Genomic DNA, 421,334 nt, shown 5'->3' with positions numbered 1-421,334 from the left:
ATATAACCAGAAAAAACTATTAGTATCCAGAATTTATAGATATCAGATACTGATAAGAAAAAGAAACAAGCCATTTAGAGAAGAGGAAACTCAAGGGGCCAAAAATATATAAAAAGTTGTACCTTCCCACTAGCAATTGGGGAAATGCAAATTAAAACTACAGTGAGGGCTTCCTTGGTGGCACAGTGGTTAAGAGTCTGCTTGCCAATGCAGGGGACATGGGTTCAAGCCCTGGTTCAGGAAGATCCCACATGCTGCAGAGCAACTAAGCCTGTGCTCCACAACTACTGAGCCCACATGCCACAACTACTGAAGCCTGCATGCCTAGAGCCCGTGCTCCACAAGAGAACCTACCGCAATGAGAAGCCCATGCACCGCAACGAAGAGTAGCTCCCACTCGCCACAACTAGAGAAAGCCCGCATGCAGCAACAAAGACCCAGTGCAGCCAAAAACAGAAAAATAAAATCAATAAATTTTTAAAAAATAAATGAAACTACAGCAAGGTACCATCCATAACCATCAGATGTGGCATTCTCTCCAATACGTAACATCGTCAGGCTGTTAAAATGTTGGCAATATTTATTAAGGATGAAGATGCACATACCCTTTGACCCAGCAGTTCCACTCAATACCAAGAGAAAACCTCCTACATAAATCTTGAGAAGTTTGTAGAAGAATGTTGCAGCCTTGTTTGTAACAGTGAAAAACAAAGCAACCTGCAAGTCCAGTGACAAGAAAATGAGTAGGTTACTGTCTTATATTGGGTTTCCCCCAGAGCAGATCCTGAGACTAGAATTTGAATGAAGCGGTTTATTTGATAGATGACACCAGAAAGCACCAGTTGGTATGTGGAAAAGTAAAACCGGGAAGGTAAGAAGGCCAGTTCAAGGTCAGTGAGCAGATTCCCATTGGGTAACAAACTCAATAGTGCTGAGATATCTGGGAAATGAAGGGGAGGAAATCCGGAGTATTTATCCCCAGCTCGTTGATTTGGGGTTGCTCCCAGGTTTGTCAGCTCCCTGACCTGTGTATGGCTGAACACACTCCAGCTGCTAGAGTCCCAGGTGTTTGCGATAAGAGGCTGCTGGCATGCATAGGAACAGCGAATGCTAAACACTTAAAGCAATTCCATATGTTTATGATTGTGTATGTAAGATTTTCATACTTTTTAATATAGTAAAAAGTATAAAGCCACGCATAGTTTGTTTGAAATATTTTACAATTTTAAAATATACAGAATCAGGAAAATCAGAAGTTCAGGAGAGGAATGATGGTAATTCAGACTAGAGGATTGGGCATAGCAAAAATATTTGACTTAGGATAGATTTAAAAGTTGGAAGTAGGGACTTCCCTGGTGACACAGTGGTTAAGAATCCACCTGCCAACGCAGGGGACATGGGTTCGATCCCTGGTCCAGGAAGATCCCACATGCTATGGAGCAACTAAGCCCATGTGCCACAACTACTGAGCCTGCACCCTAGATCCTGCGTGCCACAACTACTGAGACCATGCACAGCAACTACTGAAGCCCATGCACTCTAGGGTCCATGTGCCACAACTACTGAATGCGTGTCTTGCAACTACTGAAGCCCACATGCCTAGAGCCCGTGCTCTGCAACAAGAGAAGCCACCACAATGAGAAGCCCGTGCACAGCAACAGAGTATCCTCTGCTCGTCACAACTAGAGAAAGCCTTCACACAGCAACAAAGACCCAATGCAGCCAAAAATAAGTAAAATTAAATTCTTTAAAAAAGTTGGAGGTAACGGGATTTTCTGGTGGAGTTTGATTTTGGCTTTGGACCCACTGAATTTGAGATACCTTGAAGGAAAGAAGGAAGGAAAGAAGGAAGGAGAGAGGGAATAAAAAAAAAACTGAAATAATAGAACCATGCCTTCAAAATTGAGAGAAGTTATTTTCAACTGATAAATCTATACTCAGCCAAATAATCAGGGGTGATGCACACCTGAACAGTTGATCTGATAAATGAGTTGGCTACTAAGTCCTAACAGGCAGGACAAAGGGATGATTCATGTCCTGGGAGGGACAAAGTGGGCCACTGTGTGAGAGTTCATCACACTACTCAGAACGGTGTGAGGTTTAAAACTTTAGGGCTTCTCTGGTGGCGCAGTGTTTGAGAGTCCGCCTGCCGATGCAGGGGACACAGGTTCGTGCCCCAGTCCGAGAGGATCCCACATGCCGCGGAGCGGGTAGGCCCGTGAGCATGGCCGCTAAGCCTGCGCGTCCGGAGCCTGTGCTCCACAACGGGAGAGGCCACAACAGTGAGAGGCCCGCGTACCGCAAAAAAAAAAAAAAAAAAAAAAAAAATTTCCACGCCATGAAGGCTTAACACACCAACACAGCTCTTGGAGGGTGGAGGGAATTGCAATCTAGAATTAAAAAGTCATATTTAATTTCTATCATATATTCAATCTCATTTTAATAAATTCTATGTGGCATCCACATTTGGGGCTGATTTGGCATTTCATTATATCAGCCACATTGCTATAAATGACATTCCCAATCAATAGATTAAAATAAACTTGTGTGCTTTCCCTGCAGTACATTAAAGGTGACAGCAATGCTGTTCACTCACTGTGTTGATTAAGAATTCACTGCCTTGGGCCTCCCTCGTGGCGCAAGTGGTTGAGAGTCCGCCTGCCGATGCAGGGGATACGGGTTCGTGCCCCGGTCTGGGAGGATCCCATATGCCGCGGAGCGGCTGGGCCCGTGAGCCATGGCCGCTGAGCCTGCGCGTCCGGAGCCTGCGCGTCCGGAGCCTGTGCTCCGCAACGGGGGAGGCCACAACAGTGAGAGGCCCGCATACCGCAAAAAAAAAAAAAAAAAAAAGAATTCACTGCCTGGGCTTCCCTGGTGGCGCAGTGGTTGAGAGTCCGCCTGCCGATGCAGGGGACACGGGTTCGTGCCCCAGTCTGGGAGGATCCCACATGCCGCGGAGTGGCTGGGCCCGTGAGCCATGGCCGCTGAGCCTGCGCGTCCGGAGCCTGCGCGTCCGGAGCCTGTGCTCCGCAACGGGGGAGGCCACAACAGTGAGAGGCCCGCATACCGCAAAAAAAAAAAAAAAAAAAAAAGAATTCACTGCCTGGGCTTCCCTGGTGGCGCAGTGGTTGAGAGTCCGCCTGCCGATGCAGGGGACACGGGTTCGTGCCCCAGTCTGGGAGGATCCCACATGCCGCGGAGTGGCTGGGCCCGTGAGCCATGGCCGTTGAGCCTGCGCGTCCGGAGCCTGTGCTCCTCAACGGGAGAGGCCACAACAGTGAGAGGCCCACATACCGCAAAAAAAAAAAAAAAAAAAAAAAGAATTCACCGCCTTAGCAGATAAACCCCTAATCACAGTGCCTTAACACAATGGAAGTTTATTTCTTGCTCAGATGAAGTCCAACACAGGTGTTTCTGATCAGCAGGCAGCTCTCAGGGATCAAGGGTCATTCCATCCTGTGGCTTCTAGCTTCAGCTAGGGATTTCCAAGATTGTTGCCAAAAAGTAAAGAGCATGGAGGATCATATGTGGGAGGTCTGACGGGGAGGGCAGGCTGCAAAGTGGCACACAGGACTTTCCTTCACATTCCACTGACCAAAACTTTGTCATAACCACACCCAACTGCAGGGAGGCTGTAGTCTAGCTGTGGACCAGGAGATAAAGGAAACAGATTTGGTGAACAGCTAGGTAGAAAGGAAAAGAGAAAGATCCAGGATTATAACTTCACCTCTGCTTCTCCATTTTTCTATTTTTGCATCTTTGTTCTGGGGTTAAGAGATTTGGGTGAATAGTATGGAAATGCCTCTTGCTTCTAGTAAGGGTCCTTGAAGTTTTTGAAAATAGAAGGCTAGAAGGAGTTAATGCTAATTGTTCTTTAATGTTTGTGAGAAATATAAGCAGAGTTCAGGTCTTCTTAGGAAAGAACTCCATATTTTAGGAAAGTGACTCATTCATGGGCAGAGACTAGATCTCTTGTAAAGAATGGAAAGAGTAATACCAGTCTGCACATGGAAATAACTTTGTCATTTAGAGCCTTTTATTAACATTACAGATTGGGCTTGTATTTTAGTTCCAGACCACCTATATTCTCATTGCCTATGTCATTATATTTGGTAAAAAGTGTTCTTCTGTTGTGGAATATATTCTTGTTTCACTCTTCCATCTAGACTAGGAAGCCTGTCCTTCCCCAACAGGCCATTAGTAGCACAGACTTCTCCACATTCTGTCCTCAAAACTTACACCTGGAAGGAGTAAGATTTCAGGTTGTGAGTGGAAATCGTGTCTGAACTCTGTGGGTCTCATTTGGTGAATGCTCCCTGCTGGTCCTCTCACTCCCTAGAGTTCTCTTGTATCTCCAGGCAGCCTGACATCCAGACATCTTTCTCACTTCCCTCAGACAGGACTTTGTAGCATCTGAATTGAAATTAAGAATGTTGTCAATTCATTTAGTACAAACTCAGAGGGGCAAGAAGAAAGTTCATCCAGATTGAATGGTTCTGAATTTCCATCTTAAAAACTCCAGCTATTACTCAGGTACACAAATGCGATTGATTTGGTCTGAGTTTTCCATAGAATGTGAAATATATATGTCAATTCATATATATATATATATATATATATATATATACACACACACACACACACACACACACACATATATATATAGAGAGAGAAATTTATTTTAAGTAATTGACTCATGTAATTGTGAGCACTGACAAGCCTGAAGTCTGCAGAGCAGGCCAGCAGGCTGGAAATCCAGCCAAGGAGTTGACATTGCAATCTTGAGGCAAAATTTCTTCTCAAAAAACCCTGCTTTTGATGAAAACTGTAATTAAAAAAGATACATGCACCCCAATGTTCATAGCAACACTATTTACAATAGCCAAGACATCGAAGCAACCTAAGTGTCCATCGACAGATAAATGGATAAAGAAGATGTGGAACATATATACAATGCAATATTACTCAGCCATAAAAAAGAATGAAATGGGCTTCCCTGGTGGCGCAGTGGATAAGAATCTGCCTGCCAGTGCAGGGTACACGGGTTTAATCCCTGGTCCAGGAATATCCCACATGCCGCGGAGCAATTAAGCCCGTGCACCACAACTACTGAACCTGCGCTCTAGAGCCCGCGAGCCACAACTACTGAAGCCCATGTGCCACAACTACTGAAGCCTGCGTGCCTGGAGTCCATGCTCTGCAACAAGAGAAGCCACTGCAATGAGAAGCCTGCGCACTGCAACAAAGAGTAGCCCGCGCTCATCGCAACTAGAGAAAGCCCGCGTGCAGCAACGAAGACCCAACACAGCCAAAAGTAAAAAAATAAATAAAAATTAAATTAAATTTTTTAAAAAAAGCAAAAAAAAAAAAAGAATGAAATAATTCCATTTGCATCAACATGGATGGACCTAGAGATTATCACATTAAGTGAAGTTAGTCAGGCAGAGAAAGACAAATATAATATATCACTTATATGTGGAATCTTAAAAAAAATGATACAAATGAACTTATTTACAAAACAGAAACAGACTCACAGACATAGAAAACAAACTTATTGTTACCAAAGGGGAAAGGACTGAGGGGGATAAATTAGGAGTTTGGGATTAACAGACACAGTACTATATATAAAATAGATAAACATCAAGGACGTACTGTGCAGCACAGGGAACTGTATTCAATAGCTTGTAATAACCAAAATGGAAAAGAATCTGAAAAAGAATATGTATATATCTGAATCACTTTGCTTTACACCTGAAAAAACATTGTAAATCAACTATGTTTCAATTTTAAAAAATCATCAGGGCAGAAAAAAAAACCCAAAAAACTGCTTTTCCTCTAAAGCCTTCGACTGATTAGATCCGGCCCACCCATGTTGTTAACGGTCATCTCCTTTACTTAAGGTCTACTGATTGTGGGTGTTAACTATATCTACAAAACACCTTTATGGCAATACCTAGATTCATGTTTGATTAACTTACCAAGTACTACAGCCTGGCCAAGTTAACCCAGAAAACTTACAATCAAAGTAATCAAAAATGTGATTGTGCCATATGCCTCCTTGCAGTTATTTCCTTTTCACTTCAGGAAGCTTTTTGAAATAAAGGCAACAGGCTCTTAAGCACTAATGTCACACTTCTTGGTCTATCAGGATGCTTTTTCTTAAAGTTTGTGGTTCAGTCTAAATGGAATGTCAACCAGATTGGAGGTTTTTGATTTATGATTGGGTCTTAATTGTCACCTCCTTCATAGTTCAGTGATGCTTCAAGCTTAGATTAAAAATAAAAAGTGAACTCTAACTTTTCAGATTGTCTCCCCTCGCCCGTGAAAATCCAACTCCAACACAACATCTCACTCTTGCTTTTTATCAACGCCTCTAGGTATCTGTAGCTTCAGAAAAACATTCCTTTGGAAAATCAAATCTGAAAACATTCAAAGGGCTGGCCTTCAGGTCTGAAAACTTTTGACAATAATGTACATTGAATGAAGTTTGCCAAAATCTGTTTCTTTTCATAGCCTGTGGCTTGTGAGTGATTTCTGGGAAATGTTGATTATGAAATAAGCTCTCTTCAGTCGGTTTCAAAAGATGATCCCCAGGTAGGTAATCGTCAAGTAGAGGCATCTTTTCAGAGAAACGCAGGGGTGAGCAAACCCCTCTGGGCCTGTGTTGTCACTGCCCAGAGTCGTGAACCTGTGCGTGGGGGTGCTTCAGCATTTTGTACTGTAACTTTTCAACACAAATTCTAAAGCCGGGCAAGAGGGCAGGAAAACAACCAGGCTTCAATACGAGCCAGCCATCAGATCCATCCTTGAGTCACTCTGTTAAGTGGAACCAGTAATTGTCTCGTTGGAGACCTGCAGAAATAGCTCATGGGAGAGAACGATCTGTACCTGGAATATATTCATTAGCTTGTGTGTCAAAAGGCCACACGTGGATAGAAACCATAATCTTGGTATTTCTTTGCACTCTGCAGCCTTGAGACTTCAAGGGCAGAAGCCCACGTGCCCTGGTGACCACCTATCAACCTCTCCTACCGGCCTGCCTGGCAAGCCGGGTAGCATGTGGAAGTGGTGGGAGGGGGCAGCTGGAAACCCAGGGATTTAGGTCCAAAGAGAGCAGAGAAGATGGATGTGTTGTACAAACAAGCACTCTGATAAAGGCCTGTTTCTGGTTTCTTGGGACCCTCCTACTGGTCTAGCTTATATATATATATATATATATATATATATATATATATTTATTTATTTATTTATTTATTTATTTTTATTATTATTTTTTTTTGGCTGCGTTGGGTCTTTCTGGCTGTGCACTGGCTTTCTCTACTTGTGGTGAGCAGGGGCTACTCTTCATTGCAGTGCATGGGCTTCTCATTACAGTGGCTTCTCTTGTTGCAGAGCACGGGCTCTAGGCACATGGGCTTCACTAGTTGTGGCACATGGGCTCAGTAGTTGTGGCTCACGGGCTCTAGAGTGCAGGCTCAATAGCTGTGGCACATGGGCTTAGTTACTCTGCTGCACGTGGGATCTTCCCAGACCAGGGCTCGAACCCGTGTCTCCTGCATTGGCAGGTGGATTCTTAACCATTGCACCACCATGGAAGTCCTAATGGTCTAGCTTAAACTGAGAGAGGATTTGGTGCTCCTCACTGGCTGTTTCCTCCCATTCATAGTCAGTTACAGCTCTTTTCATTTTCATTAAATACATTTAATATGCACCATTTTTGCATGGCCCTCTGCTAAAATCTGCACAAAGGCAACATCCCTAGCCCTGAAATTGTGAAAAGAGCACTGGACTCAGGGAAAGAAGGCCTGGGTTACAATCTGGAATGTTCATTAAAAACCTAGTTGCAAGGAACAGATCCTCACTGGAATCACCTCATGTGATTGGGTGGGACAGGGTATTGACTGTAAAGATACACACAGATTCACATGGGAAGGTAAAGGCCATCTGGAAGCTGAAGCAGGGTAGGGAAGGGGGTGGGGGGATGGAGCTGTGCTGATTGTCAGTTGTGTTTTTTTTCCTGCTGTCTGATTTCCTCTGTGTGCCCTTTGTAACTCCAGCCTACCATCCCCAAAGGCTTTTTTTGGGATCCCACTACTAACTAACTCCTCAATTTCCACGTTTCTTAATTCAAATTCCCAAGCAATAATATGATAATTCCAGCTTTTAAAGTCAGGCCTCACAATAGCCCGGTAAGGATTGGCTGCTTTGGGACAAGGGTCCTCCCCTGGTCAATCGGCTGCCTTGAGCAGCTCACTTCCTTCCTTCTCTAAAGAGATGTGGCGGGCCAGGCATTCTGAGGCTTGGCTTGTCCAACACACTTAAGCAGGTTATTTAACCTCTCCCAGACCACCATTCCTCAACTGTATTAGGATGCTAGCACCTGCACAGCCAACAGAGTTATCACTCATGCATTCAAAATCATGTATTAATGCAAAGCAAAACTACAATGAGGTACCACCTCACACCAGTCAGAATGGCCATCATTAAGAAGTCTACAGGGCTTCCCTGGTGGCACAGTTGTTAAGAGTCCACCTGCCAATGCAGGGAACACAGGTTCAGTCCCTGGTCTGGGAGGATCCCACATGCCGCAAAGCAACTAAGCCCGTGCACCACAACTACTGAGCCTGCGCACCTAGAGCCCGTGCTCCACAACAAGAGAAGCCACTGCAATGAGAAGCCGGAGCACTGCAACGAAGAGCAGCCCCCGCTGGTGGCAACTAGAGAAAGACCACGTGCAGCAACGAAGACCCAATGCAGCCAAAAATAAATAAATAAATAAAATAAATTTTTTTTTTAAGTCTACAAATAATAAATGCTGGAAAGGATGTGCAGAAAAGGGAACCCTCCTACACTGTTGGTGGGAATGTAGATTGGTGCAGTCATTATGGAAAACAGTATGGAGGTTCCTCAAAAAACTAAAAATATAGTTGCCATATGATCCAGCAATCCCACTCTTGGGCGTATATCCAGACAAAACTATAATTAGAAAAGATACATGCACCCACGTTCATAACAGCACTATTTATAGCCAAGACATGGAAAAAACCTAAATGTCCATAGACAGATGAATGGATAAAGAAGATGTGGTATACATATACAGTGGAATATTACTCAGCCATAAAAAAGAATGAAATAATGCCATTTGCAGCAACATGGATGGACCACGGACCTAGACATGAACCTAGAGATTACCATGCTAAGCGAAGTAAGTCAGAAAGAGAAAGACAAATAACATATGATATCACTTATATGTGGAGTCTAAAATACAATACAAATCAACATATCTATGAAACAAAAACAGACTCACAGATATAGTAAACAGACTTGTGTTTGCCAAGGGGGAGGTGAGGTAGGGGAGGGAAGGAATGGGAGTTTGGGATTAGCAGAGGCAAACTATCATATATAGCATGGATAAACAACAAGGTCCTACTGTATAGTACAGGGAACTATATTCAATACCCTGTGACAGGAACTTCCCTGGTGGTCCAGTGGCTAAGACTCCATGCTCCCAATGCAGGGGGCCTGGGTTCAATCCCTGGTGGGGAAACTAGATCCCACATGCCACAACTAAGAGTTCGCATGCTGCAACTAAAGATCCCACATGCTGCAACTAAAGATCATGAATGCCACGACAAAGATCCCGTGTGCCGCAACTAAGACCCGGCACAGCCAAACGAATAAATAAATATTAAAAAATATATATCCTGTGACAAATCATAATGGAAAGGAATATGAAAAAGAATATATATATTTACATATATTTGCATATATGTATAACTGAATCACTTTGTTGTGCAGAAGAACTTAACACAAAATTGTAAATCAACTATACTTCAATAAAATTTTTTAAAAAAAGCATTTACTGAGCTTCTGTATGAAGCACTTTGAGTGCTTTCCAGGCATTGTGCTTAGCAATGGGGTTACAAGAGTGAATAAAACTGATGTATATCTGCCCTCATGGAGTTGACCATCCAGGATCAAACAAGATCGTATCTGTGAAAGCAGCCCCAACCGTCCCACCTACAGCCCCACTGCAGACTTAGTGTTAAGATGCCTTCCTTCAGTCTTTTTCATAAGCATGTACTGTAAGTCATAGCAGCACTAGGGATCCAAAGATAAATAAGACATGGTTTCTGATCTCAAGGAGCTCACAGTCTATTTGAGAAACAAACATGCAAGAAAACAGTGATGGTGCCAAAGCACAAGTTAGCAGGTAGCAGATGAGGTAGGGAAAAAGGAACCTCAGCTTGGCTAAGTAAGTCAGAGGAGGCTTCTCAGAGAAGGTGACACCTGAGCTGAGATATAAAGGACGAGGAGACATTTGTCAGACGTTCAAGAAGTGGAGGGGGGTAGGGTGAGGAAGGACTATGGACATTCCAAGCAAAGAAAATAACATGCAAAGCACAGTGGTTGTAGAGATTATGGGGAGTTCCAAAAACAGAAACACTCTAGGATTGCCGGAACCTGAAGTTTAAGAAATATGGCCCAAAATGAAGCTAGAACAGTAGCAAAGGCCAAATAATCATGTAGAATTTTGGATGCCTCGCTAAGTTGTTTGAGTTTTATCCCATACCCTTTGGGGAGTCATGAAAGAATTTAGATAAGTGGATCAATCTCGGTCATTAATCGGAGTCATTTCAGATTTACTTTTTACAATGAGCAAGCTGGGGGACAGAGCAAGACTGGATTGGAGAGGGGCAAGAACAGAGGCAGAGATGTGGTAAAGAAGAGATACAGGAGTCTCAAGGAGAGACAATGAGGACCTGATCTGATGAGGGAAGAGTGGGTAGGAGAGGACGTAAGCATCTCCAGAGAGTTTTAGAAGGTAGAATTTGCAGAACTCGGTGATCGTTTGGAAAGTAGGGAAGAGAAGGGATGAGAAGATGACTCCCAGGGTTCTAGCTTGAGGGTGTAGGGAGGAGAGGAGTGCTGAGCCCCAGAGAAGGAGTTCAGAAAGGAAGCAAGCAGGGAGGCGCTACCTCCGTTGGGACAGATGGAGTTTGAGGTGCCTCTGGAACAGGCAGAGATGTTGAGGGGCTCTGCAGCTGGGTGTGCCAGCCTGTTGCTCATTATAGGAGGCTGCGATGGAGGTCTAGATGTGGAGACATCAAAATGTGAAAGCACCTGAGACGATGGGTCCAGAGAAGGTAGAGTGTGAGAGGGATGGTCCATGGTAGGGACCTTGGGCAGACACCTGTCTGCAGGGGTGAGGGAGACTCATTAATTGGAAGAGAACCCCACCGTCCCTAAGACTAGCTGCTCACTCCCATCCTGCCACTCAGGAGTATGCTCTGGACAGAGACAGAACAAATCATTATTCTCTGACAAAGATTAGAGGTGTTTGCCTTAACTAAGAATTTGATCTGGACCAACATAAGGATAAGCTGTAGTTTCAAAGTTTTAGCCGTGTGTGTGTGTGTGTGTGTGTGTGTGTGTGTGTGTGTTTACGTAGCACTGGGGGTATGTTCTCTGAAAGGCTCAGTAATGTGCTGTTTTTCTTATGCTCCCTGAGTCTCTAGCCCAGTCCAGAACTCTCAGTGCTCTGCCTAGTAATATACTTGGCTATCCCCATTGTGAACACAAGAAACTGTCCTGGCAAACATGTTCTAGAGAAGGATTTAAGATGGAGGTGGGGGGAACATGTATTTTAGATTAGCTGAAAGGAAAGATGTCAATGAAGCCGAGTATGAAGGTAGATAAAAGTGAGAGAGGGAAGTGATGGAGAGGGAGGACGCCCCTGAGGGCTTCAGAGCAGAGGTGAGGGGGCTGATCCTGAAGAGCAGGTGGCAAGGAGGAAGGAGTCAGAAGGGGGGTCCAGCTTGCAGGGTAAGTGAAGGAAAGGAAGTCATATGTGTAATTGAAGATAATTCATATGCAGAGCTTAAATCCCTGTGAATATGGAGAGATGGAGCAAGCCTCTCTGAGAAGAAAGAGCACATGCTTATGCCATGTGGGCTCCAGAACAGGCAGCAATGTGACATGGAGCTGACGAGGGGTCATAGATATATAAAGAACAAGCCAGTCTATATTTGCAGTAGTGTATGCAGCATCTGTCAAGGTCATGTATAGTTGGGGATGAAAGTAGACATCTCATATATTCCAGTTTTTCAGTAGAAAAGGATGCAGGGAAAGTCATCATTTCTCCTTTAATAAACCCAGAATAAATCATAGAGAATACTAAAAGAAAACACAAGGATTGATTGAGCTTTGGGCAATCACGTACCTTTTTAAAAAAAGTTTCAGTCTCCATAATATATAAAAAGTACTGAAGAATAAAGAAGAAAAGGAGCAAAGCACTGATAGAAAAATGGCAACAGATAAGAACAGAAAGGTCACAGAAAAAAAACAAATGAACCTTACATATGTGAAAAGCTGCACACATCACTAAAAATAAGAAAAATGCCAATTAAAATTGCACGATAAAACTGAAAAGCTTGACAGCATACTCTGGTACAACTCCCATGGAGGGAAATTTGGCAGAGTCAAGTAAACAGCACTACGTATGTAGTCTTTTGCCAAAAAACTTAATCTGAATTGAATCAAGCCTCCAGACCCAAATTCTAATTTATTAGAATGCAGAGGTTAAAGGAACAAGTCAAATCGCACCATCATAAAACCAGAGTGTTGAATATTTTTTAAGAAAACTAGATTGGACTCTAAAAAACATCAATACCATAAACTAGAAATGACCCAAATACCCATCAACAGTGGCATGGATAAATTTTGGTACAATCCTATATTGTAATGCTATACAGCAAGAATGAATGAACTTCAACTGCACACAAGAGGATAGATAAATTTCACAAATATAATGATGAGTAAAAGAAACAGAAACAGAAGAATCATTAAGCTACAGTTCAGTTTACATAAAGTTCATAAACAGGCAAAACTAATCTATGGTGTTTTAAGTCAGGATCCTGGTTACACTGAGGAGGATTGTGATGGGAAGAGATCAGGGCTGTTCAGTTTGTGAAAATTCAGTCATAAACTTCTGTCTATTTTTCTTTCTTTTAAAACTTTTTTTTAAAAAATTGTGGTGTACACATACAGTGAAGGGCATAGAGTAATAATCTTAATACATACTGTTAGATGGATTTTTTACAATTATATGCAACTTGTAACCACCACCCACATCAAGATATAGAACATTTTCAACACCCCAGAAAGTTCCGTGATGCCCATTTCCCATCTAAATATCACACACTCACCCACTATTCTGACTCCTATCATATTGGATTAGTTTTTCATGTGCTGAACTTCATCCGACTTCTGTGTCTGATCTTTTTTTGCTCAGCATAACACCTGTGAAGTTCATCCTGACTGCTGCATGTGTCAATAGTTTTTTATAAGTTGTATAATAGTCCATTGTCTGAATACAGCACATTATGTTTCTTGATTCTCCTGTTGGTTGATATTTGAGTTGTTTCTAGTGTTGAATTAGGAATAATTCCTGTACATATCTTTGGCAGACACAGGCACTCATTTCTCTTTGGTTATAAATCTAAGAGTGGACTTGCTGAGTCATCGAGGGGACCTATGTTTAGCTTTAGTAGATACTGCCAAACAATTTCAGAAGTAATCGTACCAGCCTTACTCTTACCAGCAATATATGACATATTTGAGATATTCTAATATTTCCATAACCTCTTCAACTCTTGGATTTGTCATCTTTTTAATTTTAGCTATTTTGATGAATGGATAATCGTATCTCACTGTGGTTTTAATTTGCATTTCTCTTATGACTAATGATGTCTAACACCTTTACATATGTTTATTAGTCACTTGGATATCTTTTTTGTAAGGTACTTGTTAATGCTTTTGTCCATTTTTTTAAAGCTTGGGTTTTGTTTTGTTTAGTTATTTGTAGTTGTTCTGTATATTCTGAAACTCAGAAAGTTGTCAAATACAAGCACTGAAGCTGTCTTCTCATCTGTGGCTTTCTTTATTGTGTCTTCTGATGAACAGTCTTTATTTTAATGAGGTCCAATTTATCAGGTTTTCTTTTTCTTTTAAGGTTAATGCTTTTGTTTAATATTTTAGATATATTTATCTTCCTAAGGACAGAAAGACATTTTTCTTTGTTTTCTTTTAGAAACTTTATTGTTTCATTTGACACACCTAGGTCTATGATCCACCTTAAATTAATTTTTGTATGTCGTGTGAGGTAGGGGTCAATTTTATTTTATTTTCTATATAAATACCCCATTGCTCCAAGGCTATCTATTAAAAAGGTAATACTTTCCCCCACATGACTGCAGTAGTGCTTTTATCATATATCAAGGGACAATATGTGTTTGCATACATTTCTGGACTCCCTGTTTTATGCCATTGATCCATTTGTCTTTCCTTGAGCTAATATCACACTATCTTGATTATTCTTCCTTTAATGAAAATCTTGAAATCTTATAGTACACATCCTCCAAATTTGTTTCTTATTCAAATTGCCTTGACTATTCTAGGTGCTTTGCAGTATCACATAAATTTTAGAATCACCATGTCAATTTCCATTTTAATTGGAATTATTGTGACTCTAAAGATTAACTATGTAGATTTAACATCTTTCCATTTATTTAGGTCTTCTTTAATTCTCTCATCAACATTTTATACTTCTTAGTGTAGAGGAGAGGTCTTTTACATCTTTTGTTAGGTTTGCTTGCGGGAATTTGGTGTTTTTTGATTGTGTTATAATTAAATTTTTTACTTTCATTTTCATTTTTTGTTGCTAGTATATAGAAATGATATTTTAATATAAATTTATTTTATTTATTTATTTTTGGCTGCATTGGGTCTTCATTGTGCACACGGGCTTTCTCTAGTTGTGGTGAGCAGGGGCTACTCTTTGTTGCAGTGCACAGGCTTCTCACTGCAGTGGCTTCTCTTGTTAAGGGCTCTAGGTGCTCAGGCTCAGTAGTTGTGGCTTGTGGGCTTTAGAGCGCAGGCTCAGTAGTTGTGGTGCACCGGCTTAGTTGCTCCACAGCATGTGGGATCTTCCTGGACCAGGGATCAAACCTGTGTCCCCTGCATTGGCAGGTGGATTCTTAGCCACTGCACTACCAGGGAGGTCCCTAGAAATTATTTTTGAATAATGACCTTATATCAAGAGACCTTGATGAATTTGTTTAATCTAATAGTTTATAGATTATTTGGGGTTTTCTTTGTATATATTCATACCATCTGTAAGTAAAGATAGTTTTCTTTCTTCCTTTCCAAACTTTACACCTATTTATTTATTTTTCTAGCTTATAATGCAGGCTACAACTTCCAATGATTTTTTTACTTTTCTATATGTACAGTATAATTCAAAAATTTTTTAATTTAGTGGCATAACTGAGCTAGACTAACAGAGACTAAAATGACATAACCAAATGTAATGCATAAAAACTTATTGAATCTTGGTTTTAAAATATTTACAAAAGACCTGTTTTACAATTGGCAAATCTGAACATGACCTGAATATTAAATGATTAAATGAAATTATTAATTTTTTTGAAAACAGTTTGATAATAGTGTTGTAGTTATGTAAAAATGTACTACTCTGAGGAGATAAATGTTTATTTAGAGAGTAATGTTAATCATGACAAGTATTTTTAAACAGTTCAACAAAAATGTATGCATGTGTATGTGTTTGTATGTATATATGTATGGAGAGAGAGACAGAGAGAAAGCAGATGTGGCAAAATGTTAACAATTCTTGAATCTAAATAGAGAATTGTGGTGCACAGTTGGAGTGGCTCCCATGATCCCCACCTCCTGGAGTTCATGCTCTTTTGTGATGCCTTGTCCTTGACTGTGAGCAGGACCTGTGACTTGCTTGTAGACAATAAAATATGGCAAAGATGTAGGGTGCACATATTTATGTGTACATGATTATGTGATTAAGTTACATAAGACTCCAGTTTCTGTCTTAGTGGAGTCTCTCTCTCCCTTGCTAGCTTTGAGGAAGCAAGTGGCCATGTTGGGAGCCCCACATGGCAAGGAACTGTGGTAGCCTCTAGGATCTGAAGATGACTTCCAGCTGACAGCCAGAAAGAAACTGAACCCCTCAACGAACTGAATTCTGCCAACAACTTGAGTGAGCTTAGAAGCAGATCCTTCCCCAGTTGAGCCTCAGATGAGGCCATGGCCCTGGTCACCACCTTGTGCAGCCTTGAGAGATGCTAAGAACAGGACCCAGCTAAGCCATGCTAAGATCCTGAATCACAAAAACTGTGAGATAACAGATATGTGTTGTTTTAAGGTGTTAAATTTGTGATGATATTTTTGTTAGTAATAGAAAACTAACACAGGTGTGATGGTTAATTATGTCAACTTAACTGAGCCATAGGGTCCCCAGATATTTGGTCAAACTTTATTCTGGATATTTCTGTGAGGGTGTTTTTGGGTGAGATTAACATTTAAATAGGTATACCTAGTAAAGCAGATTGCTCTCCCTAATGTGGGTGGGTCTCATCCAATCAGTTGAAGACCTGAATAGAACAGAAAAGCTGACCTTTCCCCAAGTAAGAGAATTCTTTCTGCCTGACTGTCTTTGAACTGGGACATTATGTTTTTTTTCCTGTTTTTAGACTCAAACTGAAACATCCATTCTTCCTGGGTCTCAAGGCTGCTGGCCTTTGAAGAAGAACTACACCATCAGCTCTCCTGATTTTCAGGCCTTCAGGATACATAAGGATATACAGATATCACTGCAATATTCTTTCAACTTTTCCACATGTTTGAAAATATTCAAAATAAAAATGGGGGAAAATGCTCTGAAGTCAGAAGTGTCAGGAGACAGTTCAAAGAAGGCTCCTATGAAGATTCACTAGGTTTTTTCCCTCTTATTCTCAACCTCTCTCCTTTCCTTTTTTTCTCAGTGAATCTATTTTATTTAATATGAGATTTTTTAAAATTTATTTTATTGAAGTATAGTTGATTTACAATGTGTTAATTTCTACTGTGCAGCAAAATGATTCAGTTATACATATATATACATTCTTTTTCATATTCTTTTACATTATGGTTTATCACAGGATATTGAGTATAGTTCCCTGTGATATACAACAGGACCTTGTTGTTTATCCATTCCATATAATAGCTTGTATCTGCTAATCCCAAACTCCCAATCCATCCTTCTACCACCCTCCCCCGCTTAGCAGCCACAAGTCTGTTCTCTATGTCTGTGAGTCTATTTGTATTTTGTAGATAAGTTCATTTTTGTCATATTTTAGATTCCACATAATATGAGATTTTTAAACACACAATAGCCACTGTAGTTAAACATAAATAATAAATCTACCCTTTTTTGTGGAGATTTATCCTCTATAAACATTATACTGAGAAAGTTTGGCCTTAACCTTTGTTCTGCAAATGTTTCAGAATTTTTTCTACTGCCACATTACAAGATAAATGTCAGTCTAAATGAAGGCTTTTCTGTAAAACTCAGCAGCTTCACAGATGGCCTCTAATCCACACTCATAAAAGACAACACTACAGTTTTTTGGTTGAAAATAATTTCAAAAGCTCTTCTTAAGTTCCCACCAGAACATAATGATACTTTTGAGGTCAGTTAAATAAACTCAGGCAGTGTTCTCCAGGAGTTATCAAACAAACTGAGAAAATTACATAAAAATTATGGTTTTACCTAGGATTAATATAAACATTTTTCCCAGAAACCTCAATAATTACATATGGCCAAATCACTGCTTTGCCCCAGGTTGTTTCCTCTGATGTGACTTGATGAATAATCCTTCACAGAAAGTGAACAAGGATAGACGAAGGCAAACAATGGAGATATGCCTCAAATTCATTTTCTTAAAAGCATACCTTAAAGAAACCTCTAACCATTGAGAGCATATTTTTAAGGAGGTCCGTCACATAGTAAAGCAGTTTCTGGCTTGGGCTACACATTAGACTCACCTGGGGATCTTAACAAAACACTGGTGCTATGGGCCTTCCCTGCTGGTCCAGTGGCTAACACTCCGTGCTCCCAATGCAGGGGACCTGGGTTCGATCCGTGGTTGGGGAACTAGATCCCATATGCATGCTCCAACATGAGTCCTCATGCCGCAACTAAGAAGTCTGCACGCCGCAACAAAGATCCCTCATGCCACAACTAAGACCCAGCACAGCCAAAACAAATAGATGATAGGTAGATAGATAGATAGATAGAAAATCTCAGCAGAGAACTGGAAATTATTATTTAAAAAAAAAAACACTGGTGCAAGAATTTCCATCCCCCATCCCAGAAAGTCCAATGTTGGTCTGGTATCAGGATTTTTAAGTTTCTTTTATGCAACAAAGGTTTAGGAATTATTGTAATAGAAGCACCATATATGTAAACTCTTTACATATTCTTAGATTACATGCAGAAACTAATTTGAATCAACTGTACTAAATGGTGGATACTCATAATCTAGGCTACTCATGCTATACCAAAATGCACAAACCTAGAGGAAGAAAGAAAGGATCTAAGATGGAGAAAGGATTCAAAATGCTGTCAGATTAGGAATTGCTATAGCAACAGGTGATGTTGATTCCAAAAAGAAAGACCTGGAACCCAAGAGCTGCCTTCACATAATTCAAGGGTACACCAAAGGGCAGAGCTAGAGTCACGAATGTCAGCTAAAGGAAGCTATATTTTGGTGCAATATAAGACTTTCTTAAAAAGCAGTGTATCTGTGGAACATCCTTTGACATAAATCATAGCAATAATTTTTTTTGGATTTGTCTCCTAAAGCAAAGGAAATAAAAGCAAAAATAAACAAATGGCACCTAATTAAACTTAAAAGCTTTTGCACAGCAAAAGAAACCATCAACAAAATGAAAAAACAACCTATAACAACCTATATTCTCTCCTATGGGAGAGAATATTTGCAAATGATGTGATCAATGAGGGGTTACTCTCCAAAATATATAAACAGCTCATACAACTCAATATCAAAAAAACAAACAACCTGATTTAAAAATGAGCAGAAGACCTGAATAGACATTTTCCCAAAAAAGACATACAGATGGCCAACAGGCACATGAAAAGATGCTCAACATCATTAATCATTAGAGAAATGAAAATTAAAACCACAATGAGATATCACCTCTCACCTGTCAGAATGGCTATCATGAAAAAGAACAGAAATAACAAATGTTAGCAAGTATGTGGAGAAAAGGGAACCCTCATACATTACTGGTAGGGATATAAATTGGCGCAGTCACTGTGGAAAACAGTATGGAGGTTTCTCAAAAAACTAAAAATAGAACTACAATATGACCCCAGCAATTCCACTCCTGGGCATATATTCAAAGAAAATGAAAACACTAATTCAAAAAGATACATGCACCCCAATGTTCATAGCAGCATTATTTACAATTGCCAATATATGGAAGCAACCTAAGTGTCCATCTAAGCAACCTAAGGAATGGAGATACACACACACACACACACACACACACACAATGGAATACTATTCAGCCATAAAGAAAAATGAATTTTTGCCATTTTTAACAACATGAATGGACTTGGGAGGGCATTATGCCAAGTGAAAAAAGTCAGACAGAGAAAGACAATTATTATATGATGTCACTTGTATGTGGAATCTAAAAAATAAAACAAACCAGTGAATATAACAAAAAAGAAACAGACTCACAGATATAGAGAACAAACTAGTGGTTACCAGTAGGGAGAGGGGAGTGGCGAGGGGCAAGACAGGGCTAGAGGATAAAGAGGTACTAACAACTATGTATAAAATGAATAAGCTACAAGGATATAGTGTACAACACAGGAAATATAGCCAATATTTTATAATAACTATAAATGGAATATAACCTTTAAAAATTGTGAATCACTATGTTGTACACCTGAAACCTATATAATATTGTATATCAACTATACCTCAGTTCTTAAAAAAGCAATATTATCTGGGAATAGACTGGGTTGCCTTGAAATTGTGAGTAGCTGGTCACTGCAGGAATTCTGACACTAGCTTTTTTTTAAAAAATAAATTTATTTTATTTATTTATTTTTGGCTGTGTTGGGTCTTCATTGCTGCATGGGGGCTTTCTGTAGTTGCAACGAGCGGGGGCTATTCTTTGTTGCGGTGCACGGCCTTCTCACTGCGGTAGCCTCTCCTGCTGCGGAGCACAGGCTCCAGGTGCGTGGGCCTCAGCAGTTGTGACACGCAGGCTCAGCAGTTGTGGCTCGTGGGCTCCAGAGCACAGGCCCAGTAGTCGTGGCACATGGGCCCAGCCGCTCCGCGGCATGTGGGATCCTCCCAGACCAGGGCTCGATCCCATGCCCACTGCGTTGGCAGGTGGATTCTCAATCACTGCACCACCAGGGAAGCCCCTGACACTAACTTTTGAGCTCTAGGCCAGGTTGTTACAGAAGAAACCCCTGTACCAGGTGCTGTGTTAAGCATATTTGCTATTTTTGTGACCATCCAATATCCCTTTGTTCTTTTCCTAGTAACAGCCCCCTAGTTTTCTTTGAAGGCCTACGTCTATCTTACTCTCAGTTCTGATAGAGCCAACTCTCTGTCTAGCTCTAGGAAAGAACATCGATCCACTCCCAATCAAATGGAAAACTGTGATTGCCCTACACAGTGACTGGTTCGAGAATAAGCAAATAACCCGACTTGAGCCAATCAGAGGTAATGAGATTAAACTCTGGGAATATTCCTTACATTTTTGAAGACTCTCTCCCATTAGATTCAAAATTGTGACAATGTGATGTGGAAAATATGAACTTGGAAATAACAAAAAAAAATTTCAAAATTATCTTATTAATAGCCTTAGAGATTAAATAAGATAATATAGCTGTGAAACAAGAGGATGATGCTATAGAAAAAGAATATTCAGATGCCAAAAAAGAGTTCTTGGAAATTAAAAGATATGATGATAGTACACACACACACACACACACAACACAAATGTACTATGGCTATGCTCAAGCATCCTTAGCAGCATCCCCCTTCAAAAGACTTCTGGATAAACCACCTTTTATTATACTGCTGAGCTGCCTGGGTTCTGCTGACAACTGTGTGTATGAAGTACTTTCATTTGATATTTTCAGTAAACCTCAGTTGTTAAAAACAAACTAATAAAAATTTAAAATATGACATTAGTAATGAAAACAACCACTTATGAAGTGAAAGATAAATATGAGTAAATCCTACCAAAAGTAGAAAAAGACAAAGGGATGAATAATAGGAGAGAAATTATATATATGATTAATCCAATATTAACATGCTAAAAATAGGAGACCCAGACAAATAGAACAGAGAAGAGGAAACAAATAAATTCTCAAAGAAATAATGAAAGAAAAATTCCTAGAATTGAAGGATGGGAGTGTTCATAGTAAAAGGTCCTACCACTGAAAGCACAGCAAAAATAAATTTTAAAGACACACAGTTAGGCACATCATTGTCTCTGATGATAAGTTATCATCATAGGATTTGGAAGAAAGTAAAAATCAAAGTGTAGCAGTAAAGAAGGGTCTTGCCCAGACTCTGAAATGCAAATCCAAACAATGTCCTGCTTTCATAATACGTATTTCTCTTCAACAAAACTAAAAAAATATTTAAACATTTTGAAAGCTTTTTACTTTGAGGCATTCTATAGTGACCTCTTTCATAAATATGAAAACCAAGATTCCCTGATCTAAGCGAGACTATAAAACAGATTAGGTGATTCAAGAAAGGTTATCAGGAAAATAGCCTTGATGATGAAGGACTGCTGACTATATATAATCCCAGGAAACTACATGTGACTAGCAAATCTATCAAGATGACTTCTTAATGCTCCAAAATTCTCTCGATAAAGGACTGAATACAAAATTTTATGAATGTTACAATTGTGTAAAAGATACATCTGTATCATGGCCAAGCACAAAAATCTATAAAATTAAAATAACAAGTTTAGTATGTTTTCTCTATTGATGATGTTTTTATTCATCAAATTGTTCTTAATATTGTTATATTGGTTTGGCAACAAAAAATTAAATTCCTTTTCTTTTTCCTTTAAAACAATTGCTCCCAAGTACAAAATAATAACTTCAATTCATTTTGATTACTCCCATGACATGTTCCAAGATAATTTTATGAAGACCTAAGTGTTCCATTTAGTATTAGGAAAAGGAAAATGTTAAGGGATGTTTAAGCTCTGTAAAGTTGAATAGAATAGCATTTGAATGGCAGGATATAATTACAGATCACTAAGGATACAGTTCAAAATGTACCCAATTCTACCTCTTAATACTTTGCTAAGAACAGAGTGCTTCAGTGATATATGAAATTAATAAAATATCAAAAGAAATAATAGTTCTGGAAGAACCAAATCTTCCTGGTTAGAGTTATCAGAGCTGTAAGAATTACTACTAAAATTTAATAAAATCTATATCAACTATAAAGGACTAGACCCTGTACTACTTGTGTGTCATTGAATTGAAGTCGGCCTTTTATTTTCATTTTACTGTTTCCAACAATGTGTGTCCAAATACTCCATCTAAACTTATAAGATGTCTATGGGCAAATATCATATCCTATATATTTATTTGTCTTAGTTCAAATTCCCCCTCGACAAGGTCTGGAAACAGGTGGAATGCAATCCTAGGAAGAAGAAGTGAGAGAATAAAGCAAGAAAGGACAGAAGTATTTAAAGGGCACACTCCTAAGGTCACTATTAGGTAATGGAGACCTGGCTGAAATTAGAGGTGATCCAAGGGAATGTGACATGGGGCACCAAAAGCATCTGCTATACTCATACCTAAAATCTTGCCCCACACTCAAAAGACTCTCAGGAAAAGCTTTCCAAGTCATTTAATCTATTCCAGGACCCCCCAAAGCTTCCTGCTCCCAACAGTGATATTGTCAAAGATTATCTGAGGGGCTTCCCTGTTGGTGAAGGGGTTAAGAATCCACCTGCCAAAGCAGGGAACACAGGTTCGAGCCCTGGTCCGGGAAGATCCCACATGCCACAGAGCAACTAAGCCCATGCGCCACAACTACTGAGCCTGCATTCTAGAGCCTGTGTTCTAGAGCCCGCGAGCCACAACTACTGAAGCCCGTGGGCCTAGAGCCCATGCTCCGCAGCAAGAGAAGCCACCACAGTGAGAAGCCTGCACACCGGAAGGAAGAGCAGCCCCGACTTGATGCAACTAGAGAAAACCTGTGCACAGCAACGAAGACCCAACACAGCCCAAAATAAATAAATAAAATAAATAAATTTATATTAAAAAAAAGATTAGCTGAGAAGTTGTACATTGCCTTTTACAATTACATTCCAGGACCTAATTTAATTTTGTCAGTTCCATGTGTCTTTGAAGCAAATAGCAGAAACATTCTCATATTAGCTTAAGCTAAGGGGGTAGTTATTATGTGGGGATATCTCAGGAATTCCAACATGACTTTTAGGCTGAGTCTGGATTTGGAAATCTGAAGGCAGCTCTCCCCACTGCATGCTGGTTTCTTCTCTCTGCAGAGTTTAAAATGAACCATCATGCTGAATGGAGTTGTTGATCAGTCATCCAGTGCTCATTGCCTGTATTGAGGTGGCACCAGCAGTGATTCAGAGATCTAAGATATGACTCTGGACCTTAAAGAGCTTAGAATTTTGCTAAGAAGGTAAGGCACATAAAGAATAATCTACATACAAACTAAAGACCAAATGACTGTTACCATGTAAGTATCATAGGAATTCTAAAAAGGGATACACCATGGTGGTTGGGATGGCTGGCCAAGGCTCCATGGAGGAGGTGAGCTAGGTTTCCAAAGATATGTAAGATTTAGAAAAGTAGAGAGGAAAAGAGGGGGCAGAAAGGACAAAATGAGCAAGCAAAGGACCAGAGGAAGGAACATGTCCGGTCCATTTCCAAGAAATGACTTAACCAGTGGCGATGGTGACTCCATCCATACTCATTAACTAACTCCTTACTGAATGCTGCTCATGATGGTAAACCAGAACCAGTTAGTATGTTGGAAACATCTTCCTGTTCCTTTCAAACTACAATTCAGTCATTGCCTTACTTTGCATAAGATCCTGAAAACTGTCTGCAGAGAATACCCTGGGTGAACTCTCTTACCTAAGCATAATCAGTTTTAAGTGGGATCAAGGAACGCTTAAAATTCAGCCACCAGAAAATCACAGAAAAGGTTGTTTTCTTTTCCAAGAAGCATTGACAGGTTCTGTGTATTTTCCCACAGAACTTAGAGACATGGACTGTATTATATTAGTATGAAGGCCTCATAATCCATTTTAACATTTCATGCTTAAAATGATTTCCTTGAATTAGAAACAAAACTGAAAGCAACATTAATTATTAATATTCTAGTTATTAAACTCCCCATTGCTTAAGAAATAGCACATCCTTGACTTAAATCCATGAACTATCGAAGTATCATATTCCTCAATGATTATTATCACCTAAACATTACTTTAATACAGAATATAACAGCTATTTTCATCACACTGCGATGTAAAAACACTCACCAAATATTTTCAAAGTTTAAAAATATTTTAAAATATTGTATCTTAATCAGGTGATCATTTCTTAGTTTTCTTTCTTCCTTCTACATATTTGTTAAGTAGGAGGTAAAACATCAGCAGGAATGGTTCTTCTTTGAACTCTCGTTTTTCCTGTCGTAACATATTGCTGGACTTTTCCCACTAAAGTTTGTCCTAGTTTTGCCAGGATTCTCTAGTCTTCTCTGTACTAGGCTACCACCATCCCCTACATAGTCACCAGCTTGGTTTGGAAAGAGGTATTTTTTTCCCACTGCAGATCGCTTGCTCATCCAGCAATGTAACTTTAAAAAATAGTAAGAAGATCTATATTGGACATAAACCAAATGATAAACAAAAAGAAACTCTAAATGGCAAGAGCATGCAGAAGAGATGAGTTATCCTGAAGCACATCAGTGATTTCTACACACCCCATCTGTCAATAACGTAACATTAAAGCATGCTGGAGTTTGGTCCTGTGCCAGCCTCCCGGGCTTCCTCCCTGCACAGCCTGGGAGTGACAGCCCTTCCCTTGCTCCTGACTGGGACTTTGGGGTGAAGAGGTGCTGCACGTAAGGAAATCTGAGGCACACAGAAGTTAACTACCTGGTCCAAGATCACAGAACTAAGCTGTGAGACTTGAGTTGGATTCCTTCATGCATCACATCTTCCCCATCACTTAAGAAGCCATTGAGATACTTGCATATTTAGCTGTCTCCCACCTGCCGTGTGGCTGAAAGGGTCTTGGTGCCCTGGCCTGGTGTCAGGCCTGAGCCTCTGAGGTGGGAGAGCCGAGTTCAGGACATTGGACAACCAGAGACCTCCTGGCCCCATGTAATATCAATCAGCGAAAGCTTTCCCAGAGATCTCTGTCTCAATGCTAAGACCCAACTCCATGCAATGACGAGCAAACTCCAATGCTGGACGCCTCATGCCAATCAACTAGCAAGATAGGAACACAACCCTACCCATTAGCAGAGAGTCTCCCTAAAGTCATAGTAGGTTCACAGACACCCCAAAACACACAACTGGATGCAGACTTCCCCACCAAAAAGAGAAGATCCAGCCCCACCCACCAGAACACAGGCACCAGTCCCCTCCACCAGAAAACCTACACAACCCACTGAACCAACCACACCTACTGAGAGCAGACACCAAAAACAACGGGAACTATGAACCTGCAGCCTGTGAAAAGGACACCCCAAACACAGTAAGTTAAACAAAATGAGAAAACAAGGAAACACACAGCAGATGAAGGAGCAAGGTAAAAACCCACAAAACCAAACAAATGAAGAGTAAATAGGCAGTCTACCTGAAAAAGAATTGAGTAATGATAGTAAAGATGATCCAAAATCTTGGAAATAGAATGGAAAAGATACAAGAAATGTTTAACAAGCACCTAGAAGAACTAAAGAGCAAACAAACAGTGATGAACAACACAATAAGTGAAATTAAAAATTCTCTAGAAGGAATCGATAGCAGAATAACTGAGGCAGCAGAACGGATAAGTGACCTGGAAGATAAAACAGTGGAAATAACTACTGCAGAGCAGAATAAAGAAAAAAATGAAAAGAAATGAGGACAGTCTCAGAGACCTCTGGGACAACATTAAACGGACCAACATTCGAATTATAGGGGTCCCAGAAGAAGAAGAGAAAAAGAAAGGGTCGGAGAAAATATTGGAAGAGATTATAGTCGAAAACTTCCCTAACATGGGAAAGAAATAGTCAATCAAGTCCAGGAAGCACAGAGAGTCCCATACAGGATAAATCCAAGGAGAAACACACCGAGTCACATATTAATCAAACTATCAAAAATTAAATACAAAGAAAGAATATTAAAAGCAGCAAGAGAAAAGCAACAAATAACATACAAGAGAATCCCCATAAGGTTAACAGCTGATCTTTCAGCAGAAACTGCAAGCCAGAAGGGAGTGGCAGGACATATTTAAAGTGATGAAAGGGAAAAACCTACAACCAAGAATACTCTACCCAGCAAGGATCTCATTCAGATTTGACGGAAAAATTAAAACCTTTACAGACAAGCAAAAGTTAAGAGAAGTCAGCACCACCAAACCCGCTTTACAACAAATGCTAAAGGAACTTCTCTAGGCAGGAAACACAAGAGAAGGAAAAGACCTACAATAACAAACCCAAAACAATTAAGAAAATAGTAATAGGAACATACATATCAATAATTACCTTACATGTAAATGGATTACAAGCTCCAACCAAAAGACACAGACTGACTGAACGGATACAAAAACAAGACCCGTACATATGCTGTCTACAAGAGACCCACTTCAGACGTAGGGACACAAACAGACTGAAAGTGAGGGGATGGAAAAAGATATTCCATCCAAATGACAATCAAAAACAAGCTGGAGTAACAGTTCTCATATCAGACAAAATGGACTTTAAAATAAAGAATATTACAAGAGACAAAGAAGGACACTACATTATGATCAACGGGTCAATCCAAGGAGAAGATATAACAATTGTAAATATTTATGCACCCAACATAGGAACACCTCAATACCTAAGGCAAATGCTAACAGCCGTAAAAGGGGAAATTAACAGTAACAGAATCATAGTAGGGGACTTTAACACCCTACTTTCACCAATGGACAGATGATCCAAAATGAAAATAAATAAGGAAACACAAGCTTTAAATGACACATTAAACAAGATGGACTTAATTGATATTTATAGGACATTTCATCCAAAAACAACAGAATACACTTTCTTACCAAGTGCTTGTGGAACATTCTCCAGGATAGATCATATCTTGGGTTGCAAATCAAGCCTTGGTAATTTAAGTAAATTGAAATCATATCAAGTATCTTTTCTGACCACAACACTATGAGACTGGATATCAGTTACAGGGAAAAAAATGTAAAAAATACAAACACATGGAGGCTAAACGATACGCTACTAAATAACCAAGAGATAGATCACTGAAGAAATCAAAGAGGAAATCAAAAAATACCAAGAAAAAAATGACAATCAAAACACGACAACCCAAAACTTATGGGATGCAGCAAAAGCAGTCTTAAGAGGGAGGATTATAGCAATACAATCCCACTTCAAGAAATAAGAAAAATCTCAAATAAAAAACCTAACCTTACACCTAAAGCAATTAGATAAAGAAGAACAAAAACAACCCCAAAGTTAGCAGAAGGAGAGAAAGCATAAAGATCAGATCAGAAATAAATGAAAAATAAATGAAGGAAACAATAGCAAAGATCAATAAAACTAAAAGCTAGATTTTTGAGAAGATAAACAAAATTGATAAACCATTAGCCAGACTCATCAAGAAAAAAAGGAGGAAGACTCAAATCAACAGAAATGAAAAAGGAGAAGTAACAATTGACACTGCAGAAATACAAAGGATCATGAGAGTTTACTACAAGCAACAATATGCCAATAAAATGGACAACCGGGAAGAAATGGAGAAATCCTTAGAAAAGCACAACCTTCCGACACTGAACCAGGAAGAAATAGAAAGTATAAACAGACCAATCACAAGCACTGACATTGAAACTGTGATTAAAAATCTTCCAACAGGGCTTCCCCGGTGGCGCAGTGGTTGAGAGTCCACCTGCCGATGCAGGGGACACGGATTTGTGCCCTGGTCTGGGAAGATCCCACATGCCACGGAGCGGCTGGGCCCGTGAGCCATGGCCGCTGAGCCTGCGCGTCCAGAACCTGTGCTCCGCAACGGGAAAGGCCACACAGTGAGAGGCCCGTGTACCACAAAAAAAAAAAAAAAATCTTCCAACAGACAAAAGCCTAGGACCAGATGGCTTCACAGGTGAATTCTATCAAACATTTAGAGAAGTGCTAACACCTGTCCTTCTCAAACTCTTCCAATATAGCAGAGGGAGGAACACTCCCAAACTCTTTCTATGAGGCCACCATCACTCTGATACCAAAACCAGACAAAGACATCACAAAAAAAGAAAACTACAGGCCAGTACCACTGATAAACACAGATGCAAAAATCCTCAACAAAATACTTGCAAACAGAATCCAATAGCACATTAAAAGGATCATACACCCTGATCAAGTGGGGATTATCCCAGCAATGCAAGGATTCTTCAATATGCACAAATAAATCAATGTGATAAACCATATTAACAAAGTGAAGGATAAAAATCATATGATGATCTCAATAGATGCAGAAAAACTTTCGACAAAATTCAACACCCATTTTTGATAAAAACTCTCCAGAAACTGGGCAGAGAGGGAGTCTACCTCAACATACCAAAGGCTATATATGACAAACCCACAGTGAACATCGTTCTCAATGGTGAAAAACTGAAACCATTTCCTCTAAGATCAGGAACAAGACAAGGCTGCCCGCTCTCACCACTATTATTCAACATAGTTTGGAATTTTTAGCTACAGAAATCAGAGCAGAAAAAGAAATAAAAGGAATCCAAATCAGAAAAGAAGAAGTAAAACTGTCACTGTTTGCAGATGATACTATACATAGAGAATGATACTATACATATAGAATCCTAAAGATGCTACCAGAAAACTACTAGAGCTAATCAGCGAATTTGGTAAAGTAGCAGGATACTAAATTAATGCACGGAAATCTCTTACATTCCTATACACTAACGACAAAAAATCTGAAAGAGAAATTAAGGAAACACTTCCATTTACCGTGCAACAAAAAGAATAAAATACCTAGGAATAAACCCACCTAAGGAGACAAATGACCTGTATCAGAAAAAACTATAAGACACTCATGAAAGAAATTAAAGACTATACAAACAGATGGAGAGATATACCATGTTCTTGCATTGGAAGAATCAACATTGTGAAAATGACTATACTACCCAAAGCAATCTACAGATTCAGTGCAATCCCTATCAAACTACCAATGGCATTTTTCACAGAACTAGAAAAAAATTTTTTACAATTTGTATGGAAACACAAAAGACCCCGGATAGCCAAAGCAATCTTGAGAAAGAAAAATGGAACTGGAGGAATCAGGCTCCCTGACTGCAGACTATACTACAAAGCTACAGTAATCAAGACAGTATGGTACTGGCTCAAAAACAGAAATATAGATCAATGGAACAGGATAGAAAGCCCAGAGATAAACCCACACACATATGGTCACCTTATCTTTGATAAAGGGGGCAAGAATATACAACAAGAAAAGACAGCCTCTTCAATAAGTGGTGCAGGGAAAACTGGACAGCTACATGTAAAAGAATGAAATTAGAACACTCCTTAACACCATACACAAAAATAAACTCAAACTAGATTAAAGACCTAAATGTAAAGCCAGACACTATAAAACTCTTAGAGGAAAACATAGGCAGAACACTCTTTAACATAAATCACAGCAAGATCCTTTTTGACCCACCTCCTAGAGAAATGGAAATAAAACAAAAAATAAACAAATGGGATGTAATGAAACTTAAAAGCTTTTGCACAGCAAAGGAAACCATAAACAAAACGAAAAGACAACCCTCAGAATCGGAGAAAATATTTGCAAACGAAGCAACTGACAAAGGATTAATCTCCAAAATATACAAGCAGCCTATGCAGCTCAATATCAAAACAACAAACAACCCAATCCAAAAATGGGCAGAAGACCTAAATAGACATTTCTCCAAAGAAGATATACAGATTGCCAACAAACACATGAAAGGATGCTCAATCAACATCACTAATCATTGAGAAATGCAAATCAAAACTACAGTGAGGTATCACCTCACACCAGTCAGAATGGCCATCATCAAAAAATCTACAAACAATAAATGCTGGAGAGGGTGTGGGGAAAAGGGAACCCTCTTGCACTGTTGGTGGGAATGTAAATTTATACAGCCACTATGGAGAACAGTATAGAGGTTTCTTAAAAATCTAAAAATAGAACTACCATATGACCCAGCAATCCCACTACTGGGCATATACCCTGAGAAAACCATAATTCAAAAAGAGACATGTACCAAAATGTTCACCACAGCACTATTTACCATAGCCAGGACATGGAAGCAACCTAAGTGTCCGTCGACAGATGAATGGATAAAGAAGATGTGGCACATATATACAATGGAATACTACTCAGCCATAAAAAGAAACGAAATTGAACTATCTGTAGTGAGGTGGATGGACCTAGAGTCTGTCATACAGAGTGAGGTAAATCAGAAAGAGAAAAACAAATACCGTAGGCTAACACATATATATGAAATCTGAAAAAAAAAAAAAGGTTCTGACGAACCTAGGGACAGGACAGGAATAAAGATGCAGACGTAGAGAATGGACTTGAAAACATGGAGAGGGGTAAGGGTAAGCTGGGACGAAGTGAGAGAGTAGCATTTACATATATACACTACCAAATATAAAATAGATAGCTAGTGGGGAGCAGCCACATAGCACAGGGAGATCAGCTCGGTGCTTTGTGACCACCTAGAGGGGTGGGATAGGGACGGTGGGAGGGAGGCACAAGAGGTAGGAGATATGGGGATATATGTATATGTATAGCTGATTCACTTTGTTATACAGCAGAAACTAACACACCATTGTAAGGCAATTATTCTCCAATGAAGATGTTAAAAGAAAAACAAAAAACAATTCTTGGAAGTCTATCAGTTAGAAAGAAATACAATTTCCTGAACTGGCAGTCTCTCCCAATTACCTCTGTAATTGCCCTTTCCTATTATTTTGTACCCTTGTAATACAATACCCTCTTAACTGGTGTGTCTAACTTTTGTGTCTCCCTTCCCTAGTCTTTATTCCACATAGCAAATAAAAAATTATATTTGTGAAGCACACAAAAAAAAGCATGCTGCATGGTAGTAATGCCTGAGAAAGCAGTTTTATTTTAATTACCAATTTTCAAGCCTGAATGAGACAAATTCTGTCCTTTGGAGTGATCTATTCTTTCTTCTTTTTTTTTTCTTTTTGGCGGGGGGGAGCATATAACTAGTATCTGCCCAACATGTAAAGCAAATACCTCAAACTGAAGGAATAATTCTCCCTAATGGCCAGATGGTGTCACCGACTGGTGACAAGTCCAATTGCAATGAAATTCTACTAGGCATTTCAACATCATGACCAAAAGAAGGGACCAAAGTTCCAGAAGTGCAGCTGGATTCATGAGAGTTTTAGAAAGGTGACAAGTTCCCACAGGGTTGAAAAAGAAAAGTGTTTAAACACTTAGGCTCCTTGTCCACACATGTTTGGGAAAAGAGGAAAAATTCAGGTATTACCCTGGCTCTGAGCCTACCCTGTTTTAGCCAACCCTGCATTCCAGCAGCAACTGAACACCTACTCAACTTTTCTGTGTGGCAATTCTCTGACCTTGTGACCTGATTCTGTGACTTCCCTGGCCTCGTAACCAAACACACACTTTTAGATCTCAGTTCTGCAAACTGGATACCTGTCTTTGCCTCTCCCTACCCCACCTGCCCCATCTTTTCTCCAGGAGTGGTATCTGATTATAACCCCTGCTCTTTCACGGAGTGGCTATACAATTTGGGTAAATCATTTAGCCAGCCTGAATCTCAATTTTCTTATTTGCGAAATGAGGGGTTTGGCTGAGAGTTTCAAAGATCCTTTTGAATTCTAAAATACCACTGCCTTTCTGTCAGGCTCTTGGAGACTTGTGGCCTGTCCCTGATTAGTCATTTGTCTGTTAAAAGGGTGAGTAGCAATTAAGTACACTGAACAAACATTAGAATGCAACATCTTTTGTAAAATACATGCTTTCTTGTCAGTTGTTTTAAAATTAATTCTTCCTGATCTAGAATTGGACCAGGTACAGAATAATACCCTGTATCTTACTCTCACATAGAGTGTATATCAGCCAGTGTTTCTCCAGATAATAAAACCAACACAGGCTAACTTATACAGAAAAGAAATTTATTTGAAAGATATCTGATATTTCAAAGAATTTCAGGAAGACTGGAGAATCAGCCTTGGAAACAGGAACTCAGGGGTGTATGACACAGTCAAGATCCCACCAGAGGTTCCGTAAGTGTAGGGTTCTGGCCCTGGCATCTCTGCCCTGGATGCTTGTCACCATCCACCGAAGTCTCAAGTCCATCCAGCCACTCTGAGTGATCTCTAGCTGTCTCTAGCCTTGTTATCATTCCCTGAAGACTCAGAGTCTCAGTAAAGAGCTTCTGATTGGCTGAACCTTGCTCAAATGTCCACACACAGGTCTAAGGAGTCCAAAGGGGAATTATCTGCTCCAGTCCATGTTCCAGAGTGGGAAGTCAGATCCTGGCCTCCACTCATCTTGGATTTGCCAAAATAGAAAAGGTGTTTGGATGCTGGACAATGCAAAATGACACATAGTTTTCTCACTTATGATTATAAACTTAACACATCTTGAAGGCGTATCTAAGAGGTTAATCATGTTATTGAGAGGTTTACATCTGATCAATTATTCCAGCATTACTTCATCTCTTCATTGATTTACATGAATCAGTAGTTGGTCCAGTAAATGAAAGCATATTCATCAGTATGCTGACTTATTGAGCTGGCTTTTCATATTTACCTGGCTCATATTTAGATGTCATGTCATCTGCATGACAAAATGAGTATTTGGAATGAATAATGAATCATCAGAAGAAAAAGCACATCTTCCTTCTGAACATAGGTTGTCACTGAGTTTTAAAGTAAAAATAATACTATTTGGTATTTCGTTCTGGTCTAAAGTTCTTCACAGAGCTGATGTTAGTTTCCTTAAGTCGTTGCACTGTCCTGGTTTTATAGATCAGTTGGGATTTCTGAGGTATCTGGAGTTTAGGTGACAGATGTCAGAAGAGACACTAGAGCTAAGTTTCTCAGCCTCTTTCTAGAACAAATCCTCTAAGTCTAAGAAACAGTTCTTCTACCCTGAGAACAGAAGGCAGGAAGGTTCCCACCGGATTGCTGCCATTAAGGGGGACCTCTCCCAAGGCCAATGTAATAGAAGAGAGTTTTGTCAACAAGCTCAAGGACTGAGACAGTCTTCCAGAATATGCAGTAAGCTCAGAGAACTTGTCTGAGGAACTGCAGGGGTATCAGTGAGTAAGAGGCCTTTAGTTTTTGTTATGTTTTTAAGATATTCAGGGGACAACCAAAGAAAACCTCCCTAAAGAGAAGCAGCTAGCAACCCAGAGTCCTTTATCCTGGCACACAAAGTGCCTCCCTGCACTGGTCCACCCTTTGTTCTGGTACAAAGAATATATTCATCATGAAATAGATATGGATGAATGTAACAGAGATCCTCCAATGACAATGGCTTAAATAGATGAGAAGTTTGTTTCTCTCCATGTAAAAGCCCCTCTACTCTTCACTGATATGATACCTATTGTCCTTCAGGTCTCACTGGATATGTTACCTCATTTGAGAAGCCTTCCCTGATGCTACCTAGACAAGTTAAACTTTTTTTTAAATAAATTTATTTATTTATTCATTTATTTATGTTTGGCTGTGTTGGGTCTTCATTGCTGTGCACAGGCTTTCTTTAGCTGCGGTGAGCCGGGGCTGCTCTTTGTTGTGGTGTGTGGGCTTCAGTAGTTGTGGCTCGCCGGCTCTAGAGCACAGGCTCATTAGTTGTGGCGCACGGGCTTCGTTGCTCCGTGGTATGTGGGATCCTCTTGGACCAGGGCTCGAACCCGTGTCCCCTGCATTGGCAGGTGGATTCTTAACCACTGTGCCACCAGGGAAGCCCCTCCTCTCTGTCTTGAGATCAGAATTAAATAGATAGAAAATGAATTCTAGTATAACCACAATTTTTAAGAGAGCTGGAGGGGTTCCACCAGTAAACCAAAGTGTTCAGCTTATTTCTGGAAGGCAGAAAGTAGATGGATGGATTTCAGATCAAGATGCTTATCAAACACATGCATCAACTTTTACTTGTTCCTAAAACCCCACCAAAACATATTGTTAATGGTATAAAACCATGAGGACAGCATGTTTCATATTCCAGATCATCCCACTTTATCACCCACAAAGTAGGATGTGTTTAATTGGGTTTGCACACCTTGGGTCAGTCCTGCCTCTCAGCTCCCCGTCACCTTGCGTCTCAGTGTATCTCACACAGTAGGGAGGGGAGCAGCGCCAAGGACAACAGGAAGAGCTGCAAATCTCATTCTGTTCTTGGTTCCATTCCTGAGGCTCCTCGAGTAAATCTGATGGCCTCTTGGAGCCCTGCTGGTCTCATAGGTAAAGTGGAGATAATAACATCTGTCCTGTTTCTTTCAAGGTGTGTTTGCTGGACTAAAATGAGACCAGAAGTAGGTAGAAACAATATGTCCTCATCCTCAAGCCCTGACTGTTAGAGTCATCTCCCTTCAACATTCAAGTTACGATGAAGTCAGGGCACGCCTGCCTAGATTAACAGGCTCTTCCATCTCACCTCACCCTCACCTCACCTCACCTATGTGGGAAGTCAGTCCCCACAGTTCCACCATCAGCCCCGAAACAGGTCAGTCCCCAGGGCCTGGAGGATGGACAGGGACATGACATGGGCTGGGGGTACTGTCCACTGAGAGGACCTTGCCCACAGTGCAAAATCTGATCCGTTCTCCATTGTTTTCTTGTTGTTCCCAACTCCCACAAAGGAGAGTCTGCCTTCCCTAACGTTTCACTCAGCGAGGTTCCCAGGCCCAAACTGACCTGCACTCTCATTCCCTATATGAAAGCCTCTTGCCTCAGATGTGTTGGTGGTGCCAGGATTGTGATGTTCCAGCATCAGCCTCCCTCTCCTGCCTATGAGCCCTGTCACAGCACCCAAGTCAACAGCACTAATCCTCCAGGTGAACTGTATCCCAGGGCTTCATTGTCCTTTTTTCCCCCAGTCCAGCCTCTCTCCATCCATCCAACATGTTCCAATACCCCGATGACAGGTGTGGTAGGCTGAATAATGCCCTCCCCAAAGAGGTTCACATCCTAATCCCTGGAATCTATGGATATGTTACAAAAGGAACTTTGCAAGATGTGATTAAACTAAGGATCTTGCCATAGGAGATTATTCTGGATTATCTGAGTGGGCCCAGTATAATCACAAAGGTCCTTATGAGAGTGAAGCAAGAGGATAGAAGGAAGCAGAGAGAGACAAAGACATGTGACAACAGAAGCAGAGTTGAGAGAGAGAGAGACCCTGAGATATGAAGGGAATAAGGGGCTACCAGCCAAGGAATGGAGGCAGCCTCTAGAAACTGCAAAAGGCAATGAAATGGATTATCCTTTAGAACCTCCAGAAGTAACTCAGCCCTGCCAACACTTTTAGTCATGTAAAACCCAGTTTAGATATGACCTCCAGAACTGTAAGAGAATAAACTTGTGTTGTTTTAAGCTAAGCTTGTGGTAAATTGTTACAAGCAGCAATAAGAAACTAATGAAATAGGAGTGAAAAGTAGATCATTTACTTCGAAAAACTGGCAATATCTGCAGAAGCTGAACATATGCCTGCTTCATGACTCACAATTCCACTCCTAGGTACGTACCCAACAGAAATGTGTGTATATGTTCACCAAAGACATCTGCTATAATGTTCCTAGCAGCATTATTTGTAATGTCCCAAACCTGAGAATTACCCCAATGCATATCAGTAATAAAATGAGTAAATCCAGGTACATTCACACAGTGGGATACTATACAGCAAAAAGAATGAACAAGCTAAATCCATAGACAGTACGCACCTCTTCAACATAATGTTGAGTGAAAGAAGCCAGAAACAGAGTATATTCTGTAGATTCAATTGCTGTAAAGTGCAAATACAAGCCAAAGTAATCTAAGCTAGTTGCAGCCACTACTCTGCCCCATGGAAGGAAGAAATATGAAACAGTCTTCTGGAGAGCTGGTAATATTCTGTCTCTTGATCTTAACGATGCTTCTAGTTTGAGCAAAATCATTGAAATCGTGAAATGTGCACCTATTAAACATCTACTATACATTATTAAAAACTTTTTTAATGGGGGAAAGGAGACCGGTGCCTTCATGCAAATTTGCCCAATCCCCTCCTTTGAATCTCCGACCTTCCCAAACAAACGGATGTGGGCAAGGGTCAACCCAGATCTAAGATTCCAGCTCTGTAGAGACCAACTCCGGGTTAAAATGACCTGTGAGGGCTTCCCTGGTGGTGCAGTGGTTGAGAGTCCGCCTGCCGATACAGGGGACACGGGTTCGTGCCCCGGTCTGGGAGGATCCCACATGCTGAGGAGTGGCTGGGCCCGTGAGCCATGGCCACTGAGCCTGCGCGTCCAGAGCCTGTGCTCCGCAATGGGAGAGGCCACGGCAGTGAGAGGCCCGCGTACCGCAAAAAAAAAACAAAACAAAACAAAAAAAATGACCTGTGAACTTGCTTAACATATACTTACTAAAGGGCCAAATTTAACGGATTATTTTCCTAAATAAAGGAAACCTGCTCAGAGATAAGTGTACTTTCCCCCTTGGAGAAGTCAAAACTACAAATTATTTTAAATTGACATCATCTGAACAACAACAACAAAAGGTCACAGTCTTTTCTCCACCAGATGATCCCTTATAAATGAGTTAAAATCATTGCTGCTTCTTAATTTCATCTCTCTTTAATTCCACAGTGGAGTTTAATACATGAAATATACGTTGTGGAATTTTAATATGTATTAATGTTTTTTTTGTTTTTTTTTTTTTGCGTTACGCAGGCCTCTCACTGTTGTGGCCTCTCCCGTTGCGGAGCACAGGCTCCGGATGCGCAGGCTCAGCGGCCATGGCTCACGGGCCCAGCCGCTCCACGGCATGTGGGATCTTCCCAGACCGGGGCACGAACCCGTGTCCCCTGCATCGGCAGGCGGACTCTCAACCATTGCGCCACCAGGGAAGCCCTGTATTAATATTTTAATAATAGTATAATGAAGTTATAAACTCATCAAAACAAAAGAAGAACGGCTGCTCCCACGAATGCCTCAAACTGAAGTGAGGCTCTGGCTTCACCAAAAGAGGGAACAGGGACGGGAAGGGGGAAGAGAGACCCGTAGGGGACAGACACACTGACCAGCCGGGTGGATATGAACTGCGGGGCAGGGATGCAAATGTAGACGGGCTGAGGGACCAAGGGCCGTTATAGAGGGGTGGCCGACGCCCTGCTGTAGGAAAGACGCTGCCGCCCTTGCTCTGGGCCAAGTCGCTCAGGCCAAAGCGCGGTGGCCTGGTTGGGGTGTGGGAATGGGGGGAGGGCGGATACTCGTGGGGACAGAAGGCGGGGCTTCAGAGGCCACACTTTGGCCCCCGGGGCCGCCGCCCACACCTGCAGCACAGCCGCGAACCGGCGCGTCACTCCCAACGGAAACGCCGTGCAGCCCGGGCGTCTGGCGAGGTGCGCGCCTCCTGGTCCCCGCTACGACGCTTCGCCGCTCGGGGTCAGACGCCCGCATCTCTCCGCCGAGTAGGGGCGGGGATACGGCGGCACCTACCGGGATCTGCGACTCGAGCCGCCGAGGAGCCGCCGAAGACCACATCCCAGCCCGGACGGCGCCCCGGGGCCACAGGCACGGAGGGTCCAAGCGGAACCGGGGAGGCAGGAGGCGCCCCGCCGATTCGACAGCGCGTCCCAGGTCAGTGTGAGGCCCTGGCTGTGCGAGCTGCACTTAGGGAAACTTTGGTTTCCGTGTTGGCTGCCGGGAGGAGGGCGAGGAGAGCGCAGCCCGGGCCCAGCGGCCTCCGTGCGCCCCGCCCGGTACGCTCAGGCCCTGGGAGTCGGCACCTCCCGCGCACCCTGACTCTGCAGAGACCTGGCGCCCACTGAAGGCCTTCGGGGTGCAGGGCCCTGTCCAGAGACTCTGCCCCACCATTCCGGGCGCGCTCCACGGAGCCAATTCTCGCGCCTCCCTCAATCCCCGCCGGTTCTTGGCTCGGGCTTTACGGCGGCGCGGGCTTGGACCCCGCCGGCATGCGGGTTTCGCCTCCTTCTCGGCCTTGCAGCGCTGGGGACGTGATGAGGGTAGCCGGCGGCCGCGGGATATCTGAGAGGATCCGGGGCAGGGGCCTCGCGGGCGCGGGTCCGCGCCGCAGCGGGAGCGGCGCGCGCTCGGCCGCAAGAGCGCGCGGGTCAGAGGGGCGGACTTGGACGTGTCTCCGCAGGTGTCTCCGGCCGCCTGGCGGCGGCAGGCGCAGGCTGGGCGCGGGGGCGGGCCAGAGGGGGCTACGGAGCCGTTTGCAGCCACTGTCTCCACAAATGAGAGCTACACAGGTGCGGGCAGCCGGGTCCCCGGAGTTGTTGGGGGCGCACAGCTTTGGCACCAGGACCCCAGTCCCCTTGTCGGAGAACTGGGGTCCGGAGCTGCGCCTGCCCCAGCATGGGGGCAATGGCTGCTCCCATCGGGCGTGCCATTTCCCAAAGGAGGGCCGTGTCCTCTGGGCGAGCGGTGCGGGGACCGCTCCGCAGCGGCTCTGGGCAGAACCCCTTCTCGTGGATGGCGATCGCCTCAGCCCTCCAGCTGTGCCTTGGCTCCGAGACGAGGCGACGAAACGCGCACCCCGCCCCTATCGGTGTCCCGACGCTGTCTCCCCAGTCACCTTCCTTTGCCCTTCTCCGACAGCACCTCGGGCTCGCTCCCTCCCCGCTCTCAGGAAAAGCTGAGCCAGCGAGGACTGTGAAGACGCTGCCAGAATCCTCAGCAGGCTAGAAATCCCATCACCTTGGTTCCCTGAGACTTGGAGGTATAGGTTGGCGTGTCTTTATGTGTGTGCGCTGGGAAGGGGGTGTGTGTCTCAGAGACATGTGGGAGTGCAGCTCCCCCAGGGCCCAGCCCCAGGGCCCTGGGGGACAGCTGAAGTAAGTAGAAGTAACCAGCCCTTTTGGGTACGTGTGGGAAAGACAGCAAACCTCACCAGCTACTCCTCCCTCTTGGGCAGTTTCTAAATATTTCTTTCAAGCTGGTGCCAGAGAACACTTTTCCTGGCAACTCACTATGTTTCCTGGGACAGTCGCAGCTGCATCTTTTGTTCTGGCCCCGACCCTTTCCTTGCATGGGGAGAAGACATATATTTTGCTTGTGGCAGGCAGGCTTGCCTCGTTCCAGGTGCAGCTGGCCTCCGCATCCTGGCCTGGGCTGCCCACTACAACTCTGGACTTTCTCAGACCTGTCTGGGAAGGGTAGGACAGCAGACCTCCAGTACCTGGCCTGTTCTAACTCAAGGCTGTACTCTTCTCTGAGCCCGTGGGCCCCCTTTGCCCCTCTCTAGGCGTGGCAGGCGTCTCTGCCCTTCACTCGTGTGCGGGAGAGTTGAGCATCAGGTGGCCTGGAGGTGATGATGGAGACAGCTTGGTGGGAGCCTGAGGCAGGGATTGATAGCTAATAGGTAGTGGGACTGGGGTGAAGAATGAAGAGTTTGTCACAGATTCTTTCCGAGCGTGCACGGGAAGCACCCCCTATTGGGAGTGGAGCCTGGAATCTTATTAACAAACTCTCCATGTGATCTTATGCCCACAGAAGGTGGAGAACCTGTTGGTATAGGCACCTTAGCCCCCATTCTCAGACCCCATTAGCCCAGAGCATTCACGTTTAGTGATAATATGTTTAGAACCTGACATTATTGAATTCCTAGGTGGCAAATATATTAGGATCTTCTAAAATCCTCACAGTCATCTTCAGTAAAGTAGGTATTATCCCCACTTTAAGAATGAGGAAACAGAGGCTCAAAGGAACAGCTTCTCAAGAGCCGGTAACTTGGGAGGAGACAGTGCCCCAGGCTTTGATACAGTCTGTTGCCTCCTCTGGTCCCCTTGTGGGCAGCACAAAGACAGGGCATCCTGGGGCAAAGGTGAGCGGCTGAATTTTGAACTTGAAACCCGTTTGTTGATTTCCACCCCCTTGCTGCCCTCCCCCACCATGGCCAGATAAGTAACTTTTGGGGAGGGAGCATACATCCTATCTGGAGGTGGAGTAAGAGGCTCAGAGGAAAATAAAATTTCTTTCTGAATGACAGGAAAACTGGGGATGGCTTGGGGAGAAAAAGTCACAGAAAACACCAAGCCTATCATCTCCAAGATAGCTTTTTAAAGCACCTCGGCCCATGTGGCACTGCCATGTTAGATACCACACAAATTAGGTACTCAAAACAGAACCCTACTTTGTAAGAAGCAAGGAGACGTAAGAGAAGGGACACAGGAACATCTAGTTAAGTCCTGGCAAGCAGGTGAGTAAGAAAAAGAGTACCTTTCCCTCCTCAGCCACCTCATCTGCACAGAATGGGGCAGACCAGGTGAGTGCTGCAGCCTTTCCAACCGCAGCAGTCCTTGCAGGGTAGACTGCTTCCTGAACACACACACACACACACACACACCCCCCACTGGGTTGCCGTGCACAGAATCCACTCCAGACAATTTACAGAGTCATAATCAGTGAAATATGATTAACTGCACAAACACTGTGGGGATGTCTTTCTCAACAAGGAATTAAAAAACTAGACTCCAAATGGGAGAGATGTGTGGAACAAATTATAGGTATTTATGTAGCTCTGAATAGATTTGATTTCCTTCACTAGGAACTGACAGCTGGCTGACAGAAAACTCGTCCAGGGAGAGAAAAGACATAAGTGAAGTATGAAATTTTGAATAATGTTTTCAGGTAACTTTCTATTTCCATGTAGAGTGGGTGTCTGGAGGGGTGAATGTAGTTATGGTTTGAATTGCTTCATTTATCGACAGATATTTTTAATAGGGCTCATAATTCTAAGATCCAGTGCTTTTTACTTCTTTTTCCTGCCTTCCAGTCCCATGGTAGCTGGGAATTTCACCAGTCAGCCTGTAGACTCAGTTTCTCTTGTTTTCAGCACACGGCTTCCAAGGTTGGAGCCTACCTGATCAATCTGTTCAGAGAATGAATCTTTGTTTTCTTGCCTAATAGGGTGGTTGTCTACTTGGGGTGGGGTAAAGTTCTGGGGGTCTGGTTGTTCTATCCAACCATCCTGTCATGTTCAGCCCTGTGCCTCATTGCCACTTTCGGTGTCGTTTGGAACCTCCATGTCCTAAGCTTCCAGGGTCCTGTGGGTAAGCTGGCTTCCTTCTCATGGGGGCCACCTCCCGGGGGCTTTATGTTGTAGCCTCTGCTATGCTAAGGCAGTTTACCGCGCCACCACCCGCCTCTGTCTCCACAGCTTGTTTGAAATTGGTCATCTGATGATAACTCTCTTCCAGTTTTCTGTGTTCTTCAGAATAGATATCTTTTAAAAAATTTTGTATTTGTATATGAAAAATGCTAAAAGAAGGTTTCTTTTGTGAGCACTGTCTCATGTGAGCTCTTTGCAGATGTTTTGCATTCAGAATAAACCTCTGAGTTGGGACCCAATCTGTCAACCAACCCTAAATTCCTAGGTTGCTGAGTTGCAGGTATGTCTGGCTCTGGAATAGCTTTTTTAGAGCGTTGCACGGGGGACAAAAGTCATGTATTTCATGTGTTAACTTTTATTATATTTATGGATGTATATATCTAGTGGTTGTTCTTTGCTTAACATCATGAATGAAACTAAAGTGGAAACGAATAAGTATATTCTTTTGAATACAGCTTATCAGGAGCTGACTAGCTGAAATTCCTTGAAAGTCTAGGCGTAAATACTATTGATAACACCACAAAAAGTGATTTATGTTGTGAAAACTAAGACTTACTATGGCTCTTTATAAATTTTAATTATGAAACATTCTTACATAAATGCTATGTTCTTTTCTGTGTACATGTCCCATTTTACAAAAGAGAATAGTAATATCATACAGGTGAGTACTTGAAATATATACTGTTTGAAGAATAATAATAAAATGGACACCTATATACACACCACCCAGGTTGAGAAACAGAACATTACCTGAACCTTAAAAGCCTCTGTGTGTCCCTCCCAAATTGCATTGTTCTCCTTAACCCTCACCAAGAGGTAACTTAGTCTTGACTATTGTGTAAATCGTTCCTTTGCTTTTTTGTTTTCTGAGTTTCCCACTTGCATGTGATCCTTAAGTAAATTAATTGTTTATTTTTGGAAAACTGGGTAGAAAGCACAAAATTAGATGAATAAAGAAAGATCTATATTAACAATATATGGCAAAAGTTCTCAGGAGAACATAAGTTAAACAGTCTCTGGATCTGAGTTCAGCTCAGCATTCCTGAACATTTACCAGAGCCCCTCTGGGCAAGGTCATGAGTGAGTCCTGGGAAACATGGGGCTTACCATGATAGGGCTTCTGGCGGGCTGCATTGTAGAGCAGATAGTGGATAGGCAAAGGCAATGGGTTTTGAGTCTTTCTCCTCCTAAGCTCACCATGACTTATCCCCAGATCGCAGAGCAGGTCAAAGTAGAACATTTGAGTAGGGCTGAAACGAGTGCCAGTGGCTGCCCCAGAAAGCAGGGTATGGAGGGGAGAGCAGAGATGTGGTCAGGACAAAGCAAGTCAGTTAAAGAACTGAGATCAGGCTTACCTGGGCATTTGGTCCTCAGTTAACAAGATGGTAAAATGGCAGTATGATCTCAGAGAGGATGTCTGTGCACATCCATTATCCTGGCATCTCCTCTCACCATCTTCTTGGGGATTTTCAGTGCCTTTCCTCTATGGTGATCTCCAGATCTCGTTTCTTCTTTCTTGTTCCACCATTTCATCTTGATAGATTATATTCTTCAGTAGATTCTTGAGAGTGTATCCCAATTCTTGACTGATGGTTTGGCTGGATAAAGAATTCTAAGCTGGGAATAATTTTTCCTTCAGATTTTAAAAAATATTCCTCCATTGCCTAAATCTTCTCTGTTCTCAGTGTTCTGGAAATTTACAACCATGTGCCATGGTCAGGGTCTGTCTTCATCCATTGTGCTGTGTTCTCTTTGGGCCCTTTCAATTTGGGAACTCATGTCCCTCATGTCTAAAAAATTTTCTTGATCTTATTCATCATTTCCTCTCCTGCTCACCCCTTTCTCCACCCCCCACTATTTTCTCTTGCAAGAACTTCTATCAGTTGGATCTTGGATTTCCTGATCTAGTCTTCTAATTTTCTTGGTTTTTTTTTCTCTCTATTCTTTTTGCTTGACTGTGTTAGAGATTTTTGTCAATGTTATTATTCAACCCTTCTATTGAGTTTTGCAGTTTGTATCATGTTTTTATCTTTTGAGAGCTTTTTATGATCTCTGAATATTCTTTTTAATAGACTCTTATCCCTGTTTCATGGTTACAACATCTTCTTATCCCTTTGAGGATAATGAGTTTTTGAAGTTTTCATTTTTCGGACTAATATCTGTCTTCTCCAAGTTGATTTTTCTATTTGTTCTGCTCTCTGTCTTTAATGTAAGAGGCTTTTTTGTTTTCATGCTCATGATTAAAGGGCTTGGATTAAAAACCTAATGTGAAGCTTTTTCACATGAGTGACCTTTAAGCCACACTCTGGGATGATCTGGGTGGCATGTTGGGGCATCCCTGTGATCAGTACTCTTAGGTATTTTCTCCTTGGTAGGTCAGATTCTTGAGAGAAGAGTATAGCAGTTTTCTTCTAAAGGATAAAGATATGGCTGCCATCATTCTTGGAGCTGAGTTGGGGTAGAAGGCTGTGAGTCCCTTCACTCAGTGGTCAGTAAACATACCATCACTTATTCTCCTATTTTCTTGTCCTCAAACATGCCTAGTGTCTCTCAGTCCAGAGACTCTCTGTTTCACCATTTCTGGAGAATAAACCACTGGACATCTTTTGAGGTGGGAGAGGGGCAGTCTTCTACCTCCTAGTGGCTTGGAGTGGAGGAGCACTTCTCAAACTTCAATGCGCAGATCACCTGGGGATCTAGTTGGACTGTAGGCTCTGACTCAATAGATCTGGGATGGAGCCTGAGATTTTTGCATATTTAACAAGTTTCAGGTAGTGCTGCTTCTGCTGGTCCAAGGTAGGACCACGGCACTTCCCGGAGCAAGACCTAGGGATCCGACTGCCTCTCTAACAGCTTTTCTCCTAGCCCTCCTTATTTAGCTGTACTCTCCACCCCCTAGTTATAGAGCCTCCTACTGCGGCCTCTTTCGAGGATTCTGTAGTGTACACGGGCTTAGTTCTCAACTCTGCCACCAATGACTCGAGGCACAGCCTTTTCAGGTTGGCTCAGTCAGTTACCACTGGCCCATCTGCTTTCCGGCTTCCAAAATGTTGTTTGTCATCTTCTCTCCTTTTCCTGCTATCTTTTTTTTTTTTTAATCTTTACTTTTAGGGGGTTTCAGGAAGGGACAAAATTAGATGTACGTGTTTTGCCACATCATCGAAGTATAATCATCTGCTAAAATATTTTCCTAAAGTTTGGTTGTAGTATGGTGTAGAGCCTGATTTATGATAAATAACTGTGCTATTTTAAGCCTCTAGGTCTTTGCACAAGGAGTGTTCTCTACTTTTCCTTTCCTCCTTTTTCTGCCTGCCAAACTCTTTCGCAGTCTTCAAGGTTTAGCTCAAATGGCTGGCCTCTGTGAAGCCCCTTCCATCCTCAAACCATTAAAGTCTGTGTGTTCTCATGACTTTAACTCATAACCAGCTGCTTATACAGTAACTTCCAAACAGCTATGTAACCTCTTCAGGGCTAAGGCCTATACCTTTGTAGCTCAGTGCCCAGCACATATTAGGAGCTGATAGATAGCTGTTTAACAATTGAATTAATTTCTATGTGCATGTCTATCTTTCCCTTTTTTCTTCACTTTCTTTCTGCTCTCTTTATCTCTTCTTTCCTTTAAGAAGTCATTATATTTATTATCTATTCCAGCGGTTCCCAACCTTTTTGGCACCAGGGACCAGTTTCGTGGAAGACAATTTTTCCACGGACCCTGGTAGGCAGGGAATGGTTTCAGGATGATTCACGTGCATTACATTTATTGTGCACTTTATTTCTATTATTATTACATTGTAATATATAATGAAATAATTATACAACTCACCATAATGCGGAATCAGTGGGAGCCCTGAGCTTGTTTTCCTGCAACTAGATGGTCCCGTCTGGGGGTGATGGGCGACAGTGACACCCGAGGTGTGTTGCTTATGTCCAGTCTCCTCTGTCATCTCGTTTTGGTCGCTGTCACTGCAGAAAACCCTGCTTCACAAAGATAGGATGTTGGAAACGGAAGCAGGCTTTTCAGTGCTTTTGTGGCAATCTCAGGATATTCCACCTTGACTTTAATCCAGAACGTATGGAGATTTGAAGTTGTTTCAAACATACTTTTACGGCCACCATCATTTGCGATCTCAAGCAGTAGATCCTCTTGTAGCTTGGACAAAGTTGATTCACCTGGCTTATTCACAGTATGGGTCACGGATCCATTCCTTCCCAGTTCTGGGGTCTTTGTGGTTGGGAAGTAATGCTCAAACTCTTTTGAAAGCTGAGATGGGTGATCATGCACCAGCTGGGAGAAAGAAGGCCCTGGCTCAGTCTCTTTCAAAATCTCTGCTAATGTTTGAAACATGTCAAAAATCCCAACATTCCCTCGTCACCCCCATAATTCCAGTTTGGCTTTGAATGTAGCTACTTTATCTGCCAGCTTGAACACAGTTGTCATTCTCCCCTGAAGTGACAGATTGAGTTCGTTGAGCGGGTTGAATACGTCACACAAGTAAGCAAGTTTTTTTTTTTTTTTAATAAATTTATTTATTTATTTTTTGGCTGTGCTGGGTCTTCGTTGCTGTGCATGGGCTTTCTCTAGTTGCGGCGAGCGAGGGCTACTCTTTGTTGCGGTGCGCGGGCTTCTCATCACGGTGGCTTCTCTTTGTTTTAGAGCATGGGCTCTAGGCATGCTGACTTCAGTAGTTGTGGCTCACGGGCTCTAGAGAGCAGGCTCAGTAGTTGTGGTGCACGGGCTTAGTTGCTCTGCAGCATATGGGATCTTCCCGGACCAGGGCTCGAACCCGTGTCCCCTGCACTGGAAGGTGGATTCCCAACTACTGTGCCACTAGGGAAGCCCAAGTAAGCAAGTTTAGTGACCCATTCTGTGTCACTGAAATGTGCTGCCAGTGGTAACTGTTTTTCTAACAGAAATCTCTGGAGCGGCTCTCATAACTCAAAAACTCTGGCCAGTGATCTACCTTTAGAAAGCCATCTCACTTCTGTGTATAAGAAAAGACTTCTGTACTCTGCGTCCATCTCCTCACAGAACTGTGCGAACAGACATGAGTTAAGGGCATGTACTTTAATGTGGTTGATAATTTTAATCACATCCTGCGAAATGTTGTTAAGTTCAGGTGACATTTTTTGGCTAGCCGGCATTTCCCTATGGATGATACAGTGCATAGACTCACATTCAGAAGCAACCTCTTTGACCCGGGTAGTGAAACCAGAAAGCCGTCCAGTCATGGCAGCCACTCTGTCTGTGCCTATGCCAACACAAAATGATATGCAATCATTCAAAGAGTTGAATAGTTCTGCAGCTGTGGTGTTGGTTGGCAAAAAAAAGTGCACATAACATCTCATGCACATCCTCCTGAAAAATATATCACACAAAAACAAGCATTGTTGCCTTGTTGTCAACATCGATAGACTTGTCAACCTGGACTGCGTACTACGGTGACTCATTAAGCCTAACAATTGTGCCTCAGTATCCTCTGCTATTTCATCAATTCGTCTAGTTATGGTGCTAGCCGAAAGAGGAACACATGCCACCTTTTGAACTGCATGCAGCCTCTCCTAAAAGTTCATGACACATGTCCTTAGCAGCAGGCAGGATCAACTCTTCACTAGTAGTAAAGGGCTTCTTAGCTTTAGCAATGCCATTAACCACTAAGAATGATGCTTTCAGTGCAGACAAATTTGATGAAGTGGTGGCCTTCAATAATTGCTTCTGTTTTTCATGTTCACGTTTTTTTCTGTTTTGAAAAAGTCCAGAGGCTTGTCTTTTAATGCAGGGTGCTTGGTCTCCATGTGGCAAAGCAGTTTTGAAGGTTTCATGGCTTCCTTGGATAGCCTGTCGCCACATATTATACAGAGAGGGCTTGGAGAACGTGAATCACCTGTTGCAGTGAACCTGTAATTTAAGTAGGACTCTTGGTATTTTCTTTTAAACGCAGCTTTCTTCTTGCTGGCAGTCTTAGAGTCTTCTGCTGTCTCATCACTGGGTCTTTCCCCCTTTTCAAAGAAGCTCTCCAGCAACGTTTGGTTTTTACTCATTTTGGCTAGGGTTAGCTTGCAGGCTTACCAAAACTGTGACTCAGATAAGTGTGCAGTGCAGGAAAGAGGCGTGGACGGAAGTGGTAAATAAAATAATGGGTGGGCCACACATGGACTGAAATAAGTATCAGATTCTGACTTAAAGCCTGCCACCAGATGCAGCCGTACAATTGAAGTACATCAACTCACTTGCCACTATAAAGCCTGCCACCAGATGCAGCTTGTCACTTGCCACTCACTGATGGGGTTTTGATATGAGTCTGCAAGCAATTGATTTATTATGGTCTCTGTGCAGTCAAACCTCTCTGTTAATGATAATCTGTATTTGCAGCCACTTCCCTGTGCCAGCATCACTGCCTCAGCTCCCCCTCAGATCATCAGGCATTAGATTCTCATAAGGAGTGCAACCTAGATCCCTCGCATGCACAGTTCAGAGTAGGGTTCACACTCCTATGAGAATCTAAAGCCACCGCTCATCTGACAGGAGGCGGAGCTCAGGCGGTAATGAGAGTGATGGGGAGCTGCTGTAAACACAGATGAAGCTTCGCCTGCTTACCTGCCACGCACCTCCTGCTGTGCGACCTGCTTCCTAACAGGCCACAGCACAGACTGGTACTGGTCCGTGGCCCGGGGATTGGGGACCCCTTATCTATTCTACTGTACAGTAGAAATTCATATCCCATATTCTTTATTTTAAAAGTAAATGAGTAGAGTAAATAATACTTCTTTTTTTTTTTTTTTTTTTTTTCTTTTTGCGGTATGCGGGCCTCTCACTGTTGTGGCCTCTCCCGTTGCGGAGCGCAGGCTCAGCGGCCATGGCTCACGGGCCCAGCCGCTCCGCGGCATATGGGATCCTCCCAGACCGGGGCACGAACCCGTATCCCCTGCATCGGCAGGCGGACTCTCAACCACTGCGCCACCAGGGAGGCCCAATAATACTTCTTGATTTCTCAAAGCTACACAATTCAATGAAATAGATTTAAATATTATACAAACTTTTATTTGATTTTTCTCCCCAGCTCTAAGGACTGTTACAAGACTAACATTTCCTTGGCTCTCGATAAAGACATAATTCTTATCACCTAATGAAATTATCTGTTGAATAAGTTTAAATCTAAATTTTTATGTATGTATGTATGTATTTATTTATTGGCCATGCCGCATGACTTGTGGGATATTAGTTCCCCGACCAGGGATTGAACCCAGGCCCTCAGCAGTGAGAGCACAGAGCCCTAACCATTGGACCGCCAGGGAAATCCTGAATCTAAATTATTTAAATAAACATAAATAATTTTCAGTTTTAATGATAATAAAATGTTTTTAAAGTCTATATGTCTTCACTTGTCTCTAGCCTAGAAAACTTTTTTGGAGCAACTGTCAAAATTTTTTTTTTTTTTCTTTTTGCGGTATGCGGGCCTCTCACTGTTGTGGCCTCTCCCGTTGCGGAGCACAGGCTCCGGATGCGCAGGCCCAGCGGCCATGGCTCACGGGCCCAGCCGCTCCGCGGCATATGGGATCCTCCCAGACCGGGGCACGAACCTATATCCCCTGCATCGGCAGGCGGACTCTCAACCACTGCGCCACCAGGGAGGCCCATCAACTGTCAAAATTTAACTCAATAGTATGTTGCTAACCCCGTAACCTTAGTCAGTGTACAATTTAAGTAATGGAATCAAGAAAACTGCATAATCTCATGCTCACCATTCCTATCTCAGTGTGAATTCCAGACATTATATCAGTTATTTTAACATCTTGTAGTCCAAATATTTTTCATCCTTTAAAAGAAACATCGAATGCCCCTCAAATTGAAAATTTAGATCTTAATTGCATTATTTAACTGAAAAGCATGTTTAAGTAATTAATACTAAGAAGTTTTTTGTATTAAGCTATCATAAACATGCTCTATTTTAGTTGCTTCAGTTGCAGTTACACAGAATTTTGGCTTTTTTGCTTAAATTTGCATTTTAATATTATTTAAAAAATATTTTTGACAGGTGGAAACTAAGTGGATTATTGTTTAATTGATGTGGGATTTAGAGAAGTACTAGGCTAGTGTTATGTCATAAATATTCAATGAAGATTTGGGGAAAGTAAATTTTAGTTCGAACTTCCCTAAAGGTTGTTACTAGTCTAAATTTTTCAAATTTTGCTCTATATTTATTAATAACATAATCTTATTTGTCTTCTTTATCTATTTCAGAAATTAATTGTGAATAACAACATGAATATAAATTGGGACATTGATTCAGGCTAATCTTTTGTTCTTCATCTTCTTTGCTAACCAGGTATTGATTCTGACTTTTGAAGATGGATGAAGGTATAGAAATTTCCAGTGATGGAAATTCCCTGATCAAAGCGGTCCATCAGAGCCGGCTTCGCCTTACAAGACTCTTGCTGGAAGGCGGTGCCTACATTAATGAGAGCAATGACCGAGGGGAAACACCTTTAATGATTGCTTGTAAGACCAAACATGTTGATCACCAGAGTGTCAGTAAAGCCAAAATGGTTAAATACCTATTAGAAAACAATGCTGATCCCAATATACAGGACAAATCTGGAAAAACTGCTTTGATGCATGCTTGCTTAGAAAAAGCTGGTTCTGAAGTTGTTTCTTTGCTCCTAGAGAGTGGGGCTGACCTCAGCTTGCAAGACCACTCTAGTTACTCGGCCCTCGTTTATGCTATAAATTCAGAAGACAGAGAGACCCTGAAAGTCCTACTTAGTGCCTGCAAGGCAAAAGGGAAAGAGGTCATTATCATAACGACAGCAAAATCGCCCTCTGGCAGGCACACTACCAAACAGTACTTAAATATGCCTCCTGTGGATATGGATGAGTGTTATTCCCCAGCCACCTGTGCCACTCCTTCAGAAATAGACTTAAAAACAGCCTCATTGCCACTATCACATTCTTCTGAAACTGAAATGACACTTTTTGCCTTTAAAGATCTGGAACCCACAGGAAGCAGTGATGATATGGGGGACCCAAGCTCCCCCTTGAGGAAGCCTTGCATGGCCCCTAATGGGCCCAAGCTACCTCAGGCTCCACACTGGATCAAGAGTCCCCCCTCATTAATGCACCAGAACAGAGTGGCCTCCTTACAAGAGGAGCTCCAGGATATTACTCCAGAGGAAGAATTATCCTACAAAACCAATGGGCTGGCACTTTCCAAGCGATTCATCACTAGGCACCAAAGTATTGATATAAAAGACACTGCACATTTGTTAAGAGCCTTTGATCAGGCCAGCTCAAGAAAGATGTCATATGAGGAGATAAATTATCAATCATTTTTTTCAGAAGGAAATCAGCAATGCATTGACATCCCAGTTGACCAGTACCCAGACTCTAACCAGACAATATTTACTTCCACCTTAAGAAGTATAGTTCAAAAAAGAAACTCAGGAGCAAATCACTATAGCTCTGATTCCCAGCTCTCAGCTGGTCTCATCCCTGCAACTTCAGATGATGGCAAAACACTTATAGGAAAGAAAAAGATCCTCTCACCATCTTCTTCTTTGTTGTCAGGATCCAAAGAATTGTTGGAGAATATCCCACCAGGACCCCTGAGCAGGAGAAATCATGCCCTTTTAGAAAGGCGTGGTTCAGGAGCTTTCCCTTTAGATCACAGCATTACACAAACCAGACCAGGATTTCTGCCACCCTTAAATGTGAATCCTCACCCTCCCATCTCAGATATCAATGTCAGCAACAAGACTTCCAGCCTTCTTTCTTGTGGTCAAAAAATGCTTATGCCAACAGTTCCTATTTTCCCCAAAGAATTCAAAAGTAAAAAAATGTTGTTAAGGAGACAATCATTGCAAACAGAACAAATTAAGCAATTAGTTAATTTTTAAGAGACGGCTAGAAAATACATTTTGTTCACATGTCTATACCAGAGAAATATGGAACTAGAGAAGAAAATTCAAACGTTCATCCTTTTAAATCTTTTAAGTGGTTAGTCCATAATAGGGGTATCAAAATGTACTGTGTATCATCATATTAGGCACTGTGGATATACAAATAATAGATAGCTTTTGCTAAGGGAATTCTCTCAAACAAAATTAAAACTTTTTTTCAAAACCTTCAATATTTAACAACTTTCATGTGGTCCAAGTTTTCAATTTAAACAAAAATAAGCAAAGAAAGAAGGTCACATATGTTGGAGATAACTTTAAAAATTTCAGATTTGCCAAATATTTTATTAGGAAACATTGTGTTCAAATGAATTTTTAAAAAGCATTTCATGGAACTTCCGGGTAAGATGGCGGAAGAGTAAGACGCGGAGATCACCGTCCTCCCCACGGATACACCAGAAATACAGCTACACGTCGAACAACTCCTACAGAACACCTACTGAACGCTGGCAGAAGACCCCAGACCTCCGAAAAGGCAAGAAACTCCCCACATACCTGGGTAGGGCAAAGCGGAGAGATTCCCGCACAGAGGATCGATGCCGAGCGGCACTCACCAGCACGAGAGGCTTGTCTGCTCGCCCCGGCGGCGCTGGAAGCTGAGGCTCGGGCTTCGGTCAGAGCGCAGGGAGAGGACTGGGGCTGGCGGCGAGAACTCAGCCGGAAGGGGGCTAATGAGCCACAGCTAGCCGGCAAGGAGTCCGGGAAAACTCTGGAGCTGCCGAAGAGGCAAGAGACTTTTTCTTCCCTCTTGGTTTCCTGGTGTGCAAGGAGAGGGGATTAAGAGCGCTGCTTAAAGGGGCTCCACAGACGGGCGCGAGTCACGACTGAAAGCGCGGAGCCCAGTGACGGGCGTGGGACGCTGGGGCTGCTGCTGCCGCCGCCAAGAAGCCTGTGTGCAAGCTCAGGTCATTGTCCACACCGCCCTTCCGGGAGCCTGTGCAGCCCGCCACTGCCGGGGTCCCGGGATCCAGGGGCGCCTTCCCTGGGAGAACGCACGGCGCGCCTCGGGCTGGTGCAACGTCACGCCGACTTCTGCCGCTGCAGGCTCGCCCCGCACTCCGTGCCCCTCCCTCCCGCCCGGCCTGAGTGAGCCAGAGTCCCCGAAGAGGCTGCTCCTTTAACCCTGTCCTGTCTGAGCGAAGAACAGATGCCCTCCAGCGACCTACATGCAGAGGCGGGGCCAAATCCAAAGCTGAGACCCAGGAGCTGTGAGAACAAAGAAGAGAAAGGGAAACCTCTCCCAGCAGCCTCAGAAGCAGCGGATTAAAGCTCCACAATCAACTTGATGTACCCTGCATCTGTGGAATACATGAATAGACAACAAATCATCCCAAATTGAGGAGCCAGGAGTCAGTGCTGTGCCTCTGAGGTGGGAGAGCCAACTTCAGGACACTGGTCCACAAGAGACCTCCCAGCTCCACATAATATCAAACGGCGAAAATCTAACAGAGATCTCCATCTCAACACCAGCACCCAGCTTCACTCAACGACCAGCAAGCTACAGTGCTGGACACCCTATGCCAAACAACTAGCAAGACAGGAACACAACGCCACCCATTAGCAGAGAGGCTGACTAAAATCATAAAAAGTCCGCAGACACCCCAAATCACACCACCAGACGTGGACCTGCCCACCAGAAAGACAAGATCCAGCCTCACCCACCAGAATACAGGCACTAGTCTCCTCCACCAGGAAGCCTACACAACCCACTAAACAAACCTTAGCCACTGGGGACAGACACCAAAAACAACGGGAACTACGAACCTGCAGCCTGCAAAAAGGAGACCCCAAACACAGTAACATAAGCAAAATGAGAAGACAGAAAAACACACAGCAGGAGAAGGAGCAAGATAAAAACCCACCAGACCTAACAAATGAAGAGGTAATAGGCAGTCTACCTTAAAAAGAATTCAGAATAATGATGGTAAAGATGATCCAAGATTCTATTTCCCAGATCCAAAATCTTGGTAATAAAATAGACAAAATGCAAGAAACAGTTAACAAGGACCTAGAAGAACTAAAGATGAATCAAGCATCGATTAAAAACACAATAAATGAAATAAAAAATACTCTAGATGGGATCAATAGCAGAATAACTGAGGCAGAGGAACGGATAAGTGAGGTGGAAGATAAAATAGTGGAAATAACTGCTGCAGAGCAAAATAAAGAAAAAAGAATGAAAAGAACAGAGGACAGTCTCAGAGACCTCTGGGACAACATTAAACGCAACAACATTCGAATTATAGGGGTTCCAGAAGAAGAAGAGAAAAAGAAAGGGACTGAGAAAATATTTGAAGAGATTATAGTTGAAAACTTCCCTAATATGGGAAAGGAAATAGTTAATCAAGTCCAGGAGGCACAGAGAGTCCCATACAGAATAAATCCAAGGAGAAATACGCCAAGACACATACTAATCAAACTGTCAAAAATTAAACACACAGAAATCATATTAAAAGCAGCAAGGCAAAAACAACAAATAACACACAAGGGAATCCCCATCAGGATAACAGCTGATCTCTCAGCAGAAACTCTACAAGCCAGAAGGGAGTGGCAGGACATAATTAAAGTGATGAAGGAGAAAAACCTGCAACCAAGATTACTCTAACCAGCAAGAATCTCATTCAGATTTGATGGAGAAATTAAAACGTTTACAGACAAGCAAAAGCTGAGAGAGTTCAGCACCACCAAACCAGCTTTACAACAAATGCTAAAGGAACTTCTCTAGGCAAGAAACCCAACAGAAGGAAAACACCTACAATAACGAACCCAAAACAATTAAGAAAATGGGAATAGGAACATACATATCGATAATTACCTTAAATGTAAATGGACTAAATGCTCCCACCAAAAGACACAGACTGGCTGAATGGATACAAAAACAAGACCCATATATATGCTGTCTACAAGAGACCCACTTCAGACCTAGAGACACATACAGACTGAAAGTAAGGGGATGGAAAAAGATATTCCATGCAAATGGAAACCAAAAGAAAGCTGGAGTAGCAATTCTCATATCAGACAAAATAGACTTTAAAATAAAGACTACTAGAAGAGACAAAGAAGGACACTACATAATGATCAAGGGATCGATCCAAGAAGAAGATATAACAATTTTAAATATTTATGCACCCAACATAGGAGCACCTCAATACATAAGGCAAATACTAACAGCCATAAAAGGGGAAATCGACAGTAACACAATCATAGTAGGGGACTTTAACACCCCACTTTCACCAATGGACAGATCATCCAAAATGAAAATAAATAAGGAAACACAAGCTTTAAATGATACATTAAACAAGATGGACTTAATTGATATTTATAGGAGACTCCATCCAAAAACAACAGAATACACATTTTTCTCAAGTGCTCATGGAACATTCTCCAGGATAGATCATATCTTGGGTCACAAATCAAGCCTTGGTAAATTTAAGAAAATTGAAATTGTATCAAGTATCTTTTCTGACCACAATGCTATGAGACTAGATATCAATTACAGGAAAAGAGCTGTAAAACATACAAACATATGGAGGCTAAACAATACACTACTTAATAACAAAGTGATCACTGAAGAAATCAAAAAGGAAATTTAAAAATACCTAGAAAAAAATGACAGTGGAGACACGATGACCCAAAACCTATGGGATGCAGCAAAAGCAGTTCTAAGAGGGAAGTTTATAGCAATACAATCCTACCTTAAGAAACAGGAAACATCTCGAATAAACAACCTAACCTTGCACCTAAAGCAATTAGAGAAAGAAGAACAAAAACATCCCAAAATTAGCAGAAGGAAAGAAATCATAAAAATCAGATCAGAAATCAATGAAAAAGAAATGAAGGAAACGATAGCAAAGGTCAATAAAACTAAAATCTGGTTCTTCGAGAAGATAAACAAAATTGATAAACCATTAGCCAGACTCATCAAGAAAAAAAGGGAGAAGACTCAAATCAACAGAATTAGAAATGAAAAAGGAGAAGTAACAACTGACACTGCAGAAATACAAAAGATCATGAGAGATTACTACAAGCAACTCTATGCCAATAAAATGGACAACCTGGAAGAAATGGACAAATTCTTAGAAATGCACAACCTGCCAAGACTGAATCAGGAAGAAATAGAAAATATGAACAGACCAATCACAAGCACTGAAATTGAAACTGTGATCAAAAATCTTCCAACAAACAAAAGCCCAGGACCAGATGGCTTCACAGGCTAATTCTATCAAGCATTTAGAGAAGAGCTAACACCTATCCTTCTGAAACTCTTCCAAAATATAGCAGAGGGAGGAACACTCCCAAACTCATTCTACGAGGCCACCATCACCTTGATACCAAAACCAGACAAGGATGTCACAAAGAAAGAAAACTACAGGCCAATATCACTGATGAAGATAGATGCAAAAATCCTCAACAAAATACTAGCAAACAGAATCCAACAGCACATTAAAAGGATCATACACCATGATCAAGTGGGGTTTTATCCCAGGAATGCAAGGATTCTTCAATATACGCAAATCAATCAACGTGATACACCATATTAACAAGTTGAAGGAGAAAAACCATATGATCATCTCAATAGATGCAGAGAAAGCTTTTGACAAAATTCAACACCCATTTATGATAAAAACCCTGCAGAAAGTAGGCATAGAGGGAACTTTCCTCAACATAATAAAGGCCATATATGACAAACCCACAGCCAGCATCGTTCTCAATGGTGAAAAACTAAAACCATTTCCACTAAGATCAGGAACAAGACAAGGTTGCCCACTCTCACCACTCTTATTCAACATAGTTTTGGAAGTTTTAGCCACAGCAATCAGAGAAGAAAAGGAAATAAAAGGAATCCAAATGGGAAAAGAAGAAGCAAAGCTGTCACTGTTTGCAGATGACATGATACTATCCATAGAGAATCCTAAAGATGCTACCAGAACACTAATAGAGCTAATCAATGAATTTGGTAAAGTTGCAGGATACAAAATTAATGCACAGAAATCTCTGGCATTCCTATATACTAATGATGAAAAATCTGAAAGTGAAATCAAGAAAACACTCCCATTTACCATTGCAATAAAAAGAATAAAATATCTAGGAATAGGGCTTCCCTGGTGGCGCAGTGGTTGAGAGTCCGCCTGCCGATGCAGGGGACACGGGTTCGTGCCCCGATCCCGGAAGATCCCACATGCCGCGGAGCGGTTGGGCCCGCGAGCCATGGCCGCGGAGCCTGTGTGTCCGGAGCCTGTGCTCCGCAACGGGAGAGGCCACAGCAGTGAGAGGCCCGCGTACAGAAAAAAAAAAAAAAAAAAAAAAAAAAAAAAAAAAAAAAAATATCTAGGAATAAACCTACCTAAGGAGACAAAAGACCTGTATGCAGAAAATTATAAGACACTGATGAAAGAAATTAAAGACGATACAAATAGATGGAGAGATATACCATGTTCTTGGATTGGAAGAATCAACATTGTGAAAATGATTCTACTACCCAAAGCAATCTACAGATTCAATGCAATCCCTATCAAACTACCAATGGCATTTTTCACAGAACTAGAGCAAAAAATTTCACAATTTGTATGTAAACACAAAAGACCCCGAATAGCCAAAGCAATCTTGAGAACGAAAAATGGAGCTGGAGGAATCAGGCTCCCTGACTTCAGACTATACTACAAAGCTACAGTAATCAAGACAGTATGGTACTGGCACAAAAACAGAAAGATAGATCAATGGAACAGGATAGGAAGCCCAGATATAAACCCACAGACATATGGTCACCTTATTTTTGATAAAGGAGGCAGGAATGTACAGTGGAGAAAGGACAGTCTCTTCAATAAGTGGTGCTGGGAAAACTGGATAGGGACATGTAAAAGTATGAGATTAGATCACTCCCTAACACCATACACAAAAATAAGCTCAAAATGGATTAAAGACCTAAATGTAAGGCCAGAAACTATCAAACTCTTAGAGGAAAACATAGGCAGAACACTCTATGACATAAATCACAGCAAGATCCTTTTTGACCCACCTCCTAGAGAAATGGAAATAAAGACAAAAATAAACACATGGGACCTAATGAAACTTAAAAGCTTTTGCACAGCAAAGGAAACCATAAACAAGACCAAAAGACAACCCTCAGAATGGGAGAAAATATTTGTAAATGAAGCAACTGACAAAGGATTAATCTCCAAAATTTATAAGCAGCTCATGCAGCTCAATAGCAAAAAAACAAACAACCCAATCCAAAAATGGGCAGAAGACCTAAATAGACATTTCTCCACAGAAGATATACAGACTGCCAACAAACACATGAAAGGATGCTCAACATCTTTGCTCATTAGAGAAATGCAAATCAAAACTACAATGAGCTATCATCTCACACCAGTCAGAATGGCCATCATCAAAAAATCTAGAAACAATAAATGCTGGAGAGGGTGTGGAAAAAAAGGAACACTCTTGCACTGCTGGTGGGAATGTGAATTGGTACAGCCACTATGGAGAACGGTATGGAGGTTCCTTAAAAAACTACAAATAGAACTACCATATGACCCAGCAATCCCACTACTGGGCATATACCCTGAGAAAACCATAATTCAAAAAGAGACATGTACCAAAATGTTCATAGCAGCCCTATTTACAATAGCCCGGAGATGGAAACAACCTAAGTGTCCATCATCAGATGAATGGGTAAAGAAGATGTGGCACCTATATACAATGGAATATTACTCAGCCATAAAAAGAAATGAAATTGAGCTATTTGTAATGAGGTGGATGGACCTACAGTCTGTCATACAGAGTGAAGTAAGTCAGAAAGAGAAAGACAAATACGGTATGCTGACACATATATATGGAATTTAAGAAAAAAAAATGTCTTGAAGAACATAGGGGTAAGACAGGAATAAAGACACAGACCTACTAGAGAATGGACTTGAGGATATGGGGAGGCGAAGGGTAAGCTGTGACAAAGTGAAAGAGCGGCATGGACATATATACACTACCAAACGTAAGGTAGATAGCTAGTGGGAAGCAGCCGCATAGCACAGGGAGATCAGCTCGGTGCTTTGTGACCACCTGGAGGGGTGGGATAGGGAGGGTGGGAGGGAGACGCAAAAGGGAGGGGATATGGGAACATATGTATATGTATAACTGATGAAATTTGTTATAAAGCAAAAAATAAAAAAATAAAAAAGATAAAAAGTTTTGGGAAGATGGAATTATGAAGTTGCCTGGAAAATGGCTGAAAGTAGTGGAACAAAAGGGTGAATGTGTTGTTCAATAAACTTCTTGGTGAAAATGGAAAAAAAAAAAAAGCATTTCATGATTGTGATTTTCCATGATGCCAACAGCATAAAAGAAAACATAAACAGCTATAAAGTGTTCTATGATCAATAAGCCTAAGCTACAAAGAAATAATGAACTAATTCTTGAAAAATGTTGACTGCAGGTAGGTGACAACCTAATTAACATTTTAAAAGGTCAACCATTATAGTAGATGAGGCAGCTATATGTGTTGTCAGCTTAATAAGTGTCAAAAATGGCAGATCCGAGTTTTATAAGCTAGTAATAATCTGTGCCAAGAGTTTGTGTGCTGTTTTTTGCTTTGCTTTGTTTTTTAATGTTATTTTATGGAATTCTTCCTTCTCCATATCTTTTAATTCCTGTTATTGTTTTTTTAAGCTTATTCATAGGTTCCCAATAACAAGATAATACAAAATTTAAAAAGCATCTCTCGTTTTCTTATTATCAAAGTGTTCTTGTCTTTTTAAAGACAACCAAAAAAAAAAAAGTTTGGAATTTATCACAAATAGAAACTAAATGCTTGCTTTGGCTGTAAAAAAGAAAAATTGATTATTAGATTATTTTAGGTTAGCTAAAATTAAGAAAGCCAGTAGAAATTTAATTACAAAATGTATTAAATATTCGGTCAATATTAAACAATATCTTTTTTTCTGATATATAATTATTAGACATTTATATATTTAGAATAATTAGGATAATTTCCTTGTGTGACATTCCAATCATCTAGAATTTAGGACCTGTAAATAACTTCTAACAAAGTAAATGAATACCATGTTAGAACCATAAAATATTATAAAATGACTATATTATCTATATGATTTCAAAGCATAGTGTTTATAGAGAGACCTTATTTCAATCTAGCAGTTTTACAACAAAGAATAAATCAAACTGTACAAAACCTGAGTGTATTAATTTGAGATCCTAGGAACTGGCATTATGCTTTTCTTCACAATTGGATATAAGCAAGTTGTTAGGTACATAGTAATTATTTAATTTCTTGTGGCTTTTATTTGAAAAAGTAACTAAGTTTTCCATTTAATGTTTTGAAAAATATTAATATTAATTGCACTAGAAGTATTTTCTGATTCAGAACTCTGAATTGTACCTGATGTTTATAGGTAACCTTAACCCATTTCGCAAGTTTTAATATTGAGAAAAGTTCTTGGCTTTATGTTGTAAGGGTACAGTTTGGAAGAATATGTAGCTAGATTAGTTCATAAACAAAATGGAATCAATAAAGATTTAAATGCCATTTGGAGTATCAGTGCTTTTTACTTACCTCAAATACTAATGATAAATATTTCAACATAATCTGAAGAGAAATTGTGCCACGTATGTTACTTTGAGTAAACAGAAAACTAAGAAAGAATAACATTTGTTGCTATTCTCATCCCAACATGAAAAGAATATTTAATAGGATTAAAACTTTGTTGGCCATATTTGGAAGAATTTTTAGTCTTGTGTCAATCCTAGGAACATTTTAGGGGCTGTGGTTGTTTGAGCCTAGTTGTAAAGTCATCCTGTGGGTCTCAATTGAGATTAGACAGCTGACCTTAAGTACTGAAAGGACTGATGACTGACTTAGTCTGAATCCTCCAGATTAAGAAAAACTAGAACCAGAAATTTGAAGTTACAGAAATATTTCAACTCTTTTACCTACTAGAGCTGTCCCTCTATGGAAAAGTCTATCCTAGGAAGATATGAACCACTTTTGGAAATAGGCTGAGGATAGATGTTGATCAGAGATTTAACAAAAGATATTCTTTTTATTGAATAATCTTTAAAGTCTTTTCAATTTTGAAGGTTGTTTGAGACAGGCTTTACTTATTAACAATTCTAGATTCATTGGGACAAGTTGAAAACTAATGATTGAAATTGCATTTTTTAAACATCTTTATTGGAGTGTAATTGCTTTACAATGTTGTGTTAGTTTCTGCTGTATAACAAAGTGAATCAGCTATACATATACATATATCCCCATATCCCCTCCCTCTTGCACCTTCCTCCCACTCACCAAATCCCACCCCTCTAGGCGGTCACAAAGCACCGAGCTGATCTCCCTGTAATATGCAGCTGCTTCCCACTAGCTATCTGTTTTATTTGGTAGTGTATATATGTCAGTGCTACTCTCTCACTTCGTGCCAGCTTACCCTTCTCCCTCCCTGTGTCCTCAAGTCCATTTTCTATGTCTGCATCTTTATTCCTGTCCTGTCCCTAGGTTCATCAGAACCAATTGTTTTCTTTAGATTCCATATATATGTTAGCATACGGTATTCGTTTTTCTGACTTAACTTCACTCCATATGACAGACTCTAGGTCCATCCACCGCACTACAAATAGTTAATTTCATTTCTTTTTATGGCTGAGTAATATTCCATTGTATATATGTGCCACATGTTCTTTATCCATCCGTCAGTGGACACTTAGGTTGCTTCCATGTCCTGGCTATTGTAAATAGTGCTGCAATGAACATTGTGGTACATGTCTCTTTTTGAATTATGGTTTTCTCAGGGTATATACCCAGCAGTGGGATTGCTAGGTCATATGGTAGTTCTATTTTTAGATTTTTAAGGAACTTCCATACTGTTCTCCATAGTGGCTGTATCAATTTACATTCCTACCAACAGTGCAAGAGGGTTCCCTTTTCTCCACACTCTCTCCAACATTTATTGTTTGTAGATTTGTTGATGATGGCCATTCTGACTGGTGTGAGATGATACCTCATTGTAGTTTTGATTTGCATTTCTCTAATGATTAGTGATGTTGAGCATCCTTTCATGTGTTTGTTGACAATCTGTATATCTTCTTTGGAGAAACGTCTATTCAGGTCTTCTGCCCATTTTTGGATTGGGTTGTTTTTTTGATATTGAGCTGCATGAGATGCTTGTATATTTTGGAGATTAATCCTTTGTCCGTTGCTTCATTTGCAAATATTTTCTCCCATTCTGAGGGTTGTTTTTTTGTCTTGTTTATGGTTTCCTTTGCTGTGCAAAAGCTTTTAAGTTTCACTAGGTCCCATTTGTTTATTTTTGGTTTTATTTTCATTTCTCTAGGAGGTGGGTCAACAAGGATCTTGCTGTGATTTATGTCATAGAGTGTTCTGCCTATGTTTTCCTCTAAGAGTTTTATAGTGTCTGGCTTACATTTAGGTCTTTAATCCAGTTTGAGTTTATTTTTGTGTATGGTGTTAGGGAGTGTTCTAATTTCATTCTTTTACATGTCACTGTCCAGTTTTCCCAGTACAACTTATTGAAAAGGCTGTCTTTTCTCTATTGTATATTCTTGCCTCCTTTATCAAAGATAAGGTGACCATATGTCTGTGGGTTTATCTCTGGGCTTTCTTTCCTGTTGCATTGATCTATATTTCTGTTTTTGTGTCAGTACCATACTGTCTTGATTACTGTAGCTTTGTAGTATAGTCTGAAGTCAGGGAGCCTGATTCCTCCAGCTCCATTTTTCATTCTCAAGATTGCTTTGGCTATTGGGGTCTTTTGTGTTGCCATACAAATTGTGAAATTTTTTTTTCTAGTTCTGTGAACAATGCCCTTGGTAGTTTGATAGGGATTGCACCAACTCTGTAGATTGCTTTGGGTAGTATGGTTATTTTCACAATGTTGATTCTTCCAATCCAAGAACATGGTATATCTCTCCATCTGTTTGTATTATCTTTAATTTCTTTCATCAGTGTCTTACAGTTTTCTGAATACAGGTCTTTTGTCTCCTTAGGTGGGTTTATTCCTGGGTATTTTATTCTTTTTGTTGCAGTGGTAAATGGGAGTGTTTCCTTAATTTCTCTTTCAGATTTTTCATCATTAGTGTATAGGAATGCAAGAGATTTCTGTGCATTAATTTTGTATCCTGCTACTTTACCAGATTCATTGACTAGTAGTTTTCTGGTAGCTTCTTTAGGATTCTCTATGTATCATATCATGTCATCTGCAAACAGTGACAGTTTTACTTCTTGTTTTCTGATTTGGATTCCTTTTATTTCTTTTTCTTCTCTGATTGCTGTGGCTATAAATTCCAAAACTATGTTGAATACTAGTGGTGAGAGTGGGCAGCCTTGTCTTGTTCCTGATCCTAGAGGAAATGGTTTCAGTTTTTCACCATTGAGAACGATGTTGGCTGTGGGTTTGTCATGTATGGCCTTTATTATTTTGAGGTAAGTTCCCTTGATGCCTACTTTCTGGAGGGTTTTTATCATAAATTGGTGTTGAATTTTTGTCAAAAGATTTTTCTGCATATTTTATCATATGGTTTTTATCCTTCAATTTGTTAATATGGTGTATCACATTGGAAATTACATTTTTGAATTTCAGTCATCCACATGACTTCTTAGCTTTATTTTCACAATTATTAAGTGTTAGTTTTAGTGGCACAAGTTTAAATTTTGATTGTCAGTTAACACATTTCAAAAAGGATCTTCTCCATTTCCAAAAAATAAAAAATTGCTATATTATCCCTGCAGCTTTGGGTCCTATAAATATGAAGAATCTGACATCCAAGGGAAGAACAGTTTCACCAAGGGATTCTATCACTGTCTTCTGAAATGGAAACTGTGATAACCATCTAGTCATCCCAGACTCCTTCATAAGAGAAAAAGGAGTTATGACGTTTGTTGAAATAATTCTCAGTACTACAAATAGGAGCTAGAAGGAATATGGGTGGAATTTGACCAATTCACTGGGGACTCCCTTCTATTATCATAGCCAGTGGTAAATATAGGTTATCACAATCCCACACAGGCAGAAGCATCAATGCCTCAGAATTCTCAAGAATGAAGAGATGGGGGTACACCACCAGGTACATTCTTGACATTTCTGCCCACAGCTGTTGGAAGGGACAGCCTAAGGTGTCATATGACCCCACCGGTTCCCTTCCTCCCCAACAGTAAAGTGGACCAAGGATGGACAAGTTACTGAAAGGAACAAACTGGGATGAACCAATGGGGCTTTCTCTCAGTAATCTAAATTTGTTCTGTGGAGCACTGGAGTCCATGACCTCCCACTGCTGAGGACCCTGTCTTAGTTCTTGCCTAGGACAGTGGTCTTAGTTCTTAGCCTTCCTGCAGTCTAGGTGTTCAGCTTTTCCCTAAATTTTCTGGATATGTCTCCTTATGGTAACTTCCTCCCTAGCCTCAGTTATTGGAGTTAATTTGAGTAGGATTCTATTATTGCATCTGAAATGTTTCTGACCAAGACAGTACCTAAAGAAAGCAGTATCAATTGGATCAAAATGGAAAATATGGTCCAGAAATAAGATAATCATTATCAGAACTAGGACTGCATGGCTCATGCAATGACCAACTCATAGGGCAGCTTTGGCACCTAAGGATTCAGCTTTGAAGAGTATCAGGAGACCATGTCTTCATCAGTGACCATAGCATGCCACATAGGCTCTTTAGAACAACGCCTGGCATATAGTATGCACTCCAAATTTTTGTTGCTTCTTATCATCATAAATATGAGGATAAGGAATTTTGAAAAACTAGAAAACTTTGATAAATTGGTGAGACAATGGTTATAATTATTCTCTTTCCCCTACAAAGTTCCAAATAGGTCATTTATTTAATATACCCCTTTTAACTAAAAAACAACTTAAATATACTTTTCCACTGTTTGAATTTTTAAAAACCACCTGCATATATATTTTTTCAATTTAAAGACTAATAGGGAATTCCCTGGCAGTCCAGTGGTTAGGACTCTGAGCTTTCACTGCTGAGGGCCTGGGTTCGATCCCTGGTCAGGGAACTAAGATCCCACAAGCCGTGCAGTGCGTCCAAGATGAAAAAATGTTTTAAAAAAAAAGGGACTAATAAAACTTTTTCAACAACTGAATACATAGAGATGCAGAATATATTTAAATGTGCTACACACATTTTATACCTTAAACAATGCTAGAATGATTAAAGCAGAAATGGCATTAACCTCTTATCCATATATGCTGAACACCTAAAACATTTTGAGACATTCACACTTTTTGGTCTTAGAACTCCTTACAGTCTTTGGGCTTCCCTGGTGGTACAGTGGTTAAGACTCCACGCTCCCAATGCAGAGGGCTCGAGTTCGACCTCTGGTAAGGGAACTAAAGATCCTGCATGCCGCAACTAAAGATTCCACACGCTGCAATGAATATCCTTGCAACAAAGATCCCGCGTGTGGCAACTAAGACCCGGCACAGCCAAAAAAAAAAAAAAAAAAAAAAAAAAGTCCTTAACAGTCTTAAAAATCAGGACCTCAAAGGGTTTTTGTTGTTGTTGTTTGCTTTTTTTTAAAATCTAGGTTATGTGTATCAATGTTTACTACATTAAAATTTAAAACTGAGAAATTTTTAAAATAGTTTTAAAGTGACAAACCCATTACGTTAGCATAAGTATTTTATGAAAAATAACTACATTTTCCAAAATATATTTAGTGAGAAGCGTGGCAGTGTTTTATGTTTTTGCAAATCTCTTCAATGTTTGGCTTAATAGAAAACAGCTGGATTCTCTTCTGTGTTTCTGCTTCAATCTGTTGTAATGTTCAGTTGAAGCATATGAAGAAAATGTGGCTTCACACAGATATGCAGTTGAAAAAGGAAGAAGTAACTTAATATGTTTTTCAGATAATTGTAGATAGTCTTCCTTGATACTATACTCAAACTTGGTAAGTGGTAGTTTCTTAGAAGGTTAGTTGTAATGTAGAATCTGAAACCACACCAAGGAACTTCCATTTTCTGTTACACTAAATTTCACTGCCCTGTCTCACACTTTGAATGGATTCCTTACCCAAACAAGACCTTATAATATTGTGCATGAGTCATTTGGAAAATATTGATTCCTTGAGTTATGCAGACCTTCCAAGTGTAGACACATTTCACTATATACCATAAAGAAATAGTATTCATTAATATCACCACTGATATCAAAGTCTTTTAAGTATTGGGAATTGTCAAGCTCACAATGATGGGTTCAAGTTTAGTCAAATTCTAATTTTTCATGTAAAAACTCAGGTTTCATCATTGGCAGCAGATACTGTCACTTGTTTTCCTTCAAGCGACAAGCTTGCTTTGTTCATTTTTGAGAAAGTATCTGCCAAATACCCAAGACTAAGTAACTGGTCTGTCAGTTGTTCTTTCAAGTATAAATGTTCTTTCCATGAAAAAAATGGCTAGTTCAGTTTGCAACAAGGACTTTTAATACAGCCACTGAACTTCAGTATACAGCAGAATTGTACTATGCTTAACTCACATTCTGTCACATGAAATATTAAAAAGATGTGTACTCCGGGTCAAGATTTACTAAAATTAATAATTTTTGCTGAATCATTGATGATATTCCTATGTCTTTTTTGTTTTGTTTCTAGTGTGTGGGGCAGTGAAGAATATGACTGATAGTTGATGCCATGAATTTGATTCATACTAAGGCATCCACAATTTAACCCAACATTCCTTTTTCCACCATCACTGCAAATGTCAACACAGTGAAATAGGCAATTTCACAAGTGGCTTTGACCTCATCCATCTTATGAAAGCATCTCAGGGGAACTGAGGGGTTTGTGGACCACACTATAAGAACAATTGGCCTAAGAGAATTATTGAGGTTTTGTGTCATCCATCCATCCATCATTTGTTAAAGGCCTATTCTGACCAGGTATCATATAAAAATGAGTAATTTCTTCCCCCCAAAACAGCACAGTTGAGGGCAAAATACAAACGCGTAAAATAATTATAATCTAGCAGAGGATGTATATCAGGAGAAAGCCCTGGGGAAGTCTTGAAAGACTCTTTATAGGAACCTTGACTTAGGGGCAGAGCTCAACAGGCTCTGTGAAGAGGTCATGCCCTTCAACTTTAATTCAGAATTTTTTGATTAGCTCTTGAATTCACAAAGTGGCAACAGACTCTCACAGCAAATATTTCAATTGAATTTTCTGAATTATTACTACATTATGTGACCCCAAGAAAGGGATAGAGAAGAAAGGGACAATGACCAGCCTTTATGAAGATTCTTTAGCAACAACCAAACCTGGAACTCAGCTGCCAGATTTAGTCAGACTGGTCCCTTTCACAAGCAGAAGCATAGAAACAAAAGAGCCTCCCTAGAGGACAGGAGGCTGGGTGAGCCCCTTTCAAGGCCTGCCTGTTTGCTGTCTACTCTGATGGTTAGACTAGGGAGTGGGGGTGGGTAGCCTTCATTGTTTAAAATTATGACATAATTAAAAATATGTAAGAGGGAAGAGATATGGGAACATATGTATAACTGATTCACTTTGTTATAAAGCAGAAACTAACACACCATTGTAAAGCAATTATACTCCAATAAAGATGTAAAAAAATTAAAAAAAAATAAAGATAGTACTCTCAAAGGAAAAAAAATGTAGTAAAGTAGCAATTACGGGGGCGGGGGGCTGTAGTTCTTTAAGAAACTGATAGAATTAAAGAGCATCCTTTCTTAAGTCAGAGTGGGAGGTGAGTTCAGAGGCAGGAAGATGGGGTTTTCATTTTTCTTTCCAAATTGGTATAAAGTAGCAATGTCAACACATCACTGAGAAATATCGCTACACCTGGCCTCTGTTCTATCCTGTTTGGGTCAGTAGCACCACCTGACTGACGCTCTGTTACCCAAGCCCAAAATATGTATATTGGACTCGTCCTTCTCCCCCATACTTCCCATTCAAATAGTTTACAAACGCTTACAAGCTCTTCCTTTTTAACCTTTCCTCTATTTCTTGAGCCTTCCCACCACCTTAATTCAGGGCGTCATCTCCTTTCACTTCAAGAATTCTAAGGCTCCTTCTCATGCCACTGGAATCACCTTTGTAACACTCAAAACTGGTAACGCTCCCCTGCTTAAAATGGTGGTATGATTCCCACAGCCTGAGAGAAAAGGAACAAACTCCTTAGCTTGGAAAGTGGATCTGGTCCCTGCCTAAATGTTCAGCTTCAAAATACAGGGCCTCCACAAACTTTTTTGAACAAGTGAGATCAGGCTCTTTCCCACTTAGAGTTCCTTTGCTCACATGCCTCTGTCTGAAAGGCCCTTCGCTCTACCTGGTGAATCTTACTTAACACAACCTAAGTATTCTCTCCCAATTAGAAAATACTGCTGTCTCTCACCACAACCTGGTATATAGTTTCATCACAGGAGTTACAGCAAATATCCAACTTACTGTTAACAAGTCTCTCTCCCCCTACTAGATGGTAAGATCCTTGAGGTAGGAATCATTTCTGAATTATTTGCACAACCTCAGCTTATCAGACATTAATTAGATGTCCCTTTCCCTCACCCCCAGAGTTCCTATTGAGCCCTGAAGTCCTGTTACATGTCTCCCTCATGAAAGACACAAGTGACTGGACAAATTAAGGTCCCTGGACAAATTAAGGTCCCTGGACCAAAGACACAAGTGACTGGACAAATTAAGGTCCCTGAGGAGACTTGTGTCTCCCTCATGAAAGACACAAGTGACTGTACAAATTAAGGTCCTGTTACATGTCTCCCTCATGAAAGACACAAGTGACTGGACAAATTAAGTTCCCTGGACCAAAGGATGGCAGTCCAAAGGTATGAAGGAGAGAGAGAAGCAATCACAGTGAAGAGTAAGAGTGACACTCATAGGGGACACTGGAACAAAGACCCTGAGTTCCTGCTGCTGGAGTGCCAAGAGCTCCTGGATCCCGCCCCACTTCTTCCAAGAGCTGCTTATCAGCTCTTCTTGGTTTCACTAATTCATTATACTCCCATTTTCTAGATTAAAAAGTACTTCAGCGCTACAATTCTCATCTCTCTTTTTAACACACAACTATTTTCCTTGCATTGATTCATGAATTTATAATTGTAAGATAGTAAGCTCATATTAGGTAGGCTCCCATCTTAAATTTCAAGATGAGGGATAGAGCATTTTTCTATATAGTCACTAGGTATTTAGTTTTTTGTTTTTTAATTTTATTTATTTGGTTGCGTTAGGTCTCCGTTGCTGTGCGCGGGCTCCCGCTAGCTGAGGCGTGCGGGGGCTACTCCTCGCTGCGGTGCGTGGGCCTCCCATTGCGGTGGCCTCTCCCATTGCGGAGCACGGGCTCCAGGCACACAGGCTCAGTAGTTGTGACGCACGGGCTTAGTTGCCCCGTGGCATGTAGGATCTTAGTTCCCTGACCAGGGATCGAACCCATGTCCCCTGCATTGGCAGGAGGATTCTTAACCACTGTGCCACCAGGGAAGCCCAGTTTTTTTTAATTACAAGGAAAAATCCAAGACCCTAGCTCCAACAAACAAGCAAATAAACAACCTGTTCTGAATAACTTGCAAGTTTTCAACTGGATAAATGAGTATGTATCTGGTTGATTAGCAATCACATCACTCTTACAGGGCCATAAGCTACTGCACCTTTAAAAGCTCTGATTTTTTGAAAAATTGGGTGTTGTACAAAAGTATCTTCTAGGACTAGGATTGCTCTGCAGGCTTGGGAAACAGCAATTGGATGCTATGGGGTTTTAACATCAATACATTAGACCTAAGAACCTGGAGAGAAAAAAATAGGTGGTACTAAAACATTTACTTATTTTCTGTCTGTGAACTTCTTCCCAAGTATTTAATAATATCTTACAATTTTAGATGTCAATTATATCTCAATAAAGCTGAAATTTAAAAAAGGAAAGAGGGCTTCCCTGGTGGCGCAGTGGTTGAGAGTCCGCCTGCCGATGCAGGGGACACGGGTTCGTGCCCCGTTCCGGGCAGATCCTGCATGCCGCGGAGCGGCTGGGCCCGTGAGTCATGGCCGCTGAGCCTGCGGGTCCGGAGCCTGTGCTCCACAACGGGAGAGGCCACAACAGTGAGAGGCCCACATACCGCAAAAAATAAAAAATAAAAATAAAAAAATAAAAAAAAAATAAAAAAAAAAGGAAAGAAATAATTGCCTATTCCAAAGTCATGAACATTCTCCTTTATTCTCTTCTAAATGCTTTATAGTTTTAGAGCTTTCACTTTTAGGCCTAAGATTCAACTCTAATTAATTATTTTTTGTATATGGTGTGAAGCAGGGATCAATGTTTTCCTTTTTCCATAGGGACCAAAATCCATTAAAATTTTACTTTTTGGGACTTCCCTGGTGGTCCAGTGGTTAAGAATCCACCTTCCAATTCAGGGGACATGGGTTCGATCCCTGGTCAGGGAACTAAGATCCTACATGCCACGGGGCAACTAAGCCCATGCACTGCAACTACTGAGCCCACGCGCCACAACGAGAGAGCCTGTTTGCCACAACTACTGAGCCTGTGTGCTCTGGAGCCTGCACGCCACAACTGAAGAAGCCTGCGTGCTGCAACAGAGCCCACGCACCGTAACGAAAGATCCTGCATGCTGCAATGAAGATCCCGTGTGCCGTAATGTAACTAAGACCTGATGCAGCCAAATAAATTAAATATTTTTTAAAAAATTTACTTTTCGGGCTTCCCTGGTGGCGCAGTGGTTGAGAGCCCACCTGCAATGCAGGGGACGCGGGTTTGTGCCCCAGTCCGGGAAGATCCCACATGCCGCGGAGCAGCTGGGCCCGTGAGCCATGGCCGCTGAGCCTGTGCGTCCGGAGCCTGTGCTCCGCAACGGGAGAGGCCACAACACTGAGAGGCCCACGTACCGCAAAAAAAAAAAAAAAAAAAAAAAAAAAAATTTACTTTTCAACAGAATACATTTTATAATTCTCTTATGTAATTTTTATTCCTGAGAACACTTTAAAATATAGCTTTAAATCTTAATCTAAATGACACTTAGTTGATAAATTTCTCAATATAAAGGCATTTTGCCTTAACACTAATACTTTAAAAAATATTATGAAGGATAAAGTAGTAAAGTTAATCTTCGGGACAAACGAATTTGATTTCAAACTTAATTAAAATGCAATTCATTTATAAATTCAACTCTCTTTGTAAAAGCAAAGCATGGTCATTTTAGAACATTTATAATGTAAACATTACTTTTTACTATAATTTTAAGAGTTATTTGTTGCAATTATTAACATTTTATAATTATGAAATTGCATCTTTTGCTATTGGTAAACAACCAGAGAAAGTGAAGTTTTAGGTGTTATTTGACAAATAGCACCACATTGTTGTAGCTAAAACTTAAAGGGGAAATATGATCATTTTCTTGAAGTATTTATATGTATACAATGTTCATGTTATATGTCTTACTGCTATCTATCTATCTACAATGGATCACATGATAAGTCTAAAAGAAGGGAACTATCTGTTGAGCACTTGCTATGTGATGAGCGTTGAGCTACAAGCTTCCATTGCATGAATCTCCCTTAACCTTCACAACAACCCTACAAGAGAATCCTCATCCTCTGCGCCCCTCCCCCATTTTATAGATGAAGAAATCAAGACTCAATGAGGTTAAACATTTCCCCAAATCTATGGCTATTAAGGGACAGAGGTGGTGCTGTAAGGGAAGTCTATCTGAATTCAAAACCCAAGTTCTTTTCTCTACATCGCACTACTTTATTCACTGGGAGAAAATGGTTGATAAAAGATAAATTACATATCTTAGGACATTCATTGGTAAATTACTTTTCAATAAATCAAAGAAGCAACATGTTTTTCTGAATACCTTGCTCAGGACTATGCCAGGCACTGTAAATACAATTAAGAATGCTCTTTTACCATAAAGGACTTTATAATCTAGCTGAGGAGACATAACTACTTTGTATGACACAACTAGTGAAAACTATTAGTTGAAATTAACTGTTAAAGTAAGATCTGGAGACTACAGATGGTGTAGCTGTTTTTGAAATGAAGTACTGTGTTGAGGACACTGAATTAACTTTTAGAGTGGGACCACATTAGGAAGGGTCTTGAAAGAGTAAAATTCAATAAAGTTGAATTTAAGAATCCCCTAGAGATTTTTGATTTGGCATAAAGAAAGAGGTGTTTTTTAAAAGTTTTTTTTTTCCAGCAGAAATATTCAGGGTATCTTTGAGTAGAGTATGAGGAATGAAGTCATGAGGAACTAGTTTTTGAAATTCTAGTAGTAGAACAAGGGCCTGAACCAAGGTGATGTTGGTGAGAAACTTGAAAATCAAATGATATATTACCAGGATTAAAATTCTGCTCTCCAATAGTATTTTGCTTACTCTAGATATTATTATCAAAACAAAGAATACAAAAAACATATACGGCTGTCGGCATACTCCCAAAAATATGGAAGTTCTAGATACATCTAATTTAATCCGTATTGTTTTCGGTAAATAGACTTGATCTTGTTATAAGAAAGCTGCTCATCCCTGTGAAAGTTAAAAACATTTTTAAAGGCCTCTTACTCTTCTGTAGTCTCTGAATAACTAGTTCTGCAGGAAAGAGGAAAGAGGATGGCATATTTTTATGAAATCTGTATAATGCTAGTGCCAACAAAATGTGATTTAATAGCTGTACGACGTGGATTCTTTCAATTATCTTCAGTATACCAAAATTTTTTTATAAAGAGTTTTAAAGATTCATCTTCCTAAATTACTGTTATACTAGCCCAATGAAATCTCTTCTTTCCAAATCTTTTAGGTAAGTACAGTATTATAAGGACATAAGCCTAACAGAGTAAGCACTCAGTAAGTGTTTTTTGATTGGATAAACTGAAACATAAATCAATCATCATAATTTATATGGTAACCAATTCAGACCAAAGCAAAGAAGGATTATGAAACCAAAACATGAAATAATTTAGCAGAATTTTCATCTTAGAGATTAATTTTGATTCCAATGGCTTGTTTAAATTCATGGTTTTGTGGTTCCAAGATGTCATAGAAAACTCTTTTTTTGTCAAAATGGCCTCTAATAAAAAGTAAATCTTCAGTGGAATAGCTATCGTTTTTTCCAGTCCAAACAGTCAGGCTGTACCTGCATTAAAATAAAACAGAATTATATAGTTAAAAGAGAAAGATAAGAAACAGTGATGAAGAATTCCAATAACCCTAAAAACAGTTACTCTCATTTGTTTCTAACCCAAATTCACACAGAAGAAAAAATTAATTAGCACTGGTGGAACTATATTTTCCTGTTTCATTCCTTCATCAACATCAAAGGGACTAGAGAGAATAAAATTCACACTGCTGTTGCCTAAATTAGGTCTCACAGTATCTGAATTAATGTTAAATGGCTTTAGAAACCCAAACCGGTAGCACTGGAAATGGGCCCAATTTTGGACAAAAGAACTGAGGAGACTGTGTTGCTGATCAAGGAATCTGTTCCCTACACAAAAACCACAGCTCTAACCTGGTTTCTTCAGTAGCCAGGCCACAGTCAAAAGCACGACTGGAAGGGACAGTGAAGAGACACAAATGTCACTGACGTTCCCAACATTCATATTCACTTAAAGTGGCCCCGCTATCCCTTCCGGGGGTTTTCTGTATGAGATACAAGAATGCCAAGAGATGTCACTAAGAATGCCAAACAGAATAAACCTAGATCTATTTCTGGAGTTAAAAAACAATAATAATATATGCAGATTTATTATGGATATAAGAATATGCTCAGAATTGTAATGTTACTTAAATCGTATATTTTCATTTCTCCTGTGACATTACTATTACATTACTCTTAGTAGAGTTTAGAGAAATGTGAAGCTGTTAAGTATTTTCATATTTATTTTCCTCATAAACTTGTCAGAATCCAGGGAAAATCTCCAAAGCAGTTCTTCTGCTAATGATAAGAAACAGTCTAACCAATGTATATATTCTTGTTATACTGACACATTACTGTCCTTAAGGATGATGACACCATTCTGGAAATGTAACAAAGGAAAGTACTTCGGATTTTGTTCTATAGTGGTATTATGTGACAAACCAAAAAGAATTTTAAACTACAGTAGGGAACACAGAAAAAAAAATGAGAATTACTTTAAAAACTTATATTTTTGCTAAAATGGCATTTTTATTACTTTATTGAGCACCATGGTGACAAACGTTATAAAAAGACAGATGTGGGGCTTCCCTGGTGACGCAGTGGTTGGGAGTCCGCCTGCCGCTGCGGGGGGCGCAGGTTCGTGCCCAGGTCCGGGAGGATCCCGCGTGCCGCGGAGCGGCTGGGCCCGTGAGCCGTGGCCGCTGGGCCTGCACGTCCGGAGCCTGTGCTCCGCGGCGGGGGAGGCCCTGGCAGTGAGAGGCCCGCGTACCGCAAAAAAAAAAAAAAAAAAAAACACATATGAATTTAGGTTAAAAGAAGTTATTCATTTTATTTCCAGTGTTATTTTGCCTCTTTTAATCTTCCTGCTACTGTATTTAAACTAAAAGTAGGAAAAATAAAATTGCCTAAGGGTATTTTAAATGCACCCATTCAAATCAATTCTCAGGTTTCATTTTTAAAGCTCTTTTCATTGTGATGTAACATGTATAGGAAAAGATGCATAAAACATAAATGTTTTAACAAATTATTATAAAATGCACTCCAGTGTAACAAAACACAAATCAAGAAAAAACACTGCCAGCGCCTCAGGAGACACCTGTATATCACTGCCCCATCACAACCTCGCCTTTCCCCCAGAGTCCTCACAACCTTGTCTTTTGGGTTGCCATCTTCTTGCTTTATTTACCACCTATATATCCATCCTAGACAATACAGTTTAATTTTTGCCTGTTAATGAATTTTATATAAATGGAATCATACCGGATATAACTTTTTTGGTCTTGCTTCTTTTGCTGAATATTGTTTGTGACATTTATCCAACTTAAAACAGGTAGCTACAGTTTATGCATTTTCTTTGGGAAACAGTTTAGCAGTATCTACTAAAGCTGAAAGTATGAATACCCTATGACCTAGAAATTCTATTTCTAGAAATTCCTTTCTGATATAACCTTTATAAATGCAGGCACATTTGCACCAGGATGTGTGTGTGTTCACATTTATATATATGAATGTTCACAGCAGCAATCTTTGCAATAGCCAAAACCATGAAATAATCCAAATGTCATTCAATAATAGAATAAACTCTGAATGATGTTGAATGTTTTGCCTGTGTTCTCTTCTAGGAGTTTTATGGTGTTATGTTTTATATTTAAGTCTTTAAGCCATTTTGAGTTTATTTTTGTGTATGGTGTGAGGGTGTATTCTAACTTCATTGATTTGCATGTGGCTGTCCAACTTTCCCAACACCGCTTGCTGAAGAGACTGTATTTTCCCTATTGTATATTCTTGCTTCCTTTGTCGAGGATTAACTGACTGTAGGCATGTGGGTTTATTTCTGGGCTCTCTATTCTGTCCCATTGATCTGTATGTCTGTTTTTGTGCTAATACCACGCTATTAGGATTACTGTAGCTTTGTAGTGTTGTCTGAAGCCTGGGAGTGTTATTCCTCCTGCTTTGTTCTTTTTCCTCAGGATTGCTTTGGCAATTCTGGGTCTTTTAATTGTTCTAGTTCTGTGAAAAATGCCATGGGTAATTTGATAGGGATTGCATTAAATCTGTAGATTGCTTTAGGTAGTATGGCCGTTTTAATAATGTTAATCCTTCCAATCCAAGAGCACGGGATATCTTTCCATTTCTTTGAATCATCTTCAATTTCCTTTATTAATGGTAAATAACAAAGCTTTAATGTAATATATTACTAGAGAAATTTTCATAACATTGGGGATGGGAAAGAATTCTTAAACAAGACACAAAAATCACTAGCCATGAAGGATATGTTCGAGTAATTTGAACACATTAAAATTCAGAAATTCCTTCCATCAAAAGATACCATGAAGAACATGAACAGGTTAGGCACAGAGTTGTGGAAGATTTTTGTAAATCAAAAGGGCTCTAATACAGAATTTATAATGAACTTACCTATGAAATAGAAACAGACTCACTGATATAGAGAACAGACTTGGCAGTTGCTAAGGGGGAGGGAGCCTGGAAGAGGGATGGATTGGGAGTTTGGGATTAGCAGATGCAAACTATTATATACAGAATGGATAAACAACAAGGTCCTACTGTATAGCACAGGGAATTATATTCAATCTCCTGTGATAAACCATAATGTTAAAGAATATGAAAAAGAATGTATATATATATGTATATATATATATGCATAAGTGAATCACTTTGCTGTACAGTAGAAATTAACACATTGTAAATCAACTATACTTCAATAAATTTTTTTAAAAAGCTTTGTTGTTTACCTTTCATATTTAATAAAAGACTCTGAAAGAGATGAAGTTAAGAGAAACTCAAAATTAGGGACAGAGTTCCAAAACAAATCAACAATAACAAAAACAGGACCCCCCCCAAAAAAAAATAATCTAGACAGAGAAGTAGAAGAATCCACTTAGTGCAATGCCATGGAGCCAAAGGACAAGGGAGTTTCAAACTGAAGAGGGGGACCAGCAGTACTCAAATGTTGCAGAGGTTCAGAATTTGGCTTGAACAAAGTATGATCTTCAAATGAGAAATTTCAGGAGAGTAATTGACTACACAGAAGTGGAAGGTGAGGAAACGGAGGCAGTAAGTAATGAAAGAAATGGGATGGCAGGATCATCCTATTTGAACGTGGCAGCCTAAAGTCAGCACTGCCTCCTTTTTCTCCTATAATCACCTGAAAGTAACAAAAACAAAAGAATGAAAATAGAAACCCCATCTTCAATGAAATTAAGAAAGAGCTGAAAGTGCAAATTACAAAACAGGTGAGAAGGTTTCTAACAGCAACAGAAATTAAGGCCACATGTTAAGGAGGTAGAGAGAGTTTGCTCATGTATGCAGATTACAGAGAAAGCCTATAAGAGACTCTTCTGGATGAGAAGCATATCCCACCGAAACACTTCGCACAGTGGGAATGGTGTCCTTGAACTACAAGTGGGAGCTTTCCTGGATTAGATTTGGTCTCAAAAAGCAGTGGAGACAAAGAAATAGAACAGGAAAGCCATAGTTGTAGGAATCAGACTGTTCCTGTGAAAACCCAAAAGTTTAAATTTATGAGACACGTGAAAGATCTTACCTAGAGACACCACAACTGCTTATCTCCATTGACTGGGGAGAAGTTAAAGGCTAAACAAGTCACACGTAAGACTCTCTGGGTCATAAGGAGCATAGTCCTAATCCCTCTCCACTATGAACTTTAGGCAAGTAGCTGGTCTAAAAAACACCTCACTTTCTTTAAAGCAGATAATCAAAATAAATTTGGCAGAGATTTTATACAAGAGAGTACAAGAAAATATAAGGAAAAACACATGGCAGATGGAGAAATAAAAACCTCATCATTAGAAAAAAACTATCAGATAGCTGAAACAGATATAAAGCTATTTTTTTAAAAAAGCCACAAAACAGATGAAAGCCATAACCCACACATTTTTTAAATGATGCAGTTGCCTCTTTGAAGAGCACAAAGCAGATAGATATACAAATTCATGGAAGAAGTTTCAAGACAACAGAAAAGAGATGATAAAATATTAATTGGCAGATCTTAGGAAAGAAGTGGAAAATTAATACTATTACAGAAATATGGTGAAATCTGAAGGTATACTAGACTAGAGAGAACAGACATTGTTGAAAATATTGTAAGGGTCAGAGAAGACAAATTATAAAATAAAGTAAAATAAAATGCAAACAAATAAAATGGAAAGAAAGACTAAAGAGAAAACAATAGATACCAAAGACAGGCAAAGGAGATCTACATATTCATAACTGGAGCTTCTGAAAGAGAAAACATAGTGGTACAAAGGCAACAGAACACATATTTAAAAATACAATTCAGAGAAATATTACAGAAGAGCATTTAAATCTATATATTGAAAAAAACTCCATATTGCTGAAAAAACTGGTATAGAATGGTCCATAATGAGATATATTCTAGTAAAATTACTAGGCCTCAAAGATAAAGAACCCTTTCTACATTCAGTTTCCCCCATTTTCCCCCTCCAAAATCACGTCGCTTATAAGGGCAAACAAATAATCAGGCTGGCTTCACACTTTGCCACATCAACAGTCACATTAGAAAGCAGAAGAGGTGGTGGTGGTGCAGTGGTTAAGAATCTGCCTGCCAATTCAGGGGACACGGGTTCAAGCCCTACTCCGGGAAGATCCCACATGCCACGGAGCAACTAAGCCCATGCGCCACAACTACTGAGCCTGAGCTCTAGAGCCTGTGAGCCACAACTACTGAGCCCACGTGCCACAACTACTGAAGCCTGCTGCCTAGAGCCCATGCTCTGCAACAAGACAAGCCACTGCAATGAGAAGCCCGTGCACCACAATGAAGAGTAGCCCCTGCTTGCCACAACTAGAGAAAGCCTGCACACAGCAACGAAGACCCAATGCAGCCAAAAATAAATAAATAAATTAATAAATAAATAAAAAAGAAAGCAGAAGAGCAGGGCTTCCTTGGTGGCACAGTGGTTAAGAATCTGCCTGCCAATGCAGGGGACATGGGTTCGAGCCCTGGTCTGGGAAGATCCCACATGCTGTGGAGCAACTAAGCCAGTGCGCCGCAACTACTGAGTCTGCACTCTAGAGCCCACGAGCCACGACTACTGAGCCTGTGTGCCACAACTACTGAAGCCTGCACACCTAGAGCCTGTGCTTCACAACAAGAGAAACCACCGTAATGAGAAGCCCAAGCACCGCAACAGAGAGTAGCCCCTGCTCGCCGCAATTAGAGAAAGCCCACGCACAGCAATGAAGACCCAACGTAGCCAAAAACATAAATAAATTTATATATAAAAACAAAAAGAAAGGAGAAGGGCAATGCCTTCAAAATCCAAAAGGCATTGTGAGCCAAGAATTTTACAGCCAGCCAATCTATCATTCAATATGAAGGACAAAGTTGGACATTAAGAAAGAGAGTACAGTCAACTCAAATTAGGTGAGAGGGGGGTGAAGAAATACACTAATTTTATTATTGCTCATGGAAGTTAACGGGCACTTGTAAAGTAGATTAAGCATATTTTATAAAGTAGCAGTAAGAAATAACCAATAGGAAAAAAAACCAACCAAATATTCAGAATTAAAAATACAGAAGAAAGAAAACAGCTAGAGTGAAATGCTTTTTAAAGCTACAGAAATAGTAAATATGCTAGTTTTTCTTTTAAATGACAGAAACAAGACCAAACATATCTGTGTTATAAATAAATGTAAATAAGTTAAACTCTTCTTTTAAAAGAAAGACTGTTAGATTAGATTAATGAGAGCTAGGTATCTAGGCATCTGATAAGGAATTTAACAACATGGAAAGAAAGCAGGCTAGAAAGAACCTTCAGGGGTCGGGTTGAAATTGGAAATATCAGTATGAACTCATGGGTTGGTTAAACACACACAGATACAGAAATGTTTATAGACGTATATGTAGGGGTGTGTATATGTATGTAGGTCTATATAGGTGTGTTTTTATATACATACATATATACATACACAGACCATAACTACACATATACATACACATATATTTTCCAGCTCTGTCCATTAAGAGGTCCTGGAAGCATTGACACCCTAGGAGCAATGATTATACTAAAATCCCAGATTTTGCTTTCTAAATACCACCTGCTGCTATAATCAAGCAGGGATCCTTGAAGAAGTGACTGATTTGAGAACTGGGACAAGTACGTGATGAGCTTGCCAAGAATGCAAGACCTGAGGTTTGTCATGAGGAAATATTGAACTGACCGAGATTGAGGACTTTTTTCATAATAAAAGGCCTGTAGTCTTGAAGACTGTCATGTGTACGACAGGAAGGGAAAAACTGAGGAACTAACTATTTTGAAGGAGACTGATGCAAACTAAATGCAATGCATGTTCCTGGAGAGTTTCTTGGACCACAAGAAAATAAGGATTGCTGGAATGGTTGATAAATTTGAATGGGGTCTGCAGACTGCACGGCAGTGCTGCCTCAATGCTGATTTCCTGGTTGGAAGGTTGCATACTAGTAATACAGGAGTGCATCCTCGTGTGGGGAAGTGCACTGCAGTACTTAAGGATATGAGGCATCATGATAGAAAAAAAAAACATAGAAAAAAAGAGAGAAAGAGAGGTGGGGGGAGAGAGAGGGACGGAGGGAGAGAGAATGGTTAAACAATTTGGGAATCTGGGTAAAGGAGATGTAGTAGTTTTATGCAACTTTTCTGTATGTTTAAAATTATTTTTTTAATGACAATAAATCAGTCTTAAAACAGTCAATGAAAAATAAAACTTTATAAATTTATTTTTCAAAGAAAAGATAAAGCAAAGCTATTCAAGCCAAACAAAAAGAAAGACAATGTGAATTTAAGTAAAAAATGTCATTAAACAAGACCAGGAAGGAGAACTTTTAATAATAAGGTATAATCCTTCATGAAGATAATAAAACCTATATGAATATGCCCCAAATAACATATCATGAGCATTTAATAAGCAAAAATTATGAAGGCAGAAGAGGAAGCAGACAAAAACACTTTAATAGTTGGAGACTTTAACTCTCTTAGTCCGTAAGAGAGCAAGTAGCCAAAAAATTAAAGATGCCAAATATTTGCACACATGCAAAATGGCACACTCATAAGGTTATTCATTATAGCATTGTTTGTAATATCAAAGATTAAAAACATCCTTTATGTTCATCAATAGGGAGGCTGGTTAAATAAATTATAGTACATACATAAATACGATGCACCTAGAAAAGGAAAATGAGGAACCTTGAAAAAAGCTCCAAGATGTATTGCTAAGTTAAAAAAAAAAAAAAAAGCAAAGAAGAGAACAGAAGCAAGGTATATAATATGATACCTTTTGTTTTAAAAAGGAGGGGAAAATAAGAATCTATACTTGTATTCATTTTTTTTTTTTTGCAGTACACGGGCCTCTCACTGTTGTGGCCTCTCCCGCTGTGGAGCACAGGCTCTGGACGCGCAGGCTCAGCGGCCATGGCTCATGGGCCCAGCCGCTCTGCAGCACGCGGGATCCTCCCAGACCGGGGCACAAACCCGCGTCCCCTGCATCGGCAGGCGGACTCTCAACCACTGCACCACCAGGGAAGCCCCTGTATTCACTTTTATATGCATAAAGAAACTACTAATGTGGTTGAACAAGAAACTGACAACTGTGGTTAGTGAGGTTGGGCAGGACTGGGTGAATGGGAGAAAGGCTTTTCACAGTATAACTCTGTTCACTGGTTTTTAAACCTTGTGATTATATTACTTATTCAAAGAATTACATTAAAATATTTTTAAAAGCAAACAGTTAGGCATGAAAGAAATAACGTAACTAATAATGTATGTTATTAACCTGTCACAGAAACTAGTAGTTTTATTCTAATATCCAGTCTCCTTTCTGTCTTATAGCAATCCCCTGAATTCTAACTAGGCATAAGACTGTAGAGAATAATAGCTACGTATCCCAGCTTCCCCTGCAGCTAGGTATAGGCATACGACTAAGTTAAAGCCAATGAGTGTGTGCAAGCCAGTGAGTGTGTCCAATGCCCCTGAAGAACAGGGACAGGCCCTGAGCCTCTTTTTCCCTCCATCCTACCAACTGAAACTCAGACATGGCAGTAATCAATCTGACCATATGATGAGGTCAAAATCCTAAGGAAAGCAAGGAAAACAAGACAGAAGGATTTTGGGTCCCCAACACTGTGAAGGCATCAAATCTGCCCTGGCCTATTTATGCTTTTCCAGTTATGTGAGACAGAAACAAACTTAAGTTTAAGCTATTGTTAATTTAGGTTTCTGTTATAACAGCCAAACTATATCCTCATAAAATACATGAACTCATACAAATATCCATATATCAAACCATTAATAAAACCTTAATAAAGTCTACGAAGTAGAAATAATACAGACATTATCTGATTACTATACAATAAACCTAGAAAACTATTAACCAATCCAAAATAAAATAATTCTACTATCTCAGTGACTAAAAAGTTTTCTCTTAAAACAACTTTTGAGACAAAGGAGAAAAAAACCACAATTGCAGAATATTTATAAATTAACAGTGATGAAAACCTACACATAAGAAACAAAAAGATACAGCTACAGCAGTGGTCAGAGAAAAAAGTATAGTCTTAAATATTTATGTTAATAAATATAAATATAAAAAATGAAAATAAGCATCTAACTCAAGAAATTAGAACTACATGAAAAGAATTTTAAAAGATAAAAGCAGAAATTAGTAAATCATAAACCAGAAAAATAAATAAGAGTTCATTTTCAAAAAAAAGAGAGATAAATCATTTTCTAGTTTAATCAAGACACAAGGGAGAAAATTCAGATAAACAAAATAAGGAAATTATTTTAGAGACACAGAAGAAACCAAAAGAAAACTATTTTAATCATCTGTCTGTAAATAAATCTTAAAACTTGGGTGAGATAAACAATTTTCTAGGAAAATACAATACATCAAAATTGGCTACCATACAGAAAATCAACCATTTACCATGTAAGAAACAGAAAAGACTGTATAAGTTAAGCTTTCCCCAAAGCACCAGGTTTAGATGGTTTCAATGTTGAGTTTATGAAAACTCAGGTACAGGCCTCATTTGAATGTTACTTTTAACATCCCAGAAAATGTAAAAAGAAAGAAAGGTCCCTAGTTTTTTAATGAAATATCCATGCTATTGATACCTAAAACCGAGAAAGAAAAAGAACTACAGATTTTCAAATGCTGAGATCCTAACTAAAATATTAGCTATAAAATTCAGCAGTACATTAAAAGAATCATGAATTCTGATCAAGTGGGGTTTATTCTGTAAATGTGTGGATGGTTCAATATATAAGAGATTAATAAAATTTATTTTATTAATAGATAAAGGGAGAAAATACTGTTATTTTCATAGAAACTGAAAAAAGCATTTAGTAAAAACTCAATACCCACAGGAATGTGGATACTTCTTTAATGTTTGAGTATATGCTTCCTTACTCTCTACAATATAGTGAATTATCAAACAGGGTCTTTTTCTGGATGATTTGTGATCATTCTTTATTTGTTAGAATTCTTTACAACTATTTGACATATGTGTTGAGGATGGTTTTACCAGAACCTATTTTTATGTATTCAAATGTATCAAACTTTCCTTTTATAGCCTCTGGGTTTTGTGCCTTACTAAGAAGGGTCTTCTCCATTCTGAAACTATGTAAAAAAAGAATCATCACTTGTGGGTTTTTCATGCATTTAATGTCTGTTGTTCAAGTCTTTAATTCACCTGGAATTTATTTTGGAGGAAGGATTAAGGAAAGATGTTAACTTTGTTTTTCCTACAATGTTGGCCTGTTGTCCCAACACAAGTTATTGAACTTTTGCTCCAATGATCTGAAATACCAGCTTTTTCCTGTTCTAAGTTCCATGATAGAGTTGGGTTTATTTCTGGACAATCCCTGCTGTTCTATTGACTAGTCTACTGAAAAGACAGTATCAAAACTATTTCAATATCTGTAGCTTTATAATATTTAATATATGGTCCAACCAATTTTTATTACATATTAAAATAATAAAATTTTGGGAATTCCCTGGCGGTCCAGTGGTAAGGGCTTGGTGCTTTCACTGCCGAGGGTCCAGGTTTAATCCCTGGTCAGGGAACTAAGATCCCACAAGCTGCAAGGCCAAAAAAATAAAATAAATAAATAAATAAATAAATAAATAAATAAATAAATAAAAATTTTATATGGGAAAGACTTCTGGAATTATGACAGAATTCAAAGGGAAATTATTTTACCCACTTATAACTTTTTGTGAATGTATAACATAATGAAAAAAATGACAAACATTTACTGGGCACCTACTATGTGCAAAAGCTTTTGTGAGGAATAGAGGTGAAAGACACAATGTTAAGGTTCATCAAGGATCTTCATTACAGTGAGGAAGTCCGAGCACTTACAGAATCAGTGTTCATTCTCTGTCTCTTTCTCTCACACACGTTGTCTTTACATAATCAGTTTTCATCTTCTTTCTGTCCCTCACACACACTCACATGCACACACTATATTGTAAAACTTACACGTACCTGTTTGATTGCTTTAACAGCCAAAGTAACTGAGAACAAGACTGCCTGACTAATGCTGCTCTGACAGGAAATGTTACAAGCTGGTTTAGTTCATTACATATATATTCCATCTCTTTCACCATTATCCAACTGTAACCTGAAATGAAAAGAAAGATATTTAACTTTTCTAACCAAAGTCCTACAAGTCAATTAAGTAAAAAACTCAATTACATATGAATAGGTAAATTCATAGGTAATTCATAAACATTTCCATTTGGATTCAGAGAAATTAAAATACCACTTAATGCAAGAAAACATTTTTTGAGTGGAAAATGTAGATTAAAAATTAACTCTAGGGGCCTCCCTGGTGGCGCAAGTGGTTGAGAGTCCGCCTGCCGATGCAGGGGATGCGGGTTCGTGCCCCGGTCTGGGAGGATCCCATGTGCCGCGGAGCGGCTGGGCCCGTGGGCCATGGCCGCTGAGCCTGCGCGTCCGGAGCCTGCGCGTCCGGAGCCTGTGCTCCGCAACGGGGGAGGCCACAGCAGTGAGAGGCCCGCATACCGCAAAAAAAAAAAAAAAAAACAAAAAAAAACCTCTAAAGTCATGTCACAAGTGACCTAGAGCAATAAATCAAAAATTAAAACATTAGAAAGGAATTTATTAATCTCTCAAATACAAAAAAGGAAATTCTAACATTATATTTACTTTAAAGATTCTAAGGCTCTGCATCATTAATATTCTCAATAAACTTAGATCTTCTGCTTGTTGTTAAGTTTTCTTTTCCAAGAGAGAGAAAGAGTATTTACTAGCTGTTTAAGTAATAATTAACTTCAATTTTTTTGGGGGGTGGGGGTCTAGTCCAAATTACTTACACATTTTATCTAAAATAGAAATAGTGTTAAAATTGACTTTTATATATGTGTTTTATGTTTTAAATCATGTTTAGCCATTGTGGAAAACATATCTGCCTGTTTATAAACAGCTTCAGAAAAAAATCTATATTTTAAAAATAGCCCCTACACTCTATCAAAAGCATCCATAGGTTGTAAAAGTACTGGTCAGTAAAGGAACAATTTACAAAAAGCCTATGTGAATACATTAGTTTAGCAGCTAAATGCCTCATGAAAGAAGGGAAAGGTCTGCTTTCCTTTAAAATCTGGAAAATTATATCTTTTTAATTAGAAAAAGGGGTTGCTAACAGAAGCTATACTTACATTACTTAAAAACTTATAAACTCTCTTTTCTAAATTTTGCAGCAGAAGAAGTAAGGGAGGATAAAACACATGTTGGTAACGACCAGAGGCCAGTTGGGGAAAAGCAGCCTGGAAACATTCAACACCAACATTAACTTAAAGACCCAGATATGGTTTAACTCGGCTCAAGCCTGAGATTAAAGCCAGAGTTAGACTAAACCGTGACTAAAAGATTAGAATCAGTATGGAGGCTATTAAATTGTTTCTAGTTTACCTTCTTTAAACACTCTGAATTATATGCTACATTCTTTACTGAAACTAATAAAAATTAAAATGATTAGAAAATTAAAATGGAACAAATTTAAAGCATATTATTTTTTTCTCAATCATATCAGTTGTTAGTCCAGGGGGTTATAACCTAAATGTCACTACTCATCAGATAGCAGTTACTCTAATCTCATGTTAGATTTTAAAACTTTACATCTAAAAACAATAGTAGCAAATAAGTAAAAAGAATGCCCTGAACGCAAGATAAAGGCTAACATCTCCACTGGCTCTAAATAACTTCTTGGTTAATTATTTTTACCATGTGTTCAGGTGTCCCAGAGCATCTGTTTGCTTAATAGCTGTTTACTGGAAAATCACTACCTAGGAATGTATGAATAAATAGAAAGATGAATCCAAATAGCGTAATAAGTTTCAGCCAGGAGAAAGAAGCTGAATATCAGGTCCATCTGTAAGAGTACATAAAGGGAAAGAAGAAATCCAGCCTAGAGGAGAGTCTCATGGCCTCACATACCCCCTGTCTAGCCAAAGAGAGCTTAAGGGCACCAAGGTTCCAGCAGCCTACATTTGGAGCTCCTTCTAATGTCTAGGGAACAGAATCTGTGCTGTTCAACTGTACACCCACCGACTTCTGGCCTCACATTACTTGAAAAGTTTTAATTACCACTTCTCTATCTTTCATCTGACATAGGGAGTTTGCTCCAAAGTAAAAGGAAAGAAGAAAAGAGTATAGAATGTTCTACAAGTTCAAAGAGACCAATTCAGGATTCACTTGTGTATATAAAGAGGCAGCTTTGGTTATTCTAGACCTTGCAAATAAATATTTTCCATGGAAGCTTGGTGAGAGAATGTCACCAATGAATGAGTATCTATCTGAAATAACAGAAGGAAGAGTCATACACACATCTTTAGGGCCAGGCCTTTCTCTCCATTAGGCTCTTAGATTTTGTAGAATGTGTTTTTGGTTTTGTATTAAAGGTATTATTTTTATATTTGAGTATATTTTAATTTGACCAAAAAGGAATACATTCAAAAAATTATCACCTTCATTGACTTTCTCAGGATGCCATCCTGTTGTCCAACCTAGGGAAAATGTCACATCTGGAAAGAAGGATGTCACAGTGTCTATAAAAGGTTTTGCATCCACTACTCTGCTATTTCCATTTGGACCAGGAAGAATATCAGCATTAATCCACACTGGACGCTTCAGATGCCTCTTCACATTTTCCAAGAGCATCATGGATGGTTCTACAGCTGCCAGACTAAAAACAATTTGTTGTCAATGAGATATATTCCTAAAGTAAAAGTTAAAAGTTCTTTTAGACTGGTGGCTTTAATGTTGTCAAATTCATAATAAAAGTATAATACCATAATGCCTGAATTAAACAAAATCAAAGAGCAGATAGCACTAGAGGGGAAAGCTAACATGTCCCATATCTTAAAATGTTGATTTATACTTACTATTCATGAAGGTACCTAAAAGGGTCTATAAATGTATGAATAAGGATACTACATGTAGACAGAGGTTTCAAAACTCTGTATTAGGATCACTCAGTATAAAAACAATTTGTGAAAAGACACAAACATTCACTCATCAGAGAATGTATAAATAAGATTTAAAAATTAAATACACGCATAACCTGCAAATTCAAGTTTATGAAAATACCCAAAGTGCACTCAGGCCCCATGTCTCTAATAGCGGCTCATGACCTTGGAGAAAAGGGCTTCTTTTCCTTCATGCATACTTGTGTGAGTCTGGACACATAAACACATTTCTAAAAATGATTGTCAAGTGTAAAATTATAACATTTCCTTAAAGCTTTTATAAACTTCATTTTTTCCTTTATTGTAAACACCTTTCCTGGAAACAAGAGACAACTATATTTTAGTTACTTTTAAACTAAAAAGCAGCTTCAGTCTTTTTACTTCCCTACATCTTTTCTAACAGACACATATATCTTGAAACAATAAGATTTTAATCAGCCTACATAATTTTTACTGATTAAAAATACATACACAAACTTTATTGGAAAGCTACACTACTTATAATTCTGAATGTCTTCTGAACCTTTAAGGCTTATGTTCATTTCTAAGAAAATTAGCTTTTAGTGAATACAGTGATGGGAGGCTAAGAATCTGGGAGACGGATACTGGAAGCGAGAACATTCAGCACCTCTCCTCAAATTTCCATTTTTCTTCTTAATGGATTGGAGTCCTTCTGCCTATGCTTCTACCACTCTTCACCTCACTCCTTTTGGGCCTCCTACTTTAAGAGCAGAAACTGATAACTTCATTATTTATAGGGTCATATTTATTAGTGAGCAAGGATACTGTTCGCTAAAACCAGAGGAAACCAGCCTCTCTTTCACTCTGCTCCCATGTAATAAACTGCTTTTTTCTCACTCTTATGCCCCTGAAATGGAGGCCCTAGATTTTAGTGGATTGATAAACTCTAATGCTAGACCTTACAGACTCTAATTTAGATGCTGTCATTTCTCTGTCTCAAATGCTTTCTGCCTTGAATGGTATCAATGCCGTGTTAAAAACCACAATTCTGAGATCTGGCCAGCTGTACTTCCTACAAAATCCCCCCATTTTTAGTAGCAAACAACTTGTATTTATTACTCTAAAGCTTGCTTATCTGCAAGTCCCACAGCAGCAGCCAAATCCTTGTGGGGCTCTGCTCTCCATGGGTGGAGTGGGAGGTAACCTTGAACTAATCCACGCATGTCTCCTCTCGTTTTCCAGAAAGGATTCTTATTTCTTAAGAAATCTGGTGTCTGTGGAGGTTGGGTTAAACACTAATTTCCAGTTTACGTTTAGGAGGAAGCTTCTTATGCTTTCTCAATTTAGTAAGCTGACATCAGGCTGTTTAACAATGGTTCGCCATCTGATAATATCTAGTCTCAGCATATTCTCTCCCAAACTGAAATTCCACCAGCATATATTAAGTGTCTACTACATGCAAAACACTGCACAGTTAGACCTACAGAGCTAAGACACAGAACGTAATGAAATAAGAATTTAATGTACATATTCTGTTCTATATGTAAATATTTTAATTATCACTAATATAGACTATAGTAATGTCATTTTCTCTTACCAGAAACTTAAATAAGAAAAACAAAACCTATATTAAGAAAAACACAAAACTTTACTAAGAAAAAAACAACTTTTTGTGGTAGTTTTAATTTTCAAGAGCTTTACAAAATAATTAATAAAATTCCTCTGGAAGAGTAAATGTGGAGGAAAAGCCATAACATTTTTGGAAAAAAAAAAAAAAAAGACTAAGGATGAACTTTGCCCAAGAGCAAGACACAATGTTTACTACAAAGAATAAAATACTATGTTCCTAGCCTGGAAGACTCAATATTATAAATATTGCAAAATTATACCTCGTTCCCAACTAATCTATAAATTCCATGTAATTCTAATTAAAAATATCAGTGGATAACATTCTCAATCCTTACATGTATTAGTATTAAGTTTCCCATAAAGAACTGACAAAAGGTTTGCCAAAATGATCATTTGAAGAGGAGGGTCCTGATCAGTATACTACCTAAAATTTCTTTCTGGTAGTACTTATTTAGGAAATTCCAAGGAAGAATATAAACTTAGCTCTTATAGAATAGATTTTTTTTCTAAAAAGTTACTTGGTAAGTCAAACTTCTCAGTACCTATTTTCCTATTAACTTCGTTTAGAAATTGGGGCTAACAAAATAAAAATCATACTTAAAATGATAATAAACCATTTAAAATTACTTTCTAAGGTAAAATTCCAGATAAAAATTTTAAATCATCATACATTACTTAGTTATTACGTGTATACAAACAAAATAACTTAGAGGCACAAAACAAGAACTATTAAAATTTGACTATTAGGTCATTGAGCTACTCTTACAGACGTAGTGCAGAGTTCCGGTTCAGAGTGTGAACTCTTCAGCCAGGCTGGCAGCTCTCCTACTGATTACGTGACCACAAGCAGGCTACTTACCCCTCTCTGCCTCTGTTCCTTCATCTGGAAAATGAGAACAGGAATAACCTACTTCTTAGGATTGTTATGAAGACTAAATGAATTTACACATTTAATGCTCTTAGAACAGTGTCTGACACACAGTAAGTGCTTATATAATTGTTAGTTAAATTCATTCCCCTTTGGGCTTCCCTGGTGGCGCAGTGGTTGAGAGTCTGCCTGCCGATGCAGGGGACACGAGTTCGTGCCCCGGTCCAGGAGAATCCCACATGCCGCGGAGCAGCTGGGCCCATGAGCCATGGCCGCTGGGCCTGCGCGTCCAGAGGCTGTGCTCCGCAACGGGAGAGGCCACAGCAGTGAGAGGCCCGCGTACCGCAAAAAAAAAATTCATTCCCCTTCAAATATGTTATGACCAAAACACTTTTTTTAATGGCACAGCCTTTCAGTGGTAGCTGCTAGCGTTTAGGAATGAAGGAGCTGGTCTGACTGGTGAGGAGCCAAAGAATATATTACAGGGGCTTCCCTGGTGGTGCAGTGGTTGGGAATCCATCTGCCAATGCAGGGGACATGGGTTCGAGCCCTGGTCTGGGAAGATCCCACATGCCGCGGAGCAACTAAGCCCATGCACCACAACTATTGAGCCCGCGTGCTGCAACTATTGAGGCCCGTGTACCTAGAGCCAATGATCCGCAACAAGAGAAGCCACTGCAATGAGAAGCCCGTGCACTGCAGGGAAGAGTGGCCCCCGCTCGCCACTAGAGAAAGTCTGTGTGCAGCAACGAAGGCCCAACACAGCCAAAAATAAAAATAAATTTAAAAAAAAACAATATATTACAGAGAGCAGGTCTACGGGCAATAGTAAACATCAAAAAAAAAAAAAACTGAGCACATGAAAATGCAAGGAGCTCTAAACTTCAGCTCACCAAGCATTAATGGTTAAATGCTTTATTTCACAGTACAGAGAACACTGGACTGGCTCCAGGAAACCTGGGATCTGGTCCTAGCTCAGCTCTCAAGCTTAGCTATTGTCACTTAACCTCTCTAGTACTAAGTTTCTTTGTCAAGAAAATGGAGTTGGACCGTTCACCACTCTAAAAGCTTTAAGATCTTGAAACAGCTTTTATTCACCAACAGTGTAAAGAGGTTGACTGGTACACTCAGGCCCACAACAACTGATTAGAGTAATCTTAAAAACCCTGTGAGTAAGAGCTCCAAATCCTTATTAATTTCTTGAGATAATTCAATTTTAAAATATTGTTCAAAGATAAGGCAGGATTACCACACATCCTAGATTTTCATAGCAGTTGCCTTCATGGGCCTTATGGTGTCACAATAAATTCCTGGCTTTCCCTATAATTTTTATACTACCAAAATACCACAGAAGTAAAATTTTCCATGATAGCCACAGGGAAGGAAACAACACTTAATCTTGCTCTCTTCATTATCAATGTTTCCAAAATATTATTTTTAAGAAACTCTTCAGTTATTAAAGAATTCTAGATAATTCCCCTTCCACAAGTATAGTAACACAAATCAAGTAGGAAATGCATTAACTACCCCAACTACTGCCAAATCTCTCTCGAACTACTTTTTAATGAAAGTATTTTAAATTTACCATTCTACTATTACAATGGTCACTTATGATAACTTCCTTTATAAAAATTAACTTAATTTTAGCCTTAAAGGGTTCCCAAGAAACAATTTTAGCAAACAACTCAGTGTGTCTTTGGTCCATTCCTGAAACATATTAGTTTGCAATTCCATTTTCAGTTTAGATAAAGTATAAAGTTATTTAGTCAGGCACAGATATAGTTACTGATTTTTTTTCCATTTTTCCATATTGTTATTCTATAACAACTAGGAGACTGAACATGTTTGTACAAATACCTCTTAAAATCCAGTTTGATGCCTTTATTGCTTTTTATAACTTCAGCCAGCCATTCCTGTAAAGTATTATCACTGTTTGTTTCAGGAGGATGAGCCATGATTGGCTGGCCATGCTCTGATCCATCACTTGGAAAAATGACATCAGCCTCTATCATATGAGCAGTACCTGTCCAAATAAAAGAACTTACATTAATGCTAATAAAATAGAGACTGTAGGAGATGGCACATTCAGTATCCTTTTGAGGAAGATAAAAGGAAGGAAAGAAAAGAAACTTTACTCAGTAAAGACTAAGTGCCAGGTACTATGTCAAGCCTTACATGTTGCACTTATTTGTTACATGTGAGCAAATAGGCAGTGAGGAGTTCAATACCTTTGCCTAGGTCACACTCAAGCTGTTGTCCTAATATTTAATTTCTTCCCAGTATATGGCAAAGTGAGAATACAAAGGGAGGCTTAATAAGTATTTGTTGACGCTTCTGAGAACAAAAATAGTACTTTTATCTTCTCACTCCTCAAATTAGAAACTACAGATGTTTATTGTTTATGTTTGAAATTGTATGTTATAGATTCAGTTCCTTGACCTAAAGCTTGGCTACTATTTAAAAGCACACATCCCTGGAATGGGTAAAGAGCTTCACCAGTCACTTGAGTGTGCTTAGCAGGCTCTGATAGACTAACTCCAAAGACGGCTGACAACAATTCCTCCCATATGTACGTGCCTCTCTCCTCATCTCTTTCTCCTCTCCTTGAGCCTGGGCTGGTTTTGTGACTTGCTTTGACCAGTGGAAGGTAGTGGAAGTAAAACTCTCAGTTCTAAGCCAAGCCCTTAAAAGGCCTGGCAGCTTCTGCTTTCATCCTCTTGAAAGCCGGCTACCATGTAAAGAAGTTCAGGTAAGACTACTGAAGACTCAGAAACCACATGGAGAGAGAGAAGCCTCATGGAAGAAAACTAAGACTTCCTGCCCAACAGACAGCATTAAGGTCTCTGACACGTGAGTGAGGCCATTTTAGAATTTCTAGGCCCAGCTGAGCTCCCAGCCAAATGCAGCAACATGAGTGCTCCCAATCTATACCACATGGAACAGAAGAACCACTAGCTGACCCACAAAACCATGAAAAATGATAAATCAATGTCATTTTAAGCCACAAAGTTTTGGGGGTAGTTTATTACACAGCAACAGAAAACAAACAGAAATAGCTACCTGGAAGTGGGGCCCTGCCATAACAAAAACCTGAAACCTGTGACACTGGTTTCGGGATCCAGCAGATTCTAGAAAGGCACTGTTAAAGCAAGTTAGAAGAGCAGTGAGGAAATTCTTTTCACGTAGTGGTGAAACTTTTGATAACGTTGGCACTTGTAGCAACTGGTGGAAGATAGATAAGCTTATTTTCCAATAAGCGTATGAAGAGATGCTCAACATCATTAACCTTCAGGGAAATGCAAATCTAAACTACAATGAGATACCAGTTCACAAGTACTAGGAAGACTATAATGAAAAAGACAGTAACAAACGTTGACAAGGACATGGGGAGATTAGAAACCTCATCCACTCTGTTGGTGGGAATGTAAGAAGGTGCAGCTGCTTCAGAAAAGCTTGCAGTTTCTCAAAAAAAGTTAAACAGAGTTATATTTGAGATGCAATAGGTCAAGCTTTTGTCTAATTGCATAAAAATTAAGCAAACATGACTTCTCAATAAAGTGGTACTTAGCACAATATATGTAGGCATTCCAACTTCTCTATCAATGCAGTTGTAAAGGAGCATATAGGCCTTGGAATTCCTTAACAGTAATAGTCCGTGTCTCCATTTATTAACTCCATTCATTTCCCATGAATAGAAAAAAAAAATCACTAAGTGGCAGTGACAAGGAGTCTCAGGTCCCATGTAAATTATGTTCCTGAAGGTCTCTTTTAAGAATAAGAATGGAGGGCCTCCCTGGTGGCGCAGTGGTTGAGAGTCCGCCTGCCGATGCAGGGGATACGGGTTCGTGCCCCGGTCTGGGAGGATCCCATATGCCGCGGAGCGGCTGGGCCCGTGAGCCATGGCCGCTGGGCCTGCGCATCCGGAGCCTGTGCTCCGCAACGGGAGAGGCCACAACAGTGAGAGGCCCGCATACCACAAAAAGAAAAAACAAAACAAAACAAAAAAAAAAGAATAAGAATGGAAGCTAAGCAGTAGGGGCAAGAGAGCACGGTGGCTTGAACTAGGATGATGACAACAGAGATGGACAGATGTAGACTAATTCAAAATATATTTTGGAATAGAATTATAATGTCTGGATAATAGAGCAGATGCAAGAAATAAAGAAAACAAAGAATAGATGATTCCCAGATTTCTGGCTTAAGAATACATGGGGAATTCCCTGGCATTCCAGTGGTTAGAACTTGGCACTTTCACTGCCGTGGGCCCTGGCCAAGGAACTAAGATCCTGCGAGATGCATTGTATGGTCAAAAACAAACAAACAAACAAACAAACAAAAGAATCTATGTGGATTATGCTGCCATTTACTGAGATAGCAAAGATCATAGGAAGTACAAGTTAGTAGACATAATTAAGAATTTCATTTTGAATAATTTAAATTTGTGATGCATGAGAACTCTCTAAGTGAAAACACCAAATAAGCAGTTGGATAGACTAATACAGAAGAGAGGGAGGCCTGGCCTGGAGACATGTTTGTGAGCTGTCCAGCTTCTCTCCCTATTCTCCCACCCTTGGTCCTTGGGTAGAAGCCTTTTGAAGGTCAGGGAATGCTTCTACTTTGGGAGACTGCCTGGTCACCATATTTCCCAACTCAGGGAGAGTCAGATGAGGAAGTCTGCACATCAAGATTATCACTCCAACCACAGGAGCCCCAGCTTGTGACAAGAGCCAGACAGTAGAAAACAGCTTTGTTTTTTCTGATTTTCTGCACAAGAAAATCCCAAATAGTTGCTACTCACACTCAAAACAAAACTCAAAGAAATATGTTTATAGAAATGAAGTTAAACTTATCTATCTTGCCTATACTGTTTACATGCTCTAATGCAGCAATTTATTATATTTTTTAATACATTTAGTTGATGACTATAGTCACACTTTTCCTAAATATGTTACAAAGCCTTTTTTAAAAAACTACATTTTTTATTCTCAAAAAGACTTGATGATTCCAATTTTTTAACCAGCGTTTCTTTTAATATATATTTTAAAAATCTACATGCAGAAATGTTATGACAAAAAAATTACATTATATGTAATAACTTTTTAAAACAATTTTGACTATTCTGAGGTCGGATGTGTTGACAATGCAACACCAAATGACACTCTTACATTGTTCTTCCTGTACTTTGTTTTTTTAAAACATAGACATTGTTGAAAATCCAGTATCACATGTTAATCAAAATAGAAACAGCTTCATTAATAACAGTTGTACTAAATTTAAATATTCTGGGAGAAATAAGATAAACCAATGAAATACATGTTTCCAGGAATCTGTTTTCTTTCCTTTGGACTAGAAAGAAATTGCAAGACTAGCCAGAGCTGAGAAAAGGCACTGGATGAAAAACATCCCCCAAACTATAAAACTTGGGGCTCTTGTTGCCTAAGAGAAGGTAAAGAGGATATTATCTGAAAAGTAACCTATAAAAAATTCCCAGATCAACACCAGACTTCCAGCAACTGGAAATGACTTCCATTAGTCATTTTTAAAACTTGGCTAAAAGTAAATGATCCATAGTTAATTAAATTATTTCTAGGTATGAGGCTTCTGCATTTACTATTACAAATTGTAAATTTTTAAGATTTTTTCCAAATTTTTAGTTGTTATATAGAAATAAAATTTATTTTCTGTTCTGATTTTGTACTGTCAAAAAAGACAGATTGTCTAAATTAACCTATGAATTATAATCATTTATCTGTAGAATCTTTTTGATTTACTATATATGCAACCATATTGTCTGTACGTAACAGTTGTATTATTCCTATCTTTTTTCCATTAAAAAAATTGATATATAATTCACATACTATAACATCATCCTTTTAAAGTGTACCATTCAGGGCTTCCCTGGTGGCTCAGTGGTTAAGAATCTGCCTGCCAATGCAGTGGACATGGGTTCGAGCCCTGGTCCGGGAAGACCCCACATGCCGTGAAGCAACTAAGCCCATGCGCCACAACTACTGAGCCTGCACTCTAGAGCCCGCGAGCCACAAGTACTGAAGCCCACGTGCTTAGAGCCCGTGATCCGCAACAAGAGAAGCCACCATAATGAGAAAGTCTGCAACTAGAGAAAGCTCATGCGCAGCAATTAAGACCCAACGCAGCCAAATAAATAAATAAACAAAGTGTACCATTCAATGGTTTGCAGAATATTCAGAAAGTTGTGCAACCATCACCACCACCACCTAATTCCAGAAAAAATTTGTCACCCCAGAAAGAAACGCTGTACCCATTAGCATTTACTCTCTAGTCCCTACTCCTATCAGCTCCAGGCAGCCACTAATCAACATCTTCCTGAAGCATTGCTTTTGCTAAAATTTATTTATTAAATAATCACTGTTTGGTTACTACGTGCTAGGCACTGTTTTAGGTATTAGGGATATTAGAAGACAAGGTTCTTCCCTTTGAGGAACAAAGAAAAGCAATTTAAAAGGGTATCTTTACAATAAAAGAAATACATATTTAGATACATTATCCAGATACATAACTAAGATGCAAAAAATGTGTAAATTTTACAATAAAACACAAAGTTACAAGGAATTCTTCCTGTTGGAACAGGGCACTTCAAGCTGTGCCCTACCCCTCTGGTGACATGCTTTCGTTCTCCTGAGCTGCTGAAGCCAACAGGGGTACTTCAGAGCAAAAGGCTAACTAAACTGCTTTAGTAATCATCTGATTACAGATGGAGTTAGTAAACCAAAAGGCTTGGTTTCTAGCCTAGGCATAGATATTGCCCAAGGCATTATAAATTAGTATTCAATGACTTCATTCAACAACTATTTATTGAGCTTCTCCTTAGTACACTGTGAAAGACACAAAAATATGTATGTACGACATACAACCTGATCTTAAAAATTTTACCTAAATCACTACAATATATAAGCAAATGTAATAACATATGAGAGTTTTAAATAAGGCATAGAAACGGTAAATCACTTCTGGAAAATGAGAAAATTCTTCCATTATGGAAACTTGTTCATTTTGTAAATAAAATGAGATCTTTTACAAAAATGTTTATGTTAGCCAAGAATTTACACTTGAATCATCTAAGTCTCTGGCACCTGCAAATATGACTAGATTTTTTTTTTAAAAAGAGTTGACTTCATCTATAATCTAATGTAAATACAAGTAACTAATGACTTACTTCTCAGTGCCTCATTCACTTGCACCTTGTGGTTAGCCGCATGATACCAGATGATCTGGGCGCCATCTTCTGTTGTGATCTGGTTATTTCTGAGAAAATATTCCAGTATGTTTTCACTCCAAGATCCTAAAATAACAGCATTTATATTAAAAAGAAGTTTTTATAGGGTAAATTTTTTTAATAAAAAAGGGCACAGCATATATTGATAGAGAAAAATAAAGTAATAAAACTAGGAAAATATAAGATTTTTAAAAATTAAGAACAAGTATTAAGATGTGGCAAGTATAAAAATATATATTTATATATAAATATGCTATTTATGATGTAAGTAATAATTAGTAAACATATAGGATAGTCTGAACCTCAGAACTGTGACGAAATATGTAGGAAGAAAAAAAAACTGGTAAGAAGCAGATATTTTAAAGCAGGAATTTTCACATGGTATCTTCTCCAATCCTGGCCCCATAAATAAGTAAAATGTATATAAAGCCAATGTTACGTTAAAAAACTTCTAAATTTTGTAGAACTTAATTGCCTTCTCCACCTGAGGCTCCATTCTATATTTATATTAACCATTTAGAATCTTAAATTACACACTTAAGCATATTCACCTTCAAATTATAAATGTCAACAACACTTACATGAGTGACTAAGTAAATCCTGAGTTAGTATTTATAGATTTATCTAGCATGTACAAATATACGTAATTCCTATAACTATCGACTAGTTTTTGGCAGACCAGATTTTTTTCTTAATTAGGCATTAAAATGTGTGAGTTAACCAAGACTAAAATACTTGAATCAGTTCTACTCCATATCATGCCATATCGCAATATAAGAAGGATAAAAGACTGAAAAACAGTGAAAGAGGTATCTATAATCTTACCTCGCCAATTCTTGTTCATTGGTTTAAACATTTAAGTGGCTACCAAATGGCTGCAAATTCCCTATGCATGAGATTATGTCTTCCGTTTAATTATTTGTTTATTAATTCCACCTAACAACAGTTAAGAACCTAAAAATGGCCATCATAAACTGATGATAAGACATTGAGAGAAAGTAAAATTTGATAAGAGAATGGAGGGGCATATAAAAATAACTTCTAAGTAACATGCATGGAACTCAGTAACCACTCTGCATATTGGGCTACAGAATAAAGAAACTAAACAGTTAGCTGTAGCATCCACTATCCAAGCAGTCTCCTATACAAAACACATGCCCCTTTTTAGCATAGGCAAGAGAGTCACAGACCTTTCAGATTCAGATGAAAATACATGGGCATCATTTTTTTAAATGTTTAACTTAGGCATCTTAAAAAGGTACAGTAACTACTGGCTAAAACAGAAATGTCCAACAATGGGAAAAATTAAATCACAGTATATCCTCATGATAAAATATGTAATTGATGTGGCTGTTAAAAATGAAGTTTTTGAGATATGCCAAAAATCTCACAGAAATGGTAATCATGCATGTTACCATAAAAAAACTAAATGTTAGTTAATAGTGCATGCTAGATGTATCCTTGACACCTTCCAACTAAACACACTGAATTCAAAATTTTTATAAGGGTAACTTGCAGATTAATAATAAAATACCATGATTCCAGAAATTAAAAACATTTGAAGCAAAAAGTTCTCCTTGCCCAGTTAATGGGTGAAACTGTACCTTACACTTAGCCACAACTGTATATATCTTTCCATATACACAGAATTTCAGACTCTACTTACCTATAATCTAGGGTATTATCACTATTTTAAGTAAACTGTTATTCTGAAAATAGGGCCAGGAGAAAGGCAAAATTACTTGTAATTTTTAAAAATTAAGACTTTTGGGCTTCCCTCGTGGCGCAGTGGTTGAGAATCTGCCTGCCAATGCAGGGGACACGGGTTCGAGCCCTGGTCTGGGAAGATCCCACATGCCGTGGAGCAACTGGGCCCGTGAGCCACAATTACTGAGCCTGCGCATCTGGAGCCTGTGCTCCGCAACAAGAGAGGCCGCGATAGTGAGAGGCCCGCACACCGTGATGAAGAGTGGCCCCTGCTTGCCACAACTAGAGAAAGCCCTCGCACAGAAACAAAGACCCAACACAGCCGTAAATAAATAAATAAATAAATTGAAAAAAAAAAATTAAGACTTTTAGTGGGAGCAGTTTCAGGTTTATAGAAAAAACTGAGCAAAAAGTAGAGAGTTCCTATACGTGACCTCCCCTAATTTTTACATCTTTCTGTGGTGATGAAATTGCTCTGAAATTGATTGTGGTGATGGTTACACAACTCTGAATATACTAAAAACCAATGAATTCTATGCCTTAAATGAGTGAATTGTATGGTATACAAATTATATCTTGATAAAGATTTTTTTTAAGTTTTAAAAAAAGAAAATGTAAAAAAAAAAGAAAAAAAGGAAAAATACATCTACCCTTTGACCCAGAAATTCCACTTTCATAAACTTATCCCATTGACAGATATGCTTGTAATATGTAGGAAATGACACATTTGATATAAGGATATTTATTGCAGCATTGTTTGTAACAGCAAAAGAGTGAAAATAACCTAAATATTCAGCAACAGTGAATTCACTAAACAAATTATGGTATATCCATGCAATGGAACACAATGCAGCCATTAGTAAGAATGAGGCAGATCCATATGTGTAATATAGAATAATCTCAAAGATATGTTAAGCGAGAAAAAAGCAAGGTGGAGAACAATATGTATAGGTACTGCAGTAGGAAGAATAATGATCCCCCCACCCCACCCCCACCCCCCGCTCCACGATGTCTATATCCTAATCTGTGAACTGTGAATACGTTGTTACACAGCAAGGGCGAATTAAAGTTACATGTGCAATTAAAGTTGCTAATCAGTTGACTCTGAGCTTGGATTATCCAAGTGAGCCTAATTTAATCACATTAAGCATCTTATAAGATCCTTGTAAGTGAAAGGGAAGGCAGGAGAGTTAGTGTTGGTGTGATGCAATGTGAGAAAGACTTGACCAGCAACTGCTGGCTTTGAAAATGGAGAATGAGACCATGAGCCAAGGAATTCAAGCAGTCTCTAGAGGATAGTAAAAGGCAAGGACACTGATTCTCCCCTAGAGCCTCTAGAAGGAATGCAGCCATGCTGACACTGATTTTTAGCTGAGACCCATTTCAGACTTCTGGCCGCCTGAATTATAAGATAATAAATTTGTGTTGTTCTAAGCCACTAAAAACTAATGCTCTAAAAAACTAGTTTGTATGTTAAAAAAAAAAGTGGGAGAAGAACAAAAATGAGAACACAGTATATGGTAGCATGTATACTACAATCTTAACTATATGTATCTTTTTTTGGCCATGTCACATGGCTTATGGGATCTTAGTTCCCCCACCAGGGATCAAACCCAGGCTTCCTGCAGGGGAAGTGCAGAGTCCTAATCATTGGACCACCAGGGAATTCCCTATATTTTCTTAAAAGTCAGGACTGTCAGAAAATATACCAAAAAGTTAACTATCTCTGAATATGGGCACTATGTAAATTGTTTTCCTATTTCAATATACTTTACTGTATAAATGTTCTATAATGAGCATGTATTATGTTTACAATCAGGAAAAATTTTAAACTGAAAAAAGAATGTATTACCAAAACTGTCTGATGTGACTATGTATGTTTATGTAAAAGATACTGTAACCTTCTGGAGTAGAACTGCCTGGCTTAAAACACCTCTAACTGTTTTGCACAGCAAAGGAAACCATAAAAAAAAGTGAAAAGACAACCCACGGAATGGGAGAAAATACTTGCAAATGATGCGACTAACAAGGGGTTAATATCCAAAATATACAAAAAGCTCATACAACTCAACAACAAAAAATGAACAACCCAATCAAAAAATGGGCAGAAGACCTTAATAGACATTTCTCCAAAGAAGACATACAGATTGCCAATACTCACATGAAAAGATGCTCAATGTTACTAATTATTAGAGAAATGCAAATCAAAACTACAATGAGGTACCATCTCACACCAGTCAGAATGGCCATCATTAAAAGTCTACAAATAACAAGTGCTGGAGAGGGTATAGAGAAAAGGGAACCCTCTTACACTGTTGGTGGGAATATAAGTTGGTGCAGCAGTATGGAGGTTCCTCAGAAAACTAAGAACAGAATTACTACATGATCCTGCAATCCCACTCCTGGGCATATACCCAGACAAAACTATAACTCAAAAAGATACATGCACCCCTATGTTCATAGTAGCACTATTTACAATAGCCAAGACATGGAAACAACCTAAATGTCCATTGACAGATGAATGGATAAAGAAGATGTGGTACATGTATACAATGGAATACTACTCAGCCATAAAAAAAGAATGAAATAGGGCTTCCCTGGTGGCGCAGTGGTTAAGAATCTGCCTGCCAATGCACGGGACATGGGTTCGAGCCCTGGTCCGGGAAGATCCCACATGCCGTGGAGCAACTAAGCCCGTGTTCCACAACTACTGAGCCTGTGCTCTAGAGACTGTGAGCCACAACTACTGAGCCCTTGTACCACAACTACTGAAGCCTGTGCGCCTGGAGCCCGTGCTCCGCAGCAGGAGAACCCACTGCACTGAGAAGCCCGTGCACCGCAACAAAGAGTGACCCCTGCTGGCCGCAACTAGAGAAAGCCTGTGTGCAGCAGCAAAGACCAACGCAGCCAAAAATAAAATAAATTAATTTTTTTAAAAAAGAATGAAATAATGCCGTTTGCAGCAACATGGATGCAACTAGAGATTATCACACTAAATGAAGTAAGTCAGAAAGAGAAAGGCAAATACCATATGACATCACTTATACATGGAATCTAAAATATAGCACAAATGAACCTATCTACAAAACAGAAACAGACTCAGACATAGAGATCAGACTTGTGGTTGCCAAGGGGGAGGGGGGAGGGAGAGGGATGGACTGGGAGTTTGGGGTTGGTAGATGCAAACTATTACATTTAGAATGGATAAACAAGGTCCTACTGTATAGCACAGGGAACTATATGCAATCTCCTGGGATAAACCATAATGGAAAAGAATATAAAAAAAGAATGTATATATGTGTATAAATGAGTCACTTTGCTGTACAGCAAAGATTGGCACAACACTGTAATCAACTATACTTCAATTTTAAAAAAGTGGAAAAAAAGAAACCCACCTCTAGCTCTGGGGTCAAACAACAGAGACACACTAATTACCAGCTTCTAAAGGCTACATAAAAAAAAAGCTGGAATAATGCTTGGACACATCACTTTGTCTACATTTCCTATCCTCACCCAATTGCCAAAGAGGAATAGGACTGCTCAAACTATTCCTCATTTCACCTGCTGAAATTATGGGTCAGGTAAATGTCACATTCCTTTCATTTCAACCAAGATCTCAAAAAGTAATACTCCTCCCTCCTCACCACTCCTTTTCAACATTATACTGGAAGTACCAGCTAATGCACTAAGACAACAAAAAGAAATAAAAGGTGTACATACTGGGAAGAAGAAATGAAACAGCTTTGTTCACAAAGATATGGTTGTCTATGCAGAGAATCCAAAAGAATCAACACAAAAACTCCTGGAATTGGGCTTCCCTGGTGGTGCAGTGGTTGAGAGTCTGCCTGCCAATGCAGGGGACACAGGTTCGTTCCCTGGTCCGGGAAGATCCCACATGCCGCGGAGCGGCTAGGCTAGGCCCGTGAGCCATGGCCGCTGAGCCTGTGCATCCGGAGCCTGTGCTCAGCAACAGGAGAGGCCACGACAGTAAGAGGCCGGTGTACCGCAAAAAAAACCTCCTGGAATTAACAAGTGATTATAGCAAGGTTGAAGGATTCAAGTTTAATACACAAGAGTCAATTGTTTTCCTATTTACCAGCAATGAACGTGGAATTTGAAATGAAAACACAATACCATTTACATTAAACCCACAAAACCAAAATACTTAGGTATAAACCTAACAAAATATGTACAAGATCAACATGAGGACAACTACTCTGATGAATGAAATCAAAGAAGAACTAAATAAATGGAGAGATAGTCCATGTTCATGGATAGGAAGACTCAATATTGTCAAGATGTTAGTTCTTCCCAACTTGATCTATAGATTCAAGCAATTCCAATCAAAATCCCACCAAGTTAATTTGTGGATATTGACTAACTGATTCTAAAGTGTATGTGGAGGGCAAAAAACCCAGAATAGTCAACATAATATTGAAGGAGAAGAATGAAGTGATGACTCTATCCAACATCAAAACTTACTATAAAGCTACAGTAATTAAGATAGTGTGGTTTTGGTGAAAGAATAGACAAATAGATCAATGGAACAGAACAGAGAGTCCCAAAATAGACCCACATAAATAGAGTTAACTGATCTTTGATGAAGGAACAAAGGCAATACAATGGAACAAAGACAGCTTTTTCAACAAATGGTGCTGGAACAACTGAACGTTCACATGCAGAAAAGGAATCTAGACATAGACGTCATACCTTCACAAAAATTAACTCAATATGGATCATAAACCTAAGTGTAAAATACAAAACGATAAAACTCCTAGAAGATAATATAGGAGAAAATCTACATGACCTTCGTAGATTTTTTTATCTACGGTCACGTCACAGCAATGACCTTTTAGATACAACACCAAAGGCACCATCCATGAAAGAAATAATGGATAAGCTGGACTTCATTAACATGAAAAACTTCTGCTCTGCAAAAGGTAACATCAAGAGAATGAAAAGGCAAGCCACAGACTGGGAGAAAATATTTGCAAAAGACACATATGATAAAGGACTATTATCCTAAGTATATAAAGAACTCTTAAAACTCAACAATAAGAAAACAACCCCATTAAAAAACGGACCAAAGACCTTAACAGACACCTTACCGAAGAAGATAGACGGATGGCAAGTATATGAAAAGGTGCTCCACATCCATGTCATCAGAGAAACACATTAAAACAACAGGGAATAACTACACACCTATTAAAATGGCCAAAATCCGGAACAGTGATATATCAACTGCTGGTGAGGATGTGGAGTAACAGGAATTCTCATTCATTGTGGGTGGGAATGCAAAATGGTACGGCCACTTTAAAAGAGAGCTTGGCAGTTCCTTACAAAATTAAACATACTCCTACCATACAATCCGGCAATCATACACCTTGATATTTACTCAAAGGAGTTGAAAACTTATGTCCATACAAAAACCTGCACACTTATGTTTACAGCAGCTTTATTTATAATTGTTGAAACTTGTAAGCAACCAAGATATCCTTCAGTAGGTGAATGGATAAACCGTGGTACACCAAGACAACAGAATATTATTGCTCTCTAAAAAGGAATGAGCTCTCAAGCCATGAAAAGACCCGTGTCTTTCCCCGGAAAGCTTAAACGCATATTACTAAGTGAAAAAAAGCCAATGTGAAAAGGCTACATACTGTGTAATTCCAACTACATGACATTCTGGAAAAGACAAAACTATGGAGACAGTAAAAAGATCAGTGGTTGTCAGGGGTTGGGGGGAGGAGGATAAGTCGGTAGAGCACAAAGGATTTTTAGGATGGTGGAACTATTTTGTATGATACCCTACCATGGAACGTGTCATTCATTATACATTTGTTTAAACCCACAGACCGTACACCACCAAGAGTGAACCCTAATGTAAAGTATGGACTTTGGGTAATTACGATGCATCAGTGTAGGCTCACAATTGTAACAAAAGTACCACTCTGGTGGCGGAGGCTGATGTGGGGAAGTTATGCGTATGTCAGGTAGGGGTATATGGAGAATCACCGTGTCTTCCGCTCAATATTCCCAGGAACCTAAAACTGATCTTAAAACAAACAAACAAACAAAGCTCCTTTACAAAATGTCAGAATATTCTTGCCATTCTTTGCCACCCCAAAAGCTTTTCTTTACCGCCCACGCCGGGAACCAAGGCTCTCGGCCGCTTGATTCTGGGAGAACGTAGAGAACGCGGACCACGAGATCCAGAAAAGGAAGGAGTGCCGCCAGAGGAGTCTCTCAAAGGGCCCCCAACCACGGCAGCGGGCCGGAGAAAACGTCCACTGCAAGCCCACTGTGTGGAGCACCTTCCCAGACCCGGAGACTCGGGAGCCCCGCTTACCAGGGGCCCCGGCAGTCGCTGTCATGGTGACCGTGGTCCTCAGTCTGCGCAGGCGCTGAGCGGTGGGTGCCGCCGAAGACCCGCCACAGATGGCGAGAAAACCCGACTCTACAGAGAAGAGACCTTGCCGTGGCCTCCGACGGCCGCCTAGGAGGAGCTTCCGAAGCGGAGGCGGAAGGGGCCGAGGAGCGGTGCGCACGCGCAGAGGCGGCGGCTCGAGTTTCGCCAGCCCGCGGTCTTCCCGGATGGTTTTCGCGTCCTAGTGTCGCGCGCGTTGCTCCTTTGAAAGGTAGTCAGGAAATGAGTAGTAATAAAGAACGCGGCGTCAGGGAAGACAGAAGCTGGGTTGAGACGCCAAGTTGCTGCTGTGGGGTACGAATTTCCAAATTGGATATATTTTCTCTTTTTAATTTTAGTAGCATCCTAAAAAATGACATGAAATCCTATCTCCATAAAAATGAGCGTTTCTGCATAAGGAGACTGAAGTGATAAGTTGGAAGTTTTCTGTTCCCTTCTTGACTTCTCTACCGGTTTTCACTCAGAAACACTCCTAGCAGCTGGATTCTCCCACCCACTGCCTTCTTTGCCCTCCTTAACTCCTTTCCACAGCCAAGCTGGGACTGGAAAAAGCGCCAGTGGAGTCAGACTGACGTGAATTAGCAATGCAGCACTGCCATATTCTGGTTCTGTAACTCTAATACCACTCAATCCGTCAGTTGTAAAATTAGGATAACAATACATCACCTCACACACAGCACAAATGGTAGCCCTTCTCGCCCAACTCTTCATATTTTAATATACGTAAGTCTTTCCAGACGAGTTGTAATTATTTCAATATGTCTTCAATAAGGCTTCCGTATGCTCTGGATTTTCTCAAGCTCAATCGAAAAGATTTCTTGAGTTTCAGAAAACACTAAATTTTAATGACTTCATTGACCTTAAAAAAAATCTTTCTTGAGATATACAATTGATTGGCTTGAATTTGATCTGCATTTCCTAATGATACAAAATGTTATACATTTAAAGGGTACAATTCAGTGTAGTCACAGAATTGTGCAACCAGCACATCATCAATTTTAGAACATTTTCATCATCCAAAGCAGTCACTCCCCTTTCTCCCCAACCGTAAGGAACCATTAATCCACTTTCTGTCTCTATGGATTTGCCCATTCTCGACATTTCATTTAAATGGGATCATACAGTATACAGTGTTTTATGACTGGCTTCTTTCACTTAGCATAACGTTTGCAAGGTTCATATTGTAGCATGTATCAGTACTTTGTTAAATTTTTTTGTGGCCAAATTTCCATTATTTGCATATACATTTGTCTATTCATCAATTAATGGATGGACTGTTGCATTGTTTCCATTTTTTGGCAACTAATGAATTTTGGCTGCTATAAACATTATTGTACAAATTCTGTGTGGAATTATGCAGATGCATTTCTCTTGGGTATATACATAGGAGTGGAATTGCTGGTTCATATGGTAACTCTATGTTTAACTTTTTGAGGAAGTGCCAGTTTTGCAAAGCAGCTACATACAACATTTTACATTCCCACCAGCAGTGCATGAGGGTTCCAATTTCTCCACATCCTCACCAATACTTGTTATTATCTGTTTATAGTCATCCAAATGGATACGAAGCAACATCTCATTGTGGTCGTTATTTGTATATCGCTAGTGACTAATAATGTTGAACATATTTTCAAGTGCTTATTGGCTTTTTATATATTTTCTTTGGAGAGTGTCTATTCAAATTATTTGCACATTTTTAAAATTAGGTTACTTGTGGAGGTTTTGTTGAATTGTAAAAATTCTTTATAAAGTCTGACTACAAGTCCCTTAACAGATATATGATTTACAAATATTTTCTTCCATTTTGCAGGTTGTCTTTTCACATTCTAGATCATATCAGTTGCAGTACAAAAGTTTTTATGGCCTATTGATAACCGTATTCGGTCAATATTTTCATAGATTTTACAGTAACTGGCTCAATTAAAATTACTCTTCACTGTCCATTTTTTAGAACTACATAGTGGAATATGTGGCATGAGATAATGATGTCTAAGATTTGCTTGAAAATACTCCAGCAAAGAAATAAAGAGATAGATGAAGCAAAAGTGGAAAATCTTGATAATTGTTGAATCTGAGGATTGTTATAGGTAGGGTATATGGAGTTTCATCATACCATTTTCTCTACTTTTGAGTGTTTGGAAAATTTTATAGCAAATATATGTCTAATTACTTTTAATCTTTTTGCACAAAGGAAGGGTTTCATGTGTTAAGGGTATATGGTACACTGAAGAAAGAAGATGTACAGAGCCTTATGAAGATCAGAATGTGAAAAATGGGCATTGACCTGATAGTTTGGAGCTGCTTTTGATGACATATTTAAAGAGGAATTAATGGTATAATATTAGTTCTGATTAACCCAATCTGGGTAGAGGTGGTGAGATTATGTGTATTACAGGAATGGAATAAGATGAGGTCATCTGTGGGTGACCTTTGATTCAGTAGATACAATTCACTCTTGAATAAGAGTGTAGCTAGCCTTAGAATTTACTTTCCACTTAGCACTTATATATATTAAATGTATATATTTTATAGTTTTCTGGCTTCTATTTTGTTATTGACAAGTTTTCTGCTAGCCCAGTTGCAAATTCTCCTAACTATAAAGCAGTCAATTTTTACTCTCTGGTTGCCTCAAATTTCTTTTTAAATATGCCTACATTGATAGCTTCCACTTACTTTGATTCCTGTCCTGGATTTATTCTGCAGTTCAGCAGACAAAATATGTTTAAATGTCATCTGCCAAATTGGGAGTCTCTGCACTGGATTCCTACTTCCACATAATTTAATGATAAAACCAGGGATCCTACTAACTCCCTAAATTGTGATTAAAAACAAACAAAAAACTAATTTAATTCAATTTATTTATTTATTTATTTATTATTTTTTTCCGGTACGCGGGCCCTCTCACTGTTGTGGCCTCTCCCGTTGCGGAGCACAGGCTCCGGACGCGCAGGCTCAGCGCCCAGCCGCTCTGCGGCATGTGGGATCTTCCCGGACCGGGGCACGAGCCCGTGTCCTCTGCATCGGCAGGCGGCCTCTCAACCACTGCGCCACCAGGGAAGCCCCTAATTCAATGAATTTTAAATGGCCCTCAGGCTTGAAGTTAAAGGGTTTTTGAGGATTGAGAATTTAATTACTTTATATCTTGGTTCCTTTAGCTGCTTAAATATTTTCTTTTTTAAGTTAACAAATCTGTCAGGCATTATTGCCACTCATCCAATTAGCTGTGTTTACTTACAGGGTTGAGTGAATCATGAAAACCCAGACTCATGGGATTTTGGAAGTTTTCAGCTAGCTCCTATGACACAAATATTAGACTTTTTAATATTGTCCCATATGTCCTCGAAGCTCTCCATTTTTTTCCACTTTTTTTTTCATTGTTATTCAGACTGGATAGTTTCTACTCATGTATCTTCAAATTCACTGACTCTTCCATCCATTATCTCCAGTAATTTTTTTATTGTATTCTTCAGTTCTAAAATTTCCATTTGGTTCTTTTTATAGCTTTGATTTCTTTGGTGAAGACTTCTATCTTTCCATTCATTTCAATAATGTTTACCTTTGCTTTGTAGAACCTCATTAGAATAATTTTTTGTCTTTTTCTGATAATTCCAACACTTGGGTTACCTCAGAATTGGTTTTTGTTCATTGTCTTTCCCCTTGAGAGTTACTTAGATTTCCCTAGTGTTTTGCATCTTGAATAATTTTCGATTATTTCCTGGATATTTTGAATATTATGAAATTCTCAGTCCTGTTTAAATCTTCAGAAGAGTGTTTTTGTTTTGTCTTGTTTTAGCTGGCAGTCAATCCAGTTAGTTCACACCACACATCCTGGCCTGCTTTCTGTGGGCTATTGTTCCAAAAATTTAGTTCTCAGTGACTTTGCACTACCATTCTAATCTGCCCAAATTGTGCACCACCCAGTGGCTAGTCTGAAACCTGGATAGTGAGCTATACTGTAGGTCAGTTTTCAAAACCTTTGATTGGCTGCTTCTGGTCAATTTCACACATGCACAGTGTGGAGGTGATCTCAGAATTTTATATACAAATTTAGAGTTTCCCTTTTTTCAATTCCCTCCTATCAATGATCTTCCCCACACTCTCTGGTTCTAAGATCACCCCTTCTTGGTGTTCTGGCTAGAAGGCAGAGCTTTAGCTTCCCCACAACATTGCTAGTGTTCTGCCCTGCACTGACTGCCACCATTGCACAGTGGGTGGGTGGGGGGTGCTGCCTTTTTGCTGTCTCTAGATTAGGTAGGGCAGGAAAAGTCCACATTGCCCCATAGGGTTTACACATGGTAGGGAGGGAGGGGTGCTGCTGTTTTTTCTGCAGCTCTCCTGGAATAAAGTAAGTAAATTCAAAAGGATTCTGTCTCATAGTCCCCCAACCCCCTTCTCTGTCCTCTGACTAGAGAGGGCAGACTGTTCCTTGGACTCTGTGCCAGCTGGCAGTTCCTATTTTAAAGTGCCTATGTGTAGATTCCTTTTTATTTATTCTGTTTGGAATTTGTTTAACTTCTTGAATCTGTAGAGTCATGTATTTCATCAATTTTTAAAAGTCTACATGATATCTAAAAATATTTGTTCTGTTCTACCCTCCCCTCTCCTTCTGCAGCTAATTAAGCAGATGTTGGGAATTCTCACTGTATCCTCTATATGTCTCCTGTTTCTTCCATCTTTCCATCTTTTTGTTTCTCCATGCTGCATTCTGGATAATTTCTCCTGATTTATATTCCAGTTTATAAATCCTTCCAATTGGTTATATTCTGTTCTGCCTTTAAACCTAATTACTGAGTTTTAAAGTTCAGTTTTTATATATTCTTGCAACATTTGTATTTAGTTACTTCCCAAATTAGTTCCATCACTTTTTAGTTTCCAATTCTCTACAGGTATTTGACACTTGACTTTATTTCTTTAAACACAGAAAGCATAAATGTAATACCTAAGACTATATGAATTTAACTGTTTCTACTAATTCTTGCCTCTGGAATCTAGTTTCCTTAAGTGCCTGTTCTTTTTGTTTGTTTTGGTTTGTGTGTGGGGGGGGACCACCTTAAAGCAAGTTAAATGCTTAAGAGTCTTTGGGTGATGTAGGCAATTCTAAACTTGGCTACAATTTTACATAATTTATATTTCTGATTCATCCTCATCTAAAGGCCGAAACCCTTTGAGGGAGTCTCAGCCTACTGTGGGGAAGTTCTTCTGTTAGATTCACAATTCCTGTTAGATTCACCATCTTGTGTGGGCCTTGAACTTTGATATCTGTCCCCCTTACCCCATTAGGCTGTCATATTAGGGCCCCATGCTCACTTCTCTTTTTCTCTTTACTTTTGGACTGGGTGTTCCATACTGTCTTAAAAATCTCTGATGTTTTAAGATGCTTTTTGTATTTTAATCAGCTTTGGTTGTTTTTATCAATGGCATAGCTCTAAATATCCTAACATGCCATTTCCAGAAACAGGAAGTTTCCCACAAGTGCATCTTTGTTCCTACATGGCCAAACCCTACTCTTTCTCTTGGTATTCTCTGCATTTAGCACATACTACTTGTGGAATGGAATCCATAAATGTTGATAAGAACTATGCTTAATTTTTTCAGAGCAATTAATTTTTTTTTTTTTAGAAATTTGTACTTATAGCTGCTCTAAGATATAGGTATCTTGTTTTAGTTAGCTAATATTAGTTGCTTCATGTAATAAACCACCAGAAAATTTAGCAGCTTAAAACAACAGATATTTATATCTGAGATTCAGAAATCTGAGAAAGGCTTAGTTGGGTGATTCTCATGAGGCTACAGTCAAACTGTGGCTGGGGCTGCAGTCTGAAGGCTTGACTGGGTTGGAGGATCCCCTTCCACTTGCCTGGCAGCTGGCTTCCCCAAGAATGAGTGACTCAATAGAAAGAGAAGGAGAAAGAGAAAGAGACAGACAGACAGGGAAGGAGAGGTGGGGAGAGAGGGATGAAATGAAGACAGTGAGTGGGGAGAAATACACCAAAGATGGCAGCCATAGAACCTTTTATAACATAATATTGGAAATGACATTCCATCCCTTCTTCCATATTCTGTTGGTCACAAAGACCAACAGTGGTACAGTGTGGGAGGTGACTACACAAGGGTGTGAATAACCAAGAGGCAGGGATCATTGTGGGCTATCTTGGAAGCTGGTGAGCACCTTATTTTACCAAAAGAACATAAAAAGAAAGAAAGAAAAACTTTACTATATTTGGAGGTTCATAATAAAGCTCTTGAATTAGTCCTATTTCTTCATTTGTAAAAAGCATGAAAATATGGCTGTAATTTTATCAATGCAAATACAGAAAATGTTTCCCAAAAGGTGTTAAATATTAAATTGTGTATCATTCCAAGCTAAATCCAAAACACAGAATATAAAGAGAAGATTTAAAACTACTAAAAATCTGATGTAAAAAAAAAACAAAAAGAACACCAATGTCAATTAAGTGGTAAAAGATAAATTTAGATGGTGAGGCTTAGTGTTGGGTAGGAAAAAAAATAAAGGTTTTAAATATAGCTCAAATAAAAAATAACATTGCAAGTATTTTCATAAAAATTTGTTACAAGAAAAACAGTCCTCCTATGGAAACATATAGTCATAATTCCAGTAATAGATTTTCCTCTTGCTTTTCTGCAATTAAGATTGCTTTTATCAATTACAGTGGGTGGAGAAGCAGTGAAAACTTTAAGATTCTAAATAGAAGCCACATAAATCAAAGTAATTGAGATGACATTGTGTTCTTCAGTGTAAACAGCGCACTATATTTTGTATAAAAAATGAGGGGAGATAATATATTTGCTGCTACTGCACCTAAACCTTGGAAAGATACACAATAATAAAAATCACTTCTTATTGAGATTGGAGAGTGAGAAGAACAAGGTAGATGCATACAAGGTGGGTAGTAAGGCTTATATTAAGTTTTTAACATTTCTTTCTGATTTTTGAATGTTTATATATTACACATATGAAGCATTTTTTTTAATCACAAAGAAAAAAATTAAAACCTAGGACTGTTTAGAGGTTTCCGGTTTATTTCAAGATATTTTCTTTTAAAATTTGAGTCAAGTTATCAAAGTTATATTACTTTAAAAAAAAGAAGAGTTGTATTCTTTACTTATAAAACAATATTTAAATCTGGGCTGTTATAAACTTAGGCAATTGAGGCACCATAGTCAGGCTACTACTTTTATGATTAAATTATGATTTTTATGATTATGACTTTTATGATTAAATAAGGTAAGATATTCACACAACACAGAAGACTCTTTAAAGTAAATTGCCTTAAAAGGGAAAGTTGAATGTTTTGACATATTACTGACTCTTCAGATTTTCAGCTCTTGCCTAGACAAGTTTAACGCCCACACCTTCTCATTACTGGTATGGCTATCCTCCTGGATTGTTTTCCAACCAGCTACTCAGAAGTCATATCTCTATTTTAGCAACTACTTTTACTTTGTTAATTATCTGCTTCACACATTCATCTCCAAGAGGGAAAGAACTATTTTATTCATCTTTCAATCAATGAAGCCTACTAAAGTGCTCTGCGTATAGAAAGCATATATGCATATACTAAGTCTGCTGGATTGCTGCAAAAGCAAATGGGCTAAATTTTACTTAATATTTCAAAATTCTGGAAAGACAGTATTCTTAAAAGGCATAGACCAAAAATAGATCATTGCAGACTGAGTACAAAGAACCATTCTATTTCTTCACCTTTAAAAAAATTAAAATTTTAAATTATCAATGGGAAGAACATGACCAAGTGCATTCAGAAACATATTGTACATCTACAAAGAATACTTTAAAACGTGCCTCCAAAGGCACAGTAACTCCAATTTTTATTAAATGTAGAGACTTTAGGGAAACAAATCCAAAGGTATCCCATCATGGGAAGAGTCCTCTACCTTCTGGTTATTTTAAAGTAACTTCAGTATTCATAGATTGTGCCCTTAACTTATACTGCAAAATAAACAAAAATATAAAGAAAACAAATTGAGTTAGATATGCAATTGTTTATGATGTCAACAAATTTCACAAGTTATTACATGTTGCTTAATTTTATTTAATGTCTGCAACACTTTACATTGTTTATAAAGTAGTTACTTCCAAAAGGCTGATATTTTCTCCATGCTGTGTCTTTAGCTAGTACTACAGATGTGATTCAGTAGGAATCATATGACCAAACTGATTCAAATTCTCAGTTTTTTCCTAGCCTGAGACCTAAGAACCTGAGTTATAACCCTGACTTCATCTTCAGGTTGAGATGCTTCATAAATACTTTCTTAAAACAGGGCTATTTAGTGTAGTTTCTTTTTCTTGAGACACAGGAGTGTTTTTGATACAAAAACATATATATTCCACATTAGAATTAAAAAAGCATTAAAATAATGATTATTATTTTAAATAAGTTAAATGACAGGATTAACTAAAATATGACCATTACTTTTTTTAACACAACGTACTTTAAAAATTTCTTTCTATTTGAAGTAAAGAAGAAAGTTCTGTAACAGTTTCAAATACACAGAATTTAACTTATGTTAATATCCTGTTATAAAAAATAACTACCATATAAAGAATTTAAAATATGCAAAAGTAAGTAGTTCATTAAAATTTATATTTAATACATTGGTGTCAATGAAAATATGTAGGCTTGCCAAGAAACTTTTAAGGTTTAAAGAAGTTAAAAAAACACCTGTTTCAGGCTTCATTTATTGCTACATAATGACTACTTCAAGGGTCATCTGGCCTGTCGTCAGTCACTCTTAGAAGTGGTATATACAGTGGTATACTTTGGAAGGAAAGGAGGAAAAATAATGCACTGCAATACAAAAATATTACCTATTTATAAATTATTAAAGATTTATAAAACACATACCAAATCACATGTTCTCGCTATAAAAACAATATACTTAATTATAGAAGCACAAAATCCTGAAGCACCCACAATTACTTTAAGAATACCCATTTAATAAAGAGAAAACCATATAGGTATATATAAAATAATAATTTGAAAAGAAAAAAGGCAAAATTCTGATTTTAATGCAAACAATCAGTTTATCTAATCATGGAGGTAGGTCTCCACTCCAATTATACAAATAAGTTATCTGCCTTATTCAAAGAATTACCATATAAGTCTAAGATCTGGAAACTGGTCTGTGCCATTGAAATACATTTTTAACAGACTTTAGAAACCAGTAATTTAACTGGCATATAAACAAAAAAGGTAGTTCCTTCATAAGCTTACATCTGAAAAGAGCCTTCATTAAAATCATTCTTGGCATAAAGAGGTATACCTAAATGCAGATACTTTGGCTTAGCATTTAAATAACACAGTTAAATGCTACAAATTTTTTAAAGACAGAAGAAATCCTTGTCTTCTTCAGTACTTGTAAAGTGTAAAGCTTCAAAAACTGTGCATCTCTTAAGCTTTTGGATATTTAATATTGTGCTAATGATTTTTAAAAGATCATTCCTGCCTAAAAAGCAAAGCTTAACATGTTTCAAATATCAAACATATTTACTTTTAGTGTTTGTGGCATTTCAGCTTTAGTGCTGGAGTTAGTTTTAACAAATCAGTTTGCAATATAATACGACTCACGTCCTTTCACTAAAAAAGATTTTCAATAATAAAAAATACTAATTCTATTTCTAATGGTAAACTAGTAGAGTTGGAGGTCCCACCGTGGATCACAGGGATTAGAGCACTATCAAGATCATTTAGATAATGCTGAGGAAGAAGTTGGCCTTCAGATCCTGCCTGAAATTCAACCTGGAAAAAAAAAATCTTGATGAGTCAACCCTAGAAAGTGAGCAATCTTGTTTAGTTCAGCAGATGAATATAAAATAAACTATTTAAGAATATCATTCAATTTAAGCACGTTAAGAAAATACTTGATATTTTGTTCATAAAATAATGTTTTACATTCCCCTTTATTTCTTCTATCTACTACATAAATTATAATTGTCCCATCCACAGATACTATGAAAATAAAATTGCCACTACTTCATACTTCAGGTTTCTTCTCAATGAACTTACACACATTGGCAGACCAAGGTTTTGAATAATTGTCAACATGACTTAAATAAAAACCCCTTGGTATTTAAAAAAAGATCTACTTAAAAATATTTTGAATTTATCATAAAATAATATTTGAATTTAATTTTGCTGGTGAAAATTACATTTTAATACATATGACTAAAAAAATTAACAATGCTTACTCAAATAATTATCAGGTGCTTCCTTGAAAAAGGAACTTTTAATAGTGAGATAAAAATGTAAGTTCTTTTTTCCAATAAGAACTGTAACACATCCTGCCCGAAGAAGAGCAAACCTTCAACATATGAAATTGTTCATGTTAAGATTGACCATTCTGGGACTTCCCCGGTGGTCCAGAGGTTAAGACTCCACGCTTCCATTGCAGGGGGCGTGAGTTCGATCCCTGGTCGGGGAACTAAGATCCCACAAGTGGCGTGGTGCCGCCAAAAAAAAAAAAAAAAAAAAGATTGACCATTCTAATGAACAACCTGGACTGAAATCTATTATACTGGATGTCAAAAACAGTTAAAAAGGCACATTAAAATACTACTGGCTTGGGACTTCCCTGGTGGTGCAGTGGTTAACACTCCACGTTCCCAAGGCAGGGGGCCCAGGTTTGATCCCTGGTCAGGGAACTAGATCCCACATGCCGCAACTGAGTTCACATGCCAAAACTAAGGCGCCCATGTGCCACAACTAAGGAGCATGCCTGCCGCAACTAAGGAGCTCATGGGCTGCAACTAAGACCTGGCACAACCAAATAAATAAATAGTAAAAAAAATACTACTGGAGTACCACTTTTCACCTATCAAATTGGCAAAGTTCAAAAGTTTGATTATATACTGCTTTGATAAGGATGTGAGAGAAAGAACACTCTCATAAATTGTGGTAGAAATATAAATTGTCATAACCTCTATTTGAGACAATATGGTAATATCTATTGAGTACATACTTGGACCTGGCAATTCTACTTCTAGGAATGTTTCTTATATACTCACACTTATGCAAAAACAAAATATTGTGGATACCTTAAATATCAACCAGGACATACCAAACATGCATAAACACTAAATAAGTTATGGTACATTTATATAATCAACTACTACTGTGCAACTTTAAAAAGAATATGTAGTTAATATGAAATATCTCTCAGATATATTAAGTTAAAGAAGCACTGTTTAAAAAAAAAGTGAAAAGAGAACAAAAAGGATGTACAAACTTAATTGCTCATACATGCAAAAAATTACAAAGAATACATAGAAATGGATAACATTTGACTGCCTGACCAAGAAGGGAGGATGAGGGGGAGTATGCAAGTGGACTGAAGGGTTAGGAGTCAAGGGTAGGAAGGAGATCTTTCCAAGGCTATTACCTGATGCAACTCTACTGGGAACCATTTACATTGTAGCCTGGAGTTAATATCTCCAGAGGTCACCAATTAAATAGAGTACTGTGTGAATGCTGCTCTCTAGCATGTTTAATGAGGTGGTCCCAATATATACACATCTGTGAGATAATAGAAAATATATATTGGTCTCTGACCCGAATTCCTGGCATAAAGCTCCTAAAACCCTTGTCATTTCCTAAGTGATAAGAATACCAGTAACATCTCTTATTCTAATATTTATCTTTGATCCCATCCCTGACACAGGGCTTCTAAAAAAATTGTAAATTCCTCAGTGATAAGAGAGGGAGGAGCATCTTTTGTTCTTTTGAGTCAACTCTGGATGGGCTCCTAGATAGGGGCTGTTCACCAGAAAGACCAAGCCCATGATTAGAAGTTTTAAATTTCCAGCCCTACCCCTCATTCTCCAGAGAGGGGAGAGGGGCTAAAAACTGAGTTAATAATTGATCATGCCTACATGAGGAAACCTCCATAAAATCTCAGTAGAAGTGGGTTGAGAGAGCTTTCAGGCTGGTGAATACATCCACACTGGGAGGGTGATGCACCCCTACTCCACGGAGACAGAAACTCCTGCTCAGGACTCTACCAGACCTTGCCCTATGTATATCTTCATCTGGCTGTTCATCTGTATAGCCTTTAGTGAACTGACAGACATAAGCAAATGTTCCCCTGAGTTCTGTGAGCCGCTCAAGCAAGTTAGTTGAACCCAAGGAGGAGGGGGTCATTGGAAGCTCTGATCTATAAATGGTTGGTCAGAAGCACAGGTGATAACTGACTGGCATATGAAGTGGGGGAGGAGGCAGTCTTGTAAGAGCTGTAGGATCTGATGCTATCTCCAGGTAGATCAAGTCAGAATTGAGTTGAATTCTTGGACACCCTGCTTGTGCCTGAGAATTGCTTGCTGGGGTAGGGGAAAGCCTCCACACATCTGGTGAGCAGAAGTGTTTTCCGTGAGTAGTGAAAGAGACACACAGGAAAGACATAGGAGGGAAGAAATAGGTTTTTCCCTACATGGGAGGAAAAAACTGAAAATTTTCCTTTTTTAACATTTTTAGACTTTTGTAATTTTAAGTCACATGAATATAGAATTTAGTCAGCATAATTTAAAAACCTACTTATCAAGCAGGAATGTTGTGGAGCAGGGGTCAGCAAACTATGGCCTGTGGGCCAATGTGGCCCACCAACTGTTTTTGTAAACAAAGTTTCACTGGAACACAGCTAAGCTGTTTAGTTTACATACTGTCTACAGCTGCTTTCACACTATAATGGCACAGTTAAGTAGTTGTGAAAGAAATCTGACAGACCGCAATGCCTAAATTATTTACTGTCTGACCCAAAAATAGTTTGCTGGCCCCTGCTGTGGACAGTAAAGGAGATAATGTACAGGAAGTGTGTACCGAACATTAATGTTCAACAAACTTTAGTTCTCTTCAGTGATCTCATAGTAAAAGGTTAAAGAAAAACTTTTGATTACTTTAATATAAGATATATTCATTTCAAAAATACATCACAAAAACATGCCTCACCATATCAGTGTCAATGGAAACTCTGAGGCCAATTTTATTTATCCCATTACTCTTTAGAGTTTTCAGGTGAGGGCACAGTGCAGCACTACAAGCCATGGCTATTTCTTTTGCAAACTGATAAGGAGTTGCCGAAATAGATAAATCCTGGTCCTTTAGAAAGTAGAACACCTGAAATGTATTTAATTAGGAAACAAGTCATGATTAAGATTAAAAGTAGCTTTAAAAATGCAACAATTGCTACCTCCAACTTTATAAAATTCCAATGTTAGTGCCATGAAATTCACTAGTTAGGAACATTACATATATAGTATGTGTATATATATATATATATATATATATATATATATATATATATATATATATATATATATATACATATATACATACACACACACACACACACACTATATATAGCCTGATCTATAGCATAAGTAAAAACTTAAAACCAAAGATTAGGGAATATGGGAATGACTTAGCTATTTTTGCCTAAAGTTAACTTGTAGCAACAAAAGCTTTGTTAACTCAGTTTAAAGAAGGGTACTAATGAGCCCACCCTATAAGATCACCATCCCATAAGGACATAATAATGAAGTTAAGATCAAACAAAGAAATAATGTTCTATAATTTCTATACCCTCTATAGTTTCTATCTTCTACATGTGTAAAATCACAAGGAATACCTAAGGAATCAGTAACATTGATTGTCTGACCCAGGAGGTAGAGTGAGGGGGAGAATGGAGGTAGACTAAGGGGCTGTGAGGCTATAGTTTCATATTCTCTCATTTTTAAAAAACTGGAACATGCAAAACTAACTTTCATATGTGAGTGCTGATTAACTGATATCTATAAAATATTTTATTTTTTGTAAAATAAGAGAAAAATGAAAACACCATGGTCAAATAACATGTTATTGTACAAAGATGGCAATCCTGTGAAAACTTAACTGTGAGCTGACAGGCAGTACCACTATACAATAACCTGAAATGATCCTATGGAAATGCAAATCTGGTGTATATAAGGCAGTCTGGGGTGGAGATATGTGTGTCTCAAGGTGTAATGAAAGTGTAATACGCTGCACTTAAACATTCAGAGGTTGAGTACTGCGAAATCTCCAAATTAACAAAAACATATCCAAACACAGCAGGTAAATGGAAGGAAACGTCTTTCTAAGTTACCTCAGTACACTTTACAATCTTCTCATCAGTTTCAAAATCTGCTTCCAGTTTTATTTTTTCACTTGGAAATCCTTGTAATGATATTCCATCCACTGAACTAATAACACTGCAGAATAAAATATAATAGAACAGATTTATTTAATACCAAAGTACTTTCTATGAAGTAAATTATTAGACTTGAACAAATGGAATAAGGATAAAAATTATGAAAGCTATAAATTTAAAGCAGCAGTAAGACATCTCAATTATACAAAAAAATAATTAAAACTTAGCTCATATTCATTTACCAAGATTTCTTGATTGTGTAGCAAATTATATCTACTTTTTCATATGCCCAATTCAGACCTGAGGTTTAAAATACCTTAGTCTCCTAACAGAAAAGCTGTCTCATGAATTTCAAAACTCTATTTTGGAATCCTTCAGCATTAGCCCTCCTCTTCCTTTTTTGCTCCAGATCCCTTAGCCAGTCTCCAAAAAAGAAAGAAAATGGGTAACTAAAGAGAGGAGGGAATGGCAGTAATATTCTGTAAGGCCTCTAATGTACATATTATTGAATTCAGTTGTTTGCATTTACAGTGCATCAGTATAATACAGAATAAACACCCAAAGGGAATCCATTACTTATTTGATAAAAATAATTCCATGAAAATACATATCTGGTATATAAAAGGCAGTCTGGGGTGGGGGGAAATATGTGTGTGCCTCAATGTACCATATAACAGACAAAGTATCTTGTCTTTCTCAGACCTGGCATCAAGCCTACACTGCTACACAATGCACATTTTATCATTTGCCCCCTCCCAAACTGACCACCCTTTAATAATTTACAACATCCTGACTAAGAAAACATACATGGTGCTGGTTAGGTACATTTTTGAAAAAACCAGACTGCATTTATTAATTGGAGTATATGCATTTAAATTAATGGTGTAATTCTATATTTATTTATAAAATATTTAATTTTGTTAACAGGATGTTTTTATCCTTTCTCCTCCATCAAATCAATTACATTTTGGTAACAAAAAGTTCCTACCCTTTGTTTCCTTTTTCTTCAGAATCTACCCAGCAGATGTCCACATATTCTCTCATGTCTACAGCATCAACTTTCCCACATGTAATTTTAAAGTCTTTTTGTTCTCGTAGAGCTAGCCGCAAGCCATCCATGGTCTCTGGAGTTATTTGTACCATTAAGCCATCTAAAAATGAGAGTTATGTTTCACATTTCTTTTACTGAATATAAATTTATATGTCTAAGCCATAAATTTTGCTATCAAAATATGTTCCGTGCAAGTTTTAGACCATCTGTTAAATCATCTTGATGGTTGTTTTCTGTTAGGGAATATGAAAAATATTTCACAATGTTAAGGATTCTTTTTTTATTTTTTAATGGTTAAACAAACAAAGGTGAGAATTTCCACTTCTGGCTATGATGAAATAATGATGCCAAACTGCCCTTTCATTATGGTAACCAACCATAAAACTAGACAAAATGTATGAGGCAATTGTTTTCAGGTTCTGGACAATAGGAAGTACAATACATGGTCCCTATAGGAAAACTCAATAGGTGAGCCCATAACTGCCCAGGCTCTCTGCTTGGGGACAATTTCTGCATGGTGACCAGTAAGCCTACAATTGCTCTACTGGGCTGAGAAGTCAGAGATAAGACACTAAAAAGGGGAGCATCAAGAGACTGTGTTCAAGGACTTTTTGAGTCCTTGGACCAGAACTGAGAACACATTAATAGAGTGGCCCTAGATGAGGCATAACAGAAAATGGCTATTATATGGTTGGGAACAGAATAGAGATAATAGAAGTCAAGCAATGTTGGGGGATATTGGTAGTCTAGACCAACCAAAATAGACATTAGCACCTCATTAACCTGAACTGTGCAATGCCAAATCAAAGATCTTACAAAATCTACAGGCAAAACAGATTTGGGGGATGAGTCCTGCCAGACTGTAAACACCTTAGGATATCCATAGATCCATCTGTTAAAAAAATAAAAAATAAAGACTACACAAGCTCAGGGTAAGCAGACATAAAATACCTGCTTAAACATAAATAAGCCTTCTTCAGCAAAAAAATCCCTTTAAAAAAAGCTAAAAGAATCTAAAGTCTCTAAAGCATATCAATAATGACAGTACATAATAAAAAATTACCAAAGACAGGAAAATGTGAGCCCCTATAAAACTAAAACTAACCATGAGATGGCCAAGACATTGGATTAAACACAAAACACTTTAAAATATCTATTCTAAAATATAATCAAGGACCTAAAGGAAAACACATTTAAAGAATGAAAAGCAAATACTGGCTAAATGTATAAACAGATTTTTAAAAATCTGAACAGAGAAATAGAAACTGGAAAACCCTTCCCCCAAATTCTATAACTGAAAAGTATAATCCAACTAAAATAGAAACCTTAATGGATAGGCTTAATAGTAGATTGAAGATGGCAAAAGAATCAGAGAACATAAAGAAAGGTCAACAAAAGTGATCAAATCTGAAGAACCCAGAGAAAAAAGAATGAAGAAATATAAAAAGAGCATCAAAGACCCATGGGATGGTATAAAACAGTCTAATACAGATATGGATTACATATACATAGATAGACTATCTCCCAGAAGGAGAAGAAAGATCAGGACATTTAAAAAAATGGTAAGAGGGCTTCCCTGGTGGCGCAGTGGTTGAGAGTCCGCCTGCCGGTGCAGGGGACACGGGTTCGTGCCCCGATCCCGGAGGATCCCACGTGCCGCGGAGCGGCTGGGCCCGCGAGCCATGGCCGCGGGGCCTGTGTGTCCGGAGCCTGTGCTCCGCGACGGGAGAGGCCACGGCAGTGAGAGGCCCGCGTACAGCAAAAAAAAAAAAAAAAAAAATGGTAAGAAATTCCCCAAATTTGATGAAAAATATTGACACACACATCCAAGGAGTTCAATAAATGCCAAATAGGATAAATACAAAGAAAACAAGATTGAGGCCCACCACAGTAAAACTGGTGAAAACCAAAAATAAAGAGGCTATCTTGAAAACAGACTGAGGGAAAGGGCACATTAAATACAAGGAAACAAATATAAAAACTATTACTGACTCTTCACTAGAAATAATGAGGGCCAAAAGACAATGAAATGACATCTTTAAAGAAAATAAAGACTTTCAAAGCAGAATTTTATACCTAGCAAAAATACCCATAAAAATTGAAAATGAAATAAAGACAGCTGCAGAAAAATGAAAAGCAAGACAACATTAGATAAATGAAAGCCAGCCAACTTGTGTTACAAAAAATACTAATGACTTCTTGGTGTCTGCTCCATGTAAAGAGCTTGGAACATGTCACTTCCATCCTCACAACAAGAAAAAAGCTCAACAATAAAATACCTAGGAATAAACCTAACTTCTATTCAACATAGTACTGGAAGTCCTAGCCACAGCAATTGTACAAGAAAAAGAAGAAAAGGTATCGAAATTGGAAGGAAAGAGGTAAAATTGTCATTATATGCAGATGACATGATACTCTATATAGAAAACTCTAAAGACTCCACACAAAAACTATGAGAGCTGATAAACGAATTCAGCAAGGTAGCAGGCTACAGTATTTACAGAAATATTTTGCATTACTTTAAACAAAGAAATATCAGAAAATAAAAAAAAAGAACCCTTTAAAAACTGTATTAAAAAAATACCTAGGAATAAACCTGACCAAGGAAGTGAAAGACTTACATGCTGAGAACTATAAAACATTGATAAAGGAAACTGAAGATGATTCAAAGAAATGGAAAGATATCCCATGCTCTTGGATTGGAAGAATTAATATTGTTAAAATGGCCATACTATCCAAGGCAATCTACAGATTTAATGTGATCCCTATCAAATTACCCATCACATTTTTCACAGAACTAGAACAAATAATCCTAAAATTTATATGGAACCACAGAAGACCCAGAATTGCCAAAGCAATCCTCACAAAAGAACAAAGCTGGAGACATAAGCCTCCAAGACTTAAGATAATACTACAAAGCTACAGTAATCAAAATAGCATGGTATTGGCACAGAAACAGACATATGGATCAATGGAACAAAAGACAGAGCCCAGAAATAAACCCACACACCAATAGTCAATTAATCTTTGACAAAGGAGGCAAGAATGTACAATGGAGAAAAGACAGTCTCTTCAACAAGTGGTGTTGGGAAAGCTAGACAATCTCATGTAAATCAATGAAATTAGAACACTTCCTCACACCATATAAAAAGATAAGCTCAAAGTGGCTTGAAGATCTAAATATAAGACATGACACCATAAAACTCCTAGGAGAGAACATAGGCAAAACATTCTTAGATGTAAATCATAGCAATATTTTCTTAGGTCAGTCTGCCAAGGCAAAAGAAACAAAAGCAAATATAAACAAATGGGACCTAATCAAACTCAAAAGCTTTTGCACAGCAGGGAAGCCATAAACAAAATGAAAAGACAACCTACAGAAGGGGTGAAAATATTTGCAAATGATGCAACGAAGGGTTAATTTCAGAACTATCCAAACAGTTCATACACCTCAATATCAAACAAACAACCCAATCAAAAAATGGGCAGAAGCATTTTTCCAAAGACATACAGATGGCCAACAGTCACATGAAAAGATGCTCAGTATCATTAATTATTAGAGAAATGCAAATCAAAACTACAATGAGATCACCTCACACCAGTCAGAATGGCTATCATCAAAAAGTTTACAAATAATAAATGCTGGAGAGAGTATGAAGAAAAGGGAACCCTCCTAAACTGTTGGAAGGCATGTAAATTGGTACAGCCACTATGGAAAACAGTCTGGAGGTTCCTTAAAAAACTAAAAGTAGAGCTACCATATGATCCAGCAATCCCACTCCTGGGCATATATCCAGAAAAGATGAAAACTCTAATTCAAAAAGATATATGTACCCCAATGTCCATAACAGCACTGTTTATAATAGCCAAGACATGGAAGCAATCTAAGTATCCATCAACAGATGAATGGGTAAAGAAGATGTGGTGTGTGTGTGTGTGTGTGTGTGTACACACACACACAATGGAATATTACTCAGCCAAAAAAAGAATGCAATACTGCCATTTGCAGCAACATGGATGGACCTAGAGATTATCACACTAAGTGAAGTCAGACAGAGACAAATATATCACTTATATGCAGAATCTAAAAAATAATACAAATGAATTTATTTACAAAACAGAAACAGACTCACAGACATAGAAAATAAACTTATGGTTACCAAAAGGGAAAGGGAGAAGAGGGATAAATTAGGAGTATGGAATTAACAGATACACACTAATATAAATAAAATAGATAAAATAACATGGATTTACTGTATAACACAGGGAAATATATTCAATATCTTTTAATAACCTATAATGAAAATAATCTGTAAAAAATATATATATACATATGAAAAACTGAATCACTTTGCTGTACACCTGAAACGAATACATTATTGTAAATCAACTATACTTCAGTAAAATTTTTTAAAATAAATTTTAAAAAATTAAAAAGCTGAACAAACATAAAATGAACAACTCTTAGATCTATCACAGAATTGATGTCCCAGGGCAAACTGCTGCCCTGAAAAAAGGAGCAAAATCAAAACCTACCACAAACAACCCAACAAAAATAAAACATATTTCTTCTTACTTCTTATCACATGTAATGTGATATAAGAAATATAATTGAATATATCACATTCCATCATCAGAAGACAGATATGGCACACAAAATGGAATCATAAAGCTCACTTACTTTTAAAAGGTATTACTGAAAAACATGGATCTAGACAAGAACACTTACAATCACTGCTTCCACTGGAAGTACTAGCCAATAAACAAGAAAAATAAATTAAAAAGCCATAATGGCTGTAAAGAAAGAAGCAAAACTATCATTATTAATAAACTATCATTATTTGTAGTTATAAAAAAACTCTAAGAGTCTATAGATAAATTATTTTAAATAATGTAAGTTTAGCAATATAGCTGGTTATAAGATAAAAATAGAGAAATCAATTAATTTCTATTTTCCAGCAACAAAAGATAAAATTTTTAATTTAAAAAGATATCCAAGAATACTTTAAAAGGATCATATACCATGACTAAGGGGGATTTGTCTCAGGGATGCAAGGATTTTTCGGTATCTGCAAATCAATCAATGAAACACACAACATTAACAAACTGAAGAATAAAAACCATATGATCATCTCAATAGAGGCAGAAAAAGCTTCTCACAAAATTCAAGATCCATCTATGATAAAAACTCTTCAGAATGTGGGCATAGAGGAAACATACCTCAACATAACAAAGATGCCACCAAAAAACTACTAGAGCTCATGAATGAATTTGATAAAGTTGCAGGATACAAAATTAATGTACAAAAATCTCTTACATTTCTATGCACTAACAACAAACTATCAGAAAGAGAAATTAAGGAAATAATCCCATTTACAACTGCATCAGAAAGAATAAAATACCTAGGAATAAACCTACCTAAGAAAGTAAAAGACCTGTACTTGGAAAACTGTAAGACACTGATAAAAGAAATTGAAGACAACACAAACAGATGGAACACAGATATAGTGTTCATGGACTGGAAGAATTAATATTGTTAAAATGAACATACAACCCAAAGCAATCTACAGATTCAATGTAATCCCTATCAAAATACCAAGGGCATTTTTCACAGAACTAGAACAAATAATTTTTTAATTTGTATGGAAACACAAAAGAACCCAAAGAGCCAAAACTATTTTGAGAAAGAAAAACAGAAATGGACAAATCATGTTCCCTGACTTCAGACTATATTACAAACCTACAGTAATCAAAACAGTATGGTTCTGGCACAAAAACAAAACCATAGATCAATGGAATAGAATAGAGCTCAGAAATAAACCCATGCACTTATGATCAATTAATCTACAACAAAGGAGACAAGAATATTCAGTGGAGCAAAGATGCTCTGTTCAATAAATGGTGCTAGGAAAGAATGAAATTTGAACATTCTCTCACACCATGTACAAAAAAATAAAAAAACTCGAAATGGATTAATGACCTAAATGTAAGATCAGAAACCATAAAACTCCTAGAAGAAAACACAGGGTGAACACTCTTTGACATAAACTGCAGCAATATTTTTTTGGGTCTGTCTCCTAAAGCAAAGGAAATATAAGCAAAAATAAACAAACAGGAACTAATCAAACTTAAAAGCTTCTGCACAGGGCTTCCCTGGTGGCGCAGTGGTTGAGAGTCCGCCTGCCGATGCAGGGGACATGGGTTCATGCCCCGGTCTGGGAAGATCACACGTGCCATGGAGCGGCTGGGCCCGTGAGCCATGGCCACTGAGCCTGCGCGTCCAGAGCCTGAGCTCCGCAACGGGAGAGGCCACAACAGTGAGAGGCCCGCATACCGCAAAAAACAAAACAAAACAAAAAACAAAAAAAAAGCTTCTGCACAGTAAAGAAAACCATCAGTACAACAAAAAACCTACCAAATGGGAGAAAACATTTGCAAATGATATGACCAATAACGAGATAATATCCAAATATATAAATAGCTCATACAACTCAACATCAAAAAAAAAAAACAAACCTGATTAAAAAATGGGCAGAAGGGCTTCCCTGGTGGCGCAGTGGTTGAGAACCTGCCTGCTAATGCAGGGGACACACGTTCGAGCCCTGGTCTGGGAGGATCCCACATGCTGTGGAGCAACTAGGCCCGTGAGCCACAACTACTGAGCCTGTGGGTCTGGAGCCTGTGCTCCCCAACAAGAGAGGCCACGACAATGAGAGGCCCGTGCAACGCGATGAAGAGTGGACCCCGCTTGCCACAACTAGAGAAAGCCCTTGCACAGAAACGAAGACCCAACACAGCAAAAATAAACAAATTAATTAATAAACTCCTACCCCCAACATCTTCTTAAAAAAAAAAAAAAATGGGCAGAAGACCTGAATAGATGTTTTCCAAAGAAGACACAGGATGGCCAAAAGGCATGTGAAAAGATACTCAACATTGTTAATCAGAGAAATGGAAATTAAATCCAGAATGAGATATCACCTCACACCTGTCAGAATGGCTATCATCGAAAAGAACAGAAATAACAAATGCTGGAAAGGATGTGGAGAAAAGGAAACCCTCCTACAATGTTGGTGGGAATGTAAATTGGTGCAGCCACTGTGGAAAACAAAATGGGGATTTCTCAAAAAACTAAAAACAGAACTACTACATGACCTAGCAATTTCACTCCTGCGTATTTATCCAGAAAAAAACAAAACCACTAATTCAGAAAGATACATGCACCCCAATGTTCATAGCAGCATTATTTACAGTTTCCAAGCCACCTAAGTATCCAACAACAGATGAATGGATAAAGAAAATGTGGTATATATACAATGAAATACTGCTTACCCATAAAAAAGAATGATTTTGTGATTTGCAACAACATGAATGGACTTGGAGGGTATCATGCCAAGTGAAATAAGTCAGACAGAGAAAGACAAATACTGTATCATATCACTTGTATGTGGAATCTAAGAAATAAAACTAGTGAATATAACAAAAAATAAACTGACTCACAGATATAGAGAACAAACTAGGGGTTACCAGTGGGGAGAGGTAAGCAGGGAGGGGCAATATAGGGGTAGGGGATTAAAAAGTACAACCTAGTATGTAAAATGTGAGTAAGATACAAGGATATAGTGTACAGCACAGGGAATATAGCCAATATTTTATAATAACTATAAATGAATATAACATTTAAAACTTGTGAATCACTTCGTTGTACACCTGAAGTTTACATAATATTTTATATCAACTATACCTCGATAAAAAATAAATTTAAAAAATTATAATGGCATTTACATTACACTAAAATTGTAATAAGTAAATAGATACCATTTACATTAGCAATAAAATCTATGAGGTACAGGAATAAATAAGAAATGATATTGAAAACCTATACAAAAACTATAAAATTTTATTGGAAATGAATATTATTAAGTATTATGTAAATAAATTGAAGGTAGCCAATGTACATGGATAGAAACAATGAAAACAGAAAATATGCCAATTTTCTCAAAATTAAACTAGCAATATAATGCAATTCCAATGAAAAGTCCAGTGGACCTTTTAGAACCTGACAAGTTGATCCTAAAATTAACATGATAAAACAAAGGGCTTAGACTGGCCAGAACACTACTAAAATGAGGAATAAGGCATGTGTGTGGCATCAGAGATGGGAGGACTTCCTATAAAGCTATGTAACTGAGATAGTATGGAGGATGATATTAGTGAAAATGAAGACTAAGAACTTCCGAAAATACTCCATAAAAACAACAAGGAAACTGATAAAATGTCAGAAGAAACTTTTTCGAAACTCTTGAAATTAACCAAAGGCTTGCAGCAATCTGGGGAGTATTTATTAAAAAAAAAAAAAAAAGCAGGAGAGAAGCAAGGAGAATTACAATCCTGCAGTCTGTGGAACAAAAACCACATTCACAGAAACATAGACAAGATGAAAAGGGAGAGGGCTATGTACCAGATGAAGGAACAAGATAAAACCCCAGAAAAACAACTAAATGAAGTGGAGATAGGCAACCTTCCAGAAAAAGAATTCAGGATAATGATAGTGAAGATGATCCAGGACCTTGGAAAAAGAATGGAGGCAAAGACCGAGAAGAGGCAAGAAATGTTTAACAAAGACCTAGAAGAATTAAATAACAAATACCTAAAGGAATTAAAGAACAAATAAACAGAGATGAACAATACAATAACTGAAATGAAAAATACACTAGAAGGAATCAATAGCAGAATAACTGAGGCAGAAGAACAGATAGTGACCTGAAGACAGAATGGTGGAATTCACTGCCATGAAACAGAATAAAGAAAGAGGAATGAAAAGAAATGAAGACAGCCTAAGAGCCCTCTGGGACATTAAACGCAACAGCATTAGCATTATAGGGGTCCCAGAAGGAGAAGAGAGAGAGAAAGGACCCGAGAAAATATTTGAAGAGATTATAGTCAAAAATTTCCCTAACATGGGAAAGGAAATAGCCACCCAAGTCCAGGAAGCGCAGAGAGTCCCAGGCAGGATAAACCCAAGGAGAAACATGCCCAGACACATAGTAATCAAACTGACAAAATTTAAAGGAAAAGAAAAATTATTGAAAGCAACAAGGGAAAAATGACAACATACAAGGGAACCCCCATAAGGTTAACAGCTGATTTCTCAGCAGAAACTCTACAAGCCAGAAGGGAGTGGCATGATATATTTAAAGTGATGAAAGGGAAGAACCTACAACCGAGATTACTCTACCAGGCAAGGATCTCATTCAGATTCGATGGAGAAATCAAAAGCTTTACAGACAAGCAAAAGCTAAGAGAATTCAGCATCACCAAACCAGCTCTACAACAAATGCTAAAGGAACTTCTCTAAGTGGGAAATCAAGAGAAGAAAAGGACCTCCAAAAACAAACCCAAAACAATTAAGAAAATGGTCATAGGAACATACATTATCAATAATTACCTTAAACGTGAATGGATTAAATGCTCCAACCAAAAGACACAGGCTCACTGAATGGATACAAAAACAAGACCCATATATATGCTGTCTACAAGAGACCCACTTCAGACCTAGGGACACATACAGACTGAAAGTGAGGGGATGGAAAAAGATATTCCATGCAAATGGAAATCAAAAGAGAGCTGGAGCAGCAATACTCATATCAGATAAAATAGACTTTAAAATAAAGAATGTTACAAGAGACAAGGGAGGACACTACATAATGATCAAGGAATCAATCCAAGAAAAAGATATAACGATTATAAATATATATGCACCCAACATAGGAGCACCTCAATACATAAGGCAACTTGCTAACAGCTATAAAAGAGGAAATCGACAGTAACACAAGAATAGTGGGGGACTTTTAATACCTCACTTACAACAATGGACAGATCATCCAAACAGAAAATTAATAAGGAAACACAAGCTTTATATGACACAATGGACCAGCCAGATTTAATTGATATTTATAGGACATTCCATCCAAAAACAGCAGATTACACTTCCTTCTCAAGTGCACACGGAACATTCTCCAGGATAGATGACATCTTGGGTCACAAAACAAGCCTCAGTAAATTTAAGAAAATTGAAATCATATCAGGCATCTTTTCTGACCACAATGCTATGAGATTAGAAATCAATTACAGGGAAAAAAACGTAAAAAACACAAACACATGGAGGGTAAACAATACGTTATTAAATAACCAAGAGGTCACTGAAGAAATCAAAGAGGAAATAAAAAAATACCTAGAGACAAATTACAATGAAAACACGACTATCCAAAACCTATGGGATGCAGCAAAAGCAGTTGTAAGAGGGAAGTTTATAGCAATACAAGCCTACCTCAAGAAACAACAAAAGTCTCAAATAAACAATCTAAACTTACACCTAAAGGAACTAGAGAAAGAAGAGCAAACAAAACCCAAAGTTAGCAGAAGGAAAGAAATCATAAAGATCAGAGCAGAAGTAAATGAAATAGAAACAAAGAAAACAATAGCAAAGATCAATAAAACTAAAAGGTGGTTCTTTTAAAAAAAACAAAAAACCCCAGCAGGAACTTGATTGAAAACAGCATGTTTTGTGTCATTTTAACTTTCCTATTCCCATCCCCTCCTCTCCAGCATAGCAGAAGCCTAAAAACCAACAGCCTGAAATCCCAGTAAAAACCATCAGCTTGGTATCCACTGGAGAAGGTAAATGGGGCTGGATCTCCTTCAAAACCTCATTACTGGAGAACTGCCATTTTTTGACTTGTCAGGTGGTTCCTGGGAAGACTCCACGTACAATGTCTTTATTTGACCAGACTCTAAGCTTACCCAGTGAAAAAAGTCTTTTCTCAGGGAGCATTTGTGAAAAACAACTAGAGGCTAGTGATCAACATCATAGCTGCCTGTGGCAGCAGATACTAGTAGAGACAAACGATAGGCCAACCAAACACTTAAAGGAAAAGCTGGGGAATAAGATGTCCATAAGGGCTTTGAAAGGCACTAACATATATCTGGGAATTGAGAAGCCCCCATGCATGTGCAATACTGTGTGCATGCCCAGGATGTGTGCATGCTAAGGAAAGACCTGAGAAGACCCTAAGCTCTCACCTCAGACTAACCTTTAGGCTATGCACAAGCAGGAAATGCAGGCTAAGGCAGAGTTGTCAAGCTTGAGGTAGGCCCAAATGTTAGTCATGTTCTAGTTCTTGGCTGAGTGATGATTTCACATAAGTTTGTTGTACTATGCTTTGTAACTTACATATATTCTTTTGTTAAGTATCGAATACATTTTTAAAAGGAGACGGAAAACATCTTTACATTAAACCAATCTTAAAGATGAAACTCATACCTTCAACTATGCTGGACTTAGCAAGAAATCCTGAAGATGCTTTTAGGGCTCCATTGAATACCACAAAACTTGCACCTGTCACTAATTAAAAAATACAATAATTATGTTTTAAACTGCTCTTTGTATGCTAAATGATATTTGTTAAATGCATAATGTGGAGCATAGCATATTTTAAGTACTTGATAAACGCCATGCCCATACTACTTATATCAGAATAACAAAAAATACCAAACAAAATAAAGTTACGATAAAATATTTCATAAAGGTTATTTAATGTTTATATCTAATAATTGATGGCTGTTGTACTATTTACAGTGTTTGTATCAAGTGAGGGTGTGAAAAATCAAATATCCACTACTGTTGAGAGCATAAATCAGACCAGTCTCTATGGAGGACAACTTGATAAATTGCTATTAAAATTAGAAACACATGTATGCTTTGACATACAAATTCCATTTCTAGGAATTAATGGCACATATACAAGGTTATTCATAGTACATTTTTACAAACAGCCAAGGATTGGTAGCAACTGTCCATTAATAAGGGACAATTAAATGATGTTCACATATAAAGTGGAAAGTTATGTGCAATGTAAAAGTTCTTTATATACTAACAAAGAATAATCTCCAAAAGAAAAAACAAGGTGCAGAATGGAACAAATGTTATGACTTGTTTAAAAAAGTGGAAGAAAGGTGTATGTGTGTGTATGTGTGTGGTGGGGTGGTGTTTGCTTATATATACATACAAGCAAGAAATCCCTGAAAGGATATACCAGAAACTGATAACACTGGTTTGGTTGCCTGTGAGGAGGGGAAGAGGGTAGTCTGAGGGTCTAAGGAGGAAAGGAGATTTTGCAGTGTGACTATTTATACCTTTTGAATTTTATACTACATAAATATTCATAAAATAAATATTAAATGGCTGTAAAATTTTAATGACAAAAATGTCAATAGCATGTTAAGTTAAAAAAGCACAATATAAAAGTAAATATCCAGTATAAAATCATCTATTTAACATATATATCAATATAAGAAGGAAATATATTAAAATGTCAACAAAGGCCATATTTTGGCACTTTTTTTCCTTTTACTACTTCTTTTTTTTTTTTTTTTTTTTTTTTTTTTTTTTTTTTTTTTTTGCGGTATGCGGGCCTCTCACTGTCGTGGCCTCCCCCGTTGCGGAGCACAGGCTCCGGACGCGCAGGCTCCGGACGCGCAGGCTCAGCGGCCATGGCTCACGGGCCCAGCCGCTCCGCGGCATATGGGATCCTCCCAGACCGGGGCACGAACCCGTATCCCCTGCATCGGCAGGCGGACTCTCAACCACTTGCGCCACCAGGGAGGCCCCTTTTACTACTTCTTGAAACATATTTTCCAAGCTTAGTACAAATGAGTATACATACTTTTATAATCAGAGGAAAATTTTTTATTAGCAGCCAGAATGTCTATTTTAAATGTGTTATTTTACAATAATGTATTAATTTTTTGGAATACTTACTTCTACTTAACTTTCAATTTGTTAGGTTCTCTACTGCAAGGATTTGGTAATCACAGCAGTCACTGAGGCCATTCAGCCGAGTAATGTCATTCACATCACCATCTTTATCATTTTTATATTCCCAGCCACTTAACAGTTTTATACATCATTCTTCATCCTTATTTACCCTGTGCTCCCCGCTAAGAGGAGTTGGAGCAGACAGCAAACAAAGGCAAAAAATACCTCACTCCAGATACACCCACCATATGGAACACACTAAACCTGAAGACATCAAAATAAACACTGTATTCCAAGATAAACACAAATATTAGAAGCAATTTTTTTGTTTGTATAGCTAAAAGTTTAAAGCATACTGTTTTATCACCATCAATTCAGCAAATAAGTAAGGTATCTACATATAGGTATATTCCTCTTTGAAAGGAATTCTACTTTTTGAGATGGTTTTATGGATTGAGACTAGGAACCAATACTCACCTTTTCTAGGATGGCCAGTAGCACTGTTGGCCTGTGTTTGATAAACTCCATCATTCTGTATACAGACTAGATGAGAATCTGCTTCTGTACTAAAACTAGCTCCAATGCTAATGACATGCTCATTAGAAGAATTTATTACTTTCATTACCTGGAGAAAAACAATATGCATTTAGAGACATTTTTAACATTTTGTGCCTTTATTAGTGACAATAATTCAAAGAGTCACATTTCTGACCACCTTTATCAAGCTTTAGTCTGGACAACTCCCTGAGAATGTGATAGAAACAAATGCTTTACAATCAAATCACCTCAATTAAAAGACAGATAACACAATAAGAAAAAAAATGAAAAAATAGGATTAAACAAATCCTCTATTAGGAAACAAATCTAAAATTTCAAAAATAAGTTTTTTTTTGTCATTATATATTAGTCCAATTCAAAACAAATTTAACACACTTCTAAAGAAATCTAATGTTCAATAATTATCTCAAAACTTGAATAAAGCAATTATACTTACATCATTGTATTTTTTCCGAGGTATTTTTATGCAGCTTTTCCCCATTTCCATATGAATCAGTAGCTGATCTATATTATGCAAGGTATACTGGTAATTTCGAAGGTCCTACATAAAATAATGATAGTTCCATAAACCTTAAACTACTATCCATGAACATTTACCCATTCATTAAATCCTTTTTTAAGAGTATCCATCATTTTAAAACTTGTGATACATAACTATCAAAACACCATCCAGAAAGCAATAGCAATTTCAAAAGCCAGCTAATTCTTCCAGCTACTCCACAATAATAATAAAAATTATCATTCTCAGGAAGAATTCTGTAGCATTTGAGGGTGATCTCTTTCTAGTTACAGATCTTCCAAAACAATAGATTTTCAAACTGAACATGGATAAATAAAAAGCAAGTTGGGCTTCCCTGGTGGCGCAGTGGTTGAGAATCTGCCTGCCAATAGAGGGGACATGGGTTCGAGCCCTGGTCTGGGAAGATCCCACATGCCGCGGAGCAATAAGCCCATGTGCCACAACTACTGAGCCTGCTCTCTAAGCCTGCGAGCCACAACTACTGAGCCCACGTGCTGCAACTACTGAAGCCTGCATGCCTAGAGCCCATGCTCCGCAACAGGAGAAGCCACCGCAATGAGAAGCCCGTGCACCACAACAAAGAGTAGCCCCCGCTTGCCGCAACTAGAGAAAGCCCACATGCAGCAACGAAGACTCACTGCAGCCAAAAATAAAATTAATTAATTTAAAAAAAAAGCAAGTCCACTGAAATGAATTTCTATAATAAAAGGTAAACACAAAATTACAGAAATTAGAGGTGGAAGGGAACCTGAGATCATCTAATCCAATACTTCCTATTAAAAATGAGGTGACTTGGGCCACAGTTTGCTCAAAATCATCAAATTGATTGACTTTACTAACTCTTTTACTAAGGCTTCAACAACTGTGTGGATCTCACATTACCTAAATGTGTAAGCACTGCAGCAGAATGAATCAAAAGGCAATTTGAATCAGGTATACATAAATTAGGACGTGTTCTAAAAAGCACTTCATCAAAAACAGAGGCCATTTATGTTAAATGAATTAGGATTTATTATAAATGAACTTTCATTATACCAAATATGTCAAATTAAAATAGAAAAATATAAGTATGTAAAATTTGCTTAATGAATTGTTAAAGTAACAATATAAGAACACTTAATAAAACAGTTCAATTACTCACAACAAGTAAGTTCATAATAGTGTGTCCTATTTCTCCAAAAAGAGGTTTTCGGCCTCTGATACTTGTTAAAGGAGCAGGATATGCTATACACAAGAATAGAAAACTGGTTACCATCAACAAAAAACAAAAAAAGTCTTAAATTTATTACCTTTAATTTTCATTTTTCAAACATTACGGATAAATACCAATCAGTTCTCTGGGGAAAGTAAGAAATGACATTAACCCATACCATGTATCTATCAGATGCTACATTGAACTCGGACCTTTACATACATTATCCTAATTAAACCCTATAACAACCCAATGAGGCAAGTATGTCTATCCCTACTTTACAAATGGGGAAGTAGAGACACAGATTAATAACCCTGCCTATGGTTTCTAAGTTAATAACTGGTGAGGGGCTTCCCTGGTGGCGCAGTGGTTGAGAGTCCGCCTGCCGATGCAGGGGACGTGGGTTCGTGCCCCGGTCCGGGAGGATCCCACATGCCGCAGAGCGGCTGGGCCCGTGAGCCATGGCCGCTGAGCCTACGCGTCAGGAGCCTGTGCTCCGTAACGGGAGAGGCCACAACAGTGAGAGGCCCGCGTACCGCAAAAAACAAAACAAAAAACAAACAAATAACTGGTGAAAGATATGAAACTAGGCTTGGCCTGATTCCAAAGCATTTAATCTTTCATCATACATGTTGTTTCCAAACATTATGATGGCTAGAAAATTACCATAACTGACTAGACCTACATAAAGTTCTCATAATTTAAAAAGAAATATTCTGATAATTTAAAGCAAAATATGAAGAATTCAAGATTTTTAAGGCATTTGTAATGTTCAATTGTGTGAATTTATGGGTGATAGTAAACTTTTATAGTTCTTGGGTCAGCATGATAAAAGGAACACATAGAATCAGAGAAGTCAATGCAGAGAAGACGTGATATGGAGTCTGTCACCTAACTACTTTTCTGTTTCTTTAGGACACTATAAATATTGCGCACCAAAAAGGAAAAGTACCTTGGTGGCAATGCAGCAGGAATTCTGGAAGAAAAGGAAAGTGAAAAAAAGGAAGGTAAGACTATTTCTATGATGATAAAAATCGGACACATTTTTAACCCAAGAATTAACCTGAGAATTTCAGTTCTCAGCTTAGGTTAAGCAAACAAACCTCTCTAATACATATTATACAAATATACCTCCTTAAAAGTCTAAGAAAACACACACGACACTATCTATTTTAAAAAAATAAGTCAGGGCAACTCACATCTTTGCTATTACAAGCATATATTTTAGTTTTAAAAGGGACAACTAAGTTATCTGGATGACAGAGAGTACTAAAAGAAACATAAATTAGTGGTAAAACACATTAAAATGATAAACAATATGAATAAGGTAAATGCTGACTTTTTACTTCATCTTTTATGAATAAGAGAGCGTCCTTTGCAACTTGATAGAGGTAATTTTATCTAAAACAGTAATTTTCAAAAGGTTATGGCTTAGAATGACATTCTGTCAGTTACAAACGGACCTCATAAATCATCTAATCCAACATGTAATGGTGTTCCAAATAGTCTCAACATAAAAGCGTAGGTAATCCCCATTTGATTAAGATTAGCTAAGTATTTTGATCTAACCTTCCATAAAAGTAGCATTCAAATATTAGTATCAGAGACAAAACGTTAGGCTGAATGGATGAAACACTTGGCTCAGAATGAAGTCTCTTAAGCTCTTTGGTTCACACAGTACAAAACCTGAGATGAAAGTTAATTTTTACTTCTTGCACCACAGTTTAATAGTATCCCATATTTAAATCTTAAATGGTAAAGACCAACCCCTCAGAACAGAGAGTTTAATAAATTTGCCAAATAGATTTAAATGAGTATATCTTTCACTGAATTTGTCCATTTTGAAATAGTAATGGTCACTTTTATAACTTCTCTACATTTAATTTTCCTCCAAGAAAATACCTATTAAATTATACATGAATCAAACGCCTAAATTTTCCTTAGATGTGATGTACTTCACATGCAACAAATAAATTATTCTTTAAAAAAGTGAGGGATAAAGAAAGGGTACGAATTCAAAGACAGTTGAACACAGAAATGATTTCAACTCAGAAATAACCATACACGTAATCCTGGACCACTATTTCACAAACATTTATGTTTGGCTTTATGGTGTACACAAATGGGGCAGGGGGGGCAATAATTTACCTTCTTAATATGTAGGCAACATAACAAAATGAACTCCCTATAGCAAATACTTTTAAGAAAACTTTTCAAGGTTTTCTATGTTTTTTTTTTCTGAAATTCAAAAAAAATTTTAAGGTAAGTTAATATAATAATTATGAATATCTAGAAACTCAGGACATAGCAAGGTTGTCTAGACTAATTTGGTAGTAGAGGAGAGCTGTTTTAGAATTTTAAAAGTACATCCAAAAAAAAGTAGTCCCATTAATCCATTAAAAATTTATTTTAGGGCTTCCCTGGTGGCGCAGTGGTTGAGAGTCCGCCTGCCGATGCAGGGGACACGGGTTCGTGCCCCGATCCCGGAAGATCCCACATGCCGCGGAGCGGCTGGGCCCGCGAGCCATGGCCGCGGAGCCTGTGTGTCCGGAGCCTGTGCTCCGCAACGGGAGAGGCCACAGCAGTGAGAGGCCCGCGTACAGCAAAAAAAAAAAAAAAAAAAAAAAAATTTATTTTAATGATATCTGAAATTCTTATTTACATTCAGTATATTTGAACCTATGTAATTTAGCTTATTATTCTAAAACTTACCTTTATATTCTGCACCCAATCTCAACATTAAACGCATAGGAAAAACCTTTGCCCAGGGAATCTCTAGCTTCTGGATAAGAATTCCACAAAGAAAAGGATTACTTGGTAACAGGATATCATCAAGTTTCTGAAAAGTAGGTGTAATAAATAGAAATCCTCCATGATCCTTGCTGCTGAGAAAACTCTCAGTAAAGGTAATACTGTCCAAGTTTTCTATGTATTTTCCTAGAAATAAAATCATATATAAAAAGATTTTAAGTTGTTTTGAAGCAGCATTATGAGTTTGAATGTCCCAGTATAAACTTTCTTAAATAAAAGCAATGTAAAATATTTTTTCTTTATTTCCACTCTTGAAGAAGCACTGAATACCTTGTGTGCACAAAGTTCGGTTATTCCTGAAGATTGGGAATTGTGAACAAAAATTTGAGAATGTTTCTAACCATTAAGTGTTTTAAAATTTTTCTCCTTACTTCATGGTCAAGTGAAAAGTCATCATCATGTCCCCCAAATCTTATACATACAGAAAAGTATACGGTGGTCCCCCCTTATCCACAGTTTTGCTTTCCATGGTTTTAGATACCCCTGGTCAACTGTAGTTCAAAAATATTAAATGGAAAATTCAATAAACAGCAAATTTTAAATCTCTCACTATCCTGCTCTGCCCCATTGGGATGTGAGCCACACCATGAATCACTTGTCCAGCATATCCAAGCTGTATATGCTACCATCCATTAGTCACTCAGTAGCAGCCTCAGTTATGATCGACTGTTGCAGTATCACTGTGCTTGTGTTCATGTAACCCTTATTTTTCTTAATAATGGCCCCAAGGTGCAAGAGAAGTGTTGTTGACAATTCGGATGTTCTTGTACTGTGTCTAATTTATAAATTAAGCTTTATCACAGGTATGTATGTATAGAAAAAACTGTACATAGGGTTCAGTACCATTAGTGGTTTCAGGCAGCTAGTGGGGTCTTGGAACTTATCCCCTGCAGATAAGGGGGGATTATTGTGTAGACACATAAACAGACCAGGAAGGTAAATATATTTTCACTTTTAAAATTAAAAAGACTATAAAGACACTAATTTCATAAAATGCTAAATTTAAGGAGACTGAACAATGACAGAGCTCTTTTAAGTAATCAGCAATCTCTTCACAAAATAAATCTTTAGTAGAGTTAGCATAGCCAAAAGCAAACATGCCCTTAATTTATCCATTCCCTGGTCTGAACAGTTCAAAATAAAATGGTATACCTTTCAGAGCGTCCTTATAAATGGTGATAAAGAGTCTGAAGATGTCCTTAGGAATAGTATCCTCACTTGGCAAACGTAACAATAGAATAATAATTTCTGCCTGTCCCAAGCCGTGCAATCCATTGGTTGAGAAGTACCAATATTTGTCTGAGGAATCTTAAGTGACAAAAGTGTACAACTATAAATGTCAACTTCTATTAACCAAAAAAATTAAATATAATTGTCCTTTGCATGAAGCACAACTTTTTAAACTCCTTAGTTCCCCAACATTCTCCTCACAAAAACTTTAAATTGAATTGTTTGAGATTAATATAAAAAAGAGAAAGGATGAAAAATTATCTGATGGAGTCAATTAATAAACAACAATAAAATAAAAGATGCACTAACAAGCTGAAATGTAGTGGGTGAGAATCAGGTTAGTTTCAAAGAGAATGAAAAGCTAAGAGATGCATTATTGAGTATTGAGGACTATTTATTACTAAGAAATATTTACTTCCTTACTTTTAACTAAGTCTAGTGTCATTTACTTTATTCTTTTTTTTTTTTTGCGGTACGCGGGCCTCTCACTGTTGTGGCCTCTCCCGTTGTGGAGCACAGGCTCCGGACGCACAGGCTCAGCGGCCATGGCTCACGGGCCCAGCCGCTCCGCGGCATGTGAGATCTTCCCGGACTGGGGCACGAACCCGTGTCCCCTGCATTGGCAGGCGGACTCTCAACCACTGCGCCACCAGGGAAGCCCACTAAATCAGGATTCTTGCTTATCTCAATTAGCAAATTTCAATTTACCTAAAAGCTATATGAAATATGGTCAGCTGGGGAGGTTGGGATTGACATATATATACTAATATGTATAAAATGGATAACTAATAAGAACCTGCTGTACAAAAAAATAAATTAAATTCCAAAATTCAAAAAAATATATATATATGGTCAGCTGTATCATGAGCATCAAAATACAGCTTGTTATAAGCCCATGGCCTTAACCTAGGACTGAATGAAGGACACTAGTAAAAATCTTTAAGCTATTACTTCAAGTCCCACTGCATATAAAACTGCAAAATTTATTTATATTAATATTTGGCTACAAAAACCAATATCCAATACTGCTTATTTTTCACCATTGCCAGTCTGAATTTAACCTGACAATGTAATTAATTATTCAGAAATCCTGCTTACCAATTAGGCAAAGAAAGATGAATCATTACTTACAAAATGCTAACTTGACATTCACAAGTAGATTAGCATTTAGGACAAATGTAACAGGACAAAAACCTTCGCCTTCAAGAAGCAAGATGATCTGCTCGTGAGATGGGTGTTCTTCTATTACAGGCACTAAAACATGAAAATAATATATTAATTAGAATATACATGTCTTCCTGTTAAATATGGCTATAATGAAAAAAACAGATTTATAAATCCACCAATGGCTTAATCACATTTAAAAGCAAAAGCAAACACGTTTTATAAAATCAATCAACACCTGGACAACTGTTAATATACTGATTTTTACTTTTCAATTTATGTAAACATATTAATACTACAATACATATAAATCCTGATCAATTATATTATATATAGTCTATGCACAAATATGTTGATTAAATAGCATATTGATACAATTTTAGCACCTTTAAAGTTTTAAAACAAACCGTTTTGTAAAGTGGACTCCTATCTGCCAGCCACTCCAATTATAAATTCTGAAATTTACAGCTGTGAAATTAGTCTAGACCCAAGTTGTACATGCTGCTTGCTACCATATGCCTTATGTCAGTGACAAGTGGTGAAAAAAGAACTTGACAACCAACAGGAAAATATACATGGCATGCAAAGAACAGGGCTTAAGGTATTTTTGCCACTATCAATAGGATCATGAAATGGTTCCTACTTTCAGAACAGAGATCCTAGGCTTCATTCCCCTACATTATCATGCACAGAACATAATCATTTCATGTAAGATTCAGCATAATGCCTGGGGTAACAAGGATGTATCCCTAGGGAACTACTCCAAGGTGGGAGATAGGCACAGAATCTCCAGATAAGAAAGGACCTTAAAGACCACCTAAGTTCTCTTCTTTACAAAGGAAACTGAGGCCCAAGAGATTAAATTGCATGCTTCAAGTCATATGTGTATTAAGTAGCAGATGAGGAACTAAAATTCCTAGCTTTGTCATCCAATCAAATATTCTTTTCTTTAGGCACTATGTTCCTTAAAAAAAAAATGATATGGAGTCAAAACTAACATAGGACTAAAAGTCTATGAATTTCCCTGTTGTATTGGACTTTTGCCTTATTTTAAATTAGGGACCCAGATGAGATAAGTGAATCTCATTCAAATCAACTCAAAAGGTCAGATCTTTTTAGAATTTGTTTTTATACAGTAAGATTTTTGTAAACTAGAGTTCCATGCCATCGTACATATTTCAACCACACTTTCTAAATTAAAAAAAAATACATTTTATATATCACAGACAAAATTCATCAATATATTCTTCTTTTAAAAAAAACCCTCCTTTTTAAATTTAAATAACTGCTATCCTACCTGATCCCTTTTCTCCAGATGCAACCAGAAGAGGAGGCAAGCTGTCCTCATCATCAGGTAGAAGACTAATCTTATTGCAAACATTCTTGTCAATACCACACAATAACCTATAATCTGAAATACTAGCAACAGGTAAATTACTGTTAACCAAGACACCAGTAGGACTTGATAGGTCCTCAGTTTCTGCAAAAACATCATCATCTAGTGTAAAAGAGCCAGAAGTAGGCAACCCCTCAGTTCCTGTGTCTGTAGGCAGTTTTTCCACAGATGGAACCTGAGAAATAGGACTTTGAATTATCTCATTTCTTATATCGCCTGTCTCACTGTTTGGTTTTTCCACTGTAGTAGAATGGGCATGATCCACCGTGTTTATCATCTGTAAAATATGGAAAACAAAAACCCAAATCAGTTCATAGTTTCTTTCTTCAGAAGCCAAATTTCCCAAGAAATAGTACCATTTTGGTTCTTTAAATTCAAGAGCACAGGTTTAGCTTTACTCTCTGCTCAGGTAGGTATTTATGACTAATTTTATAGACTGGAAAAAGGAGGCAAGGAGAACTTCAGGATCCTATACCATACCACAAAGTGAGCACACTTAGTTCAACTCAAGGCACTCCTCCTAACAGACAAAAAAGCCTGGCTGAGGGGTGGCAAGGGAGAGGAAAAAGGGAGAAGGCAGGGAGGGGAGTGGTTAGGAAGCAAAATGGTAGACATGCTCCACAACAGTAACCACCTAGAATAAACTACACCTCAAGTCTGCTTCAAGTAAGCCCCTTTCTTTTTAGACAGGCCAAACCTAAGTCAATATAGAATTGCTTATGAACTCAAGTAATACTAGCCTCTATAGAAATTCCATTTTGTTAAAATATTGATTGAGGGTAGGTGCTAGCTAAGAAACATACTTCTGGTAATTAGAGCTACTTGTAAAACCTAGCTCGTGAACTCTTACTGACAAACAACATAAGTTTATATGATACATGAACTTGAAGAGAGCAGGATACATATCCATCTTGTCTGATGTATCTTTACCCAAGATAAACCAGGTAACTGGCTCAGAGGAGATGCTCAATATATATTTGTTTAATGAATAAAAAAGCATTCCTACTTCATGTGTTAATACTTACTTTTATGAGTATTTTGCTACTTTACAATGAGAGTTATTAGTGGGCTGGGATTCTATATTATGTATCTTCTATTTAACACCTAGCACATTTGTATAAACATAAACATAAATACTACCATCAGGTACTTTACTGAATATTTGAAAATCATTAAATAAATTAGTCTAAATTAACTTACTAAATCTCAGTTCTATTTCCCCATACCAGTGGTTCTCAAAATGTGGTTCAGGGATCTCTGGGGTCCCCAAGACCCTTTCAGGAAGTCAGTGAGGTCCTAGGATTTTCTTCATATAATTTAACTAAAACATATCACAACAGACTGACTTTAGAAGTAGATGTGAGAATCTATCTTCTATTAAGCCAGACGTTAAAGAAATTCACAAAAATGTAAAACAATGTTATTCCTCTCACTAAACTTTTGTTTCAAAAACTTTTCATTAAAAATATTTCTATTAATTTAATGAGCTTATTTTTAATTAATTTTTAAATATTTATCAATTTTATATCAGTAATTATCAATAAACATAACCCACATAACCTGTAGTTCTTTGGGGTTCTCAATAACTTTTAAGAGCATAAAGGGTCCTTAGATCAGAAAGTTTAAGAATCACTGCCTTAAAATGACATTAAAAAAAGGTGAAATCTAAAATATATTCATACATCATATGTTTCTCATTTTATGAAGCTCAAAGCATTTAAAAAGAAAAGTACTCTAAAAAAATCACACAAGGAATTACTTACAAAATAAAATTTTATTAAATTAACAAGTCATTCTTTAGATTCCTTACCAGTGGCACATCAGGTAAGAGAGGACTAAAGTCTTCAGAACATCTTTTACTTCCAGAAGATAATTTTGTTGTATCTGCAACTTCGCCATTGGGCAATATACCATCTGCAAACCATACTCTCTTCTGTTCTTTGGAGCATAATCCTAGAATCAGTTTAAAAAGTAAAGCATTTTAATTTGATAACATTGCAATGATTTAATACTAAATGGGTCAGGAAACATTTTCAAAAGCTTTTTGCTAGCCATTGGCAAGCCCTGCATTCTCAGGGTTTCAAGGCCTAGAGAAATGGCCTTTTGTGATTCATCTACCCAGAGTAGAAGTTTTTTTCTAATTCATACAAAGGCAGGGCTGGCCCTAGGAATCCCGTACTCAGAAAAAGAGTGGACAGGAGAGGTTATACCTTAAAGACATTGAAGGCAGATTTAAAGCCTATATTATTAAGGCTAACTTTGTGAGTGTGGAATAAAATTTAGGGACTAAGGCACAGGGAGGAAAAATGGAATAGACCAGAGCATGGTAGACAAGCAAAGGGAAAAAAGTATGAAGAACAGAAGAAAGAAGCATAAAAAGTCTAAAGAAAGAAACAGGATCACTTGTGCATCAGAGGTCATTTCCTACTTTTAACTTACTTAACAAGAGAAGCATAACATGCTTTGTTCTTATAATGTTGATATTGAAATTTATTAATATTTATTAATATTTTCCTTTCAAACGTGGAGGAAATAACTAGATGTCAGCATAAATATTTGTTCTCTTTTATTAAAAAGCATCCACAGAGGAAGGTTATGAAAATTCCTGCCAGATGATTTTAGAACATATAAACATCAAAAGGACCAACATCTACCTTCCATATCATAATCCAGATAACACTGAAAAAATTGGAATCATATATGTATAATTTTTGCAACATGGGTGGACATATTAAATAAGGTATCTTTCTTGTATTTGCAATACTTTATAATTTAATAATTTTAAAAGTCAATATAAGAGAATAAATATTTTTAAAAGCAGACTCATTCATCTTTAGAGCTATAATATACAACCATATATGTTAAAACTCATTATTTAAGTCATAATGATAAACAGAAAATAGCTATTAAGTGAGAAATAAGTGAAATCCAAAATAGTTGACAGAAATACTTGAATTTGTCTCTAACTGACAATTACAGTTATTTTCTAGCATGTTACAGACTAATAGTTTATTTTTAAGAGTGTACACAGGCTTACTGAATAGCACAGGGAACTATACTCTATATTTTGTAATAACCTATAAGGGAAAAGAATCTGAAAAAGAATAGATATGTATATGTATATGTATAACTGAATCACTGAGCTGTACACCTGAAAGTAACACAACATTGTAAATCAACTATACTTCAATTTTAAAAATTAAAAAAAAAAAAAGTCTACACAGGCTTTACTCAAGATCCTAAACTACAATAGGCTATAAAAAAACAGAGAGCCCAAAGATTTTTTAAATCTTTAGAAGTTTGTTAAAGGATTTAAGAAACATTTTTTATTGTGGTAAAATACACATTTAAAAATAGATTTTTAAGGAAAGGGAGACATGCCAATTATTTACCTATTGTCTCTCAAACCCAAGCCCACCCTTCCACATGGTGCTCTTTGATGCCAGGCTGGAAGTCTGGAAAGTGCAACTCCCAGACCCCCTTGCTAGTTGGTTCTGGTCACATTCCAGCAGTGACAGGCACTGGTTGGAGACTGGAAGGTGGGAAAAGAAGGAATTCTTTCTGTTTCTAGTCCCTGCCAGGACTTATGCAGCAGCGGCACCACCAGATACACCCACATGTCCTGTGATCTTCAGTACTCCTTACATCAAGCCTGGGACCCTCCTTCTGTCATCTGAACACCAACCCTGTTAGGCTCCTTGATGGTCCCAGCATTTGCCACTTGGTGTTCCTCTAGAAGTCAGAGTACTAGTCATGTGACGTGGTACCCTAATCCCTGAATACTAGGTCTGAGAACCAAGCATCTCTTGGTGTTCCTGCACGGGGTTCTAGTAATACTGCCTCTCCCTTTGCATTCTCCCAACCCTAGGGATGGTGGTTGCTTCCTGTACTTACTAATCTCTGAGTCACTTGAGCATGCCCTTTTTGTTCTTCTACCCTTCTAACGTACATGTATAACCAGTTCCCTGTATTAAATTCCTTCTAGTAGCTAGTCTGGTTTCTCTTTTCTCACTAGATCCTGTCAATACGAGAAAACTTCTACTTTGATCATTTATCTTTAATATTAGACACAACATTTTCTTCAAGTTACCTTCAACACTTGGTTGTTTAAGTGCTGAGATTGGTAAAGTTGTAGGTGAAGATATACTGGATGTTTGAGTCTCCTGAAGAGGCTGGATGGTGGCACATTCATCAGAATGATTAGATGTAAGATTAGAACCAGTTGGACTCATCATCCTTTCAAATGCCTGAGCTATAAAGGGAAAAAAAACTTGATCTCAGGTTTTTGAACTTCAAAGTAAATCATGATAAATATTCTATTTTTCAAGTTGTAAGAAGAAAGAAATTAATGGCTAACTAAGAAGTGACATTTGGCAAAGATAATATCCTTACTTTAGTTGGCAGCACTCCACTTCAGTATAAGCTACCAATTAGTTATTTCAATATAATTTTGGCATATATTTGATATCTACTAAAGAAAATCATTGTTATTTAATATGACCATCTGATTTTGCCCTTGTACTCCTATAGTCTATTTCCAATATAGCTCCTAGTGATTCTTTTAAGACATAAATCATATCATATCATTCTTCTGTTTAAAATCCTTTAATGGCTTCCCAACTAGAATGAAAATTTAAGTTGTTACAATGGCCCACAAGACCCTACATAGTCTGCATTTCTACCTCCTCTGCTTTCCCAGTTAGCTGTCTGACATCATTTCTCACTAAAATCCTACTTGCTCATTAGAATCCAGCCACTGAGGCCTCCTTGTTCTTCAACAAGGGAAGCAAGCACTGTTCTAGCTTAGGGTCTTTGCTCTTACTATTCTTTCTGCCTGGAAAGTTCTTCCACATGGCTTTATTCTCTCACTTCCTTCAGGTCTCTGCTTACACATCATACTATCATAAACCCTTATTCTGACCACCACTTAAAATTACTACCTCTTGCCACCAGTCTGTTACTATCTTTTATTTTCATTTAGAATATTATCACCATCTGATATTCTCTTTGCTTTCTGTCCACATCTCCTCACATTCATAAGGCCCATGAGATCAAAAGCGCCATAAGAACAGGGAATATATTTTGTTCTCAGCTGGAGCTCCAAAGCACAGAACAGTGCCTGAATACTGCTGAATGATTTTTTCATCCAAATAACACGGAACAGCACTGGTACCTCTCCCTTCAGCACTTCTCCAAACTGATCTGCTATAAATGCTGCCACTACTACAATAACTTTCCTCAAGTGCCAATGAATTAGCACGCTCATGCAATGGCTTCCGCTAACCAAGTAAAATCCAAACGTAGTACTTTGAGTTTCAAAGTAATTTCCAACTTCCTCTAAGTTTATGTAATGGCACTCACATGCATGCTTCTTTAAAACTTATACAGTCTCAGCACAACTTCCTCATTATCCACAATCTCTAATGAAACTATCTTTTCTTCTTTGTGGAATTCGTCTTATAACCCTTGAGCCATCTTTCTCCTCTTATTAGTAACATTATTTTAAATGATCATGTCTACTGTTTTCAACCCTAAAGTTGGAGTTAAGATAACTTTTATTTACATTTTCCTGTGGTGTATAAATTAATGATAAACAGAGCCATAAATGAAGTTACATGCTATAAGATATCAAAACAGAATAAATAAAACAGGTAACTAACTAAATAAATCCATTCCAAATATTTTCTTTGATAAACCAATGCTTGATCTCACTATCCTACTAAGTCTCTTCAGTGACTAAATCTTCTCCTCTCCTGGATCCTTATGGTCAATATGTTTTAATGTTCACCTAAAAATCTGACCTGTCAACTCAAATAATGTTTCAAACCTTCATGGCTGTTTTATTTTTTAAGTGGGGAGAGATAATTATGTGGGAGCTTGCTCTAAGATTTCTTAACTCTAGCAGGTTGCTTGGCTAACAGCACCAGGGGTAGTCTTAAAGGCTACTGAAACAGCATAGGCAAAAAACAAAACAAGTACAAGCACTTAAACTAAATCCTTCATAAACACTGGTGGTAATATGGAAATATAAGAAGATTTACACTCTATTATCTTCCAGAGCAGAGGTCAACAGCAGGGAGTAAAGCAGCTTACCTCAGGCTAACAGACTCACACCAGAGCTTTTTGAAGAATTGCTGAAAAAATTTATCTTCATTCAAAAGAGAAAAACAAATTATTATCAGGTATTTATTCTCCTGGCTAACAGGAAGCAGCACCTGGGCTAGCGCACAGGCCTGGTCTTAAAAGTCCCAAGTAATATTTGCTGGGAATTAAACTGTCAACAAATCTTTGAAAATGCCAAGAAGTACTCAAAAAAACAAACGTGTATTTGAAGAAACACACACACACACACACACACACACAAAACTGTGAGAACTCAAGTAAGATTATTGCTGATAACAGTAAGCTAGCTAGGGAGCCAGAGAAAATGGGAAACACAAACAAAATTCTAAAATTGAGAAGGGAAAAAAATATATAAAAGACAAAAATGTGCAAATAGTGTGACAGTCCTATGAATTTATATAAAAATTATAAATGTTATACCTTAACTTTTATTCCCACTTTAGGTTGTAATTTTCTATAAGATGGGAACTATTATCTTGCCTTATGCTCTTAATATGTAAGACTGTATACTGTTTATTGGTAGGTATTCTATAAATGTTTAGATTAAGATGATGAGGATGACAATGATGGTGACAAAAACAAATAGGCAGATGAAATGCAGCATTTAGGGACTTGGTACCTGTTAAAAGTTAATGAACTGCCACTCCAGAAACTGAACGCTTCCTTTCCACACTGGTAGTAATAATTGTGAGAGTAGAATAAAAAGAAGAGAAACCAAGCCTTGGGATGTCCCACCTAAGCCAGATAAGTCAACACTAGGTCCCTGCCTTAAGAAAATAAAGAAGTTTATCTTTGTCACAATCCAGTTGTTTTTAAGATATATTCAATTACTGGAAGAAGATATGTCAGGGTAATACTCACCTTTACTAATAGTCTCATAGCAGACTACACATACTCTTGCTTCCTTTTCTAGATACTGCAATTTACACTTCCTATTACAACAGACACCGCAAAATACCTATAAAGGACAAAATATCAAATTTGATTTTGTTTCAAGCACGTTTATACCAACTGGAGGCAGGGAGAGGAGAGACCCGAACTCTAACCAAAATCCATTTTTCTGATTACATAAACAAGTTTTCTAATCACCATAATCATAGGTAATTATTAAATGATTCTTATTATTTTTATTATTTTACTTAAATGAGGTTTCTGTAATTTAAAATTGTATCTCTGATGAGAATTCCTTTAAATCAATTATGTTAATTGGAAGGGAACAAAAACTTTCTTAATGAATACGTTCATAACTTAAAAAGCTTTCTGGGGCCTCCCTGGTGGCGCAAGTGGTTGAGAGTCCGCCTGCCGATGCAGGGGATACGGGTTCGTGCCCCGGTCTGGGAGGATCCCATATGCCGCGGAGCGGCTGGGCCCGTGAGCCATGGCCGCTGAGCCTGCGCGTCCGGAGCCTGTGCTCCGCAACGGGGGAGGCCACAACAGTGAGAGGCCCGCATACCGCAAAAAAAAAAAAAAAAAAAAAAAAAAAAAGCTTTCTGTGCTCCTTTACAACTTTTTTTTTTTTTTTTTAACTTTTTGGCCGTGCTACGCTGCATGCGGGATCTTATTAGTTCCCAGACCAGGGATCGAACCTGTGCCCCCTGCAGTGGAAGCACAAAGTCTTAACCACTGGACCGCCAGGGAAGTCCCCCTCCTTTACAACTTTTAAAAGGAGAATGTTATTCAAAAAAGAAACAGACTCACAGATATAGAGAACAAACTAGTGGTTACCATCAGTAGGAGGAAAGTGGGGAAGGGCAAGATAGGGTTAGAGGATTAAAAGGTACAAACTACTAAATATAAAATAAATAAGCTACAAGGATATATTGTACAGCACAGGGAATATAGCAAGTATTTTATAAGAACTACAGATGGAGTATAATCTTTAAAAAGTGTGAATCACTATGTTTGATACCTGAAACTTTCATAATATTGTAAATCAACTATACTCAATTAAAAAAAAAGGAAAACAAGTAGAATGTTATTTTTCTAAAAGAAAGTAGGGTTGATCTGAGACTAACATATTACTGGAAAATGCTGAAAAAAATGCAATGTTATTTCTAGAGGCAACTCTTATTAGAGTCCATAGACTATTAAGATAGTCAGAACACAAATGAGGTCACAGCTTCAGTGTTCTGAACCTTGTGCAAGCCAATCTGCTTTTTTCTCAGTGTTTACCCCAAGTATCGAGCATAACACTAGCTGCAGAGTAGTCTTGAAATTAAGTATTCAAGGATAAACTGGAAGCTGACTGAATTCCGTACATTTGACGTGTTCATGTTAGAGAGAGAATGAAACGTATTCTTAGATTTCACAAAAATTAGTGTTCCTCATTTCCCAGTATGCAATACCCATGACAATGTGACATTTATTCAAACCTCAAGCAATCTGTAAAATGACAGTGCTTTATACACTTCCACGTAGGTGAAAAATGATGATTTTAAACTAACTGAATCTTGTAATCATCTCTTTATCAGCTTTTTTGTCACATTAAATTTCATTTAAAATGTCTCAAAAGAATAAAAGACAAAGATTTTTATAGCTTACTTTTCCACATGCTCGGCAGTGATGTCGCCGTTTCGTAAAAGTAAATTTGACTTGGCAGTTCATACAATTTGGAGCTTCTGAATCAGGAACCCAAGTAGGTTGTTTCCGGCCCAAAACAAGGCCTTCTTTGCAAGTGTTTGCAGGCACAGATTCTTCATTTGCAGTTACAAAACTGGATCCACCTTCAAAATTACTTTCTATATCAATGTAATTAGAATTGAAGCTAACCTGAGGATCAGTCACAGAATCTGTAGCACAGGTGGTTGGAACAATGGTATTTACTATTCTGGGTTCACTTTCAGGCATATTTGGAACATCCAGCTTATTTGGTTCCTTTGAACTCCTTGTTCTTGATGGAACACTAAACAGTTGCTTAGGCCTGGCACCTCCAACATGAACAGATTGACTGTTACTAACAGAGACTGATAATTCATTTGTAATCTCAGACTTACTGCTAGATAACACTTGTTCAACTGGAATTGTACTTTTTTCCCCTAAAGAAAGGCTACCATTTTCTGTTGTATTCTGTTTATCAACCATTTCGCAAATCATATTAATACCAGGACTTTCCCCAGTAGCTTCTGCTTCAGCATTGAAATATATATTATCGACATTTCCATCATCTGGGCCTTTCATATCTATCTGGTTCATCTGAGATTTTGAGTCATTTACATTTTCTTCAAATGATTTTATGTTACTAGGCTGAAGATACTGTTCAGTTAGAAAGGCATCAAGTTCAGCATCACTAACTGGTGCACCACTTTTCATGCCTTCATCAATATTAAAGTAATCCAAATCTTGTCCATTGATATCATTGCTTGAAAAAGTGAAACCTTCACAACAATCAGGAGATTCTGGGGCGTTCGCACCAGAAAGCTCTATTTGAGATTCTGCAGCTGTAGAAGAACTGGTGTTATCAGGGTAATCCAAAGACTCAACTCTAACTACCATCTGGTTAGAATCTGCCTTTCTATCTCCCATCTTTTCAATTAATGGCTGATGAGGTATGTTTTCACATTTTTCCTGTTTCAAAAGATCAGTCTCCTTCAAAGGTTCCCCACCTGAAGTTATATTCTTCTGTATTTCTTCATGCACAGTCACTGCATCTTTTATATTATTTTTATATTCATTCTGGGGTAAACAATCACCATGAACTTTATTTTCAATTAATGATCCACACAAAGACCCAGGTACTGGAAGACAGGACAATGAGGAATATGTATTTTCACTTGAAACGTGTAAAGTTGAAGCAGAATCTTGGATTTCATCTTTATTATCTTTAAGTTCTAAATTTCTTGAGTCTTCTTTTGCAGATTGTTTTATAAATATATCAGTCCTATCTTCCTGAAAGGAAAAGTCAGGTAACTTGAAATTTTCATCTCTTAAATTTGAATCATTTAAGCATAAACCTCCATTTTTTGGAAGACTGCAAGACAAAGGACTTGTGCTGCCTCCTTCTTTTAAACGTTCTGGGGCAGCTATGACTGGCACATCTACCTCCTCTTTTACCAAACAGCCATCAGCTTTTACTAATTCACATGGCTGGTTCTTGTACTGTAGGTGGTCTTTGGCATCAAACATTTTGGAACTTTGTTGAGTCAAAGCAGATGGCATGTTAAAATCAACAACTGGTTCTAACTGATTAGAGATCTTTTTATCCTCTAAATTTTCTTTTCCTCTGTGATTACATGAATCTGAAAGTGTTGTATCTACTTTTACACCAAATTCTTTAGTTCCACTGATTTCTCTGTTTTGCAATTCAGAACTAACATCATTCTGTTCCTCTCTGCTGACTGTATTATTACCATGGTCTGTTGAAGAAACACAGAAAGTTTCTGACACTGAAGATAAATCCAGTCCAATCAAGGAATCTGCACTAGACTTAAAATCATCTGGCAATAATTTTTTAATATCTTCTTCACTATTAGTTACATGAACTAAGTTACCCATGTCACTTATCAGATCACACACAGGTTTACTACATCGTCCCATATATAGAGGCTGGATTTCATCTGAAGTGCCACCATCCACAGAAGAAAGGAGATCAAGTCCTGTTACATTTTTTTCATTTTGTATAGAAGTTTGTCCCTCAAGTGTTTTTTCATTCAGGGCAATTTGATTTGTTTCATAGCCTGTTTCTGATGAGGCACAACAATTAATGCATTGTTGATCCTTTGGTAGCAGTGAAGTTAGCTGTGAGGAAGCCAACTCTGAAGTGACTGAATAGTGGTTAGAATCATATGAATTTTGTGCATCTTGGAGATAATCTTGTTCATCTAATTAAAATAGAAATATAATGTTAGTCAGGAGACCCAAATCAAAATTATTACAAAGATGTATGGTTTCTACGACTTCTAAACTTTTTTTTAGACCAGAAATATATTACTCTCCTGCAAAATAGTAATAACCTCCAAAATTATTTTCACTTGGATTTAAACTACTTAGGGTTTTTACTTTTTAATGTAGATGTCATAATATGATAGAAATTCTACTCAAAATAACTCAGTTGCACTATAAAAACCAGACTAAGGAAGAGCTGAAAAACAATCTAACTTCTTTGTTCTGCCCTCCAGTTTCCTAGTCTTCATCCTAAGATGAGGAAAATACTATCTTTCATAGTAATGAAATACCAATTAATATAGAACTTTCAGGTTGCTTTCAGCTGGTTCGTATGTTGTGTTTTGTTTTTTTTTTTTTGGCGGTATGTGGGCTTCTCACTGTTGTGGCCTCTCCCAACGTGGAGCACAGGCTCCAGATGCACAGGCTCAGCGGCCATGGCTCACGGGCCCAGCCGCTCCGCGGCATGTGGGATCCTCCCGGACCGGGGCACGAACCCGCGTCCCCTGCATCAGCAGGCAGACTCTCAACCACTGTGCCACCAGGGAAGCCCTTGTATGTTGTTTTTAAAGGTCTTTCTTTTACCTAAACATGTATCTGGAGAGAAACTTCTACCTTTCTTACTTCTATTTCTGGCTATTGGTTCTATTCAGTATAAGAATACACTAATTCATTACAATAAGTGAATGTTTTACAGAAGATAACCATGTGACCAAAACTGAAACCAAGTTTTGCTAAGAGTACTAATTATGGACATTTTAAAATTACATTAATGGTAAAAATGAAAAATGGACAAACCTGGATTCTGTTCAAAATCATCGAGGAGTTTGTCCAAGTCACTGACTGCTGCTTTAAAATAACTGTCCATCCTACTTGTAGACTTACTCAGAATTTAATTCTTGTATGCCTAGAAAATATGAAGTATGATAATTCATTTAATTCTCTGACATATAAATATTATACCATGTACTGCATGCCAAGAAACACAGCCAGGGAATAGACACAAATAAAACTTAAGAGTATTGCTTTGAAGAATCTGTAATTTAGTTGGGGAAATTCCTCTATATATACAAAAATGACATGAAAACAAACTCTAACAACATAACATGCATACATAAACTATTTAAAATTTAAAACACTTATCTAAATAACTCATGGGTCAAAGAATGCATAGTTGAAAGCTATAAATAGTTGTTAAGTACCACGTATCAAATAATATAAAATATACTATACACAAATAAAAATACTGCACGTAAAAACTTGCAAGATTCAGCAAAAGAGAATACTTAAAGACAAATACCTAGAGACTTAGATGCTTATACTAGAAAACAAAGAATGAAAACAAATAAGCTAACAGCAGAAATTAAAGAAATAGAAAACAAGCATATGAGAGAGGTACAAGAAAACTAAAAGTTAGTTTTATGAATAAAGTAGGTGAACCTCTGATCTGTGGCAGGAGCTCCATCAAATAAGCCTGAGAGACCTTGAAGGAATCTATGAATGACTAATGGGACAATATAAAAAGGACACAGGAGCTAAGTATCACTGGCTTAAATGGGACAAATGAACCTCAAATAAATGAAGACTACAAAGGACTGACCACAAATCAAATGGATTAAAAAAAAACAAACAAACCAAGAGATCATAATGATACTAAAAACAAAACCCACCACTCATTAGAGAGTTGCTAGGGCAGTAACCCTTTACTCTGAAAATTGATATACTAAGAGAAAAGAACTAAGAATTTATCCTTCCCTTTATTTACAAAATGTACTTTAGGATAAGAAAACAGTTGCTGAGGAAGAATTCTTTAGATAAGAATTCCAGTTGAGAAATGCAGAAAGATATTAAAAATTTTAAAATCACTTCTTCATAGTCCCTAAAGCAATAAATGGACTACGCAATGGCTATCAATGGATGTTAAAACTGTTAGATGAAAGGTTGAGGGGAACCTTATAATGGTGGGATCAGGTCAACACATCTAAATCCAGTGACCAATTTCACCATCAATTAATGTGGAAGACATAGAATCACATACAAAATATTCCTGCCCAAACAAACAAACAAAAAAACCCACAAAAAAACCCTGAATCCAAATCTAATCAAGTTTTTAGCACTAACTGCATATTTACAGGAAATTCAAGGATAGAGGGACAAGTTAAATGATATCAAAAGAAAGCAACTGGCTAAATCCAGAAGGGGGAACACTTTTCAGCAATGTTCCTTAAACAGTTGATAGTGAATGACTTCTTTTTTTAAAACTTCCAGTCTGTTACAAACTGCTACTTTTGTAAAACACAATAAAACAATACAAATTTTGCAATAATATACAAACAAAAAGATATAGATTATTAAACACATTTGAATGGTGCCCTGAGTAAGGAATAGGAGTGGGAAATGAAGGATAAAAGACAATAAACTACTGAGAGGGCTTTACTAGAGCCACTTATGATGGTCACCATGAACTGAGGACACACGAGGCTCAGAAAAAATGAGATACTTTAAAGATGGGTTAAAAAAGATTAGACAGAGCTTAAGAGAACTGAACAAACAGGAAGACCTATCTGAAGAAATAACCTAAAATGTAGCCCAGAGAGATGAGGAAGAAGAAATATGAAAAAAGAAGTTAAAAAACATGGATGACAGAATGAGAATGGAGCCCCATAAGAAGAACAGAGCATGGAACAAGTATGCTTGAAAAGATAATGCCAGGAATTCCAGAACTGATGAAAAACACAACAGATATAGGTAACCCATTACCAAGCAATATAAATACAGTTGACCCTTGAACTACATGGCTTTGAACTGCACAGCTCACTTATTTGCAGAATTTTTTTCAATAGTAAATACTGCAATACTCCAGAGTTGGTTGAATCATGGATATGGAGGAACCATGGATACGGAGGGCTGACTATAGGTTATATGTGAATTTTTGACTTGCAGAGAATCGGCACCCCAACACTCACATGGTTCAATGGTCGACTGTAAAGAGAAATCAACAGTTAAATACTCTAGAGTGAAACTTTTGAACTCCAAGATAGAACAGCCAGAGAGAAAATCTCATCTTCAAAGAAACAATAATTACGCTAGCACAAGGTAAACTTCAGAACAATTCTCATTGACAATGGTATGCCATCCTATTCATTAAAGCATATTATTCTTTTATTTCCATTTTTAAATTTTATTTATACCATACATATACAAAAGTACATGAAAACACACAGGCACCAAAACCAATAAAAGGAACCTGGAGGAAGAGACAATATAGGAAGAAGAAAACTTCAAAAAAACTAATATTCTCAGGAAAAAAAAGCAGTGCAACTATGAAACAGCAACAGGAAGCCATACGTAAAGAATATGTGAGAAAAAAGATCATGAAAATTGATAACACAAATCTTAAAATTCAAGTGAGGCTTACAGAATGTAGTAAAAGCAGTGCTTAAAGGGGCACTTATAGCATTAAGTGCATATATTAAAAAAAGAAAGATCTAAGAATCCATAATCTAAGCTTTCACCTTGGGAAACTAGAAAAAGAACAACTTAAGCCCAAAGTATGTAGAAGGAAAGTTAACAAAGATCAGAGCAGAAATCAATGAAATTAAAAACAGGAAAATAGAGAAATGGAGAAAAGCCACTGAAACCAAAAACTCTTTCTTTGAAAAAAGTAAAATAAACTAGGCTAATTAAAAAAAAAGAGAGATACAAATAACCAATATCAGAAGTGAAAGAGGGGTCATAACTACTGATACCATGGACACTTAAAGGAAAATAAAGCAATATTATGAAAATTCTATGCCCCCAAACTTGATCATTTTGATGAAATGGACCAATTCTTTGAAAAACACAAACTATCAAAATTCACACAAGGAAAAACAGACAACCTGAACAGTCCTATATATATTAACGAAACTGAATCAATAATTAATAATCTTCCACAAAAAAAGTCATCAGGTCTAGATAGGTTCACTGGTGAATTTTACCAAATATTTAATGAAGAAATGATCCAAATCTTCCACAGTCTCCTCCAGAAAAAAGAAGCACAGGGAACACTTCCTAACTCATTCTATAAGACCAGCATTACTCTAATACCAAAAACAGATAAAGACATTACAAGAAAGAAAAACTACAGACCAATATAACTTATGAACACAGAAGTAAAAACCCAAAACAAAATATTAGCAAATTGAATTCAGCGATGTATAAACAAAATTATACACAACAACCAAGTGGGATTTATTCAGGTATGCAAGGCGGGTTCAACATTTGAAGATTAATCAATGTAATATACCACATCAACAGACTAAAGAAAAATTATCATATAATCATATGAACTGATGCAAAAGAAAAAGCATTTGACAAGACCCAATACTTACTCATGATAAAAGCTCTCAGCAAATTATGAGTAGAGGAGAACTTCTTCAGTTTGATGAAGAATATCCACAAAATACCTACAGCTACCATTACACAATATACTTAGTGATGAGAAACTAGATGCCCTACCCCCAAAGACTGGGATCAAGGAAAGGATGTCTTCTCTCAGCACTCCTATTGCACATAGTACGGAAACCCTCACTAGTGTAATAAGAAAAGGAAATAAAAGGTACACTGTTTGGAAAGGAAGAAATAAAAATGTCTTTATTTGTGATGACATGATTTTCAATGTAGAAAATCTCCCCAAACTGATCCTCCAATATGGAAAAGTGAGTGTAATAGCAAGGATGCAGGATACAAGGTTAATATACAAAAGTCAAATGCTTCCTATATGAGCAAGGAACAGTTGGAATTTGAAATTTTAAAAAACAGCTTTTACAATATACCTCAAAAATTAAATGCTTAGATATAAGTATAAAATATATACAGGACCTATATGTGGAAAACTACAAAATGCTGACAAAAAATCAAAGAAGATCTAAATAAATGGAGATATAGTCCGTGTTCATGGACAAGGAGACAATACTGTTAAGATGTTAGCTCTTCCAACCTGATCTGTAGATTCAGTGCAATCCTAATCAAAATCCCAGTAAGCTATTTTGTAGAATTCAGGAAACTGATTCTAAAGTGTATATGGAGAGGCAAAGGACCTATAACAGTCAACACAATACAGGGATACCTTGAAGATATTGTAGATTTGGTTCCAGACCAGTGAATATCACAATAAAGTGAGTTGCACAAATTTCTTGGTTTCCCAGTGCATATAAAAGTTATATGGTATTTGTCCAAATGATTTAAAGATTTACACTATACTATAGTTTATTGTGTGCAATACTATTATGTATAAGAAAACCAATGTACACACCTCAATTAAAAAATTCTTTATGCTAAAAATGCTAACTGTCATCTAGGCCCTCATCAAGTTATAGTAGTAACATCAAAGATCACTGATCCCAGATCACCATAACAAATATAATAATAATGAAAAGTATGAAATACTGCAAGAATTACACCTTACATAAGAATGTATTTTAAATGGATAATAGAGGGGGAGTGGCTAAGACAGAGGAATAGGAAGACCGTGAGCTCACCTCCTCCTGTGGGCACACCAAAATTACTACTTAAAGAGCAACTAATGAGGAGAACTAGCAAAAAAGATCTTCTACAACTTAATATAAAGAAGGAACCCCAACAAGATGGGTAGGAGAGGTGGAGACATGGTACAGTCAAGACACATACCCTTGGGTGGGTGATCCATAAGGAGCAGGATAATTACAACTTCAGAGGTTCTCCCCAAGGAACAAGGGGTCTAAGCTCCATATCAGGTTCCCCAGCCTGGGGGTCCTACACCAGGAGAATGAGCCTCCTAAAACATTAGGCTTTGGGCTTACATTCAGGATAGCCAGAGGGCTGGGGGAAATAGAGCCTTCACTCTTAAACGTGTGCACACCAAGTCACACATGCTCTGAGATCCAGGGCAGAAGCAGTAATTTGGAAGGAGATTTGGTCAGACCCACTTGCTGATCTTAGAGAGACTCCTGGAGAGGCAGGAGGCAACTGGGACTTACCCTGGGGACATAGATGCTGGCAGCAGTCATTTTGGGGAGCTCATTCTACCATAAGGACACTGGTGATGACAAGAACCATTTTGGAATCCTCCCTCTGGCTTATCAGCCATGGGATCTGGACCTAACCAACAGCAGGCCAGCATCAGCTCCAGGACATCCCAGACCTCACAGCCAACCATGTCAGGAACCAGCCCTGGACCTGGCTCCGCCCACTAATGGCCAGCACTAGTCCTGGCCCAAGCACCTCATGACCCAGCCCTTCCCACAAGCAGTCTAGCATCAGGACTGGGACACCACAGGCCATGCAGCCAGCCATGTCAGGACCTGGCCCTGCCACCAGCAGCCAGCAGTCTTCACACTACTCAGGGCCTGGCAACCAAACCAGACAAGGGGTCAGCCACACCTACCAGGATGCCCACAGCAGTCACCTCAACAAAACAGAAGGGCCCATGCAGTCCACCTAGAGGGCACTCCCTAGAGCAGATAGGTCTGGGGATGAGAGGGGAGTATGCTGCTGGGCATCATAGGACATCTTCTACATAAGGTCATTTCTCCAAGATCAGGAAGCATACCCAACCTACCAAATACACAGAAATAAAAACAGAGAATTAGGCAAATGAGGGAACAGGAATATGTTCCAAATGAAGAAACGAGATAAAACCCCAGAAGAAGAACTAAGTGGAGATAAGCAATCCACTTGATAAAGAGTTCAAGGTAATGATCATAAAAATGCTCAAAGAACTCAGGAAAAGAATGGATGAACACAGTGAGAAGTTGGAAGTTTCCAACAAAGAATTAGAAAATATAAAGAACCAAATGGAGTTGAAGAATACAATAACTGAAAGAAAAAAAATACTCCAGAAGGAATCAGCAGTAGACTAGATGATAGAGAGGAACAGATCAGCGAACTAGAAGACAGAGTAGTAGAAATCACTCAAGCTGAACAGGAAAAGAAAAAAAGAATTAAAAAAAAAATAAAGAGGACAGCTTAAGAGACCTCTAAGACAACATCAAGTGTACTAACTTTGCATTATAGGAGTTCCAGAAGGAGAAGAGAGAGAGAAAGGGGCAGAGAACATATTTGAAGACATAATAGCTGAAAACGTCCCTAACCTGGGAAAGGAAACAGACATTCAGAACCCACAGAATCAAGGAATCACAGAGAGTCCCAAACAAGATCAACCCAAAGAGAACAAAGACATATGGAAATAAAATGGCAAAACTGCCATCTGTAACAACATGGATGGACCTAGAGGGTATTATGCTAAGTGAAATAAGTCAAACAGAGAAAGACAATTACTATATGATTTCACTTATATGTACAATCTAAAAAACAAATGAACAAACTCAACAAAAGAGAAAGAGTCATATATATAAAGAACAAATCCCCCTTGCCAGAGGCAAGGGTGATGGGGGGAGGAGAGAACTAGATGAGGGAGACTAAGAGGTACAAACTTCCAGTTACAAAATAAATAAGTCATGGGTATGAAATGTACAGTGTGGGGAATACAGTCAATAATTATTTAATATCTTTGTATGGTGACAGATGGTAACTAGAGTTACTGTGGTGATCATTTTGAAATGTATAGAAATATCAAATCACTATGTTGTGTACCAGGAACTAAAATAGTATTGTAGATCATTTATACTTCAAAAGCAAACAAACAAACTCAGAAAAAAAGATCAGATTTGTGGTTACCAGAGGCAGGGGGTGGAGGGAGGGGGAACTGGATGAAGGTAGCAAAAGGTACAAACATCAGTTATAGGATAAATAAGTACTAGCGATGTAATGTACAACATGATAAATATAATTAACATTGCTGTATGTTATATATGAAAGTTGTTGACAGTAAGCCCTAAGAGTTCTCATAACAAGGAGAAAAAATTTTTCTATTTCTTTAATTTTGTATCTATATGAGATAAAGGATGTTCATGAAACTTACTCTGGTAATCATTTCACGATGTATGTAAGTCAAATCATTATGCTGTACACCTTAAACTTATATAGTGCTATATGTCAGTTTTATCTCAATGAAACTGGAAGAAATAAATTAAAAATAAAATGGATGAGACTAAATATAAAATGCAATATTCTAAAAACTTCTTGAAAAAGCATAAGAGGAAATCTATATAACCTTGGGTTGGTGATGAATTTTTAAATATAACACCAATGGCATGAGACATGAAAGAAAAAAATTGATAAGTTGGACATTATTGAAGTTAAAAAGAACATCAGCTTTGAAAAAGACACTGTTAAGAAAATGAGAAGACAAGCCACAGAGTGGGAGATAATATTTGCAAAACACATAACTGATAAAGGACTTGTGTCCGAAGTCCTCAAAAAACTCTTAAAATTCAATAATTAGACAACAATCCAGTTAAAAAATGGGCAAAAGTTCTGAACAGATACCTCTCCAAAGAAGATATAAAGTTTGCCCAACAAGGATCTACTGTATAGCATAGGGAACTGTGCTCAATACTCTATAATAACCTAAATGGGAAAAGAATTTTAAAAAGAATGGATATATGTATATGTATAACTGAATCACTCTGCTGTACACCTGAAACTAACACAACACTGGTAATCAACTATACTCTAATATAAAATAAAAATTTAAAAAGATATAAAATTTGCAAATAAGCATATGATAAAATGCTCAATATCATTTATCTTTAGAGAACTACAGATTAAAATAATGAGATGCCACTACCTATCTATTACAATGGCTGAAATCCAAAAAACTGACAATACCAAATGCCCATGGATGCCAAACAGCAGGAACTCTCATTTATTGCTGATATGAATGCAACATGGTACAGCCACTTTGGAAAACACCTTGGCAGTCTCTCACAAAACTAAACATAGTCTTACCATAAGAACCAGCAATCATAATACTGGGTATTTACCCAACTGATTTAAAGATTTATGTCCACACAAGAACTGAGATGTGAATGTTTATAGCAGCTTTATTAATAATTGCCAAAATGTGGAAGCATCCAAGATGTCCTTCAGTAAGTGAATGGCTAAATAAACTCTGGTACATCCATGCAATGGAATATTATTCAGTGATATAAAGAAATGTACCATCAAGCCACAAAAAGATGGATGAATCTTAAATGGATATTGCTAAGTGAAAGAAAGCAGTCTAAAAAATCTCTATACTATACAATTCTAATTTTATGACATTCTGGAATGGGTAAAACTAGAGTGACAGTACACACATCAGTGATTGCCAGTGCTTTGGAGTAGGGGAGGACTGAACAGGTAAAGCAAAGTGGATCTTGTGGTGAAACTATGCTGTATAATACTATAATGGTGAATACAAGACATCAAGCATTTGTTAGTACCCATACAACTTTATAACACAAAGAATAACCTCAATGTACGCAAATTTTTAAAAATGTTTAGAAGGTTGGGGGACTCAGATGGAATGCAGAATGTGAAAAAAAAAGTCTAAATGCATTACGAATGTATAAAACAACCGTGCTGAAGGGGGTGGACAAATAAAGTTCTACCTTTGGAAATAAGTGGAGTCTAAAGGCAACACAAGCAGTGTACTCTAGTTGATAAAGTTGTTTCTCCTGGGGGTATGGGTTAATTCTGAAACCATCATACACATATGCTAGAAATGAAATTAAATAAATGGATGGCTGATGGTGGGAGGGAGGTTTCCACTTTTGGAGGGGAAGGTTATATATAAGCAAGGGGAGGAAGCTAGAATGATCCATGTGGTAATGAATTTGAGTTGGAGACATCAGTATAAATTCATGTTTAGCTTAATATGGACACAGATGGTTACACATTTGTAATAATTTTTTATTTGAAATATTTATAGATATTAGCATAAACCATATCTCTTGCTCCATCAGCTGAAAGGGCCTAAAAGCAAGACGTCTTAGTGGCAACAAGCACACTAGTGCCCAGATCTTGGTTTCTCCAACAAAAGGAACCAAGGCTCCTTGGGGAAATTGCTGATTGTTAAGACTGGGACAGGAAACATACAAGATGAGCATGGAGTATCTTATAATGCTGGAAAGTAAGGAAATGCATGTGCACATACATGCACACACATAATGAAGGAGGTATGTCAAAATTTGCCTCCCATTCAGTCTTTCTCAGGAAACTGCTAGAAGATGTACTTTGCCAACATGAAGGCGACACCAAGAAAGAAAAAAGACCTGACATCCTGGAAACAGGTTATCCCACACAGGGGAGAGAAAAATGAAATTCACAGATGAGCATAAAAGGACACTTCAGGAAGATAGCTGTACAACAGGCCTAGAGAGCAACCCATCAAGATGGAGGCAGGGTGACAGACAATTACAGGAAAGATGTTGCAAAATAAACAAACAGATTACCTGATGTGTGTGAATCTACCAACAGAAGATTTACACATCTTGCCTGAAAGGTTGTTAATAGATTAAATAAAAGATATGAAAAGATATATTAAAAAACCAACATGATTATTAACTCTAGGAAAAACACAGAATTATATAAGAAAGGAAGTATCATCACAATATACTACCTGGCTCAGCTGTATACAATATTTACATAAATGATGCAAACACTAAATAATAATTTCACTAAAAATTAATATATAACTAATTTGCACATGTAAAGGAGGAGAGAAGTACAGTATTTAAACGTGGAGGCTGGTGTAACAAACATAAATTTCCATCTTCTATAATGGGAAATTGGTAAATAACGTCTAAAACTATGGTAGGATGGGGGTAGGCAGGAGAAATAGCTGTATATGAGAGCAGGTTATTTAAAAACCTAGAGGTGAAAGGGTTGAACAGTTGCTGACTGTGGGGCAGCCTTTCTCAGTAAGGGTTCTGTGAGAGAATTAAGCCTTAATGCCCCTAAGGCATCCACTTTACGTAATGAATTAACATTTCTCCAATGCATCTGAAGTGTTACGGCAGTTGACCCTTGAACAATGGGGTGCTGACTCTTCACGAAGTCCTATATAACTTACAGTCAGCCCTCTGTATCCACAGTTCCTCAGTATGTGAGATTCCTGTCTGTATCCATGGGTTCAACCAAGCAGGATGGTGTAGTACTGTAGTATTTATTTACTACTGGAAAAAATCTGCGTATAAGTGGACCTGCAGTTCAAACTCGTGTTGTACAAGGGTCTACTGTAGTTATAAATCACCCTTGGGGGAACTGAGAAAATAGTTACTCAAGTTATTTTCTGTGTTTGTGATTCCAATGAGGAACACTTTGAAAAGCTGCTTCTGTAGAGTGGGATTCAGGGAGAGAAGGATGAGGGCAGAGGGCTATTGTTTTTCACTGTAAGTCTTGCAGGATTATTTGACTCTTTAAATTATGTACAGGTATCCCTTTGATAAACATAAACATTACCTTAAAATAAATAGCAAAAGGTAATAAAGGAACTATGAATACAAAATGTATTTTAGAAAAATAAAGCACAGAACTCAAAGGTGTAGAAACAGTTCTTATTAGAAAAAGCCCAATAATTTTTCTTAAAAATTATAGAATTTATTAAATAATATCTACTTAAGCAGTATTTCTATCTAAATAGCAATGTACTACTAAGTATTATGTTCTTTGAGTCACCTAAAAGATACAAAACAAGGTAGGATAATTAAATAATAATATAATCTAACAATTTGTAAAAGGTATGACACTGAAATCTTTTGACATGAAATCTTATTAAACTGCACATACTTCCCATTTCAATCAAGATTTACTTATTGTGCCAGTAATCTACCCTTGTACAGAAGACACAAAAGAAATGCAAGATATACTCCCTATTCTAAGGAAGTTTATTTATGTGTGCATATGATAACTTGTTTTAGGTAGTATCTTTACTCACTTGGCCATTTATGTATTCATAATTTTATAAACAAATATTTACAATATTTACTCTGCAAAAATGATTTTTAAAAATCTCTTCATGAGTAAAACCAAATTGGCAACAACATGGAAGATCTGTCAGAAAACAACAAAACCAATAGTAAGGAGACTCCTAAAATGGTTAAGGTGAGAGATGATGAGGGCCTGAACTGAGACAGGGCAGATGGAAAGGAAACATATAAAAGCGGCTAAAGAATGGGAACTTTTGGGGAGTGAAAGCAAGGGAGAAAGCTAGGATTACTGCCAGGTTGCCATCGCAAGTGACTGGGTAGACGGAGGTAGCACTGACCATAACAGGGAATACAAAGAGGAGCAGGACTGAGGGAAAACACGAGTTCACGTTTGGACTGGTGTTTGAAGTACCTTGAGAACATCCTGGGGGAGATGTCCGATAGGCAGTTGAATGTAAGGATCTGGAATGCAGGAGAGAAGTCTGAGATAGATAAAGATTTGGGAATTGGCAGCACATAGCTGTTAATAGATGAAATCACCTAGGAAGAGAATATAGAAGAGGACAGGAGCCTGACATCAGATAACTAAAGGTCACAATTGGTGTTCCTAAAGCCACTCTGAAAAAACTTTGCCCATAGTTCTATGTACTTCCATGAAAAAATATCCAATATATAATGCTAAAAGACAAAAAAATCAAATTGTAAAACTTCATGCATAGTACAAATCCATTTTTACAGATAAGTTGTAAAAAAAAATTGAAGTATTAGCAAAGTCACAAGAAAAAGAAATACAGAGGAGCAAACACCAAACTATTCATAATGGTGTCTGAGATTATGTAAGCATAACATCCATATTACATGTTCTTATAGTATTTTTTAAACAAAAATATACTACTTCTATAAACAGGAAAAAAGATAATTTTGTTCCTTTCCTTCAAAAAAATGATAGCGGGCTTCCCTAGTGGCGCAGTGGTTGAGAGTCCGCCTGCTGATGCAGGGGACACGGGTTCGTGCCCCGGTCCGGGAAGATCCCACATGCCGCGGAGCGGCTGTGCCCGTGAGCCATGGCCTCTGGGCCTGCGCATCCGGAGCCTGTGCTCCACAACGGGAGAGGCCACAGCAGTGAGAGGCCCGCGTACCGCAAAAAAAAAAAAAAAAAAAAAATGATAGCATGTATCCTTATAATGTAAAAAGATAATACAAATCTGTTAGAAAAACACTTGGACACTGGACCATAAATGGGCAAACAATATGAACAGATAACTAGTAAGATTATGAAAAAACATTCAATGTACAACCTGCATTACTGAAGTAACACAAATCAGAATACATACCATTCACTGCCTACTAGATCAGACTATGATCTTTTTAATAATAAAAGTACTCAATGTTGGTAAGTGTTTGATAAAAAGAGCATCTCAGACACGGCTGATAGGAAATAAACTGGTATACTCACTCAGGGGAACAATGTGATAATATGCATCAATCGATTCAAAAAGATTCCTAACATTTGATCTAACGATTCTCATTTCATAAATTCAAGACAATAATCCAAAACAACTGAAAATATGCAAAGATATTTTGCCAAATCATTAATTGAAACAATCTAAACTCTGATATTAGGACAGAAAATTATGTAGGCATCATAAGTGATGTTTATGTCTATCAAAACTTTTTTTTTTAAATATATACTCTATGACCTAGCAATTCCACTTCTAGAGAAACACCAGTACTGAGGCTCAAGAACACATTATAAAGAAATTCCAATGTTGCAATGTTTGTAATAGTGAAAATTGCAAAGAACCTAACAGCTCATCAATACAAGAATGATTAAGTCAGCTTTTTAAAACTGTGGTCTGAGGACCCCTAAAGACCCCAGGAGCTTTCGGAGGGTGAGGGCCTTCCTGTTCCAAATACCGATCTGTGCAAGGATGGATTTTCTTAATATGCTTCAGTTTAAACAAGGTAGCGCACCAGACTGAAGGGCAAAGCAAATATGAGAATTTAGCCGTCTCCTATAAAGCCAGACATTAAAGTGATCTACAAAAAATGTAAAACAATGCCATCTTTCTCACTAAATTTTTTTAAAAAAATAGTTACTTTAAACAATATAATTTAATTCAATATATAATGGGTTATTGTTATTTTTAAATGAATAAGTAAAAATTTTTTAATTTTCTGAGTTTTAATTTCTAAAATGGTATATATATACTGCATTAGAAAACAAAAACTCTTCTAGTCCTCGATAATTTTTAAGTGTATAAAGGGATCCTGAGACCCACTGGATTAAATAAACTGTGATACCATCATATTATGTAATATTATAACTGGGGATGATAATTAAAAGGGAATTTATTTTTATCTGTAATGTAACTGTTTCAAAAGACACTTTGCTCATGTATCAGTTGTGTAATCAAAAATCATAAAGTCGTGTCTGTGAAGCTTTTTAAAAACATGGGGAAATGCTTAAAATATAATTTTAAGCAAGAAAAGCAGGCAATCCAACTGTATATAAAATCTCATTATTTCAATTAAGAAAATGCCACCGGAAAAAAAAAGACTCAGGTGAAAAGTCAAAATTAACTATTGTTGATTACCTTTAAATGTGGAATTAAAGTTGATTATTTTTCCTTATTCTTTATTATATCTAATTTTTTTACACTAAACATGCGGTTTAATATCCAGAGGAGAAAAAAGGGAAGAAATTAGGTGAAAAATTATATATAGTTCTACTAGATCAAACCACTGAACTTGTGCCAATTCAAAAGACAAGCTCAAAATAATAAATTAAGGAACCTAATTCGATCAACAAACTGCCTATTTTATTAAAGGAAAAATATTAAGTTATCAAATGTATGGACTGGTTTCCACACGAGTCAAACTAACAAGAACTCCCTTAGTCTGGTATATAATATCATGCAGTCACAGTAGTACAAATAAGTTTATAGTTTAAAAGTTAGATCATCTTTTATCATTTTTCAAAGGTACTAAAGAAAAGGTAGACGAAGGGACACTAGCGCGTCCTTCTGGTCTAATCTAAAACGATGAGCAAATGCATCGGTGCGAGAATGGGCTTTGCTAGAGCACGGGCGGCGATGACAGATTCCTCTGCGGGGGCAGAGTCATTTCAGCGCAGAGGCTACCACTCACTCCTCGGGAGCGACAGCCCCTCCTGCAGGCTCAGCCCCTTCCCTGGAGGGACAGGCGGCCCTGGGGGCTCTTCTCCCTCCATCCGCAGCGGCCCGGGGGTTGCTCCCCCGGCAGCGCCCAGCACTCCGGGAGGCCCGGGTGGGTGGGACCCGGCAAACAGCGGCCGTGATTGCCATCCTGGCCTGGTCCGGCCCAACAGGCTTTACCGAGGAGCCTCGAGGTTTGAGAGTCCTTATTTCCCAGCCAGCTCAGGGGGGCTCGGAAAAGGAATGGGTCGGGGGCTCAAGGCTCAGCGCCTGGAGGAACAGTAGGGCCAGACCCAGCGCCTAGGGCAGCGCGACCATTGGTCACCCCGCCCCCTCCCCGAGGGCAGCAGGGGTGAGGAGAGGCCAAGACGCCTGTTCCAGGGGGGCTCTTACCTCTCCACACCCCTGCGGAGCTCTGTGAGGCTTGACGAGACGCCGCGTTAAGGAGTGAAGAGCGACCCCGGCCGGGAATCCAGGGTGTGCGCGATGTCGGCTCAAGGTTTGTTGCCCCCCTACCCCCGCGACCTAGGGAGAGCAGACAGCGCAGGCGCAGAGAAGGCTTTCTGTGCCTCACACGCCCCCTCCTTCTGCGTCCGCGGCCTCCCCGCTCACGAGGCGCCTGCGCGCTGCCATGCCCGTTCTAAGCCCCGGACGCCGGGCTTCTTACCGGAAAGGCCTGAGGAGGTTTTGGGGTGACTGGGGTGACTGGGGCTCCTGAAGATCGGCCGTAGGTCGGGACTCGGTTTCCCACTAGAAGCCTTGGAGCCGGGATCGGGAGGCGACTGCGTCCGGGTCCGGCTTCCTCTGCCCTTCGCTGACCTAGACGCAGCTTCCCCCGCCCCCAGCCTCCGGCGTCCTGCGGCCTGTACTGGACACACCCGCCTGCTGGGCAGCCAGCGCGGCCTGCTCCCCCCAGCGCTGCTGTCTTCCCGGAAAAAAACTCACTTTTTTTGCTTTGGGCTGGTTTTGCAACCACCCGCAGCCCCCCTCCCCCTCACACCCTGGCAGCAACCAAAATGCTCCCACCCCCCTAACAAGCCTTAAAGCCCTCCAGCCGACTGGCCATTCCCGAGGGCTCTGCCTTTGCCTCTCCTTGCTTTAGTTCTGCTTTTCTGACAGTGGCCGCGAGAACAGCTGCCTCCCCTGTCTGAAAACAAAAGCTAACTCATCCGGAGAAGTAAATGTCAATCATGTGATGTATATTTGTGCTTGTTTGAGCTTTACTGTGTTCACCACAAGTTTCCTATAAACTTAAATGAGGGAAGAAGAGACATCTGTGTGAGGTCAGGGTATTACAGACTGGGGAAAAGAATCCGTCGGTTGCCAAAAGGTTTTACTGGTTCAGAATTCATACTGCTCTTTCAAAAAGTTCAAGAGTTTTAGTATCTCAGGAATATGTAAGTCTGATGTAATTTGCGGTGAAAGATTTGAGAATCAGCGTTCAAATCCCAAATATGCAAATTGGACAAGCATGGTTACTGATCTTTCAAACATACTTCATCTTGATTTCCCCAAATTCTGAAATGAAATGGTGTAGCTTTAGTTCAACGGTGAAACTTGTATTGATTGCTTAAAATAATTTATTGAGCATCTGCTATGTGACATACACTGTGTTAAATGCTTTGGTTAGGTCATCTCATTTAGTCCTAAGAATAATCCTACGAAGAACAGTATGCATTTTCTCTACTATGTGTCCGGTGTTGCTCACAGATAAATAGAATGGGGTCACTACCCTTATAGAAACACAGTCTTACAGCAAAGATGCATGTATACAAGTACATATTTGAGATAGAAGTATTTATATTGCACAGTGTGAGGACAAAGACTAGAAATAGGAAACACTAAGACCTTAAACAGGTAAATGGGAAAAGTATATACATGAACAGTCAATTCACAAAATAAGGAATTTAAATGCCTACTGCATATTTTACTAATGTTCAAACTCATTAATAATGAAAAGAAGACAAAAGAGGTATTATTTCCCATGGATCTAATTAGTTTGTTTACATTGTGTATAGACTCCATTGGTGAGGGTAGAATGAAATGAGCACTCATACCCTGTTGGGGATATAAATTAAGACAAAGATTTTGGAAAGTTACTTGTCAAATCATATCAAGAAATGTTCACATGACCTAATTCCGTAACTTCTGTTTTGGAAATTATAAGGAGATATTTCAGAATACAAAGATTTAGATGAGTAACAATAAGGAAAATAAACAAGGTACCGAAACCCAATCACCTTTCACATATAAATTGTACTTTGTATCACATTTATTTGTTTATGGGTGTTTCCTCTATACAGTGCATTATGCTAGGAGTTGCAAGGACTGTAACGATGGATAATTTATGATTTTTGCCCTGAAGAAGTTCACAATCCACTGTGTCATTCTTTTATTTATTAACATAAATAGCTGAGAGATTGCTGCAGTATAGTAAAATTACAAGAGCTTTGTGTAGATTCTTGGTCAAATTTTCTGTGATTTCCTTTGTTGGTTGAAATAAAGAAGAAAGCTACACATCAAATGCAATGTCAGATAAAATATTAAGGAAAAAGAGTCCTTGGCAAAAGTTGAGTAATATTACTGAAATATTCAATGTATCATCTTTTACCTAAAGATCCTCTTTATAACTAAATGTTTTCTGGACTTGGGGAAAGTCATCATCCTAGTTATAACATATTTGGTCAATTTATTCCTTAGACTAACTAGTCATCACTTGGATCATCAGCAGTTTTTATTATTTTGAAAGGTAACCAGGATTCTGATGATTTTAAGAGGCTTAAATTCCATTGTAATATGAACTTCCAAAGCTGTTCCCTTTTCATAAGTAAACTGGGTGGAGAAAATACCAGAAGCAAATGAAAGTAACTATTACAATTATTCATTTGTTTCATGGCTGGTCTGAGACTAACAAGCAGTTTTAGAACTAGGGATTCATTGCTCCAAAATACAGAATGTGACATGCAACTGTTAGTTACCCATCTGCATTTAAGTGATATATAACCATGCTAAAACACCCATGTTACAGGGAAAAGAGCTGAAACAGCTTTGTAAAAAATTGTCTGCTGGTCTAGGGCCAATTGGATCAGCTATTTGGAACAAAGTCACCAATGAAGAAATGGTTATAGTTTTGGTGACCGTGCGAACTAGTTTTTAAAAATGCATAGGAACAGTTTGGAAGGAATTCCACTAAAATATTAACTCTATTTTTGGAAGGTGAAATTATGAGTGATTTCTCCCTCTTCTTTCGAGTGTTCCATATTTTCCAAGTTTTTTTGTAATGAGAACATATTACTTTAATAATCCAAGAGGAAAAATGGAATGATTCCTTTTTAAAAGTATTGCTGAATTCGTAATTGACCCAACCAATTATCTTATATTCATTATGCAATCTCTGCATACAATATATTGCATGACTGTGAGTCATCAGAGAGAAATATACCCGAAAGGATTGAGGAGCACTTGTGTCTGGATACTGTCTTAGAGGTGGTGCAAGGTACAGTGATTCCCAGGGCACATGTTTTGTTTTGTTTTGTTTTTAATACATTTATTTATTTATGTATTTTTGGCTGCGTTGGATCTTCGTTGCTGCGCGGGCTTTCTCTAGTTGTGGCGAACGGGGGCTACTCTTCGTTGCGGTGTGCGGGCTTCTCATTGCGGTGGCTTCTCTTGTTGTGGAACACGGGCTCTAGGCGCACGGGCTTCAGTAGTTGTGCCTCGCAGGCTCAGTAGTTGTAGCGCACGGGCTTAGTTGTTCCGCAGCATGAGGGATCTTCCCGGACCAGGACTCGAACCCGTGTCCCCTGCATTGGCAGGTGGATCCTTAACCACTACGCCACCAGGGAAGTCCCCGGGGCTCAGGTTTGATACAGCTTCAACATCACGACATGGGTTCTCTTGTTGAGGGGGGTCAGATTTCTTTGCCAAATATTTCTAGTTCTTCTCTCTTCTGGGCCTGTGATGGCAGGGTATCTTCTGGCCCCCTTGTGGTTGAATAGGGCCAAGTGACTGATTGAGGCAAATGAACTGTGAGAAGTAACACGTGTCTTTCTAGACTGGATGGATATTTTACTTACCAATGTGAGGCACTCCAGAGCCTCCTTTCCCTCTGGCACAGCAATAGACCAGACTTGATACCGTGGCCACTCCATTAGGGTGAGTTCTTGAGGGATTCCAGAACACTTCTAGAACAAGAAATAAACCTTGTTGTTATATGCCACTGAGATTTGGGGGTAATTTGTTACTGCAACATAGTTTACTTAGCCTGTCACGGCAGATAAACTTTGTTTTATGTCTCTGAGATTTGGGCGTGCTATTCTGAGCCATATACCAGGGTGGTGTCTCAATGACGCTATTTACGGCAGCATCGTTTCCCAATGTGTTTTGCCTTCACAAATAAATTATTCTGTACTTACAATTATTATGACTTACCAGGTAAATACATTTTGTTGTAAACACATGTTTAACCTCTACTACTACTAAGAATGATAGTTAATTTTTTTTACTTTTTTTTAATGAAAAACATCAATCACATAAAAGTACAGAGACTAGTGCAATAGAACTCTCAGATTCAAAATCAATTCATGGTCACAGATCTTATTTTACCTATAAACTCACCCACTCTATCCCTCCCCCCACGACTGAATTATTTTGAGGAGAATCTCATTTATCTTATCTTTTTTTTTAACATCTTTATTGGAGTATAATTGCTTTACAATGGTGTGTTAGTTTCTGCTGTATAACAAAGTGAATCAGCTATAAATATACATATATCCCTATATCTCCTCCCTCTTGTGTCTCCCTCCCATCCTCCCTATCCCATCCCTCTAGGTGGTCACAGAGCACCAAGCTGATCTCCCTGTGCTATGCGTCTGCTTCCCACTAGCTATCTATTTTACATTTGGTAGTGTATATAAGTCCAGCCCACTCTCTCACTTCGACCCAGCTTACACTTCCCCCCTCCCTGTGTCCTCAAGTCCATTCTCTACATCTGTGTCTTTATTCCTGTCCTGCCCCTAGGTTCTTCAGAACACTTTTTTTTTTTTAGATTCCATATATATGTGTTAGCATACAGTATTTGTTTATCTCTTTCTGACTTACTTCGCTCTGTATGACAGTCTCTAGGTCCATCCACCTCACTACAAATAACTCAATTTTGTTTCTTTTTATGGCCGAGTAATATTCCATTGTATATATGTGCCACATCTTCTTTATCCATTCATCTGTCGATGGACACTTAGGTTGCTTCCATGTCCTAGCTATTTAAATAGAGCTGCAATGAACATTGTGGTACATGACTCTTTTTCAATTATGGTTTTCTCATTGTATATGGCCAGTAGTGGGATTGCTAGGTGTTATGGTAGTTCTATTTTTAGTTTTTTAAGGAACCTCCATACTGTTCTCCATCGTGGCTGTATCAATTTACATTCCCACCAACAGTGTAAGTGGGTTGCCTTTTTCCACACCCTCTCCAGCATTTATTGTTTGTAGATTTTTTGATGATGGCCATTCTGACCGGTGTGAGGTGATAACATCATTGTAGTTTTGATTTGCATATCTCTAATGATTAGTGATGTTGAGCATCCTTTCATGTGTTTGTTGACAATCTGTATATCTTCTTTGGAGAAATGTCTATTTAGATCTTCTGCCCATTTTTGGATTGGGTTGTTTGTTTTTTTTGATATTGAGCTGCGTGAGCTGCTTGTAAATTTTGGAGATTAATCCTTTGTCGGTTGCTTCATTTGAAAATATTTTCTCCCATTCTGAGTGTTGTCTTTTCATCTTGTTTAGGTTTCCTTTGCTATGCAAAAGCTTTTAAGTTTCATTAGGTCCCATTTGTTTATTTTTTGTTTTATTTCCATTTCTCTAGGAGGTGGGTCAAAAAGGATCTTGCTGTGATTTATGTCATAGAGTGTTCTGCCTGTGTTTTCGTCTAAGAGTTTTATAGTGTCTGGCCTTACATTTAGGTCTTTAATCCATTTAGGGAGTGTTCTAATTTCATTCTTTTACATGTGGCTATCCAGCTTTCCCAGCACCACTTATTGAAGAGGCTGTCTTTTCTCCATTGTATATTCTTGCCTCCTTTATCAAAAATAAGGTGACCATATGTGCTTGGGTTTATCTCTGGGCTTTTTATCCTGTTCCATTGATCTATATTTCTGTCTTTGTGCCAGTACCATAGTGTCTTGATTACTGTAGCTTTGTAGTATAGTCTGAAGTCCTGGAGCCTGATTCCTCCAACTCCATTTTTCTTTCTCAAGATTGCTTTTGCTATTTGGGGTCTTTTGTGTTGCCATACAAATTGTGAAATTTTTTGTTCTAGTTCTGTGAAAAATGCCATTGGTAGTTTGATAGGGATTGCATTGAATCTGTAGATTGCTTTGTGTAGTAGAGTCATTTTCACAATGTTGATTCTTCCAATGCAAGAACATGGTATATCTCTCCATCTGTTGGTATCATCTTTAATTTCTTTCATCAGTGTCTTATAGTTTTCTGAATACCAGTCTTTTGTCTCCGTAGGTGGGTTTATTCCTAGGTATTTTATTCTTTTTGTTGCAATGGTAAATGGGAGTGCTTCCTTAATTTCTCTTTCAGATTTTTCATCATTAGTGTATAGGAATGATTTCTGTGCATTAATTTTGTATCCTGCTACTTTACCAAATTCATTGATTAGCTCTAGTAGTTTTCTGGTAGCATCTTTAGGATTCTCCACATATAGTATCATGTCATCTGCAAATAAAGTAAAACTGCAGTGACAGTTTTACTTCTTCTTTTCTGATTCGGATTCCTTTTATTTCTTTTTCTTCTGTGATTGCCATGGCTAAAAATTCCAAAACTATATTGGATAACAGTGGTGAGAGTGGGCAGCCTTGTCTTGTTCCTGAGCTTAGAGGAAATGGTTTCAGTTTTTCACCATTGAGAACGATGTTGGCTGTGGGTTTGTCATATATGGCCTTTATTATGAGGTAGGTTGAGGTAGGTTCCCTGTATGCTGACTTTCTGGAGAGTTTTTATCATAAATGGGTGTTGAACTTTGTTGAAAGCTTTTTCTGCATCTCTTGAGATGATCATATGGTTTTTCTCCTTCAATTTGTTAATCAGGTTTATCACATTGATTGATTTGTGTATACTGAAGCATCTTTGCATTCCTGGGATAAACCCCACTTGATCATGGTGTATGATCCTTTTAATGTGCTGTCGGATTTTGTTTGCTAGTATTTTGTTGAGGATTTTTGCATCTATGTTTGTCAGTGATATTGGCCTGTAGTTTTCTTTTTTTGTGACATCTTTGTCTGGTTTTGGTATCAGGGTGGTGGCCTCATAGAATAGAATGTGTTTGGGAGTGTTCCTCCCTCTGCTATATTTATCATATCTTTTCATCTCTAAATTTTTTCTACACATATATTTAAAAGATAAGCACTTTACAAAGTAGAAATAATAATGCAATGAAATCCTTTTCTATCCAATATTAGTATCTTACTTCAATATGAATAACTTTGTTTTATCTATAGCCTTACCCAACCTTATTATTTTGAAGAAAATCTCATGTCATATCATTTCATTCATAAATATTTCAGTATGTATTTCTAAAATAAAATAGCTCTTCACAAAAATATATTAATAATACCATTATTACACCTGAAAAATTTAACAGTAATTCTTCAATAATGTCAAATATTTAAGGATTGCTGTCTATATTTCCAATTGTTTCATAAATGTCATCATTTTTAAATAGCTTGTGTGAATCAAAATCCAAATAAGGTCAACATATTGAGATTGATTGATGTCTACTAAAGTTCCCTCTTTCTTTTTTATTCCTGGCAATTTGGTTTTTTTAAAACACCATGTCTTTTAGCCTATAAAATTTTCAGTATCTGGACTTTTCTGCACCTCCCTCCACATAGTATCTTTTAACACGTGTCTCTTGCCTCTGTGTTTCCTGTAAACTTGTAAACCTGTAAACTGTAGCTAGATCTAGAGGCTTGGTTTGATACAGTCCAGTTTCTTTGGCAAGGCTACTTCATAGATGGTGTGTACTTCCATCAGGAGACACATAATACCTTGTTGGCTCTCTTTCAGTGATGTTAACAACCATTGATGATCACTACTTGGATTCATCCTTTGATTTGGAGTTTGCAAAATGGTGACATTCTAATCTATCATTTCTTTTTTATTTATTGGCTGGAATTTTTCTAGGGAAAGAAAAATGTCCCTCAATAACAATTTAGTTTTCCTGAAATAAAGTTCATACAGGAAAGAGAAGTTAAATATTCAACCTTTTACTTTACTGACCATTTTCAGAAGAATGAGTTGGTTCCCTTGTACCCTCTAAAGGAGACTAATGGTGTGTGTGTGTGTGTGGGTAATATATGTAAGTTAAATGTATGTATGTATATGATACTATGTATCATATGCTACATATATATGATACTAAACCAGTTCTCTAGCTTTTAATAAACACATTTCAGCATTTTCACCATTGTACATCCCAATGTTTAATACTATAATAAACACATCATACCCATTGCCAAAATCATGATACTAAAAATATTATTATTATTATTTTTTTTTTTTTTCTTTTTGCGGTATGTGGGCCTCTCACTGTTGTGGCCTCTCCCGTTGCGGAGCACGGGCTCCGGACGCGCAGGCCCAGCGGCCATGGCTCACGGGCCCAGCCGCTCCGCAGCATATGGGATCCTCCCAGACCGGGGCACGAACCCGTATCCCCCGCATCGGCAGGCGGACTCTCAACCACTGCGCCACCAGGGAGGCCCTAAAAATATTATTAAAATGGTCCAAGGAATTATAATTAAATTTAAATCAGATTAGGATATACTTATAACTCTAATGTTAGATTTCTACTTTTTTCTGTAAAGTCATAAAACAGGTCAATAAGAAAAGGTTATCAAAGCTATTAGGTGCTTTTATACTATATCTAAGGATAGTCACTATTGAATTCATCTACAAAAATTTCAAAGATATAGGTATATCATATTAGTACACAGTTATACTAATTTTATGTTTAGGAATCTGGCATAAGGAAATTCACCAAAGCTCAAATATGTTAAGATGCAATTGACAATATCAGGCAATATAGAGAGAGAAGAAACAGCTGTTGGTGATCTAATTCCACTGCCAGTTAGCATGTAAACTGGAGCCAGAAAGGGAACTGAAATTCAAATCAGAGAAGTGAAATTAATTATTCTACTTTTTAGTCACTTAAATAATTATATTTTTGTGAGAACAAGCTCAAAACAAAAGTTGACATACTTTCTGAGTTACATAAGTTTAACATTGTGTATAATTAGGTGAAAAAATGAACTGGGGTTACCAGCTCCTTTCATTATATATATTCAAGAAAAGGGATCACATTTCCAAACACTGGGAGAGTATTAATTTTCTACAGCTGGAGAGAAGACCAGGAACCCACCACTGGGTAGCAGAGACCAAGCCTTGTAGGCATGCAGTGACCTCAGGAACTTGGCAGTGAGAGGCACAGTCTGAAGTCAGTGGAAAGATCCCTTGTAAGATGTATCTCTGGGCCTGCCTGATCTTCAGTGCCCAAGAGGCAGCTCCAGTGCTGTATAGCAGCATCCTGCAGTCAACAGAGCAACAGCAAATCTGGCAACCACACAGAGCAAAGGACAGCTAACCTCCTGATTTTGACATTACTAGGATTGTTGCGGGACCCCATCAAGAAAGAGAAGGGAATCCCAAAAATGATTGGTTGAATTTTCCCTCCAACCTCAGAACAGATTACATTTGATTTAGGAAATAGGGAAATGTGATATATCTTGTATCCTGGCATTGTGTAATAAAATTCATGCCCACTATATGTAGTTTTATAATGGTGATCTCTCAATAAAAATAGAATGGAAATCCTGTCCTCTATTATGAGAGATGATGATGTTTTTATTAGCTCTTTTTGGTAACAGATTTGATAATCAGTTCAAAAGTGAATTTTCTCATTTAAAATATTTTTGAGTTACTCCTTCAGATCAAGAAAGAGAGATAACCAGAAGAAACTTTTCTGCACAATTTACAATTTTCCTTAATGTTAAAAAGAAACCAATAGACTCATATGGACTCTGAGACTTTTACAACTCATATTAAACTATATATGTGTATATATACACGCACATATATTTATACATCTGAGATAGAAAGATAGATACACAGTCAAGCAGGTTAAACAAATTAAAATATATATACAGTTAAACAGGTTAAAAGAAAGTATGAAAGTATATACTAAACAGCAAAAGGGAATCATCATCTACCTCACTTTTTCTCTTGAAGTAAGCCTTTGCAAGAATGTCTGCTGTGATTGACCAGTGATATACAAGGAGACTGGATAATATGGGACCACATTTCCTCATGTGACATTTTCTTCCTTTTATGGTCATTTTCCTGCCTATTTCTTTTTTTTTTTTAAGTTTATCCCTTCCCCTTTCTCCTTTGGTAACCATAAGTTTGTTTTCCATGTCTGTGAGTCTATTTATATTTTGTAAATAAGTTCATTTGTATCATTTTTTTTAGATTCCACATATAAGTGATATCTTGTGATGTTTGACTTTCTCTGTCTGACTTACTTCACTTAGTATGAAAATCTCTAGGTCCATCCATGTTGCTGCAAATGGCAATATTTCATTCTTTTTCATGGATGAGTAATTTTTTTTTTTTTTTTTTTTTTTGCGGTACACGGGCCTCTCACTCTTGTGGCCTCTCCCGTTGCGGAGCACAGGCTCCGGACGCGCAGGCTCAGCAGCCATGACTCACGGGCCTAGCCACTCCGCGGCATGTGGGATCTTCCCGGACCGGGGCATGAGCCTGTGTCCCCTGCATCGGCAGGCGAACTCTCAACCACTGTGCCACCAGGGAAGCCCTGAGTAATATTCTTTATCCATTCATCTGTTGACGGGCATTTAGGTTGCTTTTATGTCTTGGCTATTGTAAATAGTTCTGCTACAAACTTCAGGGTGTATGTATCCTTTTGAATTAGAGTTTTTGTCTTTTCTGGATATATGCCCAGGAATGGGATTGCTGGATCATATGATAACTCTACTTTTAGTTTTTTAAGGAACCTCCATACTGTTCTCCATAGTGGCTTCATCAATTTACATTCCCACCAACAGTCTAGGAGGGTTCCCTTTTCTCCACACCCTCTCCAGCATTTGTTATTTGTAGACTTTTTAATGATGGCCATTCTGACTGGTATGAAGTGGTACCTCATTGTAGTTTTGATTTGCATTTCTCTAATAATTTTGTGATGTTGAGCATCTTTTCATGTGCCTATTGGCCATCTGTATATCTTCTCTGGAGAAATGTCTATTTAGGTCTTCTGCCCATTTTTGGTTGCATTTTTTTGTTTTCTGGATATTGAGCTGTATGAACTGTTTGAATATTTTGGAAATTAATCCCTTGCCAGTTGCATTGTTTGCAAATATTTTCTCCCATTCCATAGGTTGTCTTTTTGTTTTGCTTATGGTTTCCTTTGTGGAGCAAAAGCTTTTAAGTTTAATTAGGTCCCATTTGTTTATTTTTGCTTTTATTTCCATTACTCTAGGAGACAGATGCAAAATAATATTGCTGTAATTTATGTCAAAGAGTGTTCTGCCTACGTTTTCCTCTAGGAGTTTTATAGTATCTGGTCTTACATTTAGATCTTTAATCCATTTTGAGTTTATTTTTGTATATGGCTTTTTAAATTTTTTTAAATTTATTTTATTAAATTATTTTTCATATGATTTTATTGTTTTTAGAAAAAATTAAGTTACACTCCATTTACAGTTATTTCAAAATATTGGCTATAATCCCCGTGTTGTACAATACATCCTTGTAGCCTATCTTACACCCAACAGTTTGTGCCTTTCACTCCTCCACCTTTATGTTGCCCCCTCCTCCCCTCCCCACTGGTAACCACTAGTTCTCTATATCTGTATCTGCTTCTTTTTTGTTATATTCACTAGTTTGTTGTATATTTTAGATTCCACATAAAGGTGATATCATACAGTATTTGTCTTTCTCTGTCTGACTTATTTCACTTAGCATAATGACCTCCAAGTTCATCCATGTTGCTGCAAATGGCAAAATTTCATTCTCCATTTCCTTCTTGACATCGACTCCTGGACAATATCCATAGTCTTAAATTAACACTATTATTTTTCCTAAATAGAATTTTCTCCAATGACTTTTTTTTTTTTTTTTTTTTTTTTGTGGTACGCAGACCTCTCACTGTTGTGGCTTCTCCTGTTGTGGAGCACAGGCTCCGGACGCGCAGGCTCAGTGTCCATGTCTCATGGGCCCAGCCGCTCCGCGGCATGTGGGATCCTCCCGGACCGGGGCACGAACCTGTGTCCCCTGCATCGGCAGGCAGACTCTCAACCACTGCACCACCAGGGAAGCCCCAATGACTTTTAAAATAAATAAATAAATTTATTTATTTATTTATTTTTGGCTATGTTGGGTCTTTGTTGCTGTTTGCAATCTTTCTTTAGTTTTGGCAAGTGGGGCTACTCCTCATTGTGGTGCACGGACTTCTCATTGCGGTGGCTTCTTTTGTTGTGGAGCATGGGCTGTAGGTGCATGGGCTTCAGTAGTTGTAGCACGCGGGCTTCACTAGTTGTTGCACGCGGGCTTAGTTGCTCTGCGGCATGTGGGATCTTCCTGGACCAGGGCTCAAACCTGTGTCCCCTGCATTGGCAGACAGATTTTAACCACTGCGCCACCAAGGAAGTCCCTCTTCAATTACTTTTAATCTGTTTTCATTTCAATGATGACCTGTCAATTTTATTACAGTCTGCACTTTTCTTGCTGTCCTTCTATATATTAGTTAGATTTAGATTTGACTAAGGGTGTTAATAGCCTCCAAAATATCAGAGGCTTAAACTAGATGCTTATTTTCCTTTTGCGTTAACATCCAGATACAGATGGTCTAGGGCTTCCATAGAACTCTGTTCTATGAAGTCAACACATACTTTGGATTCTTCTAGGTTTTTACTCTATCAACTGTGGGCTCTATTCTCAAGGTCACCTCATGGTCCAAGATGGCTCTTCAGCTCCATCTATCATGTCCATATTTCAACTAGCTAGGAAGAGGAAGGTGACATAGTGGGTCAAAGGGTTCATGTAAGCTGTTCCTTAAGGAAGGTTCTCTGAAGCTGCTGCAGGATACTCTTGCTTATCTGCATTGTTTAGGACTTATTCCCCTGGCCATATATAATTACAAGGAAGACTGGGGAGTTGTTTATTTTGGGAAGCCCTGTGTGTCTTTATTTTGGAGGGCCCTGTGCCTCGCTGAAAATTCTAATGGGAGAATGGATATTGGGAAGAAATAGCAATTTCTGCCATACTCTAACTGAACCATGGGAGCTCGCTTGTTGCAAGAACACAGATTCATCAAATAGCATGGATCTGAACAGGCTCTGCATGATACTTGCAACTCCAGAATAAAGGCTGACCTCTCAATCACACTGGGACACACTATTAATGATTGCATTGTCAACGCAATCAAAAACAAAACTGTCCCTCCAACCCTCGCTGTCTTTCTTCCCCTCGTCACATTTTTAGAAGGAGTGTTTGCTCTCACTGACTCACTTCCCCACCTCCTTTATTTATCTCCAACCTTCTCTAGAATGGACTGTCCCTGAATACTCCACTGTTCTTGCAAACACTAACAGTGACCCTATGAAACTAAATTAATCGGGTGTTTTTCTGTTGTCTTCCTTGGCTTCTCAGCATCTGGCAAAGCTGACACTTCCTCTTTCTTGAAACCCTCTCTTCTGTTGGATTCTATGACACAACACTCTTCCAGAAGCTCCATGTAAGTCTCCTTTGTAGCTTCTCCTCTATCAGAACACAAAATAGTGGATCTCCTAAGAGCTCAGTTCTAAGTCCTTCTTTCCACCACTACACATAGATGAACTCATCTACTGCAGGCTTCAATTATCACATGTGCTGAGGATCCCCAAAACTACATCTGTAATTTGATCTTTATTCTGCTTTGCGGTATCTTCCCTTTCTTTCAGTGTCTGAGCAAACAACTAACTTGTCTTTGATTAGCCAAAGCTGGTTCTTTATTACCCATCTGAATGCACAGAAATTTAAAAAAACACGTGAGCTTGTCAGCAAACCATAGACTGTATGCCATATTAAGAGAAAATATTATTATAGCTTATCATCATAGTATTTAGTCTTTCATTCCTTAAACTGTCAACCAATATAAATAATTACATATCTGCTCTTTCTCAGACACATTCCCTACATATTATTGAGGATTTAAGAATAGAAACTAAAGACAATGTCTCTTTTATAGAGAATTTTTAAATATAGTTGAGAACAAATATATGCATTATATGTATCAGTATACACATTCAGTATTGGCTAAATAGATATATTCAATTGCGGGTTTTATCAATATTATCAATATTATTTGTTTCTGGGGAGTTCTCTTTAAATCATCTACATCTTTCGTTAATTTTTTTCCACTAAATCTGGTATTGTTTACATGAGACAATAGAGTATAAAGCAGTAATTCTGCTGTTAATTTGAAAAGATGATTTCATTATTACAATAGGTCATTGGCAGCTCTAACCTCCAATGACCTCCTTTGTTATTCTGTTCATAAATACTGCATGGTTAAATGGGATCACAAGTGTAAGTGAAACATAATTATAGCATTGCTTACACTGAGTATGACTGAAATAAATGTATTTATGTTTAACAATAAAAATATAAAGATTATACTTCGTCATTGTTATTAGAATAATATTTTAACATTCCTTTTTTTTTTTTTCGTGGTACACGCGCGCGGGCCACTCACTGTCATGGCCTCTCCCGTTGCGGAGCACAGGCTCCGGACGCACAGACTCAGCGGCCATGGCTCACGGGCCTAGCCACTCCACGGCATGTGGGATCTTCCCAGACCAGGGCACAAACCCGTGTCCCCTCCATTGGCAGGCGGACTCTCAACCACTGCGCCACCAGGGAAGCCCTAACATTCCTTTTAAGGTGCTCTAATTTATCTTTTCTGGTTTTCTTTCAGTACCTTTCATCCATTTGTGCCAACTTTAGTGCCTGGTTCTTTTTCTTGATCAATTGTTGGTCAAAGGCAGTTTGGAGAACATCTGCCATTATACAATAGTAACTCCTCTTTTCTTCAGAAGTTCCAAGTATTTTCTTTTTCCCAACTTTTTTTTTTAAACATCTTAGCCATTTTAAAGTGAACTGTTCAGTGGTATTAAATATATTCACATTGTTGTGCAACCATCACTACCACCCATCCCCATAACACTTTTCATCTTGTGAAACTGAAACTCTATACCCATTAAATTCTAATTCCCATTCTCCCTTTCCCCCAACCGCTGGCAACCACCATTATACTTTCTGTCTTTATGATTCTGACTAGTCTAAGTACGTTGTTTAAATGGAATCATACAATATTTGTCTTTTGTTACTGGTTTATTTCACTTAACATAATGTCCTCAAGGTTCATCCATAATGTCCTCAAGGTTCATCCATATTGTAGCATATGTCAGCATTTCCTTCCTTTTTAAGCCTGAATAATATTCCATTGCATGTTTGTACCACATTTTGCTTATCCATTCACCCACTGATGGACACTGGGTTGCTTCCATGTTTTAGCCATTGTGAATAACACTGCTATGAACAGGCATGTATTCAATGTTTTTGAAAGAATGTTTACCAGATGTCAGAGACAAACCCAGAATAACTCTTGCCTGAATTCTGAGACTGATAAGCAGGTGTGGTCTCCTGACCTTGAGTCTCTCACAGGGCCTAACATTGTGCCTAGGGTAAGTCTGCTGACCTTTGACTGTCCATTGGTGTATGTGTTGAATTAACAACATGATGGAAGTGTGCATGGTCAGACCTTGGGGATTTATAAGGAATTACCTTGGAGTCACTGTGGATTCAGATATTCCTGAGGGAAATCCTTAATTACTGGTATCTACAGGGATTTTCTCTTGAGCTAACCAATTACCCCAAAGAGTAATATACCAATCTCTTGGGGTTGAGGGAAGAGTTGGGGGACAGGGTGTGGGTAAACCTTGTCTGCCAGCTTTCTCAGAATCAAAGAAGATAGAAAGATGAGGTTACACTATTAGATGTATAGACTTCCACTTAATAATTTCCCTGGTTTCAGTACTGCGCCTCCTGCATTATGTTAAAAAAAATCACAAAAAGGGCAGTTTTTAAAAGAAACTTTTGAAAACAAAAGGTTCTAAAATTCAGCATATCAAAAGTCAAACGCGCTATCCTCCCCAAACCTTCTCTTCTCAGTTTGCTCACCTTGATAAACGGCAGTTTTATCCTCCTGGCTCAGAATAAACTTGGCCATCGTCCTTCACTCCTCTTTTTTTTCCCTCCCTTCACACTTATATTTATCAATCAATAATCCTCTTGGCTCCGCCCCCCAAATATATCCATTTCTCACCATCTGGGGTGAGCTACCATGATCTTTAGTCTATTGCAGATTGTTCTACTAACATTGACTTTTGATTTGTGGCCAACAATGAATCTAGTTTATCTGCTTGGACTAATAAACCCTACTTGCCTTTGTTTTTTCTTGCCATAGCCTTCTGCTCTGGGTATGACCCCAACGACTCTGACTTGTGGTGCCTGTGAGCCTCCTTCTGGTCTAATAACAGTTTTAGATTTCACTACCTTAGACCTGCCCTACACCAAATCCAGGGAGGGAGGGTACTGATGGCAAGGAAAGGAAAAATGCAAAAGCAGTAGACTATCTGCCTTGCAATTCTGTCCCAGGCCATGCAAAAAATTCTTCAGAAAATAACTGTGAATGTCCCTGTGCTGGCTATCTGGTTTATTTGTCCTCAGATCTATTCCCTGCCCTTCCCCTGTTTCGCTCTGTATTGCAGGACCCTCACTGCTGCAAACTGCATTTTGCAAGCTCTTTGACAACTGATTTCTATTAGGATGAACCACTGAGGAGACAATGACTGGAGGTTGAAGGGTGAGAAGTAGGAAAACCAAGGTACTTCTCTTTTCTCTCTCTGCTTTGTGTAACATGTCAGGCAGGTTCCATCTCTCTCTAGGCTTCCTCAGCTCTGATTCCACCACCTCCTCCCTCTGTCCCTCTGGCTGTGGGAGCAATAGCTGTTTCCTGCCATTGGTAACTTTGTGTTACCTCACTGACCTCTGATTGCCTTCTCAGCTCTCCCACCACTTTTGTGACTAGTTTTCCACATTAAATTTTCTCTATTAAAATATCTCAGTTCTGTTTTTCTGCCTAGAACCTGACAGATGCTGCCACCTTTCAAAGTCCTGCCAGATGCTTCTAATACCTGCTCTAGTTTTATGCTTATAACCAGACTTTCCCCCTGCATTGCTAGTATTTGTTTGTTTTCATATATACTCTGAAAGTTTAAAGGAAAATTGTTCACCTTCTATAAAAGTGAAATATTTTTAGAATCGTAGTCTAAATGAGTTATTTCTCAAGACCAGAGATAGCTGCTTCCAGTTTAGTGAATCCCTATCAAGTGTTGGATACTGAGCTAGCTAGACACTTTGAAAATATTTTCTCGAATCCTTACAGTAATGTTCAAGGTAGTTACTACTCCCTACTTATCAGAGGAGAAAACTGAGGAACAGAGAAATGAAGTAACTTGACCAAGATTACGTAGCTCATAGGTGGTGAGGTTTGGCTTCACACGTATCTGTCTGATATGACCATTTTCCACTGCCGCACTCCACCTTTCTAACATGCCTACCTTCATGTTAATCATTGTTTGCTCATCCTTGTGATTTTAATAAGCACTAATAGGTTTTATTATATACTTTCATAGTAATTTTAGGGCCACATGAAATATACATGAATTTAGGAAATATTAAGTACCAACATAGGGAACCAATTGTGTCTTGATTAGATCAACATTTGTACATGGATTCAACTGTCATTCCAACTACTATTTGTACACTTGTTTTTTTTTTTTTTTTTTTTTATGGTTTTCTTTTTTTTTTTTTTTTTTTAAATTTTATTTTACAAATTAAATCAGTTATACATATACATATGTTCCCATATCCCCTCCCTTTTGCGTCTCCCTCCCACCCTCCCTATCCCACCCCTCCAGGCGGTCACAAAGAACCGAGCTGATCTCCCTGTGCTATGCGGCTGCTTCCCACTAGCTATCTACCTTACGTTTGGTAGTGTATATATGTCCATGCCGCTCTTTCACTTTGTCACAGCTTACCCTTCCCCCTCCCCATATCCTCAAGTCCATGCTCTAGTAGGTCTGTGTCTTTATTCCTGTCTTACCCCTATGTTCTTGATGACATTTTTTTCTTAAATTCCATATATATGTGTCAGCATACAGTATTTGTCTTTCTCTTTCTGACTTACTTCACTCTGTATGACAGACTCTAGGTCCATCCACCTCATTACAAATAGCTCAATTTCATTTCTTTTTATGGCTGAGTAATATTCCATTGTATATATGTGCCACATCTTCTTTATCCATTCATCTGTTGATGGACACTTAGGTTGCTTCCATGTCCTGGCTATTGTAAATAGAGCTGCAATGAACATTGTGGTACATGACTCCTTTTCAATTATGGTTTTCTCAGGGTATATACCCAGTAGTGGGATTGCTAGGTCATATGGTAGTTCTATTTTTAGTTTTTTAAGGAACCTCCATACTGTTCTCCATCGTGGCTGTATCAATTTACATTCCCACCAACAGTGCAGGAGGGTTCCCTTTTCTCCACACCCTCTCCATCATTTATTGTTTGTAGATTTTTTGATGTTGGCCATTCTGACTGGTGTGATATGATATCTCATTGTAGTTTTGATTTGCATTTCTCTAATGATTAATGATGTTGAGCATTCTTTCATGTGTCTGTTGGCAATCTGTATATCTTCTTTGGAGAAATGTCTGTTTAGGTCTTCTGCCCATTTTTGGATTTTGTCGTTTGTTTTTTTGATATTGAGCTGTATGAGCTGCTTGTAAATTTTGGAGATTAATCCTTTGTCAGTTGCTTCATTTGCAAATGTTTTCTCCCATTCTAAGGGTTGTCTTTCCATCTTATTTATGGTTTCCTTTGCTGGACAAAAGCTGTTAAGTTTCATTAGGCCTCATTTGTTTATTTTTGGTTTTATTTCCATTTCTCTAGGACGTGGGTCAAAAAGGATCTTGCTGTGATTTATGTCATAGAGTGTTCTGCCTATGTTTTCCTCTAAGAGTTTGATAGTGTCTGGCCTTACATTTAAGTCTTTAATCCATTTTGAGTTTATTTTTGTGTATGGTGTTAGGGAGTGTTCTAATCTCATTCTTTTACATGTAGCTGTCCAGTTTTCCCAGCACCACTTATTAAAGAGGCTGTCTGTTCTCCACTGTGTATTCTAACCCCCTTTATCAAAGATAAGGTGACCATATGTGTGTGGGCTTATCTCTGGGCTTTCTATCCTGTTCCATTGATGTATATTTCTGTTTTTGAAGCACCATATTTTTTTGTAGAAGGTTTCTGCTAGTCACAATGAGCAGACGTCACCATGAAAGATTTTAGTGCTTTTACAGATATGAGAAGATACAAGAATTGGGGTCATAAAGTCAGCTCCTGAAAATATCTAACTATCTGAAGACCTGTTCCACCAGTTTTTCCCAGAGCACAGAGTACCTCATTTCTGCTCTCCACTCTAAGCTCCTTTCAGGGGTGTGTTGAAAGTCAGCAGCTGCAGCACATGATTTAATCCTTGTAGAGGTAGATGGCAAGTGCCAATGGCAGGTGCCAATTTGTAGTTGACATTACAAAACATATGGGCGTATTTTATAATCTTATTTTTAGAGACTTCTAGGGAAGACTTTTTCATAACCTCTCATAATTGAGTGCTGCCTCTAAGAGAACAGCTAATCCTGTTCGATTTACCCCAGGACGCTTTTTGCTGAGATTTACTTTCTTTTCAAAAACATCATAGTGCTAAGGCATTTAGCATTCCAGGCAGGAGTTAACAATGCATCCTTTAAAGATCTAGCATTTAGTCAGCAGTCAGCAGATCTGGTTTAAGACCTGTCTCTACCACTAACTAAGCTATGTCATCTTGGGAAAGTGCTTTAACTTCTCTAAGTTTCCACATCTGTACAATGGGATGATAACTACAGCTACATGTCATTCACAGGGTTCATGTGAAATAATGAAATGTATTTAGGGAATCTACCCATTCTTTAAAACTTGAGAACTTTATGCATGGCTGACATGGTGTCAGCAAAGTGAGAAGTACTCACCTATACTCTCAGTCCCAAATTTCTAAGGTTTTCTACACTTCAACAATTTGACAAAATAGTCAAAAGAGGAAGAACAAGAAAAAATTTTTTTAAATTTATAGTTAACTCAGATACTTCAAGATCTGTTACCTGTGCAAAGGCAATCTTACAAACATCTAAATGTCTCCTAAATATTCTTCTCCCCCCACTTCCTCCTCCTGCTCCTTCTTCTTTTTTAAATCAAATGATGCAAGGAACTCCAAATGCTCTTGATTCAAAACAGAAAGTGAAAGATTAGAAAGAATTAGTTAAGAAGTTCTAACTGGTGTTACATATGCTAGTTGCTCCAACAAAGAATAATAATTTCTTATAAGCAATGTATACAACATTCCTCATCAACAAGATCTGGCATCCCAGAATTCCATCTTAAAAGTTGCATCAAATGAAATAAAAAAGTAAATAAATGAAATGCTATAATTTGACATTATAAATTAAATTTATACTATAAAACAGCTCATTATAAGATTTTGGATGGGAAAAATGCAAATGGCCCCATGGCTAAAAGTGAATGGAGAATGCTTCTCTTAGATGAACTGTAGAAATGTGTTTAAGATGGTAAACACAGGGAAGTCCATTCTATAGGTAGAAATTTTTCATTGAGAAAAAAAAGATGAAAATGAGTACTAACAGGAAAACATGAGTTGATAAAATGGAGAAAAATAGAAATTAGTAAAATTTACAGTTAGATGATGTAGGACAAATGTCTACAGGTACAACTGACTGACTGTGTGTGTGTGTATGAAATAGACTTACAAATAGAAAATGTGAAATAACATTCAAATCTGTCTTTTATGGGGTTCAAGGCTCCTGTTTTTATTTTTATTTTTTTATTTTTAAAAATTTATTTATTTATTTTTGGCCACATTGGGTCTTCGCTGCTGCGTGCGGGCTTTCTCTAGTTGCAGTGAGCAGGGGCTACTCTTTGTTGCAGTCCGTGGGCTTCTCATTCTGGTGGCTTCTCTTGTTGCGCAGCATGGGCTCTAGGTGTGTGTGCTTCAGTAGTTGCAACACGCAGGCTCAGTAGTTCCAGAGCATGGGCTTAGTTGCTCAGTCGCCTGTGGGATCTTCCCGGACCAAGGCTTGAACCCATGTTCCCTGCATTGGCAGGCGGATTCTTGACCACTTCGCCACCAGGGAAGTCCCTCCTCTGTTTTTAAATCTATTCTGTTCAAATTTTGTTTCCTATTGCAAGACATTTATTTACTATAGAGAGAAAATATAGGCTCATGGAAAATGTTGATAAGCTAATTCAATATGTGTGACTAGCTGGTGAAAAAAATTTAATTACCAGATAGAAATGATTTGGAGCAAAAAAAAAAATTTATACTTGCTAATACACATTATTCTATCACATTAGAGATAAAACATATGAAACATCTCTTGAAGCCTCAATAAAGACATTTGTCAATGTCTATAAGTTAATATTTGACTAAAACTTAAATTGTTTAGTAATAAATCTTGCAGAATTGAACCAAGAAACTAGAATATGATATACTCACCCCTCACTCTTACAATATCTTTTTTGAAGTCTATGGAATAGGTGAATGATTTCCCCAGGGGCTTGAAAAATGGAAAGTTTAAGATTATTCTTTACGTATATATATGGGGTCACAGTGAGGTATGAAGCTATTCAGAAGCAGGAATTTTTCTTAAGAGCTAGATAAGCAGCAGAATTCCTGAGCCATGAAGCAAAACAGCTTTATGATGTGGTTTTAGCACACTAAGACCCATCTGTTTTACATATTCTAAGAATAGAAATGGACTGCAGAGTCAGAACAGTAATAGAAGAAGTATATAGCTTTAAATATGAATGGTAATTTCCTTTGCTTATCTACAGAGAAGAATCTTGAGGTTGATTTGGGCCTCATGATTTGAAGTAAAACATAAAACACACAGCCATCAGAAAAAGTCAGCACTCTATAACTTTCCACCCATAAATATAAAAATACCATGTTCTTTGATGAAATTTCTACAATGGATCGGAAGCAAGTCATACATTACTAACCTTTGTGTATCCTTTAAGTCACAAGTCACTAGATACATATGATAAGCCCAGTAACCAGGGATTTTATTATATTGAAAAGTACCTAGAAGAAAGGCATGAACAACAGGATTAATTAACACTAAAAAGGAGATTTTAGAAGAAATAATATTTAAAGCTTAGTTGCACTAAACAAGACTACATACAAACATCTGCTTTAAAATCTTTATGCATAGAGTTATGTATACTGCTATAGAAAGATATTTAAAAAACATTGCCCATGAAAAGGGCAGGATACAAAATGGGTTGTTCATTTTTACAAAATATACAAATAAATTAATAGTTAGCCCTCAATTAATGACTTCTTTCATTCCTGAAGATCATGCCATTAAATGAAAAGTTATTTCCGTTAATTTTAATAGAAGTTGATGATGTAGTCTATCCCATCTCAAAACACCCAAACAATTTTTTCACAAATAGAAAAATCTACCAATAGAACAATGAAAACAAGATGATGTAAGTAATAAAAAGTGTTTTAAAGTAAATTAATACAGTTTACATAGTGATAAATGAACGTGTATTGTATCATCAAAGGAGGAAAATCCCTATTTTGATATAAGAGGGATGCAGGGAAATTTTTCTTTAGAAAGTGGTGGAAGAACAGATGATTCTCAGGCAGACAACTCTTTCATCCCTATCAAATTGAAAAATATATATTTTAAATGTGATAACATCTAATGTTTAATTGGATGGTAAAATGGGTATCTCATACACTCATACTGAGTTTATAAACTAAAGTAATCTTTCTGGAAAACAATTTGATGCTATGTATCAGGAGGTCTCAAAATTATTATACCCTTTGAATGAGTAGCTCTCCTTTTAGAAATTTAAGGGAATAACATAAAATAAGCACAAAAGTATGTGGACAAAGATATTTTCAACAGAGCATTTAAAGTGCAACATTAAAATCATACAATAGATTTTTATTTAAGCATGAAAAATGTCTATTATAACTAAATAATTTTCATACCTTATAACCCAGAAATTCCATTTCTACCTTTTACCCTGAAGAAACATATATCAACGATATGTCAAAGAATGTTCATGGTAACAGTGTTTGACTAGGAAAATAATGGAAATAACTCAGGACAATGACAAAATAAACAGTGGAATTTTCATATGAGGAATACTCTAATCAGGAGTGGTGTTCAAAATTAAATTGAAAAATTAAAAACTGCTCTACAAAAGGCAATGTCAAGAGAATGAGAAGACAAGCTACAGACTGGGAGAAAATATTTGCAAAAGACACATCTGATTAGCCAAAATGACTGTTAGCCAAAATGTACAAAGAACTCTTAAAACTCAACAATAAAAAACCAAACAACCCAATTAAAAAATGGGCCAAAGACCTTAACAGACACCTCTCCAAAGAAGATATACAGATGAAAATGCATATGAAAAGACACTCCACATTATGTGTTATCAGAGAAATGCAAATTAAAATGACAATGAGATATACACATATTAGAATGGCCAAAATCTGGAACACTGACAACACCAAATGCTGACAAGGATGTGGAGTAACAGGAACTCACATTCATTGCTAGTGGGAATGCAAAATGGTACAGACTCTTTGCAAGAAAGTTTGGTAGTTTCTTACAAAGCTAAATGTACTTTTACCATACAATCCAGCAATCTCACTTCTTGATATTTACCTAAAGCAGTTGAAAACTTATGTCCATACAAAACCCACACACAGATGTTTATAGCAGCTTTATTTGTAATTGCCAAAACTTGGAAGCAACCAAGATGTTCTTCAGTAGGTGAACAGATAAACTGTGATACATCCAGAAGATGGAGTATTATTCAGCATCAAAAAGATATGAGCAGAGTCAAGATGGCATACTAGGAGGATGCGAAATTCACGTCTCCTCACAACTAGGGCACCTACCAGGCACCAGTGGGGGACCATGGACACTTAAGGGGATGGGAGGAAACCCCAGTGACCGGGTAGGATGTGGGGAGTGGGGGGAGTGAATAGTGAGGAAAAGTGGAGGTGGGAAGGGACTGGCGCCCCTAAGGGGCAGCTGGGGGAGGGGAAGGGATCCCATGCCCGAAGGGGGAAATTGGGGAACCATTGGAAGGGCAGAGGATCAAAAGGGAGTTGGTCAGGATTCCCCTGCCCACTTGGGCCCCTGGGAACCTGCTGAGATCCCAGGCCTGATCCTCTGCCCACCTAGGACCCCTCCAGCCACGCGGGTCCTGAGGGAGTGGGAGGGAAGGAAGGGGGAGCTGGAACTCTGGGATGGGCACCCCTGAAGGGTGGCTGGGGGAGGGGAGGAGTTCCTACACCCAGTGGGACCCACACATGGTTAGGGGTCCAGCGGCGACGGGGGAGACCCTGGGGGAGACAGTGGGGGAGGGGTGCAAAGGAATGGAAGGGAATGGGGCCTGTGCTTTCCCTCTCCACTTAGGCACCAGGAAGCCTGTTGGGCTCCTGGGCTTAATCCTCTGCCCTTGGAGCCTCCCTCCAGACTTGCAGAGCCAAAGCCCCACCCCTACACCCCCACCCAGGGCCCTACCGCTGCACTCGGAGACCCCCTCCAACGTGCTGGGCCTAAACCCCACCCACACACCCTCACTCAGGGCCTTACCTCCAAACTCTGGAACTCCACGCTCCAGAGGCCCTCCTTTCTAAGTGCTGTCTCTCCCCTTCCGCGCAGGTCCTAAGCAGAGGCCCCACCCCACGCTCAAACCCCCACCCACCTAGGTCCTGCCCCACCCTAAACCCCACCCCTGCCTAAGTTTCACCCCCCCACCCCCCACCCACCTGCCTAAACTCTGCCCCCATAGCCACAGCTTTTTAAAATTATTTTCTTTTCCTTTTTCCTCTTTTAGATTGGAGTTCTGTTTTACCTTGCTGATTCATTGCTGTTGATTCTTTTATATTTTTATTTCCCTAATAAATCTTTTATTTTTCTAGTTTTATTTTATTCTTTATGCTTTGTTAGTGATCTCTCCTTTTGGCTTGTTGCCCCACCCCCTTTTTAAAAATTTTTTTCTGCTGTGGTTTTATTTTACCTTAATGCAGTTGTTTCAATTATACTTTTATTTTTCCTAATATATTTTTTATCTTACTAAATTTATGTTGCTTTTTATTTTTTGATATTGTATTGTTCTTCTCTTTCTTTCTTTCTTCCTTTTTTTTTTTTTTTTTTTTAATGTGCCACAAAGCTTGCAGGATCTTGGTTCCCAGACTGGAGGTTGTGCCCAAGCTCCTGTGGTGGGAGCTCCAAGTCCAAATCGCTGGACTAACAGAGAACCTCAGACCCCAGGGAATATCAATCAGAGTGAGGCCTCCTGAAGGTCCTCATCTCAGCACCAAGACCCAGCTCTATCCAACTGCCTGCAAACTCCAGTGCTGGACGTCTCAGGCCAAGCAACTAGTAAGACAGTAATACAGCACCACCCATCTAAAAGAAAAAACAATGAAACAACAAAAGAATATGTTATAGATGAAGGAGCAAGGTAAAAACCTACAAGACCAAATAAATGAAGAAGAAGTAGTAAACCTACCTAAAAAAGAGTTCAGAATAATGATAATAAAGATGATCCAGAATCTCGGAAACAGAATAGAGAATACAAGAAACATTTAACAAGGATCTAGAAGAACTAAAGAGCAAACGAACAGTGATGAACAGCACAATAACTGAAATTAAAACTACCCTAGAAGGAATCAATAACAGGAAAACTGAGGCAGAAGAACGGATAAGTGAACTGGAAGATAAAATGGTGGAAATAACTGCCAGGGAGAAGAATAAAGAAAAAAGAATGAAAAGAGTTGAGGACAGTCTCAGAGACCTCTGGTACAACATTAAACACAACAATATTAGCATTATAAGGGTCCCAGAAGAAGAAGAGAAAATGAAAGGGTCTGAGAAAATATTTGAAGAAATTATAGTTGAAAACTTCCCTAACATGGGAAAGGAAATAGTCAATCAAGTCCAGGAAGCACAGAGAGTACCATACAGGATAAACCAAAAGAGAAACATGACGAGACACATATTAATCAAACTATCAAAAATTAAATACAAAGAAAAAATATTAAAAGCAACAAGGGAAAAACAACAAACAACATACAAGGGGATCCCCACAAGGTTAACAGCTGATCTTTCAGCAGAAACTCTACAAGCCAGAAGGGAGTGGCAGGACATATTTAAAGTGTTGAAAGGGAAAAATCTACAACCAAGATTACTCTACCCAGCAAGGATCTCATTCAGATTCGACGGAGAAATTAAAACCTTTACAGATAGAGCAAAAGTTAAGAGAATTCAGCACCACCAAACCAGCTTTACAACAAATGCTAAAGGAACTTCTCTAAGTGGGAAACACAAGAGAAGGAAAAGAACTACAATAACAAACCCAAAACAATTAAGAAAATGGGAATAGGAACATACATATCAATAATTACCTTAAATGTAAATGGACTAAATGCTCCCACCAAAAGACACAGACTGGCTGAATGGATACAAAAACAAGACCCATATATATGCTGTCTACAAGAGACCCACTTCAGACCTAGAGACACATACAGACTGAAAGTAAGGGGATGGAAAAAGATATTCCATGCAAATGGAAACCAAAAGAAAGCTGGAGTAGCAATTCTCATATCAGACAAAATAGACTTTAAAATAAAGACTACTAGAAGAGACAAAGAAGGACACTACATAATGATCAAGGGATCAATCCAAGAAGAAGATATAACAATTGTAAATATGTATGCACCAAACATAGGAGCACCTCAATACATAAGGGAAATATTAACAGCCATAAAAGGAGAAATCGACAGTAACACAATCATAGTAGGGGACTTTAACACCCCACTTTCACCAATGGACAGGTCATCCAAAATGAAAATAAATAAGGAAACACAAGCTTTAAATGATACATTAAACAAGATGGACTTAATTGATATTTATAGGACATTCCATCCAAAAACAACAGAATACACATTCTTCTCAACTGCTCATGGAACATTCTCCAGGATAGATCATACATTGGGTCACAAATCAAGCCTTGGTACATTTAAGAAAGTTGAAATTGTATCAAGTATCTTTTCCAGCCACAATGCTATGAGACTAGATATCAATTAGAGTTAAAGATCTGTAAAAAATACAAACACATGGAGGCTAAACAATACACTACTTAATAACCAAGAGATCACTGAAGAAATCAAAGAGGAAATAAAAAAATACCCAGAAACAAATGACAATGAAAACACGATGCCCCAAAACCTATGGGATGCAGCAAAAGCAGTTCTAAGCGGGAAGTTTATAGCAATACAATCCTACCTCAAGAAACAAGAAGCATCTCAAATAAGCAACCTAACTTTACACCCAAAGCTATTAGAGAAAGAAGAACAAAAAACCCCCAGAATTAGCAGTAGGAGAGAAATCATAAAGATCAGATCAGAAATAAATGAAAAAGAAATGAAGGAAACAATAGCAAAGATCAATAAAACTAAAAGCTGGTTCTTTGAGAAGATAAACAAAATTGATAAACCATTAGCCAGACTCACCAAGAAAAAAAGGAAGAAGACTGAAATCAACAGAATTAGAAATGAAAAAGAAGTAACAGCTGACACTGCAGAAATACAAAGGATCATGCATGAGAGATTACTACAATCAACTATATGCCAATGAAATGGACAACCTGGAAGAAATGCACAAACTCTTAGAAAAGCACAACCTTCCGAGACTGAACCAGGAAGAAATAGAAAGTATAAACAGACCAATCACAAGCACTGAAATTGAAACTGTGATTAAAAATCTTCCAACAAAGAAAAGCCCAGGACCAGATGGCTTCACAGGCGAATTCTATCAAACGTTTAGAGAAGAGCTAACACCTATCCTTATCAAACTCTTCCAAAATGTAGCAGAAGGAGGAACATTCCCAAACTCATTCTACAAGGGCACCATCACCCTGATACCAAAACCAGACAAAGATGTCACAAAAAAAGAAAACTAAAGGCCAATATCTCTGATGAACATAGATGCAAAAATCCTCAACCAAATCCTAGCAAACAGAATCCAACAGCACATTAAAAGGATCATACACCCTGATCAAGTGAGGTTTATCCCAGGAATGCAAGGATTCTTCAATATATGCAAATCAATCAATGTGATACACCACATTAACAAATTTAAGGATAAAAAGCATATGATAATCTCAATAGATGCAGAAAAAGCTTTTGACAAAATTCAACACCCACTGATGATCAAAACGCTCCAGAAAGTAGGCATAGAGGGAACTTACCTCAACATAATAAAGGCCATATATGACAGACCTACAGCCAACATCGTTCTCAATGGTGAAAAACTGAAACCATTTCCTCTAAGATCAGGAACAAAACAAGGTTGCCCACTCTCACCACTATTATTTAACATAGTTTTGGAAGTTATAGCCACAGCAATCAGGGACAAAAAATAAATAAAAAGAATCCAAATCAGAAAAGAAGAAGTAAAACAGTCATTGTTTGTAGATGACATGATACTATACGTAGAGAATCCTAAAGATGCTACCAGAAAACTACTAGAGCTAATCAATGAATTTAGTAGTGTAGCAGGATACAGAATTAATGCACAGAAATCTCTTGTAGTCCTATACACTAATGATGAAAAATCTGAGAGAGAAATTAAGGAAACACTCCCATTTACCATTGCAACAAAAAGAATAAAATACTAAGAATAAACCCACCTAAGGAGATAAAGGACCTGTATTCAGAAAACTATAAGACACTGATGAAAGAAATTAAAAACTATACAAACAGATGGAGAGATATACCATGTTCTTGAATTGGAAGAATCAATGTTGTGAAAATGACTATACTACCCCAAACAATCTACAGATTCAGTGCAATCCCTATCAAACTACCAAGGGCATTTTTCACAGAGGTAGAACAAAAAATTTCACAATTTGTATTGCAACACAGAAGACCCCAAATAGTCAAAGCAATCTTGAGAATGAAAAACAGAGCTGGAGGAATCAGGCTCCCAGACTTCAGACTACGCTACAAAGCTACAGTAATCAATACAGTATGGTACCGTCACAAAAACAGAAATAAAGACCAATGGAACAGGATAGGAAGCCCAGAGATAAGCCCACACACATATGGTCACCTTATCTTTGATAATGGAGGCAAGAATATACAATGGAGAAAAGACAGCCTCTTCAATAAGTGGTGCTGGGAAAACTGGACAGCGACATGTAAAAGAATGAAATTAGAACACTCCCTAACACCATACACAAAAATAAACGCAAAATGGATTAAAGACCTGAATGTAAGACCAGACACTATAAAACTCTTAGAGGAAAACATAGGCAGAACACTCTATGACATAAATCACAACAAGATCCTCTTTTACCCACCTCCTAGAAAAAGGGAAATAAAACCAAAAATAAACAAATGGGACCTGATGAAACTTAAAAGCTTTTGCACAGCAAAGGAAAATATAAACAAGATGGAAAGACAACCCTCAGAATGGGAGAAGATATTTGCAAGTGAAGCAACTGACAAAGGATTAATCTCCAAAATATACAAGCAGCTCATGTAGCTCAGTATCAAAATACAAACAACCCAATCCAAAAATGGGCAGAAGACCTAAATAGACATTTTTCCAAAGAAGATATACAGATTGCCAACAAACACATGAAAGGATGCTCAACATCACTAATCATTAGAGAAATGCAAATCAAGACTACAATGAGGTATCACCTCACACTGGTCAGAATGACAATCTTCAAAAAATCTACAGGGCTTCCCTGGTGGCGCAGTGGTTGAGAGTCCGCCTGCCCATGCAGGGTACACAGGTTCATGCCCCGGTTCGGGAAGATCCCACATGCCACGGAGCGGCTGGGCCCGTGAGCTGTGACCACTGAGCCTGCGCATCCAGAGCCTGTGCTCCGCAACGGGAGAGGCCACAACAGTGAGAGGCCTGCATACTGCAAAAAAAAAAAAAAAAATCTACAAACAATAAATGCTGAAGAGGGCGTGGAGACAAGAGAACCCTCTTGCACTGTTGGTGGGAATGTAAATTGATACAGCCACTGTGGAGAACAGTACAGAGGTTTCTTAAAAATCTAAAAATAGAACTACCATATGACCCAGCAATCTCACTGCTGGGTGTACACCCTGAGAAAACCATAATTCAAAAAGAGACATGTACCACAATGTTCATTGCAGCACTATTTACAATAGCCAGGACACGGAAGCAACCTAAGTGTCCATCGATAGATGAATGGATAAAGAAGATGTGGCATATATATACAATGGAATATTACTCAGCCATAAAAAGGAACAAAATTGAGTTATTTGTAGTGAGGTGAATGGACCTAGAGTCTGTCATACAGAGTGAAGTAAGTCAGAAAGGGGAAAACAAATACCGTATGCTAAAACATATATGTGGAATCTAAAAATAAAAACGGTTCTGATGAACGTAGGACAGGAATAAAGAAACAGATGTAGAGAATGGACTTGAGGACATGGGGTTGGGGAAGGGAAATTTGGGACAATGTGAGAGAGTAGCATTGACATATATACACTACCAAATGTAAGATAGATAGCTAGTGGGAAGCAGCTTCATGGCACAGGGAGATCAGCTCTGTGCTTTTCGACCACCTAGAGGGGTGGTATAGGGAGGGTGGGAGGGAAATGCAAGAGGGAGGGGATATAGGTATATACACATGCATATAGCTGATTCACTTTGTTATACAGCAGAAACTGGCACACCATTATAAAGCAATTATACTCTAATAAAGATGTTAAAAATAAATACCAAAAAATATATACATATATATAAGCTATCAAGCCATAAAAAGACATAGAGGAATCTTAAATTCATATTACTAAGTGAAAGAAGCCAATCTGAAAAGACTGTTTGATTCAAACTATATGACATTCTGGAAAAGACAAAACAGTGGAGACAATAAAAAGATCAGTGGTTGTCAGAAGTTGAGGGGAGAGGAGGGGGAGGGGAGAAGGATGACTAGACAGTGCACAGAGAATTTTTAGGGCAGTAAAAGTATTCTGTATGACGCTATAATGGTGGATACAAGACATTACACATTTATCCAAACCAGTAATATGTACAACACCAAGAGTGAACCCTAATATAAACTACGGACTTTGGGTTACTTATGATGTGTCAATATAATTTCACCAATTATTACAAATATACCACTCTGGTGGGAGATACTGTTAACAGGGAAGCTCTGCATGTGTTGGGGCAGGGTATATATGGTAAATCTCTGTACCTTCCTTTCAATTTTGCCGTGAACCTAAAACTGCTCTAAGAAAAAATCTTTAAAAAATTAAATTGGTACATATCCTTACACCTAAATATTTTAATATGTGAAAAAGGAGATATTTTATTCATGTGTTACATGCATATTTAAATCTTTTGTTTGCATTTTTAAAGATGGAAAAGCTTGTAATGTGATGCTGTGTGGGAAAAAAAGTAGAGAACTAAATTTTAGGTACATTACAATGCCAATTGTCTAGAAAAACACGTAGAAGGACTCAACACAAAATGTTGGTAACTGTTTGCCTCTAAGTGGGAGAATTATGGCTTATTTTCCTTCTTTATTCTTTGTACATTGCTTACTTTGTACTTTTCAATTTTTTTTAAACCATAAGCATATATTATAAAAATAACGATTAAAAAGCACCTTCTTTCACCCCCCAAAAAACCCCAGGCTACAATATATATGACTATCTAGATCAACTCCTTAAACCTGATTTTGATGCATTAGAGATGCATGACTGAGCAAAAGGATAAAACACATTAAGGTGATAAATGCTATTTTTTAATAAAAAGAGATTATCATAGGATTGTCTCATTTGTGAGTCTAGTTTCAAGTCAAAATTGCATAAAACACCAACACATTTAATTTCTAATCTGTCATAACTAAAGAATTTGTAGTGATATAAATAAAAATAAGTAAATACTATAAAATTCTGGTCATCTTTCAGATTTTTTTTTCAAAGAAAAAGAGGTGGGAAAGGACCCCTCAGTTTTTAACACACTACATTTTGCTCTAAATGATAGAATACACCAGTGGGAAATGGGTATAGCAGCAGCATGGAAGATAATAGTAGCACAGATCCAACAACTCTTGGAAATGAGAGTTGGCGGGGGGGGAGAGAGAGAGAGAGAGAGAGAGAGAGAGAGAGAGAGAGAGAGAGAGAGAGAAGTTAGGAAATTAGGAGGCTCCTGGAGGAAGAGGAGGGGCATGCAGAGTTTGTCTCGTCTAGTGTTTTCCAAATGACCAGTGACTACCGCATAAGGTTGTTGTGAAAGCTTCACAAATTAATTCATATCACAAGCTTACTGTAGTAGGCACTCAATAAGAATTAGCTATTATTACTATTGATGGTTATATTTCCCACTGTGAACTAATGCATTAGCATTCTGGTAGATATGTTAGTCTTTTGTGATTTTGGTTAGTGTGCATATGTGCCCTAGAGCCCAATCTAACTTGGATATTCTAATACACTGAATTTCCAAGTCTATAAAACTAGAGACAACTACAACAACAAATAAACTAAAGACAAGACACTGGACACATTGATTTTCCACTGGATTGCCACCTTATGCAGATAAAAATCTTTTAAAATGAGAAATAAAAAATTAGCAAACACAAAATTTATACTCCTTGACTCTCAAATTTAATGCCAAAGAACTTAATGATAAGAATTTAATTCTGGGGCTTCCCTGGTGGTGCAGTGGTCGGGAGTCCACCTGCCAATGCAGGGAACACGGGTTTGAGTCCTGGTCCAGGAAGATCCCATATGCCATGGAACAACAAAGCCCACGAGCCACAACTACTGAGCCCATGTGCCACAACTACTGAAGCCCACATGCATAGAGCCCATGCTCTGCAACAAGAGAAGCCAGTGCAATAAGAAGCCCATGCACCGCGACAAAGAGTAGCCCCCACTCCCCACAACTAGAGAAAGTCTGCGCGCAGCAACAAAGACCCAACACAGCCAAAAATAAATAAATAAATACATAAATTTATTTTTTAAAAAAAAGAAAATTTAATTTTGGAGTTGACCAAATACATTGCAACAGTTTAGTAAATCTTTAGAAGTATAGTGATGTCTGTTTCATATTTTGAGTAGATATTGAATTTCATTCACATGTATAATATTGAAAAAAGTCTTCGAAATCAGTGATTATTACTTTAGTTATTTAATGACCTAACAGTTAAGTAAATCATCTCCCCACATCTGGGAGATGGCCTGGCACTCACAATTAGGCCATGGTGTTCTCCTCTTGAACATAAAAAATTTCACAGAATAGTAATATCATATAAAGCCATGATGGATCAAGGCAAAAATAAGACCTCCCCATAATCACATCTGAATATAGAGAAAACATGAAATTGTCCAAGCCTCAAAAATACCAAACACCTCCCTGTCTGGCTGACACGAGTGTTGCCTCTATTAATTAAAGCTTTAGTGGGGGTCTGGTCTTCTCTTCTCCTACATAAGTTTGCTAAGATACCTAATCATAGAATTACTCCCCCTTCCCAACAGTCTCCAATCCAGAGCAAATCCCTGCTTCCTCAAACACCCCCCAACATCACCTAACACAAGCCCAAATCCTCTAAGTTTTTTCTAACATCCTTTTCCTGTGACCTGCTATAGTTCCCTTGGTGTTGCCTCTCCCTTACTTACAATGAGTAATCAACACAACTCTAAGTGTATTCCTGGTGGATTTTGGCTGAAGGACATGGACATAATTATATTTGAAATATATTTACCAATTTCTAAAAAGTGGTTCACTCTGGCCTTGACAAAACAGGCAAAATAGTTACATTCAGGAACTCAGATTTCAACTTTTAGTCCCTGCATGGGAATAAAACAGTAATCCAGTGACAACTCAAATAGGCCTTTCTTCCAAATTATTTCACGTAAACTTTAACAGCAAACTGTTAATCTCTGATGGCAAGTTCGTGAAGAAGCAATATGCCAAAAGAGAGCTAAAGTAGTTATTATCCATTGATTACAGTCATTAGCTTTATATGCAAAAATACTCATAACAAGAGCTAACTCATTGTGCCTTTTTACAAAGTCCTGATTGTGAACAATTTTGGTCTTCAGCTGTGAGCCAAATTTATGCATCAGTAATTATTCTTGGTGTTAAAACAGTTGTTGATTAAATAAGAGAATTCAACCAGACACTATTATTTAGTATTGGTTCTTACAAGAGCTTATTTTGATGCTCTAAGGGTAGTCACATTTGTAATGTCCACAATGCAATCACTGAAGATCCTTGGAAAGAGTAACAGAGTGTGTCCTTATACATTCAACACTCCAAATATCAAAAAGTGCAAATAACCAGGTTTTGGGGGGTCGGAGGGGTTGGGGTCAGTAAACAAGATAAGATATGCCAATTATTTTTTTGGCTTCCTGGTAGTCACATCTAGAACAAATTTATTTAAAATGTATTTTATTTTATTTTATTGATGTACAGTTGATTTATAATATTGTGTTAATTTCTACTGTACAGCAACGTGATTCAGTTATACATATATATGCATTCTTCTTCATATTCCTTTCCGTTATGGTTTATCATAGGATATTGAATATAGTTCCCTGTGTTTACAGTAGGACCTTGTTGTTTATGCATTCTATATATAATAGTTTGCATCTGCTAATCCCACACTCCCAATCCATCCCTCCCCCACCCCCTCTTCCCCTTGGCAACCACATGTCTGAACGAGTCTGTTTCTGTTTTATAGATAAGTTCATTTGTGTCATATTTTAGATTCCACATATAAGTGATATTATATAGTATTTGTCTTTCTCTTTCTGACTTACTGCACTTAGTATGATAATCTCTAGGTCCATCCATGTTGCTTATGCAAAACTTTTATATTGCCTACATATTCAGTGAAATGTGGGAATATCTGTTATTCAAGTCAACTAATATCTGTTGTTTGTTAAATTGTTGTTCTTTTTTTTTTTTTTTTTTTTTTTTTTTGGTATGCGGGCCTCTCACTGTTGTGGCCTCTCCCGTTGTGGAGCACAGGCTCCGGACGCGCAGGCCCAGTGGCCATGGCTCACGGGCCCAGCCGCTCCATGGCACGTGGGATCTTCCCGAACCGGGGCACGAACCCATGTCCCCTGCATCGGCAAGCAGACTCTCAACCACTGCGCCACCAGGGAAGCCCTGTTGTTCTTTTTTTAAAAAAAATTTTTTAAATTTTTTTTTGGCTGTGTTGGGTCTTCATTGCTGCACATGGGCTTTCTCTAGTTGCGGCGAGCAGGGACCACTCTTTGTTGTGGTGCGTGGGCTTCTCATTGCAGTGGCTTCTCCTGTTGCGGAGCACGGGCTCTAGGCACGCAGGCTTCAGTAGTTGCAGCATGCAGTCTCAGTAGTTGTGGCTTGTGGGCTCTAGAGTGCAGGCTTCAGTAGTTGTGGTGCTGCACAGGCTTAGTTGCTCTGTGGCATGCGGGATCTTCCCTGACCAGGGATTGAGCCCTTGTCCCCTGCATTGGCAGGCCGATTCTTAACCACTGTGCCACCAGGGAAGTCCCTAAATTGTTGTTCTTGTTGATGATCCTGGTGCATGCACTGCAAGGTCCTGAAGTACCTTGTAAATCATAACAACTAAGAAATAGATACATAAAGGTGTGTGTAATTTTAAGGGTAACGGTATTTTATTATTACACTTTTGGAAATTAATAATCCTTACAAATTACATATTGTGACTCACTCCTCAGCTGTTGTGGATAAATGGAAACTTTCTTCAGATCCATTCTAGTATTCAGTTATAATGTTCTACCCAAACTCTGAGTTTTCCTTAATTTATTGGAACTGAAACAGAAGTCTCTTACTAATCTATAATCAGAAAGGCATGCACGTTAAATTGTTTTCCAAAAGAAAATGGTGAAAGTGTGAGCTGTGCATGGTGACTTCCTTCCAAAGAGTACAGAGTGGAAAGGGGGCCAGAGGAGAGTCACTTTCCAGTGGAGAAACCTGAGAAATGCTACTTCAGCCAGGTGATCAAGGCCAATATCAACAGCTACAAATTATGCTGATAATATGTACCTTTGATATGATGTGATGAAAATGGCACTTTACCTCTGTGATCTTCCTTTCATAAACCCATAACCCAGTCCAATCATGAGAAAAATAGCAAATGAAGTTCAATAGTGGAGCATCCTGTCGTATAGCTGATCAGAACTCCTCAAAACAGTCAAGGTCATCAAAAACATGGAAAGATGAGAAAATGTCACAGCAAGAGGAGCCTAAGGAGACATGGCAGCTAAATGTAATGTGGGATCCTGCAACAGAAAGAGGATATTAGGTTAAAAACTAAGAAAATCTGAATAAAGTATGGACTTTAGTTAATAATAGATAGATAGATATAGACAGTGGTTTTTTCACTCATCTTGCATTACTTTGTAACATGCTTGTTTCAGAAAATGTAGTTACAGTTAACAATCTGTGGCTTTGGCACTGAGTAAAGGTAATTTAAAAGTTCTTGTGGTCATCAAAACCATGGCTATTTTTCTTAAATATCACTGCTTTAACCAACAGAACTATCCCAGGACCAGAAGATTTTTTGTAACAAGGGTGCTTTCTTCTGAGAAAATGATTTTAGCTGTTTGTATTGAAATACAGTTGTTTTCAAAGAAACACATGCTGCTTAAAAAAAAAATACTATCAAATCCAATGGCCAAGTACAAATCCAAAAATAAAATTACAGATCATATTCTATTTTTTCACGGCATTGATTCCTTGCTTTAAAATGTTTATTATAGTAAAACCATTTAAGAAACAATAAACATTGAGGGGAAAACTATAAATAGTTCAGTGTTATATGCTCCTGGTATGTTCTACATCCAGGTTACACCCAAATGGAAAATAGCTTGTTTACAAATAATATGGTTTTCAGGGTAAAACATTTGGAAATTTGGAAGGACATGCTACTATGTAATTGTTGGGTTTTTTTTTTGCTACTATGTAATTTAAGCTTCCTAAAATCATCAACAAGATTTGACTACCATTCAAAATAGTGAAGCTGTTGATGATTAAAGTTACGACTAGTTTTGAGAGGGAATAAATTGGTGAAATACTTTAAATTTGGCATGAATTCCTCAAGTGCTCCAAATGCTAGCTTAGAAATAAGGAGATCTTCCTTGGAAGGATTCTTAGCAGTTATTTCTCAAATTACACTAAGGAATTCTTTTTCATTAATTTTTGATTTAGTACTACATCTGATGTACAAATTTCTTCATTTCAATCATCATGTGAAATAACAGAACATTTAATTGGCCAAATCTGAAAAGAATCTGAACTCATGTCCCAATATATTCATGTTGGTGAGAAAAATAATCATTAACTCCAAGCAATTGTCACAATGTTATAATACGCTGTATCCTTCACTCCTCCAGGACAAAAACATCTTATCTTTCTGATTCTCACTGACTCTAGCACAGTGCCTTTCATACAGTAAGTACTCACGAAGTAGTGATAGAGTAAATGAATCATTTAATGAACTATTTGACTTGTTTGCGAAAGACATTTGAATTTTTGTCAGTCCAGTTACTTTCTTCATATTAAAATTATTTCTATTTTTTGACAAATAACAATTAAGAGCTTAGCTTGTTATGAAAGAAAAGCTAAACTGTGATAAAAATTTTCCTGTATATAATCCATAAAATATATAAATCATACACAGGTAACCAAAAGTTGAATATATAGTGTGATTATGCTATGTAAAATGAAATCAACAGACAAAAAGGAGGGGAGGAAATACATTACATCATTAACTACGGCTGTCTTTGAATGATGGATATATTGTTGGGCTTATGTTCATAGAATCTAGAATGAGGGATAGCTATATTTTCAGCAGGTTTTTAGTACATACTACTTCAACATCATTACACAAGATCTCTGAAATCACCCAAAATATATTTTGAGAGACATGATGCAATAGCATTTCCCTCTCATTTTTTTTTCTCTAAACCTCTTTTTTTTCCTTCATAAGCAAATTACCCTATACTTATTCCTGTTATAGTTTTCCAGGTAAGTATATTTTACATAAATTTCCCCTCACTAGTACTATTTTTTAGGGTCAATTGAATTCTAATTCAGTTCCCCAGGTTATCAGACATCCCATCTAATTTTGTACCTTTAATATGGCTAAGCATTTTCACAATTCTTCATCCAAATACCTAATATATATAATAATCCATTATAGTAGTATCCATAGTCATAATACCAATTCAAAATCATAATTACCATAAATAGGCAATACAGTCAGTAAAATTCAAATGTGAATAGGGTCTAGTTATGAATCTGTTAGATTTCTATTTTCTCCACTTACTTACACAAAGTGCTCAATATAAAAATTTTTTCAGGGCTTCCCTGGTGGCGCAGTGGTTAAGAGTCCACCTGCGGATGCAGGGGACACAGGTTCGTGCCCCGGTCTGGGAAGTTCCCACATGCCGCGGAGCGGCTGGGCCCGTGAGCTATGGCCGCTGAGCCTGCGCGTCCAGAGCCTGTGCTCCACAATGGGAGAGGCCACAACAGTGAGAGGCCCACGTACCGCAAAAAAAAAAAAAAAAAAAAAAAACTTTTTCAAAAATATAAGCTTGTTTTCACATCTAAGGTTAGGTGTAAAACATATATATATATATCTTCGAAGCTATATACATATACACTTTCACATACAAATACATATATTTAATACATATACAAGTGTATATGTATTTCTTTTACCTTAATATGTCTTATGTATATGTGTTATGTATTATACTTAATATGTCATATGTATTAAAAATAATATACAAACATATATACTATCAAGCAAATATGCACTATTTTTTTAAACTCATAGATGATTTATTGCTTTAAGTAACTAAACAAGAAAGAGAAGAGACAGGCTGTTGGTCAAGACAGTAGGCACTCTCTCTCCAGGGTTTGCCAGTTGCATCTGCTTAAAGCCTCAACAATACTTTCTGGACAATATAAACACATCATAGCATACATGGGAAGCAACTTGGCCAATGACACACTGCTTAAAATAGCACATAACAAGGGCTCCCCACCAGTCGGTTTGCCCTGAAATGACCAAAAGAACATGTGTTCATATGATGTGCTGAATACAAAACATTAAAAAAAATTTTTGGCATTAATAGTAACAACAAAATGGTTTCTTGGACATTCTGCAGGAGTGGGTACACACAGAGAATTACCTCTTCATTTACAGATTACCAGTATCTATGAGAACACTTGGAGAAAAGCCAAGAGGTGAGGCACCTCCCCTCCCAATGTCATTTTCTTTGCCAAAGCAGCAGGGTTGGGGGAAGGGGGGGTTAAATGGAGAAAGGCAGCTGACCGAGCACCAGAGGTTATTACAATCACCAAGTAGCTGCAGCAAACATCAGGGGCTGGACACTGCCGTCTGGGGGTTTGGGGATGAACAACTCAGCCTTGACTTGTAGCCAGGGAGGCCCAGGGATTTGGCCCAAAGGCCCGCTGGAGACCCTGGGTGGACGGACACAGGCACTGGATGGTCCAGTCCCTTCTGGGAGGAGTGGTGGAGCCAGGGCTGGGCCTCCAGCCCCGAGGTCTAGAAGTAACATGCCCTCTCAAATACGTACTATTTTATGTATATCCCTTAACTACTTATTGTGAATATAGATGATTTTACTACTTTTGTCTTTTAACCTCTCTACCAGCTTTGTGTGTGGATGGTTTCCTACCTTTATTGTATGTTTGGCTTTACCAGTGAGCTTTTCCATTTTGTAATTTTCTTGTTTCTAGCTGTGGGCTTTTCCACCTAGAGAAGTTCCTTTTGCATTTGTTGTAAAGATGGTTTGTTGGTGCTGAATTCTTTTAGCTTCTGCTTATCTGCTAAGCTTTTGATTTCTCCATCAAATCTGAATGAGAGCTTTGCTGGGTAGAGTATTCTTGGTTGTAGGTTTTTCTCTCATCACTTCAAGTATTGTGTGCCACTCCCTTCTGGCCTGCAGAGTTTCTGCTGAAAACTCAGCTGATAGCCTTATAAGAGTTCCCTTGTATGTTATTTATTGCTTTTCCCTTGTTGCTTTTAATATTGTCTCTTTATCTTTAATTTTGTTTGTTTGTTTGTTTGTTTATTTATGGCTGTGTTGGGTGTTCGTTGCTGTGTTTGGGCTTTCTCTAGTTGTGGCGAGCGGGGGCTACTCTTTGTTGTGGTGCGCAGGCTTCTCGTTGAGGTGGCTTCTCTTGTTGCAGAGCACGGGCTCTAGGCGCGTGAGGTTCAGTAGTTGTGGCACGTGGGCTCAGTAGCTGTGGCTCACAGGCTTTAGAGCGCAGGCTCAGTAATTGTGGTGCACAGGCTTAGTTGCTCCACGGCATGTGGGATCTTCCCGGACGAGGGCTTGAACCCATGTCCCCTGCACTGGCAGGCGGATCCTTAACCACTGTGCCACCAGGGAAGCCCTTTATCTTTAATTTTTATAATTTTGATTACAATTTGTCTTGGTGTGTTCCTCTGTGGGTTAATCCTGTATGGGACTCTCTGCACTTCCTGGACTTGGGTGACTCTTTCTTCTTCTAGGTTAGGGAGGTTTTCAGCTATTATCTCTTCAAATATTTTCTCAAGTCCCCTCTCTCGCTCTCTCCTCCTTCTGGGACCCCTATAATGCAAATGTTAGTACACTTGATGTTGTCCCAGAAGTCTGTTAAATGGTCCTCATTTCTTTTCATTCCTTTTTCTTTTTTCTGTATAGTGGCAGCGATTTCTACTACTCTGTCTTCCAGATCACTGATTTATTCTTCTGAATCATTTAGTCTACTATTGATTTCTTCTAGTGTATTTTTCACTTCACGTATTATATTCTTCATGTCTATTTGTTTGTTCTTTATATTTTCTAACTCTTTGTTGAAACTTCTAACCTCTCTCTGTGCGTCCATTTTCCTCCCAAATTCTTTGATCATCTTTATGATCATTACTGTGACTTCTTTCTCATGTAGATTTCCTATCTCCACTTCACTTAGTTCTCCTTCTGGGGTTTTATCTGGTTCCTTTGTCTGGAACATATTCCTCTGCTGCCTCATTTTGTCTAAGTTGCTATTTGTATTGGGTTGGCCAAAAAGTTTGGTTTTTCTCGTAAGATGGCTCTAGTAGTGCTTAGTTGTCTTTAACTTCATTTGAAACAATTTTGTTAAATGGTATTGTGACAGTTGCCATATCAGTGTTTATTTTAAAAAACTTATCAAAATAGGTGAATATTTGTATAGCCATTTTAATATTGAAGATGGAAGAAAAAAAGCAACATTTTTGGCATATTATACTTTATTATTTCAGGAAAGGTAAAAATGCAACTGAAACACAAAATATGATTTGTGCAGTGTATGGAGAAGTTGCTGTGGCTGATCAAATGTGTCAAAAGTGACTCAAAGTTTCATGCTGGAGATTTCTCACTGGATGATGCTCTGCAGTTGGGTAGACCAGTTGAAGCTGATAGTGATCAAATTGAGACATTAATTGAGAACAATCAAAGTTATACCATGTGGGAGATAGCCAACATACTCAAAATATCCAAATCAAGCATTGAAAATCATTTGCACCAGCTTGATTATGTTAATTGCTTTGATGTTTGGGTTCCACATAAGCAAAAAAAAAAAACCTTCTTGACTGTATTTCCACATGCGATTCTCTACTTAAACGTAATGAAAACGTTCTGTTTTTAAAACAAATTGTGACAGGCAATGAAAAGTGTATACTGTACAATAATGTGGAATGGAAGAGATCATGGGGCAAGTGAAATGAATCACCACCAACCACACCAAAGGCCGGTCTTCATCCAAAGAGGTGATGTTGTATATATGGTGGGATTGGAAGGGAGTCCTCTATTATGAGCTCCTTCTGGAAAACCAAACCAGACCACCTGCATAGTGGGTGGACTTCTAGACTGGTTGGTTGCCAGGCCCTGCTTTGTGCAGATGCTGCTGGCTGCTGTTTAGTGGGGCCTGGTCATGAGGTGGCTGGTTGTGGAATCCTGGGGGGCCCTTGGGGCTAGTGCTGGCTCACTGGTGGGCAGAGTCAGGGTCCCAAAGACTCTGGGGCTGTTGCCCACCCACTGGCAGGTGAAGCCAGATCCTGGGGTTAGTGCCAGTCTAGTGACAGGCAGAGCTGGTTCCTGGAGTCTGACTTCAGGACCCCAGGATCACAGAGCTTGTTTCAGATCATTGGAGGGGTGGGGGGTGGGGGGGAGGGTCAGTTCCTGGCACAGTTGGGTATGGGGCCCAGGGTGTCTGAAATGTTGCTTTGGCCTGTGAGTGGACAGGGCAAGGGCCCAGCTGGTCCCAGGGTAGGGTCTGGCCTGCTTTGCGGGAATCGTAGTTTTCTTGCTTCTGGTGTCTGCCCACTGGTGGGTGAGACTGGCCTAGAGTCTTGTGCAGGCTTCCTGGTGGGAGGGGCTGGTGCCTGTCCACTGGTGGGTGGAGCTGGGTCTTGACCCTCTGGTGGGCTGGGCCATGTCTAGGGGCGAATACAGAGGCCACTGTGGGCTCTTTAGTCTTTTTTTTTAAGTTTTTTTTTAATGTATATTTATTTTTGGCTGTGTTGGGTCTTCGTTTCTGTGCGAGGGCTTTCTCTAGATGTGGCAAGCGGGGGCCACTCTTCATCACGGTGCGCGGGCCTCTCACTATTGCGGCCTCTCTTGTTGCGGAGCACAGGCTCCAGACGCGCAGGCTCAGTAGTTGTGGCTCACGGGCCCAGTTGCTCCGCAGCATGTGGGATCTTCCCGGACCAGGGCTCGAACCCGTGTCCCCTGCATCGGCAGGCAGATTCTCAACCACTGCGCCACCAGGGAAGCTCTTTAGTCTTTAAGCAGCCTGTCTGCTGATGGGGCTGTGTTCCCACACAATTAGTTGTTTTGCCTGAGGCATCCCAGCACTTGTGCCTGCAGGCTCTTAGGTAGAGCCAGATCTTGGTGATAATGAGGTAAGATGTTAGCAGCCAGCAGCAGCAGTGTTCATGCAGCTGAATGTTCCCCAATATGTCTGACACCAGTGTCTGTGTCCCCAGGGTGAGCCACAGCCACCCCCCACCTCTCCAGGAGATTCTCCAAGACCAGCAGGTATGTCTGGCCCTAGCTCCTATCAAATTACTGCTTTTGCCCTGGGTCGCATGTGCATGTGAGCTTTTGTACACACCCTTGAAGATTGGAGTCTCTATTTCTCCAGTGTGGGGCTTCTACAATTAAGCCCCACTGACCTTCAAAGCCAAATGCTCTGGGGGCTCCTCTTCCTGGTGCTGGACACCCCCAGGCTGGGGAATCTGACATGGGGCTCAGAACTCTCAATCCTGTGAGAGAATCTCTGCAATATGTGTTTGTGGGTCACCAACCCAGGGGATGTAGGATTTGATTATATCAAGAGTATGACACTTCTACCCGTCTTGTTGTTCCTTCTTTATGTCTTTTGATGTAGAGGATCTTTTCTGGTAGGTTTCACACCTTTTCAATGATGGTTGTTCTCTGCAGCGAGTTGTGATTTTGGTATGCTCTTGAGAGGAGGTGAGCTCAGGGTCTTTCTGTTCCTCCATCTTGGCTGCTCTCCCTGTACTATCTTATGGAGCATCTGAACTGAATGCTTGAAAGCTGAGTACCAAGACACTCACCCTTGGACCCAAAATGGCACAGTTACTACCAGGCTTATAACAAATCTATAGAGAACAGCCAACTGTTGGTGAACGAATTCTCCTGACAGTCACCTCCTAACACTGAAGCCAGGAAAAGTAGTGAAATTCAAATCAGTTATCTTTTCTTCAATAAATATATTTTGTGAGAGAGAAGGATGAAAAAAGTGACTAAAATAGAGCTTCCCTGGTGGCGCAGTGGTTGAGAGTCTGCCTGCCGATGCAGGGGACACGGGTTCGTGCCCCGGCCCAGGAAGATCCCACATGCCACGGAGCAGCTAGGCCCATGAGCCATGGCCGCTGAGCCTGCACGTCCGGAGCCTGTGCTCTGCAACGGGAGAGGCCACAACAGTGAGAGGCCCGCGTACCGCAAAAAAAAAAAAAAAAAAAAAAAAGACTAAAATAAACTTTGAGTTATATGAATTAAACTAGATATGTTATTTTTAAAAATCAACTGGAGTTAGCCTATTGTTTGCTCATCCCCACCACCACAAAGATGGATTATGTTTCTCAGGACAGAGAAAGAGAGTTTTAAGCTTCTTTCAGGCCTTGGAAGGCAATAGGAAACTATACGGACCACCCAGTGGTAGGGAACCAGAGAACAGGGGCATGTCCTGAAGTCAGGAGGAAGAATAAGGTGAGATTCATGCCGAAAGCTGCTTGGAGCCTCAGGGCCCAAAAAACAGTAGCTGGGGAGATCACCTTCCTCCCCACGGATACACCAGAAATACAGCTACACGTGGAACAACTCCTACAGAACATATACTGAACGCTGGCAGAAGACCCCAGACCTCCCAAAAGGCAAGAAACTCCCCACATACCTGGGTAGGGCAAAGAGGAGAGATTCCCGCACAGAGGAGCGGTGCCGAGCGGCACTCACCAGCCCGAGAGGATTGTCTGCTCCCCCGCCGGGGCGGGCGACGCTGGAGCTGAGGCTCGGGCTTCGGTCAGAGCACAGGGAGAGGACTGGGGCTGGCGGCGAGAACTCAGCCTGAAGAGGGCTAATGTGCCACAGCTAGCCGGGAGGGAATCCGGGAAAACTCTGGAGCTGCCAAAGAGGCAGGAGACTTTTTCTTCCCTCTTGGTTTCCTGGTGCGCGAGGAGAGGGGATTAAGAGCGCCACGTAAAGGAGCTCCAGAGACGGGCGCGAGTCGCGGCTAAAAGCGCGGAGCCCAGAGACGGGTGTGGGACGCTGGGGCTGCTGCTGCCGCCGCCAAGAAGCCTGTGTGCGAGCGCAGGTCACTGTCCACACCGTCCTTCCAGGAGCCTGTGCAGCCTGCCACTGCCGGGGTCCCGGGATCCAGGGACGGCTTCCCTGGGAGAACGCACGGCGCGCCTCGGGCTGGTGCAACGTCACGCCGACCTCTGCCCCTGCAGGCTCGCCCCGCACTCCGTCCCCCTCCCTCCCGCCCGGCCTGAGTGAGCCAGAGTCCCCGAAGAGGCTGCTCCTTTAACCCTGTCCTGTCTGAGCGAAGAACAGACGCCCTCCGGCGACCTACACGAAGAGGCGGGGCCAAATCCAAAGCTGAGACCCAGGAGCTGTGAGAACAAAGAAGAGAAAGGGAAACCTCTCCCAGCAGCCTCAGAAGCAGCGGATTAAAGCTCCACAATCAACTTGATGTACCCTGCATCTGTGGAATACATGAATAGACAACAAATCATCCCAAATTGAGGAGCCAGGAGTCAGTGCTGTGCCTCTGAGGTGGGAGAGCCAACTTCAGGACACTGGTCCACAGGAGACCTCCCAGCTCCACACAATATCAAACGGCGAAAATCTTCCAGAGATCTCCATCTCAACAGCAGCACCCAGCTTCACTCAACGACCAGCAGGCTATAGTGCTGGACACCCTATGCCAAACAACTAGCAAGACAGGAACACAACGCCACCCATTAGCAGAGAGGCTGCCTAAAATCATAAAAAGTCCGCAGACACCCCAAAACACACCACCAAACGTGGACCTGCCCACCAGAAAGACAAGATCCAGCCTCATCCACCAGAACACAGGCAGTAGTCCCCTCCACCAAGAAGCCTACACAACCCACTAAACCAACCTTAGCCACTGGGGACACACACCAAAAACAACGGGAACTACGAACCTGCAGCCTGCAAAAAGGAGACCCCAAACACAGTAACATAAGCAAAATGAGAAGACAGAAAAACACACAGCAGGAGAAGGAGCAAGATAAAAACCCACCAGACCTAACAAATGAAGAGGTAATAGGCAGTCTACCTGAAAAAGAATTCAGAATAATGATGGTAAAGATGATCCAAAATCTTGGAAATAGAATAGACAAAATGCAAGAAACAGTTAACAAGGACCTAGAAGAACTAAAGATGAATCAAGCATCGATTAAAAACACAATAAATGAAATAAAAAATACTCTAGATGGGATCAATAGCAGAATAGCTGAGGCAGAAGAACGGATAAGTGAGGTGGAAGATAAAATAGTGGAAATAACTGCTGCAGAGCAAAATAAAGAAAAAAGAATGAAAAGAACAGAGGACAGTCTCAGAGACCTCTGGGACAACATTAAACGCACCAACATTCGAATTATAGGGGTTCCAGAAGAAGAAGAGAAAAAGAAAGGGACTGAGAAAATATTTGAAGAAATTATAGTTGAAAACTTCCCTAATATGGGAAAGGAAATAGTTAATCAAGTCCAGGAGGCACAGAGAGTCCCATACAGAATAAATCCAAGGAGAAATACACCAAGACACATATTAATCAAACTGTCAAAAATTAAACACAAAGAAATCATATTAAAAGCAGCAAGGCAAAAACAACAAATAACACACAAGGGAATCCCCATCAGGATAACAGCTGATCTCTCAGCAGAAACTCTACAAGCCAGAAGGGAGTGGCAGGACATAATTAAAGTGATGCAGGAGAAAAACCTGCAACCAAGATTACTCTACCCAGCAAGGATCTCATTCAGATTTGATGGAGAAATTAAAACGTTTACAGACAAGCAAAAGCTGAGAGAGTTCAGCACCACCAAACCAGCTTTACAACAAATGCTAAAGGAACTTCTCTAAGTGGGAAACACAAGAGAAGGAAAAGAACTACAATAACAAACCCAAAACAATTAAGAAAATGGGAATAGGAACATACATATCAATAATTACCTTAAATGTAAATGGACTAAATGCTCCCACCAAAAGACACAGACTGGCTGAATGGATACAAAAACAAGACCCATATATATGCTGTCTACAAGAGACCCACTTCAGACCTAGAGACACATACAGACTGAAAGTAAGGGGATGGAAAAAGATATTCCATGCAAATGGAAACCAAAAGAAAGCTGGAGTAGCAATTCTCATATCAGACAAAATAGACTTTAAAATAAAGACTACTAGAAGAGACAAAGAAGGACACTACATAATGATCAAGGGATCAATCCAAGAAGAAGATATAACAATTGTAAATATTTATGCACCCAACATAGGAGCACCTCAATACATAAGGGAAATATTAACAGCCATAAAAGGAGAAATCGACAGTAACACAATCATAGTAGGGGACTTTAACACCCCACTTTCACCAATGGAGAGGTCATCCAAAATGAAAATAAATAAGGAAACACAAGCTTTAAATGATACATTAAACAAGATGGACTTAATTGATATTTATAGGACATTCTATCCAAAAACAACAGAATACACATTCTTCTCAACTGCTCATGGAACATTCTCCAGGATAGATCATACATTGGGTCACAAATCAAGCCTTGGTACATTTAAGAAAGTTGAAATTGTATCAAGTATCTTTTCCAGCCACAATGCTATGAGACTAGATATCAATTAGAGTTAAAGATCTGTAAAAAATACAAACACATGGAGGCTAAACAATACACTACTTAATAACCAAGAGATCACTGAAGAAATCAAAGAGGAAATTAAAAAATACCTAGAAACAAATGACAATGGAGACACGACGACCCAAAACCTATGGGATGCAGCAAAAGCAGTTCTCAGAGGAAAGTTTATGGCAATACAATCCCACCTTAAGAAACAGGAAACATCTCGAATAAACAACCTAACCTTGCACCTAAAGCAATTAGAGAAAGAAGAACAAAAACATCCCAAAGTTAGCAGAAGGAAAGAAATCATAAAAATCAGATCAGAAATAAATGAAAAAGAAATGAAGGAAACGATAGCAAAGATCAATAAAACTAAAAGCTGGTTCTTTGAGAAGATAAACAAAATTGATAAACCATTAGCCAGACTCATCAAGAAAAAAAGGGAGAAGACTCAAATCAATAGAATTAGAAATGAAAAAGGAGAAGTAACAACTGACACTGCAGAAATACAAAAGATCATGAGAGATTACTATAAGCAACTCTATGCCAATAAAATGGACAACCTGGAAGAAATGGACAAATTCTTAGAAATGCACAACCTGCCAAGACTGAATCAGGAAGAAATAGAAAATATGAACAGACCAATCACAAGCACTGAAATTGAAACTGTGATCAAAAATCTTCCAACAAACAAAAGCCTAGGACCAGATGGCTTCACAGGCGAATTCTATCAAGCATTTAGAGAAGAGCTAACACCTATCCTTCTCAAACTCTTCCAAAATATAGCAGAGGGAGGAACACTCCCAAACTCATTCTACGAGGCCACCATCACCTTGATACCAAAACCAGACAAGGATGTCACAAAGAAAGAAAACTACAGGCCAATATCACTGATGAACATAGATGCAAAAATCCTCAACAAAATACTAGCAAACAGAATCCAACAGCACATTAAAAGGATCATACACCATGATCAAGTGGGGTTTATTCCAGGAATGCAAGGATTCTTCAATATACGCAAATCAATCAACGTGATACACCATATTAACAAACTGAAGGAGAAAAACCATATGATCATCTCAATAGATGCAGAGAAAGCTTTTGACAAAATTCAACACCCATTTATGATAAAAACCCTGCAGAAAGTAGGCATAGAGGGAACTTTCCTCAACATAATAAAGGCCATATATGACAAACCCACAGCCAGCATCGTCCTCAATGGTGAAAAATTGAAACCATTTCCACTAAGATCAGGAACAAGACAAGGTTGCCCACTCTCACCACTCTTATTCAATATAGTTTTGGAAGTTTTAGCCACAGCAATCAGAGAAGAAAAGGAAATAAAAGGAATCCAAATGGGAAAAGAAGAAGTAAAGCTGTCACTGTTTGCAGATGACATGATACTATACATAGAGAATCCTAAAGATGCTACCAGAAAACTACTAGAGCTAATCAATGAATTTGGTAAGGGGGCTTCCCTGGTGGCGCAGTGGTTGAGAGTCCGCCTGCCGATGCAGGGGACACGGGTTCGTGCCCCGATCCCGGAAGATCCCACATGCCGCGGAGCGGCTGGGCCCGCAAGCCACGGCCGCGGAGCCTGTGTGTCCGGAACCTGTGCTCCGCAACGGGAGAGGCCACAGCAGTGAGAGGCCCGCGTACAGCAAAAAAAAAAAAAAAAAAAAAAAAAATTTGGTAAAGTTGCAGGATACAAAATTAATGCACAGAAATCTCTGGCATTCCTATATACTAATGATGAAAAATCTGAAAGTGAAATCAAGGAAACACTCCCATTTACCATTGCAACAAAAAGAATAAAATATCTAGGAATAAACCTACCTAAGGAGACAAAAGACCTGTATGCAGAAAATTATAAGACACTGATGAAAGAAATTAAAGATGATACAAATAGATGGAGAGATGTACCATGTTCTTGGATTGGAAGAATCAACATTGTGAAAATGACTCTACTACCCAAAGCAATCTACAGATTCAATGCAATCCCTATCAAACTACCAATGGCATTTTTCACAGAGCTAGAACAAAAAGTTTCACAATTTGTATGGAAACACAAAAGACCCCGAATAGCCAAAGCAATCTTGAGAACGAAAAATGGAGCTGGAGGAATCAGGCTCCCTGACTTCAGACTATACTACAAAGCTACAGTAATCAAGACAGTATGGTACTGGCACAAAAACAGAAAGATAGATCAATGGAACAGGATAGAAAGCCCAGAGATAAACCCACGGACATATGGTCACCTTATCTTTGATAAAGGAGGCAGGAATGTACAGTGGAGAAAGGACAGTCTCTTCAATAAGTGGTGCTGGGAAAACTGGACAGGGACATGTAAAAGTATGAGATTAGATCACTCCCTAACACCATACACAAAAATAAGCTCAAAATGGATTAAAGACCTAAATGTAAGGCCAGACACTATCAAACTCCTAGAGGAAAACATAGGCAGAACACTCTATGACATAAATCACAGCAAGATCCTTTTTGACCCACCTCCTAGAGAAATGGAAATAAAGACAAAAATAAACACATGGGACCTAATGAAACTTCAAAGCTTTTGCACAGCAAAGGAAACCATAAACAAGACCAAAAGACAACCCTCAGAATGGGAGAAAATATTTGCAAATGAAGCAACTGACAAAGGATTAATCTCCAAAATTTATAAGCAGCTCATGCAGCTCAATAGCAAAAAAACAAACAACCCAATCCAAAAATGGGCAGAAGACCTAAATAGACATTTCTCCACAGAAGATATACAGACAGCCAACAAACACATGAAAGGATGCTCAACATCTTTACTCATTAGAGAAATGCAAATCAAAACTACAATGAGATATCATCTCACACCAGTCAGAATGGCCATCATCAAAAAATCTAGAAACAATAAATGCTGGAGAGGGTGTGGAAAAAAGGGAACCCTCTTGCACTGCTGGTGGGAATGTGAATTGGTACAGCCACTATGGAGAACGGTATGGAGGTTCCTTAAAAAACTACAAATAGAACTACCATATGACCCAGCAATCCCACTACTGGGCATATACCCTGAGAAAACCATAATTCAAAAAGAGACATGTACCAAAATGTTCATAGCAGCCCTATTTACAATAGCCCGGAAATGGAAACAACCTAAGTGTCCATCATCGGATGAATGGATAAAGAAGATGTGGCACATATATACAATGGAATATTACTCAGCCATAAAAAGAAATGAAATTGAGCTATTTGTAATGAGGTGGATGGACCTAGAGTCTGTCATACAGAGTGAAGTAAGTCAGAAAGAGAAAGACAAATACTGTATGCTGACACATATATATGGAATTTAAGAAAAAAAATGTCATCAAGAACCTAGGAGTAAGACAGGAATAAAGACACAGACCTACTAGAGCATGGACTTGAGGATATGGGGAGGGGGAAGGGTAAGCTGTGACAAAGTGAAAGAGCGGCATGGACATATATACACTACCAAACATAAGGTAGATAGCTAGTGGGAAGCAGCCGCATAGCACAGGGAGATCAGCTCGGTTCTTTGTGACTGCCTGGAGGGGTGGGATAGGGAGGGTGGGAGGGAGACGCAAAAGGGAGGGGATATGGGAACATATGTATATGTATAACTGATTAAATTTGTAAAATAAAAAATAAAAATAAAAAAAAAATAAAAATAAAAAAAATAAAGTGGTAAAAAAAAAAAAAAAAAAAAAAAAAACATTAGCTGGGACCAGGCTCTATAGCAGCACTGCAGAGTCTTCAAAGCAATGACAGTGATGCAACCACCGAGGACAAAGAGCCAGTCCTAACCCATTTTCTGAGAGGCAGGAGCCCAGAATTCTTGTGTAATCCTGGGGAGCGAAAGGAGTCCTCAAATAACTGAGGTTGACTCTCCCCCTCCTCAAAGTAGATACATTTGATTTAGGGAAGTAAGGGTTTGTGACTTTTTGTACCCTACCATTTAGTGCCCATTAAGTATGGAATTTAATCTCTCAATAAAGAAGACTGAAAAAGAGCAGAATACTTCCCTCTATAGGAACATCCCAATTGATCTTTATTAGTACTTTCTGCTCTTTGGGTGTTGTAGCCAGTAATCTTTAATTTATTCCTTCAGATTAAGAATAGACTCTAAGAGGCACTAGATGTATTTTTTCTCCATATTGTATAATGTCTTGATATTGATTTCATCCCATCGTCATTGGATAAATAACTCTCAATAGAGACACATGGCTTTTCAGGTCCTTACAATATAAATTAAACAAAAAAATCTGACAAACAGGTTAAAGAAAAGTATGCACTAAATGGAAAAATGGAACCTTTCTGTCTATGCCTCTCCTCTTACAGGGTGACTGCAACAGGTGCTCAGCTTACAGAGGGACTTAGCTTATTTGGGACCTCATTCCCTCCTTGGCATTTTCTCCTTATTTATGATTCTCTCTCTCTCTCTCTCTCTCTCTCTCTCTCTCTTTTTTTTGGGGTGGGGCATGCTGCATGGATTTTGGGATCCTAGTTCCCTGACCAGGGATCAAACCCGGGCCCTCCAGCAGTGAGAGCATGGAGCCCTAACCACTGGACTGCCAGGGAATTCCCTATATGATCATCTCTTTATCAGTGTCCATTTAATGCCAAGAGCTCCTAAGCAGGCCATCTGGGCTTTAGTTATCTTGATGACACTAAATTTCCTCATACACTTTTTTCCCAAAATGGGGCTTTCATTCTTAGCTTTTTATCTGTTTTTGCAGTTTTGATGATGGCCTATATCCCCATTAAGTCCCATTTCTGAATTTTTCCTATTGTCTCTTATTTCAAGAGGTCTTCCAATGGAGGCATTGGAAGATCTCTTCAAATAAGTATAACTTTTCTAATTTAGTACACACTGGCTCAACAGACTCTATTCAGCCTCAAACCGAAGGACTGTCTTTAGACCAGCAAGTTTTTTTTTTTTAACATCTTTATTGGAGTATAATTGCTTTACAATGGTGCGTTAGTTTCTGCTCTATAACAAAGTGAATCAGCTATATGTATACATATATCCCCATATCTCCACCCTCTTGTGTCTCCCTCCCACCCTCCCTATCCCACCCCTCTAGGTGGTCACAAAGATCCGAGCTGATCTCCCTGTGCTATGCAGCTGCTTCCCACTAGCTATCTATTTTACATTTTGTAGTGTATATATGTCCATGCCACTCTCTCAGTTCGTTCCAGCTTACCCTTCACCCTCCCTGTGTCCTCAAGTCCATTCTCTATGTCTGTGTCTTTATTCCTGTCCTACCAGCAAGTTTTTGAAAGCAGAGAAAGTATTTTCACCTGAAAAGCACTGGTGGTGATCACATTGCTATTTGCATAATCTTTGCCCATAAAGCTGAAAGCAAAGGCTCTTCCGTGAACCCTCTTCCTCCCCTTCCTCTTCTGTAGGAAAGAGCTGTTGGCCCTTACTCTCTGCCTCCGTTTCCTCCAGTTAGGATTCCACCCAATTACTCCACTGAACTGCTCTTACGGCTGTTGTTAAGTCACAGTGACCAAATTGCTAAATTCAATGGACGTTTACAGTTCTCATTTTATGTGGTCTCTCAGCATTTGATACACTTGACCATTCTCTCCTTTAAGCACTCTCTCCCTTTGGTTCTGTGGCATCACACTGACCTGAAGTCTTCTCCAAGACTCCCTTGAACCCCCTTCTTCAGTCAGATTATTAGATACTGGAGTTCCTCAAAGCTCTGTACTAAGTCCTCCTTTCCAGATAACACTAACCTAGATGATCACATCCACTACCATGGTTTAATGACCGCTTATATGCTGATGACACCCAAAGCCATATCTTGGACAATGTCCAGCAGACAGTTGGATTCAGGATCTCGAGTTCAGAAGAAACCCAAGATCTCTTATCCAACTGTTGGCTGGACATTGTCAAGAACTATGAATGGTCTGAGATTTTACCCTACTTTCAAGCTAACTAGTTAACGTGTCACAGTTTCACAGGTGCTGGCTGAAGACATGAGACTCCTGGGTCAGAAACAAAGGACTTTATAACTCATAGCAGAGGCAGCATGAACCTCATATTTCCATCTGTTCCTTTGTTCCCCAAGATCTCATGGGGGTGGTAGAGAGAAAGACTCAGATAGGTTCTGCACATGTAATTGATTTATGTCCCAGTTGAGGAAATTTGAATTTAGGAAATCCCAATCTTTAAAAGTTGCTAATAGCTAACCTACCCAACCTTTGCCCTGGAGGAAAACACTATCTTCAATATACTAGACAGCAAACATACCTGCTCTTTGCCCTGGAGGGAAACTCTATTTGAATCTTGCAAGGCTGTTTGCTATACAAACATCCTTGAACAGGTGATTCAGAAAAAAGCTGCCACAAGACCACAAAAATGCAAAAAGAATTGTCTCTCAAAACATCTTTCTGTCTGTTTCTTTAACATATACCTTACCTAAGGCCTGGTGCAAAATATGTGCTTAATAAAATTTGTTGACTAATATGCCTACATATTTCTATTTAAAAGGTAGACATATAGAACTTTCACTTTTGGAATTATTTTCTTTTCAAATATATGCCCTCAGTTGTTTGTGCATTGTGGGAAACAGCAAAGAAACAGAAATTTCACATCCAAAGGTTGACTCATTATATTTCTTTCCAAACCTGTTTCACCTCCTAGCTTAGTGAATGGAACCCAGGGCTGAAGTTGGAACCTTAGGTCTTATCTTCAGCTCCTCCTTTTTCCTCACCCTCACTCTTCCAACTGCACATATCCTCACCAAGTCATACTGAATATATAGCCCATGAGATATGGAATCTCATATTCATCCCTACTTTTTTGGCCCTGCTATGTCTATTCTTTAGTTTAAGCAGTCTTTTTAAGGGTTTAAGGTGGGGTGTCTGGATTAATGCAGACTTGTGTACTAATGAGATCACATAAGAAGAGATTAGAACTAAGAACAGAACCCTAAGGAAAGTCAGTGCATAAGGAGCAGGATCAAAGGTGTCAAGGGCCACATAGAGCACAATTTAAAAAATGATTGCAAAATGCCAATGGATTCAACAACAGCAACAAAAATTCAGCAAGAATTCCAGTGTAAGGAAGGGAGATGACACCAGAAAATAGTTGATGAGAAGTCTGTGTAAGGGGGGCTACTTGGAGGAGAGAGTGTGAGAGCTGATGTTCTTCAAAAATTTTTCCCAGAATTCTATCTTCAGTACATTACAAGAAGACTTAGTAGCTTTCGTGTAAGGCTTATTCTTGTTATATTCTTGTACTCACAGGATCCTGCCATACAGATAGTTTTATTGATAATTTTATTGATAAAATTAAATAATAGGGCAATAATCTCAACTGAAATATTGAATATAATAAAATTATAATTTAATAATATTTCCTAACATTCTTTAAATATTAGGAAAACATTATGAAAAATAATGTCCTTCAATACTTAATAAAAAGAAAAGTTTACCAATTGCTGTACAGCAATCATATATTCAGGTTATGATTTTGGTATTATAGGGAATTTTCAGAAGTCTCAAATCAATAATCTAAGTTCCCACCTCAAAAAGCTAGAAAAATAAGAGTAAATAAACCCAAAGCAAGCAGAAGGAAGGAAATAATGAAGAGCAGAAATCAAAGAAATTGAAAAGAGAAAAATTCAATGAAACAAAAAACTGGTTCTTTGAAAGTATCAATAAAATTGACAAACCTCTAGTAAGACCAACAGGGAAAAAAACAGAGAAGACACAAATTTTCAATATCAGGAATGGGACAAGGGATATCACTGCAAACCTTAGAGATGTCAAAAGAATAATTAAGAGGATAATACAGGGCTTCCCTGGTGGTGCAGCGGTTGAGAGTCTGCCTGCCAATGCAGGGGACACGGGTTCGTGCCCTGGTCCGGGAGGATCCCACATGCCGCGGAGCGGCTAGGTCCGTGAGCCATGGCCACTGGGCCTGCGCGTCTGGAGCCTGTGCTCCGCAACGGGAGAGGCCACAACAGTGAGAGGCCTGCGTACCGCAAAAAAAAAAAAAAAAAAGAGGATAGTACAAACAACTCTACACATGTAAGTTTGACAACTTAGATGAAATGGATTAATTCCTCAAAAAACACGAACTACCACAACTCACTCAATATGAAATAGAGCATATGAATAGCATTATAACTATTAAGGAAATTGAATTCATAATTTAAAATCTTCCCCAAAAGACTCGAGGCTCAAATAATTTCACTGGAGAATTCTACCAAATGTTTAAAGCAGAATTAACATCAATTGTACACAATCTCTTCCAGAAATTAGAAGAGAAAGGAACACTTCCCAATTCATTTTATAAAGCCAGTATTACCTTAATACTGAAACCAGACAAAGACAGTACAAAAAGGAAAACAAAATACCAATATCCCTTATGAATATAAACAAAAATTCTTATCAAAATATTATCAAATATAATTCATTAATATTTAAAAAAATCCCATGACCGACTGAGTTTATTTCAGGGATGCAAGGCAAGTTCAATATTCAAAAATCAATCTATGTAATCCATCATATTAACAGAAGAATTTTTTTTTTTTTTTTTTTTTTTGGTGGTACGCGGGCCTCTCACTGTTGTGGCCTCTCTTGTTGCGGAGCACAGGCTCCAGACGCGCAGGCTCAACGGCCATGGCTCACGGGCCCAGCCGCTCTGCTGCATGTGGGATCTTCCTGGACCGGGGCACGAACTCGTGTCCCCTGCATCAGCAGGAGGACTCTCAACCACTGCGCCACCAGGGAAGCCCTAACAGGTGAATTTTTAAAAATCACATAGTCATTTCAATTGATGCAGAAAAAGCATTTGACAGTATTCAATATTTATTCCTGATAACCCTCAGGACCCTGGGAATAGAGGGAAACTTCCCTACTTGATAAAGAATATCTACAAAACTCTACAACTAACCTCATATTCGGTGGCAAAAGGCTGAATACTTTCCCACAAGTTTGTGTCTTCCAAGACACAGCTGCCTATGAGGAGGAGCCAAGCCCAGCCTGGCAACAAAATAAAGGTATTTTTAAAAGCTTATAACAAGGCAAAACTCCTATGTTAATAATAAATGCATGAACTCAGAAGATTTCAAGGCTGAAACAGAACTAATGACTGGACGTTAACTAAGAACATTATATTGTCTACTAGTTGCTTTTCATAATTAAGAATTATAGGGGACTTCACTGGCAGTCAAGTGGTTAAGACTTTTCTTTCCACTGCTGGGGTGCAGTTTTGATCCCTGGTTGGGGAGCTAAGATCCCACATGCCTCGCAGCCAAAAAACCAGAACATAAAACAGAAGCAATATTGTAACGAATTCAATAAAGACTTAAAAAAAAAGTTATAGGCATATTTGGGTGTATGCGTGTTAGAGGTGCCAATGTCCTCTTTTTAAAAATAATTTTCATCAATGAACTTTATGTTCAGAAGACACTATCGGAACATCTAAGTATGGTCATAACTGACAGCAATATATTTGGAATACGATGACTGGTTAAAGTTGCCATTCTCTTTTCTTCCTCAGAGGATTGTCCCTTTTAAAAAAGTAACTTAAAACTTTTGTTAGAATATTAGATAATGGGACTTCCCTGGTGGTCCCGTGGTAAAGAATCCACCTTCCAATGTAGAGGACGCGGGTTTGATTCCTGGTCAGGGAACTAAGATCCCACATGTCATGGGGCAACTAAGCCCCTGCGCCACAACTACTGAGCTCACGTGCCTCAATGAAAGAACCTGCGTGCCGCAACTACAGAGCCCAGGTGCTCTGGAGCCCGCATGCCACAACTAGAGAGAGAAAATCCACACGCCACAGCTAGAGAGAAGCCCGCACGCCACAATGAAGAGCCTGCACCGCAATGAAAGATCCTGCATGCCTCAATGAAGATCCTGCATGCTGCAACTAAGACCCAATGCAGCCAAAAAAAATAATAATAAAGAAAATAAAAAAATATTAGATAGTATTTTACTGTTGACAGAAATATATAAGAAAAACAATGAAAAATGATAACATTATAAAAATACTTGTGTAAACACTATATTTATTTAAGATATGTAAAACTTTAGGTGGTTAGTTTTATTAAAATTCTTAGATTAATAAGAAAATATGCTTCTTTTGATTAGATATTGTAATTGATATCAGTCCAGAGTTCTGACCAAAGATGTCAAAAAAATCTCTGCATGCTGATACATGTAATTTTAGTTCATTTTAATTTCTATACTATTACTTTTCAAAATATAGCCCAATTTAATTATTCTTTACTGATAGATTAGGGTTTATTTCCCACAATACTGCAATGTTGCAAAGAATATTACTGTACAGTCTACTTTTGCTCATGTGCAAGAGTTTCTATAGAGATTATAAGTAAAATTGCTGGGCTATAAGTATCTTTTCATTATAAGTTTTTTCCTATGAAATATATCAAACACACAAAGGGCAACATATGATGTCTATGTATAACTTAAAAAATAATACTTAAAGTCATAGCAATGTATCTACTGACCTGCTTAATAATGTTTGGGTTATAAAGGAAATAATTTTAAAATATTTTTTAAAACTAAAATTAATAATAATGAAAGCATTTCCTATGAATATTTATGATCTACATCCACAGTATATACAGGGAAATTTATAACTTTTAATATTTTTTGAGGAAACAATAGGGTTAAAAATAAACACCGTAAGGGTTCAACTCAAGAAATTGAAAAAGCACAACAAAACACTAAAAAAAGGTGGGGCATCAAAATAAGGACAGAAATTATTAAAATGGAATAAAAAAATAATGAAGAAGATTAACAAACCCAAATCCAGTTTTTGGAAAAGACTAATGTGGTAGATCAAGAAAAAGGGTAAAGATACAAATAAACAAAATAGGATATTTCCCCAGAAAAGTCTGAGAATTACTAAATGGTACATTTCTCTTAAATTAAAAAAAAAATTCTTAAAATAAAAATAGAATGCAAATATCAGCACCTACTTCCTCATAAAATGAAGCTTCATAACAGACCAGTGCCAAGCAAAATGCTGTACAGTATGCTTCCCTGTGAGAGAAGACTTAATTAAATATGGATTAGTGGTTAGTGGTTTCCTCGAGAAAACTGTAATTGTTAGAAAAGTACACTCAACTGACTGTGACACTCCTATGATGAATCTTTGTCTGAGGCCTTATTTGTGTTAAGAAATATTTTAAACATTACTTTCTACATTGATCAGGTTTGTGGGGGAACATTTTAGAAATAATAATGATGATTGCATGATGATGATAAATCCACTCCTCTACTTCACTTTGATCTGGTACACCTTTCTCCTTTATGTAAAATTACCTTTCTATTTTACTTTCAAAATATCAATGACCCCAACTCCTGGACATCTTGTATACCTGGATTATTTGCTATTGTTCCCTTCCTTTTGGGGCATGCTTGCTTCTGGTTAGTTTCTAATTCTCTCATCTAATCTGTTCCTACTCCTCAGAGAGCAATAAGACCTTAGCTGAGAGAGAGCCAGAGAATCTTTGACCATTGGTCCTTGGTCCAAAAGAAAGTTACTATCTCCACCTTGTACAAGGAACAGATGAGTTAGGACCCAGATGAGTTAGGATCCAGAATCACCTCCCTCTTTGTGCAATGCTTCTTTCATTATACCATCCTTACTTTTTTTAATATAAAGATTCTCATAGTTTTCTCATTGGAAAGATTAAAAAGTGCCCCCAAAGCATAGACATGGAAAAAGGAATGAAAATATGCAGAATCCTTGGACAACCAACCTAAATACATTGATGAATCTCTCTGTGTAGATCCAATTCAGAGATTAAAGAAAGAAATAGGAAAGACAAGAAATTAAAGAAATTTAGAAAACTTTTATCCATGATATAGGTAAGGATTTCTTAAATAAAACATAGCCACAATTAAAAGGGAAAAGTTTAATTAACTGGGCTACATTGAAATTAAGAACTTCAGTTCAACTACCAAATGTAAAATAGATAGCTAGTGGGAAACAGCTGCATAGCACAGGGAGATCAGCTCGGTGCTTTGTGACCATCTAGAGGGGTGGGATAGGGAGGGTGGGAGGGAGACAGAAGAGGGAGGAGATATGGGGATATATGTATATGTATAGCTGATTCACTATGTTATACAGCAGAAACTAACACAACAGTGTAAAGCAATTATACTCCAATAAAGATGTTAAAAAAAAAAAACAACTTCAGTTCACCAAAAGAAACCACAAAAAAGTAAAAAAGCCAAGCCGCAGAGTGGGAGAGAATGTTTGCAACTCATAATTGTCACAGGACTAGTTTTCAGAATACATAAAAAACTCCTATAAATCAATAATTTGAAGCAAAAGATAGGCACTTCATGAAAAGCAAAACACAAATGATTAACAAACATAATAAGCTGATTAAACTCAGTAATCAAGGAAATGCAAATTAAAGCCACCAAGATGTACTATTACATAACCATCGAATTAAAAAGTCTGACAATACTAAATTTAAGTGCAAATTTAGGGCAATAGAAACACTCTTACAGTAATGAATGGCATGTAAATTGGTACAACCACTTTAGAAAGCAGTATGACATGACCCAAGGGGTTGTTACATAGATTTTTAATTTTTAATCATTTGTTAAATCGTACATATAAGTTTTATGTGTTTTTCTGTATATTTGTCATATTTCATAATTTTTTAAACAGTTAAAGGGTAGTAAATAAACTCTTATTTTGATCTGAATGGAAACCAAATTTTAAAAAATAATATTTGGCTCATGGAATATATTTTAAAGGGGAAACAAGGTACTTATTTTTACTAAAATATCACTATTATCAAGAACTTTAAAAAAAATCCGTGGAACTGCTATGGCTTGATGGGGAAAACTTTTAGGGATCCAAGTACTTTGAAATCAAGAATCTAGTTCATTACTATGAAGAATTTATTGGGAAAAATTTATTTGACAAAGAAGTTTGTATGAGTTTTCCCTTCTTCCTAAGAGGATTATCCAAAAATATATATCTTAAAAGTTACTCTTGCTGTTGGACAGAAGTATACTGATGATAGGGCTAGACATCTACAAGTTTCAAAAACAGTTTGATTTTTATTGGAATTTGACCCTCAGGTATGAGAAAATATAGGGTTAAAGAACTCTGGACTAGGTCAATACTAATTATTGTTCCAGATTTCACTTATTTCACACCTTGGCTTTTCACTGCCAACAAGTGATGGCCTAAAGATCCTTCCATGTATAAAATGCCACGATACTTCTCCAAATAAATTTACATTAACTGAAAGTATGTAATAGATTGTTATCCACTGGAACCCACATGAAACACCTTTAAAAATGCCTTGTTTTCAGAAATTTTCATTTACGTGTTTAGGAATTGGATAAAAAAATATATATATGACCTTGTGGTAGAAGAACAATTTTATCACACATATAAAATCTTAAAGTCAATACCAAATCTAGAGAGTCTGATATAGCAGAGATCACTTGCTGTATCTGACAATTAAAAAGCTGTAATTTATTTTAGCAAAATTTTTTTTCTTGGTAACATGTAGCACATATTTGGTAAAGTATAGAATGAACTGCACAATGTTTTGTTAACCAAGATGGCTGGAAAACAGAGTAGATGGTAGTTTCCATTAGAGGGAAAGGCAAATGGAAAAAATATGTGCTTCTTTTAGTAGTCCCAATACTATTTAACTGGGAATCTTTTCCTTTTACTAAGGGCTATAACAGGAAAATTTTGTCTCTTAGATTATTTATAAAGTGATACATATTCCAGACATGAGAAAGAAATATTTATGGAGTAGGGAGCAATATTTCAAATCGCATATTTTGTACTTCCAACATACGAAAATTTCTCATTCATTGCTTCTCATTCATATGCTTCATTCATAATAGAACCTGTGGTGGAGATTGTGATTGTCTTTGTTGGATTTTTAATATTCATCTCTCTTTTATCCTGAATGCACACGTGAGGTTTTTTAATCAGAGACAGATTATTATTACTTACATAATAATAATTGTGCTAGTTCCCCTTGCTCCAATTCTTACCCCTGGAGAGAGATGAGAACCAGATGTCACCCTACATGAAACAGGGCCTGTAATATAAGGGAGGAATGATGAGAAAAGGAATCCAGGCTTTTATGTAGAAAAGAAAGGCAGCTGTCCTTCTCCCCCTCTAAAAGGAGGGAGGAAAAAAAACCCTCTGGATCCTGGGTTCTCACTATAACCCTTTTATAATGTATTGGGTTGGCTAAAAATTTCCTTTGAGTTTTTCTGTAACGTCTTATGGAGAAACACGAACGAACTTTTTGGCCAAGCCAATAAATCTCTCCAGGGGTTATATAAGTCCAGTGTCTCCAGTTTTATAACCCAGAGGAGTCTCCCAATCCCAGGCCTCACCCCCAATTTAAAATGTTAACACACATCTCTAAAGTTAGGTAAGTCTTTTGCACACTTATTTTCTATACAGTTGGAAAATATCTTCTAGAGCTTGCTTGTAGTCCAGGGTCTCAAGTTTCCATAAAATTTGCTTAGAATGCCCTAACTGTGCAGAAACAAAAATATTTTCTCTCCACCTCACAGTGTTCCAAAAGTAATTCTTCTTCTGCCTGGGCAACATGGTTATCCAGCTAAAAACCTCAGTTCCCAGTTGCTTTCAGATAGGTGTGGCCTTGTGACTGAGTTCTCACCAATGGAAATTTTACTTCTGGGTACAGTGCTACATCAATCTAAAGTTGAAACTATGACTACCTTGAGTTTGTATTGTGTGCAACAGATGTTGCATATTGCAGTGTTTCTCTCAAAAATTTGAAGATCCTGCAGTTCTCTTGTTTGTTGTGGAACCAGGGGAACATTAGTGCACAGACAAGGAACTAGAAAGTTAGCCCCTTAACATTTTTTTTTTTTTTTTTTTGCCCCTTAACATTTGACAGATAAATGACACTGACAGAATTTGTTAGGTAATGCATATGGACAAGCTGAAATACAAGAAGTGATTGTTTCGTTCAACTATGCTGTAGTTTCTCATTTCATTAATTTAGCATCTCCTATGTGAAATTCCTGTTTGGAAATGTAATAAGACAAAGTCTGAGGCTAGAGGGAACACTCATCTTCTTGAATGTAAAAAAGTGAGGGTTAGTTATATAACCAAATGGGCTTTTTCAACAAATGAGAAATGAGTTACTAATTCTCTCAGTTTTCCTCTACGTGAGAATTTATTGATTTCACCTTCATTCCTAAAGGATATTTTCACTGGGTAAATAATTCTGGGTTGACATTTCTTTCAGTTCTTGAAAAACTTTCATTTCCTTCTAGCCCCTGAGGTTTCTGATGGGAAAGTCACTGTCATTTGGATCGTTGTTCCCCTACCTCGAATGAGCCTTTTCTCTATAACTGCTTTCAAGATTTTCACTTCGTCTTTAGGTTTCAGAAATTTGATTATGAATGCCTTGAACTTCTTTGAATTTATACTATTTGAAGTTCACTCAGTTTCTTGAATCTGTAGGTTTATGCCTTTCACTAAATTTAGAGAATTTTCAGCCATTTTTTTTTGATGAATACTTTTTCAGCCCACATTCTAACTTTTTGGGGGCGACTCTGATGACACCAGTGTTAGATCTATTTTTATTCCAAGTGTCTTGAGACTGTGGGGTTTTTTTTGTTTGTTTGTTTTTTTGTTTTTTTGTGTGGTACACGGGCCTCTCACTGTTGTGGCCTCTCCCATTGCGGAGCACAGGCTCCGGATGCGCAGGCTCAGCGGCCATGGCTCACGGGCCCAGCCGCTCCGCGGCATGTGGGACCTTCCCAGACCAGGGCACGAACCCATGTCCCCTGCATCCGCAGGCGGACTCTCAACCACTGCACCACCAGGGAAGCCCAGAGACTGTGGGTTTTTTTTTTTTTCAGCCTATTTTTTCTGTTGGTCAGAATGGGTAATTTCTATTTCTCTATCTTCATGTTGCTGGAATCTTTCCTCTGACATCAACATTCTACTACTGAGCACATTCATTGAGTTTAATTTACAAATTATATTTTTCATTTCTACAATTTCCATTTGTTTCTTCTTTATATTTTCTGTTTCTTTGTTGAGAATTTCTATTATTTTTGTTTTTTCAAGTGTGCTTGTAATTGTTCAATGAAGCATTTTTATAATGACTGCTTTAAAATTCTTGTCAGATAATTCCAACATCTGTGCCATCCCATTGTTGGCACTTGTTGATTGTCTTTTCTCATTCAAGTTGAGATTTTCCTGATTCTTGATATGATGAGTGAGTTTTTTATGTTTTCTGGACATTTGGGGCATTATGCTTTGAGACCCTGGATCCTAGCTAAATCTTCTCTTTTAGCAGGCTTTGGCTGTGCTGTGCCAGCAGGGGAAGGGTATAGAAATCTAGGCTACCTATGTGGCCTTCACTGACATTTTACTCCGCTGGGAGAAGGGGCTCAGGGAGGAACACCTTGTTACCATCAGGTGGGAGTGGAACTCCAAGGTCCCTTCTCTGCCACCTCTGTATGTACCACCCTAGAAGAAAGAAGTAGGAGTGCTTCATTACTCCCAGGCAAGTGTGAAAGTCTAGTGTCTCTGCTCAGTATTTGCTGATGGGGCTGAGAGTGGAGGCATGGCATTTTTTATGCAGTTTGGCCAGAGTAGGGCAGTTTTTTTAAAAAGGTTTCTGTCTTGCCAGACTGTTTCCTCATCCCTTAGCAAGAGAAAGCAGGCTTGTGGGGGTGGGTGCACGTGCATTTTTTGTCTAAATGCATTGGCATTTCTGGGTTATTGGCTCCCAGCATATATAAGAGACAAAAAGAAATCTCAGCGAACTTAACACTATGCTGTTCTTTAAGTCTCAAGGTCCCTGGCCAGTACATCTCCTTATCTCCCTCTTTCAGGGTCTTCTTACCTTCATTTTATACATAATGTCCAGGGTTTTTAGCTTATTTAATGGAGGAATAGGCCGAAATGATTCTGCTCCATCTTTTCTGGAACCAAAAAGTTCAGCTCACTTAACAGAAGATACTGCTTTTTTCCCTGAATAACTCTACTGTCCCCACCTGGAGTAATGAGAGGAATTTTTCCAGCACAGAACAAAATCTAGACACACATCTATTCGTCTAAAGAAGCCAAGGTGTCCTTCCCCAAGGGCCTCTGCTGCCTGGTATGCCCACCATTTACTAGTTGAGGAGCAAGAGAGGAATATTAGTAACGGTAGATCCAGGGAATAAGGAGATTTATGAGAAGAGAAAAACTGTTTAGGGGTGGCTCATCAGCTTTTTATTTTTTTTTAACTCAACTACTGCCCACACTTCAGTGGATAATATCAATAAATAGGAAAAGGAATATGCATTTGAAAAGGGAGCTTTAAAGGTTCACAGTTAAAGTGTTATATACTTTTTTCCCTAGAACTTCCTCCCCAAGGTAATGATTAAATAAATAAACCCCTTTCCTTTGTTTGTTGTGGTTTTTATTTAGATCTTTACTTATTTGGACCTGTAAATTCTCACTTTTGGTTTAAGTGTCATAGGATCTCTATCTAATAACTACAAAAACAGATTGTAAAGTGACAAATGTGACCAAAAGTTGACACTGATGGTCATTAAAGACCAAACTTACCTAACCACTGAGGTAATGAATAATGTTAAATGTTAATCTTCTTGTTCTATAGCTATTTCTTGGTTGAACCAAAAGGTCTATCCTAGGTTTGATGATTGACATGCCTGGAGCTAGATATACTGTCGTTTTTTAAAGAACTGCCTTTTCTTCTACTTTTGGTGTTGTCTAACTTAGGCTGCTGGCTGGCCTCTTTTTTCCTACAAGAGCTCTTCTTGCAATATGAGTATTGAACAAATTATTACGAGCTTTCTTTTTATGACAAACACCCAGGCTTCTATAGAATTGGTCTCCTTTTTGAAACATTTCTTGCATGTTTTGCTTATGTATGTCGACTTTCTCTGCCTTTGATAGCTTCTGTTCTTTCTTGTTCTGCTCATAGTTTATCTGAATTGGCTCCCCTTGTAGAGGTCCCTCTTTCTGATGATGGAATTCCTTGAGAAGCTCTACTCTCTGCTCTAAGAGTTGGCATTCATTCTCCAGCAAAGCTGTAATCAAATGCAGTGAATATGTGTCTTGTTTCAGTTTCCTCACTTGTTCTTCCAGCTCATGCTTAGCTGACACCCCATTATTCGTTTGAGTTGGGGAATGGGCGCCATTATTTTCAAGAGTTTTGATGTCTGTCTGAGATTTCTGATAGGATTTTATTAGTTTACTGAGCTCAGTATGTTGCACACTCCAGTGTTTTGCTTCCTGTAGTAACTGCTCCATGTTGTACTTCAGTTTGATATTTTCTTCTTGAACAAGAGGGAATCTGTGCTTTGCTTTTTCCTTACTTAGTTGAGTTTCATGAAAGGCTCTTTTTTCTTTCTGAACAATATACCAAATCCCTTGCACAACCTTGCATGGTGTCCTTGGAATTCTGGTTTTCCAACATCATCTCCTGTTTCTTTGAGCTCTGTTCTTTCCCTAAGTCCCAACTAGCAAGCAGCTTTTCCAATAGTACTTTATTTATTTTATCAAGTTCTCTGATTTTTTTCTTTAAGTTCTGACACATCCTCATAGATATTGGTTTCCTCAAAAGATTCTTTTGTTTCTATGACCTTCTCTTCATAACTTGTCATATGTTTAACAATATCTTTAATTTCTTTTAAGAGGTTTTCAAACTTCTTTGCAATTCGTTGTTCGGTTGCTTCATGGTCACTGTTTTTTAGGGAAGGGAGAGAACTGCAAGAAACAGGGGGAAGTGATCCAGTTTCAAATAAGGCAATGATAATCCTAGGGTCCAAAGACTCTTCACTGAGATCAGGAGACTTAAGCCTTTTGGAGAGGGTGGGCACTTCCATCTCAGACTGAATTAGTAGGGCTGATGACCAGGGCATGAACAAAGCAGAAAACCCTTAGAGATTCCAGGAAGGGAAGGTGGTGATCCTCTGTGCAAATGGGTAGAGAATGTGGAACTAAGCAGAACTCAGAGACCAGAGTTAAGGTCTGAAACCAGGAAGATGATGTTTAGGTGGAAGGTAACATCTTACACAACTTAGGGGGAAGGAGGGTGGGAAAGGGGACCAGGAGCTAGGGCTCCATCTCTCCTCCTCCAGGCTTCTGGTGTTTATTCCTTGATCCTGGCAACCAGATCTTTATTCTGTCACTGAACCATTGTGGCCTGTCCCCAGATTCTGTTTCCTTTGAGTCACAACAGAAACCTCTTAAACTCCCACCCAGTGACTCAAAACCTAAAGCTACTCCCCACTCCAGAAAGATCTCTACAGCAGTCCTTCCCTTCCTTACTTTTCTAGGTTTTTATTCATCTCATTCAGTGACTTTCATATTCATCATATTCATTGACTTTCCCCTCATCCCCACCATATACAACATGTTGTCAACTGTGGTATGTTTTTCTAACACTTAGGTGCATGGCTGAGAGAAGTCGTCCCTGGTGAAGGTCCCCATTCTTTCATAGCACCTGGAGCCTTTATTGGTCCCATTCTAGGAGAGATGCTACTGCAAAAGAAAGTCATCCTTACAAAATAGAACCCAAAAAGTGCTGCAATCTTTCTGTGATTTTAGGGAAATAACATCAGGAATCGCTCCATTAAAAAATATTCTAATGCAGTAAGAGAGTATCTGAATGGTTTCTTAACAACACAATTACAAATTGAGACTTTTCTTGGCTTGGAAGGCAGGCATCCTTTTTTTTTTTTGCCAGGTCTTAGTTGCGGCACATGGGATCTTCATTGCCACATGCAAGATCTTTAGTTGCGGTATGTGGGCTCTTAGTTCCCTGACCAGGAATCAAACCCGGGCCCCCTGGATTGAGAGCATGGAGTCTTAGCCACTGGACCACCAGGATACCCTGAATTCAGGCATCCTTTAGGACAGGCTTAGTAAGCTTGCTCCTGAATCATTTACATCAGGGGATATAAAACTTTAATTACTCTTTACAAGAACTTGTTTAAAATGGCATAATTTACCTAAAGTATTTGAAACAATTAAATCCTATAGTGGCTTATAGAAAAGTAATTGAAGAGTATTAAACCAAGTGTACTCTTGTCTCTTTGTCCTTAGGAGTCAGGGCCTTGAGAATATTAAGTCAAACAAAGAAAACATTCCTTAGGTGAGACTTTTTCTTGGCCTTCAAAATCTTGCTAGCAGGCGCTTTACTAACTAGAATTTTGCTTCTAATCTTAAGGGAAAACTCATTATCTAGCAGTTTGGTTTTTTTTTTTTTTCCTTAGAGAAGAGAAATTTACATTTTTTTTCTTTCACAGTTCCCAACTCACTTTGATTTTAGTTTCCCTGAGTGTCATGCTCATCTTCCAGCCAGCTGGGCTCAGAGCCATCACCTCATGACCATCCACAGATGCAGTTGTGTTGGTCTTGTTTTTTACTTGAAGAAGGAACACTTTTCTGACCCACACACAATGATACCACAGAGGCTAGAGATTGCCCTTATGCTTTAAATCCATCTCATAAGGTCCAACTTTGATTGATATTTTGGTTTTTCCCTTTGACTCAAGCCATCATTTAAGATACTTTTTAAATCTCCAGGACAAGGAAACTTTTTTTTCCTGATTTGGTAATTAATTTCTAGCTTTATTGTGTTGTAACAGAAAATATAATATTTCTACTTTTGAAATTCATATTTTCTCTTTGGCCTAATAGATTAACAATGTTCATGTATATTTTATGGATACTTTTTTTTATTTTTTTTTTTTTTTTTTTTTTTTTTTTTTTTTTGCGGTATGCGGGCCTCTCACTGTTGTGGCCTCCCCCGTCGCGGAGCACAGGCTCCGGACGCGCAGGCTCCGGACGCGCAGGCTCAGCGGCCATGGCTCACGGGCCCAGCCGCTCCGCGGCATATGGGATCCTCCCAGACCGGGGCACGAACCTGTATCCCCTGCATCGGCAGGCGGACTCTCAACCACTTGCGCCACCAGGGAGGCCCTTATTTTATGGATACTTGAAAGAAACTGAATTCTCTGTTTTCTTCTTCTGCTTGCAGTTTTTTTTTGTGCTTTTGGACATAAATCTGATATTACCCTGTCTTTGATTTTTCTGGAAACTGGTTTGAAGGTAGCTTGGTCAAGATACCATGAGAATTCTCTTTTCATCAAAAGGGGATTTAAATATTTCCTTCCTCCTTACAAATACAATGAATTTCAAATAAAATTTCTGTGAATTTTACTGAAATTTGAGTTTACTGTAGATACTGAAAAGCCACCAGAGTGGTCTTCTTTTCTTTATTGACCCGTAAGCCCAGTGGATAACTATGAATGTTAAACACATTTGGATTGTCTTACAATTGCTATCTACTAAGTGTCCTTATCTTAATGACTTAAAAAAAAAAAAAAGAAATGTGAAAAAGAAGAGCAAAAAGCTCTTAGAGAGAAAACATGCATAGAATTTTCTCTCTTTTTAAAACCAGTTTGCCTTAACAAGAATAGAAATCATATCAAAGGGTACATGATATCAACATGTCTTATTTCAGGTGATGTTAACCTTTGTCACTTCATTAAGTGATATCTGCTGAATTAAGCTACTATGAAGTTACTATCTTTCCCTTTATAATTAATAAACGTCCTGGGGAAGATGTTTTGAGACTAGGAAATTATCCTGTTTCTCCTCAAACGTTTGCTTATACAGCATAATTTTAGTATACAGAAGTGAATCTTGCCTGCAGCATTTATTACAGTGGTAATCTAATGGTGATTTTCTATTTCTCTCATTCCTTTTATATTTATTGATTAGAGTTATTTTGTAAAGAAGAGCTGTCTCTTTTCCTGTATTTACAGCTCCATTTTATTCATTCATTCATTCACCTATGTATTTATATACATATGGACTCACAGATATTTTATTTGGGGGAGGTTATAATTGAATACTATTATTTTCTTACTCAACTATGTATGAATAATTTTAACATGATGGATTTTTTGGTATAATGAAGTATATTTTTATTTCATGTAATTCTTCTACTTGCTCAGTAGTTTTTTGTTTTGTTTTGTTTTTGTTTTTGTTTTCACCAAAGCATAATAATAGCTCAGTAATGATGGCTATTCAAGGGTTAGAGTCTTTATATTTACAAGGCATTCTATGCAGGGTGTGATTTTAAACATAATGCCGTATGACTGTTTTTATAGGTATTATTGTACGTGTTTTGCCATTTTAGAGGAGAAATTGTCTGAAAATGTGAAATCTTCATACAAGCAAAATGTAGATGTAGCTGTAATGTAGACGTAACACTATGTAACAAAATGTAGATGTAACACTTTTCCTCAGTCTTTCTTCTCTTTGACCACCAGGTGGTGCAGTGGGCTTTAAAAATTACCATATAACCTCCCCCCTCCCCCCACCATTTCCCCCGCCCCCCCTTTTTAAGTATAGGACTCTAGAATGAGTGGAACGATGGAGATATTCTCATCCACAGTCTTATTTTATCAGAGTTTTAGAGTGGAGATTCTAAGTGACTTGCCCAAAGTTACAGCTAGTTATGATGAGAGCTGGAATTAGAGGCCACCCTCCTGCCTTAACTCGTTAAACTTGCCCAGGAAGCCAGGTAGGCTGTGGAAGAATTTTTCAATTTCTGCTAAGCGTTTAGTAGAAAAAAGAATTACGTGGAAGAACAGGTTTTCACAGCTGCTGAGACTGGCTTGTTTTGCAAGAATGATGGCAAACAAACCTACATAATGCAAATGGTATTTTGACTGACGAAAGTGGAAAATGTGACCAGAGACTCTCAAGAATCTAACCTTGTCCACATTTCCCTTAGAAGCAGTATTCAAGTATTGGCTAATTCAATGTTGGCAGCGACCTTATAGAACAAAACTGCTGCAGATAATGACAGTGGCTGTATGCAGGGGAAAATTTAACAAAAAAGTGCAAAACTTACGCTCTGCAAATTACAATGTATTGTTGAAAGAAATTAAAGATCTAAAGTGGAAAACCTCCCATGTTCATGGACTTGAAGACTTGATATTGTTAAGATAGCAATACTCCCCAAATTGATCCACAGACTCAACACAATCTCTATCAAAATCCCAGCTGCCTCTTTTGCAGAAATTGACAAGTTGATCTTAAAATTCATGTAAAAATTCAAGGGATCCAGAATTGCCAAAACAATCTTGAAAAAGAAAAACAAAGTAGGAGGACTCACATAACCTGATATCAAGACTTATTCTAAAGATATAGGAATCAAGACAGTGTGGTATTGGTGAAAAGATAGACACATAGATAGAGGGAACAAAATAGAAAGCTCAGAAATAGATCCATACAATTATAGTCAACTAATTTTTATCAAAGACAGAAAGGCGCTTCAATAAATGGTGCTGGACAAATTGGACATCCATATGAAAAAAAGCAATAAATTTTGACACTCACTCACACCTTACAAAAAAATTAACTCTAAATGGATTTTATACTTAAATGTAAAATGCAAAACTAAAATTTATGGAAGAAAACATAGGAGAAAATCTGTATGACCCTGTATTTGGTGATTAGTTTTTGGATATGAGGCCAAAAGCATAATCCACAAAAGAAAAGTTTGATAAATTGGAATTTCTCAAAATTAAAATATGTGAAAGATACTGCTGAAGCAGTGAAAGATACTGCTGAAGTGAGTGAAATGACAAGCCACAGACTGGGAGAAAATATTTGTAAATCACATATGAAATGAAAGATTTGTATCCAGAATACATAAAAAACTCTTAAAACTCAACAATAAGAAAGCAAAAAACTCAATTTAAAAACTGGACAGGAACTTCCCTGGTGGCACAGTGGTTAAGATGAGAACACGGGTTCGAGCCCTAGTCCGGGAAGATACCATGCCGCGGAGCAACTAAGCCCGTGTGCCACAACTACTGAGCCTGTGCTCTAGAGCCCATGAGCCACAACTACTGAAGCCAGCATGCCTAGAGCCCATGCTCCGCAACAAGAGAAGACACCACAATGAGAAACCTATGCACTGCAACGAAGAATAGCCACCGTTCACCGCACCTAGAGAAAGCCTGCGTGAAGCAACGAAGACCCAACACAGCCAAAAATAAATAAATGAAAATAAATAAATAAATAAATAAATATATAAATTTATTTTTAAAAAAATAAAAATAAATAAAACTGGACAAAATATCTAACCAGAACACTTCACCAAAGAAGATATATGGATGGCAAATAAACCACTGAGCATAAAAAGATGCTCAATATAATTTGTCATTAGGGAAGGCAAATTGCAAAACAATGAGATGCTGTGACATACCATTTGAGTATTTAAAAAAAAACTCTGACAATAGCAAATGCAGTCAAAGATTTGGAACAAGAGCTGTGGGAAAGCAAAAATGATACAGGCACTTTGGAAGACAGTTTCTTATAATGTTAAACATGGACTTACCATATGACTTAATAATCATGCCCCTAGGTATTTACCCAACTGAATTGAAAACTTATGCCTATACAAAAAGCTGCATGTGAATGTTTTTAGCAGCTTTATTCATAATCACCAAAAATTGGAAGCAAGCAAGATGTCCCTCAATAGGTGAATAGATGAACAAACTGTGGTATACATGATGGAAAATTATTCAGCAAGAAAAAAGGAACATGCTATTCATCCACAAATTTATGTAGATGGATCCCAAATGCATTTTGCTAAGTTGAAAGAACCAGACTGGAAAGGCTACATATTGAATGATTCCATTCATGAGACATTCTAGAAAAGGCAAAACTGTAAGGATGGAAAACAGATCAATGGTTTCCAGGAGAAGAAGGGGTTAACTAAGGAAAGCACAGAGTATCTTTAGAGTGATAGAATTAACCTGTATGGTACTGGAGTGATAGATATATGACTCTGCATTTCTCAAAACTTACCAGCACAGAGTAAACTGTAATGTATAAAATTTTTTCTAAATCAACCAAGAGGTCAGAAGACACAAGGGGTGAAACGCAGATTGTGACAATGCTTAATGACTTGCCTCCAAAGAGTAGAGTATGGAAAGAGAGAGCAAAAGTAACTTTACAGTGAGGAAAGCTGGCAAACTCTATCTGGGCCTATTAACATCATCAGTGTTGAGTCATGTCAATAGCATGTACCCCCTCAGTGACTGAAGTTAACATCACTGGTAATGGGACAAATAAAATTTTCTGTGCCTCCAGAATGCAATGAGAAAGACACACCATCACTTCTGTGGTATTCATGGCCAGAAATGCATAATCTCAATCTGAACATGAGAAAATATCAGAAGAACAAAAATTGAAGGACCGTTCTGTGAAATAAATAGACTATACTCTTCAAAAAGCTCAGAGTCATGAAAGCAAAGAAAGACTGGATTTGTCTGAAGGGGATTGAAGAGGCATGACAATTAAATGCAACATGTGATCCTGGACTGGATCCTGAACTGAAAAAAAAACTGACCTTTAGAAGACATGAAACTAAATTTGAATGCAGTTTCTAGGTTGGAACCCAGGCATCAGTACTTTTTAAAGCTCCCAGTAGATTTCCATGTGCAGCCAAGTTTGAGAACAAGTAGAGTCCTTCCTCTGTTTTATTTTTTAATGAATAGATTTATTTTTTATTTATGTATTTTAAAATAAAAATTGTATATATATTTAAGGTGTACATCATGATGATTTGATATACATATACATGGTGAAATAAGTAGTAAAGTCAAGCAAATTAACATATCATCTCCTCACATAGTTAGCATTTTGTCCAGTGAGTGCGCCTGATATCTATTCTCTTAGCATATTTTCTGGTTGACACAGTGTTATTAAGTATAGTCATCATGCCTATACATTAGATCTCTAGACTTATTTGCCCTGGTTTTCAGTTAGAACTCAATGCTTGCCCAATTAGACCAAGCAGTTTCCAACTCCTGCATATGGTGTTTGAGAATCCCTAGGATGTTCTGAAGACAGATTGTCAAGATGACATGCTATAAACCTAACATTGGCATACCTTTATGGAAATTGATAAGACTAATGATTATGTAACTACATTAAAAGAATTGCACAGAACTTGAATTATGTAAATAACTAATCTTCCCTCACAATGATGTTTCTTGGTCATCAATTCTGCCTTTTTTCTTAATTTTTAAAGACAAGCTTCTATCTCTAGTGCAAAAAGGACAAACAGTGAAATCAAGCCAAGAATAAAGTTAAGAAAACCTGAGTAGCTTGTCTCTAGGTGTCAGATTTCAGCTGTTTTGCCTATCAGGATGCCAGGCCTTTTCACCTCCTGAAAGACCAGGCTTTTTACCAGCTATATTGCACTATTTACATCTCTACAAGATAAAAAAGAACACTGCATCCTTACCCATCCTCCAGCTAAAGCCCCATCTCTGTTGTCTTTCCAAGCAAAGGGCTGAACACTATTTTGGTTTCCTCACTCCTGCTCACTCTTCAAACCGCTAGAATCTGCCTTCTTGCCCCAGTACAAAGCTCACTGTTGCTACTGAGATCCCGTCATTTTTCTCGAATAAAGGCTTTTTGGATTCTTGCAAGCCTTTGGTTAATTTCCGAGTTCTAAAAAGTTGATTTTGACGTTTTTTTTTTTTTTTTTTTTGGGTCAGTGATCTTGTTGCTTACATGGAGGAGTGGATTTTCAGAGGTCCTTATTCCACCATCCTTAATCTAAAACCACTCATCATCTTCCCCCTAAGCCCCAAACTGCCCTTCCTGCTTGGTTTCTTGTCTCCTTAAATGGTAACCACAGAGTTTCATAAGCCAGAAATCTGGAAATCATCTTTGACTCCCCCCACCTCCTCCCTTCCTACTTCCCTCCTCGGATCCAATCAAACACCAAATCCCAATCATTCCACTTTCTAAACCTCTCTCAAGCCCATCTCTTTCTTCTCAACCCCACTCTTATTACCAAGGTCCCATTACCATCCCCTCTCCCTTTAACCCCCACCTCTAATGGGTTTCCTTCCCACTCTATAGCCTCCATTATACTACATGCACATGGATCATTTAAAAGTGTAGAATAGGGACATCCCCGGGGGTCCAGTGGTTAAGACTCTGTGCTCCCAATGCAGGGGACCAGGGTTCGATCTCTGGTTGGGGAACTGAGAGTTCGCATGCTGCTTGGCCAAATAAAATAAAATTAAAATAACAGCTTTACAGGGACTTCCCTGGTGGTGCAGTGGTTAAGAATCTGCCTGCCAATGCAGGGGACACTGGTTTGAGTCCTACGTCGGGAAGATCCCACATTCCACAGAGCAACTAAGCCTGTGCGCCACAACTACTGAGCCTGCGCTCTAGAGCCCGTGAGCCACAACTACTGAAGCCCACGTGCCCTAGAGCCTGTGTTCTGCAACAAGAGATGCTACTGCAATGAGAAGCCCGCGCACCGCAACGAATAGTAGCCCCCGCTCGCCGCAACTAGAGAAAGCCCGTGCACAGCAACGAAGACCCAACACAGCCAAAAATAAATAAATAAATAAAAATATGGAATGGTGGAGGACAAGAGTTCAGGCTTGGGACTCAAGTTGATGTGGGTTCCTATGCCAATTTTGCTATTTAGTAGCTCTGGGTGTTTGGGCAAATGATTTATCCACTTTGTGACTCAGTTTCCTCACCTCTAACATTGAAATAACATTGATTCTTAACTCATAGAATATTTATGAGGATCAAGTGAGAAAAATCCTAGTATTTATTACATTGACAGAATATGTTATTAAGGCTAAAGTTTCAACTTCTTAACATGACTCATAATGTACGATAGCATCTGGTAGGAGTTTACCCTTCTACCGTCTTCACTTATAACTCCCTGCTTACCTTATTGGAGCCATTAGAAGTTTTATTTTCTCATATATATGAGAACATAGAATGTTCTCTCTCAGTTTTCAGCTCTCAGCCTTCAGACACGTAGTGCTCTCCTTCTGAAACTCCTGCTGTTTCTCTAACACAACAAACATGCTTCTGGTTCAGCGCCTTTGCACGGCTATTCCCTCTGCCTGGGAGGATCTTTCCCAGATCTTCACATGGCTCGCTCCTTTTTTCCACTCATGCCTCTACCCAAAGGTCATCTCCTTATGCAGCCTTCCATGATCACCATATGTAAAGTGGTGCTCCCGTGACTACCCCTTCAATCTGCTTAGTTGTCCTTTGTAGCCCTATCCCTACCTGGCATTATATGATTAATTTCTAATTTCTTTTTTACCTACGTGTTTTCTCTGTTAAAATGTAAGCTCTACAAAGGCAAGATTTTTGTTTTGTTCTTTGTTGTATTTCTGACATTTGTAAAATCCCTGACTCATGAAAGATACTTAAATATTTGTGGAATGAATGAATACATGTGAGATCATGGTGAGTTTCCCTGGTAAGATTTACTGGTGAAGCTATACCAAGATGCAGATAAGAAATAGATACTAGTTCAGATACCTGAAATGGCCTCCTAGGATCAGCTACAGGACCAATGACAGACACAGGTTCACTTTTACAGATCTATGCCATTAAGACAAGAGTAAGAAATTCCAGGTAGAAACAATACCAATAAAACAGAGGCTTTCACTAGTTTCAACGGGTGGACCAAAAGACTGATCTTGGATTAGTAACTCTCTCTTTGAAAGTTTCTATCATTATGGTATTCCTGGGGTTGGTTGGACATTCACTGACTTTTGAAAAATTATTGTCCTGTGATGCACACATATTAATATCTGCCTTGGGCTAGCAGCTTGCCTCTTCTCGCTAGAGCTCATTCTGCAGTATGTGCAATCAGCCAGCTGTCATGACCTTTCTTATCATGAAGGGAAATCTGGGTTTCGTAAGATCTTTGTTTTCTGTACTTCATCCTTCACTTCTTGAATTTTCTGCCTATGGAATCTTACTTACTCTCTAGCTGGTATTTCTGCTTTCTCTCTTCCTTTTCTTATTCTTCCTGAAACAGCTTCTTTGGAAGAATGCTGCCTTTCTGCCCAAGAATTTATTAAGAATATCAGCTTTCTGATGCAAAGTTCTGTAGTCATTTTCCAGTAGAACTTTGGCTTAAATAAGTCAGCAAGATTCGTGTTCCAACATCTCTGTTTTCCAGCCCTTGCCAAGTTAGCATCTCAGCATTTAGTTTAGATTGGAAATGGCCTCTATCTTTTTCAACTATTGTTAACAAAGGCTCCTTTTGTGAGCCATCTATCATCTGTTTTTAACTTCTCAGTCTGGTCACCTGCCAGCTACTTCCGCTGCACAATATCATTACTCAAAACCTGCGTTTCATTTTCTTTGTGAGCAAGACCACTTGCTTTGTCTTTTTGGAAATTTCTGATGATGTTTGATTATATCACTCAGCTCCTTTCAGTTTTCTGTTCCCAGTTGTAAGTGTCCAAGTCTCTTAAGTCCAGTATATTCTTTTTTTAACCCTTGGGAATCCAGGTTTTGTCCCTTTACTAAAATTAACTTCATTAAAGGCTCTTTTCAACTCTGAAAGTTTGCAAAAGTTCTTGTAAAAATGAGTAATCTTTCCACTGAGTTCTTGCATTCTAATATTTTATCCCAGTTTTTATATTCCTGTTCTTGGGGACTAAAATAACAAGTGGATTTACCACTGGCATTTGATTTGTTCCTCCAAGCCCTTTGATTGCATCTTTAAGGCCATTTCCTCAAAGAGATTCTTATTTGTATCTTGGGTTCCCCCCAAAACATCTTTGTAGCTTTGATCAGTTGATAATCTGACAACTCTAAGTTTCTTTTTTCCCCCAAGAGGCTTTTAAATTTCTGCAGTGTGCCGCCAGTCATTTCATATCTTTTTCTCTTTATTGACAGAAGCATTCCCCCTGGAAAATGCCAAAGTAATTACTTCTTAGTAAGACAGTTATGCTTATAGATTCTGAAGGCACTTATTGAAAGTCAGGCTATGGAGGCTGCAGTGGGGGACTGTGATGAGGCAGAGAAGAGAGAATGCTGAGGCCAGCAGGCGCCAAAGATAGGAGCCTCGGCCCAAAGCGGGCAGTGGGTATACCAGATGAAGCAGATTCCTGGCAGAGCCAGTTGAGAAGAAAAGTCCAGGAAGAGCTGGAGCTCAGGACTCATTGGTCCCCCAGGACCTCCTGCTGTACAGCGTCTGGCCCTGACACCCAGATCTTAATTCCAGAATCAGGCAGGGCTGGTCCATCTCCAGATCTTATTCCAGCCCTGCCATAGTCAGACTCTCTCCTCAGCAGTACAGGTAGCCCAGTGGCACCTGTGTAGAAATTAGAAACAGACACTCCTTCCAGGATACTGTCCTGCTATCTGCCTCAAGATGGTTGTAATAAATGCACAAATCCACAACGAGTATGATGTGACTGGTACCCACTAAGTCATGCCATCGCCAACCTGCACAATCAGACAGAGTGGTCTGCCCCTCCTGCACCCTGCGGTGGGACCTCCTTCTCCAGATGCCCCTCGGGCTTCTCTAACTCCCTACGCTAGAATGATCCTAAAAATAGGTATCGCTTTCCTTCTGGGAAGGTCTCCAGTTCATTTAACCCCTCTGCTGACCTCCTTTCCTCCAGCCTCTGCCACTATTGCTACTTGAGATAAAAGGTAAATCCCCGAGGTTATGAGTGTCCATAGAAGCCCAAAATATTTAAAGGAGATAGTTAAGCTGCCATAAGAAATTGATGGTTTAATATTAGAAAATCTATCAGTGTAATTCAACCATCCTTGAATTATTTTGGAATCATGTTCTTTTTAAATACACTATTGGACTGGATTTGCATATGGTTGTTTTTTGGGTTTTGTTTTGGCTGTGTTGGGTCTTTGTTGCTGCACTCCAGCTTTCTCTAGTTGCAGGCAAGCGGGGGTTACTCTTCGTTGCGGTGCGTGGGCTTCTCATTGCGGTGGCTTCTCTTGTTGTGGAGCACGGGCTCTAGGCACGCAGGCTTCAGTAGTTGAGGTACACAGGCTTAGTTGCTCTGCTCAAGTGGGATTTTCCTGGAACAGGGATCAAACCCATGTCCCCTGCATTGGCAGGCGGATTCTTAACCACTGTGCCACCAGGGAAGTCCCTTGCTTATGTTTTATTTGGGACATTTCCATCTATGTTTATAAACCATGTTTTAAGCACAAAAGAGAACTTATTAGCCCATTTAACTGAGAATTCCGTGTTTATAGGTGAGAATGATTTTTAAATTTCTCTTTTTGTGCTGACCTTGTCAGCACCTGGTTTTGGTGTCACAATTAAACAACTCTTTTAAAATGAGTTGTGTAACTTTCCTTCTTTTCTGTTCTCTGAATTAGCTGTCCTTTGAAGTTTTATTAAACAAACCTCTAAAAATACCAGAGTGAACTTCCACTTGGGCAGGAGTAAATGTTTTTAAAATTATATAACTGTCTTGCTGAGGTGGCAAAAAAAAAAAAATTCAAAAGAGAAAGGAAAGTAGGAATTTAGAAAAAACAAGAAACCATATTCTTCCTTCAGGGCATATTCAAATCCTCATAAACTTAAATATCAGTTTTGACAGTTGAGTCTAATGCAGGAGGATAGGTGACAAAACCCATTTCAGAGTCTAATAGAAGACTTCTCTATAAATCTGGGTCTGCAAAATGCTAAGCTCTTTGTGTAAGGGTAAAGTAGAAATAAATGCACATCACGCAGGGGGCCAGTAAGGAAACTTGCTTATCTTGATCTTGTTGCTGAGTGGAGAGAGACAGAAATGACTTCTTCAAGAATTTAAAACCAATTTTGGGGGGGGGCACAAGGCTGCCTGGCGTAGAGTATATTTTCCAGTCTTCTTAGCAACATGACATGGTCATGTGACTGTATGTTCTGGCCAATGGAATGTAAGTGAAAGTGATGCTTGTGTTTCATTCAGGACTTTTCCGTGTATGTTCATAAATGAGATTGATTTTTAATGTTCTTAACTTGGGCTGACCTTGTCTGGTTTGGGAGTTCTCAGAAAGGGAGAAAGGTATTGAGGTAGCTAACTAGCAGTCTCTGCTGTCCTGGTACAAGAGGTGAATGAGACATGGAGCGGGGTGTCACAGAAACAGAATTTTCACCTGAGCAGGAAGGATGCTTCTTCTTTAAGGAAAATCCCAGCCCTGAGATTGTCTAAGTTTCAGCAACGGTAGCTGCCTTGAAAAAGAATAGCTGCTGAATTAGTGATGGGATGTGAAGGGAGATGAAGTGAATTATTTTTGTCTTCAGTGCAAAGTCATCTGGAGCATTTTGTGGGCTAGAAGTGGGGGGAGTTTGGGGTTGAGTTACTCAGAAAGGAGAAGAAAAATGTGAGTGTGTTTGTCTGTGTAAGGCAGAGATCCAATACAATTTAAATATTTCTTGAATGATCTCTTTTCCTGGATGTGCTTGTCACAGCTCTTATTTCAAATAGGCCTGAATTCAACCTAAATCCAGTCTTCTGCCTTCCTCAGTTCCTCCTCTCATTTGTCTTAACCTGCCTCTGTGCCCCTCAAAGGCATTTCATATTAACTGCTACTCAGTACCTTGCTCTTGAGCAAACCAGGCCTCCCCCGTTCACACTGGCAGAGCCCTGGGCTCAAGGCCACAGTGCTGGTCTGAGCTGGAGTGGAGCAGTTTAATGAGTTCCTTTATCTGGGAGGAACTGCTGACATAAGGACTCCATTCAAATACCAGCAAAAAGTAGAAGATAAAATATGCATAACCCCACCTTCCAACCCCACTGAATTCCACTGGTCCAGATACATGCCTTATTTTCCTATCACTAGGTTGGATCCTGTGAACACCTACATGTTTGTCAATGTTCTACGTTATTAGTCCTCAAATCTCTTTGTTAGTATTGATCTCAGAGAGGCAGCAGCAGTGAGTAGTGCTTGAAGCGGGATCTTAGTTCCCTGCCCAGGAATTGGACCTGGGTAGCCTGGATGAAAATCAGGAATCCTAGCCACTAGGCCAGCAAGGGCTAGAGGCTAGAAGCAAATTTTTCCTGGCTCTTACCCCATTGAAAAATGCATTTCTCAAGAAGGCAAAAACGGTAAAAACAGGTACAAAGTTTATTATTAGAGACACAGCACAACAAGTGGAAGAGCACAGAGAAACTGTTTATTTAGTTAAGACAGAATCAAGGCAGAGATACACACCCAGAGAGAAGGGGTGTGGGCATCCTCCCTAATGAGGAGGAGCACAGTAAAGAGGCTGTTACATCATTTATATAGGGCAGTTCTTCCAGGCCTTTGTTTACCTTTGGCCAATCATCTGGTTTCTTTTCCCACACCTGCCCTGCCCTAGGGCCCTCCCCAACATGCGTGTGCAACTTTTTTCCAAGGTGGATTCCAGCCCAGAGGGCTTTGGGGGGACTTGGCATCGTCTATTCTGGGGTGGTGCCTCCTCTTTTTGACCCCCAAGGAGCCTTTCTGTGCACGTGCAGTGTCTCCCTTGCCCCAAGGATGGGAAATATGTGACCTCTTGATGCTTTAATCAAACAAGGTTTAGCCCCTCTCTGTTCCTGCCATGACTGTTATCTTCAAGTGTCCTCAGGAGACAAAGCCTGGAGGCTGGTTGTAAATATCTAACCTGGAGCTTACTTATGTCCTGTCTCAGGAAATGCAAACAGGAGGCTAGTTGTAAGTGTCCAGCCTAAAGTCCATCTTTTTCTCGCCAAGAAATGTAAACGGGAGGCCAGTTATAAATGCCTAGCCTGGAACCCATCTATCTCCAGACTCAGAACACTGCACATAAAAGTTTTTTGAAGTATGTATTTCCTCACACATTTCTAGTTTGACAGCTAAAATTTCTCATCAAATTTCATTTAAGTACATAGGATATTATTCCTGCATGTTAAAGTTTTGACATAGATTTAACTGTTACATCATTCTTTTAAATGTATCCAATAGGCTCTAAACACTATTGTGATTTTGATATGCACCACCATTCACTTAAAAAATATACAAACAAGCTTCTCTTTAACAATGGGAAATTTTGTATCACTCCTTATCCTTGTATTTGTATTTCCAATCCACCCCCTCCCCAGAATTTTCTCCTAATGTAACATGTATTTATGCTTGAAAGTTTTTCTTATCAATTCTCATAATTCTTTGCAACAGAAATGTGTGTATACGTTGAAATATTCATTTTAATTTCCTGTGACCATAAAGATCTAAGTTTTATAAGTTACAATTATTAGTGATATAAAATTGAAATGTTATACTTATTGAAAGAGCTTTAAAAAATACTGATATAGTTTTTTTAACCTTGTAAAATAAATAACTGTGTCAGCGTGGCTCATACGAATCATGACTTCCACTTGGAGTCAATGTCCTTTTTGTCCCATACAACAGGGGCCAGGGGCATCAAGAGCATTGGTGAAGCAGCATTTCCTAAAAAAAACTGCTCCTCTGTGGTCTCAGGGGTTTTCCTCTAAGTTGTTATTTGTTCTTTAGAGTTTGAGGCTGGCACTTTTTGTTTTGACCAGAAGGTGTCAGACAAAGACAACTCTGGCAAGACTGTCACTTGTGAAGGGGGAGATAGGAAAGGAGAGCTATATGCAACTAGGCACAGCACGTTTGGACATTAGGGATCTGGAAACAGACTCTTTAAATTATCTGTACCTTGTATACATCTTGAATAGTGCAACCAGGTTGAAGACCATGCCCTAGAAGAACAGTTCTCAAACTCAGGACCCTTTTGCACTCTTAAAGATTGTGGAGAACAACAAATAACATTTGTTTATTTGGGTTATAGCTATTTACTGTATCAGTAATTAATACAGATTTTAAATATTTATGTAATTCATTTAAAAAAATAATAAATCCATTGCATGTTAGCAAAAGTAACAAAGTTTTTGTAAAATAACTATCTTCTACAAAACAATTACTATTTTACATTTTTAAAGACCTTTTTAATGTTTGCTTAATAGAAGACAGTTAGATCCTCATATCCGCTTCTGCTTTTAATATGTGGTGGTATACTGTTTTGGCTGAAGGATATGAAGAATATTTGAACTCAGAAAGATATATATTTGGAAAAGGGAGGACCTCCTAGTTGCCATGAAGGGGTCTCAGGGACTCCTAGGTGTCCTCAGACCACATTTTAACAACCACTGACCTAGAAAAATATATGTACTTCTGACCCAGAAGATACATACAAACCTTATGAGCATGAATTTTTATAACAGCATTGTTTTTAATAACCAAAAACTGGAAATAAGACATACCCAGTAAGAGTAGAATAGGTAAACAAATTGTAGTATATTCATACAATTAAATATATATTAGTGAAAATGAATGAAAACAGCTAGATGTATTAAAATGGATCACAAAATCGCAATGACCAAAAGTCTATAATAATACATACAGTATGATGCCATTTTTGCAAGGTTCAAAAACAGGCAAAACTAAACTAGTTGGAGATGCATACAATGGTAATAAAACTATAAAGAGAGGCAAGGAATATGAATATTTCCAGAGTGGAGAAAGGAAGATGTTACTGAAGACAGGCACAGAGAACTTTTATAGTACAAAGTTTCATTTCTTCATTTGGATGGAGGTTACATGAGTTGTGGCTTTATAATTACTCTTTAACTGTACATATATGTTTATATACTCACTATAGCTATTTTTAACTTTACAATAAAAAATATATGGTTTGCAATAACAATACAAAACAAAAGGACTCAAGATTATGTTTAATAAAAAACTATGTGGAGAAAATGATATAATTTTAATGAAAATTAATATAAAGACTCAAACAAATAGAGAAGTATATACTGTATCCTTGAATAGGAAGTCATTCTTGTAAAAATGTCAATTCTTTGCAATCTACAGGGTCAATGAAATTACAATAAAAATTCTAACAGGCTTTTCATGAAACTTTATAAGGTGATTCTCAAATTTACATGGAAGAGCAAAAGGCCAAGAACAGTTAAGACATTCCTGAAGAAGGGGTGGGACTTAATCTACCATACATCAATACTTATTTGGAGGGCAAAGAATTTTAAAAAGCATATACAGTGCAAGGATAGACAATTACGTGAATGGATTGTAGTGAAGAGCCCAGGAAACAGATCCATACATATATAAAAAACTTGATTTGTGACTTAGAGAGTATTGCAGATGAATGCGAAAAGAACAGACTATTCAATAACAACATATATCTGAAAAAGAAATAAAGAAAACAATTCCATTTACAATAGCATCAAAAACAAACAAAAAACTTAGTAATAAACTTAACCAAGGAGGTGAAAGATCTGTACACTGAGAACTATGAGTTTGATGACCGAAAATGAAGAAGACATAAATAAATGGAAAGATATCCCAATGTTTATCAGAACAATTAATATTGTTAAAATGTCCATAATACCCCAAACTGTCTATAGATTCAATGCAGTCTCTTTCAAAATTCCAGTGACATTTTTACAGAAATAGAACAAACAATCTTAAACTTTGTATGGAACTATATAAGACCTTGAATAACCAAAGCAATTTTGAGAAAGAACAAAGCTGGAGGCATCACACTTCCTGGTTTCAAACTGTGTGGCAAAGGTTTAGTATTCAAAACAGTATGATATTGGGACTTCCCTGGTTGCGCAAAGGTTAAGAATCTGTCTGCCAGTGCAGGGGACACGGGTTTGAGCACCTGTGTGCCACAACTACTGAGCCTGCACTCTAGAGCCCACAAGCCACAACTACTGAGCCTACGTGCCACAACTACTGAAGCCCATGTGCCTAGAGCCCATGCTCCGCAACAAGAGAAGCCACCGCAATGAGAAACCCACGCACTGCAAGAAAGAATAGCTCCTGCTCGCCGCAACTAGGGAAAGCCCGCATGCAGCAACGAAGACCCAACGCAGCCAAAAATAAATAAATAAATAAATTAATTTTAAAAAAAACAGTATGGTATTGGCATAAAAACATACACAGAGACCAATAGAACAGCGCAGAGAGTCCAGAAATAACCCCATGCATTTATGGTCAACTAATACTTGACAAGGAAGCCAAGAGTACTCAATAGGGAGAGAGTTGTCTCTTCAATAAATGGTGCTCAGAAAACGGGATAATCACATGCAGAAGAATGAGACTGGGCCCCTATCTTACACTCAAAAATAACTTGAAATGGATTAAAGACTTAAACATCAGATCTGAAACCATAAAACTCCTAGAAGAAAAAGTAGGGGAAAATCTCCTTGACATTTGTCCTGGCAATGATTTTTTTTAAAAATGACAACAAAAAGCACAAGCAACAAAAGCAAAAATAAATAAGTGGGACTAAATAAAACTAAAAAGCTTCTGCACAGCAAAAGAAACAACGAAATGAAAAAGCAATCTGCACAATGGGAGAAAATATTTGCAAACCATCCATCTGATAAGAGGTTAATATCCAAAATTTATAAGGAACTTATAGCCAATAAACAAAATAGCCAAAAAACAAAAACAATAGCCAAAAAACAAAAAATCAAAGATCTGATTTAATAATGTGCAGAGGATTTGAAATGACATTTTCCCAAAGAAGATATACAAATGGCCAGCAGGCACATAAAAATTGTTCAGCATCACTAATTGTTAGAGAAATGCAAATCAAAACCACAATGAGTTATCAGCTCAATCACTTCACACCTGTTAGAATGACTTATCAAAAAGAGAGAGACAGCAAGCATCAGTGAGAATGTAGAGAAAACCCTTGTACATTCTTGGTGGGAATGTAGATTGGTGCAGCCACTATGGAAAACAGTATGGAGGTTCCTCAAAAAAATTAAAAATAGAACTATCATATGATTCAACAATCCCACTTCTGAGTGTATGCCCAAAGGAAATGAAATCGGGATGTGGAAGAGATATCTGCACTCCCACATTCATTGCATTCATCACAATAGCCAAGATATGGGAGCAATCTAAAATTGTCTATCTACAGATAGATAAAGATGATACAGAATATATATACAATGGAATACTATTCAGCCATGAAAAAGAAGGAAATTCTGCCATATGCAACAACATGGATAGGCCCTTGGGGGCATTATGGTAAGTGAAATTCAGAGAAAGACAGACACCGTATGATCTCGATTATATGTGGAATCTAAAACAGCTGAATTCATAGAAACAGAGAGTAGAATGGTGGTTGCCAGGGCCTGGAGGGGTGGGAGAAATGAGGAGATATTGGTCAAAGGGTACCAACTTCCAGTTATAAAATGAATAAGTTCTGGGGACCTAATGTACAGCATGGTGACTATAGTTAACAATACTGTATTATATACTTGAAAGTTGCTTAAGAGTATGTTCCCACCCCACATATTCAAAAGATTAATTATGTGAGGTGATGGAGGTGTAAACCAACCATATTATGGTAATCATTTCACAATATATACATGTATCAAATCATCACATTATATACCTTAAACTTACCCAATGTTATATGTCAATTATATCTCAATAAACCTGAAAAAAAAAGAAAGCATAAAGTATTTAATAAAGAGCATAGGGACAATTCACTGGCCATATTGGAAGAAAATTAGATCCCTACCTGGAACCATATGAGAAAATAAGTTACAGAAGAGAGATTAAAGACTGAAAGCAATATTATAAAACTTTAAAAATATATACAAGGAGAAGATCTTTATTCTCATACAGGAGAATATCTATAACCTCATGTAGGGAAGGATTTCTTAAAAGGACTGACACATTCAACTATAGTAAAATAAATAATTTCTGTTAATCAAAAACATCATAAAGACAGTAGCCATACACTAGGAGAAAACACATATAACTGACAAAAGGTTAATAAAGGTAGTGGTAGTAGTATTAATATAATGATGATGACTATGATGGTGATAACAATAATAGCAAATATTTATGTAAAGCATATGTCAGGCACTCTTTTAAGCACTTTCCAACTTTTTCAATACTTGTCATTGTATTTTTAATTTTTACAACATGGTGGGTGTAAAATGGCATCTCATTGTGATTTCAATTTGCGTCTTCTGATTATTAAATAATTTGAACATTTTATCTTGTGTTTATGACCATTCCTGTTTCCTCCTCAGTGAAATGCCTTTTGGGCCCAAGGTTTTTTTTATTTCTTTGTTTTTAAAAAAAAAATTATTTATTTTTGGCTGAGATGGGTCTTCTTTGCTGTGCGCGAGCTTTCTCTAGTTGGAGCGAGTGGGGGCTACTCTTTGTTGTGGTACGTGGGCTTCTCATTGCGGTGGCTTCTCTTGTTGTCGAACACGGGCTCTAGGCGTGTGGACTTCAGTAGTTGTGGTGTGCAGGCTCAGTAGCTGTGGCTCGCAGGCTCTAGAGCACAGGCTCAGTAGTTGTGGTGCACGGGCTTGGTTGCTCCACAGCATGTGGGATCTTCCTGGACCAGGGCTCAAACCCGTGTCCCCTGCCAATGCAGGAGGATTCTTAACCACTGCGCCACCAGGGAAGTCCCTTGCCCCAATTTTTAAAATGTACAATTTCCTGTCTCATTAACTTCTTACAAGTTCTTTAAACACTCTAAACTCTATATGTCTTTAATCACTCAGCATATTACTTAGGGCAGTGTAGTACAGTTGTTACACACACATGCTTAAGCTAGACTGCCTGGGTTCAAATCCCAGTTTCTTCCACTTACTGCTTGCATGCCAAAGTTGGGCAAGTTGCTTAACTTCTCTCAGCTTCAATTTCTTCATCTACAAAAAAAAAAAAAAATGATATAATAATAGCATCTAACCCTACTAATTCATAAATTCTAGAGAGACCAGACTCTTCATCTGCACTGGTGGGGATAAAAGTTGGTATCACCAGGGACTTCCCTGGCAGTCCAATTGTTAAGACTCCATGCTTCCACTGCAGTGGGGTCACGGGTTCCATCCCTGGTCGGGGAACTAAGATCCTGCAGGCTGCATGGTGTGACCAAAAAAAAAAAAGTTGGTACAGCCACTATGGGAAGAGTTTGCCTTTAGCTAATAAAATGCAAACTCCATCACCCAGCAATTCTACACTCCCTTGGACATGTTCACTAAGAGAAAGGGACAAGAATGTGCTGTCAGGGTCTGCGACTTTATCCTATAAGGATTTTGACATTCCTTGGGCTTTTGTGATGTCCCCTCTCAAATCAGTGGTTGTGACTCCTCCACCCCTGTTTGTTTTTTGCTTTTTGTTTTTGTTTTTTTTTTAATAAAGTCACACCTGCAGATGACTAAAAATTTAACCATGAAATGAGAATTTGATATTGAAACTGCTTCCTCTACCCCACTCCTCCTCATCCCTGGTCTTGCTCCTTGGGGACAACTAATTGAATCTCAGTCTGTTTCTGTTTTCAGATCTTTGGGTGGTTAAGTTAACTTGTTTTATGGATACTGGTAGAAAATGAGATTCTTAGGTCAGAGACAAAGGACTTTATTATTCATAGCACAGCAAGCTGCTTGAGTATCATGTTCGTACAAGTTCTCCTTGTCCCCAAGTCCCAAGGAAGGGACACTGGAGGGGTTCAGATGGATGTGACACATAATGGGTTTACATCACAGCTGAGGAATGCTGAGCTAGAGGAATTAACCTCTTTTACAGTGAGCCTGTTCTTTGTCCTGGAAGGAAACAGTATTTCACATGTTTAAGGTTTCTGGCTGTAAGCACAACCCTAAGAAATGGCCTAAGCCAAAAGCAATCAGGACCTTGTATTCCTGCTTGCATGGAATGTACAGGGATGCTCTGGGCTCAAGGTAGATTACCTGTCCCATCATGTGCACAGCAGCATTCTTCAGAATGGCAGAAACTTGGAAATGACCTAAGTGTCCATCACAGTAGAATGGATAAATCAATTGCAATTTATTCTTTCAAGGGAATATTATACAGCAGTAAAAATTAATGAACTATAACTACATGCATAATACAATTTAATTTCAAAAACATAATTTTCAGCCAAAGAAACTATTCATAGAATATATACAATGAGATTTCATTTATAGAACATTCAAAACTGCATACAGGGCTTCCCTGGTGGTGCAGTGGTTGAGAGTCCGCCTGCCAATGCAGGGGACACGGGTTCGTGCCCCGGTCTGGGACGATCCCACATGCCGCGGAGCGGCTAGGCCCGTGAGCCATGGCCGCTGAGCCTGCACATCCGGAGCCTGTGCTCCACAGCAGGAGAGGCCACAACAGTGAGAGGCCCGCGTACCGCAAAAAAACCCCAAAAAACAAAAAAAACTGCATACATAGTTGGTAAAACAATACAGAAAAGGAAGTGAATAATTAAGATAAAACTGAGGATACACATTAACTTTGGAGGGGAAAGGAAGGGCATACACAGGTGTTCCCTTTATTCTTTAAACTGCTACTGATTTACTTTAAGTAAATGACTGTTATATTTCACAGTTAAACACATGTAGACAGGTGTTCCCAAAGCATAAGCTCCTGAGGACTGTTTTAGGGTGGGTGGATTTTTAACCCCAGCTCATTATTTAGGGTAAGTCTTCTGGCACAGTGGCTCTCTGGCTTTGATCCTTGAGACCCATGAGGAATGGCATTGACTCTTGGGACACCTCACATGGCATACCAGGGCATTTGTTTTGTGTCCTAGTATGCAGTCAGTCCTAGAGAATGTTCCATGTGGGCAGTACAAAATTCAGGCTCCATCCCTTTCTTGTCCACCCAACAAAACACTTGGGAATGCAACTGAGGGACAGATAATCTAGAATGACTCTAATTAATTGTTTAAAGTAAAATGTTATCAAATACTGGTTTGTTAACTCTTAAATGATGAACCATTTGCCATAGACATCAGAACTGATTGTTTCTGTGGTCCCCAGGTGTAAGATCAACCTCCTCTTAAAGAAGTACCCATTCAACCTTGGGATTTGGAAAATCTGACATTCCTTGGGCCTTTGTGATGTCCCTTCTGAAACCAGTATTTGTCCCTCCTGCCTTTGTTTTATAAAGTCACATCTGCATATGTCTAAAAATTCAACCTTAAAAGAAGAGTTTGATACTAAAAAGCAGCTCCCTCTACCCCACTCCTTCTCACTACTGGTCTTGCTCCACAGGGACAACTTCTTTCAAGCTATTTTTAAAATTGACAAATAGAAACTATACATATTTAAGGTGTACAATTTGCTATTTTGATACATGTATACATTGTGAAATGATCACTACCATCCAACTCATTAACATATCCATCATCTCACATAGTTACCATTTTCTTTTTATTTTCTTTCTTTTTTTGTGGTGAGAACACTTAAGATCTACCCTCTTAGTAAATTTCATGGATACAATACAGTGTTGCATAACTTATTCTTCTTGCATAACTGAAACTTTGTACCCTTTGACTAACATCTCCCCAAATTCCTCTATCCCCACCTCCACCCTCCAGCCCCTGGTAATCCCCATCTACTCTCTACTTCTGTAAGTTTAACTATTTAAATTCCATATTTAAGTGAGATCATGCAGTATTTGTCTTTCTGTGCCTGGCTTATTTCACTCAGCATAATGTCCTACAGGTCCATCCATGTTGTCTCAGATGGCAGAATTTCCTTCATTTTAAGGCTGAATACTATTCTGTTGTGCATATATACACATTTTGTTTATCAATTCGTTTATCAATGGACATTTAGGTTGTTTCCATATCTTAGCTATTGTAAATAATGCTGCAATAAACATGAGAGTGCAGATCTCTCTTCCATATCTAGATTTCATTTCCTTTGGATATATACCCAAAAGCAAGATTGCCAGATCATAAGGTAGTTCTATTTTTAAGTTTTTGAAGAAACTCCACACTGTTTCCCATAATGGCTGTACCAGTTTACATTCCCACCACCAGTGCACAAAGTTACCTCAGGAACAACTTCCTGAATCTCAGTGTTTCTGTTTTAGCTCTTTGGACTGTTACCTCCTTAACCAAAACTAACACCCACGTATTGGTATTTTCATGCTGCCATCTCTCTGGCTCTCTCTCTTCTGCATTCCTCTTCCATTTATAAGGAGCCTTATGATTACATTGGGCCTGCCCAAATAATCCAGGATAATCTCCTCATCTCTGGGGCAGCTGATTAGCAACTTTAACTCCATCTGCAAACTTATTTCCCCTTTGCCATGTAACCTCACATATTCACGGGATCCTGGGATTGGGATGTGGACATCTTTGAGGAGCCATTAGTCTGCCTACCACAACTCCCGACTCAGTAAGACAAGGATATTAATGGCTCCACTCTCCCTTTAACCCCCTCACCTCAAACCTCCCATCCTCTGACTTATCTCATCTACACTTAGACATCACCAAACTTTCTGTCATTTACATATTGTTCTGTACCCATAATTAAACTATTTGTAGTACGTTCATGGATTCATTCTAAAATCTGAAATATCAGTACCTTACTTTATTGTACTGTATAATTCTAGGCTCAAAGTAATTTCCCCTAAGAATTTTGAAGGTATTTCTCCACTGTGTTACTAACATCCAGTGTTGCAAATGAGATGTCTGGTGCTAACCTGATTTTATCTGGAGGAGTAGGGGTAGGGAGACTGCTGTTCCAAAGTATTTTATCCACAGGAGTTTGGGTGGGGGTGATGATGGGAGTAATTTACTGCTATTTAGGAATTTCTATTAATTTTCTTGCTTTTTCCTGGAGTTTCACCCTGGCCCTCTCTTGTCTCTAAAGGGCCTCTCCAGGGTTCTTTTTGTCAAACTAGTGCCCTCCCTGGGAGCATCTCCCTGGCTTGTGGCTTGTACTGTAGGTAGCAGCTTCCCCACCCAGCCTCAGGCACCACCATTTTCCTCTTCCAGCTTTCTATCTTTCAGAAACAGTCCATATCTCTCATCCACTCTTATTTGCTTTAATGTGGGGAACTCGTTCCTTTTATTCCTTTACTCTCATTTTAAAGGAATAAATGTAAGATACCTATCTTACACCACTAAGATAACTCAAAATTGATTAAAGATATAAGTATAAGACTTGGGACTTCCCTGGTGGTCCGGTAGGTAAGATTCTGTGCTCCCAGTGCAGGGGGCCTGGGTTTGATCCCTGGTCGGGGAACTAGATCCCGCATACATGCCGTAACTAAGAGTCCACACACCACAACTAAGAAGCCCACATGCCACAACTAAGAAGTCCGCATGCCACAACTAAAGATCCTGCATACTTCAACGAAGATCCCATGTGCCGCAACTAAGACCCAGTGCAGCCAAAATAAATAAATAAATATATTTTTTAAAAAAATAGTTGAATTCTGAATTATAAATAAATAAATAAATAAAAGACCTGAAATCATAAAGCTCTTAGAAGAAAACATAGGGGAAAAGCTCCTTGACTTTGGTCTTGGCAATGATTTCTTGGATATGACACTTAAAGCACAAACAACAAAGGCAAACAAACAAACAAGCAGACAAAAAACAAATGGGCCTATATTAAACTAAAAAGCTCTGCACAGCAAAATAAACTACCAACAAAATCAAAAGGCAACCTATGGACTGGAAGAAAATATTTGCAAAACATACATCTGATAAGAGATTAGTATCCGAAATATACAAGGAATTCAAACTCAATAGTAAAAAATTAAATAATTTGATTAAAAAATGGGCAATGGACCAGAATACATATGTTTCCAAAGAAGATATTTGAACAGCTAACAGGTACATGAAAAGCTCAACATCACTAATTATCAGGGAAATGCAAATCAAAACCACAGTGAGATATCTTGTCACACTTGTTAGAATGGCTGTTATGAAAAGGACAAGAGAACAAGTGCTGGCAAGGACGTGGAGAAAAGGGAACCCTCCTACACTGTTAGTGAGAATGTAAATTGGTACAGTCACTGTGGAAAACATTATGGATGTTCCTAAAAAGAATTAAAAATAGATCTACCATATGATTCAGCAATTCTATTTCTGAGTATATATCTGAAGGAAGTGAGATCACTATCTGGAAGAGATACCAGCACCCTCATATTCATCACAGCATTATTTATAATAGTCTAGACGTGGAAAAAACCAGAGTGTCTATCAATGGATGAATGGATATAGAAGCTGTGAGATATATAATAGAATATTATTCAGCCATAAAAAGGGAAATCCTGCCATTTGTGACAACATGGATGGAACTTGACGGTGTTATGCTATGTGAAATAAATCTGACAGAAGACAAATTCTGTATGCTCTCACTTGTATATGGAATCTAATAAAACTGAATTTACAGAAAAAACAAATGTAGATATTGTGAAAGAGGGGAGATAAATTCTATCACTAAATCTGCCACTTTGAACCCCAAACCTCTTCCCTTTTGTTTTAAAATTATTTCACCAGAACAAAAATATAAGACAAGCCTCACTGTATGAGCTGTCCTCATCCTGAGGTGCCCTGTGACCCCTTGTCCTGATTTGGACATAAGAGTGGAAATAAGGCACTATGTTTAAGTTTGGAAATCAATGGGACATGATGGGTTTTCCTTACCCCTGCCTCCCATCACATAAGAGCTGGTAGTTCTTGGCTCAGGCACTTCCCTGAAACCCAGGGGCCCCAGTATCAACTATGGTAAAAGAGATGCCCAGGAGTTTATACCTTAACATTTTGATTCCATCTAAACTAACAGCTGTTCAAAGGCCTGTTTGCCCCCGAGCACTCCCTGTGTAACTGACCCCCAAAGTTAGAGAACTCTGATTAGGTTATCAATGAAAAAATGTTGCCCGCCATATCAGTAAACAAAGGATATTGCAGCCATCAAAGCCATTACATTATAGCCATCAAGCCATGACATTACAGGGCCCCAAGAGTGAGCCCTGAGGGAACTCAGGATAGAAACAGGATGCCTGCCATCTAGCAGTCAACTGCTGCAGTCACTCTGGACGGTGCACGCTGAGGAGGCTCAGGATGAGAAAGCACAGGATACTGGCACAGGATACTCAGATAGCTGAGGTGTATACCAAAGGAATGATTTCGGTGAGCCCAGACTCTTGCATCTTCCCATACATAGAAAAGCGCTAAATGCCTTAACTTGAGATGGCTGGTTTTCTTTAACTAACAGTAATCTTCTGATGTTGTGACTACCTGGTCTTTCTTGCAAAAACACCTATATATCCTGGCTCCTCCCTTACCTCTTCTGAGTAGTCCCTTAAAGCTATCTGAGAGGCTGTGTCCCGGGCTTAAGTCCTCAGTTTGGTCCACCAAATAAGACATCATTTTCAACTTTGAGGTTGTGCATTTTTTTCAGGTGACAGGGTTAAAGTATTGTCACCTCTTGGAGATTCCCATGGAGCAGGGCTTGAGGAAAGATGGTGACAACATCACCTATGGACCAGGGTCCGGGCTGATCGCCACCGTGCATATGGTTGCAGTGGACGTATAGGTAGGGTCAGCATCTGGCATTCTTAAAGACATAAAAGCCAAAAGGCTTTACATCTACTGGTATTTTTTTCTCCCAGTCACTGAACCTCACACCTATTCTTAGGGTAGAAGCTAAAACATTCTACCCTGTCTCCTACTTCTCCAAAAGTCTCTGTGTTCCAGAGGAATTTAAAAATAACAGCAGCAGGAAACCTAGTACTTCTAAAAAGGAATATCTCCCCAAGTTATCTCATGATAAAGGTATGAAGTCATCACTATGAACCTTTCCGGGGCTAGAAGGTAAATCTGGAGACAGACTACGTACAGCACAGGCCTTTCACAAATTGGTTTCTAAGGTTTTCCTTGGGGGATATTTTAGTCGAGACTTTTCTCTGCTAAATGGACAGTCTTCTGCTTTCCTCCTTCCCTTGTCTCTACCTCTCCAGCTTCAAGTCTACAATGTGGCCTTAACTCTGCATTTCTACTAACTGTCCCTATGTCCCAGCAAAATAAATAAATAAATCAAAATTGGTGCTTGTTCCCTGCCTCAGTTTACTGTGCCACACACCCCCATTTGGATTTCATACTTTGAGGGGTGGGTCAGAAATGAATGTGCCTAAGGCTCCATTTGCTTCTTCAAAAAATGTAGTCCAATTATGGAATAGAAGCCCACTGCTTTTATATAAAGCAAAGGAATAGGAGTGTTTAATCTTGCTTTCAACCTGTTAGAATCAGCATAGGAGAAAACACAGAAAAATATTGAAAATTGTTGATTGATGATGTCAGTTCAATAAATGCATTCTTTTTTTCCCCCTTAAAGCAGCTGTTTTTTAAAACTTTTCATTTGGGCTTCAGAGTTATTAACTTTCTTCACTGGGTGTATTTCCCTTCCTTTCGCATTAAAGAGGGAAACAAAAATGAAATGTTCTTTGAAGTTTTTCTTACAATTTTTCTCAGCCATTTAAAATTCCCCTACTGTTGAATCTAAAATGCTCTTCTGTAACTGAAATCCTATTATGAATAAAGAAGCTGGATTGTCTTTCTGTGGAACCTCAGGAAGCTTCTTTTGCTTTTCCAGTCTTCACAGAGCAATGTAAACACCTTTCAAGTGAAACCCTCAATGAAAGCCTTTTATTGATTTTCATGAAACTATATGGTTTCACAGGCATTTAACTGGCCGTGATTCTTTCCGTGATTCTTTTAAAACAAATCACCTCCAAGGATCGCTCACTTCAAAGGATGCATCTTATGAAGCAAATTTAAAACAAACCAGCAGGAGTAGTCCCTTTAAATACACATTAAAAAGATAAGACAACACAAAGTGCTCTTATTTGAAGAAATGGGCTCACCTCTTGTTCTTCTGCTCAGGAAATTAATTAGAATGGATTAACCAGGAAAACTGAAAAGGACGCCTGCTCTCTTTTTTGTCCCCCTCCCAGCACCCCAAACCCCAACCTCCAACCTCAAGCTTTTCTGAATGTGTTTACTTGAAATCAGGAAGTGGAAAGTTTTCTGGATTGAGTTTTAAGACCAAAGAAGTCAAAATAATTTTCCTTGGTATGCAGAAGAACAGAAATGAGTTGTTTTCAGAAATGTTCATTAAAGTTCATAATACGATTGAATAGTGATTGTAATAATTATTTGCCTGATCTACCCAAATATTTATCTCTAAGAGAAGAAATTGGAACCTTTCAAAAATCTACTCAAAGACAACTATATAGTTTAATTAAGTTAGAGACGCAAAGCCTCTCTAAACATTCCTACTGAGGTTTCTTAGACAGAGGTAACTTAAAATCTGAGTGTAAATGATACATCTCAGAGATGGGGGTGTGTGGGAAATATATACATATTATATATGAAGAATATACATATATATTCTTTCCACTGATATGAAGACTAGGCCCTTAGTCCAAGAGGACTTTAAAAACATTAATTTGTTCCCAGAAGGGTTGAGCAATGCTGAAAAACCTGTTGAACAACGCTCTACCCTCTTCATTAACTTGGAATTTGGGTTCCCTGGGGTGTTATATAGGAGTATATTCCTTTGTATTATTTACACTCCAAGGACTTTCCAAGCAAATTAATAATGTGAAATGGATTAAAGGGAGAATCTTTAAAATACTGAGATAAAACTTTTAAAGCACCCATTTGAGTGCTGAAGAATCATTCGTTTTCTCTAAGTACAAAATAACTGAGGATGATTACAAAAGATTTCTCTGGTTTCCCAAAGCATTTACCCTAAAAATCTTGACCAGGCAACACATTGTTAGCTTATTTGTTGTCATTAGCTGAATTTGGAAAAATAAAAGCACACTTCTTTAAAAATTCCTCTAAACGGGAATTAGTGGAGTAATATTCAATTTTCTTTCTGTGTTTGGATAAAGAGATAAAAAGAAAATGATTTTAAGCAGGAGTTAAAGCAAATAGGAGGCTTAGGAACAGGAGCTGGGGGCCCCAGTGACCTCAGAAGCTGCAGCTTCGGTGGCCTAGAGGGACAGAAGCCAGGCCAGAGAGAGTTCAGGAGAGTGGAGCACCAAACTTTGTTTTCTAGAAGTTTTAAGACGAAGAAAAGAGGAAAGGGTGGTCCCTGAGTTGAAATGAGGTTTTCGTTTGTTGTTTAATTTAGGAGAAACCTGACCATGTTTGGAGCTTGAGAATGATTCAATAGAAAGCAAAGGCTTAAAATGCTTGGAAGAGAGAAAGTCAAGGAGACAGGAGGTAATGGAATCAAAGGTAGGATGAGGGTACAACAGAATGATTAGAGTTAAAAATAAAGATGAATAAATTTTATTTTAAGTTAAGCAGGTCAAGGAAGGTCAATATAGGGTTAAAAGAAGGGGTTTGGAGTCCCAAAGTGCTGATGTATTCACCAAAGCAAGGGAGAAAATCAAGAAAGAGGACTCCAGGAAGCCAGATATCCAGGAAGAGAGTAGCTAGGGGAATGCCAGGATGGCAGCCATCAGTAGCAGCCTGGGGGGATCCAGATTTCAGTAGCTTGGAGATGTCTGTGAGAAAGAAAGGACTCTTGGGGAAAATGGAATTGATAGATTATCTGACATGGTTGCTTATCTGGGAGAAAAGAATTATGACAGATCAGATGGACAAATGGAGAAAAATCAAGATTAGGTAGAAAGAAAACCATGCGAGTCAAACACAACTCCAGACACTTAATACATGCTGGGAGCTATTTAAGTGCTTTAAGCTGTATATTTTTATTAATCCTCTGCATTTAAAGAGGAAGAAACTGAAGTACAGAGAGAAGTCACTTGCTTAAAATCACAGACCTAATAAGCGACAAAAGCAAAGGTCTGATCGCAGGGTCTGGCTCCAGACTCTCTAACCCTAACCACTAGATATACTGCCTCTCCAGGAAAGGGAGATGGGAATGAAAAATAAAAAGAGACAAGAAAGAAATGCTATTATTATACACTATGTGGCTATGCAATGAATAATTTTTACTAGCCGAGTTACATATTAATTTATGAAATTAATTACACATTATTTTATGAAAAGTGATATAAATTAGATTGGCAAGGTAGCAGATAGAAGTGCTCAGTGGGTTAAGATTTCAGCCCACATGGAACATAAAAGATAATACACAATAAATATAGTCAACAGATCAGGAAATAACAGCATAAAAATATTATTTAAAAATATGGAGTTGGGACTTCCCTGGCAGTCCAGTGGTTAAGATTCCATGCTTCCACTGCAGGGGGCATGGGTTTGATCCCTGGTTGGGGAACTAAGATCCCTCGTGCCGTGTGGCATGAAAAATAATAATAATAAAATAATAAATGTTAAAAAAATATGGCGGTAATAAGGAAAAACTGCTAAAGTAATTGAAAGTGGTTGCCTCTGGGGAAGGGACTGAAAGAAAGGATGTGGAGAAGGGAGATGCTACTTCTTATTTTATGTTTTGTAATATTTGTGACATTTAAAATACATTGTACATATATTAATTTAATAGAAATAAAGGAGAATGCAATTACCATAAGGAGTTGGGTGGGGGCACTATAGCATGCCGATCATTTTTTGCCTGGGTCCCAAATTTATAGCTATTTGTTTCTAAATGAATACTTCGTTGTTTACTTGTAACTGAAATTAATTAAGCTTTCACTACTAGACTGAGATCCCTAGAGCTTTATAAGTGAAGATTGGAGAAATTTCTTCTTTTATATTTAAATACCAATAACACATCACTAGGTTTTTTTTTTAAGTTGAGAAAATTTTAGGGAATTAGAATAATTAATTTTATTGGCTTTTAAGCCATTTCTTGAACTGGAGATTAAATTTGTAATGAAGTTTTCTAAATTCAAAGTTAGAAAAAAGCAAATGTATGACTTTTTTTCTTTAATAACATATATATATAACTATTGTTTTCAGTTCAGTGAGTGGTGTCTTTAAGCTCAACAGTGGCTTCTCCTTCCTAAAAAGGAAAAACCAAAAAAAATCTTTAAATTCAGGAGGGGAAAAAAGCAAATTATAAGCTGGTTATTTATAATATGTCATAAATATACGTGTATAATTAAATCGTATAAAAGGAACTAATTTAGTTAATTTAAGAACATTTTTGTGGGGGGAATATTTCACATGGTCTGCCAAGAGCTACAGTCCATTGAAACAGGTCTATTACTGCTTGTTCCTGAAAAATCCACATCGAAAGGGATGGACTGTAAAATTACCTTTCTGTTAGGAACAGCGTACAACTGTCTTTCTTGAAAAGGCCTGCAGAGTACTTAAAATAAAATTAAGGTGCCACTGTTTTATGTTATGTCTACTGACATTACCTCTGTTCGTTTTAACTGACCACAGATGCAAAGGATGCTATGGACCAGACCTTAAATAGTAAGTACGAAGCCCTCAGAGCCAGGAAAGAAGTAAACCTTCAGACCTAGCGTAAAGAAAAAAATGTTGCCAGCCATTCCATTTCTACAGGGATCAAGCCATTAGCCACTGTCACCCACCAACAATGCACCCTGAGGGGACTTCAGGATGGAGAAAAACAGGAAGCATTCTGCATTTTGCCCCTAGATAGTTAAGATGCGTATCTAAGGAAAAAACATCCTGGCCCCTATATAGTTAAGAAGCACATCTACGGAAAAATTTCAAGAACCCCAGATTCTTGTATCTTCCCATTCATAGAAAAGTATTAAAATAATGAACTTGAGATGTCTGTTCTTTGTGATTAGCAGTAATATTTTTATGTTTGACTACATGTTTTTTTTGTTTTGTTTTGTTTTTTCCAGCAAAAACTTCACATATATCCTGGCTCTTCCTTTATCTCTTTGGAGCAATTCCCCAATTTGGATTTATCTGAGAGGCTGTCTCCTGGGCTATGGTCCACAGTAAGTCCTCTGAATACAACTCAAATCACTTTACATTGTAGTTTTTCTTTTGGTCAACAACAGTCATATTCTTTTGAGATTTTCCAGCAGGGAGGAGGAATCAGCCTGCATAGGTTATTTGTTATTGTCTTTTTAACTCGTTTGTTAATACCAGTCGGGGCTACTATTTAGTCAGTGCTTATGAAGGCCAGGCCCTGTACCACATGGTCTGTAGGGGTGAGTTTAATGCACTATTGGTCCCCATTTTGCAGATGATGAAACTGAGGCTCAGAGGTCACCCAGCGAGTTCTTGGTGGAGTTAAAATTTACAACTTTATGGCTCCAGAAGCTCAGGCTTCTACTATGCTTTTTGGGTACCTTGGGCACAGTCTACAAATCCTCCAGTTATTAAGTCATATTCTTTCTTTGCCAGGCTGATGTTAATATTGTCACAGAATCCTCCCACGTTGGCATCCATTTGGAAGAAAAGAGTTCAGGATTCAGGAGGCCTGGATCCTACTACCAGCTCTGCCTGTAACCCAGTGGTGCCTGATGAGGGATCTCATCTTCCTGAGCTCCTCCTAAAAGGTGAGGAGACCTTGTAGTCCCAGCAGGCTCCAACGTAGGTAGATTTCACATCTTCCCCCTCCCCAGAAGCTGCCTGGCTCTTCCCAGGGGAGCGGAATCTCCCAGCATGCAAGTAATCTCCCAGGGCAAGAAATGGGGTCAGAGTGACCACGCCAGCCGACAGTGAACCTAAGTAGACAGTCTTGGTGAGATCCTTGGCTTCTGATGAATCATAGGCTGCCACCAAGCAGGTGGCTGCACTGGTCTGATACTGCTTATGCTTTTTTTTTGCGGTACGCGGGCCTCTCACTGTGTGGCCTCTCCCGTTGCAGAGCACAGGCTCCGGACGTGCAGGCTCAGCGGCCATGGCTCACAGGCCCAGCCGCTCCGCAGCATGTGGGATCTTCCCGGACCGGGGCACGAACCCGTGTCCCCTGCATCGGCAGGCGGACTCTCAACCACTGCGCCACCAGGGAAGCCCTTTTTTTTTTTTTCTTTTTAATACTATTATTTTAAAAAATTTAGTTAGAGCCAACTCTCATTACTTTCCATGGTTCTGAATAGGGCCTGCTCCATTATTTCTCTTCCTCTAAACGCTGGCAGCTGAGATTCTAGGAGCTTCTGTTACTCACCCGGGCCCTTGGACCCTTTAATCAATAGAAGTTGGTAAGAGGTCAGAGGAGAATTTCAGGCAAGGCTTTATTGGGTCTGGAGCTGCAGCATCAGGGAGCAAAAGCAAGAAATACGTAGCCCTGGGCTTCCCTGGTGGCGCAGTGGTTGAGAGTCCGCCTGCCGATGCAGGGGACACAGGTTCGTGCCCCGGTCCGGGAAGATCCCACATGCTGCGGAGCGGCTGGGCCCGTGAGCCATGGCCGCTGAGCCTGCAAGTCCAGAGCCTGTGCTCCGCAACGGGAGAGGACACGGCAGTGAGAGGCCCGCGTACCACAAAAAAAAGAAAAAAAGAAACAGGTACCCTTGCTAGCTCTCGGAGTGAAGCTGCTTGGGTCCTTAAATGGGGTAACAACAGGAATGGATGGGTGGGTTTGGCAGGAGGCATACATTACGTGGTCTGTCTACCTCTTTGGTGGTGCAGTGGACAGGATCATGCACAGTACCATGCTTTAGCTCCTGGCACCTCAACAACTTGTAGTTTGTTTCTGATCTTTTTTTTTTTTTTGCGGTATGTGGGCCTCTCACTGTTGTGGCCTCTCCCGTTGCGGAGCACAGGCTCCAGACGTGCATGCTCATCGGCCATGGCTCATGGGCCCAGCCGCTCCGTGGCACGTGGGATCTTCCCGTACCGGGGCACGAACCTGCGTCCCCTGCATCGGCAGGCAGACTCTCATCCACTGCGCCACCAGGGAAGCCCTGTTTCTGGTCTTTTTGTATCCTATTGCTCAGCTTTGCCTCAACTGTGCATGTGCGCAGTTATTTTTAGTCACTTATAATTTTTTGTATCCTATTGCTCAAGGAGATGTTTGTCCAGGTGCAAGCGCTCTTGTAGAGGATCCCAGTTCCCAGCCTGGGTCAATTCTAGGAGATCTTGTGCTGCTCCTAATCCAAGGATTGGTTTCCAGGCGACTTTCCTCTTAGTCTCCACCTCCTAAACTGCCCTCAAAGACACTACTTTGCCAAAGGCTTAAGGTCAAGCTTTGTATCATGCCCGAGGGGATCAGACACGTGGATTCCAGTCCCAGTATTGCTTCTTCAGCTTTGCTGTTAAGCTTAGGGCAAGTTATTTAACCTGTGTGGGCTTCAGTTGCCTCGTTTCTAAAATATATACAGTAATGCTTATTTTAAGGAGTAAAAAGGCCTTGGCGCAAAGTTTGTAGTAACAGAAATTCCTCGTCTTGGGGAAGTGGCCGCGAGGAGAGAAGATTTGGGTAGGGAGATAAACTAGGGGCACCCTCTCTGCCTTCTGCATGTAACAAACAAACATAGGGAACCCTTTTTTAGTGGAGTTGGGCGAGAGGAAGTAGGGATGCAAACCAAGTCCCTGGGCCGGGATGCGCTCTTACGCGGGTGGTGGAGGACAGATTAGAAAATAGATCAATATCCAGGGAAGCACAGAAAGGGTTCTCCCAGGATCCCCCAAGTGCCATGGTAACGTCAGGGCAGAACAGCCAAGTCCAGGGATTCGAAGCTTGGGCCGAGGGAACTTTCCCAAAAGTTGAGAAATTTTCTTGGCAGATGGGGAGATAAAGGGATTTCTGGAACAGGGATCCCGTGGATAACCCAGTTTGGCGCGAGGCGCAGCACAGACCAGCACCCGGCCACCCCTATTGCGCCTGTGCAGTGCAGGACACTCAGAATCGCTCACTAAAGGCTCCAAGATTTATTGGAATCAGCAATCAGCTCTTCCACCAGAGCCGGGGACTAGGGGCGCCGCGCTCTCCTGGGTCGGGGACTGAGCGCCGCCAGGCCGGCGTAGGAGCCGGGTAATACCTGGCCGGCGCGTTGGAGGACAGCCTTCGCAGTCCAGCGCTGCACCGAGAAGTGATGACCACCGCCCACCGCCTGACGCCAGCGGAAGCGCGATCCCGGAGCTGGCAGGCTCGGAGGCGGTGCGCCCGGGAAGGGGCGGGCACGGGGCGGGCACGGGGCGGGGCTTCGGGCGGCCGCCGCGGCTGGAGCGAGCGAGTGGGGCGGGGCCTGTGGTGGCGGGGCGGGGTTTGGCTGCAGTTGTTTTTACCAAGGCCTCAGTGCATCGCGTTCAGCTGGGGCTACGCCGCGTGGAGGCGTGAGCGGGTTCGCAGGGGGACGCTCGAGGCCGAAGGGAGCCAGGAGGGCCAGAGGGAAGCTGGGAGCCGGCAAGCGCGCTGGTGGTGGTCGGTCGCCACGATGTCAGCGCAGTGCTGTGCGGGCCAGGTGAGCGGGGAGAGACAGGTCGGGAGACCGGGCCAGGAGCCGAGGCAGCGCGGGCTTCTCTGGGTGCACGTCCCAGCTCTGCCGCCGAAAGTGGGGTGGGTGACCCTGCGCCGCCTGGGTGAGTGCTCCGGGCCGGAGCGCGGCGCTCGGCCTTCGGGGAAAACCGTGTGCTGCGGCGGGCGGGCCAGAGGGACACGGGGAAGCCCTAGAGGCTACCCCGAGGTCTTCCTGTTCGGCCTTAGGAACTTCGCTTAGGGCGGGGCGGGCAGGGTTCGGGCGGAGGATCCCGACTGTTTCAGGAGCGTGTCGCCTCCTCCCCAGAACACAAGTGTGTGGTGCTCAGCTCCGTAGGCCACCTGGCTCTGCCAACCCGATGAACCCAGGAGAAGACGTGGGTTTGGGCAGCCACTCCTTTTCCATGCCCTGAACGAAACTCGGGTCGTATGGCCCAGACGAGTTGCACTTGACATCTCGCCAGGCTCTGGAGCACTGGCTGTTTTTCTTCGAGAAAGTCTGGAAGACTGCTTTCCAAACCGCGGTGCTCAGGTCTGGGCGCTGGGAAGACTCAGCCCTGCTTCCTGAGTCTCCCGACCCAACCCTGGCTGGACCCAAACGCGGCTGACTGGGTAGAGCGCGAGGCTTCCCATCCCTCGTTTCAGCTGAACTTGCCCGAGCCTGTTTTGTAACTCGCCTGTTTAACTCATGAGATCTTAAAACACCTGTGTCCGCTTGGGATGGGCGTCTTCTACCGGGTAGTAGTGCATCAGGGCAGAATTAGTAGTAGTTTTTAACCTTTAATGTTGATTTCACTCCTTCCTGCAGAGTTAGAAAAAAAAAAAGTAGGTAAAGCCTTGCGCACTTCGCGCTCCCTTCTTCCTAGCCGTGTTGATTATTGGCATTTCTGTACAGTTTTTAATGGTGCGTTTTCTCAAATGAGTCTAACTCCGGAGGGCATACCGGGCTGTTTTTGCTTCTTAATACATTCAGCCTTGCGACAATCAGAGGCCAGCCCGTAACTGATGCAGGGGTTAAGCTGTGGGTTTCTCTAACCCGCTGATTACACTGGTAGATAATCCGTCCTCTTTCCAGTGGCCGTGTGAAGTTATCACTTGGTTTTTGAGGTCTAATACTGTACTTGGCATGCATTCAAGCTGGCCTTTACAGAGATGAGGAAATTGAGGTTTTTAACTTGAGGTGGAATGCCTTGCCCTGAGTCAGGCAAGGCGACAGGAGGACATTTAACACCTTCTCAGGGCTTTGGAGACCAAAGAGGACGGGAAAAGGCTGTTTTCAGGATATTCCAAATCTCAAGAAAGCTTTGCAAATCGTTCATTGTTGTTATTTTGAGATAATTCTAATTTGATGCGACACTTCATTATATAGTGGTTACGTTACAGATATTTCGGGGCACCTGTTCTCCAGTCCCTTGAGAGCCCCTTGAGGTTTTCTGTGGCTCCCAGCAGGTGATTTAGGGTTCTGAAAATTATTGTCAGTACTCAAGTGGGTCTTGTAAAAGAATTATTGGTATGGTTGATATTTGGCAGGGTTTCACGACTTGTTTCTTTTTGTTTGTTTTAAAGTGAGAACTTTAAAAAATTATTTATTTTTTGGCTGCGTTGGGTCTTCGTTGCTGCACGCGGGCTTTCTCTAGTTGTGCGAGCGAGGCCTACTTTTCATTGAGGTGCGCGGGCTTCTCATTGCAGTGGCTTCTCTTGTTGTGAGCTGCAGGCTTCAGTAGTTGCAGCATGCGGGCTCAGTAGTTGTGGCGCATGGGCTTAGTTGCTCCGCGGCATGTGGGATCTTCCTGGACCAGGGCTCGAACTCACGTCCCCTGCATTGGCAGGTGGATTCTTAACCACTGCGCCACCAGGGAAGTCCTCGTGACTTGTTTCTGAAATCCCCCTCTCAGGACTTTGGAAAGAACCAAATCCTGGCCGTTCATCACAGGAAAATTAACTTCTGCTTTGTAGGGACTGCTTGAGGCTTCACTGTGGTGGCTTTCAACACAGGGAAGGGGTGATGACACTATAATTTCGTATGAATGGAGCTGTTAAGTTTGCATTAAAAAAATGCAGCACTGTCAGAAGATATCTAAGTCTGTGAATCCTTTGAAAAAATTTTTTGAGCACCTGTGCATTGTTTTTACCTACATCACTTATGACATCAGTGTACGGGTTTTTTGTTTTGTTTTGTTTTTACCCCGGCACCAGGCCAGTTCCCCAGCTCCCCGGATAGTAACTGGCTGTACAACAATTCAATTCTGACACTACCTGGAGTTAGTATCCCACAGGTTAGGGGTCCGCCCTCCTCCCCCTCCCCTCCCCCGCACACTCCAGCTGCCAATCCCAAGTCTTCTGGGCCTCCCACACCTGTGTGGAAGACCGAATAAATATTTCTGTTCATATCACAACATCACAGCACCTCCTGTGTGCCAAGAGCTGGAGATACGGCAGTGAGCCAGGCAAGCGTCATCTCTGCCCACAGTGACTGGGGTGGGGCGGCATTTCATAAGCATGGCAGCAGCGAAACAGCAAGTGCTGGTACTGCCACAGGTCCTGGTGGCAGAGTGGCTTTGGGTAGGGTTGCTGGGGAAGTCTGTCTGAGAAGATGCCCTGGGAATTGAGACTGATAAAGGAGGAGAGGCACCCACATCAGGGCCTGGGTAGGGAGTCTTCCAGGGTGTTGGAGGAACAGAAGTGGTCACCTTGGGTGCTGTGAAGACTTGACTGTCAGGGACTGGCATGGAGGGAGAGCGGTCAGAGCTGGCCACCCGGTGAATACTTTTAAACTGCCTCCTCCTGCGTGTGAGCAGTGGTCTGGGCTTCTGCAGTGAGCCCGAATTCTTCTTGACGGAGCTTGAATCCTGGCAACCTGCTGTTGCCCTAGGCCAAGGAGGGGAGAGTGTGGTACCTTAATTTAGGGCGTCGTGGTGCGTACGGTGGGGCGTCATTGGCTTCTGGGCATATTGTAGATGTAGAGCTGGACTTTTACATGGGTTAGAAGTGGGGTGTGGGGATGAGAGAGATTCGGTTTATGACCCGAGCAACTGGATAGGTGATAGTGCCTCACTGAGCTGAGGTAGGAGGCTTGAAGGGAGGAAGACATTTGGCAAGGAAAACCCATAGTTTTCTTCTAGCTCTGTCACAGTTGAGATGCCTATTATAAATTAAATGGAGATGGCCAGTCATCGGTTCGATTTTTAAGTTGGGAGAAGTTTGAGGTTGGAAATAGAAATTTGGGGGACTTTAACTGATACTGTCAAAAACAATGTGTAACCCAGAAAAGAGCCTGGGCTTTGGACTCAAGTCTGGATTTGAATTGGGAAATCTGGACACAGAGGGGTGGTGTGACTGCATGTCACTTACCCTCAATTAACCTCAGTTTTCCTCCGTGGTTGAATGGGTGTGATAATACCTCCTAGGGTTATTATGAGTATTACATGAGATAATGTCTCTAGTACAGGGTTTGGCACAGAGTGAGGAACCCCCAAAATCTTAGTGACCATTATCCACCTCTACCTGGACAGTCTCCGGGTCATTTTATCTTTGCCTTGACCCTGATAGACTTTGCTTAGGCTGTTGGCTGATCGATGCTAATGGAAGCAGAGGTCACAGGACAGTGGACACCTTCTGGGTACCCAGCACTGTGGTAAGGCCCCTGGGCATTGGGTGATTAACAAAGTGCGTCCTTACTCTCCTGGAACTTAAGGGCTAGTTGGGGATTGGAAGTGTGGGGGAAGCTCACTACAGAAAGTGACAGGACACCCTGTCAGAGGTGAAATGAGATGTGTAATTGGAAGATCTAGACACCCCGTCAAGGCAATTTGAGAGTAAGGCTTGGCAGGGTTGACTCCAGGCAAGCATAAGCATTAATGATAATAGTAACAATAGCTGAAGCTTATTTCATGCTCACAGGTGTGCTGTTTTTACCTACGTTATATCACTCATTCTCCACAGCAGCCCTGTGGGGTTGGGGAATGTTCTAATTGGCCTCCCTTTGCAGGTGAGGCAACTGAAGTGCAGAGAGATAAATTAACTTGACTGATATTTACATGGTGGTGGAGCCAGGCCTTCAACACTGGTCCAGCTGACTCGAGTTGGAGCTCCTAACTGGGAAACTGTTATTCCTTATTATTCTAAATACAGTATGAATAAATCATGAGGAACTGTGGCTCATTGTTGTTGCTTATAATGGCCCTAAGGCAGCTTTGAATGCATAGCTGTGAGGCTGTCTTGGTAGATATTGGTGGTTGCCAGGAGTTACCAGTGGGTGGGGTTTAGCTTCTTCCTCACAGTCTGGTCCACGTTATAATGACAGCAGGTCTCAGACCAAATTCTGTCACTTGTGCAGGCATTTATTGGCAGGCACAGCACAGTTACACAGCCTGATCTGTGGCTTCACGAAGTTCCAGCTCTTTGCCCTTCTTGGTGCACTGACACGCAACTTGCATGTTCCCCTGAGGCAAGTGTGACAACCTTCTAGAAGGAAGAACTTGACCAAGACTGCTGAAGCACAGGACCTCATGGATGGATCAAGCCCACGGTACCACTCTCAGGCAGAAGACTCCTTGTCCTTGTAGCCAGTTCATATAAGGGTGGGAATGCCCACGCCAGGGTGTTTCCAGCCAGATTGCGTTACTTGATCCCTGAGATTTTCCCCAACGAAAGCAAATTTCTAACGTCTGTTATATTAATTGATAAAGCCACAGAATGCCACCAGGGACTGTCCACTGTCAAAGATAAATAAAGCTGGACGTTAGTTAAAGCAATGAAAACAGATTTTATTCAGTAACCACTCACTGACAGAAAGACCTGAGCTCCATCCTGATTAGCCCAGATTACTGGGAGTTTTCAAGGGACGATCAGGGAATAGGGAGGAGTGAGTGGAGGCCCAAGTGGAGTTAGGAAAGTGAGACGTTCCAGAGTTTGTTTGGAGTATGGATGATGAGGCCAGCTGGGTCTGATAGCTGGCAGGTTAGATTCTGTCCTTCCACCGGGACTAGGAGATAGACCCTATCCGTCCTGATGATTACATTTCAAAGGAATGGCATTTAAGTCCTTGAGAAAGACACTCCAGACTTGTAGGAAACGTGTCCTATCTGTCCTTCTCCTCAGGGGCAGAGGAAGGATTCACAATTATTAGCCCTATTTAGAAATGCTCTTAAGAAAGGGAGGTTAGGGACTTCCCTAGTGGTGCAGTGGTTAAGAATCCGCCTGCCAATGCAGGGGACACGAGTTTGAGCCCTGGTCCGGGAAGATGCCACATGCCACGGAGCAACTAAGCCCGTGTGCCACAACTACTGAGCCTGCGCTCTAGAGCCCAGGTGCCACAGCTACTGAGCCTGCGCTCTAAAGCCCACGCACTACAACTACTGAGCCAGCGCTCTAGAGCCCACGAGCCACAACTACTGAAGCCCGCACTCCTAGAGTCCTTGCTCCGCAACAAGAGAAGCCACCACAATAAGAAGCCCGTGCACCGCAACGAAGAGTAGCCCCCGCTCACCGCAACTAGAGAAAGCCTGCGCGCAGCAATGAAGACCCAACGCAGCCTAAAATAAATTAAAAAAAAAAAAAAGGGAGGTTAGTGCCTATCTTAGATGCTGGCTAGAACAAACAGTAAATTTCTTTTTACAGCCCTGAACTTTTCCAGACAAGAACTCAAAAAGGCAAAAGGCAGCTAGGTCATCCCAGGGATGCAGCCTCAGGCTACTAGAAGCCTGTTAAAGTTTGGTCAAGTCCTTCGTGCAGGGGTTTGGGCAGAGTTGCTGTGTATCGAGAGTTCTTGCAGTTTTCACCATGTCTCATCATTATGCTGGTTAACAAAGCCTGGTGTCATTGGAGTTAGAAGTAACTGAAGCCCACGCAGGAGGCTTTTAGAGGTTGGCTTTTGTTAAGTTTTAGCTGGAATGGGTCTTCCTCATCAGGGCATCTGATCACCTCTAGACTGTAGCTTAAAACACACACGCGCGCACACACACACACACACACACACACACACACACAAAATCCATGAAGACTTCTTTAAAAAGTAAATTACATACCACATAAAAGTACTGATTTCCCTGAGATGTCCTTCCTTCTCTATAAAACCCAAATCTCTGCTTTTAAGGCCAAGCTTAAGAAGCATTTTCCTAAGAAATGACCTTCCCCTTGCTTTAAGAGTTCTCAGAACTTGCACACAAAACTTGTCCACACCACCTAGTATGTGGTCATCTGATGCACTGGAGTTGTTTCCTGGTTACTGTGTGGGTGCATTTCCTCTCTCCTAGACAGAGCATGTGCTGTGACCTAGCTGAACCCCGTGTTGTGTGCTTTTGGTTACAAAACTTTTTCCCTACAGCTCTTTGTTTATAGTGATTGGAAATGTTAGGTCCTCATTATATCACGTGTTGCTTCCACCCTTGGAAGGGATCTAGGCACAAAAGTTCATTCTTTGCATGACTGATGCTTTTTTGAACAGTTTGGGGCATTTGTGAAATATGTATCACCCAGAGAGAACCATATTTTGATATTTTATAACAGTCACTCACATTTAATATATATGATTTTACTTTGTGGAGTTGGAATTATGTTGTAGGTGCTATGTTTGATTCAACTCTGCTGAATTACAGGAGTTTTTCAAGTGCACCAGCCACTCATTTGCAGCTATGTTTTCTGGGCTTATACCCAGAAAGTAGTGCAGTCCTCTGCTTTCAAACATGGCAATTTTTCCAGAGGTATTAAGTAAACGTAAATATGTGAAAGTCAGTTAATAGGCTTATGTGTTAATATGAGTGTGTGTGCGTGTTTCAGTTCCGAAAAGACTAAAAATAATGAAGAAAATACCAGCTACACCTCCTTTAGATGCCATCGACAATAACCATTTTCAACATCATCTTTAACTTTGGTCTTTTTCTTTACAGTCACTTATGCGGATACCATCTGTCTAGATGGTGTTTTCTGTCTCTGTTTTCTTGCTCTATAAAGGTGCCCTTCTCTGTTTCAGTTGCTTTAAATTTGAGTCCTGTGCTTATCACTAGTATTGGCAGTTTTATTTTTCTATTCGTTTTATAAAATGCGGGCAAGTTGCAGTAAAATGGCCACATCATTGCTCTACCATACTGACAAAGGTGGTGGTGATTCGGCTGATGTTGAACTGTTGCTGATACAGAAAGAGTGGTTTGGAGATGCCTCTGTGTAGTTAGCCAAGTTCACGTTGTTGGAAAGATGTTTGTCACTGACCTTGAACAATGAAGAGAGTGAAGGTTGCCGTTGTAGGTGGAGAGTCAGCATGAAGGTTGCTCATTCAGATTTGTTTTCTTGGGTGGCTTTAGAGCTGACCTGGGCAGGCTGGCAAATAGCTTTGGGCTGCAGCAGGTCTGAGTGGGATTGCTTTACTGGGAGGGCCCATCTGTAGGGAGTAGAGGGCAGCCTCTGACTCATCTCTCTGCTAATGAGATAAAAGTTAACACTCCCTTGCCCACTGCTTGCTTCCCACCCCCCGTTTTCTCTATGAATATCGCCTGTCAATTTCCCAGAGATATTGAATATCTGGGAGTGAGTTAACTGTGAGACTCAGAAGTTTACTTTTCAGTTTCCCAGGTGTTTTAATGTAAGTCGTCTTTTAGAAGCCTTTAGAAAGGACAGAGCAATAACGATGGCATTGTCTACCTGTATTCTGAGCAGGAGAGCAGTATGTGGCCTGTTCACCTATGATAATTACCATTAAAAAGAAAGTCCTCATGTAACATGGTATGTCTGCAGAACTAGCCATTGGACACAATTCCATTTTACCCTTTGACTAAAGTGCTTTCTGCATCTTTAATTATAATGGTAATTATAGATAAAGATCTTGTGTTCTTTCAGTGTCCTGAGTCAAACAGCATTGTTAGTGAATTGTCATTACATACTGCCGTTGTTAGTTGAATTTGCGATTGCGATAGGATGCTGAGAGCAAGCATCCAATGGATCAGGTTACTCATCTAGACCACCTTGATTGTCCCTAACGATCAGGTTTTTCAAGTGGTCCAAAGTGAACCTTTGCAATCCTTGTTAAAATGAATTTTAAACATTTCCAGAGGGGACATCCTCTTATTTTCTAGCTTGTGTATTAATGATATTTTAGAAGATTTTAGAACATAATCTGGGAGTCAGTGTAGTGTGTGTGTAGGAAATTCAAACAATGGATTTGTTTGATTACATTAAAACATCTGTTTGAATTTTGAAGGAAATAGGACTTTACTTTTGGCTTTTCTTCTGTAGCTTGCCTTGTGAGATTAAAGTTGAGCCGATGTTTAAGGAAAGCAGCTGTTATGGAAAAACTTAGGGTGGGTTCTTATCACAGAATAAATTTTGAAACAATTTCGGTTTGAAGTAAGGTTACAAAATATAGTGATTAGACAGCATTTTCCCCCTCATGAAAACTGTCTAGTCTAAACAAAAGTAGGAAAAACACATACACACAACGGCTTAAATCTTATTTATGCAGAGATAACTAGGAGAGATGGAAAATCAGGCTAATGTTTGTTTAAATATCGTTTTTTATAAACTAGCCAATTGCTCTTTGAAACAAAGCTCATGAGGTCTTTACGGGATTTATTTTCCAGTGTTTTGTTTCTTGCATTGTATCTCAGTAATTTAATGGAGGGCTGAGTTGCCTAATGCTCTGATCCTTAGCCCAGGTTGGGCTATTTGTGTGGTGATTGATGAGGCAAATCATGGAGTCAGAAACTTTTGGAAGAGCCTTTATTTAAAAAAGGCATCCCTTTTAATTCCCCATCTGAAGCTTAGATGTCTTGTAAAAATGCCCCTCCTAAGTGTACCTCTGGTGTGTTTGAGCCTCTCCAGCGTTGGGGAGCTCACTACCGTTCCCAGTTTTTAAGTTTTCTGAGCCTTGGTTTCTTTGTTCATCAAACGGGGGAAATTTGTGTCTTGCCTCCCTTATATGATTGTTGAAAGGGATGAAAACAAGACAACATTAAGACTCTTTGTTATCTGTAATTGGGTGATGCAGGTGTGTCAGGGTTCAATGCAGGAAACTGAGACCACTTGGGGTATTTTAAGCCAAACGATTTAATGTAGGGAATTAACTGTTGAAGAAATTAAAGAGCTAGAGGAGCAGGAGTCAGGGGGCCGCCTTTGAACTCTTGGATTTGAGGGCACACCACTCCAGCAGTAATCCAGGAGTCTGAAAGCCCAGGCTGCTGCCCCCCGCCTCTTGACACCCACACAGCTGGTGGCTTAACATGGGAGCCCCAAGTCTGGCCATTGTCCTAGGACCTTGCTGGGAAGCAGACACTGCAGCAGGAGGATGGCCCCCACCTTGTTTTCACCTTCCAAATATTGTGAGTGTTGCTAATTGTCAGGTCTCCAACAGCAAAGGAGTCTGAGAAATGTGGTTACATTTTCCAGATTCTTCAGTACTAGAAGACCCATAGAAGAAGGTAGGAATGTAGGCTGAATGAGAGAACTATCCCTGTGGAGCACAAGCTAGGAGGAACTAGTGTAATAACCCTAGTGAGTGCTGTACTTCCTGCCCATCATGGCTTGACCAAATGACAGCCTCACAAGTAAGGCCAGAGTGTTGAGAGGGTTGACTTAAAGGGAGGAAGATGGAAATACGTTATCGTGCAAACTGGTTTTCCTCTCCTAGTCTCTTCGCTGCCTGCTCCTTTTTCCGTACTACCAGCAGGTTGATCCTTGTACCAAAGTGTAGTCCTAATCATGTCATCCCCTGCCTGATTTTTCAACACCATTGGGGTTAACGTAGTGGATTTTCTAACTGCAAGTCTTTTGTAGGAACCTGTTAGTGGTCTGTATTGAGATAACTTATATTCTAAAAAACAATGTGCTTAATACGTCTCTTCAGTCATTCCTGATATTAGTAATTTGTGTTCTTTATTCTTTTTTTAATGACTCTAGGAGTTTATCAATCTGATTAATCTTGTGAAAGAAACAATTTTTTAATTGTTATTCTCTATTTCATTGATTTCTGGTCTTTTTCCCCTTTTGTAATTTACTTTGAGCTTAATCTATTATTATTTATTTTAAATTATTTTATGGATTTTTTTTTTTTTTTTTTTCTGTATGCAGGCCTCTCACTGCTGCGGCCTCTCCCGTTGCGGAGCACAGGCTCTGGACGCGCAGGCTCAGCGGCCATGGCTCACAGGCCCAGCCGCTCCGCAGCATGTGGGATCCTCCCGGACCGGGACATGAACCCGCGTCCCCTGCATCGGCAGGTGCACTCCCAACCACTGCGCCACCAGGGAAGCCCTTATTTTATGGATTTTTTTAAAGGTAGAAACGTAAACCCTTATTTTAAATCTTTTCTTTCCTCTCAAGGGAATATTTAAAATCATTTTACATCCCACACATTTTGATATGCTTTGTTTTCATTATCATTCAATTCAAAATATTTTCTAATTTCCCTTGTGATTTCTTCTTTGACCTGTTGGTTATTTAGAAGTGTGTTGTTATTTTCCAAGTATTTGAGGATTTGCAGGCATATTTTTGCTATTGATTTCTAGTTTACGCTTGTGGTGATAAGAGAACATATTCTGTATATATGTATTTCTTTTTGATGGCTCAGAAAATGATACATTTTGATGAATGTTCCATGTGCTCTTGAAAAGAACATGTTTTCTACAGTTATTGGATAGTTACTGTGCCCATTGTGGCTTGACCAAATGACAGCCTTACAAGTAAGGCCAGAGTGTTGAGGGGGTTGACTTAAAGGCAGGAAGATGGAAATGCGTATCGTGTAAACTGGTTTTCCTCTCCTAGTCTCGCTGCCTGCTCATTTTTCCATACTACCAGCAGATTGGGTATAGTGTTCAAGTTGGTTGCTAGCGTTGTGCAAATCTTCTCTGTCTTTACTGATAGAGGGGTCTAATTCTATCAATTACTGGGAGAAGGGTGTTAAATTTTTCAAATATGATTGTGTTTTTGTCTCTTTCTGCCACTAGTTATGTCAGTTTTTGTTTGGTATATTTTGAAGCTCTATTATGTATACACACACTTGGGATTGTTATGTCTCCTTAATGAATTGATCGTTTTATAAAATGATGCTTTTTATCTCTGGCAATGCTTTTAGTCTTCATGTCTTTGTCTGATGGCCATACTACCCTTTTAACTTTCAGCTCATCTGTGTCTTAGATTTAAAAATGCTCTTATAAACTACATGTAGTTGGGACTTGCTTTTTGATCCCTTCTGACAGTCTCTGCCTTTTAATTGGATGTTTAGATCATTTACATTTAATGTAATTATTCATGCTTGAACTTCAGGCTATATATTGTTGGTCATTTCCATTTCCTCATCTGTTCTTTGTTCTTTCTTACCTTTTCTTGGGAGGAGGGGTAGGATGGGCATTAATTAAATGTTTTTCAGTATTCTATCTTCTTTATTGCCTTTTTATTCCTTAAAATTTTGTAAAGATTATAGTATGTATTATAGCATCTTGAAGAAAGGATAAGAGTGGGTCAGTTTACTAGACTCTTTTTAGCAAATGACAAGTAACAAACAGTACTTTCTGCTTTATAAAAATAATATATAGTTATCATAGAAAATTTGGGAAATACAGAAAATTATAAAGAAGAAAATGAATATCATTTATAATCCTAGAGAGAACAAACCCTTGTTAGTATTTTGTTTTATTTCATTCTAGTATTAAAATAAATTAGATTGGAATTCTCTGGCAGTCCCGTGGTTAGGACTCTGCACTCTCACTGCTGATGGCCTGGGTTCAGTCCTTGGTCAGGGAACTAAAAATCCCACAAGCCATGCAGAATGAATGAATGAATGAATAACTGAATGAATATTAGATCATGCTTTATGTACTGTTTTATATCCTAACTACTTCCACACAACATTATGGACATTTCCACATATCGTAAGAATGAGAACATTTTAATGGCAGTATCACACTTAATTGATCACATGGACATTTATTTCACTATTTACCCTTTATTAAATGTTTAGTACATTGAAAAAAACCCAAAAAACTTAAGTAACTCTTATGTAATCTTTTTTTAGCCCCATGCCTCTTTAGGTTAGAGCTCTGGAAATAGTCCTTCTGTAACACAACATGAATATGCATTCCTAAAAATCACACTATGCAAAATGGAACAGCAAAAACCACAGGCCTTGTGGGGAAAATGGGGTTGGAGCACAGCATTGAAAGTTTTGTCAGTGACACACACACACACACAAAAGGGAACCTGGTAAAAATGATATTACAGTTTTACAAATGTTAAATGGTTAAGAGATATGTAATACTATGAAAATTTGGCCCTTGACCTTGAAAAAGACCTGAAATTTGCTTGTGGAAACAGGTGTTGGAAAGTTGCAGCTTGTGAGTTGTGAAGTGGTGGATGGAGGGTCATCGGAAATTGGATGGAAAGTTCTTAACACCAGATGTGCTTTTGAGTGACTCATAATGCAGGTGGAGTGGAGGAGTGTGTGTTTCATGTGTTCTGTGTAGCTCAGTTCAGCTGGGCACAGTGTTCTGCCTTCAGTATATGTTTCTCACAGACAAAACTGCACGTCCTGTTTTGCTCATATTGTTCCCTAACATGGTAGGGGAGGAAAAAGTTTTCCTTGACTCTTTTAGGGTCTCTGGCTGGATCTGAAAATTAAACTGACAAAGATTAACAGGAGAAAAACATACACATTTATTTAACACAAGTTTTATGTGACCCGGGAGCCCTCATAAGGAAATGAAGAACCAAGAAATAGTGAAACCTACTTTTATATTAGATTGAACACAGAGAGGCAGTTGTGGAAAAATGACTAAATTATGTGGGGAGGTGAAAGGAAGATAAAAATTATTTTAATAAGGTCTCTGCATAGAAATTCTCTCCATCTCAACTTCTTGTCCTTGTTAAGAATGTCTTCCTTCTGGTACAGGGAGGGCACCTCTCATGTGGGAATGTCATCTCCTGCTTTCAGGAAGAAACATGAAGGTCAGAGTGCCCTTCTTGCACCTGCTGTTTCTCAGGTGCCTTAACTCAAAATAATCAATATGCCAAAGTGGCATATCCTGGGGTGAGATGCTCTAAACTCCTTCCATATCAATCCTGTTGGAACAGATTTGTATTTTCAGAGCAAGTATAGCAGAACCAACTATAAAATGCATAGGTCAGAAGCCCTGGACATGGCAAACCTCCTTCAGAAAGGCCGACCAATTCGTATGCCTGTTAGCTGCGTGAGGGAGGAGCTGGGCCCGCTGCTTGTCTTTGGACCAACTGCCAGAAAGTTGGTACTGGATGGAAGTGGCTGGAAGTGTCTCCTGCTCCTCCTGCCCAGCTGTGCTCAGATTTCTTGTACTATAGTAAGTGAACAGCTTCAGAGATAGGAACTCTTCCTATCTTTGGAAACAGCTCTACTTCATTTTAGGGAGCTCTGGTTGAATTCCTCTTCCTGCCAGCCTCCCCAGGCTCAAATGACTTGCTGGCCCAGAGCTTGGAGAGAGTTGCAGTGGTTTTGTAGAGTAGAAGAGGCAGCATTGAAGGTGGGAATGGGCTCTGGCTCCTGGGGAATAGAGGACCACAGTTGGGTTGACGCAGCTCTCCTGGTTATGAAAATCCTCACTGTCTACCCAAACCTTAAACTGAAAATTGGGACATGCTGACAGAGGGGAATTGTCCCTCTGAGTATGAGAAGTTTCAGTCGGAAGCCAAATTATTGGAACTTCTAGCACTCCCAAATAGTTTTTAAGGATAACAGTCAGGCAGTTTGAAATTAGAACCATCATGGGAAGTTTTTGGTTGGCAGCAAGCCAGAGAAAGTCTCACTGCTGACCATGAGATTTCTGATGTGAGTGATACCTGTCACTCCTTTGGTGGGTTACCATTCTCAGGGACCATATGGACTATGAGAATCTGGTTAGTTACACCATCATCTTCTGGAGCTAGATGAATCCTTAAGGGAGTGACATGTCCACCCTCTCATGTTATTGAAGAAGAGACAGGCCCGCAGAGCTCAGGCCCTCTTCCAGGTTCACACAGCTAATCAGCGTGCAGCAGGGACTGCCACCCTGGCCTGCTACCGTGGCCTTTGGTGTGCCCCCGTGACGTGTACACAGTGGACATTTGGTAAATGACGTGAGAGAATGGGTGAGTGTTGGGCTTTTTCTGAAGACATCTGCAGTTCAACAGAGAGCTCATGGCTGCAGATTTTAAACATAATCTTATGGTTGAAATCTCACATTGGTTTTTTTCCACTGTATTTTGCTGCAGTAAAATCAGTTTAAACCTTTTGTCCTCTCTCTTCTCTTAAACTCCCAAGCAGTTGTTTGAATTTTTTTTTTTTTCCAGGAAGTTCTGCTTCATCTGTGGATCATGGGCTTTAGCAGAAAGCAGTTTTTAAGAATGTGCTTTTTTATTTCTTACCAAGCCATGTAGTTTGTGAAAGTTGCAGGTTGCTGAGTAAGGGGTATTAGGCCATTTAGATTGAGCTGGTTAACCAATGAGGCGCTCTATGCAAATTGTTATACCCAGCAGTGGCTTCTGGCTGCAGGCTTTGAAAAGCATGAAGCAGTAAATTATTTCCTTATGATGGGGGGAGGAGAGGGATGAGGGTTGTCATGGGATTGTATTTTCTTGGAAGCTAGAGGTGCAGCAGAGCTGAGTCTCTGACTTCATTTTCCTGCTGTGACATGGCAGAAAGAAAGCAGGGCACAGAGCACTGGAAGAGGCTGATGCTTATCCCATTTCCCCTTCATTGTGAGTCTGACCTGACCGAGTTCCCAGATTTTAGAGAGATGCCCCTCTTCTCCTCCACTCAGCACTGTCCTTCCATTCCCCCTTCCCGATCTTTCTAAGACTCTGAGAGTAATAAAAATGCTTGAGGTACTAAGAGAAAGTAGGGAGGGAGCTCCTGATCAAAAAAAAGTATCTATTTTATAGGGCTTTTATTAGAAGAGTTAAAGAAAAAGCTATAACTAATTAAGTGAGTTGTGGCATTTGGGAGGAATGATCTTTAACTAGTGGGTCCCCGGGGCAGTGCTGGTGGAATTTTGGGTGAAGCAGTTCTTTCTCTTGAGGGAGTCCTGAGCTGGTATTTAGTATGCTTGATAACATTAAGATTTAGTGCCTAAGCTAAGGCAGTTAGATATCAGTAGCACCCACCAGTCTTCATGAAAACAGTCTCCACCTTTATAAGCAACAACCCACAAGGCCACAGAGGGAGGATGGTGCTGCCCAGATAAGAACCACTTGGTGGTTTGGCCTTGATAGTTTTCCATGGAGTTTAGAACTGCAAAATGGATTGAATCCTACTTCCAGTAGTACATACGGAGATGAAAAAAGACACAGATAAGCAAGGTAGACGATTCTACCACAGCACCGCCTTGACTTATATAACATGCATTCAAAACTTGACATACAGACAGCAGGTTGTATTTTGGATGTAGTTTACTTTAAATGTTGCTCAGAAGGTGTCATATTAAGATTGAGTGCTCGGGCTTCCCTGGTGGCGCAGTGGTTGAGAGTCCACCTGCTGATGCAGGGGACACGGGTTCGTGCCCCGGTCCGGGAGGATCCCACATGCTGCGGAGCGGCTGGGCCCGTGAGCCATGGCCGCTGGGCCTGTGTGTCTAGAGCCTGTGCTCCGCAACGGGAGAGACCACAACAGTGAGAGGCCCGCGTACCGCAAAAAAAAAAAAAAAAAAAAAAAAAGATTGAGTGCTTAAGCTAAGCTAGTTAGATAAATTTACGTGTTTGATAGGAGAAGGAAAAGCATGCTTTATGGTGAGAGAGTTCATTTAGATATATTTCCGGTATGCATTTTGTAAGCTTTTTGGTGGATAGTCCAGAGGCAGTACAGTTGAATAATTAAGAGCCAATTCTGGTGACAAGAAGCCTGAGTCCACAGAGACAGGAAACTGAGATTATCAGTTTGGTTGTGCTGTTGATAAGGATGTGTGGTATAATTTATTATTATCTGCATTACCCACGAGTTACATATGTAAATGTAGACTTTTCTTGACTAAAGTGTACTGAAGTGAATAGAACTAGAAAAAAAAAGTGTGCCACCCATAAAAGCGGGTGCCAAGATTATAGTTAAGCTGTCAAATCAGTCTTTGTCAGGGTGCTGCTGCTGGCTATGGGTTACTAGGAAGTATTGAAAGGGCTGTTTTTGGTACAAGAAAATTGTTAGAGGAATGGGAGCTCCAGTACTAAGAATCAGCCATTTCCAATGTGCAGTCTCTTAAGAAAACTCAATGTTGAAAGATCCATGAAATACTTAATGTAAACTTTACAAAGCATTTTATAGCTGACCAATAATTTAAGAATCACATGGAACAATTTCAGCTCCAAAGTGCTGGGAATTTGCCCTTGGGGACACTTTATTCCTGTTTAAATTAACAGGTGTTCAAAAAAACCTCATAGTTTTATTTTTATCCTTAAAGTGAGTTGGAGCAATGCCCAAGCGTTTACTTCTCTGTTGAGCAGAAATGTCCAGCCTTTTAAAATTATTATTTTAGGTTTCCTTTTTTTTCTTTTTTTGGATACGTCCTTATTTGTCTTATAAAAATGACTATATTAGGTTTTTTTAATTAAAGAAATTCTTCATAAAATTTAAAAAGTTAGTTTTGAGATATAGTTCACATACCATATAGCTCATCCATTTATTTATTTTTTAAAATATTTATTTATTTATTTATTTGGCTGCGCTGGGTCTTAGTTGCGGTGTGCAGGATCTTTTAGTTGTGGGGTGCTGACTCTTAGTTGTGGCATGTGGGATCTAGTTCCCTGACAAGGGATCGAACCCAGGCCCCCTTCATTGGGAGTGCAGTCTTAACCACTGGACCACCAGGGATGTCCCTAGCTCATCCATTTAAAGTGTAAAAATTCAGTGGTTTTTAGTATATTCACAAAGTTGTATAACCATCACTACAGTCTAGTATTAGGACATTTTTATCACTTCTGTGACCATTAGCAGTTGTTCCCATTTTCTCCCCAAACTTCCTCAGATCCCTGACAACTGTTAATTTACTTTCTGACTCTATGGATTTGCCTATTCTGAACATTGCATGTGAATGGAATTGTACAATATGTGGCTTTTATGACTGACTTCTTTCACCTAGCATGTTTTCAAGGCTCATCCATGTTGTAGTACGTGTCAGTACTTCATTCCTTTTTATGCAGTATACCAGATTTAACTCATCCATTTTTCAGTTGATGGTTGTTTAGGTTGTTTCCACTTTATGGCTGTTTTAAATAAATCATTTTCCAAAGAGGCTGCTGCATCTTATATTCCTATCAGCAGTGTATTTGGGTTCTAATTTATCCATATCCTCATCAATGCTTATTATTGTCTGTTTTTTCTTTTTTTAAAATTATATCCACCCTAGTTTGTGAAGTGGTATCTCATTTTGGTTTTGATTTGCATTTTCCTAATAACTAATGATGTTGAGCATCTTTTCAGGTGCTTATTGTCTATTCATATCTTCTTTGGAGAAATGTCTGTTCAGATCCTTTGCTCATTTCTAAGTTGGGTTGTTTTTTCAAAATTGAATATTAAGAGTTCTTTTTATATTCTAGATACCAGCTCTGTAAGATATGTGATTTGCAAATGTTTTCTCATTCTGTGAGTTATCTTTTCACTTTCTTGATGGCATCATTTGCAACATAAAATTTTAAAAATTTTGATGTAGTCCAATGTATCTATTTTTTCTTTCCTGGCTTGTGCTATATCTTGTGTCTAAAAAATGCTTTGTCCAACCCAAGGTCATGAAGATTTAGTCCTGTGTTTTCTTCTAAGAGTTTCATAGTTTTAGCTCATATGTTTAGGTCTTTGGTCCATTTTTTGAGTTAATTTTTGTGTATGGTATAAGGAACGGGTCCAGCTTTATTCTTTTGCATTTGGGTATCTATCAATAGTTCTAGCACTGTTTATTGAAAATACTGTTTTTTTCCTCCAGTGCATTAACTTGGCCCACTTGTCAGAAATTAATTGACCATAAGTGTTAGTGTTTATTTCTGGGCTCTCAATTCTGTTAATTTTTAAAAATTGATCCTACATTGGAGGAATTATCCATCTGGGATTTAGACACAGTGAGACTGTTGGTCAGTGGGCTGGAGGTTGCAGTTTGGGGACTGGTGACCAGTCAGTCTTAGATGGTTGGCTCATTTCTTTATGTGGTCATGAGATTAAATATTTTCAGATTTCTAACTGTAGGTTTCACAAGGCTGTGGTAGATGTTGGAGGCATGAGAGATGGTTTTGTTTATACAAATCACAAAGTATAAATACTGTGTCAGTGGAAACTGGAGTCGTCCCTATATCACTGTTAAACTGTGCTTCTGAGTCATGGAGTTGTCTGGACTAAAGTACGCTTCCTTGCTGTATGCAGCACTAGCCAGCTCTTTATGTAATATTTTCATTTATTAAGCAATAACTTCATTAGAAAATGAACTTTGATTGGATTTTCCAAAAGAGTTATTGTTTTTCGAAGGTGCTAATCCCTCTTTCCTTTTTTCTTTTCCACATTTAGTTTGGTGAGGCAGTTAAGAATGCTGACTTTAAATCACACCTGGGTTTGGGCCCTGTCCTCACCCTTAATGAGCTGTGACCTTGGGCAACTTATTTCCTTGAGCCCAAGTTTCTCATTGCTGCAGTGGGGATAATAACAAAAGTAAGTATCTCACAGGTTGGGAGAAACTGTCCACACCTAAGAGTCCATCCTAGCATTTGGGAGTAAGTGCTGCAGAAATGGGAGCAGTTGCCTTTGTTGTTGTTGTTTGTTTACATAGTTACAAAACACCCCCCTCCCACCCCCCAACAAAATCCTTTTGGAAAAAGTCGGCAAACAGAAATGCAAAGGGGAATAACTTTTTGGTTAGATGTGAGGTTTGGGTGATGGGGCTGAGGATGCTGAAGCTGCACATTGCTGGAGCAGGTGGAGCTGCCAGGAAGAAGGGAGCCCATAGGTTCCTTGTCCTTTGAGAACAAGCTTCCACAGGTTCCTTGCCCCCTGGTTACTTGTGCAGTGGGAAGAGAGCTGGCAGCCGGGTAAATCTCCCTAAGCGTCAGCTCCAGCTTTGCGTTTGAGGAAATGAGATGCTAGCTACTGGGTTCAGACCCCAGCCCTGTAAGCCTCTCAGCTTCTTTTTTTTTTTTTTTTTTTTTACTGTACGCGGGCCTCTCACTGTTGTGGCCTCCCCCGTTGCGGAGCACAGGCTCCGGACGCGCAGGCTCCGGACGCGCAGGCTCAGCGGCCATGGCTCACGGGCCCAGCCGCTCCGCGGCACATGGGATCCTCCCAGACCGGGGCACGAACCCGTATCCCCTGCATCGGCAGGCGGACTCCCAACCACTTGCGCCACCAGGGAGGCCCTCAGCTTCTTTTTTGAGGGCGCTAAGAATAATACTGGTAATTAACATTGTTGTTCTAAGTGCTTTACTACATTTTCTGTCCTAACAATCCTATGATGTCGGAACTACTATTATCTCTATTTTGTAGATGAGGTGATTGAGGTGCAGAGCTGATAAGTAACCTTGTATTGATGGGATGAGCATTTAATACAAGCTAATGTTGAACACTTACTATGTGCTAGGCACATGGGCTGAGCACTTTACATGGCTGATCTCATGTCCTCCTTAAAATGTCATCATTATCGCCTTGATACAGGGGAACAAGTCTGTTTGCATTGCTCCACTGGCCAAGGGATTCCTACCTACGTTAGGGAGCAAGTTTCTGTTGTTTGTTTACTTTTACTCTTGCCTAGTGTTGTCTTAAACTGTGAATGTTTAATGTAGGTGACTTCAAATTCTTGTTTGTTTATATTGATCACTTTTCAGTTATTTGATAACTTCAAAGGTTGGTTGAAAAACTATTTTGTTTTATGCAGTCTCTGAAGAGATGATCCCAAGAAGTTAAATTAAAAAAAGAAAAGTTTCTGTGTGATATTTTGAGGGAAAGGGAGTCTTCTGAACTTACCATGAAATTTACTTTAAGCCTAAATGTAATTTTTGTTTTCTGTCTTTTGCTTCTGTATCTTGTTGTATAATTCGTTTGGAAGAGTTCAGAATGATCTTTTTATTTCTATTAGAAAGCGTGGGAGGTGTTCTAATGTTAGCAATGGGAAAAATGTGAATCATGGGACAGTTTAGAAATGGACATTTCATAATGATTGAGAATGTAGGCAACCTGAAATTTTTTTCCTTAATGTAATAGTTGAAAGAAGAAGGCGAATGATAAAAGGAGATTTGGACTGTAGTTCAGATTTTAGGCTGCTGCAAAGTGCCAAACTCAGTTTCACTCTGTTTTATGCTTAGTGTCTGTCTTTAAAGCTAGAGTCCAAGATAATTGCTAGAAACTTGTAAACATCATCCCTCTCTGTAGACTATAATTTTTTCCTGAGTGTATGCCAGTAACTCTTGATGGCTGCTCCGTCCTAGAGATGGCACCAAAAAGGTTTGGGTTTGAGTGTTAGGACCTGGCTAACTGAGCTCACATCTCAGGACCTCAGGAAAGTTGCCTCACTTCTGTCCACATCAGTTTTCTCGCTTGTGGAAAAAATGGAATCGACATTCTTTTTTCCTTTTTCTCTCTTTTCTCCTTCTTTCCTCTACTTCTTCTTTTGTCTTTACATCACTCTTTCAAAGTCAGCATAACTTATACATTTTTTCTCTGATTCTAAAAGTGGTACGTTCTCATCTCAAAAAGTTAAGTAATACTTTCTCATTTGTGAAAAGATGGCAAAAATACCAGTGAAAAACTCGTAAATCATTATCTGCCTCACAGGATTGTGAGGATGAAATGAATCTGTGTTAGGAATTTAGGGCCCTACCTGGCACCTAGAGAATACATAATACAATTTTCTATTATTAAGAAAATTATTATTACTACCACTACCACAACTTAGAAGAAAAATAAACACTGCCAAATGTCTTTCAGAATGATACGTGATGCTGAAGGCCTTGGCTGTATTATACTGTAGCAAGCCTTTGGAGTGGTGCTGAGTGAGGGCCTGTGAGGACGATGCATATCTAATGGGCCCTTCTGACTGCCTCAGGTCTTGTGTGCATTTAGGTACTTTTGGGTCTTTCTTGATTTTATGTTTTTGTATGGGGGCGGGTGGAGGAGGCTTCAAAACAGTGTACTCCAGGTCTCCTGGGGATGTGGTGATGTAACAACAGTTTTCGGAATCTTGATGGGCTTTGCAATCAGAGATTGAGGTTTCCTTATCTGTAAAATGGGGATTGTGATACTTAAATCATAGGGCTTTTCTGAAGATTAAATCAGGGAATTCCCTGGCGGTGCAGTGGTTACGACTCTGCACTTCCACTGCAGGGGGCACGGTTTCAATCCCTGGTTAGGGAACTAAGATCCCGCATGCCTTGCGGCCAAAAAAAAAAGATTAAATCAAAGAGTGTCTTGAAAGTACCTTAGTGTAGTGCCTTGATACAGAGAAAGTGTTTAAGAAATGGTAGGTAACTATTATTTATAATGAGTACTGGGTAGAAGGATCTCCCTGGTTGATTAAGACACTCTCAGTCTTTTTCTTTTTTTTAAGACATTCCCAGCTTTAATTTTCAGTGTTTTGATGGCAGAACAGCATATAATTCTTTGGATTCTTTTTTTTTTTTAATTTTATTTCATTTTTTAACACCTTTATTAGAGTATAATTGCTTTACAATGGTGTATTAGTTTCTGCTTTATAACAAAGTGAATCAGCTATATGTATACATATATCCCCATATCTCCTCCTTCTTGCGTCTCCCTCCCACCTTCCCTATCCCACCCCTCTAGGTGGTCACAAAACACTGAGCTGCTCTCCCTGTGCTGATCTCCCTGTGCTATGCGGCTGCTTCCCACTAGCTATCTGTTTTACATTTGGTAGTGTATATAAGTCCATGCCACTCTCTCACTTCGTCCTAGCTTATCCGTCCCCTTCCCCCGTCCTCAAGTCAATTCTCTACATCTGTGTCTTTATTCCTGTCCTGCCCCTAGGTTCTTCAGAACCTTTTTTTTTTTTTTTTTTTAGATTCCATATATACGTGTTAGCATACGGTATTTATTTTTCTCTTTCTGACTTCACTCTGTATGACAGTCTCTAGGTCCATCCACCTCACTACAAATAATTCAATTTCGTTTCTTTTTATGGCTGAGTAATATTCCATTGTATATATGTGCCACATCTTCTTTATCCATTCATCTGTCAATGGACACTTAGGTTGCTTCCATGTCCTGGCTATTGTAAATAGAGCTGCAGTGAACATTTTGGTACATGACTCTTTTTGAATTATGGTTTTCTCAGGGTATATGCCCAGTAGTGGGATTGCTGGGTCATATGGTAGTTCTATTTTTAGTTTTTTAAGGGACCTCCATACTGTTCTCCATCGTGGCTGTATCAATTTACATTCCCACCAACAGTGCCGGAGGGTTCCCTTTTCTCCACACCCTCTCCAGCATTTATTGTTTGTGGATTTTTTGATGATGGCCATTCTGACTGGTGTGAGGTGATACCTCATTTAGTTTTGATTTGCATTTCTCTAATGATTAGTGATGTTGAGCATTCTTTCATGTGTTTGTTGGCAGTCTGTATATCTTCTTTGGAGAAATGTCTATTTAGGTCTTCTGCCCACTTTTGGATTGGGTTGTTTGTTTTTTTTGATATTGAGCTTCATGAGCTGCTTATGGTATTTCTTCCCTTCTGATATTCTTTGATTTTGCCAAGGTTGTCTTGTTTTTTTAATGTACCCCAAAAGAATGAATTTCTCTCTCTCTCTCTTTTTTTTTTTTTTTTCTGGCCGTACCGCGCGGCATGCGGGATTTTAGTTCCCTGACCAGGGATCAAACCCGTGCCCCCTGCAGTGGAAGCGCAGAGGCCTAACCACTGACTGCCAGGGAATTCCTAGAATGAATTTTATAAAGAAAATAGACAGCTAGATAGCAAGTCAAAGCATATGTGGAAGGTAGCAAATTAAATGGGCTTTATACTTTTTTCCGGGTCGGAAGACTTCTAGTCTTTTATTCTTCACTGATTAAAATTTTGCATAATTTTCTTTTAATTAAAAGAACTTGTTATGAAATTCATCCTAATGTTGCAAACCTGGAAAAATCAGGACAAGGTAAAGAACACAAAGATGATTTAAAAATCACAGCTCTGGTTAATATTTTAGTGTGTTTACTCCGTCTTTTCCTAGGGATGTGTCCATGAGCATTTTCCCATATTAAATTATTTAACGACATCTTTTTCAGGGACCGCATACTTGTCTGTCTCAATCCCCTTATCTTGTCATATTGAAGCAGTGTTTGATCCCCCTGGAAACGTGTGTTCCCTATTTGCCATCCCCGAAGAGTCCTCCTGAGTGGAGAGCTCAGGAACTTTCTGTGAGGGGTGTGAAATGTCTTCCTTAAACACACACCCGCACCTGCCATTGGCTTGTTCCAGACCCGTGGAAGAGGAGGCCCTGCTGCTGCAGAAGGAAAGCCCTCACCCTAGTTCCCTGAGCTTGGGTACAGCATTGAAGGAGCCACAGATCACCTGGGAGCTTATTGAATAAGTGCAGGTTCCAGTTCTGAGTAGTAGTTGGGGGCTGGGAACTGATGGGCTCTCAGCGATGCCCACACTGCTGGCCCGGGAGCCACACTTGGCACCTCGAGCTCGGGGACCTCAGAATTTGCCGAGCGCTCTCCGTTCTTGCTGTGAAGCAGTCTGTGCCTTAGTCTACTCTGGGCCCGTCTGTTTGGGGGCCTTCCTGCACTTCCTCTGTCCATCCCCTCATCCAGGCTCTCGTCCATAGTCCTGTGCTCTCACCACATCCCCACCAGATGCGCTCTTGTCATTCCAGCAGCTCTTGGCTTCCTGGGCCTCCCCCTCCTGCCACCACCAAGTCAGGGGCCAGGAAGGTTTCTTCGCGACTTCGACTTCATTGCTGCCCCCATCCCCCCAGCTTCCTGTGTGGGCTCTCAGGCCTCGGGCTGGCTGATTCCCTCTCTCTCCGTGGAGGGTCCCGCTTCAGAGGCACCCTCTGTCCGTCCTGCCCTGGCCCCAACCTGGCATTTGCCCCACTTGGGCCCCTTGACCCTTGGATTTCCCTGGGGGAAGGAAGGAGGGACGAGACAGACCAGACTCCTGCAGGGAACCCTCTAATCTGTCTGTCCTATCCACTCCACCCAGCTGGCTTGAGAAACACCAGGTATGACTGAACAAATCACAGTAATTCAGGTCCATTTCCTGAACCGCCTACCCCTTGGGCCTATTTACCTTGCAGCCCAATAACAGTTCACTGAGTATGTGCCTCAGCCTAGCTTTTTGATCCGTGGCGTTTGGTTTTGATACCGGGGTACTGTTCTTCCACAGTGTAGGGCCAGTAGAAGGACTCAATCTTTGTAGTTTTAAGTGGCAGAGGGAACACCACTCCCAACTTGGGAAGTGACTTCTTTCATTGAAAAGAATGCCCCTGGGAGAACCTCCCTTAGACTCACCTCTGCCCTCCTTGCTGGCACAGCCAGGGCTCTGATGGATTAAAAATATGAAGGTGAAGGTTGGGGCGGGAGTGCTATATAAGAATATTTCATTTCTGTTGATATTTTGATAGAAAAAAATGTGATTCATGGGCTCCTTCGTGTGTGGCCTGGGTTCCTTTTGCAGAGGTATTTTAAGAACATTAACAGGAAGCTTCTCAGGATGGGGGTGCGGTCGCAGTGGGGGAGTTGCACGTGTGTGAGAGTTCTCTGCCGGCTGGTGTGATGAAAGCTGCCTGTCGCTGAAAAAAAGCAACCTCACAAGCCCTGTCATCTAGGGTTTGGTGCCAGCTGGCCTTCTCATGAGACCCAGGTTCAGAAGAGGGTAGGCGGGTTGCTGATAAGATCCACTGGGCCCCTGGGCAGCTCTTCAACCAAAAAAGACAGTTAACTGCGGATATTTGCCTGGGGGAAGGATACACACCTATTCATTCCTTCCTCTTCAAGCTACAAGTATGAGGAGGAGGTAAACTTTGGGGATGGAAGGAGAGGGGGCCTGGGAAGAAGGCTTCCTGAATCTTTGAGGGACTGAGGAAGGGCAATCTCAACTGTGAGAAGGTGTTTTCTCAGCTGTAGGAAAACAGTGCAGCTGTTACTCCAGCTCTGAGAAAAGGCTGTGAGACCAGGACCTTTCATGTGGCCACCAGGCTTTCATGTGGAGAGACGGGTGAGGGCGACCCTGTAGGAGGGTCCCCGTGAGAACCAGGAGCTACTGCGGCCCTTTCTTTCTCCCTTCCCTGCCCCTGAGGGCTGGTGCCATACTGGAACGGGGTTTTCCAAACCAGAGGCCTTTGTCTGACGTTTCTCTTTCCAGTTTTTCTATTCATTTATGTGAAAACAGGTTGAAAACGTCACCTTCTATCAGGCATTTTGGGAATCCTAAAGAATAGGATTATATGACATCCTGACTGCTGGAAAATCTAGGGCAGGAGGCGTGTGTGAGTCTGTTCTTGCACAGAACCACTGCAGCTAGTCTCACCTTCAGAGATAGCCAGCTTGTCACTTGTCAGGGGTCGGAGGTGTCTTGAGCAGTGGCCTCTTCCTATGGCGGGGAGGGAGAGCGACCAGCAGTTGACCCTGAGGTTGTGTGAGGGATGCAGGGAGGGACTTGCCTGCTTCTCAGGAGTAGGGAGGGAGGCGCCTCAGGGGCTTGGGCACTTAGCAGCCAGGAGCCCGTAGCTTCCAGAGAGCTCAGCTGTGGCCACCTCAGGGCTGACTCATCGTGAGCCATAAAATGCCGACACTTTAACTGTGTTGTGATGGAAACCTTTCAAACTGTACTAGACACTTAGACACTTACTGCCTTCTTGCTAGAGTCGACAGTGTTGTTTAAACTACTTATGGTGCCATGTTTTAGTGGGTTTGCGTGTCTGTGAGTTGACTGCACTCTGGATGCAGGAGTCTGGGACCCACAGGCTGAGTTTTTAGCTCGTCCTGCCTCCAGACTGCTGAATTGTCTCAAATGGTGTGTTTTTTGCTGGTCCGCTGATGCCCATCACTAGATTTGTCCTTCAGTCAAATAACCTAACCTTTCTGGGCCTCCGATTTCATATCAGGAAAATGAGGGGACTGGACTGGATCAGAGGTTTTCAACCTAGGTGCTGCGACGTGTCCCAGTTTGGGTGGAATTTGGGGGATGCCGTGTTTGATGTAAATGGACTAGAATGTAAGCTTCATGAAGGCAGCGACTGTACTGCTAGCTCCTAGAACAGGGCCTGGTCACTAGTAAGATTTGATACATATGTGTTGTATGTACATATAAGAACATTTGTAGTGTTTTAGTGCATCCATCTGTTTTATACATTGGAGTTGCACATGGGATTTCACTTGGTAGGGAAAGGAGTGCACTGCTAACCCCTTGAAACTGCTGGCCCACCTGAGCTCTGAGGTCATGCCTGCTGGAACTTTCTGTGAAATGAGCCCATTTCTGTTCTCCTTCCCAGAGCACACTTGGATCTAGTTGGCTCTGTGGCCTCCATCACCAGGCTTGGCAGCGTCTGGGGATGGGGCTGGCGTAAAGCACCTCTTAGAAAGGGCTTGGCAGATTTCTCCATTGCGGCATAATCTCCACGACACAATCAGGCAGATTTTGGGCTTTGTGTTTCATTAACTGCTTGTTGATAAGCTATTATTAAGTGGAAAAAGCAGGATTTTTCCCCCTCTCTCATTTTGATGAGAAGCCTTAAAACTGACTTTTTTAAATGGTTTAAACCTAATGAGCACTTTTCTTCCCATCATCCTACACTTTTCCATTTTGAATTTCAAGGTTTTGTTTTCCTACAGCATTTTTTTTCTGGAACTTGCTTAACTCATCTTTCTCAGAACTGTTCTGCTGCAGGTATTTGTAGCTTCAGTGGGTGCAAATGAATGTTCTGATTGCCTTGCTTGTTCCTCGGTGGAAATAAAGAGGGCACGTGGGAAGTGCTTCCACACACATGACAACTTTTCCCCAAGTTGCTAGGATGCTTTCCTGGGTTTAGGTCTCAGAAGTTTTATTTCTGAAAGTATTTTCCTTCAACGGATGCATTTATCATTCACCTTAGGGCAGAAAAATGAAAGCATTGTTATAAGTGAGGTAGTAATGATTTGATCCCACCCCCCTCCCATCTTTACCTCTTTCCATATCTACCTGATGGACTGAGGAGGGGGGCCTCTCTGGGGAGGAGGGACATGACTATTGATGATGTAGATGATAAATCCAGGTGGCTCTCTTGGGAAAGTGGGTGGGTACCCTGTATTAGGCTCTGTGCTGAGAGCTTCTCCTGAACTGACTCATTTAATCCTCACAACAACCCTGTGAAGTAGGTATTTTTATTCGCCTTTAACAATGAGATAATTGAAACCTGGAGAGGTAAAGAATTGTCCCAAGGCCGCTTAACCGGGGCTGTATTGGAGCTTGGGTGTGAACCCAGACAGCCTGGCTCCATCGAGAAGGGGGGAGGGCATTTGTCTGAGACATTTCTGATCGTCTCCACTTGTGAGGGAGAAGAGGGGGGTTTCTACTCGTATGTAGTGGGGAGAGGCCAAGGATGCTGCTAAACATGCCACAGTGCACAGGACAGCAACAGCCCCCCCCCCAAAGAATTATGGGGCTCCCAGTGGTGCAGAGTTTGACACACTTTGCTCTAAATGATCTGTCTCCCACGAGTGTTTCCGCTTTCTGGCAGTTCAACAGAAAACGGTTCGTTTACCTTTTAACCTTAAACCTTATAGATTCTCTCTACCAACTTACTAAAGTATATCTAGTGTGGTATTTTTTAGAAGATGCATAAGCGGAGGGTGGTGTGAGGGAATGACTCAAAGAATCCAACTGCTATCTGAGAACAGACAACTCAATCAGCATTCTTTTGGTGTTGTAAGTAACCCTAATCTCGTGAGAAAGAGACTCCCAACCAGGGGGAACGGTTGTGTCCAGATTCGTTGTAACCCAAAAGCCAGTGCTGGCTTGGTGGGTGTTGATGACCTGTCCTTTGCCTGTTTCAGATTCGGTCCCAGTGACTGTGGGTACTCAGTGCTCATGAAGGAAGGACACTGACCCTTGACAATGCTTTTCATGGAAATGCTGTTGAAACCAGCACGTTCTAGAATGTTGAAACCTGTGTGAGAAACCTCCTGTCCCAAACTCCTTTCCGACAGTCCTCCAGAATCGTGTCGTGACAGTTATGGAAAGATTGTGAGAACCTTGGAGCTTTAAGGGATTCTCTGAACTCAAAAGAGAAAAACTTAAGAACCTGAAATGAAGGAAACACAAGAGCCAATTTCTGGGCCAGGCAAATACACGGCTTCTTGTTCAACTTGCACTCTTAGGTAGCCATTTAAGTTTTCCTATTTCATTTTCATTTGCTTCAAATTCTACCAAGTAGAGGTTTATTTATAGCAATTAAACTCTAAAAAACATTATGAGGGTTAAAGAATTTTTAAATTGAGGTAGAAACAAAATTCACCGTCTTAACCATACTTAAAAATACAGCACAGTAGAATTTTCTAGTTTTATGCCTCAGTTACAGTGATAGTTCACTCTGGCTGTTTTCTACCAATCACATAGCAGAAGTAGATCTCATTTACTCGCTGGCTGATTCGTTTAGCAAATACTTGAGTGCTTACTACCTGTAAGGTAGAAGAGAAATGTCGTTTTGTTTTCTTCCAGAAGAGAAACTTGAAGTGTTTTTTCTAATTACAAAATATGTGCTGGTTACAAAGAGTTCAGAAAATACAGAAAAGCATAGTCACTCATAATCCTACAATTCTGTTAACTACCATTGACATACTGGTATATCCTTTAGATTGTTTTTTGTTGTTGTTATTGCAGATCTATGTCTTGTTATAATTTTACCCCAAATGCTATCATGCTCTATACTGTTGTGTTATTAACTATTTTCAGTTAATGCAGTGTGGACATCTTTCCATGGCGGTAACTTTTCCTGTATAATCATTTCAGTGGGTGCATTGGATTCAATGATATGAATGCACCATTATGTCAGTGATCAGTACTCCTTCCAGTACAGAAAGGAGCATCCAGTTTCCTTTCTTCTAAACAACTCGTTATGTTAAAGCAAGTTCATGTGCCCGACACACAGTGAGGACAAACAAACCAAAACATCGGAGTTTGGAGCGGAGAAAGGTTTGTTGCAGGGCCACGCAAGGAGACGGGTGGCTCGTGCCCCCTCCAAAACCCCGAACTCACCGAAGGGTTTCAGCAAAGCATTTTTAAGGCCAGATGAGGGAAGGGAGTCACAGGGTATGTGATCAGCTTGTGCACAGTTCTCTGATTGGCTGATGGTGACGTAACAGGGCAGTGTCACAGAGGTTAACACTACCAGTCCTTAGGCACCAATAGGTCTGGGGGCTATGTGCTCATGGTCATCAGGTAGTTAACGTCTTTCATTTGGTGGAGGTTTTTCACATCTGCAAAGCAACTCAGGAATGTGCATTAGATGCTGTTCTCTAGGTACTTCAGAGAGGAGCTGAAGCAGAGGGTTTGGGGGAGGCCCCATAGGGTCATTTCACGGGTAGAAACAAGGTCTGTTGTTTATTGCTGCATTCCCGGGAATTAACATTGCACAAGTAGGTATGTAGTATACTAACCATTAGTTGAGTGAATGAATGGCCTGGTTATTTCCATAGGATTAGGGGTAGGGCTTTTATGTTTTTGTTTTTGTTTTTTGCCATACACGGGCCTCTCACTGTTGTGGCCCCTCCCGTTGCGGAGCACAGGCTCCGGATGCGCAGGCCCAGCGGCCATGGCTCACGGGCCCAGCCGCTCTGCGGCATGTGGGATCCTCCCAGACCGGGGCACGAACCTGTGTCCCCTGCATCGGCAGGCGGACTCCCAACCACTGCGCCACCAGAGAAGCTCCAGGCGTAGGGCTTTTAAAGTGGGCTAGGGCTTGGGGGTGAGAGAGCGGGGAGCTTGGTAATGGGAGTGGTTGAGCCTCTCTGGCAGGGCGCTAATAGAGGGCATCCAGATCCACTGCAGCCAGAGGTTGCCAGGAGAGAGGAGGGGCACACAGAGGGAGATGCCTTCTTCAGATACCAGTTGAATGCTTACTGTGCCCCTGAGGGCAGGAGAGAAAAACTGCTTCCTCACTTTGCTGCTTCCTTCCCACACAGCCAGTTTCCCTTCTGTAGGAAACAAAGGTTTCAGGCCAGTGTTGTCTGTCCAGTGCACCCTCTGTGTATACCAGCAGTGAATAGATCAGAATAGCAAAGAGCCTACAGATTCAAATCCTGGCTCTACGACTCACCAGCTCTGTCCGGTGGGGTTGATATAACAGCTAATGATAAGTTGTAGTACCTTGCAAAGAGCAAGGGATTAGTAAGTGTTAGCTATGGTTAGCTAATGTTATTATGGATTAAGTAAGCTTTACTAGGTTCCCCTATATTCTTTTGTGTGGGAGAAATCCACTGTATGCTCCAAACAAACCAACTTACTAACACATGTATAATATGTGTTGAGGTTTCTAAAACACAGTCCTTTTGAGAATTAGCGACTACCTGCCACCTATATTTCTTGTGCAGTAAGATACGCCTTTATTGAGCAGAGGAATTGCGTGTTTGCGTGTTCTTATTCTCCTAGCTTTCAAGTCGCATCATCCTCTCGTATAGCTACTGGTAAAGGGCAGCACATGGCGCCACGGTGGCAAGAGTTGCTACTTACCACTCCCTCTGCCTCCTGACTGTGGTGGAGAAAAAGGTCTGTATAGGCTCAGTGGGAAGCTGTTTCTGAGCATCTGAGGAGAATGAGCTGCAAAATATTGGTTATGTAGTCCAGAATTTAAATAAATACTGCTATCAAAGTAGAATCAATTGTTCCTTACCTCTCTGCTGAGCGCTGGTGATTCATAGATAATCCTAAAACCTCAAAGGAGAAGGAAGGAAAGTGGGCTGTGACATGGCGTGAGCAGTATTGTGTGTTACTGAAAGATGTGGAAATGGAAATTAAAAGATAGAGAGCACCGTTCACTTTAATAAAATATTCTGAACTGGTTTTATGTCTTGTGTGTTTTTCTTCTCTTTCCTTGGTATTAACCGCCCCCCCCACCCAGCTCGCACAGGAACACCTGGGTTCTGCTTCCAGCAGCTTCAACAACTTCAGTGTTTTAGGAACTTCCTTATTGCTGCCCCGCCTCCTCAGCGTTTATTAAGGGACAGTATTGTAATGATTGTAGTTAACAAACAATCTCTTAGGTCTTTCCTCAGTTCTGCTAGGGCTCCTGCATTTCCAAGTCAGGAAAGGGGACTGAATGAAGGTCCATGTCAGGTTTGAAGCAATCTTTCCTTTTGTGGTTTCAACTCAGTTTTGACGTGCTAAAGCCAACTAGGCTGTCCAGAGCTCTCGAGGAATAAGTCTGAATGAATGAATGTTTTCCACTTTGCTGAGGGATTTACACTCCCCCAAACTAAAGCATTGGCACTGAAAAAACTGTGATCCGTGTTTGGGGTGATTCTTGCGACAGAAGTGTCCTACGCAACTTGTTTGCCTTCCTTAGTGGAACGAAGGGACCCCGAGTTAATGGGGTGCCTGAGCCATTATGATGAGTGTGAGTTATCTCACTGCCGCGGGAGCTGAACATCGCAGAATGCAGCCCAGGAAGCAGTGGAGTGATGCTCATAGAACCCGTGCCTGCTTGAAGAGCTTTGGACTGCTCCACTTTTTAATTCTTCTCTTTCTGATCGATTTTTCTCTCTCTCTTCTTGCTTTGGGTTTAATCCAGTGTGCTTGCCTCTTGCAGGACATTTTTCAACATCTAAGAACTTGTGGATGGTAGGGATCAATCAGACCACCTCTTACAGGGATGACCAGACTGTAGCATGGGTGCCACCATGCACATGGTGCGCATTGGTCCTTGCATTTTCCCTGTGGATTGAGACATTCAGCCTTAGAACCTACCTCAAGACCGCCACTGCCAATGAGTTGAGCGTCAGATGAAACCTGTTTACCTATCATCTGTCATCTGCCTACGCTCCTTCAATGTGCAAGTGAGGAAAACCAAGACCCAGAGCTGCACAGAGTTAGAATCCAGGCCTTTTGGTTCTCAGACCTGTACTCTTCCCACCAGTGGGCTTAAGCAAGCCTGTTGGAACTGTGAAAAAAAGACCTGAGGGAGGAAGAGGGGAGCTCTCACAAGATACATGGGCATGTGTTTGTGCTGATTCTATGACATCTCTTTGGCCTTCTTCCTGATTTTTTGCTATTTCCAATTGGTGGTGTTGTCAGCAGGGAATTCTAGGTAATAAAGGAATTGTGCTTTTTAGTTTAACAAAAGAACCCGGAAGTTACTACCAGCCCTAGCTCATGTTTCGCTTCTGTGATCACTTCCTCACTTGCCTGGCATCAGTCCTTAGAAGAACTGTCAGCCCAAGGCCAGTGGGGAGGACAGGGAGAGAGATTGTGTATTTATTTACTGTGGTGGTGGTGGTGGTGGTGTGTGTGTGTGCGCGCGCGCGCGCGTGCACGCATGCGCGCACACGCACAGGCACACACCTTAGACAGGAGAAGAAAACTAACACTAAGGGGGAGGCCCAGCTCCAGGTAGCAGCAAGAGGCTGGCTAATCCTTTCATTTGGACTCTGCCCCGGCAAGGACAAAGCACCTCTTATTTAGAAAAGCCTTTGCTATTCATGCTGTTGCTATTTCAAAGTAAGTTAGATAGAGGGTGTGAACGTCTCTTTGAAATTTTTCTTTTTCAGTATATTTGGGGGAGGGAAAGTTTCTTCAGAAAGAAAGAAATCACCCAAGTCAATACCACATTGCAAATACTTCTGTATCATTATCTTGAAACTTACTTTTCTTAAATAGTCTGTTTTCTTTTTCTAATCATGAGAGTAATACATGCACATGATAAAAACCCAGACAGGAGAGCAGAACAGTGAGACATGGCTGTCTTAGTTTCCTCCCCACTCATCTAGGCCCAGGTGATCGATGTTAGCGGTCTTTGTGTCCACACACATATTCCCTACGTACACATATGCATACGTATAAGATATCCGGGCATACTGGCTGTCTTAGTTTGCTGGAGCTGTCATAACCCAAGTACCACAGACCAGGTAGTGTAAACAACAGAAATTTAATTTCTCACAGATCTGGGAGCTAGAAGTCCGAGATTAAGGAGGCTTCTCTCCTTAACTTGTAGATGGCTGTCTTCTCCCTGTGTCTTCACATGGTCTTCTTTCTGTGTGTCTCTGTGTCCTAATCTCTTCTTACAAGGACACCAGTCATGTTGGATTAGGGTCCACCCCAGTGACGTTATTGAATCTTAACTACCTCTTTAAGGGCCGTCTGTCTAAATAAAGTCATGTTTGGAGATACAGGGGGTTAGGACTTCCAACATATGACTGGAGGGGCGGGGGCAGGGACACAGTTGAGCCCATAACACTGTCTTATTCTTTTAAACTATGTCCTATTGTATGGATAGTCCATAATTCATTTATTCCGCCCCTGTATAGCTGGAGAATAAGACCTTTTTTATCCTTTTTTAAAAAAAAATTTATTTATCTTTGGCTACGTCGGGTCTTCATTGCTGAGAGTAGGCTTGCTCTAGTTGCGGCGAGCAGGGGCTACTCTTCGTTACGGTGCGCAGGCTTCTCTTTGCGGTGGCTTCTCTTGTTGTGGAGCATGGGCTCTAGGCGTGCAGGCTTCAGTAGTTGTGGCACATGGGCTCAGTAGTTGTGGCTCTTGGCCTCTAGAGCACAGGCTCAGTAGTTGTGGCGCACGGGCTTAGTTGCTCTGCGGCATGTGGGATCTTCCCACATCAGGGATCGAACCCGTGTGCCCTGCATTGGCAGGCAGGTTCTTAACCACTGTGCCACCAGGGAAGTCCCCATTTTTATGCTTTTAATGAACAACCTTATACCTAAATCTCTGTGCCCTTGTGTAAGTATACCTGCAGGGTGAACTTCTAGAAGAATTGCAAACATCGTCCTCCCAAAAGATTGTCCTGGGTCCCTCTTGAATGTATACTGATTTCTTGTGGAAGAAGATTGTGTGCAGTATCTACAAATTAAAGCCCTTAATAATGAACTCTTTGTGATACAATGTGGGTGTGAGAAATTCAGAGTGCAGCACATGACTCGTGCCCTTGGCCCTGTGGAGTGGGATTGCCAGCCCTTTTGTTTGAGGAGTGTTGCTGTTATGACTTTATCATATATTATTCATTCAACATTTATTGAGCCGTTGATGGGCACTGTTTTGTTCATATGTTGTTGTTTGTTTTTTGATAGACTTATTTTTAAGAGATATTTTAGGTTCACAGCAAAATTGAGAGAAAGGTACAGAGATTTCCCGTATACCCTCTGCCCCTACACACGCACAGCTTTCTGCATTATTCACGTCCCTCGCCAGAGTGGTACATTTGTTACAACCAGTGAAGCTACATGGACACATCATTATTATTTAAAGTCCACAGTTTACATTAGGGTTCACTCTTGGTGTTGTACATTCTACCTTTGTTTTTTGTACCTTGACTTGTTCAGTAAAATGTTTAGGTCCTCTGGAGTTGGGGGTAACAAGACAGAGGCGCTTCTCTCCAAGCTTGTGACAGTCCCAGAAGTTAGGTTGGCCAGGAGTTGCTTTCTCCAGTTTTGAGGGTGAAGAGTAGGGGAGTGACATGCTCGCAGAAATAAAGCTGTAAGTGGCAAGGAATAAAAGGTAAACCCATTTTATTCTAAATTATGCTCTTCCGGAAAGAAGTAGTAAGTCAGCAGGGCTGTGAGATTTTCCTCACTGCTAACATAACATTGCTTGTGTGGATGCTGTTTTGAATTTCCACTTCCATATCAGCGTTTAGCTTAAGATAATGCACTTGTACTATGGTATTGGTGATTGGCTTAGTTTGCTTTCATAAATAACTTTTAGGCTAGTAGAGAAGTGCTCTTTGATTCTGATATTAGGCATGTGTGTATGTATGTACACTTGTCTGTATATATGTATACACACACATAAATATCATAGCACTATATGTAGGGTGAAAGTAAAAAATAAGGAGAGTTTAAAAAATTAGATTCATACAACGACACATGACTTTAATGACAGAGTAGGATTAAACCAATGTGATTTTCTCTTCACGTTTTCCATGATCACATTCCTCTGTCACTATTTGTCTTTAAATGACCAGTTAGGCTGACTTTATGTCTGTCTGTGTTCATTTTTCCCCTCTGTGGAGATAGTAAGTGTAAATGTTGATTCTGCTATGGGTAAGTTCTCTCATGGGATGTATCAACTGCTTCTAAATACTTCTTTTTCCAGATAGGATAAATATTTGATCACATTTGAAATACAGTAAAACTGGTTATCTAAGACCATAGAGCTTAAAGAGTTAGCAACCCATGAATGAGGCAGTTTGGAAAGAATTTGGCGGGCAGAGGAGGAGGGAGGCGGGTCCGGGCCAGAAGCCAGCTAAGCCAGTGGGAGCGGAGAAGAGGGAGCAGGGGAGGGAGAGGAAAGAAAAACTGGGGCATATGAGTGGAAAGGGATCAATAAAATCAGGGACAGAGAATATGGATGAGTGAACTGTAAAGGAAGGTGGCCTGTAAGAACACCACACAGGCAGCAGTGTTAGGATCCCACTTGTGTGATCTGTTAGCTCAGCCCAATAGAATAGCTTGTCTTGCAAAGCAGTAGCCCAGCTTTCTGAGGCAAGAAGAGTCTTGAGAAAAATGGCTTAGAAAACTGAATGTAAGATGGAGAGAGTACATTAAGAAATTTAAAGTAATGAAATAGTACAGAATGACAAAGGGCTCCCACAATGGCGCTTCCATGAAGTAGATGAAACATCTTGGGAAATGCGTATGTTTCCAAGATCCGTCCTAACGTCATTGTGATTATAACCTGTTGTGGTCTTACACCTGTGATCTCTTCTTACTGTAAGTGATGTTTATAGTGTAGTCTTCTAATTGATGCTTGTTTTGAAGCCATGCAAAGCTCTGAACTTCCTGCTAAATCATTATCGAGAGATTGCATTGTTAGGTTTTGTGTATAGTGTCAATACATGTAGGTTTGGTTGTTATTCGTGGTTTATGGTAATCTCTTTTGTATTATTCCCTATTTGCTAAACGGATATCCCTCCCTAACACCAGGTGTGTCTGATTAGGTTGTCCAAGAGACCACTGAGTACACTAAGTACTGTCAGCACCCTCACTTTAAAAAATGAGGAGTCTGGGGCTTCCCTGGTGGTGCAGTGGTTGAGAGTCTGCCTGCCGATGCAGGGGATAAGGGTTCGTGCCCTGGTCCAGGAAGATCCCACGTGCTGCGGAGTGGCTGGGCCCGTGAGCCATGGCCGCTGAGCCTGCGCGTCCAGAGCCTATGCACCACAACGGGAGAGGCCACGGCAGTGAGAGGCCCACGTACCACAAAAAATAATAATAATAATAATGAGGAGTCTGAGTCTTGAAAATGCTTATAGCTGGTAGGTGGCAGAGCCAGGCCCCAAACCCAGGCTTACAGATCTAGTTTCCTTTTAGGGCAGTGAAAATACTCTGATACGTAATGTTGCATATATGTCATTATACATTTATCTAAACCTGTTCAGTATAGGACACCGAGAGTGAACCCAAAATGTACCATTCTGGTGACTGATATTGATAATGGGGGAGGCTATACATGTGTAGGGGTAGGGGGCGTATGGAAAATCTCTGTGCCTTCCCCTCAGTTTTATTGTGAACCTAAAACTACTCTAAAGAAACAAACTCTTTAAGAAGAAGAAAAAAATTAACACCAGATCCAAACCTGAAAACTTAATTCCCTATTTTATTTAATATTCTCAAATAAAATTATGTCCGGTTGCATTGACCAGTAAAGCCCAATCCTGCCCCCACTCATTAGCCTAAAGCCTACCCTTAGGGGCGTGAAGCTGTGGTCAACAACAACGTGTAAGAGGCACCTGTGCCTTTTGTGCTTCAAGTTACCCCCCCCACCATGCAGTTCATTCTTTGGCTCATGGATTTTGACAGGTCCCTTTCTTGGGCCCAACTTCTTGGTATTCCCGTCCTTCCCACTTCACTTAGTCCTTTTTCTAGTTCTTGGCTTCTTCTCTTGCTCTTCCCTGATTGGTTTTCGTCTAAGACTGATCACAGTGCTTCAGGTGAAGTGTGCCTTTTCTGTTTAAGTATTGGGCATCTCCCAAGCCATCATGTTTATTAAAGACAATGTCAGACCAATTCTGGCGAAAACTTTGTTCACGCACTCAACTGTTCACACATGTCCTATGGGCAGGACGCCTTGGAGGAATGGTAGCTCACCTGCAGAGGTCTGGGGTGAGCAGGTTTGTGAAGGAGAGGCTCCGAGAGGGTGTTTTGTGTTCCTTTCCTAGTTGGCCTGCTGCTGTGGGAATGCTGGCTGCTCCTACTGCTGTGGCTGCTGCCCCAAGATCCGCCAGTCCCGGAGCACCCGCTTCATGTATGCGCTCTACTTCATCCTGGTCGTCGTCATCTGCTGCATCATGATGTCCAACACCGTGGCCAGCGAGATGAGGGAGCATGTAAGTCAGCCCTTCACCTCTTCCTACTGCTGATGAACGGTTGATGAGGGTGTGTGGGAAACATTCAGTTTAGAGGATGGGGCCCACCCACCCCAGGGTGGTTTAGGGTTATACCCGCTCTCCCTAAACTGCCCTGAAGCCTCTTCAGTGCTTTCCTTCCAAGTGGGCGAACCCTTCACCATCTCTATTTTAGTAGAAGGACAGATGCCATCTGATGCTTTTGGTGCAGAAGATTGTGTGTGTTGTCTTGGCCTCATTTTGGTTTTTTTTTGTTTGTCTTTTTTCCTTTTTGGCCATGCTGTATGGCATGTGGGATCTTGGTTCCCTGATCTTGGTTCCCTAACCAGGAATCAAACCCACGCCCCCTGCAGCGGAAGCACGGAGTCTTAGCCACTGGACCGCCAGGGAAGTCCCATCTTAGCCTTGTTGATGGCCGTTCCTGATTAGACATGTAGTCTTTTCTTATAGACTTTTGTACTCTTCCCCTGTCCGAAGGCTGTCTGCCAGTGTCTCTAGTAGCAGCTGTTATATATAAACACTTAATGCCGCCAGTATGGTAAAGCCTACATAATCCCACAGATAATGAGGAGTGGGCTATTGGCCAAGTTTTACTTTTCTGGACATGTCACTTGTGGGGTGGGTGTCTCCAGGGGTGAGGGACGGATTTGCTTCCATCCGTTTCCTGGGCAGTGTCTACAAAGGTATCCCTGGTACGTGATGCTGATAGAGACACATATAGGGCCTTTTTCTGGAATTTCCTCATAGTAGGCCTGATTATGGGGGGAGGTGTTGGGGGTTCTGAGGGAGCCCAGTAAATAACACCATCCTTCCCCTCTGAGGTTTTGAACAAATTGACAAAAAAGACTACAGTTTCAGCGGGTAGATGCCAAACATCACCTTTATCCCCCCAGAAGTTGATGTAAGACATTGTGACTCCTATCTGCAAGGAAGTGGTCTTCCTACTACTGAGCCCCAAAATGAGTCAGACTTAACCCATTTGGGGACCCCACCTGAGCCAGGGAGCACTTCCTCTGCAGGGGCACAGTTTGCTGGGAAGAGCTGCAGGCGTGTTCTCTGGGGGCAACTCTCCTCAGAGGGAAAGCGGGAGAGGGAAGGCTAGCCAGCCAGACCCCATTTGCCCCACAGCCTTAGTGCTGAGCACTGCATCTTCCTGGGGCCAGCAGAGTGAGGGGGGGACAAGGTCAGGGCAGTGCCCTACTGGAAGCCTGGAGATGGCATCGCCAGGAGCAACTCCTGAGGAAGTGTTTGTTCTCCCCAACCTTATGCTGAAACTGCAGACTATTTTAAATGCGCTCAAGGGCTTCAGAACAACCATGTTTTTAGAAGCACTTGTTATACTCTTATCCGTTAGTTAAAGTAGTCCCTTTGAAGCTTTCTGTTGGGTAATGCTTTTATAACTGTGGTGGTATGATCTGGAATATACTGGAACTAATGTGAAAACTTGTGAAATTTAGATTCTCCTCTGATTGCTTTAAACAGTGGATCTCTGTTCAGTAAGGCCCTGCAGTGGGAGCCATGGGTCATTCAAACTTGAGAGAAAAGGAGCTTCTAACCCAGAGACAGGTATGAAGTCTTCTGAGGCTTAAAACCAGGTAGAAGTTGTGTCTTATGAGAGGATGCATGAAGTGCTGTGGAAGTTTGGAGGCAGGGAGACCAAGGGCTAAGGCTGCCTTGTTCGTCTACACCAGGTCCTACTCCATCTCGGTGGTGGTTTCCACTCTTCTCTTCTTCTTAACTTGGTTTAATCTTAAATGTTTGTGACAAGAAGTTTGAGAGGAGGAATACTTGAAAGGGTAGAGTTTAACTCTTATTCTGAAGGTCTGTTTAATCTCCCACTTCTTACCTTAGCTTTTCAGGTAACTTAATATTCTCTTTTTAAATGAAGAAGCATTGGCTTAAGGACCCACTGTGGGGCTTCCCTGGTGGCTCAGTGGTTAAGAATCCGCCTGCCAATGCAGGGGACACGGGTTCGAGCCCTGGTCCAGGAAGATCCCACATGCCGCGGAGCAACTAAGCCTGTGTTCCACAACTACTGAGCCTGCGCTCTAGAGCCCGTGAGCCACAACTGCTGAGCCCACGTACCACAACTACTGAAACCCGCATGCCTAGGGCCCGTGCTCCGCAACAAGAGAAGCCACCGCAATGAGAAGCCCGCGCACGGCATCAAGGAGTAGCCCCCACTCGCCGCAACTAGAGAAAGCCTGCATGCAGCAACGAAGACCCAACACAGCCATAAATAAAGAAGGAAGGAAGGAAGGAAGGAAGGAAGGAAGGAAGGAAAAATTAAAAAAAAAAAAAGGCCTCAGTGTGTCACTGTGATAGGAACTGCCAGTGTGTCCATAGTGCTCTTAAGAGGCTTTCAGTCTCCGTAGAATTAGGCTTTGGATCCCAGAAACACAATCTGAAACTACAAATGTATAGTACCTCTTAGAGATGAACCCATCAGAAACATTGTTACTGGAGGTAAAGATAATTTGGGAACCACAGGACCTATTTTAGGATATGACTTTCATAATAATAATTTTAACATTTGATTACCATCCAAGTAACCTGATGCATGGGACAGTCCCTGACAACTCTAGTCAGTATCTGACTGTTCATAGAACCTTTAAGAAACAGAAGATTTAAAAAAAAGAAGAGAAACAGAAGGTGTTGACTGGTGTTGCTAGGGAAGGCTTCGTGGAAGAAGTGACTTGTGTGATAATGATGAATATTTCAATTGCTAATATCTGTTGGGTGATACCACGTGCCAGGTTTTATTCTAAGCATTTTACATTATCATCTCAGTTCATGACCACTGTACTCACCTGAGCAGTATTATCCCTGCTCTACAGATGAGGAAACTGAGGTACTGAGTCATTTAAGTACCTTGCCCAAGGTCTCCAGCTCTAAGTGGTGGAGTTGGGATTTGAATCCAGGCTGACTGAGTTCTTAGTGACTAGGCTCTGTAGGTAGAATAAGGACAACGCATGTGTAGAAGGACAGGGAGGAAACATGGGCAGGTAGAACGACGTGCAGGAATCTCAGTGCTAAGGTGAGGCATTTGGCCGTGGTCTCATGGCAAGTGGGAAGCCATTATAGATTCTTGAGTAGGAGGCTGTTGTCATAGAAACAGGCCGAGATACTCAGGGAGGTGAGCCCAGCAGTGGTGTGTGTGCAGTGTGACTTGGGGTCAGAGCAGAGGGAAGGAGGAAGGGAGGGAGAGAGAGGGAAGGAGCAACCCCGAGGCCTCACAGAGGCTCTTGTAAATGTTTCTGTGCCTGTCCCCTGAAGGTACTGATTTGAAAATGGTTTGGCTGGGCTTCCTGAATAGGGAATGAGGCCCCTGTGGGTGAAACCAACACTTTCCCATCTCTAAGGCCTCACAGGGGGCCAGCCAGCTGGTCACCAAGTCAGCTTGTTTCTGGGCCTATAGAATAGAGGCTGGCCTCACCCTCAGGCGGTGCTTGAGGGTGGGGCGCTGAAAGGTCCCTTGGGGGATGCACACTGGGCTTCTGCTGCAGTCCTCCCTCCTTGTTGGCCTGGGGAAATGGTTGAGGGTGTGACAGGAAGAGGGGAAGCACATATCCTTGTAACAGCCCAGATGGGAGAGCACAATTGCCTCCTACCTGGCATCCTTGCCTTCCTGCGCAGTGGCCAGGGCTCCATCCGGAGCCACGTGGCCTTTGGTGTGCGGATTTTGAACACAAGGCAGTGCCTTTTCAGTTGTTTTCAGTTTTTGCCTTGGCTTCCCAATGCGGCCTGTGTTGTAGTTTGAGCGAGAGGGAACTGCAAAGAACTGCTGGGCCAGACTTCGTCCCGCCTGTTCTCTCTCCGGAAACTCCTCTTTCCCGTGAGAACTTTGGCTCTGCTGTGCTGGTTGAATGGGATGCGATTTCTGTCTTCTCCTGGAGCATTTTTCCCATCTCAAAACATACCAGCCATTTTATTGCAGGTCATTCTTGTCAGTGACCATGTAATTCACGCAGGAACAGTCTTGAGATATTTGATGCTTGTGGGGATTAAAAATCCATTTTAGAATGTAGAACAGCAACCACAAAATGGGCGAGAGATTTAAGCCTCCTGACCGGCACCAGTAAATCAAGGTGTAACTTCTGTGTGGAGACCAATGATGACACTTTGAGTTTGGGCGTCCTAGGAAGCTGCGCGGGCATTTGGGGAGGGAGGAGAAAGGAAGGCTCTTCTTGTTTCCTGTGGGACAGGAGCCTCTAAGACTAAGCCTGCATTGGGAAAGGGAGGACAGGACATCTACATGGCCCTCAAGGCTTATTTCCTGTGAGCTGTGTGCCAGGCCGAGGGAAGAAGAGTCCTAAAGGTTCCTGAGTGGAAGAATCCATTTTCTCCATCCCACGTTCCACTTGGTGCCCAGGCTGCTCTGAGGCATTGACATGCATGGGTGGTAGGTAGTACCTGAACCTTTGCGATTTTTTTTTTTTTTTCCAGAACCAAAACATACCTCCCACATCGTGGAAGACGCGTTTGTGTTGTTGTTTTAGTGTGTTTCTTTGCTTGAAATTTAAATCTTGAAGAATCATTCCTTGTATTGAGAGGAGAAGCTCCTATGATGTTTGTTTTTGATAGCAATCTTTTTTTGTTCCTTCAGGTTTTTTTTGTTTTTTTTTCTTTTTGCGGTACGCGGGCCTCTCACTGTTGTGGCCTCTCCCGTTGCAGAGCACAGGCTCCGGATGCGCAGGCTCAGCGGCATTTGGGATCTTCCTGGACTGGGGCACAAACCCGTGTCCCCTGCATCGGCAGGCGGACTCTCAACCACGGCGCCACCAGGGAAGCCCCCTTCAGTTGTTTTAAAAGGTGTTAACGTTTTGTTTGTACTCTTACTGAATCTCTTTTGGAGACATGGTTTGCTTTATACATTATAGTCTGCTGGTGAGTTTGGGTCAGTTTTCCTCTGAGTGAGTAAGAATGTGGAAATTGAACCATTCCTATGATTGGATGAGAAGAGCTTTTCCGTTCTTTTCAGCACAGGATGATAATGTTGCAGGGTAGAGTGGGCTTCAAAGGAGGGTTGGACGAGATCTGACAGGACCCAGAGTTGAGGGGGGCTGAGGGCTGCAGTCTCCTCAGTGTCTTAAAAGCAGCTTCTGAATTCCATTCTCTCCCTGGACTTAATGAAAACCAGCTCTTGATGGTAGAACCCCTGATGCTCCAGCCTCCCCCACTAGCCAGTGATACACCCAGAGACTTCAGGTGCGCCTGGAAATCTCCTAGCTCAGGCATTGTTAAGTTGGCTTACAGGCTCTTGTTTGGCCAGCAGATTTTTCTGTTTTTAATGTGCATTTAGCTGCCTGCTTCTTGCATTTGGCAAGAAGTAAGGGGCTAGCATGCTGTAGCTCGCCACAGGCCCCATCACTGGATGTTTACTTACATCAGGTCCCGTACATTTACCCTTACTTCTTGCCCCCCAAGAATAGCATTTGGATTTGAAACTCCTGAAATAGCTTAAACTCTTTGAGTTCATGAGTTTCTGAAAAGACTGTAAATGTCAGAACGGACACCAGGCTTCTTACCCACCCCTGATGGTAAGCGGTAGGGAGGTTGCTTAATGTGCTCCAGTGGTCTTTGCAGATCTTTACGCACAGCCCCAGGCCGGGGCCCGAGAAGCCTGTCTCTGCCGTAACTCGTCTACCCTTGGCACGCTGGAATCTGGCATTTTTATCCAAGTAACTATTTAGAAATTGTTCTGGTCACTTTGGTCCACTGGACTCAATGGACCACTCAGTTACAGGACTAAGTGGAGGTGGGACGCTGCTTGGATCTAAATCTGCCCCTCCTTCAGTTACATTTCCAAGTTACAGTCATCACCTCTCCCCACCCCTTTAAAAAAATCTTAAGTAGGTATTCTACTCGCGATTTCTACAGTTATCATGAAGTCCAAAATTTGCCAGGGAAGGGCAACAAGGATGGATGTTGAGGCTGCCAACTGTGGATTTAGGCCCCTGGAACAGAGGTAGCAGGATGGGCTTAAAGGACTTTTCTCTATTTATTCAGAAAATCCAGTCTCTCTCAACACACTCCCTGGAGGTGATATATAAATTAGCTTTGGTCTGTATTTCTCAGTCATTTTCACTGTTCATTAGAAGAAGGAGATGTGGTAATGGGAAATTCATGTACATTAGCTGTATTAACATAAGATTATGTGGACATAAGTGGATGAAAATGAAATAAAGGAGGACTGTTTATAGCCAGGCTCGTTCCGAGGCCATATCCACATCTGGTCATCCATTCCCCCCACCCCGCCCCCCGCGAGTGTAGTGGTCACCTCCTGGCCTGAGCCCTTCTCCTTTGCCTGCTTTCCCTGAGCCGTGCTTTCATTTTCTGCTTTGGTTATTCCTAATGTTTATCTGCTGGTTGAGGCACACTTTTCTCAGGACAGTGCTGGGGACAGATCCATTCTCCCCCTTTTTTCTAGGTCCAGTGCTGACCACATACTTTACCCACGCAGGTCATAAAAGGGTTGGGTTTCTACTCTGCATTCAGGCAGTCCTGATTCAACCCCACCAGGCTCCTTGATGTCCTGTTCCAATTGTCTTATTTAGATTTGGATTGTCCCCATGTCCCTAGCTTCACACGTTCACTTCCCCTCAGACTTCTTTCTCCAGATAACTAACCCCATGGGTGACCCCATGAAGATGCTGTTTGTACTTGTATGTCTCCCAGATGATACTCCATTTTCAAATTCTGGAGTTCCCACAGTGTAGCAACTGTAGATGAACACAGAAGCTACTTTCCTTAGAGACGACTTAGATTTCAAAACGCTCTCCTGAGTATACACCCTGTGGTCAGTTCACAGTGACATTTAACCATACTTCGGCGGTTCCTAGAGTTGACAGAGCTTTGATCCAGCATGTTAGAGATGCTGAAATTTGGTAACGAGCTACTCTACTTTTTTTTAACCTACAGTATTAGGAATATGAAAGCATTAGAATAAGTATTGGTTTTGGGAAAGCCCTCCCAGTCCCGTTCCCGTTCCCGTCCCCGTCACAGGAGGTAAAAAAAATATATATATATGAAACAAAGTTACTAGTTAAAGGATCTAGTTAAACAGATAAGAGATGGAAAAAAGGATGCAGCTCCCATTCATAAGTGTTCTGCCCAGTGAAGAGACAGCAGGTACTATGCGATGTTAAGTGTCACGCAGAGAAAATATTGCTCTCTTTTTAGAGTATAGTTTGGATAAAACATTATTTTAAAGTGGAAGAATCTTAAGTTATAACCCTAACCACCCCCCTCATTTGACAGATGAGAGGTTGTGGCGCAGGGCAGGGAGGTGGCTTGTCCAACGCCATGACACCAGGTAGAGCTGGGACAAGGACCCAGGAGTGCTGGTCCCCGGCCGGGGGTGCCTCTCTGGCCTGTACGACTGGGTTCGGCTGTTGCTCAGATGTTCACAGAAGTAGCAGAGGAAGCCTTAGCAAACTTATCCTTCCTCTTGATTCCTGATCTTTCTTCTGGACTTGCTGGTGAGGGAGAAGTATTTCCTCTGGAAATAGTACCACCTCGGGCCCTCAGTGGCTTTCTTAGCTTATCTTCCCCACTTGCCTCCTTCCCTTTGTAAAGCCAGAAGCTGGGCTCTAGGGATGATGGTTAGTCTGAAATAAAAAATAGGGGCAACCACAAATCCAATACTTATTTATTCGTTGGCGTTGCATGTGAAATAGAACCTGCCTTCAAGTTGTGTTTGGTGTGACCATCTTTTCAAAGTAAACAAACAGCAGCAATGAAAAATATTCCAGTTTGATCCCAAACACCATGTAGTTTGTTGCAGCATAGAATGACAGGTATTCATGCTGAAGCTGGAAAGTCTGGCTCTTGTTTTGATCTTGGTCATTACTGGTTTCATGTTAAGAGAACTGTGTACCTGAGACGTAGCATCGTGCATTGAAGTTTTCGAGAGTAGAACTCTCCATTCTCAGCTGGCATTTTATGCTTTTGTGTTAGAACAAGTGTTGAATTAGTGCCAAAAAAAATATTGCTGACCCAGTTATTTGAGTCTGGAGTATTTTTTTTTTTTTAATCCAGCTGAGATAGAATGCTTTTCAAAAGTCCTCGTTCTGAACAGCAGCTGAGTTCTTTGTACGGTTGTACTTTATATGTGTCCAGTGTATCAGCGAGTGTGTTTCTGAGGTTAAAGGTGGGCCTGGGCCATTGAACTTCAAGTTCTTTGTGTAGAACATGGAGGGAAAATTCTCACTGTGGCCTGATCAGAGTTTCCCTGGGGTGCGCTGGCAGTGAGGTTCCACCTCTTAAATCTTGTGGGTCCCCTCCTCTCTAAGTTGGGGTGACTCTGGGGACACATGTTTCCAAACAGTTTTATCTTAGGTCTCAAGTTCATCCAGGCATAACACCACCTGGAGAAAACAGTCCCTGCAGCCCTCCCATCCCTCGCTTCTCTCATGGCTCAGGCCCCAACCTCCTGTGCTCAGTGAATGCGGGGAGAGTGATGGTTGGAAATAGTGTGGTTCTACAGGCAGTGATTTGAACTAATGTAAACCCTGCTGAGAGCCTTTTTGAGTCTGAACCAAAGACAAAGAGGTTTGATCCTAGTCCAGTAATAATGAGCTTACCAGGAGCCAGAAAACAAGAAACAATAGTTATTGTCCTCGGTCTGGAGGATCCATTACCCAGAAGCTTTGGGGGAGCATCGGATGTTAACAGGATCTCTATTTCAGGATCCATCCAACTGTAGGAGGGGTACAATGATAAGATGTGAGAACTGAAGTTTTCCTGATCCTTTTTTCTGTGACCATCAAAAGCACCTGTTAAGCAACTGTCCATAGACAGGACCGCGAAGCTCTCTGCAGATAAATGGGACAGACAAGAGCTTATGGTTGGAAACAGCTCTGTTATAAAAATGGAGCCAGAGGGAACAAATAACACAATACACAACAGTAGCCTCAGATCGCTGGGAGCAGGAAACATAAATATTGTGAATAGTTGAGTCTTGATACTTGATAACAGAGTTTAAAAGGGTGATCGCGTTACTTGGTTAAACTGTAATCTGAGTTCATGTTTTAAAATATCTTTTAAGCCACGTAATTGATCCCTTCCTCCCTCCCTCCCTCCCTCCCTCCCTCCTTTCTTTCCTGCCTATGTAAGTGCCAGGCACTGTGGCAGGTGCAGGGGATGTGGGTGTGAGTAACATACAGTTGTCCTTAGAGAATTGGGCCTCAGGTGGAAAGTGTATAAAGAAGGTGCCCCCAGCGTTAGGCTGCATAGTTAAAAATAATCTGGGGCTTCCCGGGTGGCGCAGTGGTTGAGAGTCCGCCTGCCGATGCAGGGGACACGGGTTCGTGCCCCAGTCCGAGAGGATCCCACATGCCGCGGAGCGGCTGGGCCGGTGAGCCATGGCCGCTGAGCCTGTGTGCCCGGAGCCTGTGCTCCGCAACGGGAGAGGCCACAACAGTGAGAGGCCCGCGTACCGCAAAAACAAACAAACAAACAAAAATCTGAATTCGTTAGCAACTGTTGGAGACGGTGGTGTCAGCTGTCCCTTCTGTTGACCTTTGGGGTGACGTTAGAACTCAGGAGTGCTTTTTCCCCATCCACATGGGAGACTGGGAGCCGAGGTGAGGTAGGAGGTTTGTAAAAGGGACTGGAGTGTGTTGCCCTCTAAAGCAGGGTTGAGCTTAATCACAAGGGGGGGTTGGGTATTTGGGGGGGCTGTGGTTTTTAAATTTCAGTGAGGCTGTTTATACAGTCTTAAAATTAAGTCTAAAATTATCTCTCTACATGCCGGCTTTCATCTGTGTGGGTTTTATTTTTGGTTCCACACGCCATGTTTGTATAACAGATGTGAGGTTTTTTCCTACTATGCGGGCTTCTGACCCACAGAAAAAAAAGCATTGAACTCACAGGCATGTCCTCCACCACCTCCTCCACAAAGCTTTTTTTTTTTGCAGGCAGATAAATTAAAATCCTTAAGCTGCAGCTCTGAAAATGACATATGGGAGATGTACGATTTAATTCTCTTAAAGCACAAGTTCCGCCAGTCGCATCTCTGCTGTTCCTTTGACTTAGGATCCGTAGAGTAAGTCATCACCAGTTGTCATTTGCCTTTGAGATGCTAATTATGCTTCAGCAGCAGCTCAGCGCAGCTCCTCAGCTCTACTTCCTAGTCCTGGGCCGGGGAAACTTTTCCTGTAAAGAGCCAGCTAGTAAACGTTTCAGCTGGGAGGGCCTTGTGGTCTTTAGCAACTACTCAACTCTGCAGCCAAAACAGAATGCCAGCAAATGAGCGTGGCCGTGTTCTCTATTTACATGAACAGGAGCTAGCTGGATTTGACCCACACTCTGTCCTTTGCTTCGCTGGCCTGTGGTAGACCTCAGTGGCCCTGTGCCTGTCATATGCAGTTATTCTCTCCTTCTCCCTGAAGGGGAAACTTGAATGGCCTAAACTTTGTGCTGAGGGTACCGGAGCTCCTGATTAAGTTGCAAATAATGGGCTGTGTGAGCTTGTATGTACTGGGTTGACTAGGCAAGAACAATGTAGGGATAAATTCAGTGTGACACGTTCAACAATATGATGTCTTACTCTTCCTGGCCTTTTGAAATACATGGTAAATCATTCACAGGTTAAAAAAAATAATCATCAGCCCTTCTTTTTAGGTAGCCAAACCAAGCATTTTGGTGATTGGGAAGAAGTGGGGATGGAGAAAATGAGTGTGTGGGTACCCCAGTTCTTTGCTCCTGGGGGCCCCCAATTCCTGGTCCAGTGTAAAATGGGAAAGATGCTGGGCCAGAAACTGAAATGTCTGCCTGGCCGGATTCTCAGAACTAGGATTGGGGAACAAGTGACTAGGGGCTCTCAGAATCTTGAGGGTATAGGTTTAGTAGGATTCAGTCTTTTGGAGGATATTAGGTTCTTGTGTCCCACCTAAGGCAAAATCATGGATAGTTGAAATTAAACCATGAAAATGCCTGAGATATTCATAAAGCAGAGCACACATGGCTTTGTGTGTACAGCATTTCACTAGAAAGGTAGCTCCTTGTTAGCATGGATTTTTTAACCTGTTTTATTCGCTGCTTGAATCTCCATATCCTAGAACAGTACCTGTACATAGTAGATATGAATGAGTCAGGGAACGAGCAAACCCTGTGCTGTGACGCTTAGGTACAGTTATATAATATATCGTGTGGGATGAAGAATACACACGTAAACTCTAATTTCACTGGGCTTTTAATAATTATTTACAGAAAACAGCCATGAGTGTAGTTGGATTTGCATATGATATGTCACCACTCTATTCCAGGTTCACAAGTTCAAGAGGAAGTTAGCTGATTTGGTGCTCACTTAGGCCATAAGCACATCTTCCCACTGATGAGTGGTCTGACTAGAAAGCTCTGCCTGTTTAGACATTTAGTCCTCTTAACAAAAACCTCAGCATCTCTGTGTTCAAGAGAGAACTGTCAGTGGGCCTTGTTCCTCTCAGGGGGACACAGAGTTCTCTATCAGACACTGCATTCTGTGGGAGGGAGTGTGGGCCAATAACCGTATTTGCCATCTAGAACAAAGTCCAGGCCTCCATAGCTGCAGTTTTGTCTCTGAGGTTAGGTGTGGATTTGTTTTCTGGACTCAGAGGGCCCCCCTGTTTCCACCCCTTTTCTCTTGATTATGGGGGGCAGTGCTTACTGAGATGCTGACCCTAGGGGGGAGCAGCAGAGACTTTCCTGGCTCCGAGATGGGTGTGTAGGGGGCTCTGCGGGCATCTCTGTGCCTCTCTCCTGCTCTCCCTGTTCCCCCCAACCCTAGAGTTTTCAGAAACTCTCCCTGGGGAGAGGTGGTATTGGTGGTATTTGACACGCTCTGCTTCTTGAAAGCCTCCCTCAGCTTCTCTCTGGTTCTGTACCTGTTCAGTTTCTTCCTTGGTTTTTTTCCCCTTCTTCCCAGTCCCCAAAGGTTTGCATTCCCCAGCATTCTGGGCTGTTCCCACCTCTGTCTCCCTCCCCCTCCTCTACCCGCATTCCTCTCCAGGTGAGTTTGTTTACTCCATTGAGTGCCTCCTTTACCATCTCTGCTGGTCACTACCAAGTCCTTCTCTCTAGTCCTGCTGTCTTTCTGGAGCACTGCACCCTTGCTTAGCCATCTGCCCACATTTCCCCCGGACACTGGCCGCCTGTCCTTAAGAGAATGACTGCCCCTCCATCCTGAAACCGCTCTCCTGTGATTCCTATCCACTGCTGGGCCGCCGGCCAACCAACTGCCAAGCTAGGAACTGGGAATCTTAGTTCTGGGTTCCTCTGCCTTTCTTCCTAGGTCCCATCAAATCAGCACAACGGGACCTGTCTATTCCATGGCCCCAATCCCCACTGCCGTTGCCTAATTGAAGATTTATATGAGTTTTCGCTGGGATTAACTCTTCTCTCTCCTTCAAGATGAGTAACTGGCGTGATTCTTGTTTGTACATTCTGCCTTCATGTTCCCTTAATTCCCTGAGCAGATTGACGCTAGCTGTCGCCTGCTTCCCTTCTGAGGAAGAGCCCGTCGTGCCATCATTATTAGTCAGTTCTCTGCAAGTTGTCTTGTTTGGATTGAAAGCTTATTAGTTAAAGTTTGGTTGGAGTTGTTTTCTAACTGTCTGATCATATTTGGGGTGGTTTGATCCTGACGAATTGCTCATGGTGGAGGAGAAGCTGTGAGCACCAGTGCCGTCTCTGTCTTGCATGCTTCCGAGATTCTGGGGAGTTACGATTTGGGGATGTTAAGTTCCTGTTGGCAGAGGTGGCAGGGTCAAATAAAACCAGGCTCGGTGAAATTTTAGTTCCCCTTATGGCTTTTAATAATGACACAATGTAGACTTTTCTCATAAAAATGTCTAGAAACCCGAACAAAAGAGATGTGAGATTGTAACTGTTTTAAAAAATACCCACCCCCCCCACAAAAAGGGCCTCAAAGGTAATAATTTACAGAGAAATGAGCCTTGGTTGCTAGAGGCGTTGAGGGGAGGATGGAAGCTTATCTTAGTGTTCCCTGTTTCACAGCTCCTGTTCGTGGGTGGGTAACAGACAGGCATCACTCTCATGGACACTGGAATTTTTCCACAGACAAAAAGAAATTGTCTTAGAAAGTTTGAAAATAAGTGGAATATCAAAAAGGGGAGAGGGTCTCGATTCTGAAATTCATTTCAAGTAAGAGATACTAAACAGAACCTACAGATATGGTTCTTATAGGTTTTATGGTATCACTCCTGCTCAGCTGCCCAAAGCTTTCTCTGCAGCTTGGTTTCATTCAGTGCCCTAAAAATTTGATGTAATGAAATGTAAGACTCATTCGCTTTGCTAATATGCCATTTTCTCATCTCTCCCAAATAATATTTTAATATTATAGGAGCACGCCACTCCTTTTCCTCTTCATTTCTGTAAGAAACACTCCCAAATTCTATACTTTATTTCTAAGTTTGCAGCATGTGGGCCCCTGGCCAACTAGACCTGTAAGCCTTTCTATAGCTCTTCTATTGTTTGTTTGTATTTATTTACCTGAGATTGAAATTGTTTTGGAGGCATAGCTAGCATCTCTTCTATATAGATGAGTTACGGGGATTTTCTGTCTTCCATCTCTTTGAGCTTAATACTTGTGTTGATGTTTCAAAATGTCTTCTCTGATTTGGGAGTTCAGACATATTTTCTTTTGGGTGGCAACTAGGTCTCTGAAAGATAGGTAGTGAGCACTGTTTTTTAGAACTCAATTCTTATACAGGCATACCTTGTTTTGTTTTGTTGTCCTTTACTTTATTGCACTTCGCAAATACTGCGCTTTTTACAAATTAAAGGTTTGTGGGAATGCTGCATCTAGCAAGTCTGTTGGTGCCATTTTCTCAGCAGCATTGTTCACTTCATGTCTCTGTGTCACGCTTTGGTAATTCTCACGATATTTCAAACTTTATTATTATATTTGTTATGTGATCAGTGATCTTTGATGTTACTGCCATGACTCACTGAAGGCTCAGATGATGGTTAGTGTTCTTTTAGCAATAAAATATTTTTAAATTAAGGTCTATACACTGCTTTTTTTTAAAAAAAACACATAGTGCTATTGCACACTAAATAGACTGCAATGTAGTGTAAACATAATTTTTATATGCACTGGGAAACCAAAAGATTTGTGTGACTTGCTTTATTGAGACATGTGCTTTATTGCAGTGGTCTGGAACTGAACCCGCAGTATCTCTGATGTATGCCTATATATATGTGCCAGGGAAGGATTCACCTTATTGAAAGTTACCCTGTACGGTTGTCTGTTGGTATCTCTGGGGGATTGGTTCCAGGACGCTATCGGATACCAAAATCCACCAATGCTCAAGTACCTTATATAAAATGACATTGTATATTACTTAGGCACATCCTCTTATATTCTTTAAATCATCACTAGATTATTTATAATATCTAATACTATGTAGATAGTTACTGGTACATGACAAATTCAAGTTTCACTTTTTGGAACTTCCTGAAAAATAAAAAATTTTTTTTAATATTTTCCATTTGTGGTTAGTTGAATCCACAGATGCAGAACTGGCAGATATGGGAGTCCAACTGTAACTTTCAATATGAATCCTTTGTAAAGTGAATAGAGCATCTACTGAGTTCTAAGATGTTCATCTCCCCCCATGTTTAAATCAGAATGCATCAACCAGTCAGGGGTTCATGTAATGTGCCTAACTCCCTCCCCGAGAAGTTCTTTTTATAAAATAGTACCTTAGAGTTAAGGAAGTTTACTTAATGGCTACTATGGATAAGGAACTGTGATGAGCACTTTTTACAGCGATTCACTGATTTAATTCTCAGGGTTGGAAGTCCATGTGAGCTTTTTATTCTTCCTGATAATTTGTGGCTCTTAGTTTGGTTGCTTGAGGGTTGGGGGGAAACCCTTGCCCTTGGGTCTGTACAGAACCAACACAGATGCAGTGTCCTTGGATGCCCAGAACCAGGCATAAGAGGTAACACCCTTAGCAGACCTGTCCCCTCTACCCCACGGTGTGGAATCTGTGTGTAATGTATGTTTTCTTTTTCTAAAACCGGGATGGAGCTTGGAACAGCAAATATTTAATCAGAGCAGATTCCCCTCGCTAAATCCTGCCAGCTTGTTCAACTCGGAGGTTCTTTGCCTAAAAATATTCACCACGTACTGAAGGCTAAAGACTAAGTCACCCACAGAGCATAAAGCAGGTCTTAGTATTTGGAGCAGGGGGTTGTTTGCCTACTGATATTTTGGATGAAGTATGCAGTGCCACATACTCACCCTTTGATGAGCCTAAGGGCCTCTGGCGGTAAACAAGGGTTTTAGGGGAGGGGGGATGTGTGGGGGATGGTAGGGTAGGCGTTCAGGCTTGCTGGCAGTAGCGTTCTTCTTGAACTGATCTGAGAAGGAGAAGAGAGAAGAGGGTGTGGGGTAGGGAGGTGGAGAAGAGTCTAATCGGGAAAGATGGGCTGGTGTAGACGAAAGGGATGCTGCCGTGCACGTGTTACAGTGGAAGAGATGGCGGTGTGCAGCAGGGATTAGCTTTGCTGATAGAGTGGGACACGGAAGGGAGGGAAAAGAAGAGTTCCATGAATATTACAGAGCAGTAAATCCCATATGAACAAAACAGGACTAAGTGAGGTGGCATGGCGCCTCCTTTTACAGATTTAATGCAATGTTACCTCCTTATTTTTGGTACCACTCACACGGGTGCAGCTTTTGTTTCCTGCTAGAGGCTCTGAAACGTTCACTTGTGTGGCGTCCCCCATTACTTCAGTATGTGAGGATCTTAACCATGTGAGTTTGCTCACTCACTGTGAAACACTGCTAAAAATTCAAGGTCCTTCAGAAGGCCCTTCCTGACTTCTCATTACCTGGGTGAGGGCACTTCCTGTATCCCGTATCCTTATCGCTATACTGAAGCAACTTCCAGGCCAGCCGTTCTCACTGGGATGCTCCAAGGTGCTTCCAACCCTATGTGTTAAAAGCAAACTCCCGATCTGTTCTTTTCAGTTCCACTCTTCGTCCTCTGCCAACCCTACTCCCCCACCACCCCCAACAGCTTTAAAAAAGCAGAAGAGGGCTTCCCTGGTGGTGCAGTGGTTGAGAGTCCGCCTGCCAATGCAGGGGACGCGGGTTCGTGCCCCGGTCCGGGAAGATCCCACATGCCGCGGAGCGGCTGGGTCCGTGAGCCATGGCCGCTGAGCCTGCGCTCCGCAACGGGAGAGGCCACAACAGTGAGAGGCCCGCGTACCACACACACAAAAAAAAAGCCGAAGAGAACCGTCCCCGCATCCTTCACTTTCTTGCCATCCCTACAGTCCTGCCGACTATGACTTCTAGCCACAGAATTTCAGTTTTCTCTGCTAGTAGTTTACCTTCTTCGATTGTTATCTGGACTGTTAATCCAGTGGCCCTCTAATTTATCCTCCTGCCTCAAACCTGTCCCTTTCCCATATGTTCACCACTTTGCAGCCAAAGGCATTCCAGCTTAAATAGTTGTTTCCCTTACAGGGTGGGAGCCAGACTCCTTAGCATGGCATACACCTGGCCCTTCCCACCAAGACCCTGCCTTCTTTTGAGCTTCATCTCTTGCCAAGGAATGCTTTTTAGCATAAATATGTCCCATGCAATATTTAGTCTAAGTATGTCCCAAGTGTTGTTATATTAAAAAATTAGTTATTATTTATCCAAAATTTAAATTTAACTAGACATTCTGTATTTTATTAGGCTTAGTATTTTACCTGGCTTGGTCAAAAATATAGTAATGTCTCTCTTTATGCATTTATTTCTTGCTCTGATCAAAAAGAAATTGGAGTTGCAGGAACTTGCTGACTGCAAAATATTTGGCATTTCTTTATGAAATCTTTTTTTTTTTTTTTTTTGGCTGTGCCACGTAGCATGCAGGATCATAGTTCCCCAACCAGGGATCAGACCCGTGTCCCCTGCAGTGGAAGTGCGGAGCGTAACCCCTGGACCTCCAGGGAAGTCCCATGAAATCTTTTATAGCTGTTCATGGAAATTGAGGTATCCTAATAGGGTCTCAGTATTAATGCTTTTTTGCCCGAGACATTAATTTTGAAAAACATGCTTTGTTTGGAAAAGCATGTTTGAGATTCAGGTGTAGTAATGATTGCAGCTCTTTTCTGAGGGAGGGAACCCTCGTGGAGGAAGATGAACTGCAGTTAAATTTAGTCTTCCTTCTGTTTATGGAAATCTTAATAACCTCCACTGTTGTTGTTTCTTTAGGATATTTTCTGGAGAAGAAACTAAATTATCATGCTTCAGTTTTACCTCTAGTTTTATGTCATTTTTTTTCCTGTTTTTTTTTTTTTTTTGTCTTGTGAGTAAAGGCTGTAATGTGATTTTCAACTTATTTTCTGTTCTAAAGAGTGTTCAGCTTTGATGTTGGTAAGAAGCAAGTTTTTTTTTTTTTTAAACACTGACTAAATCTTTATTTTCTGACATTAGTAGAAACATGCTGCTTGTTCTCATAATGTAAGATTTTAATTATTCTGATAATGTAAGTGGGTTTTACATTAAAACCTTCTAATTGTACTAGAATAAACCATTATCAACATTTATCGGAAGATTAAGGTCCGTAAATAAAGAGCTCCAGTGGATCAAGAAAAAAAAATCCAATTAACTGCCAATTCACAGAGAATAATACAAATGGCCGTAAATTTAAGAAAAGATGTGAACCTTACTAGTAATGAGGAAGGCGGACATTAAAACAAGACAGTGGGGGGCCTCCCTGGTGGCGCAGTGGTTGAGAGTCCGCCTGCCGATGCAGGGGATACGGGTTCGTGCCCCGGTCTGGGGGGATCCCACATGCCGCGGAGCGGCTGGGCCCGTGAGCCATGGCCGCTGGGCCTGCGCATCCGGAGCCTGTGCTCCGCGGCGGGAGAGGCCACAACAGTGAGAGGCCCGCATACCGCAAAAAGAAAAAAAAAAAAAAAACAAACAAACAAACAAGACAGTGGTTTTTAACCTTTAAATTTGGTGCTCAGGTTGGGAATGTGAGCAGTCTCAAATATTACTGGTAGGATGTAAAGGCAGCCTTTAAAAGTGTGATCTGAGTTTATCTCGTGAAATTTTAAAATGTAGATACTACTTGACCCACTGATTTCATTTCCAGGTCAGGAGCTTATCCTATATAAATAATGGCATATGTGCAATTATTCTCTATATTTATGCATTTCAAGAAAAATTATACCTGTGGGACTTCCCTGGTGGTCCAGTGGGTAAGCCTCCGAGCTCCCAATGCAGGAGGCCTGGGTTCGATCCCTGGTTGGGGAACTAGATCCCACAGCCCGCAACTAAGACATCTGCAGGCCGCAACGATAGATTCCACATGATAGATTCCGCATGCCGCGACTAAGACCGGCACAGCAAAAATGAATGAATGAATAAAGAAAAATATACCTGTGTATTATAAGTATCATTTTTTAAAACTCTGATGCTGGATTTCAGAATTCATTAGGAGTAAGTGGAGGTGGAGTGGTATGTTATGAGCACTATATGTTTAAGAAAGATTCAGAGAAAGAAAGAGGTCTTTGGAAGAGAGACTTTCTTCTCAGTCTTAATTTCTCTCTGCACGTGGTGTATTTCACATTGGATTTTGACTTGTAGGCTGAAAGAACACTCCATTGGCAGCCCTTCTTTTCCTAGTTTTAACAAATGACTTTTTCTCTTTTTCTTCAGATCCCTTTTTTCGAAGATATCTGTAAAGGCATTAAAGCTGGCGACACCTGTGAGAAGCTGGTGGGGTATTCTGCGGTATATAGAGTCTGTTTTGGAATGGCCTGTTTCTTCTTTATATTCTGCCTCCTGACCTTGAAAATCAACAACAGTAAAAGTTGTAGAGCCTATATTCACAATGGGTGAGTCTTTGTGGGGATCCTTTCACCGTTCCTTATATTCAGAGCAACATTCCAGGACCTCTTCCACTCTTCAGACCCTCTGACTGCTTTCCTCTAGTTGAAATTGTTGACACTGATTTTAGGGAAGGTGGAACTTATACTTACCACCACACAGTGGCCTAAGAACTGGAATCCTATTTGTAACACCTGGTACCATAATGAGAAATGCATTGGAGATAAGAGTTTATTTCTTGTACCAAGAGCTTCCCCCAGGTCACTTCCACCCTTCAACAAAATGGTTTTGCACAATCAGAGGCCACACTGAAGTCTGTCTAATTATGGGAAAAGGCAGTCTCCAGTCACTTAATTACTTCCCCTCCATTTGGAGAGAACAGAATCGTGAATTGACACGCTTACCTCTAAGAGGTCTTTTGTCCTTCCTTGAATATCATTTAAATACATTTCCTTTTTTTTTTTTTTTTCTTCCCCTCCAGCTTTTGGTTCTTTAAACTTCTGCTGTTGGGGGCCATGTGCTCAGGAGCCTTCTTCATTCCAGATCAGGAGACCTTTCTAAATGGTACAAATGGGGTATTGGGGGTATCTATTTATTGTGTTTTTATTCACTTTATAAAACTGTTCGAAAGCGTAGTCCAGGGTGCCTTTGATATTGTAGGTTACTAACTTTCTTGTAGCTTAAAAAAAAAAATCCTGCCTCAGCTGCCCACACTTCACCCACCCTCTGTACTTCCTCCTCCCCCGCCCCCGCCCCACTTCTCCCTCCCTGGGAGGGGTGAGAGGACCTTTAGTTACTCTACCTGTTGAAGAATTGAAATTAAGGTTATTAGCCTGAAGGGAATATGAAGCACTTAAAACTTGTTTGAAAACTAGTTTAGCATGTCAGCGTGACCCAGGGAGACCTTGTTCTTTCTGAGCACTGCACACAAGCCCAAGGCTTCTTAGCAGCTTTAAATCTGCTGTAGCTATAATGGGGTAAGAAAGGCATCCTCCAGACTATTTCTTTTTTTTTTCTTTTCTTTTCCGTACGCGGGCCTCTCACTGTTGTGGCCTCTCCCTTTGTGGAGCACAGGCTCTGGACACGCAGGCTCAGCGGCTATGGCTCACGGGCCCAGCCGCTCCGCGGCATGTGGGATCTTCCTGGACCAGGGCACGAACCCATGTCCCCTGCATCGGCAGGCGGACTCTGAACCACTGCGCCACCAGGGAAGCCCCAGACTATTTCTAAACTTACCTTATGTGAAACTGTATAACACTGAATTATATTCCTTGTTGATAGAACCTACCAAAGTTATTTAATATAAAGCATTCAATCATAGCTGAAACAAGGGGCCCTTCTTCATATGAGGTAGGGAGGAGAAGAAAAGCCTGAGTTTTAGAGGTTCAGAACACTGTTCAGACCCATATGGATTCACTTTCCTTATTAAGATAGTAAAAATATTCACATTGTGAATAAGGAACAGCCACAATCCCTCAAATAGCCACATATCAGGCTCCAGCTAGTTTCTTAGGGTCATACCGGTTTTATGTACTCCTTAAGGAAGTTGTATCCAAGTTGTCTTTTTACCTAAAATACTGGTAACTAGTTTTCTATTCTCCACAGAGGTCCTTGTATATATATATTAGAATAATATACTTAGAATGGGACGGGACTTAGCTGTCCATCCTCTAGCACAGCTCAGTTGTATTATAGACAGCCCAGAGATGTGATGCGCTTATCCAAGGTTTGGGCTTCTCTGTGGCCGAGCCAGAAGTAGAACCTGAGTCCGTGGCCCCCCATTTGAACCTCATTTCCTCACTGGCCATTGGTGGGTCTCTATCCGGTAAAATTTGAATCCTTGTTTTTTCTGGCATTGTGTGATTTTACTTTTAAATTGAGGGTCATTGTTGATTTTATGAATTACTGCATCTGTTAGGATATCTGGCATTTATTTATAGCATGGAGGTGAAGCTTGGATGCTGTGGTGCCAGATTGCCTGTGTTCACATCCCAGCCCCACCCTTTACTGGCTATGGGACCTTGTCAACTTACGTGTAGACTCTCAGTTTTTCTTATCTGTAGAGTGGGTGTAATAGTAGTACCCACCTTGTAGGGTTGTGTGGGAATTAAATGTGTTACTGGTACAGGGAGCCTGCAGTAAAAATTAACTGTAGTCATTACTCTCTTTTGAGTTAAACACTTGGGACAGTCACCTCATCTCCTTTCGGACGGTCTTCTTTTGCAGCCTGGCGCTATGTGGGGGCCATCGGAGGCTTCCTGTTCATAGGCATCCAGCTCCTCTTACTTGTGGAGTTTGCACATAAATGGAACAAGAACTGGTATGTGCCTTTATGGATAACTTCCACGTGAACTCACTCTCTGACTCAGAGAAAGTGCCCATTGTTGACAGAAGCTCTACCCCGAGTTGTATTGCCGGGGATTAGCAGCCTGCTTACACCAAAAGCAATTTTTGCTTGTTCTCTCCCTTCCTTCCTGCTCTTTGGACCTCTTCATTTACTCCTCTCCCATACTGTTTTTCTCCCCTTTCTACTTTTCCTTTTTCCACTTCATTTCTTTTCACTCTTTGGCTCTCTTTTCCCTGAACCTTCTCATTTGGGCTCTAAGACTTAGCCACACTCAACCCCACTGCTGGCACCTCGCAGCCCCTGCTCCGTGCTTGCGTTAGTGGCTGAAAATTTGGGTAGGCTTTATCTTAGGCTCTCATCCTTAGGAGATTAAAAAGAAAAAAGTACTTTGGATCTGGAGGTTCATTTTCTGCAAAGAATATTCAATGAAATAGTGCTTTTCTTTTTAAAAATTTTTTTGTTCCTTCTCAACTGCCTAAGAGGGAAAGGACCCCTTCATTAGGAAGATCTGTTGTTCTACCTTGGAAAGCCTCCCGACTTAAAAAAAAAATACAGACCCTTTTTAAGTGCCTTGAAAATAGAATTCACATCCTGGAATACATGGGAAATGCCAAACTATTAATGGCTCGTTTTATTACTTGCTGAGCCACATTGAGGAAATGACAGCTAGACAAGGGTCCAGCTCCTTCGGTGCTAAGGCCAGGTTGGCTCTCTTTGTGACTCTGGGCAAAGCACTGAAGTGCTCTGTCTTACTTTACTTATAAAATATGAATGAAAGTAACTGCCTGCTATATCCAGTAAGGCTTTTGTAATTTTGTAGATTTTGTAGGCATCACATTATTTTGTACTGTTTGGGTAGGGGATCTGAAAGTTCTATATGAATGTGAATTTTATTTTCTATTTTGGACAAAACAAAATATACTGTCCAAATTCTCTCAAAACACTTTTCATCCTGATTATATTCTTCAGCTTGGTAGTAGTAGTAGTTGTTTTGTTTTGGTCTTGTTTTTTTGAAACTCGAATCATGAGATGCATGAGTGAAAAGATAGTGTTAGCCATTTTATTATTTGGTAAATATTGGAGTAAGCACCCAAATACCATTTTAAAAATGTTTACAGCACATTGAATAATCAGACAGGTGGCACTACAGGCGTGTTTTGGTGTTTTTTCAATTCTTTTTTTTGGGGGGGCGGGGGCCGCGCTGTGCGGCATGTGGGAATCTTAGCTCCCTGACCCAGGATTGAACCCGCGCCCCCTGCATTGGAAGTACAGAGTCGTAACCACCGGACTGCCGTGGAACTCCTCTCAAATCTTAATCTCTATGATAATACAGATTTCTAGGTCTGAGTACATATATAAGTTTATTATTTCATGCTGTCCTGCATTTGGAGTCATCCCTGAAACCTAGTATGTTTGGGGCTTCTACTAGATCTTGTTTTGAGGCAGCAAAGTTTTCCTAAGGATAAGTCAAATGGTTGACTATAGTTTTATGTGACCCTGTTCTCAGTTATGCAGAAGAAATATGCACAATAAATTGGAAATGCATTTTAATTGATTAAATACCATTCTTTCCATGGATGATGATTCTTTTTTTTTGGGGGGGGGCGTGCTGCACCATGTGGCTTGTGGGATTTTAGTTCCCAGACCAGGGATCAAACCCGGGCCCTTGGCAGTAAAAATGTGGAATCCTAACCACTGGACTACCAGGGAATTCCCTGGTGATTCTTTTTTTTTTTTTTTTTAATAAATTTATTTATTTATTTTTGGCTGTGTTGGGTCTTCGTCTCTGTGCGAGGGCTTTCTCTAGTTGCGGCGAGCGGGGGCCGCTCTTCATCGCCGGTGCGCGGGCCTCTCACTATCGCAGTCTCTCTTGTTGTGGAGCACAGGCTCCAGATGCGCAGGCTCAGTAGTTGTGGCTCACGGGCCCAGTTGCTCTGCGGCATGTGGGATCTTCCCAGACCAGGGCTCGAACCCACGTCCCCTGCACTGGCAGGCAGACTCTCAACCACTGAGCCACCAGGGAAGCCCCCTGGTGATTCTTATGTACTTTCATTCTGAATTTTTTATTTGACAAAAGGAATGCATCACCCTATGTTTTTTCTAAAATTTTTACAAATAAACTTTGAGTAAGGAACTTCATGATAAAATATTAATATCTTTGATACTGAGTGCCTGACTTGCCCATTAAATAGTATGCTCTCTTGAGAATACTTGTGCTTTTTTACTCTAACTTTAATGTTTTGATTGTTTCTGAAGCCATTTTCTGGGACTAATTATCAATGCCAAGTTTTAACGGGCATTTTGGAAGAGTTTGATTGCTTTAAAAACTTTCCAGAAACCACCCAATAGGAATGGCTTAAGAGCTTTGCAACAATTGATGTTGCTGTTGTCCTGGCTTTGAGGCCAGTGTCCCAACAAAATCTCTTTTGTCCACATACAGCTGGTTGGTCTGCCTAAAATTAGGATTAAGCTAGGAAACGTACAAGTATTGTTATTTTTATGTAAATTCATCTAATTAGTTTTTTTTGGTGTGTTTTTTAACAGAGATTCTTGCTTACAAGGTTAGTCTAGAAAATATAATGCTTGTATCACTCTTCATGGAACAACCAAAATTTTTCTTCCCTTTTCCTTTCTTTTTTTCTCCTTTTGTAAAGATCTTGAGGAGGAGAAGACCCCAAAGGCAGTAGGATAGAAAGGCCATGGGCCTGGACACAAATGCTGCAGATTTTAATGCCCCTGGCTCTCTGGCTGTTTTACTTGAGGCATATGACTTGGCCTCTCTGACCTCAGTTTTTTTACCTGAAAAATGTTGTGGTTGGGTGATGTTTAATGTGTTTTGTTCTTTTGTTAAAAGGTAAGCTGGGGCATATTAAATTTTTTTTAAGAGTTTGTCTGAGCAAAAATTGATTCAAATTGGGCACCCTCCAATCTGGCAGATAGAAAGGAGCTCCGAGGAGCTGTACAGAATAAAAGACGTTTGTTTATAGGCAGCAGAGAGCAGGAACAAGGAAGTTATATTAGGCAAAAAAGCAGGTTGGTTATTGTGGGGTAACTTTCCTTCAGCGTATGGCAGGCGTCTACCAGTTAGGTGACATAACTAGTGCTGATCAGGGGATTCCTGATTGACTGGTTTAAGATTCCGTTTCTGGGAGAGCTGAAACTCTAAGTTGTGTTGGTTTGGCGATGTGGGGCTTAGCATAAGCGACTCCTTTCTAAGCCTGTTGTCTTGTTTTTGACACTTTCTAGGTCGATTTTTATAATTCAGAGCATCAGTTCTATATAAAAACTGAACTGACAAAAAGTAAACAGTATATTTAGGTGTTTCTTTTTTGGGGGGGTTGCATTTTTTTTAATTAATTAATTTTTTTTTAGCTGCATAGGGTCTTTAGTTGCAGCGAGTGGGGGCTACTCTTCATTGCAGTGCGCGGGCTTCTCATTGCGGTGGCTTCTCTTGTTGTGGAGCACAGGCTCTGGGCACACAGGCTCAGCAGTTGTGGCTCACGGGCTCTAGAGCTCAGGCTCAGTAGTTGTGGCACACGGCCTTAGTTGCTCCACGGCACGTGGGATCTTGCCGGACCAGGGCTTGAACCCATGTCCCCTGCATTGGCAGGTGGATTCTTAACCACTGTGCCACCAGGGAAGCCCTATTTAGGTCTTTCTAATGAAGACCCATTTTATTTTATTTTATTTTATTTTATTTTATTTTATTTATTTATTAGATTTTCTAAATTTTAAATTAATGTTGTTCTTGGGTTTTGTTTACTCCTAACCCCCACCCGAAGCCTGAGCCCAAACATCTTTCCTAACCTGATAACCTGCTTGCTTCTGTGTCCATACACTCCTCCCCACTGCCCGGTCTTTCTCTAATCTCCATTCAAGTGCTTCTTATTGAGCACTGATTCAAAATTTTTGGAGTATATTAACTGTGTGCCGGGCATCAAGAATATAAAGATAAATAAGTCACAGCACTTATTTGGGGTTTCTATAGAAGATGTCATTGGGAGGACCCTGAGTCTGGAGCAGCAGGAATCACAGCCACTCTGCCACCATTGCTGCATCCAGTTATCCTCTAACAGTTGGCAGTCCTTGCACCAATATTCATTAAGCACCTATTATTTGCCGGGCACTCGACAGTAGGAGAGCAGCAGTGAATGCAACCGTGTCCTGCTCTGTGGAGCTTACATTCTCCTGGGGAGAGGGGGATAGATAATCAACTTATAATCAAGCAAATACATACTAGGTTCAATGGTGAAAAGTACTCTGGAGAAAAAGAAAGGGTGTGGGAGTTGGGGTGAGCAGGGCAGGGAAAGGCTTTCATGACGAGGTGTGAGGGAGACGAAGGAAGTTGGGGAGAGCCTAAGGCAGGATTGTGCTGGCTTCTTTAAGGGGCACAGGGACATCCACTGTGGCTGGACCCCAGTGGTGAGGGAAGGGTGCAAGAGATGAAATCAGAGACAGCCCTGGGCCGGCTCATGAAGGGCTTCGGGGACCATCATGGAAGGGCACTAGAGAGGTGGAATCTAATGCACATTTTAAGTTGAGAAAAGATGAGAGGGGGTTACAGGTGCAAGTAAGGAGTCTAGTGGGAGATGATCCAGGTGAGGGACGAGGTAGCTTGGAGCCACACGGTAGCAGCAGTCAGATTCTGATATAGTCTGAAGTTGGAAGCAGTGGAATTTGCTGCTGGGGATGGCATGGTGGTGGGGAGAGGAGAGGAGCAGGGAGAGAAAAAGACAGCGGTCAAGAGCAACTGCAGTTCTTTAATCTCCCCCCACCCCCACCCCAATGAGAAGAATGGAATCGCCATGTTCTGAGGTTGGGAAGATCACAGAAGAGCACGTCTGGGGATGGAGGCTTGAATATTGGGAAGTTAATCTGGACCTGCTAAGTTTGACATGCAGATTAGACCTCCAAGTGGAGACATTAACAGTTGGATAATAGGAGCCTGGAGTTGAGGGGAGAGGTTAGGGTTGAAGATTTAACCTTGGGAATCTAAGCATAAATTAACTGTTAAGAACGTCCTTATAGTAATAACATAGCCCAAAAGACGAGTGAGGAAACAGCTGGACCCCACCTACACACTGGTCAGCAGTGTTCACCTTTTTCCACATAATCCGTTTTCTCTCCCTGTCATCGATTACCATTTGGCTCTTTCCTTTTTCTAGTTTCATGTTCTCTTCATTTGCTCTGTGTGCCTTCTCTGTTAGAATAACACTGTGGTCATCAGAGCACCTGGCTCAGTTTCAGGAATATGATGGTCATTGTCATTTTGGCCTTTCCTCCCTGTTTTCTTTGTCTCGAGCTGCAGTAACTTCATAATTGAAACATTTTAGCTGGGTTGCTTGAACACTTTCCAGCTTTGTGAAGATAGTAAGTCTGTTGCTTTCTCTGTGAAGGTTTGGGAGAGTGTGGTTACAAAGGGCAATTGAATCCTAAGGCAGATGACAGTGATTCAGTCCATCCCCTGTTGTTCTGTCCTCTTCATTTAGCATCAATAAGCACCCTTTGTTCTGAACAGTTGCTGTAGATTGTTAAATCACTACTTATTTCTCTCATCCCTTTATTAATGTTTACATAAACCAGAGAGCACATTAACCTCCTCTTTTAGATTCTTTATTGTAAATCCCATTAAAGTTTTTACTCTTTTCCCAGCTGATTTTATTCTCCCCCCTCCCCTTTTTTGGGGGGGGGCGTGCTGCATGGCTTGCGGGATCTTAGTTCCCCAACCAGGAATTGAACCTGGGCCCCTGGCAGTGAGAGCACTGAGTCCTAACCACTGGACCACCTGGGAATTCCTGTCTTCACTTTTTCTAACGTCAGGCTTCTCCTTCATCATACCTGGCATTGTTTGGGAGAATCAGTATAGTACAGATTCTCCTTTTCTGTGCAGAGGCAGAAGAGCTGAGGTCAGCCAGTCTTTCTCCGGGTGAAGTTCATTTGCTTCTCTCTCCCTAAAGAGAAGATGAGCGTCAGCAGGAGCTGCTGGCAGCACTTGGCTAAGAGACTGGCACCTCCAGGCTCTGTGTTTATGGGGAAAACTCCAACTCCAGCAAAGAGCCACTTTTTAATACTGCCAAAACCTGTCCCAGGGTAATTGACATCCAGAATGGGGAAGCTAGAATAAAGTCTGTGGTGTATTCATTTTAGTTGATGAATACACTTGAGTCAAAGATGGCATTTTTTCAGTGTTTAGAAAAAATGCTATGCTTGAGCCAAGAAGTTTTTGCATATTTACCTGTACCTTCTAGCTTCTAGTGGGTAAAATGATGGGCCTTCTGGATAACTCATTACTATGGGCTGGGGCCTGATGGCATTAGTGAATAATGCCTGAGGGATGGTAGATGCTGTCGGAGAATCAATTGACCTGTCTTCTCTCCCCTTCCTCTTCTCCACTTCCTGGAGAAACAGGACCGCAGGCACAGCTAGCAACAAGCTGTGGTACGCCTCTCTGTCCCTGGTGACTCTCATCATGTACTCCATCGCCACGGGAGGCTTGATTTTGATGGCAGTGTTTTATACACAGAAAGATGGTTGCGTGGAAAATAAAATTCTTCTGGGGATAAACGGAGGCCTGTGTCTGCTTATTTCAGTGGTAGCCATCTCACCCTGTGTCCAAAATCGTAAGCACAGTTTTTTTGATTCTTCCTTATTCATATTATAAATGTCTTTGAGCAACACCCCTCCCTTTTTGGAAATTATGGTCATTCCTTAATTTACCATGGGTGGGTCAGCAATAGGAACGGTGGGACCCCAGTGTCCCCTTCAAGCCCCACACTGGGGCGAATGTAATAGTCACGCATGCCTTGTGTCCAAGATTTGAGTGTAATGAAGCCAATAAATAAGGAGATAGATGTTGCCATTACATAATGTACTACAAGGAGCCTTTCAATGGAAAACACCTTTAGTGGATATTTAGCTCTTCCCTGTGATCTCTGTGTAAAACTTGAAAGAGTGAGAAGGCTACGGAAGGAGCTGTTCTGGGGCTCATCTTTCACTTAAGACCCCGTGGACCACAAATTGAGGACAGCGTGGTCCCAGAGTCAGGAAGCAGGAAATCCGATCCTGGCTCTGCCCGCAGCTAGCTCCGGGAGCTAACCTTTCTCATATCCCAATCCTTCCTCTGCAAAGCCAACAGAAACCTGTGAGCCTGATCTTGCTCATGGTTGTTTCAAAGCCAAAAGGAAGAGATGATGGAAGTTCATTATTGAAATTGAGATGGTTATTACTCCTCTAGTTCCTTTAATTGACCAATTAAGAATTTCCTAAAACATTAGTATTCAGATTAAAATATTCTTTGGGTTAAATCCTACTTTTTGAAATAGTTATAATATTTTGAAATATTTGGTTTAATGCCATTAATTGGTAAGGTGAGTCTTATTCCCATGCCAAAGAGCAACATTATAAAAGGGCCTATTTTTTACCTTTATTGGTCATTATAATTTAATAATTATAACTCTGGGAATAAATTTAATCAAAGGGAAGACTGGGTAAAACTAAATCCTTTTATGTCTGCAGGTGGTTGAAAATTTCACCAAAAAAAGGATGAATTCCTTTTATCACATCTTGGTTACTCTCAACCATCTGGATAGTTTAATTTAAATATTGTAACACTGAAGCCCTTTTCCCAGTGAATGCTCAGTCCCATAGCCTTCTTCTTTGGTTTGGACCAGCTCTGGTATTCCCAAAGGTTTTTTTGTCCATTGACAGATATGAGCTTTCTCCCACTGTCATGGACTATGAGTGTCTGATGGCCTTGTCGAATCTGGAATCCAGGCCCTCCCTATAAAATCCATCATTTACCCCACTAAACGATGTTATCTCACAAATAACGATGGTAAATTTTCTTTGGAGGTTTTGTGATTTAAGAACTAATGTTATGAACCTCAGGGAGACCAGGCAATATGTTTCAGTACAGCTGTAGTTATTATCAAAATAGGGTGTTGGGAGAGAACTCGGTAGAACTTGTCGTCTCTAAAACAGCAGTTAGGTTCAGTGTATCACTCCCCGCCCCCTCCCCAAATGTTTTGGTGTCATCTGAGAAACACATTACGTACCTCTTCTTACCTTGAAGGGTGGGGCTCCAAGTTGGAGGGATATCATTCGGGGGAGACCTGTTTTTTTAAGGCACATATGGTTTCTCATCATTGATTTAAAACACTGTCTCTTCTCATTCTCCAGGACAGCCTCACTCTGGGTTACTGCAGTCGGGTCTCATCAGCTGCTACGTCACGTATCTCACGTTCTCAGCTCTGTCCAGCAAACCTGTAGAAATAGGTAAGCCGACTTGTTAGGGAGCCTGTGCTTGCAGGATGAATATTGTCATTTGTGGAGTGAGCACTATGTCTCTGTGAGCTATCATTTAAGTATCAGGGATACGACACATCAAAATAGAGAGATGATCTAGACTTCTTCATTAAATGAGGTCCTCAACATGGGATATGAACATGAAACTTCCTTCTCCTGAGTCTTCCTGCTGTTCAGGAAAGACATGAACTAAGGAGGGCTGTTGAGTTTGCTTTGAGGCCTAATCTGCATTTTCCTGCTCAGAAATACTCAAATGTTCAAGAAATAATCAAAAATATTCAAGAAAAATTTTTTTGCTCTTTTTTTATTATTATTTTTAGATGGTTATTAATTTTCTTTAGGTGATCATTTCTCTGACTGTAACAGAGTAGAAAGAGCATGGGAGTGGTTCTGCCACTTAAGTAACTTGTATGAAGTCACTTTTCTCTCCCTAGATATCTCGCCTTTAAAAAAAGATTTTATTTTATTATTATTATTTTTTTTGGTTGCATGTGGTCTTTGTTGCTGCATGCGGGCTTTCTCTAGTTGCAGGAGCAGGGGCTGCTCTTTCTTGTGGTGCGCGGGCTTCTCATTGTGGTGGCTTCTCTTGTTGCGAAGCATGGGCTCTAGGCGCGTGGGCTTCAGTAGTTGTGGTGTGCAGGCTCAGTAGTTGTGGCTCGTGGGCTCTAGAGCACAGGCTCAGTAGTTGTGGTGCATGGGCTTAGTTGCTCCATGGCATGTGGGATCCTCCCGGACCAGGGCTCGATCCTGTGTCCCCTGCATTAGCAGGTGGATTCTTAACCACTGCGCCACCAGGGAAGCCCCTAAAATAAGAATTTTAATTATTATTTTAAGAAGATAATTAAATAAAATTCTTCTTTTAAGATTTCAATGAGTATGTGTGTGTATGTAAGTATAAGTACAGTTCCTGACATGTAGTAGGTGCTGTATAAAGGGTACCTATTATTCTTGTAGAGTAGTTGCAATGAATATTTGAGAACTATAAAAGCACTATTATATTATAAGCTTTCCCAGTAAAGGACCAAATTTTCTTGTGTTGATTTCCAAACTCATTATATTTCATCATCTTTATCACTTTTGTGATATATAAATGTATACTCATATACACGTGAATATGTTTGGGTACATTTTATCTTATATACATCAGGTGAAATGCATGTACTCTCTTTTCTCTAGAATAGAAAATTGAAGTTGTTTTCCTTTTTTAAATTTAGAAAGCAAATGCAAAGATAATTTGAAACTTTTAGCATATACATGTACTACATATGGGTCTTGCCTTTATAGCTATTTATAGTACAATGCAAATATAATTGTACGTCTTATATTAAGTATAGTCTATCCTGGATATAATTTTTTTTAATCTCTATCTTGACTCTAAGTTTATTTAAGTCTAGTCTATTTAAGACTTTTATGAGTGTTTTGACTATTTACGTATTAATCTCTGTTTTTAACTTAACGGGGTTTTTGGTTACAACATTTTTCTTTTTAATGGCAGGTATCACTTAAATACAGAAAAAAAACTTTTATTTTTAATTTTGGGTGGTACTACTTAAATAGCAAAGTTCATATTTTGGTCAGTTTTGTAAAGAAAATTTTCATTGGCCTAAGAATAAAGATTCCTTAAACCACAGCACACACAGTTAAGTTTACAGTTTCAAGTGGGAGCACCAGTAATAATTTTAGTCCAACCTTAAACTCTTAGAATGTACATGTTTATAAAATGGTTTCTAGCCTGTTATTTTATGTTTATGTTTCTTACTTTTGGGCAGAGTTGGCAAACAGATCCAGCTTGGGTGTTCAAAATTGAAGACTCTGTGATAGATAAAAAGTAAACGACTAGTGATGGTAATATGATAGAAATCTTTGTTATGTAGCCTCTCACAATTTTTTAAAGCTCTAGACCACTTGAGGAGGTTCCCATGTTACAGCCGTAAGATGTCATGACTGTCCTATTACCAACAGTAAAATGACTTCTCATCTGGGTGCAGGCTGTCGGCCAGATAGCAGTTCCTGCAGGTTCCTGTTTGATGTAATAGTCTTGACACTCCTCCAGGGAGGATAGACATGGAGGATGCTCTCAGCTGCACGCTACCTGTTGCCCAATCAACTGAAAAATGACCTACGTTTACTCTTTACTATTGTTTCAATAGTTCTGAAAAATAACACAACTCTTAGAAAGTCCTGGGACTGATGATCCCTTTAGCACTAAGCTGGAACCTGAGGGTCTTGCTCCGAGAGGCTTCCTGGGTGGCAGAGGGTGCTTCACAGTAGTAACAATCTAGTCTGAGTCGAGTGGGACAGTAGAGGAAAAGCTTCCAGTGCTGAGTCTTCACTGTTCTGCACTGCATGAATTTTCCCAAAGTGAATGCATCCCTGAGTTACAGCAGGCTTTTCTAATTTGGCTCTGATTCCTTTCCCTTTTCTTCACAAGTTCTAGATCAGCATGGGAAGAACGTCACCATCTGTGTGCCTGACTTTGGTCAGGACCTGTACAGAGACAAAAACTTGGTTGCTGGACTGGGTACCACTCTGTTGTGTGCGTGCATCTTGTATTCCTGGTAAGTTTCAGAGTTACCTAAGGCCATCTTTGCAGACTTTAAAAGTATAAGAGGAGAATTTAAATATGTTTTAGCAGTGTGAGGCAGCCAAACAAATACCATCTGAGGAAGAGGGAAAATGTAGCCCGAAGTAAAAAGGTGGTATTACAGCATGAAATCTAGGTGTTTGGACTTCATTTGCCTAACTTGTATTTCTATGCAGTAAATAAAATAAATATATATGGTACGTTGCAATCCTTTAACAGACGGTTGAGTACTACTTGCTAAAGCATTTTTGGAGAGTAAGGGAGCACAAAGTGAGGAAGAGGTGGTATGTGCCAGAATGTTTTGGCAACTTTCTACTCCAGCGGAAATACCGTTTGTTCTCTTGTTGATGGAAAGAGTACAAAGTACTCCATACACAGTCATTCTGTGCTTGGTCCAGGAAAGACAGGAAGCATCCCTTTTCTTTTATGCTGAAACCCACATTGCTATTAAGGAGGCGAAGTCATTCCTCCAAAAGTAGGTGTGATACATAAGCAGGCTGTGTTGCAGATGCTTGGGGTGAGGTTTATTCCACCTTCAAAATCTGTAGAAGATACGAGAAGGAGAAAAGTAAAGGGTAGGAATGATAAGTTTCTTACTTCAGGTACATATTTCACTGATGATCAAGCTTCCCTTTGACAGTAACCCTTTCATGTTTAGATTTTACTCCTGTGTTTTACATTTCGTTTGTTATATTTCTTCTTTATTTTTATTTAAAAAAATATATATACACACACACATATATATATGTGTGTGTATATTTATTTATTTATTTATTTTGGTTGTGCCGGGTCTTAGTTGCGGCATACGGGATCTTCGTTGCGGCATGTGGGCTCTTAGTTGTGGCATGCATGCGGGATCTAGTTCCCCAACCAGGGATCAAACCTGGGCCCCCTGCATTGAGAGCATGGAGTCTTACCCACCAGACCACCAGGGAAGTCCCTCGTTTGTTATATTTCAGTGTCTAAAATTTCAGCTAGTCACAGGCACATGGTAATCTTCCTCTGGCCAAAACTGTACCATCCTGGTGGTCATGGCTTGTATAAATAGAATGTCTCTCTGAGCATGTTGGCTTTTTCTCTTAGAGCTTCTAACACCCCCTAATGCCACAGAAAGGGACCAACAGACATAGACATAGACGACAGACGTAGACAAGAGAACTGATTTTTATAAAGCACGTGTTCACAGTCATGCATCAAGCTTTCAAACGCGTGCAAGCTCTCAGCCTGTCTGTGATGTGGTGACAGCCTTTCCATGCTGCAGCAGAAGGGACTGTGGTGACCGGTGTCTGGCCTTGCACCGTTATTAATTCCATACTTGTTCACTGATTCAGGCCCTTATCAATGAATGTTTTCAGGAAACCCATAAAGGCCACCCACATTTTAATGCTGATTCTCAGCCCTTCCTTTCTTAAGTTTTTCCTTCCTGAGTCTGTTATTGTTGGGCTTTGGGGAGTAGTGTCAGCAACATGGCTAATTTTACAATTTGTCACATTTTTTTCTGTATTGGTATGTAAAAAAATATTGGTAAATCCAGTGAGGAGAAAGTAGGTTACTAAACTATAAGTGTAGAATATTCCATTTTTAAAATAAAATATAGTTGTATTTACACATGTAGAAAAACTGGAAGGAGATAAACCAAGCTTGTAAGAGTAGTGGTATTAGGGAGAACTTTTTTTTCTGTTTTTTTCTAAAAAAAAAAAAAATTTTTTTTTTTTTTTTACAATGAGCTAGTGTTTCTTTTTGTTTGTGCTATCAGAAAAAAAACGCTGTAAAGATACTGGATAGAATAAAATCATATGTTTTTGAGTTGCTGAATGCCTAATCCTGCATGATAAAAAATATTTGTGCCCTTAGATAAAAATAGGGCATAGATTTGCTCTAAGCCCATCAATGGAAAAGATGGCAAAAATGCTATTTAATGTGCTGATAGAACTGCCACCAGTGGTGTTGGTTTGTGGTGTGGAATTTCCACCCTGTTAGATTTTCACTGCCACCCTTGAGTGAGAAATAATGAATAAAACATTGCTCCTTTTGGAATTTAGAGGCACTTTAGTGGAGGTTGGTAAGGTCTAATCTGATATTCCCAAAAGATAACAACTTTCAAAGCTGACAGCTGCTACTTAACATCTGTCTAAATGCCAGTAACAAACGTTTTTGAGTGCTGGTAATCAAACTGCAAAACCATAGCGTGCAAAGGAACGAGGAGACAGAAAACAGCAGCCACACCGAGTGGAGATGAGGAGTAGCCAGGCAGCTCCAGGGTATTGGTGTAACACACGGCACGAACACACTGCCTGGTGATGGCAGGTGATTCCTCAGGGGTCAGTGAAGTGCTACCCAGGGTGGGGTGAGGGTGTCTGAGTGACTGATGTTTGCTCTGATTACCCACCACAGCTCCAGGAGGAATGGGCTTTGAGAACTTTATACCAAGCATCTTGGAGCTCAAGGGGTACTAAGTTCAGCCTAGGAGGGCCTTGAACAGGGAGGTGTGAGAGGCGGCCCAATTAGGAGTGTTTCAAATCTTGACTTTCCTAGACTCAGCGGATTGAGAGATTGGAAGATACTACAGAAGGAGGCTGCACTGCCTGGGCGAAAACTGTCATTTGAAGGTGATTGCAGGAATATCTAGAATTCTCCATAGAATCTGTAGGAAGCCAGAAGATGGGGTGGTGTGTGCATTGAAGGGAGAAGAAATCACCTGTTTTCAGTGGAAGTCCAGGGTTGCTTGGGATTGGGGTTAACTTTGTTTGGTGAGATCTTAGAGGCTCACTGTGCTATGTCCTCACCCAACTGGAGTCTCCTCACCCCCGACACACACTCTCTCTCTCTCAAACACTTCTTTAGGAGGCTCTCATGATGACCTCCAGTCTCAGTTTCTGGCTCTCTGTCCCAAGTCCTGCTTCTGGGCACTCACTATGAGGCTGTTTTACTCTTGGCTGTCTTAGCTTGGAAGAAGGGCTCAGCCAAAACTCACTCGCCAGCTTTCCAACTGAGGCTGCCCTTTCTCCCAAAGCCTCTTCTACTGTACCCAGGCATTATGCTGTAAAGAAATGTCACAGCCCGGACCCTGTCAGGAGTCCCCCGATGGCTCTTTCTGTAAGCGGATGCCCCTGTAACCCCTTAGGCCTGGATCCTTGCTGTCATAGGCCCTGGCCTCCCCCAGCTATTCCTTAAGTCCCTCCTTGGTCTCTAGATTTTGATTGAAATTGTTATTCTGTTGGCTTCAAGTTCACAAACTGTCAGATGAGACAGGATCATGGAGTCGATCAAGTTCAATTCCCTCTTGGGAACTCTCTGGCGGTCCAGTGGTTAGGACTCTGTCCTTTCATTGCTGAGGGCCCAGGTTTCATCCCTGGTTGGGAAGCTAAGATCCCACAAGTTGTGCGCCCCACCCCACCCCCCAAAAGAAGAGTTCAATTCCCTCGTTGTACACATAAGGAAAATTGAGATGGGGAGACTGCTCCTATATTTCTCCCCCAGTTCAGGAAACATTTCCTTACATCTCCTTTGCTGGTGTATTGGGAGAGACAGGTTCATAGTCATTCCCCCCCCCCCCCCCCCGGGAAGACTTGGAGTAAGATCCTTCACTTAGGTGGAACAATCAGCTGGATGACTTGCATAATTGCATTATTAGGAGGCGTTTGTGCTGTAAAATGTTCCCTGGCTATTTCAGTTTTAGCTATGCTTAAGAGGAAAAAAATAACTCTTTTTTCAGCTGTCTTAGGAATTTGAGTACAAAATTGGAAAAACTAAGAATCTTTAATAAAGGTCAAACAACTTGCTAGTTCCAAATGGGACATTTCACAGCACTATAGCAGAACATATGGAAATAGGTGCAAGATTGGTAAGATGGCACTGGAGAGATTGGTTTAAATGGAGAAAAGTTGGCAAATCAAGGAGGGTTATCTATTCTTTTGGTGTGTTCTGGACCTACTGCTTTTATTTAAGAAGGGGGGGGGGGAGTACCTTTTGGGAATCCTGTTACTCCCTAACCTGCCAGCTAGAAGTTTTCATGTCTCTGCATCAGGAACATGTTGGGGGCCCCTTTCCACCAACTCTGGTTTCCACTGGGAACATAACTGAACTTGATTATGCCAAGTCTGAGAACAGTCACGGGATCTCTCAAGGGCCCTGTAAGTTTGTCAGGGGCAGAATCTGTGGTCTCCGATAGGAAAGTCTGGACGTGTTGTCTAGAGATTTTCTGTGACCTAGTGGAGTTTGGCCAGTTCCAGAACCGCTGAAGCAGATGTGGAGGGGCACCTGCATTGCAAATCATTCTTCCAATATGGAAAAGATTCTGGACATGGAAGAGATTCTGGACATGACAGAGGTTGGGAGGGGTTGGGAGTAGCAGGGAGACGTTTTTCTTTTTTGGTTGTCACAACAACTGCAAGATGCCCCTGGCTTTTGGTGAGTGAGGGCTCGAGATAGTAAACAAATAAGGTGATTAGACCTTCTGTGTCCACTGAAGCATTGTCCCAACCAAATGCTGTCAGGCTCCTCGCACCCCCACAGGAAGTACTGGGTTAAAGTCACTCAGGCCTTAGCCCTGGAAGGGAAGAGGTTATGGATAATCCGGGAATTGTTGTCTTGTGCTGACCAGATGGGTCTTAGTAATAGCCAGAGTGCAGACAGTAAGAATTTCCTAGGCTTTTAAAGAGTTTGTAAAAACAATATTTTCTCAGTAATTTTAAGAAGAGTGTTTTGCGGGTAAAGGCCATGACTGAATAAAGACCTTATTTTATGGTAGCATCTACTTATAGAAGTCACATGTCACTAATGATGAACTGATTATAGGTATTTTTAGAAGAACAAAAGCTTCCCCTTTTAAAGTGCTCTCTGATGATGGAAGCAAAGTGGCAGAGGCGCCAGGATCAAAGCTTTGCTTTTATGAAACCATTTTATTCCCAAGAATTTATGAAATGGAATATTTATTTGAACTTTTTTTTAAAGAATAAATATCATCTTTCAGATGAAAATTCCAGATATTGATCTCTTCCTAAAGTTAAGTTACATTTTCCTCCATGGAAACGATATACCGTGTTAAATCATAATTCATATGCACAAAATGTAGCATGCCCTTGAGTGCAGGAGCAAGGTGTATGTGTTTCTTGGGCGCACAGCCATTGGGAATCGTTTCTATCATTCCTCAGACCAGGCTCAAAGTCAGGAAGTGGGAGTGGAGTGGGCCTCCATTAACATCCATCTGTTCAAAGCAGAAGTGAAAGTGATGCTATTGGACTTGAGTGGACCCACAAAAGAAGCAATGCTCTTGGATCCCAGAGGACCTTTTTACGAGGAAAACTTTTTATTGTTTATTTGCATCTCATCGATCTCTCCTGGAGAGAGAGGATGAGAATGAGCAGAGAAGGTAGTGCTGCATCTTGCAGTTTATTTGGTTGAAATGAGTCTGCTAATTCCTGCCTCTCCACTAGCCCCTCCGCCCCCAGGCTAGCACATTTGCTGCAGGAGGGCAGGGATTGTTGTGTGTTTCACTGAGTCCCCAGTGCTTAGAACAGGGCCTGGCACATGGCACACCTTCGGTAAATATTTGCTAAATCAATCTGTAAAGATTATTCATATATATTGAATATTTTCCTATTTGCTTAAAATGGTCCTTTTTTCCCCCCAGGAAAAATAAATACCTTTTTTTTTTTTTTTAACCCCTGTAAGCCAGATTTTATAACATTTTACCTCTCTAGGTATGGGGAGAGTGGCAGGAAGAATTTTTTTTAATCACACTGATAACTACTCTGTGCTGAATTTCCAAACAGAAAACCTTGTTTCGCCAAAGGCTGATTATCACAGAAAATAGCGATGACCTTTGCTTTTCATGCCTTTGCATTTTGTTGCCATTTCTGGTTTCTTTCATTGCTTTTGATCCCTTCTAAGTGAGACTAGTCAAAGGGAGGGGAAAGATAAAAATGAAATCTGAAAATTATTGGCATTTGAGGGAGGAGAAGTGGAAACCAATAGTGAAAACCAAGATAACAGGATCAAAAAATGACTTTATTGATCGATTGATTGATTGTTGGTTGGTACACGGGCCTCTCACTGTTGTGGCCTCTCCCGTTGCGGAGCACAGGCTCCGGACGCGCAGGCTCAGTGGCCATGGCTCACGGGGATCCTCCCGGACCGGGGCACAAATCCGTGTCCCCTGAATCGGCAGGCGGACTCTCAACCACTGCGCCACCAGGGAAGCCCCGACTTTTATTTTTTTTAACCTATAAACTTCTCTTTGCATAAAATGATCTCATGCCACATGGGAAAAAAACATCAGCCATCGAACAGGTCAGGCAGTTTTGGAATAAAGTGGGTTGTTAAAATAGACTTTTATTTAAGCAGAACTGTAGGTTAGAGTGAGCCTCTCACTGGAGCCTCCGTCCGCCAGGAGGCTCTGCCCTCCTTCTATGTGATAAAACACATTAATAGCCTTTGCTGACCTTTTTATTTATCTCTTAGTTTGACATCTACGACCAGGTCAAGTTCCGATGCTCTGCAGGGGCGGTACGCAGCTCCTGAACTGGAAGTAAGCTCATTTCCTTTTCTTGCCCAGCTTCCTCTCAGAAGACCCGTTTTTCAGAAGGCTTTTTATGTGTTTATTTGCATCTTTAGTGGTCTGTATTCCACGATCCCATTTTTCTCCTCAGGAAGGAATACAGTTTTCGTACAGGAAAAGAAATGTCCTGAATATACTACAGGATTAAAGTAAATCCTTGATTTTCCTCCAACAAATTTGGCCTCTGGTGTGGCATTCGGCCGCCCCACTCCCACCAGAGGCCTGGGTAGCTCGTTGGGCTGCTCTTTGCTCATTTCCTCTGTTGTAACAGAATGTGTGCGGGTTGTCTTAACTTCTGGCCCATTCCCCTCGTCTTTACCTGTCTGCGCTCTCCGTACACGGCATGGCCATGAGGTCATACGGTAGCTGTGGGAAGGAGAGGGGAGGAACACGCCTGCGCTCTGTGCCGCCCTGCTGGGCACTGTCTGTACATGAGCTTGTTAACTGCAGCAGCGCCAGCAGGTGGGCATCTCATGGGGCGAAGAATGGTGAACAGTCGGTGTCCGAAGAACCAGGCTAGTCAGCATTTTGCCTGTCGGTCAGCAGAATGTCATTTTCATTCTTGTGCAAACGTCTTTTTTCTGGGGCCCTCAGTGGAACATCCACCAAGGTCACAAAAGGTCTAATCAGATGGAGGCAGCCAGGAAGAGACTCAGCCCTGACCCCAAGAGTGGAACGAACAGGAGGTTCCAATGATGGCTGAGACTAGCTGTGTTCTAAGTGCTACATCTGTGACTTCATTTAATCTTCAAAGAAACCCAAGGAGGGTTTTATCTCCATTTCACAGAAGGGGGAAAAACAGAAAAGTTAAGTCCTTGAAACTTTTGATTTGCCAGCGTGTAAACCATGCCCTCTGGTTCCAGAGTCTGTGCTGTGTTCCTAACCACCCCTGCTCGAGATTCAGCTGCTCTCTGCGGGCCCTGCTGATCCTGCCTGGCGTCCGACCCCTGGCTGCATGGAGGAAGAGCCCTGGTGTCTGTCCAGATATGGGCACTTTGTTCTGCAGTGGGTCTCTGGGGATGGTCCTCCCTGCACCTGACCTGGAGACAGTGGACCATTATGAGGGGTTGTCAGTCTGCCAGTATCATTCACCAGCTCTTTCTGTCACTTGAAGAAGGAGAAAACTGTGCTGAGTTTGAATGGGTTACTGCCTATTCTCCAGAAGAGAATGGCCTCTAGAAGGCAAGTGGTCGTTCACACAGCTGACTGGGTCACCCCCTGCTGAGGTTGGACTGCTCTGGCTTCAATATCCCCATTGTGTACACAGTTAAAGTGCAAAGAACAGCAAGTCTCCGAGTTAGATTTAACAGAGGATGTTTTTCTTCTCATTCCAAGGAAAGAGCCCCAGCGTTTCCCTCTGAACTGGAGAGCACACGGGATGGAAGTTGGTTTGCTAACTCCTTGCCTCGCATTTCACAGGATATACCTTTGAAAGAGAGAGTTAGTCATTTCTTGTTGTAACTTAAGCTTCAAAAGAACTGGGACCCCAGCATACCATGTCTTGGCCCCATTGAATGAATTAGTGAATCTTAGACTGTATCACTTGATCCAAGATTCTGTCAAGGCCAATCCCTCTGACAAATTTCCCTGATGCATGAAGGAAAAAGGGCTTGGCTTTGAGGTGTATAAATGGGACGAAGGCTCAAGCTCCCACGTCCTTGCCCCTGGCTCTCTGTTCTTTGTCGTGAAATGGTTGTTAGCCAGAAGGTGCTGAGGACCCAGCACTTCCCAGATTGTCTTGGCATGTGTAACATTTCTTATTCTGTTTACCAGAGTACTTCTGGAATCCTGTAGTAATTTTTCATACCCTGATTTTTTTTAATTGTTTATTGTTTTGAGTAGGTCAGAAACATGGCATGACATTTGGAAGGAACCAAGGACTGTTAAAGGAAAGCATCCCATCCATCTCTGTCCCCAGCACCCCTGCCCCCATGAGGCAGCCAGCTCAGAGCCCGATTTTAATAGGAAATGTGGGCAGGCCTCCTGGACCCAGATCCCTTAGTTTTACCCTTTCTGAGTCTGTCAGCCCCACCATCTCCTAGATACCACATGCTGCCTATTGGGGTTCACTGCGTTCCTCTCCCAGATCTGTCACTAACCTAATTTTGTGACTTCAGGCCAGTTATTCAGCCTGCATGACCCCAGTTTCCTCACGTGTAAACAGGATAATGATCCCAGCCCCAGGCGCTGAAGAGGATTTCATCAAGTAGCCAGTAGAGCAAAGCACCAGGAGTGAGCTCCATGAGTGTGGCGCCCTTGTCTCATTCACTTTGTGTTCCAGGTTGAGTTTTCCAGAAGCAGCCACCGAGGCAGAGCCTGAGGTGCAGGATGTTTATTAGGGACCAACACCTGTGGAAGGAGGGAAGGGGGCAGCATGGGGCAGAGGGTGAAGTCGAAGGGCACTGCAGGCTGGGCAGAGCCACTGCTCACCCCCCGGGCACTCGGAGCAGATACGCGATCCATCCGAGCTGTCTTCCAGGGGTCCGTGGCTGCGCCTTTACAGCCCTGCCGTGAGCTGTCATTCTGTGTGGGTTGCCCAGGATAGGCTCCCTCGAGGGTGGGGCCACCCACAGCTGGGGCAAAGCCTGGAGCTGCCTTCTAGAGCCTCGCAGTAGCTGAGCAAGCACTAAGGGAGCACCTTGGAACGGGATCTGGGTGGCTCACCTCCAGGTCCTTATTTCCTGTCACTAGCCCCCAGAGCGTCTTGGAAGAACAGATACGTAATCAGAACCTTTCGAAGGAGTGAAGCGTGCAGTTCGGGGCTTGGGATATAGTTCAGATGCAGAAGGTTTGGCACATAGGTGGCCTTTAGTTCTTAACCAACGTGGAGATAGAAAAGCAGAAAGCAAGCCGCCTGACTTTGTTGGTTTTGCCCTCGCAGGTAGCCCGGTGTTGTTTTTGCTTCGGCTCTGGTGGAGAGGGTAAGTAGACAGCTTTCCTTCTGTGCTCCGTGTGGCCCTGCAGACCTGTAGCTCTAGTCTGTAGGCATTTGGGATTCAGGCACAAATAACTTGAGTGGTAAGAGGAAATTTTTATTCCAGGGCTGGTTTATTGTTATGTGTTACACTTTATACATTCTTCCCAAAGGGTTGCTGGGATTCGTTTGTGTTGATATTCTGGCAAGCGAAGAACAGTCTATATTTTGGGTCATGTTTATATAAGTTACATTACCCAGTGAGATTTCAAGGAGCGGGAGGTGCATTTTTTAAAGGAATGATAATTTGGAAAATTTCTTTCGTTCAGCTTACTTTTCTTCTTGAATCAGAGCATCCCAGGGGCTTGAGAACTCTTGCTCCACCCTCTCATTTTCTTCTGAGCTTATAATACGTTTTGTGTGTTTAAGGGCTCTCTTCTGTTAAAATAAATGTGACCGACATTAGATAACTCATCCTGTTATAGAAGGTTCTGGGGTGAGGTGGGCGTTTGGGACTTATGGCATAGATGAAATTGCCTGAGGGTACAAATGATTTTTGACAGCTTTTCTACTCAACAGCCCCTGGGATGGGAATTAGCGAGTGTGGCTTTGCAAAAATGGTAAACATGCATGTGTTCACTCACTGGGCTTGTGCTTGCTTTGTGGGTCACAGACACAGAACAGAAGCAGAATGTGAAAGAGGGCCCGAGGGTCATTTATGATGAGAAGAGAAGCACTGTCTACAGCTATGCCTATTTCCACTTCGTATTCTTCTTGGCTTCCCTCTATGTGATGATGACCGTCACCAACTGGTTCAAGTGAGTGGCCCCATTGTCTTAGATGTTTTAGAAGTTGTTTAAAAAAACATCCTATTCTTTTTTTTTTTTTACATCTTTATTGGAGTATAATTGCTTTACAATGGTGTGTTAGTTTCTGCTGTATAACAAAGTGTATCAGTTATACATATACATACGTTCCCATATCTCTTCCCTCTTGCGTCTCCCTCCCTCCCACCCTCCCTATCCCACCCCGCTAGGTGGTCACAAAGCACCGAGCTGATCTCCCTGTGCTAGGCGGCTGCTTCCCACTAGCTATCTATTTTACATTTGGTAGTGTATATATGTGCATGCCACTCTCTCACTTCGTCCCAGCTTACCCTTCCCCCTCCCCGTGTCCTCAAGTCCATTCTCCAGTAGGTCTGTGTCTTTATTCCTGTCTTACCCCTAGGTTCTTCTTGACATTTTTTCCCTTAAATTCCATATATATGTGTTAGCATACGGTATTTGTCTTTCTCTTTCTGACTTACTTCACTCTGTATGACAGACTCTGGGTCCATCCACCTCATTACAAATAGCTCAGTTTCGTTTCTTTTTATGGCTGAGTAATATTCCATTGTATATATGTGCCATATCTTCTTTATCCATTCATCTGATGATGGACACTTAGGTTGTTTCCATCTCCGGGCTATTGTAAATAGAGCTGCAGTGAACATTTTGGTACATGACTCTTTTTGAATTATGGTTTTCTCAGGGTATATGCCCAGTAGTGGGATTGCTGGGTCATATGGTAGTTCTATTTGTAGTTTTTTAAGGAACCTCCATACTGTTCTCCATAGTGGCTGTACCAATTCACATTCCCACCAGTAGTGCAAGAGTGTTCCCTTTTCTCCACACCCTCTCCAGCATTGATTGTTTCTAGATTTTTTGATGATGGCCATTCTGACTGGTGTGAGATGATATCTCATTGTAGTTTTGATTTGCATTTCTCTAATGATTAATGATGTTGAGCATCCTTTCATGTGTTTGTTGGCAATCTGTGTATCTTCTTTGGAGAAATGTCTATTTAGGTCTTCTGCCCATTTTTGGATTGGGTTTTTGTTAAAAACATCCTATTCTTTATGGCCCGAAGATCAGATCTCTTGGAGTCAACTCACTTCTTCTGCAAGTGCTGCTGTACTCATCTTCACAGAAACAGTCCACGTTCCTGACAGTCTGTCAGCATGCTTTTTTTTTTTTTCCTTGCAGTATGTGGGCCTCCCACTGCCGTGGCCCTCCCCCGTCGCGGAGCACAGGCTCCGGACACGCAGGCCCAGTGGCCATGGCCCACGGGCCTCGCCGCTCCGTGGCACATGGGATCCTCCCAGACTGGGGCACAAACCCGTGCCCCCTGCATCGGCAGGCGGACTCCCAACCACTGTGCCACCAGGGAAGCCCAGCATGCTTTTAAAAAAATATATATTTATTTATTTGACTGAGCCAGGTCTTAGTTGCGGGATCTTTCATTTGCAGCACGTGGGATCTTGTTCCCTGACCAGGGATCAAACCCGGGCCCCCTGCATTGGGAGTGTGGAGTCTTAACCACTGGACCACCAGTGAAGTCCTTCTGTTGGCATGCTTTTTTTTTATTATTATTATTATTTTTTTCTTTTTGCGGTATGTGGGCCTCTCACTGTTGTGGCCTCTCCCGTTGCGGAGCACAGGCTCCGGATGCGCAGGCCCAGCGGCCATGGCTCATGGGCCCAGCCGCTCCGCGGCATATGGGATCCTCCCAGACCGGGGCACGAACCCGTATCCCCTGCATCGGCAGGCGGACTCTTAACCACTTGCGCCACCAGGGAGGCCCCTGTTGGCATGCTTTTAAGCCTGGCAATTGGTGATACTTACTGCAGCTTTAAGAAAATGGGAGGTTAATGGCACGTGGGCAGTCTTGAGAGCATAGTAACAGTGAGGAGGAAGAACATGGAATTCTCCCTTTAAGAAAGAGAAGACACTCTTTTTTTCTACTTTGTACTTTGTCTTTTTTTTTTTACACTTTCATTACAAAAGTTTGAAACATCTTCTTAAAACAAACTAACATATGGACTTCCCTGGTGGTCCAGTAGTTAAGACTCCCTGCTTCCACAGCAGGGGGCGCGGGTTTGCCAGCGTGGCATAGCCAAAAAAAAAAAAAAAAAAAAAGGTGGAAGTGTGAAAAGTAACAATGGACTCCCCCCCACCCCATAACCACTGCTAACTATATGGTATGTATCCTTTCATTCCTTTTCTGTGCATTTATAAGCCTATATAATTTTTTTTTTTTTTTTTTTTTTGTGGTACATGGGCCTCTCACTGTTGTGGCCTCTCCCGTTGCGGACCACAGGCTCCGGACGCGCAGGCTCAGCGGCCATGGCTCACGGGCCCAGCCGCTCTGCGGCATATGGGATCTTCCTGGACCGGGGCACGAACCCGTGTCCCCTGAATCAGCAGGCGGACTCTCAACCACTGCGTCACCAGGAAAGCCCAAGCCTATATAATTTTTAAAACATAAATGTGATTACACATATTCTCCCCCTTGAGGGTTGTTTTTTAACTTACATGATGGACAATACATGATGGGCATGACTTTCCCTGTCACTACATGGAGGTTCTTTTTGATTCCTTTTGGAGATTTCTTTGACCAATCCAAAGTTTCTGTTGCATCATAATTTGTTGTGCCTGAGGATATACCTAAGATAGACATTAGAATAACTTAGGATAGACATTAAGACTCATTGTACAACAAACATGTGAATGGCTCCTTCATGCCACACTGCTGTGGGTGATAGGGACTATATTCTAATAGGGGAGATGGACAGTGATCCATATCAAATACAGCATGTCAAACAGTGAAGAAAAATGAAGAAGAAGAATGAGGAGTACCCAGTGGGGTCGGGGATGCTGGGGGCAGCGGTTTCAAATAGAGTGATGGGGAAGGCTTCCCTGAGGAGATTCTTCCCCAACATCCTGAGGGAGAAGAGGGTGTTAGAACCTCTAATGCTTCCCAGTGATACCTGGAGAATTCCTTTAAAATTTTGGCTTTGGAAGTTTAAGAAAGGATAGAGGCAGAAAATAACAGATGTCAAGGATGTGGAGAAACTGGAACCCCCTCTCACTCCTGGTAGGTAAAATGGTGCAGCCACTTTGGAAAATAGTTCCTCAAAAATGTTGAACACAGAGTTATTATATGATGCAGCAATTCCACTCCTAATTATATAACCAAGAGAAAAAAAACACGTATGTCCACGTAAAAACTTGTATACAAATGTTCATAATAGCATCATTCATAATAGCCGAAAAGTGGAAACAACCAAATGTCCATCAGCTGACAAATGGATAAACAAAAGATGCTATATCCACACAATGGAATATTCCTCAGCAACAGAAAGGAATAAAGTACTGTTACATACTACAACATGGATACACCCTGAAAACAGTATGCTGAGTGAAAAAAGCCAGTCACAAGAGGCCACATGATTCCATGCATGGTGACATGTCCAGAATAGGCAAAGCCATACAGACAGAAAGTGGATAAATGCATGGCAGGGGCTGGCAGGAGGAGGGAAATGAGAGGGCAGCTGAAGGGTGCAGGGTTTCTTTCTGGGGGGATGAGAATGTTCTAAAATTGATTGTGGTGATGGTTACACAAGTCTATGAATATAATAAAAATCGTGTACTTTAAGTGGGTGTGAATTACACCTGAATTGAGTTGCCAGGGAAAAAAGAAAGGCTGGAGGTGGTGGAAGCAGGGAGAGACAGACTTGGTGGAAGAGACCTTCCCACCACCTGTTCTCTCCCTGCACTGATCACAACTGGGTCTCTTGTTTCCGCAGCTATGAAAGTGCCAACATTGAAACCTTCTTCAGCGGGAGCTGGTCCATCTTCTGGGTCAAGATGGCTTCCTGCTGGATATGTGTGCTGTTATACCTGGGAACGCTGGTCGCTCCCCTCTGTCGACCCTCTCCGCACTTCTCCGTGTGAGGATCTGAGCAGTCTCCTTGGTTCTGCAGGCTGGAAGTGACGTCCTTTGAACAAACGTACCAGGAGTCTGAGCAGTGACTGGTACTTTGTGACAAGCTGGCATTCCCCTGGCTGGCTTGAGTGGGTCTAAAAAAACTTACAGGGGGAAAAAAAAATCACCTGCTTAGCTTTTTTAATTCTGAAATTTGAAAAGAAGCTACCAGTTTGTCCCCCCAAAATTGAAATGTTCACCCGAGTTGATGCTGAGTGATATATTTTGTGTGTGTCTTACCCCTAAAAACTGGGATAGTAGTTAGGCTAGTATTTTCCTTCTGCATGTTTTTACCAAAACAGAGTTTGGGGCATGACATTTTATCACAGGGAGAAAAGCTTACCTTGTGTGGCCTATTATTCCTATCCTTGAAATAGAAAGACATGACAGAATCTGGAACCCTAAGCTCCTGACAGAACACAGACCCCTCTCCCCCACCTCGGCCTGCAGGACCCCTGCTCGTGGTTCCCTGGTATTTATTGGCTACAAGAGGAAGCATCTGCTTTTAACTCCACCCTTGTGCTGTTTCCTCCCGGCCCCCAAACGTTTCCCTTTGAAGTTGTGATGCTGGGAATCAGACTTCACTCTGTCCTTGCCCTTCCCAGAGCTCCCCTCATCCTTTCTGGGTTCAACATCTTTGTTATAATGTGAAAAAGCACAATTTGCCGTCACCACCCATGTGATTCCCCCACCAGATTATCACTACCTGATCTGAGTTACCGCAATAATATGACTCTTACTCGTGGTGTTAGTCACATGATTAGAGAACAAGATTCGTGTTGTTTTCTTTGCTACAGTTCTTTCTTGTTTGTGGATTGATAGTCATGATACTTTAGGACCTTACCTGGGAAGTTGCTTCTTGACTGAAGCCTGCTGCACCCCTCTTTCCATTACTAAAGTCAGCCAGTTTCTCTTCCACTTGAGGCCTTTGAAATTGTAAAAGCAAAAGGGCTTTTGTTTTCCAGATCTGTAATGTGACCACACCGTTAATGTCCATTATGATTTTGGGGGTGGATTTGCTGAGGTGAGGATCACGGGCAACAACACCTCAAACAGGGCTGACCAGGTAAGGCCTCCAGTTATACAAGTTGCAGAAGTGACCAAATATACTTAGAAGAAGAGGTGAGTGGGGAGGTATTTAACTAAGCCATAAGCAAAAGCCGCAGAAATTTCCAAAATACCTACTTTTAAGGTGATACTGAAGAAAGATTTGACTCTAGGCAGCTGCCCAAGAAGACGTCCATTTTCAGTGCTGATGCTCTCAGCCAGGGAAGAGTTTACGCAGTGGAAAGTCCATCAAAGACCCTGATGGAGGATGGTGGGCACCCTCCTCTCAGTATTTCATGCAGGATGGAAAGAATCCTCTCAGCACCCGGGCAGAGAGGGTCTGAGGATGAAGAGATTTGGCCTGTACTTTTTGTGCCCTGCTGTATGCATTGGGTCCCACCTAAGCTAGCCTCCAGTGTGCCAAATGCTGGCCTGGGAAATGAGTCCAGTTCTTCATTTCCACTCACTGCTTTGCCCTCCTTTCAAGAAAATTGGGGGGCGAGGGTCAAACGATGGATGAATTCCTCCAGGAACTTATTTACAGTGTTGGAGGTTTGCTCATTGTGTGTGTGAGAGCCTTGTTTTGTAAACTTTATCAAGTTTTTTTCAGACCAGGAGCTCTTTGAGCTCGGTGGTCCAGAGATCTTCTATAGGCACAAAATGAATGGCCGCCATGTGTAGCCCGAGGTTAAGCCAGTGGGAGTGTGAGCTCTGTGGGTCAGACAGGTGGAGGGAGTGGGGTTGTGTGTGTCGCAGCATCCCGGCAGAGGCCACCGCAGCGGCTGGTGCAGTGACATGGGCTCTGGGTAAGCCAAAAGGAGAGGCAGCTCAAGAGCCGGGCTGCCGTCAGTGACTGGTTTCGTTGTGTCATCTCCCTGCTGGGGTCTAGTGGGGTCTGGCATCCAGCCGTGTGACTTTAGAACTGGCCCTTCTGGCAGGTCAAGGTCAAGCTGACCAGGCCCTGTGTTCCTTAGCGGACCTTCGTTGGGCCCTTCCTGTGCAGAAGGAAGCTCGGGGAGAGACAGAGGAAAGGACACTGCCAGTGGCCAGGCCCTCGGAGCTTCCCTTCTTAGCCGCCCAAATTCTCCTACAACCAACCCCCATTTTCCAGCTGCTTAAGACTTGGTTGGTGCCTAATTATGTTCCTTTCTGAAGGTTGGTCTGACACAAGAAGGAGAGTTACAGTCACTCTGATTTTTATTCTCAACTGAAAATTTAAGCAAGTTTATCTGAATGATCAAGAGATGTAGGTGTTCTCTGAGGGAAGAGGGCATATAAATAAGAAGTTGACTTTAATGATTATTAATTGTAATAAACAATACTCAGGTGATAAGTCAACATTCATGGGTTTAAAAAACCTACATTTTTGTGCTATTGTGTTTTAAGAAACTGGAAACATTGTGCCAATTGCTCTGAGTTGCTCTTAAGGATGATGTTCATTTGATAAATTCACTGATAATCTTTTTAAAATAATAGACTTCTGCTTCCTACAACTTTTTATACATGATTTAAAAAGTGTATTCCCAGAAGCTGCTGGTCAGACTCCTTTAGTGATGAAAGCCGAAGATATTTTAAAACTGTGTATGCTTCCTCTGTGCCGTTCATCCGATGTGGAAATTTTTTCCCCTCTCATTTTCACGAGTACAGACACTTAAGTAGGGGAAGGGATTCTTCTGGGAATGTTGCAGTATATGTCTAGATGTGTCACCTGGCTGAAGACCGGAGACTTTTTTGTCAAAGGCTTTTGGAAAACCTACTTTGTCCTTACTGGGTTGAATTTTTTAATACTGGTTAGTTGGTTTTGGTTTTGTTCTCACAGTTTCTTGGGAAATGGCTTGAAAGAATTGTTCCGGAGGTCTTTGGAGCACCTTTGTAGAGTAGATGGGCCATGTGCATGTGGACTGATGGAGGGTGGAGTTATTGGGGATTTGGGGTTCTGGTGCCCATCAGAATGGCCAACAGAGGGGCTCCCACACCCCATTGTTCATTTCCAATTGCTCAGCGGTGCCTTCATTATGGATGACTTCTGTGCAGTGCTAATTCCCCCCAAATTGTCACCTTCTGCCTTTTTTAAGATTATGTGCTTATTTAATTTTGGCCAGAAGTTTACTACCATTGGTGCTTCCTGTTACCCTGCAAAGGGAATTCCAGAGCCTGTGAGCATTTAAGCTGCCTATGCCTTTTTCTCCTTTGACTCCCTTTCTAAAGAGCATCTCATCTTGGTATGTATTCATGTCCTACCCCTCTTGGAAGTGAAAGGCGGTTTTGGTTATAACTAAGAAGGTTGTGACCTCGGGCCAAGACCCCACGTGTCCAGAGAGCACGCTGGGCCCTCCTTAATCAGGTACAGTGCCAATGCCCCTGAATTCATGGCATTCTCTATAGGGTATTCTCCTTAATTTACTAAATCCCTTTGGCCTTGTTCTTAACTGTGTTTCCTGCCATCTTTAATATATTTGTAAAGCCTTAGACATTTTAATCCAGTTTTGCATTTTAGGCAGAAATACGTTCTCTAATGTTGGACCTGCTTCGCAGGACACAGATCTTTTGAATTGATGCTAGCCATTCTAGAGACCTCTCGCTCTTTTTTTTTTTTTTTTTTTCCTTCCCCCTTCCTCAGTAAATCATTTGCAGAGGCGTTCATTTTGAAAGGAGGAAATATTTGGCTTTTACCAAAGAGGTGTTCTTTTTTTAAAAGCAAAATCCAGGCTTCCCTGGTGGCGCAGTGGTTGAGAGTCCGCCTGCCGATGCAGGGGAAACGGGTTCGTGCCCCGGTCTGGGAAGATCCCACATGCCGCAGAGCGGCTGGGCCCGTGAGCCATGGCCCCTGGGCCTGTGCGTCCGGAGCCTGTGCTCCACAACGGGAGAGGCCACAACAGTGAGAGGCCCACATACTGCAAAAAAAAAAAAAAAAAAAAAAAAAGCAAAATCCTTTCAGCAAAAACTTACTTGGGGAAGGGTGGATTAAGAATGCATTTGTCCACATCCACTTCTGTAGGTGTTTAATCATATTTATGTGAGTAAAATGTTGGAAGAATTCTTTTTTTTTTTTTTTTAGAAGAATTCTTTAAGGTAATCCTTTGTGGTGAAGGATCCTGGGAAATTCTCTCAGGTAAAGAAAGCTTGTAGCAGATGGGTAATATATATCTTGAGAGCTATTTATAAGAAATTTAAGGATTGTTTTGTTTTCCTTTATTAAAGATTTAAGGTTTTTTTACTTTGCAAAAAAAAATACACAAGTTTTATAGTCATAACTTTGTTACTTTTTAAAAAAACTTTTCCAAAATAATTAGATGTAGCCAAATTATGTGGTTATGTTTTGCTATGTTAGAATTTGAAAATGTAATATGTGTGGTAAATCTACTGTTTGAAATTTATAATGCTCTCAGATATGGTTGGAGTTTTGGTAACTTTTAAAATAGTTATTTTTTTCCCTTTAAGTCACAAAGGCAACTATGGATTTATGTTTGTTATTTTGGATGCTAATTTTTCTATGAAGCAGCCGAAGTTGACCAGTCTTTTCCTAGGTAGAAAACTCAAAACTTGTTAACTTTAATAAAATTGAAAACTATGTTTTTTCTCCCTTCTGTTGAATGCATTTGTAATTAAAGTCTTCCAGGTACTGTTTTCCAAAGATGTCTTCAGGTGTTAATTCGCTCTCTCTTAAGCTTCATAGAGCCTGTTCTGGTTCTAGAGAATGAAAATACAAACAGGAAAACCCAGGCTTTTTGCCTTCTTTCTCTCTGAAAGCCCCTGCAGCCTGCTTCCTTTTTCTTATTTTTATGATAACGACACTCTGTCTTAAATATGAGAATTAGAGTGTCTTTAAACAAGGTAGTGTGAGTTCTCCAACATGGTTCTTCTTTTTCAAGACCTGGCTATTCTAGGTCTTTAGCGTTTCCCTCTGAAGTTTAGAATTAACTTGCCAGTTCCCTCGATTGGGATGGCATTGAGTCATTAGATCAATTTAGGAAGAATTGACATGATAACAACATTAAGTCTTCTGATGTATGATTGTATCTTTCATTTACATAGATAGGCCTTTTAAAATTTCTTTAGCAGTATTGAATGATACTTTTGTTTTTATTAAAATATCTTTGTATGGGATTTAATCTTGATACTTCTAATCCTCATTTGTATGTGAGGTTAGTATCCTGATTTTTTTAATAGTATGTGTCGCATAATATAAAACTTACCATCTTAACTGTTTTTTAGTGTGCAGTCAGCAGTGTTAAACACATGTCGACTGGAAAAAAAAAAACACAATGTGAGAGTTGTGAGTTATGTTTTATTTGGAGCAAAATGGGGACTATAGCCCAAGAGACAGCATTTCAGATAGCTCTGAGGAACTGTTCCGAAGAGGTAGCGGGGAAGGTCAGTATATTAGGAGCAGACATCACCATGAAAGATTTTAGTGCTTTTCTAGATATGAGGAGGTGCAAGAATTGGGCTCAAAATCTTCTGCAAATATCTAACTATCTGAAGTCCTGTTCTGCCAGTTTTTCCCAGAGCACAGAGTGCCTCATTTCTGATCTCCACCCTGAACTCCTTTCAGAGGGTGTTGAAGGTCAGCGGTCCCAGCAGCTTGTGATTTAATCCTTGTAGAGGCAGGTGGCAGGTGCCAACCTTGAGTTGGCATACATCTACATTGTTGTGCGGCCAATCTCCAGGATTCTTTTCCTCTGGCAAAGGTCTAACTCTCTATCCATTGAACAGCAACTTTCCGTTCCCCTCCAGCCAGCCCCTGGCAGCCACCACCCACCATCCTACTTTCTACCTCTATGAATTTACCAATCCCCACCCTCCACCACTTCTTCCCACATAAATGCTGACATTGCTGAGGTCTTCTGGCTTTTGTGCTTTGAGGTTCACCACTTTTTGTTGTAAATGTCCATGGGGTTTTTGGTTGTGTTACCCTCTTGCACTTTTTTGTGTAGGAACTCAGGAAGATCCAAAAACTATGCTTCTGTCATTTCTTCTATTCACTCTTGAATTGAACCTGCTGCAGTAGAGCTTTCACACACACCTTTTTCAGAAAGTGCTTTTCAAAGTCATTGGTAACCTTCATGATGCTGAATCCATTGTCCTCATCTTACTTGACCTACCAGCACTTGGCAGTATTAACTCTCAACTAAATTACAAACCTTGTTCAGATTTTACTAGTTTTTGCATACACTCATCCCCACCTTTTGAAAGGGATTGTCTATTGTATTTATCCTGTCCCTGTTCACATTGCCCTTAAGATCATGGGAGGCAAATAATTTGTCTTTTGGGACTTCCCTGGTGGTGCAGTGGTTAAGAATCTGCCTGCCAATGCAGGGGACACAGGTTTGATCCTTGGCCTGGGAAGATCCCACATGCTATGGAGCAGCTAAGCCCATGCACCACAACTACTGAGCCTGTGCTCTAGAGCCCGTGAGCCACAACTACTGAGCCCGTTTGCCACAACTACTGAAGCCTGAGCATCTAGAGCCCGTGCTCCGTAACAAGAGAAGCCACTGCAATGAGAAGCCCACGCACCTCAACAAAGAGCAGCCCCCGCTCGCCTCAACTAGAGAAAGCCCGCACACAGCAACGAAGACCCAAAGCGGCAAATAATAAATAAACAAAAAAACTTGTCTTTTTAGTTTTCCAGTCTCTGCACCTACAGAACGACGTCCAAGGAACCACCCCTGGAAGCATCATCCACAACAGGACCTGACTTAGTTCTTAGCTCCACCTTCTGGGTCATCCTTTTTCCTTAAAAAAAAGGGCCTGATTTGTAGCTGAATAGTTTGCTCAGCCTGCTTCCTGCCCGTAAGTGGTTGGGAGCCCAGTGGCTTCAGTTTGAACTGTCTCTGTCCCTGTCCCTATTGGTACGAGCTGGTGGTGCCTTTGTTAGCTCAATTCTCTTAAAAACATTGTGTGACCCTTACTGGGATTCACTACGTTAGATAAAACCATCCCCACCAATCTTTTCCAGATACACTCCCCTCTACTTTGGGCTACAGGTCAGAGTGCTGTGTGACAATACCCTTATTCTTACAGAAGCCCTTTTATCTAGCTGAGATTAGGAGACACACTAGCCAGGAGGATTTGAGACGCACTTCCTTAAATCTTTGAGGTCATAATAAGAGGCTTTATCTTGACCTTGAGACCACACTTTACTTGTGGCATCTTAGAAATGATGAGTAGTTAAAAAAATAGTGTTGTTGAAAAAATATTTCATTGAATGTGTTTCAGTGTGTTGTTAAATGAAAAGTAATTTAGAAAACCATATATACAGTGTGATCCAAATCCTGCCTGTGTGAACTCTTAAAGAAAAAATTATTCTGATACTTGTTAAAACAGTTAAGACTTGGGAATTCCCTGGCAGTCCAGTTGTTAGGACTCGGTGCTTTCACTGCGGGAGCCTGGGTTCAATCCCTGGTCGGGGAACTAAGGTCCTGCATGCCCCATGCAGTGCGGCCAAAAAATAAAAAAAAATAACAACAACACGGTAAGACTTTATTCAAGTCCATTCAATAGGAGTTTTGCAATAGGGCAGAGAGATCAGGCTCAGCTAAATACAAGGACAGTGGGGATTGATAGCCAACAAGCAGAGGGAGGGGTTCCAGTAGATGGAAAATTACAAGAGGAGACCTCGGGGTGGAGAGATTCTTGCTAAAGGTAGGCCAAGTGTAAGCAGATGGGTAGGGGGCCCCCAGAGAAAGAACCAGACATAACTTTATTAACATAAGAAGCCATTTTAGGCCTAAGCCATTTTGTGATCTAAGCCTGGCTACAGTGCTTGCCCTTGCAGAGGGATAGGTCTCAGTAGTCAGTGATATTAAGGGAAGAAAAGAAGGTAAAAACAGTTACTACCAGGACAAGGAGATAACCTAACTTTATCAGAGACAACATGTCAGTTGTAAAGACTACCAGTTCTGTTTCAAAGGTAAAGATTACCCTGAAGCACGTTCTTGAGTTGTTTTGCAGAATTCAACCCTCCTGGAGTCCTCAACCATCAGATTAACTGGAACCTAAGGGATGATGTTGACATTTTCTGACCCTCATGACTTCTGTCAACTAGGGCCTGGACTCTGTCAACCTTTGTCCCAAGTCTATGCTGAATTCTCTGCTCACACCCCTGAATGAATATGCATATACCACACAAACCCCTTCATGAATATGTATGGACCCTTACCTTAAAGCTTCCCCAAGTTTGCTATTCAGGGAGACACTGCTTTGAGAAAGATCCCCGGTGTTCTCCTTACTGGCTGCAAGTAATAATAAATCCTTCTCTCAATCTTTGGCTTGGTTGTGTCTTTTTGCTCAACACCCATGAAGAGGCGAACCCAGTTTTTGGGTAACACAAGGACTTGTACATCAAAGGTAGAGGGGATGAAGAACTTGCTCAGATATCAAGGGTGGGGAGTTTTGCTAAGACTAGGCTGTGCCGCCTGGCAAGGACAGGCTGGATGTGGAAGACTAAGGTTGAGGTCTAGTCAAGGAGAGCTCAGAGGAGCCTAACATTTGGTCAAGGAGAGGGACTTGGTTATAACACACATGCATGCTTGCGCGCTCAGAGAAAATGCACCCAAGGTGTTCACATTGTTTTGTCTTCATAGCAGCACCCCCGCCCTGTGTTTCCCTCTCCACATTTTGGGAACTGTTCTCATGGCTATAGCAGGAGCAGCTATTTTCTTTCCACATAATTGTCATAGCTCCAGTTAATTGATTCAGGAATGGACTTCCCATTTAAGTTGGGCAGTCAGCCTCTCTGGAAATTTGGACTTGAAACAAGAAGTTGGGAAACTTAAAAGATGTTGCTAGTGACTAGTTTAGGACACAGGGAGAAAGCCAATTTGCAGGAAGATCTAGGATTAAAATGGATGTGTAGAGGGGTAGTTGTGAAAGAGAGAAGGGGTGGGGCAGAGAGAGAATGGACTTCTGGATTTCTTAGGGTGTTCTTAATGTTCCCCACTTGAATTCTGTTCTGGAACCCCAGCCTGAAATAATATGATAGCTCTTATTCACTGAGCACTTGATGTATGCCTGGTACAATTCTTATAATGATCCCATGGAAGTTACTGTTAATTCTCATTTTACACGTGAAGGAAAAAGGCGAACTTTTCTTAAAATCCTTACTAAATGCAATTGTTTTTACAGAGGTTGCCAAATCTCACCTCTCCCCACCCATCTTTCCCATCTCCTTTTCTCTTTACCATTCTCCACCTCCCAAGGTTTTCTTTGTAGATCAGTTTTTCCTTTTAGCATACAGAGCTTTTTCTTGGGTTTTCTATTTGCATAAGGATTATATCAGTAAGGACTTGCATTTGAGTAGCAGAGTGAACCTCAGTGTCTTAAACACCTGGGATTTTGGTTCAGCATCTCGATGTCAGGACAAAGACTACTGTGAATTTCTGGCTTTTGTGGACTCCAGGGACTGCTTTAGCAGATCCATCCTATCTACATTACAGACAGAAAACCAAGGAAGGGTGCAGGGCTCCCTGAAGAGGAGCACATTGCACATGTTAGGGCAGGAGATATAAAGGTCTAGCATATCTTGTTATTACCAGAAGACAAGAATAATTTTAAAGATGCTCTGATGACAAGCTAAGTTATGTCTAGCAATGACTATTATCTAGAAATAAGGTTTGTGATTATTATAGTATGTTATGCGTTTTTCTGCCTTTTAAGGTGAGAAAGTGAATGAAGAGACTGATGAATTAGACATAATATTAATAAAAATTCAAAAGAAGATACAGGTAATTAAGTTTAAAGCCAATGTTTAAGTTATTATAGTTTATTAAGTTCATAAGGTTAAACTTTTTAGGTTTCATGTGTTTTAAATGTTTAGAGAGTTGTCTGTACTAATGTGAATCATCTTTATTGGGTTTTTGAAGGGCTTGAGAAAATCAAATGTATTAAAATTAGATTGTACTTTGAAATTTCTAAGACTTAATTTTTAAAATGTGATAAACATTTGGGTGTATGTATCACATTTATAAGCCAAGGAGACATTAATCAAAAACAAAATTGACTAATAATATTAACACAAAATTAATCAATTTATAAATAAAATGACATGAGTTTAAAGGCTTAAAAATTATTTTAAAAATACATGTAATTTAAGTATATAAAATGTAAGTTGAAACTCTTTCAATGCATAAAAGCTGTCTTCAGACATAAGAAAAATTTAGTTGATACTTTGGGTGTGTCAGTCAGTATAGGCTAAGATATGCTGTGGTAACAAGCAAGTCTAAAATTCTCAGTGGTTTACAATGACTAAAGTTCAGCTCTTGCTCACATTACATTTCAGTTGTGGGCTGTCTGCAGCTCTGCTCCAAGTTCTCTTCACTCTGAGAGCCAGGCTGATACAGCAGCCCCTATGTGGGACACTGCTGATGAAGGTGGGTGAATTTGCCACTCCAAAATATGCTACTTTGGAAGAAGAATTCTTCTGAGCTGAAGGCAATTGAGAAGATACAAGAAAATTTTTTGCCCTCCCCCATTTGCCTAAGAGCAGAACATAAATTTAGAAAAGCATCCCTCCTCCCCTTCTACCAGGAAGGACAAACATTAATACCTGGAGACAACTTTGGACCCTTATCAATGGAGAAGACATTGACTTAAATCTGCATAATAAAACTTACTCTAGTTTACCATGCTTTTCCTGGTCACCTCCTCATACTTGGCTTCTCCCATACTTTCCCCTTGTCTTTAGCTAAAGATAGTATATAAGCCCGAGTTCTAAGCTTTTTCTGAGAACTACTAATTTTTCCGGTATATCTCCCATGTATACATGAGGTATAGAATGAAGGGTAGCAAAACATGCCACCACAAAATATGCCACTTTGGCATACTGATTGTTTTGAGCTATAGCAAGTAGGGAGAAGCTTTCTCTGAATGCCCCTTACCTGCCTACAGACAGATCCTCCAAAAGGAACTCAGTAGTCATAGATTCCCTTCCCTGGGAATTTCATCAACCAGAGGAGACTAGAAGTTGACATCACACCCAGACAGACTTCAACATAAACTCCCATCTGTTCTTCTAAAGGTCCATTCATCTTTCCTAAAAATCATTACTCTCCCCTAAAAGGCCTACATCCTCTTTCTTCTTTCCCTATTAAGATGGTATTTAAGTGAATTCTAAGCCACTTCGGGGAGCCATTTTTCCCTTGGGTATCACGTATACATGAGGTATGCGTGTTAATAAATGTCTTTGTCTTTTGTTAACTGTTTTATTACAGAGGTCTCAGCTAAGAACTTAGAAGAGTAAAGGGAAAATTTTTTTTCCTCCCCTACACTGGTCTCATGGAAGAAAGAGAGAACATGGCAGAATCACATGGTGACTCCCAAAGCTTCTTCCTAGAGGTGGTACACATCAATTCTGTTATCACTGCATCGATCAAAGCAAGTCCTATGGCTACTCTTGAGGTCCACAGGGTGGGGATATATAATCTTCCCACAAGGAGGGGAGCCTCAAGTCATAGCCAAGGCTGATGCAACGAGGCAGGGAAGTATTACCCTCCCCCAGGGTGGGGCAGCTGATATTTTGAACAATAATACAACCTACTATAATGGGGAATAAGGAGATTTTTTTAAATTCTTATAATTTACTTTTTTCCCCTGTCATACATGATGTCAATGTGTCTTAACTTACAGAAGTGATTGCTTCTGCATATTGGAATTAGGGTGATTTTAATTTTCTTCTTTGAAAATTTCTATAATGAGTATATAGTTATTTTGAAACCAAATTAAAAATTTTAAGTTTTAATTAAAATTTTCATAGCCAGATTAAAATTTATAAATTTTATTTGGACAGAAAAGGCAGTGGATAACTTGTTTTTAATATAGGAAGGGTGATGTGTGTAAAACAGTGTTTTAGGGCTTCCCTGGTAGCGCAGTGGTTGAGAGTCTGCCTGCCGATGCAGGGGACACGGGTTCGTGTCCCGGTCCGGGAAGATCCCACATGCCGCGGAGTGGCTGGGCCTGTGAGCCATGGTCACTGGGCCTGCGCGTCCGGAGCCTGTGCTCCACAACGGGAGAGGCCACAACAATAAGAGGCCCGCGTACCGCAAAAAAACCAAAAAAAAAAAAAAAAAAAAAAAAAAAAAAAACAGTGTTTTAGTATCTCACAGCATAGGGGGAAAAAATGTATGTTGGAGAGCTTGTGTTTTAGGTATCTCTCTATCCAACCTGTCAGCTTAGAAAGAGTGTGGCTATAAAATGGAATGTGTTTGTTAAATACATACCTCAGTAACTGATGAATGTTGGTTAGTTGGGTGGGGAGAGCATAGTCTCATGATGGCATAGAGGCATTTTGTATTATAAGATACATTCTTTTGTGGTTATCTGGCTGATGTCATGAAATTCTCACTTTTGCCACCAGGGAAGACGATATTTCTCTTTGGCAGGAAACTTACACTTAGTACAGCTTGGATCTCTTTGCATATTATCACAACGAAGCTTTTGTGCTTAATTGACTCTTCATTTGCTTCTGATTTTTACAGTCAGTACTGATCTTACTAATGAACTAGGTTTTTGTAATCCAAATTGGATTTCTGCCTAATTGGTTGTTTCTGTCCCAAATCTACGTGGTGGTTGAGATGAAATCAGATGTTCAGTTCTCCCCTCTACCCCACCACTTTGGTTTTTCAGTATATTTAAATGAATTTTCATAATTAAAATCCTAAAGTGTTCTTCTCTTCCTTTTTGTCTCTTGGCGACAAGAAAGCTCACAAGACCACATTGACAGGTGACTGACTCATTAGCTCCTCCTTGCTCAGATAGAATCTCTGAACTGAACAAACTTTAGATTAGGTTTCAGGAAGGCTCATGATTCAGCCTGTGATCCTGCCGAATAAATGGTGATAGAATCAGTCTCTCTCAACCTTTCTTCCATTATTTCAAGTAATAATTTTATTTATATATCTTCCCCCCACCACCTCATCCACTGCATGGCCTTTTCTTGATCCATGTGGTAACATCTCTTGAATCAGTTTGCCTTCTGTCTTAGTTCACCTTAGAACCCCAAGGTTACTGCACGAGTTGCCCAACTGGCTCTCTCCATTTTCAGATACACCTAATCCTTTACCAGCCGTGGTGACCTTTCAGGAATGTAAATCTAGTAATCTAGGTCACTCCTGTGTAAGGGGCCCATTGCCTTCCTCATATATTTATGGCATTCAAGTCCCTTTGAAACAGGAGGGAAGGAGGCAGGGCACAACCTTTGAAAGAGTAACATAGCCTGAGGACATGACATAAACTGATTAGAACCAAATGGGTCCAAGGTGGCAGACAAGTCGACTTTTTCCACTAGAACTTGAGCCTCAGTATATGCTCACATCAGCAAGCTAAATGACACACCCACAGGCGCCATGACAGTTCCAAGGCCGACCATAAGGATCAAAAAGTGGGCTGTGGCCCAATTCTTGGAAATCCCCGCCCCTTCCTGAAATAGCTGGAATACTCCTTCCACTCATTAGCCTGTGAAATAACCCACTTCTATAAAAACTGACATCCCCTTACCCTCGTGCCTTTCTCACATTCTGAGATGACCCATACTCTGGCTGTGGAGTGTGTTTTCTCTCTAAATAAATCCGCTTCTTACCTATCACTTTGTCTCTCACTGAATTCTTTCTGCAGCGAGCCATCAGGAACCTGAGCTTCATTAAGTCCTGAAACCAGGTGTGTAGTATCAGTTGGAAGACTGTGGGTTTTGGCCAGGTTTGAGTCCCGGCATGTGGCTTCAAGTCCCAATCTGGGTTCTGGCCGGGTTTGAGTCCCAGCAGTGTGGCTTCAAGACCCAATCTGAGGGTCACGGTTTCACCTTTAGACCCGGTCTCTGACCCTCTCTCTAGTCTACCTCCCAGTGCTCTCACCCAAATACTACTCGTGTCAACCTTACTATACTACTTTCGATGTCCCTAAATGCCCTTCCTTGACAGTGAAACTTGCTTCTGCCTGGAACATTCATCCTTCTTTTATTTCTACCAACCTCCCTAATTTTCAAGATTTCCTTTCAGATATCATATTCTTTAAGGAAGCATTTCTTGAAACAGCTCCCTCCTCAGCCCCACCCAGATCAGATTTGGGTTATAGTTTGAGCATAATACTCTTCACCGTATTTTAATTTTCCATTTATGTGGTGATATCCTCCTCTCCATGAGGGCAGAGATGATGGGTTTTTCCACCATTGTACGCCGAGCACCTAGCGTAATGCTGGGATGTGCACTTGCTGGTTGTTAAATGGATGGATGAATCTCTTCCCAAGGAAAAACAGTGACTAGACCATGTCACTTAGTGATACTGGGAGGCCCAGAATCTAGCACCACATAACTACTCTCTCCCTGTGCCATCAGGAATGGAGTGAACCCCTACTGGGTTGTCTGCCCCTGTACATTTTCTCTGGGAACTGTCCCCATCCCCCCTCCCCCTCAAACAGTTACAGGGATGGGCTCCTGATTGCCACGGTCATAAACAAGACTGCCCACAGCCACTGACCACCTGGGTTCAGGGTTGGGGACTATTCTAGGATGAATTCTTTGATCCTAGAATATAGAATTATAATAGTTGGTGAACTGTTCTAAGATGGCCCTAGACCCAGTGGCCTGGTCTGTGTCCCTTACCCTGGAGCTTGCAATTAGGACAGAGACAGAGAAAAGAGAAGAGAAAAAAGGTGGGGAGGGGAGGGGAGGGGGAGGGGGAGGGGAGGGGAGGGGAGGGGGAGGGGAGTTCTCTCTGCAGATAACTCCCCCTTGGCTGGACAAGCACCATTAAACACAGGCCCTGTTCATGGTCATGTTTTCTGCCCTGTGGGCCAGAAAAGCAGAGATTTCTGTTTGCAACAAGATAAGGTAGAGAAAAGTTTCTGAGATAAGATGCAAGATAGAAAGCTCTGGTGGCTTTTCCAGACTATGGTTCTAGGATCTTCATGTGGCCCAGATGCTCTCTTGACCCTGAGTTTCTAGTAAACACTCCTGTAGCCTACTATGAAATTTTTCTAGTAAACACTCCTGTAGCCTACTATGAAATTTTCCTTTTATTATTGGAATTAGTGTGAATAACATAACATTACTAAAAACAATCAATATGTCACTTTATGTTTCAAAGCTCTAAATCTGCTTGAAAAATAAGTACATAAATGAAGACTACCTAAAAGAGAACAAGCAAAGGCACTCCAGATCTTGCTGTATAGCAGGGGAGTGAGCCACCGTCACCAGTGCTTGGCAGGCGCAAAAAGACAAAGGAGTGGGAAAGCTTTATAGTGGAGAAAAGAGAAGACTTCAGTTATGCTCTTATTGGAAGCTACTGCCATGAGGAAACTGTTTGCAGGCTAACAGGCTAACTAGATGCAGGCATCCTGTGTGATTGGTGAAGGGGACTATTTAGCTTTCTCTGGTTAGTCCTAAATTGGAAATGGGGACAAAAATTAGGGAAGCTATCAGTTATTAATCAAGTCCTGGCCATTTTGAGTCATTTGCTACAAAGGTTGTTTGGATTCCTGGTCTGGTTGCTGCATGTTGTGTGTCAGAGTTCTTTTGTTTGTTTGTTTTTTGTTTTTTGGGGGGTTTTTTGGGGGGTTTTTTTGGCCCCACCGCATGGTTTGTGGGATCTTAGTTCCCTGACCAGGGATCGAACCCAGGGCCCCTGCAGTGAGAATGCTGAGTCCTAACCACAGGACTGCCAGGGAATTCCCCAGAGTTCTATTTTTATATATAGTCTGGCCATTGTCCGTTTGTATATTCAGTATCTCATGATGATACTTGTATGTATTGAACTCCTTTACTTCAAAAAAAACTTCTTAAATTCATCTTGGTCAAGGGCATAATATGTGCGGGAACACTTTCTGCTTTTGGAGGGTGTTTTAGGATAAGAGACATGGAAATAAGATATATGCATCAGGCCAGGAGGGTTCCAGGAGATGTGATCAGAATAAGTCACCTTCCCCATTCATGACACCCAGAGCTGGTAGAGAACAGTGGTAAAGGCTGGATCCTCCACATTCATCAGGCTTGGAGATCTGCTGGGAGATTGAAGGTCAGCACAGTAGACTTTGGAATCACTTTGCCCAACTTTGTTTTCTTTGACAGCAGTGCTACTTCTAAGATTTGGATTTGGGGGCTGGTGAAGTGGGAGTGGATCATCTGCTCATAAAGCTGCAACTAATACCCAGACCGTGCCATTTCACACCAGATTCCAAGTGCCGTAGGGCCATGGGGCTCCCTAATATACAATGGAGACACAGAACTGAACAAATGTAAAGCTAAAAGGATGCCTGGATATCACCTAACCTACTTTCTACCACCACCCCACAGAATTCTTAAAAACATAGGTGAGGAAACAGATTTAGAAAACGTATTGGTTTTCTGTGGCAGCTGTAACAAATTATCACAAATTTAGTGGTTTGAGACAACACGAATTCATTCACAGTTCTGGGGTCAGAAGTCTGGGTGGGCTTGGCTAAGTTCTTTTCTCAGGGTATCACAAGGCCAGAAAGCAAGTGTTGGCTAGACGGGGCTCTTATCTGCAGCCTCCGGGAAGAATCTGCTTCCAACCTCTTTCAAGTTATTGGCAGAATCCAGTTCTTTGTGGCTGTAGGTCTGAGGTCTTTCTTTTCTTGCTGCCTGCCAGCTAGGGGCCACCCTCAGTTCCTTCTCAAATGGTGCTCTATCTCCAAAGCAGCAAGGGCATATGGAGCCTTCTCACACTCCAATCCCTCTGACTTCTGTATCTGTCCTTTAAAGGACTCATGTGACTGGATCAGGCCCACCCAGATAATCTCCTTATTTTGAGGTCACTGGACTTGGAACTTTAATTATATCTGAAGAATTCCTTCACAGAAGTCTCTAGATTAGTGTTTAATTGAATGAATAACCGGGGGACAGGAATCTCGGAGAGGCCGTCTTTAGAATTTGCCTACCACATGTTTTATACTACGAAGAAATTCCGAGTGGAGATAAACTCTTGAACCAGTTCTGGGTAATGTGTAATTATTATTTGAAGGTAGAGAAAGAAGATGAACACCTTCTGACCACCTATACATTAGTTGTAAAAAAATAGATTCCCAAAGTATAGGGACTTAGTTCTCATTTGCAAAAAAAAAAAACGTCCAAGGCAGGTATTATGGTTGGTGGGTAGCTTTCCTCTACCCAGTGATTCAGAGACCCAGGCTCCTTCCATATTGTAGCTCCTTCCATATTGTAGCTCCTCACTTCCCTAGAGCCGTCACCTACATCCAGTTGGTGCAAGATGAAAGAACATGAAGGAGATGCATCTGTTCCTCAAACCTTTGTCTAGTGGAAGTGCATATCACTTAACAGTCATTCCCTTGGTGACAGCTAGTCACATGGCCATGTCTAGCTGTCAGGGTGCTTGGAGATATAGTCTAGCTGTATATTAATGAAGAAGAAATGGATTGGTGAACAGTAGCAGTCTCTGCTTCAACCTACTGTGTACTGGCACCTTACATAATTTTCATTTAATTAACACCAGAGCCTTGAGGGGTATATTGGTCTGCTTTACAGAACTGGGAGCTGAGAGCCAGAGAAATAATTTTCCCAGGGTCCCACAGCTGTTATGTGAAGCACCTCAGTTAGGATCTCAATCCTATTTGACTCCCAAACTCTTACTCTTTCCAGTTTGACATATAATCGTTCTTCGGTAGAGTGTTTGGAGATCAAGCCCATGTTTAGGGATATGTTGTTTGGATTATAATTTGATTATCATGGCTGGTTTTCTCCAAATGAATCAGAATTACCTAAGTGGTTTGTTTGAAATGTTTAGTTCCTAGCCCCACTCCACTAAAGTTTTATTCCCAGTCTGGAGGTCGGGGAGGGGGTAGGAATCTGCATTAAGTAAGCACCCTGGGTTATTCAGATGTGTAGAAATGAACATGAGTAGGTGAATTCCCAGTTCTGGTCTGGAAAAGTGCTCCTTGCTAGGAATTGGGGTTCTGATCTGTTTATGAAATTCTAGGACTTCTCCAGAGTAGCTTCCCCTGTCCCACTCCAAGGAATCATGTCACTGGGGAGGGATTTTTTTTTTAATGGTAACAACAGGGCTGAGTGAGGCCAGTTGCATGCCTGCCAAATGGTCCTATTCTCTGCCTAAAGCCCACCCATCTGGGCCCTGCAATGCTCAGGTTGGGGTCACTGTTGGACTCCTCTAACAGCCTCCTTCAGATGTGGAGAACATGAATCCAACTTCCTATCATCTGTAGAATCTCATGTCACTGGTGATGTTGGTTGCCTGGGTTGCTTGTTCAGCCAATTTCTCACCCTGTCTTTACTGAGGATGGACTGCTTGCAGACTTGCGCTAGAAGGACCTGTGAATGAAGCAAAGCAAGATGCTGCCCGCTCTTGTAAGCTTTTAGCCTGGTAAGGTAAACCTACCATTAATGAGAGGGAGTACCATTTACAGAGGGAGTTTACATATTAGCTTATTTAATTCTCACAAAAAACACTGAGGAGTTGGCATTGTTTCCAAAAACTGAAGCTCAAAGATGTTAAATAATTTAATCAAGGTGACTCAACTAGCTAGTGGTTGTGGATCTGGTATTTGAATCCAGGTCAGTTTGATTCTAAAGCTCATGTTCTTAATTTCTCTGAGCAGTGGGCTGAAAGAATATGTCCATATCCTAATCCCCCAGAACCTGTGAATGTGACCTTTGCAGAAGTAATGAAGGTACAGATCTTGAGTGAGGAGGTCATCCTGAACTATCCAGGTGGGTAACAAGTGTCCTTATAAGAGACACACAGAGGAGAAAACAGACACAGAAGAGGAGATGTGACGTCTGGACAGAGATTGGAGTGATACAGCTACAGCCAAGGAACGCTGATAGTCACCAGAAGCTGGAAGATGAAAGGAATGGATTGTCCCTGAGAGTATGGAGGGCACTGACAACACCTTGATTTCAGATTTCTGTCCTCCAGAACTGCAAGAAAATAAATTTCTGTGTTCTAAGCCACCAGTCTGTGGCTGTTTTGTATTTGTTTTTAACAGCAGTCACAGGAAACTAATACACCCTATTTGTTTTAAGCAAAATCCTCAGGGAGCATATAATTCAAGGATGAATTATGTTGTGTGCTGACAGATGGAAAAAAACCCTGAAAATCAGAGACAGAGATCACTGAAATTGGGGGTCAGTTAGCCCTTTGTAATTATCTGTTAGTACCTGCCTGTCTCTTTCTCTGTGTTGGACTTACATCATCATCACCATCATCACCTTCGTCATTTCTGATATTGTTGACTACTTAATCTGTGCTAGATACCAGACTAAGTGCTTTACTTGCATTACCTCATTTAAAACTCCCATCAATTCTAGGAGGTAAGTACTAGTATTATCCTATTTTGCAGATGAGGAAACTGAGTCTCAGAAAGGTGATTTCCCACCTGTGGTTGTACAATGAATAAGTGCCAGTGGGAGGCCTGGAACTCAGGTCTGTCTTGCTCCTGAGTCTTGGCTTAAGCAGTTCCCTACACCATCTTCCCTTTTAGTAAATTCTTACATGCTTAGTCATTGTAGTTAAGGGCTCCACCATTTTGGGTGGCCAGAGCCAGAGGGGTGGACGGAGCAATGGGCTCCATGAGTCTGAGTCCTCTAGTGTATGGCATGCCCCTCCAGGCCACAGCAAGCATGCCTCCACAGATGTTTGTTAATGAGTGAGATGTAATAGGACGGGATGCCAGCTGATCTCTGGCTGCTACAGGGCCATTGGAGAAGTGCCTGGCATCCTCTTGGAGGTGAGCCACCGGTTTCTGCATTCAGTTACGGAGCTGCTGCACACAGGGGTGGGGAGAAAGCAGGTGAGCGCTGCCTCTCACTGCCTGGAGGGAGGTATAGCATGCAAATCCCAGTGAAGGAAATAGGAAATATGGACTGAAGTTTCCTCTGGGTTGGTGGTGATCTGGACTGACTGGGCCTGTCCCACCCTCTGTTCAGGAGAGGAGAGGGACATGAGGCTGGATTTTCATTTCTGTTCCTTTCTCAGAAGCTCTCAATGTTATGGACTTAAGACCCAGGTCAAATATCCTCAGTGCAAGAGGGAATGGAAAATTCCTGGGCCCGATTCTGACAGGAAAGCCTGGTTTTAGAATTTGAAAAGGTGATTGAATACAGTTTGCTTTTCTCCAAGTAGAGGAGAGACAAGACGGAGTGCTGTGCTGGAGGGGCCAAAGGTAAGGGGCCTGATTTTGCATTTTGCTGCAGCCAAGAAATGGCTTTCTGCTCTGCCCTACACTCCTCTCCCATCTGCCCCCGCCTTCCCCAGCATGGGTTTCCATGAGGCCAGACTGTTGATTTCTTCTACATTTGTGTGGAATTGACATCTTCTATCCTTCCAATGTTGAATTAACTTTGTGAATAATCTGTTAAGCATCCCAATCAAAACGACTTCCCTCCTTTCTAGAATTTTCCCCATTTGTCAGTGGAGGTAGGAATCCCACTGAAGTTTGTTAAAGAGCCATAGAAGAGTTCTAGATGGCCCTGCTTGCAGACGGTAAGTGCACTTCTATATTTTTTGTAATACTCTTACCTAGCCTTCAGAGATTCAAGTGGGATTGAAATTATATTTACCAAATTTCAACATATTGATACCTTAAGTAAATGTAAGACAGCCAAAAGGTATAGACTTTTATGCGGTAAACATAAACTCAGGAAAGTTTCGTTTAGTCAACAAAATGTTGTTGCGTACCTATTGTTTGTCAAATTCTAGGAATATGGAAAAGAACAAGTCTGCCTTCAATTTGCTCAAGGTCTATTTGGGGAAACTATTATGCGGCAATTGAAAATCATTCTTTCTGGTGAGATTACTTAATGGTTTCTCCAAAGTGGAGAAAAGGTATTAAAAGAATGACAGTAAATAAAGGTAAGGAAGCTAGAAAGTAGCTGGATTTACTGCACGATATGCAATAGCCAATATTATTTTGAACTAAATTCCAAGGGAACAGTGTGATCTCTGTTCTCTTGGAATTTAGTTCTCTGATCTCTGTATACCTAATGTATACAGGTCTGTCTATGAAAATACTGTGGAATAAGCCAAGGAAGGATGGATAGTGTTCCAGCCCTTCTGTAAGTAAAAACAATCAGAACACAGGCTTTAAATTGTCAAAGTGTGATGGGAAGCTTTTATCGAGTAATAATCAATAGAAAGTTAAGCATCTGTCTTAGTGATTTATTCAATGCCACTTCTTGCCATCATTTTGAAATTGATAAACTGGGCATAGTTCAGAAAGTAAACCTGATGCCTTTATGGGGGTTGGAGCCACATTCATGCTCTGGGTGGGATCACCTCTGCAGGAGAACATTACATTTTTTCTTGAAGGCAAAAATGCTTATAGGTTTTTTGCCTCTTTACTTTGTATTTACTTTTAAAGTTGCACTTGTTCACCTACCAGTGTTTGCGAAATCCTGTATTTGGGATGCTTTTTCTATAATAAAATGTTAATCATTTGAAAAAAATGCTTTCAAAGAATTTGGGGAGCCCAATGCGTAACTGCATGCCGATGACATTTAAGCACATAAAGAACTGGAAGGACATTTTTCAAAATGTTAAAATGGATTATTTTAGAATTGTAGAATTGTAGAATTGCAGGCTTATTCCTTCTTTCTATTTTCAATGTTTTCTAAATTTTCTAAAGTGAGTTGCTGCATGATTTTGATAATTAGAGGGGAAAATATGTCATTAAAAATATGATTGCACCTGATTAGCTTCAGCCCATGCTCTCTGTTGCCAGCTGATCCTCTGCCTTTGGCAAGAGATGAATTTCATGAGCCTTGAAGCCCTGCCAGGAATAGTGCAATTACCCAGAACGAATCCACCCTGGGGCCTGGCCAGCCCCCACTGGAGGGGAGGAAGGTGCAGAGAAGCCCATCTGGAGAGGGGCTGCGTTGTTTCTCAGGGACACCCCAAAACTGAGCTGTGCCTGCCTATTGATTCCCAGGTTCCTAACTTAAAGATGAATTTCTGGTGCTGGACTGCCAGCTGGCTAAACGCTGTTTTGACTTGGGGGCTATGTGCCCACTTGGAAGTGCGAGGAAAAGCGGCTGGGCAGAAGCCTGTGTGGTTTTGCATCCCCCTCGGAGCTGCGGGGGAGAGCATCACATTTCCCTCCTAACAGTGGTCAAGCTTCTTGACTGGGAGTGCTGGCCTCTGCCAGAATACGTTGGAGACTATAATTCCTTCCTGCTGTATTGTCTAGCGCTATTCCACTCTGACCAGTGACATCTGCATCACCAGAGGGGAAGGCAGAAGCTCAGGGCCTTGGGGCAGATTTGCTGAATCAGACTCTGCATTCTAACAAATCTGCAGGTGACTCAAGAGCACAGCTGCCTTTGCATAGCTCTGCCAGAGTCACCTCTCAGGTGGCTGAATCTCAGACAGGCTGCCGGGGAAGAGGGGAGGGGTAGGAAGAGGACACCCCTGAGGAGCAGGAGCCGGTGGGAAGCCTTGCCTTCAATCGGTGGCCTCCAAGCAGAAGCCGTTCCAGAGGCCAGGCCAGGGCAGCTGGCAAGAGCCCTGATGAGAGTCTTCCTTCTGCTATTTAGGGCAAAGGAGGCTGGGCAAGAGCCCATTCCAGGGCAACCTTCTCCAGGAATGTGGGGGGCTTAGTGGATAATCTCTCCCTGTCTCTCACAGGGTCTCTGGAGCCTGGTAGGAAGCAGAGGCATTATTTTCATTTTCCAGATGGTTTGGGGGTGGTGGGGAGGAGGCAGGCTGGGATGCTGCCAGCTACTGAGGAAGCTCAGAGCTCTCTCCTCGGCCTAACAGTGCCAGCTGGCTCTCGGGCCAGATATGAAGGCTGTGTCCAGACACATCATCCTTCCAGATCTCCAGAGAGTTGCCGTTTGGGCTGCTGGATTCTCTCAGGGGCTGCCTAGAGCTACAGACTCCTGGGCCACTTTCATTTTTTGAGGAGGGGTGGTGGTAGTTTCCAATACATTAAAAATGCTGGGGAAAAACAGGTTAAATGTTATAGTATTTTTTAAATATATTTACATTAAAAAAATTAATGCTTAAGACTTCCCTGGTGGTGCAGTGGTTAAGAATCCACCTGCCAATGCAGGGGACACGGGTTCAAGCCCTGGTCCGGGAAGATCCCACATGCTGCGGAGCAACTAAGCCCGTGTGCCACAACTACTGAGCCTGAGCTCTAGAGCCCGCAAGCCACAACTACTGAGCTCACGTGCCACAACTACTGAAGCCAGTGTGCCTAAAGCCCATGCTCCGCAACGAGAGAAGCCACCTCAATGAGAAGCCCCCGCTCGCCGCAACTAGAGAAAGACTGCGTGCAGCAATGAAGACCCAACACAGCCCAAAATAAAAATGAATAAAATAAAAAAAGAAAAGTACACTGGAAATAACATTTTAAAAAAATAATGTTGAAAAACACAGACAATGTGAATATAGATTTAACACTGTATTAGTTTGCAAGGGCTGCTGGAACAAAGTACCACTAAGTTAGAGGCTTAAACAGCAGAAATTGTCTCACAGTTTTGGAGGCTGGAAGTCTGAGATCAATGTGTCTGTCTACAGGGTTGCCTTCTTTGAGGGCTCTCTGTTTGTCTTGTAGATTAGCCGTCTGCTCCCCATGTTGTTACGTGGTCTTCTCTCTGTGTGTTTGTGTGCAGTTGTCCTTTTCTTATAAGGACACCAGTCATATTGGATTAGGGCCCACCCTGATGGCCTCATTTTAACTTAACTTCTTTAAAGACCCTATTTCTAAATACAGTTACATTCTGAAGTCATGGGTGTTAGGAATTTTTGGAGAATACAACTCAGCTTGTAACAAACATTGGGAAATAACATCGAAAGGCTAAAATAAAGCCCTTTCATGAATGTAAGACCCAGGCCCGGTGGCCCTCCTTCCTCCACCCTGTCTGTGTCCTGGACCCATAAACCATCCAAGTGGGCAGCAGGAGGTGTCTGATTTTTCTTGAGTTTGTATGGGGGGGTGGAAACAGGGAGAAAGTTTCTTCCCTCACCCTTGGCCTACTCTGGCTGCTTGCTGCCCTCTAAACCAGTCTCCACTATGGTCCTCATGTGGATCCCAGAAGATTTCCCCTTTGGTGGGAAAATCTGAAGGCTTGGCTTTAGCCGTTGCGCACAGCTGGGGTCAGGATTCTGTTGCCCCCAGACTCGGAAACTGCGTGAAGAAAGCCTGCCCAACATGGTGTCCTCTGGTCCTGATGCTCCTACAGGATTTCAGTTCCAAATCCTGAAAGTACTTCCCTGAGGGATTGTTCAGTAATCATAAAATTCTCACCCGTGTTGGGGGACCTGATCCTTCAAATAGGCAAATTTTTTGTCTTTTAAGTCCTCCCTGAAGCCACCTATTATGGGTTGAATTGTGTCCCCTAAAAGAGACATATCGGTGTCCTAACCTCAAGTACATCAGAATGTGACCCTATTAGAGATAGGATCTTTACAGAGTTTATCAAGTTAAAATGAAGTTATAAGGGTGGGCCCTAATCCAATATGACTCATGTCCTTATAAAAAGGGGAAATTTGGACATAGATGTGCATAGAGGGAAGATGATGTAAAGAGACAGAGGTAGAAGATGGCCATTGACAAGCCAAGGAGAGAGGCTTGGAGTAGGTCATTTCTCAAACCCCTCAGAAGGATCCTTGATTCCAAAACCAATTCTCCAGAACTGGGAGACATCAAACGTCTGTTGTTTAAGGCAGCCAGTTGACAGTACTTTGTTACAGGAGCCCTAGCAAATGGATTCACCACCTATGGTAACTCCTACTCCCTACCTCTTCTCTCTCCTTATTTGCTCAGCTCAATTTCCATTATACACAGACATGACTTGGCCAAGGCCTTGTTCCATCCCCCAATGGTGTCTGGTCTAATTTACTTATGTGACAGTCTTGGTTCTCTTCAGTAATCATAAGCTTCCTGAGGGCAAAGACCAGGATTATGTTCCTTTTAAAAATTCCACTGGTTGGGCTTCCCTGGTGGCGCAGTGGTTGAGAGTCCGCCTGCCGATGCAGGGGACATGGGTTCGTGCTCCGGTCCAGGAAGATCCCACATGCCGCGGAGCGGCTGGGCCTGTGAGCCATGGCCACTGAGACTGCGCGTCAGGAGCCTGTGCTCCGCAGCAGGAGAGACCACAACAGTGAGAGGTCCGCGCACCGCAAAAAAATAAATAAATAAAATAAATAAAAAATTCCAGTGGCCCTTGCCCAGTGCTGGTCAGAAGATCAATAAAACCATGTTGATCTGAAGAACTTTCCTCCCTTCCTGTTCACTTCTGCCCATAGAGTTTCTGGCATGGTTAGGGGAGAGGCTGAGCCTAATGTGGTCCTTCCAGGTGGGCCTGGGCACAGCATTGCATTCATCGAGGCTGCAGTTTCTTGTGACTTCATCTCTCTGCCCTTCCAGTCTGATCCTGAGAACAAGCCCTCTAGGTTGTGGAGTGCGTTGTCATGACCTTGAAAGGATATCCAAGAAACACTTGGCTCTGGAGAAGGCCTCTGTGGGTGTTGAGTGGGGTGGGGGAGAGCGGTGGCCTGGTTGGTTTGCAGGGCCTTTTGCTGCCCCCTCCTGGAAACCATCTCTAGGTCCTGGAGCCTGAGCTGTCACAGAAGCCCAGTTACAGGGTCCATGGGACCCTGGGTCTCCCTGCAGGCCCTTCTAGGAGTGTGTCTGATTTGAACTATGATGATGACATCCTCAGAGTCTAGAGTACCAGCCTCTGCTCCGTCCTGAGAGGCAGCCCTTGGAGCTGGGTATTGTGTTGGGGGGAGCTGAGTGGGACAGCCAGAGCCTCAGGAGTCCAGGGTGGGAGGCAGGGACACACTCAGGAGACCAAAGAGGATGAGGAGCCCCTAAAGAAAGTGGTGGTTGTATTTTTGAGGCAGAGGTGGGCTGAGAGTTGTAATCCGGATGGAGGGAGTCTGCTCTGAGAATCTTGGTTGGTTTTGACTTAACCCAGGCCAAACCCCCTGGCCGTGTGGTCAAAAACAAGTCAAAGAGGGCTTCCCTGGTGGCGCAGTGGTTGAGAATCTGCCTGCCAATGCAGTGGACACGGGTTCGAGCCCTGGTCTGGGAAGATCCCACATGCCGCGGAGCAGCTAGCCCCGTGAGCCACAATTACTGAGCCTGTGCGTCTGGAGCCTGTGCTCCGTAACAAGAGAGGCCGCGATAGTGAGAGGCCCGCGCACCGCGATGAGGAGTGGCCCCCACTTGCCACAACTAGAGAAAGCCCTCGCACAGAAACGAAGACCCAACACAGACATAAATAAATAAATAAATAAAATTTAAAAAAAAAAAAAAAAAAAAAAAACAAGTCAAAGAGCTTTGGGGGCCCAGAGTAGGGAGTGCTTACACTTACCTGAAAGGAAGGAGAGGCCGCATAGAGAGGTGACCTCTGAATTAGGCTCCAAAGAGTGAACAAAAAAGACTCCAAGAAGGTGCAAGCCTCAAAGGTGCCCACAGCCCCTCCTGGCCCGGCACTTGAAGGCACAGCCTGGGGCTGGGGAGCCGCTGGCTCCAGCTTTGTCCCCCAGGATGGCCTCCTGTCATAGGCCGCATGCCGAGGGCATTTTGAAGAACAGGCCAGGTCAGGAGAGTGGCAGGAAAACATGTTTGAAATATTAACTCAAGTATTTCCCTGCTTTCCCGTCCCTCTCCCTCCCTTTGCCTCCTACCCCAGCAACTGGAACTTTAAAGCAGCCATCTTCCAGCCCCTTGGCCCCAGGTGAGGAATGTAACAGAGAGGAAAGCAGGACTGCACCTCCGGTTCTAAAAGCCTAAAGCTGCTCCTGAATGGACAGGACTCTGGATGTAGCCAAAGCATTTGGGATTTGGGGGGTTTGGTGAGAGGATGATTTCACTTAAGCACGAGAAAAGATTGCTCTGGGATGGGGGAAGGGAGGAAGAAGGAAAGCCATGACAGTACAGAAATGGGGGTTCCTATGGTGGGGGGGGGATGTGCTATGTGCTGTGAACTAGAAAGAGCCCTGGGAGACCCCAAAGAGGAAGTGGCTTGTGAAGTGTGTTCAGGCAGAAGTGACATCTTGGCCCCCAGAGCTTCCCATCCCAGTGTGGTTCAGAGCATAGCAAGTTCCTTCCTGAGATGGCCATGAGAGTAGCAGCGAAGCGTCAGCCTTAAGAGGACCATGACCTTGAAAGGAGGTCTTGTGTTCCTGGGGCTGTGGGCTGAGGGGACAGGTGATGTCTCAGTGGCCATGCAGGGTGGCCGCACTGCATCCTTCCCCGGGTACCCTCACAGGGTTTGTGTGGTAGGTGGAACTACAAAGATCCCTTTGCCTTCCCTGAGCCATTCTCCCATCCCCTGTTTAGTCAATCAAGCATCAATTTAGTACAGCTGGGAAGGGACTGGAAGGTGGAATTAAGGTAACTAATCAGCTGACCTAAAATAGGGACATCAGCCTGGATTAGCCAGGTGGGCCCAATGGAATCAAGCAGAAGAGTAAGTCAGAGTTCGTCAGAGAGGTGCAGAGGACGCCAAGTCAGAGACAGATCTTCCAAGGGTGAGGACCGTTTGCTGCCTCTTTGCTGGTGCTGAGGGGCCCACGTGCAAGGCCTAGAGAGAGATTTTTAGGAACTAGGGGTACCCTGGTGGACAGCCAGCAAGGGAATGGGGATCTCAGTCCCTTGACTCCAAAGGACTGAGCTGGGCCAAAAACCTGGATGCACTTGGAAGTGATTCTTCCCTAAGATCTCCAATAGAAGCCCCGCTTTGGCCAACACCTGATTTTAGCCCTGGGAAACCCGTGTTGGACTTCTGACCTACAGAAACAGTGAGTTAATATATATTTGTGTTGTTTTAAGATGCTAAGTTTGTGGTAATTTGTTCCAGCAGCAGTAGGAAATGTTTGGATGGTGAACCTGCAATTGTGCAGGCCACAGAGTGACAATATGTGACAACATCCAGACACACGGACAACCAGAAGACATTGAAGACCCCATCCCTCAAAGCTTAGGGGGACTTTGACAAGGTCTTAGGTTCATGCAGGGGGTAAATTCCAAACTGAGATTATGTTTTTGCCACACTGGTGGGATGGGGATCAAAGCAAATTAAATTCAGTAATAGAAAAAGTGTGTGTATTCTGCACACCTGGACTTGTGGCCTGAGATTGGGAGCCACTTCAAGAACTTTTGTAGAGAGCTCACATTTGATGGAGTTAGAGTGAATGTTTCCTAAGTGCTGAGAGCTTCTCTGTCCAGGTCAGCATTTTAAAGAAAAGGAACATGGAAGAGTAAGGCAAAAAAGAGGCGAGTGCTCCAAGGCAGGTCTCCACCTGACCCACAGCCTGTGCCCATGGAAGCTTCCACCGGCTCAGACAAGGATATCAGTGGCTCTTTGCATAGCTGCTCTCATGCTGGTGAAGCACTGGGGCCTTGTCGGTTGCTGCTTGGGAGGAGGTGTCAGCTGTCTGGAGGCTCTCAAAACTGCCTGAGCTTCTTTCTGCTTTGTCTGGCTTCCCAGCTGGGAAAGAACAGGTGTTCCTGTTCCATAGCCTGAGCAAACCCGCAAGCAGAGCCCCTGAGTGAGACCTGAGACGAGAAGGAGGGGTGAGACTGGGGGTTACCAGAGGCGGGGGTGGGAGTGTAGTGAAAGGTGTGAGAGACGTCAAAAGGTACAAACTTCCAGTTACGAAATAACTAAGTCATGAGGATGTTACGTACAGCATCGTGACTATAGTTCTTTTTTTTCTTCCAGATTTATTGATATAATTGACATACAGCACTGTATAAGTTTAAGGTGTACAGCACAATGATTTGACTTACATACATCATGAAGTGATTATCACGGTAAGCTTAATGCAGCATCCATCATCTCATATAGATAGAACATTAAAGAAATAGAAAATAATTTTTTCTTGTGATTAAAAACCATTAGGATTTACTCTTTACCAGCTTTCATATATAACATGCAGCAGTGTTACTTGTCTTTATAATGTTGTACATGACAGCCCTAGTACTTATTTACCTTATAAGGGGAAGTTTGTACCTTTTGACTGCTTTCATCCAATTCTCCTTCCCTCCAACCCTCTGCACACCCCTGCCCCCGACCCCGCACTGCCTCTGGTAACCAGAAATCTGTTCTCTTTTTCCTATGAGTTCATTTGTGTGTTTGTTTATGAAGTATAATTGACCTACAACACTGTTAGTTCCTGTTATACAACATAGTGATTTGATATTTCTATATGTATCAAAGTGATCACCATGGTAATTTAGTTACTCTCTGTTATCATACAAAGATATTACATAATTCTTGACTATATTCCCCACAATGTACCTTTCATGCCTGTGACTCATTTATTTTGAAACTGAAGGTTCATACCTTTTAATATCCTCACCTGTTTCTTTACCCTGCCCCCCTCTGGCAACCACCTGTTTGGTCCCTGTATCTATAACTCTGTTTCGGTTTTGTTACTTTGTTTGTTTGTTTGTTTTTAGATTCCACATATAAGTGAAATCATATAATATTTGTCTTGCTCTGTTTGAGTTATTTCACTTAGCATAATACTCTCTAGGTCCATCCATGTTATCACAAATGGGAAGATTTCAATTTTTTTTTAATGCTGAGCAATATTCCATTGTGTATATATATATATACCATATCTTCTTCATTCATTCATCTATCAGTGGGCACTTAGGTTGCTTCCATACCTTGGTTATTGTAAATAATGCTGCATTGAACATAGGGATGCATATATCTTTTCTAATTAGTGTTTTTGTTTTCTTCAGATAAATACCCAGGAGTAGAATTGCTGGAACATATTGTAGTCCTATTTTTAATTTTTTGAGGAATCTCCATACTGTTTTCCACAGTGGCTGCACCAATTTACATTTTCACCAACAGTGCACGAGGTTCCCTTTTCTCCACATTTTTGCAACACTTGTTATTTGTTGTCTTTTTCATAATAGCCATTCTTAGAGGTGTGAGGTGATATCTCATTGTGGTTTTGATTTGCATTTCCCTGATGATTAGTGATGTTGAGCATCTTTTCATGTACCCATTGGCCATCTGTATGTCTTGGGAAAATGTCTATTCAGATCCTCTGCCCATTTTTAAATTGGGTTGTTTTTTTTTTTTTTTTTTTTGCTGTTGAGTTGTATGAGTACTTTGTATATTTTGGATATTAGCCCCTTATTGTGTATATCACTTGCAAATATCTTCTCCCATTCAGTAGGTGGCTTTTTCACTTTGTTGATAGTTTCATTCACTGGGCAAAAGCCTGTTAGTTTGATGTAGTCTCATTTGTTTATTTTTGCTTTTGTTTCCCTTGCCTGAGGAGACACATCTGAAAAAATATTACTAAGACTGATGTCAAAGAACATACTGCCTGTGTTTTCTTCTAGAAGTTTTATGGTTTCACGTCTTACATTTAAGTCTTTAATTCATTTTGAATTTAGTTTTGTGCATGGTGTGAGAGAGTAGTACAGCTTGACTCCTTTGCATGTAGCTGTCCAGTTTTCCCAACATCATTTATTGAAGAGGCTGTCTTTTCCCCATTTTATGTTCTTGTCTCCTTTGCTGTCGATTAATTGCCCTTATAAGTATGAGTTCATTTCTGGTCTCTGTATTCTGTTGATTCATTGATCTACATGTCTGTTTTTTGCTAATACTGTTGCTTTGTAGTGTAGTCTTAAATCAGGGTACGTGATATCTCCAGCTCTGTTCTTCTTTCTCAAAAGTGTTTTGGCTATTTTGGGTCTTTTATGTTTCCCTATAAATTGTAGAATTATTTGCTCTAGTTCTGTGAAAAATGCCATGGATATTTTGATAGGGATTGCACTGAATCTGTAGATTGCCTTGAGTAGTCTGCTCATTTTAACAATCTGAATTATTGCAATCCATCAGCATGGTATATCCTTCCATCTGTTTGTGTGGTCTTTAATTTCTTTCAGCAGTATCTTACAGTTTTCTGAGTACAGGTCTTTTACCTCCTTAGTTAGATTTATTCCAAAGTATTTTGTTCTTTTTGACGTAAATGGGATTGTTTTCTTAATTCCTCTTTCTGATAGTTTGATGTTAGTATATACAAATGAAAACAGATTTCTGTATATTAATTTTGTATCTGTATTCTGTATATTAATTTTGCAAGTTTACTGACTTCATTGATGAGTTCCGGTAGTTTTTTGCTGGCATTTTTAGGATTTTATATGTATAGTATCATGCCATCTGCAAACAGGACACTTTTACTTCTTCCTTCCCAATTTGGATGCCTTTATTTCTTCTTTTTGTCTGATTGCTGTGGCTAGGACTTTTAATACTAAGAATGGTATTGGAATGTTGAATAAAAGTGGTAGGAGTGGACATCCTTGTCTTGTTCCTGATCTTACAGGAAATACTTTCAGCTTTTCACTGTTGAGTATGATCTTAGCTGTGGGCTTACCATATTTGGCCTTTATTATGTTGAGGTATATTCCTTTTGTACCTACTTTGTTGAGAGTTTTAATCATAAATGGATGTTGAATTTTGTCAAAAGCTTTTTCTGAATCTATTGAGATGATTATATGATTTTTATTCTTTAGTTTTTTAATGTGGTGTATCACATTGACTGATTTGTGGATATCAAAACCCTGGGATAAATCCCACTTGATCATGGTGTATGATCCTTTTAATATGTGGTTGAATTTGTTTGCTAATATTTTGTTGAGGATTTTTGCATCTGTTTATCAGGGATGTTGGCCTGTGATTTTCTTTGTGATATATATTTTTTGTCTGGTTTTGGTATCAGGGTGATGCTGGCCTTGTAGAATGAATTCAGAAGCATTCCTTCATCTGCAATTTTTTGGAATAGTTTGAGAAGGATAGGTGTTGACTCTTCTCTAAATATTTGGTGGAATTCACCTATGAGCCATCTGGTCCTGGACTTCTGTTTGTTGGGAGTTTTTGTTGTTGTTGTTGTTAATAAAAGCCAGCATTTATTGAGCTTTTCTTCATGCCAGGGATCATTCTAAGCATGATCCATGTGTTAATTCATGTAATCTTCAAAATGATCCCATGAGGTGGGCACAGAGAAGTTGTGCCCAGATTACATAGCAGAGCTCACATTCAGACCCAGCCTGTCTAGCTCCTAAAACTGCATTCTTAACCATGATGCTTAAGGATATCAGATGAGTATCCCAGGAGGGACTGGGGACCAGGAAAGCCTGCCACAGTAAGTGGTGGTGGGTAGGGCTTTCCTCTTCCTGAGGCGCGCTGTGTGGGCCTGGGCAGGCCCCTCGGGGTGCCTCTGAAGCCTGGAGAGGCACACTGGCCACCTTCCTCCTGGGAGGCCTGGGTGAGGCCCCCAGGCCATGTCTGCAGAGCCAAGAGCCCTCCCCACCCCCTAAATACAAAGCACAATGATGACAGTAGTCGTTGTCATTCATGATGATCATTCTTATTAAAATACACATAGGAGCCTCTGGGAGGCTGATGGGATTTTTGTTGTTGTTTGTTTGGTTGGTTGGTTTATTTTTTATTTTTTTAAATTCAAACAGAAAGTCACAAAGATTATAATCATCCTCATCAGTTCACTCAGTCCCATGTAATTAATTCTTTTTTCATCTTGATCTTTTGTTAGAACTTTTAATGAATTCATCAGTTTTCCATTAGAGTTCTGAAAATGCTTATTCATTCAGTTCAGCAGTATAGTCAGTTACCAGAAACCTGTACTTGTCAGAGTCTTTTCCATGAATTCCTTGAAGATGAAACCCTTTTATAGGAACATTTTTGCGAAAGCATCAGAGTACACCCAGAACTGTCTGTAAATGACAAAAGACTTAAAAATGACCACGGTTAAAGATTTGATGAAAGTTCATAATAATGCAATTGACAAGGAAATTTAGTTATTTCTGAGATATACATTTTAAAGGAATATCTAGAATTATGACTTATTATACCAGAACATATAAGATTTTTAGAAGTTTCATGTAATGTCTGAAACATTTATATTAACATATTTCCATACAAATAACCCAAAGAAAGTTTAGTATTAGTTGGGTTTTTTTGTTGTTGTTTGTTTGTTTTTTTTATACTGCAGGTTCTTATTAGTCATCAATTTTATACACATCAGTGTATACATGTGAATCCCTATCGCCCAATTCAGCAAACCACCATCCCCACCCCACCGCAGTTTTCCCCCCTTGGTGTCCATTCGTTTGTTCTCTACATCTGTGTCTCAACTTCTGCCCTGCAGACTGGTTCATCTGTACCATTTTTCTAGGTTCCACATACATGCATTAATATAGGATATTTGTTTTTCTCTTTCTGACTTACGTCACTCTGTATGACAGTCTCTAGATCCATCCACATCTCAAAAATGACTCCGTTTCGTTCCCTTTTATGGCTGAGTAATATTCCATTGTATATATGTACCACATCTTCTTTATCCATTCGTCTGTCGATGGGCATTTAGGTTGCTTCCATGACCTGGCTATTGTAAATAGTGCTGCAATGAACATTGGAGTGCATGTGTCTTTTGGAATTATGGTTTTCTCTGGGTATAGCCCCAGTAGTGGGATTGCTGGATCATATGGTAATTCTACTTTTAGAATACAACTCAGCTTGCAACAAACATTGGGAAATAACATCGAAAGGCTAAAATAAAGCCCTTTCTTGAATGTAAGACCCAGGCCCAGTGGCCCTCCTTCCTCCACCCTGTCTGTGTCCTGGACCCATAAACCATCCAAGTGGGCAGCAGGAGGTATCTGATTTTTCCTGTGTTTGTATGCAGGGGTGGAAACAGGGAGAAAGGTTCTTCCCTCCCCCTTGGACAACTCTGGCTGCTTGCTGCCCTCTAAACCAGTCTCCACTATGGTCCTCATGTGGATCCCAGAAGATTTCCCCTTTGGTGGGAAAATCTGAAGGCTTGGCTTCAGCTGTAGTGCACAGCTGGGGCCAGGATTCTGTTGCCCCCAGACTCGGAAACTGCGTGAAGAAAGCCTGCCCAACATGGTGTCCTCTGGTCCTGATGCTCCTACAGGATTTCAGTTCCAAATCCTGAAAGTACTTCCCTGGGGGATTGTTCAGTAATCATAAAATTCTCACCCGTGCTGGGGAACCTGATCCTTCAAATGGGCAATTTTTTGAGTCTTTTAAGTCCTCCCTGAAGCCACCTATTATGGGTTGAATTGTGTCCCCTAAAAGAGACTTATCAGTGTCCTAACCTCAAGTACATCAGAATGTGACCCTTTTAGAGATAGGATCTTTACAGAGTTTATCAAGTTAAAATGAAGTTATAAGGGTGGGCCCTAATCCAATATGACTCATGTCCTTATAAAAAGGGGAAATTTGGACACAGATGTGCATAGAGGGAAGATGATGTGAAGAGACAGAGGTAGAAGATGGCCATTGACAAGCCAAGGAGAGAGGCTTGGAGTAGATCTTTTTCTCAAACCCCTCAGAAGGATCCTTGATTCCAAAACCAATTTTCCAGAACTGGGAGACATCAAACGTCTGTTGTTTAAGGCAGCCAGTTGACAGTACTTTGTTACAGGAGCCCTAGCAAATGGATTCACCACTTGTGGTAACTCCTACTCCCTACCTCTTCTCTCTCCTTATTTGCTCAGCTCACTTTCCATTACACACAGACTTGACTTGGCCAAGACCTTGTTCCATCCCCCAATGGTGTCCGGTCTAATTTACTTATGTGACAGTCTTGGCTCTCTTCAGTAATCATAAACTTCCTGAGGGCAAAGACCAGGATTATGTTCCTTTTTAAAATTCCACTGGCCTTTACCCAGTGCTGGTCAGAAGATCAATAAAACCATGTTGATCTGAAGAACTTTCCTCCCTTCCTGTTCACTTCTGCCATAGAGTTTCTGGCATGGTTAGGGGAGAGGCTGAGCCTAACGTGGTCCTTCCAGGTGGGCCTGGGCACAGCATTGCATTCATCGAGGCTGCAGTTTCTTGTGACTTCATCTCTCTGCCCTTCCAGTCTGATCCTGAGAACAAGCCCTCTAGGTTGTGGAGTGCGTTGTCATGACCTTGAAAGGATATCCAGGAAGCACTTGGCTCTGGAGAAGGCCTCTGTGGGTGTTGAGTGGGGTGGGGGAGAGCGGTGGCCTGGTTGGTTTGCAGGGCCTTTTGCTGCCCCCTCCTGGAAACCATCTCTAGGTCCTGGAGCCTGAGCTGTCACAGAAGCCCAGTTCCAGGGTCCATGGGACCCTGGGTCTCCCTGCAGGCCCTTCTAGGAGTGTGTCTGATTTGAACTATGATGATGACATCCTCAGAGTCTGGAGTGCCAGCCTCTGCTCCGTCCTGAGAGGCAGCCCTTGGAGCTGGGTATTGTGTTGGGGGGAGCTGAGTGGGACAGCCAGAGCCTCAGGAGTCCAGGGTGGGAGGCAGGGAGACATTCAGGGGACAAAGAGGATGAGGAGCCCCTAAAGGAAGCAGTGGTTGTATTTTTGAGGCAGAGACGGGCTGAGAGTTGTAATCCGGGTGGAGGGAGTCTGCTCTGAGGATCTTGGTTGGTTTTGATTTAACCCAGGCCGAACCCCCGGCCGTGTGGTCAAAAACAAGTCAAAGAGCTTTGGGGGCCCAGAGTAGGGAGTGCTTACACTTACCTGAAAGGAAGGAGAGGCCGCATAGAGAGGTGACCTCTGAATTAGGCTCCAAAGAGTGAACAAAAAAGACTCCAAGAAGGTGCAAGCCTCAAAGGTGCCCACAGCCCCTCCTGGCCCGGCACTTGAAGGCACAGCCTGGGGCTGGGGAGCCGCTGGCTCCAGCTTTGTCCCCCAGGATGGCCTCCTGTGATGGGCCGCATGCCGAGGGCATTTTGAAGACAAGACCAGGTCAGGAGAGTGGCAGGAAAACATGTTTGAAATATTAACTCAAGTATTTCCCTGCATTGCCGTCCATCTCCCTCCCTTCGCCTCCTACCCCGGCAACTGGAACTTTAAAGCAGCCATCTTCCAGCCCCTTGGCGCCAGGTGAGGAATGTAACAGAGAGGAAAGCAGGACTGCACCTCCGGTTCTAAAAGCCTAAAGCTGCTCCTGAATGGACAGGACTCTGGATGTAGCCAAAGCATTTGGGATTTGGGGGGTTTGGTGAGAGGATGATTTCACTTAAGCACGAGAAAAGATTGCTCTGGGATGGGGGAAGGGAGGAAGAAGGAAAGCCATGACAGTACAGAAATGGGGGTTCCTATGGTGGGGGGGGGATGTGCTATGTGCTGTGAACTAGAAAGAGCCCTGGGAGACCCCAAAGAGGAAGTGGCTTGTGAAGTGTGTTCAGGCAGAAGTTACAACTTGTCCCCCAGAGCTTCCCATCCCAGTGTGGTTCAGAGCATAGCAAGTTCCTTCCTGAGATGGCCATGAGAGTAGCAGCGAAGCGTCAGCCTTAAGAGGACCATGACCTTGAAAGGAGGTCTTGTGTTCCAGGGGCTGTGGGCTGAGGTGGCTGGTGATGTCTCAGTGACCATGCAGGGTGGCCGCACTGCATCCCTCCCCGGATTCCCTCACAGGGTTTGTGTGGTAGGTGGAATTGCAAAGATTCCTTTGCCTTCCCTGAGCCATTCTCCGATTCCCTGGTTAGTCAATCAAGCATCAATTTAGTACAGCTGGGAAGGGACTTGAAGGTGGAATTAAGGTAACTAATCAGCTGACCTAAAATAGGGACATCAGCCTGGATTAGCCAGGTGGGCCCAATGGAATCAAGCAGAAGAGTAAGTCAGAGTTCGTCAGAGAGGTGCAGAGGACGCCAAGTCAGAGACAGATCTTCCAAGGGTGAGGACCGTTTGCTGCCTCTTTGCTGGTGCTGAGGGGCCCACGTGCAAGGCCTAGAGAGAGATTTTTAGGAACTAGGGGTACCCTGGTGGACAGCCAGCAAGGGAATGGGGATCTCAGTCCCTTGACTCCAAAGGACTGAGCTGGGCCAAAAACCTGGATGCACTTGGAAGTGATTCTTCCCTAAGATCTCCAATAGAAGCCCCGCTTTGGCCAACACCTGATTTTAGCCCTGGGAAACCCGTGTTGGACTTCTGACCTACAGAAACAGTGAGTTAATATATATTTGTGTTGTTTTAAGATGCTAAGTTTGTGGTAATTTGTTCCAGCAGCAGTAGGAAATGTTTGGATGGTGAACCTGCAATTGTGCAGGCCACAGAGTGACAATATGTGACAACATCCAGACACACGGACAACCAGAAGACATTGAAGACCCCATCCCTCAAAGCTTAGGGGGACTTTGACAAGGTCTTAGGTTCATGCAGGGGGTAAATTCCAAACTGAGATTATGTTTTTGCCACACTGGTGGGATGGGGATCAAAGCAAATTAAATTCAGTAATAGAAAAAGTGTGTGTATTCTGCACACCTGGACTTGTGGCCTGAGATTGGGAGCCACTTCAAGAACTTTTGTAGAGAGCTCACATTTGATGGAGTTAGAGTGAATGTTTCCTAAGTGCTGAGAGCTTCTCTGTCCAGGTCAGCATTTTAAAGAAAAGGAACAAGGAAGTAAGGCAAAAAAGAGGTGAGTGCTCCAAGGCAGGTCTCCACCTGACCCACAGCCTGTGCCCATGGAAGCTTCCACCGGCTCAGACAAGGATATCAGTGGCTCTTTGCATAGCTGCTCTCATGCTGGTGAAGCACTGGGGCCTTGTCTGTTGCTGCTTGGGAGGAGGTGTCAGCTGTCTGGGGGCTCTCAAAACTGCCTGAGCTTCTTTCTGCTTTGTCTGGCTTCCCAGCTGGGAAAGAACAGGTGTTCCTGTTCCATAGCCTGAGCAAACCCACAGGCAGAGGCCCTGAGTGAGACCTGAGACGAGAAGGAAGGGTGAGACTGGGGGTTACCAGAGGCGGGGGTGGGAGTGTAGTGAAAGGTGTGAGAGACGTCAAAAGGTACAAACTTCCAGTTACGAAATAACTAAGTCATGAGGATGTTACGTACAGCATGGTGACTATAGTTCTTTTTTTTCTTCCAGATTTATTGATATAATTGACATACAGCACTGTATAAGTTTAAGGTGTACAGCACAATGATTTGACTTACATACATCATGAAGTGATTATCACAGTAAGCTTAATGAAACATCCATCATCTCATATAGATAGAACATTAAAGAAATAGAAATAATTTTTTCTTGTGATTAAAAACCATTAGGATTTACTCTTTACCAGCTTTCATATATAACATGCAGCAGTGTTACTTGTCTTTATAATGTTGTACACGACAGCCCTAGTACTTATTTACCTTATAAGGGGAAGTTTGTACCTTTTGACTGCTTTCATCCAATTCTCCTTCCCTCCAACCCTCTGCACACCCCTGCCCCCGACCCCGCACTGCCTCTGGTAACCAGAAATCTGTTCTCTTTTTCCTATGAGTTCATTTGTGTGTTTGTTTATGAAGTATAATTGACCTACAACACTGTTAGTTCCTGTTATACAACATAGTGATTTGATATTTCTATATGTATCAAAGTGATCACCATGGTAATTTAGTTACTCTCTGTTATCATACAAAGATATTACATAATTCTTGACTATATTCCCCACAATGTACCTTTCATGCCTGTGACTCATTTATTTTGAAACTGAAGGTTCGTACCTTTTAATATCCTCACCTGTTTCTATACCCTGCCCCCCTCTGGCAACCACCTGTTTGGTCCCTGTATCTATAACTCTGTTTCGGTTTTGTTACTTTGTTTGTTTGTTTGTTTTTAGATTCCACATATAAGTGAAATCATATAATATTTGTCTTGCTCTGTTTGAGTTATTTCACTTAGCATAATACTCTCTAGGTCCATCCATGTTATCACAAATGGGAAGATTTCAATTTTTTTTTAATGCTGAGCAATATTCCATTGTGTATATATATATATACCATATCTTCTTCATTCATTCATCTATCAGTGGGCACTTAGGTTGCTTCCATATCTTGGTTATTGTAAATAATGCTGCATTGAACATAGGGATGCATATATCTTTTCTAATTAGTGTTTTTGTTTTCTTCAGATAAATACCCAGGAGTAGAATTGCTGGAACATATTGTAGTCCTATTTTTAATTTTTTGAGGAATCTCCATACTGTTTTCCATGGTGGCTGCACCAATTTACATTTTCACCAACAGTACATGAGGTTCCCTTTTCTCCACATTTTTGCAACACTTGTTATTTGTTGTCTTTTTAATAATAGCCACTCTGAGAGGTTTGAGGTGATATCTCATTGTGGTTTTGATTTGCATTTCCCTGATGATTAGTGATGTTGAGCATCTTTTCATGTACCCATTGGCCATCTGTATGTCTTGGGAAAATGTCTATTCAGATCCTCTGCCCATTTTTAAATTGGGTTGTTTGTTTTTTTTCCTGTTGAGTTGTATGAGTACTTTGTATATTTTGGATATTAACCCCTTATTGTATATATCACTTGCAAATATCTTCTCCCATTCATTAGGTGGCTTTTTCACTTTGTTGATAGTTTCATTCACTGGGCAAAAGCCTGTTAGTTTGATGTAGTCTCATTTGTTTATTTTTGCTTTTGTTTCCCTTGCCTGAGGAGACACATCTGAAAAAATATTACTAAGACTGATGTCAAAGAACATACTGCCTGTGTTTTCTTCTAGAAGTTTTATGGTTTCACGTCTTACATTTAAGTCTTTAATTCATTTTGAATTTAGTTTTGTGCATGGTGTGAGAGAGTAGTACAGCTTGACTCCTTTGCATGTAGCTGTCCAGTTTTCCCAACATCATTTATTGAAGAGGCTGTCTTTTCCCCATTTTATGTTCTTGTCTCCTTTGCTGTCGATTAATTGCCCTTATAAGTATGAGTTCATTTCTGGTCTCTGTATTCTGTTGATTCATTGATCTACATGTCTGTTTTTTGCTAATACTGTTGCTTTGTAGTGTAGTCTTAAATCAGGGTACGTGATATCTCCAGCTCTGTTCTTCTTTCTCAAAAGTGTTTTGGCTATTTTGGGTCTTTTATGTTTCCCTATAAATTGTAGAATTATTTGCTCTAGTTCTGTGAAAAATGCCATGGATATTTTGATAGGGATTGCACTGAATCTGTAGATTGCCTTGAGTAGTCTGCTCATTTTAACAATCTGAATTATTGCAATCCATCAGCATGGTATATCCTTCCATCTGTTTGTGTGGTCTTTAATTTCTTTCAGCAGTATCTTACAGTTTTCTGAGTACAGGTCTTTTACCTCCTTAGTTAGATTTATTCCAAAGTATTTTGTTCTTTTTGACGTAAATGGGATTGTTTTCTTAATTCCTCTTTCTGATAGTTTGATGTTAGTATATACAAATGAAAACAGATTTCTGTATATTAATTTTGTATCTGTATTCTGTATATTAATTTTGCAAGTTTACTGACTTCATTGATGAGTTCCGGTAGTTTTTTGCTGGCATTTTTAGGATTTTATATGTATAGTATCATGCCATCTGCAAACAGGACACTTTTACTTCTTCCTTCCCAATTTGGATGCCTTTATTTCTTCTTTTTGTCTGATTGCTGTGGCTAGGACTTTTAATACTAAGAATGGTATTGGAATGTTGAATAAAAGTGGTAGGAGTGGACATCCTTGTCTTGTTCCTGATCTTACAGGAAATACTTTCAGCTTTTCACTGTTGAGTATGATCTTAGCTGTGGGCTTACCATATTTGGCCTTTATTATGTTGAGGTATATTCCTTTTGTACCTACTTTGTTGAGAGTTTTAATCATAAATGGATGTTGAATTTTGTCAAAAGCTTTTTCTGAATCTATTGAGATGATTATATGATTTTTATTCTTTAGTTTTTTAATGTGGTGTATCACATTGACTGATTTGTGGATATCAAAACCCTGGGATAAATCCCACTTGATCATGGTGTATGATCCTTTTAATATGTGGTTGAATTTGTTTGCTAATATTTTGTTGAGGATTTTTGCATCTGTTTATCAGGGATGTTGGCCTGTGATTTTCTTTGTGATATATATTTTTTGTCTGGTTTTGGTATCAGGGTGATGCTGGCCTTGTAGAATGAATTCAGAAGCATTCCTTCATCTGCAATTTTTTGGAATAGTTTGAGAAGGATAGGTGTTGACTCTTCTCTAAATATTTGGTGGAATTCACCTATGAGCCATCTGGTCCTGGACTTCTGTTTGTTGGGAGTTTTTGTTGTTGTTGTTGTTAATAAAAGCCAGCATTTATTGAGCTTTTCTTCATGCCAGGGATCATTCTAAGCATGATCCATGTGTTAATTCATGTAATCTTCAAAATGATCCCATGAGGTGGGCACAGAGAAGTTGTGCCCAGATTACATAGCAGAGCTCACATTCAGACCCAACCTGTCTAGCTCCTAAAACTGCATTCTTAACCATGATGCTTAAGGATATCAGATGAGTATCCCAGGAGGGACTGGGGACCAGGAAAGCCTGCCACAGTAAGTGGTGGTGGGTAGGGCTTTCCTCTTCCTGAGGCGCAGCTGTGTGGGCCTGGGCAGGCCCCTCGGGGTGCCTCTGAAGCCTGGAGAGGCACACTGGCCACCTTCCTCCTGGGAGGCCTGGGTGAGGCCCCCAGGCCATGTCTGCAGAGCCAAGAGCCCTCCCCACCCCTAAATACAAAGCACAATGATGACAGTAGTCGTTGTCATTCATGATGATCATTCTTATTAAAATACACATAGGAGCCTCTGGGAGGCTGATGGGATTTTTGTTGTTGTTTGTTTGGTTGGTTGGTTTATTTTTTATTTTTTTAAATTCAAACAGAAAGTCACAAAGATTATAATCATCCTCATCAGTTCACTCAGTCCCATGTAATTAATTCTTTTTTCATCTTGATCTTTTGTTAGAACTTTTAATGAATTCATCAGTTTTCCATTAGAGTTCTGAAAATGCTTATTCATTCAGTTCAGCAGTATAGTCAGTTACCAGAAACCTGTACTTGTCAGAGTCTTTTCCATGAATTCCTTGAAGATGAAACCCTTTTATAGGAACATTTTTGCGAAAGCATCAGAGTACACCCAGAACTGTCTGTAAATGACAAAAGACTTAAAAATGACCACGGTTAAAGATTTGATGAAAGTTCATAATAATGCAATTGACAAGGAAATTTAGTTATTTCTGAGATATACATTTTAAAGGAATATCTAGAATTATGACTTATTATACCAGAACATATAAGATTTTTAGAAGTTTCATGTAATGTCTGAAACATTTATATTAACATATTTCCATACAAATAACCCAAAGAAAGTTTAGTATTAGTTGGGTTTTTTTGTTGTTGTTTGTTTGTTTTTTTATACTGCAGGTTCTTATTAGTCATCAATTTTATACACATCAGTGTATACATGTGAATCCCTATCGCCCAATTCAGCAAACCACCATCCCCACCCCACCGCAGTTTTCCCCCCTTGGTGTCCATTCGTTTGTTCTCTACATCTGTGTCTCAACTTCTGCCCTGCAGACTGGTTCATCTGTACCATTTTTCTAGGTTCCACATACATGCATTAATATAGGATATTTGTTTTTCTCTTTCTGACTTACGTCACTCTGTATGACAGTCTCTAGATCCATCCACATCTCAAAAAATGACTCCGTTTCGTTCCCTTTTATGGCTGAGTAATATTCCATTGTATATATGTACCACATCTTCTTTATCCATTCGTCTGTCGATGGGCATTTAGGTTGCTTCCATGACCTGGCTATTGTAAATAGTGCTGCAATGAACATTGGAGTGCATGTGTCTTTTGGAATTATGGTTTTCTCTGGGTATAGCCCCAGTAGTGGGATTGCTGGATCATATGGTAATTCTACTTTTAGAATACAACTCAGCTTGCAACAAACATTGGGAAATAACATCGAAAGGCTAAAATAAAGCCCTTTCTTGAATGTAAGACCCAGGCCCAGTGGCCCTCCTTCCTCCACCCTGTCTGTGTCCTGGACCCATAAACCATCCAAGTGGGCAGCAGGAGGTATCTGATTTTTCCTGTGTTTGTATGCAGGGGTGGAAACAGGGAGAAAGGTTCTTCCCTCCCCCTTGGACAACTCTGGCTGCTTGCTGCCCTCTAAACCAGTCTCCACTATGGTCCTCATGTGGATCCCAGAAGATTTCCCCTTTGGTGGGAAAATCTGAAGGCTTGGCTTCAGCTGTAGTGCACAGCTGGGGCCAGGATTCTGTTGCCCCCAGACTCGGAAACTGCGTGAAGAAAGCCTGCCCAACATGGTGTCCTCTGGTCCTGATGCTCCTACAGGATTTCAGTTCCAAATCCTGAAAGTACTTCCCTGGGGGATTGTTCAGTAATCATAAAATTCTCACCCGTGCTGGGGAACCTGATCCTTCAAATGGGCAATTTTTTGAGTCTTTTAAGTCCTCCCTGAAGCCACCTATTATGGGTTGAATTGTGTCCCCTAAAAGAGACTTATCAGTGTCCTAACCTCAAGTACATCAGAATGTGACCCTTTTAGAGATAGGATCTTTACAGAGTTTATCAAGTTAAAATGAAGTTATAAGGGTGGGCCCTAATCCAATATGACTCATGTCCTTATAAAAAGGGGAAATTTGGACACAGATGTGCATAGAGGGAAGATGATGTGAAGAGACAGAGGTAGAAGATGGCCATTGACAAGCCAAGGAGAGAGGCTTGGAGTAGATCTTTTTCTCAAACCCCTCAGAAGGATCCTTGATTCCAAAACCAATTTTCCAGAACTGGGAGACATCAAACGTCTGTTGTTTAAGGCAGCCAGTTGACAGTACTTTGTTACAGGAGCCCTAGCAAATGGATTCACCACTTGTGGTAACTCCTACTCCCTACCTCTTCTCTCTCCTTATTTGCTCAGCTCACTTTCCATTACACACAGACTTGACTTGGCCAAGACCTTGTTCCATCCCCCAATGGTGTCCGGTCTAATTTACTTATGTGACAGTCTTGGCTCTCTTCAGTAATCATAAACTTCCTGAGGGCAAAGACCAGGATTATGTTCCTTTTTAAAATTCCACTGGCCTTTACCCAGTGCTGGTCAGAAGATCAATAAAACCATGTTGATCTGAAGAACTTTCCTCCCTTCCTGTTCACTTCTGCCATAGAGTTTCTGGCATGGTTAGGGGAGAGGCTGAGCCTAACGTGGTCCTTCCAGGTGGGCCTGGGCACAGCATTGCATTCATCGAGGCTGCAGTTTCTTGTGACTTCATCTCTCTGCCCTTCCAGTCTGATCCTGAGAACAAGCCCTCTAGGTTGTGGAGTGCGTTGTCATGACCTTGAAAGGATATCCAGGAAGCACTTGGCTCTGGAGAAGGCCTCTGTGGGTGTTGAGTGGGGTGGGGGAGAGCGGTGGCCTGGTTGGTTTGCAGGGCCTTTTGCTGCCCCCTCCTGGAAACCATCTCTAGGTCCTGGAGCCTGAGCTGTCACAGAAGCCCAGTTCCAGGGTCCATGGGACCCTGGGTCTCCCTGCAGGCCCTTCTAGGAGTGTGTCTGATTTGAACTATGATGATGACATCCTCAGAGTCTGGAGTGCCAGCCTCTGCTCCGTCCTGAGAGGCAGCCCTTGGAGCTGGGTATTGTGTTGGGGGGAGCTGAGTGGGACAGCCAGAGCCTCAGGAGTCCAGGGTGGGAGGCAGGGAGACATTCAGGGGACAAAGAGGATGAGGAGCCCCTAAAGGAAGCAGTGGTTGTATTTTTGAGGCAGAGACGGGCTGAGAGTTGTAATCCGGGTGGAGGGAGTCTGCTCTGAGGATCTTGGTTGGTTTTGATTTAACCCAGGCCGAACCCCCGGCCGTGTGGTCAAAAACAAGTCAAAGAGCTTTGGGGGCCCAGAGTAGGGAGTGCTTACACTTACCTGAAAGGAAGGAGAGGCCGCATAGAGAGGTGACCTCTGAATTAGGCTCCAAAGAGTGAACAAAAAAGACTCCAAGAAGGTGCAAGCCTCAAAGGTGCCCACAGCCCCTCCTGGCCCGGCACTTGAAGGCACAGCCTGGGGCTGGGGAGCCGCTGGCTCCAGCTTTGTCCCCCAGGATGGCCTCCTGTGATGGGCCGCATGCCGAGGGCATTTTGAAGACAAGACCAGGTCAGGAGAGTGGCAGGAAAACATGTTTGAAATATTAACTCAAGTATTTCCCTGCATTGCCGTCCATCTCCCTCCCTTCGCCTCCTACCCCGGCAACTGGAACTTTAAAGCAGCCATCTTCCAGCCCCTTGGCGCCAGGTGAGGAATGTAACAGAGAGGAAAGCAGGACTGCACCTCCGGTTCTAAAAGCCTAAAGCTGCTCCTGAATGGACAGGACTCTGGATGTAGCCAAAGCATTTGGGATTTGGGGGGTTTGGTGAGAGGATGATTTCACTTAAGCACGAGAAAAGATTGCTCTGGGATGGGGGAAGGGAGGAAGAAGGAAAGCCATGACAGTACAGAAATGGGGGTTCCTATGGTGGGGGGGGGATGTGCTATGTGCTGTGAACTAGAAAGAGCCCTGGGAGACCCCAAAGAGGAAGTGGCTTGTGAAGTGTGTTCAGGCAGAAGTTACAACTTGTCCCCCAGAGCTTCCCATCCCAGTGTGGTTCAGAGCATAGCAAGTTCCTTCCTGAGATGGCCATGAGAGTAGCAGCGAAGCGTCAGCCTTAAGAGGACCATGACCTTGAAAGGAGGTCTTGTGTTCCAGGGGCTGTGGGCTGAGGTGGCTGGTGATGTCTCAGTGACCATGCAGGGTGGCCGCACTGCATCCCTCCCCGGATTCCCTCACAGGGTTTGTGTGGTAGGTGGAATTGCAAAGATTCCTTTGCCTTCCCTGAGCCATTCTCCGATTCCCTGGTTAGTCAATCAAGCATCAATTTAGTACAGCTGGGAAGGGACTTGAAGGTGGAATTAAGGTAACTAATCAGCTGACCTAAAATAGGGACATCAGCCTGGATTAGCCAGGTGGGCCCAATGGAATCAAGCAGAAGAGTAAGTCAGAGTTCGTCAGAGAGGTGCAGAGGACGCCAAGTCAGAGACAGATCTTCCAAGGGTGAGGACCGTTTGCTGCCTCTTTGCTGGTGCTGAGGGGCCCACGTGCAAGGCCTAGAGAGAGATTTTTAGGAACTAGGGGTACCCTGGTGGACAGCCAGCAAGGGAATGGGGATCTCAGTCCCTTGACTCCAAAGGACTGAGCTGGGCCAAAAACCTGGATGCACTTGGAAGTGATTCTTCCCTAAGATCTCCAATAGAAGCCCCGCTTTGGCCAACACCTGATTTTAGCCCTGGGAAACCCGTGTTGGACTTCTGACCTACAGAAACAGTGAGTTAATATATATTTGTGTTGTTTTAAGATGCTAAGTTTGTGGTAATTTGTTCCAGCAGCAGTAGGAAATGTTTGGATGGTGAACCTGCAATTGTGCAGGCCACAGAGTGACAATATGTGACAACATCCAGACACACGGACAACCAGAAGACATTGAAGACCCCATCCCTCAAAGCTTAGGGGGACTTTGACAAGGTCTTAGGTTCATGCAGGGGGTAAATTCCAAACTGAGATTATGTTTTTGCCACACTGGTGGGATGGGGATCAAAGCAAATTAAATTCAGTAATAGAAAAAGTGTGTGTATTCTGCACACCTGGACTTGTGGCCTGAGATTGGGAGCCACTTCAAGAACTTTTGTAGAGAGCTCACATTTGATGGAGTTAGAGTGAATGTTTCCTAAGTGCTGAGAGCTTCTCTGTCCAGGTCAGCATTTTAAAGAAAAGGAACAAGGAAGTAAGGCAAAAAAGAGGTGAGTGCTCCAAGGCAGGTCTCCACCTGACCCACAGCCTGTGCCCATGGAAGCTTCCACCGGCTCAGACAAGGATATCAGTGGCTCTTTGCATAGCTGCTCTCATGCTGGTGAAGCACTGGGGCCTTGTCTGTTGCTGCTTGGGAGGAGGTGTCAGCTGTCTGGGGGCTCTCAAAACTGCCTGAGCTTCTTTCTGCTTTGTCTGGCTTCCCAGCTGGGAAAGAACAGGTGTTCCTGTTCCATAGCCTGAGCAAACCCACAGGCAGAGGCCCTGAGTGAGACCTGAGACGAGAAGGAAGGGTGAGACTGGGGGTTACCAGAGGCGGGGGTGGGAGTGTAGTGAAAGGTGTGAGAGACGTCAAAAGGTACAAACTTCCAGTTACGAAATAACTAAGTCATGAGGATGTTACGTACAGCATGGTGACTATAGTTCTTTTTTTTCTTCCAGATTTATTGATATAATTGACATACAGCACTGTATAAGTTTAAGGTGTACAGCACAATGATTTGACTTACATACATCATGAAGTGATTATCACAGTAAGCTTAATGAAACATCCATCATCTCATATAGATAGAACATTAAAGAAATAGAAATAATTTTTTCTTGTGATTAAAAACCATTAGGATTTACTCTTTACCAGCTTTCATATATAACATGCAGCAGTGTTACTTGTCTTTATAATGTTGTACACGACAGCCCTAGTACTTATTTACCTTATAAGGGGAAGTTTGTACCTTTTGACTGCTTTCATCCAATTCTCCTTCCCTCCAACCCTCTGCACACCCCTGCCCCCGACCCCGCACTGCCTCTGGTAACCAGAAATCTGTTCTCTTTTTCCTATGAGTTCATTTGTGTGTTTGTTTATGAAGTATAATTGACCTACAACACTGTTAGTTCCTGTTATACAACATAGTGATTTGATATTTCTATATGTATCAAAGTGATCACCATGGTAATTTAGTTACTCTCTGTTATCATACAAAGATATTACGTAATTCTTGACTATATTCCCCACAATGTACCTTTCATGCCTGTGACTCATTTATTTTGAAACTGAAGGTTCGTACCTTTTAATATCCTCACCTGTTTCTATACCCTGCCCCCCTCTGGCAACCACCTGTTTGGTCCCTGTATCTATAACTCTGTTTCGGTTTTGTTACTTTGTTTGTTTGTTTGTTTTTAGATTCCACATATAAGTGAAATCATATAATATTTGTCTTGCTCTGTTTGAGTTATTTCACTTAGCATAATACTCTCTAGGTCCATCCATGTTATCACAAATGGGAAGATTTCAATTTTTTTTTAATGCTGAGCAATATTCCATTGTGTATATATATATATACCATATCTTCTTCATTCATTCATCTATCAGTGGGCACTTAGGTTGCTTCCATATCTTGGTTATTGTAAATAATGCTGCATTGAACATAGGGATGCATATATCTTTTCTAATTAGTGTTTTTGTTTTCTTCAGATAAATACCCAGGAGTAGAATTGCTGGAACATATTGTAGTCCTATTTTTAATTTTTTGAGGAATCTCCATACTGTTTTCCATGGTGGCTGCACCAATTTACATTTTCACCAACAGTACATGAGGTTCCCTTTTCTCCACATTTTTGCAACACTTGTTATTTGTTGTCTTTTTAATAATAGCCACTCTGAGAGGTTTGAGGTGATATCTCATTGTGGTTTTGATTTGCATTTCCCTGATGATTAGTGATGTTGAGCATCTTTTCATGTACCCATTGGCCATCTGTATGTCTTGGGAAAATGTCTATTCAGATCCTCTGCCCATTTTTAAATTGGGTTGTTTGTTTTTTTTCCTGTTGAGTTGTATGAGTACTTTGTATATTTTGGATATTAACCCCTTATTGTATATATCACTTGCAAATATCTTCTCCCATTCATTAGGTGGCTTTTTCACTTTGTTGATAGTTTCATTCACTGGGCAAAAGCCTGTTAGTTTGATGTAGTCTCATTTGTTTATTTTTGCTTTTGTTTCCCTTGCCTGAGGAGACACATCTGAAAAAATATTACTAAGACTGATGTCAAAGAACATACTGCCTGTGTTTTCTTCTAGAAGTTTTATGGTTTCACGTCTTACATTTAAGTCTTTAATTCATTTTGAATTTAGTTTTGTGCATGGTGTGAGAGAGTAGTACAGCTTGACTCCTTTGCATGTAGCTGTCCAGTTTTCCCAACATCATTTATTGAAGAGGCTGTCTTTTCCCCATTTTATGTTCTTGTCTCCTTTGCTGTCGATTAATTGCCCTTATAAGTATGAGTTCATTTCTGGTCTCTGTATTCTGTTGATTCATTGATCTACATGTCTGTTTTTTGCTAATACTGTTGCTTTGTAGTGTAGTCTTAAATCAGGGTACGTGATATCTCCAGCTCTGTTCTTCTTTCTCAAAAGTGTTTTGGCTATTTTGGGTCTTTTATGTTTCCCTATAAATTGTAGAATTATTTGCTCTAGTTCTGTGAAAAATGCCATGGATATTTTGATAGGGATTGCACTGAATCTGTAGATTGCCTTGAGTAGTCTGCTCATTTTAACAATCTGAATTATTGCAATCCATCAGCATGGTATATCCTTCCATCTGTTTGTGTGGTCTTTAATTTCTTTCAGCAGTATCTTACAGTTTTCTGAGTACAGGTCTTTTACCTCCTTAGTTAGATTTATTCCAAAGTATTTTGTTCTTTTTGACGTAAATGGGATTGTTTTCTTAATTCCTCTTTCTGATAGTTTGATGTTAGTATATACAAATGAAAACAGATTTCTGTATATTAATTTTGTATCTGTATTCTGTATATTAATTTTGCAAGTTTACTGACTTCATTGATGAGTTCCGGTAGTTTTTTGCTGGCATTTTTAGGATTTTATATGTATAGTATCATGCCATCTGCAAACAGGACACTTTTACTTCTTCCTTCCCAATTTGGATGCCTTTATTTCTTCTTTTTGTCTGATTGCTGTGGCTAGGACTTTTAATACTAAGAATGGTATTGGAATGTTGAATAAAAGTGGTAGGAGTGGACATCCTTGTCTTGTTCCTGATCTTACAGGAAATACTTTCAGCTTTTCACTGTTGAGTATGATCTTAGCTGTGGGCTTACCATATTTGGCCTTTATTATGTTGAGGTATATTCCTTTTGTACCTACTTTGTTGAGAGTTTTAATCATAAATGGATGTTGAATTTTGTCAAAAGCTTTTTCTGAATCTATTGAGATGATTATATGATTTTTATTCTTTAGTTTTTTAATGTGGTGTATCACATTGACTGATTTGTGGATATCAAAACCCTGGGATAAATCCCACTTGATCATGGTGTATGATCCTTTTAATATGTGGTTGAATTTGTTTGCTAATATTTTGTTGAGGATTTTTGCATCTGTTTATCAGGGATGTTGGCCTGTGATTTTCTTTGTGATATATATTTTTTGTCTGGTTTTGGTATCAGGGTGATGCTGGCCTTGTAGAATGAATTCAGAAGCATTCCTTCATCTGCAATTTTTTGGAATAGTTTGAGAAGGATAGGTGTTGACTCTTCTCTAAATATTTGGTGGAATTCACCTATGAGCCATCTGGTCCTGGACTTCTGTTTGTTGGGAGTTTTTGTTGTTGTTGTTGTTAATAAAAGCCAGCATTTATTGAGCTTTTCTTCATGCCAGGGATCATTCTAAGCATGATCCATGTGTTAATTCATGTAATCTTCAAAATGGTCCCATGAGGTGGGCACAGAGAAGTTGTGCCCAGATTACATAGCAGAGCTCACATTCAGACCCAGCCTGTCTAGCTCCTAAAACTGCATTCTTAACCATGATGCTTAAGGATATCAGATGAGTATCCCAGGAGGGACTGGGGACCAGGAAAGCCTGCCACAGTAAGTGGTGGTGGGTAGGGCTTTCCTCTTCCTGAGGCGCAGCTGTGTGGGCCTGGGCAGGCCCCTCGGGGTGCCTCTGAAGCCTGGAGAGGCACACTGGCCACCTTCCTCCTGGGAGGCCTGGGTGAGGCCCCCAGGCCATGTCTGCAGAGCCAAGAGCCCTCCCCACCCCTAAATACAAAGCACAATGATGACAGTAGTCGTTGTCATTCATGATGATCATTCTTATTAAAATACACATAGGAGCCTCTGGGAGGCTGATGGGATTTTTGTTGTTGTTTGTTTGGTTGGTTGGTTTATTTTTTATTTTTTTAAATTCAAACAGAAAGTCACAAAGATTATAATCATCCTCATCAGTTCACTCAGTCCCATGTAATTAATTCTTTTTTCATCTTGATCTTTTGTTAGAACTTTTAATGAATTCATCAGTTTTCCATTAGAGTTCTGAAAATGCTTATTCATTCAGTTCAGCAGTATAGTCAGTTACCAGAAACCTGTACTTGTCAGAGTCTTTTCCATGAATTCCTTGAAGATGAAACCCTTTTATAGGAACATTTTTGCGAAAGCATCAGAGTACACCCAGAACTGTCTGTAAATGACAAAAGACTTAAAAATGACCACGGTTAAAGATTTGATGAAAGTTCATAATAATGCAATTGACAAGGAAATTTAGTTATTTCTGAGATATACATTTTAAAGGAATATCTAGAATTATGACTTATTATACCAGAACATATAAGATTTTTAGAAGTTTCATGTAATGTCTGAAACATTTATATTAACATATTTCCATACAAATAACCCAAAGAAAGTTTAGTATTAGTTGGGTTTTTTTGTTGTTGTTTGTTTGTTTTTTTATACTGCAGGTTCTTATTAGTCATCAATTTTATACACATCAGTGTATACATGTGAATCCCTATCGCCCAATTCAGCAAACCACCATCCCCACCCCACCGCAGTTTTCCCCCCTTGGTGTCCATTCGTTTGTTCTCTACATCTGTGTCTCAACTTCTGCCCTGCAGACTGGTTCATCTGTACCATTTTTCTAGGTTCCACATACATGCATTAATATAGGATATTTGTTTTTCTCTTTCTGACTTACGTCACTCTGTATGACAGTCTCTAGATCCATCCACATCTCAAAAAATGACTCCGTTTCGTTCCCTTTTATGGCTGAGTAATATTCCATTGTATATATGTACCACATCTTCTTTATCCATTCGTCTGTCGATGGGCATTTAGGTTGCTTCCATGACCTGGCTATTGTAAATAGTGCTGCAATGAACATTGGAGTGCATGTGTCTTTTGGAATTATGGTTTTCTCTGGGTATAGCCCCAGTAGTGGGATTGCTGGATCATATGGTAATTCTACTTTTAGAATACAACTCAGCTTGCAACAAACATTGGGAAATAACATCGAAAGGCTAAAATAAAGCCCTTTCTTGAATGTAAGACCCAGGCCCAGTGGCCCTCCTTCCTCCACCCTGTCTGTGTCCTGGACCCATAAACCATCCAAGTGGGCAGCAGGAGGTATCTGATTTTTCCTGTGTTTGTATGCAGGGGTGGAAATAGGGAGAAAGGTTCTTCCCTCCCCCTTGGACAACTCTGGCTGCTTGCTGCCCTCTAAACCAGTCTCCACTATGGTCCTCATGTGGATCCCAGAAGATTTCCCCTTTGGTGGGAAAATCTGAAGGCTTGGCTTCAGCTGTAGTGCACAGCTGGGGCCAGGATTCTGTTGCCCCCAGACTCGGAAACTGCGTGAAGAAAGCCTGCCCAACATGGTGTCCTCTGGTCCTGATGCTCCTACAGGATTTCAGTTCCAAATCCTGAAAGTACTTCCCTGGGGGATTGTTCAGTAATCATAAAATTCTCACCCGTGCTGGGGAACCTGATCCTTCAAATGGGCAATTTTTTGAGTCTTTTAAGTCCTCCCTGAAGCCACCTATTATGGGTTGAATTGTGTCCCCTAAAAGAGACTTATCAGTGTCCTAACCTCAAGTACATCAGAATGTGACCCTTTTAGAGATAGGATCTTTACAGAGTTTATCAAGTTAAAATGAAGTTATAAGGGTGGGCCCTAATCCAATATGACTCATGTCCTTATAAAAAGGGGAAATTTGGACACAGATGTGCATAGAGGGAAGATGATGTGAAGAGACAGAGGTAGAAGATGGCCATTGACAAGCCAAGGAGAGAGGCTTGGAGTAGATCTTTTTCTCAAACCCCTCAGAAGGATCCTTGATTCCAAAACCAATTTTCCAGAACTGGGAGACATCAAACGTCTGTTGTTTAAGGCAGCCAGTTGACAGTACTTTGTTACAGGAGCCCTAGCAAATGGATTCACCACTTGTGGTAACTCCTACTCCCTACCTCTTCTCTCTCCTTATTTGCTCAGCTCACTTTCCATTACACACAGACTTGACTTGGCCAAGACCTTGTTCCATCCCCCAATGGTGTCCGGTCTAATTTACTTATGTGACAGTCTTGGCTCTCTTCAGTAATCATAAACTTCCTGAGGGCAAAGACCAGGATTATGTTCCTTTTTAAAATTCCACTGGCCTTTACCCAGTGCTGGTCAGAAGATCAATAAAACCATGTTGATCTGAAGAACTTTCCTCCCTTCCTGTTCACTTCTGCCATAGAGTTTCTGGCATGGTTAGGGGAGAGGCTGAGCCTAACGTGGTCCTTCCAGGTGGGCCTGGGCACAGCATTGCATTCATCGAGGCTGCAGTTTCTTGTGACTTCATCTCTCTGCCCTTCCAGTCTGATCCTGAGAACAAGCCCTCTAGGTTGTGGAGTGCGTTGTCATGACCTTGAAAGGATATCCAGGAAGCACTTGGCTCTGGAGAAGGCCTCTGTGGGTGTTGAGTGGGGTGGGGGAGAGCGGTGGCCTGGTTGGTTTGCAGGGCCTTTTGCTGCCCCCTCCTGGAAACCATCTCTAGGTCCTGGAGCCTGAGCTGTCACAGAAGCCCAGTTCCAGGGTCCATGGGACCCTGGGTCTCCCTGCAGGCCCTTCTAGGAGTGTGTCTGATTTGAACTATGATGATGACATCCTCAGAGTCTGGAGTGCCAGCCTCTGCTCCGTCCTGAGAGGCAGCCCTTGGAGCTGGGTATTGTGTTGGGGGGAGCTGAGTGGGACAGCCAGAGCCTCAGGAGTCCAGGGTGGGAGGCAGGGAGACATTCAGGGGACAAAGAGGATGAGGAGCCCCTAAAGGAAGCAGTGGTTGTATTTTTGAGGCAGAGACGGGCTGAGAGTTGTAATCCGGGTGGAGGGAGTCTGCTCTGAGGATCTTGGTTGGTTTTGATTTAACCCAGGCCGAACCCCCGGCCGTGTGGTCAAAAACAAGTCAAAGAGCTTTGGGGGCCCAGAGTAGGGAGTGCTTACACTTACCTGAAAGGAAGGAGAGGCCGCATAGAGAGGTGACCTCTGAATTAGGCTCCAAAGAGTGAACAAAAAAGACTCCAAGAAGGTGCAAGCCTCAAAGGTGCCCACAGCCCCTCCTGGCCTGGCACTTGAAGGCACAGCCTGGGGCTGGGGAGCCGCTGGCTCCAGCTTTGTCCCCCAGGATGGCCTCCTGTGATGGGCCGCATGCCGAGGGCATTTTGAAGACAAGACCAGGTCAGGAGAGTGGCAGGAAAACATGTTTGAAATATTAACTCAAGTATTTCCCTGCATTGCCGTCCATCTCCCTCCCTTCGCCTCCTACCCCGGCAACTTAAACTTTAAAGCAGCCATCTTCCAGCCCCTTGGCGCCAGGTGAGGAATGTAACAGAGAGGAAAGCAGGACTGCACCTCCGGTTCTAAAAGCCTAAAGCTGCTCCTGAATGGACAGGACTCTGGATGTAGCCAAAGCATTTGGGATTTGGGGGGTTTGGTGAGAGGATGATTTCACTTAAGCACGAGAAAAGATTGCTCTGGGATGGGGGAAGGGAGGAAGAAGGAAAGCCATGACAGTACAGAAATGGGGGTTCCTATGGTGGGGGGGGGATGTGCTATGTGCTGTGAACTAGAAAGAGCCCTGGGAGACCCCAAAGAGGAAGTGGCTTGTGAAGTGTGTTCAGGCAGAAGTTACAACTTGTCCCCCAGAGCTTCCCATCCCAGTGTGGTTCAGAGCATAGCAAGTTCCTTCCTGAGATGGCCATGAGAGTAGCAGCGAAGCGTCAGCCTTAAGAGGACCATGACCTTGAAAGGAGGTCTTGTGTTCCAGGGGCTGTGGGCTGAGGTGGCTGGTGATGTCTCAGTGACCATGCAGGGTGGCCGCACTGCATCCCTCCCCGGATTCCCTCACAGGGTTTGTGTGGTAGGTGGAATTGCAAAGATTCCTTTGCCTTCCCTGAGCCATTCTCCGATTCCCTGGTTAGTCAATCAAGCATCAATTTAGTACAGCTGGGAAGGGACTTGAAGGTGGAATTAAGGTAACTAATCAGCTGACCTAAAATAGGGACATCAGCCTGGATTAGCCAGGTGGGCCCAATGGAATCAAGCAGAAGAGTAAGTCAGAGTTCGTCAGAGAGGTGCAGAGGACGCCAAGTCAGAGACAGATCTTCCAAGGGTGAGGACCGTTTGCTGCCTCTTTGCTGGTGCTGAGGGGCCCACGTGCAAGGCCTAGAGAGAGATTTTTAGGAACTAGGGGTACCCTGGTGGACAGCCAGCAAGGGAATGGGGATCTCAGTCCCTTGACTCCAAAGGACTGAGCTGGGCCAAAAACCTGGATGCACTTGGAAGTGATTCTTCCCTAAGATCTCCAATAGAAGCCCCGCTTTGGCCAACACCTGATTTTAGCCCTGGGAAACCCGTGTTGGACTTCTGACCTACAGAAACAGTGAGTTAATATATATTTGTGTTGTTTTAAGATGCTAAGTTTGTGGTAATTTGTTCCAGCAGCAGTAGGAAATGTTTGGATGGTGAACCTGCAATTGTGCAGGCCACAGAGTGACAATATGTGACAACATCCAGACACACGGACAACCAGAAGACATTGAAGACCCCATCCCTCAAAGCTTAGGGGGACTTTGACAAGGTCTTAGGTTCATGCAGGGGGTAAATTCCAAACTGAGATTATGTTTTTGCCACACTGGTGGGATGGGGATCAAAGCAAATTAAATTCAGTAATAGAAAAAGTGTGTGTATTCTGCACACCTGGACTTGTGGCCTGAGATTGGGAGCCACTTCAAGAACTTTTGTAGAGAGCTCACATTTGATGGAGTTAGAGTGAATGTTTCCTAAGTGCTGAGAGCTTCTCTGTCCAGGTCAGCATTTTAAAGAAAAGGAACAAGGAAGTAAGGCAAAAAAGAGGTGAGTGCTCCAAGGCAGGTCTCCACCTGACCCACAGCCTGTGCCCATGGAAGCTTCCACCGGCTCAGACAAGGATATCAGTGGCTCTTTGCATAGCTGCTCTCATGCTGGTGAAGCACTGGGGCCTTGTCTGTTGCTGCTTGGGAGGAGGTGTCAGCTGTCTGGGGGCTCTCAAAACTGCCTGAGCTTCTTTCTGCTTTGTCTGGCTTCCCAGCTGGGAAAGAACAGGTGTTCCTGTTCCATAGCCTGAGCAAACCCACAGGCAGAGGCCCTGAGTGAGACCTGAGACGAGAAGGAGGGGTGAGACTGGGGGTTACCAGAGGCGGGGGTGGGAGTGTAGTGAAAGGTGTGAGAGACGTCAAAAGGTACAAACTTCCAGTTACGAAATAACTAAGTCATGAGGATGTTACGTACAGCATGGTGACTATAGTTCTTTTTTTTCTTCCAGATTTATTGATATAATTGACATACAGCACTGTATAAGTTTAAGGTGTACAGCACAATGATTTGACTTACATACATCATGAAGTGATTATCACAGTAAGCTTAATGAAACATCCATCATCTCATATAGATAGAACATTAAGGAAATAGAAATAATTTTTTCTTGTGATTAAAAACCATTAGGATTTACTCTTTACCAGCTTTCATATATAACATGCAGCAGTGTTACTTGTCTTTATAATGTTGTACACGACAGCCCTAGTACTTATTTACCTTATAAGGGGAAGTTTGTACCTTTTGACTGCTTTCATCCAATTCTCCTTCCCTCCAACCCTCTGCACACCCCTGCCCCCGACCCCGCACTGCCTCTGGTAACCAGAAATCTGTTCTCTTTTTCCTATGAGTTCATTTGTGTGTTTGTTTATGAAGTATAATTGACCTACAACACTGTTAGTTCCTGTTATACAACATAGTGATTTGATATTTCTATATGTATCAAAGTGATCACCATGGTAATTTAGTTACTCTCTGTTATCATACAAAGATATTACATAATTCTTGACTATATTCCCCACAATGTACCTTTCATGCCTGTGACTCATTTATTTTGAAACTGAAGGTTCGTACCTTTTAATATCCTCACCTGTTTCTATACCCTGCCCCCCTCTGGCAACCACCTGTTTGGTCCCTGTATCTATAACTCTGTTTCGGTTTTGTTACTTTGTTTGTTTGTTTGTTTTTAGATTCCACATATAAGTGAAATCATATAATATTTGTCTTGCTCTGTTTGAGTTATTTCACTTAGCATAATACTCTCTAGGTCCATCCATGTTATCACAAATGGGAAGATTTCAATTTTTTTTTAATGCTGAGCAATATTCCATTGTGTATATATATATATATACCATATCTTCTTCATTCATTCATCTATCAGTGGGCACTTAGGTTGCTTCCATATCTTGGTTATTGTAAATAATGCTGCATTGAACATAGGGATGCATATATCTTTTCTAATTAGTGTTTTTGTTTTCTTCAGATAAATACCCAGGAGTAGAATTGCTGGAACATATTGTAGTCCTATTTTTAATTTTTTGAGGAATCTCCATACTGTTTTCCATGGTGGCTGCACCAATTTACATTTTCACCAACAGTACATGAGGTTCCCTTTTCTCCACATTTTTGCAACACTTGTTATTTGTTGTCTTTTTAATAATAGCCACTCTGAGAGGTTTGAGGTGATATCTCATTGTGGTTTTGATTTGCATTTCCCTGATGATTAGTGATGTTGAGCATCTTTTCATGTACCCATTGGCCATCTGTATGTCTTGGGAAAATGTCTATTCAGATCCTCTGCCCATTTTTAAATTGGGTTGTTTGTTTTTTTTCCTGTTGAGTTGTATGAGTACTTTGTATATTTTGGATATTAACCCCTTATTGTATATATCACTTGCAAATATCTTCTCCCATTCATTAGGTGGCTTTTTCACTTTGTTGATAGTTTCATTCACTGGGCAAAAGCCTGTTAGTTTGATGTAGTCTCATTTGTTTATTTTTGCTTTTGTTTCCCTTGCCTGAGGAGACACATCTGAAAAAATATTACTAAGACTGATGTCAAAGAACATACTGCCTGTGTTTTCTTCTAGAAGTTTTATGGTTTCACGTCTTACATTTAAGTCTTTAATTCATTTTGAATTTAGTTTTGTGCATGGTGTGAGAGAGTAGTACAGCTTGACTCCTTTGCATGTAGCTGTCCAGTTTTCCCAACATCATTTATTGAAGAGGCTGTCTTTTCCCCATTTTATGTTCTTGTCTCCTTTGCTGTCGATTAATTGCCCTTATAAGTATGAGTTCATTTCTGGTCTCTGTATTCTGTTGATTCATTGATCAACATGTCTGTTTTTTGCTAATACTGTTGCTTTGTAGTGTAGTCTTAAATCAGGGTACGTGATATCTCCAGCTCTGTTCTTCTTTCTCAAAAGTGTTTTGGCTATTTTGGGTCTTTTATGTTTCCCTATAAATTGTAGAATTATTTGCTCTAGTTCTGTGAAAAATGCCATGGATATTTTGATAGGGATTGCACTGAATCTGTAGATTGCCTTGAGTAGTCTGCTCATTTTAACAATCTGAATTATTGCAATCCATCAGCATGGTATATCCTTCCATCTGTTTGTGTGGTCTTTAATTTCTTTCAGCAGTATCTTACAGTTTTCTGAGTACAGGTCTTTTACCTCCTTAGTTAGATTTATTCCAAAGTATTTTGTTCTTTTTGACGTAAATGGGATTGTTTTCTTAATTCCTCTTTCTGATAGTTTGATGTTAGTATATACAAATGAAAACAGATTTCTGTATATTAATTTTGTATCTGTATTCTGTATATTAATTTTGCAAGTTTACTGACTTCATTGATGAGTTCCGGTAGTTTTTTGCTGGCATTTTTAGGATTTTATATGTATAGTATCATGCCATCTGCAAACAGGACACTTTTACTTCTTCCTTCCCAATTTGGATGCCTTTATTTCTTCTTTTTGTCTGATTGCTGTGGCTAGGACTTTTAATACTAAGAATGGTATTGGAATGTTGAATAAAAGTGGTAGGAGTGGACATCCTTGTCTTGTTCCTGATCTTACAGGAAATACTTTCAGCTTTTCACTGTTGAGTATGATCTTAGCTGTGGGCTTACCATATTTGGCCTTTATTATGTTGAGGTATATTCCTTTTGTACCTACTTTGTTGAGAGTTTTAATCATAAATGGATGTTGAATTTTGTCAAAAGCTTTTTCTGAATCTATTGAGATGATTATATGATTTTTATTCTTTAGTTTTTTAATGTGGTGTATCACATTGACTGATTTGTGGATATCAAAACCCTGGGATAAATCCCACTTGATCATGGTGTATGATCCTTTTAATATGTGGTTGAATTTGTTTGCTAATATTTTGTTGAGGATTTTTGCATCTGTTTATCAGGGATGTTGGCCTGTGATTTTCTTTGTGATATATATTTTTTGTCTGGTTTTGGTATCAGGGTGATGCTGGCCTTGTAGAATGAATTCAGAAGCATTCCTTCATCTGCAATTTTTTGGAATAGTTTGAGAAGGATAGGTGTTGACTCTTCTCTAAATATTTGGTGGAATTCACCTATGAGCCATCTGGTCCTGGACTTCTGTTTGTTGGGAGTTTTTGTTGTTGTTGTTGTTAATAAAAGCCAGCATTTATTGAGCTTTTCTTCATGCCAGGGATCATTCTAAGCATGATCCATGTGTTAATTCATGTAATCTTCAAAATGATCCCATGAGGTGGGCACAGAGAAGTTGTGCCCAGATTACATAGCAGAGCTCACATTCAGACCCAGCCTGTCTAGCTCCTAAAACTGCATTCTTAACCATGATGCTTAAGGATATCAGATGAGTATCCCAGGAGGGACTGGGGACCAGGAAAGCCTGCCACAGTAAGTGGTGTTGGGTAGGGCTTTCCTCTTCCTGAGGCGCAGCTGTGTGGGCCTGGGCAGGCCCCTCGGGGTGCCTCTGAAGCCTGGAGAGGCACACTGGCCACCTTCCTCCTGGGAGGCCTGGGTGAGGCCCCCAGGCCATGTCTGCAGAGCCAAGAGCCCTCCCCACCCCTAAATACAAAGCACAATGATGACAGTAGTCGTTGTCATTCATGATGATCATTCTTATTAAAATACACATAGGAGCCTCTGGGAGGCTGATGGGATTTTTGTTGTTGTTTGGTTGGTTGGTTGGTTTATTTTTTATTTTTTTAAATTCAAACAGAAAGTCACAAAGATTATAATCATCCTCATCAGTTCACTCAGTCCCATGTAATTAATTCTTTTTTCATCTTGATCTTTTGTTAGAACTTTTAATGAATTCATCAGTTTTCCATTAGAGTTCTGAAAATGCTTATTCATTCAGTTCAGCAGTATAGTCAGTTACCAGAAACCTGTACTTGTCAGAGTCTTTTCCATGAATTCCTTGAAGATGAAACCCTTTTATAGGAACATTTTTGCGAAAGCATCAGAGTACACCCAGAACTGTCTGTAAATGACAAAAGACTTAAAAATGACCACGGTTAAAGATTTGATGAAAGTTCATAATAATGCAATTGACAAGGAAATTTAGTTATTTCTGAGATATACATTTTAAAGGAATATCTAGAATTATGACTTATTATACCAGAACATATAAGATTTTTAGAAGTTTCATGTAATGTCTGAAACATTTATATTAACATATTTCCATACAAATAACCCAAAGAAAGTTTAGTATTAGTTGGGTTTTTTTTTTGTTGTTTGTTTGTTTTTTTATACTGCAGGTTCTTATTAGTCATCAATTTTATACACATCAGTGTATACATGTGAATCCCTATCGCCCAATTCAGCAAACCACCATCCCCACCCCACCGCAGTTTTCCCCCCTTGGTGTCCATTCGTTTGTTCTCTACATCTGTGTCTCAACTTCTGCCCTGCAGACTGGTTCATCTGTACCATTTTTCTAGGTTCCACATACATGCATTAATATAGGATATTTGTTTTTCTCTTTCTGACTTACGTCACTCTGTATGACAGTCTCTAGATCCATCCACATCTCAAAAAATGACTCCGTTTCGTTCCCTTTTATGGCTGAGTAATATTCCATTGTATATATGTACCACATCTTCTTTATCCATTCGTCTGTCGATGGGCATTTAGGTTGCTTCCATGACCTGGCTATTGTAAATAGTGCTGCAATGAACATTGGAGTGCATGTGTCTTTTGGAATTATGGTTTTCTCTGGGTATAGCCCCAGTAGTGGGATTGCTGGATCATATGGTAATTCTACTTTTAGAATACAACTCAGCTTGCAACAAACATTGGGAAATAACATCGAAAGGCTAAAATAAAGCCCTTTCTTGAATGTAAGACCCAGGCCCAGTGGCCCTCCTTCCTCCACCCTGTCTGTGTCCTGGACCCATAAACCATCCAAGTGGGCAGCAGGAGGTATCTGATTTTTCCTGTGTTTGTATGCAGGGGTGGAAACAGGGAGAAAGGTTCTTCCCTCCCCCTTGGACAACTCTGGCTGCTTGCTGCCCTCTAAACCAGTCTCCACTATGGTCCTCATGTGGATCCCAGAAGATTTCCCCTTTGGTGGGAAAATCTGAAGGCTTGGCTTCAGCCGTAGTGCACAGCTGGGGCCAGGATTCTGTTGCCCCCAGACTCGGAAACTGCGTGAAGAAAGCCTGCCCAACATGGTGTCCTCTGGTCCTGATGCTCCTACAGGATTTCAGTTCCAAATCCTGAAAGTACTTCCCTGGGGGATTGTTCAGTAATCATAAAATTCTCACCCGTGCTGGGGAACCTGATCCTTCAAATGGGCAATTTTTTGAGTCTTTTAAGTCCTCCCTGAAGCCACCTATTATGGGTTGAATTGTGTCCCCTAAAAGAGACTTATCAGTGTCCTAACCTCAAGTACATCAGAATGTGACCCTTTTAGAGATAGGATCTTTACAGAGTTTATCAAGTTAAAATGAAGTTATAAGGGTGGGCCCTAATCCAATATGACTCATGTCCTTATAAAAAGGGGAAATTTGGACACAGATGTGCATAGAGGGAAGATGATGTGAAGAGACAGAGGTAGAAGATGGCCATTGACAAGCCAAGGAGAGAGGCTTGGAGTAGATCTTTTTCTCAAACCCCTCAGAAGGATCCTTGATTCCAAAACCAATTCTCCAGAACTGGGAGACATCAAACGTCTGTTGTTTAAGGCAGCCAGTTGACAGTACTTTGTTACAGGAGCCCTAGCAAATGGATTCACCACTTGTGGTAACTCCTACTCCCTACCTCTTCTCTCTCCTTATTTGCTCAGCTCACTTTCCATTACACACAGACTTGACTTGGCCAAGACCTTGTTCCATCCCCCAATGGTGTCCGGTCTAATTTACTTATGTGACAGTCTTGGCTCTCTTCAGTAATCATAAGCTTCCTGAGGGCAAAGACCAGGATTATGTTCCTTTTTAAAATTCCACTGGCCTTTACCCAGTGCTGGTCAGAAGATCAATAAAACCATGTTGATCTGAAGAACTTTCCTCCCTTCCTGTTCACTTCTGCCATAGAGTTTCTGGCATGGTTAGGGGAGAGGCTGAGCCTAACGTGGTCCTTCCAGGTGGGCCTGGGCACAGCATTGCATTCATCGAGGCTGCAGTTTCTTGTGACTTCATCTCTCTGCCCTTCCAGTCTGATCCTGAGAACAAGCCCTCTAGGTTGTGGAGTGCGTTGTCATGACCTTGAAAGGATATCCAGGAAGCACTTGGCTCTGGAGAAGGCCTCTGTGGGTGTTGAGTGGGGTGGGGGAGAGCGGTGGCCTGGTTGGTTTGCAGGGCCTTTTACTGCCCCCTCCTGGAAACCATCTCTAGGTCCTGGAGCCTGAGCTGTCACAGAAGCCCAGTTCCAGGGTCCATGGGACCCTGGGTCTCCCTGCAGGCCCTTCTAGGAGTGTGTCTGATTTGAACTATGATGATGACATCCTCAGAGTCTGGAGTGCCAGCCTCTGCTCCGTCCTGAGAGGCAGCCCTTGGAGCTGGGTATTGTGTTGGGGGGAGCTGAGTGGGACAGCCAGAGCCTCAGGAGTCCAGGGTGGGAGGCAGGGAGACATTCAGGGGACAAAGAGGATGAGGAGCCCCTAAAGGAAGCAGTGGTTGTATTTTTGAGGCAGAGACGGGCTGAGAGTTGTAATCCGGGTGGAGGGAGTCTGCTCTGAGGATCTTGGTTGGTTTTGATTTAACCCAGGCCGAACCCCCGGCCGTGTGGTCAAAAACAAGTCAAAGAGCTTTGGGGGCCCAGAGTAGGGAGTGCTTACACTTACCTGAAAGGAAGGAGAGGCCGCATAGAGAGGTGACCTCTGAATTAGGCTCCAAAGAGTGAACAAAAAAGACTCCAAGAAGGTGCAAGCCTCAAAGGTGCCCACAGCCCCTCCTGGCCCGGCACTTGAAGGCACAGCCTGGGGCTGGGGAGCCGCTGGCTCCAGCTTTGTCCCCCAGGATGGCCTCCTGTGATGGGCCGCATGCCGAGGGCATTTTGAAGACAAGACCAGGTCAGGAGAGTGGCAGGAAAACATGTTTGAAATATTAACTCAAGTATTTCCCTGCATTGCCGTCCATCTCCCTCCCTTCGCCTCCTACCCCAGCAACTGGAACTTTAAAGCAGCCATCTTCCAGCCCCTTGGCCCCAGGTGAGGAATGTAACAGAGAGGAAAGCAGGACTGCACCTCCGGTTCTAAAAGCCTAAAGCTGCTCCTGAATGGACAGGACTCTGGATGTAGCCAAAGCATTTGGGATTTGGGGGGTTTGGTGAGAGGATGATTTCACTTAAGCACGAGAAAAGATTGCTCTGGGATGGGGGAAGGGAGGAAGAAGGAAAGCCATGACAGTACAGAAATGGGGGTTCCTATGGTGGGGGGGGGATGTGCTATGTGCTGTGAACTAGAAAGAGCCCTGGGAGACCCCAAAGAGGAAGTGGCTTGTGAAGTGTGTTCAGGCAGAAGTTACAACTTGTCCCCCAGAGCTTCCCATCCCAGTGTGGTTCAGAGCATAGCAAGTTCCTTCCTGAGATGGCCATGAGAGTAGCAGCGAAGCGTCAGCCTTAAGAGGACCATGACCTTGAAAGGAGGTCTTGTGTTCCAGGGGCTGTGGGCTGAGGTGGCTGGTGATGTCTCAGTGACCATGCAGGGTGGCCGCACTGCATCCCTCCCCGGATTCCCTCACAGGGTTTGTGTGGTAGGTGGAATTGCAAAGATTCCTTTGCCTTCCCTGAGCCATTCTCCGATTCCCTGGTTAGTCAATCAAGCATCAATTTAGTACAGCTGGGAAGGGACTTGAAGGTGGAATTAAGGTAACTAATCAGCTGACCTAAAATAGGGACATCAGCCTGGATTAGCCAGGTGGGCCCAATGGAATCAAGCAGAAGAGTAAGTCAGAGTTCGTCAGAGAGGTGCAGAGGACGCCAAGTCAGAGACAGATCTTCCAAGGGTGAGGACCGTTTGCTGCCTCTTTGCTGGTGCTGAGGGGCCCACGTGCAAGGCCTAGAGAGAGATTTTTAGGAACTAGGGGTACCCTGGTGGACAGCCAGCAAGGGAATGGGGATCTCAGTCCCTTGACTCCAAAGGACTGAGCTGGGCCAAAAACCTGGATGCACTTGGAAGTGATTCTTCCCTAAGATCTCCAATAGAAGCCCCGCTTTGGCCAACACCTGATTTTAGCCCTGGGAAACCCGTGTTGGACTTCTGACCTACAGAAACAGTGAGTTAATATATATTTGTGTTGTTTTAAGATGCTAAGTTTGTGGTAATTTGTTCCAGCAGCAGTAGGAAATGTTTGGATGGTGAACCTGCAATTGTGCAGGCCACAGAGTGACAATATGTGACAACATCCAGACACACGGACAACCAGAAGACATTGAAGACCCCATCCCTCAAAGCTTAGGGGGACTTTGACAAGGTCTTAGGTTCATGCAGGGGGTAAATTCCAAACTGAGATTATGTTTTTGCCACACTGGTGGGATGGGGATCAAAGCAAATTAAATTCAGTAATAGAAAAAGTGTGTGTATTCTGCACACCTGGACTTGTGGCCTGAGATTGGGAGCCACTTCAAGAACTTTTGTAGAGAGCTCACATTTGATGGAGTTAGAGTGAATGTTTCCTAAGTGCTGAGAGCTTCTCTGTCCAGGTCAGCATTTTAAAGAAAAGGAACAAGGAAGTAAGGCAAAAAAGAGGTGAGTGCTCCAAGGCAGGTCTCCACCTGACCCACAGCCTGTGCCCATGGAAGCTTCCACCGGCTCAGACAAGGATATCAGTGGCTCTTTGCATAGCTGCTCTCATGCTGGTGAAGCACTGGGGCCTTGTCTGTTGCTGCTTGGGAGGAGGTGTCAGCTGTCTGGGGGCTCTCAAAACTGCCTGAGCTTCTTTCTGCTTTGTCTGGCTTCCCAGCTGGGAAAGAACAGGTGTTCCTGTTCCATAGCCTGAGCAAACCCACAGGCAGAGGCCCTGAGTGAGACCTGAGACGAGAAGGAGGGGTGAGACTGGGGGTTACCAGAGGCGGGGGTGGGAGTGTAGTGAAAGGTGTGAGAGACGTCAAAAGGTACAAACTTCCAGTTACGAAATAACTAAGTCATGAGGATGTTACGTACAGCATGGTGACTATAGTTCTTTTTTTTCTTCCAGATTTATTGATATAATTGACATACAGCACTGTATAAGTTTAAGGTGTACAGCACAATGATTTGACTTACATACATCATGAAGTGATTATCACAGTAAGCTTAATGAAACATCCATCATCTCATATAGATAGAACATTAAGGAAATAGAAATAATTTTTTCTTGTGATTAAAAACCATTAGGATTTACTCTTTACCAGCTTTCATATATAACATGCAGCAGTGTTACTTGTCTTTATAATGTTGTACACGACAGCCCTAGTACTTATTTACCTTATAAGGGGAAGTTTGTACCTTTTGACTGCTTTCATCCAATTCTCCTTCCCTCCAACCCTCTGCACACCCCTGCCCCCGACCCCGCACTGCCTCTGGTAACCAGAAATCTGTTCTCTTTTTCCTATGAGTTCATTTGTGTGTTTGTTTATGAAGTATAATTGACCTACAACACTGTTAGTTCCTGTTATACAACATAGTGATTTGATATTTCTATATGTATCAAAGTGATCACCATGGTAATTTAGTTACTCTCTGTTATCATACAAAGATATTACATAATTCTTGACTATATTCCCCACAATGTACCTTTCATGCCTGTGACTCATTTATTTTGAAACTGAAGGTTCGTACCTTTTAATATCCTCACCTGTTTCTATACCCTGCCCGCCTCTGGCAACCACCTGTTTGGTCCCTGTATCTATAACTCTGTTTCGGTTTTGTTACTTTGTTTGTTTGTTTGTTTTTAGATTCCACATATAAGTGAAATCATATAATATTTGTCTTGCTCTGTTTGAGTTATTTCACTTAGCATAATACTCTCTAGGTCCATCCATGTTATCACAAATGGGAAGATTTCAATTTTTTTTTAATGCTGAGCAATATTCCATTGTGTATATATATATATATACCATATCTTCTTCATTCATTCATCTATCAGTGGGCACTTAGGTTGCTTCCATATCTTGGTTATTGTAAATAATGCTGCATTGAACATAGGGATGCATATATCTTTTCTAATTAGTGTTTTTGTTTTCTTCAGATAAATACCCAGGAGTAGAATTGCTGGAACATATTGTAGTCCTATTTTTAATTTTTTGAGGAATCTCCATACTGTTTTCCATGGTGGCTGCACCAATTTACATTTTCACCAACAGTACATGAGGTTCCCTTTTCTCCACATTTTTGCAACACTTGTTATTTGTTGTCTTTTTAATAATAGCCACTCTGAGAGGTTTGAGGTGATATCTCATTGTGGTTTTGATTTGCATTTCCCTGATGATTAGTGATGTTGAGCATCTTTTCATGTACCCATTGGCCATCTGTATGTCTTGGGAAAATGTCTATTCAGATCCTCTGCCCATTTTTAAATTGGGTTGTTTGTTTTTTTTCCTGTTGAGTTGTATGAGTACTTTGTATATTTTGGATATTAACCCCTTATTGTATATATCACTTGCAAATATCTTCTCCCATTCATTAGGTGGCTTTTTCACTTTGTTGATAGTTTCATTCACTGGGCAAAAGCCTGTTAGTTTGATGTAGTCTCATTTGTTTATTTTTGCTTTTGTTTCCCTTGCCTGAGGAGACACATCTGAAAAAATATTACTAAGACTGATGTCAAAGAACATACTGCCTGTGTTTTCTTCTAGAAGTTTTATGGTTTCACGTCTTACATTTAAGTCTTTAATTCATTTTGAATTTAGTTTTGTGCATGGTGTGAGAGAGTAGTACAGCTTGACTCCTTTGCATGTAGCTGTCCAGTTTTCCCAACATCATTTATTGAAGAGGCTGTCTTTTCCCCATTTTATGTTCTTGTCTCCTTTGCTGTCGATTAATTGCCCTTATAAGTATGAGTTCATTTCTGGTCTCTGTA

General features: G+C 40.4%; 5 protein-coding genes across 11 annotated transcripts; 2 read left to right on the top strand and 3 right to left on the bottom strand.

Moving 5' to 3' along the window:
- The first annotated feature begins 49,862 nt into the window (after window positions 1-49,862).
- Window positions 49,863-51,407, top strand: ANKRD34B (ankyrin repeat domain 34B). The gene has a single exon (XM_060091786.1). It carries the CDS (start codon window positions 49,863-49,865, stop codon window positions 51,405-51,407), a length of 1,545 nt encoding a protein of 514 aa, XP_059947769.1.
- Window positions 51,408-70,763: 19,356 nt separating this feature from the next.
- On the bottom strand, window positions 70,764-104,560 carry FAM151B (family with sequence similarity 151 member B). 2 transcript variants are annotated; one of them, XR_009531456.1, is made up of 7 exons: window positions 104,415-104,560; window positions 96,299-96,424; window positions 90,961-91,126; window positions 86,145-86,362; window positions 83,644-83,779; window positions 72,987-73,117; window positions 72,533-72,611 (listed from the first exon to the last, which is right to left on the bottom strand). XR_009531456.1 is itself a non-coding variant. In XM_060093098.1 (6 exons), the coding sequence occupies exons 1-6, from the start codon at window positions 104,437-104,439 to the stop codon at window positions 72,452-72,454; spliced, it is 831 nt and encodes a 276-aa protein (XP_059949081.1). In that variant the 5' UTR covers window positions 104,440-104,560; the 3' UTR covers window positions 70,764-72,451. The 2 variants fall into 2 exon arrangements, 1 of the variants encoding a protein (XP_059949081.1); XM_060093098.1 differs by lacking the exon at window positions 72,987-73,117 and having other exon boundaries at window positions 70,764-72,611.
- Window positions 104,561-113,025: 8,465 nt separating this feature from the next.
- On the bottom strand, window positions 113,026-168,373 carry ZFYVE16 (zinc finger FYVE-type containing 16). Of its 4 annotated transcripts, none has more exons than XM_060093100.1 (18): window positions 168,106-168,373; window positions 153,227-153,335; window positions 150,092-152,367; window positions 148,412-148,508; window positions 145,518-145,679; window positions 143,238-143,380; window positions 141,329-141,704; window positions 139,999-140,121; window positions 138,790-138,945; window positions 137,539-137,763; window positions 134,776-134,858; window positions 133,551-133,655; window positions 133,034-133,181; window positions 131,063-131,143; window positions 119,677-119,839; window positions 118,644-118,749; window positions 117,470-117,637; window positions 113,027-114,271 (listed from the first exon to the last, which is right to left on the bottom strand). In XM_060093100.1, exons 2-18 carry the CDS (start codon window positions 153,294-153,296, stop codon window positions 114,110-114,112), a joined length of 4,644 nt encoding a protein of 1,547 aa, XP_059949083.1. In that variant the 5' UTR covers window positions 153,297-153,335; window positions 168,106-168,373; the 3' UTR covers window positions 113,027-114,109. The 4 variants fall into 4 exon arrangements, with proteins under 4 accessions (XP_059949084.1, XP_059949083.1, XP_059949082.1 ...); XM_060093099.1 differs by lacking the exon at window positions 168,106-168,373 and adding an exon at window positions 167,832-167,972; XM_060093101.1 differs by lacking the exons at window positions 131,063-131,143; window positions 168,106-168,373 and adding an exon at window positions 167,832-167,972 and having other exon boundaries at window positions 113,026-114,271.
- Window positions 167,466-358,625, top strand: SERINC5 (serine incorporator 5). Of its 3 annotated transcripts, XM_060093106.1 has the most exons (15): window positions 167,466-167,937; window positions 266,252-266,284; window positions 266,686-266,784; window positions 267,197-267,351; window positions 307,461-307,628; window positions 326,323-326,501; window positions 326,975-327,057; window positions 328,720-328,813; window positions 335,249-335,460; window positions 337,019-337,114; window positions 339,576-339,702; window positions 346,191-346,257; window positions 349,169-349,208; window positions 349,875-350,019; window positions 353,829-358,625. In XM_060093106.1, the coding sequence occupies exons 5-15, from the start codon at window positions 307,545-307,547 to the stop codon at window positions 353,974-353,976; spliced, it is 1,275 nt and encodes a 424-aa protein (XP_059949089.1). In that variant the 5' UTR covers window positions 167,466-167,937; window positions 266,252-266,284; window positions 266,686-266,784; window positions 267,197-267,351; window positions 307,461-307,544; the 3' UTR covers window positions 353,977-358,625. The 3 variants fall into 3 exon arrangements, with proteins under 3 accessions (XP_059949089.1, XP_059949091.1, XP_059949088.1); XM_060093108.1 differs by lacking the exon at window positions 266,252-266,284; XM_060093105.1 differs by lacking the exons at window positions 167,466-167,937; window positions 266,252-266,284; window positions 266,686-266,784; window positions 267,197-267,351 and adding an exon at window positions 270,030-270,198.
- SPZ1 (spermatogenic leucine zipper 1) lies at window positions 233,002-234,119 on the bottom strand. The gene is given in 3 exon segments (XM_060091785.1): window positions 233,002-233,622; window positions 233,624-233,809; window positions 233,811-234,119. Coding segments are annotated over 3 exon segments (1,116 nt in total).
- Window positions 358,626-421,334: the final 62,709 nt, after the last annotated feature.

Source organism: Mesoplodon densirostris, chromosome 3, assembly GCF_025265405.1.
Source record: "Mesoplodon densirostris isolate mMesDen1 chromosome 3, mMesDen1 primary haplotype, whole genome shotgun sequence".
Lineage (NCBI taxonomy): Eukaryota > Metazoa > Chordata > Mammalia > Artiodactyla > Ziphiidae > Mesoplodon > Mesoplodon densirostris.
Note: the sequence above shows the minus strand (reverse complement) of the source record. Positions and strands in the feature narration are given on the sequence as shown.

Excerpts from the sequence above, each read along its gene's own strand:
- ANKRD34B (XM_060091786.1), top strand. The coding sequence starts at position 49,863 with ATGGATGAAGGTATAGAAATTTCCAGTGATGGAAATTCCCTGATCAAA.
- FAM151B (XM_060093098.1), bottom strand. The coding sequence starts at position 104,439 with ATGACAGCGACTGCCGGGGCCCCTG. Across the intron at positions 96,425-104,414 it reads AGCGACTGCCGGGGCCCCTG|GATCTTGGAGTGAAAACATA; the intron begins GTAAGCGGGGCT and ends CTGTTATTTTAG. Across the intron at positions 91,127-96,298 it reads AGTGAATGAGGCACTGAGAA|GTACTGCTCATATGATAGAG; the intron begins GTAAGTCATTAG and ends TTATTTGGACAG.
- ZFYVE16 (XM_060093100.1), bottom strand. The coding sequence starts at position 153,296 with ATGGACAGTTATTTTAAAGCAGCAGTCAGTGACTTGGACAAACTCCTC. Across the intron at positions 119,840-131,062 it reads TAAGTCCAGCATAGTTGAAG|ATGGCTTAATGGTACAAATA; the intron begins GTATGAGTTTCA and ends TCTCATTTTTAG. Across the intron at positions 117,638-118,643 it reads AGATTGTAAAGTGTACTGAG|GTGTTCTACTTTCTAAAGGA; the intron begins GTAACTTAGAAA and ends AATACATTTCAG.
- SERINC5 (XM_060093105.1), top strand. The coding sequence starts at position 270,172 with ATGTCAGCGCAGTGCTGTGCGGGCCAG. Across the intron at positions 307,629-326,322 it reads CCAGCGAGATGAGGGAGCAT|ATCCCTTTTTTCGAAGATAT; the intron begins GTAAGTCAGCCC and ends CTTTTTCTTCAG. Across the intron at positions 350,020-353,828 it reads ACCGTCACCAACTGGTTCAA|CTATGAAAGTGCCAACATTG; the intron begins GTGAGTGGCCCC and ends TTGTTTCCGCAG.